Genomic DNA, 501,174 nt, shown 5'->3' on the forward strand with positions numbered 1-501,174 from the left:
ATACACCTGAATCTTGCCTTCACTTCTACTGCTTGAGCAAAATAAGGAATAAGTATTGCAGGGGGGAAAAAAAAACCAAACCCAAAAAAAAAAAAAAAAAAAAAAAAAAAAAAAAAAAAGTGAGGTGTTTTCTTTTGACATTATCAGCTATTTTGGAAATACACAACCAACAATACCATTCTGAGGTTTGATAGATAGTTCATGATTCAATACGCAGATCTCACCAGCTTTTCTTATGCAGAGCAATATCACAAGCAGTATTATCATCTTCCTCTCTGGGGAAAACAATTCTTCTTTTAAAATAAACCTGCTTCCTTTAAAATTTTTTTAAAAATATACAGGATTTCTTCCTGATAGAGTAGAATCACTTAGACTGAAAGAGTTAGAAGAAACTTCTTCATGAGCAATAGATCTTTTTGTTCTTGCAGAATTCAGATGGATATTTGATGCCCAGAACTAGACTAAGTGAGAAAAACTGAAGCTCAGAAACAACAAGAGAACATTTCTTCATCCAGATCACATACGACTTCCTGAATAAAAGAGGCAAATAAGGAAGAAATAGGGCAGAGCTTGTCACTGCTATTGTGCATGACAGATGCAGGCTGGAGGTAGAGCCAGTCAATTTGTCCAATGTCAAGATCTGGTAACTGGCCATTGCAGACAGAGAAGTAGGGAAGCTCTATTCAAGCACTCCTGAGAGAGCTATGCCTACAAGCATCCCTCCAGAACTTTGAAACCTAGTTTTAATGCACAGCAACAGTGCACCTTCGTGGCAGGAGGGTTTTTGTGTTTTAAGTCTCCTAATCATCTTGAGAATCAAAATCCGTCAGAGTCATTGCTCCTCAAGACAAGAAAATTCTGCTTTGCCTATTTCACAAATTCAAAAGACCTGTTAAAATTACTAAAAAAAACTTCACTGAACTTCCCCAAATGGCAAAACAGGGTTGGGATTTGCTAAAATTTGTGCAGTGATGCGTTCAAATCATAAACTGTTCCTGTTTAATTTCCCCATCCATTTGAAGAATTCCTGTGACCAAATTCCTTTTACCTTATTAAGAAACTTTAGATAAAGTGCCTGTAGTTAAGTGAAGTTTTCTGAAAAGTGAAGAGGGACAGGCACCACTGGCCAGTAAATAAGACCTCAAGTTGGCCAATTCTCCCCATGAAGGTTTTATCTGTCTCCTAGGAATATACATGAATTATAAAATGTATATAGCGCCAGGTTTTATTCCTCAGGTTTCTAAAGGTGAGGTAATAAATCTGTCCCTTACTGTGGACCTAGTTATTACTGGTACAAAGGTACCTTCTCATTCGGGACTCAGCTATATTTGGATATGCACTTTTACACTGGTATAATTGTCTTTACCCTAGGGGAGTTGTACTACTTAAGATACACTGATTTAGTCAAAGAAGCACCATTTTCTGGTGCAGAAATATCCAGTCTGCTCCTTATAGAGAGTTTATGGCTCATTTTCTAATGGATCATAAATTGGGGCAATATTCCTTAATAAAATCAGGGGGCAAGGGGGCTAGAGATTAGGATAGGCAGGCAAGTGGCAAATATAGAGGCATAAATAGCAAAGTCCTGTGATTTTCAAAATTCTGTTCTGTCTATTCCTCACAGCATATACTTACAGCCTGCTTCATCTGCTGCCTCACCTACTGGCCTTTTATTACCTCAGCCTTCATTCCTTGAAAGATAAACTTGTCGAATTAATGCACCAATTAACATTTCAATAAGCAATTAAATTCCAAATCAGTGGCTAGACTGTCCATTTAAAGTGTGGAAGGCTGGAGTTTATATCTCCCATCCCTCAATAGGCAGAGGGCTGCCTCGTTATGGGAAACTGGGTCTGAACAAGAGACTTCTTAATTAACTGCCATGGCATGTTCAGCCACTGACTTGCAGTGTGTAATTCCTTCTGCCTTTGCTTTGCCATCTGTAAAATAGGGCTGACTAAGACTTTTCTCATGAGGGGGAGGTGGGAAGGAAAAATGCTCAGTAGAGGTATAATTCTTGGGGGAAATCGGGTTAAAAGTGAGAAACCAAAACCATTATCCATTGCAATGCACCTGCACTCAAAATCACCTGCAGTGCAAATAGGAAACAATATAAAAAGGTTGCTCTTTTAAAATGTGCCAGCAATGCTCTGAGGCCAGGCCCTAACACAGATTCCCAAACCCTCAGAAAAGACTGAAGTGGCTAAACTGCCACATATGTTAAACAGCAGCAGCCAACAGGCCTGTCCTACAACAGAAAAGAACAGGGAAAGGAAATAATAACTTTCTGCCCAGAGTGCTATTTCATCTTGGAATACATCATCATGCTTGTGGATTGCTTCAATAATCTGAGCCAAACAAAGGTATTGGAGAACTTTGAAGTTGTGATTTCAAGAAATGACTATATGGTAATGGTAACAGTTTAGGAAATTCTGTCTTCACATATTCCTGCTTTTTTTCCTGCTTCACAGGATGGCACATCTGAGGCTATGCTGCGAAATATAAGCCAGCTGTAAAAACACTTTTTAAAGCCACCGATCAATTTCCCAGCCCAGCTCACAGAGTAGACATCAACATGATGAGGAGAATGAATGGGGAGGAATACATTAAACAAGCACTGCTTGATAATTTTTTCTTACAAAAGCAGTCTGGTCTGAAAACACAGTGAGTGTACGTGTGTACACATACAGCCTCAAACAATTCATTTTGTCTCCTTACAATCCATCTCCACGTGCAGATACTAATGCAGCCTCTTTCACACATACGCTTCAGGCTAACCTAACAGTGGTGTGGCAAGAATCTTACCACTTTTATGATGTATGGAAGAAGCCAAAACACACCCCCAAACCACAACCTGTAACAGCTTTTCTGAATGAAACAGCAGCTACTGAAGTAGTATCGACAGAACATAGCTCTTGAGTAGCTGCTCCTCTCTGCTTTAGTGCCTTTGCCCTGTTTGCCATCACTTTGTTCATTTGCCACCACTTCATTAATTTTTCCAGATTTCACTATAAACAACTTGTACTAGCTGTTGCATGATGTGAATGCAGTGCCATAACAGTGGGTTTCTCATCATGAATCATAAGAGAAGTCTGCTGAAAAACAGAAAAAGCTAGAGGGGGATTGATGTCCTGTTCCAGTTCTTTCTGTTCCACATCTCACCTCTTGAGTTCTGCTGAATGTGACATTTTTCCCTGGCACCTAATACACAGAGCTCTGCTGCTAATTTTGTGCACAGAGTTCTCATACTGTGTAATTTGAGGCCAGAGACTCCTCCAACGGCCTGCCAGACGGAGTGCACACCCTTCAACACTGCTCCTGCTGCAGAGAAAGGGGGGATGGGACAAGGAAATGAGCCAAACAAGAAACAAGAAACAAGCTTCCAAACTTGTCCAAGCCAATTTTTTGCTCTCAGATTTACTAGGGATCTATCTCCAGCTCACTCTGTCCAGTTTGTCAGACGATCCATCCAGTGGATTTCCCAGCAATTGCAAAGACTCAGTCAACTTAAGACACACATTTTTCCCTTTTTTTCACCGTATTAGATTCTGTCTGGCTGCTCTAAAACTAAATCAGGCTGCTGGCCACAAAGGTCTTTTAATACTATGAGATGAGATGAGATAGTATAAAAACTGATTTCTGCAATATTATAATCAAGGATTTGAAAAAGAATCTGCTTTCTCTTTCTCCCCACCTTGGTTAACATCTCTGCGTCTCACAGAGATATTCTGTACTGTAATACATTCTACTAAAATATGAATGGTCAAGTAACCTTCAAAATATGGGTTGACATACTCAGTATGGGATAGTATTGGATGTATTCCCTTTAACTAACCAGAAAAAACCAGACTCCCCTCTCTGCTTCCAGTGCCTTTTAGTGGAATCATCACTTTCCACAGAATTGAATTAGATCCATTTTTAATTCTATTTACTTCTTCCTTGGTGCTGATATTGCCAGAAGTAGAATATCCCTCATCACTGTATTCTCTCCATTCTACTTTCTCTTGACTGTATCAAAAACAGACAGTGAGGGGACAGCAGGATTTAGGATTTAAAAAACAAACAAAAAAACCCGAACAACAACATCAACAAAACTTGAATAACAGAATTATATCAATAACTTCTACTGTAAACACTTCATGTCAGAACAAAATAATCTGCACTGCCAGAAGATTTCTTTGGATGGTACAACATCATTCTCACTAATGCTTCTTCTCTAATAATTATTTTGACCAGCAGTATCAAGCACAAACATAGTCTGAAAAAAAGGAAAGGATCTCAGGCCCAGCTGTACAGTGAGTGCTATGATAATGCACAGACCCATCTGAGACTAATTTAAATCTTTCTTTAGAATTTGAGAAGAGCTGGGACATCTCCTTCTGCTGTTCACCTGCAAGAGAGCATCATGTTCTTTAATACCCAGAGAACTTCCTTTGAACTCTCTCTGCACTTCGTCTCACTGTGAAATATGTGCCTCTGTAGAGAGAACAAGGGAGGGAAGGCTGGGAAGAGGAACATAGTCCTTTATTCTACATCTGTGAAGTCAGATAAACGAAAGATTACTCATAAAAGTCAGTGAACTTCATATACTGATCTACTACAACCACTAACATGCTCCACTGAAGAAAAATAACAAAATGAGAGAAAAAATAGGGACAATGACCAGCTGACAATAAGAGTAATATAAAAAAGTAAAAATAGAGATATGTGGAAACAATTAAATGGAAGGAAGAATTGGGAAGAATCTATCCTTTCTCTAAAGAAATGCAGTGCATTTCCAGACTTGACCCACATGTGCCTGGCTATCTGATTTATGAGATGTGAAGCTGACCACACAGAAGGCTGGTTATAAATTATATCTCTTAGATATGCCAATATGATTTACATTAGGAGATAGGAAGGGAAAACTGATGAATAAGAATCTTGACCTTACCCTCTGGGGAACTGCCTGGAATAAGCTCTGTTGGTACCTGAAAGTCTGTAGATGCCCTGAAGTAGTAATATTCCTTGCCAAGAGCTCTGCATCATAAAATGTATTAGATCAGAGACTTTTTTCTGCTGTCTGACAGAATAGCTGTCTAGCACAACTACAGTCTCAGATTCACAATATTTGCAATTTTGCCGACCAAGCTTTGCTCGAATCCTTGCTTTTTCCTTTTCTTTCATAGATCTTCATTGTTTATAGCCTTTATTTCTCTCTATATACTTCTACTTCAGTTTGTTGGGGTTTTTTTGCAGTAGCAAAACAGTAGCCAGTAGGTCAAGAGTAATTATTTTTCTTGTCTTGCAAATGCTTATCAGGCTGTACCTGGAATAATGTAGGAGTGTATCTAGAATACTATCACTAGTTTTGGAAGCCCAAAAACAAGACAAATATTGATAGTCTGATAGAGCTCCACCAAGGACAAATAAGGCTGGACCACATGATACTCAAGGAAAAGCTGAAGTAAATGACTTTGTTTAGTTTAAAAAGGAAAAGACTGGGAGGGAGATATAATTGTTACCCCAACTAAACAAAGTGAGATAAAAGAGCAGACACAGCTAGACTCTTCTCCTAGGTAGACAATGAAAGGACAGGAGACAGTTGCACAAGCAAAACAATCTCAGTGGAGATAAGAAAAAATGATTCAACATGACACTGGACCAAGGGCCTAGAAACACTATGGGATCTCTGTCATGGAAAATGTGCAAACTTTGACTAAACAAGTTTAATCTATCCTTTATATTAGGTCATCTTTGAGTTATTCATTACACATATGACATCTGTTGGCCCCTTCTAACCTTACTTATTCTATGTTCGGATACCAGATGCTATCTTCAGACAACCAAAGCCTACATCAGAGTTACTGGTCAGCCAAAACAATCTGCTTGACCTAAATTTAAATCTCACAGACATTTGGCAACAGTGAACACTTCAGACAGTCTATGATAGGGTGCTATGAAATTAAATTTCTTGTATTAAAAAAAGAAAGGAATGAGATGAAACCCAAATTCTCCTAAAATCAACACTTCTAAAATCATTACCTTTAATAACATTACAGTAAAATGTATTGATGCATATTCTCAGACTGGATGGACAGAAAGAAGAAAGCAACTGATATCCATGCCTTGCTTATTCTTCCCATCTCATTCATCTGCAAATTTTTTTCTCTTTGATCACGGACTTTTCTCTTCACCTAACCTTTTATTTCCTCTATTGATCCCAACCTTTGTTCTTCTAGACTTGAACCTCTGAGCTGGAAAATAATTCCTCAAGGCACTTCCCCTAAATAGTAGCTAATTATTTGGCTTTGGGCCTGCTCCTGCCTTGTCAGCTCTCTTGTCATCAAGTCCATCAAGTGTGTGGGGAAATTTTGGAATGACCAAGAAACCTATAAACTGACGTGGTAATCCCAGGGAAAACATGGGTTGCTTTAATGATACTTGTAAAATAATCAAGAGAGCTTGATGCGTAAAGTACCTTTGAGCAGCCTTCCTCAAAAGCTGCCTGACACATCAAGTATTCAGTGCTCCAAAGGGAGGGAGGAGGGAAACGTGTCTGCCATGAAAAGGAATAGAGAAACTATGCACCACACACAACCACTAGACCTGCACTAATTTTTTTAGCAATTAATATATTTCTTTGAGTTTTCTTTTGCCTTAGTAGTTTGTCTCCCATTACTCTCAGTCTCTTTATTCTTGCAAATGCTGTGGCCTTTAGACATAAGAGTCTTACTATAAGAAATAAAATAGTTATAATTTTCACCATGCCTGGCATGCTGATACAGAGAAACAAAGGATGAAGAAACATTTACACCACTTGAAACTGGGCTCTTTAGGCTGCTAACTAGTGAGCAGTCAAAAAGGCTGCAGAGTTTTATAAATAGACCTGATTCAGAGAACAAGAATCACAGAAAATAACACTTTCACCACATAACTACGTAACTCCAACTGATATTTTAGAGATATAACTTGAAAAGTCAGTGACATGTTGCTCTCAGTAACAGAAAAGTTACTGTTCACATATTTGAATGCAAGACTTGGGGCTTACCAGTCCACCTACATCATCGTGTAAATATACAAAGAGTTTATGAACATGACAGAATTTTTTATACTAGAAAAATTGTTCGTTTCTCTCACTCTTGAATCCATATTCCGATTCATCAGAGCAGATCTGTATTTCTAATCTGATGCTTTCTTTTCAATTGCTGTTGCAAAACACACAAAAAAATTTGAAAACAAATCACACTTGCTTGACTTGGCAATATAGTTCACATCCTTACAGATGACTGTATTATGCTTTCAACATCAGATATAGCTAGGCTAACAACAGACACTCTGCTTTTAGATATAATCCTTCTGCAAATCTCAATAAACTCTTTGCTGAAATAATAGCCATCCAGCTCCTAAACCCACAAGATAATTAAACACTCTATGAAAGGGCATTTCTTTTTAAGTAGATTGAAATGTTATCAAATGATTACTCCCTCTTAGTTTGAATAATAATTATTCAAATACTTTTTTCTTTTTAACCTTTTCTCACGTAAATTCTCTCTGGGGCCCTCGGGCAATAGAAAAACTAAAAATGTAACCGTGGGATAGCTAAAGGCTATGTGAGGAAGGCAGGGAAAAAAGGCATTAAATAGTTACTTCATTCTCATTTAAGCTCCAAATCTATCTTCAGACAGGCTATTCATAGTCTAAAAGTTAAGGATAAAGAAGACTGTTCAAGATCACAGTGCCTTTGGCATAAGAATTGTTTCTTCCTATGACACATCTAAGTACAATACTTTAAAAAAGCCCCAATTACAGTCAATTCTAGAAAATTTGATGCAGTATAAAACAACTGAGAAAGAAGCATCTAGGAAGAGAAACTTTTAGTAATTTCCAATAAGTCTACTCTCCAAATAAATACCTGAGTGAGTTTTCTTGTACTGATTTGGTTTGAGTCTCTATTTTGACCAGACATATGAAATACTGCCTAATACTACCTTACTAACCCTAGAGAAATTTAAGAAGATGTAGTAGCCTTGCTTAAGAATGCACACTTTAATTAATGCTGCCAAAAAATCCAAAGACTATACAAACATGACAATCTATTAAAAAACCCCAAAAACATAATGGGGAAAAGAAGTTAACAATAGCTAATTTTAAAGGGCTAACAAACTATGTAGGATGACAGGAGATGGGTGTTGGACATAGGCTACTGATTCCAGTCAAGATACCCCCTCCTTCACTTTGGAAAATGAACAACTCCCTTAAACACACATTTGGCTTTCTTTCTCCAAGTGTCTACATCTACAAAGATCACTTCTTGCCCAAAACCAACCTACTTATTTCTCTAAAATATGACTGTATGGTATGCTACCATTCTAAGGGAGAGTCTAGCAGATATTTTTGTTTTGCTGTCTCATCTTCAGGCTCCTTTTAAGGAGCTATTAGTCTTCTCTAATCCCCCAACTAAATTTATCAGCAGATGTTTGCAGCCAAGAGTTAAGCTAAATTAAACTTTGAAATCCCTGTACAGTGTATAAGATGCACTTCTGGTAGGAGAGCAGAAGGCTGCAAATGGTCCACTTACCAAAACGTAGGAGAACAATGTTTTTCTTTACAGGTTCCTCAAAGCTTCCACACATTTTTCAAGACGACCACAGTTTCCCTGCTTTTATAAGAGCAGGAACTCAGCTATTGAAACAACTTTTCATTTAACTCTATGTCAGGTATGTACTTGCTTTTTTCACATAGGTACATACTTTCCTCTCCAAGTGTAGATTATTTAGGGAGGAGGAATGTATACACACACACGCTTAGCTTAAGGCTGAATGCATGGCTGAGGCATCTATTCCAGCTGACACCCACGGTGAAAAGGTATTTATCTACATATCTCTCTCTCAGCATGCATCTGTGCCCCAGTCTTCATCTTCACACAGTCAATCATTCCCTTGTTTGCTTGTCTCACACACTTATAAGTACTTACCAGAACAGATATTCCTGCCAGTCTTAGTGAGTAATAAAATACATTAGTGTTTTAAAACTTTAATACTTGGTTAGTTTTGGTGATAATGTATGATAATTCCTCATTCCAGAACTGTGGACTTCTGTGGTTCTTCTGTGTCAGAAGATGGACAATTAAGTGTCCTAACATACACACACAGAACAAAACAAACACCACAACTACGAAAAATCCTCAAAACAAAACCACAAAAACAAAACATAATATGACAGTACAGTATGTACTCCTTCTTTTAAACAAAAAAACCCCACATCCATAAAATACAGATGCTTAAGGAGAAACAGTATAAGAGATAAACCTTTTACCTTTAGATTACAATCTAAAACATCAGTAGTTTTCAGCAGTCACTGATACCTAACAAGAGATCAGTACCCATACAGATTTATGGTGTCAATGAAACTCCCAACCAATTGGCCTTCTCTCTACAAAGTAATTATTCAGTGGTACTAATTGATCCCCATCACAACGCAGTTCCTGAGAAAAGCTGTAGAAGAGGACCATGGTAAAATCTCCATTAAAAATACCACAAGAGTCTCAATGACAACTGTGGAAGGTGGTTCAGACCCTCAAAAGACAACAGAGTTGAAACTGCAGCTGTCTGGATGTAAAAGCAATTCTTGCAAACCAGATTACACTAAACTGAAATAAAAACACAAACTTCCTCTCCCAAGAATTCATAGCATTTACCCTGAGGCTAAATCAAAGATTTGTTCACATTTGTCCATCCTTTCCACCAGTTTTGGGACGCTTTTCAGGAGAGAAATTGTGTGTGAAAAGTGTGATTTCTGCTGTCTTTATTCCCATGGCTACTAGAAATTGCTAAGAGAGAGAATTGGGCACGTCACACAAAATGTCAGGTTAACAAATACTAACACAACAGCTCAGAGAAATAGAGCTTCATCCTGCCATATCACACTAAAAGAAAAGGAAAAAGAAATCAACAGAAAACTAGCCAAAACCATGAAAGGCAAACAAACACATTCTTCAGAAACATAAGCTCATCTAAAAATAGGATGAAAGGTTAAGCAAGTCACTTGGTTTTACTCATAAAAGGTCTTTGTAAGGGATTTGCACAAGTTCTGTGCTGTTACAGTAGCATCTGTCTCCTCATTGCTGGAGAAAAAACGGTGGCAAGGATTTAGAGCATGTATAACCTGAGAGAGAAATCATCTGTCATTCCCTCATGGGGCATTAGCCAACTTGCCCTCTCCTGGGAGAAGGAAGAGCTGCACTCCCTCTGTCTCTTGTGAACACAGCTTTAAGCACTTTTTTCAATATGTTTATGAATACAGGCTTGTGAATAATATAATTAATTGGAACAAATCTAGCTCTGTTAAGAAAAGGTAAAAGAAGCCCAACTGAAAAGAGACAACGTTCTGTGCAATAAACAGGCTGAATATGGTAGCAAAGAAGAGGTCAAGTAACGAACAAATCCTCAGTGTGAAAGAAATTATCTCTTTGCTCCACCCCAGTGAAACTTCTGTCACAAGCTATACTTCTCAAGGTCAAGACCTAGAGCAACAAAAAAGAAAAGGATGGTCCATTTTGGAAGACATCACCCCATGACAGGATGTAACATGCGATTTCTTGTGCCACTATACTGTGTGGTCTCATGTAAACAGTTGATTAGTTTTTATTTCAGTTGTCTGCCCCTTAACAAGAGAAAGTCTTGGAAAAATAGATCCCTAGGCATAGTAACAGAAGTAACATAGTCCCAGGCAATAGCAACAGAAGACATGGAACTACACTACCTCAGAGATCAACAAGGTTTTTAGTGTGTCCTGATACTTGCTTTTTCCTTCACAAATTACAGAGCAGAATTGTCAACAGAAGTGCAGAAAAATAACTGAGATAAATTTTAGAGGCAAAATGCTGCCAACCAGCACATTAGTTGTGTCTTGTGAGTCTCTGCATCATCCACAAGCAAGTTATTAACAATCAATTTTCTGAAATATCTCATTCTTCTTCAAGACAGCAGCTTCTGTGTCTCAGTGAGATAAAAACTCAAAAGGCTCGGGAGGCTATTGCCTCTTACAAACAACCATCAAAATACTAAAGCACGAGCCTAAAGTGCTGATGCATCTCTACCAAATGCATTCATGCTCTGCTTCTAGATTGCAACACTTCTTTAACCTACACAAGGAATATATACAAAGTCTTGAAACCAGGAACTCAAAAAGGCCCTGCAGTAGGGTGATTTCTGCAAGAGAGTGCCACCACGAACCTTTTGGGGAAGGAAAAACAATACAAACATCCAAGCAAAAAAAGTAGGCCCATAATAAGGATCAATTCAGATGTCCAAAATAAAAAAAAAATTGCAAGTTTCTATAAAAATGGTTAATCCAATAAATCTATTTCCTTTTTGCAAATAATTTTGTAAAATAGTAGGAATAAACCTTTTCACAATTATAAGAAAATAAAGAAATCCCCATACAAAAAATTATTAACAATGTGATGATTATCAGAAGGAATATCTAAAAGGAAATTGTAAGAAGTTGAGATAAAGTGGAAGTGACAGAGAAAATATACTTCCCTTAGGAATATTCCAATACGTCTTTCTTTAATATTATTTTCTCTTTAATATTTTATCCTCTGAACACAGAGGATAAGAATGTTAGAAGAGATAAACTCAATTTTTCAATCTGACATTTACCTGAGGGGATTCCAGGTGAATGCTGCTGGACAAGCTAACACTTGAATGTCTGTCCATTCTCTTAAGAAGTTTAGATCAGGTAACAAGAGAAGAGATTTTCTTCCTGTAGTCTTCCATTTAGGCAACCTAAAGATATAGAGAAGTGTGAAAGCACAGGAGAATTCATTGTTTGGATCAGATTCAGGCCATGAACAACACAGAGATGTTATTTTAGTGTAAACAAGATCATATTGCGGGTATTTGTTTATTAACAACTGGACTGACACTGTTCAACTCATTTCATCAGGCTGACTGAAACAGCACTACAGAATAATGACTTATTTACTGTTATTCTCCTTGGCTGGATTCAAATCATTACTTAAATTAAAAAAGATATCTCATTTACCAATTGTGTAAATGGGAGAACTGTTTTCTAATGAAATATTGACAATAAATAAACAGTTGACAAAACAGTGCTCCTGTTTGGGAAACAGCTATAGACTTCCTTATCTAGCAATTTCCACTTGGGATGTTGGCAGCAAAGCCCAAATTTGCCATTTGAGCGTCACAGCTATAACCTACCTTGCTGTTAACCCAGAAAGATATTACTCCTTTACAAACCTTTGACTTCTAAATCCATCTCACTGGGCACTAACATCTCTGAAATGAACTATAACTGCATTAATTTTTCTTTTTAAAAAAGAAAAAAAAAATAAGACAACAACAAAAAAAGAAGAAAATAAAAAACCCACACACACATTAAAAAAACCACAAAAAAAAAAACCAAAATACAAAAACAAATACAAAAAAAAACCTCAACAAAAAACAACCAAAACCACAAAAAACACCCCAACAGATTAATTAACTGATTAATTAAAGAATGACTATCAAAATTTGAGTTACCATAGGATTCCAGATGCTAAAACTAAAGTCCAATTTCCCCAAAAGCTTTTATCCTGATCTAAATACTCTGACTGTTCTCCTACCAGCAGCCTTGTATAAATAGGAATAAGTAATGAAACCATCTTTCTGCTGTGCTAGTTTTTCTGGAATATAACCCCTGTGGTAATAATTACATGGGGCTTATCCATTCCAGTGTGAACACCACCAGAGTGTCAATTATGACAAATGTCTGATACCCACAAGTGTCTGTTGTAAAGAAAACCAAGTGTTTCCATTCTCTTAACCTTGGGGTCAGGGTTTCCCACTGGGACTAACAACTTTTTTTCCTGCTGTAAATATCCATTTGAAGCTGCTAGGAGGTGTTAAGATACACAGACCTACTCTTTCAGCACTTGCTTTTTTCTTGTTTGGTAATTGGAGCCTAACTCTCACCAGGGGTTTACACCTACCTCTGTTTTTCATTTGTATTATCCCCTTTGGGTGAGACATTTCACTCTCTTTTCCACACCATTTGCAATACAAGCGGAGCAGTCCCCAAAGCCCACCAGTAGCATGGACTAGCAGTGACCTATTTCTTACCCCTGGGGTACCTCTTGCAGCTATTTGCTATCTTCAGCTTTTGAGACAATTATCAGAGGAATGGAAAAATCAGTAAAAATGGAACCACTGAGCTTTGGACCTAGGGATACAGACTTCCCTCAGGCAAAGCCAAGAACAGGCCATCACAGAGGAAATTATAATTAGTATATACGAAACGAAGGACATTTTCAGTACTGTAAACAGTGACAGTGGACATAGGTAAATAGATAAAAGTGTTTGGAGGAATTCATCGCAAGGCAGTCAGATTTTGGCACCTTCTTCTAATCCTGTCCCAAATCACAATCATTTTGGCTCTGGAACGTCACAAGCGGGATGTGGCCTGTAGAAGTTTGGTAACTTTCAGTGGATCTCTCTTCCATAAATTTGTCCATTTTCCTCTGCAACACATATAAGCGTTCATCATCACAACATCCTCAGCAGACTAAAGGTTCCGGTTGGTCATCTGGAAAAATTTCTTCTCTGAAAGGGTGGTTAAGCATTGGAATGGGCTGCTCAGGAAAGTGGGGGAGTAACCATCCCAGGAAATGTTCAAGAAACGACTGGATGTAGCACTTAGAGCTGCTGGTGTTCAGTCAAAGCTTGGACTTGATGATCTTGGAAGTCTTTTCCAACTTTAATGATTCTGTGATTCTGTTATATCCTTAACAAATGAGGAAAATCTATGAGGAGCAAAAGATGGCTGGCTGGTGTCCTTGAAGACTGAAGTTGTTTGTCACAAGACACAGCAGACTTAGGAGACAGCAGCTTTTTTAAGGTGCTATGCAAGTGCTATGATGATACCATCCCAAATTTTGGATACATTGGCTGATAGGGACCTGGAGCACATTATTATTCAGATTACAGTTATTTATGTGTGGTGGGAAAGTTAAAAAGAGATGATAATGGATGAGCATCCCCAAATCCCCACTGTATACGTATCCTAAAGGGGAAACCCAGCCCTGATCTTTTTGTGAATGAACCTGATTGAGATGATAGTAAATATGCAACCACATTAGCAAAACTGACAAGAGCAGTAACACAAACTTGCTCCTTAAATTCTACCATTTCACATAGGTAAAATCTCAGAATCTCAGTGAGCCTATTGCCACAGCTATCTGCACCTTCCAGCTTCTGGAAGGTTTGTATGAATAACCTAAATGTGTCAGATTTTGATTGCATTCTTCTTTAAAAAAAAAAAAATCCCAACAACATAACCCCTTTTTAATTAATTAAATACTTGACATGTAACAAAGACCTCACTATATGCCCAATGTGGTCGTAAATCTGCTTCTCTCTTTGTAAATAAGCCTTAGCAGGAACTAACTAAAAAGATAAGAAAGGATTTCCACTAATCAGGAATGCTTTCACATGGCTAAATTACACAGAGGAATCACAGTGACTGGCCCTGCCCTTGCACTTCTTTCACCAGTGGACAAATGCAGTCACTACAGTAAAATAGACAGAAATGGAAGTCACAGTCCATTAGCCAAAAAGACAGTCCTACAATCCTTATCCTCTCTAAACTGCCAGAGGAAGGTAAAAGAGAAAAGTTGTTCTGCCAGCTACCACATGGAAATGAAGCATGCAGCCAGCAACCATGGGATACTGGTATCTCTAAACCAGAATCTAATCTTGGTATGACACCAAGGGTTTATAATATACGAAAGTGTTACGCACACCCCACATGACTGAATTCAGCAAAGAGTATACAATGACTTATACAGTTCCAAAGGAAATGCACCATTTGAGTGAAGCATCTGGACCCACAAGAGCCAGCCACCTCACACTGTAATTATCATCTGCTCTGAGCTAGGGCATGGACACAGGGTTTGTGAGAAATTAAGAGCACTGCTGAATAGTATTACTTCCCATACTACTGTAGCATACCAAAAACTCAAAAACTACTACAGGATGTGTAATAAAAAAAAAAAAAAAGAGAGAGCACATAAATGATTGAATTAACCTTTGTCATGTTTGATTCAATAAAGCTGCCTCTTTAGAAATTATCTAAAGCTGCTGGAGTACTTCCAATTTGTCACAGAACTCAGCATGTGAGTTATATGGGCAGTAGATAAATACTTTTAAATATTCCTATTCCATACATACGTCAATTATCTTTCCTCACTTTAGGATCAATTAATTAAGCTAGAAAAATCAAAGCTCACTTTTGCAGCACCTGCCTTTCCCAAAAGATAGTTTCCATTGTATCAGAAAACCTTGGTTGCTTTTTAACCTAAGAAATGTTGGGTTGAGTGCTGAAACAAGAAAGAGACCTTTTTTTTTCTACTCATAAGTGTACTAGAGATAAATGCAGTGCATAATCCTTTATAAAATATTTTCCCTTGCCAGAAAAACATTAAATATCAGGAAACATGTCCCCAGATGGATTACAGAATGGCAAATATATTTCATAGGCATTTTTATTGTTATTATTGCTTGACAGAGTAAAAATAGAAGTGTCTTCAAAGGTGTCTTTCCCTGGAATAAGCAACTCAGCATAAAGAGAACTGATATGCTGAAAAGGTTACAGTCAATGTATTATGGCTGTATATATATGATGTCTTCATTTACAATTTCCTGTCTCTCCCAAGAAAGCACAGGTTGTCAATTTTTTAGATTTCTACAGCACCTTGCCCAGTGGGGCCCCGAATGCAGATTTTGCATGCCCCTGTAAGTATGAGCAATCAGAATTACACCACTGAGTTTGCTGTTGCCTGCAGGGAAAAAAATACTGACATCTTCAAGGCCAAGAGGTAAAGCTGAATTTTGTGGCTTCAGGTGCAGGAGGCAGTTTAGAGCTGTTCCGTTTTGTTTTAAGTAGTACCTGTCAAGGCAAAAGAAAGAAAAGGCCAAACTCCAGAACCTATCTTTGCTTTCCGTCACACTGATGAGGGGGTTACATCTTACTTATCCCTTCATGAGCAGAGTCCCATCTCTCGAACTGAACCTCCTAATGCATAGGGATCTCCTTGATGCCACTTTAGTCTGATGTATGATTCATGGTCCTTTGCAAAACGTTTTCCCTTGCTAGAAAAGCATTAAATATCAGGAAAAGTGTCCCTAGATGGTCGACACAATGGTCAATAAGTCTCAATGGCATTTTTAGCCTTGTTATTTTCCTATTTGTCCCTTAACAGCTCACTTGTACTGCTTGCTTCTCCCCTTAACATTCAGGTTTCATGTGGGCCATCAGTTTGCCAATGTAATGGGTTTTCACAGCCAGGGGAAGGCAAACGCCAAGGATTATTAATAGCGTTCCTCGATTAGTTAAGGGAAAGATGAATGTGACACCACCAACAAACCCCCTGAATATCTGATACCAGTGAGGGTATCACCTGCCGAAAATAGAAAGAGCGAGAGAGATTATATAAGTGGGGTTCCCACCCCGAGTTTCACCTCTTTTTGATCACCTCCCTATCTAACACCTTTTCAAGCGTGCTAAGAGAGATCCAAGAGGTAAGTAGCAAGAAAATGCTCAAATTTCCACAGCAAAATGGATTCACCAGCTCCAGGCAAGAAGCAGGACCTTCACGGATAAGAGTATCTTCCATCACTCCGACCTCATCCTCCTTTCCAGAAACAAAAGCCCAGAAACAGAGATGCAAATCTCTCAAACACTGAGGAATGGCTTCCCGCCGAGAAGACTCCAAATGAGAAGAACAGATCATTAAAAGGAGAAAATGGGTGAACTCATTGAGGGGGAATGAGAAGAAAGGCACGGGAGAAGATGGAAATGACAAAACCGGGAAAGGGAGGGAAGGAAGTGAAGGAGAATGCGAGCAAGGGCTCGTGAAGAGATTTTACTGAAATAGCCCAGCCGTGAACCGAAGACCAAAAAAACCAAAAAACCCAGAACACGTCTAGAAATGGCACCTCTCTTTCTGCACAGATGACTGTAAGCATTGGGATGAAGTTGCTCTCTTTGGTGTGGTCACTAGAAAGCTAAAGAAAATGTGTCATCCTTTTTGCAGAGGACCTCCGTCTTTCTGCTTCAGATCTTGTGTGTGAGGGCTTCATGCTGTTCAGGAAATTCTCCCTGAACTGTTTGCTTTTGGCAAGGGTGGGCTGATTTCTACTTAATTTATTTGGTCGTTTACTTAGTCACAATATCATAATTCTGGCGCTGGTGGAAGAGGTAGTTGATCTACACAAAAGTTTTGGTGCAGACAGCTTGGAAATCCACGGTGTGGATTTTGCAAATAGTTCGGGCAGGAAAATTGGCAAAATCTCAGAGATAAAGGAAAACGCGTCATTCATCTCACAGGGATGATGAGAAAAAGATGAAGGGTCGAGTGAGAAACTGTCAATTCGTGAAACGCCTTTTTTATTAGAATAACAGTTCCAACTGCAGGTTGGTGGTTAAAAGCTTCTGGAAATTTGCTAGCTGTCCTTAAAGAGAGACACTGCTGAGGCTGGAGCTGGGCCTCACCACTCCTCCGTGTCAGATCCCAGCTGTCTGCTTCGCAAACCCTGTGCCGCTGCTTTCACCTTTCTGGCTGTGGAGGGTACACACGGCTTCTGAGCTGGGGGAAATGTTATTTACGCTCTACAGATGGCTCCACCTGATCTGAAGCCTCATTTTTCTGACACCTCTCACTTTTCGCCTCCACAGCATGATTAGGCCGTAGAGGGCTGACAGATCCGATGACGGAGGGGAAGCGGGGCGGTTCGCGCATCGTTCGAGATGCGGAGCGAGCCGCCGGGCTCCCATCCCCAGGACACGGAGCCGGAATGCGCCTCTGGCCGCTTTGCTTGGCATGAGGCTAGTTAACCTGATCAGCGTCTGCCAGCACAGCAGGCAGCGCTGCGCATCGCCTCTGCCAGCCACCGGCTCGAGTTACCCCCGAGGGCAGCCCTCCAAATGTGCTGTGCCTTGTCAGCAGAGCGGGGTTAACACCGAAACACGAGTCAGCCGCCAGGAGAGCATCTTCGCTGGCGCGTGGGCAGGTGCGCTCCTCTTGGTAGGGACCTAAAAGCTCTGCGGCTCAACAACGGGACTGCAAAAGATTCCTAAGAAAGGGAGAAAACCCGTGGAGACTGAGGCCCAACTCCTCTTCAGAGCACACCGTCGGTGCACGCAGCAAAGCAGGGAAAGCAGAGGGCGATGTAGCATTGGGCCGGCAGTGTCTGCACTGGGAGCAAGCAGAGCTTATCCTCTCTTCGCGCAGTTAAGGAAAGGTAAAGGAACGTCAATTTCATAAGATACGGCACATTGATCTCTGACATGTAGCTGCATATTGATGGGTCTGCACTTATCCTACGTTTATAAAGGACTAAGAATAGGGTTCTAACCCTGAACTCCGCTAAAGCAAGAGACCCCAATAGCCCGAGTGCTGTCTTCTGCATCCTTCCACCTCCCAGCTCCAAAACAAGGGCCGCTGAGTGAGAGCGACCCATGCGGGAAGGTGCGCAGAGCAATCTCTTCTGTGGGACTGCTGTTTATTTCGGTTATCCCAGCGCTGCTCTTTCCCTGTAGAGCTTGGAAGGATACGTTCAGCCTAGAGAGGGGGACTTGGCTCCACCATCCATCTCCTTGTTTGTCCTGGGAGAAAATTAAGCATCTCTTGCACCTCGGGAAATACACGGAAATGGGAGGCCGACAGGGAAGTTCCAACGAGAGAAAAACAATAGTCCCTTCCACAATGAAAAGATAACCTTTAGAAAAGCAAAGAAGACGAAAGGGAAGGGAAAAAAAAAAAAAAAAAAAAAAAAAAAAGGCTGGGGCTTGCACTTTTAAAGCACCAAGCAATTACTGACAGCACAAGCCTCCGGCGGCCCCGTTCAGAGGAGAGGTGTGATTGTGACAGTGGGACCAGGCCGTACCCGGGGATCTCGCTGTCACCGCTCTGTCCTCCCCCGTCTCTCCTGGAGCAGCAATGCCAATACTCCTGCAGAGATCTGCCCTACTACTGGGCCCTAACCTTGGCTACCTCAGCCGAATGGCTCCTGCCCAAACTCTGAGAGCGAGCTGGACTATTTGCCATATTTTCTGTGAAAAATGGGCACAGATTCTTGGAGGAAAAAAAAATACCCCTAGAAAACACATTACGAATCCTAAATGCTTTCTTTTTTTGACGCTAATGGGAAGTGCCCGGTCCTGCCTGAGAAACCCACTACCGCACAGGAGCTCCTCACGAGTGTGTTGTCACCTCACTCCTCGTTTTGCCATACCCTATCACAGTATATTCTGCAGCATATTGTGCATTACAAACGGGATCTGTAGGACTCGCTGGGATGTGATAATTAATTCAGTGAGGATGATGCTTAATATGGACTGGCCCGAAAGAAACAAGGTCTAAAAGGAATATGTGTGTGAAGAGGAGGGGGAAGGGAGAAGGGGGAGATGTTTAAAGTGGTTGAAAGATAAGACAAATGTTCAAAAGCTACATTACATTTGCTTCCCGACCTCAAGAGCAGCTTGAAGTTTGGCATATGCTGCAGTTTCTTACTCATCACCAAATATAACCGGTAAAGCTCATCCTGACTTACTAAAGGAAAAGGCTCGGCTCTGCACCACTGCTTTTTGCACCCTAGGACTTGACCTTGGCAAAACTCTTCCTCCAGCTGTATCACAGCAGACTCTGGCACTGCTCCAGTAAGGCTGAGGCTCCAGCCTCCCAGGGAGCGACCCCCACCCACCCTAGTCCCCACAAAGGCGTCCCCGTGCCCTCTCTTGAGCTGAACCCTCGCGTCTGTGGACTACTTAGTGCTCTGCAAACTGGAGAGCGACAGCCCACAGCACTTAGCCACGCAGAGCTGTAGAGCTGGCACGGGTCCAGCCTTTCCCGGTGTGCCATCCCCACACAGCACTGCAGCTTTGGTCATATGAGCAGAAATGATGAGAAAAGCACTTTTTAATCTTTTCGCACTTGCTTCCCTGTTCAAACAGTTGCAGGATGGCTATGACCGACTTGCTCAGCGCTGAGGATATCAAGAAGGCTGTGGGAGCCTTTTCAGGTAAGTGCTTCTTTTCTATTTTTTTTTCTTCTCTCTTTTCCTCCTTTCATCTCTTCAGGTTAGGATAGCTGTGCATTTATTTCAGCTATGGGAAGATAAGAGGAACTAGCTAGACAAAATTTCAAATGAGGATGTGTTTTCGGATGTTCAATGAATGCCCGACAGGTTTATGAAGTACAAGGCTGCATCCTCAGCAAAGTTGTCCTGCACGTTACAGAGGTGAAATATTTATTTTAAAGGAAAGCAAGCAGTAACTGCAGACAGATTTCGCTTCTACTGAGAGCATACTTTCAAAGAGAACAAACCCCTCGGTGAACCAAGCTGCATTATATCTTGGTGTGGGATAGAGAAGTCAGCAGTGGATGTCGGCAGCTTCCCGCTCATTCCTGAAATTTAGTTTCAGATGTTACAGAACTGCTGTTTCCCGTTTCAAGGTTATAAGAAACCACTCTCGTACTTCCTATGCAGAATCCCCGGGTGGGCTTTGCTTTTCGGGATGGACAGAAGGCAAGAGTATAGCAAGCGGGTGCACTGCTCCACTGCAGGGACTCCCTGCAGGTCGAATAGCTGCAGTGGTCCACGCTTCCCTCTTAAGACTCCTCCGGGCAGCAGATGCTCCTTACCCCTCTCATTCATCGTGACCCCCAAAACTGACAGCAAACCCTCTTCGTGCTTACAGAGATTCATGTAGTTAAGGTTGCTCTCAAAGAAAGGCAGACACCGCGCTCCGGGATGCACGTTCTCCCCCCACCCTCCCCCAAACTACCTGGCTGACCGCAGCAGCCCGGGGAGCCGCCTCTGTCTGCCCTGCTCTCCGCGATGACCTTCCCGAACAGAAAGGAGCAGGAGACCCGCTGAGCCCGGCTCGGCTCACAAGCCGGAGAGTCAGAGGGAGCGACAAATTGCTTTGCTGGATCCAGCAGTTGTTTGACTCATTAGCCTCCATTGTTTTGTGACCACCTCCAAGTCCTGGAGCAGATGCGAATAGCAGCAACTAATGACAAATCTCAGTCAGGCAGATCACGGAAAACGGAGCCTCCTTAATTTTATGTAATGGGAAAATTTAATGCGGCGGGAATAAGAATGCACGGGGAAGGAAAAAAAAAAAAAAAAAAAAAAAAAAAAAAAAGTCCACCGCACGTTTTGGAGGTCACTGTATGGTATTTCTAATCTACATCACAGTTGTTAGGCTACGGTTAAAGGACAAAGGCGGTGGAGCAGGTAAACTCGGCTCCGATTTCAAGGGCTCTGGGTTGTAGGTTTTTTTCCTCCCCGGAGAGAGCTCCTCACAAGGTCTTGCAGGCAGCACTCCCTTGCAGTGTCTGAGCTCACACACCACGATTGTGCATTCCTTTAGCGGCTGAAATGCAACACTGATTTCTAGTAAGTCTCCAGGAAAAAAAACCCAAACAGTGCTCTGAAACAGTTCTCGCTAATGCTTAAGCAAAAGCAATTTGGGGTTTTTTTCCAGGGGTGGAAATACCAAAAAAGTGACAGCTATCTAAAAGTCACACTGCTCTCAGATGTCTGCTCTAGTGTAAAACTTAAGGGGAAAAAAAAAAAAAAAAAAAAAAAAAAAAAAGGTTTAAGGCATTGAAATGCACATTAGACCTCAGCTCCCAAAGCTCCCAAGTCTATCACAGACTTCTTGTGTGACCTTGGGCAAGTCTTATCCTGTAGCTCGGCTCTTCATCTGCAAAACGGAGCCATTGCCCCTCTGCCTCTTTGTTTATTTCCATTAGCACCTGTGAAGCACGGATGGTTACACTGAGTACATCCAGCTCCTACCACGGCTGGGCTTACCTGTTCCTCCCAGGGCAGGAAAAACAGTAGAATGGAAGAAAACAACGGGTCTGTGTTGGTGTGTGTGTGTTTCAATGACTTTTCTAAGCAGTTCTCTGGGTTTTCATCTCTTACAGCGGCTGAATCTTTTAACTACAAAAAGTTTTTCGAGATGGTAGGATTGAAAAAGAAGAGCCCAGAAGATGTGAAGAAGGTTTTCCATATTCTTGATAAAGATCAGAGCGGCTTCATTGAAGAGGAAGAACTGAAGTGAGTAAAGTTACATCCCTTCTCAAATATCCCCACCTTAAGAGTCTGATTTCCTGTGGGTTATTTTAACAAGACTCTAGGTAGCAACATAGAGCTCAAACTCTTTAGTATTTGTGTGCTATGGCAGCTGTTTGCTGAGCACATGATCTAAAGAGGGTTGGTTGGAGTTAGCTAGTTGTCACTTGGATTGCAGGATCCCTGAAACACGCGAATGGTCGATACCTTAAAGGTAGTTCTTCAGCCAAATGCAGTTTCAGAGTAAAGTGCTTCTGATTGTTAAAGAAGGTCAGCAACAAAAGACACAACTCTGGATTCCAACTTACGTCTCAAATCAGTGGTACAAATAAATATGAAGAGTAATTGTTCTGTGGAAAAAAAAACCCCAACAAACCCAAACCAAAACCAACCAACCAAAAAAAAAAAAACAAAAAAAAAAAAAAAAAAAAAAAAAAAAATAAAAAAAATCAAGAAACAAAACAAAACAACCACACACCAAACAAATCTTCCTTTTTTTTTCTATGCCTCCTCCTTAGGTTTGTCCTGAAAGGCTTTACCCCAGAAGGAAGAGACCTATCAGACAAAGAAACGAAGGCTCTTCTGGCTGCTGGAGACAAGGACGGTGATGGTAAAATTGGCGCTGATGGTATGTAATTAGAGGAGTAAACTTTGACAGTAACAACTGAATATTACCCTTACACACAAGAAGAACTGAGGAAACCTAGGGATCACTGGGGGCTGTGACCTTCTGAAGGGCACAGTTTGGGTTTAGTGAAATGCCCAGTCCTGCTCCATTTGCAATACCTTGCTCGGAGGTGTTAGAGGAAGAGCAGCCGAGTTGTGGCACTAGAGGGGGCTGAGCTTACAGAACCCGGCTGTGGGTCAGGCACTAAGCACCCAGCCAAACCCTGCTTCAATCACTGTAATTTGTTGGTATCAGTGGAACGAGGATCAGAAGACTGCGAGTTCAGAGATCGAGGCTTGTCTATAAAGCTTGGAAAGAATAAAAGCTGAGCGCCAGCATTTCTGTTTGATGTTTAGTTAGCAGGAAAGTAGTGCATGACTTAGCAAAGCAATGCTCTTAAAAATCAAAGTACACTCATTTTGCTACAGAATTTCTATACAATAACAGTCTACCCAGCTTAGGCTAGTGTTTGAGTGGATCTTCACACCTAAGAAAGCTTGTCACTCCCTTTTACTGAATATGAGAAATACAAGAAAAGAACAACTTTTCCTCTCACAGTCTTGCTTTAAAAGCTAGTGCTGTTTTCTATTCCCCTTTGGGATGAATCGGCTTAGCCCACACACAAAATTTCTCCCTTTTCCTTTTTTTTTTTTTTTTTCTTGGAGGTGAGAGTGAATGAAACACACTGAATGAGACAAGAAGAGATGCAATTCTAAACTAAAGCTTTCCTCATTGCAGGAGATAAAAGTTTGTGGCCAGAGTACCAAATCACCTAGAGAGCAGGCTAGGGTTTTGACATATCAATAAGCCATATCATAAGCTGAAATCTAAAAGACATCTAAACCCCCTCATATATCTCTGTGTTACCTAATCTCTACAATTAAAAAAAAAATCTAAAAAAAAAGGTTAATTAAAAGAGAAATAAAAAGCAAATTTAAATAATACAGTCTCCCGACGTAGAAGATGACACACAAAATCAGCCACTGATGTATCAGTCAGGTGATACACACTGGCATGTCAGTGACTGTGGCCATGCTCCTAGACCAAAGCCTTTTAATTTCTCCAATCATGATTATTATTATTATTATTATTATTATTATTATTATTATTATGGTTTAGACCAAGCTCCTGCTAAACTTCAGCAGTGCTGCTGAATCCAGTGTGGGTGTCATTTCTTGAAACTTCATATTCTTTATTATATGGGTCTTCTTTATATGCACTAAAATTAGTGATAGTAGTACTAAAATCACTGGGCATGTTTTTCAAAAAAAACTTCATTCAGGTAAGTAATCTTACAGTGGATCCACCAACCTCATATCAGATAAATTTTCAGCTATTCCACAAGGCTGCAAATCAAAAGTATTCTTAATTGGAATAAAAGAACAATATTGCATAATGGTTTTGGCTTATACAAGAAAATACAGCATTAACCTTTATATTTAAGACTACCATAACTTATTTTTTTGAAACAATGCCTGAAACCCAGTACATTGTAATAAAGCAATATGGAATGCCTCTTCTCATTATCTTTCTTCTGCAGCTTTTACTCTTCTCTAACTTTGAAATGGAATTACTCTGTGTTTACACTTGATAACGAGAAGAGAATGATGTGCTTTTTTCTTTTGATTCTTCTGACCATATCCCTACCATACAACACTACCAGTTTCTTTTCCATTTCTTAAATTTGACTTTAACAGCAAATTTTTACACCAGAAAGGCTTGAAATATATACAAAAGTTAACAGCTGGGACTGCGACCAAAGGATGAGGAGGACAGATACTTCCCAGCTTTTCCTTTGGCCCATAAATCCAATTCAAGAATATAACTGCATATGTAAATAAAATGCAAAGTCAAGAACATACATCACATTCATATGCAGAATTGCAATGCTGTATTTCTGTTGCAAACCAATTTCGTTTCCCTGCAGCTGAATTGTCAGGCATTACTTCTACCCCTTGTGTCAAACATCAGCTTCCTAAATCACTAAACAATCACGAAGAAGCAGCCTTACACAGGGGTTAATGTTAATTCTCCTGATGGCTCTTGAATGCTGTCCCTCAGGAGCCCACAGCATTTGTAAGGACTGATCTGTAGGGATTTTTAACACCACAGAGACAACTTTCTCAGTTGTACTATCACAAACATTAATCCCAACCAAATCAGCCTTCTTCTAGCTAAGGTCTCACATTACTAATTTTCTCTTAAGTCTCTTGCTTCAAACATTTTCACATTCCTGCAAGACCATTCAGCTCTGAAATAGTTTCAGCAGTTTACCTCTTGTCCAATCATGGCTTGAACTTGTGGCTGATGAAGCAGTTTCAAAGAGCTGAAAACTTGCAGCTTGTTTCTGTAACATATGATCATCTTCTGTACAGTGTCAAACCCCTCCACATCCACCAATGTGGTCTAAAGATGATGAACCTGAAAAAAATTGCAGGTCAAGGCCAGGCTACCTCATAACACAAGCAACCTGAGCTTCCAGATCGGGACAAAAATTGATGCTGAAGCAGATCTACTAGCTTTGGGAAAATATTTATAAGAAAGAAGAGAAAAAAAAAAAGAAAATTTCTTGTCATAATGTTGTTTAAAATCTATTTTGTGTATTGGCATTGGACACGCACATCATGCCTTTCAGTTTCTTGATATTAATAGACTTGAGAAAGTACATAGAGAACTTTCAAAGATCATGTACTGTGGGCAGCACAAATTCAAATTTTTATCCCTGTAAATCAAAAAACGCTGTAAAAATGTGACATTAAGCATGCAAAATTACAGCTATTAAGTCATGACCTTGCCAGGTGAAAGCTTTAACAAAAAAAAAAAAAAAATTAATTCTTATCCTGCTTTCTGCTTTTATATCTTCTAAAATAAATTAGTGTAAGTCATTACCTATAAAGTTTCCTAAACAGATTTGCTGTTGTAAAGAAAATATAAAAAATACAATCTGAAGGGGGAAGTCACAAGCCTACAACATGTCCTCTGTAATAATGTCTGTCATTTCAGAAAAATACTAGAGGGCATGTGTTAAGCTGGTATATAGTAAAAACTGTATTGAACACAGTGAAACAGTCCTCTTCTTTTAAGTCAAAGCTTTGACACAAAACAGCTAGTAAATTATTTTACATGACAAAATGGTCTAAATCCTTGCAATTTAAAGCCACTATTTGTGCAGAGAAAGACGTTACTCAATTTTGTTTGGAAGGGTAACTACAGCTGGAAACAAGGATGTAGTAAATCACAAGGGTTCCCTCACTAATGGGCCAGTCAGAGGCAATAATCATTTACAGGCAACTGATACACCATGCCTTACAGATTAACCTTCATACAAAAAATAAGTAGTGAACAAATTTAGAAGATTATTCCCCTGGAAAATCTTCAAAATATTTAACATACATAGAAAATCCTGGCAAAAGTGAATTTGTTGCAATTATTCAAGAAGGAGTTTTTTATGGTTTGCTGGCTATCAGAAAGTACCTATAAAATATATTGCTATTAAGTGATAATAGCACTATCAAAATGTATTATAGAAAATATTTGGCTGCAAGTCTGAGTAACCTTTTCCAAATATATTCTGTAGATAAAAAATATTATAAAAGGTATTTAGTTTAGCTGTAGTAAGTATGACAACTTGTTTTAACAGTATATGCACAGTTATTTTTCCATTTTGGAAAAGTTCCAAAGATTCATTCCAGTTCATGTTTCTCTCTGCAGGACTTATTTACACAGATATTTCATAATCATAGCCTTTCTCCTTTTCTGCCCAGAACAGTAGGGGTTTTTAGCACAAGCACTCCATGTTATTAATTCTTAAATTCAGTTTGCAACACTTTCATTCTATATACCCACCATGTACAGGATTTATACATGTTTTGTGTTAGGTAGTCTACATCACAAATTCTAACTTGGATTTACATCTTTCAAAATTATGGATAAATTTGGGGTTAATTTAAACCCTCTGATATTAAAAATTACCATTTTTTTATTTCTCAGTCTGGTTTGTCTGCATTTGGCAACATGTTTTCTGGACACGCCATCAAAAGTGCTATGTGTTTGCACACAACAGTCAATTAAGATCTCACTTGTTTAGAGCTTAGCATTTTTCAACTGAACACTAGAATATTCTTTAAAATGCCTAATTTTCTTCTCTGTCTTTTCCAGTTGCCAGACTTTACTCTTCATTATGTCAAACTTCAGTAATTTTTTTTCTTGAGCCTTTACAGACCACTGCCTCCCCTGTTTGTCATTTTCCTCTTAGCTGATTATGTTAAACCCATAAACCATTCTCTCTGCATATCCTCTAATCCCTTTATTGTATTTGTTGCCCTTCTTGGGATTCCCTCCAGTCTGTCATTTTCAGTGACCTGCGGCACATACAACTGTGAAAAGTGTTCTCATGTGTAACTCTCCTAAAGTTAGGTGGAGTTAGGAATTATAAACCAGGCAGCTATTCGCCAGGACACAAATGTGCCTTTTCCATGCTTTATCTGCCCCTCTGAAAGGCATTATACATATTAAAGCATAAAATAACCCCAAACTGCAGTTAAATAAATTTATGTAAATATTATGGATGTACCACTAATAAAAGCCACATGGAAAAATCCTGGCTCTCTGACACCACAGGAATTTTTCTCATTCTTACAAAATGGTGAAAACTGCTACATAGGTTGGTATCAGCCTTCTGGTTTTGTAAGCCATTATTTTTACTCAATTGACAACTATAAAATTGAGTTTAAATGCAATATTATTATAATATTGGACACAAGTACTTCGAAAGACTCATTAATTATTGTCTTTGCCAAACTCTGATATAAAAGACATTTCTTTCACTGCAAGATTAAAACTCTAGTTCTTGCCTTCATCTCATTGAGATTTACAAAGAAATAACCAAGAACTAATCAAGTTCTTCAGGTGAATAGTCTTGCAGTCTGGCATGTATAGCATTTCTCCCTTACTCTCAAAAAATCCCTTCATTTCACTGTAAGATTTCCCAAATCATACTTCTCCTTTAATTAACTTGGATTTCTTTACTCTTCTGTTATTGTGACATTTCTGCTACAACAGTGACTCTGTATTCATTGTAATATGCTTCCCCCTTCTTTAAATTTTGTTTTTTAAAATATTTTTTTGAAATTCTTTCCTTTTCTCCAGAATTTGCAACTATGGTGGCTGAATCATAAAGGCTTTGACCAATGCAAACCCTTCACCCATCCTTCACTGCCCAATTCCAACCACCTCCTGCTGACTTGCTTTGGCTCCTGTTCTATTTATTTATGTTATTTTATACTCCAGCTCTGTTCTCTGCAATCTTGCAACTCTGTAATTGTGCTGAAAGACACTGTTAAAATAATAAAGGTCACATCAATCTGGGCTTTCTTCTTTCTCACTACAACTTGTTTCTTATTTCATGTAGGCTTGGCACAGGCTGAGAGAAAATGTTACTGGATTTTGCTGACATCCCTGCTGCTTTATCCCTAGCTAGGGTAAAGTAGGAAGAAATTTTAAAAATTATTTGGGATAAAACATGCACATAATGAGTCATTCAGTCCGAGTCCTGAACTGTGGCAAAACTGACTGCATTATTTTTAAGCCATCCCTGATAAATGGATGCATAGTCATAGCCTGGAAAATCTCTAGTGATGGCAAATTTCTAGTGATGGCAATTACCCAACTTCATTTGGCAGTTTGTTCTTTCAACTTAATCAGTGTTACAGCTAAAAAAGTATTTCCTAATATTTAAACTACATCTCCCCTGCTGCATTTTGGTGATCAGTAAATTGCTCGTCATCTGTATAATTTGTTAAATTCACCTGGTGCAGGGGGATTTTTGGATAAAAGGTTTGACAGGAATATCAGTTGGTGCCAATCACACATGAAGATAACTTCGTAAACTATTAAAAAAGAGTCATTTCTGAAACACAGGGTATATTTACTAGCAATGTTACACAACTATCTAGGACAGAAAGAATGGCATACTCACAAGAAATAACAGTATGAATTCCAGGAAAAAGAACACCAAGATTCATGTGTGACATTGCAGTAGCTAATCCCACTGTTGAAACAGTAAATCAGAAAATCCCATCAAAAAGAATTTATCCTAAAACTTTACCAGAGAAGTGAATATCTTCTTCGGAGTTACATGTAGGAAACTGAGACTTCTACTAAGGAAATGATTACCCAATAGTAAGCCTATGACAGAGCTCAATACTTATTTCCCAAATCCTGTTCAGTAACTTTGGCACCAAGCTTATGCTTTTTACCTGTGCTGGTGGTGGTGTTTTGCTTCTAAATCAAAGACTAAAATCCTTTCAGGCAACATCTTCCCCATACCTTGACAGGACATCGATTATTACTGCAGTAAAAAGGAAGGCTATTTTCCATTTCTGTATTTCAAACTTTCCCCTGCAGCGATAATACCTTATTCAATTTAGATTAATTGTCGCCAATTTAGTAGAGACAAAAAGATAAGGCTGAAGCCCTGGCATCATCAGAGTGTACAGAATACCATCCTCTGCCCCAGCGATTACCCAACGCTACTCGGGAAGCCAATAAACCTTCCCTAAAGCCATTCTAGAGCCTCACTCGATAGTAACTCGCAAGGGAGACTTTTTGCTGAAGATGCTGCGCGTTCAAAAGAAATCCTTTGGTTTTGCACACTGTACATACGGTTCTGAAGGATGTATTGATTTTTAAGTATTCTAAATAAAGCAAATGAAAACGGATTGCAGTGCAGCGAGTTTATGTCCTGCTTTTCCTCGGCAGCTGCTGACCTCGCGTGGCAATAAAATCTCATTGCAGGAGCACACAGGGCATCCGAAAAAGAATCGGAAAAGGCATCCAAAAAGGCATCCGAAAAGGCATCCGGCAGCCCACCACTGCAGCAGAGAGAATGAAGGCCCAGGGAATTCGAGAATCGACATAAAAGTCGCTGTACGAATAAAGCCCTTTATAGTCCTTTATATTCTCTGAAGCTCCAAGGATTTGGATTTTTAGGCTTCACTGGAAGGCACAGAAGCTCTTTTATCCAAGGCTTTAAGAACAAACAAACAAAAAACCAAACCAACCAAAAAACCAAACCAACAAACAAAACCCCGCTAGAACAAGTAGCAAATAAATAATGCCACTAATGAGTCTAAAAAAATAATTATAGCAGATGATGAGAAATAAACCAAGGTACAGCAGCATCAATGGCAATATTTTACTAGCATAAAAGTCTGAATATCCCAGTAGCCCCTGCTTCAGTCTTTCTTCACGTTGTTACCTAAATCATTCTAGAACAAGCAACACTGAGTGCCTCATTTGGCCTGAAAATTTTCAGCCATTAAGTAATGGAGAAGGTGAAAAGAAATATCTTTTTTTTTTTTTTTTCAAACTGAGAAAGTTACAATGGGTAGAGAAACCTCCAAAATACCATCTCTACTTTTCATGCTGGTGCAGAATAAGATATTCTAATCTCGCATTTAGTTGGTTCATTCAAATATGCAGCTGGTATACTCAGACCCAGTATTCTGAGATCTTATACTAAAAATTCTCAAATACTCTATTTAAACACACTTTTTCTGCCCCAGCTGCATTTTAAATTAAAAGTTCAAATTTCAATATGCATCCATCGCCAAAGAAACGGGAAATTCAAATGCAAGTATAATAGAAGTCAATCTCTGCCCAGAGACAAAATTACTGTTTTATCAATTGCCATCAAACTACTACTTTCCTTTCATGGCTGGATCTTCAAGGTTTCTCTTAGACTCTTGTTTTTTTCCACACAAATTTCTTCCAAATCATCTCCAGATTTTCAATTGTTTCTTCTAATTTTTTTTTAAAAAACAAAATTTTCCTTTTAGTTGGATGTTATCTAGACATGACTTAAAATACAAGCAAACAAATGCAAAATTTGAAGTTATAATAAAATATAAAACATAACATTTCATATACAAAATATTAAATTATTCATTCTCATATTGCTCTTGCTCTAATGTCTTGGAGAATGTCACAGAAACCACTGTAAAGCCTGAAGAAAGCAGAATTTGCTACAAAATTTAATCAGGCTTTCTGCACAATGTGGATTACAGTATGCTTGACAAATACAAAAAAATCCACACTACCCTGCAATTTACTGTTTCATGAAGAAAGATGTTTTAATTTTCAGATGCATAAGCAAAGGAGCAAAATTACATTTCTCCAAGAAACATTTACCTTAGATTTCTCAATTGTCATCTTACATCTTCTTTCCTCTGAACAGTAAGTGTTTCATAATTTTCTTCCCTGTTGTAATACAGTAGAAGTTATGAAAGAAAAAAAAAATACTTCAGCCATCCTGTTGAAGACAATTTTTAAAATAATCAGTACACATCCTTTACTTGGAGTCATATCCAATGGTTTGCAATAAGACACAATTGAATGACAAATAAAAAAAAACAGGCACTACTTGTTTCATACTGGAATTCTGTAAGGCTTGAGATGTAATTGCTTGCTCTGAGCTATAACTCAAGAGAAAGAAGAGCCAAATCCTCAAGTCAAAGTTGAAGCATCGCCTCCCGACAAATGACATTAGCATTTAACAGAAAGAGTTGACATTAGCAGACCGCCACCAACTCTTAAGATTTCTCCAATCACAATTTACCATTAAATCCTTAACCAACAAATGCGTAATTGTTTATGCTTTAAGGGTCCTGCCAAGCTCTTAATGGAGTTTCATGGATCAGCAATTTTCCACATGCCTTATTTTGGGAATCAATGGACTGGAGGCCATAACACCTGTTCACCCCGCAGAAGCTGAGCTAGGATTTATATTTACAGTCTATCCACCAAATCCTGAGACCAACACTGCCTAAAATCCTGCAACTGCTTCCACACTTCCTTCATTTATCAATGCAAAGGTTGTTTGTTTGCTTCTTTTGCCTTTTCTTGCTAAACAAAGTATTTTTGAAGACTGGTAATGCAGTTCATGTTTCCCTTTCCTGCAATACACACACAGTTTTAACAGAACCTCTGTGCTACAGTAGCTAAACATTAACAACCTTCTGTTCAAAACAGAGTTAATATTGTTATAGAATTACAAACTGCAGCATTTCACAATATTTGCAACAAATCCTACCTTAACAAAATAACACCAAACATTGTGCCTAAAGGTTCACTGAAGTCACAATTTTTTTTATTAATGAGCATAATGTACAAAATAACTTCATTTGACTCTAAAATCCTAGACTGAGATTTAAATTGCTGGCTGATAGAGAAGCCATTCTTTTATTTATAAAGCAGTTTCAAATGAAAGAGAAATTATAAGGCATGCAATAGCACACCAAAATCCAGCTGTGGTTAAATTACATGCTGACATTCTTGTTCGAACTCAGCTCAGGAGCCATGGCTAACACAAAGAGAAGAGCATTGGCTTTAGTACAAGCTGGTGATTAAATACCTCCTCTAAGTCCTGGACTCTGTCATTGCTAACTAATATGGGCTTGAACCTGAACTCCTGCTTCTTCATTCTCAGCAAGCATTTTAGCTGATTCCCTTTTCCAAAGAGACACACACTTTAGAAATCCTAACGCTCTCTAGGGCTAAGACATTCAAAATTACATTTCTCCTAAACACAGGGAAATAAAGCCAAATGTGTCTAAACAGGGCTAGCTGTTTGCATGACAGATCAATCATCAAAACTTTTCAGACTGTTAGAACCTCCTAATATGGTATCATTACTTCACAAGGGAGGAGGTATATTTCTGGTTAGAGCTCTTCTGGTCAATAAACCAGCAAGGCTTAACAAAGGTCGATGCACCTTTAAAAACAGGAGTTAAAATAAATACGAATACTAGAGTCCCCTCTCCACCCACCAGAAAAATAGAAGGAACTACATGAGCTACAACAGTAAGTGGATCAGATGATCCAAATATAAATACTGAAAGGCTTATGGAACTAACAGGAAGGCCTAAGCTAATAAGCCTATAAAACATGCAGCTAGAAAAGATATTTCTTTCATAAATCCATTCAGTCTCCCACCTAGGAAAATCTAAGTGAAAGGATCTTGTCGGTGCCTAAATCAGCTTGTTCGAGTCATATTGCCATAATGGTTTTTAACCCCAGGAGATGCTTCCTGAGGTTTAGGTACAGAAATACAGTTGTTTCACAGGTATTATTACAGTAGCACTGCACTGGCATTAACTTAGGCCTCCAGGTGGTAAAGACATGGTAATTCTCTATGAATGTGCATTTAGATCAGACATTAGGAAAAAATTCTTTACCAGCACACAGGTTGCACAGAGAAGCCATGGACATGCCACCCCTGGAAGTGTTCAAGGCCAGGTTGGATGGGGCTTGGAGCAACCTGGTGTAGTGGAATTGGGGCTGAAATGGGATGATCTTTAAGGTCCCTCATTGCACAAACCATTCTATGACTCCAGACGGGTCATGAGGGGTGCAGAAACAGAGGTCAAAGGCTGAACCACTGATTACTGGAGGGAAGGTCCAAGGATTCCTGAAAACCCAAAGGGTTCAGAGACATTTTCAGGTTTTGGCAACACTGTCTGAAAAGGATTTTTTTAAATTATAACATTTTAATTGTTAACAAATTCTACTCCCTGTGTATTCACAATGCAATACAGTTTAAAAATGTATCACTAGAAAGATATTAAAATACATAAGAAATAGCAAATTATCTCACAGTTATTACTGCTTTATAAAGAGGAATAAAAATTATGAGGCTGTGCTAATTTTATGCTTCATTCTGCAGATGAATGAAGATTTTCTGTCTTAAAAACATTTGCATTCCTCTCCTTTAAAGCAATTTTCAATTTTGCTGGATACAGCACAATTGCATCTACTCTTTCAGCTGCAATGGGTTGTTGAAATTGAGCTATTGCTCAGCACCTGCTCTTAGTCAGGCAGCTGAAATCAGAGGTTAGGGGGAAAAATAAAGATTTTTTGTCATTGTAATGCAAGTCTCCTTTTAGCTTTGCTGCAGTCAGTGTTCAATTATGTTCTGTAACAACCTCCATTACTAGAGCCAGTGTTTTTCTGTTCTCTCTGCATATATTAACTTCCTTTTTCACACGTGAGAGCCTTCTTAGCAAAACAGTCTTAAGAGATATTTGCCCATAGACTTCATGAGTCTCTATCTTTGGGCTGTTGTGAATCCTACTGTTCAAATGCATCTTCATTTTGAATGCTCAAAAGGTAACTGATACAATAGAACTTAAAATATCTTCCAGTGAAGTTCTGATAGGTCAGAATTAACCTGAAATTCCATCTGGTCTGTTGAATACAAAGCATCGAACACATAACAATGAAGAGAGCTCCCACGTAAATTTTTATCCTATTTTTACAAGCTCTGAATCCTTCTCCCTCAGAATTTCGACCAGTTCACTGCATAGCCCACAAGTTTAAGGCTTCATCAGAAGCAGGAATCAAGACCCTACATCTGTAGGAAGAAACCCACAAAGATTTTGACCAGCAAGGCTCTGCCACAAACAGGAAGGAAGTAGCTGGTGTGAGCAGCTCCTGGGAAGGCAGGAGCAGAAGCCTTGCTTCTGAAGCAGGAAGTAAATGGACAGATAGCTCTGAGACAGAGGTCAGAGGGAGAAGAACATTGAAGTTCAGGGTCTCAAGAAAAGGAAATACAGAGCAGGAAGTACTGAGGTGATGAGAGTGAGGATTTGAAAAATCTGGAACAGAATATATTTTATTATAATATAAATCTATTGTAATAAATTGACCTTGAAAAGAAAGGACATCATTAAGGTGAAAAATCTGTTGCCCCCAAATTTAGCCTGTAATAAAAAAGAAGAGAATAGAAAACACAGTGTTGTAAACTTTTGAAAAGTCAATTAGGAGTCTCAAATATTTCTCTTCTCCTTCTTCCATTAAACCTCCAAGTCCTGGAGTCACATGGTTGAATCTTAGTTTTCAGCAAAGGGAAAAAAAAATCTAGCTGTCAGGCCTGCAGAGAAAACCTTGAACATTCAAAGCCTAAAAAAATAGGATATAAACCCAAACATTACCTTCTATCTTTTAATAAATTTCATTATTTGAATGTAATCTGTCTTGCAGTTTTTAACATAAGATATAGCATTAGTGAAAGCCTAGCATCTGCCTTCTAAGCAGACAGCAGCTAGAGATCCAAAAAAAGATCCCCAGCTGCTATCATAGTCATCATCAGCACATAATGACTAGCATGCTGGAATTGTGGGTAGCTCATTTAAGGCTGCCACATATTCATGTATTTTCTGTTTGACAGATTAACCCCTTCACTGGGATGCAGGAGCACACGCAGTGCTTCCCCAACGCTGGATGCCCCTGTGCAGGAGAGCACACTGCGACTGCTGCAACAACAGCGCTCACAGCTCAGGAGGCTCAGGCCACACAGAAGGCCACAGCAAGCCCTCAGTCTGTCACTCCCCCGTGGAGAGAAGCAGACAACTTTCTGTGTGACGTTCCCTGAGCAACAACCCACTACCTACTGTATTGGGGAGTATTATTAAAAATTAAATAAAGATTTCAGGGTTTCTTCCCGGCGCTTTTCTAAGCTTCCATGTGCACGGACAAGAAAATAAAGATTCGAGCTGGAATTTCTCCAGACACATGCAGAATAATTACTGTCAGTATATTCTCTTTATCTTCATCCTTGTGGATTTGAATGCATCCTTGAGAAATCTTTCCCTCCTTTCATATTCATCAGAAGGGAGGACATCACAGTAACAATTAGCATACTCGAACCAAGTTTACATCTTGCAGAGGTACCTACTCTACACTTAGCAATTTACCCCTTTCCATTGATGCCACAACTGCCATCCATTTCTAACTTCCACTCTCTCAACAGAGTAGATCAGAAACAAATGGCATATATGCCAGATCAGTCAGAAGGGCTGTTGTAACTGCAAACAAATCTTTTGGCTGATTCAACCATTTTGTAATCATCTTACATTTCAGTGCACCGACTCTCTGAAGCCAAAAAGCCTTCAGATCTGAGTCTCATCTCCCACCACAAAAGAGCAAAACCTGAAGACCTGAACTATAATCGTGTAATCAACAAAGCTAGAGAAAGCATCCAAATTCTCACTTCTGTGCTAATAACCCCACTCTGAAGAGAAGTAAAAGCTGAGTTTGAAGGATGCCAAATGAAGTAGCCCTCAAAATAGGTGGAGTATCTATTTATGCCACTGCTTGAGGGAAGTGTAAAGAATGGAAACCTACAAAAACATTTACACATCCTTTCTTGCAGTTTTCACAGCTCTCCAGACACACCAGTAAATATTCATAGTCAATCCTATAAGAATCTATGTGGATTTAAAAAGCTGCATGAACTCTGAATATTCATTCACAAGATACTCCTGATGCCATTTTGTCACGCTACTTCCTTTTAGTAACATAAGATTTAAAAAACGACAGATGAAATACTCTGCATTTAAGAGATTTCTTACAGAAAAACCTACTAATTCCCTTTCTCCAACATTAATGCCCTCCTGAGAAGCACTGCTTACTCCAAAGAAAGCTACAGTCCTTCCTCAGTAGCTTTTATCAAGCAGGTTCAAGTTAAAGGTTGAAACCTGCACGGTTATTCTGAACATACCCAGAACATTTGCATCAATAGATGAACAACTGTGAAAACAAGTCCTAGTAATATTAGTGAATTCTGCCCCAGAAGAAAATCCCTTTTCAACAGGTATGCTCTGTGAAAAATGAAGAGACCTGTGCAGTGCCTGATAGAATCTGGAACACCAACCATACCTCAGCCCAAAAGACTGCACGACCTCAGTTGAATCCCCACTGTAAAGCCTTACCTGGTGTCTGAAATTTTTTGCCACTCCTGCTGGAGATGCAGTTCCACCATTGCTGCCTTTTACCTGTGATAAGTCAGGCAGAGGAAAAGACAGGTTGGGTAAAAGGACAGAAGATGTAGAGAGGATCCAAGTCCATTAAGGGTTCTGTGAACACATGCAGAGGCAGGAAATGAGGGAATGGGATAAAGGAGCAGGGTACTAATACAAAAGCAGCAAGCAGGAAGGAGTTATCCAGATTCCAAGCAGAAGTTTTCAGTAGCAATGAAAATTTCACTTCCAGCATAATCTATGCCTTCCGTTGCAGCCATCCCAGTGTAAAATGCCACTGGGATGTGGATGATGGATACCACCATACTGCAGCCACAATCAATAAACCTCAAGCACATCATAATGGAGCCTCAAAGCCTTTGCTTTGAGACCTGTCAGTAAACTGGGGCGGTATGACCAAAAAGACAACAAAGGATAACGCAAAGATTGCAAAAATGGAACAACGCAGAGATGAGTGAATTTTCTTGGAAGGCAGAAAATATGAAAGAGGAGGTAAGCTATTTAGACAGAAGTGAAGGAGAAAGAACATCGATAGCCCACATCTGTTTTATGTGATGGAGGATTTGGGGATGGAAAACAGGGAAAGCAATAACGAAACCCGGGATTATTTTTTCTTTTCGCTTTTAAGGGGACAATAGTGACTCCATCACTGTATTTTACTACAAGTCATCATCTACAACTGAAGTCTGCCCACTCAGGCTAGTGAGGTCCCCTTCATGTTTTTGTCACAGAAACAATGTTATTTGATGTGCATATAGAAGACTCCTTTGATTCAGTTGTAGGTTCTCATTAATTTTATGTTATTTGCTTCCCTGGCTAGACGTGTCACAGGTAATTTGTCCCAGGCAAGGTAAAAGAGCCACCTTCTAAGAAGTCACATTAAAATGTTGATGTTAAAATAAAACTTGGAAAACTTTGTTTTCGACCCTAGACGTGTCCAATATTATACCTCAAATACAGATGCATTATTGATTATTCTGTTCTTCCCAAGCTTAATCACTGTTTTCCACAGTAAGCACATTGTATGTTCCAGAATAAACAATCCAAAGTGCGGCCAAGCAAAGTTTATACCTTAAAAAAAGTAGGGATTGCTATTAATGGCATGCTTTTTGATGCTTTCACCGATCTTTCAAAGAGGTTGCAAGGAGGGGAAAACCCAGAAAGCTTCATGGTCCCCTTTTTCGGCTCCCACCCAAATCCACTCACGTGGGACTGCTTAAGGAAGACAGAAAATCAGTTCAAAGAATAAAAAGAGGCCATGTAAATAGTTTAATAGCAGCCAATGGAGCACTTATTAGAAATATTTTTAAAATAAGAAAAAAAAACCCCAAATTAATTAACCTACTGCAGTGTGAAAGGCTACAAAAATTAACAAAGAAGGGGGGGAAAAAGAAGCAAGCAAGAGAACCTTCTCCGCGAGTACATTAACGCGGCCAAACACCACGAAAAACGAGCACTGGAGTGTTATAAATGCCTATTATAAAGTTGGCTTTTCGCAAGAGGTGTGTTATATGATTAACAACTTTGTGGTGAGGATGTAAGTTTTTATTTCTGCTGTTAGTAAAGAAAATTAGGCACAGTGGTAGTAGTGATATAGTAATTGCTTAAACTGTCTGTTTGGCTGGGATAACACCCAGTGAACATGGAAAGAAGGCTCTGGGATAACACCCAGTGAACATGGAAAGAAGACTCTGGGATAACACCCAGTGAACATGGAAAGAAGACTCTGCTGTTGATACACCAGCTATCAGCATCTCCCATCTGAAGAAAGCACGGACCGAGGCCCGAGCTGGAGGTGATGATGAAGACACAGCCCAGAAACACGCAGCTCTAAAAAGGCAGACCCAAAGAAGAGCCGTACAAAACAGTCCCTAAAATATGGAAACTAGTTTATGGAAAAATATGAATATTCAACAAACTAATACAATAAAAAGAGTATTGAAAGAAAGCCTGTGAAATAGCAATTTGTGGACTTGGCTCAATGCCAAGTCACCCGACCGACCGTATTTTGCTTTTTTTCCTTCTCTCCTAATTGTCTTATCTTTTTATTAAAACCTATTTCTCAAAATCTAGCGAAAAGTGAATCTCGTTTTTGACAGGAGGAGAGGAGAGCGGACCAGCCGCTGGCCCAGCGAGGCCCTGAGGGCAGCCCCTCACAAACCGCCCGTTCCCGCCGTGCCGACCCGCCTTCGCGGCCACTTCGGAGCCGCCGCGGCAGAGCTCGGAGGCGGCCGCGGCCCGTCCCGGAGCCCTGAGGGAAGCGTGACCCAAAGGCGGGCCCGGCCGCCATGGCCGAGCAGGCCGCGCTGCCGCCGCGCGCATGCGCAGCAAGGCGCACCACACCGGGCCTTTCCGCACGGGAGCATAGCGTTCCGCGGGCTCACGGGCAGGAAGTGGAGCCTTCTCCCCCGCTTGCCTCTCCCCGACTTGGGGCTGCCGCAGCTCCTTGCCCGTAACTTTTATCCTTTTCTGCCGTGCCCCCAGAGGGTCATTTCGGCCCCGTGGTGCAGGCCCCCGCGTTCTACCCAATAACAAGCCGGCCCTCGATGACGTCTTTAGTTGCCAGGCAGAATTCCCCGCCGCACCACCCGTGCCGCCGGGGCGCCGCCGGGAGGGGCGGAGTGTCTGCTTTAATTGACAGCACGGCTAGTGGGCGGGGCGAAACGAGAGAACCAATAATAACCGTGGGCGGCCTTGATGAGCAGGGCCGGCAGCCAATGGGGAGGGGAAGTGGGGGCTCGGTTGCTAGGGCCGCGCGGTTGCCAAGGCCGCGGCCATCCGCCACCGGAGCGGCGCCATGGTGAGGCTCGCTGCCAAGTGTCTGCTGGCAGGTGAGTCCGGCCCGGCCGCTCCCAGCCGGAGCGCCGATTCCAGTGGGGTGGGGCGAGGCCGGCAGCGCGGGCGGCCCGGCTTCCCACAGCCTCTCGTCCGGGGGCCGCCCCGGCGGAGGTGTGGAGGCCGCAGGAGAGAGGTGAAGTCGTGTGTGTTATTACTCCTCGGTACCGGCCCCCGCCTGCCACGTGGAGTCGAACTGTGCCCAGGAAGGGTGGGAGATGTAGTTGGATCGGCTGAAATCCAAGGACAGGGTCTGAAAAAGAGGCGGGGGGAAAAACCTCCAAACCCAAACAAAACCGAGTATTTCTGCAGTGTGGAAAGGTGGGCGCAGAGATTGGAGAAAGCGTGAAGGCAGCAGGGAGGGCAGCTGAGTCTGGCCTCATGTGTGAGGCTTGCTTTGGGCCGATGGGAAAAGTTCACGTCAGAAATTAGGATGATTCTGAGAGCGTGATCGAAAGGTAAAGCCGAAACAAAGAGTAGAAAGATGGAGCATGAGCACTTCTCAGTGGCATCTTTTTCCCCAAACAATTTGGAGGGTAACCTGAGAAAAAAAAAAATGAGCTGAAGACACCAGTTTTTTTAGTCGGGGTGGATTATGGAGGTGTTGAAAGTAAGTACAGCTGGCTGTTGACACTTTGTGAAAAAAAAACTTTATTTTTTCCCCTCACTCTACACCGAAGCTCTGTGCAGCCTCAGCCAAAAGCACAAATCCATAAAATCTTTGTGTGCAGTCAACTCCCAGGTTTAACTCTTTGTTCCAAATTATTTCATCCAGAATAGAATGTTCCGAATTATTTAATCCAGAATTGAATGTTTGCCTTTTTTAACCTCAGAAGCAGCTGACCATTAACTCCCACAAAGCCGGAGGTGGTCTTCAGCAAAGGCAAGAGAATAATTCTCCCTTGTGGCTCTACTGCTGTGAACAGCATGAATATCTTGCCCATCTTCTACACTTGAAACGTAGGGCATCATTTCCAATTTGGGAATTTCCTGGTCCAAATATACTGGCTTTGCTGAAATCTGTCCAGTTTTGTTGTTTACTGTTACCAAAGGCCAATTCCACGACCATTTTAAAATCACATAAGTTTTCTTTGGATGATCTGTTTATGTCCTTAATCCTTATTGGGTCTGGAGTGGCCTTCTCAATTCTGTTCACAGCACAAAGAACAGGAATGTCCTATCTCCTATGTCATTCTCCTATGTGCTACCATAATATCCATGTATCGTTAAAAATAATAAATTAATTAAGCAGATCAGGCAAAATAGATTGGCTGTTGCAGAAAAAGACACTATAGTGAAAGGGACCTAAGGTATGAGTAACCACAACAACCTAAAGGGAACAAGAAAATGCAATTACAGATAGGAGCAAAGCCAACAGAAATGGAACTGGGAGCTCTTGTGGATCTACAGAAATGATTATGAAGAACCAGTGACACAGTATTGGGAGCTACAGCAAGGTCAAGGAGAACAGGACAAAAGGTCTTATTAGCAAAAGAGACTATTAAATTGACAGTAGAAGATAATTCATGTCTCAAGGGTCATTTACAGACACAAAAGTAAAAAAAAACTGTTGTCTGAGCTTACTGTGGAGACACTACACAAAGGTTTTCATTGTAGAAAGACAACTGGCAGTAGCAGGCATTTTTGAAAGACCCTAGAGATTCTGTCAGAATAACAGAAATAAGGGTAGAGTATATACCATGACGTGCACTATTGGCACATGAGACTAAACTGAAAAGGGCAAGGAAACTTACTTTGAGGACGTGTACTGATGTGGTGGACTAAAGAGGATGACAAAGAATAAAAAGAGGCAAAGAACACCTGGTGCTGTCAAGTGAAAGAAAGGCAGTGCATTAGTTAAGAATTTGTGCTGGCTGATGCCTGCACAGTTTGGAGCAATGTGTGCCTCTCTATCTCATTTTACAAAGACAGATCTAATTGTCTATTGAAATACAGAATAGCTTCCACTCAGAACAGAGTGTTGTCTTCCGCACAAGCTTGAACTGATCAGAGAACAAATAAGCTGACTTACCACATTTTCCTGTCTAAATATTATGAGCCCAACTCAGCTCAAAGTAAGCAAGCATGCTAAAAATGTTTAAACAGGAGCTACATTTGGTTAATGCATCTAGGGGTAATTGTCACTATCCAAAACACCCTTCCTCCTCTGTAACAGTATGTGAGCAGAGAGCTTTACCAATTTCCTTCAAAACGCCATTAGGAAGTTGTAATAGAGTCAAAAATATACCCCTTTCTTGGTTTATTCATTAACAACATAATGTCAAATACTTCCTTTCTGGCTTTATTTATTAACAACATAATGTGGAAGACTTGTATTCCAGACTTGACTGTTATGAGTGTTCCTTCAAGGGTAAAGCTTGAACCACTGAGGTATTTAATTACTGGCTCCTGTCCTTTTAACTATCCAGGCTAGCGAGACATTATGTGGAGAAATGATAAGTTCTTTGGAAGCATTAAGTCTTTGTTTAGAAAGGGTTATGATTTATGGTGGTTTGGTTTTTGGTGTTTTTTTTTTTTTCATGTAGTAATATGGGCATATGTGACTTCTGCAGAGCCTGAGGAAATGGCCTGAAGTTGTGTCAGGGGAGGTTTAGGCTGGATATTAGAACGAGGTTCTTCACCCAGAGGGTGACTGGGCTCTGTAACAGCTCCCCAGGGAAGTGGTCACAGCACCAAGCCTGACGGAGTTCAAGAAGAATTTGGGCAATCCTCTTGGGCACATGGTGTCACTCTTGGGGATGGTCCTATGCAGGGCCAGGAGCTGGACCCAGTGATCCTTGTGGGTCCCTTCCAAGTCAGCATATTCTGTGATCCTGTGATTGCTTTGGAGCTCACAGAGTTTTGTAAGAGTAGACCAAAGAAGGCAGCTGCCAGCCAAATCAGAAAGCCTTGGCTCTAGAAGAGCAAAAGACAAAGCCTCCTGCTTCTCCTTCCATACAGGGATGAATCAGCAGGCTCTTCTCTCCAGCCATGTGCTTTCTCTCTGACGTTTGCTTCTGTTATGCCCAGGATGCAACTAATGAGCCACCAGCAGCATTGAGTCAGCAAGAGTTGCTCTCTTAGCAGGGTCAGCAAGAAGAGTTCATTTAGAAATGTTACCAGCTTAAGCAGCTTTGTCTCAGTATATAACAAGGATTTGAAGCTGGGGAAATGGGTATCCTAAGGAGAGGAAATAGCCTCCTAGGAAGCCCGGTCCCTTCTCACATTGCAATTTTCGCTACTTGATAGCATACCTGGGAAATTTTAATTCCTAAGTAAGGACTGTGGAGTAGGCATGAATTTTAGAACAAACAGCAGTTCCATCCTGATCTGGCAGTCCTTTGCTGTTGTGCATAGGTCAGAAATCAGATGTCAGCCACCAGTATGCATAATGGCAATATTAATTTCCTCGTGTGGGTATTGTCTTTTAGATGGTTTTGTGCTTCATGTGACAGTTATATTGCCTGTATTCAGAGTCAGAGCATCCAGGCTCTTACAACGTGTGGTAGTAACTGAACTGAGGAAAAATAAGGTTCTCTAGTATGAAACAAAAATATTTTATGTTTTTTGTTTTGCAGGAGATCCAGCTGTGGGTAAGAGTGCTTTAGTCCAGATGTTTCGAAGTGATGGGGCTCATTTTCAGAAGAACTACACACTGGTAAGCATACAACAGGCTCAGACTGCTGTCTAAAATTTTTCTAGGATGAATGGGAAAACTGAGAGGTCTAGAACAAAATAAATTAGATTTTAAGTTGAAGCATTCAAGGTGAGATCTTAGAGGGTTTTCTTTCTTACACTCTAGATTCTGAAGAGAAAACATTTAATGTTCCGTAAGTCTGCATTATGTAGGTGGTGGTATTGAAACTTAAGGCACAATAATTTAGTTAATCTTGTGATTTTCCTGCTGAACCAATGTTTTTGTAGGGTTTTGTGGCATTAAAGAGCTCCCCCCTTTAGGGACTACTCTCTGAAAAAGTACTGCTGAAGGAGAAAGCTTTTAATTCCGACTATTAAATGTGCATGTGGACAGTGCACTTATCACTGAGCAAACACCAAGATGTGCTTCATAGTCCCAAGATAATTATAATCTACAGAAACTCTTTCCAGATGAAGAGGATACAGTTTGCAGTCTTTCAGTGTAAGAATCAATGGTGATGACTAATCAGAAGCAGGATAAAAATAAAAGTAAATATAAGTAAAGAAAGGAAAATGAGAGTGTGGAGGAAAAAAACCCTAAAATATGTTTATTCATTGAAATGAAGATGGAAACCAGAATTTAAGGATAGAAATAGAACAAACAAATGAGCTACAAAGCAGAATGAGATAAAAGGTGGAGGGAGCACAAACGATCTCAGTTCCATATGTTAGTTCATCACATGGTTAGTGCAAAACGTTCTAAGGCATTCGTTAGAGCAGGAGTGTGAGAGTGAGCGTAGTCCTGCAGACCTCAGCTGGTACTCTGAGCTGTATATAAGCAAATCTCTTTGGTTCTCCTCCTTTTTCCCCCAGCTGAGCAAATCGACAAGCCTGTGACATATTGGTGAGATCAGGTTACCAGAGCTAGGAGGAGTATTGCTGAGTTTCCAGCAGTCCGTGTTTGATGGAATTGTAATGATTCACAAGAATTGCCTCAATCCAGTGCAGGGTTGGGATGCTGTTGGATAGGCTCTTAAAAACTCTCTTGATCCTCATTTTTCTGATTCTTCTTGACAGACAGCGGGCGTAGAACTGTTGGTGAAGGCTGTATCAGTTCCAGAGACAAGTGATAGCGTGGTGAGTTTTTCTGTGACATAAATTGGGTGAGAAAGAGACTTCCAGAGCTCAAGCCCCACACAAGTCTCATTCTGGTGGAAGATCACTGTGCGTGTTTATAGGGCAATTAAATTGCATTAAGGAAATGAGGCTGGTCATGTATAATTACTGATACTCCACGGTTAGTTTAGTCTTAAAAATGTAATTTTTATATATTTGTATCCAACACAATATTTTAAACCAAAGGTTTTGCCAGCTCTGTTGAGATTCTGTTCTGTTCTTTAGGGCACGTGATTTTTGGAACTACAAAAGCCAAAGCTTATCAGTTGTTTTTCCTTAATGCCCTATACTCCCATTAATGGAATGTACATAATTTTGCATAAATAGTAGAGGTTACTGTCCCACTCCACATATTCTGGTTCCAGTAGGGATAGAAACTAGACTTGGGGCCTCGGAAGTAACCTTTTTCCTGCTCATACTTGAAAAATGGCTATTTATTTTCTCATACTATCTGTAGTTTTCTCAGTGGAGGGAATTTGTCCCTTAGGGACATGACACTACTGTACTGAATAAAATGTTGGAGTTACAAGTTGCAGTATTTACTTCTAAAGCCTTTCCCTACACTGCATTTTTCTTGGCAAGAACCTTCTTTCTGTTTCCGCTTTCAGGAATTCTTCATTTTTGACTCGGCAGGAAAAGATCTATTTTCTGAAATGTTGGAGAAACTGGTAAGTCTTATGTAACAGTCCTCTTCTTCCAAAGAAGTGCTTTTGCTTTGAAGATCTAAGCTCCCCAGTTTGGCAGATGTAGCAAACTTTGTCTTTAGTGTAAATGGGAGCAATTACCTCAGTTGCCAACGTATCCTGTTCTACCTCTCTAAAACTTGTAAAAGTACCAGAAGAAATACTTTCCAGAGAAAGGAAAGCAGATAGGCAGTTTTCTTACAAAAGAAATAGGGAATTTTAACTGAGAATTTGTGTGTACTGTTGTTTAAAGTTATTTTTATTTCTTAGAAAAACATCTGTTTTGCTGCAACTTCAAAAGTGGGAGGGGTTTTTTTGTGTCACATTGATGTGTTTGATCCAAGAGGATTTATTCTTGTCCTTGAGCATAATCCTGCCCTTGGGTTTTTTCCTTCACATATTCGTGACCTTCCCTGCACAGTTTTCTCCTGTTTCTCCTGTGTTATCTCATTTTGAAAAGCAGAATCAATTAATTGATGCGGGCTTTCATGAGATGGCTAAATCAACCTAATGTTTCATTGTCTACAAGAGCGATCCCACTTTTGCACTTGCACTAGATCTAGTTTGCAGGGGACTTCTCTAGAGGCTGGCTAAGCTTCTTGAACTGGAAGAAAACCTTTCTACTTTTTTCCTAGGATTAATTTTGTGCTGATTCAGCATGAAAAATCAGCGTCCCCAGAGGTCAGATGAGTGTCAGAGCTGATACAAGTAAAGGAGCAGAACTTTACAGACAGGATTAGGGAGGAAAACAAGACCACCTCTCCCAATATCACTGATTTAGTTGGGTCAACTGAAATGTGAAACCTCAGCCAAGGCATAGAATTCCTAGGTGTTAGGCTTTTTATTTTCATCTTAGCAGCTGTGTTTGCCATGCTTACAGCCTGGCTGTTGACCACATCAGTTTCATTAGAGCTGACAGTGTTCCTTTCTTGCTGTGCAGTGGGAGCAACCCAACGTCCTGTGCCTTGTCTATGATGTCACTAATGAGCAATCCTTCAACAACTGTAACAAATGGTTGGAGAGGCTGAGGGCTCAAGCAGTTGGGGTGCACATCCCAGGTAAGAATGGGTGTGATTCTTGTTATCTACTCGCTTCTTGGATGACAACAGTTGTTTCTGTTGAGCTGTGGAATAGCGCATTTATTTTAACTCAGGGGCAGACATGGCTTCCTCCAACTCCTTTGCTTTTGTCAAAAAGCAGAAAAGGGTTGAATATGTTTTCTTTTTGGAATCTTTTCTAGGTAGTTACAGACTATTCTTCACACCTCCAACTTTTTCAGCTACTTCCAAAAATGTTCCACTATTTATGGCTTGCAAGTCAGCATTGATGAACTGGGTTTGTGGAGGGTTTTTTTGGTTTGGTTTGGTTTTTTTTTTCTCTTTTGTTTCATGGGGTTTTTTTCTGTAGGTGTCTTAGTGGGGAATAAAACAGACCTGACTGATCGTCGAGTTGTGGAGCAGGAAAAAGCACAGGAGTGGGCTGAGAAACATGGCCTGGAATACTGCGAGATGTCAGTGGTGAGTATGCTCGTTTCACCATCTGTGCAAGGGGATGTTTGTAAAATTATCTTCTCTTTCAGGCAGAAAAAGATAACTGGGGACTCTCTTCCCCTTGTTTGTCAACTAAATCAGTTTTAATCCTTCTTTGGCGAAACAGAGCAGAAGTAGTCAAATGCTTATTCCATCTGCAATTCACAATTTTCTTATTTCTTTATAGAAGGAAATGAAAAATTTTGAGGGCCCTTTCCACATCCTGGCGAAGTTATTCCACCAACTGTACAAAGACAAAGTGGAAACCTTTCACTCACTAGCCTGACTGGTATGATTTTTTTATCCTCTAAGCTTCTTCTAGTACTGAAACTACTGCTGGACTGAATACAGAGAGAAGAAAAAATATGAGTTATTTGCTACTTCATGGTCATCCTCTGGTAATTCAAAATAAACTAGAAATAAGCAAGTGGAAAGGCACTCTTCTGAAGCTGCTACCTCAGCATTCCTTTCATGTCCTCTAACTTGCTTCTCTGCTCATTGAAAGTCTGCTAGGTTGGAGGAGGCGGAGGGTAAAAGAGGAGGACAGAATGGAAATTGCCAGCTCTTTGCTTTGATATCTTTTTGTGTGAACTGACTTCCTGCTGCTACAAGCAAGGATTTAGAGGTTTGGAAAAGGAGAGAGGAAGCTGACAGGATGTTTTTCGACTTAAGCCGGCCTTGATACATACACTGCAGGACAGGACCAATCGATTTGGCCCTACCCCTTGAAAAGCATTTTCAGGAGTAGGCTTATTGCCCTAAAATCAGCGCCTGGAGACTGAGATGTGTGGGGGCAGAGCTGGATTTAGGTGTGTTTCCAGCAGTGCCCAGAGTTGGAGGCCAGTTTTAACAGCGTTGCCCTTATCAGTTGTAGGATCGATATGCTGGTGACTAATGCATGTTTCTAATTTCCAGAGCCTGTTTCTTTCCTTCAGCGTGGCTCGCTGTCCCTGCCTGGTGGGAGCTGTGTCGCGTCCATCCGCTGTCACTTGGGGACGCAGTGCCCTCTGCTGGTCCCAGGTCACAGGAGTTCTCCAGAGGCTGCCACCTCCCTTGAAGTGAGCAGGAAGGCTTCCTGCAGGCACATCCAAATTGGCTTAACTGCGAAACGGAGTCAGATTGCAAGAATACCTTTTCTAGTCCAAAGATCAATCTGAAACTTTTAAAAAACTACCTTTTATTCTTCATGCCTTCATCGTCTTACATATTGTGTCGTTTTTGTCAGCTGAATTTGGCAATACCATTCTGATTAGGTTCAGTTCTCAATCTCAAAATCAGAGTCCTCTCATTAAATTCTCTCTGTTTGTCATTGAATTTCAGATAAAAGACCACGGTCCTGATGTTGCTAGTGGAAACAGGACTAAGGAAATGAAACTTAGCCTGGCTAAGTTACTCTGACTCAGATGTGTCTGGCTAGAAGTTTCATATCAGAAAGGGTAAAAGCCTGAAGAGAGTTGCTCTTTTGTGCGGAGTACTGATGTTGCATTGTGCCTTTGCTAATGCAGTATGCAAAAGCATCTGTGGTAAGGTACTGCCTTGTAACTGAGCCTAACAAAGAGCTTCAAAAATTTAACCATTATCTTCCAGATGATAGTAGACTCCCTTGGGCAAGGGAAGCTGAGTTTTGTAGAGACGAAGCACTGAGCGGTTTTTCAGGCAGGCTTTTCAGGAATCTCTGAAGGAATCTGTGTTTCAAAACTTTTGTACGTGTGGTTTATAATCATTTTTATGCCCATTGCTAGGAAAAGTACATGAAATTGAATGTAAGAAATACGAGTGCAGATGTTGTAGCAGAGTTTATGAAGCACTTCAAGAATCTGGAGAAGCACTGGCCTCATTTCACTGGCAACAATGTGTTGATGCTGGGAACTTGCTAGGGAGCTTGAATACCAGTTAAAGAGGGTGAGTAGGAGCTCAATCTACTAGAAGTGAAAACTAGAGGTTCTTTTGCTAGAAGCCAACTCAAAAATGACAGAACAAGCAGGGAAACTCCCTGCTTTCTCCAAAGAAGGAAGGGGTCCTTCATGAACTTCGGGCAACTAGAAGACTCACTCTTCTTTTAATTGGATTAGCATTACTGGCATTTGTATCTTACATGGATTGTCTTGTTAATAGGGGCTGTTTTCTGGTGATTTACATAGGCTGTTTAGACGATTGCTTGCAGGTGTTGGTGTCTCTGACTAGTAAGAATAAAAGCTATTTTGGGTGCTGTGCTTATCTCATTAAAGAACATTTCCCCCTGGTTCTGTTGAAGATGTGATCACAAAACAAGACACCTATTTTTTCATATTGAAAATAACCTAGCGGATGTGTATGTCACCTCTGACATGGTATATCTAGGGGGGATGAATGCCTTGGAAATAGGTAATAAAATGAATTCTGTGCAATCTTTAACCAGGGAGTCCATCTCTCTGCACCTGAAGGACTTCTCATAACTTCAAATAAACACTCTAAATGCACCAGTAAGATGAAGATTGGTGAATGCTGTTTCATAAAATAAATGCAAAAACTGGAGGAGCTCATTAAGGGAATGTTTGCAGTCCTGATTTGTGATTTATAGGCAAGCTGCTTTTGAGAAGTTAGTGGAGAAAATGCAGCCCATGCAGGGAAAGATGTATTGCCTGAGAGAGGAAATGTATGATCCAATTAGCTAACAGTAGGGGTTCACCCACTGCCCCTTTCCCTCTTCCACAGGCCACAAATACAATTAGAAAGGAAGTTGTGTCTAAAGCATGTTGTCTAACTTGCTTTTTACAGGACTATTTCAAGCACTAATGTGGATACAATTTAACATCCTTCAAAACAGTGTGTTTGACAATAACAATCTCAACCCTTTACAGCATAATATATTATCCTTCCTGGCTAGTGTGCTATATAATACCAGCCTGGTGCAAGTGGTGGTTGTTGCTATTTTCCTGGCTTAATTGTGACCTTGGTTGTAGAGTCTAGGAGTGAAGGGAGGGTAAAAAACATGGGAAGATTGTGGGAAATTGTTTTGTCTCTGCGTGAAGGAGTTCAGGGTGGTAAGTGAGCTGGACCAGCAGGATGACTAAGAGTCTGGAGCCATTATTAGGTTTCTCCTACCTGTTTACTAACTGTGGCAGTCACATCTGTAGGGTGAGGATGTTTGCTGCTTATAGTCTTAGCATCCAAATCCACAGTCTGATTTACAGATGCTGTGGAGAACAGTGGAGGAAGACAGAAAGCCTGTCTGCTGACCAGGAAGCTTGTCTTCTTACAGCTCCCCTGCTTTGTCCAGCTGTGCAGTGCTGCAGATGCTCAGCATGAATGTTACAACACAGAAAAGACCCGCCTCAACCAGAACTGAAATTTCAAAATAAGGGGAAGGAAACAAACAGGCCTTTAACTGGTTTTAATAGATATGTAGTTCCTTTTCCTGCTTGCTTGTTTGATTAGACAAAAGCATTTCTTTCCTCCCTGGAGTCCCTCCTTCTTACCTTTCCTTTGGTCCACATGGGTCTGCACAGCATCTCTGTTATGCTTGTGCCCTGCTTTACTTAGCTTGATACGTCACCAGCTGATTTTTTTTTTTTAATCCGTCTAATTTCTGCATTGTCTATTCCCAAGGCTGCAAGATATTTCTTCTTAGATTAATAGATGAAAGGAAACAAAAGTGGAATTTTTAGTCAAATTGTCTTGGAAGAAAAAGCCTTAAGAAGCTGTCTGACATTCTGAAATTTTACTGGAAATTCTTTTGTGTAAAGTTGTCATATTAAAGATGCTTTAATGGTTTTGTTTTGTCTTGCCGGACATCATCTACTGAGGAGTGAAATTCAGGACGTAAAATTCCAGAAAGATCAGGTTTTATTGTGGGAATTAATAGCAGTTTCAAAGCTGATCACACTGTGATAAGATCTGTTAAGTCTTAACAGTGGAGTGGTCACTGCTGTTCATAATGAAACATTAAATTTACTGAAATGCGACTGTCAAAACATTTTCTTCTAGAGATTTGTTGATTTTAAAGACTTTAAACTTAAGAAAGGACATCTTTTAAAAGACTGATCTGATAAATGAAACTGTATGCACCAGGGTTATTTCTGATATAGCTTCAGTGACTGGATTTAGTCTTTTATGCCAATTGTATCCCATGGGTAAGCTTAATTTCTTTACCCACTATACATCTTGGACCGATCTGACCTGATAGCAAAAGACACATGATGTTGAAAATGAAATACTGCCTTGGGGCAGAAGGATAAACTCTGTGTCCTCCTGAGGTCCTCCCAGCAATACTTTCTGTAATTCTATTAGATTAAGTGAGGAAAGAAGTAGCGTGGAAAGCACAAAACAGGCTAAGTCCTAAACTAGCAATTAAACTGGGAGCTGGGCTGGGCTGCAGCAGAAAACGTACAATCTATCCCAATTAAGAGCTGTATCTCAAGAGAAACTGGGAGCTTGACGCAGGTGCTGACAGCAGGGAAAACATTGCATTTCTGTTCTGGAGGCAGCAACTGCTTTCTGCTGGTGCTTATGCAGATCTGTGGGGGTCCTGACACAACTCAAGGCTGTGCTCTGTTTTTAATAATTCCTGAATCCATGATGTTCAGGTGGCACTTGCTTGCAGTTGTGGTCTCATCTGTCTGCACAAAGTCAGCAGCATGATGGCAGATTATTTGCTAGTGGCAGGAAGACATCCCTATTACTGACTCTTGTGTGATAGGACTCCTCTCTCCTCATGCATCCTCAGTCCTTTTCCTATCTCATATCTGCTCCTCAATGGACCATATCTACCTCTCCTTGCTCTTAACCAGTGATGTGTCCATCTTGGTGATGGTGCTCTGTGGAACCTAGGACTGAGGGACTTCTCAGACCTTCTGCGGCAAAGGTGGAGTCAGAGCAGAAGGACTTCAGTGGCCACACTGGCCTCCACATTATCTTTTTGAGCCTAGGGGCACATAATCTCTCTACTCATGTCCTATTTCCTCCTCCTGCTGTCATTTTGCCTGGAGAACAATGTCTTCTGTGCCAGTTGCCCTTGGCTCTGTTGACCCGGAAAACAATGCTTGGGGGAGGGAGGAAAAAGAGAGCTACTCAGGCTTGAGTCTTTTCAGGGCTCTTTAGGTGTTGTGACTCCCTGTCCAAGTCACCTGAGAAATATCTAAGGTGTAATTTCTTGGCAGGAGACCACCATCTGAGTCCTGACAGCCTCATCTCTGCTCTTCAGAGCTCACTGCAGTGTAACTTTGTCAGACACTGGCTGTTCTCTTTCTAACCTGGGGTTTTGGTGGGAATTTTTGGTAGGTTTTTTTGGCTCTTCGGTGGTTTTTAGTTTTTCTGTCACAGCTTCACATATTTCCTCCTCTAGAGCTGTTTGTCAGGAGAAGCTTAGAATTGCTCCCTTTCCTGGGTCTCTGAGATTTAATCTGAGAACGTTTAAAAGGGAAATGTGACAGACCCTACACGTCAAGCTGGGGTCAGGGATGGGGTCAGTTTGATGCATTTCTCTCCAGCCAAATATGATGGGGTCAGTTTGATGCATTTCTCTCCAGCCAAATATGCATCATTTGGAGATAGGTGGAGCCTGTAATCTTTCTGCACAACTACAAGAGAAATAGCCAGTATGAGGGCTGCAAGTTAGAGACTGTGAGGAAAAGGGTATAAAGGCAGAAGTGATCCACTTCTGTGTCCCAGACAGGGGAAATTGCAGGAGCAGTAGGGGAGCAGAAATATGTAGGAAATACGTAGGTCTGTATTTCTTCATGAAGATCCCAGAGGATTTGCTGAGGCAGATTGCGAGGGTGGGATTTAGGGATGGGAAAACCTAAGGCTTTTCCTGTCTTTTAGAATGCTGTATGGAAATAAAGTGGGAGGAAAAGTCATTTTTGCATGAGCCAGTGAGGGAAAATGAGGATACAGGGTAGAGCTGGATGATGTTGCAGGTGGAAGGGCAAGTGGTAAGAATAAATAACTGAAAGGAGATTTTCAGGGCCAAGCTCTCAGGGCCAAGGGCAGACAGGGGGATTCAGACCCGTGATGAGGATGGTCACTGGTAGGCATCAGTTTAGGTTGAAGATGTATTAGAACAAGGCAGGAAGAGTTAAAGTCTGTGTGGTAGGGTTGACACTGGAATTTGAAAGGGCAGTAGCAAGAATCCAGAATGATAAACCTAGGAATAGTGTGGAGAGATAAGAACAGCAAGCTGTGATGCTGTGAACAGCAGTGGCTGGAGACAGCTGGGTGAGACCAGAAAAAATAGAGGAGGTATGCTCTCATACCTACTATGGGGCACTATCAAACTATCAGGGTGGAAGAATGTGAAGAGATGTTGGGAATTCATAATTGAGTACAACTCTTCTCAGGGAATTTCTGAGTGGAGGGCAATTGGGTTCTTCAATTCATATCCAAACATCTTCATAAACACATTTAAAACACAAATCCATTCCAGTGCTATCTCCACTGTCTCTATTATCCTTTGCCAGAAACGATCATGACCCTTCTGCTTAAACCTTTTTTTTTTTTTTTTTTTTTTTTTTTTTTTTTTTTTTTTTTTGAGGGGAGAGGATGGGGGAAGGGGAAGAGTGGGCAACAACACATATATTTACATTTAATTGTGATGCTGCATCATGAATACATTCAGGGAATGAACAAAGAGAGCCTGCACCTCCACCAGACCAGGCAGAAATACCCACTACAACCTGAGCATTCATATCTCACAACAGAAACTTCACAATCAGTTCATGCAGCAGAAGGGATGGGAGGAATATTTTCTGTATTGGTTTCCCTTCTCTGCTTTTGTGAATTCATTTTGATTCCTGTCAAGTGTTGCTCTCTCTTAGTCTAACAGTTATGTGTGGCCTTTGTGGGGCCATATCTAGGACTTCATTTCTGTGATGCTTGGTGGTTTCAGTTTGAGGACTGTAAAACTTGGAAGTGTAGAGATTCGGGTTACAGTTGAAGCATCAGGCATAAAATCAGCTTGTAGGTACAGCAGAACAGAGTATCTAGGAAAGATGTCTTGCAGGGTTAAGATAATGCTTTTCAGTGCTGCTGTCGGCAAAGAGAGGCAGCAATGAATGTGAAAATGTTAGATGAGGAAGGAATTCTGGTGAGTTCGGAAAGGGTAACAAGTATGGATTTCTTCTAACAGGTAAATGCAGAGGAAAGGGTTAATGCTGCAAGTCTCTGGATAGAGGTATCTGGGGAGGCAGTGGAGGAGGTAAAGGAGCATTCTTGGACAATGTCATGGAACTGGATAAGAGCAGGAGGATGGTTCTGGTTTGAGCAAAAGAAGAGTAATACAAACCCTGCTCTTTGGTTTCTGTCCCTTTTGACGTATGGGGCTGTTTCCCTTCAGCAGAGTATGTCATTGCTCTTGATGGCTCTCACAGCTAAAACTGCCAGTAGGTTGGCTTTCCCTCTTCACTGAGATATAAGTGATCCCTGAATGCTGTCTTGGTCCACACTATTTTGATGCCTGATTCCTCTTCCTTGTTCTTGCCTCTTGCCTTTTTCCTCCTGTGTCTGCATTTGGAGGTCTTATAAATCCCCACAATTCTGCTACACCTCCCACCATACCAGCCCTCCCCATGACCTTAAGACTGCTTATTTTCTCCCCTGTACTTTGCTTTCCAGGATTAGAAGCTGTGGTCAGAAAAATAGCCACTGGTGATTCTATCCACTACCACCCTCTCCTTTCCATCTGGTGCTAGGGAAGAGCTTGTGCTCTGTTCAGCTGGCTAGTTCTGGCACAAAGCTTGGTATATACTCACTGGTATAGGAGGGAGAGGGCTGTGCCCATGTCAGATGTGTGTCTCTGTGCGGATGAGGAGCATCCGAGGCAGGCACCCTTTCCTCCTTTTATCAGACTGCGCTCATTTATTATACCATCTGTTTTCCCAGTGCTGGAGATGATGCTGGGGATATGTGACTTGGGGCACTCAGGCAGAAACTGGCCTGCACAAGGCCAGCCATGTGTTTGCCTCCTAGCAATGCAGTGGTCAGCAGCAAATTCTTTGCTGCTGTCTCCTCTCAGTATGGGAGAGAGCAAGTGTGGGCCTGGGTGTGTAGGAGACACAAAGAAATTAAATGTGGCAGGGGGAGAAGGGGAGAGAGACACTGGGGTACATGTGTATCAGCTGGAGAGAACTGTGGGAGGGAGAGACAGATGGGAAGAGTTGGGGAGAAGGAAGAAGGATGGGTTGAAGAGAGGGAAAAGCATAAAGAACTGTGCAGGGAGAGACAAAGAAACAGGCTGGCTGGGGGGCAGCAAGAGAAAGGCTGTGAAGGAAGGAAAGACAGGCAGATTTGGCAGGGTTGTAGTGTGGAAATCAATGGATTGTCTGTGGGAGAGAGATGTGTGCCAGCCAGGTACTGCACTCGTAGGTAAGTGGATAACTACAGAGGTGGAGATAAATTCTGCATGTGTGTGTGTGTTTATACAGGCCTGTGTAAGGGTGAGCTGAATGAATGGGAGTGAGGAAGGGGAACCATAAAGAAAGAAGAGAGTGAAAGCAGAGCAACAAAAGAAAAAGGCTAGATAGAGGTGAACCCTTGGAGTGCAAACAAGAGCTGGCATCAGGCAGTGGGGAGGAAGGGATTTGTATGATCAGAAGGGAGACTAACTGCACTCGTATGTCTGGAGCTGAGGTTTTCTCATTGGAACCTGAGAGAGGATGCAGGGCAGTCATCAGAGCACAATTCTCTGGAACTAAACAGAAACATTTTTATGCATTCAGGGCTCGCTGCCAGTGCACGGAGAGACCCAGTGGACCCAGGAATGTAAATGCCACTATGCTAGTGCAGACCGTTTCCTACCTGCTGAACTGCAATTTGTACCTGAGCCTTTGCAACCTGTGGACTGTCTATTTCAAGCATTTCTGCTTGACTATTAGAAGCTGTTTAAGATGGCAGCTCAGGCATTTATTTATCCTGCTTTCCCTGTCTTCTTGCTCTTTTCCCCACAGTGTACTCACATTAGAAAAGGAGACATGAAAAAGTACTGCCCAGATTCAAAGGCACCTTCTTATTTTTTATGCTGTGTTTCACAGACACCATTTTGGTTTGCTGCCTGACTTGACCTCCCCCTCTTCCCTCTGACCATTTCTTTTCTCTTCTGTACTTTCCTCTGCATGTTTTTCACCTATTTCTTCCTATCTTCCCTCGATTTTCTATTATTTAAAGGTTGTTATTGTCCCTGTAACTCCATCCCCCTCTCTCTATTGTGTTCTGGACTAGGAGCCCTGTTTCTTTCCTTCTGCTCCTTTTCTCTCTCCCTGATTCCTCCAACTCCTTCTGCCTGTGCCTGTCTGTCTGCTTTCTCTCACTCGCTGTCTGTCTCTCTTGAACTGGGTTGTGAATTCTGTTGGCATTAGAGTGGGACAAACTGTAAAACCAAGGTTCCCAGAGGGCCAGGTTGTGATCATTTTATTTTTACAATGTCCTTGGATGTGTAGAGGTGTTTGTTTGAGGGGGAGGAGCAGTGCATGTGCTCCATGTGGGAGAAGAGAGAGGAGTGCAGGCCAGAACAAATGAAGCTTATAACCAATATAGGTCAGTTGCAGAGAAGAGTCCCAATGGTCTGTGAAATAGAGAAGTGTTTTGTCATTTCAGACTGGCTAGTGGAAAGATGGCAAATGGGTAGCTTTATCTAACAGACACAGGAAAAGGGTCCTGTTAGAGAATGCAGTAGTGATGAGCAGGAGAGGAGGACCAGCTCTGCACAGGGGATTGCTCATCTCCCAACCACCCCCATAACCCAGGGAAAAAGCAGCCTTTCTCCTGCTGTGAAGTGTGTGGTTCCCATGTCTCTGCCATGGACTGCAAGGTGCTTCCCTGTGTCCTCTGCCAGACTTGCTCACTGGCATAGAGGACAACAACGAGCAAACAAATTCGAGGAGCACAAAGGAGAACCAAAATCCCCACACTCTTGGAGGATGGGCCAGAGTGCTTGGTTGGTCTCTGCTGGGTTCAGCTGCCAAAGAGACCCACATAGTGGCAGAGAGGCATCATCAAGGCCCTAATACAGGTCCACCAGGCACGGTCTTGTGGAGCTGTAGGAGTCAAGTGCACTCCTGGGAATTGTTTTGCTCTGCAGTAGGCTCCTCACTTCCCATGATTTGCCACCACATAAATAAACACTGCTTTCTGATCATGCTCAGAAATTTTCTAAAGTAGTCAGTAGTTGCAGTGAATGACTGAAAATGTCAATACCTATGAAACCGCCATTTAGCCTTGGGATTTTTGATTTAATTTCTATTAAGAAATTCATTGGTTTATGAGATCAAAGCTCCTTAAAACATCAAAACTCTGAAATCTAGATTTTCAGATGTATTTGGAGCCCCTACATCTCTCTAAATTCAATGTGAGATGCTGACTGCTTAGCACAACTGAAAATCAGGACAGTTCCTCACTGTCTAAACATGGAGTTAGAAGCCTAGATAGACTTATGTGTTTTGCTTCCTTTTTTAAAGTAGGCCTTTATTCCCAAGGTAGAGAATACCACCTCTTGACAATTTCTATCCATGGAACACTCTTCTGTGCACCACCATAATGCTCCAGTCCAGCATGTGACTGGCTTAATCGGATGTGTTTAACCTACTTCCTCTATAGGAATGCACTTGGGGGGATCCTAAACCATTACAATGGTAATGTGAAGACATGTCCTATGAATTCATACAGTACAAGAGCTCTGTGGTCTTGTACTGATGATTTATCAGCTGACTTGCTCTGGAACAGTGTCTTAGGTGCTTTTACACCCCCTGGGATGCCTCCCTCACTACGTGGGACTACATAAGTAACTCCTACTCACATTAAAATTGGCAGCCTGTTTCTGGTATCAGTGGTCTATAGTGATTCTGAATTCTCTTAGAATGCCAACTCACGGAACTCCTGAATAGGTGCTGTGGTATGTGCTGCTCTTGATTTGTCCCTCTGAAAATTCAGAGCGATGAAATAGCCTACCCTATTCTAACCATTTCTCTTGCTTTTCTTGGGATGTTCCTTCAAGAATCCTTTGAACCCTGATATACTACTGAGCATCAGAGAAGTTAAATATCCAATATTCCTGCCCCGATACCCTCAACTATCTGACAGAAGAAAAGCTCAGGTTGTCCCAAAGATGAAAATTTACAGTAGTTGTTGGCAGTAGTTGTCTTGCAGTACTCTCTGTGTCAGTACCACCAGACCTAGGAGAGCAAGTCTGTCCATGGAGGAAGCCCCAGTGATACCTCCATGGCTGCAGAGGTCTAGATAGGAAAAGCTCATATTAGGGCCGGATTGTGGCTTTACGTGATGATACTGAATAGATGCAGCTGCACAAGATCCTCTTGTCTGTCCCCATCTGTGCCCTTTACACTGAAAGGAAGACTGATATCACAGGATATCGATCAGTGTCAACACAAACCATCCTCACTGTACGCCTCACCTTTACCTCAGCATTTATCATTGCACTGATGCTTCCAAGAAGACTCTGAAAGGCTTTAGAAAAAAGTAAGGCCTTTCTCTTTTTTGACTTATTATTTGCAATTCACTGATTATTATGTTTACATGGAAACAAGCTTTTTTTTTTTTTTTTTTTTTTTTTTTTTTTTTTTTTTTTTTCTGTAAGAACCAAATCAGAGCCCATGTACATTGTACATTTCCTCAGTGGAGTTTCATAAAACTGCTTGTCAAGAAATGACGACTGCTTTTAATTTGGACTTTCTGAAGTTGACTAGGAGAAACCACCCCTTCCATGAGAGACAAATCAGGAGTGATGGTCCAGTTACAGTCAGTGGATAAATGGACAAAGACTTTACTGGGGGCAACATGGTTATTGGTGCCCGTATTTCAGGCGCAATGGGCAGTGAGACCCATTGCCTCTCTGATCTGTTGTGGGGACTCTTCCCTGTGCCTTAGGCCCTGGAGCAGATTCTGATTACAAAGCCTGTGCCAAAAACATTTCACCAGCTTTTTGTTGCCTGGAGTATGCTTTCAGGGTTGCATGTGGATGTCAGTGGGAACTGTCTGTGCCCAGCTTTGGATAGGAATGTGAACTAGAAAGAGAATTTCCAGGAAGGATCTGGGGTTACAGCAAAGGAGAAACAATGGGTCTATGCTTGTGAATAAGTAGGTCTCACACTGGATTTCTATGGTGTACACTTAATGCAGGGGTAAGGAAGTGTAGAGGCATGTATGTATTTATTTATACATAAGATAGCCCAACATGAAGATAGCCTGGGATTATCTTAAGATTAAGTGTAGAAAAATGTGTGTTCTGGAGAGGATAAGCATGAGGCACAGCATCTGAGTGGGGAAGAGTGTCTTTAGTTTAGCATATTTATGTAAATACATAGAGATAGACGTGCTGGTGGGAGGGGGAATGTTCTCACAACTTATATACTCTGCTAGTCATACTCGGTTTGTGTATATGTGTGTATATATGTGTGTATATATATATATATGAATATATATATATGCATATATCCTCACTGAGAGTGCTTTACCAAATACTAGAACTCTAGCTAGGATGACTTGTTAGCAGCCTGCCCTCTGTTAGAGCTAATGGGTTGCAGGTATTGATTTTTTTCTATTTCTATTGATTAGGAGGCTGCTGTACATACAAACCTTAGCACAGCATGGAAAGAGAAAGGGAGGCAAAACAGTTCACATCCCAGCAACTCATCATGGTGGAAAATTCATCCTGGGTATCTCAGTCTTCTCCAACTATCTCTTCTGAGTAGAGAAGGAAGGCATTCCTGAGGGAGGAAATCAGCCCTCAGGTCTCATGAGAAGACACTTTTTGTTTCCCAACGATCTTCAAATATACCATTCAATGGAAGAACAGGTTGTGTAAGAAAAAGAGAAAAAGGAGTCTCATATGGAAAGCAGAGGAGTTGTATCTTCAAGACTCAATCTGAAACAGTTATCTTAGGTACCCGTGGCTGCCCAATTCATTCATAACAGCAGCCAGATCCCACTAAAATCAGCACAAACACTTTCATTTTGGTGTGCTTTATGAATATGTTCTGGATTTTTTGGTGCCTCAGTGCCTCTGCAAACTAATTAACATGTTACTCTGTAGGAATGTTGTAAGGCTAAATTAACCATTTATGCAAGATTTAGCTTCGGAAAGGACATAAGTGAGAAACTGAGGGACTTCTGTATGGCAGCACTAGAACCTCATACTTGGTGCCTGCCAGAGTCCACTCCTGTCTATCACAAGGGAGTTTTTTAGGCACTCTCAGGGCAGCACCCTCACCCATTTTGCATGGAAATCTGCTAATTGCAATTGATAGACCACCATATCCTATATCTCCCTTCTTCTTTAATTTCTGGTCACAGGGTTACACTGGAGATGACTTTGCTGTAGTATTGAATGTCTGATGTTTAAACTGTGTTGTTTATCTTCAAGTTACATTAAACTGAAGATAGGAAGAGAGGACCAGTGAGGCTTTTCCATCTGCATTTATCTCCCTATGTCTATCATCTCCATCTCTAGCTCCTTCCCCTCTGATTCTCTGGCAAAACCCATAAATCTTCTTTCCATGGCTTGCTAGTTTGTTGAATTGGTCTAAGAAAACCACCAGCATGCAGATATGATGCAAATAATGTTTCTTAAGTGCTTTGGGAGCCTCAGCTTTTCATGTCAGTGATAACTGCTCTGATCATCCCATCAGCTTTTCTAACAGTACAGATATGTGACTTTCTCCAGTGAAATATCTTGAATTTTAATTCTCTTTATACACCATATCTCATTTCTCTCTTCTCTGCCCCACTGGCTTCCGGTTCTATGGTCACCACCCTAACCTCAGTTTGTTTTTCCTAACATCTCCTCTGCTGGTGCATTTCCCTATTAACACCTCTGCTCTGCCTGCAAATGCAGCTGCATCAACTCTATCTCTTTGCCACCTCATTACAACAGCTCTTTCTCAGCTGGCCTCCCCAGGATGAAGATTCCTCGATCCAATTTTTATACACTGTGGCTGTTTGATTTTATCCTATGTGCCAAAGAGCTCCACTGCAGCACTCAATCCAGAAACACTATTCAGTCTCATTATCATCCCGTGGAGTTGCTTCCGACTTTGTGCCCTTCATCTCGCTTCCTGCATCTTTCTTGTGCCCCGTTTTTTTTCCTACAGCACTGCCCCTTCTCTCCACAAATAGCAGCACTCTTCGTTTGCCATTGGAAGCAGACTTCCTGTGGCTCCCTGTCTCATCAGCTTCTCATTTCAAGTAATTTAAAATGTAATTTAAAATCTCTCTATTTCCTCCAGACTATTAATTTCTCTCTCCTTACTCTTCTATAGATGTCATTCTGTGTTGCGCTATTCAGAAGATACGACTGTTGTAAAAATCTGCCACAGTGGTTTTATTCTGTATTCTTGTTTTGTATTATCATTTTTAATGATTCTTTGTAGGAAAGACGAAATCTCAGCACAGCATCTAACCACAGCACAAGCAGTCACATAGGACAGTCTGGCATTTGCATTGCCTTTGTTCCATTCTTCTCCTGTGGCATTTAGAACTGTAGAGGGATTATTGTGAATGGTCTAAGAGTATAAAAGTAGGGTAGCAGGAAGAGAATTATTTCTGGAAATTGGGAAGTGTGAGGCAGAAAGCCATGTTTAGTTCTGATCCTGAGATGTGCTGAGCTCTCATAGGTCTGACTTCTCTTAGCCAGAGATTATAGAAATTGCCACTGTGCAAACATGGCCTTCTTCCACTGACAATTTCTTTGGGGAGACCATGCCTTTCTCTTGTTGCTGTAATACACTATTTGAGAGTACAGAGTAACTGAGGAGCCAACCTTCCTTGGAAGTATGAGGATTTCCAGAGTGGTTTTCTTGTCCACACATGAGATGTTCGTGCCAGATGGATTTAAGTGCAAGAATAGCCAAATTAAGATTTTTCTTCTTCAGAATCTTTTAGATTCCTGACCCAGACTTTCTATCTTCCTTTGAAAAATGAGATGATTTGAATATTGGGGTGAGGTTGGAAATGAACAACTACTTACACAAGAAGAAAATGCTCAGAACCCCAAGAATTATTTATTCTTTCCTTATGCCTGCCCTCTTCAAGGCCCCTTCCTTCTTTCAGGTGAAATATAAAGGGGAGGAGGGGTCCTTGGGTGATCTTCCCTAGCTTTCCCAGCCAAGAGCCTCATGGAGCCTACTTAACACAGGTCATCCCTGTAGAGCCATAATCTCCCACCAGCTTAGGGGTGTTCTCCACATCTCTCTGCCTCTAAAATTCCTTTGCACCGAGGACAACAGTTCAGAGTGCCTGTCCACAAACTACCATCCTCCACATCCTTGCAGCAGGCTATACTCAGAGTACTAAAACTGCCGAGTACAATATGCACCTGCCCACTTGTTCATCCCCAGCTGTTCAGCAGCTCCAAGGGTACAGAAAGAGCCCCTCCAGCTCCAATGGCAGAGGGCAAGGCTAGGATTCCCCCAGATGAAGTAGGCACTGTGTCCACAAAAAAATATTCCAGTGGTTTTAACCTGCACTGTCTCCTACCACCTCTCTCTTTTTCTGCCCCCCCGGGGCCTTTTCTGCCTGCTGGTGGTGATTTGGATCTGGCTGATGCTGGACACCAAGAATGCTTGCTGGTAAACGCCTCTACCTCGGTCTCAGCTATGAGGGCAGCCTGGATTGCGCCCTCCAAATGGGGGAAATGATCAAGGGCAGCCAGTGGCCTCGCGGCTGCTTGCTATAGAACCCTTCCTGTCCATGAGTCCTGGGACTGATTGTCCTGGAAGGGCAGTCCCAGTCTGTGCCCAGAGAGGGAGTAGGGAGAAGAGATAACTGGAGTTAGGAAATTGCAGCATGGCTGAAGCCCTCCAACTGGTTCAACTTCCCAAGCACCCCCTTCCCCCAGCACTGCTCCCCCGCACAGAATAGCAGTGAACCTAAAGCAGATCTTCTGGTTACAGTTTTCACTGAACAATGAATCTGATCAGAGAGAAACAAAATCGGTAGCATCGCGAATTAGATTCTTTCTTTTCTTCATGATCGTTGCATTAATGAGCAGCTACATGTATAGAACCAGGAGGTGACTAATGTAATTAACCTGGTGTAATGATACTGCTGAGGAAAAGAGAGAGGATTATGACATACTTAGATGCCAGTATGTGTTCCCTGTACTATCAGGTTGTGTCTGACACAGAAAACTTAAGCAGTGATAGATTTCAGTCTGCATCCATTCAGCTCATACATCTTTCCGTGTAAAATGAGGATGTGAAAGGTGGATTGCTTTCCCAGGGTTGAGGGGGTGGAGGTATTCCATTTTGGTGGTTCCTTTCTTTAACAAAATGATACTAATTATCATAAATAGTCCTTTCTCATGAAGAATCTTCCCAAAATGTCTGCTTCTTGGAGCAGGCATTAGGATTTCACTGAACTCCCTAAAGACAAAGTAAGAACGCAGGGATCCACACAACACCGGTCAGGAGGGAGGCAGAGGGACAGAAAACGAGCAACACCGAGACATATGCAACTTGCAGCAAGCCCGAGAAGAGTGAAGAGCAAGCGCTTAAAAATCGTAACAACGGCAGTAAGAGCAGAAATACATGCTTGTTTTTGAATTACCCTTCCACGTTACATTTCACCTGCCTCCTGGGGAGAGAAACGGCTGACCGAAGTTTCGTGCGGGTCTAACTGCGGTGTGCGGATCGCACTCGCAGCTCCGGGCACCTACGGCGGGGATGCGAAGGAGGCTGAGCCGGGGGGGGCGGCGGTAGGGGGGAGAAAGGCGGTAAGCCAGGGAGAAGCCCCAACACCGTCTTTCCCCTGGGCTCCGGGAGAGCGACCCTTGCCGGTGCCGGCAGCGGCGGGCGAGGCGCAGGGCGGGCGCAGGCCGCCCCCCCGCCCCTCGCCGTCTGCCCGCCGCCTGTGCCTGCCCGCGCAGAGCGGAGCGGGGCGGAGGAGGAGGGCGGCCGCCGCCCGCGGATGCTGGGGAGCGGGCGGCGCGGGCAGGGCGGGCGGCGCGGGCAGGGAGCTGTCCTTCAGCACCGCGGGCCGCGGAGCGCTCCGCCCGCACCGCCGCCCGGGGAGCTGTCCTGCAGCACCGCCGGCCCGGCAGCGCTCCGCCCGCCCCGCCAGCCGGGGAGCCGTCCTGCAGCACCGCCGGCCGCCGCCGACACCGACCCCGACACCGCCGTCGCCGCCGCGGGGGAGCCGTCCGGCGCCGCGCCGCCACCGCCGGCTTGATGCGTTAGCGGGGCCCGGGATCGCCGGGGGCCGCCGCGGGGCAGGGAGTGCCGCAGCCGGGCTCCGCTCCGCGCACCACCCCACCCACCGCCCGGGAGGACAGCCGCGCTTGTCCCCTTCCACCCCCTCCCCGACCCCCCCTCCAGGAGCCCCCCTCTCTCCTCGCCCACCTCCGCCGGGAGCGAGCACCGCGGCTGTGCGGAAAAGCCATGGGAGGCAAGACCTCGGCACCTGTTCAGCTGAAATCAAGGGCTTACAGTATACTGGGCACTCTGGCTTGGTGGTAGGAGCGAGCGAAAGGAAGGAGAAGCAAGCGAGAAAAAGTGAGAGAGGATTGGAGCGACTGCCGCTGCCGGGGGAAAAAAATAAATAATAAAAACCCAAGGAAGATAACTGGGAAGGAAAAGGATTTTCATGGCGCAGGCTGCAGAGCTAAGCAAGAAGACTGAAGGTTGCATCTCTGCTCTTACAGTCTCTAACTGTCTAGGTCCAGATAATGAGAGATTGTGTTGAGGATGCTGCTGCTGCTCCCCTGTTCACTGTGGAAGCCATCTCCAAATTAGCCATTACATATGGAAACTGGAGACCAGAATTTTAGAAAAAGGGATTAAGGCGTCTCATTTTGGGGGGGGTTCTCTCTTTATTTGTTTGGTTTTTCTTGGTTCTTTTCTCTCTTTTTTTTTTTCTTTTTCCTTTTTCCTTTTTTTATATTTCAACCAGAACGTTTCCAATTTAAAAGGCAAGCCTCTTCCCGTGTGATCTTTCTAATTTACACTCTTTTCCGTGGGCTTTCTTACCTCCCTTTTTTGATATCTATCTCTCTCTCTATATCCATTATATTATTAATCGGAATTATTATTCTTTTATTTTATTAAACACACACACCCCAAGAATCAGAAGGCGGTTGGGTATTTGTATAATGAAGAATTATGGGGCTCTTTGACAGAGGTGTTCAGATGCTTTTAACCACCGTTGGTGCTTTCGCTGCCTTCAGCCTGATGACCATAGCTGTGGGGACCGACTACTGGCTTTACTCCAGAGGGGTTTGCAAGACTAAAACTGTCAGTGAGAACGAAACCAGCAAAAAGAACGAGGAAGTCATGACCCATTCTGGATTATGGAGAACCTGCTGCCTGGAAGGTATTTAATTCTGGACCTCCACACCCCCCCCCCCCCTCAACCCCTTCCTCTCCCACCACCCCACGTTTCTCCCTCCTCCCCCCAATAAATCCCTCCACATTCCACCATTTTCTCACTTCATTCCTTTCACGGTGGATTGAGAGTGGTGGGCTCAGTTACTCGGAGCACAGAGGCAAGAAGACAGGCAACACACTCGCTGTTCTGTTCCCTTCTCCCTTTTTCTTTCCCACCCTCCCCCCTCCCACCTTCCCCAAAAATTCACTTCCTCCCTCCAGCTGGAATAATGTGTGTGTTACAAAACCACCGCGAGATCCTTTCAAAACGCAATTGTGCAGTCTGCCTGTCTTCAGCTTGCTTGTATTGCCTTGGTAAGCAATGCCAAAATACTGTGTTATTGCTGTGCTCCGGCTGCAACCAGAGAGTGAAATAATTGCTCTTTTTGCAAATGGCTTATTTGCAAAGCCAAGACTGTGAGTGAGGGGCAATGTGGAGAGGAGGTGATTGCAAAGCACTTTGGATGCAATCTAGTTCACTTTAGGAAGGAAAAAGAGAGAAAGGGAAGCAACGGTGTTGTATCCAAAATGTCTCATACAGAACGATACCAGTCGTCTCAAACATAGTTCAGAGCATTTTGTAATATCTGTAGGCAACCACATCTCACTGGGCTGGATGCAGAGGGGTCTAGATGGCCACTGATTGATTTGGTTTGGGGCTGGGATTTTTCCCCAGTTTGTTTCTTGTTGGGAAGGGGGATTTTGTTCGAGGTTGGTTTGGGGGGTTGGGGTTTTTTTTAAGGTTTATGGTAAAGGCTTAAAATAAACAAGCCTCTGAATAGAGAAATCAGCTGAAGTCTGATGTGGTGAAACTGAACAGCAACTCAGTGACATGTCTGATGACAGAAGAGACACCACTGCAGCCAACTTCTGGAATCAGATATTATAAAGGGAGGGGGAAAGAAAAGAGGGACCAGTGATTTACTTTTAAATATGTGTTGCTGAGTACTGCTATTGGTGTACGTGTGGGCTGGGGAGGTGGTCTTCAGCCTGTGCTGGAGCGAGAGGGGCAGCTGATGTAAATGCATGGTTTATGTTACACACGTAGTGAGGAGAGAGAACAGGAGTGCACATTGCAGCCCATTGTGAAAGCCCTGTTTGTGAATCAGCTCCCAGCTGGACGGTGGGCTGCTGGGGGTTCGTGGACATCCAGGGATAAGATCAGTGTCTGCCAGTGTCCACCGGAGCTGGGTGTGCCTGGAGCTCCCTGTCGGGAGAGAACGGCAAGTGGGTACCGCAGAACTGATTTCCTTAACCCAGCGCCGGGAGATGGAAGGCGGGGGAAGGGGGAAAATAAACTATGTACGTTTTGATGTCTCTCACCAAAGAGAGCTAAAGCTGCTGCTTGGAAATGGTTGTGTCCAGGAAGAAGCATGAATTCCACCCAGCACCCCCCCCCCACCCCCTTCTTGGTGCAAATGGTTGAGTGATGGCTGGACATGTTTTGAATAGCTAAGTGACTTCATTGAGCGATGCTCTATTTGACGCATACTGCATTTAGTGCCCTTTGTCAACCCAAACTGCTGCCTTTTAACATATCCTGCAGAGGAGCTCTATGCTGAATACTATATGCTGTATCCACGCCAGAAAATCAATAGCAGTAAATTAATGGGGGATGTTTTAAACACACTTGCTCACACACACGCACAGATTTCCTGCAAATAGATAAATACATTGAGGTATATATTAATAAAAAATGAAAAACCTCTCACAGAGATATTCATTACAACCAGGGAAGGAGACATCTCCTTAATTAAAAATTAATGAGAGAGAGAAGGGGAAAGAAAACCAAAAAAATAAGCCCAAATGCAAAGCCATGCAGGGAAGAGAGGCTGTGGGGATGAGCTCCCTTCCTGAGCCATGTCCCCAAGCTGGAGGGCGGAGAGAGGCTGGGGTGGAGATAGAAGATATGAGGACCCCAGCCAGGAGAGGCAGTGAATTCAGATCATGTCTATCTGCCCACAGAGCCGTACCCAGAGGGACGCGGTCTGAGGGGGAGGAGGAAGGGGCGGGTGAGGTTTGTCAGATTGGAGGAGCTCGGGGCTCCTTCTCCTTTACATCTGACAGGACCCCACAGGCACTGTTGAGAAGTGGCTTGCGTGGCAAAAGAATGCGCCAGGATGCTTCCAATTAAAAGCTTTGAAGTAGCCCAGTCCCCACAATGCTGCGCTGCCAGCCCAGGTCCCCTGCCCTCCCTGCTGATGTTCTCCAGCGGGCTAAAACATAGCCCTGCATGAACGGTGTGAAATTCAGCCTGAGCACGGCCTGCATGGCCCTGGCAGGCTGCTCTCACTCGCCCCACACACGTGAGGGTTGGGCTGGCCCAATCCCCCAGCACCTAAATGCTGGGCAGCAGCAGCAGGTGGGGTAGGAGGGTGCAGTGCACCACAGGGGAGCTGAGCCCAGCTCTGAGTCGCTTGCCTGAGGCCACAGGTCACACTGAAACTTGGATAAAGACTTGGTTGCAAGAGCATCTCGGCAGAAGGCAAACCCATCCCCATGGGCACACACTGAGCAGGGCCTGGGCATGGGCTTGCCTTGTGAGGTGGCACAGCACAGGTTTGGCACTGCCACTGCTGCCATGCCTCTGCTTGGCTTCCCCCAGCCCCACAGCCTGCATGGCGTGGTGGCTGGCACTCCCTTGGCCCCAGGACAGCACAGCCAAATATCCCCACCAGCCCTTGGATGGCAGGGCTCTTACTGTCATGTCTGATCAACTCAGTGGGGGGTTATCGTCTTTCTTGTCAAAAGGAATCAGAACGGTATCCCTGGTTGATTCCCTCTCCCTGGTGAAGGCTTCCTGCTGGTGAACAGGAGAGAGAAGGATGCAGCAAAGGCTCCTTTCCCCCAAGATACACGGAGTGGGTGGATTTGTGGAGGGAAAGGCTTGGTCCCAGGAGGCTGTAAAAAGGACAAAAACTTTTGATTTGTGCACAGCTTGCCCACGGTGTAGTGGAGGCACCTGACAAAGGATGTGGGACAGACACTCTTCTGCCTGGAGTAGATGTTAGGGGAGGTATATAGGATGAGGGGAGGTAGTGAAGAGGAGGGCAGGAGGCTTTGTAACAAGAAAATAATCAGAAAAGGAGTTCAAACCGCCATCTGCTACTGGTAGGAAGCCTTTGATAATGTTGCCTTCATTTCTGGAAATGTGGAGGAACACTGGCATTAGTCAACACTGTAGGCTGTCAGAGATGGTGGACACCTCATGTTAAAGTTATCATGCTAAATTGTCTTTTGTCTTCTTGGCCAAGAGATTTAGTAGCAAAAATGGATGTGAGCACTTATCTTGGGCTGTATGCACAGGTATGTTTTGGTCAGAATTGCAACCTCCTCTTGGAGAATTTGGTCCCCAAGCTTTCAATTTTTGGGTTTCCCTCTCTTCAGTCATTCTATTCCCTACAATGGACTTTCAGTCAGCATTTTCAGATCCTTGTATTACTTCTAAGAAGAGTGTCATTTGGGAAGTTCCTCCTCTACTGGGATTCCTTTCCCTCCTTTCTTGTGTCCTACAATGAGCCCCTGCTCAATGGTGGGACTCAAGCAGACAGGTGGTGTCACTTCACATTATTGCAGATCGTGCTTCTGATTTTTTTCCTAATCTTCCTCCAGTTGTTTCTCTCTCAGACTTTGGGGTTGCCCAAATATGTCTCTGGGCCATTCAAAAGTCCCTGCCCTTCAAGAAAAATGGCTTCTCTCGGCCCTTTAGCTGTCTAGGCACAAAACACACACAAACGCTGAACAACTGAGATCTGCAAGCTCATGCCACACTGGACGGTGCACCTATTACAACTTTGAAATGGCTGCGGATCCTGCAGCCTAATTCCTTCTTGGCACTGAATGTTTTAAACCCACTTTTTATTATGACTGATGTCTTGCCTAATTTTTTCATTAGCTCCTGTAGATCTCCTACAGGATCTCAAAAAGTGAGGGACGATGCCTTATCAGGGTCTTACGAAGCAAGCAAATGAAATGTATTTTATATCTGTAGGTTATTGGGTTTGTCATGTTGTCATCATTATTAAGAAACGGATAAGTCTGGGAGGCTTTTATACTGAGAAGGCGGGAGAGAAGAGTCCAGGGCAGGCAGGCATGAGTGATGCACATGGGGTTAGACATCCCTGTAGATCTGACTGGTGTGAAGGCAAGTAATTGAATGGATGTTGATGGAGAAAATAATTCCTGCCTAGAGACCCTTCCCAAGGAGAATTGATGAGCTGATCTGTTCCCTTTCCAGCTTGTTATATCTGAGCAGTGCATGAGAGCTAAGTGCAGATTCTGTGTTTGCAAAAATAAAGAGCTGACAGCAAAGTAAGGCAGGGCACAGGCAGTGGACAAGCTTCTGCCAGACTATTCTGGCGCTGCGTCGTTTCCTCTCACTGCCTTCTCCCACTGCTGTTTGCTCCTGGTGTACCTCTTTCCTTTCACATCCATTTTATGTGTGGGTTTTTTTCCGTTTTCCCGCTTAGCTTTCATGATTTTATTTCTTTCAGCCATTGTTTCTGTCAGTGTCCCGAGTTTTGCTCTGCAGAATTGCCTGCCGTCCTACTTCTAAGGATCCACAAATCTACAAAGGGTCCTTTCCTTTCTTCCTTGCTGACCTAATCCAGAGCCTTTTCTGAAAATTCAGTGGGTGTAGCAGTAGATTAAATCAGGGTCTCTGTGTGTTCACAGTTCAGGACCAGAAGCTTCCCCCCCAAGCCCAGCCATGAGATGCAGCAGGAGGAAATGACCAGGCACAGAGCTGATTGTTGCTGGCATTGCATCTGCCGGGGAAAAAGGGGATTCAGAGCTGGACAGGCCTTGGGTGAAGAAGAAGACAAAGGATTTTAAAAAGTGGGGTGGCAGATGGTGAGGAAGAATTACTCACGATCCCAGACTTGGGTGGGTTTGGTTCTCCTCTCAGCTTAAATTCACACCTGACTGGAGTCACAGAGAAGGCAGGGATTTGAGGGGCTGAGACCTGCAAGCTCAGCTCCTTTGTAAGATTTGACAAGGAAATGCTGTTCCTCACTAGTGAGTTGCTATAACAGACTTCTAAATTGCTTTTGAATTATAAATCTTCCTGCTGACAGGGAAAGAGGAATGGGTTAATACTGTCCTGAAATGCACCAGAAATTGCCTTGCTGAAAAGAGTGAGAGTGAAATGCAGTGGGAGGGACATGGAGGTGCAGTGTGGCAGCAGTAATGTATAAAGAAATTACACAGAGATAGAACAAATGTCTCTTTGCCAGGGAGTTCAGGAGCTATTCCTATCTAATGTTTCCCTTTTAACCCATCCCTTTCCTCATGCAGCCCTCTGAACCCCGTCTCACTTGGTTGTGATTTGGTATGATCTAAGCAAGAGTTTTGGGAGAGGAGAACCACCGAGGTTTGACAGCAGAATCTCCATATTTATTTCATTTAAAAGCAGTAGCGAGGAGGTTGCCGGGGGGAGCAGGGACCATTTCAGGCTCTCAGATGGCTCTGCCCCCTGCCCCTGTTTTAAGAGCAGATTTCCAGTCAAGCATACCCGGTTTATCCCAGGGGGAGCCCTCGCTGCTCCATTCTGCGCTGCTTCTCCCTTCCATATCTCACTCGTTGTCAGAGGATGTCTGCTGCCTTCCTTTCACGGGCACAAACCCTTCCCCCTCGCAGGGGGCTCTCGAGGAGGGAAGGGGGCTGCTGCCGGAGGAATGGGTTACAGCAGGGGTCGTGCTGCATGTCCTCTCCCCTCATCCCCCAATCCAAGGCAGCAGCCACCCAGCAGGGGAAACACAGAGCACAGAACCGCTTAGCTATACGCAGAATGTAATGTAAATACAATACACCAAGAAGTTATTTTTCGCTTCCCTGTATGACCCCAGCTTTTTCCTCACCCTCCATCTTTGACTCATTCTATCCATCTCCATTTCAATTTGTTCTTGTTTCCCTCCCCTGTTCTTCCTCTATATTTTCCCCTTTCATCTTTATGTCTCTTCTGTGCTTTCTCTCAAAAGCATCTTCTCCTTCATTATTTCTCCCTGTTTGTCTCCAAGTTCTCTGAGGCCCATCCCCCTTGCTCTTTCCTCTCTATAATGTTATATTATCTTGTCCTTGCTCCTCTCTGTCCTGTTTGCTCCTGTTGTCGCATCTCTCTATCCTCTTTCCTCTTCTCACTGCCATCATTTCCTGCCTTTACCCATCTTACATAGAGTAATTCCCTCCAGCTAAAATACCCCGTTCTTTCAGAGCTGCACTAGCTGTAGGCTCTAAATAAACACTTTTCCAACCCCTCTTCCTTTCTCCAGCCAGTGTCCCCTTCTCAAGGCAGTGTGTGACATGTGTGACACCAGTTGCTGTCGCTCTCTCCCCTTACCAGGAGCCCAGCTGCCCCTGAGGGGGGTGAGACCCGAGCCCCTCCCTCTGCTCCCCTCATTGCTCACTGCCCGTGGCCAAGCCAAGCTCCCTCCACTTTGCTGCCTCCAACCTCCCGTGGCCGGAGGGCTCACTGGCAGCTCAGCTGATGAGCTGGCTCATCTGCGTGCAGCCAGCAACTGGGCTGGAAGGAGCTCATGGCAGCCCTAAATGCCCTCCCTGGCAACCCTCAGACATGGATCAGGCCAGGATCTAAAGGGAAAATAAGGGTCTCTCAAGCCATAACCCTGGAGTACTTGTGAACTACAGTGAAGGATCTCCGGTTGTCAGAGGGAAGAGTCCCAGCGAGCAGTCGTCCTTTTTGAACTGTTTTCAGGGGGAGGATTTTCTCTGAGGTTCTCAGGAATACCTCAGGTGAGGATGGTGAATGGAGCTGGGGGCTCCAAGCCTCACGGTTGCCTGAGTGAACCTCAGTGAGGAGGGGCAGAGCGTGTCACTGGCTGGTTAGCAGAGGGGGATTGTGCACCATGCAGGGCTCTACATGTGCCGTGGTGACTCACTGGGTGCCAGAAATGGGGACACTGCTGGTAATGGTCTATTGCAGCTCATGGCTGCAGATAGAAAACCCACAACCAGCAAGTCCCTAAGCATAAGGATTAAAGCAAAGGGGATAGAAGAGAGTGCAGAAGAGAGGGTCATCCAAGGGCGGGGTGTTGCAAAGTCAGAATAGGGTTCATGAAAGGGGGACAGGGACAAGGAAGAGCAGGAAAGACTGTGTATGAAGGCTAGGCATGTTTGCCTGGGAAAGGAGGTGAATGAGGTGGAAAGTGATTGGATTGTGTTGAATAATGAATGGGCTAGAGAAGGTGGATCAGTAGCTCTTGATTTCCCCATTTTGTAACACACAGACAAGAGGACCTGACATGAGTCACGGGAGACCCAGTTAAAGCTTTCTCATTTGATGCATATCAGGGCTGTGGAGCTCATTGCCACTGGAGCTCTCATGGCCAAGATTTTAACAACATTTAGCAAGCAAGTGGGCATTTACGACAGAGTTCACGAAAATTAAGCATCCTCCTAATGGATGTGAACAGCATTTGGGGTGTTTTGTAATTCAGCAATTAAGCCAGCCACCATAAAAACTAGGATAACATTTCACAAGGGCAGACTATCCCCTATCTGACTGCCATGTGGTTCTTGCCTCTTCCCTGAAACATTTGTCAGGGATTAAAAAGAGCTCAGATTTAGTTAGTCTGGCAGTTCTTTTGTTTCTAGATGCTACGCTGTGCAGTTGCAATGTAAGATGCAAACTAGGCCTGCCTTTCTGCTGGTGTCAATGACTGCCCTAATTTGACAAATTAACAGTGAGTTTAGATATTTCTATCATATTTTGCTAGGAAGGATCAGGGATGGAGAGCAATTAAGAGCATATGGAATTAAGTGGAGTCCTTTTTCTTCACACCCCAGGGTATGAAGTAAGTAGTTGGCAATGAAAGTGCTATATATGTGCAAAGAATTATTATTGTTGAAGTCCCTGCTTCCCAGAAAGCAATAGGCTTTGGGTCTCTTTGATGCTATCACGACTAAATTAAAAACGAGGTTGTCTCTTTTCTCTTATATGTGTGGAAATGATGACTGCACTGGCATCTGATGACGTGCAATACTGTAGTGTTTCTATGCACAAGAGATGGAGGCCAAATTCTCCCCTTGTTTGCTCTGATGTAACCTCAGTGACTCGGATGGAGCCACACTGCTTATGCTGCCTGTGTAGGTAGGGGGAGACTGAGGCTGAGAAAGGGCTGTGCATCCTTCAAACATCCATGCTCCCTAGGTCACCGTGTGTCCCCACTCCACCAGTGACGTACCCAACAAAACCAGGGGCTAAATTCACTTCTAGTGCTAGTGGGTGCAACAGCCCCAAAGGTAACGAGGTTCTGCATTTATTTATGCCAGCTCTTCACCAAGTCCAGCAGTTCCTTTTTTAACTATTCTCATTCTCGTCGTCTTTCACCCTTATTAGAAAAATTCAACTGGCTTCTGTTCCTGTGGGGCAAAAATTCTCATATAGATTCCTCACCTTGGATGGATGAGTGTGTAAAATGGAAGAGATGACCGTGAACTTGTTAGAATTCACCTTTTTCTTCTTTCTTCATTTCTTTCTTTATCTGAATCTCTCTTTTTTATTGGCAGCTTTCTGTCTCCCAAACACATTTATTCTCCTTATGTTACAGAAAAGTTCTCCCATTAAATTCCAAACTACTCAGAGTTTTCATACCAAGCCCTGCAGGACAGGTGAAATCCACTTCTGTTTCTGTGGCGCAGGCGAATAAGCATTTATATCGGTTTCCTATCAAATCTATCACTCCCCAGAGAAGCATATGGACTTTATCCTGCACTTCCTATTCCCTCAGAGCATATACTCCTATCTTCTAGCTGTGAAAAACAGAAAATGAGGATGGCATACAAAAACTTGAGAATGCAATGTCATCCTCTTCATGGGTAGGGATTTTTCTGATGTGTGTTTTTGCTAGAAGCAAACATCTACAAATTTCTGATTTAGCTTGTTGTATAAAGAATACATTCTGTCAAATAAAGAATAACACTATCCACCTCCGTTCCTTGGATTTTCTGTCCCTTTCTGATTCTTCTCTTCCCATTTCTCAGTTTTCATTCTCCTTCTGAACATGATTTTTTTTAGTGCTGGTTTTATTTTTCTCCTCCCACTCCTTCATAACAACATTTCATTCTTAAATTTGCTACCACTCAGAGAACTTCTCTCTTTCTTCGGGTCTTGTTTACATCACCAGTGTAGCTGCAGTGAGATGGATCATACTTGAACACTGAATATTTCCCAGGTTTATGGTTGTGTTCATTCAGTATCACAGATCACTGTGAATCAAATGACTTTTCATCCAACCCTATTTTCTGACTTCTGCAACCTTACCTGACTTGTCCATTGTAAAAAGTAAGTTTCTGAAAACTGGTTCCTGGAGCTTAATCTCCTCCTGAGGATGTTGCATAATATTTTTCTTTCTTAGTTCAGTTTTTTTTCACCCTTGGTTTCCATTTTTCTTCACCCTTGGTTTCCATTTTTCTTCATTCTCTTCATCATTTTTCTTCAAAATTCACTGCTTCTTCTTCTTCTTCTCATCCCTTTTTCTCCACATCATCTCTCATGTCTGCCTTTTTCTCCCTCAGTCCTACACCCTTATGACGTTTCTGCTCTTCCCTTTACGTTTCTAGCCCATAGTCCTCCTCAGCAGGAACAAGGACCCTTGACCCCATCCCATTCAGCCTCTTTGGAGAGGTGGTGGAAAAGGACTCACAACTGAGCCTATTGAAATGTGCATGAGTGCACATGTGCATCTCCTTTCGGATGTGATTGGTATGAAAGGTTGGTGGTTGAGACAAAGTGGTTTGATTTTGACTTCTGCCTTTCAGACAGCCATGAGGAGTCATTCCCAAATGTAGATGCCCTCGAGAACTGCCTTCAGAGTATGAGGTCTCAAGGCACCAATCATCAAGAATTTCTGCTGCTTCGTTTTAGATTCAAGCATTGCCCTCTTCCTTAGGCTGAGAGTCATTGGTTTTTGAAGGGCAGTGGCAGAATCATGAAAGAAGACATTTTTCTCTTGCTCATTTTTGAGTGAGGAGTGAATGAAACAGATGGCAGAGGCCCTTTATGGGCAGCTGCTGTTGTCTCTTAAGGTGTCGCCATTGCAAGAAAAGTGGTTGTAATTGGGGAGCTTCAAGATCAGTAGCGCCTGCAAGGACTTGAGCAGGAAAGAATGTCATCCTGCCTGAAGGCAGGGGGGAGGGGGATGGAAATCGAGTATTCAGAGACTAAGAAATCAAGTACAGGGAATAGGTTGGAGCCACTGTAAAGTTTTAGTGAATTTCATGACCACAGGAGGGATGGTTTCCCTACATTTCCGAGTTCCTAATTGGCCATAGACAGGAGGAACACTGTAAGTAGGGTGAAGAGCTGGTTTAGTGTATTTTGGGGACAGGAAGAGGGGCTGGTGTCCAGTGGAAACAGCTGAGTGAGAGACTGAGATCCCCAACGCACTGTGGAAGTGCAGTTGGGCAGGAGCAAAGAAAGGTCCAGGAATAGCAGTCTCCAAGCTCCTTTCTGGTCCAGTTGCTTCAGAGCACTACTGCAGTGCATGCCTTTGGTATGGGGGATGCTACAGTTTGGCGTAGAAGCTTCTGTCCCAAATATTCCTCAAAATGCCTGCCTGGAGCCCTATGATGTCAGTGTATGCAGCACAGAGGGAAATTGTAAGTTGACCGTACAATGAGATAACAGAAGTGGAGACACATAGCTGTTCCCTCAAGAAATAACCAGGCTTAGGTTCCTTCACATCTTCCAGGCTTGGAGGGATTGGACAGCAGGGTAGACCTCAAAGTCTTCCAGACATTGAGATGTTTTAATCTCTCCTTACTGCCTTTGTGTCTCCAAAAGTAGCAGCCATTTATTTCTTTCAAGAGAAAAGACACAAAAAAGTTCAATAGGAGAATTTGGGAGGAAACGTGGGAGGATGATAGGGTCTCTCATGACATGTAAGCGTTTGGGGCAACAGAGCAGCTGTGAACAGGCTTGATGCTGGAGATAATTGGAGCTCAACATTGCACAGTGTCCTTTAGCTGAGAATTCCATTGGAACGGTCCTCAGTAGTCTCAAAGGGAACAACTGCCAAGAGGAGAGCAGAGAAGTGCAGCTGCTTTGCTGTTGGGAAAGGAAGCAAAAGAGAAAATATGTCTGTCCTGCCAAGTGAACTGCAATGCAAACAGCAGCACAGCACAGGAAAATGCATGGGATTGACAATTTTTCTAAATTTTAGGTGAGCGCCTAATCATTGCACAACTCTTTCTCAATCATTGTTCTGTTCTTCTCCTCTTCATCCATCACTTTGTCCATCTGTTCACAGAAAAGCACAACTCAGAAAGGCCAAGAATGGCTTTCCAGGAAATAATTCCAGGGGCTGTCTAAGATCACAGGAGAAAGGTGTTTTTCTGTGTGCTGCATCATTACAGCTTGGCCCACATTTACAGGAACAGTGAGGGGGAAAGCATTCAGAGCAAAGCAAGACTGTGAGAAAGAGCATTGTGACAATATAAAGGCTCCAGGACCAGGGAGGACTTTTATGCTTCTGCAGAAACTGAAGGGATGGGTTGTTTCTGGGAATAAACTGACTCAACTGTGAAAACTGTCTCTGCTTGCTGGAAGCAGAGAGAGATTTGGGGCTGGAAGGGTCTGTGACAGCTGGAAAGCACAGTTGGCCAGAAGGAAACATTAGGCAAGAGAGGACCCAGGACTTGGCCACAGCATGACAAGGGAAGGTGGTAATAGGAATGCAGTGTGAGTGCTGGAAGGAGATAATTGAGACACATGGTCTGAAAGAGGAAGATGAGTCAGAAGGAATCTTGGGATTCAGAAGTAGAATTGCTGAGAGAAGCGGGAGTATCAGCTGGAGCTGATGGATGGAGAGACAGACCTGCTCATTCACCGTCTCTGAATTATGGAAAGGGGTGGATTTTCACCTGCTGATGCCAACGTCTGCCACCACTAACAGCCCTCTCTTGCTCCTTCCTGCCCCAGTCCATGGGAGAAAGAAGGGTTCAGACATAGAAAGAGTGGGCAGGATTAATCACATAGACCAACCAGCCTTGGACCTCCAGCAATTTGGAAACCCACGGATTTGGCTCCATGCAGTAAAATTTGGAAAAGGAAAGAAACAAACTAGTTGGAGCACGAAATTCTAGACTTGACTTGGCGATGCCAAGAAAGGCAGGCCTGGCCACCTCATACATTGAGGCTCTCTGCTGGTCTCACAGCTGGAAGCACATGAATTTGTCCTCCTTCTGGAGTCTTTGGGTACAGTTTTCATGGCAAAGAACCCATGGCTTTGCTAGGTTATCTTTGGTAAAGCAGAGGAACCAACACTTAATGCTCCTCTCTGGCTGTTCAGTGGAGATTTTCTGAGAATTTTACTCTTTCTTGCCATTGTGCCATTGCAGCTGCACAAAAATGCTTCACAGAGGGTGGAAACATCTTTATGCTTGACACTGTGCATGCACAAAACTGTTGTCCCTATGTCGTAGAATTGACATTTTAAGATGACAAATGACATATGAAAGGCAGCAAAGCAGAAGGCAGCAAATGTGTAGAACTGTGTTCCTCTGTTGTTGCTTTTGACATCACTAAAAGGGTATTACACCTAGAACTGACTTCATCTTCTCCAGGCAGAGCAGAATACAGAACAAGACCTGCCTGCCCAGCACCAAGCAGTGCCAGGAGATTCCCAAATAACTCTAAGCAAGATAGCTTAGGTATTTCAAGTTCTGATGGCTACTCAAGCATGGTGCCCTGCACAGGAAGTAAGCTGTGCATCTGAGAGCTGTCGGCATGCAGTGCTTACTCAGGTGTGAAGATTCCAAAACCCATTCAAGGTCACATTCCATTGTGCCATGGGGACTTGTAGTAAGAGCCTCTCTCAGTTCTCAGTCCAAATCTAATTCCTGTATCCCCAGAGAGGCATGCCTAAGTGACCGGAGGGGTTTTCCCTCATGCTTGGAAACCACAAATGGTCTGAAAGAAATAAATGGTCCCATCTCCTTGTGTTCCAATGGGAGGGGCATTTTATTACTTGGGGTTCTGAAATGGAGTTTGGCCCAGACATGTGTGCAAGTGCTTAAGAAATTGTGAGCCAGAAGATGCTGTCATAGCTGGGTTTCTCCTCTGCAGTTTTAGCAGGCATGGCTGAAGGACACAGACACTAATCTCCATGTGACCTGTCCTCTCACGTGAGGGCTGAAGCTTGCTGAAGAGGCAATGCTGGAATGCTTTTGCCCGTGTGTATCTGCCCTGGGGATACACGGCCACTTCTGTCTCTAGGGTTGTCAATTACCAGTGAAAGTTCATTGGATTCATGACAAAACTGCAGGATTTACCAGCAAAGAAATAGTTTGTTCTCAAAATAAATAAAATCTGATCTGGAGGTGGTGATTTACTCAGACACCCAAGAGATCACTTATTTTGAGTATCTTGTTTAATTCTCACTGAGACTGCTAGTTTTGTCAATCTACATCTTAGTTTTCTCAGGAAAGAAAAAGTATAATATATTACAGGGCTTCTTCCCATAACAAAAATGAAGGAAAAGACTTAAGGAAGGGAAAGCTCCATGCTCATGACTTCATTGAGCTGCACCACAGCAGGGACAGTGATAAAACCCACATTCAAATAAATTCTGAAGACCTATATAGATTCTTCTCTTCCTTGGGATCCACACGAAGAATTAGATCTCTGCAACAGATACACACTCTGTAGCTTTTCCTAAATAATGAACTAATCAGAAAGACTAAAAATAGGCTGCACTGGAACATCAGTTCAGCCATTTGGAATGTAGAGCAAATGGCACTGAATGTGTTTAATGAAGTGAAAGGGCTTTGTTTTTAATCACTGAGCTATTGATAAATTGTTGATAGGTGATCAAATCTGGACTATGCTTTCAAATGCTGTGACTTTTTGAACCTGCCAAGACCCTCTTGAGACACTCTTGATCCTTTCACTGCTAATGTAGTAGGACTTCCTGCCCTTTTCAGGACCTAAAATAAGAATAACTCTAACGTCATCTTTTTTTTCCGGGTAACAAGCATCTATTCTCTGGGCCAGTGATCAATTTTCAAGACCCAATGTTCATAGTTGTACAAAATCAGACCCTGGGAACTGGGTCGGATATATGAGAGAAAATGACAAGATGGGAGGCAGATCAGTTCACATCTCTACGTGCCGTTATCGTAATAATGCCAAGGCATTAGATTAGGGGGATGGGGAGAGAGTGAATGAGGGAGAACACGTTTTTTGATTGTACAGCAGCAAAACAATGAGTGGGGAATCAGCGTAGACCCTGTGGTGAGGGAAGATTTCATTTTCATGCAGGAATGGAAGTGAGCTGGATCCTCATGGGCGTTAGGCCAAAGGAGGTAAGGGAAACTGAGGCTCTAATAGGAAATTTAGGTATTTTGTGAGGTTTGAGAGAATACTATTGAACTAGTTTAGTTCATGACAGACCCTACTGGCTGTCCTAGAAAAACTAAATCTTACAGTATGTCTGGATCATATTCGATCCAGAATGACAGGAAGAGAAAAGAGTCTTAAGCAGAGTCCACATGTCCCACAATTAATGTCACCCAAGATTTCCCCTATATATGGAATGTCAGATGGAATGTATGCAAAATTATTTATTGCTTTGTGCTGTTAAATAGGCTGAGTCAACTGGAATGAATTTGAGGACTAAGCCCTATACATCTGCGGTGGCTGAAGTATGCTCATACATCAGTGATTTTAGTAGGCAGTTTGCTGTTTTGCTGTGCACCTTAAAGCTGTCTTTACTTTTCCTTCCAGGGGAGAAGAACCACAGTGTCTTTCTCACAGTCTGCAGGAAATCTCAAACCACATTTGAGATTTAGTTTATACACCACAATAATTTTGTAACACTGGTTTACTTAGAACACACAGTTCTTAGCATTCCTAAATTAATGTATCCCACTCCCAAAGTGGGGAAACATCATCCAATCCATGCTAAGTCATTATAGCAATTAATTATCTGACTGAATATTTGTATTCTCCTTATAAATTCACAAACTATTCAATTCCATCCTATTTGGAACCAGATTTTCCTTTTAACTTCAACTGCAAACCAGCTGTCCATCAGTTGTGATGTGCTCATACCTTAGGGTGATGAGAGCCGCAGAAAAGCCTAAATGGGTTGCTAGAAAGTGCTACCAGTAAAACAGAGATGCATTTCATTAGTGTTGGGAGGATTGGCAGCTCTTTAATTGTATGAATCACCCAATGGGTGTGTTCCCAAAGCCAATCGGAGCGTGCCAGTTCAGCAGAGCCACAGTGAGCAACACTGTGCTGCGTCATTCAGCATCCTCCAGTGAGTGATTAAATCCATGTCATTTGCCATAAATCAAATGTTTCACGGGGTCAGTCTTGTAGGTCATGTTAGGTTATCACGGGGACTTTGCGCTGGTTCTATCAGGTGCTGCTGTGTCACACAGGTGGTTTCGAGGTCATGCTGGGCTCTTCAGATACCACCTCTGGAGTTCACTTGGAGCCCTGCAGGAGTGCTTCAGGGGAATGATGAGAAGAGTTTGCTACGTAGCCTTCTACTGCACTGGGTTGAGGCTACTTCTCACGGCTTTTCAGGGAAGTATCTCTTCCCTGGAAAAATGTGCATTTTTCTCATTTATTAGTTCAAGCCAACACTGTGACATTTGTGATTTTGCCTTCCAAAACAACACCTGCCCAAGGCCCAAAACGATCTTGAGGCAGTGGCTTCTTCTTTTCAGACAGGAAGCATCATGCTATTTCAGTTAATTTTATTGCTGCCTGACTCCATGGAGTCAGATCCTGTCCTGTGCTAACACTGGTGGTTTAAATTCCTGTTATTAGGAACCCCCACATAGCCAAGAAATGCATAAGCTTTCCCTCAGTGAGGGGATGTGGCCGAAGGATGAACACTAAAAGACATCCTGTTCCAGGAGTCCCTGCTACAGTGGTCCCTTGTTTTCAGTTAGGATTTGGTCAGGTATATGTCACAACAGCCTTGAGGTACACCCCAGCTTGTATCAGAGACTAAGCCAATTTCTTCTGGTCTGGTGATCAGAAAAGCACAAATGTAGCACAAAGCCACCTTTAACCCCCACACCAACCACCCTGCTTCAGACACCACTGAGAAAGCTGGAAATCCACAGCTTCCCTCCAGACGTCACTTTGAATGGCAGGAGTTTAAAATGTGGACATTTCTATGCATAGACAGAGTATTTTATAGTTTTTTTAAGGACCATTATGGCCTCCTGTGAAGTCTGTGTGGTTAATTGAGTAGTAGCTGATGCTTACTTTTACAGAAAAGGAATGTAAGAGTAGCCTCGATAACATTTTTAAACCCCTCAAAATATATTTATTTTCCATGACACACACAGCCCCTCCATAACAGAGAGTGGCAGATCATGGTATGTAAGTTTTACTGGTGCCAATCAAGATGACATTTCAAACCACGAGTGCCATCATCACTGCTCAGGTAAACAAAGGCTAGTAGATGAATTACTGAAGACAATGTCCCAATTTTCAGCAGCAAAACCAATGCTCCTGGGTGAGGTTTCAACTTGTGCTTCCTATGCATATGACTGCTGTCCTCTGATCAGAGCAACAGAAGCCATGCTGGTAGTGCATGGTTTTTCACCCCTTGATGCTTTCCGTCACCCAGTGTCCCTAGAGCACAAAAAAATGCTCCCATGCCCATTCTATTAGTGGAAAAATTCAGACATGGGAAGGTTAAGTGGTTATCCAAGTCCATACAAAGGCTGCAGCAGAGCTGAAGTCGCTTTTCACCGAGCTGTAAGTCCGTATCAGATCACTCTGCCTTCTTTCCAAAGTGCTATTTACCTGGCCCCACTGCCTGTCACACCACGGAAGGATACTGATTGTTTTCCAAGTGCAAAGTACACAGATGTTCTCTAAAGCTCCAGGGAAATGCCATTGGCTATGCCAAACATGGCCAATTCAAACTCTGCAGTACTTCTTGCAAGCTCCCAGATCCCTTGAACATAGGAGGTCTCTGCTGGAGCCACATCAGGTCTTGCTGGTCTTCTATTAGAGTCAATGAGTGAGGCAGGAAAACAGTTATTCCCTCTGAAACTGAAATCAAACTCTTATTTTCCTCAACAGAAATATTTTAAGTCATTCGTTATTATCTTTTTCTTCTCTGCAAAGCAATGCCTAATTGATACTCAGAGGTTGTAAGAACGAAAGAGGAAAGACAGAACACTGGAGTATTGTTCTTGCTCCTTTTGGTTTATTTGGCACATAAAAAAGGTTTTATTAAAAAAAAAAATTCTACAATGCTTTGAGTGAGAAGCAGAAAAGAGCAAGGGAGAACACGAAAAATAAAATCCATGCTGTTTAAGTCTAGGGCAGTGTCAGGAAAATCAGGCATGAAGTTGACATACTGGGTCAAATGCATGGCTACTACAAGTGAGCATGGACTACTAATTCTTATATTCAGCAATGAGGCTGATGCAGATTATTTCATTTAGCCTTTGTGATGTAAAAAGAATCCAATACTGAATTCCTGGATAGGACTGCGACAGATGGTGTTTAATAGCAACAACAGGCACTCTGGTATGTTTTCCCATGTCTTGCTGGATCCTAGCTTTCTCCTCAGGCTTTTCATGTCAGTTGTAACTCACCTGGAGAAACTTTCAGGTGTGTTTTCCTATTGCAAAAGCAAGAAATGGAAATGCATCCACGTTAAGTTGCCATCACAGGATAGTCTCATGTATGCCATGTGCTGCAGGTAAGGACACAATTTGGCTTCTTAGGTGACTTGCTTTCTTCCAAACACCAGCACATGGAATCATCACACCATCCTCCATTTCTTTCTCCACCCACCTGTCTGTGTGGTTTTTTCTTTCTCATTCGTGTTCAGCAGGTGCCTTCAATTCCCAAACACGTTCCCAGATCTTTCCCAATGTCAGCTGTGAAGCTAAAAAGGGATTTTCAGAATTTGATTGATCAGGTTGTCACAAACCTGGCTAGGAGCCAAATTCGTTGGCCACTAATCAGATTGCTGCCGCAAAATCCAGCTGCTGAGTTTCCAGTGTGCTTTTAGACTCTGGAGTGTAAAGTGAGACAAAAGCACTATGTCTGACTGGGCATCTCCAGGGATGTTTGAGGGGCAAAGAGCTCTATCGACCTGAGAACTTAACCTCCCACTGCAGCTGCCTCTCCCTGCAGGCTCAGAGAACTTCCCTGGGTAGCTTAAGTACAGCCTTTTACAGAAACCTATCATGAGGCATGAGCTTACACTTTCCCTTATAGTCATTGCCGGATGTAACATATCTGTGACAAAGATGAAATTTGCATATAATGTCTGAACCCATTACCTCCCAGGAAAAACAGGTCTAGAAAAAACAATAAACATAATGTCGTGTCCCCCCCACCCAACAGTCTTTCTTTATTCCGTTCCATCCATACCTGGCTTTGTTCAGCTTTTTGCAACGTGAATGGGGCTCAGTAGCCCCAGCGCCCCTGTGTGCGGTCTCAGTCATCACCCACCAGGGTTCAAGGACCAACTGCTGTTGATGTTTGAAGGATTCCTGCCTCACAGTGAGCAGGAATCCACACTGGAGCTACTCTCGTAGTTACAGCGATGTAATAACACCGTGACGCCGAGGAGAGTGCGCAGCTCACGCAGAGGTCTCACATCAATACCAGGCCCAGCACCAGCTGCACAACAGACATTTAAAACCTAGTGCTGCAGTGTTGCAGGCTCACTAAGTACAATGACACTGAAAGAGGTACAGATATTTATCTCAACAAGCTCTTGAGGCCTTCAGCTGCTCATCTGGCAAGTGCTCAGAGCTGCTGCTTTTGGGGGACACGTGCCCGCCCAGATCTTCTCCAGCCATTCAAGTTCAGTGTGCAGGAGCTTGGAGCAAAGTGACAAGATCAAGACAGAGGCTCTTTTCTAGCTGTTATGTGAGTCAAGGGCCCAGTGCACAGCGTAGCCTGCGTGCTTTTACGAAGGAAAATAGGTGGAAGTGTCGCATTATCTGTGGCTGCTGCTCAGCAGATGCTCCATTTGCACACTACAATTTATGAGCTGTGCTGTGGCATGATTTAGAGGGTTGAGGACAGAGTGCTGTGCTTTCATCAGGGATATGGAGGTAAAGGAAGGCTTGCCATGAGCAGGCTGTGAATACAGCCTAGAGAGTAAGACAGGCTTTTTCCTGTGTGGGCTGACATGCCCACACATGGACCAGTGCACAGATCACCCTTGGAGTAAGGATGATTCAATGGGCTCTTAGTATAAATGATCCTTGGCTAACAACATAGAGAAAGTAATTTATGCTTCTTCCTGCATTTCTAAATAATCTTTAGTAGGCTGAATTGTCCATAAATCTACTGCTGTACTTTGGATACAGGTGTGAATCCAAGGACTCTCTGACTCTTAAAATGATGAAGTTTGGCAAGCAGAAATCACTTTTTAAACCAAGGATTCACTTCTCTCTTTTAAATGCTGCAGGAAGTCGTGACACACTTACAGGAAGTAAGGACTGATTTTGGTAAAGTGGGCTGAAATAAATTGCCATTTTCAGAGCAGGATGAAACACATGGCAATTATAATGCAAAAAGCTTTATGAGGATGTAACTGTTTAAAAGCTGATTATGAAAAAGAGGGACTTGGCACCCAGTCTGGAAGGGTAGTGGAGGGAAGGATGGCTGCATGGCAGGACTCCTGTTGGTGTATGAATGTCTGCACTATGGTGGCATTGTTATTCCCTTTTTGTCCTGACAATACGCAGTCAATGGCACTTCAGGAGGTGGGTGGGAGACATCTGGTTAATGAGGAACAGATGGACCTCATCGGACATGCACTATACCTGCTCTTTTCTTTGCAGCTCCCTCCCTCACTCTCTGATTTCTCTATTCTTCGCTGCAGCTGAGCTCTTCCTTCTCCTTCCTTTCAAATGGGAGAGAATATTTGTGTGCTTCCAATAAAAAGCAATGAAATGCTCTGGTCAGAGCCAAGTGCAATACCAGCAAATACAGTTAGGAAATGACTCAACTGTAGCACACTCTATTCTCTGGGATCCCTATGTGTTTTGCTAGTCCCCACTTACCGTGCCCCCTTACCACTCCAGTCCCTAGACCTACCATGACTGTGGAATACAAAGGCCACTTTCTCATTTGCCATTTCTTTGACAAGACCTGTTTAACAACCTGAGAAGGACTTTGTCAAAGCCCATTCTTTGGGATTTGGCAGTTTACCCCACTGTGAAAAGGTATTTGTTTATGGGGACAGGTTTTAGAAGAAGAGCTGTGAGTCCAGGCAATCTGAATTTCCCTTCTATTCTTCTAGTTCCTTCTTGGCATGTAGGTAGGATTTGGGTCTGGGCTTGTGTGTTCTCATTCAATTAACAGATGCCAGTGGGTTTGTTGGTCTTCCATGGAAATCTGAAAAGCTGCATACAAACCAGATCCTAAAAGAAATACAAATTCCCAAAGGCTTGTGCCTCTCACAGCTCAGAGGAGACAGCACAGTGTTCCTGGATGTGCTTCTACAAAGGAAATCTTCCTAAATCCCTGTGTTCCAACCAACGCTGACAAAATAGCAAAATAATTCCTATCAAGTTTCAGTTGGCTTTCATTAATACTGGTGGCTTTCACTGAGATTTTCTTCCCGAGAGATATGACAGAAAAGTCAGACTCTAAACCCCTTCTCACTCCTTCTTGTAACAATTTTATTTCACTACAGTTATGCTTGCTCAGAGTTACAGAGTTGAACTGATCCCTCAGTTTAAGTTACATGATGTGCTTATGTAATATCAGAACAAGGTTTTCTACCTTCCTCTAACTCAACAATTATTTTAGTCTGGATGAACAAAGTCCCCTGAATCAGTCCTTTTCAAGGGCAGGAAGCAGAGGCAGAGTTAGCAGTCCAGCCACAGTGCCTTCTTCTGTCTCTCTAATCTGAGAGCTATTACTGTGTCCAAAACCAGGATTAATTTTCAGTGTAGGTCTGTCTTGGATAAAAGACCTCCATGTCCCTTCTGTGGTTTGTACTCCAGCTGCCTTTGAGACACATTGGATTTCTTATATAGGGCACAATTACAGCATGAATGAGGAAAGAGAACTTCAAAGGAGGACGATTAAGGTTGGATGAGTTGGAAACCAAGTTAATTCACTTGAGCTGATCATTTCAATGAGGAAAATGGACTAAGTCCCCATGGTATTCTCTTCATAGCATACAAATGCTGAGTTAGCATCCAGATCCACCCTCTGCCAGGATCTTGACTTTATGGACAACTCGGAACTATTATTCAATATACATCCCAGCCAAAGCATCATGACTGGTATCTGCTTGTCCTTGGCTTTCCTTCCAAGATTTTTTCCATATTGCCTCTCTGCCTTTTCCCAAATGTGCTCTCACTCCTCTTGTTAACTCCATGGAGAGTTATCAAGTAGATACTAACACGGTGAGTTAGCAATATCTCAGCAGCCTTAGAGAGTACAACAGCAGGGCAGGACAAAAAAAAAAAAAAAAAAAAAAAAAAAAAAAAAAAAAAAAAAGGAAGAGCCTGTTCATTCTTCTCCTTTTGCCATTCATCAGAAATTGAAGTATGATCATCTTAGCATCTTATCTTTATTCTGTATGTCATACACCCCTATCCCCGGGACTCTATTCCTGCCTGGGACATTTCCCTCATTGCAGCAGAGGAGTGAAGATCCTGACATGCCTCCACTTCTCAGAGTAACCTCTTAAGTCCAGTGTGGCAAGACTTTCTTTACACTATTCCTCTCCCACAAGCTACTGAGCATGGCAACACAGTCTGGAACTGATAGATGCTTCAGTGAGTTCACAGGGAGGTAGATCTCAGTCTGAAAATCCCATCCAGAAATCCTCAGGGAGAGAATGTGCTCAGCCCTGGCAGCTCATCTTCACCATGCACGTACAAACAAGTCTGTCAGGTCAGCCAGTGCTACCTCTTTCCAGATGCTTGGATGGCTGTACACTTTCTTGTTTTGCCTTAAATTCTTTCCTTAGACACATCTCCTGTCTCTCCTTGGACACATTCCACAGGTACAAAACATCTTCCCAATGGCCTCTACCCCTATTAGAGAAGTATCTGCTCAAGGTCACTGATCATTCACTCCTGATGAAATGGAGTTGGGGTGGTCTGGGAGTTTCTTACCAGCATAACCTCTCTGTTTGACAAATCCTTTCCTTTAAACTCTGGAATGCAACTCTTGCAAATGATGCCATCTTCAGTGTTGCACTTCTAAATAGCCTTCCATCTGCTGAAGAGTGAAAATCAGTGTTGGTGCACCTGAACCTGTTCCCTTGCAGGGAGATTTTCTGTGCACTGCCCCAGATTTGTCAAGTCCATTATGAGGAATCCTGTTGTGTGGAACTTCAGATCGAGACACACTGCTTTGTAAGATAAATGAAAGTTGAAAGTGTGCAGCTGCATTCCTAGAGAAAAGGGCTGTGACTCCCCAGAGACCCTCGAAGGACCAAGGTAACTGCAGTCATGACCTCATTGCCTGCACCAGCCTCATCACTGCAGTAATGGAATGAACTTGTACAAGCCCCACTGGAGAAGGGACAAAACTGATAACCCAAATTCTGTTTGCTACAGTGAGTGCATGCACAGAAATATGCCTCTGAGGGGAGTTTATGTCCCAGGTGAAGAACTGAGGCTTACTTGGTGGTTTTAGAAGTCTATAGATTTTGGATCCTTGCTGCACTTTCATGTAAACTACAAGCTGGGTTTTTTTACTTCCCATCAGAATGCAGCAACATGCAGCCAAGTGCATTGGTTTTTTGGCTGTTGAGATTGATTTACTGGGATTCTGGGATTCCAATTTTCCTGCTCTTCTCAAATGTGGAGAGATCCATGGTCAACTCGAGCTGAATAAAACACCCCTGGCCTCAGTTAGAATTCAGTTTCAGCTATTTTTCTCTGATTCAATTTAACTGGTAAGTTGGAAATAATAATAATAATTAATAATAATAATGAATCATAAATCTTAGGTGAAGCCTGGGCTTCCATCCCAATTCTCAGAGACTTAATCAGTTCTGAAGTACATTATGACCAGCCAATGGGGTGGATCTGCTGGAGCACACGTTTCCTCTGTTTAGACTGTTTTTTTGGTTTTCCCTGTATCTTTTTTCCAAACCAATTCCTTTTCTCCTTGTAAGTTCTAGTTATAACAAATTTCAGCAGCTGGATCCTGTGGTAGAATGAAATTTTATAGTTGCTCCATAGGTCTTTATAGTCTGGTCATTACCATGCTGTGTATGTTTTGAATCACTCTATTTCCAGGCTTTGCAATGGCATAGCACTGACTTTCACCTCCAGCTGTGCTTGTTTATATACACCCTCTAGACACAGAGCAAGGGGTATCAGTAAAGAAAAGGTTGGTCAGACATTTGTGTGTGGTATTTGAGTTTGAATCATGGGATAACTCGAGCATTCAGGTGGGAAGGAACCTCACAGATTCTCTAGAGCGAGCTGCTGCTCAAAGCAGGGTCAGCTGTGAGGCCAGGTCAGTCTGCCCAGGGCTTTACCCAGCTGTAATATCACATCCCAGCAGAACTCTGAGCGAATGTGGTGTACCACTGAAGGACAGCCATGCCCAAAGTTTCAGAGACATATGGGTTTTTAAAAAATTATACTTCCATTTTAGTGCTTTGTACATCACACCTTTGAGACTTACCCCATCTCCTCACTCATGCAGTCCTCAGCAGGTCCTGATCAAGAACTGAAAATAGCCCATCTTGGATCTCAAATCAATAGAAGCTGTAAGCCCCACTTGGGCCACGTGGTTGTAAGAAAGCCAAAGGAAACACCTTTTGTGGCTTTTCCTAGGTTGTGCGCACAATAAAAGGGATAGCAGTGTTTCCTTACCACAGTAACGAGAGAGTAGCAGAGAGTAAGAAATGTCAGAAAATTTGCTCTGCTCATCAAGCTCCTTGGGAGCTCACTGTGTGAGAACTGAAGGCTCTGAACCCGTGGGAACATGTCGATGCCTCTCTGCACCACTTGGTGAAATCCCACGCACACTGTTTCTACTCCCTGAAGTCAAATGCACAGGGGGCTCCCCTCTGTCCTGGGGATGGGTGTGTTGCCCGAAACGAAGTGAAAACACAAACCAACAAGGAGTCAGTTTATGTCGTGCTTTATTCGGGGCCCGGGGTCCTGGGGACCAACGTCCCAAATCAGGATTCCCAAAGACCCTCATCAAGACTCGGGTTTTTATACCTTTTTACAAAGATTACTTCATCATACTACGTGACAAACAGAAAAACTCTTTGATAAAGCAATGACGTTCATCTACTAGGTAACAGACTTCTAAAGTAATAAATTCTACATGCTTGTCTTATTTAAAACTATAGGTTAATTACCAAAATTTACTTTTCCCCGTCACTAGACCCCCTCCTAGTAATATTTCAAACTTTATCTTTAAGACGGTGTTCCCTTTCAGCATGTTTTTCATGCTTTGCTAATCCCTTTGATTATTGTTTCCACAGACCCAACATATTCCCAGGCTACCTTCCCAAGGCCTAGTGCCCTAATGCTAGCCAAGAAGCCTTAGCATAACTACTGCTATACGATTTTCTGATATTTTGGTAACAGGTGGACTTCTCTTTTTGAGCTAACTCTTACAGGCTTCCATGCATGAAACAGGAACTGCTAACTGTTGGCAAAGGGCTAGGCTGGATAAATCACCGTATCATAGTGCATCCTCTGAGTCCTGGAGCAGGGGCAGTGAAGATACCTCTGGTCAGCATGGATGCCACCAGATTTGAATTCCTCCACTGAGGTATAATGTCCTGTCAGGAAGAAAAAAGAGAAAATATTCCTCTGAAATCCCATGTATTTGGCTCCTTACTTGGCAAATTGCACAATAGCTCAAGGATTATATGACTCTCATCATTTAGTGCTAAGTAGACAGAAAGTTTTAACAGCAACACGAACCAATTAAGCTGTTTTCAGACAAAAACTACTTTTTTTCCCCCTTATTGTGGCAAGAGATCATAGTCCCCATATACTGAGGATCATGTGCTGTAGGTCTCAGAGCTGCAAAAATGTGTCAGCCAAAGCTGCTCAATAGTTCAATGGTCTATTGGATAAATGAGAGGATGAGAAACATAGTAAAAGGCAATCTGGGACTATGTGAAGATCTGTCAGCCAATGCCGCTGGTCTGGAAAACCCTGGGTTGCAATTAGAAAATGCATTTCATAAAGCAGTACCTCCTACTGTGATACATGTTAGACAAACATACAAAACAGGCTTTAGGCTGCCCACTGGATCAGGCTGGTCAGGGCAGCCAAACACGCAGCCAGATGAGCTGTTCCCAGCTCTGAGCTCCCAGGGAGGCTGCACCTCTGGGTGCTGCACAGTGATGCTGCAGACATGAAGCTGCAAACAGCTTTGTGCAGACCCCTGGTAACAACTTGGGACTCTTGTAAGGTCAGGAGCTTCCCTCTTTGACATAGCAGTGGCTGCGCTGGTCACAGGCATCTCATCTTTACTGTCACCTCCATAAATTCCTTACGTGTGTGCGTATCAGTGTGTCTTTAATCCCAGTTGCCTGGAGCTGGCTTCTCAGACCAATTAGGAAACAGGGCTATGTCAGAGAGACGTGCTGGATTCCAAACCTAATGCTGTGGAGCAGAGGAACCCAGTCATATGGCTCTGCAAACGGGCCCAGATTTGTTTGCTCATATTCATCAGTATGCACCATGATGAGCGCTTGGTGGTTTGCTCTTTTTGAAACATCTGTGATTCCCAGAGCTGCTCATCAGTTCATAGCTGGCTTATAATCTATATGTTAGGCATGTAATGGTGTACAGTGGTATCATTGATCCAGAGCTAGATGTGACAACACTGTCATCTCTGTCATCTCTCTTTTGAACAGTTCATCAGATGTTTACAACATAAATTTCCTATACCAACTTTATTTATCCACAGCCATTACTTTGTGCTGCAGCCATTTCACTGTATAAAACATCTGGGATATAGCTCCAGGACTTTCTCACTCAGGAGCAAAGGCTTTTCACCCAGCAATGAGCTGTTTCACTGGCTCGGATGGAAAAGATAGAAGTCTATAACTAATAAAAATGTCAGGAAAGTGTATGTATTCGGTTGTGTTCACAGCTTGAACTGAGTGAATCCAAAGCAGTGTGAGCTGCTGTAAGGTGGCCCTGTCCTGCCAGCATATAACTTATATATCTTAAACCACCTTAACTACTGCTGAACTCCTCCACACTTGCCCCTTGCTATCCAATAAGCAGGATAGAAATGGAGTGCTCCTTAACAGAACCCGTAAGATTATCCTGTGTTACAGCAGCCCTGTAGCAGCCAAGGAAAGGAACACAGTTGGACAGACCAATAATTGAGAGAGCTGATATATTTCCAGCAAAAGAAGAGAGCTATTCATACCCTCTACCAGTCATTAACCTTAAAGTATTGATTCTGCAGCCACATTTTCTTCATTGAAAAGGATTCTGTAGACGCAGCCAAACTTTGGCTGAGTGTATACATGCATTTGGAGTGAAAAGTATGTGTGAGGTGAATTTTAAGACTAACCTTTAAACAAAAACTCAGCATGGTACATCTCCCAGCGTAGGTTAACTCCTACCATTTGGAGGGACAGGTTAGGCTCTCACGTGCCTATTTTACTTTGCAAAAATTATGTAGTTGTCATCAGATAGGCAAAAACATAGGTTTTAGTAAATATCACACAAAATATTTGTGTATGATCATTCAATTTACTTTAAACAAATTAGCTTCGATTGTGCTCCCACTCCATTTGTCTGCCTTCTGTGACTGTTCCAGAAACATATTTACTGGCATGGATTTTCCCTCAAATAGCAACATTTACATGAACATGTTTGTAAAAAGCAAATGTTGATTCTTTAACCAAAAAGTATTCACTCTGATGGCACACTACTACCAATGAGTTAAAGTAACTACCAAATTGTTACTGGAATATTTTTTTTTGAGGGGAAAGGCTGCAAAAGCCTCTGGGATTTGGGGCATATTTTTGTCACATTCTTTCTTTCGTGGAGGAACTGGAAACCCAATTATTTTCCATTTTCAGTTGATGGCATAAAACAAAAGTCATTGAGTATATGTCTCCAGTTAGAAAATAACTGAAATTCACATCTCATATACTTAAGGCTATGCTGGCACAAAATAGATTAGCAAACAAGTCAGAGGTTGAATTGCCCTTGTGCTATTTAAAAAAAATGTCAATCAACAAACAAATTAAGGGAAGCTATTATACTCCTTCAAGAATTATTTGAAAACACATGGGAGAGATTGTTAATGGTTTTGAGGAAGTGGGTATCTCCCAGGCTCTTCAAAAGAAATAAGGACTTTCTGTTGATCATGCATGGAATTGCAGTTTTACATTGTTTATCAATCCTATATTTTGTAGCATTTGTACTGAGTGATAGAAAAATGCAGGCTGGCTTGGTACACAGTGGAAAAACCCAGGACTAAAGTTCAAAAAAAAAACAACTGAAAAACAAATCTGTTATCATTTGAAACCTAGACATAGGAGAGGGGGAGAAAGAGAGAGAGAGAGAGAGAGAGTTCAAAAAGCAGAGAGAAATGTTAGTCCGGCCAAAGGAAGCAATGTTGGAAAAAGACATGTCAAGAGCTGGAGCTGGGAGACACTGAGGGAAGCCCCTGCTGGCAGAGAAATTTGAGTAATGGCAGAACAAACCAGATTGGAAAATAAAGGAGAGAGATTTGAAAAGCTGAATTAGGTCTCCACACAACCTTCTCTGCTGCAGGCTGAACAGCCTCGACTTCCTCAGCCTGACTTTGTAGGAGAAGTGCTCCGGACCCTTTATCAACTTCATGGGCCCCCTTCTGGACTTGCTCCAACACTTCCATGTCCTTCCTGTGCTGGGGACACAAGAACTGTGTACAGAACTCCAGGTGGGGGGTCACAAGAGCAGAGTAGAGGGGGAAGATCCCCTCCCTTGCACTGCTGGCCACATTCCTGTTGATGCAGCCCAGGATTCCTTTGGCTCCCTGCATTGAGAATGCACACTGATGGCGCGTGTTGAGCTGTGCATCAACCATCACATAACATATGCAGAATGGGCTTCAAACAGGGACAGAAAAGTGATACTGATTATTTGAAGCATTTTAGATCAAGAGGAACTATTCTACCCATGAGGAAGTTAAATGAGAAAAGCTGATGTGAATCCAGAAACCTTCTTAGGCAAGAGAGACTGCAGAGAAGCAGGGACAAGCCAATGCAGTTATAAAGCACATGTGTGTATTTGAGTACTACTGACATTAATGTGGCTGATAGATCTCACAGAAGTTTTTTACTGAAGCATGTTTTTTGTCTGTGAATGGCAGTTTGTTGAAGCTGACACTCTGCAGGAACATACTCTCTAGTCTCAGTGGAAAACGTTGCTTAGCGTTGAGATGCACTCACTGGCCAGAAGGAGTGAAGGGGAAGAGGCAGTCAGAAGAACCAAATATTTAATGAACTCGTCTAGAGTACAAGAAATCCAGGCTGAAGCCTTTGCTGGGTGATAAGAATTTTGAAACAGTTTCCACCATTTCAATATTAAGTCAATCTACTAGTCCACCAGTTCTTCTAGGACAGGGTTGTTTCCTACCTTCCTCAAAAGAAAAAAGAAAAAAACACCAATCAAACACACACACAAACAACCCCAACAAAAACAACAACGACAACAAACTGAGGAGGTATGGATATGTCACTGTATGAAGAGTTACTCTGAAACTTCTAAAATACCCTGATGCTTTGTACCATCACATCTCTCCACCACTTAAGGCAAAAAGAAGACCCTGAAGCAGCAGTAGGCTCATGAATGGAGGTCTCTGGCTCTGATGTCAGAAGTAAGGGAGCTCTTTATGGTCTTGATCAGATGGTATACAACTACATTTTCATAGGTACTCAGTTCTCTGTGCCTCATCTGAGGTATTTTGCACCTACTGTTCTATTCTTCATTTTTCAAAGGTGCTCAAGACCTACTGCTCCCTTTCATGTCCTACAGCAAAGCAATTAGGTTAAGTTATTTCAGACGGGGTTCCCAGAAATGAAGAGCATAAAATGAATGAACACATGAAAATATTGGCCCTAGTGTCCCTGTGACTCAGCTTTTCTGTCTCTACAATGGAGAAAACAATGCTTACTGATTTTGCAAAACACTTTGAGCTCTACAAGTGAAAAGCAGTACGAATGTTCGGTATGATTATGATTTTTGTAAGAAAAAAAAAAATATTGAAAGCATCATTTATCCCTGGGAAAGGGATCCCAGCACAGAAGAGGCATCCCCATCCGAAGAACCATTTGAAAGTTGAGCAGTTGCTAAGAAACGACAGTACCTTCATCACAATGAATACCTCGAGACGGATGGAGTGGGCAACCATTTCGCAAGGCTGCCACGAGGTAAAAAAAGAAATGGGACCAGGCATCATTAGAGAGAGGAGATCATTAGATTCCTGCACTGCGGTCTGCATGAACCTAGAGTGAAAATGGATGAGGACAATCATGTAGGAGAGATAGCAGGGAGTGACTCTCTTAAGTGCTCTATGAAGAATAAGGAGGCTCTGGGTGCTTGTTAAGTGGAACGGCGGTGTCGATGGAGGAGCCTGAGGACACGGCACGTAATGGCTTCTTTTCAAAGAGCTGAGCAGAGTACCAGAAGCTATGGAATTACTGGAAACAGGAGTAAAGTAAAATGATGGAGTAAGAAGACTGGCCTAAATGATGAGAGGTGCAAGGGTCAAGAGAAGTAGTTGTTTTCTTGAGTGACTGAATTATGTCAGATGTTTCCAGGGCTGCAAAGAGAGTAGGAGGAAAGGCATGGCAATGGCTTGGGAAAGGGGGTCATTAAGTCTAAACAACATAAATCAGGGAAATCTGTGATTGAAAGATGGAAAAAGTATATTGTCTGGAAAAGAGCTAGGAGGTGAAGGCAACATGGGTGTGCTGGGAATAACAGTGGTGTCAAAGGAACAGGGAGGAAGGACTAATACAACTTGAGAAACAGAGAAGGAATAACAAGACCATCCTTGATAAGCTGCCCTAAGTCTCCTGGTAGATGTGAAGAATGGATTCACACCAATGTTCCTGAAAGTATAACCCAAACAACTGACAATCAGAGACTTGCTAAAGCATCCTGAAGAAGATCTTGAAGTAATGGATTTTGTTTAGATTTGGGTTTGGTTTTTAATGCAGATGGTGCTGGACAGAAATGGAGATTAACTCAGCACTGCAGGTATTGCCATAATGGACAGAGAGATGAAAGGAGGGAGCCAGTAAAACTGCAGATGAGCACTAATAGACATATGAGGGAAATGCTTGAAGGGAATCAAAGGCTTAGTGTAATGCTGAGATTAAGAGACAACAGGGATTGATGCAAATTAAACAAGGCAACACTGGGTAGAGTGGGAAAAGTTTGTCTTATGTGGACTAAGTCCCAGAGATCAGGAAACTGAAGTTGAGAAACTGCACGCCAATAGTTGAGAAAGAAGGAGAAGAAAGAGGAAGGGGCAGCAGGAAGAAAGTCACCGGAGCTGCGACAGTAAGATACAAACTAAGCAGTCTAAAAGATCGCCAAAGGTAAGAGAAGTGAGGAAATTCACATGTAGAAAATTGTTTCAAAAGTGAATGGAGAGATGAGCTGTTAAAAAAACCCACACAGAATCTACTCAAGGTATCAGAGATGGGAGATGCAGCTTCTCTCAGGAGAAGCCACAGGAACAGGAATGTTTCTTGCTTATTCCGGCAGCTCTGTCCTAAAGCAAACACTCTTGACAAGGCACGACCTAGGGAAGATGTAATAAACAAGCGAGACAGTGGTCTTGATCTTTGGAACCCACAGAGTGTGGGAAATGCTCTACTGCTGGGATTATCCCCTTGATCAGATCTTGGGAAGTCATGAGATTGGAGGAAAGCCCATAGCTTTTCTCTCTGTAGAAATGCTCTGCACCCTACAACTTCTGGGCTGCAGTGGTAGATCCTCAGCCCCTCAGTGACGCTGTTCTGCTGCTCTGGTGGCACCCATCCCACCACTCCCAGACAGCCCTCTCCCCACCACTGCCTCCCTTCTGAATGAACACTCCTGATGTGTGGATGATTGATTGGGCAAAAGCAATATAGGGAGAATGTTTTACCCAGCTGTTTAGACCAGATCTAAATTGAGTGAAAGCACAAACCCACTCAATTCTCAGAGCCAGAGAGGCCCAGCAGGACTGTAGGAGAGGCTTAATACTCTCACTAAAACACCCAGCATGCAGCAGTTACATTATCTTCTCCTTACCTGCTGTTCCACTTGTGTCATTCCCTCTTCTTGAATCCCTGTGCTGACTTCCAGACTCCTTCTACATCAAAGTTCAGTTCTCATTTCGTCTTCAGGGCCTCACGTGGCTCTCTTGGAGCCTGCTCCCTGTCTCCTCTCCCAGGCTACTCGGGGCTCACTCAGCCCCTCTGCCCCTCTCCAGCCCCTCCATTGAGGACTCTGCTCCTCCTCTCCCACTGTCCTCTCCTCTCCTGGACAACCTCATTCACCTCCCTCATGCCTGCCCCCAGGACTCATTCCCTGCAGTTAGTCCCCCTGTGTTAATGACTTCCACTTCTCCTATGCTCTTGGCGAGCTCTGCCCCTTCTGACTATTAACTTTGTTTGCTGTATGACATCTTCCGAATGAGGAACGATCCAGAAATACCCAGCTAAAGGCGGGCACTTCCTCCCCTCGTTCCATCCTGCGAGTCTCAGGGCTCGTCTTGTCCCCACTCTTTCCCTCTGACCTCATCAGGAGCAGGATCCAGGCCTTGTGGCTGCTGCCTAAGGGCTGCTGAGAGCCTCCTCTGAAGAGCTGGGTGTCCTCTCCTGCAAGTGCTCCACGTGCTGGGGCCTTTGTGCTGCAAAATCCTGGGGACAAAATTCTGCCTGTTTAGCTGCCAGTAAAACGCTGTGTACACATGATGGCGTGTGGAAATACATAATAATGCTTAAAGCTACAAGCAGACAGCATTATCAGGGAAAGGCTTTCCCCTCCCACTCTCCCCTTGTCTATCTGTTTCTTTCCCGTTGTCAAAATTTAGCATCCTCCACTGAGAGACTCAGTTTTGCTCTGATGCTTGGAAGGCATCCAGTCCCAGCTTGCTTGCTTTCCCTGCCAGTCTCCACAGGTATGCTATCCATACGGCTTCCAGCTCCTCAGGAAACGCTCTCTCCTCTCCACAGCCTCATCCCTGCCACCTCCTGCAGGGGAAATCTCCAGTGCTGGGGTTGTCACAGGATCCCAGGGTTAGGCAAAGTCGTTCGTACTCACTTAGACACATCAATGGCCTCTGCTCTTCAACGCACTGTGAAGAGCACTACAGAAAGAGAGGAGCCCTTCAGGAGGAGTGGAGGGCAGCTCACAAGAGGCATTTGCACAATCCATTTGTTATGTCAGGTCACAGAGGAAATGAGGAAAACCCTCACGGTTTTGGTTCCAGCTTGGCCAAAACTCATTTAGGCATTCGATAAAAGGGGGTCCATGAGAGACAGTCTGGACCAGAGGCCAATGCACAGACCCAATTCTATGTTTGAATGGACCAGTGTGAAGGGACAGGTTTGAATGACTCTGGTGTTGGCTCAGCAAAACCAAGACCTTCCAAGGCCGTGCTGATATAGAGGTCTTGGTGCACAATGGATTTCAGAGGTCAGTTTTGAGGGAACAGGATGGTAGATCGAGGTATGGCAACTGTGAGTAAAGCAGCCAAGTGGTGCCCAAGGAGCAGCTGGCCCAGCTGTGCCTTCAGCAATCACAGCTGTGCCAGCAGGACCCAAAGACAAGCTGCAAACCTATGCTGAGTAAGATGCTAAGTAAATGTATGCAGAGACCAGGCTGGGAAAACACGGACAACTACTTTCTCATCCTGCAAAGCTCTGGATTTATAAAACTTCCTGTTCTACACTGGGGTGGGAAAAAGATGGTTCTTTATGCCTTTTTTTTTTGTTTAAACCAAAACTGTAAGTTAGATACACTGAAATTGTCAGGAAGACAATAGTTAAGGTGTTCGCCCTACTCCCCTGGGATTCAGGTGACCAGGTCAAAGTCCTTGCACCCCTCTGAGAAATTCTCATTGAAAAATGCTGACCAGCTTCAAGAAAGAAAGACTTTCAGCGGTGGCTGTCGCACAGACAAAATAAAAGGGATTTACTCGTGGAGAGACAAACACACAGTGAGGCTGAGATGCTGCTGTTCTTTGATCTTGGCACTTTTCTTGTCTGGTAACTGAGTTCAAAGGTAAGAGAATGAGGTTAAGATCTAAGATGCAGCACAACTTTTGTTGTTATTTCACAGACTGGTGCAGCTATAGCAGTAAATTAGAAACTGAGAAAGGGGCTGGTACTTCAGACAATTCCAGTGATTTCAGTGGAGAACTGATAACATTTTCCAAGGAAAAGCAGGCAAATAAGAAAGGGTTTTGGGTTTTGGCAGTCTTAGGAGATAAGTTCTTGTGTTAAAGACTTCATGGCAGGGAAGTTTCGGTTCTGAGACCTAGGTTACTCCACGTGTGGTGTAGGTGGGGAGTACAGAGGTACAATTCGCTGCAAGAAGCTCTGATGGATCTGTCTCCAGGTAGTACAATCCAGGACATAGAAGGTGGCTTGGTACCTGCTTGGACATGATTCAAAACCTTGAAACGGCCTTTCAGGTTTCTAACTGAGTGTAACTGGACCGGATTACATTAGAAATAATATTCCCCAGTCTAGTATTGTGAGTAAATTTTATTCTGTTATGAATAGCCTCCTCCCTGGGACGCAAGAGTAATGTTACGTGTAGAGTAGCTGAAAATGCTTCAGAGATTAGCTGTAGCACATAGCTCACACCTACAGACTCTTCTGTAATAAATTAGTGTGCTCAGTGGATGAAAAAATATTGGTGGAGCAGCAGGACTTGCAGTCAGGCTTCAAAAGGGTTATTATGACTGAGCAGCAGTACCTGCTCCCCCATATGCCTTCTTCCCTGGCTGTGCCACAGGTAGATTCATACTCCTTCTTTGCAGCCTTCCCTTCAGCCTCCCCTTTCCAAATTATCCTTCCCTTGCTGACCTCCACTCATTTTTCTTGCAGGCATTATCCCTGAATCTAGCACACCTTTCACCTCTAACAGTTTCCTTTTTAAAAAGCCAGCATAAACTACCAGGATATACACGTGCAGACAATCGTAAATGTCTCATGATCCTTTGCTGCTATAAACCTCCATTTTCCAAACACCCTGCTGGCACTGTTTGCTTGTTAAATAAGCTCAGTGCTGTGCTTAAGTCTACCTTTTGTTGTAAGAGCTTCAGGAGAGGCCCAAATCACTTTGTTTTCTAGTAAATCACTGGGGTACCTGCAACCCTGAGGAAATAACAATAATAAAATTATTAAGGTTCTAATAGCAGCCTCTAAAAGCTAACAACACTTGCAAGGTTTGGCATTTGTTTTTTGCTCAGCTGCATAGAAAGGGACCTAAAATCAAATCTGTGCAGTAGCTACTTTAACACCCAGTGTTTGATGTGGATTATGAGTAAAGCAGCGAGTTAGTACAGCAGTAGCTTGTTTGGAGACATTGGGAGCCTTGGCATAGCTATGCTAAGGCAATTTGATCAGACTTACAGGTATCCTGCGTGGCCCTGGTGGGATATAAGTTGTGTTTACCAACATTTTTTGAACTCCAGTGACCCAAGTGAAAACTAAGCATAATAAGGGTAACAAAGCAAACTCTGTGTCCTAGCTCTTTCAGCACAGAGGGCAATGCTTTCCTACAGCTTTCACAGACCGGTCTGGTTGTTATTCTGGATATTTGCCTCGCCAGCAATTGCACCTAAATAAGCACAGGGAAGTATGAGCCTAAAATGTCTTGGAACCTATACATACAATCCATGCAGCTCTTCAATTCCCAAATCCTAGCGTAGCTGGGAAATGCAAAAAACAATATTAAGCCACGTTTGGATTCAGCATTCAGGCTGATTGGGAAGGGACTGCAATGGAGGCTGTCCCCATCCTGAAGACATTGTCAAGACTTACCCTTTCTGCAAGTGGCTAGCTCAGGACCAGTGGCTTCCTCCTCAGCTATCAGCAGGAAGGGGCTTGCTATACATCGGATCACTCCTCTGCTCTTCCTGCCCTGTTTTCCTTTATGGTTCTTATTCCTTGTTGATTTAGGAACATTTGGGAGGCTTTGGGTAGTTTTGTGAGTGACATCCAGGTCAGGACTGGATTCACCAGGAGTGAACATCCTGATAAGAGCTTCAGCACACTCACATTCCCTTCATTCCAGAGTGTTCCCCAGAGCACGGCAGGGTATCTGTTCTGGGTCGGGCTTCTCCCAAAACACCAGTGCTGGAGGGTGAGAGGCAGGGACTGCCAGAGGAAATTGCAAAATTGGAAAGTCCTGACCTCTTCCTCAGGGATTTCATTTTCTAATTTGTAGGTGGTGCGTTCCAGGACATAAAGGACACGGGGCAGAAAAGCTCCATGAGTGCATGGCCCTGCACGTTGCAGCCCAACCTGAAGCGCTGCAGTCAGCAGGGCTTTCTGCCAAGGAAATCCTACGCCCAGTTCCCTCCTGGCCGTCTCTGGTGGGCTGCCTGAAGGGACAGCACAAATCCCAGCACACTTCCTGAACAAAGGCATAACCAGTATTCGCTGCCTGGTCAAAGCTGCCTCCACTCTCCAAGGGCAAGCGTGTGCACGCTCAGTGAGCATATAATGGCAGTCACACTCATCTGCAGAGCCACCACGCTGGGGGATCTCTGCCAGTGTTGCATGAAGGGCTTTGGGGTCCCTGGGGGAAAAAATAAAATACTAGAGAAAGTCCAGCCCTTCCCTTGTTCTACTTCCTCACCTGAAATAGACTTCACATTCATGTCCTGGCTGGAATGGCCAGAACAGGTTGCGAATTTCCAGGGGAGCCACTTGCTCTAACTCAAGCAACAGCAAACAGATCCCCAGCCCCTATCTAGGGACCTTTAAGAAAGCAAGTGGTGCCTACGTTCTCAGTCCTATTTTCCCAGAGGAAGGGAGGGCAATGAACTGAAAAGCCCTGCAGACCACTGGGCAGGGTTGCAATTTTCCATGAGAAGCAAGCTGAGGAATTCCCCCACACTGTTATTCCCCAAAATTTCTGCTGCTGGGTGTCAATTCTGCTACAGATTTCGCAATTCCTACTGCAGGCTGAGGATGCTGTGTGGGAGAAGACAGGAGACTCGCTGAGACTGCCAAATTGCTAAACACGTGTGATGGTGGGCTCTCCCTTCCCCCATATGTCTGAGCCTCGGAGGGGAAGGGGGAGGAAAGCTTAAGTGGCACAGAAGAGGGAGGATGGATTAAAAGCTGCCTCTGTCATTGACTTGTTCCATTCTTTGGATTATTTCCCTGGGGTTCTTGGGTATTTTTGTTATTAATAACTAATAATAATTTCTATATAGTGCTTTGCATCCTGAAGGACCCTAAAGCACACCACATACTTCATGAGCTAATTAACAGCTGTGAGCCTAATTCCTCTCTTGGTTGTGGCCCTAACTGCTGAAAGAGCAGCTTAGAGTCACACTAGATTTACACCAGTTTAACTGAGGACAGCATCTCCCCATAGATCCAGCTGGATATGTCAGAGACAAATGCAATGTGGAGTTGGAGATGAAAGATTTGAAGTGCCTTTTCTCCTCCTCCATAATTTAAAAATTACTAATGAAATTGCATTCAAAAAGCCTTGTGAACACAGCACTACAATTGCAAGATTCAAGATCTGGAGTTTGGGAATACCCAAGCCCTGGTTCCTGCTGAGTTAGAGGCTTATCTCATATCTGTACCAAGGCATGCTGGGCTTATCCCAGGCTGTGCAGGATGCCTCTCACCACGTAAGGAAGGCTGGTTTGCCTTCTTTTCTTGCCTGTTAAATCCATATCTGTGCACAGTTACTTCCAGTGACCACTAGAGTTACAGTCTTATCACTGATCCAAAACATGACCTACTGTAGAAGGTGAGCCTGCCTCTGTCCTCTGATGCACGCTCATAGATCAGCAACACAGTTACATTTGAGCAGAAAAATGCAATAAAAGAGGATGAACTAAATCAGGAATTTTCTAGTGGTTTTCCTCTACCTGCTTCTGAGGAAAGATCAATCCATTTGAGCTCTGGGTATTTGAGTCCAAATACGAGATGGTTCAGTCCTTATGTTCTCATCCAGCTAGAATGTTGTTTACATGCTCTGATTTCTGAGAGTTTGATGTTGTAACCCTATATGCAAAAACTGTCCTAGTTACAATATCCTTGCTGTGAAACAATAAGGAAAAATGAAAGAAAAAGAAAACAGAAGGGCCAGCTCTTATATACTTCCTCCATCCCATTCACCCCTTCGCATCCAGGCTTACATTAGCCTCTTCCTTCCTCTCACATCTGGGTGTGCAGCCGTGGATTGGGATTGCCTGTGGTAGCTGTGGAGCATCTCGTCTCCTCCCACACCTTGTGCACATCACTTCTCGCTCACTGCAGATAATTGCATCACCCTTCCTGTCACTCGGCTCACAGTTGTAGTGTCACATTTGACTCGTTACACACACACACACACAAATTATTTTGCTACAAATCGATAGATTTTTATTTTTAATCATCTGGAATTTCTTGATTTCTTTCACTTACCCTTCCCGCTTTGCTTGGACTTTTGTCCGTGTCCTGATCAGCTTCCAACTTTATTTCTCCATCCTCCACCACAGCAGGCCCATCACTTATGTTATGTTCTTTGAATTTGAAACCAAACATCATGCTACCACATCTGAGCACAACGACTTAAGCCCTTTTCTCAATCCTATTGCTGGTTCCCAGCTCACTTCAAATCTAGTTCTATCTCTTCTTGCAAAGCAAAGGCATTGCTTCTACTAACTCAGCTAATACACCTTGAAAACTGGTACAGAGCTTGTAAGCCAGAAAGTTCATACATTTTTCCTTCCTAGAGGGACACTAGTCACTGCAGCAACAGTGGAAATATTTTCTGATCTTTCTGCTGAGGAACCAGAGATATTGTTGGTGCTTTACTCAGTCACTGAATTACATAGGAAAAAATCATTATAAAATCAAATTATTTCATTGGCATATAAATGAAATCACTAATTTGTTACATACATATATATAAAAAATTATTTACAATGTCAGTGCAGAAGGCAAATGTGAGAAATTGAACATTAGGAGGAGCACAGTTATCCACAGCTTTCAATGATTTAGATGAGCCTGATACATTTTTGTATTAAGTACTATTTTCAGAAGAAATTCAGTCCAGGTTCTATTCTGGTGAAGTCTAGAAAACAGAGGCATTCGTTTAGCATGGGAGATGTTTGCACTGGGTGTCCACAAAAAAGGATTTTTTGAATGATTTTTAGTATTGCTCTGTTGAAATGTTTCATTTGTGACTTGGACAGAGGTCCCTGAAATCCAGCCACCCACAACGTTTCAGTTTGGAAAGCTCAAACATGCTGGATTTGTGTTTGCCCCAAAATTCAAAATTCAAGGGCATTCAAGAGCCCTTGCCCAATTTTCCCAGACAATCTCACTTCTCTGCCTGTGACAAAGCACGGGAAATTTCAAGCTACAGCAAAGATATTTTTTGAAAGTTACGACCCTGTAAAAAGAGGGTGTTTATAAATTGAAATCTTCACATAATCTTAATAATGGGTTTTGCTACCACTGCATCTCCACCCAAGTACATGGAATAGCTGTAGCCAGCTCAGAGGCAGAGTCTACGGGCTACACAGCAGCAGCAGCACTGAGCAGGGTAGGAAGGAAGGGAGGCTGCCACCCCCAAGGGAAAATGCAAAGTGTGGTTAGGCATTGGAAAGAGCTGCTCAGGGAAGTGGTGGAGTCACCGTCTACTCCAGCTGGTGGATGGGGTCTGCCGCTTAAGACCCAGAGAGCCACAGCCACCCCAAAAGATGTTTCGTTAGAAACAGCTCCTTAGGAGGTCAAGGTGCTCCTCAGCTAGCAGAGGAGCTTCTCAGTAGCAAGCAGAGCAGTGATTTTTCAGCTCAGTGATTTCAGCTTTCAGTGATTTCAGCTCAGTGCTCTTAACTCATACCCTTATGAGTTAGCTTCTCTTTTAGCCAGCCGTAGTAAGAGAGAGAAAGAAGTTTCGTACAGAATTTCCGCAAGTGGTACTTTATTGGAATGGTACCAGCGAAGGGAATCCAAGAACGAAGAACCTCTGCCGACCAGAGGAAACCCAGAGGTTTTTATGGGACACTAGGGTGAGAGGAAAAGGGTACAGAACCAATCAATTGTAACAGATCTACATAAAATCCCGAGGGGGCTTGTAGGTCTCCGGACAGGTCGCCGTAGCTAAGAAGTTTGTCTTTGTCTTAGAGGCTCTGAGTGAAGTTGCAAAACTCTTCCTTGACTCCTCAGCTTGGCTCCCTCCAAGGCAAAGCAGCCGGGGCTCCACGCACCTCCACAACCGTCCTTGGAAGAGTTCATGAAACAATTGGACATGGCCCTTAGTGCTTTGGTTAAGTTGGCACGATGGAGATCAGTCAAAGGATGGACTCAATGACCTTGGACATATTTTCCAGCTTAAATGATTGCATGATCCTTCTGTCCTTAGCCCCCTCTCCTTTGTCAGGCGATTGTCATGAATGGCTGCAGAGAGTAAGCGAGGAGAAGAGCTGAAAAAGGCAGAACTGGTATTGGTTTCGATGGAACTAATCTCCTTGGTGCTCCCTGGCAGCTCTCTATACTCCTCTCCTTCCACCTCATCATCTCCTCAAGGCTGCCCCATACTGGCTTCTCTCACTTATTTCTCCCATCTATGTCTACATTTCTTTTCCTGTTTACCAGCCATCTCCTGAATAAATTAATCTCCCCAGAACCAGTATGTTCAGGCCATTTTACTGCTGTAGCTTTGGTCATTGCTCATGTGCTGTGATGCACCTCTTCCTCCATGCTCATCAAGGCAGCAGTGGTCTGTGAGATAGTGTTTGTAACATTTTTACTGCAACTCCCTTTATCATCTGATCCTTGGCAACAGCTTCAATAAACATGATTATTAATAATAAGGTGAGGAGAGCTGGTACAATCGTTCTACCTCATAGGCAGGGGCAGATATTCTTTCATAACTACAAGATCAATTTCTATTTTGCATTGGTTCTTTTACAGGCATCCTCAGCACAATATCTGAATGAATTCCAGTGGCACATTAAGTGATGGAGCTTGATATCAGTCACATGTCGTTTGTTCTTTTATCCTCTCCCCAGGGAGAGAATTATGTATGCAACATACTGGTTACGTTGCTAGGGTTTTGTTTGCGATTTTTAACATATGCACCGCTGCATGTTTGCATTGAAGAAGACCACATCAAAGCAGGTGCATTGCATTTGGACAGAAAGGTGGCAAGATTTTTGATGGCCTGTAGCTCCCATGGAATCTCTGCTATTGTCCCAGGCTCAGCTCCACAGACGACATTTACTGCCCCACTGACCTTCACCTTGTAGTGGAAAATGCCTTCGTCCCTAATGCCAGCTGAGCACTCTTCAGTCTTAAAATTACCCAGCTGGGTCAAAAGCTATTACCCTAGCACAGCATCCACTGTCACTGTGCAGGGTCAGAGCTGCAAGAGCAGCGCCTGCTCCAGCCCCAGAACGACCATTCCTTGTGCTCTGTTTGCTGGTCTAACCCTACAGCCCGTAACCTGCATACCGAGGCAGGTGAAAAGATGGCAAATTTTTTTAAGGTGCTATCTATGGAGGGATTCCCAGAGAGGGATAATGAGCCCTTTTGAAGGGCCAGTCTTTCTTTTGGGAGTGTCAGCGCACGTGGGTAAAAGCAGATGCCCACAAGCACTGTCTGTGCTCCCTGCCACCGTACTTTTCATCTGCTCCAAATCCCCCAAAATTATGTGTGCTCTCAAGTGCTTCATTCTTGGAAGGGAGGAGAGAATTCAAAATGCCTTCAAAAGGCTTTTCCTGTGATCTTTGTCACTTTATGAAACCTCTGTCCTTCCTCTTGCAGTCGTGTCAGGTTGGGCATTAACAACTCAGTGTCACCAGTGTCAATTTTTGACAGGGATGGCATCTACCTCCTCTCCTGGTTTGGAAGCCTTTTGTGCATAAGAAAGGCACGCCAGCAGTTTGCCATGTAGCTGTGGAATTTGTCTTCATGGCCCAGAGGCTGGCTCTGAGCCCCACTTCACCACCTGGCAACAAAGGGACACTGCTCAGAAACAGAATCCTGGAGCAGAAGCGTTCATGTTCGTGTCTGACTGCCTGCTCTTCGTGTGCCATTTCTCACACCTCTTTCATGGGCAGATAGGAAGCAGTTTCATCTGCACCAAAGTTTACTCCCAGGGTGGGAAGCACAAATGAGAACTTCGGAGAACTGTCCTGTTTGCGCAGCCTTCGTGCACAGAAGGTCGCATCAAAAACGAGCGTGTTATCTTTGAACTAGATGGCGAGAAGAATTATCTGGCTCAAATGATCCAGTGTCTGATCACTTTCATATTTTCAATACAAATATCCTCAGCCTGCTCTCCTGAAGCAGGGAAATTCCCGTTTTGAGTGAAAGAACAGGGGAGGGGTAAGTGGCTTGCCTAAAATGATGCAGGGAGCGTGTGACGGAAAGTGATCCTGGATCCTTGGCCAACAGCAAGACATTTTTCTCAGCTTTTAGAGATAACAGCTATATCCAGCCCCCTTTATTTATTTCTCTAGAAGCCATCATGCCAAAACCTCTGCTAAATTAGAGAGTGAAACTGAAGGAAAGCTTTCAGTGGATTGCTTTTCTCCATAAATGGAAATATCACAAATCATTTTGGGAAAACAGGTCTTTCTGTTCTTGTCCCTCTTTGTCTGCTCCTCTCCTTTTGGATGTCTTTTCCTCTGCCTCTGGCTCACTGTTTTCAGATGTATGGTGCTGACCATTTAAAAGTGTTCCTACCTTGCAGGAAGGGAGTAGCTTTTCATTCTTTGAAACTCACTATTTTGCAATGGATTGCACTCCGCAGGCAAGCAAGACTTCTGAAAGAGAGAGGGCTGCACAAAGTGGCACAAAAATAAACTGTATCACCAACAATACCGAGCTGGGTTCTCTTCGCGGGTAGCTCAGTCTGAGCATTGCTGCAGCAGGGCTGGTGGCTGCCAGCTGTCCTGGATAGACAGCTTATAGCCAAACAATGATCCTGCCACACTGGAGGAGGTCTCTCTCGGAGATGAACACACAGCTGACATTGAATTTCATGCATCTTACACATTTAGTCCATCTTGGCAGTATGAGAGATTGTCTCTGCTCCTAATGACCCAGCTGGGCAACTTCTGTCCTTGGCCAGGCACTTGGAGCGGTGCCTATTGCACCAATCCTGGCTCTTCTAAACCGCATTTTCCAAAGTTTGGGGCAGGCAACAAGCAAACAGTGGTGATCCTGCCTAACAACTCCCAGTAATACACAAGGGATGTGGCGACTGCTCTGTGCTTTTCCATGGACCTGGGCATCCGCAGCCTGAGACAGGCTGATGCTCATCCCCACCTTCTTTGCAGCCTGCACGCCCAAAGCAGGCTGTTCAGAGGATGTCCACACCGATATGCCAGAGAGAGGGAGGTGGCTGTCGTAAATGAGAGGGACTGAGAAACGGGAGAAAGATCTGATGGGTGAACGTGAGCAAGGATGAGGGAAGAGCCTAAACTGCACTGGAAGAGCTACAGGGAGGAGGTGGAAGCATGTGGCTTAAGTTTCTCAGAGAGGTGTTTGTGAGAAGACAAAGACACATGCCCCGTTTCAAGGTTCACAGCATGAAATACCTTGAGATGGGAAGAATAGGAAGGGAAAATGGACTTAAGGAGGGAGGAGATGTTGCTCTTATTCCCTTGGGGGGGGGTTCTCAGAGCCCTACATGCCCTCCCACATAATGATTTGGTCTTGCTTAGGTGTTCAGGAATATTAATTATAGTGTGGAACACGGCTCTTATCATCCCCGGCTCTGCAGACCACACGTGCAGCGCAAGAAAAGGCTGTTGTGTCAGACCTCAGCAGCACTGCTGAGCTACTTCATCCCCCCTCTGTGCTTCCACCAGCACAGGTGCCAGGGAAACTGCTGCACCGTCTCAGCAGGCCACAGATGTCCGTCGGGGAATTGCCGAGTGGCCTCCGCACAAGAAGGGACACGAAGGCTTTCCCCACACCCAGTGGGTTTCTGAACCGCTGCCATCTCTCCGTCACCTACTCCGTGCACTTCCAGAGCCACTGGCACCAGCACACCCACACTGTGCCCTGTTTAACACGTCCCCGTACGGCACCAGGCAGAGGAGGGCTGTCACCCCCATTTTACAGGGTGCAACTCTGAGGCAGAGAGAAGTGGTTTTAACGGCACGCCTGTGGCAGAGCAAAAACGGAATCTTGTTCTCTTATATTCCCAGTTAGCGCATTAATGACCTAAATTCTGCATCCTTTCCCCATCCATCGCCCAGAGGAGCTAGGAGGCATTGGAGGAGAGGGTGTGGTAGCACAGGCAAATAGTCAGCATCCGAACGCACAGCACTCTGTGCTGAGCCCAGACAAAAGCTAAAGTGGGACCAACACTGCCCTCATGAATCCCAGAAGGGTTGATCCGGGGAGGGGAATCAACTTGGCACAGCATATCAGCCTGTGGAGGAGGGCAGCTCCACTGTGTCACGGCATTTTAAGCGAGACAAAGCTGGACACTCCAATGGCCAAGTACCCTGCTGAGCCAGGTCAGCAAAGCCTGTGGGACACTGAGCCCCAGGAGCAGACCTTCAAGGAGCCTGCATATCCCCTCAGCCTGCCTAGAGCCTCTAACCAGCTATCCCACGCAGGTCCGTATAAAAGACAGCCTGCACCAGATGCAGCATCTTCCCCAAGAAGCTCAATTCTCTACATAGGAATTAATCAGCCTCAAATTCAGCAAGAAACAGAGCGGGGGAGAGCGAATAAAAAGGAAGCAGGGAAAGGATGTCACACGGTGAGGGGGTTTCCAGATGCACTGCGTCTTCCCTCCGTGGCTGATTCCAACTGGGAGGCTCTGGCTGTGTGCCAGGAACATCACCTGGGAGCTGTATGCAGGTTCTGCCTGCTCCTCCAGCATGTACGGGCAGGAGGAACTCAGTGTTCGGGATCTGCTGGGCAAGGAACTGAAAGCTGAAGCTGGAGACCTCCCCAGTGCACCAGAGCGTGCCAGAGTTCACATGCACTGTACAGCAGTGACAGCAGCCAAAGGACCAGGATGAGGAGCTGCTCATCTGTCACAGGCAGATGGCCCCAGGCAGTAAGGGGCAAGCAAGGGAAAGGACCCCCTTCGTGCTGTATCTGCCTGTCTCATAGGGATTTTAGTGGGCAAGTGGCAGAGTGGAAGTGTGCCAAGGCAATTTACTTGGCTATGAAGCTTTCCTTCCCGAGAAGCCATGGCTGAGAAGCAGACATTTTTTGAATGAGGTAACTGGATTTGGGATGGGTGATTAACAAGCTTTCATAACCCACAGCTTCAGTGTGGGAATAGTATGTCAGAGCTACACAGAGAAGCTTTGTTCCTACCTTCTTCTCCTATTACTTACCTCTTAATGCACACACATACTCCCCTCTGCTGTCTGCTCTTCCTGAAGCTCTTCCCATGAGTAGCTATATGCAGTAGGAACCTTGGAGGCATCAGACACAAGCCAGATGGATGCAGAAGAAGCCAAACTTGGGGATGGACCTAAAGGAACCCCCCTACCTGCTTTCCATTTAGTCAGCCATTTACTCAGGATTGCCTCCCAAAGCATCCCAAACATTAATCCATCAAGGCTTGACCTCAAGAAGAAACTCAGGGAGAATCCTTTGAGCTTGGTCCTTTTTCCATCTGTCCACAAATATCTGAAAGATAATTCATCTGGAATAGACATTCCAAGACGTGGTGACTGCAGGTCTCAGCCTGGATAGGGTTGGTCCGGAAGAGCTCTGTTGCTCTTCCCAGAGGCAACAACCTCAAGTGTGGTGACTTCGTTTTCCCCTTGCCCTGTACACCCAGCTGTTCCAGAAGCTGGGTTCAGGGTCAGGGTGGCAGGAGGCTTACCCAGGTCGCCACAGCATTTGTCGCTTTTCACACTTGGGCTCCAAATTCTTCTGCTGAGGGATCAATGAGCCTGAGCCACTTTGTTGGTTGACTTCTGGTGAGGAGGTCCATGTCTACCCACACACCTCATGCAGAAAATGCATTTCTCCTTTCTGGACAGACTGAGTCCATCCGTTCTGTGTTAATGGCCAGTCAATGCAGGTGTCCAGAGGGAAATGGTAGGTAGGAGAAAAAATTTGTGGGAACCCCACGAGATATAATGTAATTGTCTTTCACATGGTCAACCCTGTACAGGAACGGACAACTTGATCATCTGAGATATTAATTAATCAGTGGTCATGGTGAAAATTATGATGTGGCTTGAGGAGTACCTCTCTGGAGTGGTATTCCTGATGACAAGAGGAGATAAGAGCAGTGAAAATAAGAGTCTGGTAGACATCCCAGCTAACAAAAGACTCGGAAGATGGCCTTGTTCGTCACGGAGCGTGCAGAAAAGGGTGCTCCATGACTGAAACTTGCAGAAGGCCTTGTACATACACCAGCCTGATGGAATTGTGTCCAGCCCAGCTTCCCTCACTTATGGTGGAAGATTTTGCTCCCCCAGCACAAGGCTGATTTGCTGTCGAGCAGTATACACACATTTGCACCGAGCTCCTTGCAGCCTCAGTCTGTGAGAGAACACAAGAGGAGGTCTGAGGAAGGTATACAAAAACAAGCAGTCATAAGGAGAAAGTAGATTAGGGGCTTTTGTTCTCACACTGAACCAGAACAAAGGGATGTATCCTGCCCACAGAAAGAGAGGGCAGCAAAATTCACAGCTGAGAGAAACAAATACTTTTGCAAGTCACACCTGATCATCCTGCCCTGGTCCCCCTCACTGCTGGGCTCAAGGAGGACACGCCGGGGGAACCGCTGGGGCCTGATGATGTAGCTCGCAGTCCCATGCACTGTGGGAGTGAGTGGCGGGCTGGGCGGGCAGCAGGTTGGGTCCTGACAGCAAACCCCACGGTCCTGTGCCAATGCCAGGGAGATACATGTGCGGGTATGCAAGGAGAGGCTCCGGGCATGCACACACGAGTGGGCATGCTGCCTGCGAGGAAGGCAGGCAGGCACAAAAGGTGATGCAGAGGGCAGCTGTTCCTGCAAGGCAGGTTTCGGTGTTCTCATTTGTTCTTTTTTCTCTCTTGTTCCCTAGGGAATTTTAAAGGTCTGTGTAAGCAAATCGATCACTTCCCTGAGGATGCAGATTATGAAGCCGATACAGCAGAATATTTCCTCCGTAAGTCCACGGGCTCTTTCTGCAATGGCTCGTAGGTGCTAGCGTCGGGCGCCTTCTGTTTTCTGAACACAGGGTGGTGGAGACACTGGCACCAGTGAGGCTCAGTGGAAACCTCAGAGCCTCGTCACCCCCTAAATGTGACTCCACTCTCACCTCCCAGGGGCCCTGCCCATGAGACAGTGCAAATTCAAAGTCACAGTAACAACCAACGGCATTTTTTTTTTTATTAGCAGCAATTAATTGTGGTATAAAATCAGACTCTTAATTCAAATGCACTGAAAAGCTGCTGGTTGGACCTAAGGTCAGACAGGCCCCTAGCTGGGGCAGTGTGTGTGTGTGAGTGTGCATGTCCTCCTAAAGCAGAGAAAGTTTACATTTCCTTATGCGATACTCCAGGGGCACCTGACTTAAGAAATTAGCTGTCTTTTGTCTGAGGAGCTCTTATTGCTGTCTTCACCTTTCCCCAAACACCGTTTCCCTACGGAGGCTGTAGATCTGATCTTTGCTGGGTTTAGCGATGGGAGCAGGAATAAGGACAGCCAGAGCCCTTTGAAGGAAAGAGCTGGTGCTCACCCAGAGCCCCTAGGAGAGGTGCTGAACCCTAGGCACAAGGCATGTCTGTAATGAAACCTCCTCGCCTGAGCTCCAGGTCCAGCCTGAGATGTGAGTGAAGCTCACCCCATTTTGTGCAGCAGCACCCTGGCCAGCAGGACAGATCCACATCGTGTGTCCCCCTGCCTGGTCGCCCTCCCCAGCCAGAGGCAGGAGCTTACCCTTCCTTTAGCACAGCTGAACAGGGAACACTCCTCCTCTTAGGTCTCCACCTTGCTATCCTGCCCTCCCTCCACAAACCCAACATCTTTTTACACCATGAGATCTTCTCCCAACAGAAATCTGAGATAAGTGCTTTTGACCTTCCAAGGTTAATCATCAGAGGCTTCCAAAGCCCGGGAATCTTTCAGAATAGCTCCCTGTCATCCGGGTGTGCTCCAAGCCAGATGTGGAGACCCAGCCCTGCAGCAGGGATGAGAGAGATAATTTAGGATCTGTGAGGCTCATTTGTATGTGAAAAGAGGGAGATCTTGTGCTGCTTCCTCTTGGTTGCTCAAACAGTGCTTCATCCACTGTAAATTGTAAATAACCAAGGGAGATCACTTCTTCCAGCTGTCTTTCTGCAGCACCAGTCTCTTAACTGCTGAGCAGCAGAGCTGAAGACAGGGGTTTGATCTGGTTTGGCACAGGGATGCCAGAGGTTTGCAGGCTGCCTCCGTGGGCAAACCAGCCCTTGCAGAGCTGCTTGGGAGCAAGGAAGCTGCTTGCAGCATCAATTGCATTTCAAAAAAAAAAAAGAGTTGGGGGAAGGGGCCAAACATCTCAAGAGGGATGGGTTTGTTCAGAGGGGACAAGATCTGAAGACAAAAATTGGCCCGGTGTCAGGACCTGAGAGTGTCCCTAGGGTAAAGCCCTTTTTAAGAAAGAACCAGGTTCAAAGAGGAGTTTGGCAACTCAATAAAGGATGACTTGGGTCATTGCTGAGGGAACTGGGATTTCTGGCTTAGACCTGCCTGGAGAGGGACCCCACTGAATAGCTTCTTCCCAGAACTCGTGTCAAAGCAGAGTCTCCGGGTGCTGTGCCTGGGCGATGCCTGGCAGCACCATCAGGAACAGCCAGGAAGTTGTTTGTCAGTATCAGAGTAGGCAATTCCCTCATGCCCCAAGGGACTAGGACAGTGATGGTGCAGTGTCCATGGCCTGGCCAGAAGCGCTTAGCCATTATTTCTGCCAGCCATCTACGTGAGGCATTTTTGAAATCAAATGCCTGTTATCAGACAGGAAGTAAAAGTGTCCGTGTGCTTCCTTGCTAGCAGACACAGCTGAGTTTAGGATGCATACACCACCAGCCCCTTTTCTTTAGGCCACAGGCTCTGGGGCCAGGAAGACTGGATGATAGTCTTCCCCTCTCTTGCTGGCATGGTCCTCCTGAAAGGCTGGGGAAGGCTGCTGTCCTTCTCCATCACACGACATCTGCAGCCTCCCGTGTCAGGCAGCAGCTTTGTGCTCTCCCAACAGACATGAATTTCAGACTGATGTAGTCAGGACCAGGTTGCAGGACTACCAAGCATCCCCCTAGAAACCCTCTCAACAGTGGGTGTTTGCCTGATGTTTGCTTCCTGCCATTTAAGCTTCTCATCACCAAATGCCACCTTGTTTTCCAGAAGCTATTAAGACGGTTATTACTCTTATCTTATTCCCTGAAACACAGCCAGGCAGAGCTGGAAAGCAAGCAAGAGAGGTTTCTCCCTGCTTTCTTCATTCCCTATGCACAGACAATGGGCTAGGCTCCCCTGAAAGCTGGTTGCTTGTGCCTAGCAGGATCCAGAGGCCAACAGGGTCCTTGAACCAGGGTCTCTGCTCAGTTAAGAAAAAGTCCTGCATTTGCTTCATTGGGCTCATTCTTGCAAGCAAGGAAAGATTAGCTTTCATCCTCCCTTCCTGATCTTTGCTCCACATGCAGAACTGCACCAGCCTGTCTGATACCTTTCTTTATCAAGCAAGGCTCCATTTCACACTTTAACAGCTTATTTTTCTCTTGTGAAGGGAGGAGAGAAGGCCTTCCTAGTTAAAAAACAAAAACCAACAAATATTCACAACACAGACTCGGGCAGAGCTCTGGCTCCCACTGAGCCACCCACGAGCAGTGTGTGTGTGCCTGAGTGCGTGGCTGTGTCGTGGGTGTGTGTACACACAGGCTGGGCCTTTCTCTGCGTGAACACCAGTCAGGCCCCCCCAGAAGCTTTGGGGTAGGTTTTGCATGCACACACGAGCATATACGTGCATTTGTGCATCTGTGCCATTGCCCTCTGCTGGCTGAGCTCTTCCCATATCGACCGATGGAGAGTGTGCGTGTGTGGGAGCTGGCACATCCAAACCCATCACTGCCCTCTGGAAGGAGCCCAGTCATTTAATCACTAGGATAAGCCCCGCATTTCGGCACACAGGCTGGGACTTTTTTCTTCTCAGTCCTCACTGCAGCTGCAGAGCAGTGCGTGGCACCACGAGCTCCTTCTCAGCCCTAAAAAGAGAAAAAAAAAAAAAAAAAATCTTGAGATGCTCATGCCCTTTCGGGAGGATTCGAAATTGAGCAGCTCTGCAGGAAGCATTTGGGTTGCTGTTCTTTGAAGTGCAGGCTTGAGCGGCAGAGCTCTGCAGAAGGAGAAGCTGAGTGGTGCCTGGGCTCCCCCTCCAGCCCACAGTCCTCCCCAAAAGACAGGAAAAGACCGCGTGAGGGGGCATAGGCAATGCAGGCAGGCTCCCAGCTCAGCCTCCAGCCCTACAAGCCCCCTCTGCCTCCCGGTGCTGAACCACCAGCTTTGTGACAGCAGCAGGGCCCAGGGCGTGGGAGAGTTGTTTTGGACCACTCTCTTTTTCTGAGACACTTCGTTTCTCTCTCCCTCCCTCCCTCCCTCCCTCCCTCCCTCCCTCCCTCCCTCCCTCCATCCCCCCAATGCCTTTCTCTCCTTAAATTATTCCCCTACCCCACACTGCCTGCTGTCTCTCCCCTTCACCCCACCCACAAAACGTACTGGCGTGCCCCTGTCCCCTCACTGCGGCACCGCTTCCATGCTCCTGTTTGCTCTCTCTCACACCCGTGTTGTTCTTTCTGCTCTGCCCTCCCTCTCTCCTCTGCAGGGGCTGTTAGAGCCTCTAGTATTTTCCCGATCCTGAGTGTGATTCTGCTTTTCATGGGTGGACTCTGCATTGCAGCCAGCGAGTTCTACAAAACCCGACACAACATCATCCTTAGTGCCGGCATCTTCTTCGTGTCTGCAGGTAAAGGGGTGCCCAGGGCCTGATGGCCCGGGGGTGGGCTCCAGGGGTCGGGGGGCTGCCCAGCCAGGATCTTCGTAGGGGTGCAGTTGCCCAGGCAGGAGTGTGTGCATTTCCCAGCCCTGATCAGCCTCATTCGGGCTGAAAGCAGGATCACAAGGATGCCTCTTCATCCTGCCCGCTCACCCTGCAGCCTTTCCTGCTGCTTGGGAACTGACAGAAGGAGAATTTCCCGAACATCTGACATCTCTCAGGGACCAGCAGTGCAGGTCCAGGGAAGTGTCAGGCACATTAAGAGGGTTTTGCCCGAGTTTCCCGAGGAAAACTACCCATCCAGGAGGGGATGAGCAGAGATTCAAGCCCAGAGCCCTCACCACTGCCACGTGTGACCTTCCTGACCTCTCCTTGTCTCTCCCCTGCCCGACGGCTTGCAGGTCTGAGTAATATAATTGGCATCATTGTATACATATCAGCCAACGCTGGAGACCCCTCCAAGAGCGACTCCAAGAAGAACAGCTACTCCTACGGCTGGTCCTTCTATTTCGGGGCCCTGTCCTTCATTATAGCCGAGATGGTGGGAGTGCTGGCTGTCCACATGTTCATAGACCGGCACAAACAGCTGCGTGCCAACGCTCGTGCCACGGACTACCTCCAGTCCTCTGCCATCACCCGCATCCCCAGCTACCGGTACCGCTACCAGAGACGCAGCCGCTCCAGCTCGCGCTCCACCGAGCCCTCACACTCCAGGGATGCCTCTCCCGTCGGGATCAAAGGCTTCAACACCCTCCCATCCACAGAGATCTCGATGTACACCCTGACCAGGGACCCGCTGAAGGCAACCACCACCCCTACGGCCACCTACAACTCCGACAGGGATAACAGTTTCCTGCAGGTTCACAACTGTATCCAGAAAGAGAACAAGGACTCTATCCACACCAACACAGCCAATCGCCGGACCACCCCGGTATGAAGCCGTCACCAGGAGCTGAAAATGGGGCAGGAACGGGCAGGAGGAGACGGGGGTGGGCTGCAGGGTGGGGAGGGTGGAAAGGGGCAGGGGGCAGCAGGGGGGTGGGGAAGGAGGAGGTAGGAGTGCCCCTTGGTGGAGTGGGGACCTTCCCAATGAAAAAAAAAAAAAAAAAACCAACAAAAAAAACCAACAGAAAATCCACAAAAAAAAAAAAAAACCACAAAAAAATTCAAAAAAAATAAAAAAAAAACAAAAGGAAACAAACAAAAAAACTGACAAAAAAAAAAAAGGAAAAAAAAAAAAAACAACGAAGGAACAAGCAGATAAGCAGACAAACAAGTGAGTGAACAAAAAAAAACCCAAACAAACGAAAAGGAAACATGAGGAAAGAGACAACAGTGAAAAAAAATTCTTTAAAAAAAAAAAAGCAAAAGAAAAAAGAAAAAAAAAAGAAAAACCTTAAAACTGAGAGAAAGAGATTTAAAAAATAGAAATAAATTTAAAAGAAAATGCATGATTTCCCATGTACCATTATTTTAACATTTAATAAAAACAGATTAAAAAAATAAAAGGGAACCAAGAAATTACAAATGACTATAAATCAAGTGGGAGAAAGAGGAGGAGGAGGCAGCTTTTTTTTAATTTTGGGAGGTTTGATTCTTTTATTTTACCATTTGTTTCCCACTTACCTTTAACCCAGCACAGCCGTCTTGGGGAACAGGGGACGGGGGTTTGGCTGCCAGTGATTTCAGCGTCCTCGGGCCAGTCATGGAGGATCCTGGATATCAGAGTTAGCCACGACCCTCTCTGTTCCCCCAAGATCCATGGGGATCCACTCCAATCCCCTGGGATCCGTGGGGGATCTGCTCATCCTCCACAGCTCCATAGGGGTTAAAGTGGGCCCAGGGAGTGCAGGAGCTGATGCCGAGTCACCCCTCCACAGTGTCCCCGGGGGTCCCCTCTTCCCCAGCCCTGGGGACCCTGGAGTGAACGGTGACAGGCACAGCAAACACAGACACGGTAAATAAAGACACACACGCAGACTAAACAAAGAAATAAAGGCATAAATAAGGACAAAAGAGGTTTCTTAAAAAAAAAAAAAAAATAAAGTGGCAATTTTTTTAATAAAACAACAGCTATAAATAAGTGTAAATATAATAAGCGGATTTACTTGCAAGAAGAACAGATAGTATTATTTTTTTTTTTTCTTTTAATTTTGCTTTCTTCAGCTTTAAACTGTGAAAAAAAAAAAAAGAAAAAAAAGAAAAAAAAAAAGAGGAAGAGAGACAGCAGGGAGCTGTGTGGGAGACACAGGCAGAGGGTGGAGGGGGCCGGTGGAGGGCGGCCGGGGCTCCCATTCTTTCGGGGCGCTGATGCCGTGCGGGGGACACACGCGGGATGCTGCGGGGGACCAGCTCAGCCCAGCCGTGCCCGTCTCACACACTCACACCCTGCTGGGCTCACGCTCTCCTGTGAATGCTCCAGAGGCTCCCCGGGGTGGCCGTGCACCCCCAAATCCGCCCAGATCCCCCCTGGCTCACAGCAGCGGGGCTGCCGCCGCCTAGGGGCACGGTGAGGCGACCCAGCCGCCCCCCTGGAATGTCTGCCGTGCCCGGGCGGTGGCAGCCAGCACAGCCCGCCCCACAGCCGGCCGCGGGCGGCTCCGTGCAGCCTGCTCCCGGTGCAGAGAGCCCCGAGCCGCGACAGCCCCGAGCCGCGGGGACAGCTGCTGTCCCCCTCCCCACCGCTGTGCCACGGGCTCCCGGCTGCCGTGCTGTGCCCCACAGCGGCACGGCCACGCCGGCTGCGGGTCCCCGTGTCCCGCTGGCTGCCAGCCGGGCACCGGGCACCGGGCACCGGGCACCGCTCTCCCCGCCGGCCGGACCGCACGGGCTGCCTCCGGTACCTCCAAAGCCACCGACAGGACCCCTCGGGGCTGCCAGCCCCAAAGCAAAAGCGCCCGGCTCAGGCACAAAGCCCAGAGTCTGCGGGATGGGGCAGCTGAGCCCTTCAGCAGCTCAGACCCACTTTCCGACTTTTTTTTTTTTTTTTTTTTTTTTTTACCGTCCCCGTTCCTGCTGCTCCAGTTTTAGGAGCTGCGCAGTCCCCGCTCCACGTCCCAGCGGGGGCTCTGCTTTAAAGCAGCCAGATCCTCCCCACTGTCCCCGAGCCACTGCTGCTTGAGCCCCCCTTCCCCGCTCGGGGTAAGGCGGGGGGCAGCGGCGGGACGGGGTCACCCCCGAAAACGGCACCACGGGGCAAAAGGCGGATGCGAGCGCCTCGGCCGGGCGTTCAGACGCCACTCCACTGCTGCCATCCCTCCCGTGGGCCCCCAGCCCGTTCAGAAGGATTCACAGGGGACGGACATCCACCCCCTCCAGTGGCCCCCCAGGAATAAGTTCAAAGCAGTTGCCCAGATCCCGGCGTGGAGGGAAGGTGGCGTTGGGGTTTCCATCCGCAGCCAGCGCTGCTCGGAGCATTCACAGGGCTGAGCGCGCCCGGGGCCGGGCGGGAAGGGGAGAGCGTGTGCAGGAGGCAAGGGCTGGCGGGGAACTTTTCCCCCAGGGTGTTGCTCATGTCCAGCTCAAACCAGTACAAGAAACCAACCTCCATTTTCTTTATTTCGTGGGGTTTTTTTTTCAGACTGTTAAAAAGAAAAAAAAATTTTAAAAAGAGAAAATGACAAAAAAAAAAAAAAAATCCTGGTACATGAAATAAAGATTTTTTTTTTTTAATATAACTTGGTCCTCGTTTATGTGGATTTACTGATGGGGAGTTGTAGTGTACCTCAAAACCCAGCAAGAGAATCTACTGATGTGACTGATGTGGATAATTTCATCCTCATTGGCAATTCGGAGGATGGTCTTACTTCAAGATAGTCTTCAAGATACAGGAACAGATGAAGCAAGAGAAGAGGGCTTTGCCACAACTTTTTATTTGAAGTAAGTGTGGGTAAACTCAAGTCATACACGGGCTTTCTCTGCTGCCCTCAGAAACACATGCTCCAGCCTCTCTTTAGCCCCTCCTGGGCTGATGAGACCACAAAGGCTGATGCTCCAATTCCTACTGGCAGACGGTGGCTCTTGTGGCAATCCAAGAGTTGCTAGCACGGTCAGAATTCATACACACTGGAGGGCTCAAAAAGGAAAAAGAAAGTTACCCTGGCATTGTTTTGGGGTTTTGTTCAGCTGCTCATGGCAATTTCCTCAGTAGCTGGGTTGGCAGTGGGTACCTGGTGGAAATGCTCACCGTAGGAGCTTGGGGCAGAGGAATAACTCACAGGTGGAGACGCAGACCCAGAAACAGGTAAGGTGGCAGCAGAGCAGGGAAGCAAGATTCCCACGAAGGGGACTAGGCTCCTGGCACATCCCCTCACCCCCTACTCCCCATTGGCAGCAAGGGTATCACCAGTGAATTTCCCTTCTCCCTGCACTGGGCTCTCACTTCCTTTCCTTCTCACATCACCACTAGCCTGGCGGGGAGGACACGGAAGGACAGAGTGACAAACCTTCTCTGTGTGTGACCCACAGCAGGTACGTGAGACCTCGAAGGAAAGGAGCAGCTGCTCCCAGGGGAGTTAATTTGGCAGCAGCAAGGAAGGCACAGCTGGCTCCAGGAATCCCAAGCAGACACTGGTGGGCTGCAGTGCAATCACAGCACTGCGGCTCTCCCTGCTGCCCAATGTACCTCACACGTGTCGATACCTGTGCTCAGCATCTGTATCCCCTGGCCAGCACCAGTGGGTCCCCACTCTGGCCCCCACTGCACCCCCTCCAGCTCAACCTCCTCCAGCTCATCCCTCTTCTTTGGGCCCCTGGTAGCACCGAACAGCCACGCCAGCGTTCCAGGCAGCAGGACAGCCGGGGTAATTGCGGGCACCCGCCGACCCATTTCTGCTTCTCCTCCAGGGACCCTTCCCAGCAGCGGCCTCGCCAAGAAGGAGGACACAGGGAGGGGAGAGGGAGCAAAGCAGGCCAAGAGCCTGTCTAGGGGATGCCATGGAGCTCCCAGCCCAGCCACAGGCACATCTCACAGAGCCCAAAACCTTCTCACCTCCTCCTCATCTCCTTGCCTGGTTCTGAAGCCTCCACCAGTGCTGAGTGCTCCTGCTCAGGCATGGGTGGGATAAGCTGAAGGAACCCCCCCGTATTTCCTCCATCCACCCTGGGATGTTTCCAATCCTGGCCTGCTGTAGAGCTTGGGCCAAAAGCGTGCTCCCTCATCCTCGCCCATAGCCAGTGAGGCACCGGGGAGATGTGGCTACATTTCCCACACAATGTCCTGCCTGGAGTGAAAGGAGTGCATGGCTCACCCTCTCTGCACAACTCCCTGAGAGGGTCCTTCCTCATAGGATGCAGATGCTTCTTCCCTTCTCTGTCTGGCTTTTATGAGATGAGGCAGCAAAGCAGCACCAGCCTGAAATTAGGTGTAGGGAATGCTCCTCAGACAGTGCCAGCCTCCATGCTGTAATAATTAGTACTAATATTCAGCACTTATACACCACTTTTCATGTTCAAAGCACTTTGCAAACATTAACTAATTAATGTCATATTAAGTGATGTCTTCGAGGGGCAGCACCGAAAGCAAACGACTTGAGCGTGGGCTGAAGTTTTCTCATTCCCCATCTCTCCCCAGGCACATTAACACTTCGGTAGGTGAGAGCATCTAACATGTTTTCCTGCACCCCTCCTAGTTCTCAGCGCTCCCCATGCCCTGTGCTCGCCTCTCCCACTGCTGACTGTGTGCTCTGGCAGGCCCTGAGTGTGCCAGGGGTGAGCAGGGCACCAGTGTCTTCTCCTCCACAGCACTGAGCCCCTGAGGCCTTAGGGAAGCCAAAGACTTGTGACCGAGAGGTCAGTTAAAATACTTGGGCTGGAAAAGTCCCTGCCCCAGTCCCAAGCCCCGGCAGTGGGGAAGGAGAGACAGCAGGCCCCTGGCAACACAGCCAGAGTGGAGACGGAGCAAACAAAGTCTGGTTCAATGCCTTCAAGCCAGGTCCCTGTCATGCCCCAGCCTTGTGACCTCTTTGGGCCCAATGGTAAGTCCCTGCTTTCAGGTGCCAGAGGAATGCAGTGTCTGGCCCTGCACGGGGCTGATTTTGGACAGCACCCCTCCAAACCTGAGGACACGCTCTCAAATGCTGGCCAGGGATGGGCAGAAGGTAGGCAGGGCATCTGCCAGAGAGAGCGCTGCCCCACTTAGGCAGAGCAATTTACAAAGATGGCTCTGGCAAAGCATCTGAGTTCCAGAGGGCCTACACTGCCCAAGGGATGCTGGCCCGGGGATAGAGATGCTGAGGGGCATCTGGCAGTGGTGCCAAGTCTTCCATCCCACGGAGGCACAGCATGGCTGGAGAGGGGATGGTGTGGGGCAAGGGAGCATTTGCTACCGAGTAATGCCCAGGCCTTCATGTGTGTGGTTCTGCTGTCAACACGTGCTTGCTGTTCCTCTGCTGCCTCTCTCATATGGACCACAGCCAGAGCTGGCTGCATTTCGCTTTAGTGGTAGACACTCTGAGAGCTCCTCATGTGGGGAAACCCAGATACTTGGCTATTAAATTAACGTCGGGCATTTAACTGCATCATTGAAATGGTTTAAACACCCAGGAGTGGTAATTAGTAATAACGGTTTGGTGAGGGAGGATATTAAGACCCAGGTATGGAGCCCAGTATTTTTCTCTGCAGATAATTTTTAGTGCCAGATGACTACACAGAGAGGCCAAGCATCAGACACGCAAGCCTGCTGTCTTGCTTGTGTGTGAGGACTATCATGGGGAAAGGAGACAGCCACACAGCTCGCCTTTCCAAAGCCAAGCACCGAGGATAAGGACAGAAAGGTTTGAAATGGAGAGCTGATGGAGAAGGAGGGTCTGTGAAAAGGTACAGTCAACATAACTGAAGCTGCTAGGTGAGCAAGGATGGCAAAGAACAGGCTCTCTGAATGTCCTGCAAGTATCCACAAAGGTAGACGTGGGTCCAGACACCTTGGCATCTCCTTCCTAGGTGCCTTCCAGCTGCTAGGGCCTTCTCCTCTCATCTCCCCAGGCTCTTCTGGACACCTTTTGGAGAGACAGAGAAAAGAGGCAACCCTTCTGGTAGGAAAGAGTGGCAGATGGAGAATAAAATTTGAGTAGGACCTATGCAGATTAAGCAGATGTGAATTAAATGGCACCAGCCTGAATTTTACCTCTAAGAGCAGGGAACAAGTCACCCCTTAAGCTAAGCTGAGGCACGGAGATGGACCACACATGGGCTGCTGTACAATATGCAGCTCCTCACCCAGGCAGAGCACTTACAGAACTTCTGATCAAGCTGAGCATACCTGTACCACAGTTAGCTGACTCCACAGAGCTCCAGAGTAGCTGTGCAATTAAGACGCCCCCATGGAGATGAGAAACTCGCCACCAGCCCAAGAGAGGGAACAGGGCTCTGTCACCCAGACATGGTCATAGAAAGAAAGACCTTTAGCTGGGGATCTGTGCCTACAAGGGTAAGGAGGACATCTGTGATGTTCCAGTGTCCTTAGTGGCTGCACCTTACTGAAGTCATCAACCACCAGCTGGTAGAAGGGTGATAAGGAGCTGCCAGACATGGAGCTGCACTGAGGACCCTTACAGAGGATCCAGGACCTCAATGGGCCATGCTGCTTTCCACAGCTGCAGCAGCCAAAATTGGGTGACAGCCTCTATCTTCCTGGCTCCAAATGCCAGCTTTGACCTGGCTCTGGCAGAGCCAACACAGACGTGAGCCCTTCTGGCAGAGTGTTGTCACTTGTGCCAATTTTACACCGTGGAGAGGAGTAACGTGCGAATGACGCCAAACCCCGCTGGCCTCATTTCACTTGCCCTTTGTTGGAACCTCCGGGCCCTGCACCCTGGGCTCGGAGCGACAAGGGTGCCACAGCTCATGTACACAACGAGGGCTGGGCCTCGGCATCCTCTGCAGCGGTCAGCTCTTGACACTGCAGAACGCCCGCAGCGGGACAGCCGGCTGGCCTGATACCCGCGGCATCAGCAAAGGGGTCAAGATACACAGCTACGGCCTGAGTCCCAGAAACACATCCACAAGGGCAAAGCGCTGGGCTTGGGATAGGGTTTTCTCTGCTGCTGCTCCTCCTGCTGCTCCTCATCCCCTCGGGGATGGAAAAAACAAGGGCTTTGCTCTCTAGGGACCTGTCAATCAGAATCTGCCAGCACCGTTTAATTTGCTGCATTTATGCCTACCGTGGGCTGCCTGTTCCTGAGCAGGCAGTGCCATCCCGTGGGACGAGCTCGGCACAGCAGCGGAGCCTCAAAGCCGCACTGTGCCGAGCTGCAGCAGCCCCACAGCTTCCAGGGAAGATGCGGCGCTGGGACCCCTGCCCAGTGTCCCCCTGGCACACAGGGGTGACCAACACACCCCGCTCTGACGGGGCTCCTCACTGCCTGCTTCCCCTCATTGTCCTTCTCCTGACAGCAGCTCAGAGGGGACACAAGGACATAATTTACCTGGGGGTTCACCTTAGTCCCACCTGTGACGAGCTTCAGCCAGCACAGGGGCAAGTATTATTTTAGGGGAGGGGAGGGCAGACAACAAAGCTCTGATTGTGAGCTTGGCGCGGTCCTGAGGTTCGAGGCAGCATGTCTCAGGAAGCTGCCTATCATCAGCAAGTCCCCCCCACTTCTCCTACTCTGAGATCTGCAGCTCTGGCTGCTGCCTGGCTGGAGATCCTCTAGGACTGTTTAATGCAGTAATACTTCACACACACAGAGAAAAGAGTAATTCCACAGAGCATTTCCCAGGTCAGGGAGCCCCATGGCTGCCTCATGTCTCCTTCTGCCCTTGCTCCTCTCCCTGGAGAACCTGGTGTTGCTTGTTGGTCCTTTGAGGCCAAAAGCATGAAGAAAAGGTTCCTTCCCAGCCCAAAGCCCTTACCATCCCCTACAGCAGGGGCCACAAGCAAAGCCTGGGCCTGACCTTGGGAGTCAGTTGTGACCTTGGGAAGTGTCTGATCCAGAGGAAGAGGCTGCAGCCAGGGAAGAGGAGAGAAAGACAGACCTTGGACTGCTGCAGTGGGAGCTTTCTGGAGCGAGGCTGAGCGTGCGCATCCATCCCAGCTGCCTCGGGGTACCTGACCCCCGACGGGGGGCAAACGCGACACAGCTTTTGCCAGAAGGGACAAAAGCACCCGGCTGACTCCTCCAAAGACAGAAGAGAGCAGATGGCGCTGAAATCTGCTCAAGAGGAGAGGAAGGAATGGCCCCGAGGCTCCGTACTCACTGTACCCTCCGCACTGCCTGTACCCCGAGAGGCACATTTGTCCGCGGCCAAGCGTGTCGGCCAGCCCTGTCCCTGACTTACCTAGGAGCAGAGAAGGAAACGGCAACCATGGACTTGCTGGGCTGCAGCTTACCCCTTGATGCTATTCTCTTTTGTGGTGACCTTCTTGACAGTCCCTGGGAAGGGAACAGTACGTTATACATAGGTAGCATCTGCTTTCGGTACCTTACTGCCTTGAAACTAGGTCTTGTGCAAATAGGGTTCAACTGTTTTTCTTAGCAGAAATTGCTTGCGCTCTTTTTTTGCCTCCTGATATTCTGCTTAGACCTCTTTTCCCGGCTGGCATAAACATTAAGCTCTACAGAGAAGAGACCAGCCAGGCAAGAGCATTTGCACAGCATGTTTAGCCCTAGAAGATTCTAATTTTTCACGCAAGTTACTCTAACACTGATGATGTTGAAGAAAATAACTGTGGGTGCTTCTGTTCTGGGCAAGGCCCTTGTAAAAAAAAAAAAAATCCCATGTTGCTCATAGCTCTGCTCACATCAAGATCTTTCTGAGGGCAATGCTGCATAGGATTCAGGCACTGGAAAATTGCAGGGGCACAGAGCAGGGCTCCTGCAGCTGAAAAGCAAACTGCTAACTCAGCGGTGTGAAAGCATTGTGTGCCTTGCACCTTCCACCACCCAGGGCCCCATCCTCCCTGCTGTAGATCTGGCTGGATCTATGCAGCATTTCCCAAATGCAGCAGCCTCTGTTGACATGGTTCCCCATCACCACAGCTCGTATCTCCTCCCATCAGGCAGGGAATGTTGTCCCTCCCTGCACAGCATGGAGGTGACAAGCTCCCATTGCAGAAGCTCACTGATGGGGCCTAGAAAACAGCCACAGAGCAGGGATTTACAGCTGAGCCTGTGGCCTCCCAAGCTCACACCCCAGCCACTGCACCAGCCTTCCTCTCCTAATGCAGGCTTGGAGCCAGCAGGGACGCTGCTGCCGCCAGCTGCTCTAATTGAGCTCTGTAGAATAAACTTGTGGAATTAGCCTGTTGGCTGCTGGGATAAAATCCAGCGCTGAGTGCAGATCAAAGGAGACAATCTTGCTGACAGTTTGAGGAGAGGCGGCAGGACCTGGGTTCCTCGTGCAGCTCGAGAAAGGGCAGTGCTCAGCAGCCAAGGGTGACGATGCAGCACGACACACACACTGCCTCTTCGGCAGTCTGTGTGGTCCAGACCTTCATGGGCAAAGCTACAGAAACCTTGGGAGGAAAAAATAGTCAAAATCAGGCAAGAGACAACACCAATTCACAGAAAGACAATTTTTGGGTACACCAGAAGTTTGTGGCTTTTCCTGGTAGCACGGAAGGAGCAGACAGTGCAAGATCAGGCTCTGAGCCCAGCCTACAGCAGCAGCATGATTTAAGAAGGGTAGGTCTTCCCTTGCTCAGTTTCTATCTGTCTGTGAGGACGGGACAGTCCAGCCCAGCAGCCAGGGAGAGCTCAGCACAGCAGGAGGAGAAAGAGGAGAAAAGTGAAAGCTATCTGCTACCAAGAATAATAAACTCAGCACTTTCCTTGTAAGGACCTCACTGAACAGACATGGCTGGTCTGAACACACACAGCAAATCTGCCAGGTGCCATCTGCTCCCAGCCCCACTGGATTGCACAGTAAATTAAAAATCGTATTCACCACACATACACGATAACTCTGTTTTATGGCTTTTTCTCCAGAGTTCCTGAAAATCCAATCAAGAATTTTCTTGGAAATCCAATTCAAGAATTTTCCTGGAAATCCAGTCAAAGCTGGTGAGCAATCACCACACAAGGTGACAGGTTTATAGTTCAGCAACCAGGACACCAGTGAAAGGAATGAAGTTCTTGGAAAGGAGGCCAAGCATTGCAGCAAATCACCTGGCCTGAGAGAACGACAGAGTGAGGAGGCAGATAAAGCTGCCACAGAAAAGATGGGATGAAAGAAGAGGGCCAGGGAAGGAAGGAGGGCATCCCAGCCTGTGAACATCAGTCTGGGGCATGGACCAGTTCATACATGGCCAAAGTTGGTTACAACAAAAGCCCTGGAGCCAGCAGTAAGTTTTGCTGCCTCAGAGATGATGACAATGACTGCGGAAGACTGCTCTGACCTGAGGAGGTGTGTGTGAACATCAGGTTCTCTGCAGTGGGAAGGTGTTAAGGCTGAAGACCATTTCCCTTGTTTTCTGGGTTTGTCAAGAAACACGGGGCAGTGGAGACTAAGCATATGGCACAGGCATACGGTGTGTTTCAGCTTTAGTGAGGAAAAGGAACCAAACTGTCTATTTTTGATGCACTTCTTATAAGAATGAGAAAAGGAACTACTGGAAAATAGTGCTTTAATGTGAACATCAGTCTTCCAATCCTCAGCTGCCCCTTTGATTGGAAGTACCATCATACAAGCTGGAAAGCAACCCGTCTTAAGGTTTTCCCAAGCTCTTTCAAGGCAGAGGTGATCTATTTTCTAGGAAAGGCCCCTACTGGGTTGGGTGCTTGAACTCCCTCTCCTTCACTTAGACCTGCCAAGCCCCTGATAATGCTGCCTGAACTGTGTGTCATCCTCTCTCAGCAGGAGTAGGCTGCTCAACACAGCGCCAGCACATGGGATGGCATCTCTCCAGCAAGCCCCAAAGCAGAGAGGAGATGGACGGCAGAGAAGGTTTTGGACTGGAACATCTAAGGTGCTGGAATGAGCCCCTCTTTTACGGGCCTGCTAACACCAGCACAGAGCCCAAAGCCAGAGAAGTGTGAGAGAAGAATGGAGAAACAGATGGGAGCAATTTATCCCCGCTGTTCTCATGAACATCTTCCAGGGAAGAGTGATTAGTCGTATTAATTGATTAAATGACTAATTACCTGATGAACTGAAATTATGGATCGAGGATCAAATGATTGCAAGGCAAGAGTATTTGGAGTGCTTTTCCAGGAAGCAATGTGTTCCATGTGCCTCTGATGGAAACCAGAGGCCAGGAGGGGAGCTGTCTGCAGCAGCAGCGTGTGAGGGGTCAGCAGATCAGGAGCAGAGGCACACAGAGCTGTGGCGCCCAGCAGGACACGAGAGGTGCAGTGTCTGCTGTGAAGCGGGAAGCAAGGGAGACCTGCTCCCTCTCCTAGTAAATCTGACCTGAGACAGGCTGAGAAAGTTGGTTCTGCTCACCCTGGAGAAGAGAAGCTCTCACGGAGATCTCATGGCAACCTTCCAGTGCCTGAAGAGGGACTACCAGGAAGCCAAAGAGGGCCTCTTCATTAGGAACTGCACTGATAGGACAAGGGTTAGTGGCTACAAATTGAAAGAAGGAAATTTAGGCTGGATATTAGGAATAAATTCTTTACTGTGAGGGTGAAGAAACACTGGAAGAGGTTGCCCAGGGAAGTTGTGGATGCCTCAGCCTTGGCAGAATCTTGGGACTAGAGGATCATTAAGGTTCCTTCCAACCCTTAACACTCTGTGATTCTAAATGAGGCAGAAAATCTCCCCTGCTCTTTAAGACCGGAATTTTATTTTTTTTTTCATAGAACTCCTCTTCTCCTTGATAGAAAATGGAAGGTTAGCTCCATGCCCAGAGGAGCGTTTATCCCGCACCAGCCGCTCCCTATGTATGCCATCTCCTCCAACCCACACCTATATCCAACCAGAAAAGGAAATTTGATGGGCTGGAACCAAGCTGCACATGATCTCCCACCTCTGGTAGACAGCAGCAGCACTACATTCTCTTGAATGCACCTCACTTGGGCTTGGGAGGAAAGAGGAAACTGTGGAAAGCATGGAATTAACCTGTTGGTGTGAACAATAGACTTGCTTTATCAGTCTATTTCTCTTCATTCATTCCTAAACTGCAAGTGACCAGCGAGGCAGTTTCAGCACTAATGATGTTTGTCTCCAAAAAGCCTGGTTTTGGAGAGAGACAGTTTTGGAGGTGAGACAGTTACAAATTGTATTTTATAAACCGTATTTCTATAAGTGGATTTTTTTTTTTTTTTCACTAGCAAGAAGAGGCACTTTAATAATCCCACTTCTGATTAATGGCAGGGTGTCTTGTCACAGCAAAGACCACTGCAGTTTCGGTTCTGTCTCGAGGAGAAATCACAAGTGGAAAATAAAGGAGAAAATGCACAACCTCTCTGCTTGGAAAATGTTGTCGAGACTCTTCCTAGGTAACAGATACTCAGTAAAATTCTCTAAAGAGTTTTTTAGCCTGTGAGCTGTAGAGATTTGTAAACCAGATCCTGCACTTTTTAGGAGTAGAGAAAATTTCGATCACTGTGGCATGAAAACATTTGGGATTTAATGATTTATTGCCCTCACTCCCTGAGAAGAAATATTATCCCAATTACAAAGACAGGGAGCAGAGGCACTGCTGTATTAAATCACTGGTTCATGGTCTCCTAGAGAGGTCGTAGGGCTGAGTCCAACTTCCAGCCCTAGGTCTGCCTTCCAGCAGGTCCAGAGAAGCCATCAGGGATGATGAGAAAGCTTGAATATCATCACACTGTGACCAAAGCAAGGGCAATTGCAATTCCCATTCTTCACACATCTTTAACTCTCAAAGTCAAGTGATTTTTGAAACACCTCCTAAAAACAAAAAGGTTGGTTGAATGATCATACAACTACAGCCTGCAAGGTACCTAATTTTCCACAGAATCATTGCAGAGTTTGGAATATAGTTTTATTTTTAGAAGCTGTGTGTGTGAGAAAATGAAGAGGCACACCATTAAGTTATGTCTCCTTCCTTCCATGTGACTTTACTGACATATTTCTTGTCTAGAGTCCTGTAAGTCTGTTCTCTATCAAAGCCATCTCTTAACCTCTCTGTCTTCATCTGGGAAAACAGGAATTTACCAACCAGACATCACAGTAACTCCATCACTGTAAAGCAAACTTTACCAGATGGAAACTGTACATTAATAGTTGAAATCTCTGACTAAGCTGAGGATCAATATTCATCCAATACATGATTTGTAAAGTAAGTTGAACTGAAGCTTTTCTAGAGGGAAAAAAAAAAAAAAAAAAAAAAAAAAAAAGGCAAGTCATTGACACCGCAATTATTCCCAACAGGCATTTGCCTACCATGGGGCTGAATACTTCTGCCAAGAGAAGTTCCACACTTCCTGGAAGCTTAGCCATCATTAGCACTGGAGATGTTTCCAACCTCACCGTTTTCTGAGCTGCCCGTGCTCTGCTGAGCCCTCAGCACACAGAGAAAGCCAAGTCTTCTTCCTCTTTATGACATCTGGGTACAAAGGGAATGGGTTTTGTCACACGGCACCCCCAGCTTTAACACTTTAAAAGCCAAACTCAAGCATTTTCATCAATAGGGCAAATTTACACTATCCTTAACATCACCCTCCTTCCACTCCCGCGTATTTTTCCTTATTAAGTGACAATTAAGCAGGAACAAAATTTCTGTAAATGACAAGTGTTGTCCCAAAATAGGTTGTTTCATCCGGTCTGCAAGAGGCCAATCCACACACATATTCCAGGTATTTGAGTTATCTACAGTTCTGGAGACGTGCTGGATGGCAAATCCACAAAGCCAGCACAACTACCAAAACTTTTCACTTTCATATATTTTGGCAAAGGCATTAATGACCCTTGGCTACAAGTTACCTAGTTCTCTTTTTAATTAGTCTTCTATCTTCTGTTGGTTAATGAACTTGTCTCTGCTCATGCTAATTAGGCTGCATGCTCAGTCTTTCTCCCCTTTTGAGATGGTGGTTTCTTGGGCCAGAGGCCATATGATCTCCCCTTACCAAATTACCTTTAACCCAGTTGCTGAGCTGTCTTTGTGACAGCTTATCTTGGGGGTTATTCTTATATATATATATACCTTATCTTGGGGGGTTTTGCCAAATGTCTTTGCGGCCTGTAAATTCAGCATTCTTCGCATCCGCTATCTGTGGTACGTACTTCTTCCCAAGCTTTGTTAACCTACCCCGGGGTCGCTGAAAAACCTTGATCCTTAAACCTTAACAAGGCAATTCTACCGTCGAGTAATTTGTCTTTCTAGCACCTGGACTTGTATCACTTGGAACTTGTTTGTTAGCTACTGTTTCACAGACTAAACGTCTTTTCTTGTTGATCAGAGTTGAAACCACACAAAGATCGAACATCAAACGCCTTCTCTTAAGAAAACTTTTCCTAGGTGGCATTTTGCGACAACGCCGTCGCTTTACGGCAGACGGGCTCGCTGGTCGCTTTACCGGCTGGTCGGCGCTTTCCGGCTTTTTACGACAAGGCGCTGCCGTCGCGCGGCGCTGACGCAAAGGGCGCGCCGGGGCTGCGCGCGGCCCTTTCCCCGCCCGCCGCCGCCGGAGCCGCTCCCGGAGCCGCCGCTGGATCCGCCGACATCGGGGCCGCGCCGGGACCGCGCAGGTGAGGGAGGCGCCGGGGCCGCCCCGGAGCCGCTTCCCTGCCGCGCCGGCGCCTCCTGCGCATACCGAGACCCCCCGGGCCCCGCCCTGCCGGTTCCGCTGGGACCGCGTCCCCGCCCCTCCCCGGTGCGCGTAGCGCCCACCGGGAGCCTTCCTTCTTCCCCGGGCCTTGTTGGTGGAGGCGCCTTCCTTTCGCTGTGGCCTGTGCCGAAGCAAGGCCTCAAGTCTCTTTGCCACGCCGTGCGGCAGCTGAGGGTTTGAGGTGTTTTTTGGTTTTTTTCCCCATTTTTTCACCTTCAGAAAATTTAAAAATGGCGAAGTTTGTGGCACCCGTGATCCAGGACAACCCCTCCGGCTGGGGCCCGTGTGCCGTGCCCGAGCAGTTCAAGGACATGCCCTACCAGCCCTTCAGCAAAGGAGACCGCCTGGGCAAGGTACCTGTGCCGAGCTGGGCCCTGAGCTCTGCGTGCCTTTGCCCCCCGCCCGCCGCCCCCGGCGTTCGCTTCTGTCACCCTGGCTGCTCCTGTGGCAGCCTTGGCAGGGAGTCTTGACACACTGAGCGCCTAACAGGGCTGGCAGGCAGAGATGGGAGTCAAAAAGGGTTAGACCTGGAGCGTATGTCAGTGTTTGCTTCTGCTGCTGGGAGTCCTGTGTGTGTAGAGTTAGAGGTGCAGGGGGGAAGAGTCATGTTAACACTTACTTTTAACTGTTTGTGCTCGTTCTTAGGTGGCCGATTGGACAGGAGCCACGTACCAGGATAAAAGATACACAAGTACGTGTAGTCTGCTGGCTGTTGCTAGGCCTTATTTCCTGCAAAATGTTCTTCCGAGCGTTGTTCCTGCTTTCACGTCTCACACTCACCCTGTAATTACCTGCATACCTCAGCAAGACAGGCAGCTTACTTTAGGAAGCACGCTTTACCCTTGGGAGAGCTCTGTGGGGCCCTCTCTGTCCTTGGGGCTTTGAGTTTTTGTACTGCCTTATTACCCAGGCTTGTAAGGGAGGTTTGGAGGGGGAGAAGACATGCAGGTGTAAGGCAGGAGTCCCAGTTTAGACATCAGACCGAGGTGAAGGGAGCTGGGGAGTGAAAGGGCCAAAGCATCAGGGTGTTCTCTTAGAACCTGGGTGCTGAGATGCTTTGTTTTACTCCCAGACAAGTACTCCTCCCAGTTTGGCGGCGGAAGCCAGTATGCCTATTTCCACGAGGAGGATGAGACCAGCTTCCAGCTGGTGGACACGGCCCGGACGCAGAAAACGGCATACCAGAGGAACCGCATGAGGTTTGCACAGGTAACGTGCTCTCGGAGACAGGACCAGAGGGGAGCTTCAAGCAGCACAGGACTCTTTCCCAATTAAAATGTCTTGGTTTTCTTTCCATCGTTTCTGCAGAGAAACCTTCGGAGAGACAAGGACCGTCGGAACATGCTGCAGTTCAGCATGCAGACACTGCCAAAGAGTGCCAAGCAGAAAGAGAGGTGAGGCTGCAGAGACAAGCATACTGAGCTCAAGTTAGACTATGTGAACATACTGTTGATGAATTTGCAAACTTAGAGTAACAGAATCTGCTGGAGCAAACAGTCAGCAAAGAATTTCAGGATGTTCTGAGTCCAGTATTTTGCTGGTGTCAGTGGTACTTAGAAGTATGGATTTCAAATGGCCACCTAGTAATTTAGGAGGACTTTTAAACTGTATTTAAAAAGTAAAGGTGGCATTCAAAATAGGGAATATCCTTTCTGAAAACTGCATTTCAGTCTTCAGGTAAAACTATATCAGAGCAAAGAGCAGAATTTTTAATGCCTCAGGCATCTTGATCGACAGATGGCTCAACAGATGTTTCAGCAGCTCGGTGCCCGAAAGCACTGCTCCTCTGGTAGTAGTTTGGAAGTGGAGGAATGGTTGTGGCATACAGGAATCAGGAACTTCTCTTCATGGCTTTTCTCACATTTGTCATTTTAGAGATCGTTTGCGCCTACAAAAGAAGTTTCAGAAGCAGTTTGGAGTGAGGCAGAAGTGGGACCAGAAGTCACAGGTAGACAATCTGATGAGCGTTGTGCCCCCTCCGATGGTTGGGTTCCTCTGGCTGCACTCATGGGGCAGCTGCTCTTGCAGAAATCCTGATGTGTCTCCCGTTCTGAACCTGTCCTTCCTCTGGCTGCGCAGCAGAAACCTCGTGACTCCTCTGTTGAGGTTCGCAGCGACTGGGAGGTGAAGGAGGAGATGGATTTCCCTCGGCTGATGAAAATGCGCTATCTGGAGGTGTCAGAGCCACAGGACATGTGAGTTCCTCAAACAGCCCTTTGCTTGCTCCTTGAACTGACCGGGTTTTTGGAAAGCAAGAGCTCGAGGGTCTCTCGTTGCCTGCTCCCAATGTTTTCATTGAGGTACCAAAACCAGGGGGAGGTAATGGAGCACCCAGCAGGCCCCATGTGGTTCATGGGTGGTGTTATCTGTCGGAGGGCTATCCAGATGGTCTCTTACCTTTGCAGAGAGTGCTGTGGAGCCCTAGAGTACTATGACAAAGCCTTTGACCGCATTACAACAAGGAATGAGAAGCTTCTGAGGAGTATTAAGCGCATCTTCCATACCGTCACCACTACGGATGACCCTGTTATCCGAAAGGTATGCACCAGTTTGTAGAACTCGGTGTGTGCTGCTGTTGGAGACCAGCTGTCACCGTCAGACCAAAGGGCAAAAGCAAGAAGCATTAGCTGGTACCAGTATTTTTCTTGGGTGGAAGGCAGAGCTAGATTAATGCAGAGTTAGGAACACTGGCCAAGGAAAAGCTATAATTCTGGAAGAGCAAGCAGACCAGTACTTGAGCTATGTTGGGAGGAAAAACTTATGTTAGAGACCTGATCTTGGGGCCTTGTTTTGGAGGTGAGGAAGGCAGCGCAGACATTTCTCTCTTGTGACCTGACTGGCAATAAGAAACCACGCATTTTCCAAAAGAATTAACATTTTGTAATAGTTTCTTACTTTCTGCTTGTGTGGGTGAGGGTTGGCCAGGATTGCTGGATAGTACCTTACACTTTGTCTGGCAGTCAATGTGGTACTTGCCGGTTCAGCTTTCTCAGTCAGAACAGCAGAAGAAATCAGTGACCTGGTTTGCTTGCACTGCTCGTCCTGCCTAGAGGAAGGACACCTGTTCTTATTACTGAAAGAGTTTTCTCCTCCTCCTGTATTCACAGCTGGCCAAGACACAAGGGAATGTGTTTGCCACGGATGCCATCCTGGCCACACTGATGAGCTGCACTCGCTCTGTCTATTCCTGGGACATCATTGTCCAGAGAGTTGGATCCAAGCTTTTCTTTGACAAGAGGGACAACTCAGATTTTGGTGAGGAAAAGTCCTGAAAGGGATTTCTGTTAAAAGTAGCTAAAGGTCTAATATTCTTCATGCTTATTTGCGTGTCCATGCTGAGCCCCCTGAACAAGCTGATTACTGCAGTACATGTGATAGCTGTGTGGGGAACTTCAGTATTGATCTGCTTTGATGTGGGGTTAGAAACTCACTAAAGCTGACATACTTCCTCCTTCAAGTATAACCACTTGCATGTGGTTTTCTCCCCAGACCTCCTGACAGTGAGTGAAACAGCCAATGAACCACCACAGGAAGAGGGCAACTCCTTTAATTCTCCACGCAACCTGGCCATGGAAGCTACCTACATCAATCACAACTTCTCCCAGCAATGTCTGAGAATGGTAAGGTGGAACAGTGATGAGTAGTGGGGTCTGTGTTTCAGAGGCTCTCAAGGAAAGACCTCATTAAGTCTGCTTTAATACAACACAGAAGCATTTTAATTGACAGTTGTGTTATGCCAGTGGTCTTTCAGTTTTGAAAAAGGTGGGGTTATTTCTGATGAGCAGTGTGACTTTGCTGTAGAAAGGTTTTCACCTTGATTTCACAAAGAAGTCATCCTGCTCCCATTGGTGATGCAGATAGGCTTCTTAGTACGTTTAACGAAGCCTAAGTTCCAGTCCAAGTACTGCTTACAGTGCTGTGACTAACGTGGGCATGAGGCTTTCATCAGCTGTCTTAATGTTTTGGTGTGTCTCTATGTAAGGGAAATCAGCTACTCTTGCTGTGAAAGAATATTTTTTAAATAAAGGAAAGCTGTCTCCTAATATGCTCTGCTGTTTTCATCTGTAGGGAAAGGAGAAATACAAGTTTCCCAACCCAAACCCCTTTGTGGAGGATGACATGGATAAAAATGAAGTAGCCTCTGTTGCATACAGGTCAGTTGGTATTGCTGATGCCCAGGTTTGGCAAGGGGGCAGGATGTCAGTGTGATATGGAGGCAGAACAGGTTGGGAGTGTTATTGATAGAAGCTTTATCTTGAGAGGGATTCATGGATGACCTCAGGGAAAAGATTTAGGAGGAAAGGATTTTTCTGAATGCTTACATGGATCTGGAAGAGAACGAAAGTCAGAAATAACCAGCTGGATTGTTTATTGGCAGATACCGAAGGTGGAAGCTGGGAGACGATATAGATCTCATTGTCCGCTGTGAACATGATGGAGTGATGACAGGAGCTAATGGAGAAGTGTCATTCATCAACATCAAAACGCTGAACGAGTGGGATTCAAGGGTGAGGAAGAACAGGATCCCCCAGCTAGCTCTAACTGCTTCACTGCTGCCTGACATGCCAGGTACAGCAGGGAAGATGAGACAAACATCTCGCAGTGTCCCTGGCTGTTACATTCCACTAAGGAGTGTAAACTTTGGTGGACAAGCAGTGCTGATGGGATTCTTCCCTAAATGTGAGGTAGCTGGCTTGAACTCTCTTGTCCCCAGGTGTTCAGCATAGGAGCCAGTCTGTTCTTACGGTTCTCTTTAGACTTCTTCCCTCCCAAATTACCCTTTCTAACCAGTGCCACAAATGCTGAGCAATCCCAGCTGTTTGCATTTCTCCCTTCCCAGTGCAAGAGCTTTCCCTGTAGGCTGCAGTTCACATTCCCTCATATCTTGGCTGTGTGATGACGAGATGGCTGCTGCTGGCTCGTCAGGCTGACTCTGCTTCTGATTCTCCTCTCAGTATTGCAATGGGGTGGACTGGCGCCAGAAGCTGGACTCTCAGAGAGGGGCTGTCATTGCCACGGAGCTGAAGAACAACAGCTACAAGTTGGCCCGCTGGACATGCTGTGCACTGCTGGCTGGATCAGAGTATCTTAAACTCGGGTAAGGGAGGGCGGTTCACACCGGCTGTCTTCCAGGTGCATTTTCCATTATTAAACTTCCTGAATGCGTCAGTGAAGCATTTACAGAGCAAGTAATCCTAAATTCACCCAGTGTTTGGGTGGCCAAGAAAGGAAAGCTTGTGGTGAGTGCACCAGCCTTGGTGCTAGCTGCTTCCCCTTTAGCATCCAGCTGTGACTGACCCTACACACATGGGGGACGGGTGGCCTTGTGGGCTCTCATCTCTTTGCTGTGATCACCAGCAAGGGAAATAAATACAGTGACAGTGGTGCCTGTCAGGGATCTGAGATCCTTATTGCCTTGTTACTGAGAAATTAGGTGGTGGGTGGAAATACGACCACAGTGTTTTTTAAACTGTCATTTTAAAATTAGTTGGGTACTATAGGTAATGAACAAGAGGCTTTTGCTGAATAGTTTCTAGTCATTCTGCAACCCTCAGTTCCATCCACAGACACGGAACTGATACTTTTCCATCTTTTTCATTCCAAACTCCCAGTTAATCATGCTATTGCTTAATTTTATCTCTAGGGCTAATTCTTTATCTTCTGTACCTCTCCATCCGATTTGGGGATTTCCAGGTGCATTACAAATTGATAGATTGTAGCCAGATCCTCTTAGCTTTCAGTGTCAGAGTATTAGGATTTTTCAGCCCAGGAAACAAAAATAAGATGATCACGCTGCTTTTCTTGCTGGTGTTGTTCTGCTCTCTGGGCTTAATCTCCTAATACCCCTCTGGTTACTTCTTGCCCCCCTTAGGTATGTATCCCGTTACCACGTGAAGGATTCCGCCCGCCACGTGATCCTGGGCACACAGCAGTTCAAGCCAAATGAATTTGCCAGCCAAATTAATCTGAGCATAGAGAATGCTTGGGGCATTCTGCGATGCGTCATTGACATCTGCATGAAGCTGGATGAGGGGAAGTACCTCATCCTCAAGGACCCCAACAAGCAGGTGATTCGCATCTACAGTTTGCCTGATGGCACCTTCAGTTCTGATGAAGATGAGGAGGATGAGGAGGAAGAAGAGGAAGAGGAAGGTGTGTAGCATACTTGGTGCTTTGTGCTTTAAGTGATGTATTGGTCTGGATGAAAAGAGGGACGATGAAGACCAGAGCTAAAGGGTCAGACCTGACCAGTGCAATGGCAGGAGAGGAACAAGGCTGGAGAATGTGTGGTCCCAAGGATGAGACTCTGTTGGAAAGGTGTGGGTGACATTGGGACTGCTCAGCTGGAAGAAAGACGAAATTGGGAAATGCAGACGTTGTGCCTCTGTACAGATACTCGAGGATCTGCAGGGGTCAGGGGGAACGTCCCAGATTTAGAGCACTGACTGGGAAAACAAGGCCTGCCAAGGAGCCCTTCATTCAGCAGCCCCAAGGTCTGCAGGAGTGGGTGGATGCTGTTTTCTGTTGGTACTGGGATATTTTTTGACTGCAGTTTTGGAAATAGCAGTAACTGTGAGGTGGCATATTTAAAACACGTAGTGACAGAACTCAGTTGAGGGAACGTGGTGAAGGCTTTTCTGAAGTGACTCTAGAAACTGAGCAATCACTGGCTGGTCAGGATGGGAGTTTTGGAGGTGCCCAGTGGACAACTGCTGCCTTTTCTTTGCTGCCTAACACCATCTTTGATCCCTGACGTGACATCTGTGTGTGCTCTGTTGACAGTGGGAAACCATTTATCTTAGAGCTCTTGCCTCTGTGACAGGAAAAATACCTCCTAGCTTATTTTTAGGCTGTAAACTTAACCTGGCTACTCCGGTTTTTATTATGGAAATGTTTGTTAGGTTGCTGTGTAATTTGTTCACGAATGTAAATTGTGTGATTCCAAAAGTGTGTGTGGTCTTGGCTGATGGGCAAGTTTATTGGGAACCTGAGCTGAGGCGAGGAGACTGCTGGAGGTGGGACAATCTCCCGAAATGGCAGCCTTGATTTTTTTTGTGTTCCTCGTGGCAATTCCTTGATACCGAGGGTTTGGGTGTTTTTATTCCCCCAGGTGCCTTCACTTCATTTCCATTTCTCTTCTTTTTCAGAGGAAGAGAGCTGAACGCTGCAACTGGCACCGAGGGGCTGCAGCGCCCAGGCGGCGCCGGTCCCAAGGGGCGGGCTGTGGCCGCACCTTCGCCCCAGCTGTGCCGCACATCCATCGCAAACCGGGGGAAAGCGGAATAAAGTTGATTTTGCCGAGTGCCGGCTCTGTTGGGGTGTGTGTGTGTGTGTGTGCGTGGTTCGGGTGTCCCCCGCGGTCCCGCTCCGGCCCGCCGCTGCCCCTTTAAGCGCCGCTCGCCCCCGGACACGTGGTGCGCGCGCCGCCATGGCGCCGGCGGCGGTACCGGAGTCACGTGACGCGGGGAGCGCGCCGCCCCGCTCGCCCCCGCAGCGGGCGGGAGGCAGCGCCGTGCCCGCCCCGCCCCGCCCGGGCGGCGCGGGAAGGAGCAGGGAGCGGAGCGGGAAGGGCCCGGAGCTGCAGCAGCGGCGCGGCGGGAGCTCCATGGTGCAGGTGCGGCCCCGGGCGGGACGGGGCTGGCCGGCCGGCGGCGGCCACGCGCGCCGCGCCTCGTGCGCCGTTGGGCGGGGGCGGGGGCATCTGGGCCGGGATCCTATTGGCGGGGGAGCGAGGGCAGCGCGGGGCACCCCGTCTCCCATTGGCTGGGGGGGCTGGCGCCGCCGTCCCCATTGGCTAGTGGGGCGCGGAAGCGCTCGCGACCAGTGGTCCGCAGGTGCTGCCCCACCTTGGCGCCTGTATGCCGTGGTCGGGGGCACTGTGCGCCCATTGGCTGGAAGGCCCGGGTCCCCTGCTGCTATTGGCTGGCAGGGAGCAGGGCCCCGCCCTAACACCTCACCCCGTGCGGGGGCATCATGGCGGCCGGCTGTGGGTGGCAGCGGGCGAGGACCGGTGGGGTCGGGGGTCTCCTGTGGGGAGGCTGCAGCCCCTGGGGTGATGCTTCCCGGTCCTCTTCCCTGCAGGGCCGGCTGGGCCAGTCCTGCCATGGCCGCGGTGGTCTGCGGGACGCTCCTGGGACTGGCCCTGTACGCTGGCGGCCTGCGTGTGGCGAGTGGTGCCACGTTCCTCTACCACGACTACTGCGTCATCGGGGCTGGCCCCGCAGGCTTGCAGGCGGCCTATTTCCTCCAGCGAGCCGGCCGGGACTACATCGTCTTCGAGCGGAGCCACGCTCCCGGCAGCTTCTTCGCACTCTACCCTCGGCACCGCAAACTCATCAGCATCAACAAGCAGTACACGGGAAAGTCCAACAGCGAGTTCAACCTCCGCCACGACTGGAATTCACTCCTCAGCCACGACCGGCGGCTGCTTTTCCGGCGCTACTCTCGCGACTTCTTTCCCGACGCCGACACCATGGTGCGGTACTTGGAGGACTTCGCTTCCCTGCTGAAGCTGCGGGTTCAGTACAACACGGCCATCATCCATGTGACGCTGGAGAAGAATGAGCAGGCCTGGAATGGCCATTACTTTCTCTTGACCGACCAGGACAGGAAGAACTACAAGTGCAGGTAATGGGCAAACACATGGCTCAGAGGCCTGAGTTCCCTCTGCTGAGGCATGAGTATCTCCAAGGATGGAGATTTCAAAGCCACTTAGAGTCTTAATCCCCATCAGAGGCGGGAAACATCTTTTAGGGATTGGCAGGTAGATGGGTAGAATAACTGCTCCTGAGAAGGCAAAACACGAGCAGTGTTTTGCTTTGGGCAGCTGAGGAGTTTGCAAGGGCAGGCACAAAGTGGCTGCAATGGCCGTCACTGCAGGGTCTGTCCTTGATAGGTATGCTTGAAATCACTTTTGTTTTATCATTAGATAATTGCCGTCTGTGAAGAGAGTAACTCAGTCGTAGCTGAGTAGCTCTCAGCCAACACTGCCTTTATTACAAACTGGATTGAGTCAGTGTGGTGCCATCTCGATCCCATTTTCCCACGTGTGCTCAGGGGTGTGTGCCAGACAAGTGAAGCCCTCGGTTGGCACAGAGCTGGAACACAGGGGGGAAGTAGAGGAAAGTGGGGCATTTTTGGGGGAGAGGCAAGGATTGTGAGAAATAACCCTGAAGGCTGCTGGTTGCTGAATTCCCCTTCCACTCGTCCTGTTTACGTGTGCGTATCCCCCTCTGCCACTGAGCTCTGAAAACCTCGAAGTTACTCGTGTGAACATACGGAGTGTATTTCTCACCTCTCCGGAGAACCTTAGCTCTACGACAGCAGGTCGTGCTGGCTGTCACTTGACAGTGTGCTGCTGGCAGGCTCCGAGGGGACAGAAGGCAATCCTGGACACCTACGTACTACGAGCGAGCTGCTGTCGGGATGCTGTGTAAGCAGGGCTGGGACAGCAGGCAGTGCTGTTTCCGTCTAAGTCACAAAAACTTCCTCAAGAATCAAGTAAAAGCTCTCGTGGAGCGATATAAAAAGATCGCTGTAGTTATTTTTGGTGTTGTTGCTGATGTTGCTAACGTGTTTTTGTGACTGGGAGTTACATTTCAAAATACTGAAACTATTTCCTGTCTGTCTTAAAAACGACTTCTGTCCTGCCAAATGTCAAATTTTAAATCAAAGTCATTTTTTTGCAACATATAATCAACCTGTGAAGCTATATTGCGTATACTGCCAACGAGTTGGTATGATTAGAAGTTGCATTCATGAGCAGGCAAGGGAGGTGCATATGTACAGCACCCACACTGACTGTTGCTATATGTGACAGTGTTCCTAGTTGTCCTGAGGATAGAGAAGAGAGGAGCAGGTCTACCAGTTGAAGCTAGGTAGTGATTTCTTTTGAAACTATGGCCTGTGCAGCTGGTCCAGTGTCACTGTGGGGGTCACATTGCAGCCACCTTCCACAGTGGGAGGAGGAAGGACTGAGGAGATGGAGCCCCTTTCCAGAAATTCCTGTATTACCTAGTGCTATTCCTGTCTTTGCAGCTTGCTGTTGGTTGCTGCTGGGACGTGGGTTCCCAATGTGGTAAACTTTCCTGGCTCAGAGTATGTTGAGGGTTACGAGACTGTGTCCATCAACCCGGAGGACTTCACTGGTCAAACCGTGTTGATCTTGGGCCGAGGGAACTCGGCCTTTGAGACAGCAGAGAACATCCTGGGTGTCACGAATTTCATCCACATGGTGAGCCGGTCCCGCGTGCGCCTCTCGTGGGCCACCCACTACGTGGGGGATCTGAGGTAAGAAACCACTCCTAGAGCTGTTTCTGATGCAGCTGGAATACAAACAAGGAGAATCACTTCATTCCCAGGTGACAGGCTGGACTGGTGCTGTGATCATGGGGCCACAGGGGAGATAAGGGGCCTTGGTTAAAAGCAACCCAGCTTGCAGTTGCTGAACACGGAGGCTTGTTGAGAGCTTTTTAGCATCTGTGTGAAATAGAAATATGTCCACTTGGAAACTGTAATTTTTAAAATCTACTGGCTTAATAATAAATTATAATAAATAATAATAAATAAATAAATAATAAATAACAAAGTTATTCCTTTGCTTCCAGTCACAGAGGAAAGTTAAGAGATTAGCTGCATCCTGCAAGGACAGCGAGGCTATGTTACCTGTGCTGCTCCTGTTGAGCCCTAATGCTCTTGGGATAACCTTTACACTTAAGAGGAGTTGGGATGTCTGATAAATGATCCCATTTTCAGCAGCTAAGATGGAACCTCTCTTCTTTACATTCTTATATTTTCCACAGAGCAGTTAACAATGGCCTGCTGGACACCTACCAGCTGAAATCTCTGGATGGGCTTCTGGAGGGTGACTTGGAAGATCTGGCTATCATTAAGGACAAAAAGGGAAAGCTGCACATCACATTACGGTTCTACTTGGAGAACAGGAACATCAGTGCTGGCATTGACTCCATCACCCTCCCTCAGGATGAACTGGACAATTTTGCCACCCGTGCCCCTTACGACCGTGTCATCCGCTGCCTGGGCTGGAAGTTTGACTTCTCTATCTATAATAGGTGAGGGAGAACCAGGATCTCCAGGAAAGAAGGTATTTAGGCTAAAGGGCCTGAGTAGGGGGAAGAGCAGGTTTGGACCTCTGGGTGCTCTGAGTGGTGTTGCACATTCCTTTGTTTATCCTGCAGGTAAGACTGTGTCCCAACGGGAATGTGTGTCACTGCCCTCTGACTGATGGGCTCTGAGGCTGCACAGATGGCAGCAATGACACCTGAGTGACACAGAAGAGTTTGTACCTTTAGAACTTAACTTCCTGACCTGCCAGATCACGTGGACAATGTCTGGGTTTTTTGTTTTTTTTTTTTTTTTTGAAATGAGGATGATAAAGCTGTAAAAAGGTTTTGTCTGGGGAAAAAAAATCCCTGAGGATGCACCCTTCATTCCACCTTGGTGCATCCTGCAATTTAAAATTATACTGCTGAAACTTCATTGTCTTCCAAAATTCACTGTTAGTGGCTCAGCTGAGAATTAGTTCTTGTCCAGGGCTATCTTGATATGAACACCAGTTATCTTCCAAAGATCCTCATTTTAGTAGTAGACACCACTGAAGGCAGCAGGGATACGAAGCAGAACTTTGCAGTGGCTGCAGTATAATGTGTATCAGAAACCCTTTTTGTTTCTCTGCTCCTTTCCTTCCTGATAGTCTGCTATTCTCTTTTGCATATCAGATCCCTGAGAATGATGCCAGGAAAAGGGAATATTAAGAAATATCCTCAAATCAAACCCAGCTATGAATCTAGAGGTACTCGGGGGCTGTTTGTTCTTGGCACTGCTAGCCATTCAGTGGACTTCAGGAAATCTGCTGGGGGCTTCATCCACGGATTCCGGTATACGAGTGAGTACTGGGGTGTACAGAAAGGGCAGAGATGGAAATTGTTCCTCCCTTCAAAGGAACAAACCATAGACTACTGCTGGAAAGAGATTGCCCTTAGTCTTCTTGCTTCATTCTGGCAATGAAAAGGACAAAATATAGTCAAGCTGCAGCTGCATCGTATGAAGTGGAGGAGAAGTGACTTGGGGTCATATACGAAGTTTGTGGTTGTCTGTCTTTGTTTTGTCTTGTGTCTCTCTTGCAAGCTGTCTGTTATTTATGTAACACAATAGATTTCTTCTTGCCAGACGCTCTGCCTCGTGACAGGCTGTGGGTGAGAGGTCTGTGCTGTGGAGTTAAAACCCAGCAGCTGTGGGCAGGAGAGAGAATTTTCTTCTTTATGTGTGTGTGCCCATCCTTATCATTAAAGGACTGCTGAGAAGTAATGAAATATCCCCTAGGACACCCCCACGCCCTCCCCCACCACTTAGCATCAAATCAGCTTGCTGAGGACATCTCCACTGCAGTTACCAGCGATTGGGGTGGGAGATCCTGAGCACAGAGGCGCTGTAAAAGTTGTTTATTGAGTCCTGCTGCAGTGCAAAGATTGGATTTCTTAAAGCATAAGCTTGGGTTTGTTAAATAAGCAGACTTTGTTTCTTTCCATGTCTTAGCTCGGGCAGTCCATCGCCTGTTGGAAAACCGTCACCATGGTGTCCCCTGGCCGTCCACAGTCTACCCTATTACACAGCTGACCAATTCCATCATCAAGAGGGTGAATGAGGCCTCAGGCCTCTACCAGATGTTCAGTGTCCTGGCTGACATCATACTGCTGAGAGAGTGAGTGAGTGAGTAATTATTCCCAGCGCTGCACTCCATCATTTCGTTTCTGTTTCTTTACCATTGCGTCCCATGGTGCCAACACACAAATTGCCCTGTTCCTGCCTAAGGATTGCCATTGCATGGGCAGGTACCACTGCTGCAGCTGGTGTCCAATTGCGTAGACTATTTCTCCCTCTCAAAGAGCTGAAATGGCCCAAACCTTCCCTCTAGGCTCAGAGGTGTATTACCTTTTTGCTGACCCCAGGGGAAAACTTTCCTTGAGCAGTGCTACTGTAGAGAGTATCCCAGAAGCTCATGAAAACAATGGTGACTGTAACAGTATCTGCAGCTTTATAAACTCTTCATCAAGGCCAGCCCAGATCTGTAATGACCAATCAAAGTTGCTGTCTGATGCCTTTTTGGCTTTAGCCTTGACCAGCTGAGGGTGGGTTGGATCCCAGCTGGCCTTCTCTGGTGGAAAATTCCGGTGGTGTGTTTGCAATTCACAGAAATGCCACAGCATTTGAATACCTGGAAGAGTACCCAATTGGAGTCCTGGCCGAGCTGGAAACGCAGACGGGAAGAAAGGCTCGCAGTGGGCTCTTTGTCGTCATCATGGAGTATGGGAGGAATTTCTCTGGGGCTGACAAGGATGTCTTCTACTACAACCGTGCTGTGGGAGAGGCACAGCACGCCTGGCAATCCAACTTTTTGCACCCAGTTATTTACTATTACAAACGCCTCCCAACAGGTAAGCTTTCCTGCTAATTATATGGCACGACCAAAATGAAGAAGGACAAAGATAAATCGGAGCCCAAGTGGTGGTGGTACCTGAAAGCACTATTCCCCCTTCCTATGAGACATCCCCCACCACTGTATGACCTGAAAAGGAGCCTGAGAGTTGGCAAGGAAGTTCCATCGTTAAGACCGATACAGGGGGTGGGGGGGTTGTACCAGAGACCTCACATTTGAAAACAAGAACAAACAGGCATGCTGGAAATTTCCCCATACCCAGAAAGAGGAACAGTTCTTCCTTCTGGCTGGCACCCTATGTGTGTTTTGCAAAGCCTGACAGATGAGGCTGGGCTGTTGTTTTTTGGCCGTCTTGCTGCCAAGAGGAAGGTGCTCTCTGGCAGGCCCTGGTCTGAGAGGGCACACAGACATAGAGGCAGCCAAAGGCAAGGGTTTGAAGAGGAGTGTCCTATCCAGCAGCAAACAGACTCAGAGTAGACTTCCTTGGGAAATGAGCGTGTTGAAATCCTCATGTCCAGAAAACCAGGGTCAGGGTCCAGCTTGCCTTGCACAGAAATAAGCATGATGGGTAGCAGTATTAAAGGCAGCTTAGCCCATCTGGCAGTCTCTGCCCAGGGGGAACAGGAGTGAAATGACAGGAATGCTACAGGCAGGGACAGAAGGCAGCTGTGCAATGGCAAGGCTGTTGAGGACAGAGCCAGCAGAGGGGATTGCAAATCAAAGTAACAGATTAAAAGGTCAGGACGAAAGCGGAAACAGCCGTCACAGCTGCCTTCCACTCCCCAAGCTCTTTTTAATGCCATTTTGTTTCTAAGAGGCTCCCTTAATGTTCTCTTGGCAGAGCGTGAGATGAGACTCCGTCACCCAGACTGGCCTCTGCCCCGGCCAGATGCCATCCATCACATTGTGGAGGACTTTCTGACTGACTGGACAGCCCCGAATGCTCACATCCTGCCGCTGAGGCGGTTTGTGGAGAACTGCCTCGGCACCGACCTGCGCAATTTCTTTGCAGGTAATTTGTGCACAGGGTCAAAGTGGCAGGAAGAGGAGGAGGAATGTGAGAAACAAGTGCCAGGAGTGATCTCCTCTGCAAATAGCTGAGATTTCCCTGTGGTGAGCTGCTTGTCTCACTGTCAGTCACACCCCCTCAGTGCGCTCACCAGATGGTACAAAGTGTTGTTCTGTGTGTGTATTCCCAAAGAGTCCGTGCTCTAGTTCACTGTTAGAAGACTGGCCCAGGCATGCCAGGATTTAGAGAAAGGCACATAATGTTGGATTCAATCCTTTTTCTAGCTGCAGCTTTCCTTTCTTCTTCATCATCTGTACATTTTTTGTTCCACTGTGTACTGGATGTTATGTACTGATGATTGGATTGCTTTCCCACGGGACATGGAAGTGCTGTGATGTGAGAGGTGAAGAGCCTCTGCTGCGTCCCTTCCTGGTCTTAAGACTGGTGTGGGACCCTCCTGCAGGAAGGCCTGTGGCTCCTTTTTCTCTGTGTGCAGCCTGGGGATCCCTCATCCTCTCTGCCTTTTGTTTTGAACAAGTCCCTGATAGTTTACGGGAGAATTTCCCTACCGGCTATCTTTGCTGACACTAGTTTTTGCTCTTTTCCCCTGCAGAGTCCTGTTTCCTGTTTGCCTTCACCCGTCAAAAGCTGCCTCCCTGCTGCCAGCAGGGGTACATGAGAATGCAGGGACTAGTGGGGAGCCAGGAGCTCCGGCACCACGCAGCACAGGCTGGGCTGCTCCAGGATTACACTCACACAGACTTTTCAGATGACAGACCCCCTGACAGCCACGCTGGCTCACAGGAGCAGCTGATGAGAGATCATGGGATGCCAGTTCGTCCTCTGCAGCATCTTGTTAATGCCAAGGATGAGCTTTAACCTTTCTGTCTCCGCACTGAAATCCATGGGTGCTCTTGTAACAGTACTGTAACAGAGGTCCACAGCAAGATTCTGCCCCTTTCCAGCGTCCCTTTTCCATCCCATGCCTCCCAGTGATTGTGAGTTGCCAAAGACCTGATCAGATCTTGCTGTTACAAAGAGGACCAACTTGCTCTGAAGGACTGAGTGAGGGCCCAAAATCCAGTGATGCTGAGGTTCCCATGTTGTCTTTGCAGAGTTCAGAGTTGCCTGAAGATGGTGTTTGTGTTTATCTCACTGACCAATGTCTGCAGTGACATACAGAGGCTACAGAAGTGAGCACAGGAATGCCTGGGAAACTTCAGATGTCGTGTCTCCCTTCAGAGGTGACCTGCTCACATCCTGTGGCAGCCCAGTGCCAGTTCTCTGGTCCCTGGATGTGCATACTTGAAGATTTGTTTGTGCATTGAATGCTGAAGTGCTACTTCAGGCAAACTTCCTGGTATTTTTCCTGCATTTGGTTAGGGCAGTTGTGTAGCTTGAGTGGGGAAAAATGATTGTTTTTTAGTTACTATATAGGTCAGATAATTTATAATTTCTCCGAGAACACTACAAGGGACTCTTTCCTCCGTGACGGATGAGTAGCTTGCTTGGAATACCTGGGACTAACACTGATTTTGGCTCCGCCGTCCTCATTTTTTTCTTCTCCCACACCAAGCAGCCTAGAAGGTTAGCCTGTCTTTTATAAAGCATGACCAATATTTCTCCTATTTGCACTATGTCCCATCAAGAAAGTTTGATGTTGTTAAAATGCTCCTTAAAATGCCTCTGTGTTATTCCACTCTAGTCACCTTAAGATCCTAGAGGGACTGACAGGGAGACTGCATTTTACCGCTCCCTCTGCCAGCCACTTGCCTTTTTGCCTGTGCCCCTCTGTGAACTCCTTCTATGGGCGTGGAGTTGCAAAGGACGAGCAGTTATTTCTAGGAAACAGAGGAGAGGTGACGGGGAACAGGTTTTTATCTCCACACGTTTTCCAACCCTTTAGCTTTTGGGAAAATACACACTATTGCTTCCAAACTGAGGGGGGCTGTACCTTACATGTACCTAAAGTTCTCCCAATCCTTTGAATTCAGCTGCTGTTTCAGTAAAATCCCAGTTCCTTGGGGAGGCTGGGGAGCAGAAAAGGTCAAGGAAATGACAGAGGAGTTCTTAGTCTCTTTGAGAATACTGGGCTATGCAAGCAGTGCTGCTCCTGGAAGACGGTGCCTATTCACATGCAGCTGGAGAGGGCCGCGGTGATTTATGGTCCCCCCAGAGTGTAGGGCGGCAAGTTGGTCCTGATGCCCGGTACGGGTGGGCGCTTTGTGGAAGAGTTAATTGCTGTCTAAGGAACTGTAGAGCTGTGTGTGTCTCCCGGAGAGCGTAAAGAAGCAGGCGAAGCGCGCAGCCCTTTGCCCAGCTCGGGCTGAAGAGAGCCGCTGGCCGCAGGGAGCGGATCGGGCCCCGCCCCCTGGACAGCTCCGCCTCCAATCAGCAGCCAGGCTTCGCCCCACGTGACAGCCCTCCGGCCCCTCCGGGGGCGGAGCGAACCGTCCTGAAAGACAGGCACATCAGCCAATCAGAGGTGCCCGGCTCTTGGGGTGGCTGCCAATCGGCCGGTCCGTTTGGAGCGGCTTTCCGGCGGTGGGGACCAATCAGCGCCGGTGGGCGGGGCAGCGGCCGGAAGTTCGTTGTGCGCGGGTCACCTACGCGCCTGGGAAGGTGCGGGCGGGACGCGGGCCCGGCGGGTGGAGCGGGGCCTCCGGGCTGTACCCTCCTGCCTTCGGGCTCGGCGAGCAGCGGGCCGCCGGCGCCTGCGGCTGTTCTCCCCGACAGGGTTGGGGGCTGGGGGCCCTTTGCCACCTGTTTTGACATCAGCCGAGGAAGCCCCGCGGTATCGGAGCACGGGGGAATCCTGCGGCCTGGGTCTGCCCTGTGGGGGGGGAGGAACGGGCAGCGAGGGCAGCTCTGCTCTGCAGGGCTGAGGGAAACGAGGACCCTGGGCTGGAGCGGGGTCTAGCTGGAGGCCGGTGGCTGTGCGCCTGGAGCCGCAGAGGGGGGCAGGGGCAGGAAGCACTCCCGTGTCATATCCCATAAGCTTCTCTTCTGGACACCTCCTGGCCTGGGGGCTGTCCTGCCGAGGGGATTTGGAGCAGGGCGCTGCTGAAGTCGGACCATCCGTGGGGTGCGCCCGCCCACCAACCACTCTCCCCACAGATGGCCCAGAGGCTGGCGCTTCAGCGGCTGCTCTCCGTCCCCGCGCGGGGGCCCCTGGCGTCCCACGGCAGGGCCTTTGGCACCTCAGCTGCCCGCAGGAGCACTTTCAACGTGCAGGACGGCAGCGACTTCCAGGACCGGGTGGTGAACAGCCCCAAGCCCGTTGTGGTGGACTTCCACGCACAGTAAGTTTTCCCTGTGGCACTTGCACCCCTCTCCACCGTCACTATTGATGTGACATTGTGTCCCTGTGACTTTCCTGATGTGGCACTCCAGGCACGCCATGGAGGACCATGCCTGAGGGCTTCCCAAGATGAGGAGTCTGGTGTTAAAAGATGCTTTGGTGTGTCAGGCTCAGTCCATGAAGATTCCCCTCACAGCCACGCTCTGCAGCAGTGTCAAACAAGAGTGCCAGGAAAGCATTCCCTAGGGTGGCATAGCTGCACCTTCCAGGTGCTCAGGTGTCACCCCAGCCCCCGTGTTGCATCATCCTACAAAAGATGCCTCAGGGAAAAGCTCTGATATCTGCCCTATTTGGCTTTGTGGATGAAACATCCGCTTAGAAACATTCAAGTTTGTTAACAGCCACTGAGAGCTCTGCACTTGCTATGCTTCACCGTTGTTATGTTGTATCGAGTTAAAGCTGCGTGGTTTGAGGCTCTTTATAGCAAATGCTTTTATGGGTTAATAATGACACCAATGACAGCAATTGTCATTAATAAAAATGCTCTCATCCACCTGCCATTAAAAATATTCCTAGATGTTATCTGCTCTGTTAACAGTACTCGTTATCTTTGGGTTTTTCATGTATTTTCATAGTCCTCCAGTCCTATTATGTGAGCCTGTTATAGCTGATTTGGGGCAAACAGAACAAAAAAAACAGTCAAAAAACTCATGCTGTAAATAAACCAGCTGACAAGCCAAAGTGAGCATTAGTTGGGATCATCCAGGGTGGAGAGGACAATTAACTGAAGCCTGAAACTGGATACAGAGCTTCCTTAATCTTTGACAGCTCCTTTGCAAGAGAAGTATTTTTCTATGCTGTGGTTCAGGAACTGAATTTCCAGGCCAGCTCTTGAGTGAAACAGCAATTGTGGTAAAGGCACTGGTGTACCAGCATGCCTTCCATGGCTGCACCTGCCTCTCCTAATGTCCCCTCTCTCTCCTTGCTCCATCAGGTGGTGTGGTCCCTGCAAGATCCTAGGCCCCAGGTTAGAGAAGCTGGTGTCCAAGCTGGAGGGGAAGGTGCTGATGGCCAAGGTGGACATCGATGATCACACAGACCTTGCTATCGAGTACGAGGTAGGAGGTGGAGAAGCACAGACTTTCTTTAGCTGGCAGTGCAAAGGCCTCCCTGGGAAGAGCTGTGCCTGCACAGCAGCAGCACTGGAGGGCAGGGGAAGCCCAGAGCCTACAGGTTCCTGATCCATCGGGTCACTTGTCGGGAGGTGGATTTTGCTGCTCGGCTCTGCTCCAGCTCTGCTGGTCATGCCCAGCATCCTCACCTCTAATTCTGCAGGAAGGTGTCCTCTAGGCCTTGCAGGTGTCTGTCAGGGTAAACACTTCCTCGAGCACACACAGCCTTTTGCTGCCAGCCCGGGCTGCTCAGGTGCAAGGCAAGAACATGAAGTTTAAAGCCCCACTCTCTTGTGCTGCTGCACGTGGTTCTTGGTGCAGCCAGCCCATCCTCTCCTTCCCTTCCTTGTTCAGGATCTCTTGCTGGGTCATAACGTCCCCATCCTTAAGTTGCAGCACAAGGAGACACAGTGAGTTTTGTTTGGACAAGTAGAAGCCAGGTCAGAAAAAAACACATAAACAGCAGGAGCACGTGTCCTGCTTTTGAAAGGAGAGAACCTTGGTGCTTAGACTAGTGTGTAACATTACTGCTGGGTGTGTTCCCTGTGCTGCCTTTCTCCCAGGAAGGAGCAGAATGCCTGGAGAAGGCCATGGCTTTACGTGATTCATTTATTTGTCCCCTCAGTCAGTGATTAGGTAGTTTAAGAAACACTAAAGCCGCTCATAGGGCTGTGGTTGCCTCTGTTGTCTCTCCTTGTAAACAACCACTCTGCCTACGGAGTTGGGGCATTCTGCTGTTATGTTTTACAGGGGAAAAAAATGCTCCATTTTCACTTGGGTATCACACAGATGGATCTGCTCCCCATCTGCACATGAAGTCCTGCTCCCAGGGTGACAACTAGAACAGCAAGCTCCTCAAGCTGCCCTAAAAAGTGTGAATCATCTCCTCAGCAAGCTGTCATTCTGTTGAGCTTGGAGAAGGTGCTGTTTGCCATTCCCACACCCTGCCAAGCCAGGAGGACACGGAAGTGGAAACAGCTTGTGCCCTCCCACTCTTTCCCAGGGAGACCTTTCTGCCTGTGCTGTGGTGGCGTGCCCATACAGCTGGTGGCCATAATCATGACTTTCAGCTCCCACAAGCTCAGCGTGAGCCTCCAGTGCTCTCCAGGGTGTAGGCATGCTGGCATACACACCCCAGGCCAAGGAAGATGGCTGCTGCAAGCCCAAAAGGCTGCATAGCTCAGAGGGTGCTGGTGAGAAGTTGAAGAGGACGAGATGGTTTTAGTGATGATCTAAAAGTGTGTAAATCCTAATAGATGGCAGGGAAAGCTCTGGTAGCAACCACGCTAAGGAGATGAGAATAGAGATTATTAGCTCAACTCACGTATTGTTCAGAGCCTTCCAGTAGATAGAATTAGCTGGGATTACCAGAGGATTATCTCAGATGAGTGCAAAACGACAAGCAGGGCGTGTGCATGCAGAGAAAGGTCTGTGAAAAGAGGCTGAAAGTCCCGAGTTTTGCAGGTTTGAGTTTTGCAGGTTTGAGGACGTTGCTGCCTGTCACCTCTCCATGGGTACTGAGGGAGCACTGCCTGCTGAGTGTGTTTGTTTGCAGGGAAGGGTCATCTTCTGGCAGTTCATTCTAGAAGTTTATATACAAACGTGATGGAGTTTTTGTGTTGCAAGAGGCCCTTCTCCACTTTGGGAGTGATGTGTGTGTGTCTTGTCTTGGCCATTACCCTCGTAGCTAAAACACTATCCCTGGACAGAATTTCCTGCTCAGATTTCCATAGTTTGGAGCGTCCTTTCCAAGGCAGAAGTTGGGTTTGCGTGCTGAGCATGTGCTTGGTTCTGCTTCATCTTCTGGGAAGTTGCCACATAAGGAAGGAACGTCAGGGCTGAATGGGAAGGCACCAAGTTGAGATCAAAGAGGGACCAAATAGAGCATGTGTGAGAGATCAGGAAAACCACAGGTGGTGTTTAGAGGGGATCAGAAAACATTTGTTTTAAAGCCATTCCATTGGGGATCAGATGTCTGCGTGCTGATGAAGTCTTTCTTTGGGGGTTTTCAGTGTCCGTGTCACCCCCATAACTCCTTCACTAGCTGCTGGGAAGTCTCCCTCCATCCGTGTTTATTCCCCTGCCCCCCGTGCTGCCTGCTTGCACGATGTCCCCTTCAGCAGCCTCCTTGGCACAGGGGGAGGCAGTGTGAGGGGGAGACCCCCTGGAAGAGCCGAGGAATGCTGGCGCATTCCTTTATACAAGTGGCATGTCTGCCCTTGGCTCTCAGCCATCCCAGCTTAGCACAAAACACGAATGCATTTCCTGCAACTAGGAATGTCCTCAGTGCCCTTCCCTGTCCTGTTATGCCCAGTGCAAAAGTGCTTTCTCTGGGGACTCGTCGTTTTGTCTAACACCTTTCATCTCTGGTTGTGGCCTTTCTCCACTGCTCCATCCAGCTCCTGACCTCTCGCCTCAAGAGCAGAAAGGAAGAAGACATACTTTTGTTTATATGCAGTCCCTTAAAATTCTTTAGATTAATCTTTCCTTGGCCAGCTGCCCCTGTCTATGATGACTGGGAAAGGGCAGCCCCTTCTCTGGCCACTCTGAGTGGGCAGTTCAGGAGAGCTGCTAGGTACAGAGATGGTCATCCATCAGTGGGGCTCCATCCTGTTACCTCCTCACTCAGAAGCTTGGGTGAAATCCTTCCTCCTGCTCTGTTCTGTGGCATCTGAGCTTGTATAGAAGTTTCAGATGGGAGAGAATTTCCTTGGTATGGGTGTTGCCAGAAAGAACCAGGATGGCCGTGTTTGTTTGTTTATTTATGTGGTCAACGGTAATCAAAAACAGACTGATTTTTTTTCTGTAGAAATGCTCTTTAGGGAGGAGGAAAGTTTGTTTAGGTTCAGTGCAGATGGGACCCAAAAAAAGACAGAGGGGAGAAAAAAAAAAAAAAAAAGCCCTCAACTTTGCATTCTAGAAATTCCCTTACATTTGCTTCTCAACCAGCAAAACAAAGTATGTACTCCATTAACAGGCTGCCCTTGCTACAGCTGGCAGGAAGGAAGCTGACAAAAACACTGTGTTTTCTGAGCAGACGGACATTGTTCTGTGCTCCTGGTTCTCATCTGGCTCTGCAGCACCAGCCCCAGATCTTCCACTCTTTCTTGGGATTTGCTCACCAGCATGAAGAGGGAAAGAGAGGGATTGAGACCGTGTGAAGCTTGTGTGTGCAGTGGTCAGCTTGCCGGGCCTGGCAGCATAGTGTTTGCTGCTTCTTCACAGAGCTTCCAAGAGTTGCCTGTTCCTTACTCCAGCCCTAACAGGGGCCAGCTCTTGATTTTTTTGGATGGGACTGGAGCAGCTCTGTTTGGTATTAACCCACTGTTCAAACCAGATGGAGGTTTGCCCTTCTCAGGGAGGGAGCAGCTGAGTGTAATGCATCCTTTCTCCCTCCTAAAAATCTCAAGGGAATGTGTTGGCACCATCGCCAGTGCTGGGGCCCAAGCCCTCTGCATCTGTTCCCTGCGGGCACTAGGAGGTGCTGAAGATCGTGCATTGAGCAGTCTCGACACTCCCATCCCTGCAGATGAGACTGTCCTGAAGGACACTGTGGGGAGCTGTGCTGGACTGCCCGCCTGGGACTGGGTGGGCAGGGAAGACAAAATGTCCCTTTCATCTCAGGCTCCAGTGGAAGAAAAGCCAGCCCTCTGATGAGTTTCCAGAGGGATTTGCTGATCTTTGTTGGCAGCAGGGCTGGCAGTGCACATGGGAAGGCCCCGCAGGCTGGAGGAGAGTCAGCAGGCAAGATAAGGACAGGGTGTGTTTTGGGGGGAAGACTTTGCAGAGATAAGGGCATCAAAGCTGTGGGGTCAGAAATGTAATCAGATCTTCCATGGCTGCAGCTCTCCAAGCTCCGGTTGTTCCTTCTTTCAGTCATGTCCCTGGGGTCTCTGCTGTCACCAGTCAACCAGCAAGTCCCTGAGGAGTGTTGTCATTTCCAACACTGTTCTCTTGGATAATTCCCAGAAAACTTTGTTCTGAGCTAAAAAAGCAGCGCCCAGAGCAGCACAGCTGCCTGCTAGCTCTGGTCAGAGGGACTTTTTCACTTCTTACCTAATCATCAGGGATCCACAGTGAATGACCACTGGTTTGTGACCAGATAAACCACTGAAAACAGAAGTGGGAAAGGAAGAAGGCTTGGAGGGGATTGCCATTGCCATAATATGATGGAACAGGAAATCTGCCTGTGCAATGGTGGGGCGGGTAGGATTAGAGCTCCAGTCCTGTGTGGAGAAGAACACAGGTCCAGTCTGATGCCACCCTGGCCATGAAAAGTTCATTATGTCTGAGATGTGTCCTAGATGTGTTCATTTATGATAGGACAAAAAGGAAGGAGAAGAAGCATTTGTACTGGGTTTTGTATTAACTGTGGTTTTGTCTTTTTCAAAAAGTAGCTCAGCCTTGTCTTGAGCAGACTGGTACAAGTCGGTGCAGAGAGGGGAAACATGGAGCTCAGCTGGCCTGTCTGGCACATGTTATCCTAGAGCAGTGCATGCTCAGCTCCCTTGTAGCCACTTCCTTAGGCTTCCATTGGGAGAGCAGGGGCAGGTGGCTTCCTGCAGGCTTTGCTCACCTCTCTTCCTGTTTCTCTTGGCCCAGGTGTCAGCAGTGCCAACTGTGCTGGCTATGAAGAATGGAGACGTCGTGGATAAGTTTGTGGGCATAAAGGACGAGGATCAGCTGGAGGCATTCCTCAAGAAACTCATTGGAGCCTGAAGTAAAAGGGAGGCTGTACCTCTGCCTCTGGACACATCCATGTTGTGCATTCCTTGCCTGGGAGAGCTGAGGGCAGGTCAATTGCCTGCCCTGTACAACCCCAAGGTTTCTTCTGTTTGGGTGGTTTTAGGAGATGGAAAATGTTGTAACTCTTCCCTCCTTCTCCCCCTTCTCATGAGCAGCAGTTGTTGTAAAGGTTGCTGAGGAGCAGGGCTGCTTATTCTCAAAACGGGGAATGTGGCTGGAATTAGGAGCCTGTGTTTATCAGCCAAGAGCTGACGTGCAGAGCTGCTGCTGCTGCTGCTGAGTTACGAGGAGGAATGTTTTTGTCTTTGCCTCACATCTGATAGCCCAGAGCAGAGGGCAGCTGCTCCCTGCAAGATGATGGTACATACCTGCCCTGGGTGGGTTCATTTAAAGCCAAGAATGTGAAACCTGTTTCTTTCTTCCTCTGTCCTTATGTTGCTGGGACAGGTACAACTCCTCCACAAATCCACAGGTTCCCATCATAACTTTTTAAGAGAAAACAGGGAGAAGTATTTTCTGGATCTCCTTTTGTATGGCTGCAGTAGAGAACTTTAGAACTTTAATCAGTCACTGCTGTCTAGCTGGGAGAATAAAACTTGATTGTCACAAATCTGTCTGTCCAGAGAGGTGAGTTGGGAGTATCAGCAGCACAGTTTCTAATGATAGGTTGGGAAAGTGCAGGTTATGACTTGATTCCTGCTAAAAGGTAATGCACTGAAAAATGAAGTAGGGGATTCCTTCCATTGGCCTTTCAGTGCTGCCTGTAGGACCCCCTTTGTGTGCTGCTGGATCCAGGGGGCCAGAGGGAGGACTCACCTGTCACACACAGATGGACAGCTGCTCATTGCACACAAGGAATTGAGCTGTGCTCGCTCCCTGTGTGCTTTTCTCCCCCCTCCCCTGTCTGTGGAGCCTGGGAGCCTCCCTCTCCCTGCTGTGAATAATTAAACGTGCTCCCAAGGGTGAGCCCTGCCAGAAGGCAGCCTTTTGACTTCAACTGCCCCGACCTTTGGACTAAGGGCTGGACTAAGCCGGTTGTGGGCTTCTGTCTAAGCAGCCTTAAGCCCTTCCAACCTCTTCCTCCTCTTTCTCCTCCTCACATACACCTGTTTCCTGTCAGCCTGGCTTCTGAGTGCTCCCAGCCTCCTCCTGTGCTTGCAGGCAGAGTACAGCACCAGCACTGATGACTGCTGTACTGTTTAATTCCAGCTTGCTTATCTAAGCTGCATGAGAACATTGTAAGTGCTTAATAACCATGTACAAGCTGCTTTTTTGTTGTTGTTGTTGTTTGGGGTTTTTTGGGGGGGTTTTTGCCACAGCTTCTGTTTCCTTCGGTCACTCTTAAGTCTGCTTTGGCTTTATTCCATTTCACCTCCCTGGCATATGAGCAGCGAGGTAATTTTTTTCGGCACCTCTTCAGTAACGATTTATGACCTTTGAAGGAGCCACGGGAAGTGGTGATCCAAGTCCTGCTGCAACTGCAGTGCTGCTGGCTGGCATCACTGCTCCCACCTCCTCCTGTCACCCTGAAGCCTGGGCCACAGCACAAGGTGGTACTGGTCCCCTGAGGTGGTTGCCTCCCATTCGGGCTGGGCTGATCTCACTGCTGGCAGGCTGCTAGAGGTGATGTCACTTGGATGTAATGTGGGAAAGAACTGTTGGTCAGTTACAATCAATAAGAAGTGGTATTTCGTTTTATTCCCGAGATCACAGAAGCCGTGCTGCTCCTCACCTCCTCGGGTTTCAGCCTGGACAATTTCCCCTGCAGTTTTGGTGTTCCTGCTCAGTAAACACTTCTAGTAAAGACTCCGTTTTCCTGCACAAGCAGGAAAAGTAGGGGAACAGCGTCACATACCCGACAATAATCAACTTTCTTACCTTACCATCCTACAGAACAGGAAAAAACACAGTGACTTCGCATTGTGTAATTAAGGGGCTGTATAAAATAGTTATTTTATTGCTTCCTTCTAAGGAAAAGCAGAGCTAAAGTGTCACTTGCTGTTAAAGTGCCAGGACACTTCAGGGTGCATTATGTGAAAGCCACAACTGTTTCTTTGAGATAAATGCTGGAGACCCACATACGTGGAGCTGTGTGGGAATCCTTCAGAACAGTGTAACAGGTGGACAGGAGGAGAGGTTTGGGGACAGCTTGAAGATTCCTCAAGCACTTTGCAAGGTTTCCACCACAGGACAGGACTCAGAGCAAAAGGATATTTTCTGTGCCACGTTTTTAATTCAACTCCCTGTTTGCCAGCTGCTGGGGAAGGCTTCAGGGATTCCCACAGTGGTGTTAATAACTAGCGGTGCAGGCAGGAAGCAGTTCCAGCAGTGTATTTGTGTAGTGGTTAAAGAGAGGTTGCATAGCAATTTTCATGCCACCTGAATGTGATGTTGGTCTTTCCTGATTGAAGGGAGCTAAAGCAATGGGTAATTCCTCAGCAGTAGCTATTTTTTCCATCTCAGCTGAGAAAACCTTTCCTCTCTCTAGTGAGGATGCAGTTTGTTTTCCCTTTTGGTGTTAAGCACATCAGATCCTCCTCTGATCTGTCAAGCATTTGGTCTCTCCTACCCAAGCCTGTCTATTGACAGTAGCTTTCTCAACTGTTAGCGTTCCTTGTTTCTATTTTAAGAGGACGTGGCAGTCACTGCTTTCCTAAGGGGAGCAACTCTCAGCTAAGCCTGCTTCTCCTCCCCACGCATGTTTTGAGCCCAATGCCAAGGTTCCCCCAAAGGTCGGGCACAGTGTCTCTGTCCTCACAGTCTTGTCCAAGGCACCCGATTCCAGGAAAACAAGGTTTTCCATTCGTTTCTCTTGGCTTTACACTTGCATCAAGCCCTAAGACAGCTGCTCCTTTCCCCAAGATTTGTGCCTGCCTGCTGAACTCCAAGTTAATTTCCAGCTACTCTGGCTCATAGGGAATATCTGCGAGGAAGGAGGGAGAGCTTTGCTGTCTTCTCTGCTTGAGATGCTATGTCAGGACCAGCTTTAAGGGCTGCTAAAGGATGGAAAACTCAGAGTGCTTGGCTTGTGGCACACAGTGGGCTGGTGTATATGTAGTCCTCTGAAAGGGATAGTTTGGGCTAGTTTGTTTCCAGTGAGGTCTGACCCTTGGCAGCCTGGCCAGTGAATCCTTTGCTTTATCAACAAACATGACTCCTGTGCAGAAATAACAAATCAAAGACGAGCTCCATGTCAACAGGGAAATGGCCTCCACTTACATGGCCTTAGGCAGAGCCTTTCACCAGCCCAGCCAGGCTGTTGGCCCAAACAGTGTGTTAATTACTTTGAGCTTCCCCTCACACACCTCATTTTTTTCATCCAGGTAATTACAGGATTCAGACAGAATCAGCAATTAAATTCTCCAGCCCTACAAGGCTGTTAGCAGTTTTGTTCAAAACTACTCCTAAATTATGGCAAGTGCTTGCTGTGAGTTTCCTGCAAGTTAAAGAGTAACAGCAGCTGCAATAATCTAGTCAATAAAAAGATAAGATAAAACTACCATAGGCTTGATTTCCAAACCAAAACCAGACTAGATCACCTGTTACACAGTCTCCTTCTTACCTGCCCCTGCAACACACCCAGGCTCGAGCTGTGGTTTAACCCCAGCTGGGAACTATGTACTGGGTAGCTGCTCACTCACACCTCTCCTGGTGGGATGGGAGGGAGAATCAGGGAAAAAAGGCAAAAGCATGGATTGAGGTAAGAACAGTTTAATAATTTAAATAAATGGAGATGTAAGGATAACATAATACTTGTAATGAAAAGGGAAACTACAAAACCAATGAGAAAACACAAGAGAAACAAGTGATGCACAATATAAATGCTCACCACTTGGCTGATTGATGCCCAGCCTGTCCCTGAGCAGTGATTGGCTTATCCCAGATAACCACTAGTTTATATACTGGGGATGATGTCTTATGACATGAAATATCTTTTTGGCCAGTTCAGATCAGCTCTACTGGCCATGCTCTTTCCCAGCTTCCTGTGTAGCTCCTCACTGGCACAGCATAGGGAACTGAAAAGTCCTTGATTGGAAAAGTAAGCACTGCTTAGAAAGAAGTAGAGCAGTGGTATGTTATCAGCAATATTCTCATACTAAATCCAACACGCAGCACTGCACTGGCTGCTAGGAAGAAAATGAACTCTGTCCCAGTCAAAACCAGGACACTGTCCATCACCACACAGGGGTGGTGTTCTGCCATGTCTCGCTGCTCTTTTCAAGGATGTGAGGTGCCCTTATGAGCTTTGCGGTTCTCTGCCTGTACAGCTCTCTAACTTCAGCAACACTTTTCTCCACAAAAAAACTTTCACAGGCAAAAACGAAAGACTGCAACTCTCAGGAAGTGGTAGCCACGGGCTGGGTGCAGTTTGGAGGGGGCTGCTGTGCTGAACCATGCCTGGTTGCTTTTTCTCTCTGTGCATTCTACCAGCCAGGGAGGGATGGAGGCAGGAGCAGCAGGGGAGCCCCCGAATTTCTTACACCAAAAGAGCCAAATGGGTGAAAATGAGATGCCTACAGGGAGAGATGGAAAATGTGTCCACCCACATCCCAGGGAATGGAGTGAGAATGCTGGTGGCAAGGGGTCCCTTGCCCAAGAGTGGGCAGTGGGACAGAGAAACATCCTACAAGGAGAGGCCAGAGGGGGACACTGGAGTGCTCGTGTCCTGAGGGTGGAGGACAGCTGGAAGCTGCAAGCAACAGGGAAGCACCCAATTTACCAATTCACACTGGCTTCCTAGGCTCTCGTGATCCAAAAGTCACAGTAAAAATGCACTAAAGGTGATGGGTTTTCTTCATGGCCTGCGTGAAATAAGGTCCCTGCGGATGTGTGCGTATGTATGTATACATGTCTTTCTACTCACATACTCTTGTTCTCTGTTGTGGAGAGTGCCAGGAGTTTCTGTGACTCACAGATGTCCCCAGCAGCTGCGGCTGGTGACAGAAAAGGACAGAAGCCAGCCTGCTGGCTCTCCCACCCGAGGCTAGGCTGAGCTCCCTGTACCCTTCTCAGCCTCTACAAGCTTCTCTTCGCTCTGCTGCTAAAGGCACCCTGGCTTCATCTCTCTGACGAGTGGACAAGCGGTTGAGCAATTTCCTGAAAAACAGGAAATTTTTGCAGTGAGAGACCTCAGAAATACTGACTTCAAGTCATCCAGGGGGTACAACATACAGCCGAGCTTTCGGTGCTTTCCGGAGATGGTGACCTCTGGTCACCCGCGTGGCTGCAGATTGATGCCATCCCACGCAGCTGTCAGGGTGTTTGTCCCAGCGGGCTCTGCACATGCGGCTTCATGGCCTCGGGAAGGAGAGAAGCTGCATCCCGCGGGGTTGTGGTCCTGCTCCATCGTGAGGCAGTAACAATTCCCCGCAGCCCGTGGCTTTGCCCCGGGGCCATGGCACAGGCGGCAGCAGGTAACAACCCAACCCTGGCTCTGCCTGTCACAGCGGCCGGCACGGAGATGAAGTGATGCAAGCTCCAGCATGCCCGCTGGTATTTATATAACGTCGTTTTGCTTTAATGCAGCTTTTTAAGCAAACTGTCAAAGCTCTTTCTGCTCACTTGTTCACAAGGACCTTTTTTTTTTTTTTTTTTTTTTTTCTGCGAGTTTCATCTTTCAAAGCTCGGCTAGTTTTGAGTGATGCTGAAAAACCTCATTTACAGTGGCTTTTTGTTCTGTGCTGGTATTGTCCAGGCAGAAGTGGTTGTTTTCTTTTTGTTCTGGCATAGGTCAGAAGTGACTGCATAGTCTGAGCTCAAACTTTCTAAAAATACTTACCCATGAAGAGAGATCCAGCATGGCACTGTTCAGACACAGAGATTAACGCCTTGGAAAGGTGCAGTGCTCTGAAAAAGAAGACAGTGGCAGTGTCCTGCCAACTCTGGTCAACGTAAGCCCTGGAGCATCAACATGTGGCAGGCAGAGAGGATTTGCAGAGGGCTGTGGATCTCTGAGGCACCAGGGAAGTCCACCCAGTCCCTGCAGAACCAGCCCAAGGGAAAGACTTTGTGAGTTATAGGGTCACTCAGAAGTCAAAAAGAGAAGCACTCCTTGCTGCTTGGAGAAGCAAGGCTGAACAGTGAGCCTGCTCTGCACCTGAGGTTGGTCTTCATAATCACATCCTCCTGTTGGAGCATGAGATGGCTCTGAGGGAAGGGAGGATGACAGGCACTAAGCAGAACAGAGATCAGACATGACAAATTGCAGGAAAGCATGTGGGAGCTCCTTTTTGTCCTGCCACTGTCTGATTGCAGGAAGCTTCCCAGGTGACAGCTTTAGCAGCTGCTGGGGCAGGAGACCTTATTGTTCAGCACTGGTGTTTACAGCTGTGCCAATTTTTGGCAGGAAGCTACAAGACAAAACCCCCACATTCTTCCTGCTTGCTTGCCAGGTCTGCTCTCAAGGGGTTGATCCTTGAGCCTAGCTATTTCAGCCTAGCTTGCTACCTGAGGAGATCTAGCTTCCCCTTTCCAGCCAGGCTAGGTCCCATGGGCTTCATCCTAAAATCGTGGCAGGAGCATGGAAACTTTTCACAGAGCTCAGGCAAGATTAAATGTTGCTGCTGTCACACCTACCACTGCATTTCTCATGCTAAACTGTGTGGTTGCCCAGCATTCCAACCCCCTTGTACCTGTCTAAACACTGTTCAGTTCTTGTTCCCCTTTCCCTGGCCTTGGGATCAAGTTCTAGTCTCCATTTTTGGCAACTCTGAGGAGGTAGCATGTCTGGGGATTTGTTAATCTGGCATTGCACATGAAGGCAGAAGCTGGCAGCATCCTTGAGATGAAAGGATGCAGGAACAAGATGGTCCTATCACTGCTGGTCTCACTGGAGCCTGCAGCGTAGAAACTGGCAGCATGTGGCCGTGTCTGGAAGCAAACTCCTTAGGCTGCTCTCATCTCCCTGTTCTGCTACTCCCCCACAATGCTGTGTGGCTCCCTGTGACATTGTGTCCAGCCCATGGTGGCCAGCAGCACATGACTGACCCAAGGGCACTGTTCCCAGCCTCGTTTGTCCAGCTTGCAGCTGGGGTCATGATGGCTAAGTTCTGCCACTGTTACATCCCAAGCCCTGTTTTCCCCCCTCCTATTTCCTTCCCTCCCTGGGGTTTTATACTGAGGCCAGGAATGATGGTCACATCGCCTCCAAGGAATCAACAGGCCGTGGCATTTCCGTTGAGGGTGGAATCAACAGGCTGCTGTCAGCAAATCCCTCTGCCATGGAGCTGATGAGGCAAGGAGGCTCTGCTAAGGGGTGCCAGCCAGGGGTTTTCATGGACCAGATGCACCCGTTGTCATAATCTCACCTGGAGAGTGCCTGGCTGAAGTTCAGCCCCTGTAACTCTTGCCTGTGCCTGTAACCTCCCAGGGTTTTGCACAAGCGCCAGCAGGGCAGGCACAGTGAATCACTTGGGTGATTCAGCTGGGGAACCTCTGTCCTAGCTGAGTCAGGCCTTATTCCAGCATCTCCCTATCCTGCTGCTGGGGGCTATAGCTACGAATTGCTGGAGCCTCACAAACTGGGTCCCCCAGCCCTGCACACCAGCCAGGGCTGCCTCCAGCCACGGCCGCTTCCTCTTCACAGGACTGCTGCGCACAAACAGCTGCATGGTGTCAGCCTGGCAGGGTAAATAACCCAGTTCCCCAGAGCAGGAACGGAACTGCCAATGTACAGCTCCCTAGGCTGATGGGAGGGCAGCACAAAGCCCAGCCATGGGAACCTCGCTCTCCTCACCTCATCTGTCTCCCAACAATAGTGTGTCTCCTGGCGTCTTCTCTTGTGACGCACACAGCAGCACAGGTAGCACCCAGCGTGTCTAAAGCCACCAACCCCGCTTTGCAGAGAGCGAATGGCAGCACCACTGGCACTTGGGAAAGCCGTGGCCAGTGCCTTGGAAAGAGTCTGCGGAGGCTGAGCGCCTGCAGATGGTGTCTTCATAAAGACGAAGGAGGAGCAGCCTCCAGCCGTCGCCCGTGGGCACCTATCAGCAGCCCACGAGCTTGGGCTGGGGACACTGGAAGATTAAATGCTGCCCTACAGGGTGTTCTCTTGCCCCATTTCTAGACCAGCCTGTGCTGGCTGTCCTTTCTCACATCAGAGCAGGGGGATGGGACAGGAAGGCCCTCATTATCCAGGGCTCGCTAATTAGACGGAATGTTATCTTCAGCCCAGATGTCAGTTCTGACCTCCTCCTAACCTTCTTCTAGAAATCAAAACAGACACAACTCTGTTTGTTTTAAAATAAGAAAAATAAGCCTTTGGGGTGAAGCAGGAAAATGTGGCCTTGGGGGTATGTCTGGGGAGGGAGGAGGGCACAGAACCAGATAAGCACTGGTGAGGTTCTCCAGGCTGCTACGCTGGGTGGGACTGGCCACCCTGCCCTGGGCAAAGAGCAAGGTCCCATGGCTCATGGTGGCTGTGCATGTACTTTGGGCCTTCTAACCTACATCCAGCAGGGGTGTTGGTGCAGACACAGCTTCTTGTCCCGATGCAACCCAGGGGATCCCAGCTGGGTCCTGTAGATCCAGATGTGAAGCTGATAGGGAAGATCAGCTGAGTTTGTATTTCACCTTGCTTTCGGGATTTACAAAAGGGTCTCAAAAGGAGATGTTGATACCTGGAACAAATTCTGCCTTTTAAACCTGAGCTGAATATATTTTCTTCATGGCACCTAAGCGGTCCCTTAATTGTTTCAGAATAAAGGGAGCTGAGTGACATAAACAGCTGGTGATTCTTGTCCTTGACTTGTAATAAAAACTTGTTTTATTTCATTCCTGTAATAATTTTCTATAGTTGGGGAACAAACTTTGACTGACTCTGATCTGGGTCAGACCTTTGAGCACCTCACCCTATGTTAACCCAGATTTACATCTCCATTCCCCATAGCAAACTACATTGCTTCTTTCCCTCTTCTTTTTAAGACTACAGCTCCAGCCTGGAGATTAACATCAAGGAGGTCTTTACCCAAGAGCCCTTTTCCTTCTCTGTCAGGCATCCAAACACCCTGGGCTGCAGCACCAAAGCTCCCTGTGACAGAGGCTTGATGTAGTTCTTGCAGTAAAACGAGAAGTGGATGGGCCGGCTGAGAACCAGCACCTCAGGGCTTTCTTCTGCTGCTGCTGCCTCTGTAGCTTGGGGCAGTCACTGGCCCAGCTTGGCTCTACCCTGCCCAGTCTACCAACACCACAGTACCAAGACTTATGAAGACAACAGAGGGATTGCTAATTAAGCCACAATCCCAATATTTCAAAAGGCACTGCTGATTCGCAGTTACGCAATGTTTTGCCTACCATATCCCCAAGACAGCAAGCAGGTAAAAGTTTTGAGGTGTCCCTTTTCACCTGACTCCTTTGAAAACACCTGTTGTTCTCCTGAGTAATGGGTGTTCTTTTTCAGGCTCTGAAGGCTGTGCCTCATGCTCGTGACATCACAGCAGTGATGTGCTGCCCTCTGGCAACATCACCAGAGCAGAAAAATATTTCTGCTGTTTTCCAGACCTGGCTACTGCCTAGTACACCCTGTCTCCCTGAGCTTCAGGGTTACTGAAGCGGAGTAATAGCTGAGAAGTGAGTAATCAAGAAGCTACCTGACCAGATTGAAACCTGACCGTAAACATCATCTCCAACAATAATGAAGAGAGAAGGAGAATCTGTGCCTGCTAAGGTACAGACCTGCTGCAGGAGGACCGTGCTCAGTCATCCCTGGGACTCAGCATGGATGACCTTCACACAGCACACCTGCAGGAAAGCTCTCCTTACAAAAACCAGCACAGCTCCAGGGCCTTGAGTGGTTTTGCACCCATTTTTATGACCTAAACTTCTGGGTCAATATTTACCAAAGAGGCAGATGCACAGCTGCCCTGTGACACTGTGTACACACATGAACAAATGCTGGTGCTGTGCATGCACACCCCAACACTCACACTCAAAGACTCCAGCTTCTACAAGCAGGCAGATACACCTGCTCTCCCTCCTCAGGCTGCTTCAGGATAGTCCTTCACATTTACAAAAGGGACACTCACAAACTGGAGAACTCCAGGGCAGAAGTATGAAGCTGCCCAAGGGAACTGGACCATCTGACACATGGGCAGGGTCTGGGGGAGCTGAGTTGGTTTGTAACGGGACAAGAAAGCTCCTGAGAGGGTCTATCTAACCACTGACTTCTACTACCCAAATAGGGATTATGTGGAAGGCAAAGCCACATTGCCAGATGTGCTCAGTGGAGGGAAAGAGGAAAAAGATGGTGGATTTGCCACCCTGAGTTTTTCAAATCCCAGTTGGCTATGGCCCTAAGCACTCTGATCTGACTTTAAGGCTGGTCCTGCTCCAAGCAGATGGTTGACCTGGAGACCTCCAAAATTACCTCTTACGCTAAATGATGCTGTGATTTTGGTAGTAGACATTCTTTAATTCAGACACTGATTGCAACTACTTGTATGTGGGATGCCATAAGAACACCTGTGACCAGCCACAAAACTGAATTCAATTCATTCACAATACCCCTGAAAAATAGGTTTTCTGGCCTCTACCAAACTCCAGTTCCTTCATAGTTTCTGAGCAGCTTGTGGCTGCTCATGACTGTGAATTTTCAGCACCTCTGTAGCAGGCACATAATCAAATGTACCAAGGAAATTATCAAACTGGAAACATCTGTCTCTCTTTTGGTTCAAGGGTGTTTCCAGCTGAATCAGCTGTCTGTCATCCGAGACTGGCAGTGGGAGTGTGAAGATCAGAGGAGGGAGGGGAACAACCCTCCTTCAGGGACTGCTCAGGCTTGGGCTGGCTTCACACACTCATCAAACCCCAACCCTGACCCTTGAGAAGCTGAGAACATGATGTTCCACCTTTGCAGGTTAATCTAGGCCATGTTGCTCATCCCAGGGCAAAGTGTGCACAGCTCCTCTTTCTTGAAAAAGAGAAAGCAGATAAAGGGTGTCTGTGTGGTAGGCTTAGGAGAGGGCATCTCCTGAAATCGCTCCCATCTGTAGACCACTCTCACAGCTCCTGCCCCTCTCTTAAAATATGTGGTGTGAAATCTAGGACAACTCAGTAGGTGGTAGGGAAGGTCGTTACATCTGTCACTTCTGCAAACTGGGGTGTCCGAGAACTGGTAAGTCCATATAGGACCGTCTAGCCCAGGCATTTCTGCAAGTCAAAACAGCCCCAATTACAAGAAGTGTATCATAGAGGAAGCTTTTAGTGCCTGTTTCCTCTCATAATACAGAGATAATTGTCTCCTGCAGTGCTAAATATTACTGGTTTTAGTGAAGGCTGCCGAGGCCTGGCTTTGTCAGTGTGTGCTTAGCTCTCTGGAAAACCAGCCTTCCCCAGCTCCCAAGTGGCACGGCTAACCCTTGCCTCCTGCTCTTTCCCAAATCACACTAATATTCACAAAGGGAGTTTCGTACTGTAACTTTTTTTCTTCTTCTTCTTCTTTTTCCCCTCCTGTTGGGAGAAATGGAGTCACACCAGAGTGATGGCTGTGGGCTGGTAGAATGCTAAAAAAATAAAGTTACAGCCTGAATCCTCACTCACCGTACCCTCTCCCCCCATCTCAGGCAACATATGCATGTGGCTTAATTTTCATGTCCTTGGTTTAATGAACTCATGTCAGGAATTTCATGTGCATAGCAACCTTATCTGATGACAGTGACATTTTTAGCATGTTTATGTTCAGTTTCGCTTGCAAACTGTTTCAGCTGGGTGGATTGGACAGGGCTGAAATGTGTAAGAGCCCAACACACGTACTCGAAGCTCAGCCAGGGTTACTGGGGGGCTCTGAAGCACATCCATGATCTGCAACTGAGTTTGTGCACCAGATTGTCCAGCTGCAGCATTTCACACACTCGCTTGTGCCCTACAAGCAACGCTGGGGGTGGTGGGGTGGGGGCGGCATGGGGAGGATTGTTTGTTTTTTCTTTCTTTCCTTTTTCTTCCAGTCCTCAGTACTGTCACAACCAGATGAGAATTTATTTCCCACGTCAGCTGTGGGGGCACTCTTCAACCCAGTCCTCCCTGATACCCAAAACTTCACACGAGCAGATGTCTCTGCTTCACCACAGCTACAGCTCGTAGGAGGTATGGGGAGAAGGGGAGGGCAGTTGAGGCGTTTTGTAGTTTGAAATTTGAACAGCTGGATTCAGCAAGGGTTCCCAGGGTTTTTCCCGGGAAGGAGGTCAGCGGCCTGGGAGCAAACATCAGGAGTGCCCCAGGAGGCTCCGCCTCCGCAGCTCTGCCCCGGCTGCAGCGCTCTTGCCCTTATAAGGCTGCGGTTGTCACAAAGAAAAAGAGCCATAAATAGTATGATTGTTACCTGCTTTGCTCTTCCCAAGTCCGGCTTTTCCTGCCTGCAGCTTCCCGAGCTGCCTTTCCCGCTCCAGCTCCAGAAGGGCAGTGTTTCCCGTGTCTCTGCACGTGGATGTGAAAGTCCAGATCATGAGGTTCAGTTTTTCCTAGAGCTCTGCCCTGCACGACTCCTTACCTTGGCCTTTGCAGAAAGCCTCCTGCCTGGGACTGTTTCATTGCTTTAGAAAGTTCTGCAGGAGAGGGGCTGTGTGTCTTTCTTCAGGAGCTCATGGGCCAAAAGTTTCATTGGTTTGAAGGGTGTCACTTTGCTGCTGCTTCTTTTGGGTAAATGAACAGGGTAAGGTGTTGGAGGAAAATGCAAAACAGTAGATCAGGGCAAAATAAGACACTTAGCAAAAAGGGCAAGCAACCCTATGTTTCTATTTGCTTCTTTTCCAGCGTGTGAGATCCATACCTAAATGCAGAGCAGACTTTGATGTTTCCTGGAAAGAAATCATGATGAGTAAAGACACTGTAGGCTGAGCAGCAGCGAAGTCTTAGACCAGCAATCAGGAGACTGGTGTATCTGTCAGACAATTATTTGCCTGTTTCCTAACGTGGTTGAGTTTTACCCCATTCCCCCTTCTCAATTTTTCTCTAAGTAATGAAGCAATTCATTGTCAGTGCATATTTTAAACACTGACTCTCTTGGTTCCTGTCTTAGACCCAGAACACGCTTCCCAAAAGTTTCCTGTGGGCCCCAGCTAGAGCAGTTAAAACATTTCCCATTGTACATGCAGTAGCTCTGTGCTGCCACGGGCTCCTCAGTTCCCTGATTGCCTGGTCAGTCAGGGTGTTAGTACCTGTACGTACCTGGGACCTGCTGCAGGCATTGAGGCCACTCTCAGCCTTCCTTCACTTCTGATCACGCTCTCAACACTGAGCTTTCCTGGTCTGAGCTTGAGAGCTCTTTGGGGAAAGCAGCAGGAGCTGATCTTGGCTTCAGAATCAGTCTGTGCTACTGCAACACAGAGAGAAAGGAAGAGTGGTTTGATGTGTAGCAATAAAGGTCGGAATGCCTATCTTCCCTAGGCTATCTGCAGTCTCTTCCAGAGAGGAGAGGCAAGTTCCCAATAAGAACTGCTGTGCTTGGGAAGCTGCCATTAAGAGTTATGAGTTGTCCCCTAGACAGTCTTTTCCAGGTTTGCTGGCAGGATGGGATATGCAGCCCCCACTGGGAATGTAGCTTGAGCTGTTATTTTCCCAGTCCCACATAAATGTTACTCCCCTGCTTTCTGGGCAGCTCCTTGGACACAAAGGCAACTTTGAATATCTAGTGCCTTCTATGTTGTAAAGGTGTTGGGCAAACAGCACTATCAGAGGCAACGAGAAGTGTGATGCTGACCGGAGACTGAATCACAGCTTGCTTCTCCCAATACCATGGATTCACGTGTCTTGCTCGACCTTTCTCCACAAATTAAACAGAAAACAAGATTAGAGAGCAGCAGTGTGAGAGGTTTCATGCTAACACAGGGTGGGAAATGCTTGGTGTTAAGATGGCAGTCATCCTTACAGTACAGTTTTCCATCATCGAGATTGCCTCTCTTCGAGGCAGAAGGACAGCCCCAAGCCCCTCAGGATTTGCTCCTTCCCTTGGCAGGAGGCAAAGGAAGGAGAAGGAGGGTTCCAGTGCCTGGGGACAGCTCGGTGCCAATGGGTGAGGTCACTGCCAGCAGGGAGGAGGGCAGGGGCTGCTCCCTTCCCAGCTCTGTGTCTCAAGTCTGAGCACATGCTGAGCAGCCAGCCAGGACACCGGCGGGCAAGGAGATGTCTGCAGAAATTGCTGCCATTCACACTTCCCTCTCTTTCCTCCTCCTGCAGGGGTGAGAGCAGCAATCGTTTGAGGGCACACAAATCCCGAGCACACACTTTCAAATCCCTGGGCATTGATACCCAGAGTCACTTGCCGGGGACTTTAATCTAGATTTTCAGTTTTAGAGGGGACTCTACATTGAACTTAAAAGACCTCGATCTCCTGTATCCTGAAGAAGCACAAAAAACCTGCATCTTTAAGTGCTTCTAATTATAGTGGTGTTTTCCCTCCTGCTTTACTTATTTTCCTGCTTGGGTTGGGTTTTTGCCTTTTTTTTTTTTCTCTTGCTAATTAGAAGACTAATTTTAGAAATTAGTCTTGTCCACTCTGGAAACCTAAGGAAACCTTAGGAAAATGAAAGTAAGCCTGGGGAAAGGCAATTGTTTATAACTGAGGGGTTTTGTTAACTCTCGTGCCTAATTAACACACTACAAAGGGGAGCCTTTGTTGAAACTTCCACACTCTGCTTTCTCAATTAAGGTACAAGAGAGATCATCATAAAAAGAGCTTGGAGACAGCTGATATGTCCCCTAGCAAAGCTAAGCCTGATTTAGCATTCCTTAAACAAAAGACAAAAACAAAAAAATTAAAGAAAATCCTCAAAAATCTAAACCCAACAATACCAAACATACACATACCCTCTTTCTTTTTCTGCATATGATTCTTCTTCTCCTTGTATTGCAAAGCTCTTTCTTGTTAGTTCCTAGTAGAAACAAAAATACCTTAAACTATGATCCTCGTTGCTGATGTGTTTCTAGCCCACAGGAAAAATGGGCTGGGGTGATTATTTTCAGGGTTATGATGGCTGGTTGAAGAAACTTTGCAGGAAAGCTGAATCATCGGGTGAGCATCTTGTTTTCATATTTTTTCTTTTGCTATCCTACATCTAAGGGGCGGCTTATGAAAATTCAAAAGGCTTTTATATGTGTACATTCCTCTATAAAGAGTCAAAGAATTACAGGCCTCCGCAGTGTCTCGCAATTAGCCGCAAACTTAGGTACAGGGGTGTGTTTCACGTTCAGTGTTAGATGCAGCTGTAATCAGGAGAGTGGTAAAGCAGTAAGAGGCTTAAGGATGCTTTAATTTTATGTACAAACAGAAAAGTCAAGGAGGGAGAGGACAGGATTTACCACAGGTTGAATGACTTGCCCCATTAGGTAGAAGAGAGCAGTGCTACCTTATTTTGTGCTTTAGGTCCGTGTCATGCTTGGGTTTATGACTCAAAGTCCAAATATTCATAATATTCTCTTCCACAGAAAACCTTTTAGCCTCCTTTTTTTTTTTTTTTTTTTTTTTTTTTTTTTTTTCCTTCCATCGAACCAGTACGAGAAGGCAGCAGTGCTTGCAGGACTCCTTACATCTTGGCCTAACACAAGTTACTACCTCACATGAAGGAATTCCAGAAGTCTCTGAGCACCTCTGTCCTGTGGGTTTGATTCCTCTAACACCTGCCTGTCTCTTGGTAGCTGAGAAATTGCAAGAGCAGGTGCTAGCCTGGGCAGCTCAGAAGCCTGCTACTCAGCACGTTATTGATTTTTGACCAGAATCGGTGTGTTATAAAATCACACAGGATGCCCAGTGAGTTGCTTTCTTTGTTCCAGACTAATCCCAGGAAATGATGATCTGATAAATGGGAGAGAAGGGTGACTGTGCTAAATGGAGCTCATCTTCACCTGATCTGAAAGGAGGCTTCCCACAGTGATGGCACCTCACCTATCTGTGTTGGCAATTTCTCACATCCTTTAAGGCTAATGCCTCAGGAAGCCCTGGTGAATTTTCTGCCTTCTGTGTCAGCGCTGGCAGTTCACTCTTCTGGTCCATCCCCCTGACCCAAACACGGGGCTGAGAATAAGGGTAATGCAGAGATTTTTGTGCCCAGCTTCTTGCACTGCTCCATATGTTCCCAAAGGCAGAGCATACCAGCAGAAGCCTTACACAACAGTCCCTGCTGACAGTAGGAAGCTGGAGAAGCTGGGAGAATTGAGGAGGCTCTCAAGGGAGCAGGAAAAAAGTCCTAAATGTGGGAGGGAATCTTGGCAGAAATGAAAGGGGGGTTGTTGAGAAAAGCATTCACTGGCTCCAGATGCACGGAGCTTGCAGTACGTTATGCTGAGAATCTGTGGGTGTGTTTATAAGACCTGCCACTGACTTGCAAGCACAAAGGATGTAGCCTCCTCTTATCAGAAAAATGTAGGCTTCAACCTTGCAGAAAAGGGAGAATTGATATGAATAAAATGTAAGAGATTCCCATTTTCTTACACAGTCTGTCATTTGTTAAAAAGTTGTACTGTTTCAAATATTATGCCAGTTGTAAACCGGTCTGTTAAGCTGTTTGTACCAAAGTTTGTACCCTCAAACATCTTATTCCAAGTTGTATACCCCCTCTAAAACCCCGGGGTCCTCCCCCCTTCCGTCGGGCTAGGCTGTCGCCGTTCCCTGCCGGCTCCTCGAACTGCCGGCCCCGCCTAATAGGAAAATCCAAGGACTTCCATGGTGCACCGCTCCAAAACCGAAGTACAGTTGCCGGCAAACGGACCCAAAAGCCGCGACCCAGCACCAAATCCAGGTAAAAAGGGAGGCACTACAACACCGAGAAGACCCTCAGCTACCTAAAGACTGAATTCTGCTTCTGCCGCCTCGCCACGACCACAAAGAGACTGGGAAGAAGTGACGCCCCTAGACCACACGAGCCCAGTTGGGTTGCCGGGAATTCCCGCGAGACCGGAACCCCCGACTCTGCTGCGGGGAGAGCAGCAGATTCGCCTGACACCTGATCCTCAGCGGCGACAGGAGCGAGGGCGGCGACAGGAGCAGCGACGGCGCAGGCGACCCCTCGAGTTCCCCCTTTAAAGAGCTGACTAATAAAGGCTTTTCAAAGGAGCAGGTCTCCTGGCCCGTTTTTAACAATTTGGGGGCTCGTCCGGGATCTAAGCCACGCCCAGAAGAGGACCAGGACGGGAAGGCGCAGCCCGACCTCGGACCTCCTGGACAGCTGGACATCCCGGACCAGAGGACAACGCTCGCCAGCCTCGCGGGACGCCACTGAGGGAGCATCGGTAAGAATAACCGGTGGCGGGAGTAGAGACGAGCGGATGTGGAGTGAATGGGGGGGGGCCGGCAGCTCGGACCCCCCAAAGCAGGAAGCGAGTGAACTGGGAGAGACTGAAGCGTCTCCAGGGGCATAGGCGCCCCCCTCCGGACGTGCGGAGGAGAGAGTGAGTGGCACGTCAAAGCAGTGGGTGACAGAAAAGGCTTGGGCCAATTTCAAGCGTGCAACAGGGCTCGAGCAGTGTAAAGCACGCACCACACTGGCTGAGGCTACGGCCCAGAGCGTCTGAGTACCGGCTGGAGTAGCAAAGATAAGCTGCTTTTGGGGTGCTTTGGAGACTGGCTGGGGTAGCTGTCGGGGTGCTGGGACAAAAGAGTCTGCATTGGTCGGAGGTACCCAGAGAAGAGGTACGCTGTCCGGGTGCAGAGGAGTAAGAGTCAAGGGAGTCCCAGAGTGTGAGGGACTTTTAGGTAGGGGTAGTGGCTGAGGCCCTAAGGGCGGGTCACCAGGCTACCTGTGGGGCATTCCAAGCACTGGCAGGGGTAGTGCCCAGACCCTAGGAGAGGGTCCCTGGGGCTACTTACGAGTGTTCAAAGAGTGAGTGAGAGTTAAAATTTGGGCTGCCCGCCTTTAAACTTATGTGTGTGTAAGGGCACCTTAAAGAAGTTTAGTTAAAACAAAGTCAGATAATTTTGCTTTGTATTGCCCTGAAGTAAAGTTTCTGTCAGGGTAAGAGCACTGTAGTTTTTATTTGAAACCCAGTGAAAATGGGGGCATACATAAGTAGAGTGGAGCCAGTTGAGGAGAAGAGAGAGAAAAAGATAAGAAATATTCCACCAGACAGTCCACTAGGACAAATGTTAGAACTATGGGAGGTTGATGAGGCCACTAAAAGCTTAGACAGAATCAAGATAATCCATTATTGCATAGAAGCTTGGCCTAACCTAAATTTACCTGCAAAATGGCCATGGTGTGGAACTAGAGACCCCTGGATGTGTTCACAATTAACTCAATACTTGAAATCTCGAGGAGATTCAAGTATTGAACAGATACCCTATGCTATCTGTTGGCAAAAACAAGTAGTCAAAAATAAAACAACAAAAATATGTAAGTTACAGCAAGGGAAACAAGGGAATGAAAAGCAGAAGAACCAAAAAGAAGCTAGCCATAATTGGGACCCCTTAGAACATTTGCCTCCTCCTACAGTTTATCCCGAAGTAATCCTCCAACCTCACCTAAAAATCATACCTTCCCAAACTGTAATCCCTGTTCCTTCCCCAGCTTACCCCCCTCCAATTTATAACCCCTCTTACCCTCTGCCATTCCCTAACACTGGTCTAACCTCCTCTCCTTCACCATCCACAATCCCTGCACCTCCTCACAGCTGGGAGTTAGGTCTGGCACCTAACAATGCATCCTGTCAGGCAATAAAAAACCCAGAAAGTTACCCTTACAGTAACACCAGGTCAAAAACCAAACTCTTTCCCCTAAAGGAGGTCCCATTGGGTGGGGCAGTTGGAGGAATAGGATTTGTCAATACACCTTTAACAGCGTCAGAAGTCAGAAGTTTTAAGAAAGAGCTGGGGAATCTAGTTGAAAACCCAGTGAGAATTGCCAACCAGATTGACCAGTTTTTGGGCCCAAATATTTATACATGGGGAGAACTAAACTCCATCTTAAATATACTATTCAATCCAGACGAGGTTCGGCTGGTTAGGGCAGCAGGAATGCGCATCTGGGAAAGAGAAAACAGAATGGGCCCACCCAGTGACCAGAAATTGCCAATAGCTGACCCAGGGTGGGACCCAAACAGAGGAGAAGAGAGGAGAAATATGGAAGATTATAGAAACCTAATGATAAGAGGTATTAAAGAATCAGTTCCTCAGAGTAGCAACACCAAATTAGCTTTTAACAGAATGCAAGAGAAAGATGAAACCCCAGCAGCCTGGCTGAGCAGGCTCAGATGGAATTTCCAGCAATATTCTAATTTAGATCCAGATAGCCCAGAGGGACAGATATTATTAAAGTTACAATTTGTCACAAAATCCTGGCCAGATATCAAAAAAAAACTTGAAAAGATGAAAGACTGGCAAGACCGAGAAATAAATGAATTATTAAGGGAAGCCCTAAGAGTATACCTTAAGAGAGAAGAAGAAAAAACAAAGGCAAAAACCAGGATTATGGTAGCCGTGGCCAGGGAAAGTGTAAAGGATCTCAGAAAAGATACTAAGAGTAAAAGAAACACAAAATCTTTACCAGGAAAGGTAAGAGAAAGGAACCCACCACCTTGGGATACTCTTCAGAGACCAGGAGAGACCCGAGCCTGTTATTATTGTGGAGAAATAGGACACTTTAAGAAACATTGCAAAAAAATGTCATTTAATGAGACTGTCATGAGGGAACAAGAGGCATTAGAAAAATTATTGAGGAAGGAGGTCAAGGAGGATTGGGGGTGTCATGGGCTCTATGCGTTAGGGGACCCCATGAAACATCAAGAAGGGCCCATAGTAAATTTTGAAGTAGGTCCCCAACATGAAGAGTTTGAGTTTTTAGTGAATACTGGGGCAGATAAATCATGTATTAACCAACTTCCAGCTAAAATTGCGATTAAAAGAAAGACATGTGGAGTCCTAGGAGCAGAAGGGGAGCCTTTCGAGGCTTCAGTTATAAAAAATGTAGAAATTAAAGAAAATTCCAAAAGATGTGTCACTAATTCGATATATCTACCCAAAGTAGACAGTAGCCTGCTGGGAAAGGACCTGCAAGTTCAGTTAGGAATAAGGATTCTTCCTAGAAAAGGAAGAATGGTGCTACAAATCATGAGGCTGACTGTTAGAGACTTAGGAGAAGTCAAGCCAGAAGTCTGGGCCGAGGAGGGAAAATATGGATATTTAGATATCCCACCTATAGAAATAAAAATGCAAGAAAATACGCCTCCTATAAGGGTCAAGCAATATCCTATTTCTCTGGAAGAGAAAAAAGGACTAACCCCAGTTATAACCCATCTACTCACAGAAAGAATATTAGAACCTTGTACGTCACCCCACAACACCCCTATTCTGGCTATAAAAAAAAGCAGAAAATAAGTTTAAATTAGTGCAAGACCTAAAAGAAGTAAACAAAAAAACAATTACCAGGCACCTGGTGGTACAAAACCCCTACACACTCCTGAGCAGGATCCCTAAAGAACATTCCTGGTTTACTGTAGTAGATTTAAAAGATGCTTTTTGGGCCTGTCCTTTGGCAGAAGGAAGCCGAGATTGGTTTGCTTTCGAATGGGAGTGCCCTGAAAGTAAGAGAAAGCAGCAACTAAGATGGACTCGTCTTCCTCAAGAGTTCCCTGAAAGCCCAAACCTTTTCGGGCAAGCCCTAGAAGAGTTACTAAGGCAGTTTATCCCTAAAAATAATGTACAAATCCTGCAGTATGTAGATGACCTCCTAATATTGGAGAAAGAGAAAGATGAAGTGAAAAAAACCAGTATTAATCTCCTAAATTTTCTAAAGGAAAAAGGCCTCAAAGTGTCAAAGAACAAATTACAGTTTGTAGAATCACAGGTCACATGCCTCAGACACCTCATTGGGGAAGGGTGTAAGAAATTAAGCCCTGAGAGAATCTCAGGTATACTCTCAATCCCAGCTCCAACCACAAAAAGAGATATAAGAAAATTATTAGAACTATTTGGTTATTGCAAACTATGGATAGAAAAATATTCCCAAAGTGTTAAATTTCTCTATAAAAAGTTAGTCCCACCTGAACCTGTAAAATGGACAGATAAGGATGAAGAACAATTGAAAGACCTAAAGACAAAATTGTCTTCAGCCCCTGTCCTGAGTCTCCCAGACCTTAAGAAAAAGTTTGACCTATTCATTAACTCTGGAGGGGGAATAGCTTATGGAGTATTAACCCAAGAATGGGGAGGACACAAAAAGCCTGTCGCATATCTTTCCAAACCTTTGGATCCAGTTGCAAGAGGGTGGCTGGCTTGCCTCCAGGCTGTAGCAGCCACAGCTGTTCTTGTAGAAGAAGCACAAAAACTGACACTGCAGGGAAAAATCATTGCACACACACCCCATGATCTCAGGACAGTGTTGATCCAAAGGGCTCAACAATGGCTGACTGACTCTAGAATTTTAAAATATGAAGTGATTTTAACCGGCACCAGTGATTTGGAGCTAATCACATCAAAAAGTCTAAATCCTGCCCAGATCCTCTCAGGGGAACCCACACCAAACTTAGAGCACAATTGCCTGGAAATCATAGATTTACAAACAAAAGTAAGGGAAGATCTTGAAGATACACCTCTACCATGTGGGAGGGTGCTATTTATTGATGGATCATCTAGGATGACAGAGGAAAAGAGAATATCAGGCTATGCAATAGTCGAAGGTACAGAAAAGGACAATTTAAAAGTTATAGAAAAAGAAAAACTGCCCCCCCATTGGTCTGCCCAGTGTTGTGAAGTCTATGCCCTCAAGAGGGGATTAGATTTATTAGAACAAGACCAAGGTACAATCTACACAGACTCAAGATATGTATTTGGAATAGTACACACATTTGGAAAAATCTGGGAAGAAAGAGGCTACCTAAATTCAAAGGGAAAAAATCTGATACATAAAGAATTAATTAAATTTGTATTAGAATCTCTTATGAAGCCCCAAGAAATAGCAATTGTACATGTCAAGGGACATCAAAAAAAGTACACATTTGAAGGAAAGGGCAACCAAGTAGCTGATCAAGCAGCCAAACTAGCAGCTCAAAGGCTGGGAGAACCAATAAAAATTCTTACTTTAAATGATGTACCAGCTAACAAAGTTAGTAAACCCATATATGATGAAAATGAATTAAGAGAAATAAAAAAGTTAGGTTTACACCAAGGGAAGCGGGGGGAATGGCTGACCCCAGATGGAAGAAAATTCCTAAATAAAGCAATAGCTCGAAAAATGCTGGCAGAAATCCACAGCCTAACACACTGGGACACCCAAAGGTTGTGTGATCATTTCCTGAGAGAACACCTATGTGTTAGAATCTATAACCTGGCCAAAGCAGTTACTGAAGGATGCCTAATTTGTCAAAAAGTAAATCAAAAAGTAATAAAAAAGCCCACACCAGGAGGAAGACAAATAGCATTAAGACCCTTTCAAAGCATACAAATAGACTTCACAGGAATGCCTCCAATACAAGGACATAAGCATCTTTTAGTTATAGTTAATCACTTAACGCATTGGGTGAAAGCCTTCCCTACAAAAAGGGAAACAGCACAAGTAGTAATAAAGATACTACTAGAACACATCATCCCCCGATATAGACTGATAAATAACATCGTTTCAGACAGAGGCCCCCACTTTGTAGCACAAGTCCTGCATGATATTGTTAAAGCCTTAAAAATGAAATGGCAGTTACATACACCCTGGCATCCTCAAAGCTCAAGAAGAATTGAGAGAATAAATAAAACCTTCAAAAATGTATTAACTAAATTAATAACAAAAACTGGAATGAATTGGCTAAAATGTTTGCCCCTAGCACTCTTGAAAATCTGAGTTCAACCAAGGTCAGACATAGGGGCTTCACCATACACAACTATCCCGAATAAAAAAACCATTGCCACTTCCCAGTGACTCTGATACCCCAGCAAAGACTCCCTCCAAATAGACCCAGACACACTTAAAATAACCTTCAAAAGACAACCAAAGCCCAATTAGAAACAAACAAACAAACAAACAAAAAAAAAACAACAACAAAAAACCCGTTGTTCAAAATCTTTCCAAGTTGTTATCAAAAACTGTAATTTAAAAATGTTCTCTGTAAGTTGTTCTAAGTGTTAAGCTGTTTTAAAAAGGTTGTGATAATAATATCATTACAGATCTCTTATAGGGCACACCACAGAAAGCCTAATCAAAAACTGAACAAGTGGGGGCACACTGAAAGAAACTCCATAAGGCCAGCTAAATAACTTCCCAACCCAAGAGGCAAGACCAGGTGAGATCGAGATAATGGTTCATACTGGACTCTTGGGAGGACTAATTAGTCCTATTGATGAGCAAACCCACCGAAGGAGCATGCTCTAAGAATGACTATCCCACTTCCCTAACCCAAGAGGCAAGACCAAGTGAGATCGAGATAATGGTTCATACTGGACTCTTGGGAGGACTAATTATAGTCCCATTAATAAGCAAACATGCCAAAGGAACATGCTCTAGGGGCTACCATCTCATCTATGATGAAGAGAATCTGCAGTCCCTTATAAGAGTTCACACTCATGTGAGTCCCACGTGTTTTAATATAACCCAAGTAAAAAATAAAAAACAATATTGGATGGCAAAAATTGCTGCAACGTTTATGCAGCACCTAACGAGAGAGTGCCCTATAAAAGAATTGTTTTACCAAAAAAAAAAAAAAAAAAAAAAAAAAAAAAAAAAAAAAAATTAGACAATCCAAAGGGAGTTGCAAATTTAATAAAAGAAAAGCCACTGAATAAAATTGATGAACCCCTTAATAAAAACTTACCTATTGACTTATTTATTGTAATAAGCATCCTTGCCAGCTTTCTACTCCTTCCCTGCATATTCCCCTGTTTAATTCGAACTGCAACCATTCAAGCAAGCCCCAAACCTACTGAAATAAAACTAGAACCCCAAACTGAAGAACTGAATAAAGCCAAAAGAATATATAACCAATACCAGAAATTAAAAAAGATATACTCCCATGAATCAAGAACTGCCAATTGATGCGGGCAAAGGCCCGATCAAAGAAATAGAGGGGGGACTGATATGAATAAAATGTAAGAGATTCCCATTTTCTTACACAGTCTGTCATTTGTTAAAAAGTTGTACTGTTTCAAATATTATGCCAGTTGTAAACCGGTCTGTTAAGCTGTTTGTACCAAAGTTTGTACCCTCAAACATCTTATTCCAAGTTGTATACCCCCTCTAAAACCCCGGGGTCCTCCCCCCTTCCGTCGGGCTAGGCTGTCGCCGTTCCCTGCCGGCTCCTCGAACTGCCGGCCCCGCCTAATAGGAAAATCCAAGGACTTCCATGGTGCACCGCTCCAAAACCGAAGTACAGTTGCCGGCAAACGGACCCAAAAGCCGCGACCCAGCACCAAATCCAGGTAAAAAGGGAGGCACTACAACACCGAGAAGACCCTCAGCTACCTAAAGACTGAATTCTGCTTCTGCCGCCTCGCCACGACCACAAAGAGACTGGGAAGAAGTGACGCCCCTAGACCACACGAGCCCAGTTGGGTTGCCGGGAATTCCCGCGAGACCGGAACCCCCGACTCTGCTGCGGGGAGAGCAGCAGATTCGCCTGACACCTGATCCTCAGCAGCGACAGGAGCGAGGGCGGCGACAGGAGCAGCGACGGCGCAGGCGACCCCTCGAGTTCCCCCTTTAAAGAGCTGACTAATAAAGGCTTTTCAAAGGAGCAGGTCTCCTGGCCCGTTTTTAACAGAATGAATGTTCGAGTAACTTCACATTGGGTCTTCTTTCTGGTTGTAGCCTTACAGAATGATCCCAAAGTTTGGTTTTGACTGGATCAACTCTGGTTTCTGGCAGACAGAAGTGGTGTCTTTAATTGGGGCAGGCTATAAAGAAGTTAGTCCTCCTGCAGTTCCCACAACAAAGCTATAGTGGGAATCTGCATGACTTTCTAGAGCACTGGAAAAATCCCTTGCTCTTAAACATTTCTTGCGTATACTAGAGAATTTCAGGCTAGTTTCACTTTGTCCTAAGCCAACTTCCTGAAATGAGAACCACAGGACCACTTCATTTGAGCAAATATTTGGCCTTGATTACTGTAGCAGGCTGAGCCCAAAAACAAACAGTGGACATGGAATAAACTGAGAGGCACCATTAGTGGAGAAGGATCTCACTCCAGAAAGGCAGCAAGCTGAAAGTAGGGCTGCTTTCTTGGTTTTTTGTAAGGAGGGTGTTAAAAAAAAGGGGGACTAAATCCATGCTGGTGGAGGGAGAGGGAAGTGAACATTCAGCTAGATGCCTTTTGTTTAGAGATCCGTTAAAGGTGCTGAAAAACAATTTAAAAAAAGAATAAATTTTGTGAGGTAGTTAAATGCTGTCACTCTTACATGTTCTCTGAACCAAGTCCTGGTTTTGATAGCACAATCACTCTGCTACTGAATTCTTGGTTCTGTGAAAACATGGCCCAGCCTGAGACTTACAGAAGGAAAATATAAGCAAAGGTGGCAGAAAGCTCTCCAGAGCCCTACCTTATCAGAGTGAATTAAACAGTGTTTAGATGGATATGTCCGTCTCTTTAAAGTGTATTTTCCTTATCAGTACCTCACCCAAGCCTGGCTTGTCATAAGTATGACAGGTGGAGAGTGACAGAGGGGCAGGGGAAGGATGCTATTCTTTCAACTTTCCCTCTGCTAAGAGGAATGCCCTCAAGCCCTTCTGACCTCAGGAATCTGAAGCATTTCTTGCCCTCTCTGAGAAAGAGAGAAGGAAAAGGAGGTATTTGAGATGTTAATAAAGGCTCCTTAGCAATTGTTGAACCAGGGAGCTGTGAAGCCAGGGCAGACAAGCTTAAAATTTTGTGCTTGTTGCATTATCACTGAAGGAGCTAAGGGGTAGTAGATAGTGTGGAAATGGGTGTTTTCTTCGGAAACAAACAAACAAAACAAACCCCCCAAACAAACAAAAAAAAAACTACAACAAAAAAAAAAACCAAACCAAACAAAAAAGAACAGTTGCTGTGCTTTTTTAAAGGCAGTTTACAGGATGTTTTATGCTGGGTAGGCCCAAGGTAGGAAACTCAGATTCCAAATCTGAGTTTTGGGACAAAGATTCTTTTGTTGGATAGCTTGTATTCGTGTTGGCCCTTTTGTGTACTGGTGTTGGATGGAAGTTTTTCTGAATTTATAGCTGCATAGAACATAGTGAGCAGTAAGAGAACAGGGCTAGAGGAAACAAAGTTTGGAAGAGGATATAATGAACTAAAAAACACCTGTTGCTTAGCACTGTGGTTCCATTTAAGTGGCAGAGATACCTCTTGTATGTAAAGAGCTCTGGGCCATTATTCTTAGTATGTCAGATCAGGAATGTGGCATCTGTAACCATGCCAAATGGAGTCATAATCTTATCTCAGGGACTGGAGGAACTCACAAGCTCCAGGACTTTGCCTCAGACAGAAGTTTTCATCTAGGATATCCTCATCTGAGGATATTTCATTACTTCAGCCAGAGCACAGCTGTTTGATAACCTGCTTCTCCAATGGAGTCCTTTCTACAGCATGATGTCATTCGCATTTTATTGGCATGTGATAAATATACTTACTGCAGTACAGTAGTACAGAAGTGTTCTTCTGAATGGTATCCCAAATGACCAGAGATGTAAATGGTTTGTTTTTCAGCAGCAGATCTTGTCGTTAGTGTTTTGAGAAAGTAAAAACATGTTCCTCTTTTACTAAAGTTGAAGCAAGAACTACAGTGATAGAGCAGGAGTTCAGCAGGTTGTTCAAATGGAACTGTGTGGGTGGAGGGTTGGGGAGAGGTGAAAAATAGAATAACTGTTTTAAATGCTAGAGTATGCCAGGTACAGCTCCTCCCTTCCTCCCCTGTCTTGGGGTGTACATACATTTCCTTCTTAAATTTTCTCTATCAGCAAAGTCAATTTAAGACTCCCATCACAGTGCCTCAGTTTAATCCCCTCAGTTGTGCTGATGCATCTCTCTGAGGGCCTATAAACTAGATCAGTGAACTGATCTTTTTTTTCTTGACCTTCTTTTTTGAGCTATTCTTCAGTGATGCAGTGTACAATATGACTTTGTAAACATCTTCACCAGCACTTCCGGAGCAGTGGTAAGCTATGTCACAGCACTAAAACCAAACGTCTACTGGTAGAATAGACAACACTTTAAACCAGTTTGCTGATGAAGAGGGTATGACGGAATTGCTCCTTGACATATGAAAGTGAGCCAATTAAGCCTTACCTTTTCTACAGCCATGCTAGAAGCTGGATAGTTCTGCTAAGAGTAACATCATTCTGTAAGAAAAGGACTACTCTCCTCCTAACATTTGCTCCTGCCTGCTTCTGAGACAGGTTAGCTGGGACACATTTCACTTACTTCTTCTCCGACACACACACTCCCCACCCACCCCTCAGGGGAAACATCACTTGCTTTCACTTCTTCCACATCTCTTAAGATGGCTTTCCACCTTTCACGCTCTCACAGTTTGGATGTGGCATTTGGTTTGGGAGCAGAACAATAAAAAACTGGTATAAAGGGAAGATACGTGCTAATACACGGTGCTTACATTGCAGACAAATTTCAGGTTGCTCAGAGGCACTAAGTCCACAGAAATACTTTCTTCTACAGACTCGCCTCCAAAGAGCCACTTCCTTTTGCTACAATAACCCGAAAATGCTTCAAGCTCTCATCTGCATTTATAGCTGCTGCTTTGTATAGGTGTATCTATTAAAGCCACTTCAGAGCTGCTTCTCTAAAGAAATTCCAATTATGAATCTGCACTGAAATAACTAAGGTTTCAAGTTTTGCAAAAGCAGAGCTCAGGCTTCTTAGCAACACCAGATTGTGACATTCTCCAGATCTGTACCGTGTGTGGCTTCTGTCTAAAGCCACTGTGGTTAGAGTTAAGCAATGAGACTCCTCCAGTGGAGCAAACACCTTTTTGTCTCTGTCACTCTTCTTGTTTCACTCTCTCCAGCTTGTCAGTAAGAAACTAGTTTTGGAAGAAGCTTTTTTTTCTGCCCCCTAAAGCATTGAAAATTATTCACCAAAATTAATTTGGCCACTCTTATCTATTTGTCAGATACAAAAATCAAATGTCCCAACATTTATTGCTGATTGATTGCTGATTAATGAAGTGCAGGCTTCTCCCAGGGCTTGCTGTTTGCCAACATATTTAAGCAAAGTTTGTTTGCAGCAAACTTAAGACCAAACTGGTCTTGGATTAGACAAATGTAGGGGAAAACACTATAATTCAGCAGTGGCCCTTTGTCTGGTGTGTAAAGGCTGGCAAATTGAAGAAGTATTTCTGGATGCTTGCTGCTTCATAGATACTACAGTGTTTGTAATTTATTACCATGAAACTGGTAAATCTGCTATTGAGATGTTTTCCAGAATTCAGTGGCCATTACAGGTTTGTTATTCCAAATGATGCTGGCTTGCAGACATTGGTGGAAAATGTAAGAGAAGGTGATCAGAAGATCCACATAAGCATCCTGTGAATTTGTAGAAAGTAACAGGTGTATAAAATCAGCCTGATAGCTCTTTTAGTCATACTTGTTTTTTCTCTGAGGTGTGTCCCCTTTCCTGGGTAACTTCCTGCCAGCAAAAACCTGTTGCAATTTTCTCCAAGGCAATCAAGCTACAGAAAACAGACATTTTAGATCTGACTTGCCTTAAGTAAGGCACATCTACAGATCTGAGCATGAGGGAAACACACAGTTTTCTATAGAGGTGGGATACACTTTTTGTGAAGGGGAAGGACGGTGTAAACCTGCACCAATCTTTGTTCTCAACTCAGTTTTGATGCTTTACTGCTGAAGCCATCAAGAAAGTTTTGATATCAATTAAACAGGAGTGGGACTAAGTTCTTAGATTTATGTATATATATATATAGCACCAAACCTTAAGAAGGCAGTTCTGTCTGACCTTAGCCTTGAATCTGAGCATCAGGAAGAGCAGAGCACATATGCAAGTGTGAGCGTCAGAAAATAATAAAAAAAAATTAAATTACCAATATTATACACTTCAAAAATGACTTTGTGACAGCCTTTTTATGTCTGCCATTTCATGGTCCCAGGCATTATCTTTTATTTCCAACGTAACTACTGCTGTCAGTTCATGTTGCCTTTTGTACTTGCTTTCCTAGCTAAGATCTGCTACTTTTCCTCCTTTGAAAGATCTGTTTAGACTTGATGCTGACTACTTTCCTTTGCTTCCTTTTCCTTTCTCCACCACTTGGCTGATGATGCAGCTTCTCATATTCTTAAGAAGCTTTTGACATGTTTGGTTACCTCCACTATTTTCATTCTGCTTCATTTTTGTGGGAGAACTTAAAACCCGCTTGTTCAGCCAGTAAATATCCATTCCATATGTTGGTCACTTTTTTCATGGCTCAATATGAGCCACTGGATTGTTTGACACCATAGAATCAAGGAATTGTTTGGGTTGGAAGGGACATTAAAGATTAGGCAGTTTCAAGTCTCCTGACACGAGCAGGGACACCTTCCACTAGACTGGGTTATTCAGAATTCCATTCACTCTGTCCTTGAATGCTTCCAGGGATGGGGCATCTACAACTTCTCCAGGCAACCTCTGCCAGTGCCTCATCACCCTCACAGTAAATCCAAAGGTATTTGGTTATGTAGGCAGTTGTCTGTCACAATTCCAGCTTCCTTTCACTTTCTGCCTTGAAACACTAGTGAAAACGTGCCCTGTATATTCCCTTCTCACCTCCAAATTAAATTCTCATTTATATTTTGCATCTGTATTTACATTTCTCACCTCTGCCTCTGACAGTGACACCTCTTTGTCCCCAATACTCACTGTACAACCTTTTAGTGGTTTTAGTGATTTCTCCCACTTTCTTGTGTCTTGAGATAGACATATCTAGGATTGTTTCCAAACTGCTGCAGTGAACCTTTCTAAGCCTTAAGTAATTTCACTCAGACAAGAAACGCATAGATGCTTCTTCACTAACTTCCCTCTTTTTTCAAGCCTCTTTAACTTCATTTCCCTCTTCTGCTTGTAGCTTTGATACTGCCACCAGTAAACTTTCCGTTGTGTTTTCTGTCACTGGCACCTACATCTGCAAACGTACGCTTCTTGTACAAAGTAGGAAGTCATAAAGGGAAGGAGCCTTGTATTTCTATATGCTCATAAGGCATGCAGTAAACCTTATCTGCTTGTCTGCATCTGACATATGGATTTAGATATGATGTACTTTTTTCAGAAGGACTTTGGTCTTGCATCCTGGCTATTGCTTCCTCCTTTAGCTCATCCTGAAGTTACAGTAAACATAAGGAGGCAGAATTACAGCACCTTTGTCTTTTCACACCTCGGTGTTTCAGCATGCCTTTTAAAGTACATTTTGGGCCTCCGTGAGCATGTGCACTGGCCTTTCCAAACACCTCAGCCGCATCAGGGGCTGCTTATGCTTGTGCCCGCCTCAGTTTTAAGAGTCCAGTGAAAGGAAACAAAGCTGGGTAAAGGGTCTGAAGCAGAAGGTCTTATGAGAAGCTGAGGAACCTGTGCTTGTTGAGCCTGGAGAAAAGGAGGGTCAAGGGAGACCTTATCACTCTCTACAACTCCTTGAAAGGTTTTGGCTGGGTGGGCGTCAGTCTCTTCTCTCAGGCAACCAGTGACAGTGTGAGAGAGCATGGCCTCGAGCTGAGCCAGGCTGGGCATTAGAGAAGGAATTTCTTCAAAGCAAGTGATTAGCCATTGGAATTGACTGCCCAGGGAGGTGGTGAAATCACGGTCCCCGGAGGTGTTTAAGGAAAGACTGGACGTGGCGCTCATTTCCACGGTCTGCTTGACACGGCGGTGCTCAGTCATTCGTTGGACTCGATGATCTCAGAGGTCTTTTTCAACCTCACCGATTCCGCGAAACTTATTTCTGACCGGCATCTTTCTGTGGCAGGTATTTTGCACTGTGGACGGGAACGCCTCTCCCCACCCGCAATCCCCGAGCACTTCTGGCCCGGCCTCGGGCGGCGGCGGCCGCAGCCCGTGTCCCCGCCGCCCTCAGGGGCACCAAGGCCGCCGCGGGCCGCCGGCATCCGCCCGGCGCGGGGCATTGTGGGACCGCCGCGGCGTGCGGCGTTGTGAGGGCGGCTCGGCCGGGCTCCACCCGGGTGGATCGGAGCGGGAGAACGCCGCTCCACCCCCTAGCCGGCGGGCTGGAGCCCTGAGCGGCCCCGAAACCCACCGCGGGCGCCGCTGCCCGCCCGAGCGGCCGCGGCACCGGGCCGGGCTGAGCCGGGCGGGGCGGGGCCGGGCGGGGCGCACGGGAGTCGCTAACGGCTCAACGGCTCCCTCAGCCTCCCGGACCTCGGCCGCTCTGATTGGCCAAAGCGGCCGTCAATCTCCGCGCACGGCGGTGCCATTGGCGGGCGGTGCGCGGGGGGCGGGGCGGCCCCGCCCGGGCGGGCGGCTCAGCAGAGCCGGTGAGCGAGCGGCGGTCGTGGTGCCGCGGGAGGAGCTGCAGCCGGAGGACGCCGCACTCTTGCCGTGAGGAGCGCAGCCGCCACCGCGGCGTTTCCTTCCCTCCACCGTAGTCGGGCTCAGGTGAAGCCGGTCGGGCGGGGCGGTGGGCGAGGGTGGCTCCGGTTTATTCCCCCCCGTGGCGCCGCGCTTCCCTCCCTCCCTCCCTGGGTTTGGCGCCTCTTTGTCCGGCCGGGCGAGCAGCCTCCCCTGTCCTGCCGCTCTGCCGCTCCGTCCGTGTGGGACCCGCCGTGCTGGGCTGCTCCCCGTGTCCGCAGCGCTCCGGGACAGCGTGTGCCCGGGGAGTTTTGCCCCGCTCCTTGGCCGCCCCGCGAAGCGGCCTCCCTCAGCTGGGCCGGGAGCTTGGCGCCCCTTTTCCCCGGAGCCAGCGCCTTCCCCTCGCTTCTCCCCCGCTGCCCGGCCCGCTGTCAGCACTGCAGCCTGAGTCACGGGCTGACAGCCCTCTCACCGACACCGCCATGGGCTTGGCTTCCGCCCGCTCCACTTCCTCGTTCGCTTTGGGCCGGGAGACGGGCAGGAGGGAGTGACAAGGCAAGATGAAGCTTGCACTCCGAGCTCTTGCAGATAGCTCGTGCTTTCAGGCATCACCCCCAGCCCGAGGGGTAAGAGTTCTCCGGCTTTGAGTGGTGTTTTTACCGACTTGTCCTCCGTAGGTGTGGAAAGCAACAAGTTTCAAAGCCCCCGAGTGTGGTGCCTGCTCAGGGAGTTTAATGAGAATTGCTCCTAAACACGGGGTGAAAGGAGTTTTATGAGAATAACGCGCTTCTGGAAATAAAGGGGGCTTTTTCAGAAGTAAACTTCATTGGTTAGCAGGCTCTGCATGAAGTGACTCTTTAACTCCACTTTCTTTCTCTCCTGACACTTCCTTTCCTTCTTTTTTCCTCTTGAAGCACTGTTTGTGCTCTTGATCTTTCTTCTTCTGTGGGTTTTTTCTTCTGTATACTATGTCATGATGTCCCGAGCCACACTCCATCAGAGTGAACTAAGAACCGATTTTTATAATTGGTCAGGTCTTCCAAAACAGAATAATCTCTCAAATAATGTATAAAAATTATGCTTCAGACTTTTAAAGGTTCTGTAGTAGTCTGCAGGCCAAGGTCCATTTATAATCTGTCTGCTGTAAGGAAATAAAAGGTAACTTACATAGAGGCTGTTGAACCATAGATTGAGAGATTAAATTACACTTTCTTGACTCTTGCCTACATCTCTTGTTCATAAGGCTAGGTATGGAAAAGTTTTAACTCCAAAGCAATAGCCTTCTAATCAGTTACTGCCTGTGTAAAATGCTTTTGGAATTAGTCACTGGGTCACAGTGTGACTTGGTTTGCTTATCATTGGCATTCCAGCAAAAAATGGCAAATCGTGATGCAGATATGTATCGACTCACAGGTGCACTGTCTGCATCTGTAGTGCTCTCACAAGGTTTCAATGAGATAAACAAATATTCTTATTAACTAGGAAATTGTAGCGAGGGGAAAGCAGTTGATAAATGTAAGTGGCACAGAAGGATTTTGGAGTTGTTAATCGCAATTTCCCAAACTGTATAAACACAAGACTTCATGCTAATCTGACCTTGTGAAGATAACTACAAGGAAATTATACAACAGTTCGGTGATGCTCAGTATCAGGTGGAACTGCTGAAATGGACGTGTTCCACTTCCTGATAGCTTTGTTTATTGCACTTATTCATAGTGTGTGCACTGCCTTTATGGAGGCGGACAGGCAAAATTTTCTATAACTCTAAAGTAGAAGCAAAATTGCTAGTAGTAAGTAGAAATGGGAATCTGAACTTCTTTACTGACCTGAAATGTCAAAGTGAGTGTGACTGCACCATGCTCATGGGTGATATGGTTTTTTTCAGACTCTGGTGTCATGTCTTGGATGCTTGGCTTGTGCAGCCAAGGTCTGATTTTGGAAGATCTCTGGAGAAGTGTTTGCACTGCTGAGTAGCCTGTGTCTGTTTCTGTATAAACAGGAAGACTTAATAGTCAGGTTCTGTCTGCCCCAAAAGAGGGAGTGGAGAAACTGAAGTCCTATTATTGGGCTTTGCGTAGATCGGTAGGATATTTCTACCGTGGTCCTGGGTTGGGTTTTTTTGGTGTTCGTTTTGTTTGGTTGGGTTTTTTTTTTCCTTTCTTTCAAGTTAATCTTGTAAGAAAAAAGTTGCCGGATGATAATTTCATCTCAAGAGATAAAGAATAGGACTTTTTTCATTATTTCTCCTGGGTAGATTTTGATGTGTTTTAGAATGTTTTAAGAAGACAAAGTTTGTGAGAGTTACACCATAATCTTTTAAATTAATCTAGTGAAAAGGTAATGATAATAATAATAATAATAATGAAAAAACTCCCAACCTTGTCCAGTAAAATCGTAGGAAAGAGATTAGAAAAATCTCTCACTTAGGAAGCTGAAATAATCTTTGTTCTCCAGCACATTTAGATATTATGCAAAATGTTGGAGAGTGTTCAAGCTGTGTAGCTGGTGGTAGTTCCAATGCTCACTCACCTTCAAGTTGAAAAACTGCCTTGCACTTGGATGCCACAGTTGCTTAAGTCTCTTTACAACGTTACTTGGCCTTGCAAATGTGCCTACTACAAATGTGAGACTTGCTTTTACTCCTTCAACAAACGATCTTGAAAACCTGAACCATTGTAATCTTGGAAAATCTTTAACAATAACGTACTGACGGTTTTCATTTAATAATTCACAAGTTAGTCGTATGTCAGGCTGTTCACATGGAGGTGCAAGGGAGTGCATGTATATCAGCTACTCCTAGCTTTGTGAAAATACACTTCAGTTGTAGTGGGAGATTAGTCTGCCCGTACCCAAATTTCAGATTTGGTTCTGGTAATTTCCGGAACAAAGGAGACAGGACAAATGTCAGAAGTATTGTGATTTCTGAGCTGATCCTGCTCAGTCTTGTGCTTCCACCCCATCCCCAGGCATGTGTCTTGCCCAGATTGATGTAGTTTATGGATTAGTGTGACTGTAATAGGGTGAGATTACAAGTGGACCCATGGGAGGTACAGGAACTCATCTCGTTGATGCAAGGTTTACTGAAAGGGGAAGTCAAAGCTAAGGTTGTATTACACCCACAGCAGATCTGCTTTTTTGTCTGGTAGCTTTGGGTTATTGGGTAACATGGTGAAACTACTAACTGACGACTAGAGTGCGTTTTAGAGGCTCAGAATTAGTGTGCATGTCTACTAAAAGGTGTCCAAACCCTTAATCCTCAGTGTATGATTTAATGTATTTTTGTAGGTTTGACTTAATAGTGCACCCAGTGCCCTCTAACATTTTTTGTGTTTTATTTCTTGTATAAATATCTTGTTACTCTTTGCTTTCTTGGTTTATAATTGAGACAGAGCTGTTTGCATGTTAAGTAGAGAAATTGTGTGCCTGACTTTAAGTCTTCTGTGGGTTGGAACAGAACTGTAATAGCAGAGGATTGCCTACAGCAGCATTGTTTTTGCTGGCAGTTTCTCTGACTTAATGGTGGCATGGTGACCTTGTACCTTAAATTTCTTTTCAGTTTAACCGCACCATGGCTCTAATTGAGTTTTCTAGTGCAGAAGGAGATGAAAACTAGCAACCTGATTTTAATAGAGTGCGCTGAGGGAAAAACGCAAATGCAATTTCTGCCCTGGAAACTAATGCAAATGGGTGTTGTCCAACTAAATGAAATGCATCAGTTTACAAGTTCATCTTAATTATGGTTTATCCGCTTTGCTTTTTTTCTTCAGTGGCTGTGAGAACTTGTTCAGAGTACTTGAAGTAATAATCTCAGCACTGATTCGTGTTGTAGTCCTAGGCCGCTGTAGTGGCTTAACAGCTTCTGACCTCATTCCAGCCCAGTTGTGTTCAGCATAATGGGTTAGTCCCCGTTTTCAGTTAATGGTCCTTTGGCCTGTTATTGTTCATTACAATATGTTGCCTTTCTGAGCATCCTAAAGAGTCTGGAGAAACAGTAGTGTCTACAGTTTTCTGGTAATGAGGCTGTGATTGATTTCATTGTGTGATACTTCTGGAGCTAGTACTGGTAAGTTGTGTCATTCTTAACCATGGCGAAAGGGAAACTGGAAAATCGATCTGGCATACTTTGTCTACTGTAAATTGTATCTTGTAGAAGTATTACAAATGTATTGCTGCTGGTTGCAGACAGGTACAATGAAATGTCATGCTGTATGTTGTATCTTGACTCCGTGACCTGTTTATGAAATTTATGCTTCTGTAGTTTTGTACGTAGGGTTTGGATTCTGCTTTTCTTCATGACTAGAAATTTAAATTTCTCCTAATGCATGTATGCTGCCTTTACTGGGAGCAGTATATAAACCCACATGGACGTGCAGCTTCAGTAAACTCAGGCTAATAATTAATATGTTAAAGGAAACTGAACTTGGAAATCTGTATCTTACAGTCTCCTTAACTGCTGAATAATTCTATTCATCAAAAGCTACCATTTTAATGAGTCTTGGCAGGAAATCCATTGTGATATATGCCTCTGCACAGAACGTGAGTTCTGATTCGCGTGAAAGCAAAGTGGCCGTTCAGACTTGTAAAAAAAAAAAAAAAGGTTTGGAGAAATTCTACGGCTCTATTTTGTCAGTTGTGTGCAGTCAGAGGGGTTTTTTTTTCTTGCTGGGCAGCTTCCTGTTTAAAATCTAAGACTTAAAGCATGATCTTGCAATAGTTTACTTTGCTTTTTATTGTTTGTAATGATGAGAGTGCGTTCACCTATGTTTTTCTTTTAAGCTCAAGATTTGACCAGTTCATTTAAATTTAGGCTCTTTTAATCAGCCTTGGAGGTGCAGTAGATTTGACTTTGGTTAAAGTTGGTTATGGCCAGCAACCAACCTAGTTAATTTTAGTAAGAGAGTTGTTTTAAATGTTCAAGAAAAAAAAGGACATCTACAGCCAAATTTCAATTAAAAATTTAGTTGCTTCTTTTTTTCGTTCCAAATGTGACTGACTTAACTGAATTGTAGTATCAATTTGTAGGTCAGTTGTTAGCTTTTCTTGACAGGGACTGTTGCATGTAGGTCTGCCTGCCATTCAGTACAAGAAATTCCAGTCTTTCTGTGCCAGAATTGATAAAATCAATTATTTTGAAATTTGGGAATAAAGTAGTTTTCATTGAGGTGCTGTCAATTTAAGAAAAAGAAACCTTTTCTTAGGATTTAGACATATTTGCATATATATATATAGGGTGTATATAAATATATATATGGTGTTTAGATGAAAGAACTTCTCAAGAAATACTGAATGTAAATCTGAAATCAAACCAATGAGCTGGATTAGAAAGTTCCTGGCTAAGCACTTGAAACTAGTTGGTTTATAAGGTAAATTGATTTTTGTACCTTTTTATAGTGTAGATGAAGGAAAACACTCTCAGGCTTCTGTTTTGGCTATATCAGTCATAGTTTAAAATGTAGGGGAAAGTATGGACATTTTCCCTTGAGGGTTTTGGGTGGTCGTGAGGATGGATAGCTGTGTGCTTAAGAGTTGGTGCAACAGGTCAGAAGGAGAGGATTTGAGATGAAGATAACTGGAAACAGCAAATTAATTAATAAATTCCTCATTGTGGTAACTGTCTAGAAAACAACAAACAACTTTACTTTTTGCTCGTGAATGCTTATGAAGTAGTCCAAGAAATATTTCTTTTGTATTAGTGGAATTTTATTTTTCAGCAGATTGCCACTTAAATGTATTTGATTCTTCATAGTTGTGGTTCGGATGTCACCTTTTTTCCATCGTTCAGAGATAGAAATGGTTTTTATCCCTTTCTGACATCAAGTAGAATCTATTCAGACATCTCAGGATTGTTCAAATAAATGGAAGTATGGCTGCAGATATACAGTAGACTACCTAAAATAGTTAAATAATTGGATACTTGAAACTGCTGTGCTTCATGTGGATGTGGCTGCATACTGACCAAATAAATTTTCTTTCCTAGGGGAGCATATATACCAAATAAGATATATCTCTACAAGCATAAAAACTCTTTAAACTGTGACTTAAGATTTGTGACTTAACTCAGATAATAAAAGCTAAGCGAACTGGTTTATGTTGCAGTATTAATCTTTATAGCAGACACTAAAGTTTGTGACATTTCATTACAGAGTAAATTATTGTGGATTGGTTTAATGGCCCCTTCCAAGTTTAATGCAGTATATGATGGGAAAAGTAAAATGAGAACATAGAAATGTGATGAGAAAGATGTATTAGTCATAAAAGAAGGATTGCCAATTTATTAGGCAAATTAATGGAATTTCTAAAAACTATCTGCATTGTCCATGTAGCACTGACATAAACATGTGTGCAGTCAGTTTATCTTCTTCTTCCACATGGTGGGAGGTAATCTTTTGTGTGGCAAATCCTAATTCTTTTCTTAATGGGCCAAACTGTATAAATAGATTTTAGTTCTTCAGTGCTCGAAAAACTGGGTGTAGACTTAACTGATAAATATCCCTATGTTGTATTATTGCTCATTCTGTCAGGCAAAAGCGCGGCTGCAGTAGTGCTTCAGCTCTTGCTCATGTAGATAAGGAGAGGAATATCAGAGAGTCGTGGGATTGTTTGGGTCCTTGGAAGATCATTTTGTTCTAATCCCCTGCCCTGAGGGACACCTTTCACTATGACCGGGTTGTGCAGAGACCCATCCAACCTGGGCTTGAGCACTTCCAGGGGTGAGGCATCCACAGCTTCTCTGGGCAAGCCTGTTCCAGTGTCTCACCACCACAGCGCTGCTGTGTGTGTGGTTGTGGACAATGTTGTTAACTATGGTGGAAACACATAAAACAGTTTGGCTACTCTGTGGTCAGTATTTCCTTATGTGGTTTTTTTACCTTTTTACGACAGAAGCAATATTTTATTGGAAACTTTGAAATTATATTTGTTTTCTTATGTGAGAACCATGAAATGTCATATCAGTCACTTGTCAAAAGGAGATAAAATTTTCTCTATACTGACAATACAAGAAAAGATTTCTTTGGAAAAAAATTATGTGCCGTATAGCTATGATTGTAATAGTCTAGACTAAGTTTCTACTTCAAATGCCCTTGCTTTTACTCAGTTGAGATTGAAAGATGAGTCATTTCTTCTCCTCTAACAAAAAAATTAGTGTTTCAGGACATCCAGACAGGAGGCACAGTTGGATGAATTCTAAAATTAGCGATGCCTAATGCTATTCCTTTTAAGACTGATATATTTGCCAATGAGGGAAGAAAGCATAGGTCAGGGAAGGAGCAAGCTAACCAGAAGACAAACTTGAGACTGAGGTGTACAGACCAGACCAGTATATTCCTCGTGTGCTCTGCTGCACCAGGAGCTTTCTGTAGAGCAGTTCTTGTAATGGATGGACAAGAAACTGTGCCAGACCTTGAATGCAATAGAAAAGTGTTGCAATCTGGATTTTCAGATATCTTGAGCGTGATGTATATGAGTGTAAGTATTTATAAAACAGATATAATAAAAATTAAAAAAAGATAAATATTTTCAACTTGGCCTCCTTACACATCTTGAAATGTAAAGGCTATGCAGCTTTTTCTTCTTTGTGTAGGAGTTGCTGTGTTCTCATGTCCAGAAAAAGTCATTCTTCTCCAGATGTCTACCTCAGATCACTGTCATAAACAGAAACCTAGGTCCTCTTATTGAAGTGTTATGTATTGCTGGAAGGGTTGAGAATCAAACCTGGACTCTTTAGAGGCGGTAGACTTCTCTGTGCCAGGGTTTTTGCCTGCCATCCCCATAGCTGCTGTTAATGTGCAGCAGAGTGATTTTAAACTAGAATAAAAATATGAGATGTAGCAGAAGGCTGTTTGTACACAGTCCTAGGTTGGCACAGTAGGCTGAGCTGAAAGTGTCTAGAGAAACTTCTGCTGCAAAGTAAAAACAACACTTTTCAAAGTTATTTACTGGACGTGCTGATTCTTGCCTCTTTTCATTATGAGCTGGAAGATGATTAGTAGTATTGATGATGAGATCAAAGCAATTTGTCAGTTAACGTTAGCAAGAGTAATTGTTCCTGTAAGGTGACTTTATCTTGGCCACATACATGCTAAATATTTGCATCTAAAAGGGTGAAACCAGAACCGTATTTTTCGTCTCTGCATTTAGTTGTAATTTATGCCTTGTTCCCTCTTGCAATGAATTGAAACTTGGCATTGACAAAGATGACTGGGAATGCTAATTGATGTTTGTAGAGCTACCTTACACCGTGCCTCAGAGCTCTCGGCAGATACCTTTTTAGCCTTAAATCAGAATGTTAGGGAAGGGATGAAAAGTGACCCTGAGGTTACAAAGGTTAAAACTTCCCAAGCTCTTCCCCCTCTGTCGTGCAATGTCTGTAGGGAACCCTGCATGCCTGGTCAGAACTTAGGCAGGCCATTATGCCTCCTGAAAACAAGTCTTCCAGCAAAACAGCTTGAACAGCAGGGATGGGCTGCAATTTTCTGAACTACAGCTGTCTCCTTAAGTGGGATTACTTTGCTGAGTGGTCACAAAGAATGTGTTCTCCCCCTGGAATGTTTTCCTTGCAGGCACACTGTCTCTGTAAGAGGAATTCTCTCCTCTGCTGAGAAGGCATGTACTGTACTCCACTAATGAGAAACAACAGTTGCAGAAAGTGTATTTATTATGCAGGATTGTAAACTTTGAATATTTATTCAAAGTGAATGGGGTTGGGTGGCAGCCAGCCTAGCTTTGTCATGCTAAAGACTGGACTTGAAATCAACAGAAGGCTGCCCTCCCCCTCCCTAAATCAGTGTTCGGTGTGTTTAAACAATGTGCACAGGCTTCATAAAGCTGATTAACTGTATTGGTGCTATCTACATGGTAATGGGTCTTTATGTCTCCCTGAACTCATAAGGTGCAATTAAAATAGAGGCAAGCATAGCCTCCCTAGCATTAACTTAGGGAAGCTATGCGTGGCTTTATTTGCTTATAACCTACAGTGGTTAATTACTGCATGCAGTGTGGTTGCCCAAGATCGTTCCTGTGCTTCTATAGCCCATGGTGAAGCCTGCACTATCCTGTTTTCAGTCTTTGGTACCCAAAAGCAGCCTCTTCAGACTGATATTGGTGTTTGTTAAATGTCCGTATGCTGTGCCTGTAGCCCTGTTCTCACTGTCCTACTGTCTGTGAACGCAGCGGAGAGAAAACGTGTCTATTAAGTGGCATGTAAGTGTCTTGCTTTGTGGCCTTTGCACTTTGCCATGGGAAGTCCCAAGCTGCCCAAGCAAACCTCTTCTATCAGCTGTTTCACATGGAGCAGAGTGGTGCTTGGCAGCTGATGAGGAGGGCTGCTCCCAAGAGGAGATGGAGAAACTGAGAAACATTTATTCCGTATTCACTGTTCTAAGGCTGTGTGTTGGGTGCCTTTAGGCCACTTGTAAGATGCAGATTTCCTTCAATTGCTTTCTTTTGTCTTACCTGTAGTCTGGCCAGTAGGTCACTTCTGTGCAGTAGAAGCATCATTTATGCATTAGATAATTAGGTTCCTCCTCCTTGGTTCTTAGAGCCCCACATACAGAGAGGGCACTTTAGTGCTCTAACTTGAGTTTAATTTACAGTAATAAACAGGGTAGCTGGCAAGTCTGGGCAGCACTACACTCAAACTGAATATGCAACAATAATTGCCAGCAAACTGCATTCCAGTTGTGAAATAAATCTTTCAGCAGTGTATTGTGTGCGTCAGACTGTGACTCGAGAGGAAAACAGTGAACTACAGTAGGCCTAATAGCAGTCATTATGAGTCCCAAAGAAGGCTGAAATAGAAGAAATTAGTTGCATGGCAGCATTCTGAATGCAAAGAGTAAGTGCAGCTCTGTGCCTTCAGCTTGGGGGGCTGTCTGTGAGGGGGTGTTAATTGCGAACTCAGGTACTTGCCTGGCGTTGTGTTCTCTCCTGGGATCGCTGAAAGTCGTGATTCTTGCATTCGGCCTGAGGCATCAAGCACTGGTGTGTCTCAATAGACTGAACTTGAGAAATAAGCAGATAGAACCTGTCCATCAGTTCAGCTTCCTGCCAGCTTTTCCTTTTACTTTCCTCAGCGCCTCCTCCTTGTGATTCATTTCTCACCCTTGGTGATTTAAACTCCGGTTTTTATGTAGGTGTTGCTTACAAATCGGAGCGGTTTGGGCTAAGAAACTTTACAGTTTTCTTCTCCATAAACATGATGTCACTTAGAGCTGTGAAGTGTCACCCTAACCTAAACAAACGAGATCTGAACAGTTTCTTAGTGAAAACAAGGGAATTATAGGAAGTTTTTTATTGGTGGGTTAGGGGCTTTATATTGTCAGCTCATGGTCACTGTAGGTAGCCGGCCACTAAAGTCTATTTTAGACTAGTCTAGTCGAGCTTTCTAGCTGCTCTTAAATCTGTTCTGATGAACTATGTTCTGCCGGCTTTTCCTTCCGGGAAAAGTGAAATAGTTGAGTTACAGGAATAATGCAAGTATCAGCTCTTCAGATCATACGCTTAGCAAGGATTCCCATCATTTGAATGTTGCTGACCAAACTTAGTTTAAACCATTGCTGCTTCTTGAGGTCAGTTTATTTTTAAATGCTATGTTTTAACAAATAATCAAATTTCTTCACTGAGTGCAACTTAGTTATACCTGAAATAGGGCCATAAGTGACCAGTAGTACTGTCATTTTCTAGTGCAAAAGTCTTGTCTTGCTTATAGAAATGGTGTACATTCCTTTTGTTCTGTGAAAGGGCCTTTGTCTTTTATTGCACCCTCTGCCAACCCGCTAAAGGTAAGATAGTTTGGAAAGTGGTGAGAAAGTTGTATTCGTGAACTGCTTTTAAAAGGTGAACTCTTTAAAGAAAGGGAAATTAACTTGTAGTCTAAATATGTTTGCTATTTATTGTTCATTCTTTTTGTCAGCCTTTAGGGCAGTTCCTCTTGCGCTGCAAGTAGAAAGGCCACTAGGCAAACAATGTGGGAGGATTGGTTAATATAAAATCACAGAAAGTTTGTAACAGTGTCGTACGGTGGATATGAAACAGAAGAAAACTTTCACTAATTATCCAGTTATGTCCCTTTTCATGCAGGCTCAGTCTTGCAGTGAAGTTCTGAAGTGGTGATCTGAATCGCTAAGGATTTGGTGCATGTATATGGCTATTTTGCATCCTCTGTAGCACAGTATTTCACAAGCTCCTCATAATTCATTAAAGTCAGGAAATGAAACGGTGCATGAATAAAACTGTCTATTGCAGTGTAGTAATGCATCTTTGCTAGGACTGAGGCTGAAGGCAAGAAAGAACAGTGTGGGGATCCCTACATTAATGGTGGTTTAGGTAACTCAAACTGGAGGTGTTCCTTGCCCAACTAGTGCTCTGATACTTGTAAAGTATGATGCTTTAATTCTTGCCGTAATTGTTCTTATGAATTCTATTTCTACTTCAGCTATTACCTCCATAGTTTAGTTAAGCCCAAGCTTTTCTTAGTGAGCAGTGGCTCACTCCTGACAGAGTAAATGTCTGGGGGGAGTGGGGGATGTAATATAAATAGTTATTGAAAATTAAATTGCAAATAGGAAACGTTCTGTGCTTTCAGCAGTTGTAAAGCACTTGTAATTGAAAGAAAGGGACCTTACAGCAGAGGCAGCTTTTCAACCTTTCCAAACCAGATAAAGTGTTTGCTCCCAGGCTTATGGGAAGCGCTTGATGCTGTAAGTAGAGTGTGTGAAGTGTCCTATAATTCAAGCCTTAAGGCTATGAAATTGCAGGAGACTAAGGTAAACTTCTATCCATATAGCTGTATTCCAGTGAGGGTTTGGAGTAATTCTGCCTAATTCAAAGGGAGCACACGTCATCTGAAGCTAAATCCAGTGTTGGACTTGTTCCTCTCAAAAGAATCTGTCTGCTGGGGAATAGGTGTGTCAACAGGGCCGTTAGTATTATTTTTTGAAGGTTGCACTACATACTGATGGCTTGGTCCCATCCTGTTCGTGACTGTAGAGATTGTTTTGTCTCTATCTGTGACTGTATGGCATCTTTGTGGCAATTATGTAGTTAGTTAAGTGGCAAAGAATGTCTTTTGGACCCTGAAATAATGGAAAACAAAGTTTGACCAGCCTCTTCCCCAGACTGCTGTGAACCACAATAAGGAAGCATACTGGGTTAACAGGGAAGTGACTGTAGTATTGTCATTTTTTGGAAACAATACTAGGAAGGAGGCATTGAAACTCAAAACAAGCATGGTCTGTCTTCCTTCTGTGTTCTTTGGTCGTCTTGCCTATAGACTGGTATCAAAAAGAATATTGTTAACGGTATTCTCATCTGGCAGTTGCCCAATAGTTATGTAAAGATAAATGTCCTTGTCCTGCATGATTATCTACACCCCAAATGCAAACTACCAGGCAAACAAATGACTTCCTAATTTGTTCCTAAAACGGCAATGATTTGCATTCATTGTGAGTCGCTGTCAGAGCTTACTGGGCTTGCTTCCTTCCTTGACCACTTTAAGGGGTTTTTAGAAATGCCCAGTGCAATGCAGCATAAGCTAGGGAGATAAGTTTAGGAGTCCATGAGATGGAACTTGCTGAATTTGATTCCTCTGGTACTGTTCTTGTGGCAAAGACAAATTAAGGGTTGGTTTGTGGTATTGCTAGTTTGGACGCCCTGTGGGTTTGAAGTCAGCCTCGAGAATAGCTCTAATGCCATGTTGTCTTAGCTCGAGCCTCTAGTCTTTTGCCTCTCCTCTGTGAGGATTCTGTTCTGGAACACAAGAGAGCTAGTTTAAGATGATAAGAGGGCTGCTGCTGCCGTGCAATAGGGGAATTTTCAAGTCTCTTTCAAGTTTGAGGTGCAGACCCTTTTTGAATCTCATCACTACTATTTGGTAGTACTTAAAATATTTTTAAAATATTTATTATAACAATAATTACTTAAATATATATATTTTTAGATACAATATATTATACTATATTAATATTTATTTAATGTATTAAAATATCTTGTTTGGTGAGATTTTAGAATAGCTGTGTTAGGCTGTTTCTCCTTTTACTGGGAAAGCTGTTTTCAGCCCTGAAAATAAAAATGTATAGATGCTCTAGAGTGATCTCTTACAGGCTGAAGAGTGCATTCTTGTAGTATGTGAGATAATTTTGGTTCTCCTCCTACAAGGAATTTGCTTCACCTCTCTGTAACTCTCTTCTTTCCTTAGTTCTCTTCAGATCTAGGGCTGACTGGGGATACCCTTTGAAAGATTTCTTGTGGTCTTATCTATTTCTTATCCAAAAAGAATTAGTCTTTGTCCTAGAATGTGTCTTCAGGGTGTACTGAACGCATGCATGTACTCCAGCAGTGAGCACTGTGTAATGTAGCACATTTCAGATGGCTGGTTACTTCGGATTCCTGAGGAAATGATGAAACTGAATTTAGCTGAAGCATAGTGCCTCTGTGTCCTGCCTGATTATAGCCAAAAAAGGCAACTGGTTACATTCTGGGAGTTGCACAGGCAGGAAGCTGTGTAATGGAGGGTAGAGCACAGCTGTTGCCTTGCCAAACCTGATACAACTCTGAACACAATTGAATATCTTTTTTTTATTTTTCCCCTCTTTCCTTCCACTCCTTTTTTTAACCCTTTGATTACAACCTACAGATGATACTCTGCAGTGTCATGAAATCCTAATATCTTCTGTTGAATTGTTGATGTCCTTTATTTGCTATATACTCTGTCAGGCTTGCTGTTATAGGATGGTCTTGGAGCTCTCCTGACAGCTCAAGTGTTTTTATGGCAGCTTCCAGATTGCTGCATCTTATCTCTAAAACAAATCTCTTTGTCATGGATCCATTAAAATCTAGTTTTCAGGAATAATAGGAAAAGCCAGGGTGGAGTTACTCTGAGAATCACCATTGTGGTTGAGGTGCAAGTCTCAGTGACTCTGTGGGGAAGGAAAGTTGAGGTCAGGTGTGGAATAGCTGCTTGGCATATCCTGCAAGGTTTAAGGCAAAGATTTTTAAACTTGAGCTAAAGGAAGTGATTATTATAGAATGATTTTTCTCTTTGTTTGCCAGAGAATTTTTGACTGCGAATACATAGCTGTCCATACAGTCTCTGGCACAAAGTTACATACCACTTACAGTGATACATTTGTTGGAAGGAATTTCCCTACACACTTAAAAATGACTGGTGTGGGCACTTGCGCCCATCATTATTATGGCTGATGTTTTTCTGGCTTCATTCACTGTTCACTAATGCTGGGACTCTACATCTATTGTTGCTCTCATGCATGTTTTGGGAATGGAGCTGCTTCTGTTCTGCTTTCAATACTTTTTTGTCTACAGTGTGTGTAGTCAGACTTCACTTACTTGAATTGCATGCTAGTTTGTAAATATTAATTCTACAGAAAAGTTACCCAGATAGCTCCTGATAGCCTTCCAGGACGTGAGTACTCATATTTTCATTTCCTGCTCTTTAGGTGGTAAAGAGCTCTAGTTTCTATTCAAGCTATGAAGAACATATATTGAGGACAGTGGTATCTTTGTGAGGACGAATTCAAGAAGTAATGTTTATGGGATCTTGTAAAGAGGCTGCTGTGACATGGTTAATGAGCCTTGACGCATGCAGTCCTTTTCTGATTGAAAGGACTTTTGAATGGCACTAATAAAATTGCTGCCTTATAAACTGGAAAATCCCTGGTGGTAGTGTTCTGGTTTTGATGAAGCGCTAAATCTAGGGTGCCATTTTTCAAGTGTGCAGCCTAAGTCTCCCTTTTGTAGGGATGAAACACTCTCCTCTACCTGACCGCTGCTTTGTAGAATGATATTGGTAGAAGATATTTAGCTATAAAATTTCCTGATTTATTCTGTTACTATCTTGGAGATATTTTTGCTACTGAACATTATCTAGAAAAAAAAAGATATAAACTCATGGGCTGGGTATTACTACTGAGCTGGTGCTGGAAAGTATCTAATATCAGTCTTAACTGGGGTCTACAAATTGCTGCCATCTTTTAGAAACAAAGTGCATCTCACATTCTAGGCTGGTAGTTGACATTTCTGAGGAGTTGTGGTTTTAGATTTATAGCTTATCAGAATAAGGAGATACAAAGTAAAAGCGTTGATTTCACATTTATGATTTTATTTCTGAGCCAATATCTCTACCAAGTAGAGCAGTGAAGGGTTAATCTTGACCTGAATGTTACTGACATAGTGTCTTATGCTATGAGGATTGGCACAAATTGTTTGGTCCTTGCCAGTTTAACATGCTTCCTCTTTTCTGCCAACTGATAGCTTCCAAATGCTTAACGGGCAGTGTTTTTTTGGAGGTTTGGGGTTTTTTTGAAACTGCTGGCTGGTTTGGTTCTTTTCCTACTTTTAGCAAGCTGAACCTTGGCCTTGTTTGAAGTTTGACAACTTTAGTAGTGCTTATGAGCACGAATTAAAGGAGGAAGAGGCCTGCTCTGATGGCCAGGGATTCAGAGTACTTAGCATGTGCCTGTCTGCCTCTAGGAATTTGCGAGGCAGTTTGAGGCTTTAAAAATAACCTTTTCCTTTGTTTCCCCATCTCTTCACAGGTCCCCAGTTGTAAACCACAATGTCGCAAAGAGACGCAGATAAGTACCTTTATGTGGACAAAAACATCATTAATAACCCCCTGACTCAGGCTGACTGGGCAGCTAAGAAGCTGGTATGGGTTCCCTCAGAGAAGAATGGGTTTGAGGCAGCTAGCCTGAAGGAAGAAGTAGGAGATGAAGCCATCGTGGAACTGGCAGAGAACGGGAAGAAAGTGAAAGTAAATAAGGATGACATCCAGAAGATGAACCCCCCCAAATTCTCTAAAGTAGAAGATATGGCAGAGCTGACATGCCTGAATGAGGCTTCTGTGCTTCACAACTTGAAGGAGAGATACTACTCAGGACTGATCTATGTAAGTCATCTTGTCTGCTGGGGTAGGAGTTCCTGACTACACAGTGTGTGAACTTACAATAATTGCTAATTAAAAATAATTTTTTGCACCCAAAAAACAATGTAATTGCTTTGCTCCTAAATGTGTATGTTAGCCTTTCATTGCCCCTATACACAACTCATTATGTGACTTACCTTCTTTGCTCTACTTAAAATTTTTTCACTAAACTATGCCAATCCCCCTCTGGTTAATTTTGAAGCTTTCAAGGAATGCTGTGGTAAATCTTGCTTTAATGTTTTAATGTCTTTGTTTGCAGGATGTTTTGAATGCCTTTTAACTTTCTCTTAGCAAGGCACAAGAGTAGTTGGATAGTGGTAGAAAGGGAGTCTGATCTGAACTGAACCAAATAATAATAATAATAAAAACACAGTCCTAATCCACCTATCATCTGAAATGTGCTTTCCATGTCTGGAGCTTCAGTAGGAAAGAACGCTAGTGCCAAGCTTTTTGTGTGGATCTTAGAGCATCTTACTAGAGGAGGAATATATGTGCCTGCATGTACCTACAGATGGGAAATATTCCTTTTCTTTCCTTCCCCAAATGGACAAGAGCAGAGGTTCCTGCTTCTTATTACTGTGTAAATAACAGGTACCATTTGTGGGACCAAGGGTCACACCCAATGAAGCAGGCAGCAACCACTTCCCTGAACACTAAAGGCAATAAACGGGGAAAGGTGGGGAAGGAGACTTTGGAACCTTGACCTGATTCTTCAGTTCCCTTCTGATTTTCTTCTTCATGTTGCCTATGTTTAGCAAGCAGATATTGGTCATGCTAGCTTCTGCTTTATTAATACTCTGCAGTTACAGAATGAGTTATTAAACTTAGTGGTAATGTAAAATTTGTGTGCAGTGACTAGTTCAAACAGGGCTAGGGAGAACACAAGGGAGAAACTCATGACTTACTAGTGCTGTGTCTGCTCTTCTGGAGTGGCATGAAGGCATACAGACGACTCTTGGAGAAATTATCAGGGTATCTGAAGGATGCAAAATATATCTGATATAAATTTTGCAAATATAAAACATATAAAATGATGCAAAATGCTGATATAAATTTAGTCTGACTTCCACGGTCTGATGTCAAAATTTAAGAGCTAGTATGATTAGAGGTTGATGTAGTTTATTATTCTTGCAGTTAACAACTCCTTCTGCTATTGGTCAAAATCTATTCTCAGATGGAAAAATCTTGGTATTCAGATGAAATAGAATATGCAGGATCCATGTATAACATTTTTAGAATAGGAAACACTGCTAGGTTATATAATAATCGCTGAAAATAATTCAGCAGTGTCTCAAGGTCTGTTGCATGCTGTGCAATGGACTGTTTCACATATCATCTAAAGTTTCAGACATGGTCTGTGACTAATAAATTGAGTTTTTCTAATTGGATTGTAAGAAGATTGTAAGATTTTTTTTTTGTAAAAAAATCTCCAAAGCCTTCACCCAAGCAAACATTGCATAGTATTTCTCTGTTGCAGAATCTTAGTCTTGCCAAAACTGTGTTCCTCTGCACTTGTGAAATGGACTGGTCTCACCTGTCAGCAGTTCTCAGCAAGTCAGGAGATTAATGGGAAGGCTTAAAATACTTTCATTGGAGTGGCTGTTAGTTGATTATTAATCCGCTTGAAGAAAGGGAGTACACGCAATGCATCTCCAGCATAAATGTCTCTGGAAAGATCACAAGCATAGTTTAGTTCTTCTCCTTCCTTTCTTATTTGGCAACAGGGCTGTGTGTTTTTATAATTTGTTTTCTTTTTTCCTTTTTAGTTTTTTCATCTTTATTCTTCTGTCTTTCTATCCTGTACTATGAGGAGGGAAATCTTATTACTGGTTCAGGCAAACTTTGAGTGAGGATTGTCAATTCAAGAACTAAGAGCTTGACTCCAAACACCAATTTGCTGTTTCCATGTGTGGATTGGTTATGCACTGAGGTGACTTGCCAATAGACTGGCTTTAATATTAACCATTTCTATTTGGGATTCTTTATCAAAAGACCATTTTCAGCTTCTGTGAATAATTTTTGCTTATCTGAATGGCTTTGTTTGTATTCAGTGGGAAACTCAAAACTCAATCTTGTGTCTGGTTATTTTATTGAAGTTAACTGTTACTGGAAAATAAACTTTCTGATGCTGTCACCTTTGTGCCATGCTGCAGATAGTCCTTTCAACTCCTCAGAGCTGGTTTAACATTTAGAAAAATAAAATTGGTTCCAGTTTGGCATGTGTGTTACTTGAAATAGTTAGTGAAAGGTAATGCCAGAATTCTATTTTGAGATAGTAATGTCTGAGACAAAGTACAGATTTCCAAGCCAGCTATACTTATAATAAATGAGCCTTTCAATTGGAACCTTAGGTTCAGTTCAGAGATTTATGCACATAAGTCTTTATTTGTCCTTCAGTAAGATGAAGATAACTCTTGTCTTCTCTGTGGCTGGCAGCTTCTGCTTATTAATACAACTCAACTTGCTTCCTCTGTGAAACTGTCAGTGGGCTTGACCAGCAGCTTTTTATTAGGCAAAAATATCCCTTCACAGAGTTGAGGTCATTCTACTGCATGGAAACTTCCTTTAGATAGTTCTTCTGGCAAGCAGAATGCTGGAAGAAGGTGGTAGCTTCTTCCTGTGTACTTGCTTCATGGCTTCATCACTCTGAGTGAAATTAATGTGTTCCCTTTTCTAAACTGCTGCTCTCATCCACAGGTTGGCTTTAGACAGGCACTCTACTTACCTGAAAAGCAGCCATTCTAATTTGTCAGCAGTCACAGCCATGAGGAGTAACACACCTACAGCTGAGAAAACTCTGTGTTCCTCGTGTATTTCCGTGCACTGTGAACATGCTGCTCTTGCGTTGACTCATTTCTGTCTCTTTGTCCTACTCTCTTCCACTGGTGTAGTCAAAAGTCAGGAAAGCATCACCTAGTTTTTCAGCTTTTATTCTGTGCTGTGCAAGTGCTGTCAGACTTGATGGAGAGCTAAAGCTGAGGCAAAAGGAACCGACATTGTTGGCTTGGTTGCTGTGAGCTCCTTAAACTGCTCCCTCCAAGCACTACCTAAAACCTAGCCTGACTAGAATGTCTCATGGAGGCTTAGTTTCCTGGAACTTTTGAAGTACTATGCCAAAAGAGTTTTAGCCAACTTTCATAGTTTTCCACTTTGGAAAGACATTTAATATTTTCTGCAAGCCATTCAAATACTCCTCAAATGTTTTAAAAAAAAGAAAGAAAAAAAAAAAAAAAGAGGGGGGAAAAAAGAGTAGGCCTGGGAACATATTTTGGTTACTTATACTGGGATGTGGAAAGGAAACCTTTAATATCTCTGAAAAGCTTGCTTCCTGGAGCACATCTGTCTGAATGTGTATCTGAATCTGCTGCATGTAAGAGTGGACTTCTTAGTGTTAAGACAGCATATAGAAAATTTGGCTATAGGACCACAAACTGTGTAGTAGATGCTATTTTCACCCTTCTGATCACTGCAGTCTAATCCTTACCTTTATCTAGCTAAGGAGCTAAATCTGATTAAGTACTCTCTGTGCTCCTTGTGGAGAGCTCTTTGCCACTCCAAAGCACTCTTTCTTCACTGAGCAAACAGTAGAAAAGATCTTGGCAACTGAAATAAAAAGTGCCAAATGTACTGTCTTCTGGTAGCACTGCAAGTTGCTGTGGAAAGCTGCTTATCTCCAGATGTTTCAAACAGCTGCTTCTGAAGTTGACAGGGAACTAGGATAGCTCTAAACCCCAGGAGCAGGGCTTGGAATGCTATTCTTAGAATATCTAGGAAATAGCTAAGAAGCCTCTGCTCTTCTTATTCCCTTTGCAAGTAAAAAGTTTGTTGGGCTTTTTGGTTTTTTGTGTACTCAAATCTCAAAGTTTGGGTTTGTGGATTTTTTTTTAAAGAAGCTTAATATTTTCACTGGAAGTCTTTTTGACAGTTGTATTCCATTAGAACTGTGCAATTTAAGCCAGTGGAAACCAATTGAGAAATTGAATTTGCTGTCACAAATAATGGATTAACCATTTCATATGAACTAGAAGTAAACTTTGGTGTGTCTTGCTGACTTGTTTAGCACGGACTACTTTAGAATTGTTTTCTATTTTGACTGGTTCGGAACAATACCGAACGTTCTAAACATACACACTGAATGTGTATTGCTGACCTTACAGTTTGAATCTAGTTCTAGTCATATTCACTGCCTTATAAATCATGAAAGTGTTCAGGCTTGGAGGGTCTTCAGGAGGCCATCTAATCCAGCTTCCCATTCAGAACAGGATAGCGCTGCCTTAGGCATAGGCCAGCTGAAAACCACCTCTCAGGAGTACATTGGTCTTATTTTTCTTTTAGTAACTATTTCGGCTGGAGGTTTTATTTTGTTTGGCGATCATTTACTAACTAGATAAATCCATATCAAGCGTGAGGCAGAAAATAAAATGTATGCATTTTGGAGCTAAGCACCTACATTGTTTAATGAAGCAGCACTTGACTTTGAATATAGGAACTTGGAAAGGAAAAAAAGCCAGTCCTAGTGGATAGTGAATTAGGTGGGGAGCAGGCCAGTGATATCAGTGTGACTAATGTTCATTTGTAAAGTTGATGTTCAGTGCACACTTGGAGAAGTTGAATAATGATCAAGGTGATAGGACTTCAGCTGTTCCTCAGATTCTAATATTGCTTAGTGGGAAGCATCCCACGTGGCATTACTGGAAGAAGTACTGAAAAAAACGCTGTTTGGTTTGTTTTTCCAGGTAATGTACTGTTAAAATACGTAAGCATACAAGATTTTTAATTTGTCTCTGTTTGCTGGGGCATTTTCTTTCCAGACCTACTCAGGCCTGTTCTGCGTGGTAATCAATCCTTACAAGAACCTGCCCATATACTCAGAAGAAATAGTGGAAATGTACAAAGGCAAAAAGAGACATGAAATGCCTCCTCATATCTATGCCATCACAGACACAGCCTACAGGAGTATGATGCAAGGTGAGTGCTGAATCAGATAATGACTCTTGTTGAAATCACAAATCAAAGTTGCAGTCAAAACACTGTAGAGCAGCGACTCAGTGCTATCAGAAGGCATTGTTGTCCTTGCTTACAGATGCTACTTGGTACCAGATTTTGTGTTCAGGTGAATAGCTTTCTCCTGTTCTATTGGTTTGAAGAGCCTTACAAAAAGTATGGTGAGAGCTAAACTGGACATAAAGAACAGGCTGGTGGGAATGCATGGGGTTCAGAGAAGCAGGCAAGGAGAGCTGAGGTAGCAAATTTTCCATCTCAGTGTTGAGCCTATAGATTGAGATAGCTGTCAGTGGGCAGGTATGTGTATTGTTTGATAGAGGCTTTTAACAAAAGCCAGCTCAAAATTCAATTGCACAATCTGGTTGGGGGAACAAGCTTAGTACAACCTGTATTTTGAAGTGTGATGGTCAGTGGTAGCTTTATTGTCAAGACTTGTTTGGTTATATTCTTACTTTGTTAATAAAACTCACTATCAGGAAATATTAAGTACATCTATTGCCTTTTCATGAGATAAAAGAAAGCAAGTGGATAGACCTATTTTACTCCACATTATACAACTGAGAATCAGAACTGTGGATGTTATCTGTTACCTGTTTATTGCTTGAGGACTTCTAAATATGGAGCTCTGAATGCCCTGCTCGTATCCCTGGCTCTGAGAGGAGGTCTCTCACAGAGTCAGTGGTGGGATGTGTGATGGAGAGGTTCAGGTGTGGAAGTATTTTGTGCTTTTCTTCCTGTTTGTACCTGTGTTTTATGAGGAGGCATACTTTGTAAGGTTTAAAGGCTGTAATGGCCAGGTTTGATGTGCCTGTATGAATGTTAGTACTCCTTTATTTTTTGATGCCTAGAAATCATTAGGATGTTTGTTCCTCCTAGGTCTTGTCACTAGCCTCACATTTTGGAACAAAGTCCACATCTAACAAAATCATGCTTTAAAATTCTCATTAGTCTCAGTTTGAGTTCTGCTTTTCACTTGCCCTTGCTACCATTTGCACCTCCAAGCATAGGAGGACTATAATGGTATAGGTTCCCTGAGTGGAAAGAGAGAAAGAAATTTTCCACGCACTGACCTGGCTTCCAACAAACTTGATAAAGGTTGCTAAAGCGTGATGCCATGCAGGGCAGAGCACAGGGGTGAGCTGATGTGATAGATCAGTTAATCTATAGTTATAAAAGCCTGGGATGGAGAGGGGTGAGCACAGAGACATGCTGAAGTGGACTGGTGGCAGGGTGTTGGTGGCAATTTGCTGAAGATGTGGCAGGTCTTGAAGAAATACAGCCGTACTGCTGGTGTGTTACTCTGAAATGAATGCTGTATCCGGAAAGTGAAAACTTGTGAGCCTGGACCTCCAAAGGATTTTGCTTCCCTTAGAGAAAGACTGGATCTACCATGATGGTCAAGAACAGATGCTCCACCTGTATTATACGTGGCAGAATGTTGTCCATAAACATCATTACACTTTTGCTTCTCTTATTACTTCTTTCCTTCCATTGCCTGCTCCTTGTTAGCTGAAGCACTAATTTTTATTTTTGTTAAACAAACTATTGACTTAACTGTACCAGAGTTACTGTTCCCTAGAAAGAAATCTTGTCTATGTAGAATCAGAAACAGTTTCTTTGCAGTGTTGTGAGGAGGCTGAAGAAGTCCATTTCCCTTATAGACAACAATTAAACCACTTGAAAGTGCATGTGCCTGCATCTTGTCCTTCCTCTCTGCCAGGTATATCATTATGTGACAGGAGATACCCAAACAGCTGCAATTCTGCATCAGAGGACCTTCCTTGGTCTGATGGTGCTTCAGAGGCAGTGATTAATCTATGTGGGTATTTTCTTTCCTGTTGAAAAGAGGCAGTGTCTCTGTCAACCACTGCTTGGATGATGTCTGAAACTTGGAAATCCCAGACTTTGACTTGCTTTGTTGTACAAAGCTGAAGAATGGCAGGCCTGCCTCTGTTTTCCAAGCGTGGGAAAGTTGCTGTGAGGTCTGCTAGAGTGTTTACCTTTCCCAAAACAATTCTGGCTATGCTGTATTCTCGGCAGTATTGACAGTCTAGAGGCTTACCCCAGCTCTTCTTCGCCTAGTTTAAGATACCTTGTTGCTGACTTTTTGGAATGCTTGATTACTTCCCAGTTAGCTTTTGAACTAGCCTGCCTTGATCTGGTTGGAAAGATTTTTCTGTGTAGCTTCACAGGTACCTGTGTGTGCTACAAGACCTCTAGAGATTGTTTTAGGGTTATTTATTGCCTTATTTCCTTGTTTCAAAGGGTAGCAGTAGCATTCCAGTATCTGCTGCTGGGATGAGGGTGAGTAGTAGGTTGTTGCAGTGTCTCTAGTCCTGGCTAGCCTCGAGGGGAATGGAAAGCAGCATTCCTATTCCACCTTCTCGGTTTTGCTCAGCCGTGGGGGAGGTTTGGTGCAGCAGCCAGTGGTATGGCAGGAATCTGTACAGAGAATGGAAGATGAAAGGGTCGGGTGCTCCACATGAGCCAGAGGCATTTAGGATTAGACTGCCTTCCCTAGGGTACTCTCCGAGCCCTGAAAACTGGGAATCCTTCATGGCCTGGGGGAGGATAGCAAGCTGACTTGACTCTGACTTCTGTCAGCACAGGGTATACTTATCTCTGAAGCTGACAGTGTGGAAAAGCTTCGCGTGTTAATTGATTTGGACTCAGATTTTTTTTTCTTTTTTTTTTTTTTTTTTTTTTTTTTTTTTTTTTTTTTTTGTTGTTGTTGTTGTTGGTTTCAGTCAGCTTATAATATTTGAATAAGCAGAGCTTTCAAAGAGATGGTTCATCAGGAAGGGAGAGGAAAATGAGAGTTTTGTTCCAACCTCTGCTAATCCGCAAACTGTTTAACCCTTTTCAGGCATCTTGTGCTGATGCGCTGTGGGTGACCTTGGTCTTCTTTTTGAATCTTCTGGTTACTCCATTGACAGAAGTGTCAGGGCACTTAGATATCCCAAGAGACTATATTGTTTTTTTTTAATTTTCACCTGAAGTACTTTCTTGAAGAAATGAAATGGTGAAGGACATGTTCAGAGTGGATTGTTTGTTGTTATTGGGTTTTTTTTCCCTCCTTTCTCAGACTCAAGGTTGTGACTCTCAGAAATGAGAAAAACATTATTTTGCTGTGTTACCTGGAGAGACTTCCTGTGCTTCAAGAACAGAACTCTCAAGAAAGTGTAACATTTTGCTTTTAGAGAAAACTACCATTCGTCTTAATGTTTCTGTTCCCTGGGTAACCTGGATGCCAGAAGCCTCAGATATGCTTTCAGAAGGATTATTCTTCTGGTGCTAATGATTGAAACACAGGGTCTGTAAGTGGAGTGGTGTCCTGAGCAAACAAATCATTATTCTAATGTAGCAGGTGTATGCTGAAGAGGTATGTTCTTTACCTCAATTCACAGTTTCCCAAGCCTCAATTTAGGAAAACATGTTTTAAAGCTGTTAAACAGCACATGTTTGTCCATTTGGAACACATATAGAGAATTTTCTGTGTCAGATAGTGATACAAGATAGAGATTATATTGGTATCTGGAGCATGGTATCTGTTTTAATGCCTTGAAAAATATCTGAAACTTCTGTAATAGGTTAGGTCAGTATTGGTTATTCTGGTCTACAAAGCTTAGAGCTGTTCAAGATGGGTAGGAGACAGAACATAGCTCATGAATGTATTCCATCGCTTTTCTTATCCTGTTTTCTTTACGTTATTGGAGGCCTCCTAATGTTTTACCTGAGAAAACTCTGAAAATCATTGAGCAATGATTAAACCCTCCTTGACCTTGAGGGATTAGCCTGCAAAGGAACCTGTGCAGCCAGAACTGCGCTGTTGTTCACTTGGGAGTTCGGTAGTCTCTGGGTTTGGTGTTTAAAAGAAAATGTTCTGAAGCACAAGTAATGTCATGGTTTTTTAGTGACCTTGTTACATTAAGGGAAGAAACACAGTGTTACATGTTGGAAGACAAATCACTTGCTTTGTAGATCCAAACATGCACCTTGGGACCACTTGTGATCTTCACAGAAGACAGTGTCTAGATCTGCTCCTGTAGAATATAGACCTTCAAATGTTTTGTTTGTAGTTCTTAAATATTTGCATGTTTCTCTAAGTTGTCTAGCTAGCAGAACACTTCTGTTTTCATTTGCTTGCTGCTAAGTCATTTCTCAGCTTGCTTCTTAGCATTGGTCTGCTATGCTGCTCTGTGTAATGCACTACCCCAAAGTGCACCTTTCTTTTCTATATAATATTCTGTCAGTGCTTTTCAATTGAGACCTGCTCAGATTATGTAGAGGCAGATGTGTCAAACTGCATATAAAGGTCAAGTCCTATTTCCACTAAAACCTAAAAGAATATAGCCTGTGGTTTCACAAGTGTGTTTCCCAGATTGTTCAAAATTTCTTATGCAAAGGGGAACGTGAAATTTGGACGCTAGTTACAGAGGATTTTTTCTTATGCAAATAGCAAGAAAATGTGTACATTGTTTCTAATTTCCTTAAGAAGTGTTTTACATGAGATTTCTAAATGTAGCTCTAAAAATCTGTGTCTTGAGATGCGGTTTTCATGAGAATAGGGAGCTAAAAAAGCGTCCCGTTGCCCACTTGTTTTTTAGTAGTTACCACACCCTTTTTGCTGCATTCCTGTAAAGGAGAGCAGGAGCTCTCTGGTAGTCGCTTGTGTCGTGGTTCAGCCCCTGCTGTCAGTCTCCCTGTGGTTCACTGGTTTGGTATCATGAGCTGCCTGAGCATTTTGCAGCCTGTATACTAGTTTAGCTTTTCTGTCAGAACTTCATAACCATTTGCATAACCAAAATTACAGCTTACAACTTGTTTTCTGCTATCTCCAGATTCACTTAGGGAGTGCTAGAGAGCGGGAGATATGGACTCCAGTCCAAAAATGTATTGGGGGAATAAACATTTGCATTTGACCTTGTAGGATATATTTCATTTCAAAAAATGAAACTCACTTTTCTCCTTGTGACCGCTTTCAAATTTCAGCTAATGCAGAGCTGAATGTTGGTGTTGCAGTATTCCTGCCAACTCAAGTGGGGTTTTTTTCTCAAATTTTTTCTTCTTTTTAACATCTTGAAGTTCTATTGTTGAGAGCTGTCTTGAATATACTATGTTTCTCCTTCATTTGATTTCTCTTTTCTCTCTTTTTTTTTGTACTTCATGATAGTTGTTGGCATTTTGAAACTTCTCTGTAATATGGTCTTCGAATGACAGTGTAAAAACAGGTTCTCGGGCTGTGTTCTGGTGTTCCCTGGAGTGTTTTTGATGTCATTCAAACCAGCAGGTAGGTTAAAGCAGCACAGTGAATGTACATGATGAGGTCTGATGCCAGTTCGTGTAGCACAGTGTGTCAGGTCCCTGCGGCTCCTCCTGTGTTGAGCCCCGAGGAAAGGACACGGGATGTAACATTATGTTGATGCTGGAAGAGAGGCAGTAAGGAGCTGAAAGTACTGCGTGGTTGAAGCACTTAGATGCATTCAGGAGCAATTCTTGCTGTAGGTCATGTCTGCAGCTTGGCCAGCCAGGCCGGGCTGGGCTGCAGGCGTTCCGGGGTGCTGGGGAGCGCTGCAGTAACAGCACCCTGGAGGGCTGGGCTCGTGGTGAGCTGGTGGGTGCTACCGCCGACTGTGGTTAAGCTTTTAGCCAGAATGAGTCAGCTATAGGCAGCCGACTTGGAGCCAAGCCTTTGCCTTTCAGCTCGGCTTCCTCCTAGCTGCAGAGGTGATGTCACCATTGTGTGAATGCTATATTACTTCTCCTTTTATGGAGATGAACAGGCTTGAAACGAGAGCCACTCATGCAGAGGAAGTGGATGATAAAGGCCTGCTAGGATGTTCTGTAACTGAGACATGGAGCTTTGATTGCACATTCCCTTTCTAGCCTCCTAGCCTTTTTTTTTCCTCCCATCCCAAAACATTTAGAAACAGAATTCAAGACTTTGGAACTGTATTAATTTATCAATTACTCCCATGTATTTGACCACAGCAGTTCAGCATTCATTCATACTTGTTGTTTTGCAGTAGTACATTTGGTTGAGTACTTTCTGTGTACAAAGATGTCACCCTTGTGAAAACAAATTTTGGTTTAATTAAAATTTTAATGTATGCTGAAGCAGTCAGCAGTCTAAAATGCAGTCTTTTATTCTTGGACTAAAGAAAGCCGAGAATAAGTTACACATTATGGGACTTTTTACACAGTAAAATTAATCTGCTGATCTTATTATACCATACTGCTGTATAGTTTATATTTGAAGGATATTTTACTTCCTGAATTTCTGGATGTTTGAGGCTGCTGTGTCTTGTGATCACTTGAATACTATGGTGATGAGAGCTGAAGAAGAGCCTAGATAAAAAGCTTTCCCTGTCAGCTGGTTTGAAATACAGAACTGTTGCTATAATTAACTAATGAGTTGTTATTCTGGACTGTTTTTAATAAGTGACTCTGTTTAGGATTGAAAAGCAGGTGCAGATTTCTTTTAATCAGGCATTTCTTGATTGTGTTATTATAAGCAACTTAGTTTATGGTACCCAGCACATTCTGTTTTGCTGAGTAGATTGCTTGCACAACTGACAATGAAGTGAAGGCAAGTGCTGACTGAAGTAGTGCAGTACACCCATGTTGAATGATCCTTTGGAAAAAAAAAAGGGGGTGGAGGTGGCCTCTTGCCTGGACAACTGAATTCGTGATGGCACAAGTCAGTATCATATGGAGAATGAATATTGGCATTTGGAACTGTCCTTAATTTGAAGAGTATCTAAGAGTTACGCTTTCTGTGTGTTAGCTCTTCGCCCCTTTGGTGGGCTCCAGTTTCCTGTTGCTCAACACATTCTTTGAGTTGTCTGTCTATACACAATTAGAAGAATTCCAGCTATCCCAATGAGTGCTGCCTTGCAGTCCTGGGAAAGAATTTCCCCCGGATTGCAAACAGGAATGTTGCCTTTTATGGCAGTGTCTGCGTGCTCCCGGAGACTTGCCTGCACTCGCAGGTACGTTCCTGCTGACGTACAGCAGAGGTGACTAAGGCAGCTGCTGTGGGCCACCAGGAAAGTATGTTGGGGGAGGAAAGCTTCGTGCCAAGAGGATTTTGAACACCGTCTGTGACTTTTCCTGCCTGACCACCTTTCAATTCCTTGCTGTGTTAAGGTGGGGAAAAATTTGTGCTTGCCCCTTTGGGTTTCTTTAGGGTCAATCCAGGATGCTGTGGCTACCTTGCTTTACTGGAACCAGGCCAGAAAGAACTTCTCAATCAAGTATGAGAAAACTTGGCATGACTGAGAAGTGTTCAGTGCCAAAGAGCTGCTTGGTATTATTATCTGATGTTGATCATCTCTTTTCCTACTGGGCAGTCAGTTTGTCTGCTTACTGGTATTCTTTTGTTGGATCATCTCTAGAATGGAAATGGGAAGTAGGTGCTATTCAATTGCCTGGGGCTCCACTTGCCTCTTTGAGAAGCCTCAGCTCATAATTCCAAGACCAGAGCTGGTTACCAGCAATAAAGGAGCACCTCATTTAGAGTTATCTTTTAAATTTTTTTTTCCCTTTCTCTCAAATCTGCTTCTTAGAAGAGCCTCTCTAGTATGCTGAATAACATTTTCTGGACAAGTGAACTGTTTGGTTTTATTCAAGCTTTTGAAAGTCAGATTTTATTCAGAGGCACAATCTTGTCCTTTCACAAAGCTGCCTTGTGGTGCAGAATTGTACTCAGGTGTTGTACTACTGAAGAATTACATTTCCTTAGGCAATCCATAACTGAGTCATTAGTTGTTCCCCTGATCCACCCTCAAAGTGCCCAGTCATGCAGAGGGCTGACATGTGCCTGCTGAGCCCTTGACCCACTGGGAATCCTAAATGTGTGAGGCCTTTGGAGCTGGCTAACATCTACTCTTGGCCTGGCCCTCAGCAAAAGGATTGTATATCTCAAAGGCAGTGAATAAATTCATCATTTGAAAAAAATGAATATTTAATCTAAGTAAAGCTGCAGTATCTAGTTTTGAAGGCTTAAGAATTTGCTGGGCCAAAACTGTTTGAGTGGTGATTTTCTTTTGCTTGCTTTTTTCCAGGCTTGGGGCTGATCAGCTCTTTCTGAACAGTACTAGCAGGGGAATTACTGGTAATATTCTGAGTTTTAACAGGAAAAAAGCAGATTATTTTCCTTTTATTTTTTGTGCTCATCTACATGCCATCGGTTTCCAGTAAAGACACTTAAGAGCAGGAGTTTCATTTATATAGTATGTGAACCTAATGCTTCCATTATTGGCTTCAGAATATTTTAAGATGGTGTCTCAAACCTGTTAGGTTTGCCAGCTTTTCTTATTCCACAAAAATATGTGCAAAGGCTAGATATATTACTTTCTTTTTAAACTGGACGTGTGGGAGATTTTTCATCGTGAATGGGGCATTCATTATGTTAATATTGAAATATTAAATGCACTTGCAGCATTGGTGCTTAAGGGTGTAGAAGGAGGTTTCAGGTTCTTGTAATCTATCAGACTAGAAAGCTTTCCCTAATTACAGCTCAATCTCTCTATTTTACACAAAACAACTTGAATGGTGACTTTTATATCATCGAAGTACTGCCTGGTGGGAAGAATGCTGAGTGTGCTTGGTTTCTCTATAAGCTATGGGAAGAAGGAATAGAAAGAACCAGTAGCTAAAATGTGGAGACAGTCACATAAACATACTGTTGGATGTCACCAATTACTGAAAAAACTTATTGGAGAGATACAGTGAATTGCATACTCTTGTGGATGATTGAGGCTTGCTTTCTCTCTCTTTAGAGAGTAGATGTTAGTCCAACGCAATGAGTGGAAAAAGGAAAGTGGCAATGCCTGAACGAAATCTAACTGCTGCTGTCTTACTGAGCTTCTCAAACTGAATAATCTGGGAGTCCTCTGATCTTAATTTTAAAACAGACAAACACCTAACATCAAACCAAAAAAAACCCCAGCCGAATAGGGATTTTGAGTTTGGTGGCAGAGTGTGTTCTGGGTGCCCCAGTGGCTCTTGTGAGATGTCAGTCAATGACTTAGTGTTCCCAGCTGCTCCCTGCTACACTGGCCCTGTGATGACTACAAGCTACAGAGGTGTTCTGGTGTAGGTGCAGGCACTCTCCAGGCTTCCTAGTGCTCCCAGCTCATTCCTGGTGGTGTGATGGAATGGGATGGAACCTGGGCTGGGGGTAGGTGGGCTCAGGGTGGAGGACAGGGATGAAAGTGAAACAGCAGAATCAGTGGAGCATGTGCAGGAGCTGTGGGATGAAGGGCATGGTGGAAGGACTGGTCAGGACTGTGCATAACAAAGTGGAATCCTAGGTGAATGCTGACAGGAGGTTAAAGATGTGGGAGAAGGTAGTGGTGAAGGGGCTGGGTGAATTAAGTTCTTTAACTGGAAAGATATCCACAGCTGGGAATTGAGCACAGGCATTTAGTATGTCTGTTGGTATGGAAAAGAAAAGGTTTCTATTGTTACCAACTGCTGTGTTAATACAACAGGGATAGTGCCACAATCAATCAGCTGTATAGGATGCAGGCTACTGCTCAGTGTTCTAGTTTTTGGGTCCAGTCTATACAAAATTAGTAACAAATATAGTCACTGAACTGCCAGTGTTTGTTTTGATCCGAAAGCCTTTGTTTGATGTGGATTTTAAGCACTTTGGGATTTGTAACAGCTGCTGTCCCACTTTCCCCCTACGTCTTCCATCTTCACTGCTCTGCTGATAACTTTTCTGAGTCAATATGGGCCCACTGTAATAGAGGCTGAACGAGTAGATGCACATCACACTGTAGCTATGTGGTAAAGAAACATTCAGTAGGAGACTTCCATAGTGTCTGTAGAAAAATTGTAATGCAAATAATATTCTTTCTGGATGAAAAATCCGAAATTGCTGTGGTGCCATTATACTTTTGCATATGGTAGGAGGCGGGTGTCTTGCCAGAGGAGGGGTTACTTGGCTATGTTTCTGAAGATACTTGTCAGTGTTTACTAGTTCCTGGTGTCTTTGGTGTTGATTTGATTCTGTCAGAGAAATTTACTTCCAGCGTTCTAGTCTGACTACTCTTTTAAATTTTTTTTCTAGATCGAGAGGATCAGTCCATCCTTTGCACGTGAGTATTTCCAATTGTCAGTCTGCATGTTGAAGTTTGTGTTTTTTACATTCTTGGTGGAAGGACTCTTAAAATTTTATGTGCTGGTAGTGTAATTATAGAATCAGGTAATAATGGAGAGTCAAGGAAAGTCCCACTACAGTTCCTCCAATATACAATTCCTTCTGCAAAATAATTTTTATAATAAATTATAAAAGGTGGCTTTGAAACAGCCCTTGTGCTCAAACTACTAAAGAAATACAGCTCTGTCAATGGAAGAGGTTTGAAGTGATCCTTCAGATTTGATGCAGCTGCTATGTGTAAGTACATGCATACTGATGAGGCTGATAGAGTAACAGATACTCTCGATGCAGCAGTTTGTCTTCTAGACACAATAAAATTGATTGACCTTCAGCCTTGCTTGAGGAATTGCTATGTTTCTTCTTGAAGTCAGGAGGGTTCTATTTGAAAGGTTTACTTCATTACCTTTCACCTCAATCTCTACAGCAGCCTCCAGGCTATTTCTCAGCCACTTGACAGTCTTTGTATCCAAGTGACTAGAAAGCATAATTCTTTATTGCCTTCCATATTGCAGACGAGCTGCAGCCCAGCTTTTTTTTCCCTTGGTTTTAAGGGAGATGCTGCAATGGCCAGAATACAGTTAAGGATGTCAGTAGCCCTTTTGGGATTAGAAATATGATAATATGGCTCTACATCTTGTTTGTGGATAACTTGCAGAATTTTCTTTACAGAGGTGAATCAGGAGCTGGTAAAACAGAGAACACCAAGAAGGTCATTCAATATCTGGCTCATGTTGCTTCCTCACACAAGTCCAAAAAAGACCAGGTAAGACCTAGGTTTAATGATGCTTTATTGCTCTGTTGACTTTGGATGCTAAATATATACTGGCTGATGTTGGTAAAAGACATACTGCTCAGTACAGGCGTAGATGTTAACATCTATCAGGGGATCGAGGAGGTCAGTGAACTATGGAACAATAAGTCTGTCAAAAATAGCAAGTCAGGGAACACTGTTCAAAGTTATAACTCCTTTGAATTCAGTGGATCTTCATCGAGCATAAACTCATCCACAACTCAAGTGCATGGGCAGGAGCTGCTATGAATGCATCACCTGTACTGATCTTTTTCATGTGGATGTATTGCTTATAACCAGTTTAGGCAGTTTAAAACTGATCCTTCTGTGGAGAAGTTGTCTCTGTTCTTCTGTACCATTATAGATTAGGGCTCGCTATTACACATCTCAAAACTGGAGACACAATGATAGACTAGTGGACATCTGCTGAAAACTTCGAAATTGTAGGAAGACATTAAAAGGGGGGAGAACAGCCAAGTGTTAAGAACACATGAGAGGAGGGTGGTGATGATGGTGGGAGGACTTTAAAGATGTCTCACTTATATTTTTTTCCCCCTCCCTCTCCCCCGATGGACTATTGCCGAATTCTTCAGTTGTATCCTCGTAGGTGAGCTGCACGTTTACTGCACGTTCTGCACCAGGAATGCGTTTTCTGTCCCATTGTGTGATTTTTTTGAGCAGCTTTTCACTCCACACCAATATCACTTTCTGCAGCTAAAGCAAATCCATAGACAGTTCACAATTTTATTTTTTCTTTTTTTGTGTGTGGTGCACAGTAATCTTTTTGTAAGGATGTTCAGTTCAAGACTGTAGTGATATCAAGAAAATACTTGTGTTCTGTGTTCGATACTAGTTTGCCTTTAAGACTTTTCTTGCAGGATTTTCCCAGATACATACCATTTTGGAAATATTCCTCCAGGACAATAGGACTGGACCAGGCTTTCCTAGAATCTTAAACATATAGTGTGTGTGGTGTTCCTAGTAAGATTAATGTAGTTAAGTGTTTAGACGGGCTGTGGGCTTGTTAGCCAGATCTGAACGCATTGGAAATGTTTGTTAATGAAATCCCAGTGCCAGGTGTGCCCACTGTATCTGTACATAAGAGTTTTCTTACAGTAGCTTAATGTGTAGGCATGTCTAATGCATGTGGAGTATATAAACAAGAAGGCATTTTTGCATGCAGGCACACTGTCTGCGTGCATGCGCATAGTAGTAACTAACTTCTGAAATTCTACCAAAAAAAAAAAAAAAGTTCTATGTGCCAAAATTTCAGACATATTAAGGCTTTTTCCATGGTCTGTCTGTAGCTGTATTTAGAAAGATTCTACTTTTTTCTTTTTTTAAGTATGGAAAATAGAATCATGGGGTTGAGTTAAGTATTTTCCACTGCTTGTCTGTGAGTAAAATTTCAACCGCCAAAGCAGGACAGGCAATCTGCTTAGGAGAATAAAACAGTCCTAAGTTGGAGTGGTTGGTGATTTGCCCAAGTTTGCTATTTAATTTTTTTCCCATAGTGTTGATTTTTTTCAAAAAGTCCCGCTGCCCATGTTTTTTGGCTAAACTGACCTTACCAGAGGGGATTTAGAGCTGAAGCCTTTGTTAATCAGCAGTGAGTGCTCCCTGCAACACTTCTTTATGGAGCAAACTTAGAAGCAGAATATGAGAGTTTATGAAGATGAATGTGTTTAATTTTTTGAGGCTATCAGGCATACTGGTCATGGAAGATTTTTGTCTTTAGGCACAGAACTTAACAAAGGATATTTTAGAAAGTAGTGGTACTTTCTTTGCCATGAACTTTTGCATGTAAACTGGTGTTTTTCCAAGTATCAGGGCAAAATCAGTTTTATAAAACATAGTCTTTAGCTCACTTGTTCTGGAGGTAGTGGTGCATTCCACCATTCCCAGTGCATTAGTATATTCAGCTAAATAAGCTTCTAGCTGCGTGGTGTGACTTCTAAGCACACTAAGGCTCCTTGGGGAATGTACTGAATCTAATTATAGACACTTTTTTTTTTCATTCGTTGAAACTTCTATTTATGGAAGTTGAAATCAGTGTTTTCCCATGTTTAATCTCAGCTTCTCTACTATCTTCTTATATCACGTAATGGTTTTTCAAGATGTGTTAGCAGCTAATTGGAAATTTGTGGGTAATAGCAGCTAAATTTAAATATTTGTAACAAAACTTCAGTTAGAGATGATCTTTCTCCTTCCCCCATCCAGCTACTGGTGTTAGAATTTAGTTATTTGATAATCTCACATGACTGCAGGGAAGAATACAAAAGCAAATCCCCGAAGTGTAGAAAACTAGACAGTGAACTCCAACAAACCAAGCAAACAGCTCATTCTCCTCATATTTTTTTTAATTGCATGCTGTTAAAGGTAGATGTGATTTCTGGATGCCTTTCTCCACACTTCTGAAGAATAAATAGCTGGAAAAACCATCTTGCTTAGAAAACATTTCAAAAAGTGTATGAGATGGAAAAAAATTCAAAGTACAGGGTAGATGTCAAGGATTTTAGTTGCTTTAGACTGGTGTTGTAATTTCACAGCAGTAGAAAGAGAGCATACTGAGGAGTGTTGGGAACTGCCAACCACAGGCCAACAGACCCAGTGGCTTTTCTGCTTCTGTTTTCATGAGAAATAATGCACATACTTCAAATGCTTGCCAAGTGTTAAAAAATTTTGTTTCAGGTCAAGGAATGGCAATTACAGGTGCCAGGAAATTGGCAGCGTCTTATGATAGGAACCTTAGCATTTTTAGACAGCTTGTGATGGACAGCTATGTCTTGTAATAGTTTTGCTTGGCAAAATTACCCACTGTATAAAAAAAATGAGGTATCTTCCACCAGTGAAAGGTGACCATCAAAATTTAAGGTTAAAAATCCCCAACTAACTCCACCCAAAAGCTTATGAAAACTTTCAAACATAACAGAATTGCCTTTTGAACAAAGACAGCATGCAGTGAGGAATGGGTACACTAATTGCAGGCACTTAGTCTTATGTGCTGTTACTGTGGCATGCTGAGAACTTGGATTTTCCGACTGTTTCATGGTGCTGAGGCAAATCAGGAGAGCTCAGTGATTTGACCAACTCTTCAACATTTTCCTTTCCCCAGAGCTTTATATTGTTGTGAGGCTGAGCTGGCATTTTCTGTGCACACTGCAACCTTGGTGTTTCAAGAGACCTAATCACCTCTAAACTATAATTTACCAACACCTACTCAAAATTAATGACACTTTTTCCTTGAGGCTCTAACTAACAGTAGGGTCTATTATATATGGATTTGCATAAACTTCTGGGCTTTGGGTAGCTAAGTATGGCCTCAGTTTTAATTTTAGCCAAATAATTAAAATAAATTTGATGTCAAAGCCTGGTTTCTCTTCCCGCCTTGTTCCGTAGTTGGGTTTAAGTGCTGTGTTGCTGTTGTCTCTCACTTGAGTAGTAACAAATTGCAGTTAGAAACAGGCCTAGGACTTCCCTGCAGAATGGGGAAGGGGACTGGTGTGAGGGAAGAGCATTCCAACGTCAGTACATGTGGCAGAACACAAGGGGAAATGTGACTACCACACCATTTGAGGACTGAAACCTGGTTTCAAGGTTTTATTCCTTGCCAGTGCCAGATGCCGTGCGTGTTGTGAGACAGGTGACGTCCCAGCTCAGGTTCCCATTCCAGGGCTAAGCCCCTTGTTACATATACTTGACACTGAGGGAAGGTGTTTGCAGCAGCTGTCCCTTCTGCCTGTGTGCAGTTCCATCAGGGCTGGGGGTCTTGTCTGGCCTTGCACTTTGCAACCATGAGGTGAAGTGATCCTGGAAGTAAAAAATAAAGACTTGTCATTCATTGTACAGTTTCTGATCTAGCTTCCTCTTTTTTTTTATTCCCTGTATTTTTAGAGAGCCTGTGTAAGAACTAATCTGTCTTTGAGAACAAATGGAAACAATTTTCCTTTAGAGGTAACCTTAAGCAGCTTCCCCATAAATAGCAGTTCTCACAAATCAAACTTCATTTCCATCTGTTTTGCACAGGCAGTCTTGAGTACTTACCGTTAACTGCTAAAAAGAGAAACATTAATCTAAACTGTAATTTTGTGTCTCCAGAAGCTTTTTTCTTGATCTTCAAATAAAGAGAACTCCATGCTTTTAGCACAAAGGACAAGTAATTTTTCAAAAGAGCTAGGGATACATGTAGAGCCTGCAGGGAAAGGTGTATATGCTGCAATGGTCTGGTGCTGGGCAGAGATAAAAGTTCTGAATTTCTTTTTCTACAATTCCAGCATTTTGTGTTCCTTGAGGGGAGGAGTGTGTGAATATGGCAGCAGAATGCAAGCAATCATGCAGTTTGTGGTATACCACTAATTCTCTTTTTCATGTGTTCCTCCTTGCAAAGGAGATTTTTGCTTGTTTGTACTTTGTGAGGTGTAGACTCTTAGAAAAGTGCAAGCTTTTTGTGTTTGGTTTTTATAAAACATTAGACCTTTTCATTCTGACTTCTTAACCTTGCAGTAGCAGTATTCAGTGCTGTCTTTAAGTAGCAAGATAGGATTTACCTCACTCTTCCAGCGTCTGTGGCAGTGTACTTCTGGGATGAGGGCCTGGTCTTGGATGGTGGTATGGTTTTTTCACTTTGTCCCTGGGAAGTCTGCAGGAGGTGACAGCCAAGTGACTTTGAAGGGCTTCTTGCTAACAGGCAGACATACTGGGAGGAAGGGAATAAGGCTTATTTATGAATGTTTCTGTTTAACCCAGATAACTAATGAGTCTCCTTTGAAGGTTTAAGGGATCATCTCCTAAGGTTTAATATGGCTCCTCTGCAACAGATGCCAGACTAGTGTGAATTGAAGCGGCAGCGCTGGTTTGACCCAAGGTTAATGCCATGAACTGCTACCTACTTTATTAATTTTGTATTTCTCTCTAGGGAGAGCTGGAGAGGCAGTTGCTTCAGGCTAATCCCATCCTGGAGGCCTTTGGAAATGCCAAGACAGTAAAGAATGACAACTCCTCAAGATTTGTGAGTATTTTTTTGTCATGAGTGTATTCAAAAAGTGTATTTTGCACTTTCCAGAGGGTTCTGCATTTGGATGGATTGCTGTCAGGGATAGAGTAACTGACGTGACTTCCCTTAAAATAATCTGGGAAATTAATTTCATTCAGTGAATTTTCCAGAACAGATCCTTTAGGTCTCTAGAATGAAGAAACCAGACCCTGTGTCAGGATCATCTGTGCTGATTTGTGTTGTAATCATTACAGTCAGTTTTATCCTAGAGAGCAAATACTCTTCCTTATTTTGCTTGCTCTGGAGAGCAATGGACAAAATCTGAGTGTCAGGTGGGGAAGCTGGAGCAAAATGAAAACGGTTGAAGCTAGCACTAAAAGAGGTGGAAGTGTCAAGGTAGTGCAATGGAAATTGAAGGGACTCTGTGAGAAATCTAGGTTGAAACATAGTGTGAATTGTAGGTTGCCACAATGACAGAAGTGTTTGGAAGTGCTTGGTGTCTTTTTGTTCAATTGTTGTTGTGATCAGCAGGGATTGCCTGTTGGCCGACCTTATGCTTTGCCTAAAACCTGCCTGACCTGTTTGGAGTTTCCTTTCCAAGATTAAAAGGAGAAGGTTTACCACTGTTGTTACCTAATACAAAGAATACTAATTTTAATGCTATTCTCTTCCTCTTAGGGCAAATTTATCAGAATCAACTTTGATGTCAACGGCTACATTGTTGGAGCCAATATCGAGACCTGTATCTTTTCTGTAACCCCCTGAAAGGTTCAAGGCTCTAGAGGTGTCAGGAATGCTACCTAGTAGTCTCTTCACAACTGACTTAGGTTGAGAAAGCAGTTGGAAGCACTCTAAATTTCTGCTATTAAGATCACTCTTGCAGTCTCCTGTTTCCTCAATAATATTTGGTGGCGTTTGTGATCATAGTGCAGATCTTTTTTGAATGAATGAATGAATTCTAATCTTAGGAGATGAAATGCAAGCATAAACTGCAGCAGGATGAGTGGGTGTGGAATTTCATAAGTCATTCTCGCTTCTGTCCAAGGCAAGTGAGAATCGATGGCCACTGTTTTTTTGTTCTTACTGCTTAAGTCTCTCTTACTACAGTCATTATCTAGAGGCTGGCAGAACTGAGACCAGCAGCTCAATGGGTTGTTGACTGATAATAATTGCTAAATTAATACCCCGTCAGCTGGTATGAGGAGAACAGCAGGTAGTTTTCTCCTGCCACAGAATAGGAAGGGATTTGTATGTCTGTCATGTGCCTTGACTCTCTGAAGATCTGCTGGAGAAATCCCGTGCAATTCGCCAGGCCAAAGAGGAGAGAACCTTCCACATCTTTTACTATTTGCTCTCTGGAGCGGGGGAGCATTTGAAGAGTAAGTATGATTGTGTTGTGAAGACACAATGCCATAACTACAACAACAGAGGGTTCAGAATGCCTGTAGACAAGGACCTGTTCCTTCTTTTCTGCCTTTTGGATATGGTCAGCTCTCCTCCACTTCTTTCATGCACTCATACATCCATCTCCCCTCCCCCTGCACTTCTCAGTTCCTGAAAACTTGCTTCTCTGGTTCCTTCCTGCACTTGTCTCCCTGCCAGCAATGACTCTATGCCCTTCCTTATCTAAATCACTGTCCCATGTTTAGTCTAGTCTTGCATGATATAAACCATTCTGGTGCAGGAATGGTCCTGCTGTGATGCACTCGGCATGTAACTGAGTAGAGCAAATCTGCAGGCCTCTAAGCAGCTCTAGCAGTCTAGAATCCCAGCACAACTTGTTTTAATACCTCAGCCTGGTAATCTGGGTCTGTGTTGTGCAAGAGCTGCAAATGGATCTGCAGGAATGACACAAGGAGAGGGCTTTGTCATAGCTGCTACTGTTTCAAGAGTTAATATATTAATTTTGACTTGAAACAAGTGAGGTATCTGAAATTAAAGGCAAGTTTACTTTCAAGTTAATCCCTGCTTTTTACAGATTTAGGACCTAATGATGAGTGACGCTGCTTTGGCGGAGTAGTCCAGAAGAAGGAGTAGGAAGAAATAACACAGAAAAAATTCTGTGTTTATTTATCTAAAATACATTTAATGTTCAGCCTGAAGTAAAACTGGGCTTAATCCTAGATTCATCCGGGAGCTGGTAGTGCATGCTAGTCAGAAATTTGATATTGGTGGTAGTTTGTTGACTGTTTAAAAAAAAAAAAATAAAAAATCCATAGCAACTTCTTTGTCAATTCTTTCCTCAGATGATCTGCTGCTGGAGCCTTACAACAAATACCGCTTCCTTTCCAACGGGCATGTTACAATCCCTGGTCAGCAAGACAAAGACATGTTTCAGGAGACCATGGAGGCAATGAAGATCATGGGCATCCCAGATGAAGAGCAGATAGGTATGAATATGCAAGGAATGAAAGAAGGAATAGGCCATGTCTCAAGCTTTTTTGTTCTGACGTTCTTTGGTCTGGTTTGGTTTGATTTGTTAGCTTTTTCTTTAGGGATTTTGTTGGGTTTGTTTTGATTGTGTCCATTCCTGCTCCCCCTGCCCCGAATAAACACTGTGTGAGTAACAAAATTTAGTTTTTTTGGAGTGACCCATCACAGGGTCTGCCAGCACAGTTTCAGGTTATAGAGTTAACCTTAGAACAAGCAGCTAATAAAAACATACTTCTGTTTGCTCTTTTTGTTCCAAATCTGAAGCTTTTATACCCAGTTTATAAAACATTCAAGATACAAGAATCCTCTCATTCTTTTATGCAGTACATGGCTTCTGTGCTCCCCCTGTCCCTTAGCAGTGGCTCTAAAGTATCTGATCCAACCACTGCTGGATTAGTCCTTTGAAAATGGGCTGGTGATAGTGCCTTTCTTTCCAGCTTAACACTGAACTGCTGATCAGAAATTAATATTGTCTGATTCTGGGAGCACGGTAGCGTGACAGCGAAAATAGAATTGCTCGCAGCCAGCACAAAGTGCATTGATATATATTCACCAGAGCTCTGTACTCTCTCATTCGTGATCTGCCCCACTGACAGGGAGTCAGTGTTCTGCCAAGTCTCACTTGTGAAATTTATATGGTCTTCTAAAGACTGTTACTCTCTACATTGAAGCAAGTGATCATTGTTGTGGCTTGAGATCACCACCTCCTCTGCTGGAGGCTACAGGTCTTGCTGAGACTGAGACTTCTGTATGGAGGTGAAGAGGAATTTGCCTAAACCAAACAGAAGAAATGGTAGAATAATTCATCGTCAGGGTGTCCCGCTAGGCTCAGTTTTGTAAGTTGTTTTTACTGTATGCTCTAGGGTATGTCTTTGGTGTCATGTAGACCAGTTATTGATTCTAGGCACTAGAGCAAAAATGGCTTTAATATTTTGCTGTTGCTGAGGAGCCTGTTCCGGTGCCCTTTTTCCAAGATCCAGCCTAACCCTCCCCTGACACAGCTTCATGCTGTTCCCTTGGATCCTGTCATTGGTCACTAGAGAGATGGGTGCCTGGCCCTCCCCTTGTGAGGAAGCTGTAGGCTGCTGTGAAGGCCCCTCTCAGTCTCCTCTTCTCCAGGTGACAGCCAAGTGACCTTAGCCACTCCTCCTGTGGCTTTCTCTTGACCAGTCACCATCTTCATAGCCATCCTTTGGACACTCCCTAGTAGCTTTATATCTCTCCGATATTGTGGCAACCCAAAACTGCACCCAGGACTTGAGGTGAGACAGCACCGGTGCCGAGAAGAGTGGGACAATCACGAACATATATTTCTTTTCTGTTACTCCTAACGTAGCATATATGGATCCTTTGTTAACTCTCTTAACAAAAGGATATTTTCTTAAAGCAAATCTTTTTGTGGTAGTGTTGTGATTTAACTCCAGTTGACAACTAAGCCTTACGTGGCTGCTTATTCATTCCTGCCCAGTAGGATGGGAGAGAGAATTGAGATGGTAAAAGTGAGAAAACTCATGGGTCAAGATAAAGACAGTTTAACAGGTATAGCAAAAGCTGCAAGATGAGGAATTCACTCACCACTTCCCAGTGGCAAGCAGGTGTTCAGCCATCTCCAGGAATGTAGAGCTCCATCACATAGTGACTTGGGAAGACAAACAGTATCCCTCCCAACATCCTCTCCTTCCTTCTTCTCTCAGCTTTATATGCTGAGCATGATGTCATATGGTATGGAATATCCCTTGGGTCAGTTAGGGTCATCTGTCCTGGCTCTGTCCTTTCCCATCTTCTTGTGTACCCCCAGCCTCCTCACTGCTGGGGTGAGGTAGAAAAGGTCTTAACTCTGTGTAAGCACTGCCTGGCAGTAACTAAAACACTCCTGTGTTATGAACGCTTGTTTCCAGTACAAATCCAAAGCACAGCTCCATAACAGCTACTCTGAAGAAAATTGATTCTACCCTAGACAAAACCAGCATAAACAAGTAGAAATTGGGGGACCAAAAATGCCTTTGATACAAAATCTCCCTTCAAGTGACTGGCAGTTTACTTTGCTCAAGGCAACCGGAAGCTATTATGCAATGAGCTTTGATTGATACGTGGTGAAAATTGAATTGGCACCATCTTCCCTGTCTTGGCATCTGATGGTTTGACTTTCTTGACATGCATCATGTGCAGAGTGTGAATATATCATTAGCAGTGGGGTGGAGTGCTTCAGCATATAATTGGTGATAGTTACGGTACAGGCACTTTCACCCACATCCTGCTGCCTTCTGTACATTATAATGTGTGTCTGTAAGGACTGTGGATCTTGGTCAGGGAACTGAAAGTGTTACAGGGTTAACGAAACAAAATCTTTCATTGAGGTGTACTCTTAATTGTCTCTTTCCTTTGTTCAACAGTAACTGTTGAGGAAAATTGAGTATCGAATTCATTGCATGAATTTGACCCTCAAGCAGAGAAAAAGTGTTTTGTTAAAAAATGGAGATGTTGTAGGTGGCACTTTACTCTCAGTCCTGCCTCTCTTTGTCCTGAAAGGGAGTAATTTAGAGGAATAGCCTATGGTGGTTTTTTTCCTAAATTTCAGAAGGATTTTTGGGATGCTGAGATGGGCCTCTTAACCATGTTAGAAAAGATAACTGAGTCATATCAAGGCTTTTGGTGATGTCTGATACTAAGCTGTTATTATTGTTGCTATTTTTAAAGGTCTGCTGAAGGTTATTTCAGGTGTTCTTCAACTTGGCAACATAGTCTTCAAGAAGGAGCGTAATACAGACCAAGCCTCCATGCCAGACAATACAGGTAACCAATCTCCTCCCCCACACCAAAAAAAAGTGCAGGAAAAAAGCCTACAGGAAGTTCTTGCAAGTGGGATTGCAGTATGTATGGAATGCTGGAGTCCTGTTTTTCCACAGGGTGAATTATTTGTCAGAGGACCTGGTGTGCTCCGTACAAACACGGAGTGTTCTGCCAGGCATGTGTTTGCAGCCACCCACGGGCAGGAATGTGGCACTGTCCTTGTGTCAGGGCTAGGCAGGAAGTACACATGATGAACAGATGAAAAGGATTACTCCACTAGAATATGTGGAGTGTGTGTTTTAAACAGGCTACAGTAATTGCTCCTTCAAACCTATATTATCAGATTTTAAGGAATGTTCTTTGCTGCCTTTTTGGGTAGTCTGGTAGCTAAGAGCAAGGTGGTAGATAGATTTATGGTGGGTGTAAAAGCATGTGTACATATTTTAATTGCACTGTCCGTTGTTGAATGTGTAAATAGTGCCATGTTTCACATGATAGAAGACTATTTGTTGGAAGACTTAACTCTTAGACCTTCACTGTTGATCTACTGCAGAAGTGCAAATGTTACTAATTTATCACGAAGGGGGTTTTTTTGCTGTTATTTAAAATATGCTCTAAATAGCATTTAAGGAGTAGAGTAAACCTTTTGGGTTTTGGATCTTGAATCTGAAATACAGAGTTGTCTCAAAGGGTAATCAGTAGATGAAGACAGAACAATTACCTTGATTAAGAAATCCATTTTCTGATGTCTTTTAAAATTGATTACAGACAATGACCTTTCTAAAGTTTCCGTGTCACAATTTAGTAGTATGAGACTATTACTTCAAATGTACTCTAATGGCTTCTGGAGAAACTCAGTAAACTGCAGTATGGGCTGCAAGAGGAGGTTTTTGGAGGGGGTTTTTTGTTAGGAAGGTATTTTTTTCTCAGCAGCCTGTCCTTCATTTAATGTTTTTTGTAAGCGTTTGAACTGACTTTTCTATAGACAGTTGTTGGAATGTTTTTCTTTTTCTCTTGCTTTCTGTGAGAAAAACAGAATAATAGGAATCATTTTGTTTCCTCTTACTGTCTTTAGCTGCTCAGAAGGTGTCTCACCTTTTGGGTATCAACGTGACAGATTTCACTAGAGGTATCCTGACCCCTCGCATCAAAGTTGGACGAGATTATGTCCAGAAAGCTCAGACCAAAGAGCAGGTAGGCATTCTCAAAAAATGACTGAGTGCTTTGGTCTCTAATCTTACTGCTGCACAGCTAATGAATGTATCAGAGGTTTCTGTAGTGTTCACTAAACATCTTTATGAGTGCAATGTATGGCAAGCACACTTGAACGTTGCACCATAATATATTGCTTCTAGCTTAATACTTTGCTTGCTTGTGTAATCTGTATAAAGATACAGTTCAGCTGGTCCCTTAGCACTTTTTCTCATTGAAAAAAAAAAGAGAACACAAGTCCCCATTTTGGTGACTGGCTGTCGCTGGGGAGTTAGTAGTTTCAATGTGGTATGCAAGGGTGACATTTGCAAGTTGGTGCAATACAGAAAACACTATTTTTGAGTGGGTCAGCTGCTAAGGTAGAACATTTCCAATCAATTTCAAGGGGGAGCAGAAAATTCTTCTAACACTCTTGGCTGGTTGTGCTGTAAATGAAACTTGACCTAGGACCTAATGGCCTGCTTGAATGGAGCAAATGCCTGTGCTCACTCATTGCCTGGCTTCTTTATGAACACAGAATAAAGAAACATGGCCCTGTAACATGGAAGGGATTGGTAAAAAATTGAAGTCTGGAAAAAGTCACAGATTGCCTTACTGTGTTGCCAGTCTCTTTTGATACTTAATTTCTTGCTACACACAGTTTTTGTGTCAAACACAGATAGGGTAGTGGCAGGGGCGAATTGGGCTCCGTGAATCCAAAGCTACAAAAGAATTGAAATTCATTTTGTGGACCTATGAAATACTCCATGGTACTGCAGTCTTTGAAAATGACTGGGCATAGTTTTTGTTTCTTTAACAGCAGCTCTTGTTTCCTCCAGCAGGCAGGATCCCGAAGTTTTGTTTTGACACGCTAATTTGGAGACAAATTCTTTGTTCTTGTATATGGAATATCACTATACCATCTACTTTTGATTTGGAATAAACTGAAATAAGCCTTGTTCAGTGAATTTCCTAGTGGAGAGAACAATGTTAGACTACAGTTGTGCTGCTAGATCCTGAAATAGTGTAATCTGTGCCTTTCTTTGGTTTGTAATGCAACTTTTGATGTTTATCTGTTTGCTGTTTAGGCTGATTTTGCCATTGAAGCCCTGGCCAAAGCCACTTACGAACGGATGTTCCGGTGGCTGGTTATGCGCATCAACAAGGCTTTAGATAAGACCAAGAGACAGGGTGCATCCTTCATTGGAATCCTTGACATTGCTGGCTTTGAGATTTTTGAGGTAAGGAGATGTCAGGTCCTTGCACTCGGCACAGTTTAATAGGGAGCAAAGACCACAGAAGGAAATAGCTTTGCAACTGGAAAACAGCACACTCTTGGAAAGGATGTGAAGTCCACAAAAAGGGGAATCAAAATCAAATCTCGTGCAAGGTAAGTGTAGGAGAGGAAGAGCTGAAGGAAAGTTGAGGGAGAGAGGGGAAATGTGAGCTCTTTGTCTATATGACAGTGAACTGTTAAGCCAAACTGTTAGGGGATTCTATGAAGTAATTTTAGGATGTAGTTTGCATTATAATCTGAAGCAGCCACAGAGCCATCCAAAAAGAAGTATCCTGCCATTATCCCAGCAAGGCAGCTCCTGTCAACCTGTGTTATATTACACTGGGTCTAGCTCATGAACGGCTGCAAAATGAGTTGGAGCAATTAATTAATGAAATTGAAGACTGAGACAAAGAAAAGTTAGGACTGGTATTTTTTTTCCATTTGTTTGGTTTAGGGGGTATTTTTTGTTTCCTTCCTTCCCTTATTGGTATATCTTTGGCTTCACAGTTGCTGGTTGTCATGAAAAGGAGAGGAAATAACATAGTTAGGAGTTATTAAATATGGAGGAATTAATACAGGAGATCTTTCTCCAGCATTATGCTTGTGTGATCAAACGTAAAAATGCACTGTGGGTTATAAACCTTGTCCTTACTGTTTGAAGAAATCTGAGAATTTTGAAGAAATTTCCCTCACTTTCTTTGCTCTGATTTTATATAAGGATTAAAAGGGGCTTTCCAGTCCATATGGTATTAGGAAGTTGTCTTCAGGCTTCTGTTGCTGCTTCTTCCTATGAAAAAGACCTGCTGGCTCTGCATTTGTGAGAAAACCAGAGTCCTTTCTTGTCCCATGTTAAGTAGCTGCAGTAACTCTGCTGTTTACAGCTAAACATTCTTTTGCAAATTCTGAGAACCAGTGTGTATGAAGGGGACTTGCTTAGGGACTGCAGCAGTGTGCAGCACGTGACAGAACAGGCAGTTCGTATCCAAAGGGGTTATTGACAGCGGACTGTCTGCCCCACTCTAGCTTAGATTCCTGAATATGATACAGATATGATCTTTTATGCTAAAAGGATGCTAGGTCTTCCCAAGAGGATGCTTATGTCTTCACAAGCAATTGCTCAAACATCTTTTTACCTTTTTCTTCATTAGCTGAACTCCTTTGAGCAGCTGTGTATTAACTACACAAATGAGAAGTTGCAGCAGCTCTTTAACCACACCATGTTCATTCTGGAGCAAGAGGAGTACCAGAGGGAGGGCATAGAGTGGAATTTCATTGACTTTGGCTTGGACCTGCAGCCCTGCATTGACCTCATAGAGAAGCCGGTAAGTTTGTTGTTTTACCATTGCAGGAAATGGCTGCACCGATTTTATCACTGCGGACATCATCTCTGCCCCTAGACTGGAAACTGGCCCTCTAGCTTTTGTAATCCTCTACTGATACCAATTTGATTAGAAGCAGGAGTGAACAGTTTCTTCTTTATCTGAAAGTGTGTCAGCAGTAAGGCTATTAGTTTCAATTCCGTAGGAAACGCTGCATGAAAGTGGATCTAACTGGCCACTTTTTCCTCTCGCTGTGTTGTCCTCACTTGTGCAGGTCAGCATGGTGCTAGGTGTATATGCAGCTGGCCATGAGTAGTGTAAACTTCCTTACTTACCTACAGGTGTGAACTGCATTGCTTTCAGTCTGCTCTAATGAAACTTGAGAATTTATGAATTTCATAGTAGATGTTCCAATAGTAAGGATTAGTTTGTGGAACTTTCTGCTGTGGTCTTTTGCATTTAGACATCTGAATATATTCAGAGAACTGTGTAATAATATTTTTCCATTAAAAAATCTTTTCCCAAAAAAAAAAAAAACCCTAGACAAATGTCACAGAAGAGACTTTCTCATAAAATGGTCAGAATTCAGATGAGGATATTAAAGAACTATTAGCAATTTATATTTACAATAGAAGTAGCTTAACTGATAACACATAAGAGGTGGATGTGATGTGGATCAGGCATAGGTATTCTTTTTTCTCCTCTAGCCATCTAAAGGCGCTAATTATCATTGTAGTCACATAGTTATTGATGTTTCAATGTTTCCCTTCTTTAAGGCTGGGCCTCCTGGTATACTGGCCCTGCTGGATGAAGAGTGCTGGTTCCCAAAAGCAACAGACAAAAGCTTTGTGGAAAAAGTTGTTCAAGAACAAGGCACCCACCCGAAATTTCAGAAGCCAAAACAGCTGAAAGACAAAGCTGACTTCTGTATCATACATTATGCTGGCAAGGTAAAGAATTAATAACTAAAATGTGAAGGTTGGAATACTTAATTCATAACTACTGCTTCTTAGAAATGGTTACTTACCATCAAAAGATTTTTGTGGAAGTGTTCCACTGCAGAGGAGTTTACAGGGCCTAAGGAGATCTGCCTGCAAGTTATATCTGTATTTATAGTTCAAGGCATGTAAAACTGACAGCAGTTTAAATTTGTTCTGTGTGACTTGGTGAGACGGGAGGTACTGCTCAGAAACCCAGGTTTCTGAGACTTCATTACCAAAAATGCTGATGCAGCTGGTTTTTGTGTCACTCTCTGGATGGTACAAACTAGCATTGCAAATCCATTCCCTTTGCTGACGGAATGGAACACACAGCTTTTTGTAAGGGTTGGAAATTCATGGGCATACTTCGATGGCAAATCCAAGAATGGTTGGGTAGTCTGTTGTTGTGCAAACCTTGGTGATACTTTGCTAGACTGCGCCAGATGTTGTTGGATTTTGGGCTGCAGAAAACCACCACCCCCTCCCAAGCTTCTTGATGTGTTTATCTTCTGCAGGTGGATTACAAGGCAGATGAATGGCTGATGAAGAACATGGATCCGCTGAATGATAACATCGCTACTCTTCTCCACCAGTCATCGGATAAGTTCGTGTCTGAGCTGTGGAAAGATGGTATGTAACGCAACTTAATTTCATTTGTTTGCTCTTTTTTCTGTGAAAGAGCTTGAGCTCAAAAACCTGTGATGAGCTGTTTTGCTTTTTTCCCCTGAAGACTAAGCCGTCAAGATGACCATTATCTGGAGCATCCTTTGCTTAGATCATGGTATTTCATTAAAAGTTCACTGTAACTCAAGAAAACTCAAGTTCATTTGCATCAACTTCTGTTAAGCTTGTTGCATATATAGCAATTCCATCTCAAAATGAGGAATACTGGGATAAAATATGAGTGCACCATTATGAGCCAGCAGCTTCCACAGCTGCAACATTCAAGTTCTGAGGTGGAATCTGTTTTCAGTCCTGCAACTAAGTGTGCCCTTTCTGCAGTGTTGTTCAGTATGTTACTCTATCTTCTCTGGGGTTTATCTGCTTTTGAGTCTTACTGTTACTGTCACTTTCTGTGGTAGGTTTTCTTTGACGTCTCTGTCTGTTGCAGAGATGCAGAAGGTTCAGAGAGCCTATTTCTATCAACACTTTCCTATTCTTCATCTAGAACCAGGTGACTGAGAAACCCAGCTGTTGTGTCATGTGTGTGATGCATCCTAGAGCCATGCAAGAAATGCTTCCATTAAATTCTCTTTGTCCCTTTGTCATACCTGCCTGTCTTTCTTGTTCATTTCCTCTGCTTTGTGCTAGTAGCTCCTCATGGACTTTGAAACAAAAATAAAATTCACCTTGAAAGTGGATACGAAAGTATAGACAGATTTAGGTGCTAAAAGTAGCTCTTGCATAACTTGGGTAGGAACAAATCCCTGCCAATTGTTTGAATGTAGAGCTAGCACATCCGTATTTCTTGCAAGATACGGAGGGAAGATTTCTGAGACTGCATAGAAATGGAAATCCAGTTTAACACTGGTTTTATTACTGGGCTTTCCCTTCAGCAGCTGGTCATTTGAAAGAAAGTTTGGCAAAGGAACTTGTCCTGGTTGAAAAATGGCCATCAGCTAGTTGTGCCTAACAAGGCTTTTGCTGTATGAGACTACTTTTGGGATTGAAAGGTCAACTGACTACAGCTTAGCAGTTTTCATTTATTTTTCTTAGCTGGATTTTCTGTCCTTTTCATTATCTTGAAGTAGATTGCAGGGCCCAAGATTAAGAGAACTGGCACAGCCACAGTCTGGGATGAGCTTCTGTGGGTTTCCCTGTGATGTCATCTAGTAACATAACCACCTTTTCCTTCTGATAAGACAATCTTGACCCTATTCCAACAGCTGCTCTAGAAGTGAACAATTTTCAACTAATATTAGCTGTAAATGAGAATATTCTTTCTAGTTTATTCTTATGTAGGGGTGTCTTTCAGCATCTGCATTTTTTTTTTTTAATCAGAAGACCGTTGAGCTCAAGCTGGTATATTTTCTGAAGGCTGGGAGCCTGAGCATAATCATCAGCCAACCACTAAAGATGGTGAAGGGTAGCTTAAAGCCCTTAATAAAAGTGTATTGGAGGTGTGGAAATTTATAGTGATACAGTTAGTTGGTTTTTGCTGGATAGGTGAATTTTTATCTCCACACAGAAAAGCAATGGGAAAAAGTAAAACTTTAGTTTCTTCTTGCCCCTGTTGCTATCAGATCTATCTGACTTCTGTTAAGAAAAAAAAAAAAAAATCTGTCCATCCATCAAGGTGATAGTTTCATCAGTGCTTGGAATGTCACTGTGGCATAGTGGAGAAACTTGGGGCAGGGAGTTCTGACTTTCTCCTAGTGCTGTTGTTCATGTCTGTGTCACAGAATACTGGCACTCCAAAAACAACTCAAGGAGTAGTATCCTAAAGTTTGGGTCTTGTCATGCCTTTTACTGTGCTTGTTCAGTTTACAAGTAGATATAACTTTTCTGATCATCAGTTATGACAGTCTTGCTTGTAATGCAAGAGTGAGGCTGGGCTTTTTGTCTATCTGTGGCCCCTTTCTGAATCAGAGTTAACTAACAGTTGACTCTGCTGGGCTAGCAGCTAGAACTCTTGTTGTTTTTCATTCTAAGCTAAGCAAGTAGAAGCGTCTGAAACTCACTTCTAGATTGCTCTTCCAGTGCTGCCATCCAGGGCATCAGTAGAATATATTTGGGATTAAGTTTGACTCCATCACTCAAACTTCCTGTAGTGAGCTGATGCTTTCTTTTCCTTCCTGCTCCTATCCCTGCACAAATTTTCTACAGGAGTTGACATCTGTGTAGAGATGAAGCAAAAAGGATCCTTCAGCTCCTCTCATTTATCCTGTTCTACCCAGATGTTCTTTGTAGGACCCAATCCTTCCTTTGTTTGTGGGAGAATTTTAATGCTCTTTGCTTTTCTCTCTCTAGTGGACCGTATTGTTGGCCTGGATCAGGTGGCTGGTATGTCAGATACAGCATTGCCAGGGGCCTTTAAAACCAGGAAGGGGATGTTCAGGACAGTGGGACAGCTCTACAAAGAACAGCTGGCTAAATTGATGGCTACGCTGAGGAACACCAACCCCAACTTTGTCCGTTGCATTATCCCCAACCATGAGAAAAAGGTAAAGATAGCTATAACAGCACTGCCCATGCATTCTTACCTGGGATTCCTGGGGCATGTGGGTTGATGGCTTTTGTCAGGTTTACAAGAGATCTGGAAGGGGCCCTGTTTTCTCGGGGTATTTTTTTTAATGTCATCCTGTATGCTTACTAAAATTTTGGACACTGATCTTTGCAGTTCTTAAGGTTGCATAAAAGCTTTCTATTGCTTCTAACTAGAAAAGAGAGAATTAGCTGCTTTACAAAAGAGGGAGGGGGAGAGGCAAGGGTGTAAGCCCTTTTTTTAAAAGCTTTGTGATATTAATAAAATATACATTTTCCTCCCTAGGCTGGAAAATTGGACCCTCACTTGGTCCTTGACCAGCTTCGCTGTAATGGAGTGCTGGAGGGGATCCGTATTTGCCGTCAAGGTTTCCCCAACAGAGTGGTCTTCCAGGAATTCCGACAGAGGTGAGCCCTAGAAAAAGAGTCTGAAGGAGTCTTTAGCGTGGCAAAGCTAAGATCTAGGTACAAAAACGGAAGTCTTTTATTGCAACTAGATTGGAAAATTAGCAAAGACAGCACCATTTCTTTGGTAAGGATGTAGTTAAGGTGAGGCATAGAGGATCCTGTCGAAGCTGCTGCTTCATACTCTGCTGTCTAGAGGTGCAGTGTTTTTTGAAAAACTCTTGGACTCAAAATGGAATAGAAATGCCCTCTGATTTCTTTTGTTTCATTGTTTCCAAGTACACTTGTGTGACTAGTCTGATGCCTTCTCATTTTCAGATATGAAATCTTAACTCCAAATGCAATTCCCAAAGGATTTATGGATGGAAAGCAGGCTTGCGTGCTGATGGTAAAACGTCCCAGAAACTCTGCTTGAATAGAATAAACTTTATGGGTGTGGTTTAAAAGTTGGAGTTGTCTATGCTAAATATAACTTGAACTCAGAGACCGTAATTCCAAAGTCAGATGTTTTGTCTGAGAGAATGGTGAAAAAGCTTCCACTTGGCTTCATGGATGAAGGCTTTTGTCTAGCATGAGATTCAATAATCCTAGGCAAAGAGGACCTTTCTGTTTCCACAGATGCATACTTCAAGATGCCAGCAGTATTCATAGAATCAAAATGCTTAGAAGCATTAATGCTATCTTTAGCACATGCTTAAAGTATGAGCTTCAGTAAACTTTTTGTAATGGCCTGCTGCTGACAAATGCTTTCAACAAAGGCTCCAATTAATTTCTGTAGAATTGCCTGCTTCAAAGGGAAAGCTTTGGCTCTAGCTTGATGACTAGACTTGAACTGAACTTGGCTATAAGGGATTCCTTTTTCTGTCTTACAGGAGTCTAGCTGATTCTTAGCTTAGCTAATATAAGCATTGGCAGAAAATTCTTGGAAGGAAGGTTGGGCTGGGGTGTCATTTTTTGACAAAGATAGGACTGAGAAAAAGTAAATGGGAAGGATCAACAGATGTGTTTCTTCTAGGAAAGGAAGAGAGCTATCAGGACTAGACATGCATCCTCACAGCATCCTTCTATTTTTAGTTCTTGATGTGATTACTGTATTAGATGATGCTTTCTGTCATATTTTCTGCCTCTGATTACCTCCATTTGATGCTGTGCTTGGCTGAGCTCCATCTCCTCTAATTGGGATAGGCCAGGAATTTACTGGGAGTTAACAACTTTGGTTTGCCTGAGTGGCTCACTGTAGAGAAGGGCTGTCTTAGAGCCACAAGCCACAAATACCTTTTGTGATGTTTCACATGAAACAGTCTGCAGAACATGAATTCTTCTCTCTCTCTTTTTAGATCAAAGCATTGGAGCTAGATTCCAACCTTTACAGAATTGGACAGAGTAAAGTGTTTTTCAGAGCTGGAGTCCTTGCTCATCTTGAAGAAGAGAGAGACCTGAAGATCACAGATGTCATTATTGGATTCCAAGCATGTTGCAGAGGCTACCTGGCCAGAAAGTAAGTACCAAGATATTTAAAGTACATCATAAACATGCATTTCTCCCATTCAAGTATAAGTTTATCTTCAAAAAAAAAAAGTAATTGTTATGTCTAGAAATCATTTTTTGTCAGAAAGGCCATGATTTATTTATTGTATATAACAGTTGATGGTATTTTAGGGTTTTCTCATCTCTCTAATGCCAGACTTCTGGCACCTGCAAGAATCTCTGTGCTCTATCCCAGAAACTTACCTGAGCAGTAAAGTCTGTTCCTCTCTGTAAGAATGCCACACAGCAGATCAAGTTTTTGACAGAAGTGCTGTGAAGGTGCAAATGGAAAAGTCTTAGCACAGGTACTGATGCAGGAGGTGTACAGTTTCTCTTAAGCTATCAGGTAGGGCTGCAGTTTGGTACAGTTCTAAGATCAAAAGTAGTACCTGTCAGTTTGGTGGGAAAACACACCTCTGTTTCAGATCTCCCTTTTTGGAAGTGAAGATAGTAAAGCTTTTCAGAGCAGAAGACACGAGGAAAGTTTTGTTAGAATATGAAATTGGATTAAGGAAAAAATAGCCACTCTTACCTGAGCAGAAAAAATTAAAATCAGGAGAAAGTTCACTGGAAACTGCTGGTTTTTTGAGAGGGAACCTTCTAAAGAAAAAAAAAAACCACATAGATGCTTCTTTGAAGTATGTAAGAAAGGGATTGATGGTGTGAATTGTGTGCTGCTCTAATTCCTTCCTCTTTTCTCCGCTTGCTTTGCAGAGCCTTTGCCAAGCGCCAGCAGCAGCTGACAGCTATGAAAGTGCTTCAGAGAAACTGTGCTGCCTATTTGAAACTGCGGAACTGGCAGTGGTGGAGGTTGTTCACCAAGGTAATGGTTTTCCCTTTGCAGTACCCCTGCAATGAGCAAAGACGTCTTCAACTAGATCAGTTTGCTTGAAGCCCCATCCAACCTGACCCTGAATGTTTTCAGGGATCAGGCATCTGTCCACCACCTCTCTGGAAAACCTGTTCCAGTGTTTCACCACTCTCATTGTAAAAAAACTTCTTCCTTACATCTAGTCTGAATCTTCTCTTTGTTAGCCTAAAACCATTACTCTTTTGTCACAAAAAGCCTTCCAAACAAGTATGGCTCCCCTGTTTTGTGAACCCCCTTTTGGGTAGTGACAAGTGCTTTGAGGTCTCCTTGGAGCCTTTTCTCCAGGCTGAATAGCCACAACCCTCTCAGCCTGTCTTCATGGCAGAGGTGCTCCAGCTCTCTGATCCTTTTTGTGACCCTCTGGAACTACTCAAGTCCATGTCTTTCCTGGGCTGAGGACCCCAGACCTGTACGCAACACTCCAGGTGTGGTCTCACCAGATCAGAGGGACAGAATCCTGTTCTGGATTCAACCCAGCTGGTTCCTTGATCACCGAACACTCCACCCGTTAAATCCATATCTCTTCAGTTTAGAGAGAAAGATCTTGTGGGGTACCATGCCAAAGGCCTTACTGAAGTCCACCTCTATGACATTGACTTACCTGTGAATTTCCCTGTTGTTGGCAAATTTTTTATTCTCTCACTATTAACCCTTGAGGGTCTGGAATTTACTGAACCTTTTCCTGGAGGAGAATAAATGGACTCGCAGAAAGTGTGCTACTGGCAGACCAGCTGATTATCTAGTCCTGTATGATTCCCCCCAGTGTTCACAACAAAATAGGTGATTGGTCCTTCATGTAAAACACTTACCTGAAATGTTTTGTTTGATGCTTATCTCAAATTCAAGAGCATTTCTTTGTTTTTGTTACTCCTTACACACATCTCATTCCCTTGGTTTCCCTTTCAGGTGAAGCCACTTCTGCAAGTGAGCAGACAGGAGGAGGAGATGATGGCCAAGGAAGAAGAACTAATAAAGGTCAAGGAGAAGCAGCTGGCTGCAGAAAACAGACTGAGTGAGATGGAGACCTTCCAGGCCCAGGTGAGTTACAAATCTGATGCGTAAAAATTGTTGTGTCTCCACCTAGTCAACTGCTCGAGAGCACCTCGTTTGCTTTCTCGGTCTGATGGACAAACTGCAGGATTCCAGCTGGCTGGAACATGACTTGGCTGCCTCTTGTTTACTTTCCTTTGATCTTGCAGCTCATTTGCTGCAGTAGGTCTTTTTGAACAGTGGCTACCTATTGCCCTTCTATAGCCATTATAGGAAAAAAAGTCTCCTTTGGTAGAGTGTTACAGCAAGCTGGTTGAATTCAGTCTTGTCATTAATGGAATTCTTTTTGTTTGGAACACAGAAGGTGGGAGCAGGGTTGTTTTTTCCCACAGGGCTAATAATTATTTGTTACTTTTTTAAGGGGAAATAGAAAATATCCATATTTCGAATGAATACAGTCTTGAGAAATTTGTGAATAATTTGTGGTTGCAGCACCTGACTTGTGAAGGAGAACACACACTTAAAACTGTGTTTTAATATTTAGCTTTTGGTAACAGCAGGGGACTACTGCAATGTTTAAAACTGTAATTGTGGAACAGAGGTGCACAGAACTTCACTTAACACACATTGCTAAGTGCTTTGGTAAATTGGAGCTTGTCTTATTTCTGGCTTTTCATCCAATGTAGCTAATGGCAGAGAAGATGCAGCTGCAGGAACAGTTGCAGGCAGAAACTGAACTGTGTGCTGAAGCTGAGGAGATACGAGCTCGCCTGACGGCGAAGAAACAAGAACTGGAGGAGATATGTCATGACCTGGAAGCAAGGGTGGAGGAGGAGGAAGAAAGATGTCAACATCTTCAGGCTGAAAAGAAGAAAATGCAGCAGAACATTCAGGTAATGCCTTAGGAATGCTGTCTCTTGTCAGTAAAGAGGATAGTATGGGTTAGAGTAGTTCTTTTGCCTCAGCTTGGAGGGAAATTAAAGAGAGAAGGTGGGGAAAGATGCATAGGAAAATCCATCTGTGAGAACAGCAGTAGAATGCAGCAGTTCTGGTGCTGAGCCTGAGGCATTCAGTCAGTCATCTGGAATGAGCTGTGCTATTCTTGAAGATGATGGCCACTTCTCAAATAATTTAGACAAGTCTTTGCTTTGTTTTAGGAATGGCAGTGTTCTTTGCAAAATAGCATTGTTTTTTCTGCTAGAAATTTGTTGATTGGCATGCAATATGTTGCATTAAGTCATGGCAGAGATGTCAGTCTGGGACCTACTGATAATGCCTCGAAGGAAGGGTGAAGAAACCTTCCATTCTAGTATTGCAACTGTGCTGTTCCATGGATTGGTGAGCAGCACTGACAAATACCTTGCTTTTCTTTGGGTGTTGTGAAGGAACTAGAGGAGCAGCTTGAGGAAGAGGAAAGTGCAAGGCAGAAGCTGCAGCTAGAAAAAGTGACCACAGAGGCCAAATTGAAGAAATTGGAAGAAGATGTGCTAGTTCTGGAAGATCAGAATCTCAAATTGGCTAAGGTAAGACTCTTGGATCTTCTTCCACAAGCTAAAGATTCATCGGTGTTTCCCTTGGACAAAACCACCTACAGGCTGACCTTTTCCCTATTAGAGGGAAACTTACTAATTAATTCAGTCTTATCTTTGAGAATTCTGACCTGAATCTTTGAAAGTAGCCGCCTGCCTGTATTCTCAACAGTCAGAATTGTATGATATTTACATTACCTTGACTAAATAATGATCCATGAGCAAACATTTTCTGCTGCATTGTTATGCCAAACAGTATCAAATTATTTTATGAACAGACTTCCCTTTCAATTTTGAAAGGGCTATCATATACAAATCTTTAATTTAAATTCAACTTTTTGTTTGTGATCCTGAAAGTATTTTCCTTTCTGAGTTTCCTTGTAGCAGGAATAGGCACTTATGACATTGACATTTCTAAGCTGTCAGGTTTGGAAAAATACCCTGTAATTCCAGCAACTCTTTTGACTCTGCCTTCTCAATTCTGCAGGAAAAGAAACTCTTGGAAGACAGAATGTCTGAATTTACAACAAACCTGACAGAGGAAGAGGAAAAATCTAAGAGTTTAGCCAAACTGAAGAATAAGCATGAGGCCATGATCACAGACCTTGAAGGTGGATTTGGGTTTTTTTTTTTTTTTTTTTTTTTTGTTTTTTGTTTTTTTTTTTTTTTTTTTTTAAAGATAGATCCTGTAAAGACCTTGCCTGATTAGTTTGGGGTCATTTCCTGTTAAAATTTGTTGACCCTCAGTTTCATTTCTGAAAGAGTTTTAGTCCTCCCGAGATTCTGAAGGGTTAAAAATTAGTCTGTAGTGTGTAAGCTATTGATCAGTTTAATAGAGCTGTGCTCTGTGTGGCTGAAGGTTATGTGCCTTGTCAGCTGAGCCCTTGATCTAAATAAAAATCCTCTCCAAAGCAGCCAGGCCAATGGAGAAGAGAGGCTGGTTCTCTTTTCCTGCTGTGGAAGTGTCTCCACTTCTCTGCTTCCAGCAGCATCAATCTGTCAGGGTTAGTGCTGTTTCTGATAGCCTGTTGGCACAAGTTCTTCAGCGTGCCAGAGGGATATTCTGGAGACTGCCTGTTTAGTTTCAGTAAAGGGAGAGCAGACCTTGTGTACAGCATCACTAAAGGGGTGCTTATGCCTGTGTGGCGTGAGTCTGGCATTTTGTTTGCCAGTTACAGTGAAAGTGGGAAAAGGAGGTTTGGCCGCGAGGTGAGGAAAAGGGAAATTGTCCAGATATATTTTGAGGGCAAAATATGGAGCAGATGCCAGTATAGGTCCTGACAAAATAATGCAGTCCAGCTACAGTTTGGACAGTTGTGTTATCAGGAAAGTATTACTTAAATAGATCTATTTTTCTGTGCTTGTACAGTGTTCTGAGTGTGTGTCATGTGTTACTTAACGTGTCCCCGTCTCCATTAGAACGCCTGCGACGCGAAGAAAAGCAGAGGCAAGAGTTGGAAAAGACTCGTCGGAAGCTTGAAGGGGACTCCACTGATCTACATGACCAGATTGCTGAGCTGCAGGCTCAGATTGCAGAGCTCAAAATGCAGCTGGCCAAGAAGGAAGAGGAGCTGCAGGCAGCCTTAGCTAGGTGAGAACCTGACCTGTGGGGTGCAGGGACCACCTGATTGGGAAGTATTTCTTGTCTTGTGTCACTTGGAATAGGGTGAATAGGGATGAAAGCAACCTGTGGATGTTGTATTTTAGCCTGTGGACTATTTAAAATGCATGTCCTTGGCATTAGAGTTCTTTAGCTGCTGCTCACTGCCACATTCTCTGTACAGATGTAGATTATGGGTGCAATAGCCACTGCATGCATTTGACTGGAGTAGTAATCCTTAAGCTGGGATGAAAAAGTAGAGGCAACACACTGTCCCTTTGGTAGTTGCTGTATTCATCTACTCAGTAAAGTGTCCAATCTCCAATGTAAAATGGTGCTTTCTCTTCTGCTTTCTTCTGTTGTCAGTCTCTCTCTGTCCTCTTCTTTAAGGTGAGTAATTGTGCTGTCTCAGGTATTGGGAGATAGAGCTTAGAATTTGTAGATCATATATGGATCAACGTCTGAATATAACATTGTAGAGCTGACCAATACCAGCTTTCCTTGATTATTTTTGGTAGGACAGTTTGTCTTAATTTGTGTGTGGTTTCAGTCTGGCTCTGACCAGAACCTTATGTTGAACAGAGTGGAAGAAGAGGCAGCTCAGAAGAACATGGCCCTGAAGAAGATCAGGGAACTTGAATCCCAGATCACTGAGCTGCAGGAAGACCTGGAATCAGAGAGAGCATTCAGGAATAAAGCTGAAAAACAGAAGCGGGATCTGGGAGAAGAGCTGGAAGCATTGAAAACAGAGCTAGAAGACACACTAGATTCTACAGCTGCTCAGCAGGAGCTGAGGTAACTCCAACATGGGGCTGTGTTATCTCTATTTTGGTTTGGTTTTGGCTGTTTCCAATAATGCTGCTGTATTCAGTCTCTTACCATAGCAAGTCTGCCTTTATCACTGGCTAGCAGCCTCAGTGACTGTGGAAGGTGGTGTGCAAGCCTTAGTCAAGACTGCATTACTTCACCTGATGTCAGGGAGTTGATTTGGTCCCTAACCAAAGCGTTAGGGGTACCCTTGAAATATTGGTACTTTCAGGCTGTTACTTCTTAGGCGGAAGTAATGCTGCCAGCTTGCACTTAAGAAGGATGCAGTGCTAAGTGCTACCTTTGAAAAGTGTATTTGTAGCCTAAACAGAGCTTGGCATTGTTCTGCATTAGAGATGCTGTTGGTGGATATACACCTCTGTTTGATTCTCTCCTTGGCATCTAAATGGAATCTGTGAATATTGCAGGTCAAAGAGAGAACAAGAAGTAACGGTTTTGAAGAAGACCCTTGAAGATGAGGCAAAGACTCATGAGGCTCAAATCCAAGAGATGAGGCAGAAGCATTCACAAGCTATTGAAGACCTGGCAGAGCAGTTAGAACAAACCAAACGGGTATGTGGAACAGAAAACACAAGGCCAAAGCAATCAATCTCCCCAAAAAGACAGTGGAGAGGCGCAGAAAGTGTTCATGATACTCATACATGTGTTCTTCTTCCTTTGGTAGATAATTTTTCTCCATGAAACATAGATAAAGCTGTTTTAAATAGTGACATCCTTTTGGTTTTTTCCTCCTGTTAGGCATGTCATGCTGCACAGCCAAGATATTCTTCTCACTACTAGCACTTGTTAGCTTGTGCAACCTTTAATTTGGAAATCTGAAGGTGCAGGACTTTTTTTTGCATTGTTGTCTTCTCTGATTGTCTCCTGATAATCAGTGACAGGCTGTTCATCTTGGTTTTTTTTCTGAGTAAGCAGTCTGCAACTTAACTGCTAAACCTACAGCATTAGCTTGCTTGTTGAAGAAACAGGTACTCACTGGATTCTGACATATATAAAGTCTGAGGGGTTTTGCTGCCTTTTCTTTTCCTCTTCAGGTGAAAGCAAATCTTGAAAAAGCAAAACAAGCTCTGGAGAGTGAGAAGGTTGAACTGTCCAATGAGGTGAAGGCTCTTCTGCAGGGCAAAGGCGATGCTGAGCACAAGCGGAAAAAGGTGGATGCTCAGCTCCAGGAACTGCAGGTGAAATTCACAGAAGGCGAAAGAGTGAAGACTGAACTGGCTGAGAGGGTTAACAAATTGCAGGTGAGTGGCACGGCGTTTCCTTAGCTTCAGCCCAGGGCTCAAGAGAAAAGGTGGTGGGGTGGCGTCTCCCATGGCTAGTTCAAAAATTCTGTTCATCTTGAGGATAATGTTCCTACAAACAGCAAATCCATCATTTGCTTCCCAAGTCCTATGCAAACTCCTTAACTCATTGCCAGATCAGGGTATTTGGACTGATGTTCCTTATTTTGAGCAGTCCTGAGAAGGTGAAATAATGGGTTGCTGTTTGAGTTTTATAAGGCTCAAGGGGTCAGTGTGTGTGCTCCCTGAAGGCAGGCAGTTGTTTGCACAGCACAGCTCTGTGAGCACTCGGCACCTGGAGTGGCACACACAGACTGGTGGTTGTGTAACTCACGTGGAAGATGGTGTCTGGAAGTTTTGTCACGTGGTTGATGGGTCAAGGGTGATGTGGGAATTTATGGGGTTCTCCTCCTTTCTAGAAAGGAGCAGCAAATCCCTTAGAGTGACATGAAATGTTGTCTTTGGCCTTCTCCTTTATGGTGGATTATCATTAAAAGTCGAACATTGCCAGCATATGCACAACCTTTTGAAGTGTGAGAATGTAACTTTGATAATCTAGATATGATCTTGAAGCAGGTAGTATAAAACAGAAGAGATTTTGTTAATAAAAATTTTTACAATTGCTTACCAGGCTAAAATCTCATACACACCTTTACCCAAACCAACCAAAATCAGCAGGCTGTTGCAAGAGAGATGATCTGAAATAAAAATCTCTTTTCAGTTTCTCATATTTAGTTCCTAGGACTGTGGAAATGATGTGTTTACTCTTTGAAAGATTATACACATGTCCTCTTGTTGAGAGGTGCCTCCATTTTCAGTTTTAGGTCTCATAGCTGCTCAGCTCTTCCTGTCTTAGTTTTTGCTGATGCATTCAGTAACTGATACTCTGATCTCTCCTTCAGGTTGAGTTGGACAATGTCACAGGTCTTCTGAACCAGTCTGACAGTAAATCAATCAAATTAGCAAAGGATTTCTCTGCTCTGGAATCACAGCTTCAGGATACACAGGTGAGAGCTTTGGAAACCAAGGCAACTGTGTGTCTGTTACAAATTGTTAAAGGGAGAAATGGATGACATTAAGTATCGATTATACAATCATTCAAAGGATTGAGTCTGGGTGTCGGTTGGTTGTTTTTTTGGGTTTTTTGTGTCTGTTTGGTGGGGTTTTTTTTGCACTATGGGGTTTATACTGCATGGTATTGAGAGCATTTCTACAGAAACAAGCTGGTTATCTTCCTTCTGCTTCCTCCGTCTGTGGAACATATCTGACTTTCCCTGTCTTGGGCTTAGAAGTCCTGCTCTGTCACCTTTACAGCTGAGAGCACTTTTGTGCTTCAACTGACTGGAATGAAGTTCTTGTTTGATATCTTCAGATTCAAGTGTTTGACAGGGTTTCTGTGTGTGTGTGTGTGTGTGATTTCCAGTAAATTTGTCAAATTAAGCAGAAGGTTTTATTTCCCAGTGGATGTTGGGGAAGTGATAGAATGAAATAATTCTGTATTTTTGCAGGAAATAAATCATCCTTAGTCTTGCACTTTGGGAAAAACAAACATTTACAGTTAGCAGGATATGACTCGTAAGGTCAGGCATGGAGTACTGAGAAGGTTGGAGGGGAAAGGAGAGCACGTCAATAATAAGTAGCTTTGAACAGTCATTGATGATCTGTCTACTTAATACTCTTTAAAAAACAGACTCAAAGGCATGGCACAATACAAAAATTTTGCACTACTTTGGAGGTTGGTTAATCTTTACAGACCCTTCAGCTTAAGCACTGACAGCATAAGTCAGCCAATGCTGCTGTGCCCTAAGCTGGTAAATGACCAGTGCTGTACAGTTCTGCTGAGACCAGCATTTTTTTAACCATACACAAGCACTTGGGCCTGATGTGTGTTCCTTTGGTATTGGAATATGAGAGAGACACGTAGGAGAGCGCAGTCATGCTCTTGTTGGGAAAGTGCTACTTGGAGGACTTGAGCAAGGACTGTGAAAAAGTTTGTGTGGAAAGGCCTTGAGAAAGGCTTGTGTGGCAAGGAGTATACTTTAATGATTAGAGTGTAGGATAGAATAGGACCCTTCTGACTATTTTGTTCCTGTACTGACTCACTGAAAGGCAGTTATTTAAATTCTATCTTCAGTTGTCTTATCTGTGAAATTAGTTGAATGCTTAAACTCAACTTCAGAAGCACTCCTCGAGAGAGTGGGTGAGGATTGTGAGCCCTTCAATCCAGCGAGTGGTGCTGAATTCCATTGGGGGGTTTGCTTTATTAGGAGCTGCTGCAGGAGGAGACTCGCCTCAAACTGAGCCTCAGCACTAAGCTGAAGCAAATGGAAGATGAGAAGAATGCTTTCAAGGAGCAACTGGAAGAAGAGGAGGAGGCAAAGAGAAACCTGGAGAAACAGATCTCTATTCTTCAGCAACAGGTATAGTGTGCATCCCGGAAACCAGTGACTTGAGAAGAAGGATAAGTACAGGTCTGTCTTTAGAGAAGTAAGATTTAAACACAGAATTGACTTCTAGTAGTACAACCTTTCCTGGCAAGGGTGATTTTGCTGATTTGCTTGAGAGAAGAAATGAGGAGGTCTCTGATGATAATCCTATGGACTGTTCATAGATTTCTGTCCAGGAATTCCTTTGGGAATTCAGTCATACAGTATTATCTGAACAGGGAGTAGTACATTCAGAAATGAGCAGACTCTCTTACTTGAAAATCCTAAACTTCTGGTGCTGGTAGACTGCACAGAACATTTTCTGTGGCTTCATGTGCAATCCTGGTCCTTTAGGCAATAGATGCCAAGAAGAAGATGGATGATGGTCTGGGCTGCCTTGAGTCAGCAGAGGAAGCCAGGAAGAAGCTGCAGAAGGACTTGGAGGGCTTGAGCCAGCGATATGAAGAGAAGACAGCTGCATATGACAAGCTGGAAAAAACAAAGACCCGCCTGCAGCAAGAGCTAGATGACCTTGCTGTGGACTTGGACCATCAGCGGCAGATTGTTTCTAACCTAGAGAAGAAGCAGAAGAAGTTTGATCAGGTACGACTTCAGTCATAAGCATTCAGTAGGTACATCTTATTGATAAGCCTGCTTCAAGAATACCTAAGCAGTACTATTTGGAGAATGCATATTTATTTCTGAACTAAGGCAGAGCACGTAGAGTGGTGAAAAAAACTTTAACAGACATAAATTAATTTTGTTCTATGAATGGGAAGTTAAGCAATGTTCCTTTTCCCCAAGGGATAATGTTTATATCAAAGCCAAGATTGAGATTGAAGTGTTGTGTGCAAATCATCTCAGAGAAGGTTGAAAATAATAGGTTGGAGGCCTAGGAAATCAGGGGTTTGTTTACTTGGGGTCAGTACAGTTTTTAGAGGTGGGATGGCGTGCTTCATTCTGTGAAGCTGCATTTTCTTGATTCCTTCTGTCTGTGGAAGAACACTGTTAAGAAAGCTCTGACGGAAAGATGCATTTTTTACCTAGTTAGCAAACGATCAGTAATTTCTCAGAATACTGATGCTGTGCTCTTGCAGCTGTTGGCAGAGGAGAAGACCATCTCAGCCAAGTACGCGGAGGAACGGGACCGTGCTGAGGCAGAGGCCCGGGAGAAGGAGACCAAGGCCCTGTCCCTGGCCAGAGCCCTGGAAGAAACCATAGAGCAGAAGGCTGAGCTGGAACGAGTCAATAAGCAGTTTCGTGCAGAGATGGAGGATCTCATGAGTTCAAAGGATGATGTTGGGAAAAGTGTAAGTATTCAGTTGAAGTGTCTGGGCAGGAAATGTCACACAGTTGATACTGTTACTTCTGCAGTGCAGATAGCTGATGCCAGTGGTAACACAGAGGAACGTTGTAGAGAGCACTGGATACATTGTGAGCTTGCAAATGTTATGTTTGTATTACATCGGTAAGTGGTAAAGGTGGGTTGGAAATGACCCAAACGAGGCCGAGGCAAAACTGAAAATTACCTGGTGTGCTTGTGGCAGAGATGGAGGTATGGTGAGAATGTGATATGTAAAATACAGCAATTAACCAGGCAGTGGAACACATTACCTCCAATATTAAAAAAAAAAAAAAAAAAAAAAAAAAAAACCAGAAATGTTAGGTTAATGAAGGAAAAGAATAAATTCAGAGGCTAAGAAGTATTTTCTTGAATTCTGTCAGAACCAGGGATGTAAAGCTCTGATAAGTCTTCACTAAGTCAGGACTGGGGTAATAAATGCTTTTCTCTTTCTCCCCACCACCACCCACACACAGAGCCAGAATTAACAGTAATTACCACTAACAGTGGTTCAGACCGGCAGTGTGCATCTGCCCTAACACAAGGGACAGGTGCAGTGTTCTTGTATCCTGTCTGATGTGTGTGGCTGATGTTAGCCTTTTTTCTGTTAGGGTAGATTAACTTGTCCGCACTCTCTGCGGAAACCTCACATGTGGTACTGTCTTGTAGGTCCATGAGCTGGAGAAGGCTAAGCGAGCCCTGGAGCAGCAGGTGGAGGAGATGAAGACACAGCTGGAAGAGCTGGAGGATGAACTGCAGGCCACAGAGGATGCCAAACTGCGGCTAGAAGTGAACCAACAGGCTATGAAGGCACAGTTTGACCGGGACCTCCAGGGGCGTGATGAGCAGAATGAAGAGAAGAAGAAACAGCTGATCAGACAAGTAAGTACTGCTGTGTAAATCCTCAATGCATTCTGTACACAAAAAGGCACTTGTGCCCAAAGACGGTCAGACAGACAGTGCCAAGCCAAGGGCTGTTGTTAATGTTAATACCCCAGGCAATATTGCAAAGCTGTGAGAAACTTCCTCCCCTGTGTGTGTGAATGTTCCAATAGTCTGTCTATCACAGGAACCTGTGGGACTTTTATTAGTGAGGAACGTTAGTTAGCCCCATCCCCCTGCCAGGGAGAATGAAGACAAGTCTCATGCTTGCAGTTAGGCAGGCTTGGAAAGGGGAATGGGAAAAAATGGGTGTTGCAAAAAAAGAAGGTGCTGAAATGCTGATGCCTCTGCTGCTCCACACAGGTTCGGGAGATGGAGGCCGAACTGGAGGATGAGCGAAAACAGCGCTCCATGGCTGTGGCTGCCAGGAAGAAGCTCGAGATGGACCTGAAGGATTTGGAAAGCCATATAGACACTGCTAACAAGAATCGTGAAGAAGCCATCAAGCAGCTGCGCAAACTGCAGGTGAAACATTGCAGCTGTTTCAGCTGTCAGGGCAGAGTTTTTACCTAGGGAAATGGCATGCAAGATTTCACCTTGCCAGAACAATTTGTCAGTGTCACAAGAGCAGCAGAATCTTGCAGCAGTTCACTGTGAAAGATTTTTTGGCATTTCAAGCATCCTTCTAATCCAAATCTGCCTTGGAGTCTCCCAGTCCCTGGTAGACAAGCTGTAGGCACAGTTCACTCTAGTGCTTGCTTCTAGTGCTGTGGTTTTGGAAAGGTTTACAGAGCTGCAAAGCTAGAGGACTTTAAATAATATTGAGGCCTACTCTTGCCCCAAGATGTCTCTGTTGTGTTTTTTAAATTCCTGCAGGCGGTTGTCTCTGACCTGTTCTTAGGAAAAACTAAATCCTCCCTAGACTGTTCATTCCATTGTTTCACTAGAAAGCTTCCTGTACCTTCCTCTCTCCATTTATCTGACAAAACCTTTTTTCTGCAAATAAGTAATCCTGTTTGCTTCCATAGATGTTTTTACATGTTACTTGTGAAATGCAAAAAGGATGATTCCTTTTGTTTTATAGCAATCTTTGTGGTTTCTGAAGAGTAATGAATCCCTGTTTCTGTTTTACATCCATGTTTCCTAGAAGCCAAACAAACCACATCTCTTAACATGAATGCTCCGAAATTCATCCCTTTCTGTTCTCCATTTTCAGGCACAAATGAAGGATTACATGCGGGAACTGGAGGACACACGTACTTCCAGAGAAGAGATCTTGGCTCAGGCCAAAGAAAATGAGAAGAAGCTGAAAAGCATGGAGGCAGAGATGATCCAGTTGCAGGAGGTAATGGAATAGGCACAAAAGTCAAGGGTTGGTTTGCTTTCTTTGGCCAAGAACTATATGCAGCAGTCTAAGCTGGAGTTTATTGCCTTTCTTTTGTACTTTTTGCTCAAATATGAGGTCCAATTCAAAATGCAGCATTTGGCCCTTTCCTGACAGCTGTGGTAGGAGCATGCAAAGCAAGGGAGGCTGTGGAGCGGACAGGGAGCAAGCCACGTCATATATTAGCTTTGGATTATGCTAGAGACCATACCAGCCATTACCAGCAACTCCTTTTTCCTATATTGCATTAATTGGTAGCTTCCTATTGGATCACTGTCTGTCTCATTTTCATTCCAGGAACTTGCAGCTGCTGAGCGTGCCAAGCGCCAGGCCCAGCAGGAGAGGGATGAGCTGGCTGATGAGATTGCCAACAACAGTGGTAAAGGGTGAGTAATGCTCCCATTTTGAGGGAGGAGGAGCCGCTGTGAGAAAACACTTCTTGGTCTGTTATTTTTATGTAGACTGCAGGAAACACTGTATTCCCTCTGGTTTCTAAAGACTGAGCTAATTTTGTACACAAGTGATGAGTTTTCCCCAAGACATTGATGCTATCAGTGCTGCTTTAATGGTTTCATGACTCTGTGTCCTGTGACTCCAGAGCACTGGCCATGGAGGAGAAGAGGCGCCTGGAGGCACGGATAGCTCAGCTGGAGGAGGAGTTAGAAGAAGAACAGGGCAACACAGAGATAATCAATGACCGGCTCAAGAAGGCAAATCTCCAGGTACCTGTTTAGGCTGCAGTGGGGGTTCTCTGGTATCTGTGAATTGTCAAACTGTGCTCTGAGTAATGCCAGCAGCTGCCTTTTGCACGGTGCAGGCCCTCAGAAGGTCATAGGTGTGAGCAAGATCAAATAGCTGAATACACAGTACAGAAAATAGCAGCCAAAATTGATGTTAACTCACTGGCTTTGGGCGTTTAAAATTATTGGGTAGCTGGAACAATCTCCCAAGTTTATTTTAAACCAAACCAACCCCCTCCCAGTCCCTTTTTTTCTATATTAAGGAGTATTGAGAAAGATGATCTGCGGAATGCTGCTCCAACTTGACATGCTGAAGAGTGCCACAATGTGTTTGGAAAACTACTTTTCTGCCAGTTCTATGCTGTTTCAAATGGACTGAACATAGGAAATTTGTTAGGCTACTATAGAAACCATGATCTTGATCTGCCTGTTGTGTGCCTTATTTTGTCTGCCCAACTTTTTTGAGAGTCAAGCATGTTGTTTTCTTACCAGTCCAATGGTAAGGAGCTGGTCTGATGGTTTTCCAAAGGGTTCATTCATTCTGATAGACGAGAGAGTAGTTCTCTGCTTGGCTGACTATCAGCCAGAGCTCTGGCTTGGAAGTAGACAAGTTCTTGCCCTTTTACCTCTGAAAGTCAGTATTTTTAAGCTGCTGCTTCATAGTGGAAGTAGACAGACAGCAAATAAAAAAAAAATTAGTAGAACACTTATATTGAATCAGACTTATAATTACTGTGTTAAGTGTCTTAGACCCAGAGGACAGTGAGTGTGATTGGCAAGTTAACTTATCCCTAAGAGGATGTTGATAAACCTATTATTCAAGGAATTACTGTGAAAATCTGGGTAAACTAAGATACTTTGAGAAGTGTCCTGCCTACAGACAGCTTCCTCTGCATCAGCGTTATTCCAAGTATTCAGCTCACCCTGGAGGTCCTTGTTCTTTTTGAGTCTGAGAAAGAAATGAGCCTTTCAGGCAGGAGCACTGGCGGTGCTGAGGAGTGGTTATCTCCCTCTCCCTGCAGATTGATCAGATGAACGCCGACCTGAATGCCGAGCGCAGCAACGCGCAGAAGAACGAGAACGCTCGCCAGCAGATGGAGCGCCAGAACAAGGAGCTCAAGCTCAAACTGCAGGAGATGGAGAGCGCCGTCAAGTCCAAGTACAAGGCTAATATCACCGCCTTGGAAGCAAAGATAGCACAGCTGGAAGAGCAGCTGGACATGGAGACAAAGTATGTACTAGGAGAAACTCGGTCTACTTTACAACCTTCCACCCCTTCTGGCATTTTAAGTTCTTCTTAAATGTGATTTGTCTGAGTGAGAGCTTCATCCTAGGTATACAGGGTAGTACAGAAGGAAGGTCTTGGCATGCCTTCCTTGTTTTTCACGGTAGACACTTATAGCTTCTTCTGAATTTAGCCACTTCTAAAACTGTAGCTGTGGTACACTTGTTGCCCCTCTGTAGCTCTTGTTGGTGTGACATCAGCCTTTTGGTCATTTCTGGGGAACATTGCTCCCCATCCCCTTTTCTTCCTAAGTTAAGGAGGACTTTTTCTGTCTTCCTCCCTTCCGGCTTGCCCCGGCCAGGTGATCATCCCGGGGACAGTGGGAGGTAAGCTGTTGTCTGAGCCCTGTGTCTGTGTTCAGGGAGCGCCAGGCTGCCAGCAAACAGGTGCGCCGTGCCGAGAAGAAGCTGAAAGACATCCTGCTACAGGTGGATGATGAGAGACGCAATGCTGAGCAATTCAAAGATCAGGTGGGTACAGTGACCTGCAGTCTGGGAGTTTTCTGGGGGGCAGGCTTTCCATTCTATGACCAAGGCATTCACTATCCTATGGGTTTCACTTCTTCTGTTACTGTACTAATTACAAGACGAGACAGATGAAAATGTAATTCTTACATCGAAAAACTAGGACCTCTTAAGGCCTAGGTAGTTCCCTTCAGAAAGGGAAGAGGGGGTTTGGAAACTCTGCTTTTTGGCTACTCTAACTACTGTGCTGCAGCTCGGGGCAGACACTGGGTACTTACTGTTTCTCACCCCGCACACGCTCAGGCGGACAAGGCGAACATGCGCCTGAAGCAGCTGAAGCGGCAGCTGGAAGAAGCAGAGGAGGAGGCCCAGCGAGCCAATGCATCCCGTAGGAAGCTCCAGCGGGAGCTAGAGGATGCCACTGAAACAGCGGATGCGATGAATAGAGAAGTCAGCTCCCTGAAGAGCAAACTCAGGTAAGGAGGAGCATTTTGTGCCACACCTTGGCAGCCAGTGCAGCCTCGCTTTGCGCAGCTGCCCGCAGCAAACAGCGGGGCCAGGTGCTTCCTCAGCTGCTCCCAGAGCCTGTCCTGCCTGTGAGCTCCATGGAACGTTGGCTGACGTGCCCTGTGTCCTTTGTCCTTCCCTAGGCGTGGGGACCTGCCGTTTGTCATGACACGCCGAATGGTCAGGAAGGGAACAGGAGAGTGCTCCGACGAGGAAGTGGATGGCAAGGCAGATGCTGGTGATGCCAAAGCTACTGAATAAGTCCTCCCATTTGACCCAGGTTACACGTGAGGGAGCGACCCATCTACCCTCTCCTCTTCCATTGGACTTTTTGCAGACCTTCTCCCAAATTGGCTGGGGATCTGCAGAGCAAGCCCAGGTCTGTGTATCTGGAGCCATCGGGCATCTGTGTTCCTAGTTTTCTCCTCTTTGCAGTTTCCTAATCCTCTTTGTATTTAATGCCAAAGAGTCAGGGTTCTGAAATTTGACCAGCAGTTTGGCCACTGCAAAGGCCTGTAGAACTGTCTGTGCCATGTCTGCTGGTAAATCCTTACACAGTTTGGAGGGAGTGGGGTTAGGGAAAGATTATCTTTGCTGTAAATCTCCTTTTGTCTTCAATTCTAGCTGCAGGGAAGCTTCGTTCTATATTCTTTCCCCTCCCTCTTTGTTTGCTTTTGGCAATCATGTTCAGTGACCTCAGACTTCTGCCTCTTTTAATCTGCCCACCCATGTGGTTTGGGAGCAGTTTCAGGAAAAACGGTGTGCTTTGGCCTTGGCAATTTGCCCTTTCTTTCATATGTTTCCAGGGAGGGCTGAAGAGGGAAACTCCTCTTGGGACTGCTTACCTGGGGGACTTGCCAAAGTTGTTTCTTCCCCACTGCCCTCCCCCTATTTTTTTCTTTTTTTCCTCCCTTCTTTTTCCTGTCTGGACAGATCTTTGAAGTGCAATGATGTCCTTTTTGTGTCTCTGCCTCTGAGCGGTTTCATCTAAGGTAGTGTGGACCAGTAGTTAATGACAGGCTGGGGGAGCAGAGCAATGTCCTTGTGCTTGTCCAAGAATCTATAGGGGACCAAATATATTTAATGGTAATAGACAGAATCTAGAGGAATTTAATAGGGTAGTGGGCAGAGGGTGGGGCTAAGGGGAGGGAAATTCCTCTTATTGACATGTCCAAGCCTCTTGCCACCTGCTCTGTAACCAGGGGTTGGGATTAGTTATTCTGCACCATTGACTAAGAGTATATTAAAAACCCTTTAATCTGCACAGATATATGTAAGGCCTTTGTATTTCTTGTAATAAGTAATTAAGAAAAAAAATAAAGGTCTTTATCACTGCCTTTCTCTTGGGACCATGGTTATATATAGATAGTCTTTACTTTTCTACACCGTACACTGGTTGCTGGATTTACCTGTATTCTTAACCATATTGTATATGCTGCATTTAGACCTACTTATGAGCAAAGTAGACTCTTATGAGCAAAGTAACATTTAAATATGAAGCACCATACTGTATGCCGGAAGCGCCCTGACGCAGGAGCCTCCTGTCCCAATTGCTGTCACAGAAGAAATTAATTTTTTTTTATATAATAAAAGTGCCTTAGCATGTGCCTCAGCTGTGTGCCACCACTACAGTCAGTAATGGTTTACTGGTGCTCCACTGATGTTACCAATAAAGATTATCCATGTGCTGCAGTTGTGTGCGTGTGTTGCCCTTCCCTCGGTGCAGTGACGACCCTGTGCAGCCACTGAAACTCTGCTTTTTGTTACATTTTTGCCAGGAATTGAATAAGAAACGTGTGCCCATATTCTGGTCTTGGTGGCCCCTTGAGGCACCATGAGTGCATTCTGGTCCTGCAGCCAGAGCAGGAGAAGCTGGAGTGCAACAGCAGCAGCTCCGAGCCCAGAGCTGGTCGCTCTCATCCTGTGCTGGCAGAGGTTGGCCTTGTTGGGACAGCTGGGGGCTGCAGTCGCTGCTGGGGCCCAGCGATGGGGGAGGAGGTGCTGGTGCTCACGGTGAGGGGCCTGTGCTGCCAGCGCCAGTCTGGCAAAAAGGAGTGGGGAGGGTGCAGCTTGCAGGAGTCTCCTTTCCTGGGGAGCACATGGGAGCTCCTGGGGAGCACGGCGCCCCGAAGGGTGGCCTTTCTGCCTAACCAGATGTTGGGAGAGGAAAAGTCTTCTCATTAAGAAACTTAAAGTGTAAGTAGAAGTTAAAAGAACCAAGGGGGAATGCAGAAGGAGCAGGCGTGATTGACCGTGCGCTGCTGCACGAGCGGGTGCAGTCCCATTGTAAAGGGGCAGTTGAGAATGAGCTGCTTTTGAAGCTGTGTTACATTGGCTGCAGTTTTTGAAAGCCTGGATAAGGGAATAAGGCACGAGGGGCTGGATGTGGGTTGGTGATGTGTGCAACACCGGCACTGCTGTGCTGATGTCCTGCATATAGGCTGTTAAAAACAGGACTGGACTCGGTGTCATCTGGGAGTTTACTGGCTCAGCTACTTCAATCTTTTTCCAAGGTGTTTTGCAGAACGTTGCAGGGTATCTCTGAGACCAGTGTGCCCTTTAAATTGCATAGAAATTGCTTTCTCATCATAGGATCGACTTGAAATGTCACTGCCGTGGTCCAGAGCAGAACCTGAGTGCTGGTGGTGTGATGACCCTTTTAAGCTCAGGCTGTTCTTTGTGTCCTTAGCCTTGCACTGTGTGAGCCAGAGCACTGCTTGGCTACTGTTCTGTCCTGTGCAAGATGGAAAGAGGCTTGTGTGGTTTTTTTAACTGGTTTTTTAATTCTTCTTCAGCTTTCCACTTTTCTGTGCATCCCCATGGAAGGGACAAAATTAAGTCTGTTCACCATTTTCTGCTTTGCAGAGTGCAGCCTTGAGCTGAGAGATTCTCACGGCTCCGTGTTAGTTGCTCTTCTGTGGCTTTCCAGAGCTGGTAAATGCTTCATAGTGTTGTTTTTTTTCCTGGGATTTTGGGGATGGTCTTTTTGAGTAGGCGAATGGTTACAAGGGCTGGAATAAGCATGGAAAAGAGATTGAGGTGGGACCTTTTCTATGGGCCCTGTAGAAAAAGTTTCTGGAAGTTGTTGCTGGAGCTCTGTTTGTTGTCTGCACCATACAGCCTCAGGGCTGCTCCCAGCAGGGGTTGAAAGGGTCTGAATTAGAGGGAAGGGCATGGAGAGATCTTAAGGAGATGTAAGATGATGAAGTTGATTACAAACATTCCTGTCCCTGCAGTGGGCCATTCTGCTGGGATAAAGGATCTGCAATCACATCATTACATGTAATAAGCTTGATTAAAAAAAAAAAAAAATTGTTGCTGCTTATATCGTGGCCCTCACAGGCCATTGCAACAGCAGAACTGAGGGGCAGAGCAACCAGCCCCAACCCCAGCCTCTGGGAAATGGAGGTGTAAATCACCAGACCTGCAGCAGCATCCTGTGCAAAGAGCTTTCTTTCCTGGGGAGCAGCTGAGTGTGCTGCTTGTTCCTGCTGCAGCTTCCCCCGGGGCAGAGCCTTGTTCCCCAAGGACAGTGGCCATTAGAGCCAGTTCCAGCTGGGTTCTGGGGTACAACAGCACTGACCTGACAGGTTTAGGAATTAGCTCTCTTCCATTTCTTCCACAAATTGATTCAAGTACCACTTAATGTAAATGGAGAGCGAGGGTGCAAGATTCAATGGCTGTGAAGTGGGATTCCTCAGTGACAAGCACCGGAGTGGGGGAGCGAAGGTGGAAAGCTGCAGCTTTCCCAGCCTGTGGTGTGAGGGAGCTCTCAGAGCAGTGGTCTGAAAATAAAATGCAGGCTGCTGTAGGCCAACTACAGCTCAGGCAGCTCAGCCTGTTCTGGAGGTGCTGGAGACACAATATTCCCAGTTTCAGGACAGAGGGCTAGTACTAGTTGGATAACTGTTGTCTATTTAATTTTACCTTTTCCTTGATGCTCTAGCAGTGAGTGAAAGCAGAAGGGAAAGGGATAAACCAAAACCTTTTTTGTCCTTAATTTGTGACTCCAAACCTCGCTACCCTTTCAAGCCTGTGTGGCTGAGCAGCCGTGCGGCAAGAGGAAAAGCCAAGTGTGAAACGTCTGGAGCAGTGATGATCTGGCAGATGAGAGGAGAGAGGTGCAGGGAGCCGGCTCCCTCTCTGAAACTTGGAATTTGGGTAAAATACCCAGTAGAAGGATGCTGAAAAGCCAATCGGGTGAAAATACAGCCGCTCTTTGGACTGGGCTTAATTGTGCAGGAGGAGCATTGAGGGCAGGCCGCCTTCTCCACTCACCTGCAGCAGCTGAGGGTGCATGGAGGCAGCGGAGGCCGTGGGACACGTGCCTTGTAGGAGAGTCTGCCTTGGAGGTTTCACTGCTGCTCAGCTCTCCAGCCCTAAGGAGGAGCGAGGGAGGAAGCGGAGGACTGATGATGATGGAGCGGTTGGCCTCACAATGCCGTGTTACTCATCATATGGTTGCTTGCTGCTAATTAAGCTGGAATTACACTGTGAATGGCTTAATTCACTACAGCCCTAATTGACTTATGCGGGAATTTGTGCAGAATCTCATCGAAGTGGGTGTTGTGGCAGGATGTGTCACTCGGGACAAATAGATCACTTCCCCAGGTTCCTTTTTAGAGGAGCCATCACTCAAATCCCTGACTTCATTGAAGACTGAGCTTGAAGGAGGGCTCTGTGGTAAGAAAAAGTCTCACTAGACATGAAGTTCTGGTGCCAGAAAGTGATGGTGCCAGGGGAGAGGTTTGCCCAGAAGTGCAGGGATGCTGCACTGTACAGCCAAGAGATGTGGGGCAGCCTCCACCAGCTTCGTGGGTGAAGCAATGACTTGGAGGAAGAAAAAAAAAATACAACAAACCTTTGGATCTGTGATCAAAGGAACTTCCTGCTTTTCATTCTCACTGTATCCAGGGAAACATTTCCCCTGTGTTGCCTTACAAAGGAACAGCATCACACAGGAGCTGAGGCCACTTTTCACTTTTCCTCCCCCAAACCCCTGGCACTGAGGTACTCCTGGTGCAGCAGCAAGGAAAGCATCCTTTCTCCTAGCACAAGCTCTTCTCTTCCAGAGTGCTTTACTCAATCCTGAGCTGTCCCTGGGATTTGAGAGGGCCCTGGCAAAACTTCCCAGCCCTGCAAGATGCTGGATGGATGAAGCCTGCCCAGGCTGCCCCGTGGCCAGCGACATGTGTTGAAAGCTTATTTCATTTCCTTCTCAGCTCTTCCCCATGGGAGCTGAGAAGGGAATGGGGCTGCATACATCCTGTCCATGCTGCCAAATCCATCCTAGGTCAGAGCTGGCTCTTTCAGAGCCCATTTCTGCTTCCCAAAGCTGGTGCAAGGAGCTCATCTTTGGAGGAGAGACAGGCTCCAGCCTCAGGTTAGGCTCTCTGCTTGCCTAAGTACTAATGGTGCTAGGAACTGCAGAGGCTTTGAAGCCGAGGTTATGGGCACAGCCAAAACAGGTTTTAATGAGGTAACACAGCCTAATTTGCTGTGCAGGCTTTTGATCCTGTGGGCTGTCGATGTGCTTGTGCAGCTCACAGCTTGCCAGCTCATCATTTTCAGAAGCACGAGGCACCCGGACGTCTTGCCCTGATGTGTCCTTGTGGGTAAGGCACGGATAAAACTCTTGATCAGCTTTTGCTTGGAGCTCAGCTCAGTTTCCTTCTCACCTGTGAAGTTTCTGGGAGGTGACTTCAAGGCCGTGGCTGATGCTCCAGCATGGATCCGCAGTCAAACTGCAGTGGGACCCCACGAGAGGAAAGGTGCCAGGTTTGTGCTGTCTGTGTTTGTTCAGACCCCTGCTGTGAGGCTGGGGGGGGATTTATCTGCATCCCAACACCTCTCCTTTGCTCAGGGAAGCGCTCGCCTCTGTGCTGCAGCCAAGGAATTTGGTTCATAGGAGGGATGGCCAGCACAGCTGGCAGCCCTGCTGCACTAGAGGATAACAGAGTGTCTCTGCAGCATAGGAGGAAAATTCAACGGGAGTAAAGCCCCACCTACCTCCGAGGTCATTTGCTGGCACTGCTTTACCTGGGCAGGTAAGAAAACCATGACTGCTTGAACAGAAAAGCTAGCAGGGCTGGGGCCCAGCACCTGCATTCGAGGGGCTGACTGGTGCAGGACAAGCGGCCCCACTGCCACCAGTGGAAGTGTCAGGACAGGGGTGGGACCAGCATTCCAATAGCCAAGGATGTGACAGCATGGGCAGCGTGCCCTGCAGGACTGGTCCTCTCAACTGGATAAAGCGTAGCTCTAGACACAGCATAGCTTCAGAGGGACGCTGAGGATAAGCCAGGCCTGGCCACACATTCTCATGAAGGGCCTGACGTGTTTGTTTTGGGCAGAGGATGAAAGCGGATTAGGGAGAAAATCACAGAGGGGGGACCAGATAGCAGCTTCTCTGTGGCTCCTCTCCCATAACGTGGGAGCAAAGTGATACGTGATGGAGAGAGGAAGCAGGCACCCATTCCATGGACACGGGGCATGGCAGGGTCCAGGAGTATCATGCAGGATCATTTCAAACAACTTTTCCAAAGCAAGATTTCGAAGTCCTGATCCCCCGGGTGGAGAGGGCAGTTGTTCTTTCTCTGCTGTCCAGGAGCTGGCAGATCATTTCCACAAAATCTTCCCTCTGCATTCCCCTGGCCCCTCTATGAGCTGTGCTAGAGGATGCCTGCTCTCCAGGGGGATGCAGTACCTATTGCTTGCCCAGCAGGAGAGGCTGCCTCATGACAGTGCCACAAACTATTAAAAGCAGCAAGATGATTAAAATAAACTGTCATGGGACATTCTCTCCAAACAGAAAGCGTGGGCTGGATTTTGTCATTTCCCAGGAAAGTCAATCTGTGTTTGCAGGCTGCCATGAAATTGGGAGGAACTCAGGCAGTGCTGGTGCGAGGCTCCCCAGACTAATTTCACTACTGTCAAGGTGTGTGGGGACAGCAGCACCGCTGTGGGCAACTGGCTCTGTTTTTCCTTGTCAAACAAAGCCTTTTCCTGGCCACCAGGGTGGAATAAGCAGATACCTCTCAGCAGGCGCCGTGGCGGGAAGAGCCGAGTCTGGAAATGCCTGCGCCCTGCTCCTGGCCACAGCAGAGCCTTGGTTGTGCTGCAGAGGGGTGAGAGGTCCTTGGGTGGGGGCCCATGAGGCACCTCTTGGTCACATCCCTCTTGCTGGGCCATCCCAGCGAGGCAGAGAGCACTCCCTGTGAATAGCAGCAGGCTAGTCGGACTTTTATCCAGCCAGAGGAGCCCACAGCTCCCTTCTGCACACGGTTTCCCCCAGCACAGGTCGGAGATTCCCTGAGAATCCTCCAGCTGATCCCAGCAACATTCCCACCTGCCCAACAGAGATGCTCGCCTCTATGCAGGCAGGTAACCCCACTCGTGTTTCTGTAAGAGAGGCCCTTAGGCTCATGTTTGTGCTGGGAGTCAATTGATTGCCACTGCCCAGCTCCTTTTGCTGGGGAGGATCACAGACACCCAGCTCCAGATCTCCCAGTCCCGTGTCCTCCTCGCACTGCTGAAACTGGGGACACATCTGGTGTGTGCAGCGCTGACCTGTCCCATTTGTGTTGCTGGGTGAGAGTGAACCAAGAGGCAGAAATGGGTTGCACAGACAGCAATATATTGGTCTGACGTAATTTGTTCCCTTTACCTGCTTAGTTTTGTATTCTGCCTTTTCTGTTGCAACTGGCACAACCCTCCTTACTAACTTGGGCAGTTTCTGTGCCAACACAGGATGCTCTCACATGCTCTCTCTCGTATGGATGCTTACTGCTTTCTGGTTTTCTTGGGCAGTGAGTAGATAAAATATTTACTGTTTGTTCTTTTTTTCTTTTTTTTTTTTTCTCTTTTTTTCTCCTCTCCTCTGTTTTCTGAACTACCCAGCAAATCCTTTGCTGCTAGAGTCAGTCACAGCACAACATTTCACAGAAAATAAGTGCTTGTGGCAATTACTGCTCTGCAATTTAAACTTCTGTCCTCTTAAAAAAAAAAAAAAAAAAAAAAGGTGAAATTTGGGGAATGTGAGGATCTAGTAGATCTGGCAGAATCCTAGAATCCTACTGCTAAATTACTGCTTTAGAGGATGATGTGGAACGTGTGGATGGAGAATACCAGCTGTGACTGATGGACTGGGATGCATTTAAAAATTTAGTCCCTCAGAGAACTAATGAAGAATGGTTTCAACTGCAGAAATTTCTCGTGGGTTGAAAGCTGGAGGAAAGAGATGACTTATCACGGATCCAGCAGGTGTGGAAGGGGCTGCCTTATCTATTTCCGAAGCACAGCGAGACTCGAGGTGCACTTCCCTGTGTTGATGATGAGCCCTGCTGAGCCTGATTGGAATTCACCCTCTGAGGCCGGCGTGCTGCGCTGTGCAGAAGGAATTTGTCTGTACCAGGATGAAATATGATTACTGACTGCACGCTGCTTGTTGCTGGGGGTGGGGATCCCACACCGCTCAGGTATCCTGTGAGCGCTAAAGCACTCGAGGGAAGTTTATTTTTTTGGCCCGTTTCTGCCTGGTTTGGTACCACAACACCTAAGCTGACACCTGACCACAGCACAGAGCCGATAGTGTGAGGTGGCCTCTTTGAAACAAAGCAACAGCTTTATATAAAAGGGAGAGCTTTGCTATAAACCAATTCTAGTAGCAGCTGCCCCCAAGCCATGGAGGAGCTGGAAACGGCTTTAGTTAGAGCTCGAGCAGTTTATGGACTGGATTAATGGCATGGTATCTGGGCTAACAGATTTCGGTGACACAGGACAGCAATGGACAGCCCGAGCAGGGATTCTGAGGATGCTGCAGAGGGATTTGGGGTACACTGCAGAGCCCTCAGCGGGCTGTGGGGGAGCAGAGGCTGGGCAGGGAGCCCTTGGCTTGTGGACTCACACTCCTGGTAGTCCTGGGAGCCCTCAATGGGGTTTCGGCAGCGGAGGGGTGAGTTCGTTCCTGCTTGCAGTCTAAACCTCTGGCTCTCATTTTTATTCCTCTCCCCTCCCCTGCTTACGTCTCCCGAGGAAATGTTCCTGCTGCGGTAAGGGGGAGGAAAAGACAAGTCACAGAAGCCGAGGGCTGGGGGATTCCGGGCGGGGAAGCGGCTCCAAGGGGCCGGCCTGCTGGAGCAGACTCAGGAACGCTGGGCAGGGAGCGGCAGCGGGGATAGCGGGAAATGGATATTAAGGGGAGAAAAAGACCTTTAAAATCAGTGTAAGCAGGTCCAGGAGATAAAACTGCAGTGACTTCTCTAGAATGACAGGATTATAGCCTCGTACAACAATTACGTTTATTTGGGTACCCTGCCTGTGCATTCTCACTGCTGGGGGATGAACTCAGACTGCTCCCAGCTTTCCCCTCTGTCGTAAATTGCTGGAATTTAGAGCACTTACTCGGGAGACTACGGTGATTTCCCCATTCCGTGTTTAACCCGTATCACCCAAACCACCTAAACTCCGTCTGAATTCAAGTTATATGAAGGCAAGTGGTGTGACTGAAGCCGGAGGCAAGTCCCTGGAGGGAGTGGCCAGCAGGAGCTGGTGATCCTGAGTCACACAGGCGCTTTCTGGGTCAGCCGGACCCCACGGCACAGCGCTGCTACCCCCGGCCAGCCCCAGGCTCACCCGGAGCGCTTTCCGCCGTGCTTTTACCCGCACCTTCGCAGGGCTGGGGAGATCCTGGCCTCAATTTTGCACGGGCTGGAAAGGTTGCGTTTGGATTGGAATCTCCAGCCCCGATCAAATGGCTGCTCAGGCAGGAATGGGAGAAGGGGCTGGAGAACATGACTAAATATGGCTGTGTTGCTGCTTGCTACAGACGGCAGGATTAGCAGCCCCTTCTTGCCAGCAGCCACAGCTGAACTTCCCGAGGTCTGAAGAGCACTGAGGGGAGCTATAGCCCAGTCCTCTCCCTGCCTTTTTTTTTTTTTTAATTTAATTTAATTTTATTTTTGTTTTCCACAGAGAAATCTGCAACCTATTGTGTGGGCTAGCAAACTTGGCAGCCTTCAGCTGCCTATAAAATTGCATTAGACATTTATATTTCCTGTACTGCATTATGCGTTGTCTGGATTTCAGATGATTTTGGGGCGAGAGGCTTAGCCTTTTTTTTTTTTTTTTTCTTTTCCCTGGGGGGAGGGTGCACAAATTGCATTTAAAATAATTTCATCTTCTTGGAGCTAGGAGTGCACTGGCAATCGGTGGGGCAGATGGATGTGTTTCAAGACAGATGTAGGCAGCTTCCTTGCCTGCAATTTGCAGAGGTGCTCCAGCCCCGTGTGGAAGGCACAGGCATCAGAGTCCTCACCTTGTCCACGAGCACATCCATAACCTCATTGGCTGCAATGATATTTTTCATGCTTTAAGTTCAGCAAGTGTTTGAATGTCAGGCTGAATCGCAAGTGAAGGATTTCTTCGCACTCCTGCAGTCAGCTCTCTCTTGACCCAGCTGGCTCCATGTACCCCCACACATCGGGGGTTTATCTGAAATCTTAATATTTCTGCAGATGTGGCATACGTGGGGGGGTTTTCTTTTCAAACTGGAGGTTGACTTACTTTGAAAATATCCTCTTGGCTCGTATACAGAGTATTTATCGTGCTTTACCACTGTTTTCTAATTTGGATCTGAAGCCAAAGAGGCAGTAACTATTTTTAGAGCAGAAAAATCACGTTGAAACAAAACAAAACAAAAAAGGAAAGAAAAGGAAAAATACATTTTCAAATCTAATTTGAAATCTGTGCTGTATCAGCAGCAAATAGCATTGTGAAAGAGTAAAATCAGATTGCAAGTGCTTACTGATACAATGTTCTCATAAATTCACAGAGCACTTCTCTGCACGAAGGAAAATCGATCATCTTTTACTGCAAACGTACAGTCTCGGGGCACGATTTTGGAGTCATGTTCGTGCAAGTTGTGTCTCACAGTCCCCGTGATGCGAAGGCCGCACTGCTGGACAGCCAGCAGGTGGAGTAATCTACAATGGATGTGCTGCGGTCTAGAAAGTTGAGTAAGCACGGGACGAGACACATGGAAATTTCAGTTGGAAATCGAGACCGAGGAAAATATAAGGCATGGAACTGGAACACTGTGACTGTGTCAGATACAAAGAGCTAAAACTTTAGCAGCAGCAGAGGAGGGACATGGGAAACATTTGGAATAGTGAAAAGCTGGAGCAATCCTGGAAACACTACTGTGGCTTGGATCCCGAGGTGTAATTCATGCTGTTGTAATTTGCACAGATGGTGGATGTCTCAAGGGAAGGCTTGAACAGCTGGGAAACATCAGGGTGTGGGCCAGCTTCAGCCACACACCCTTTCTTTATCCCTGAATCAGTCACAGAAGTGAAAGGCGATACTGAGATCGTTGCAGAAAATATCTGCAAGCTATTCTCTGTGGTGGGAGACAGCTCCTCTTGCATGGTGAGTCTTGTAAAGGACCAGCTTAGTTTGGCATTTTGTGTGTAAGAATGCATTTTCAGAATCTTCTCAATAAACCAATCGGGGAGGAAGAATCAGCCACGTAGTAAATTCAGTTGTGGCCAAAGGGGCCTAATAACCAGGGTGCTTCACTGAAAATTAACAGGAGTTACAGGATAACCCTCCCATTCTGATCCCTGATGTGCCCAGCCACCACAGAGAATGTTTTGTTTTGTCCTTTGCCCTCTCTGCCTGTCACCCCAGGAATGAACACTGCCTCCAGGGGGGCATTTGCCCACCTCAAGCTGTGTGGCCTCCAGCCTGTTTGGAAATGCACAGTTGCAAATAATGATTGGTGCCCTCTCTTTGTCTGTGTGCCCACGTAAGCAGGATAGTAAAGTCAGGCTGCTAGACTTGTGTCTGAGAGAGGAGAGGGTGGCACAGCCTTGAGGTGCTTCAGAGACACAGCCAGAGATGTGCAGCCAGGCCATGGGAGGACTGCAGCAACAGCAGCCACGGCTGGCCCATTGATGTGGACTCCAGCCTGCAGCAACCTCTGGTTCACTTATGACAGGCAGCCAAGGGGAATGAGTGCCAGGTATTTCCCAAGTACTGGATCTCTGGCATCCAGCAGGTAGGGGAGAGCCAATGAGGTTTTTTCCTTCTGGTCTGTGTCCCCATGAAGGGATGTACCCTGTGGTACCTCTCTGGCTCACACTGTTTATCTTGCTCGTTACCTGGGTCTTATTTATCCAGTCAGCCCTGCCATCTCAACAGGAAAACAAGAGACCTGTCATCTCCCAGATGTGCTCCTCACACACCTTTTTGCTATTATATGTTTTTGGGATATAGAGGGATGCCCTTTCACGTTAGAAGTGCTGAAGGGCCTACTTTATTCCCCATCCCCCCAGGCATAAGCAGTGCAGACAAATGGCATTTTTATGCTAATTGCATCCATGCAGGTAACTGCATCTGTGCTGCAGGTGCCATCCTGCTTTAGCACCATCAGGACATTCTGAAATGCCACACCTGCTGCACAGCCTGATGCCCCACAGAACCACGGACCAAGCAAACAGCAATGGCAAATGTGCTGCAGTGTTTGCAGGAAACAGGAAAATGAGTCAGGAAAATTTTTCCCTGAGCTCTCTGGTGGATTCCCAGCTGCTGACACTGCTGCCTTCCTGGAGAGCTGAGGTGCTTGGAGGCATTTGCTGAAGCCAGGTGTCCTCATTGCGAGAGGTGGCACTGGGAAAAGAGCGGGTGCATTGTGGGTGCTGGCCCAGTGACTGACAGCTGCTGTCACCTCTGCGTCACAGTGACACATCAATATTGGCATCCTGCCACTGTTTGGACACTGGCATCCTCCTGGCACGTGGTTTGGGCCAGGTAACAAAGTCTTTGCATTTTGCTGACTTAGGTTATGCACTTTTACCTGCGTGCTAATTGGTTACAAGAAACGGTAGCTTCCGCAGATAAAATTTTTGCAGCAAATTGCTGGCCCGAGATAAGGAAGAAGAAACATTTACCCACACTAGTTACCACGGAAAGCTCCACCGCCTCTTCCTGAGAAACGAGGACCAAAGTCCAGGCTGAAACTTTACCTTGGCAGCACCTCATCACCTGTGGCAGTACTGCTGTGAGGAGGAAGGGCATTTGGCTTCAGAGATTTGTCTGACTGGACAGAAACCGCAGGAATGAGCAGGGTTGGGCGAGGTCCTGGACTCCACCTGACCCACTTAGCACAGAGACAAAACCCTCCCTGAAGGAGAGGAACAAAGCTGCTGGAGGCTGAAAGGGCAGGAGGGTGGTCAGCACAGTGAGACATGGTGTGGAGATGATGGAAGCAGCAAGAAACTGTTCTCAGTTGTGGTTGTGGAGAGGAGACGTTTGCTTGGAAGTGTCTCTGAATGATTTCTATGCCTTTGAGCCAAAGGCTAATAACTGAGTTTGTGCTCTCTTCATGCCTGTGCCTTAGAACCTTCATGAATCACTGCCTCTGCTCCATTCAAGCACCTTCTAGGACCCAGCCTTTTGTACTTCCATAGAGGTTTCACACCTGGCATCCTGATGCCACCTGATCTCCACCCCAGTGGGAGCACCAGCATGATTTGCCAAGGAATCTCTTCAGAAGGTATCCTCCTGGGGGGAGAAAACCATCACAATTTTATTCTGAAATTATATAAATCTGTTCAGGAAGGATACATGCTTCATGCCAGCTTCTGGGAGCTCTCTGCAAGGATAACATACCTTAGGATTGCCTTTCTTTGATCTGTCGAAAACAAAGCACTGGTAAGCACTCTGCCAACTTGTCCATGAAATCACAGCACATAAGAGCCTTTGGCAAGAGTGCTTTGCAGCAGTGTTAGGGTTAACAGAGGAGTCAGCTGTCTGTTTAGTATGTCTCAGATGTCACATACAAATACCTAAAAGGCAGCTGGGTTGTGTGAAAGGAAATCAACGGATTAAGATTGTGTCTCAGCTCAAAAGCTTTTCTGTGACTTCAGGAATGCCTCATATCCCAATCTGTTAAAAGGAGATAATGCCTAACGCACAAACATACCAAGAAGATAAATTAATTAATCTTTTTTTAAGAGGAAATGGAAAGATCTGGTCAAATGGTAGTAAGTAGTACCACGGCAGGGATGTCAGAAAGCCCGTGAGGGCACAGAGCATGGTGGTGGCAGCTGCAGGTCACTTTGGCAGGAGGGCACGGTACCTTCCTGTTGTGGTTTGAAAACAAGCCAAGTGAGAGGCTCTAAGTCAGAAATAAAATTTAATGAGAAGAAAAGGAAAATAAAATAGAATAAAATAAAATGAAATAAATACAAAAAGAAAAACCAGTGACAGAGTCAGAATACAACCTGAGCAGGGTGATGGAAACAGTCCAGACGAGGTGGTCTTCCTGAAACAGAAATCTTGTAGAAAGGTCTGGTAGCTCCGGTCCTCTGGGAATCCAGTGGGTGAGGGCTGCTTCTACTGTCCCAAATCCCAGCTTATATCCAGGTGAGAATGCTTGGCTCTTCCCCATGGGCGGAGCATCTCCCAATGGGATGATGAGTCATGGAAGAGAGCCTTGATGGCCCATTAAAGAGAGATAACTCCCAGAGGGAGTTATCTCTGAGTCATGCACAAGGCATTGACGGGCTATTAACTGAAGATGGTGATAGAATACATCCTAAACTACAACCCAGGACACTTCCTCAGCTCTTTTCACCTGCACCATAACTCAGGGTGCTCAGTGCCCCGTGGTGGTCCCAGCTCCTCCCCTGGCAGGCTGCACACCACAGCCAGCTGAAAACACCTCACCCAGGGACATGCCTATGGCACTGCCAGCTCTGCCAGGAGCTGCTCTGCAGCACGGACCACGTGCACACGTGGGAGGACTGGCAGCAGCTTTGGCACCTGCATGGCAGGAGGTGGTGGAAATGGCGTTAGGAGGAGGAGAGAAGAAAAATGTAGGCTGGGCATCGTGAAGCAACTCCTTTTTTTTGATATCCCCAAGGAAAGTGTCAGACAAACACTCTGTTACCTCAAGATTTCTCTCTAAACTATTTGTTCCTAACTTGTCTGAAGGTTGAAGCCTTCTGCAGCTCCTCACAGCCAATACTTTAACCTGGACCCTTCATGTAGAATCCTTCATAAAAATTAGGGAGCAAAGAGAAATACAGAAACGCTGCTTTTCTCTGTATGAGAAGCATCCCAGTCATGAGAATTTCAGCTTCTTTCCAAGGCAGGAGTGGACTGAACACGTTCCTTCAGTGTTGTTTGACAGTCTGGCTCATTTTATCAAACCCAGTCAAGATGAATGAGACATGTGTTTACCCTTGGTGGGTGAGCAGACAAAAGCTGCATGTAATTGTCTTCTGGGTGCCTGCCACTCCGTGGGGATTTGTAATAATTTTGAAAGAAAGAGATTTCCCTCATCACTGGAGTAGACAAGCTGGCACCTCAGCAGAAAACATACCACTTAAAATAGCTTTCAACGTGGCCTTGAAAACTATTTTTGGATGAGGAAAAATGTGGAGTAAGGGAAGACTGGAGTTGTGTATGGCAACTGTCACTCAAAACCAAAGGCTCTATAATTTCATGAAGATCAACAGATGTAGTTGTAGGTACAGGGGACATGGAACATTAAGATAATCTAACTGTTCCCCAGGCTTTGTCACACATGGTGGTATTAGAGAAGTCAAGAAAGGCTTCGTCACATCGAACAGCTCTATTTTTACCTTTTTCCCCAAATTGTTGGCGGGCAGGAGTGTCATTCCCATTTGAAGAATCAAGGCAGCCGTAGATTTGTATTATGATCTGTGGATTAGTTCTCCATGAAGTTGCCATGGCTTCCAGACCACGTTCAGGACAATACGGGCTGCCTATGCAGCCTTAATCCTTAGTGCTACCAGACAGCAGCTGCATAATAAAATCAACTTTACCTTTTGGTTCAGGAGCCCAAATTTGTTCCTCAAGATCAAAAACGTGGAGACACACAAAAGGGCTGATGAATGGGCATTAGGCTCTTGCAGAGTGCTGTCTCTGTCCTGTTTGAAGTCATATGCAGCAGAAAAAAAATGAGGAGATCTATATGAATGCATATAAATGCAGGAGAAAACCACGGAGGCCATTAGGGACAGGAAATCAGTGTAGCCCCTTTCTCAAGAGCTCAGACGTGCTCTGGGACTGCGAGGTGAGCCCTGGAGTGAGGTGCAGGGAGGAGGCCTGGAAAAGGCCGGGAAGAGCGGAGCGCTCTGAGTGATGCGATGTCGCGCTGAGCAGGGACACGGGGCTCGGCAGCACATCCTCTGCTGCTGTTTGCTCCTAAAGCAGGGGGCAAAGCCGTCCCTCCCGATTCGCCTCCGTTCTTACGGAACCGCTGCGGAGACCTGACGCCGAAAGGCAGCCCTGAGCCAGCGGGGCCGCTCCGCGACGGGGGCCGCGGCTCTGCCCGAGGGCCGGGCGCCCCTATGGCAACCGTGACGGCCGCAGCTCCGCCGGGGCTGCCGCATCCCTGGCGGCCCCCACACGGCGGCGGGGCCCCCACACGGCGGCGGGCCCCCACACGGCGGCGGCGGGCTCGGCGCAGCCCCGCTCCCCAGCGCTGCGCTGCGCTCCGCGGCGGCCGGGCCGGGCGGCCATTTCCTGCCTCGCCGTGAGGCGCCCGGAGCCCCGCGCCGGCCCCGCCCCGCCCCGCCCGGCGCCGCCGAAGCTTTCCGAACGGGGGTCGCGCCGCTCCGGCGGCGTTTCCGGAGATTGCCGAGGGGCTCCGGCCCCTCCCCAGCCGCCGCCGGGCCCGGCAGCGAGGCGCTTCGGCGGGTCGGAGCTCGGCGCGCCCGCGGCTGCTGCGGTCCCGTGCGGGGCTCGCCGCCCTCCTGCCGCCGCCGCTCTCGCTCCTCCGGCAGCGCCGGGCGCCGCGGTGACAGAGCGGGGCGATCGCGGCGGGCGGCGGCCGGGGCTCCGGCGGCGCGGATGGCGGAGGGCGGCCAGCCCCCGCAGCAGCAGCCACAGCCGCAGCTCCTGGCCGGCGGCGGCGCGGGGTCCGCCCGCGGCGTGAAGCGGGAGCCGGAGCCGGAGCAGCCCATGCCTGCCGGGGACGGCGCGGAGGGCGGCCACAGCAAGCGGCTGCGGACGGAGGCGGAGGCCGACGGCGGCGGCATGCAGGTAGCGGGCAGGGCCCGGCTCCCCTTCCCCGGGCATGGATTCCGGCTGGCGGCACTCGGCGCGTCTCACTGGGGCGTGCGGCCCTTTTCCCCGGGCAGCCCGGCGAGGGGGCTCCAGCCGGGCAGAGCCGGGCGGCTCCGGGGCCGCAGCCCAGCCCGGGGAGCCGCCGCCGCTCCTCGGGCAGCGCCGGGAGGCCGCGGGGCCGGGACACCGGCGGCGCTCCGGGGCCGCGGGGTTTGCCCGCTTCGCTTGGCGCTGGTACAGCACCAGGGCAAATCTCAGGTGCCGCCTGGGGAGGGGGAGAAGCGGAGTGGTGCGGCGTTTTCTGGATCGGTTCGGAATGCCGCGTTTCTGCCGGCGCGGTGGGACCGTCCCCAAAGCAGCTTGTTTGGGGTGCGCTGGCCTTGGCGTTTGTGGGGTGCCGCTGCCAAGGTGTTTCTGCCTCCCTTTGTCTGGGTGGTTTATTATGGTGGCCGCACTGGCCTTTTCTGCTTCTGTCTCTCGTGATGAGTGTCTCAGAGCTCTTTGGTAAGCAGCGTGGTTTATTCATCTGAACTTGTTTCTCCTCTCGCCTTTTCTGGGTTTGGTGAGCGCTCCTGGCTTTCCGAAGGGAGCACCCTGTTCTCTCCACGGTGCTTCTTATAAAGATGCCAAATGCTGGCCAACGCTCTTCCCTTTTTATTTCCCAGGATGTCCCCCCCGTTTTCCCGCTCAAGAACGATTTATTTTTTAAACAGCTCGCCGTAGGAAGGTTTTGCTTGTAGCTGTGTCTGATGATCAGCCTTTCGTGGTGGTCTCAACACCCCACAGCGCCGTGTTTTCCCCAGTGTGATGCCTGTCTGAGCCCTTGCTGGATCTTCGTACCCCGTACTCATGTGCTGCTGCTTGTGCTCTCCCAAGGGCCAGCGAAAATCCTGCTCTTTCATCCCTTGAAGCAGTGTGTTCTCCCCCACACAGATGTCGAGTGTGACTCAGGCAGTGTGTACAATTGCAAGGAGAAAGATGCTCAGCATCAACGGTGTGTTTATATGGTTTGTCTTGCTACTAGTTATGAATGAGTACACAAGCATGGTGGCGTGAAATTCTTGCAGCTCTTCGGAGTTGGAGAGATCCTGAGACAGAGATCCTGTGTAGTTAGAGAAGATGCACCAGTTTACCCGGCATATAGCTGTTTAACTGGTTGGTGTTGATATAAACCTGGGGAAATCAACTGAAAATTGCCCAGGAAGGGACTTGGGCTGGTTTAGCAGAAGTCTGATTTTTTTTTTTGTTTGTTTGTTTGTTTTTAATTGCATATGAGTACAATTTCTGTACGGATAAAAGACTCCTCCCTATATTTACAAGGAGAAGTGTTTTGTCTGTTCAATGAATAAAGCAAAATAGTAAGATTGCAGCGTTCAGCTGTGGGGCTGCAACAGTGTGTGTGTGTGTGTGAAGCATAATGCTGGTGGTCAGGATACTAGGGATTGATTGTGGAATTAATTAGCAGAAAGTTGGGGTTTATTTCTGTACCAAATAGTGGGAAATAGTGGAGAAATTAGATGAGGTGCAACTAGTAGAGCCCAATTTTTAAGTGTGTCTGTAGTCAGTGTAGCTGTTCTGCAGATTAGCACACCCATATTGTACTTATTTGACATTTTTAGTGTAATTTTAATCTTTCCATATGTGTATATATGGAAAAAATATATCCTTTTACAATAAAAGATGAAAATAATCATATATGTGTGTGTATGCATATATGTACAAATATGTATCATCATTTGGAACTAGGTGATCTTTAAAGTCCTTTCTAACCCAAACCATTCTATGATTCTATGTCCAGAAGTTTCCCTTCACTTCTTTTAGTTTTAATATTTGTAGTTTATATATTTGGAGAATCTTCACATGTTTGCAAGCAAGAAGTGCCAAATTTGAAGCCAAATGTACCAATAATGTCAGAGTTAGGAAAAATGCATTCTTTAATGTTTGGGAAATTCATTATCTTTTTACTTTAAAGACAAAACACAAGATTGTCCTTCATGAGGATTTCTGTTCAGATAGTGCCTTCTTTTGAAGTACTTTACTTTAGAATCACGGCTTTTTTTTTTTTTTAGTAAATCCTCTCTGTCTAACTGTATGTAATGCTTACAGGAGGAATAAAGAGCCTATTCTTTGATGGATTTTTTTTTTTTCTCCCTCTCATATGTACTAGAGGCTTTCTGAAAGCTGGAAGTAAGACCAGCAACTGTTGTACCTTGTTTTTCCTGGAGATCCTGTCAATTTTCTACTTCCTGTTCCAGAGGCACGGGCTGTTGCTGTGTAAACTTGGTGACCTTGTGTCTCTGGGCTGATAGCAAGGAACCACAGAATGCTGTGCCCACCACCTCTTGTTCTTTGCATAACCTGTACCCACCAATGGCTCAGGACATAAAGACAGCTTGTAATACTGAAATCGGCAATTCAGCTGTAGAAATTACTAATGTAGCTGTAAAACGAATAGATTTTTGGGGGTCTGTTAGCATGAGATATCAAAACTAGGCCACAGGAAGATAAAACAGTAGCTAGTTATTAAGGCCTTGGGGCTGAGGGTGCCTAAAAGCTTTGAGTAGCCCTTAAATTTACCGGGCTTCTTGTTTTGTGCTGTCTCAGGCCAGCATGCTCAGACAGCTTATGCAGTTAGGGTTTCATTATCTAATCCATCTTTGATCAGGCTGGATAAACGATGTTTGGCCAGCGCTGATCTTGTTAGGAGGGTGGTGTAAAGCTGCTTGAGTTGGGATTGGGACAAATCGGATCATGGCTGCTCTCTGCTTCTGGGACATATTTCAGTTAATCGTGGCGTGGAGGAAAAGGGCTCCCAGGAGCTGCTGGTTTCCAGCTCGCTCTGTTCCGTGAATGGCAAAAGTCAAATGCCACCAAGGCAGGAATGTCACCTGGAAGTATTTGGTTAGGTCTGTAAGCTTGGAAGTAAAGGGCCCCAAAGGTACTGCTGCTTTTGAACTGTACAGATACTAGCAAAAACCTACCTTGCACTCTGTTTGCGGGCTTGGATGGTTGAATCATTTGGATCAGCTTGCTGATCTGGGTAAAAATAATGCCTAACACAAGGGAGAAGACAAAAAGAAAAAAAAACTTATATTAGCCTAAGTCACTTGTGAAACTGCACTGAAATGCAGTTGTTGATGCCACTGTATTTGCTTCTTGTCAGAAAATACTGACTGCTGCACAGAAGAAATAGAAAGTACCCTTGCAACAATCTCTCTCCTCCTGTGTTCCTTGTGTGATGAAAGATGAGAAATGTTTTGGCTGACTGGGAAGTGTCTCTTTCTCTTTCAAACTGCAGACAAGGCTGTAATTCCAGGGTGCTCTTGTCTTCCCCTTCCAGGTGCTAGAGGTGTACCAGACAGTTTACGCTGCCGAAAAAGTTACTAAAGTATCTTCCCCTTGCTTTACATGGGGTTGAATGAGTTAATCAACTCCTCATTTAGTCCCCCAGGCTGAATTTTGATTTAACTTTTTTTATGGGGTTTAGTTAGTAAATAATATTCAAACCTGGTGGCAATACACGGGTGGAATTAGACGCAAGATGTGAACAGAGCTGATCCTTGTTCTTCTTCCTTGAATAACTTGTGTGCTCAGTATCCCTGAGTATTTGGGAGAATTGCTCTTCTTGCAGCTGTAAGCGTGGCCAGCTGGTCAGGACAGACAGTTAATGCAGCTGTGGTCTGTGCCTTGCCCAGTGCACATAAACCTTCAGTGGCAGCAGTGAGTGGTGACTCTGTGTTGTCTGTCGCTCAGCCATGTCAGCACAGGGTTCATGAAAGATGACTAGTGGTGTTGAGATCACTCCCCCTGTGACTAAAAGATGATGTAATAAAGGATAAGTCTTTGCTCCACGAGAAAGTCTGCGGTTTCTCATCCTGTTATGAGCCAGAAGATGCGACACTCTCTACTCAGCCTAACTTTGTTCTGGCACAGTGACTGGAAGCCTTGAACTGCAGGGTGCCATGGAAAGGGGAGAGTGGGTACATAGCTGGTGTTTCATGGCAGCCAGTACCCTCCTTCAGCCTGTGGCCTGTTTGTGGTGCTCCTGAGGATGGCAAGAAATCAGTCTGCTGATAATTTCTAGATAGGTTTGGGTTTACAAGTGAGAGGGCTGAGTGGGATTGTAATTGAGAAGGGGCCAGTGAATAACAGCTTTTGTGCTGTGAGGGACCCTTTGGAAGTCTGTATTTTTATATCTTACCGAAGAGAACATGCAGTTCCAGTAAATTGTGGAAAAGCTGTGTAATCAGGTTAGCTTTTTCCTTTCCCTTATTTTTCATGGCATGGCTGTCTTTGTAAGGAGATGCAGAGGAATGCAGGGGACAGAAGACATTATAATAAAAGAAATAAAGTTCCAGTCTTTCGACCCCTTTCTTGGATCCAGGATGAGGTTTCCTGGGATGCTGTTTTGACAGAGTATTGCTGATGTCATGAGATGTAAAGAATCACCTCTAAGTTTGTTGTTTCTCTGTTTGCTTATGCCCTTTGGTTTTTTTTTTTTTTTTTTTTTGGGTGTTTTTTTTTTTTTTTTAGTATTTGAATGCTATGAGTTAGACTTGACACAGTCTGGGAACACTTAGAAAATCTCCAGTTCAAAGAAAACCTTTGGCAAACAGACTGAAAGTTAGGATTTTAGAGTTGTTGAGAGTGCTTTAATGTTGGCTCTTTTCTTGCCATTTTCAGGAAAATGGTGGGCCCAAGTGAAGTATTCTGCATGCTTTAGTACTCCTCCCAGCTCTCTCAGTATTTCTCTGTAGATTCCAGAGGTTTGTGTTCAAAGGTGACGGCCACATGTTTGAGGTTGGAAGCCAAACAGAGGTCTGGCTCTGCTGGAGATGGTTTCCTTCTGCATACATGTACCAGCTAGAGACATAAGCTTTTTCTTTTTCCTTTCAGAATTCCCGTTCAGAAACATGAGTGCTGTGGTAGTTTGCAGGAGGCCTGCTCTCTCCCTTGCATGTTGGAAAGGTTGCCCACCTAGCTGAGTTTGGAGCCGCTCCCTGTGCAATACCCTCTGTCGACTGTTCCTCCCAGTGATGCAGCAAGCAGGGCCCCTGCCTTGCCCTTCCACACTGGGGGTTTGCACTTCTGTGCTCAAGGTCATCTCAAAGATGTGCTGGTCACTGAAGGCTCAGCAGCTGTGTCCCTGTGCTGGCTTTGTGCTTTACTGGGACTGCCCTTCCAGCCACTGCAAAGGAAGCAGCAGTAAAATCTAATCAAACGAAATAAATCTGTGTTTGCATTGGAAGTAGGGAAGCCAAACTGAAGTTGAGATGGATCTTAACAGGATTCTGTGTGTGTGGTCTGTGGCCCCTTGGAAGCTGCTGCTGAAGGACGTACCCCTGTTAGCTTGGAAAAGCAAAGCCTGTCGTTAGCAGTGGTTGGTTGACTGCACAGAAACCTCTGCCCCTCTGGAAAATGCTAGGAATCACATTAGTTGAGGATGTTGTAAAACTTGTTCACTCTGTGCTACTGATTTGTCTTGTGCTACTCAGCAAACCTTAGTTTCTTTACGAAGTGAAAGAGAAGGACAGATGTTTTGGTTGTCTGGGAATCTCTTATTTAATTTGCCCGTCTCTGCTATTACTTGACCTTCTGTGTGTGTGTTTGCTGTTGAAATGAGGTGGCTGAGGGATCAGAGGAACATCCAGAAGAGAAGTGAGAGAGGCAATTAGAGGTAACGAGTTCCAGTTCATTGAAGCATTCTGTTGATCTACATTTTACAGTGGTATTGAGTGGACACCCAAGTGTAGCTGTCATGAGATAATCCCGATGTTTAGGGATTAGAACTGCTTGACTGCATTTTGGGCCTTAACTCCCTTTGCTCTCCAGTAAATTTAATTTTGCCAGCAATCTTCTGTAAATTCAGTTTGAAAGATGCGTATACATTTCCCTCAGCATGCTTCCCCCTCCCTCTGCTTCACTTTCTCGCATGCATCTCATTTTTTCCAGGTTGAATTAGAGATATTGGTAGGAGCTGAGTCCAGGTATGGCAGGGACTGAATGAAACAGTCCTCAACAGTCCTGGACCATGCCACTGGCTGGACCCTGCCGTGTTCCCTGTCAGGGCTCTGCCAAGCTGCCCCCTGAGCTGTGCCTGGCGACCTCTCCCGCAGGAATGCTTTGCTGAGAAGGGCCACGTAGTTTGCTAGATTTCTAACCTGGCTTCTGGAAGATTTCCAGGGTGCTTGTGACCCATTCCAGTCTCCCTCTCATTTGGCTTGTCACGCGTTCATACGGCATCTGTCTAAACCACCTCTGTCAGCTCTCTTGCCGGACCCAAGGAAATTGGACTCCAGCTCCTTAGCGGTGACACAAGGTGTTTAAGAGGCCACAAAGAAAGGAAGGTTCTATACAGAGGCCTCCTTATTTAGTGAGCAGCATCAGCTGAGCTAGAGCTGGATCCAACATCTGCTTGGGCGGAGTGGGATGCTTTGGCAGGTTCTGTCAGCTCTTGGTATGACACTGGTGTTCGGTCAGCTACACCATTATGCCAGCTCCCAACCTGTGGAGTGTGGGCAGAGGGGACTTGCGGTTCACACTGATTAGAAAGAGGTAATGAGATCTTCTTGGATAGGACAGTGGGATCAGGCTGGCATGTTTTTGAAGTGCCTTTGTGTTACTGAGGCTGTTGCTTATGTTTGCCTTTGTCTAGGAGAGTTCGTGGTGCAGAAAGATCAGATGCTTGCTTCAGAGAGCAGGGAATAAAAGCACTTGTTGCTTTTCTTGCATGACATTGCTGGGTTTTATCTGCTCATAATTCCCTCAGCAATTATGCAGGTATTAGCATAGAGATCAGGAAGAAGCGGCACCATTTAAGGGGGAGAAAACCCTCATCATGTCAGCACTTTTTCCCTCTGACTGTGCCTATCTAAATTTCTTTTACTAGAGAGGCTAAAGAATCAACCTTATGTGGCTTTTCTGTGTGTCACAAATATCAAAATAAGCTCCCCAGAGGCCTTTGAGGCCTTGGGATCTGGATCCGTCTCAGGTTTCTTCAAGGGACTGGAGCACTGTGCACTTTTAACTGAGGCTCTCTGCACAGCTTTCCCACTGCTATTTCTGTTGGAGATTTTGCAGATATTTGGGGTGATTGTCACTGCTGAGGGTGATGCCCAGGAAGAAAATCCCACCAAGGCATCACTAAAAAGCCTTGATTTAGTGCTGTGTGGGCTGAGGGGAGGCTCTAGCTGAGATCCTAGGGCTATAATTTGTGGTTGCTGTTCTCCTGCCCAGCTCGGGGTGGAAGGTCACCTTTCCTGCAGCCTGCTCACTGACCTCAGGCAGCAAGGTGGGGTGGGGAAGGCCAGGCTCTGCCCAGCTTCAGGGCTGGGCACCTTCTTCCTGGGTCACAAGGTCTTGCAGATGGAGTAGCCAAACGTGTCTTTACCAGCAGCTCCCGTGAGAGATCCTGCTTCTCAGCCATCTCTGTGTGACTCTTGGATTTTATTCTGTTCTGTGTCTTTGCTTCTCTTCTGTGGGAAGAAGAAATAAGGGGAAGCATAAGGAATGGCTTCTTCATTACCCTTTGTACTCCGTTGTCCTGGAAAGCAGGTCCCTTAGAGGCCTCTTTCCTACCCTTATTTCATGTTAAAAGCCCTGTGCAGCTTTGGAGCAAAGCTAGACCAGGATGGAGTAGGTTTTGTAGGTGCTTCTCCTTGCCTATAGGCACTAGTTCTTGAAGCTCAGCTTTGGAGTGAGCTGGGGGCGTTCCTGGGGTTAAAGACCTCTCTCTGAGTAGTGCAGCTTCTGCTCCCAGGAGTAGGACCAGCCGCACAGCCTGGGGAGATCCAAAAGGTTCATTCAGGGAAGGAGGCCTGTGATGTTGCTGCAGCAGATGGAACCGTGGGGCAGGCTGACTGGGGAGGCTTTAATTGGTGCTGCATCCACACTGAAGGGGCTGGAGCTCATGGGCAGTGAGTGCTCAGCAGGCCAGTGTGACAAGAAGGCATCGTGTGAGGTCATACTTATCTGGACATACCTTTTATGTTTTTAGAGATGACTTAATCTCCACAAGTGCAGTAAATGGGTAGTGCTCACTGAGGTGCTGTTAAACTTAATGGGAGTTTTGTAACCAGTTAAAATGGGTGTAAGGTCAGGCCAATATTTCATTTCTTCTCTTTCGTCTCATGTATGACCCCAAACTGAATATACTGCAGATAACCTAAACCTTGCACCGAATACAGACCTATTAATTTTTAATTGTCTCTTCTACGCTACTCACTGCTGTAGTGTGGGTGCTTCACAGGTACTAACAATTTTATTTTTTTAGTTTCCTGAGAGGTAGAAAAGGTGTCTTACTGTGGAAGTGGAGGATTGAAATACCTGGTAATAAGACCAGTTTTGCCAAAAGAGGATTGACACTTACAGTCTAATTTATTTTTATTTGTAATTTTAATTGTAGCTGGGATTTTTTTATTGAGGTTGGGTTTTGGTGATGTTTTAATCCTTGATCTACAGCTCTCTACAACTTCCACTATATATATATGATTCCTACTGCTTCCATAGACTGATCCTTAAGTGCGTCATGTCGAGCAAATGTCCAGTGATGTTGTTTTTATCTTAAAACCCAGCAGAATAGCTTGAATTAGGGAGATTGGTCAGCATCATAGTGAAATTTTACTTGGAAGATAAGGTTTGAAATCTAACTGACTTTAAAGGTAGAACGGATGCTGCTTGTCCTAAACTACAAAACCACCTACCCTTTGGTTCTGCAGCTGTTTATACTGCTCAGAACACAGCACTTCTTAGGCTTGAATGAAGCAGGAATAAGGAAAAAGTAGCACATAATCCTGATTTATGGTTACATCCCTGCACATGAGGAAACACTGGAAGTTGCATGGGCAGTTGCTATTTTTCAATCCGCAGTCCTTGACTTTTGCAGTTGCTATTTTAGGAGAGAATGTAGCTACATTGCCTTTTGAGTTAAAAAGCACCTTTTGGTCTGTTAGGAAGCAATGACCCATTCCCTGTGCTGGCTCCCAGTGGAGGAGCCACTTTCCTCGGAACACGGGTGTCAGTGTGGCTGCTTGTGTGCTCAGCAAGGACAGAGGCGTGTTTGCTGGGGAGACTTTGTGACACGTTAGGGCTGCAGAGGAATCCTGCTGTTTGGGATACAGGTGTCTTGGGCGAAAAACACATAGTTGGTCATGGACTTGGTATATCCTTTTTGTTTGCTGAATAATGAGTGCTTCATGCATCTCATCACTGCCTCTTTCTATTGCTTCTACATGGATGTTCAGCTCTGTTCTCCTTAGCTGAGTAAAGGGAGGGGGCAGAGTTGTGCTCAGATGACTGAGGTTCTGTCGTCTTCAGAGAGCCCCAGACAAGAAGCCTAGTTTTGGGCTGAATGCCTGATCTTACTGCAAGGATTGTTAGACTACAATGTTAAAAGTAGTATAAAGCCGTAGGGGAGGAATGAACACCCCATCCCATGGCTTTTTGGAAAGAGGAGAGAAAGACCAACCTGGCAATGCCTTCTTTATGCCTCTCCATGTGTTATGGGAATTGCCATTGCCTTGAAGTGAGGGGAGAAGATGAAGCTGGTGTCCTCTCCAAAGCTCACATGAATCCAGTGGAGACCTGGCATCTGCTAGTAGCACCAGCTGGATCTAGCAGGTTTTTCCCTATCTGACCTTTATACTTAGGCACTTCTGTGAAAACTGACTTCCTGGGCTGGTTAGATTTCCCTAAGAGTGGTGGTCTACATGCCTCAAATGCCTCAAGTTGTGAGAGCTAAGCTGAGATCTCAGAGGCACAGACAGAGGAGACAAGGCCATTGTTTGTGATGGTGGGATGGACTCTGCAGGAGGTGGTCGTGGCGTTTGGAAACAGTGCTGTCAGTGTAAGGGTTAGATATCCACCACGGGTCAGAGAATGCTTCAGAAGAGAGAAGGAGAATGGAAAATGGTTAAAGGAAATGGACCAACTGTGGATTTTGATTGTCGGATAGAGAGGGTCACAGTGAAACTTCACAACGTAGTGTTTCCGTCTGTTGTGGTTTAATCCTAGCTGGCAACTAAGCCCCACACAGCTGCTCTCTCCTGCCCACTGGGATGGGGGAGAGAATCAGAAGACTAAAAGTAAAAAAACTTGTGGGTTGAGATAAAGGCAGTGTAACAGGTAAAGAAAAAGCCACACATGCAAGCAAAAGGAAACAGGGAATTCAGTGACCACTTCCCGTGGGCAGGCATTCAGCTGTCTTCAGGGAAAGTGGGGCTTCATCATGTGTAATAGTGATTTGGGAAGACAAACTTTACTCTGAATGTCCCCGCTTTCTCTTTCTTCTTTTAGCTTTATTGGTGGAGCATGATGCCATGTGGTATGGAATATCTCTTGGGTCAGCTGTCCTGGCTGTGTCCCCTCACAGCTTCTTCTGCCTGCTCAGCTCCCTCTCTGGTGGGGTGAAGCAGAAAAGGCCTTGAATCTGTGTAAGCACTGCTCAGTAGTAACTAAAACATCCCTGAATTATCAACACTGTTTCCAGCACAAATCCAAAACACAGCCCCATAACAGCTACTGTGAAGAAAATTAACTCTATGAAAGCCAAAACCAGCGCACAATCTGTCTGTCCCTTCTCTCAGTGCCCACTTGTGATCCATCAGTGCTGTTGTGATGGATGTGGTGAATGAGGCTAAGACTGGTATTTGAGTATGTATTGTCTGACCAACTGATACTTGTCTGTATATATATATATATGTGTGTGTGTGTGTGTGTGTGTGTGTATATATATATATATATATACACACATCTGTGTGGCTTTGCTAGGAAATTTAAAATTATGCTCATAATCCGGTCTGGTTTTTGTGTTTGTCTCTGTCCCCTAATTAGATCCTTCCAGAAAAGGCTTGCTGCATTTCACCTCTTGCCTGATGTCTTCTGGCTTTCAACAGCAATATAATATGGTCAGTGCCAAATGCTACAGTTTCAGAAAAATAAGTTTTATCTGTTGATAAATCACAAATTAGCACCACTAAGAATTCTTCATGCTTCATGTTCTGTCTTGAAAACTCTGTCCGTAGGTCTGATAACATATCTGATTGTATCTCTCTCAGCCAGATCAATGTATAAATTCTCCTGGGGATGGTTGTTTCCCATGGGGAAGGTGTTGACTCGAATAGATGGAGGTGCTATGAGACTTCTCGTGTGTAAGTTTTCCTCCTGTTATTCATTGCTTAAAGGGTTAAGTAAGAATTCCTTCTTTGCTGGTCAGTGGGTTGATGCTTTCGTCTTGGGCAGTGTCAGATATTTGTGACTACTTTGCATGCCCACAGTAGAATGAGTTGGGTTTGCTTCAACCACTACCCCTTTAAGGACTAGGAATTCTTTGATGAGTGATTGCAGTTAACTCTGGACTCTTAGTTGATGGATGTGATGGAGCATGTCTATGTTTCTTGGGAAGGCTTCCTTAAATAGGCATGACCTTTCTAGTGAAAACAGGAAGATAGTTTTTGCCTTTTTCCCCCCCCCAAGCATGGTATTTGTTTCATTTTTGGACCTCATGATTACTGCAGACATTTACCGTAGGAGTAGCTCACAGGCTTGGTAGCTTCATGGGGCAGAGTTTGGCAGCTCCATTGGAGTTTTGATAGGGGTGTTTGCTTGCTTTGCAGCGTGGCATTTGATACAGCATTTGCTCCATCCTTTCTGTAGCAGCCACTATTTTTCACCTTTGGTGACCCAGTTCTCCTTTCTTATCCATTCTGGCATCCAAAACTATGAGGCATCTCTGTGTGCAGAGGAAGACTAGCCAATCTGCATGTTTTAATATGTAGTTAGGGAGTGGATAGGGATTCAGTACATCTGGATCATCCTGTGTTCTCGTTTCTGTTGGGTTTCACTAGATGTGTGGAATCTACAGGCAAATTGGAGAGAATGGTCCTGTTACCTCAGAATGACAAGTCCTCTGGCTGTGACTTGAATGTGATGACAGTCTTCTGCCTGAAGTAGTGCCTGTCCTTGACCAGCCTTGGGAAATTTAGCAGGAGAGGGATGTGCTTGATTCTCCTGTGCACTGAAGTCTTCCAAGATGCCTGGTGTCAGCTAGTCACTGTTGCTGACAAGGTGTTAGCAAGGTCTTTTATGAGGGTTTGTGTTTAAATAAACATAAAATCTCTGTGCTTGAGCTCTCATATCTGTCATAAGGTGTTCTGTGAAGTTGGTTTTCTTGGATTTGGTGCTTGATGAAGAGATGATGCATGTAGTCTGGAAAAGGTGCAGTACTGTGGACAAACTGACCAGCCCTGCTGGCCCAGTAATATCAAGTGCTTTTGTTTGGCTTGTGTAGTTTACCTGATCCTCAGGGTTAGTCAGAAATACAAGTTTGATGTACGTTCTCATACTCACAGATTTCTTGATGCCTGAAATGTTGGAAGTCTGCAGTTAAAAATTCGGAGGTCTGTAGATCTGTCTGTTCTGTTTGTTTCTGGGACTGGCAATTTTTACTTTTGTTTGTAGGATAGGATTTTGAAGATAATCCCTAAATCTCTGGACCCCTCGGGCAGGAGTAAACACATGGCATTGTTCTTCCTCCATGGGTGAATTCCTACCCTTGTAAGGCTTTCTCTGCCTCTGACTTCCGGGGCAGGATTTTTGATAATGAATACAATCACATCAAGCAGGGGAGAGCTTCCCAACTTTACTTTGCAGGTAAATTTTTGTGTCTTGTATGGATTTTCCTGGGATGCAGGGTCTGTTGGATGGTTACTTTGCTCACTGAACAATGTGCTTATATACAGATAATTACTGCATAGTGCTCCTCATGAAGGCAACTGTCTTCATAAAGTTGCTTGAAAAAAAAAAATACCGTTGCTTTTGTACAGGCTGCATTTGAACAGGTGCACTGTGAAAACAAGACTGCAGTGGGAAGGAAGGGTGGGATGTGGTTATCAGTCATCTCCCAGCTCCTGTCCCAGTGGAGCCAGGTGGTCCTGCCTTCCCTGGTGACTCAAGGAATACTGTCATGTCTGTTAAATTAGCCCTGGACTGGAGTTGCTGGAAGTGTGTCTAGTCAAATGCTAATTGAGCACGTTGTGTGTGAAGCTAATTGGCCGGGTAGAAAAAGCAGTGTTGCCTGTAGAAACTTTCTTCTTACCTGCAATAACTTAAACAGTAAAAATATCCAGTAGGAGAATTTCTCCTTCCTCACGTGGTCAGCAGTGATAACCAAAAGCCAAATTTTCAGTTCTACGTTCAAAGTCCTCTGACAGTATTGTCATGGCTTGTGCTTCTCTTGACAGATTTCCCATGTAGCTGAATTAAATTAACAAGACCAGTCAATTCATTGCTACTGTGTTTAAACCCCTGGGCAGCAATGAATCTGGCAAGGATGGAGCATCATTTTCATGTGCTGCTTGGAACGGGAGGACGTACAGAGAAATAGTGTTACTGCTTGGGGGAGGGCTTCACAGTCGGCTCAGGTGGCAGATGAAAAGAACACTGTAGGTTCCCAGAAGTCTTTTTTTGTCCACTGCTTCCCGTGTGGCTCAGTCACTAGGTAGCAGGAGGGTTTTTCTGTCATGTGTGGGCTAGCCAAAGACCAGTGTATCCACAGAGTTTATTCAAGGCAGATAGTATTACAGGAATCAAAACAGAGCTCTTGGTTCCTGTTCATTGATTTAATCCTTTGTTTTTAGCAGTTAAATATCCCTGTATTCTTTAGCCTAGCCTGAGTTATCCTGGATTTGAGCCCTTCTTAAATCCTAATTGCATAGTATCTGTGTTAGGAAGAGAGGTGGTGTGAGGTGATGCACAGAGAAATGAGACATGTCCCCGGGTCACCTGTAGAGGAGCAGAAATCTCAGAGCACTGGGTTCAGCAGGCCATCTTTCCTCCCTTTGTTTGAACTAGGTGGCCTCCTTTATTGCTGCCCCCTCCGTCTAAAGGGTGGTCCTTGGAGGCTGTTTGTGGCACATGGTGAATTGCACACTGCGCTTGCCTTACTCTGCATCAGCTTTCTGTGGTAGCAGAAGGTAGTTTGTAGCATTTTACATCTTTCTGTAGCTCCGGAGTTCGAAATTCAAATGAATTGCATATATGGATCTGCATCCTGTTGTTAGATGTTTCATGTTTTCTTTAGGCTTGTGCAAAATACATGATATGATGGAAAAGGTGCTACAGATTTATTTTTTTTTTTAATGCTCTCTCCCATGAGTCTGCATGGCTTGTGAGACTGGGATGATATTATATGCTTAGCTTTGCAGCCAGCTTGGAATTCTGGGCATCACTGTCATGTTTGCTTCTCTTGTCTGTTTCCTCCAAGTCTTTTATGTGGAGTTTAGAGATACTGGTGCAGTTTGCATAGCAGAAATTGTCCCTTTGTAGCAGCTGGTGAGTGGATGATGGACAGCCGATTAAGCTAAACCTTCAAAAGGCTTTTGAAAAAAACCCCAGTAGTATTAAATTTATGATTTGCAAATGTTATATCAGTACTACTGAGTTAGACAGCTTTAGACCACCTGGTGTAGGTTGGTCTGACTGATGATTTGCTCTGGGCCACCCATCCTTGTGTTTGTGGGGTATTTACAGTGGGCACAGCCTCTGTGTAGTGACTCTGTGTTGGGGTGCATGGTGTGAAATACCTTGAGGTTAAGCTGGGGGTAAATAGGTTCTGAAAGAAGCGATCCTTTCTCTTGGCACTCCATTTGACTTGGAATTTTTTTTTCATGATCTCATAGAAAATAAGTGATGCCAAAGAAAAGAATTCGTCTCTAAATCCAGCAGACTCTGGTGGATGTGTTGCCTCTGCTGTCCTTTCAAGAGGCAAGCTGGTGTCCAGTGGCAGCTGTGCTCATCTCTGCAGTGCTGACAGCAGCAGTGTGTGGGGTGATGTGGCACGACATACCCACAGTGCAGCTGCGTGTCACTTCTGTCACCTGGTAGTATCTGTAGGTAGGTCTGCAAGGAGAGTCCTTTGCAGAGTTAGTACCACCGTGCCACTGTCAACCTCTCTCACATCCACGCTGCTTTCGAAGTGAGTGGACATCCTCTCCTCCTGCAGAGGAGGAGGGTGAATGGTTGCTCACCCACGGTTTCTCAGATCCAAGTGTGTTTTCAACTCTGCCTTTGTATTTGATGGTGGGTCCTCCGTCCCCTTGGCGCGTGTCTGCAGCGTGCTCATGTGCTGACATGCGTGTGCTGCCCCTGAGATCAGCCCCAGCTTATTAAAGTCATTGCTGGTTGCCATGGTGCCTGTTGTCAGTGTGGGCTAACAGGAAAGGCAATTCCTGCTGCGTGCTGGGGAGTGCACGGGGAGGCTGTGGGCAGGGGAGTACAGGCGACTGCATGCTGATGAGTTGTGTGACTGATAGCTTGGATGTCACAGTGAGCAAACAGCAGAGGAGAGAAAGGCAGAAGATACCCTGTAAGGAGGTTTGGCCAGATATGCTGTATTTCCACCTCCTGGGCAGGCTCATTGAGAGATTCCCACCCTTCCTTTGATTGTCAGGGGGAATCTCAGGGTTGAGTGTTACGTTTTCAGCTGGGCACAACACAGTGCTGCTCAGTGACTCTCAGCTGGCCTAGGAAGTGAAACAGAGCTGGAAAACTTTGTGTGTTGAAGATACTCATTTAGTCCCTTTCCTGCTGTTTCTGTGAATATTCCTCTTCAGTTCTTACTTTGCTGTTTCCTGTAGGTTGAATGTCATGATATAAAATAGCTCAAAATTTCTTGGAGTGAATATGATCACTTAAAAAAATTTCTTCTTACAATGAATGTAAAGCTCAAGGGAAATTGCATCCTTCAGCTTTATTCTCTGAATTTGGACAGCATGTGTCCAAGCAATGCCAGCACCGTTTGCGTTAAGTGCAAACATGAAAAGAACTGGGATTGTTTTAGAGTGCAAAGCTTGTAGGAAATCAGTGAATTCCTTGAAAGATTTGAGTTGGAGAAGTAGGTGAGAGCTCTAAATCTTGGGATATCAAAAACTGCTTTGGCAGTGTTTGACAGAGAGCTGCACTGCCAAATTGAAACCCTCTGTCCCCTCCAATTTGTTCTGCTTTCCCTTTCCCTTGTGCTAAGCAATGAGACCTTGCTGCACAGGAGCTCTTCCAGGAGGCTGTCTTTGTCCATTAAGAGGCGCATCATTGAAGTTTCTTCCAGCTTATAGAGTCCATGATGGTGTCAGTGAAGTTAAAACGATGGCTGTCACTCCCTTCCATAGGGAGACAAGTCCCTGGAGGCAGGGAGGGCGTTTCTGGTCCAGATCAAGTGAGAAGAATAAAGCAGTCCTCTTGGAGCAGGCCAGGTTGGGATCTTGTCTCACTTTCTCTCTTTGGGCGGATCTCGCAGCAGCTGTTTCCAGAGGCGCTCTGGATCACCGCTGGGGGATGGATGGTTGTGGTGACTCACCCCGCTGTGCTTCCCAGGGAGCCCTGGCACCGGGAGGGGGAAGGTTTCTGCTGCGTTTGATCCCTCCGAGAAGATTATGCTGTATCTGTTTAATTAGAGACTGCTGCTTTCTTCACTGGCGTACTAAATACAAATGGAGGAGCTGGTCTAATATACTTGAAGTTCCAAATGTCAGGAGTCAACAGCTTTATTTTCCTCTCACCAAATCTGATTTGGTTTTAAGTACTGCCACTAAATCTAATGCTGTAGTAATTCCTGTTTGTTAAAAGGAATGAGGGATTTAGACTGACGCAGAATTCGTGCTCTTCTACCATCTCTCTCTCATCCCGCCTCTGTTTTACAAAGGAAGAGCTACTGGTTGGTGTGCAGGTGTTTGTACAGTAAGATTTGAAGGTCAGAAGGCTTGATCTAAAGACGTTGTGAACTGAGTTTGTCTTCAGCTAATATACCGTTGTTAAGGTCTTCTCTCTGCACAGTTTTTTGGCCCAGACCTGTACATTCCAAACATTATCTTTGTGACAGTCAGCAGAGTGCCAAAAAAATTTTAAAAACATAAAAAAATGCAGTGAAGATAAAGAAGCTGCCTCTGGAGCCCAGGCTTCATGTTCTGTCTGGGATTCTTTGTTTGCCCGAGCTACAGTCTAAGTCCTGGCAGGCCCCAGGGGGATCTGTAATGGGACAGACATCTGTGCTTAAGATGCCTTGCCCTGTTGGTCCGCTGTGCAGGAAAAGGAATAAGTATCAAATGAGATATTTTTTTCCCCGCTCTGGGCTCCTACTGAGCACAGTGGAGCCAATCTACCTCCATCTACTTAGCCGTGTGCAGTGCCACTGCAGACACTGCTTGCTTGTGTGTGACTGTGAGCTGTCTGTAGCGCGCAGTCGGTAGCTGCCTGGAAAGGAAGCTCACTGAGAAGCACAGCTCGCCAGGGAGCACAGCTGGTACTGCCGGCCGCTGTGTGAAATGGATGATCCCCAACTGGGTGGAAAGTCCTTGAGAGCAGGAACGACGGGGAGAACTCCTCCTTCACGGCGAAGACTGAAGCAGTGTTGCTAAGCAGCAGCAGCCAGGCTCCGCATCTTGCCGTCGTTTGTTCGTGCCCTGGCCGATCTGGAATACTTTTGTCGTGGCCAGGACGAGAATGTGGGCTACCTTGTCTTGGGGCAAAACTGCCTGCTGGGCTGGAGGAGGAGGGAGCATGCTCATTACGTGCTGGAGGCATTTTTGCCGTGTTGCAGCATGTGCTGGGAGATGCATGATTGAAAAAATGAGAGCACTTAGAACTTTGGCCTGACCTGCCAGGTCTCTTCTGGCCTCAGGACTCGAGATCTGGCAGAACAGTTTCAGCATTGCATGTCTTTGTGGAATGGGGAGGAAAGAAATCCAGAGATAATTTTTGCACTTCTTGAGGTTTCCCGTTCAAATGGTGGCAAGGAGAAATTTTTGTTTCTGGAGCGTGTTGAATTGTAATTATTGTCTGTTCTCAGTCTGCATAGAGTAGATGAAAACTGTCCCCAGTGCTTCTGTGTGCTCCAGGTCATCAACAGAGATCGCTTGGCATGGGCTGAGTGGCACAGGATTTTTTCCAAAAGCTGTTTCCTCCGCTGTATGACGTAGCGTTGTAACACTATTGCTTCGAAGGTTAACATTTTTCATTCCCCAACATTTGTATATACTCTTGCCTTATCCCTCTTTCCCCTCCCCGCTGCTTTTCCTATTTTTGCTAGCGTAGTCTAACACACACGTTTCCAGGGACAGAGCAGCGGCTGCAGGAGAGCGGCCGTCACCCTCTTGCGCTTTAAGCTTCGGGAGCCGCGCTGATGGGAGAGCACACGGCGCTGCCGGTGGCTTTTCGTTCCCGGGGGACACAGGGAGCTGTGTGCGGCAGGAACAGGCTGTGCCGTGTGCTGTGTGCTGTGTGCTGGGGCTGGAGGGGCGGCAGGGAATCGGGCAGCGGCAGGTCGGTGTCTGGCTGGCCCTGGGGCCCTTCCTGCAGCGCAGGTGGGCGCCGGCCGCTCCGCTGCTGGCAGGTTTGCTGTGTTTATCTGCCTCCGCCTTGCTGCCCTGCTGGAGCCTGCCTGATCCCGGCCTTCTTGTCCCAGCTCTCCACGCGTGGTGTCTGCTATCGTGTCCTCTCCGTATTTCGGCTTGGTGGAGTTGATTTCTCGGCAAATCACATCCTGATGTTTCACGCACCGTTTGAGGTTCTCCTTGCTTCTGTATTCTGAGCTTTTAGGGGTGATTGTGCTAGAAAAAGATCGCGTTTTACGATTTCTGAGAGGAATTTTTTTATTATTCTTGATTTGTTAAAAAAATATGGATATTGATCTAATACCAATATCCAACTATGATGGACAATGACTCTCTAACAGTTTGAAGTTAGAAAGTGGATGTTTATTACGACGCCGGGCAGCGTGAGGGATAGCTCCCGAATACACACGCGCAATTTAGAGATGATCACAGGGTCTTTTTATGTACAAAAGTGTTGAATACCCAAAACACAAATGCATATTCATGACTCTGGTCCATCCCATTCCCCGCTTCGTATGGTAATTAGCCAAAAAGCAATTAAGCATGCGTAGTTTGTTCTTTGAAATGGGTCGGTGGTCCTTTTTAGGGGGTGGGGTCTCAAAATGATGAAATAAGATGGGTCTTCCTCGCTTTGCCTTTTTAACCTTTTAGTGTTGGTGACACCTGGATCCTGTTTTCTCAAGACTATCTGATTTATGATCACATTGTGTCCTTGGAGTCTGTTGATTAAGTTGACAGGTAAAAGGGGAGTCTACGTGCTAAAGTCTTTTATTCTTCAAAATGTAAAGGGAAGTCTACGTCAGCAAGTCCACGTCTAATTCTTTAACTAAAGTCCTTAATTCTTTAAAATTAATATCTCATTCTGATAGAAGCCGTTTCCCTTTCGCCTGTGCCGTTACTCTTAGTAATCCGGATAATTTTTTCGTTAAACATTTAAAAGGTCTCTACTGTTCACATTATCACAACTCACAAAAGCTGCTGAAGACACATTTTTTATACTTTTGAAAAGAGATTACCGCTTCTCTTAACAAGAATTTCTGGATGTATGTTTGGTACCATCTTCATTGTGTTGATCCTCTGCTTTGTTCCTCTGTATTTTCTTTTTGAAGCAATTACAGCAGGTGGCTGGTCTTTGGGGAAGCTTCCTTCGACCTGAGTGCTCTCTGGTCCCAGTCGACAGGGGCGGATGGGGTTTCAGGTCCTCCTCCTGGCTGCACAGAGGAGTGGTTTTTCACCTCTAATTGGATCATGTAAATCGGCTCTTTCTTTGTCTGGTCCTCTTTGTTCAGAATCGCCTTCTGGATTTTGACCAATAAATCGGCCTTGACAATGGATTGACTTTTCCTTTAGTAATTACACTGATACTTGAAAATTGGTGTAACTGATGAGCAGAATAGGCGTAATAATCAGAATTGTGACCAATAATTTCCCTCAAAAACTGATTTCTATAGTAGAAGCGATATGTACGTGATGGAGTACAAAGTAGCAAGGGTTTATTTGGTTTTTTTCCAATCCTTCGCTGTCACAGCCCTCTGGGACTAGTATTTGATAAAGTGCTAAGGGGTCCCCAGGGTCTGACAGATGCTGGTGAAAACAGAGCTCCTTTCCAGAGAGAAACCCAGCACTTTCACGCCAGTGCAAATGCTGAATGACAGAGTGGTGCGTCTTTCTCCTGGGCCATGGAAAGTTATCTGGCTGAATGCTGTACCCTCAGCCAAGAGCAAAGTCTTGGAGAGTCACTGGCTGCAGTTTGCAGTGTGTGTGGTTGTGTTGGGTAATGTGAGAGGAAGGATGTGCTGCCGTTCTTTTTCCCACTTTGGCACTTAGGCTTGGAGCAATGGAGCGTGCTGTTACCTCTGAAGTGGTGTCTACAGTATTGCCTGCTGTGGCTTCTCTGCAGCACAGAGCACGGTAATTCAGTGAAGAAAGAGGAGCAAAACAAACCTCAAGAAAGCTTAAATCACAAATTGCATGAGCATCAACTGGCTGTTGAATCAAAAAGGAAAGGAACAAAGGATAAAGTCATCTGTTTTGTCCTTTATACAGGCAGGAATGGAGAAGAGCTGTACTTTTCCTTGTCAGCAGAGGAGAGGGAAAGCAAGCTTCTTCCTATTGCTTTTAAAGTTGGATGAGTGGGAGACATGAAGTTGCAAAGGTGTGAAGCCGTCATGCAGCAGCCCGGAGAAAGCCTAGGACTGTGCTTCCTGATTAGCACACAGGGCTTGCAAATGTGTTTTTGCTGCAGTAAAAGCATCCAGCCCCTCCAGAAGTAAACACAAAGGGTGTCAGACTGGGACTCATAAATAGTGAGTCAAATACGTGTAGTCATTTGGGAAGCTAAGCCTGGTTGTAATCTGTGGCTCCCAGGATGCAGGAGAGACGGAATTGCCTGTTGTCAAAGTGTGGGACTCTGTGCTTTGTGAAGTAGAGATTCTCATTCGTAGCCATTTTGGCTTCAGTAATGGCCGCAGAAGAAACAGAAAACTTTTTCTTCCTTCCTTCCTTCCTTCTTGTTCGTTCTTCCAGGAGATTTTTGACTGTTTTCTGAAGGGAGCAAATTTTGGTTTTTTTTCTCTCATCTTCCTGATCTGATTGAAGAGCAGTGGGGGACAGAATTCAATCTGTGATTTTCATGTGTTCAAATCCCTCTGTCCCAAATTTGTACGGTGTCTTTCTGTGCAGCTGATAACAGCTTTCTCATGCAGCACTTACATCTGTGTGAAATTACAGTATCCTTTTTTTCTTTCTTTCTTTTTCTTTATCTGCTGCTGCTTCAAAGCTGCAAGTAATCCTCCAGGCAACAGTGCTATCTTTCAATAGACTCTGACTGATGCAATGCTGTCTTCACATGGGATGGGATTTGGGAGGTGCAGTTTTTCACCCAGGAGGATTACAAGCTCCATCTTGATACAAACATTTTTACACTACTGGTGGTAATGTTGGTGCCTCAGGACTTTGTTTTGGCACTAAGAAGATACACTGCAAATTCAGGAATGCTCCTAGACCTTTCTTCCACTTTGTGTCAGTTTTAGAGCTGCAAAATCTCCATTGGTGCCAGTAGTTACCTAGAAAATTTAGAGGCCTGTTATGTTTCAGTTTTGGTCATGTTAATATGTAACTCTGTATAATTTAGCTGCAAAAATAGATGTTTTGTATACACACAAGCTTATCTTCTGTGATCATAACATAGGTGCTTTCTTGTAATGCATTAAGCAGTGTGACTACTATATGAGATTTGTTTTGTTCTTTCCTCTGCCTGTAAGGGAGAGCAATATATGCTCTTTCAAGATTAGTTTTTGAAGAGTTTTTGTCCACATTCTTAATGTGAAAGAAAAGTTACACATACTTTTAGTATGCCTACTAGTGAAGTCTTCTGCATGCTTCATCCTGCCATCGACATTCTCTCCAGAATCAGTGTTCTGCAGTTGGTCTTGTCAAATCTGTGACATCTGTTTGTGACAGTGGTAGATGGGTCTGTAGCTAAGAGCAGTGCCTTTGCAATGAGAAAACCTGGGGGGGAAAGGTATTAGCATTTGTTTTTGTAGATCTCCAATTACTGATCTGAAAAATAGCTGCCAAGCGTAGATAGGTTCAGCTGATGAAAATGCCTTTTCCCTCCTGGATTCTCATAGCCCTGGGCATAATTAATGGACTAAGCATGACAGCTTGGTTTTGAGTACTCTTTGCCACTATCCTTAGAGCATCACTTTGCTCATGAAAACTCTCTTAAGCAGCTCCAGTCTCTGTTAAAGCAGCAGCAGACTTGCAGTGCTCATTGCTTCTGAGGGACAAAAGAGCAAAGTATGGGCCAGCATCACCTATATCTGGTTAGGCCATACAGTACTGGAGATGTTTTGGCATGAGATGTGATGACACCATGACTTTCTTCTGCTGCTTCAGATGATTGCTCGATGTTTCTGATGATCACTTCTTCAAGGGAGTAAAAATTCTGAATTCTGCAGCGTTGTTTTAGATGCCTGTGTAAAAGGCTCTGAAATGCATGGAGGTCAAGGACTGATAGTTTCTCAGGAGAAGTTTTGTCAGCAGAGTTCTCATTGCTGCAGTGGGTTTAAGCTGATGGGAAACTGCTTTCATTGAGAGAGAAGCCCTGCCTTCTCCCTGACTCCAACCATGTGGTCATGCACTCTCCCACATACAGGTGTTAGGGATTATGTGGCCTGCAGTGACCACCTTTGTTCATGAATCTAATCCTTCTCCTTTTTGAGGGATTAGTTTCCAGGAGGATCAGCAAGCTGATCTGACTTGCAGTTTTCTTCTGTGACCCCTACTGTGCATGCAAGAGGTGAAGTAGGGATGCACACTTGGGAACCAGATAGGAAAAAAATCCCAGAGTGATTTACTTTGCTGGTACAGTGATTTTTGAAGTTGGCTTAATCTGGTTGTAAACCCCACACTCTTAAAAGGTTTGTATCACTGCCTAGCTCAAGGGAGTTTGAGGTTTAACCTCTTTATACTTGGGCTGAGCAATGTGCAGAAGGAAAGGCCAAGTAGAACTGAATTTTAGGACTGCAACTGTCTAGAGCTTTGCCTAAAAATGTTGGCTATATTTACAAAGGAACCTTGAGAAATAAAATAAAAAAATGAAATGGTGCTTTGGCAGGGTTTTAAGATTTAACTGGCCCTCTCCTCTGCTATTTACCACAGTGCCTTAGGTCTGCTCCAGCTCAGAGGTTTGCTACACTGCCAGTTTCTCTGTACCTAATTTAAGATGTTTTTGTGTTCAGTGGGAGGGTGACTCCCTTTTTTGTTTCCTCCATCTGAATGTGCTGCATAGGAAGATACACGATGCTGTAATTTCAGGAGCCCAATGCTTTTAGATCTCTTTTGTTCTGCATTTCATTTGTAGGCTCAGGGAGGGAAATGTTGCTTCTTAATGCAAAGAAGTCTCCAGGGATTGCACACAGGAGAGGTTTTTAGACTAAATTGTGGAGGAAACAAGCTCAGGTGAATGTGCTGTGACAGTCCCTGCCTACACATGCACGCTTACAAACCAAGCGGTAATTTCAATTCCATTTTAAAGCTGGAGGAATTGTAATGCTATCGCCTTCCCAAAAGCGTTGTGACAAACGGTGATGGGGTGGGAGAGATGCAGACAAATGGCCCACGGAAGGCCAGGCAGTCAGGACCATAGCAGGGGACATGGTGGGGGCCGGTGGGTGTAGCTGCAGGAGGCTGGAATGGAGAACAGTCAGGGGACAGAGGGTACAAATCCACCAGGAACTCGTGTGCGTTATTTCCAGCGCCTCGGTTATTACATCGTCTTGCAGGAGGAGAAGCTTTGCTGCTTTGGTGGGATGCTGGCAGGAATGTGCAATCCGGGGGCTTTGAGACCTCCTGGAGGGCGGCCTGGGTGTTTTCCCAGGGGCTTCAGACTATCCATAAAGACAATAGGGTGGAACTGAGGCTCTGTGAGGAGTTTGTATCCCGTTCCTGAGGACTTCCTGGGCTTTAACTAAACCTAAAGCTTGTAAAAAGAGAGAAATGCATCGGAGGCATGTAGGATGCTACAGGGAAGAACTATGTCTGTCTCCCGAGTGCTGGACAGACCCAGGTCTTGCAATCTCCCAGGTTCCTGGGGTGCAGCAGCCTGGGACTTTATTACTGCAGTCACCACAAAGGTCTCTGGCACCTGCCTTGATATTTCACAGGCCCAATTTCTTCCCATGAACTCATGCTGTTTAATTGCAATCTTATTTTTTTTTTTTGTTGATGGCTGTATTTACACACTGGATATATAAGAATATCCAATACCTGAGACTGCTAGAAATCTCTTACTTAATTTTTCCATTAATGCATAAAATTCTTCTCCCTTCTGGGCAGAATACAAGCAGCAGCAGCAGCTATTCTGTTATAAGCAGGGTTAGCATTCCCATCTGGACCAAACTGAAGCATTCAGACCACTTGCAGATACCTCTCTGGTTATTTTTGCTCTCCACAGTAGTATGATCTTTCTTGGAGAAGTCTTCAGAGAAGCTCGCCTTACTTCCATGCAATGAAAGGGACACAGTAACTTATGGCAAATGTCTAGTTTGGTCCCCATAGCAGGTGGATTGTGTTTTGTCTTGTATTTTCCTTTTTTTTTTTCAGAGCAGTCTCCCAGATTTCTGTTCCTTTCTCTTAAAATTTTGAAATAAAGCATGTACTTAAAACTGTTCCGGAGAGGAGGTGTTCCTCGTCTGTGAGGGAAGGAGATCCTTTGAGAAGTGTTCATTTTTTCCTTTTTTTTAACAGTGTTCTAGCTGTGACCATTGCTTGCATGGGAATGCTTCATCCCTCTTGCATAAGTTATTTGCCTAGGTTGGGACATCAGCTCTAGGCTGCCATCCTGTGCAGTTTGTCTAGGCTGGGTGTTTCTGGTAGCTTAGGCAGGATTTTTCTTTTTTTCACATGCTTTGCAGTAGGGAGGTGTGACCACAGCTACCATGCAGGTAGCTCAGGACAATCATGTTTAGCAGGAGCTTTGCAAGAGCAGTGAGGACATTTGTATAACACAAGTGGATTCCAAGGAGTCCTTGGTTAACGGCTTAGAAAACCTGTTATTTTAAGACATTATTATTATTATTATTTTATAAATTGGACTCTGGTTATAGAGAGCTTTGGCATGTGGTCAAATCCCATTCTGCCTGTCTGTGGCAAGAAGGTGGCAGTCAGCTACAAGGTGGATGTAAAAAGAAAGGCAAAGGTGTGTTTTCTGTAGTGAAATAGCATTGTGTTATAGCAGGAATCACTCATTACTTTTCATATGGAATTGCTTAATTTGGATGTTGAAAGGTTAGCTTTGATTTTGTTTTGATACTTCTCTACAATTTTGCAGACACTCCAGTGTCTAATAAGAAGAAAAACCGTGAAAAATACTGATTTGTTGGGAGAGATGAGTAAAGGTAAAGCAAAGAGGGAAGGGTAAAAGCAGGCTTTATTTCTTCATGGAGATAGCAACCCTTGCAAAGGGAGTAACCCTCTAATAAACTGTTACATGAGGATTTATTCTGGTTAAATTCAACAGTCATGACCTCTGCTTTTCCCTTTTAAAGTAGTAGTGAATGGCACTTTGGAGACAGACACCCTCTTTGTCTTCAGAACATGTGCTGAGGCATTGTTCCCTTAGCAGAAGGAGCCTGTCAGGGGTTGAAATGGCTGGATCAGTCTCTGCTGTCCTTCTGATCCTTGGTACCTCTGAGGCAGTAGGGGAGCCGTCACCGTGATGATGTGCTTTGCATCATGGTCCTTCTGTTCTCTTAAGAACAGAATTAAATCTTTGTGTGTGTCTGGAATATTTGTCTCTGCTGGTGTGGGCTCTCTCAAATCCATGTGCTGATATATGGCAAAGAAATGGGAGATTCCAAGAGCTGGAATTCAGGGTATTCCTGAATGTGCAGAACTCCCGTTCAGGGGTATTGTAGCTGTGGAATGACTTGCTGTCTGTGTTTTCCCCAAGGTGATCATATTAGGTGCAATTAGTGCCCTGGATACTCTTTGGGATGCACTTTGGGGTGTCCTTGGTGAGCAGAGGGAGCTGCCAGGCTGTGCAAGTTGCTCTTGCAGCAGCACAAGAGGGGGTTCATTCCCTTTTAGGGATGCCCTTTTGTTCCCTGTTGTTGCAGGGAGAGGAGCTTTCCAGGAGGGAGATGAAGAGGCCGGACTTAATGGTCTTAAGAGTGGATTTTTTTTTTTTTTTCTATTTTGCGAAGGAAGGCCTGGGAGTTGTTTCTCTCTAACTGTTTCCAGATGGTGCTGCTGGAGCACAAAGATTTCCAGTGTGTTTGGGACGGCAGCTCTGAGACCCCCAGCCCCCCAGCGCTTCCTGTGCAGCTCCACAATCCTGCAGGCTTAATCAGAAACAGTCCTGGCTGCTGAGGCAGGCTGCCCCAAGCCCTCTGCTTTCTCCCTCCTCCAGGCTTTTTAACCCCTTGCCATTACAGCTCCAGCCTATGAGCCTACCCACCTCACTTCTTTCTCAAGCTGGCTGTGGGCACTTGCACTGTTCCAGAGATAAAACTTCATTTGGCTATGCTGCTTGAACAGTTTCTGTCTTTGGGGAAAGGGAAGGTGGTTTGTAATGTGAACCCAGGAAAAGAATTTCTCTAACTATGTCGAGCAGTTTATGCAATCAGGCCAGTGTGTCCAGGGCACAGAAAATTTCTCTTGCACCTATTCGCCTGCAGCACTTAGTATACAGTATGATTTTGTCAGAATCGTCTGCTGTTGAGCCTTGCTCTTTTTTTGTGCCAATTTCCCTTAGAGCAATGCAGATTTAATTTTATATCACAGCCTCTTCACACCTAGCTGACAAATTAGCTTCAGCTTTTTTTCTTCTGAAAGTAATATGACAACTATAATTTTGTTTGCAAAGTAGGAGTATACTCTTACTTCTTTTTAGCCTTTGAGCAACAGCCTATGAATATTTGTAAAATCAGCCAAGAAGCTTGGCTGATCAACTGACTTTCCTTCTGGATCCATGGTGTCATCTCCCTCATCCTGTTCTTTCCTGTATTCTCCATCCTGTTTTTTAAGAAAACAGAACAGTGAAGCTGTCTAAGGCAAAACTCTGTAATGCTCTTCACCTTGTGAAAACTTGTAGTCATCATGTTCAAGCAAGCCAGATTTTCATGCCATGAGCATGTTGCCCTGTAATGAGTTGGCTCAGTGTAAATTTTGTGTGAAATGTTTCCTCAGCCCCATGTAACAATTATGGCATCCAGAGGTGCCCCAGTGCTGAATTTTAGAGCTTTGTTATGAGCCCTCTCCTGTTTCTGTTGAGTAAGAGTATAAATGAAGATGAACTGCCATTTCAAAATGCTTCTGCTTAGTAAAACAAGAGGGAAATCAATATTCCGTGCTATTGACTTCTGTGCATGCAGAGTGTCCTTGTATTTGCTGGATCATAGACGTCACGCAGTGCACAGCATTCCCACGGGCTTTAACTTGCACTGGATCTATCGTTGCCTCTGTAGGTCATGGACCAGCAGAGTCTGTATTCTCTTTATGCCTGGAGCAGTATGAGGATGGTACCATATGTAGTCCAAAGAAAGTGTATGTTTTGCACATTGAAATTACGCAAAATTAATAAAATCTCATCTATCTGAGTAGCTGAAAATATCTGTTGGCTGATCCAGAAAATGAAAACCTAGCTGAGGAAAGGCTGCTGCTGACCAGAGAACTACTTCAATTATTTGGGAGGGGAAAAAAAAAAAAAAAAAAAAAAAAAAAGTCAGGGAAGAATCAGCATTGTTATAAAGAACATGTGTAATATACTTCAATTTTAGCTGTGGAAGTGCTTCCTGTGTATGAAAATCTCCCTTCTCTGCAGCAGTAGACATCTGTACTGTAACTCCATACGGACACTGTCAGCCTGAAGCCTGAGTATGCATTTGTAAACTTCTTGCATCGTTAATATTTTAACAGACCTGAAAGTATTTAAACTTTTCTGTGAGGTTTGGTTAGCCGTGGATTTGTCTGTATTCCATTCTGCAGCCTCTGCTATGCAAATCAATTGTTCTTCCTATTGTATGCGTACGGTTTCACAGAAAGGAAGTGGCAGGATATCGGAGTTAAGAAAATACGTATTTAAAAATAGAGAAAATGGCACTGACACATTTGGGTAGCATCACTGGGGCTCTATTGAATAGGGATCCAGCCATCCCAAGGTTTCCCTGTTCTATCTGATTACCTGGTGGGCTTCCCTAGCTGACTGCTCCAGACTGTTCAATCCCTGCTCAGGGTAGGAGGCTGTTTTTATTAATCTGGGGAGGCCTGGAGCAGGGTGGGGTGGGCCGAGGCCAGAGGCTGCTGTTGCTGCAGCAACGGTGCCAGAATTCCAGGAAGGAAGAGGGGCCGGATGAGCCTCTGTCCTGGCCTCTGCTGGGCTGCAGAGCAGTGAGCTCTCTGCTCCCAGGGCTCCCAGGGCTGCCCTGCGCTGGCACCGGCACCCCGGCTTCTCCCTCCCTCCACAGGGAGCCCCAGTCACTGGAAAGGGTGTCAGGAGCCAGGGCTGGGCTAGCCAGCGTTCTTCCTGTGGCAAATGTAATGGATAAATTCGCGTATCGAAGATTTGGTCTATTAAAAGCTACTCCAGGGCATCTCAGATTCCAAGACCTGTGGTGCAAGCTGTGAAACCACAACATTTGCAACAGAAATGACATGGCCAGACTGGAGATGGTCCATTCATCAAAGATGGGTCTCCACTTCACAGCTGCTGACATCTGATATCAATCTTGATAGAGGATCTGGAGGATGATCAAATCTGCACCCCAAAGATGAGATCCGGGAAGACTATCAACGTCTTCTCATACTTACAAGAACCCCTTTCAGACCTCGCTTGGAAATAAAGAGATACATGAATATTTGCACTTTCAATGGACTTAGCCTCAGGGTAAATAAACTGTACAAAAACTGTACGCAGAGACCCAGTGGTGTGTGGCTGAGGTTGGATGGTACCGTTGTTACTGTCACTCTGCCCACCCAGCATTCAATCGATGTTGTCCAATTTTGTTGTGGCTTTTAATTGTTGTTATTTTTTAAAATTGTTTTTTAATTGTCTTTTTAATTTGTTAAATAAGTTTTGTTATTTTTAATTGGCTTCTTTTCATTTATAACATTCCCAGTCATCCCAAGGGCAGCTGTGTGCAGTGTACCTGTTGTGGTGGGTTTGATCAGAATCTCAAACTTGCAGTCCCCAAATAGACTTTAAAGAAAGAGGGAGTAGGGAGGTGGGTGGGTGAGAAGTGGGTGAAAAGTAAAATGTAAGTCCTGCGACTTGCATCCAGCAAATTGTACAGGTTGTTGATACCAGGGCACTAACAGTGAAGCAACTAAGTGGAAAGTCTTTTTGCTAGATGACGTCTGCACACATGGAAAACAGCCAAAGCCATGTGAAGCAAGTTTAGTAGGAAGTGAAGACAGCTGAGGGGAAGCGTCCCATACTATAGACACAGATATTGACGCTGCAGAGTGATTAGCAAGAGGTGTATATCTAATTAGGATAAGTATCGAGGAAGAAGGGTGACATTAAGATCCATTTAAAAACTACTTAGTTCAATTTTTCATTAATAATTGGTAATTCACCCTTAGACAGTACTTTCCCCGTTAATTTTATCCAAAGATGATTTGGGGTAGGAGACAGCACACACAACTGAGAAGGCAGACTGAGTGCATTAGATACACTTGGACAAATAAATGTTTATTTCATTTTTGTTTATATGCAATATTTTTTGCAAGTACATGTCTGATAAAGAATTGTCTATTTTCTTAGCAACTGATAGTAAGATCAAGGCATTTAAAGTTTTAGCAGTGTTCTGCCACAGTTAAATACTAAAAAGCCTTTTTCAAGACAATTCCCTCAGCCATCCTGCCTTTCCCCAGCACGGGGTTTCTGTCTTTCCTGGATGCAAGAAGTAAAGCAAAAAAAATGGTGAAACCACTGGGCTGTGATGAACTGGGATTTCTGTCTGGCTCATGATCTTTACTTTTTTGCAACTGTCACTTTTAGATTAATAGCTTTGTAGCCAGTGTTTTCAGCCTTTTTTTTTTTTTCCTTCTTATTGTGACCATCTTATTCGCTGTGCTCTAAAAAAGCGGCTTCTGTTTGTCTAGTACGAGTCTCTGATAAATGTGTAGCTTGTGCTATCTCATCACTTCAAAATCCCATTTTGCTTTTGGGAGGAACAAGTAATTTCTTGTTGCCTTTTTTTTCATTGCTCTGTGTAGTCCAAGGGTTTCTGGCTTTCTGGTGCAAAGGCTCCCCCTTGTCACTTCTTTCCAAGTCACCAGGCTGCTGCACTGCCCCTAGCTCTTGTGGGTGGCCAGAGCAGAGGCAGATGAGCTGTTCCTGTGACTTTTGCTGCTGCTGTTCAGAACCCAGCAGGTGGTTATGGAATTTGAAAGGACTAGATTAACTTCGCTTTTCCTGGCATTGTCACGGAAGCAGGAATGCAGCAGATCCAAGGAAGAGATTGCTTGATCATGTTTCTGAGATGATCTTTGCAATGGAAAGGACTCAGCACTTCAAGCTGAAGCTTGGATTCAGCAGGAATTGATTTTCTGGCTGGGGGACGTGTGGATGAACTTGCTAAGCTAACGGTTCCTGTAAGCAAAGTTTTAATCTGCAGAGTAGGTTTAATTGGGGTGTCAGGAAACAGTTGCTGATCAGGGCTCAGTGATGGTTGCATATGGCAAAATGGGAAGTTGTGATGTAAAATTGATTCATTCTGGGGTCAGGTGAGTCCGAAAATAGAATTATTGCATTTTTAAGCTAAAATTTAGTTTTAATTCTAAGAAAAGGATGAATGGAAGAACTTTCAGACCTGCCATTATGTGTTAGAGCTGGGACATTTTCCCTAGGGGAATGACTTTATTCCAGTCCTTTGAGGTCTTTCGTAAGTTAGTGCCACCTGTAGAGATGGTCACTTCTTAATGCAATCTTGGTTTATTGGCAGTTCCTTATGTTTTGAGATGTGTCTAATTCAGCAGCTCTTAGAATTTGTCGAGCTGGGAAGTATCAAAAACTTCAAAAACTCAAAAGCCTGGCTGTTCTGCTCAGGCAGGAGCATCTACTTTGAGCTTCTGTCATCTGCAAATGACTGTGCTGAGTTGTATCTTCTGACCTGAGACAGTACCTGTGACTTGCAGACTATTGCAAGTGCCAGTGGGAAAGGTCTTGTGTTAGCAGGGCTGGGAAATGAAAGAATGAGAAAACTTTGAAATAAAGGGGTGATAAAGACTTAGTGGATTTGACTGAGTTGTGACTTTCCTCCTGTCAAATCTAGTTGACCTGAACAAAGGCTGTTGCTGGGGTACCGTCACAATGGTCACACATCCAGTGGACATGTGGAAGCCCACGTGTGAGATCATCCATATGGTTTGGATAAAATCCCAGTATGTGTTGCAGAAAGCTGATTTATGGCATTAGCTTCCGGTTTTATCCTCCCTATTCTAAAGCAAATTTGCAAGTGCCTAAGAAATGCCTTTCAGTGGTAAACAAAGTAATGAAACATCCCAGTGGCAGTTTGATTTGATTTTGCAGGCTAGTGCTACCTAACTCAATTCCTTTATGAATGTCTTGTTGCATGTTGGCATCAGAAGAGAGTGTAATTGCCAGGTGGGAGCTGTGCAAAAGAGATGGAGTTACCTGGGGATTCCCACTCCCATCAGGCCGCTGCCAGAGGACAGGGTTCCTCTGTGTTTGTGATGGGTACTTACCTGTGTCAAACCTTCCCTCTCTCTTTTTCATTTCCACTTTCTGAGATTAATTTTGTTTTGTGCAGTCAGAGGAGGAGATTGAGCTATATCCCCAGCCTCCACTGCCTTAGATTGCCTGCTAGCAGGGGTTTTCTGTTTGGATGTTGTCGGACTGTGCCGTTCCAGTTGCAGGAGTTTAACGCTTTCACTTCTTGCTCTGTTTAGTTCTCAACAAAAGCAAACTCCGTATGGAATAATCAAGCAGCAGGCCCCAGATTCACCATTAGTGACCTGTAAAATTGCCAGCACTGGAGATTATTGGCAGGAGAGGGTTTCCCTAGACGCTTCTGGCCTTCTCTTGGAGAGTTGAGTTCAATTAGAGCAATGATACGCACAGCGGGGATTTTGCAAAGAGTCCAGTACTTGGTGTTAGCATTGCCGTATGAAAGGCAAAGAGATACCCTTGGCCTTTTTGTGACCTTAATGCTCCAGCTGCTGCCCTCTTTCTAACCTCTGCTGTCTTGGAACTCTCACTAATGTAACACTCTTTCACCTCTTCTTTTACCTCCTGATGCAACTATGTTCCTCAGACATTTTTAGTCTGCGTTCTGAGAGGTTTGTCTTCCAAAAAGCGAAGTGGAGATTGCAGGATGTGTGGCATTTTCCCCTCCATTAAATTTTTTTTGTTTCTTTCTGGTTTGTTACGTATTGTGGACTGCCCTCAGATCTCTGTAATCATCTTTCTCTTCACTGTAGTGATTTGCTTCTGCTTTCAAAACTATTCTGTTTCTAGATGTGGTTTCTTGGCACCCAAGTCCTTTGATTTCAGGAAATCCCACAAAGTTCAGTTTTGTCTCTTTTCTACCACAGCCTCCGGATGTCAGTCCCTCTTATTAGTCCTTTATGTGAAGAACATCATCCTGAAAATAACAATTTCATTTTCCTTCCTTTCTTTATTATACCTTTCAGCTTGCATTCACTGCCCTTATCTTTAGTGTTTGTAAGGGCAACTTGTCCATTAATTCGTTACTCTCTGTGTGGAAATCTTTCTGGTTTTCAGGCGTTCAGAGAGACTTGCACAGGAACTTGTCTGAGATACTGACCTTGCAGATGTGTGTCTAAGTACGGTTAAAATCATGCCTGGAATAGTCTTTCAGGAGAAGATCATCTCTCCTGATACAAGGTGGATGTTTATGGTATTTAGACATACGTTAGTAAGCTGTAGTTAGTGGGATAAACAATCACAGTGCTTATAAGGTGTACGTACACTGGAGGAGAAAAAGACAAACTGTGTTTTCATCATGGTGTGTTTTTTTCTTAAGTTCATAGTTAAACCCCAAAATCTTTAGTGGTGCAGTAGTTGATGGTCTCTGCTTCTTCCAACTTCTCTGTCATTCCTTCTGTTTCTGAATTGTTAGTGGAGATTTGTGCTTAACCTGCTTTCTGGCTGTTAGTATTTGAAAAGAATGTACTCACACGGTGGCAAGCCTAATTAATTACTGTTAATCCCCAAAAATTGGCTGCCAAATTTTTTTTTGGTCCTTGAAGCTTTCATACTGTGCATGCTACTTTAGCATGAGAGCTTGAGGAGAGGGTGAATGTTTCCTGGCAGTTTTCCACAGAGAATCCCCTGGGCAGGCTTGAGGTAAAGAGGAAGAGAGGGAGGATGGATACAAGCTTTAAATAGCATTGCTAGTCTCTGCACTGAAATATTAGCACCTTGCTTTGCAGCAGGAATTGTGTTAAAGCGTTTAGGGTAAGCTGTGAAGTTGTGCTAGTGGCCACATGCCCTGTGCAGGGGGGAGTGGACCTCTCTCTGGTAAGGACCTGGCCTTTCACTCCTATGTCCCAGTACAGAACCTAAAACATCTCAACAAAACCTCTTTCCTGGCGGTGGTTGCACATCTCAGTCAGCTTCATGCCCGCAAGGTTTTTTGCTTTTGACAAGTTGAGATTGTGAGATTGTTTTGTCAGGGCCTCTCTCTCCCTCCACTCCTTCCCCAAGAGCTGCTGGAGAAAGTGCAGGGCTGACTTAAGAGTTCTCCTCCTAAGTCACAACAGTCACAACAGGAGATAGACTGAAAAAGTGGTTGTGGAGGGTGGCTGTTTCCTTTCCTCCTCCTCCTCCTCCTCCTCCTCCTCCTCCTAGCATTCTGATGGGAGTGGCTTGTGAATGCACAGGGGTACCAGGGTGGAATTGATGTAGACTTGGTCTAGTTTAGTTTATCCTCTGCCCAGACAGGAAGATGCATGCCTGAGGCATGTGAGTGCCCTTTCCCCATTTCAAAGAGGATGTGTCGGAGGGAGAGGAACCAAAAGTAAATTAAGAAACAGAAATAAACATTTAGGAAGTATTATGTTATCTTAATTCCCACTGCACAGCTAAAATAGAGCTGAGTCTGGGAATTTCATGGAAAAATTCCAGAAGTGTTGGAGGTTCATATATTCCTGCAGAGCAGGATGATGGAGCTGCCAATAACACAAAATGCATAGGCTCGGAGTCCCTTCTGGGCTGAAGAAATAAGGTCCTACTAGAGGATTGATTTCCTGTTGGGAGTGTTGAGGTATTTCATAGGCTTAGCCGGGGTATTTGAAGTTTCATTTACTGCTTTTTAAGTTCATATTAAACTATTAATTTAGTTTTGAAAAGGAAAAAAAATATGACACATTTACAGCTAATTTTAGGAAAACATTTCTTCAAGACTGGGTGAGGTGCACAATAGCTTCTGTAATTTTATATTCTGTTTTGTTCTGTTTTCATGATAGTAAATGTGTTTGCATATCAAATTTTTTTTGGAAAAGGACAAAAATTATATGTAACTGATATTACAGAGGGTAGAGTAGATTAGTTTATAGTTTATGCTTATTTTATGACTTTGATTTTTCTTTTCTTCCACACAATTTGGCATAAGCAGTTGAAAGTAAATTTTAGGTGTATTAGTTTATAGGGAAAAAAGGAAGTTGGCAGAGTACTTCAGCTCATTCTTCCCCCATTTCATGCAGGTTCTTGTCTTTGGCTGAGTTAAGACAGGCCTCTATTTCCTTGCTTTCTTTTCCTTGTAACCCCTACATTTGCTCTTTGTTTTCTTGTCTTGCAGAACGAGCCTCTGACTTCAGGTTATCATGGATATCCAGCAAGAGACAATCAAGTAAGTGTCTGATTGCAGTAAATGCCTGTGTCCGTGCATCTCTGCACGTGTTTTGTCTGACAGCTTTCTGGCTGTCATGTTACAGAGTGGAAATAGTTTTGTTCTACTGTGAATTTTTTTTTTGGAGATGTGATTAATTGAAAGGGTTTCTATGGCTTCCAGCAGTATGTGGCAAGGCACCTGGTAAGGAGTTAAATATCATCCACCTAACCAACAGCTCAGGCAATTCTTGATTCTTAAAAGTGTCATAGCTTAGAATCCCCGTTCTAAGCTCCCACTGTATCTCCTCGGTGTTAATGAATGTAGATGTTCAATGCCAGTACATGCTTGGCCCTGTTTTATACCTATTGCTGTAATTCTGGCATCTGGGGAGCAAAACAACACTGAGTTTTTTTGAGAGTCTGCTTTGCTGGTGGAGTAGGGAATGGCATGTTCTGTTGGGTTGTTTCTAATATCTGTGAACTTGTCTTGCATTCCTTTTAAGTCCTACAGGGCCCCTGCCCCTTGCTTTTATTCAGGATGCTCTCCTACAGCTGTAAAAATTACACCGTCCAGTGCACTGCATCTGTAAGCGTTCTCTTGCCTCCTGACAGAAGACAGAGAGCTCCTGGCTGATGAATTTGTGCGATAGAAGGAGGAGATGCTTTGGAACAAATGAAATTTAATGGTTGTAAGATACAGCTGTCACACATTAAATCTCCCTTCTTAGGACAAAGTTTTTTTTCAGTGTTCTGCAGTGCTACTGCAAAGCAGAGTGTGAACCAGTATAGCAGGAAATTAATATGCATGGAAAATCAATAATGCAGCACATTTCAGTAATGAGCAAATAACAAAACCAAAATCAAATTCTTTAATACTCTCAGGTACTGCTATATAAAGAAAGTGATTTTCATCATCTATTGATGAGGTCTGGGTATATGTAATAACAGCTTAATGGGTGATGTTTTTATGAAGAACAGCAGCATAGTGCAGGCTCAGCAACTAAAAAGCTTAAATCCTTGGTGCTTGGTATGTGTGTATGAGTATAGGAGGAAATGATTCAGAATGTCTTTCGGCGTGTATTAAACTGCTAACTAGCATAAATAAATACTACATACTGGGATGCTGTGAGATTTGTGCTCCCACTCTGTCTAGGCTAAGTGAGAGAAGCTAGGCTGCGAGGCAGAGCCAGTCAGATCCTTAATGTGCTTCATACCTGCTTTTGGCTTTCCTGTAGCACCTTCTGTACTCTTATTTTGCTGCTTCACTTTACCTACCAATTTAAGAGTGTTTTAGGGTGTTTTATTACCTACCAGTACATCCCACTTCACAGGTTTCCTCTTTCTCATCCCATAAGAGCTCTTCTGATTTGAAAGTCCAGAGCTGCTGTTGCTGGCAGGTTCTCAGAACAGCGTAGAAGGGTATGGGAAGCTGTACTACAGCCAGTATGTGAAATGAGAATTACAGCCTGGGCAGCCCTGGGGAGCTCTATATAGGTGAGGACAGGGAGTAATGAATATTATAGCAAGTGTGTCTATGTATTTCACAGAGGGGCAGATAGCTTTACAGAATTTTCTTGGAGGACAAACAGCTGCAGTTTTAACTTCTGTGTTTTCATTTAGCAAATGCTTCTAAAAATATTTTTGGCTGTGTTTTGTTTGTTTTGGTTTTTTCTTCCTGCTCTCTGCAACATTTGATTTGTAGTAAGTACTTGTCCTTCTGTCTTGCTTGTGTCCCTGAAGCAGCTTAAGTTCAGATCTGGTTTTCACTAATGAGGTTTCAAGGCTTTTAGCTAATCTGATAGCGAGCCTCTAACTTGATAGCAGCAGAAAAAGAAGACTTCTGTTGCCACAGGCTGGGGCTGCTGTGGGAGAATCAGTGATGGCTGGTCCAACCCTGCCTTTTTGCACAGGGAAAGGAGCAAGTGGCCTGGGGAGTATGTATAGGGGTTCTCACCCTGTAACAAAGTAATTATGAGATACAGGAGCAATTGTGTTGGATTTCCTCAAATTAGGAGCTGGATTTGAGCTGGTGAGGGTAAGTCAGTGTATCATACTCTTCTTCTCCACTGCACTTCTTTACTGTAAGTATTTGTATTGTGGGTTTTTTTCACAGTTTTCTTAAGGAGAGGTAGCAAAGCAAAGCTTATTTTTAGGGCTTTTCATTCTGTGACCACAGTAGTCAGATTCTGACTAGCCTTTTCTTTCACTTTATGTAGCATCCTACTCCTTCACTTGTTTGAATGCCTTTTTCATTCCTTCAGGCTCTGAATGCTGTTAATTGCTGGCTGCAAACCTTTCATTGTGCTGTTTTTACACCCTCTAGTGGTTAAATCATACCCAGATGTTCCAGATTACTCGAGTTTTTATTCCTGCCAGTGGGAATATGTGATTGGTTTGAGTCCTCACTTTGACCATTTGGGAATGCTTAGGTCTCCAGAACGGAGTTTATTTTGTATCTTTTCCCAAGTATTTAAGCATTCTGTCCTCATGCATGGGCTGCAGTACTGAAAGAAATGAAATGGGGTTCATGTTGAGGCCCTTTCTCTCAGAATCCTGCTCTTGTGTGATTGCTTTATGATAACCCAAAGCTCTGTGTGGTTGTGCAGCCCCCTTGTTCCTCACTTGCCCTGCCAGAGTGCTGGCTTGCTGGACTTTTTGTGCTGATAGGACCTGAGGAACGTGTGTGCTAAATAATTGTTGTATAAGTTTGCCTAAAAAGAGGCTTTCTGTTGCTGAAGTGTTGCTCTACTGGATCTGTGTTACAGTCCTGTTAGGAGCTGAAGAGTTCTCTGGGACTATTTTCAGAATTGAAGGCGTGCTCTGTGGATGCCTAATGCACATTCAGGAATGGCAGGATACCTAGGCTGATGGCAGGGACAAAGCCCATGGTAAAGGGAAAATGAGGGAACATCAGTGTAACATTGCTGACTGAGATGAGAGCCAGGTCGTTGGTGAGGAGAGCTTATTCCCTGGGGACTATTCAGATTTTTTTTTATCCCTCTGTTAGTTCCACCAACAAAATGGTATATCTTTTTCTGTAATGCAAGCACCTGCCTAAAATGCAGTGAACCAAGACTTCCTTGCTTCATTTCCCAAGCTGTGACAAACTGCTCTGAGGTACTTTGTCTTGGTCTTAACATGGAAAATGACTGGTACAGCTGTACTGATACATCTTTTACATATAGACAAACTCATCAAGAGTACATATTGTACTTCCAGAAGGCTGTTCCATGCTGACTCTGCCAGCTAATTTTCTATATTGCCAAGACCTATATCATATTGCTCTAGTGCTTTACATGTCCAAATGTATTAGACATGATATTTGAGATTTGTTAGAGTGCCGAATACTGGCAGTTCTGTGGCATAATTTGGCAGCTGCACAGAATAATTTTGTTCCTCAACAGGAAGCAAAATGAGCAAGAACACCTTGTTTAGCTGCCACTGAAGGGAAGAGAGGAGGAGAGAGTTTATGGAAGCAGGAGGTAATTGCACACACCAGACCTGGGTCAGGATATTAGAGCTGTTATACCTCTTCTGTTATGGAAAGTGATCCTCAGCTAGCATAATGGGTTACGATATTGGTTTGAAGCATCTTTCAAAAGCTTGTACTTCCCTAGGTTCAATTCTTAAATCAAACTGGGCCATTGACTTGGTGCTAATGTGGTGGAAACATTGTTACCTATCACAAGCAACACTTCCTTCAACAGCTTAATTTCAGTGGCTGGTTTTCCATCTATCTGGGCACTCACCAGGCCTGACCTGCTGTTCTCTTGTATGTGGATGAGGCTGCAGCCCAAGGTATCGCAACTGCTAGGAGCAGCTTTATCAGTATCCTCCCAGTTTTGAGTTCAAACTTAAGGTGAAATGCCATTAAATCCTCTCCAGTTGTCAGCCTCTCCCCCTGGTCTTTAGTCACTTGCTGCAGTGGAATATCTGGCGGGGACATTCTCAGGGGATATTCTGATATTCTGATATTCCCCCTGGATATTCTCAGGGGACACTGAGCAGCAGTGCTGGCAGCCTGTGAGAACAGGAAGCCTCCCCATGGCCTTTTTCCTCTATATTTGTTTTCTTTGCCCAGTCCCTTCTAATGTGGGGAGTTTGGCAAGGAAGGCCTTCATCCTGAGATGTGAAGGGTGTGTGAGAACTCCCATGGGGAGGCAGGTCACCGGGCTTCCTCTTGGAGCTGGCTGCACAAAGGCACTGCTGGTCTTTGGTGGTCGCTTGGCAGCAAGCAGCGGGGATCTTGACACTGAGTTCAGAGGGGAAACCTGTCCTCTCTCATCTGTGTGGTCTGAGACTCCTTCACTCATCTTCCTCTTCTCCGTTATGTGGATGAAGTGTGAATTTGGGAATATTGCCACGTCTTGATTATCAGCTAAGTGGCTCAGCATTGATTAGGATATCCACCCAAAAAATCTCTTGATTTAATACCAACAGACTTGAGATGCTCTTACCATGAAGCAAATAAAGATGTCATCTTGGAGGAAAATGGCTTGGTCACTTGTTTGTTTTCACTTGTACCATGATAGCACCAACCACAGTCTCTCTAGTGCCCTGCTTGGTCAGTTTTGTAGCAAAGACTCCCTGTCTCAAAGTTCAATTCTGAGTGGTCTTCCTGAAAAGTTTTAGTTTTTAATTCATTTTCCTCCTAGTAACTAACCGTGGGAATAAACCCTCCAGTGCATAGGTTATGTGGTTCTGTCACCTGCAAGGTGGTGGCAGTGGAAGTTTTAAGTTATTCAGGAGCTAGAAAGGAGCATGGTTTGTGTGTTTTTGGGTTGTTTGTTGCTTACATGCCTCGTTTGAAAAGTGTATTTAATACAAATTCTTAAACTCAGGGACAGAGAGAGATTCTAGAGAGGCTCAACTAAAGTTTTAATACTTTACTCTGTGAGCAAATAGCCAGGACAAAGATCATGAAGCTTCTGAGATCCTCCATGTGAAATGGAGAAGACCAGGCTCGGTGTTGCCGGTACTTTTGAGGAGTCCCTTTTGGCTTGAAAGCAGTCAGCCCAAAATTTGGGATGGGACCAAGCTAATGAGGGGAAACTGCTCTAAGCACTTTCCTTATGTTTAAAATTAGGTGGATGAGGGTAAATCTGCCAAATCTGCTGTGTCCTGGTTCCTACAGCCTCCCTTCAGGCGAGCAATGAAGTGTTTCCACACTGCACTAGACAGGACCGAAGGGATATTCTATTACTGACCTAACTGCAGTGTCCCATAGAAAATAAGGAGCTTCATTTCAAGAGAATGTAGAAATGAAGAAAATGTCCAATGTGTTCAGGAGCTGAGAAGCGTCTGGGGTAGATGCACACAAAGGGGTTCAATGTGCAGTGGGAGAACTGCTGGGATGTTACTGCTTCACAAAGCTGTGAAGAGTTTGGGCCAGTTCGAATGTGCTTATGGAAAGCCATTTAACACTGCAGGAGGGAAGGAACTTGAGAAGTCCTTTACCACGTTGCATCCCACACTACTTAAAACTCTCAGTACATTCAGCAGGTAAAAATGTGTTGAGAGAGTGAAGACTGTTAGGTTAAAAAAAATGTAAATTGTGATATGTGAGAAGGAAAATAGAGAACAGAATGTTTAGCTGCAAACTGAAGAAGGAGTTGGTTACAGATTGAAGTTCAAACAATAAAGGATGAGTTGGAAAAGTAAGATCCACTAAGTCTAATCTGCTGTACATCTCCCCTGAATCCAGAACTGTCTTGGTCAGGCACTTGCTAGGACACTTGAAACATGAAGAAGTGGTTTCTTGCTTTCTCAAGCCCAGACTATATCCGTAAGAAGCTGCAGGAAAGGTACAATAAGTGGGATTAAAAAAAGTGGCAGGACGTAAACCACCAAATAACTTAGCTTGTTATAAACCTCCTATCTGAAATTTCACTCTGAACCAAGTCTCTGTGCTTATATTGGCAGCATTCCCCCAAATCTCTCCTTTCCTTTGTTTAGCTGATTGCCTAACATCAAACTGCTTGAATAATACAGGAAGCATGATGTCTCGCAGTTGACATGAGTCTTGCAAATAGATCACTCTGGCTGTATATTTATTCTCTTCTTCCCTCATGTCTGCTGCCTTTCTAATCTTGGAGTACAAGGCAAGGAATCCTTTCCATGCAGAGCCCTGAATACCTTCCATAAACACATCCAGTGAACTCCATGCCAGTGCATGTCTTTCTCATAATCAAGAACAAAAGGTAATAAATAACCACGGGAAAAAAAGTTGTAAAAGAAGAAATAGTTAAGGAGTGCACCTAGTTCAGATACATGGAAGACTTCCTCGCAGTAAGCTCCTGAAGTCCTATAAACAGCTTCTCGAGGGAAGTAACAAATACCTTGCTGATGAATAGTCTGACCAGAGCTCTGGGGTTGTAAGGTGTTGGCAGGAAATGGGCTTGGATGATGTAATACAAATTCCTTTCTTGTTTGAGTCCTCTGATTGAAGCAATTTCTCATCTCTGCTTAAGGCGATCTGAGCCAGCCTTGGGAGGGTACCAGGAGACCACGTTTTCTCCTGTGATGACCATATGAGTGTTACTCCACATCTGTCTTGGAGATGCCCAAGGCCCTCAGTTCCTTGGGCAGGAAGGACAGCGTCTTGTTTAGATTTTCCCTTCTGAATGATCATGCCAGAGTGTGGCATGTGTGTTAGAAATAGTCTGGATCTGTTATAGGACTAAAACCAAATAGTGCAGGGAAAATGGCCTGTTGATAGCTATGATATCCTGTTGAGGGCATGAAAGCAGCTCTTCCAGGTCAGACAGAAGGTCTCAGCCTTCCAGGGTTCTGGCTTTGACAGTGTCTAATAGCAAGTACTTAAAACAGAGGGACCAGTGCCAAGATTCGGTGATGCTTCCCCTCTGCTGTGCTCTTGAAGCAGTCCTGTGGCTTTGGGATTTCCTGGCTATAGATTTTTATTCTTTTTTTTTAAAGTCACCTGTGATAGATTTTTTTTTTTTTAATTATTGAATTTCTCTAAATGGTTTCAGAGACTATTTAAACCTTTGGCATCCGCAGCATCCTGTGGCAACAAATCCCTGCTTTGGGTGTTTATTTATGGGGGAAAAATTCTTCCATGTATTACTAACTTGAAACTGGGGTGGTTTTAAAGCTCTTGGGGGAAGGGGGACTTGGGGTCCTCAGCATATATATATATATATATATGCAAAAATATATTTATAGATATATTCATATAAAATATATTTACACATTATGTTTATAGATTTATTTATCTATTTACATAGATAAATATATATTCTTATATATTTATAGATATTTTAAAATATATAAAATATGCATAGATATAAAAACATAAAATCAAATATAAATATGTATATTTTTAATTTTTTTATAAAAAATCCCTTGAATAATACCTGTGCAGCTTTTATTTCTAGATAGGCAGAGGTGCCGCAGCGTTGTGCCGATGGGCAGCCCCCGCTCCTGGGATCCCTCAGGATCCCACACTCCTGGTATCTCTCAGGATACCCCGCTCCTGGGATCCCTCAGGATCCCACACTCCTGGGATCCCTCAGGATCCCCTGCTCCTGGGATCCCTCAGGATCCCACACTCCTGGGATCCCTCAGGATGCCCCGCTCCCGGTATCCCTCAGATTACCATGCTCCCGCTATCCCTCAGATTACCATGCTCCCGCTATCCCTCAGATTACCATGCTCCCGGTATCCCTCAGATTACCATGCTCCCGCTATCCCTCAGGATGCCCCGCTCCCGGTATCCCTCAGATTACCATGTTCCCGGTATCCCTCAGATTACCATGCTCCCGGTATCCCTCAGGATGCCCCGGTATCCCTCAGGATGCCCCGCTCCCGGTATTCCTCAGATTACCATGTTCCCGGTATTCCTCAGATTACCATGTTCCCGGTATCCCTCAGATTACCATGCTCCCGGTATCCCTCAGGATGCCCCGGTATCCCTCCGGATGGCCGCTCTGGGATCCTGGGCTCTCCTGGCGCGGCGCTGCCGGGAGAGGGCGGCCGGCGCTCGGCCAGCGCACCCCGCACCGCCCGCGGCCGGACACGGCTCCGCTGGTCACTGCCCTGGGTGTTTCTGGAGCGGCTCTTCTGGGCCGGGGGAGTTGTGCCTGGAGGGATGGGGAGAGGGCGGCCCCTCCGTGCGACCTGTGCTGGGGTTTGCTTCGTTGAAGAAAAGATTTCTGCCAAAGCCCTCGGTCTGTAAGCAGAGGCAACATCCAGGAGGAGTGTCGGAGGAGTGTTGGGTTTAGAGTGGAGCCTAAGCAGGCCCTCTGTAGGCTTTCCTGGCTGGAGCCAGGCTCCTGGCCTGAGCTGCTGTCTTCCAGAGGGAAGGGTGTGTCGCCCAGAGGACCCGGAGAGGTTGCTGCTCAGAGGACACCGTGAAGGATAGTCTCCTGCTTTGGACACGCAGAGCCCGTGCCGCAGCGGTGGGTTTTCTCCACTGTGCTTTCTGCACGTCGTGGAATCTCACTGCTTTCACGTGAGTGAAGAGCGTGCGCGTGAATAAGCGTTATTCTTGCTTCTTAATTTTTTGAAAGGTGGCTAGCAATCTCAAGGAATTCAATTGGTCAGCGTGGTTACAGAATGTGGAAAGATGCTGGAAAAGATCAGATGCTTATGGTCAGATCCTTTGCTAAAGGAAATTAAGCCAACAGCAGACATACATTGCTAATTTTTAAGGGCTAATCATGTCAGATCAATTTAGTTTTTTCGTTTGACATGGCAGCAGGCCTGGCAGACAGAGAAAGCTTTGGTCATAGTCCCAGATTGACCTTTACATAAACTGGACAAATGGAAGGTGAAATTAAGAAGGGGCTGAATGCCTCACTGGAAAATCGTATGTGGAGCAATTATATCATGCTTTTGTGTGTGTGTGTGTATCTGATCTGGAGTGTTAATGTGGTCTGGCTTGGCTGCTCTGTTGTTCTCTACTGCTCATCAGAGTTGAGGGTAATAAACAGTGACTGAGCATATGTGTGTGCAGGGGGTGGCAGTCTTTGGAAGGTAGGATTAGAAGTTGGAAAGATCACAGTAAATTGCAGAAATGCTCTGAAATCCCAACAATGTGAAATTAAACAAAACCAAGCTGTATTAACAAAAGGAAGTGTATATGTAATATAAAATGGAGACTAAACTGGCTAAGCACTGATATTCAAGGAAAGATCTGGGGTAATAGGAGATAACAAACTGAGCATGTGGTGCTTGTTTTTGTGATCTTGAAAACCTAGTATGCATTTCCAGATGTGTCAAGTAACTGCAGAAGACAGTTATTCTTTGCAGCTTAGGACAGCAAGTGGAGCACTGTACCTACTTATAGGCACCTCAGGATGTAGACCAGTGAAATCTGGAAAATGCCCAGGGAAGAACAAGAAAAGGAGGCTCAGAGAGCCTGACATAATAGGAAAATACCAAGCTTGTTCTTTTGTTTAAAAAAGATGGAGTAGAAAACATGGAGAATGGGGATTGATTATTTACTGTGTCCGTTGAAGATAGCTTAATTGGTATCAAGGCTTAAATTGGATATCGTGGAGTAAACCAACATTTTGTGATTTAATGTGGGGAAGAAGTGGAAGGGTAGTTCACAGGATCAGAGTTCCAGTTTCTAGGAGTCTGTAATAACAGTTTAGGCAATTCCTGATGGATGTTTGCCTAAACATGCTCTGTGCTGTCTCTGAGCACGCAGGATCTCTTGTCTCCCCTGCCCTGTATTTGTGTTAATTTGTGACAGTCAAAAGCCAGTTGTTACCACTGACAGTATTCCACAGCCATATGACTACTCTTTCTCTTGGTTTTTTTTTGTTTTGTTTGGTTGGTTTTTTTGTTTGTTTTGTTGTTGGTTTTTTGGTTTGTTTGTTTTTGGTGTGTGCCTGAATTTTAAGATAAGTTCTCCTGCTCCTATATGATCTTAAAAGTGCCCAAGATCCTTTCTTCATGACAGCTGCCTCAGCTCTGTTTCTTCCTGAGCTTGCTTACTGCTCAAATAGTGCGGGGTATTCAGCATCTGAGTCAGTCCTTTGCTCTGTCTCACAGTAATAATATCTAGTATTTGTGAGCCTTGGATCGGTCTGATGTTTTGATTTCCCTTTAAGCTCTCCGGTCAGATTGCCATTATAAATGTGTTTAGAAGAGAGATTATTAATGTTATTTGTCTTTAATTAACATCAACAAACCTATCCTTGCTACCTTACCTGCATGAAGAAAGGACTGAGAGGATTCAGGAGGAGCATTTCCTCGGGCTGGGCGGGGAGCGTGCTTCTGCCTGCCTGCGGCTGGGATCTGCTGCAGGAGGGCAGCCTGTGTGCCTTACCCCGAGGACAACAACTGCTCCTGTGCCCCCCTGCCCGTGCCAGCTGCTTCAGCGGGACCCCGAGTAAGTGAATGGGATTGCTTTCTGTTCTGCTGACTTCTCCTGCGTGGTGAGTGAGCAGCTTGGCGTTGGCTGGGGAAGGATGCTGTGGGCAAGCAGCCTGCCTCCCTGAGCTACGCAGATGCTCCTGAGAGTAGCTGGTAGATGGAAGATTGTTTCATTCTTCTTAGTATTAAGGGAGAGGTATTTCCAGCAGTAGCATAATGTTGCTCAGAGCAGGCATTTGCCAGATGGTTTCAGCTCCCCTGAGGTTTTAGGATGTGGAAGGGAAGGGGCCAGGAACACACTTTTGGTTCATTCCATTAGTAGATTAATCGGCACTGTCCTGGCTGAGTAAGTGTCTTAGATTTCCCAGTGGAAATGGCACATGTAATTCTGCCCAGGTCACGCCCTGCACCCCTGTGTTGAGGCTTTCACAGCAGCATGCTGAGCTGCTGCAGGGAACATCTGCAAAGCAAGACTGGGGTTGGTGGGGGGTGGCAGACTTTTTTGGTCGAGGGAGTGGTGAGAAAAATCTTTTTAGTAGAAACTGTTAAATAATGCTTGTGGGAATGAAATAGGTTGTGAGAATCTTGTTGAATTCTGCGTTTTGGTGGGGATGTATTTAAAAAATCTCGCAGTGGTGATTTGATGTTAGGAGGCTTTTTTTCTCCCTTCCATTCTGTATTAATTGCCAGCTAGATTATGTTTTCCAGGAAGTCTGTGATTAGAGGACAAGGGTGCTCTTCCTGATAAAGGTCAGAGGCTGCCGTCTCCAGAGGCTGTCGATAAAATGATGAGAACTGTCTAACGCATTTTAACTGGAAACCTCAGCAGATGCTGTGCTGCTATTTACTTGGGGGTGGGGATGGGCAGTCCCCCATGACCTGTCCCTTCCCACCTCTGTTTCCAAAGGCCAACCAGTTGTTGGGGAGTGTGGATTTAGCTGCTGCTGCTGCCCTCACAAGAGGTTTGTAGCTTGTGGCGTTTTAGGAGGAATCTTTGTTTTTAACTCTTGTTGCCTGTGGATTTCAATGAGCTGCACTCTGATGTCACAGCAGCACCAAGCTGGCTTGCTACCAGGCCCAATGAAGGTTTAGCAATAGGATTGCATCTAATAAGACCCATTGACATTCCTTTGCAGCTGGATTTTGTTGAGGAGACACTTTAGATACTACCAGCAAACACACGCTTTGTGTTTTCTGGTCCGTTGTTCCTGCTACACCTGGAGAGCATGGGCTACCCTTTCTTGTAGGTCAGGAGGACAGCCGTGGCTAACGTTTGCAACAGTTTGATCCTCATTTTTATTTCTAGGGCACCTGTCACCCTGGCTCTTTGCCATGGCCTCTCTAAGCTAAAACAGTGCCACTCCAAGTGCTTGGAGAACAACATCTTGTTTTCCAGCCACTTATGGCAGCTAGCTCCGATCCTTTGCAGGGTCTGGAGCAAGACTGACAGGGGCCACAGGGGTAAATGTCATGAGACTTGAGCTTTCTGTTGAAAGCTGAGATAGAGATATTTTGCATCCCGTGGTATATATAGCCAGATTTAGGCTCCTTGGTATTTCCAGTAGAATGGCATTTCAGAACTGGGAGCTGAACTCTGACAGCAGTGTTGTCCCCAGTTGCTGTCAAATTGACCCTAGACAGAGAGCTGCTGTTTTTCTTGGGCAGCTGCTGCTGTGGAGCAGAGTACGGGAAAAGTGACCATCTCTGAAATAATCTGAAATTGACAGATAGAGCGAGCGCCATCTGAATTTCACTCAGGAATTAATCTAATCACTATGTAATGTGTTCTTACTGGTTTATCCTACCTAAAGGGCAAAGTTAACTACATTAAGCACAATTTGGAGCATTTGATTTCCTTCTGACTTAGACTTTGGATACAGCTGACTATCTGCGTATGAATTTCGAGGATTCTGGGCATCTCTAATCCAGTTTGTAGTGACATTAGCATTAGATAACCATAGCGAGGCCTTTATCTGAAAGGGAACCTGCATTCTTCAGGTCACACAAGGATGAAAAAAGATTGTTCTGGTCGCTGTTGCTGTCTGGAAATCTGGGAACAGGGAACAATTTAATATATTGTTGCTTTGTTATCCAAGTGAATAACTTCTCTAGCAGTTACCATACTTATCAGATGGCGTGACTACACTTTAGAGCTTTAATTTGGATTCTGATAAAAGGAGACTATATTGCGTAGGACCTAGGACATAATAAATGTACGTGTTGACTAGCCATAGTTGCTTCAAAGAATTCATCTCGTCTAAACCAAGTGTGAGTTGCTACTACTCATTGAGTTTGTCTGTCTCAAGGATTGGAAGAGTAAGGAGGCTGCAATAATATCTAATGGAAGAGTCTAATTTTGCTAGGATTTGATGAAAAAAGCAACGGAATGGAATTCACAGTACTGTTTGTTAGGCTGTGGGCTTTTGTGGGGCTTTTTTGGTGTGTGTGTTTGTTTTTGTTTCGTTTTTGTTTTGTTTTTGTCATGGCTGCCTGTCAGAGAAAGAAGGGAAGGTGGATGAGCCTTAATGTGAGCTTAGCTGAAGAAGGTGTTGGAAGTATGTGACCCCACAGACTGCAGTGATGCTGAACATCAGATCTATAGCTGGTCTGCTCCTATGAGGGCCAAAATCCTCCTGATTCAAGTACAATCACTGATGCAGATGCTGGTTTGTTGGGACATCCCATGTTGCAAACTGTGGGTGTTTTCAGTACTCACTGCACATGAGATGTGTTAAGAGATAGGTAGGTGTCTGTCTGTATGCCTCTTGGAAGTCTCATTTTAAGTATATACACTGAAAAGACTTTGAAGAATGGATTCTCTTTTGTTTATAAAGTGGGAGACCAGTAGTGTAACTAGTCTTTACAGATACACACGTTTCTAAATTGTCTTGTGTCCATAATTCCCTGAGGGACCAGTCAGATGGAGGGAACTGTTTGCTGCTGCAGCCATGAGAGTCATCCAGCTAGATGATGGTGACAGAGGTGTGGTTAGAGTGCTTTGCTCAGAATGAGATCAGAAGCAGAATTGCATTTCTGACAAATGACTTCTGCTGATCATTGTGAATTGAAGTTGGGAATATTATATAACTAAAATTTTACAGTAGCGTTTCTGTCATCTCAAAATCTTCTTCTGTTTTATATCTATTTATACCTCTTATGCTTTATTAATGCCTTTTACATTTGAACAGTCTGCTGTTCCTTTATGTGGCTTGACAACTGCCAATCCCTTGTTGAAATATTTTGCTTTTAGTTCTGCTAATGGTGATTTTGCCTGGGTTTTCTTACTCCCGTTATGTAATGGAAGTATCTAGAGCCCCTGACACGTGTGTTTGGTCTCTTTCCACCCATCCATACTCATCACAGGTTGATGCTGTGTTCCATCAAAGTCTTTTTAGCAGTTCGGTTTTGTTGTTTTTTCAGGAGATGTCATTCAGTGTTTATTGGTGTTACCTCTTCATTAGCTGCAGTCATTCCTTTCTTCTTTGCTGATTAAATCCTTGTGCCATTTTCCACACCGAACCCCTGTTTCAGTCATCCAGCTATTTTGTCTTCATTAGGTACATAAGGCTGCTAGGTAAAGTCATGGATTATTCTTCTTCTCGGAGGGTCAAATGAAAGAGTATTATTTGAATAAAAGAAGAAATAAAGCATGTGTGACAGTAAGGATAAAAAAGAGGCAGAATGCAATATTTGCTAGCTGATTTCTTCCCTCTCAGAGGTGTATTTACAATTTGGGACTTTATTAGTCTTTGAGTCTCTTTAAGTTTAAGAAAATGGATTTTATATCCTTAAAAAGGGACATTAAAACCCGGTTTTCAACCCAAGTGATAAAGGGTAGAATTTTCTTCCTCTCTCTAGCAGCTTTACTATCCCAGGATTTGTAAACTGCTTTCTAAGCCATAGTAAAATAGATCCCAGCAGTATAGAGCCTCTGTAGATAAATATAGTAGCCATTATATGTTGATATAGTCCTATTGCCTAGGAAAACACTACTGTTATTGAAAAGGAATTTGCTCAGGGCAAGAAAGTATCCATTACTTCCTGAATAACTCACTCACGCTGTTAACCTTCCTTTGCACAAACAAGTCAGGAGGAGTCTCTTTCTGCAGGATGGTATTACTCTCCATCTGTACTCCCCTTTATCATCAGCAGACCTAAACCAAAGCTTCAGCATACTGATAAATGCCTCGGTGGTCCAGGCAGGAGAGCTGTGCCCTGTCTTCCCTTTTCCCGACTGCTGCAATACTTTTTATCTTCATACCCTTGCTTAATTTTGCTGGGATTTTGGGATGTTGCTGTGCTGATGAATCGCTGATGCAGTAAAGCCACTTGACATAGTAAACACAGAGACAAAAAAAAAAGGTCTAGTGATGCTGCAGCTCAAAACCTCATCATCTAGTGATGAGGTTTTGGAAGCAGTTTCTTTCTTGCTACCTGAAGCTTCACACCTTGAACTGGTGCCATCAGCTCATCCTTTGGTATAGCTCCCTTGGTGGACTATGAAGAGATGAGTTGTTGATGTAGAGGCTGAGTTGATTTTTTTTTTTCTTTTTTCTTTTTTGTTAAATTTATGACTTCATCTTCATAATCCACGGCCAACAAAATACTCTGTTTAGCACTGACAAGTCTAGGGCACAGAAGAATCTTTCCACCCTTTATCAGTTTAACTGGATATTGTACTCCTGATTTGACACTAAAATAGACCTTTGTTGGAATTTGATGCTGTGTAATAGCTTTCTGTTACTTTATAGAAAACCGGAAGGGAGATCCAACTTCTTTCACTTTATGAAGGTATTAAGGCAGTTATTAGCTAACCAAACTGTAAAAAAGATATATTCAAATACCAGGGCTGGAGCTTGCTCTGTTTTCCACTTAAAGGTATCTAAATATACTTGCTATATGCCAGTTCAGTGTGGAGTTCAGACTAGATCCATGTGTGATAGAATGCAAAATATACAGCCTGAAAATCAAGCCTGGGGTGGCAACACAGCAGCAGAGAAGCTTTTTCTTATGTAGATGTTCAGCTTGCTAGATTCTCTTTAGAAGAGGATTGGAGGATTGCAGACTTCACTCTTGGTCCACCATAGTAAGGCTAACAGGCATAATTTATGGAAATTCCCACTTGGCTGCCCAAACTCATGTTTGCTATATCCTGGGAATAGCTGCATAGTCATTCTGTTTCTGCAGATGAATGCCCAAACTGGAGCTGTGAGAATTCCTTATATCTAAATGCTTGCATGCTCTTCAGTGTTTAACTTTGAATTCTCTGGCTTTACAATTTAGTTTTGTTCATGTGGGTGTTCTTGGTTTTAATTTAAAAGTGTATTTTTGGGAACATGTTTTCAGTGAAGTACCTTTCCTAGTTACTGAGCTTTTTTCTCTTGAAGAATTGACAGTGCCTTCCAGAATAGTGCTCTTGAGCACAGTTGTGAGGAGAGGAAAATCCCAAACAAACTCGAAAAAGCTTTTCTTGATATCCATTTCTTCTTCTTTTCTTCTTCTTTTTTTTTTTTTTTTTCTTATGTACTTGAATGATAAGCCTATGAATTGAGATCTCCTGAAGTTTATTTAAGGAATTAAGTTTAATTACTGTGATAAGTCAGTAGCAGGACCGTCCTTAAAAATTGTTGGGTTTGTTTGCATGTCAGGGTGTTTAATTGTTTCAGGCTTCTGCTTTTTGTGGAAGAGAAACTAGCCCTTGATAGGTTACTTTTAAATAAGTAGTCTGTTTTCTGATGCCTCTCCCTGTACCATACATGTAGAAGAGAAAACAGGGACTCCAGTTTTCCAGTAATGAAATGAGTTGCTCTATAATAAAATGTTGTTTTTTTTTTTTCTTGTAATATGCCAGTGTTTGGCTTATTTCCTTGGCAAAACATCTGAGCAGAAATGTGGTGTTTTTCTGGATAATTTATTGTCTGCACTTTGTATTCTTGCTTCCTTTCATAAACAGGATAACGCAGAGTGAGGCTTTTTGGAATCCTTTCGGATGTTGAGAGGAAATCTACCTTGTGGCTCAGAAATTCTGATAATCAGAGATAATCCAGGATCCTGAGCAGAGGCAGTCTCACAAATGAGCAGTACTCTGCCGCCAGGGTAGTCTCCAGTGGTACCCACAGGAGCAAGCCAACCTCAGAGAAGATCCTCTTATCTCTATAGGAACTGCGTGCGTGCCCAGGGCTGCCTTCTGTGCCTCTCCCCAGGTAGCTGCCTGCCCCATCTCTAATCTCTTTCAAAAAGCCAAAGCAAATCCCAAATAAAAATCAACCAATCAAACCAAATAAACCCCCCCAAGATATAAGGCATGCCCAAACCCACGACTGGCAGAGGTCTGATATCCCCATTCTCTTCCTGGGACCTTCTGCTGGAGTCAGATAAGCCATGGAAAGCACCCACTGAATTGGAGAAACTTCCCTCTGGGCGCCGTGGAGCATGTTGCTTTTCCAGCTCCAGTCATGGTTGATGGTTCTTGAAATGTTTGCCGTGGTAGGACAATGATTGAGTCTTCATCCTCAGTTTGAATCCAGCATCTGCATAAAATGTGGACGCTCAGAGTGGCCTTTGGCTGTGAAGAACTGCTTTCCTGCAGTTTGAAATTAAATTTTCCTCTTCAACCTGCTGCAATCTCATGCCTTCAGCGGTAGCGCTGCTTCCCTGATGCAGTCTTCTGGCGTGATGGAGGCTGGCCAAGCTCTGGCCAAGCTCTGCGAGCAGCACCCAGGCTTTAATAACAATGAGCTGCAAGAAATGCCTGCATTTGCAGTTGCCATTGAGTCACAGGTGTACTTCTGGCCTTATGGCAGGTTTAATGTTGGTGCTGTAGTTAGGGCTTATTAGAGCTCTAAGTGCAGGTGATGCAGTTCAAGGCAGGCTGCAGATTTTCCCGAGTGTCCACATTTAAATATGTTGACAGCTGTAGTTCAGTTAAAACCCACTTGTTATCTGGTTGCATCCCTTTTGTTTGCAAGCTCGAGCTAGATAAGAGAGCCCACAGAGCTGTTTGTTGGGTAGCTGTTGGAACATCTTCCTTAGTTACTGCTGGAATGGAAGGCATTTTGTTATCGCAGACTACAACAGCTGACTTTTCTCCAAATATAGAACAGAAATACATATTGAATGCTTTGGCTCGTTCTTCAGTATTGGGAATGTTTCTACCTTTTCCCCATAGTAGCAGATCAATGCAGTTTGCTGGGGTTTCTATTCTTAAGAAGCTTTAAAAGCACATAATCATCTTCCAGCTCTGGCTATAGATTTTACCTCCTGTCACTAGGATTCCCTTATAAATTTTATTTTTTCCCGTTCTAATTTCTTTTCTATTTTCTTCTCTCAGCTTTTCTTTTTTTTTCTCTTGCTAGAATATATGCAAGTGTTCAAGTGCAGAGATGTGACAAGGAAGCCCAATAAGCAACCAGTCTGTCTAGGAAAAATATGTGTACCTCTGGTCCCACTCAAGTGCTGAGTATGTATGTAGATGCATTGATTTGGTCTCTTACACATATCCAGATGCAATTGTCACAATCATTTTAACTAAGCTACCACTAATTTATATTTTTACAACTGATTGCTCTTTTCTGTCAAGATGGAATCTAATATGGAGTTACTCATTTTCAATGTAACACTTACTGAACTAAGAAATTGTTTTCTATAATTTAGCAATCTGGAGGGTGTTCTTTGACACCAACCCCCCCTATGTCTCCCTGCGAGTGTTGTCACATTAGAAATTCCAAATGATCAGATGGGATTTTCCCTCTGTTATGAAGAGGTGCTCATCTAGCCACTCATCCCGTGTGCTATCTAATATAATTTCAGTAGTGTGTAGCAGACACACCAGCTCATACCCTGTCTTGAGCTTTATCTGCTAGAATGTTAATCCACAAGCATTTGAAATCATATGCCTCTGAGACACAATCAGCTGGAAACAGATAATGTCTGTCTGAAAGTGTGCCGTGCCCATTCCCTGTTTGCCCACTCGGATCTTTCCTAGATCGGGTAGAACTTTCTGTAAATTATTTTTTAAGCCTTTGTCTTAAAACTTATATACCAGCAGTGTATTTGGGTTGAGTTTATGCACATAACTGAGTAGCCACAATAATTCTTGTATGTAATTAAGTCTTTTGATACTGGTACAGAAGCAGGTAGATTTTTTTTTTTTCATTTTTCCCAGTGTCTCTCATTTTTACAAATGCCTTTATACAAGATTAAATAGGTGGTTACTTGCTCCCTTTTTTCTCTTTCCCCTTTTGTTACTTGCTAAGACCTTCGTTACTTCTCTAACAAGCATTAAAGTCTTTGTAGACTGTTTTCTTCCCCTTTCACTTTGATTTATACAACAGCCTCCAATTAGAGAAGAGGGGACCAATGTTTCACTAGGTTACAGCTCTGTGAACATTTTTCTCATAGCTTGGTATATATTAATTTTAAAATCTTTTCCTTTCTACTTTTAATCCTTTCTGAGACATGAAAGATCCTTAAGAGATAGCGTATTTCCAGACACAGCAGCCTTTACAAGTTCACTGGCACATATCCTGTAAACCACTGTTGTTAGGATTATGGCAAAGCATTTGCTACCTGTGTCAGAAGCCTGTTTTAGTCAAGTCTGTCTTTTTTTTATCTGGAATGAGATGCACTGACATGCTGTTGTCCTCTTGCTCCTTAGAGGATATTTTCGTGGTTTTTTAGAAGAAATTTTTCAGAAAGGAATGTCTTGTATGGATACCTTTTTCGTACCAGCTAATGTAGTTGAAAAATCAGAAAAAAAAAGCATCATGAAGACCTACTAATTCATCTAGTCGTTTCTCCCCCCAGTTGTATCAGCCAAACCAAATCTTTGTCTTGTCATCTGAGGCAAAAATGGCACTGCTACCAGTGCTGCAGCGGTGGATAGTCGTGGGCATGCACTTCATGTTCTTCATGTTGGTTTGAACCTCTAGGCAGCAGCAGCAGCTCTCATGAAGCAGGGTGGCCGTGACCCTGGAGTCTTCCCACAGCCTCATTTCTTGACCTGTCGGGTACTCCTCTTACTGCTTGAGAACACTGGCTGTTGAGAAACCTGCTCTTGCAGCTCATCAAACTGGGCTCCTGCTCCAGGACACAAGGGTATTACATCACCAGAAGTCTCCTGGGCTCAAAATCTTCCCGTGTGCCTTTCATGGAGAGGTGGTGGCCTTGTAGCAGCATTGGCAAATACATTTTGAGGTAGTATTTAGATCATTCAAGGAGGGTTCTTGTTTTGATTTGGAAGTTGAATGTGACCTGCTCAATGTGGAATTGCTGGGATGATTTGTAACAAGCCTCAGTTGTTGAAATTAACGAACAGGCTTATTCTGAACGTTTTTATTTCCTTTCCCTGAAGGTGGCCTAAAGGATGAGAGCTTGGGGAAGAAGGGGAAGAATTGTTTTTCCTTTTTTTTCCCTTTTCCTATGTTTTTAATTAGGGAAGTTTTTAATGACTTTCCAGCTTAGTTTTAAGACTCATCCTTTTCAAGTCTTTTATAGGAATACATATGAAGTAGGATTTATTTGCGTTTGCTCGCTTGGTCCACATCCTCTCACTTGCTCCCCTGCACACAAGGAATCTCAGCTTTCATTAAAATGACCATAGGATCATTTTTGAGTTGTGATTCTGGATCAGAAGAACACCTTGAAAATGCCATCAAGGTTATCTGGTGCAGAAGTGTCTGCTTCAGTCTGCAGTCTGGCTGAACTAGTTGCTACTGCTGGCGTGACCCTGCTTCAGAGATGTTAACAAAAGTGTCTAATCATGATGCAAATGTCAGCATTGCTGCTGTTTCACTCCTCTCAGAGCTTCTGAGAACAGGTTTGTGGATCACATGCTTCGCTCTTTGGAGACTGTGGTGCATAGACTTTGGTGCAGTAAGTGATTTTTAGGAACATTGCTTTTCACCCTCTCAACCTGACCCATTGTGCAAAAAGGTGAGAGCAGATGGGAGACCCGAGCAGTGGAGCAACCCTGTACAATCCCAGCTTTGTGGAGGAGCTCTTGCTCCTTTCCCTGAGCAGCAAGGCTTGGGTTTTCTGGGCTGGAAAGTCGAGTGTCCTCTTGCTTTGTCTTTAACCAGCAGATCCCTATGCCTGCTGTATCCCGGCAATGGAATAAGCCTTCTCTCCATGTTTCTCTGCAGGACTGCAGGGACAGTGGTGTATTTATTTCCTTCGAACCCAGCGGCAGCCTGTGTGCCCAGGGCTGTTCTGGGCCCCTGCCCTGGGGTGTGTCTGTGGCTTGCCGAGGGCGAGGGGAGCCTGGGGAGAGCAGGGCACACCTGGGGTGTCTGGGTGCGAGAGGGGCCATCCTTTTGTCACCCCATCCTTTTGTCACCCCACGTGGACAGGGCCTGACTCCTGTGGAGCCTGGCCTGTGCTTGGCTCCGAGCCTCCTGCATGGCATTGAAGTAATAATCTATAAGTAGAGGAAGCAGAGGTGATATGTAGAATAGCACTATTTCTGTATCTTTAGCTGAGATAAAAATATTTCTTCAAAACTCATTTCCAAGGAGACCAGCGCCTCAATGAAAAGACTTTTTAATTTCTTTCTCCCCGCCCCGGTTTGAGACGAGGCCGTATTTAACTTAGCATTTGGAGGCCGGCAAGGGAAGTCAAGTCTTCATTTTGAGGCGGGAGGGAAGGGAAAGGAAGGGGGCGAGAAACCCGTTTTCCTGGTTTGGAGAAGCAGTTTAGCTGATGAATGAGATGTGAGGTGACACTGTCCCGTGGCCTGGAGCACGGGACGAGGCTGTGCTCCTGCGGGGAGAGCTTGCTGCTGCTTGTCGAGTGTCTGCGCCGGTGTCTCCTGCTCAGCGCGGCGTTCCGGGGCTGCTGCCCCAGCGGCGGGACTTGGCAGCCCTGGAGCTGGCTGGGAGGACAAGGCTGTGAGGGGCTTATCCCGGTCAGACCCGGGGAACCTGATACACGCCGAGGAACCGGAGCCAGCTGCCGCTTTCCCCTTAGCGGTATTCCAAGTCTGTAAAACCGTCCTGTGGAGCCGCCTGCGAAAGCGCGTTAACCCCTTTATCTGTGTCGCTTCTTTTCCCCAGCTCTGCCGACGGTGGTTGTCCTTCCTGAGCGAGCTCCAGGGCTGGCACACACGGATTTTCTCCTTAGCTTCAGGATCCCCACAGTTATGCTCCTTGATGCCTGTCAGTGGTTAATGATTAAATACAGCTACTGGATTGTGACCGAATTTGGGGTGTTGACTGAGAGTGTAGATAAGATGTGCAGAACCTGCCCGTGGCGCTCTGCCTGGCTGCTGTGTCTACAGATGATTCCTGGAGGAGCCATTAGTTTGTGGGGGGAATGGGTCCTCACCCCCAGTGACCTTGGGGGACGAGATTTCGCTCTGCTTCATTTACGACTACAGTTTTCTTTCCTAAAGTAAGCGCTCTCCTGCTCCGGGAGCCCGGCTGCATTTATTACTAACCCCACCCATCCCTGCCTCTTGCAAGAATCTTGTGAGGCCGAGATCGTGTTTTTAGAAGCAGAATGACAGAGAGAAATTCCCTGGAGGCGAATGCAGAGTGTGTGCTGTGCACGCCAGTACAGACACACGGGGCTGGGAACTCCCAGGGCGAGATTAAGTGAGAGAGAAGAGCACAGAGCAGCCAGAGCTTGGAGGAGGGGGGTAGAGGAGGCAAGAGGCTTTCTAAGCCTCAAACCGAGCCGTTTGGATTTTTTTTTTCCTTTAAGAAAATAAAACAAAACCCACCATCGACCAACCCCGGTCTGGACGGTGTCACTGAAGTGTCTCTTGTGTTGGCGGATCATCTCGCTGCTGGGTTTGAAGGACCCAGGCTGACATGATGTACCTCTGGGTGAGTAGGAAGCGTGTGTGAGGGCTTGCACACTTTGCACATATAAGGAATGGAAAGCTGAAGGACTCTGCACTAATGTGAGCGGCCTTCACTGCTGGGCATAGCTCTCTGCAGCCTCTGCTCACTGTGGGCTAGTTTTCCCCTTTAAAAAATAATATTTCCAGCAAGTACTATTAACTGGGTATCAAGCAGGCTTTTCCTGTGGTTATAAGTGCCTCTGGAGAGAACAGTTTTGGGCAGATGCCTTGGAGACAAAATTTTCGGTATAATGCTGCTCACTGTCTGCCAACTGAGAGACCTGTGTGTGTATATATATATATATATTTTATTAATAAAGCTCTTCCCATGTGCTTCTGCTTTATGGGATTTTTGGTGTTACTGAGAGACATCCCAGGTAGTGAAGGAGTGCTGCTGAAAGGGATCTATAAGTCTCTGAAGGCTAGAAGAGGAGCAGGAAGGAGTTAGATAGTTTTGCAGTTTGGGACTTCGAGGATGGGGGGAGAAGCTCTTTCAAGAAAAACTGGATGCAAGGTTGTTTTTCCAGAAGTGACACAGTTACTCAAGTTTCTGGTGCAGTATGGAAAATAATACTGGGAAAAAACATGTGTAAAGTGTTATATAGATCCAGCAAGCAAAGTAATAGCTTATACAAAGGCATATATATTTTCAGCTTTTGAGCAAGGACTGGAAATTCCACTGGAGCAGTCAGCTTTTAGACTGCTCAGCCATCAACGTGTAGTTTTGTCTGCTCCTGGGCACCCTTGAGATCAGCAGTTTGCCCTTGGGTTTCCTTACCCAGATATGTGAGGTAAAGAATAGTTGGATCCCAAGTTTTTTGTTTGATTTTTTTTTTAAACCCTTGTTTGTTTTTTGGTTTGATTTATGGTTTGGTGGGTCTTATTTTTTTTTTTTAAACCCACTCAGAATGAGAGGGTTCTTTCTGCCTTTGGCTGCTTTGAGTCCGGCTCCCCATCACTCCCAGGAACAAACACTGGTTTATTTTAGCAACAAAGCAAGCCTTGGAACCCAGGCAGAAGGATTTGACTTCCCTCCTTTGCACATACACACACTATCTTTGTTGCAGGGTAACCTGATTCTGCACAGGGGTATGCACACTTGTCTGGTTTTGTCCAGCAGGCTCTGCTGGCAGGCACGTCCACCTTTTCTGCTCAGCCCCTTGTCACAGCCTGCTGTGTGGGACCCCCACTTGGGATGCTGGTTTTTAGGGAGAAAGTCTGGGCAGGACCCATGGGTCAGTTAAGATTTGTGCCTGGTTTGGTGGGTGGGGTGAGAGGAGAAGTAGTTCAGCCAGTGCTGCTGCTGCTATTAGATAAGGAATAAGCTATGGAGATGTTCCTTACTCTGTGGAAATGGGGAAGATGAGTGTGGGAGCAGAGGAGAGCTGCCCTGCTGTCTCACCTCCTGTGCTGGGGAGGGGTGTGTGAGCACCAGTATAAAATAGAGGTGTTAGCCTGCTGGAAGACCAGCTTTGGCCCAAAACATGAAGCACTGACCTGGATTCTTAAAAGAGGGTTGAGTTTTGGGATGCTTGCCAATGGATGAACCTCATGGGCTGCTGCTTCAGCTTATACCCTGAATTTCAGGCAGCACTATTGCTATGTTTCCTTTGCAGTTTAACTTCAGAAAAGTGGGGATAATAAATGCTTGAATAGCTAAAGGCGGTTTAAAGGCATCATCTGGGCACTCTGCCATGATAATTAAAAAAATTAGCAAATTTTTGCTATCTAGATATGATCTTTCCCTTCTCAGTACAGTTTACACTATTATTTTTGGGGAATCTTCTCCCCCTTGAACCTTTCAGAGACCTTTTCCTCCATGGCAATTTATGTTTCTGCTTTAAGCTGTTTTTATCCTGACAGGCTACATAACCTTTAGCGTTGAGAACAAGGAGCCTCAACTGACAGATCTGGTTTGGTGTGGTGTTTGTTGTGCCTTGGCTGTGCCAGTTTCTTGCTTCCCTGCTCGCAGGTTCCCCTCTGCCTCTCATCCTCATTTCCTATTTTTCATTTTTTTATTTTTTCCTTTTTTTCCTCGTTGCCTTTTTTTCCTGTTCTGTGCCTCTTGTCCTTGGGATGTCAGGACTTCAGTAGATGCATGGAGATTTGTACTGAGTCATTCCTTAATTCAATGCATGAAGCTACATTAATGCAATGTTAAATTTGAGTTTTTAAATATGCAAGTCCTGAAATCTAGAAATTAAGATTCCTGCAGCAACCATTATGTTTCTACCCCAGCCCCCCACCCCCCAGAGATGCCTGTTACAGAATTATCTTCTTTGAAGAGATTGTGCTGTGTTGAGTGCTGTCAGGTTTGACAGACAGTAAAATAAAAAGGGGAATGCACCTTCCTCTGCATCTGTGGTGTGATGTGGATACTGAGCCCAGGCATACAGGCTACCTGCAGCATCAACAGTCTCTGACTATAATGCTGTCTCTGAAATGAAGTGGTAGTATAGCCTTGGTTCAGTCTGACATTCTTGCTTGCTGAACTGTATTCCCTCGGGTGAAACTTGTTGCAGGATACTCTTAAATGTTTGAGAGCTTTGTAGACTGGAAGATTGTAGGCTGTGGAGAGCTGGAGAGTAGGAAACTTAAAATATCTGTTGGGATGACCTAATGCTTGGCATTGTGAGCGAAGTGAAGGCAGCAGACTATCTATGCCATTAAATACCAAGAGAGACTATTTATCTTAACACTTTGGTTGTGTAGGATGCAGTTGTATAAAGTCTTTCTGAGGCAGAGATGGTATGATAGTCTCTCTGGTGTTGCAAACCGTTTGAGTGTATTGTCAGTGTTGCAACTCAGGGTGGGTATTTGCCTTATGTATAGGAGGTGCATATAGGAGTTCTTTTTTTGCAGGCAGGTGTTTTGTTTGTGAGGGACCATCTAACTCTGGTTTTGTCTCTTCTCACACTCATCCCCATTTGTGTGCAGCTGTCTGGGCTCTTGAATTGCTCAAGAGAGCTCCTAGTCATCAGTGCTCTAAATGGGACATGGGTAATTTGGGCTCTGAAGGCAAGAGGGTCTTTGTGCTGGAGGCGATCAGGAATGACAACACGGGGGCAGGTGTTGTTTTGGTGACAGCCAGGAGAAGAGTGGTTTGAAGGTAGGAAAAGCATTCAGCCCTTTACTGGATAAGAAAAACTGAGTTTTTTCGTTTATGAGCAGATGAATCTTTGTGTGCTGTGAGTCATGAGATATAATCTAGAGTTATTTCATTCCAAGTATTTTCTAAAGTGCATGATGTGTTCTGAGAGTTGCATGTATGCATGTTGCCTTGCTGGAGATCTGTTGTTACAAGGAAGGTTGAAAGGAAAGGGCAGCAGTCCTATGAAGCAATTTATCAATCATCCTTCTCCTGTGCTCAAAGACAGCTGAAACTATCAAAGGCAGGAGGGACCAAGGTAAGGGAGGTCCATGCTGTTGCTAGGCTTCTGGTAGGAAAGCACTGGATTCATCACTGTGTAGAGTGGGTATGGATAATTTCCTCCATTTCTCACAGCCATGTACAGAGTACATGCTGAGTGTTTGTCAGAGGACTGGCTGCCTATTGCAATGAAAAAATATTTTCTTTCTCTAGAGCCCTATGAAAGTGAAGATCTTACCTAGACCCACTAATTACCATACAGCAAGAATAGTGCTAGTAAGCTCGCCAAGCTAATTTTGATTTTTTTTTTGTTGGTTTTCTTCCTGACCTGTCTTTTACTTGCCTGTTTGTCACTTAAAAGTCTCTCTTTGCATTCACTGGAATAATTTTTCCCTCTAGGCTCCGAGCTCATCAGCTTTACCACCAAGGGATTGGAAACCCAGCTCTGCTGCCAAACTTGAGTCTTAGCAACGAGCTCTTCCTCACGCCAGGTCTTTCTATTATTTGTTTGGTCTTTTTTCATGAGAGGTAGCTACTGCCAGTGGAAAGTATGGACATTACAGCATGGTTTTCAAAGCATGCATTTGATAGCAGCAAAACAAGTGTCAGGGAAAAATCCAGGGAAAACTGCCTTCCTGCTCTGTTCTGGTACGAAGCCTGGGGCAGCTCTTGCTGGGGAAAGTCTAGCTGTGCCTCTAGGTCTTTGGCTGGATCCTGTTTGGTAGGCATGGCTCATGAACGTCAGGCATCACCCAAAGCTCTGACAGGAGGGAGAGCGCAGGTGCTGCGTGTGAAAGGTGTGCGCGTGGTGCGGTCACTGCTAAGAGAGATGGATGGAGATGGGGCTGCCTCCGGGAGACTGGGGCTGTGAGGGTGTAGAAAGGTTTTCCTGAATGAATGTTAGGGGTCAAGTCTGGGCGAATTTCTGTGAGTATTTTAAAAGACTTTTTGTGTTAATACAAACACTGATATTTGGATTCCTGCTCTGGAGCAGAAAAGCCCCGGAAAAGCATAAAATGGAGCTCATGCGAAAATCTTCAAGCTAGTAGCCTGTAAGTTGATTCCCCAGCCTGCAAGTCCCTGCAGTGCCATACTGTGGCATGCATACATAGCAGCTTGAATCCAGAAGTGATATAGTTACGTTTGTCCAGCACTGCAGCTGAGATAATGAGTTCTGCTGCTCGATAAAGTTTGTTAGCTTTGGTGCAGCACCTCATGAACATGGTTATACTGCTTTCACACTCAAGCTGCTTGGTGCACAGCTGGGTTGGGGATGTCTTCATTGAGTTCCTCTTGGGCTTTGTGTGACAAAGCAACTTGCATCTATTTGCATTTCGGTTTTATACAGGCTTTGGAGATTTGGGAAACAGACAAAGAAGAGCGTATGAAAGAGAACATACAGTGTGACTACCTGTGTTATTAGAGGACTAGAGTGGATAATCCAGGTGATCTTTTCCAATTCTGTGTTCCTGCAAGCCTGTGATCATGGAAGATGCCAAGGTCACTATTGAGACAAGAAAGCCCAGTGCAGTTCAAAATGAGAAGCCATTTCAAATTAAGGTACTGGCTTCAGAAGATGAAGATTCAGAATCAGAATGCTCTGTTCTGTAGGTTACAGTGATTTTATCTGGTTTTGTGTAAATCAGCTGCACAGCACATTTCCATCATGTTCAGGGATTCCCTTCTCCTGTGAGTCTAAATAAAAGAGTTAGCGATATATAGTCTTGCTCAGTTGGTGTACTTCTCCAGTGGCTCTTCTGCCTGACTGCTGTATTCCCACCTGTCCAAACAGTGGTGAGCACAGGGGACTCTGTTTGCTGTAAGCCTGTCCAAGTCTTGGAAGACTGTCAGGGGCTGGGTCCTGTTTAAGTTAGTTTTTAAAAAAACAACCTATTTATCTTGGAAGGAAGAGAATAAACCGCAAGAGAATAAGGAGAGAATAAACCTCAGCCTTTGTGATTTCCAGCTGAAAGCTTGAGGAAGAGCGTAGATAATAGCAATTTGAGACTGAACATCTGTGTTTCCTGCACTTCCTGTGGTGTTTATTTGCTAGTCTTAATTCCATTAGTGACAGAACTTTACCGTTTTCACAGAATCACAGAATTCTTAGGCTTGGAAAGGACCTCTGGAGATCATCTAGACCAATCCCCCTGCCAATGCAGAATCACTTAAAGTAGGTGATATAGGAACATATCCAGATGATTTTAAATGTCTCCAGAGAGGAAGACTCCATATCCACCCTGGGCAGCCTGTTCCAATGTTCTGCCACTCTTAATGTAAAGAAGCTCTTGTTTGTCCTGAGGTGGAACTTGTGTTGTAGTTTATGGCCATTGCTCCTCATCCTGTTACTGGGCACCACCAAAAAGAGTCTGGCAACAACCTCTTGGCACCTGCCTTCGAGACATTTAAATGCATTAATGAGATCCTCTCTCATTGTCTTTTCTCTGGGCTAAAGAGGCACAGGTCCTGCAGTCTCTCCTCGTATGAGATGGTCCAGACCCCTCATCATCTTTGTGGCGTCTTCTGAACCCTCTGTTGTATCTCCTTGTCTTTCTTGAACTGTGGAGCCTATAACTGGGCACAGCACTCCATGTGTGGACTCACTAGGGCCGAGTAGGAGGGGGAGGATCAGCTCCCTTGACCTGCTGGACACAGTTTTTCAGATGCACCTCAGGATACCACTGGCCTTCCTGGCCATGAGGGCACACTGCTGGCTCATGGTCAAGTTGTCATCCACCCAGAGTCCCAGGTCTTTCCCTGCAGAATTGGTCTCTAGTAGGTCCTGTACCTATTGGTACAACTTGGAGTGATTCCTCCCCAGGTGCAAAAAACCCTACACTGGCCCTTGTTGAACCTCATTAGGTTTCTCTCCACCCAACTTTCCAGCCTATCAGAGCTGTCTTAACCCACAAACTATTAGCAATGCTATAGGAAAGGTCTCTAAGTGGACCTGAATTGGGGTGGCTTTTTTGCCACAGCACTAAGCGGTGACTAGGGTAGCTACTATGTATGTGTGCACGTTTAACCAAAAGTATGATCGGACAGCTTATGCAATTAGCTGGAAAAGATCCCTTCATGGTTCAGCAAGGGCTACTGGGTGCAGCAGGAGCTTGAGTGATGTGGAGGGGTCAGAAAAAACGTTCTCTCTATGGAGTTGTCAGTTTGGAGAAGGAACTGCAGTTTGTATCTGCAGTACTGCAGCTGTGGATGGTACCCCGTACCCAAGGCAATGTGACTCACCCTGCAGCCATGCGTTGGAGAGGCAAGCTGTGCTGGTGGACCAGGGCAGATAGTTCCATGCTGGAAGTGAAAACAGGCTTGCAGAAAATTAAGAAATCCATTGAGGATGTGCTTTGTGCTCTCCAGTGCTAAATTCTTTTGCTAAAAATGTTAAATATTCCTCAAAGCTGTGAAGAAGCTTAAACAAGTAATTAAGTTTCCTTCATCCGTCCCTTAAATTTAGGTTTCATTGTTCTCAGAGTCCTGTGTCTCATGACTAATATACTGCCTGCACAATACGCTGGCTGATTTTTTACCAGATGGTTCTTGGGTCTGTAGCTGAATCCAGGGCGAAGGCAGTTAGATTTCTCCTGCCTCAAATGAAAGATGTGTCCCCCACACAATGCTCTGATTGAATCTTGGACATAAGACAATAATGCAGTAAAAATATTTTGACCAGATGACAACTTTTTAAGATATTCTTAGGGATTATTATTCATTATATGTAAAGAGCTGGCAGAGATGATACTAGAGCACTCCTCTGTATATTTTTTTTTATAATTTATAAATCATCTAGTGTTGAAACAAAGTTTAAATGCAGAAAAAATGCTGGAATTCAAATACGTATATGTGGCTAGAAGATGGAAAATGTGCAGTGTGAACTGCCTGTTGCTGTTTTTTCACTTTTCATTTTTGCTGTAATGGCCTTCTTTTTCATTCCACCCTCAATCACAATGGTGATGTCTGCTTGCATCCATAACATACCTTTTGGATTGAGAACCCTTGTGAGTAAAGACAAAGCATCTCTCAGGAAGGTGCAGCATAAGTGGGGTGCATATCTCCATGGGGACCATTTCAGAAGTGCTGCAGAGCACATTTGCTGTTGGATCCAGCTGGATCCAGCAGTCGTTCCAGCTATTTCCCCTCCTCCTCCCCCCCGATTTATTTCACTGTGATTTTGGCTGCTGCTTGATTGAGGAGGAGCAATGAATGGTGATTACATTTTTTTGGACCAACCAGCTGAAAAGGAGAAGCCCATTCAGCATAGGTGAGGCTACTGACTGTGACATCTGTTAAGAAATGGGTAGCATTGGCATTTTTAAATGTTAGTGTTGGGGAACACTTTCTTCTGCAGAAGAAATTTGAGTGGAGTGTATACAGTGTATGAGTAACTGCTGTTTTAAAGCACCTTTTGGACTGAGTAGTGCTGCAGAAATACGAGATCCTCTAATGCTTTTTCCTTGCATAAAGAATGTTGTTCTTCCATGCAGCTGTTTAGCTGTTGTGAACAGGTGTGCAATAAACACTCTTCCTTTTTAAACCAAGTGTGGTGGTGATGGATACCCTCTCATTTAAACATGCATGGCTTTCTCTCCTACAAGAATTAAAAACTTAAAAAATAGCTTACATATCTAGAAAGAATATCTATCCTTGTCCTGTTTCCCTCCTCCCCTCCCCCTTGCTACCAACTCAAATTACCGACAAGCTTTGGAAATTTCGGGACAGGAGAACAGAGGTGCAGCTGGCCTGCATGTGTTGCACCAGCTGTAATGCAAATGATACATGCTGAAAGAGGCTTTTCTCACTTTTGTAATTCTTGGATATTGTTGTGCAATGGGGACATGCGACAATTTGTCTTAAATGTGTTTGCTGATATGTTCCGCGGAGTATACTGCATCCTTTGTTCCTTGCCGACAAGAGACAGTATCAAAATCCAATTGCCTGTTGGCAGCATGTCTGATTGCAGCTGGGACTGTCCTGCTGCCTTCCCCATCCATCAGGCCTGGGATGATCACATCACACTTAATAGCAGTTAATTTAGGGCTGTCCAGAACACAGACTTTGGTAAATCCTCAGCTTTCTTGGCTTTCTGGACAATTTGTAATAAACCACAATTTTTTGTTCTTTGTTTCTGAAAGTGGCATTACCTATTGCTCTTCTGCCTGAGAGGGACAAAGGGGAAGTGCTTGGCTGCCTGTGCTCTGGGTGTTTGTGGGTACCAGTCAGCTTTGCTGCTGCTTATCTGAAGCAGTAAAAGTACAGGCGTTGGAGGTTCAGTTCTGTAAAAACAAAAGCTGATGTTGATTTAATCCCATTACTCTGCGTTGATCTCTCAACCACTGGACTCTTAGTAGGATTCCAGCTTTAATCCTGTAAGGATCAATCTGGCCCATTGCTTTTCTATCCTGATCGTAAATCCCCCTTTAATCTTGTTAATTATACCAGGCCTTTTTTGGTTTCATTTTTTTCCCTCGTGGACCAGCAAAACCACACAAAATCTTCGTGTTGCTGTCTCTGACCTGGTGTTTTTACCGTTTGTTCATCCTGTTGAGGAGCAAGGTTCTCCTCAAGGCTTGTTTCATCATTCATAGCAGTGCATTTGATGGTCTGGTGTCTGCTGCTTCAGACTCTGTGAAGTCAACTGGCTATGCTGTTGTGCTGAATCTTTCCTGGTTCTGTCAGGAGTTTTCTTTTTTTTTTTTTCATCTGTTGTTTGATATGGTGCTGTCTGAAACAGGTGGGGAATCATGGAACATGACAGCCACTTTTAGATTGCTTTCTTATGTTAAAGAAAAAAGGCTTTTTGAGCAGAATCGCATCATTGGAGAAGACAATGTCAGGGAATATGGAGCACTGCTCAGATGATGAGGCGCTTGCTCTGAGAAGACTGAAGGATCCTGTGTCAGGGCCTGGGTAGTTCCATTGCCCAGAATTATATTCTGAAGGTCACAAAGAAATTCAGCTGCTTAAAGCAACCTTTTTATGTTTATGTGTGTTCGAGTGGCTTGAGGAGAGGAATAACGCACACTCAGACTTGAGGCTTTTTATCTTGACATTGCACCGTCTGCAGGGTTCCAAACCCAGTGCTGCATTTTCTGTGCAACGCACAAGGCCAGTTTCTCACTGTGACAATCTGGTCCTGGCCCTCTCAGTAGAAACTAGCAGTGCTTAATGTATTCATCTCTGTTATTTCCTATAGTGTACAGAAGAAAACCAACCCAGAATTGCACCTACATTTGCTGTAACTCGATCAAGAGCTGACAGATCATTTCTGGAACATGTCTGTGCTGGGATCTTGACTGCTCTGCCAAATTTTTTGCCTTTATCTTGCAGTGCTGCTCCTTTTCTCTCCCCCGTCCATGCAGCTCTGCCTCACTCAGTAGAAGCTTCTACTTTTCCAGCCTTTTGGCCAAATTCTGGTTTCCCACCACCTTGCCAGAGCACCGTGGGGCTGATATCTCTCCTTGCTGAAACGCAGGCTGTAGATATAGGTCTGCCATGAAAGCAGCCAAGGTGATTTGCTTTTAAACCAGATAGAGGGGAAAACAGGTTTGGATCACAGAGGATGAGCTGTATGGATTGTTTATTCCAATACAAGTGGCCCTTGTGCTTAGTTTTTGGAAAACACTTAGAGCCATGACAAGGAAGTAACAACTGCTTTTGAGGAAACGTGGGCCTTTTCCCAGCAGTTCTAGGGTTAAGGAAATTGTAGAGGGGTGACATGGTGACAGTATTCCCTATTTTTGTGTATTTCCAGTAGTGAGAAGAGGGAAACTTTGATTTCTAATCCGCTTTGGAGAAGGCTCCGTATCAGGGCTGCACAGAAACATCCAGTCAAGCAGCTCCTTTATCATAAAGGGGATTTTAATTAAAACTGTTCTTGCATCATGAGCGAAATGAGCGTCAGTGCCAGCCAGCCCTGTACTGGGCATTTATCTCCTTCAAACCACATTACCAGTAATTGCTGCATTAAATCAAAGTCGAGGGAGATTACAGGTCTGAATTGGACAGGCGACCGGTGCCAGCCTGGGGAGCTCCGTGCTGCCGAGCTGCTGATAGGGGAGCCCCCTCAGCCCCCAGCTGTGGGGGGAAAACTCTGAGGGCTGCTGGATCCCAAGAAGCCCTTCTCATTACAAGACAGGAATTTTTGTTACAACCTGGGAGGAGTGGCAGGCTGTATGCTTGCAGCATTTTAAGCTCCTGGTGTTTTTCTATTAACTTCCTTTTAAAACAAACAAATCTAATAACAAAACAAACCCTGTGGCATTGCCATCCCGCTTCTGTCTCCTGTTTGGATCCACCACAGACGTTCCCTTTTGTTCATCATCTGCTGCTTATTCCAGCCCTGGAATTTAATAGTAAATATCCCTTGTCTTGATATATCCCCTTTTCTCTACCCTCCTTGCCACAGCTCTGCTGTGGAGCTGCTTACTTGGTTTCTCTCTGTCCCAGTATAGGAGGGCTTCTCCCCTTCTTCACCTCTCCCCCCGCTGAGGAATTGTACCTGCCTTGACCTGTGGCTCCTTTGCCAACTATGGCTCATTAGTTCTTTTAATTATTTTTCTAGATTGTTAAGCATTCTGTTGTCTCTAGGTCTAGAGCAGCTGTTTCCCTTCTTCTTGTCCCTACACTTTCACCTTGGTCACTCTGAAAAACATCTGATCATCCTGGTGTTTCTGTTGCTTCCATTCTCCAGACCTCTGTCAGGGCAAGGCTGAGGAATGGCCACGCCACATGAGCTCTCAGGCTGGCTGAGGTAATTAGATCTGTGTGGGCAATCACTGAATTATCGAAATGTGACAGCTGGACTTTCGGTGCCTGTTACTGCCTCTGTCCCATAATTGCGAAGAGGGTGAGCCAGGAAGAGAATGTGAAGAAAGCATGGGGTTTTTTCCTCTTCAGACGTGACCGTCATTTTCTTTGTTTTTGTCTTGATGGCGGTTACGTATTTTCCTGTTCTATTGCTGACAGTCTTGGGGCAGTTGGGTGGCAGTGGTGGTTTTTCTTCATTTTGCCCAGAGGTGTTGGCAATCTGCCATTCTGAAATCTGCTTCCTACAGTGTTTGCATGTCTACTACATTCCTGTACTGCAGAGTAGGGTCTCGTTCTCAGCACTGTACTGAGAACCTGGTAATGCATGTGAAAGATGATGCTGCAGCTGGATCTGCATGCTAAAACACATTGCACACTGTCAAGCTCTACTGGATTTTTAAGATTCGCACAAGTTTCTCGGAAGCTGTCTGGTTCAGAGCAGCTGCAGGAGTGTGCCTGCTGTGCCCCTTCAGAGCTTGAAGTAGCAGCTTTTGCTTCATTGCAATGAGAGCTTGAGATTCAGCTTAAGTACTGCCCTGTTTAACTCTGGCCTACGCATGAATCTCTAGCCTGAGATAAGCAGTTCTTTTAAATTCCTGCTAAGAAACTTGGAAAGCCATAGAGGCTGAAGTTTGAGTGCTGCTAATATCCTAGCTGATAATGCAGAGGGGTTGCAATTAATTTTTGCCGTAGTAGTCCTGTTACCAGCAAAGTGAGAGTAGGCCCACTGCAGAGTAACTGGAGAGTTGTGCAGAGAACATGAGCCTAGTCTTTGGTGGAGATCTCTTGATAGTGACAGAAAGCAGAGATAAGGGTTTTCATGGGAGCCAGGAAACCATCTTTATGGCATCATGGTTTTGGGACAGAGAATGCAGATAGTGTGGCAGATTAGGGTGAATGAACATGAGTGGGGTTTTTTGGTAGAGGTCACAGAAAGCTGATGAAAGAGCAGGTATCTTGACCGTGCAGATAGTGGAACCAGAGAAAGCCCTCAGGGGTTATTGTCCAGGGATTTCAGCTACTGTGGCTTGTTTTAGACCTTGCTCGGAGTTGAAACTAGCCTGCAGGAACTGGGCTTTGGACTGAGCCATTTCGGCCTTTGTTCTGTTCATCTGGCTCTTGGGGGAGAAGTGTGGGTGACAGTTATCTTATGTGCCCATGGCAGACCTCTGTGCCCGTGTCCTGGGGCTCTGTGTGAGAATGAAAAGATTTCCAGAACTTTTCTCTCTCCTGCTTTCTCAAAACTAGATGGGTTTCAAAAATCCCAGTCAAAATCCAAGTGTTTGCTGCCTTTTACTGTTTTTGTCTTAGTCTGAGGCAGAAAGTGGGGAGATGGGAAGACTACTCCTTGCCTCTGAGCTGGCACAGTCTTAACATACCTCTTTCTGTTCTCCACCACAGCCTTATACTTCTCCATTGAAACCACTGGAGAAGGGACACAGCAATAACTAGTGCCTCTGCCTCCAGACAAGTAGTCCCTGGGGTCTCCCACTACATTAAAGGATGACTTGCTGCTGTCTCCATTTATGTAGCCTGTATTGATTCTCCTCTTTCAGGGTAAACTGCATAATTTTTGCCAAACCTCAGCTTTGCATGCTATTTCTGGATCCTTTCTGTGCACTCAGCAAATGCACCAAACTCTTAACTACAGCACTTCTGGTATTTTGCTCTTGAATCTCTTTAGAGTTGCCTGACTTTGGGATTTTAAAATTTTTTTTTTAGTGGGAATAGGGAAAAAACCAGGCTTCATCATCTAAAGCTGAGGAGGTGGGCAAGATTTTGAACTGAGGCATGCTGTAATTAATGGACAGATGTAATTCTATAATGAAATTATCTTTGCAGATTTATGCTGAAAGTGTCATATTTTGTATTTTGCTGTCCTGGAGCTGTTTCCTTCCTGAGCTTTATTCGGTGACCTGCTGTTGTGGCAGCTAAAGGTCCTGCCTGCATGATGTTCTTCAGTTCCTCAGTTCCTGCCAGTAATACAGTCTCAAACCCAGCTATCACACATAGACAGTGCTGCCTCTTCATTCTCTCTTACTTTCATTCAATTAAGAATTTTGCTTAGTATTTTTTTGTGTGTTTTGCCTTTTGCTTTCACAGTTGTGAGGTGTGGGCAGCTGCTCTGCTATTCTGATTGAACCAAACTGGGCAGGGAATGCTTTTGCTCCTGTGTCAGAATGGCAGAATACTGTCCCGGAAAACCTTTCCCCCAAATGCTTTTGTTTGTGTACTGGGAAGCCATACCACTTAAAAGCAGGGATAAATTTAAATTCATACTAGCATAATTTATTGTGTGACCACTTGTTAACTTGGAAGAAGTACCTTATTCTATTCTAGTTTGTCACGTGGGGGCAATTTGATAAGCTGGGAGGTGATGTGGGGAGGAAAGCCGGTACCAAAACTGTCTCTGCTAGGAAGCAAGTGCTCAGCTAGGTGAGTAAGACACAGCCACGTTCTGAAATCCTCTGCAGTGGTTGATCATGTTCTGCCTTCACCCCAGGCAAAGGCGGGGTAGAATGTGTTTGCTCAAACCCTTGTTGAAAGTGGTTTATCCCATGAGCTGTTTGCTGGGACAGACTGGGAATGCACATGGCATTTCCAGCAGCCCCCCCGTGGCCGTTTGCTGGTGGATCTGAAGTAGTGGCAGAGCTGTCCTTACACTACAGGGGAATCGTCATTGTGGTCCAGCCCTAGTTTGTGATTCATTCAATTAAAAATACTTGGTGAGAGTATGTCTGATACTACCATCTGGTGACTTTTAATAATATTTATTCTTAGGAAGGTGGTTCTTTAATTAAGGAATTAACCTTAATTTTTGTAGGCTTAGCATCTGAAGAAATGCTTAGACTTAAGCCACTCTATTTCTAGAAGAGTCAAATCTTTCTTTTTTGGATCTCCCCATTGTCCCCTTAAGGATCAGCTAATTGAACTGCCTGCTGCTTGTTAAGTGAAAAACCAAGTGGGAGTGTGAGAGACAGAATGGGCAAAGCTTTTCTCTGACTGAGGTTCTGGAACAGCCTCTGAAGTGAAGGAAAACTGCCTCCACTCTATTCTTTTTGCTTCCTCTTTGTCCACTGCCCCCAAAGGAATATACAACGGCAGAGTGGCTGTCATGTAATGGCTAAACTATCAAGAGAAAACTCCTTGTCTTCTTTGATGTTGAAATTCTGCATCTGGACACCTTTTTGTTTCTCATATAATGAGCAAAAAGCATTTTGATGGACATGTAGCATTACCAAGATCAGTGCTTATATAAGTGGTCCCAGAAGAAAGCTGTGATACGATCACCTTCATTACCAAATGTCTTAGCCCAGAACTATACTTATTTGTTTCCTGAAGCGGTGCCAGGTATTTAGAGTTCTCCTTGAAAGAAGACCCAGAACCAAGACATGGTTAATTTTTTTCTGGAAAATCTGTGTATACTTTCTTTTCCTGCTTTCATACTATGCCTTTGGTGGCAGCTAAGGCAATGGAGCAAGTCTGGTTTTAGAGGCTTCTTTTGGACTTGCGGCACCTTTTATTCAGGTGTTCTGGAGTTGTCTCAAGATTGTATAATTAAAACCTGTTCTGTAAAGCATGTAAAGCAATGGATTGGGGTAGAAAGGAAAGCAAGCCGAAGTCATGTCTTCTGTATGATGCTGGTGTATCAAGACTACTGGCATGTTTATTTTGCAACTTAATCACTAGTAGATTCTTGTGAGTTATTGTTCTGTTAAAGCTGTCTTGCTAGGAGCCAGCTTGTTGGTGTCGTGAATAAAACCTCAGTTCCGGGAACACAGTCTTTTGACAAGATTTTTCAAACTTCAGATGAGTGTTCATCGCTGCCTTACATTTTTCCTTTGTAGTAATTTCAGAGGTAGGCTTTGGGCAATCTTAAGTTTTGCCTGAATTAACTTGTGTCCTTGTCTGGCAGGTGAAGTTGTCTGGGCAGAATCTGTACTTCCAACTTAAGGAAGACTCTGCCTACAAAAATCTTAAGTTTAGGGTCAAGAGTGTTTGTCTGTCTCTCTTGATAGCCATGATAGTGTAGGTTGGGTATTGGAAGAGCTTGGTTTCTGGTTGAGGAAGATCCAGGCTTATGATTCCATGAGTCCCCTTTGGTATTTGGTTTCTGGAGTTTGCTAATGTTACCGTGAGAAAGCTACACAAAACGGAGTGCCAGTTGTCCAGACAGAGGTCTAGCAATATGCTCCTTTATCAGACTGACTTCGTATTGTTGCTTTGCCTCCTTTTTCCGTGACCTTCCCTGAAGCAGAGTTTGTTGAGGCTTTGAAAATAAATGGTAGTTAAGAAGTAAAGACTTCTAATTCTGACCGGTTCTCCTCTTATGTTGTGTATTTGTAATTGCTTTTTAAAACTGTTCTAGTTTTCCAGTCTAGACAAGCCATTAATATTTAACAGCTGCATGTAGATGATGCAGTGAAGACCTAAGGACAGTAACAGGATGCAGGTGTCTTATGTCCACAGTTGGGAATGTGCACGGTGCCTCTTGTTAAGCCACTTTAGATTGGTTTCAGGACTACAGAGCTTGGTTGGAGAGTGTTTAGAGTGGTAGTGGCACATGCAAGCAAACTCTATCACTGTTAAGTAAATTGCCTGCAAATGGAGAACATGTTGCAGAAAAAGATGGAAAAGGGACATCTTTGGCACTTGGAGGAGAAAAGATATGACCAGGAGCTGTTTCAGAGCTCCAGTTTTATTGAGTACTATCTTTGGAATTTTTCTCTCTCCATTTTTTTTTTTTTAAGTTGTGCATTTTATCCAGGAAAACTGGATATGTAATGACTGAAGTTCCACTGTCTGCCTGAGGTATTTCCTTGGCAGAGGCAGCGAGTCTGACGGGGCCATCTTTGCTGCTTTATGTTTTTGCTGCTTTCTTTAGCTTTGGGTTCTTTGGGCCTTTTGCCAGGGGGCTTTTACTTTCCTTGGATTCAAAGTGTATTTTTGGTAATTTCATTTGTGCTAATGTGGTTTTGGACTATTAATCCTAATGAACACGAGGAATCAGTAGCACTCACTAATCAGACAAGGTTTCAGGCAAGTAGTGGCTCCTATGGCTCTACCAATCCATTCACATTCTTTCCAGTGATGTTCTTATTACGCTAATCTAACACAATCTGGTTTGCTGCTTCTCCACATCCCCCAAAACTGCTGGTTTCATTTCTGCTTTAATGCATGTAGTTCCTGATCTGCGACATCTGCCTGCTTAACATGTTTCACTTGCCAAGGAGGCACTGGCTGGGTGCTGAGTTACTCACTCACCTGCATGGCTGATCCACCACCAAATCTTCTTGCTCTTAAGATCAGGACATATATGTAAAACTGGCAGGTTTCTGGAAAGTGAGAAAAATCCAGTTTCTGCAGTCACCCATGTGTTGTCACGTTTGCTTCTGCACGTCATTTCGGAATATTGAGCATTCCTATGCATGCTCTGCTTACCTTTATGTCCTCCTCACTTGAATCTCTAATGATTCTATCCAAATCATATACCTAGACCATAAGTAAGTTTTCTAGTTGGTGATATTAAATCTGTGAAGAAAAAGGAAAATCATGCACCTCTTTGAAAAACATTATATCCATTCCAGCAAACAAGCAATAAATGTAGCTCTAGAGAGAGGAATGGACTTTCCAGTATAAATTCTCACCTGGAGTGAGCAAAAGTTACCCTTCTGCTCAGGGCATAGGACCTGCTTTGGTGCAAATTGAGAATCTCTTGCAGCTCTGTAGATGTAATCTTGGTGCCGTTTGTCTAATACTAGCATGAACTGTCTGAGCTGCTTGATCTATTTAGCTGCTACGGAAATCAGTACATACCCAGCCAGAAAATGCATCCCTGCCTTGCTGGCATGTTTCCTGCATTTACATCAGTCGTTAAAAAGCAGAGACATATTGTAAGCTGCTCATCAGATCCCTGATGACCCAGTTTAGCAGATGTAGTGATTGGCTAATTGTTAAAGATGCCATTTTTGGTGGGCGAGAGGAAGAGCATCAGCCAAGCTTGTAGCGATGAAGACTTAGATTCAGCGGAGGTAAGAGCTCTTTAGTGGGAGTAACTAGATAAGGCTTGGATTAATTTGTCTGGAGAACAGAAAATTATGCAAAAGATTTATAAATATAGTTCATAAAATGAAACTGTTGGTGTAATTCCTTAGTAAAGATCAGTGTGGGGTAATGGCTATGTAGCATGGAACTATCTCACATTCCATGCTGTATTGCTGTGTCCCCACAGTAGTGCAGTTTTTAGTAATTTAAAAAAAAAATATATGTGATCAGTGCGTGGAACTGCCATGGATGCACTTCAACCATCATGAGACTATGGCTGTATTGTGTTCTTATAATATACTTACACTTATATATGTTCTTATACTGTGGTTGTAATTGTGACTTAGCATGCTCGCTATAAACAATCTGAACAAAGCAGGCGAAGCAAAGCCCAGGGCTGTGGTCTTGGCATTTCCCAAAAATGTTCCTCTGTCTCCAGACATCAAAGAGAGCAGTGCATGTGACGCAAAGTACTGAGTTTTAAGAACCCAGGGAAAAACTTGTGTATTCTCCATGCTTTGTTTAGTACACAGAAAGGCGAAAATTAGGTAAATGCTGCTACAGTGGCATGTAAAACAGTGTCTCTGGAAAGAGCAATGGCTAGGTAGGAGCTGGAAAAAAAACCAACATTAAATGATATTTGAAGAATAATAAAGTTCAGGAGTAACTGGGTGGGTGATAGTCGAGAGAGTTGGGAGCTGTGTGATCGATAAATGCACAAACATCAGAGTGGGTTTTTTGCAGACTCCTGGCATTTGAAATAACAAATGGAGGAACCAGAGCTACTGGTGCAGAACATGGAACTGGGTATTACAGGGATAATATCAATCTGCAAGAATAGTAATAATGGCTTTCACATGCATTCAAGATTATGTGTGGTTCAGATAGGGTAGATGTAAAAGGTGATAGGCTGTATTGTATGCAGTAGACTGTAAAGAAGAAAGCAGAGTAATACTGATGATATAGGATTTGTTTCTGGTCAAATTGATGTGGGGAAGAATGATAAAAGAGGTCCCAGGGGAGGTACTGTAAGTCTAGTTGTAATCCCTCATAGGACTGGATTTGGATAGAAACTTGAGGCTTGAAAATCATACTATTCCCAATACTATTAGAGAGATAAATATTAGTACGAGGAACTTTAATTTCTCAGATACAGCTTGGAGAACAAATGCTGCTAATAATCATCAGATCAAAAGATTTTGTCATTGTAGCATCATCACCTGTTGTTGACACAGTGAGTGGATTATTGGTACTGTGACTGTTACAGAAAAACAGGCTGTTTAGGAGCCTCTATCTCCCCACCTTTGGAAGGATGATCATGATATAAGCTTTGATACATGAAGCAATATATTTAATTAGGTCAGTGCAGCCCTCAATGTAGAATAGTGTGGTTTGGGGTTGGTGGGCTTCTTTTGATTGGTTGGGATTTTTTTTTTTTTTTTTTTTTGTTTTTGTTTTTTTGTTTTTTGTTTTTTGTTTTTTTCAGGCACTTTGGATACAAATTAGTGATGGTATATGTAAAGGGGAAAATCCTCTGAGAAGAAACTTTAGCCTAACCCTAAAAAGGCTATTAGGTGAAAGAGAAGCAAATTTACGGAAGAGAAATTATTGGCAGAGATTGCTGTGCCTTTAAAATCAGTAGGGATGAAATAAGAACTGCCAAAAATCAGGCTGAATTAAACCTTAAAAATGTTGCTAAGGAAATGGGTGACAGTTTCTCAAAATACAGTTAGAGAGAAGGGAGGGGGTGGGGCCACTTAGTGTTGAGGATAGGGTAGTTAATGAAGATGCTCTTGTGATCACACAATTGAACAAGTCTTTGTTGTTTTAAGTCAAGTTGATTTTGGGAGCAAGGGCAGTATTGGTAATGGGCATGAACCCACCACGGAAACAACCACACTGGATATTTCAAGGATCCTTGTGCAGGCAGTTCGTGCCTGTAGGCTGGGCTGGGAAGCAGGGTTACCTGAGGAAGGGGGGGTGCCTATTCCTGGGAGTGAAAGAACTGGTTCATGCAGTTGCAGATCTGATAGAAGTTTTAATCTATCAAATAGAAGTGCTGGCGTATGCTTGGAGAGCAGGAGGTGGAATTAGACCTATTGCTGGTGGGGAATGGTCTGAGTAAATACAGACCTGACCTTAGCGGCATGCTGACACAAAAATGTCAATTAAAGGCTTGGATAGAAATAAAAAAAATGCGATAAAAGGCAACACAAATCCATTAAAACTGAGTTGTGCCTTATCAGCCTGCCTGTTTTTAAGATAACAGATTTTCTCTACCTTGATAATGTGTGTTTTACATAAAGGGATGACATCTCTTACTGTAGACAGGTTCTACAGCATCTAATGTAGTCCTGCAGAGGAAGGTACCAATGACTAGACTAGAGAAAATGCAGTTTAGTGCTGGAATTGTGAAACAGAACTGATATTGTTCTGGGTGTTTTCTTTAAAAATAAAGATGACTGCCGGCTAGATCAGGTGCCAGAACATGCTTCTAGAGGTTGGGGAATAGCTAGCCTGCCATGTGACAGAAGACTGGAACAGCTACTTGTTTGGATGGTTAGAGAGGGAATACATGAGGAAGGTTAATTGTAAGGGAAAGAGAAAATAAGCTATAGGACAGTATTGGCACAAGAGCAAAGGAAAGGCTGAAATGGCTCAGGAATAGCATTTAGCTGGAAAACACAGATCCCAGATATTCTACAGCAGCGCCTTTAGCTGGGACAGTGTAGCTGTAAAACCCAGGTCTAAGACAGAATGTGATAAATTTTATGAAAAGTTAAGATGATGATGAATGATAGCAGTTCGTCTGATTCCATGTGTTAGGAGCTCTTTTCCTGTCTTCGTATTTCTGTAAATTTAAACTTAGTGATCTATGTAAGCATGTGCAGGAACAAGGTTATGATTTTATGACAGTTACCTAACCTGCGTGACTGGAAATGCACAGGATAGTAGGTTGCACGGTAATGTAGTTGGACTATTATCTCCAAACAGAATTACAGAGTGCAGTGCCATCATATATTTGACTAATATTTGCTGCAAGTCGGTGTGCAGTAGTAAATCAGCCCTTGTGGCCAATCTTGCAGAAAATTCAGTTGTTTATTACTGGTCAGTAAAGTCCTGCTGTGTCCATCTTGGCACACACGAGTTTAAAACTAGCTTTTGTCATTGAATTACCTGAGGGGCACAAGAAGTGCGATGCTTTGTTGCCAAAGTATCGCCCGAATATCTTAATGCTGGTTAAGTCGCCGTATTTAAGTTTGCATCACAAACTTTAAAGCATGGCGGTTTTATTGGATCTGTAGTTAAAACAGCAGAGGAGCTTAGGTGATGCTCCTTTCCTTGTTTTGTTTTGCCCATTTGATGGGTGCTTAGAGATAGGAAGATATCTGCGCTAGGATTTGGAAATGTTTTATTCCCCTGAGGCCTGGTTGGAAATGACAAGAATTGGATTGTGAAATAAATGTAAGGTTTTTAACTTAGTTAAGGATTTGGTTTTAAAACCTGGGGCGGTAATATGAAGTAGCAAAAACAGGCTGTGGAAAAGGCTGGGTTTGTATAAATTAATGCCTTTTCATAAAAAAGATTTTATTGGAGATACTAAATTGCTTGAGTGCATAGTAATGAGCTGTGCAAAAGAATGAAGGGCAGGCACCTTTTGAACATGTAATTACAGCAAAGAGAAGGAAAGCAGATTCTATCTGTGCCCCCCGGCAGGGCAGGGCATGCAGGGAATGCTGAGAGGTAGCCAAAAAGCCCTCTGGTGAGGAGGCAGGGGCATAATGGTGAGCTCCAGAAAGTTTTCAGTCTGTTTGGGGTGAAATAAGTTGGTCAAAGGCAGAAAGAGGTAGAAGCTCGTTGTGGGAGCGTCACCCTTTTTTTTCGCCAGTGAAGAGATCTAGAAGCCTAGCTGCTTTCCCATTTATGGGCAACTAATTTCTCCGTCCGTGCAAATCTTCACACAGAAACAACAGCTATAGAAACTTTCGTTTGTTTATTTAAGTGTTTTAAATGTGGAAAATGTCATGCTTTATACTCCCCGAACTGATGATGCTCCTTTTGTAAGGGAGGACCCGAGGAAAGAGGATGAGAGCGGGCAGCAGTTGCCGTAGGCACTGGCCCAGCTCATGGCTGTCCTTTCCCGAGGCTCTCCCAAAGAAAGGGCAGCGGAGCAGAGGATGAGCCAAGAGCTGTCCTGCTGGGCTGGGCGGGTCAGAGGGCTGTGGATTAGGCACCCCTTACCTGAATGACAGGTTTTTCGGATGCAAATTGTGCTAGATAATGATCCACATATTTAACCTCCTCAAGAGAAGTAGATCTCAAGTTTAACTCTTTCTGAGGGGGAGGAAATGACGCGGGACGATAGAAGGGCAGCTGTCCTGGAGCTTAGGCTGAGGAGGCTGTTTAGCGGTGCACAGTAGCATTGCAGAAAAGTTATATATTAGAAATGCAAAACCTCCCCGACTCGATGCATTTAAAACTGTTTATGTGGGGGAAATTTGGCTGGCCCTTCTTGGGTTTGATTGCGGTAGCATGTTTATTTTTGAAATCTCGGAGGGAGGGGTTTTATTATCCCTGCTATCCTTTGGAGGAAGGTGGGAATTTTGCGGCCTCGGGCTGTTAACTCTTTGAGCACCCAGGTTTGGCCCGGTGTCAAGCCGGTGCGGTTTTTTTGTAGCGTTGGGTGAAAGCTCACGCAGTTCGTTCCGGGAGGTGAGGCCCTTGGGGCAGCGGTGCGTCTTTTCGGACTCAGCAGTGAGCTCTCGGGTGTGTGGTAACAGGGGCCGCCTGTGAGGCCGCTGGGCTGAGCCCGCCGCCAGAGCGCTCCCCGTTTGTCCCCGTCGGTCAGGGAGCGCATTCCTCTCCCTGAGAGCGGGGAGGGATGGCCTTCCTAAAATGGGCACGACAACTGGCCGTGCCCAGCCTTGCCCCCTTCTCCCCGGCCGCGTGACACGGTTCATCCCGCTCGCTGTCCCCAGTTTGACGGGGACAGCTGAGGGGGACAGCCCGCCGCCGCGGCGGGAGCGCTGCGGCCGCTCCAGGGCCCCGCTCCCCCGGCAGCCGCGCTCCCTGCAGCTGTCCCTGCGTGCTTCAGCCGGGGAGAGAGGGAGGGAGAAGCCGTAAACGATACGGGCACACGCTCCCTTGTGAAACAGATCCCTTCGGTCTGAGATAGCGGCGTGGCTTCTCCTCTCTCCCTCCCTCCTTCCCTGACACCAGAGGGTTTTTACAATGCTAATCCCAGCACCTGTCCCTGCAGAGGACAGCGAGAAGGGTATGGTGGTGGGGGAGGAACCGTCCCATATGTTTTTCCCTGTCCTGGATTGGGAGTGTTCCCTCTGACGCACCTAGAGCCCAGAACATATGCTCTTCTCGGATCGTAGATGTTGTTTGCTTCCTCCCATCCTTGGCAGCAGTGGCTGTAAAGATCCTGTGTCCCCCTCTTCCTGGCAGTTGTTCTCCTTGCTGCCTGGGAATTGCAGGACACTCTGAGTCGAGGCTTGCAGGGCTGTTTTCAGTAGAGGATTTCTAATTTTAGGAGCCTCTGCTGCCTATGGTTGAGTGCTGCCTTGCTGGATCCCAGAAGAGAGGGGCTGAGCTGTGCCGAGCCAGGCAGCTCCTTTTTATTTTCAGCTGAGCTAGTGTCAACCTGAGTGGCCCCAGAGGCCTGAGCCAAGCACTGCGCAGGGCTGCCAGAGTCCTTCCCACAAGGCTGAAAGACAGAGACTCGGCGTTGAAGCTTCCAGTCCCGTGTCCATTTGGCCTTTAGCTGGAGGATCTTTGGCTATGTATGGTGTGTATTGTATGGATTACCAATACCCAGTCGTCCAGGTAAGCAAAAGGACAGTGGTGACTTTAAAGAGTTTTGCTCTGTGTTGTTTGGACAAAACTGGAGCTTACATGCTGGTTTTGTAGGACAGCGCTTCCAAGCTGGTCTTTTTGTGCCCCAGGTCTCTGCCCGGAGACTCTGAAAAGGACTTTGAAGCTCCTCCAGCAGAGCAGTACCATTTGATACTTTTTAACTCCAAGATTTGTCTTGTTGGAGACTTGTGTATTTTGGTTTGCGTTTTTGACCCTTTTCTTTGATGGTTTGTTTGTTTGTGGGGGGAAGGTTGAACTGACAGCAGTGCTGTGCTCTGCAAACTGGCGTGTCGTTGCGTGTCTTACTGCGTGGTCAGGGCACGTGTGAGTTGTACGTGTGACTGCAGTCTGCCACGGGGATGCTCAGCCACCCAGAGGAGCTCCTCACCTTTTCTCTTCCCTCCTCCAAAATCACCCACAAAAATTCTGGCAAAATCTCGTTTGTCGCATTATTGCTTTTGGAGGTCCAAGGAGGATGTGTAGGGTGAAAGGAGCGGGTGGGTTTGAGAGCAGTGTTCGGGGCTGGGTGAAGCCTCTATTGCAGCCTCTGCTGGGGGAGGGGGCTATATTTGGAGCACACGTGAGACTTGCTGGCCCAGTGTGTGGAGTCTTGGAGAAGACAGAGGCTGTGTGGGTCAGGCTCAAATAGTTTTGGAGCCAAGTGAAAGGTGATGTTCTTTAGGCAGTCCTCGGCTATTCAGTGTCAGCACTTCATGTCCTTACAGGCACCAAGTTTATCCAGAAAATGTGAAATGTAGACTAGTGGTTCAAGATTATCTATGGTGAGATACATCAGATAGCCACTAAATAGTATTTTGTTAGGTTACCCTGTATCAGGGGTTTTATTACCCACATGAATAGAATCCACCAGCAGAAGTGTGTCTTTTGGTTGTTAAGATTTGTTCCTGATAAATTGGTTCTTTGCACTTGAAACTCTTTTTTTTTCTTCTCTCTGGCCTTGGTCCAGCTGGCAGGTTTGCTCCACCTAAACTTGAGCCAGCACAGAAATGCAGGTAAATGGGATGTTAAAATTGGAGGCTATGCTTGCTTTAGGAGTGTACATGTAGACTACTTAGTCAAACAAGAGGTCAGTTCTTCATCTGTGCTCTCATCAGTGTGATTTTAGTGGCCTTGTCCTTTGGCCTGCTGCATAAACAGCCTTCTCCAGCTTCTTTTCCATTAGGATTTGAATGGTAGGAGCTAAAACTTAACCAGAAACCATCGTGTGAACACGGAAGAGAGTATAAAAGTGTCACAGACAGGCTCAGGTGGGAGCAAGGAGCTTTGCCTGGCACGATGAGAATTACCAGCTGTGCCCTGGCACTGCAGAGACAGACTAGTTAAATTTGCCCACAGTTATTCCAAAATGCTACTTCTGCAGCACAGTAACAAAGTTTTGATGTGTATGTGCCTGTGATGCATGAGAAATTGTAAGGGCTCATAAGTATCGTCACCTAGAGCTGTTCTGAATACATTGCTCTTTGAATAAATTCAGTAAGTAGGAAGGGGTGATCGATCTCATGGCTCTGAGCTATGTGTTCTTCAGGCTCCCAGCCTTCAGCTCTGCTCATGCTTCTCTGTTCTTTTCAGCAGCAAGATCTGCAGTTTGGGTTTTGGTTTCGCTTCGTGGACGGTGGCAAATTGTGATGGTAAATTCAGGAGTGGTTCCATGACTCTCATGTAAGAGAAGCTAAGTGGAGTCCACCAAATTAATCTGTGTGGCCATAGCACAACATCTGAAACCCCATCCCTCGGTGAGGAAAGATGAGTTGCACAGATTCACCAATGTTTTGTGAATGCCTTGTTCATTATCGGTTGTTGTTCCTGGGCTCCAGTAGAACCGGAGGCAACAAAGATCTCAAGTGTGGCCACGTCAGGTCATGTTTTGCATGGCATGTTTTAAACTTTTGAAACTTTGTATCAGAGGTTCATTTCACCTGGTTTTGCAGCAGTGGTAACTCTTGCAGTCTTGTACTTCTTATTGCCCGAGCACATCCACTGAAAATTGAGTCTTTTCTCTTGCTCAACAGGAGCAAAGGTGGATATAATCCAAGCATGGGGGAGGAGATGCTTTCTGGCCCACAATGGAGATGAAAGAGGGAGACCAGCAGTAGATCACGCTGAAGGGAATTCCCACTCTGCTGGCACATGAGCAAAGCAGATGCACCAACTGCGTGGTGGGAGGTAGTGCAAGGGAAGGTTCAGTGCATGGTTGGGCACCTCATTTTCGTTAGAAAACTCTTCCTGATGGCAAGAATTTCTGGAGAAGGTCAAAATGGAGTAGAAATGGTGCTATTCTGGTTAACAGTAGTGGGATGATGTCCAGAAGGTCTGTGCTACAGCCCTAGATCTGTACAAGACAAGAAGATGCTACATCATGGCACAGACTGAGTGAACACAACAGTTAAAGTACCTCAGTGGAGAGAATAAGGAGATATCCTGAGTGATTTGCAGAGGTCTGATGAATGAGATGCACCATGCTGAAACCTGGTGCTTTGTTATGTCAAAGGCTTAAGGAGGTCACTGTGTTGTTTGCTGCTTTTAAATGGAATTTACACTTGACCTAGAACTGTGCTCCAGAATCTCAGGTTTGTAACAGAGGGGGAAAAAAACCAAATCCACTACTTTCCCTGGTTTTGCAACGTTGCATTTAAATACGTAGTATTGTGACTTGCAAGTTACCAGAGGGGGTGAGGTAACCCGAACCCGTGGAGTGACCCAGAGGCCTGTGGGCTGCAGCCGTGGAGGCTGGCTCCCTCCCATGCAGGCTGCATCCTGCACCACGCTCTGCCTCCATGCGCTGGTGGCATGTAAGGGCTTCTGGTGTCTTGGTCTCCTGCTTTTAACAGCAGAGGAGGGACCGGCCTGTGGCATGTGCTCCTGCTGGCCTGCTGAATGAGGTGAGAAAGGGCAAGGGAAGGAAAGGAAGAAGAGTGAGAGCCAGAGGTCAGTTTGCAGTCAGTGAAAATGAGAAACTGAAAAGCACTGTGGGTCAGCATAGACTGCCTGGAGAGCAGTGATGTAGCAGAAGCCCATGAAGCAAAACCATTGTTGTTTGGTTGGGTTTTGGTTTCTTGTTCGTTTGGGGTTTTTTTGGGTGGGTTTTTCTTTGTTTGTTTTTAATGTTAATTATTACTGGGCATATTCATGCAAAGAACACGTGGGGATGCAAGGTGTTACTGCGCTGTAATTTGGCTTCTCTGCTGCTAAAGCCTGGGGAGTTTCTCGAGTACCAGGTGTCAAGAAGAGATACATCAGAAGCACAACTTGCCTGAGCTGGTTTTATCTCTGCATTATGAGCACTGAAGCATCAGTACGGTCTTCTTGTCTAACTGTGGGACTGGCAGAGCTGTGCTCAGCCCTGTCCATGGGTTTCCATGGGCGCAGTGTTGGGAAAAATCAATCAGAGCATCTCAGATCCTGTCTGGCAAATGGAGTAGCAGTGTATCACTGTTCTACCGGGTCGCTGAGAGAACAGATGCTGTCAACCGTGGCGTGCTCAGGTGCTCAGGGCCAGATGCTTGCTGAAGATAAATGGGAGGGAAAAAAAGAGAGCTGGGAAGGAGTCCAGCGGTCTCCAGGTTTTATGATGATAGAAATGCAGATGCTGGCACGGATACTGCTTCCGGTTCAGCCAACACACCGTGTAACCCACGCGTTCTCCCTTTTGTGGCAGGAGGGAGGTCTGTGCGAAGCTGACAGCTCTCTCCGCAGCCTCCTCCAGCCGGGAGACGCTCTCTCCCGCCTGCTGAGCCCAGGCGGGGGATCCTGGGGGGCTGGGAATGGCACGCACGGAGGAACTGGGGCCGGCCGTGCGGTTCTGCCGGCCGGGACCGGCGCCGCACGGGGCCACCTTCGCTTTTGTTCGCAGCTCGCGTTTGCGCCTCTGCTGAGCCCCCCGGTTCCCGGGGAGCGCTTGGGAGTCCCGGCGAGGGAGCGGCCCGCCGGGGCGGCGGGGGCCGTGCCCAGGCGGGCGGGGCGAGGCCGGGCGCGGCGGGGGCGGCCCCGGCTCGCATTAATTACCTTCGGCATTCGGGGCGGCGCTTCCCGCAGCCATCTGCCTGAGCCGGGGGGAGGGACGGGGAAGAAGGGGAGGAACACGGGAGAAGAAAGAGAGGAAAAAGGGCTCGGGGAGCACCGCGCCGGCGAGGCAGCGCAGGCACCCGCCGCCTCACGCCTCCGCGGAGCTGCTGCTTTTTTATTTAGTTTTCTTTTTTTTTTTCCTTTTTTTTTTTTTTTTTTTTTTTTTTTTAATTTTTTTTCTCCCTCCTCTCCCGTGCGGCTGGCCTCCCCCATTTTGGTTTATGGAGAAAAAGAAAATGGTAACTCAGGTAAGGGTGGCGGGCGGGCCGGGCTCCGGCTTTGTCTGGGCGGGGAGCGGGAGGGGAGCGGCGCGGGAGGGAGCCCGGTACCCGCGGGGGGACCTTTGGGGAAGGGCTTCCTGCGGTCCCCCTGCCTGGAGCAACCTCGCAGTGCTCTCTAGGGAGAGCGCTGCGCGACGGGCACGGGTTGCCCCTGCTTCGAGTTAGGCTAAACCTGCCTTTGAACGGCCGATGCCGAAGGTGGACGTCTTCCCCGCCGCTTCTCCGGCCGGCTGGCGGTCGCCGCGGGGGCCGGGAAGCCCTCGTAGGTGGATGGAGACACGGGGGCTGCCCGTGTCTTCCCGGGGGAAAGCGGCTGACGTTTCCCGAGGAGCGCGCCCAGCTGCCGGGGCCGTCGCGCATCCACCGCGAGGGGCTTTCGTCCGACAGTGCTCGCCTTTTAAGGCTACTGTATGCTTTTTGGATTTACAATTTTTTTTTTTTTTTTTTTTTTTTTTCCCCCGGCGTGGCATATGCAACTCGCCACCGGAGGGAACGGGCAGAGGAAGGGAGGAGTAGGAGAACGGCATCGTGGAGCTGGAATGGTTTGGAGTTAGGCATTATATAATGTCCCCGCAGTGCCTTGCGGAGCTGGAAACCTTTGGGGGATATTCCCAAAGGGGATGGAGGAAGGGACTCTCAGAAAGAACTTTTCTCTTCAAATCTGGGTTTCACAAGTGCTTTTTTTTCTCTAAAGCTTTGCAGGTCTGTAGAGTAGATGCATAGTGCCTTTTTGGCTTTCCTTGGCCCTGACTGAAGCCTCCTTCACTAGCTGCTGCTGAGATCCTGCATGTCCCACTGCAAGAGGCAGCTCTTTCCCTGGTGCCTAACTCAGAATGAATCTGCTGTGAGAAGTGACACCCACTTTGACTCTTTTCGTCTCTCATCTTGCATTGATTGTCAGTGACTGAAAAATAGGTCTCTGTCCACTCTAGAGGTATCTTCCCAGGATCCTAAGCCCCACCTTCTGCTTCTGCTATTTAGTCCCTTCCATACAGATTGATTTTTATCTGGACCAAGGCTTTCTGTTTTGAGGGAGAAGAGCTCTGCAGAAATCTTGCGGGGCTTTCTGTACCTGTATTTACTTTAGCAAGTGGTGCTGGAAAGCCGTGTCTCTGCAGTCAGGGTCCTTTTGTGTTTTGCTGTGTGCTCAGAGTGTGCCTGGTCAGGTGAAGGCGTGTGCACGTTTTGGAGAGTTGTTCTGCACGGCCTTGTATTGCAGTGGGCTCTCAGCCACAGCCGTCGTGCTCGGGCCCGTGTCTGTGTGGTGCAGAAAGGTGCCTGGGTCACCAGGACCAAGTGTGTGCATGTTGTGTGGGTCTGGGACCGAGCACCCTGGAGCACGAGCCTGTTGGCTTGGGGATGTGCAGAGCTGGGAAGGATGGGATTCTACCGGAGCGCTGGCCGAAACAGGGGAGGGTATAAACTCGTTTAAAGATTTAGGATATCCTAATAGACTCCAAGGAAATCTGTCTTCTACAGAAGCTCTTAATTTATTGCTGTGGGGAAGGATGTATCAAGACTGTGTGTTATTGTATCGTTTGACCTTGAATTGTGATTGTCTTAAGCGTATGTACTATTTAGTATAGGTTTTCAGGATTTGCACTGTGTCTTTACATGCTGAGATGCTGGAGAAGATGCATATTAAAAAAAACAGTAGGAGAGATGAACTTGGGCTGTGTGTCAGGCGAGGATCCAGATGAAGGATGGATGGCCCTTGTAGGCAGAGTTGAGGAGGACAGCACAGGTGAATTCAGCTCTAGCACGGTGCTGCCTTCTCTCAGGGGGCTCATTGGGCTGCTGGGCTGGTCCTTAGCAGTACTTCACTGCAGGTTTGGCCAAGTGTAGGGCTGAAGGAGCGTGGCACATTCAAGGCAGTATCCCCAGCCACGTTATTCTGCAGTGTTGTTTGAAGCAGTGGAGCGCTATTACTTAAACCTCTGAACTTAGTTCCTTGGGGCTCTGTTTCATTTATGAAAAGTAAATATTTTTGGTATGTTAAGCTGGTAATTGCCACTGAATGAATTCAGTATTGCTACAGTCTTGCTCCGTTTAGTTCAATCTCTAGAAAACATTGCCTACCTGCTCTGAGTTCTCTTGTATTGTAGGGAGGAAGCCAGCTGTCTTCCTTGGAGATGAGCTTCTGTATAGGCATGACAAGCTGATAGAACAGAATAAATGTGTGTGGAGTGACAAGACTAGAAACAGCGATGGAAAGAAATGGGCGATGCTGGGAGGTAGAAACGTGCTTGAAAAAGAGGAAACAAAAATTGCTAATGAGAGTAAGAGCTTGGATTCATTAACAGAAAGTACCTTATCCTCCTTAATCCTAAATCAGTGAAAACGAGTGTTAAACGAGGCCCAGTACATTATGTACTAATTGCAGATAAAAAGAGAGAGTCTTCTCTGGATGGGAATTATATGCTAAAAGGCTTTTTCTCTGTGTGGTGCATGGTGAGGTTGCTGCCTTGCGTGGAGCACAAAGCCCTCCCTTTCTTGGACAGCCCAGTGCCTTGCTGGCGTTTTCCTCCAAATCTGTTTCCCATCAGGGCTGGGAGAGGGGGAAGGTGTCGAGCATCTCGGAGAGTGGGGAAGGAGCGGCCGCCTCCTTAAGGGGTCCCCCCCAGTCCATGTGGCAGCCGGCAGCGCTGAGTGTGTGTGTGTGCGTGCCTTTGTCATGACTCCAGACCCCCCCGCCATTGTCTGCTCCCCTCTCTGCTCTCAGCAGTGGAACCTTTCACCTGGGCTGCTGCCCGCTGGCGGCCTTCTTCCAGGCGAGGAGGAGGAGAAGGAGGAAGGGCTGCTTGTGGTAATTAAAGCCAGACTTTGCAGAACTGCTATTTTCTGACCTCAGCAACCCGTTTTCCTTCTTTATCTGCCTTGAGTTCCCGGCTTTTGATGTGGGTGTAAGCAGAAACATCAGAAGGTCTGCTTTTGTGCAGCTGTAGGATCACTAGTCTCCATTTTGTGGCACCATTTGAAGCATCTCTGCTGCCCTGTCTCCCAGCATGCCCCCTCTTGTTCCCCCAGCACCCCTCGGAGGCTCCAGCCAGCCCCGTTTATCTTGGCACGTGTTTGACTTGCTACACTCTGCCCAGGGCTCAGGGAGGTGATGGCGTTTGTGGCTTTCAGACTAATTTATGTCCTTGTTAAAATGAACCAGCAAGCAGTCTCATTTTTTCCAGAGGTTTTCTTCCCTTTCCCCTCCCCCTTCTATAACCCTTTCCTTCCCAGACCGTGCGTGTAGCTGTGAGACAACTCGAGCAGCCAAAAGTTGCTTGCTCAGTCAGTGATTTGTTTTTTTAAATTAAGAAAACCCAACAATTGCAGTGCTCCTTAAATGGAGATCTTATTTAAATCAGAGCAGTGGCTGACTCTTTAAAGGCCGCTCTGTCTCCTTTTCCGTTCCTCTGCCTCATTCCCTTTTCCTTTCTCTACCTCCCATTACAGTAATGGTGAGATAAAACAGATCTTCGTGGTCCACGTTGGGACCATGCAAGGGTGTGTAGCTGGAGGGAGGAGACAGGAGATGGGGAGCCCTGTCAGGACAGCCACCCTGTGCTAGCTAAAAATGTACAATGCATCCCGTTACAGGAGACTCCTTTGTTTGAGCTGTCTGCAAGGGAGGCTGAGTCCCAGAACCGCCTCCCCCCTCCTGTCCTCTGACGGCTGCTTTGGGTTCTGTCCCCCTCCGGGCAAGCTGGATGCTGCAGGATTCCCCTGCTCCCTTAAGAGAAAGAATTAAGAAAGGAAAGTTTTATCTGTGTGTAGTAGAAGGCCCCCTTTTTTCCTCTTGAACTTCTTTTAGGAGCTACTATTATTACCCTGTCCCTTTTCCCTGCTTTGAGGATGCGTGTCCCTTTCCTTTCAGTCCGACTGTCCTTTCTGCTTGCTCCTTGCTTTGGTATAATCTTGCAAACTTGCATGAGCTGTCTGAAGGGAATTGTTCTCTTCTCTGTCCATGGACTTCTGCTCTTCCCCTTTCTTTGCTACTCTGGTAATGGTGTTTGTTTATATGGTATATGACTCAGTGCGTGTACCTATCCCCTGGCTTTTCATTCTCTTCTGCTGTATGTCACAGGACTTCTGAGTGCTGCAAGACACCACAGCAGTGGCAGAGGTTCGCCTGAAAGAAATCCTGTCCAGTCACTTTACCAGGAGACTGTCCCCTGGGAATGCAGAGATTCATCTGCATCCCACTTTCCCTGATATTAGGACATAGTTGCTTGAGGTGGGGCTGTGGGTTGTGTCTGTAACTGTTGTTATACTTAGAGATTTCATTGGTGCTTGAGAAGGGCTTACTCTTAAGGGCCCGAAAATCAGTGGGGCCTATCAGAACCTGGTGAGTGTTTTTCAGTCTTTTTCTCTTTGTCCCCTGTGCTGAGCACTTTGAGATGCATTGCAGTAGAAGTGAACCACTGCAGGTGCTTGTAGAGCTGCCTTGGGCTGGCAGAAGCTGTATTCAACATTTCTTAGGCAGGATGGAGAAAAGCAACTTGATACAGCACTGCCATTTCCTTGAGTCCCTGTCCTAGAAATAACCTCGCTGCTCCCTAGTGAATTGCTTCTGCAGGTGACTAGTTGGTTATCCCTGGGAACTGAGAAATGAGGATGCCTAAGTTTGCTTTGATATTTGATTGCCAAGGCTGTGTAAATTTAACATACAGTTTTAATTATGTTTTAAGAACTAGTAATTTATGAAGTATCTGGATCAGTGAAGCGGTTTTAGTAAGCTACCAAAAATTACAGAACTTCAAGGTTGCAAAGGAGGAAGGCCCTTAAAACCAGCAACATCTTTCCCTCCAGGTTATTAATTCATGATGGCTCCATTGCATTTAATTAGTATTGACCAGCCTTCTACTATAAAAATCTAACATCAGTGCAAAAGGGGTCTGCAATGGCTGTCTCTCTGTGTGATGTCTTTTAGACATGGATTCTGGAATTACTGTCTGCTTTGGGTAAAATGCTCCATATTCCTGTTTTAGATCCATTTCCACAAATGGTGTGTGCAGTTGGCTGCCCTTTTGCAATGAGTTCCTTAACGTACTTACCTCTCTCATCTGCGGAGTGGTAGACTTCTCTAGCAGGCGTTCCTTGGAGGTCTGAGTAGCAGGGAGGAGATGGTTAATTTGCCTCAGTCTTCTCACAAATACTATTTAAAAGAATGTAGTCAGTATTTTTTCTATCAGACATGTTCTCTGGAATCAGAGTAGAGAAATGATAATTTTCCTACCAAAAATATTTTTGTATGCTCCTGTAGAGTCACTTATGATCCTCTGCTCTATAGGATGGTTTTTTTACTGGGCTGTTGGAGGCTGTGCTGCAACCAGTGAGGGCAGAACATATATAGGCTGGTTTTGTAGGGTCCATGGAAGACAGCAATTAATGCTCAACTGGAAGCTTTTGGAAGAAATAGTGTGTTTTCCATGCATAAAAGAAAACGGGACAAATGCTGTTCAATGATATGTTTTGCTTAATACCTGATCTTCTTTTTTTTTTCCTTTGCAAAACTGTTCATTAAGCAGTGTTATTCTTAAACTGAATTGAGAGTGATGGAGATGGTAATAGGGTGGCATTTCAATTCCAGGGCATTTCCGTATTTTAAGTCAGGAAAGAAACCTTCATTTGTTCTCTTTATTTCTACGGCTATTAGTGATACTCTTTAATCATGTTTGTATGCTATTTTTTTTTTTTTTCCACGAGAAGGAAAAGAAAAACCAGACAACCCTCTGACCATCCCCATGAGCTTCAGTGTATGTGGCACCATGATGACCCCTGCAAGTTATCAGTGGCAGAGTTGGCCATCCCAGATACAACCCACAGACCTCTGCCACTTGGACTGACTGTGTGATTAGCTGTCATTTTCTGTGCAGGCCAGCTTGATCGGTGTTTGCCAGTTGGTTTTGTACATTGCTGACAGCAGAGGAATGGTGATGGTTGGCATTATTAGGCTCTGGTTTAGGCTTTGGGGGCGTACACTAATACGCACGTTTTCCCCGCTCTTCCTTCCCTGTGTGACCTCTCCTGTCTCACCTCTGCCCTCCATCACTGGAGGATGGATGGATGCTGCATCTTCCTCTCACTCTCTGCACGTGATGCCTGGCCAGTAGCTTGTCCCATACAAGCCATACCATATCCACACTCTCCCAGTCTCCATTCCTCTCCAGTTATGTGCTCTCCTGTTTTGGCAGACTACTACTTTACCATGATCACTTCAGCTCCTTCTCAGCTGAGTTTTAGCCCTGCTTATTCTTTGCTCCTCTTCTTCCCTGTCCTCACTGCAGTCTCCTTGTCATAGGCTTTTTTAACTCTCCACCCACTCCCTTCATTCCTCATTTAGCTTGCCTTTTCTGCTCCTATTGCAGTCATACTTGTCTCTTCTATCTCCTTGCTCCCTGTAGCTGCCTGTTCTGGTAGTGCTCAGGCTTCTTGTCTCAATTTAGTTTTCTCCTCCTGTACTTTGAGGATTTTTTTCTTGGTAATTTTGGATTTGAGGTGGGTAACTGCTCCCTGATGTTACATCATCCCTGCAAAGGCGATGGTGCAAAGTACTGGAGGTGGATCATTTCTCTGCTGTCAGTAATCTCCAGACCTAGATCTGACATGGCCAGTATCCCCTGTGAAGCTGTGGGTGATCTCCAAATGAGAGCATGAAATCACAGAAAACGGGGTGCACTGCCGGCTGTCCTTAAGAGCATCTCTGTTTCCTGTTAGAATAAACAATATCTAAACCATTCCTGATGGTGAGTAGCCTGCCTTAAAAGCATTTGTAATTCCACTGCTGGCCTTTCTGAGCATTGCTAAGTCTTTCCTAGTATCTAACATAAAGCATGTTGCCACCATTTGTTCGTTTTGTGAGGAATATAAAGAATGGATCATTTCTTTCCTTTTTGGCAGGTTTTGCATACGGTTCTTTCTTTCTTTTTTATCTTTTAGCCTTTTTTGACCATTGCATATAGCTTTACTGAGAGATTTAGTTGATTAAATGTAAGGCAGGCGCTGTAATTTTCCATACTTTTGTTATAATGTTGGTCAGATCTTGATAGCTAAATATAGATTCCCGAAATGCAAATTTTTCTGTTAAGTAAGTAATTCTCTTAGACTTTTCAAAGTGTGTGTGGCAGTTTCCTCCTCCCTTAATCATAAACAAGACAAAACATGCCCCCCACTTTTTTCTCAGGTTGGATTGCTATGGCTTAAGTAACAAAAGAAACTGCCAACTCTAAAATCAATTACAGATAGCATGAACCAAAAATTCAATTGGAATGGTATCTTGGAATTTTAACAACTGGAAACTGGGTCCTACAATGGCAAGTAGCCAGCCTGACTCTACCAGCTGTGCCTGTAATGGAGGTTTTTACCCTGGGTAGTCTCTAAATACCTAACTGGAATTGCACTCCGAGTTAGCCTGTCATCTGAGAGTGCATGGACGCACCCAAAAATGTCCAAGTAATTGCAAGGGTAATCTTTCCAGCTTCTGAAGTCTGCCCTCAGGCTGGAAGTCTTGAGTATGGTTAAAACCGTCTGAACTGTCCTTTGGTTATCCTGCTTAAAATTCATAGTGTCTGCAGTTGTGGTCCGTTGGAGTTTGGGATTTCTGTGTGCTGTTTATAAGTCCTGGTCTCCATGAGTTATCTGACTTGGAGGGCATATTTGACTTTCAGATAATTGCTTTTGATTAGCCAAGATGTAGATAATCAGAGTTTGACCTACACAGACCATCATTCACCTATCAGGTCTCACTGAAGCTCTTTATCTAGGCCTATGCTCTCCCTCCAGTCTTAATAGCAAAACCTGCTTTAAATTGCTTTAAAAGATTGATTTAAAAATGCCTTGGAGAGGGGTTTGGATTTCTTAGATAGTACTTAGTCCTCTTTTGTCTAGTGTACCCTCTGTGAAAAATGAAACCATTAATTTGATTTGTTGATCTTTGTAGCTTTTCTCATTTTTGCTATGGCATCATATGAAAGGAGGTTATCAAAACTGAACAATTATGCAAAGTACTTAGGAATATTAGAGAGCAGGAGTAGGAAAGGCTTGTTTTTCAATGTGTGTCTCTTCTTGTCCCTTATAAAATGTGATTGAGATAAATAGGGCGGCAAGGGAAAGGACTTCAGTTTCAACAGGCATAGTTTTAAATCTGTCTAAACATAAAAATGATCCTTCCAGCCTGAATCAGGAGGTGTAGGAGAAACAGCGTGTTAATTTGGTAAAGTTAGTGAATTTGTCAATTTGTTGACTATAAGATATTGTGCTGTGTTAGCTTTGCTTAGTGCTCAAATATTTAATGCCGATTCATTTGCTTTTACTTACCCTTTTGCTTTTCTTTGTGTGTGATAACGGTTAATGTTCCTGTGTTGGTTTTGCAAATCTTTTCTCAGGTCTGTTCCCACCGTGTTCCAGGAAGAAGCATTCTGTCTTGAAGCAGTGAGAAAGGGAGGAAAAGTAGTTCTAGGAGTCCCTTTCCTATGAGTTTGGTTGGGGAGGCGTTAACACTTTTTCAGAGTCACAGTAGGCTGTGTGATGGAGCTAATCCCTGGCGAAGAGTGTGGTGTGGTGAGACAGACTGATGAGGAAGGTGGTGACTGAAGGCTGGGGTGGGAACTTTGGACAGTTCTTGCTCCTTGTGTCCTTCACAGGGCCATGGGTGGCAGACTGTGAATACACTAAGTGTGGCTGACAACATGGTAGAGTCAAGGAGGGGCTGACTCTCTTGGTAGCAGAAAGAATTTAGGTCATCCAAAGCCAGTTGTAAACCTTCATCCTAAGAGAATTTTTCTGAGTGACACTAGGTCTTCAAAGCCTCTTTTGATCAAAATGCTGCAAGGGGTGTGAGACTGAAGTTATCTGGGAACATGGACTTCTGAAGAGTGGAAAAAATACTGTGGAGATTTCAGTGCTTCATCAGAAAGTGCGACTTCTGAATACTTTGTCTTGTTCAATGAGACAAATCTAAATTGGGTTTAAGCAGATTAAAGATCCATGATCCGTGTTCTCCATCAAGTCTGAAACTAGCTTTGAGCAGCCCAATGGTGACTTTGGCCCTAGACAAAATGAAGGTCTTCTAACAAACCCTGGTGTGAGGAGGTGAGAAGGGTGGTGACTTTGTTGTCCCTTTCAGCTCAACTGAGATTTCTCAGGAATGTTTTTTCGTTTTTTGTTAGGAGAACTCTTAATTTGTTTTGACAGTGAGCTGCAGGAGTTACTGCTAGTGTTGCACAGAAGTCCAGAGAAAGCTGCAGCGAAGGCTCCAGCCCCAGGTGTCTCTGAGAGTGTTCACATCCTCCCTGCCTGATGGGTGGCTTGGGGTCCTGCTTGGCAGCTGACATGGCCAGGAATGGATCTCCCAACCAGACCTCTGCTTAAAGCAGAAGTGTACAGAAAGCCAGCGGCCGTTTTTTTCTCTGTGTGGGTAGGAAACTTTGAGCTCTGTTATTTGTAACACAGAGAAGAGTAGTTAGAACTGAGTAATAGGAATTTCCTAATGTTTTGGAGGAGCATAGAGGAAGATAAATTTCATTCTTCTGGGGCGTTTGTAGAGGGCCGTAGTGGCTTTCAAAAGTGTAGTAGGCCTCTAGGTGAGGCTCTGTGTGTCACTGTACAATTATTCTGAGATCCTCTCTGGCCTAAATCTAGGAGAAAATAATCAGGTGGCAGGAAAGAACCATATTTGATTGACAAGGCTAAAATGCAGGGTTGTGATGAGCCTCCTGGCTACTGTTCAGGCAATCCTAGCAGAAGAGTGTTCCTGTAGCCAATCATAAAACCTTAAAATCATAGAATGATGTGGGTTGGAAGGGATCTTTAAAGGTTATCTAGTTCAACCCCTCTGAAATGAGCAGGGACATCTTCAAGAATTCAGCTGTGAAGTGGTACGGGAATTGCCTTCAGCTGTGTCTGTCCCAAATTTCTGCCAGGGAATTACTGTGCCCGTGTGAGCTGCTCCTGTGCCCTCATGTGAGGTCAGCTGTGTTAGAAGTTAGCTCTTGCAGAAGTGCACGGAGATGAGTCTGTTGATTAGGTGTGATGTTGGTGGTACCCAGCAGAAGCAGAACGCAAAACCTTTCCCGTTGTGATCGTTTAAGATCAGCCACGGCTGTAAACTAGAGGTGGTTCTTGTGCCCTGTGGTGCCAAACACTGGGACACTGAAAAGGCTTTATGTCCTAAATGTACAAGAGGAAGCTAAAAGAGTGATTTTCATCAAAAAGAATTTAAAGGAATTTTTTCAGATGTATCAATCTTCCTGTGAAACGTCTCGTGGATGTTGAAGGCCTAATAATCAAGGACGCTTCTGTTAACAATATATTGGCTACTGTGGGCTACTACTCATGCTATTGTTGGTCACTTTTGAACATAAATGCTATCTAAAAATTTACCAGGACGGAAATATAGCTCGGTTTGTAATGATGGGAAGTTCAGATCCCATCAAATGAGGTAGAGTTATAACCAAGTGTTGATGGCTCACACTGAAGAACATTTCTCAGGTTTGACAGCGATGTCTGTGGGCTGTGCTGGCCCATCTAGGGCATGAGACCGTGGAGCCCATACAGGAAGCTGGGTCTCTAAATTCCCAAGCTGAGTGTGTTGGCTCGCAGACGGACATCTGTTTTCAAAGAGCGTCTTTGTAGGACAGAGCAACTGCCTGTCTATTCCACGCAGTAGCTTCAGACTGCAGAGAAATTATTCTGGTTCCTTATGTCCTCATTGCATTGCATTGAAAATTCTACATCTTAAAAAGAGCAATTCACTTCTGCTTTCTTCTTGTTTCAGTTAATTGGGCTAGTTCTTAATATGTTGAGGATTATCGTCTGGAGCACTTACATACTCGTGCTGCAGGATCTCCTTCCTCCCTCACCTCAGTGGTACATGTTTTGTACCTTGTATCTCTTAAAAGAGGCAGTAGTACCTTTGAAATTTAGAGGATAGGGTAGAGTCTGGTCAAATCTTGTGGTGTTTTAGGTCAGCTGTCAGTGATAGTAACCTGATCCATGGCAAATCTTTCCCTCCCTGTCCGCAGGGTGCCTGCTCCATCCTTTGCATGCCAGTGAGGCTGATATGATCCAAATGAACTTTTTCATCTGTTTGCATTTTTTCTCTGAGTCGTGAGAGGTCCTCAGGAGCCACAGAATTAAATGTTGTTTTCCTTTCTAACACTTTTTGTATGGTATCCAAAATGTATTTTTTTTTATTCTTTCATGGGATCAGGTGCTGTTTTTTCCATGTTAACGTGCCGCTGGGTATGCAGCGCATCGTGGCAGTAACATGGAACTGCAAAGTCAGCTCCTTATTTTGATGTCTACTGTAACATGGTGGCTCCTGCGCTAAATTACTTGGTGAGATAATTGCTCATCTTCCAAGATATTTTCCTTTCTCTGTGTATGAGGTCTTTTAGTAAGATAGGAAAGTACAAGGTGTTTTTTGGGCCAGGTTGCATCTGACTTCTGACTGGATTCTTTAGTTTCAGTGATATATGAAGGACAGCTGGGGTGGTAGTTAGAAGCAGAAATGTAAAATCCCAGGACTCACTGCTGGCAAAGCAGCAGGATTGTTGTCAATCTCTGAATTACACTGCCGTGACTGCTGTTTTATGCTTTTAATGCAAACAGCATCATTTTGGTGGTGTGGCTAATGGCCAGTCTTGACCAAGGGATGCTGCTGCTCTTTCAGGAGCAGAAGGGACAGAGGGTGGCGGCAGGCCATTGATCTACCTATTCAATAGGCAGGTGCTCTTCCTTGAAATGCTGTCTGCAAAGAGGTTTTGCTGTTTGATGGTTCAGTATTTCACTTTGGAGCCATTTTGTGCCACAGAGCAGGAGGATGAGAGAGAATTTGGCTAATATGAAACTGGCCATCCCAAGAAGGCTGTTCAGCACTTGGGGGATGCGTTGGTCTCTTGCCTTGGCCGTGAGGACCAGGGAGGAAATAGCAGGAGCTCTGGCTTGCAGTAGAAAGCTCGCTCTGAGTGTGCTGCAGAGCCCTTCCTGTGCATAACAAAGACCTGGCTGTTCTCCTTCAAAGGTCTAAAAGCAGCTGAAATGAGACTGCAGGGGAATTTAGCAGTTTAATCCAAGGCTGCATCTGCAGACCTTGCTGAGCTGTCGCATACCCTTGCATGCTCCCTGCTGTGCCCAAGCCATTGACACGGCTGAGCCATTTGGTGCCCATCTTGTACTTTGAGATGGGCCAGGATCCAGGTATGAAGAGTGTCTCCTAGTGCAGGCCGAGAGGCACCTTTGACAGCGTGTGACATGTTGTGATTACTGTTTGGTTACCATCGACTTTTAAAGAATGGTCTGTGGGTGCCGGTAAAGGCAGAGATTACTCTCTTTCTGTGTACTGTTAATTAAAACTTTTACCTGGAAAGGAGATGTCAGAGTGCAGCTCACTTAGCCAGGGCAGACTAGCTTGTGTCTGTTGTTCAGGATAACCCTTTGGCTGCTGTTTGTGAAGGTGTCTTTTTGGCTTCCTTTCACTCAGAGTATGTGTATTTGTTCTCTGAAGCCTTCTCCATACGCTGTGTGAGCAGCAAATATCTTAGGTCTTTTGAATCCAGGTGGATATGCAGTGGAAGCTCCTACAAAAGACCATTTTTGAGTCTGGTTGCAGGTTTCATCGCCCTATAAATTTGATCCTGAATAAATATCTTTAGATGTGATTTTGATTTTCTGCAGAGTATCAGTTACCCCCTGAAATTATATTTAAAAACCAAGAAGTTTAGAGGTGAGAGAGCGTAGTTAAGGTCCTACTTATAAACCACAATCTTTTATCAGTGTCAGTCATAATAGCCCCCAGTACGTGAACGACAAGCATGTGATAGCTGAGTAAAAGAATGGGTTTTCTGTTCCATCCTAAACTTGATTTCTAGCTGATTTTATTTGTGCCAGCAATAGCTGAGCTGTGTACATCTGTTAGCATCCCACTGAGAGGCCAGTGAAGCCGCTCACACCCAAAAAATGCCTGAAAAAATGCACTGCTGAAATTAAGGGAGGGAGTTGTGGGGAGTAAAGACAGATTGTCACGTACTGTTTCTCTACCAGGTGCTGGTTGAGCTTTGAGTTTGGTGATCTTAGGCTTTTTTGTCTTTTAAGGTGCAGTATTGAAAGATTTAAGACCCTGTGGGGTTTTCAAGCAAATTATTTTCTTCCTGGGTATGAGCACCCAAGAGGTAGAAGCCGCAGGAGAGGTAGAAGCAAAGCATAAGCTAACTGTGTTCTGCACCTCTGTGGAAAGCAGAGCACCTTGTTACTTTTTTGCACAGGTGTTTTTGCTTGTTTGGAAAGTAACTGGAGCTGTATTCATGAATATTTGAGGTTGTCAGGTGCCTTTTGAGGGCGGGAGGGAAGTAGAGCCAGGGAAGGGCAGGCTGTGTGGGAGCCAGAGGGGCAGAACAGGGAGCGGCCCTGGCCCTCTGTGGTTGTCTCATCTCTCTTATGGTAGTAGACTTCTTATTGGGATGAATGTGCCTTGAAATATTTATTGCCCTGTTTAAATATTCATTGCTGCAAAGGCAGTGCAGCCTGATGGCAGCAGTGCAGCCTCAAGGGACAGGGGCCACAGCAGTCCCTGGCATTTCCTTTCAGTAATATGATAAAAAAAAAATAAAAAATATATATATATATAAAAAAAAATCGGGCATTCCCCCACTGCAAGATTGACAGGAGCACTCAGGCATATGTCCCAGTGTTTCATCTTTGTGCCAGAGACTTGTATTTGCTCTCAGGCTCATATGCTGGGGTGCTGTTCTTGGCTGCCAGATGCTAATGCTTTTTTTTTTTTTTTTCAGGCCTGTAACCTGGAGTGAGTGGCTTTGTTTAGCCTGACACTGTGGAGTGTGAAAGGGGATGTACAGAAGGGCAAATGGACTGGCTTAAATGGGTTTAACTTTTGATTAGCCTGTGTTTTTGTTTGTCTTGTAGGTGTGCAAGGAGCAGGGAAGAAATAGGACCTTTAATGCACTTGGCTGTGGAAGGTGGGGATATGCTGAGAATTATGGAGGGGTAAACTTCTCAGGAACTATATGCAGTAATATATTAAGGGAGCTGCAGGTGCTGACAGACATGCCCTGACATGAGATGCTCTTTTATCAATTCAGTGTTTAAGGTATATTGATTTAGCTTCAGTAAAACAGAGCGGTTTTAAACTAGGACTGCCAGTGATATGCAGTAGTTTAATGTGAATATTTTGCAAGTTGCTACTGTTAAACCAGCACAGGCTTTATGTGTCCCAGGGCATTGACATGATGGAGGCAAGGGAGAGCAGCGTGTTTCCAGTGGTGCTGCTGAGCGTGGGGGCTGCAGGAGCTGCTTCAGTGATACCCAGCCCAGGAAGAGGCACCTGAAAGGTGATCAGATGTGCTGCTGACCTTGAGCTTTACCTATGAGCTGTGCAGGTGACCTGTGTAGAGAAGAAGTCTATACTGGCTCGTGGTTACAGCTGGAATGTGGTAAACATACATTAGCTGGAAGGCCTGGGGAAAAGAGGCTTTAAAAGGATTTTGTAACAATGGGAAAATCTTTTCTGAGATGCTCGACGAGTTTACTGTGCATGAATCAGCTTTGTGCTGGCTTACGTGGGGATACCCTAGAAGTGAAGGACAAATGAAGCAGGTAGTGGCAATAGCATATGCTAAATATCCATGTAGCCTCTTGTTCTGCAGTAAAGTGGCTTTCAGGTGCATTTTGAAGTTGCTGTGAGCAGAACAGTGCCCCTCATCTCTGTGCCCTGGCCGTATGCTCAGCCTCCCCACCATTTGGGGCATTGTGCTTAAGCAGATACAAAGCGAGATAGTTGAGTTTATGACCAAACAGATGACTGTTGTTTGGATTAATTTTCTGGCAGTGGCTGCGGTGTGACTGGATATCACAACAGCAGACGAGGGGAAGTGCAGCCCCGGATTCCAATGCCAGTTGGTAGTTTGTCGTATTGGGTGGTACACAAAACTGCACCTATACTTTTCAGTAGCTTGTTCCTCTCCATGAGATGAGGTCATTATGCTTATAAATGTGTATGCTGCTTAGTTTAATCAGCTTTAATTTATGTGCATTGACTTCCACCAGCTCTTGTTAGCTTTCCAAGATACTGTCCTATAGGTCTGGCTTTAGATTCTCTTCTGGCTGTACCTGCGTTGTAGTCCATTATGTCTCACTCAGGTACCTCTGTTTTGGATGACAATGTTTTCAGCACAAAGGCAGGAAAAGGTGGAAAAGACTGTGTCCTTCTCACTAGCTGACTTAATGACTGTCATTTACAAATCAGTAAACAAAATGAAATGGAGTCTTTTACCAGAGCTGAATTTATTAGTCTCAGCTTTTGGCTATTGGTTTTCTTGCTTACTTTTTAAAATAGGTTAAATATTATTAGCATCTGCTTTATTTTCCTCACAATGAATGTATTTTAATAAAATAATTAGTTGCCTTTTATTTTAAATGATGAGCAAAATAAATAGGGCTTTTCAAGGTTTTCAGTGTGCAGCCATGTGGCTTTTTCCAATCTTGGGCTCATTTCTGTAGCTCTTTCATGTTCCCTTTTGAATTTAATTCCATTTTTAAAATTTGCATATTGAAGCATATCTGCAGTTCATCTGGCCAAGGCCACATACTCAGGTAGCAATGCTTCCCACACCTTCAGGCAGGTAATATACCTGAAAGCTGTAGTCACTCACTGTGCCAGGCTGCAGGACTGGTGAGTTGCTTCTCTATGACTCTGCTCCTTTCCAGAACCTCTGCTTTCCAGGACTCAGCGGAGGCTTCTTTGAAAATAGGAAACTACTCTTGGAACAAATGACTAGCAAGAGATAGGAGAATGCTGGAATGGAAAGTAACTGTGGGAAGAAATCTGTGTTTTTAAACCATCAAATTTCTGTTCTGAAATATGTGCTAAGTCAGTCGCAGACTTCCTCCGCCCTGCTCCCCGAGAGCAGCTTGATAGAATGTTGCTGTGCCAGTGAGTCCTGGTCCTGGAGTCACAGATGGGTCCCGTTTGCCTCATCTCCTCTCCTGTCTTCTGTACTGAGTTCTGAGTGTACCCATGATAGGCCAGTGGCAGTGAAAATGTGACAGGGCTGAGACGTTTAGCTGCTTGCATGCAAAAAAAAAACCCCGAAGCTTCAAGAGGAGCTCTGGTTTTGTGTTTAAATATGCTGCATACGTTCTCCACCTTTGCTTCAAAGTCACGTCCGAGCATGCGGCTCCTTGCTGTGGTTTCTGCCAGCTCTGCAGTTCTTTCCAAAGCACTCAGCGCTCTCCAATTGATTCCAGATGTGTTCTCCCCTTCCCGGTGCTTTCTCCCTTCTTCCTCCTCCGTCTCTGGCAGCAGAGGCAGGGCTGTTTTTTTTTCCTCTGTGGTGCTGGAGGCAGTGCAGGCAGGTGGGAAGACTTCCCTGCTGCCCACTGAAATCTGGGGAATTGAAGGGGCAGGTATAAGTCAAGCTGCCTGACAGGGCTTTGAGGTTTGTCCTTCCTCCAGGAGCCAAGTCAGCTCAGAGCAGCCCCTCTGCACGGTTCACTACTTCCTTCAGCTCATTGCCTTCGCAGCAGGGGAGAGAAGGACAGGAAAGCCTGATACCAAAAGTGATCTTCAAAATCACAGTGCTCTCCTAGCACTGGAAATATATAGAGATCTGGAAGAGTCTGCTCCAGATAGCTATGTCACATAGCAAGGGCTTTGAGAAATCCTTGTCACTGAAGTAGATACAAATCTTTCTATGGTGCTGAGTTTCATGAGGATTTAAACATTCAGGAAAGCCACCTGAATTCTTGAGGAGCACCTCAATTCAGTTCTACCTGAATTCTTGAGGTGGAACTCTCCACGCTTAGCGAGAATTCGGTGATGTACTTGCAGATGCAGAGCAATAGTCCATTTGCAAAGCAGAGATGTGATGAAAAATTGCTTATCTGTCCAGCTAGGTCTTTGATTTGGGTTGGAGAAGCAGATACTGGTTTTCGAAAATATGTCAGCTGGAGAGTTACTGTCTCCCTTGAAACAAAGCTGTTTGAAGTGAGCAACCTGATTGCAGAATTAGCTGAGGAGACAGTAACTGTGATACTATCTTACCAGCCTGGTCAAGAGATACCATGGGACCAGGTGGTGTTTTCTTCCCTGTTATATTTCCATGTTCTGTATCCCTTCTTTTTCTAAGGAGCACCTTTAGCCGTCCGGAGTAAGGCAGAGAACCAGCACAGGCAGGTTCTCTGTGCCATCTAAAGTCTCACATAGTGCCCGGGTATCCTGCTGCAACCATGGACCTCTCCTGAAAAGCAGTTACCCATTCCTTCCCCACCACTGGCCTCTGATTTCTGCTGCTTCCCTGAGAGTCATGCAATGGAGAGTGTGGTTGGTTTGCTAATCTGCTGAACGGCTGATGGCAGCTAGCTTGGATTAAACATATGTGACACATCTGCAGCACGCTGTTCCTTAGCTGTGACTCATTTTGATTCTGGTCCCAGAGAAGGAACTTAGCCCTCTTTGCCTGACAGAGGAGTAATTCCCTTGTGTGGGACATGCTTCTGCTGCCCTGGGTGCCTGCTGGATTAATGGATTTGTAGTATTTTCAGACATTATTTTCATGTTGATTTGTTGAAAGCTAGTCATCTTATGGAAATCTTTTTTTTTTTTTTTTCCCCCCCCCCCAAGAATATTTGACTGTGAATGTTAAGTGGAAAATAGTCACTTGCAATGTTGCAGAGCTGGGAATAACACAACCAGGGTAGGTGCTAAAGGACCAATCTGCACCAAAAAATTGAGCCTGAGCTTGTCTCTTAATTTGCTGGCTTTGTTGCTGAGGATATATCTGTCCTGGTGATTCTTCCTTTGTTCTCCACTTTTAACCCCTTCTCCCCAGTAATTCTCAGATGTAGTTAAATTCCTAATATGGAATGGAAACAGATGTTGGGACCCTGATATCTCTCGAAGCACAATTCCCTCTAATCAACCCCAGAGAGCACGAATTGATTGAAAGCATTTGTTGGGATGCCTTTGTGCCAGTAACATTAAACTTTTTTTTTTTTTTTTCTGAGTGGGGAATAATGTAGATTTCAGGAGCAGAAACCAGTGCTTTTTAAAATGTGAAAGGTTTGTTCCAGGGTGGTAAGTAGATGTGGCCCTGGGCCTTATTAATGTTGTATAACTCTAAGCTTTGGCTGTATCCAACAGGAAGCCTCTTTGCAGGTTGCCCGAGGACATCTTACCAAGTTGTGCATGCATTCAGCACTGAGAGCTTGTGTTTGTGCAGAGGGGTAGAGCAAAAGTTGGCCATTACTGGAAGTGATGATAGTATGGGGATGAGTGAGTGCTTCCTGTGTATAACAGTAAGATAAGACTACAACTTTCTTTCATTCTTTCCTACAAAAGAGGAGCCTGAACTTCTTTTCCATAAAGTTCTTAAAGGCATTAAAAAAAAAAGGCCAGCTGTTTTATTTTACAGCACACTTTTTGGTGGCCTGGAATGATAGTGCACTGGAAGGTAAAGTTGTTCTTCCCTTGCTTTACATATTTAGGAAGGGCAAGATTAGATAATCTAGTGTAAGCTTGCACCAGGAAGTTGAACGAGACATGCCTTTAAATGGTTAGCTAGGTGCAAGTGTGAGTGCAGGCCTCTCTTTTTATATATATATTTTTTTAACTGGTGCAAGATTAGCTTATCGAGGCTTAACTTAAGCCACTGCAAAAGGCATTTCCTGAGTGATTACATCCGATTTAAATTTTAAAAAGTGTACCCATGAACTTTAACTTCCTTTTATTTTAGCAAAACTACCATAAAATTCCAGCAGATGTTTCCAGAACTACCTAGATTTAGAGTTTGCCTTTGGGAGGATTCAGGAGGAATTGCTCTCGCACCCATGACAGTAGACTCAAAATCCAGTATCCTTTTCTACTACCATAGTGTGTCATAGATCAAATGAAGATCAAGCTCCAGATGTGCAGATGAAATACAGGACTTCTTATTACTGTAATCGTCTTCAAGTTGCTTTTATGATCAACTCACACCAAGAAAGCGTGTTGATTTTGTCAGTCTGTGTCCCAGACACGTAGGCATGTCAGTCTTGCTCTCTGGAGTTACAGAAATGCCTTTGTAGTGTGGAGAGTAGGTGTCAGGTTAAGGTCACATATCCCTCTGAATCCACAAAGAAGAAGGATATGAGATGGTTATATCCTTTGTATATATCCTTTTCACCCACAGATTTCTTTTCTGTAGGCGTTTTACCCACTCTTCCCATTCAGAAGCTAATCTGCAATGAAATGGCCACAATGGAGAAAGTGTTAGTGCATTTTGGGATAGAGAGCTTGTAGTGAGTTTGTGGGCACCCTGCAGGGTTGCAGTGGCCAAGTCACTGTTTCGGAGTGTCTGGGGCATTGGAAAGCCCAGAAACTTCATCATTCTATACATCACTTGGTCTTGTATTTGAGTTTCTTCATGGCCCTAAAGAGCAAAAGCACAGTTTTAAGAAGCCAGGCTTAAAACAGGTTCTCTCTGTTGTGAGAGCCACCAGTGTGGGCTGGAATTGATCTTTGGTGTCATGAATGCCCCAGCCTGTGTGTTTTATCTGCGAGGCATAACGCCGGAGTTCCTGGCGGGTGTGGGGACCATCACTCACACTGCTTTGTATCCATTCCCATTTGCGAAGAAGTGCTTGTTGATACGTTTGCTATCAGCAGGCAGATTGTGGGATTGCCTGTGGAGAGGGTTAATGTATGCCGGAGGCTGCGGCTCCCTGACAGCCTGAGCTCATCCAAGTGCTCGTGCCCATGGCCCTTCCCTCCCCAGCTTCTCCACCCCCTGTCCTTTCTGCCTCCGGTTCTCCTCCAGCTCCTTGCCAAGCTGTTTCAGTGCTCTTAACTGGGAACAAAACTAACCTGGCAATAAAAAGTGAGTAAATTATTTTTTTTCTGGGATATGTGCTGCAAGGGCTCAGTGGTGGGCAGCTGGCAGGGGAGAGGGGGCAAGAGTGCACAGCTGCAGGTAGGGTGGTGGCAGCTCCAGCCAGAGCCCCTCTGAAGCTGCAGCTGAGAACTGGGATCCGAGGCTGTTGGAAGGGGCTGGGAAAGAGATCCTGCTACAGCAGCTTTTTTGTTGATCTCTGGAAGGGGAGGGCGGGCAAACACAGGCCATTAGTAATTAATTAATTATTCTCACCTGTCTGAGCAGCAGCCTTGTGTGGTAAGCCCTCTTTCTCCTGTCTGTATACACCAGGGAGCGGTGTTCTGCACGTGTGATGTTCGCATCCCTGACAGGAGGCTCTGACCTGGGTTCCAGGGGGGACAGCACTGTCCCTGCATTCCCCGTGCTCATAAAGAGCCCTTTCTTACGGAGAGCTGAGGGTGGGCAGCGGCTCCAGGTTCCTGCCAGGCTCTTCAGATCCCAGCTCCAAACATTTTTGCTGTTTACAGAAGGGATTAGATTGGTGCAGAGAGCAAACAGTTGTAGCCTGGAACTCTGGTCTTCACAAACAGGTTAATTGCCTCCGTTAGCTGCAAGTCAGCTGCTTCAAGGATTCATAAAATTAGTTCAGTGAAGACATATGTATTAGAAACCCCTTTCCACTAATAGGCTTATACTCGCATCAATCCCAGTGATTTGGGGGTTAGCAGAGTTCAAAGGCATTTTTAAGAGATTGTTTGATGCTTATATGCCGTACCATTTCCCTGCACCTTTCTGTGATGACTCACAATAGGGTTATGGATAGCACAGACCAGTTACCTTGTGGCAGTTTGCCATGTCTGCACAGAAATTGTACTGGTTTAGCTTTATCAGGAGTATGATTTTTATTAGGCTTTACTATCTACGCATATTATGGCATAGCAATACAGAAGAGATCTGGAGCTGCCTTGCTCTAAGGCTCCTTTCATATCCCTCTACTTACATGCATTTCTCTAATGAGGAAAACAAGACGACTTCTTACAGAACAGACTGATCTTTGACAGATTTATGGAAGCAGGAGGCCTTTTGTGTTCATTTCTGGTGTTTGCTCTTGGCGCTCCAGCGCCGTGATCCTGGATCACCACCTGCTGTCTGCTGAAAGAATTCATCCTGTGTCACATTTGCTGAACCATGTTGCTTCTTGTTGAGCTGTTGTCCCAGCTCCCACCCTTCCACAAGGTACCACCACGTGCGGTTACTCATCAGTTACTCATCGTTCCTCCGCTTAGCTGGAAGCTGCAAAGTTCATTAATTAACTTAAAACCGCATAAGCTCTTAGAAATGTGTCCCCATTAGGGATTTTTCACTGCTTTAGCTGATTTGTTTTTTTAAACAAAATGTGGGATGGGTTTGTACTGATCTGTGTAGGCAAACTCCTGATTTAAGAAGGAAAATTGGCCCCTGCAAGGATGGGACTGGACCTCTGAGAACAGGGGCTTGAAAGCAGAGCCCAGATGGGTAACCATATCCTTCTTGTGCCCTGAGGGCTTGGGTGCTCATGAATCAGATGCCAGCATTTTGCAAGGGGGCAGCTGCTTTGAATTCCTACCTGATGTGAATGAATTATTTCTGTGGCAACAGAGCAACAGAAGGAATAGAAAACACAGGAATTATTGCTTTTCTTTGAACTATAGGTTAACATATATCATACTGAAGTGTGTGTTGTTTTTTTTGGTTTTTTTTTTTTTGGGGGGGGGGTGGGTAATCTATTTATTTATTTATTTAAATTATTTTTAAGGAGTAGGGGTTTATTACACTGTTTCACTTCCACTGAACAGCCTTTCTCAGTCTGAGCATGGGATGGCAGCAATCATGGTTGGTGCATGGCAGCAGAAGCTGGCAAAGTTAATCAGTTAATCTGGAACTGGCAAGATTATTCCTGCAACCAAATGTCCCTCACACTCACCTCCTGGAGACTGCCAGCCTGATGCATTGTGGCAAAGAGAAGTGTCTGTCTGCTCCTGAACATTGATTAAAATTTACTTCACCCCATCACAGAAGTTTAAGATGGTAGTATATTTCGTGGAGAGCTGCGCTCAGGTTTTCCTAGTCCTGTGTTGACATCCTTGTGTGCATTTGGGGATGGTGACTGCTCTTGGACATGCCTGTCTGGGTTTCTTGTTGCATCTGAGTACATTTTTAAGATGCCTTGGTGAGCTGCAACAGGCAGGACTGGCAATGCGCTGAGGTAAGTCAAGATTGGATAGACAAAAATATTTCCCTTTACCCAGAAATTTAGTGGGTTTCTCTGTGCTCTCTGTACCTCATGAGAAGAAGCACCCCCGACTGACAGAATTTTATGTGGTGGTTTAGAAGTAGGGAAAGGAGTTCAGGTTCTGTATTTGAAAATTATTGGGATTTGTGTGTGTGTGTGTTCTGTGTTAGCTCTTGAAAATATGAAGTGTTGTGTAAATGTTCAAATTTGGTAGAATAACAGAAGAGAGAGAATCTCCTCTGGGTTTGGAGGATATCAGTATGCTGTGAAACCTGCAGAGATCTCATCAGGAGTCCCTTTCTGTTGACGCTAGTGGAAACAGAGAAAAAAGTAATTCTAAAGCATCAAAGGAAATTAAAATTAAAAAAAAAAAAATCAGATAGGAATATGTCCATAATTGTATCAAGAGAAAAAATTTTTGAGATACAAATACTCCATGGGATTATGAAACCTGGGCAAATATTATAATGATAGGTCTCCAGATAACCTGAGACATTAAGTGAAGGATGCATTTGTACTAAAAGATATGACTTTTGCATGTTAGTGTGATTTGAGGAGTAGGGGAGTGACAGTGGTATTAAAAACATTTTATTTTGCACCAGAAATCCTCCTTTGAAAAATCTTAGGAAGATCAGAGAGAAATAATAAATAAAGTTAGCAGGATATTTTGGCTTGAGAGGTGTGATTAAACTCAAAGTAAATATGTATTATCAAAATGCCACAAGCAACAGAGGAGAGAGTAAGCATTTTTCATCCTTCAAACATTTGTAGATAATTGAAGAAGGGAGAGAAATTATTTAAGAGGTTGAAATGCATTTAAACTGAAAGAAACAGTATTAACTGAGAGGTGAAAACACTGAAAATAAGATTATATAAGGTTCATTTGGCTTGCATTTTAAACAGTCTAAGAGTGAGGTTGAATGCTGGACTGTGTCCTGTGGGGAGCAGCCCTGCACTGTTGATAGGATGGCAGAAAAGGTTTTGTTTGGGGCTGATCAGCATTCTCTTCCTCTGACCTGGGATGCTGCTGGCTTGGAAATCTAGCTTGTTCTGAGAAGACTGGAAATAGTTTCTGCTCCTCCATTTTTCCTGTGGAATTTTTTTTTCTTTGGAAAGAAAATGTAATTTCCTATTTAGCTCCTATTTGTAACATAAGAAAGCGGGGCAGACAACGTGGGCTGTACGGAAGAAGGCAGACCATCGAATACAGTGAAATATTGTAACCAAAAGAGCTTGGGAAGGAGGCAGTATGTGGGACAGAATGGAGCTGTCATGTCAGGGGTTAAACAATCTGAGCAGGTGAGCAATAGGATTGCTGATACCTGGTTTGCAGTGGGATGGCCATCATTCTGCCTGTCCTGCCTCCTGCTTTAGAACTGCTTTAGAGTCACACGTGGCTTGCTTTGTAGCTGAGAATATCAAAGGAATGAGCAGATCTGGAGGGCTGATGGAGCTGCCCTCCTTCTTTGAGGGGGAAACAAAAATCCCGTCCTGCTTTCAGAAAATGTGCTTAGTGCGTGAAAAAACCTCCGCAGAGCTGCAACTGCTTGGGGGAGTGCGTGCGAGGGGCTGAGCACTGGCCACTGGCATGCTCGCCTCAGTTTTTGTCTCTCAGATAAGGCTGCAGAGTTTGTGTTCCTGCAGGCAGCAAGGCTGGACTTGAAACTGTCCGTTCTTCAGCATGGGCCAAGGCTGCAGCTCAGCTCTGCTAAGTGGTATTGAATGCCCTTCCCTCTCCTTCTCCCCAGCTGCCGGAGCGCATGGCCACGTGGCCCCCAGGGGAGGCAGACCAGATAGACTAATGTCAGAGCAGATTTGGGATTCAGCCAGTGTCTAAATGAGCCCAGTGCTGGCTGGAGGTGCGCTGTGTTTATCATCGTTTCCTCCGCCTGGAAGGGAAAGCTGCAGGTAGGCTGATAAAGGGACTGGAAGGTTTGTCCGGTTTCTTTGGAGGTCCGTCAGCCCCTGCGTGTTCTCTGCTGAAAGGCTGCTTGGCAATTCCCACTCTGCCTTTGCTATCCACAGGATAAGGTCCTTTTCGATTTACTCCATTGATTTAAGCGTGCTGGTGTCAGAATAGCATCGAGCACCTCTAGGCTTTGTGGGGGAGGACCCAGGGCTGGAACAGCAGCCAAAATTTAAAATCAGGATTAGTCTGTTGACACGCACATAAATCAAACAGTCCTCCTATCATAAATCTTTTCTGTGGATTTTTTTTTTTTTTCCCTGCTGCGGCGGTGAAAGCAGTAGGAGTGATGCAGCAGCCTGGGCTTCCCAGTGTTGGGCTTCAATGTCAAGGCTGTTCTCCTTCACTCCAGGTGGCTGAATGCAGCTCCCTCCTTGGTGAGATCCCTGCAGAGGCTGCAGGGCTGCATGCTTTTTTTGTTTCCTTCATGTGGTTTTCCGACATGGTGGGGTAGCATTTTTATTGTCTTCTGGGGGTATCTTTTGCATGGTCAGTCTTTTGTTTCTGAGTCATCTGATTGGTGTTAGCTACATCTAAGGCAGTGCTAAAAGCTCAAGAGTCCACTATGCAAGAGGTCTCTGTGGGATACCCTAGGCTGAGGGAGGAGTAGGTGATTAATGCCTTGTGTGATTGTAGAGACACTCAGGATTGGGAAAGAGTGACTGTGCAACTGGCTTGGGATCTCAGCTTGTTTCATACAGCTTTTTGGTGTCTTCACACTTGGGCCAGCAAGAAGCAAGTGGGATATTGCAGCAACAGATAGCTGTGCTCTGTATGTGCTTCCAGGGCAAAGGAGGGGCTTCTGCACAGATAGACTTTAAAAACTGTACTTTTTATCATGGTACCAGAACAGAGAGGTGTGCTCTGAACCACACGATGTGCTTGCTTGTGTGCAGTGAGCGTCAGGCTGGAGGAGATGGACCCGGTTAATGGTACTTGTAGGAATGTTGAGAAACCCTGTTCCTTCTGTGTTTCCTTCTCTGTTCCAATGTGTGAGTGCCTTTTCCCTCTTCTGAAACAACACCTTACTGTGTGTAAAGCTTTGTGTGAGATCGCAGGGGTATGTAGTCTGCAAACCCTGTAATTTGTTTGCTATATGCCACCCAGTAGCAAGGAAATTGCCCTGAAAAGATTAAGAGAACAGTGTCGTGGCTCAGAGGAGCAAGGCATGTGCTTTTTGATAGGAGAGATAATAGAAGACTGTGGAATACTATGGTGATGGTGGGTGGGATATTCACATGAACATGCGTGTCATTTCTCAGGCTGATGTTTCGATCTATCTTCTGTAGTATAAAGCTCCTTTCTCCTTTTTCCTTTCTAAAGGGTAACCAGGAGCCATCAGCAACTCCTGATGCAATGGTGCAGCCATTCACCACCATCCCATTCCCGCCGCCCCCACAGAATGGGATTCCCACAGAGTATGGGGTGCCACACACTCAGGACTATGCAGGCCAGACCAGCGAGCACAATCTGACGCTCTACGGAAGCACGCAGCCGCACGGAGAGCAGAGCACCAACACAGCCAGCACGCAGAACGGATCTCTCGCAGTAAGTGCACAAGGCTGGCCAGCCAGAACAGCGCAGGGCTTTGGGGAAAGGCAGCCGCTGATTAGCTTGCTGTTTCTCCAGTGTGCAGCAAACCAGCAGTAGACTTGAAAGGAGGGAATTAAAAACGAAACGCGGCTTTTGACCTTCCATTACTGGGTTTCCCCTTTTGCATGTTCCCCTTGTAAATTAGTGCCTGCGGAGAGCAGTAGTACTTGAAATCGTGATCGTGGTGGTTTTACCGTGGTAGCATTGTCCGAAGGCAGTCTCTTTCAAAAGTGTTAATTACTTTGTGTTAATTGGTGAATTGTTGAAATAGATGTGATGGAGGCAAATTCTGGAGGGTTGACAGTACAAAGAATTAGGGTGAGCACATGCATTTTAGGTGTAATTTCAATATGGTTTTGTTTTCAGGAAGCTAACAGAGTAGAAAATCACTTTTCTTTGACTTTCTGAAGACAGCAGGGAACTACAGGGAGCAAGGACAGGAGATGAGCTCTCAGCTACTGGTCTTCCATTTGTCAAACCAAGATTTTCATCATCTTATATACTTTCTTTCTTCTTTCCATGGCCTGGAACTGGCACTGGGCAACATGCAGGCAGATTATCCCAGGAAAAGCTTTATCCACCCCTTAAGCCACTTGTTAAGACTTAACTTCTTAATAAAGAGCCTTATGGTGAGAGCCTTCGACGCTCAGGGGCGGATTTAATCTGTTAATGCTTTCAGTTTTACTTGTAGTTGGTGTTTGGCTTGTAGAGATTTTTTTTTCCCCCCCTGGTTAAGTACTGAATAAATTCAGTGCCAACAGTGGGAAGAACCAGTAGTGCCAGCTGAAGTGTTCATGGTTGGTGATGTGTGCTTCTGCTCCTTCTGCAGTGGGCAGTGCATGGTTGCACTGCATGCTTGGTGCCATTGGTCATGACTTTGATAGGATATCTTTGATTCCTTCCTGGGAATGCCACGACTTTGGCATCTGGAGGAAGAAAATGAGTACAGCCTCTATAAGGCACGTTGGTAATGTGTAAAAGGAGCATAGGATGCCTTGCTTGGCAGAAAAAAGTAGATAAGGAAAGACCAGGCAGGAAATGAAACTTAGAGCTGATGCAGCGTGCAGAAATGTAGGTTTTAGCACCAGATTGTCTGATACCATTCCAACGCATAAGATTTGGATTGCCCATCTCCAGCATACAACCATCTCAGGCACTGCCAGTTGGATGAGGAAGCTTGAAACAGGGCAGTGGCTTTCCCCCTGTGTTTTTGCTGTTCCCATTCTTGTCCAGAGCTTAAGAGCATTTCTTTTTAATGGAAATGATGCGAGCCTTGACCTTGGATGTAAGCTCCTGCCAGCCTTCCTGTTCCTCTTCCATATTAGGAACCATCTCTGTGGCTCTGCAGGGCCGAGCTCTGTGTTTCATCAACTAGTGCTGGCTCCAAGGAGCCCACAGCCTGTGGCTAGCCTGCAAGGAGGCACTGGAAGCCCGTCTGCGTGGGAGGGAGTGTTGCTGGGAGACTGCTGGCAGGCAGTGGTGTTGCCAGGAGTCTGTGGAAGGAGTCTGACTGGCAGGGGGTTGTCCAAGGAAGAGGCTGAATAACCCACGGCGCTTGTAGCGGCTGTTGGAACAGGTGTGCACGTCTGGAGTGACTGGCTGATGTGGTTGAAGACGTGCAAGCTGAGCATGCAGAGTCAGGAATGTGGCCATAGCTGGCTGGGAAAGGGTAAGGGCACAAACAAGGGCATTGCTGTGGCTGGGACTGATCAAACCCAGATGATCCCAGATGGTGGCACATGAAGAAACCTGTGGGAGCAGGGGTAAAAGTGCCTCAACAAGGGGCTTTTCACACACCAGACTTTCACATCCACTGCATCCTGGATCTTTCAAGTCTCTTTGTCTTTCTGCCTAGGATTCCTCTACGAAGTTATTTTGATTTTGTGGGCTCCCTTAAAAAGTTAAAAGCAATTATGTCCTGTCTCAGTACGCTGATTAATAATGTAGGACCTAGGGGAAGCAAGAAGGCTCAGTAGTTACTCAAAAAATGCTATTGAAACATAGCATAACAGGTTGCATATTTAATTTTAAACATCTACAGCTAATGTTAAGCATTTTGTCCGTCCTGTGTGCTGGCTATTACTTGTTTAACACACATGTTCAGCCCATGTGGACTAGACTGTTACACTTTAAGGCATCTTCTCCTTTAACCATTTTACCATCTCGCTCAAACAACACTGCTAGCTTTAATAGAGCAAAAAGCCATCACGGGTGAGGGCTGAGCCTTCCCTCCCATTATTGTGACTGACAAGCACAGCTGCTGTCACATGTGTGAAGGTAATACCCCAGACTCAACAGCCAGTGGATTTTTTAGCTGCTGACTCGAAGCCTGTGTTCCCGTGGGATGATTCAGAAATTCCTTCAGATGGATAGATAAGTTCCCTGCTTGCTTTTAAGAATAAGGCCTGTGATTAGTCATGTTGGCAGAACAGAGGGAGATGGCAAAAGGTGTGGTCAGATGGTGGGGATTTCCTGCTTTTCAGGCTGATAGCCTTTAGGATAATTGCAAAAGTAACAAAGAACATGGGGGCAGTTTAAAGATCACTCATGGAAAGGGGACTTGATCTTGTTGGTAGGATGTTATACAGCAATGTAATGTGGTCTGTAACAGGGTCCTTAAGACACAGGGCGGGAGCACCTTTTCGTAGAAACTTGGCTGCTGAGCTAGAATGATTTGAAGTTAGTGGTGGTGTCTGAGGTAGTAGACAGGGTTAAGTAGATCTGGGAGCCTGAGGTCAAAGATCAGCAGTGAACTTACGCAAAATACACTTTGAGAGTCAAAGTCCATGCCTTCCTATGCAGTCTAAAACCCTGAACAAAGGGGAGTGACTGGTTGGTGTCATGAGCTGTGGATGAGCTTGGCTTCGGAGGTCTGAATGTAGTGGAAAGCATTCAGAAGTCTTAGGATTGGGGCATGGAAAAGAAATTGGCACAGTAGTTGGTGTAATACAAACAGCTTCATATCTTGGAGTCTCTATTTTAGGATCAAGCCTCATCTGTGGGGCTTTGTTTCTTGCCTGGCACGTGGCAGGAAGACCTCTCGGTCTTTGTGTCCAGGCATCTGTCCTTTCTCTTGATACTGTCCCAAAGCACAGCTGAAAGACCTGGATTAAAAATAGGCTGAGATACAGGACCATATTTGGCTTACTTGGTCTGCCTATTGCAGCCCTCTTCTTTAACAGTTGATGCTCAGCATTTCAGTTGCGGTGCTGGGTTGCTTGGTTTCTTTCCCCTTCTTGGTTTACCTTAGTGCTCTTATCCCTGATGGAAACACCCAGCACGGTTAGCTGCAAGGGGAGATGCTAATTAGGCTGCAGTACCTCTGGCAGCTGAGCTGATCTAAGAGACTGCTGTCAGAAAGGAGAGATCTGGCTCCAAGCGCAAACTCCCACTCCTATTTACTGTCTCTGGCATGCCTTACGTGAGCCACTTGAATTCACTGACCTGGCAGAAAGCTGTCCAATTCTTTTTGCTGGGTTAATGAATTAGGGCAGCTGTTAGAGGGATGCAGCAAACGCTGTTGTTGCAAGGTAAGCATGTGGAGAGCATGGCCAGAAGCCGAGAGCAGTTGTCAGCTCTCTGCATCTCCTGCTACTCTACCTGCAGAGGGAAGATTAATCATCTGCTGAACTAAAAAAGCTTGCTTGATAGTAAATGCAATGCATTTAATACTGCCAGCTGATTATTCAACTTGTTTCTCTTGTTAATGTCAGAGGGAAGAATTTGTGTGTCTGCATAAATTATGGAATGCAGCTGGAGGTATAGAAGTAGTGGAATAAGTTTATGTAAATTACTTTGCATGAAAATGGCAGGTGCTGTCGCCTTGGTGTTACGTTGTCATGAGCCAGTATAAAGTGTTATTTAATTAGAGTATCGTGTCTCTACTTCTTGATGTGGTGTACTGAAATGTATTTAGCTCATTCACTGTACCATAAAGAGATATTGACTTTCAGGTTCTCAAAGAAGACACATTTGTGGTGGGGGGCCCGTATGTGTCCAGAAGCAAGGCAGGGAAAGGGCTTGGTCATCTGGCCGTGTCTTGTGCATCTAGCAAGGGCTTACAGAAAAGAGAGCCAAAGACACCAGGGATTCCTCGAGTGACTGTCACAACACATGGACGATGTTATAACGACGACTTCCCCTTGGGTATTTCTTGCCTAGACTGAATTTGCAGAATTTTCTTCTGTAATTACTTTTCGTCCCTTTAGTAATTAAAGCAATTGCTCACGTGAGGTATTTCAGGTGAATAATATGTTTAATGGATATCGTCAGTTATTTTCTGATACTGCTGAGCAGGTGGACATGAGGAAGAGCTAGCTTCAGATAAGTAGTTTGCTGATGATGGTTTGGCCACCTCAGCTTAGAAATTGCTGTCTTGAGGTTGCAAGCCCTGACATTTAATATCTAGAGCTTGCTTTGAATATGAGGCAGATTGTCAGCACTTGCAGTCTTGTGTCTAATGCGGCAGATTTAAAAATGAGAAATGGGACATGAATCAGCAAGTATCATTACGTTAGAGTATATAGCTATAGTACTTCTGCGTATCTCTCAAAGGTTTTAGCAGATCTAGCAGAAGTACAGGGAAGGATAAAAGTGATGATGAAAAGGATGTAGCAGGTTCTTTATGCAAAGAAATGAAATCTTCACTAAGAGCTGTCAGGAATAAAGGTATATTACAAGTAAATAGAAAATTGGATGATAAGGCAACTAAAATATGGAGCTTTCCTATTTTTCACTTACTAGGATGCGTGTGGGAAATAATTGGGTGCTACGTTTGAAAAAAAGAGCAAGGTTTACTACTTATTTTATACTTATGTCCATACAATGAAGAAATTAGCATTGCAGCACTTGTCCACAGGATACTTGGCAAGTTGAGACATCTGCTGGCTTAGTTTGCTGGAGAAGAGTCAGCAAGCATTTGCCTTGTTCTTGCATCCTTCCACAGATGCCACATATTTGTGTGCTGTTAGAAAGAAGATAATGGGCTGGATGGATCTTAGGTCTGTCACTGCGTGGCAGTTCTTCTGCCACTGTCAATGGAGAGGTCCAGGGGTGACCACTATCTTGGAGAATGGGAAATTTTGCTGTCTCTTTCACCTTGTCAGGGCATCTCTGTTTTGTGAGGAATGGGCTGGAACTGCTCACAAAAGGTTTGACAATCTGACCAGCAGAATGGACCTTTCAGGGGGTTCCATTTCACCCCTTCCTTCAGAGGGAAAAGAAAAACACACCAAAGAATACTGTTAAAAACACCCATCTTTGGGTTGAAAATGTTACTGGGCACATCAGAGATGTTGTGCAGCATAGGTAGCAAAGCTCCATATGTGCTTTCCTATGTTAGGTTTGTGTTCTGTGAGGTATGTCTTTAATGACAAAAGTGATTAAAATGACTTAAGCTTCAGTATGTCTGAAAATATGTAACTAACAAAAAATGTATATCAGAAAAAAATATACCCTAAATTCACCTGACTGTATGGAAAATAGTAAAAAGCTTTGTAGAAGTTAATTGGTATGTTCTTAGAATTTTTGGGCTGTTTTTTTAGCATACGGAATATTTTGGACAATAGTTAATTGTGCCTGTAAGTAGCCCCCAATTTTTTTTTAAACAACACTCCTGGCATCTCTTAAAAACCAACTACATGGAGATATAATTGTAAAATTATATTTTCTGCTGTTGAAAAGTGATAATTAACGCTAAGGTCTTCTGTCTGCTGAACAAGTGTTTAAGCAGTTGAAGTTCCCATGGCATTTGCTACTGGATGTGTGGGACCTCAAACCTACTTTAATAGAGTGTCGTGGGGAAGGAGATGGATTTTGTGTCTAGGGCCTAATTCTTCACCTGTTTTTACATGACACCTTCTCAGTGGGTATTTGTTTATTGGTGGGTGGCTGGTTGTTTTGACACGGGTTCTTCGCTAAAATTTTCCTGATATCTTGTGTTGTAGAGATCGTTGTAGAGATTTTTCCACATTATCTATGCTTTATTTCGTGGTGGGAATATTGCCTTCTCTCAGTTGTAGCTTTTGGTCCTTGTCTCCATAGTTCTTCAAGTTCTTGATCCAAACAAGGTTGGGTATTTGGTTTGGCTGTTTTTGGATTCGAGACTGATCAAGGAGCAGTGGAGTGAGCACAGTCTGTCTCCTCGATTTTGTCAGCCACCCAAATCCCCTTTTAAATATAGTTATTAGTTACAGTTTGTATTTTGTAAATATTTTCTTTGCAGTGATTTATAGCTCTTAACCTCCTCAGTATGATTCACAACATTTTGGACTGCCTGCTTCCTGGGGGAAGAGAATGGGATTTTTTTTTTTCGTTTGTCTGGAACTCGGATCTGAAGCAGTTCCAGTAGCAAGTGGGAGATGGAAACAGAAATCTTCTTTGGTTTTGCTGGGTGTTAATAATCTGTGTTGGCCTGTTGCACCAGTGCTTGTCTGGCATTCAGATGGAGACCTGCTCAGACCTCAGGTGGTGCTGGAGCTCCTGCCTCCCTGCTGCTGAGGGGAAATCCTCAGCAACTGCTTGTTCATCACCTGTGTTAGGGTAGAGGAGAGCAGTTGAGAGGTGGGAAGGTGGTTGTAGGGCTGACCCCAAACCTTTTGGAACACCCTCGTGCTGCCAGGTCTCCTCCTCCCCTTTTACACATGTATGTGCACGAGTATAATCCGTGCTTTTCTTTGCAGCTGCCTCTTCTTGCTTAGGACTGCCTTTCTGCTGGCAGGTGTAAAGGAGGAGCTGAGCTGGGGGCACAGGCAGCAAGGAGTTCAAAGTGAAGCACATACTTTGCTGTCCTGGGCTGTGAGGTGTTTCTCGGTGACCTTGAGCAGAGCTCAAAGCTTCCATGTGCAGGTGTGAGTGGCATTATCACCTGCATCAGTGTGTGTTACACAGGCTGTGCAGTGAATCCAGGACTGCTCCTAGATGTGAGACCTTTGCTGCAGCACATCTGTACTGCCTGATGGCAGGCATTGGGACCCAGGGAATGTGTATTAGTGCCCTCCCAAGCTGATTCTCTAGAGAAGGGAGAGGTCTCTTTCTTCACTGGGAAGTTCTGACACAAGGCTAGAAGGAGCTTGAACACCTTGTGGGGAAGGTGTCAGGGTGGGGAGTGGGCACTTGGTGAAATGGGGGCTTTCATAATCTGCCTTGGTCAGGGTAGCACTGCTGCCAGGCTCTGTTATGTGCTGCCTGACAACAGGCTTCAGGCCCTTCCTTTCATCTGCTTCCTAATGAGTTGAGCCAAGGAATAACTGTAAAAGGGAAAAAAAATCTGAAGAGACTGGCTTTTTCATTTATGTTGTAGCTGAATGTGTGGCAGTGGACAAATATATTGACCTGATGTTACAGGGGTGGAAAGTTCAAATCTTACCTTAGGGCCATGGCTGATAGAGATGAGGGAGCTACAGCATGCCTAAGAAGATATTTAATGTTAAACTACTACTGAAAAATCAGGCTGTGTGAAAACATGCAAAGCATTTGGAGTCTCTCAGTACAGTTAAAAAAGTAACACTGGACCAAGATCCCTTTATTCCTTCTATAATTTCTTCTCTTTGAAGCATTTGTCTCACTGTATACATCTCACTTGCTGCAGAATAACTCCTGCAGCAGCTCTCTGCCATATGCAGGAACAGCTGTGAGTGCTTTTGAGGATGCCAGTGTACATGATACATTGCACCCTTGGTGAGAAAGGAGTTCTGCCCTCTGCCTGGGAGCAAATGTATGGGAGAGGAGTGCAAACAACATTCTGTCTTCCTCCCCTGTGGAAACAGCAGATCCTGTACTGTGTAACCTATATTTTAATGTAGCTGTCCCTTTTAGCCAGGAGTATTGGTGGTTTTTGGGAGTACTCCCTTGCAGGTGTTGTATGCAGTGGTGATGGATAAGCTGCTCCTGTATTTTGTCTTTCTTGGACAGATTTGCCCTGAGGAGCAGAGGATCCTGATAGAGGCATAAGAATTAAACCATTGAATAGTGTGGTGGGATTTAATTGCAAGCCAGCTGCATTGATTCTTCCCCTAGGGTGTAAGTTTGGAGAGTCTTTTTGTCATAGAGGTCAGGGAAGGCAAAGAGGGGAAACATGTGGGGGACAGCTTTTAGGCAAGATCAAAAGGATGTTTCTGAAGTTTTTCTCAAAAATTTGTTGTTTAGGGTGAATGAATCTTGGATAAATAAAAATGCTTCATTCTACAAAGCTTCTCCTGAGACTTGCACAGCTATGGGAAGGAGACATATTCATCAGGGCACTATTGTCATTCTTCCTATCATAGATAATTTATGTTAACTAGATCAAGCATGTTTTGTGCTGCATGCACAGCTCTACTGAAATTTAATGGAAAGCTGCCACTGCTCTTCTCAGCGTGGCAAGACCCCAGTGCTTACTGTTTGCTTGCTCTTGCCTTTGTATATACACTTGATTTGTAACCAACATGTAAATTCAAGGTCATATCTTCAAGTGGTATTTCTGGGCAGAAGATACTTCCGTAGTGTTGCCAATTGAGTTTATCTGTGAAGAGATGTTTCCAAATGTTTGTGGAGTATTGTGTGTTGAATGATGTGCAGAGCAGCCTAGCAAATGCAGTCAGTGGTTGGGGGATTGGTGTGGGCAACTCCCCTGAGAGTTCTTTCATCTTTGGTACACAAATTGCATATTTAAAACAGGAGAAAAAAAGGACCAAAACCGGAAAAAAACTTGCCCCTACTCTTCTGTCTTTAAGGCCCACATGTTCTTTTGAAAGTGCCTTAAAAAACCCTGACTCTTAGCAATTACAGTCTTTGCCTTATTGTAGAACTTCTTTATAGTTGATGGGTTGAGGAGGAAGTCAGGTTGGCATCTGAAGAGTTGAAATGACACTTAAAAGTGCACCACATGGGTAGTCAAAGCTTGACTCCCAAGAGTCTGAGGCAAGCAGCAGGAGACAGACTGAATGGGTGGGTGCTCTTTGAATACCTTGGCCTGCCAGTGAATGCACTTGGAAAGGGGCAAGAGCAATAAAACTGGTGGTCTGCGTTGTTCTGTGGCTCAGGTTTTGAGGTCATCTTTCTGACTAAAGAGTGAAAAATGCTATTTTCTTATCAAGCCATTTTGCGAAGGAGCCTTGCCTTTATATTTAGTGCTGTGCTCAAGTTTTAGCACTTTTCAGTATAAGCTCACACAAGCAGCTGAGATTCTATTCCTTACTTTTCTTCTGCCAGTAATCTCTGTGCAGGCATTATGATTCTCATCTGGCACACATATCTCCCTTACTCCTCTGCCTGCTTCTTGTACATTTTCTGTGAACAAATACCCCTGGTGTACCCCTTGACCTCTCTTTGCCATGGCAGTCAGCCCTTGAGAACAGTGGAACAAATTGCCTTTCTTAGCTGTGGAATTGGTAGGAAGAAGCAGCACTTGGAGTTTTTTATAAATCTTGCAGTGGTGATGACTGTTTCATGTTCCTGGGCTCACTTAAATTCATGAAGAAAGTTAATCAGAGACATCCGTAAGCTGTTCCTATATGGATTTTACCATTTAATTATACATCTTCTTTTGGAGTAATATCCCTCTGAAGGGACTTTGACAGAACAGATGCCGTTTTGCCTCAGGATGCGCTTCTCGTCTTGGCCCGGTGCAGAGCTGCCACTTCAGCTGTGGGATTTTGGTGATTGCATGAACGTCCTGCCACATGAGATTAGAGTGGTGGTACTACCTCCCAGCTCCAGGATATGAGAGATCCGTCTCTTCGTTAGAGCTTTCGTATGGTGGCAGTTGAAGTGGGGAAAATGGGCTACAAGAAAAAAGTAATTTAAGAAAAACCAAAGATGAATCTACTAAGCTGGAAGGTGATAGGAGGGGAGGGAGACTGAGATCTCATTAGTGTTTACTCATGGAAAGGGAGGGGAGGAACAACAGATCAACTGTTAGGTGTTACTGGCTTTATCAAAATGATTGTCAGGTGCTAGATAGCTCCATTGCAAGTGCAGTGCTAATACCTAAGTAGGGGTAGACAAGGCACGTGAATGGGATTTGTGTGATTTCTACCTATGTGCACACTTTTGTCTTTTCTGATTTCAGCAGACAGAAGGAGGGGCACAGACAGACGGACAGCAATCACAAACACAGAGCAGTGAGAATACTGAGAGCAAATCCACTCCAAAACGACTTCACGTGTCTAACATTCCTTTCCGCTTTCGAGATCCTGACCTCCGGCAGATGTTTGGGGTAAGTTATGAGCACCTTTTCAGGCATGGCAGATTCTCCTTCTCCACAGGTGGAACACCTGCTACTGTGTATTTGTGTGAAGAAAAAGCCCTTCCCCCTCAGTTTAGTCAGCAAACTGTAATGCAGGATTAGGACAATTGGTAGTGCTTAACTTAGCTGGTAACCATACGAGAATTAAAACAGTGTTCTTCCTATTAAGATATTCATAGAATCATAGAATGGTCTGGCTTGGAAGGGAACTTAAAGATTATCCAGTTCAAACAGCCCTGCCATGGGCTGATACACCTTTCACTGGGTGTGCTTAGAGCTCAGTCCAGCCTGGCTGTGAACTCCTCCAGGGATGGGGCATGCACAACTGCTTGGGGCAACCCACAACTTCTCTGAGCAGCAATGTTCAGTGTAATCTAACAATTGGTTTGGGGAAAAAAAAAACAAAACAAGATGAAACCTCACCTTATTTCTGAGTAGAGGCCAGGATTAAACACTGACTTAATATATCCTTTGCAAAGCACTGTTTTTCAGTTGCATAGAAACATGTCGAAGTATTTATTTCCTCATGATCCATTTCTGTGATGAAAGTTGGCTGCAAAAAATTTGCCAACTAATGATTGCATTTGGAAAAGCTAGTGCAAGTCAGATGGCATTTTGTGTTGTGTATGATATACCTTCTGTTTCTTTTGACCACATAGTTTGTTTTCCCTAATCCTTGGATGCTATTCATGATTCTTGATTTATTAGCTCTTTGGGGAAGGGTTTGTTTGTGTGAGTATATGTGATGACTCATTCCACATGAACACAGATAAACGAGCTCGATGTCTCGTGACCTAACCTTCAGGTGAAGTTATGTCATATTTATATGTCATAGCGTCATCATCAGGAATATTTGACTTGTTGAAATAATTATAGTATGAGCCTTGGTTGATGGCATGTTTTAAAGTCTTCAGAAATATTTATTATTATTTATGAAGTTATGCCTTTTAAAGGTGCAGTCCAAAGAATCGAGGTCGGGGAAAGCCCAAAGCTCTTGTCACCTTAGGCTTGGAGCATATACTTTGGTCCTCACTTATAGCAGCTGCTCCTCCAAATTCTGCAGTGTTTCTGTTTGAGTTGTTGCATCTCCTGAGCCATCTGTGTGGATGTGTATGCGTGCACAAAAGCACATGCTTGCATGCAGAGTAGTGTTGCAGTATTTTAAATGTGTCTAATTCATGGACTTCAGTGCTGTAAATGAGAGAAGAATTTGGCTTAGCTGTCTGTAGCTTGGACAGTACAAAAGAAACAAAAACAGTGGTCAAAATGCAGAAAGGCAAGGGGTGCTGTTCAGAGGGACCTGCCCAGGCTGAAGGAAATGTTAATATAATCAACAAGAGTGAATTTCATGCCTTTCATCACACTCAAGTTTTTGTCAGCCAGGCCCCCTGTCCCTCTCTGCAGCACTGTTCTCTGGCATCTCATTCTCCAGTCTCTCCTTACAGCCAGGGCTGCCCCGTCCCAGCTGAAGAAGTTGGTGCTTGTCTTTGTTCAACTTGATATGGTTGGTGATTGCCCAGCCCTGTAATTTGTCTCGGTCTCTTTGCTGGGTCTGTCTCTGCCTTTGTTTTACCAATTAGATACCGGGAAAATTTTAGGGTTTTTTTTGAGGATGCTTAAATAGTGGAACACATTGCCCGGATGGGTTGTGGAACCTCTGTCCTGGACACAGTCTGGCCAAAAAGATCTCATTATGCCTGCTGTGAGCAGAGTCCCCAGCCAAAACCATGGATCTGTGATTCTGTTGCAAGAGGCCTGGGTTTACTTCCATGTTGTTCGATTATTGCTATACTCTTGATTATTATACTTAGATTATTGTTATACTCTCGATGCCTGTGGGAATGTTTTCAGAAGTAAACTCATCTCCTGGCAATCTGTGATTGCTGAATCTTCTGCTCTGCTTTTGTGGTTTTTCTAGCTTGCTTTTTGCTGTTGCAGGGCTGTGCAGTAGGCAATTCCATCCGGTTTGGACAAATGGTTGCTGAAAACACAGCCAGTTCCTGGACCACATGCTGCAATCTGTATTTATCATGCGCTGCTCCTCTCTCCTGGGAGCTGCATCGCTTACATAAATTGTACCCCCTTGCTGTCCCTTCTCCTGGGATTGGTGCTTAATTAACAGCTAGCCCTTTTCACTCTTGTTCACCTTAATGCTTTTCTGCCATGTGCTCCTGGTGTGAGAGACATGGGTAAGATGGAAATGACAAGGACATCCCTGTCCTGCTGACTCTCTCTTGCCTATGCTTTGCAAGTTGGGATACTCAGGCAGTTTAAATGAACTGCTGTCCTAAGAAGTGACTTGTAGAAAATGCAGTCTAATTACTTGCTTTAAGATTTCCTGTCATTTTTTGGGCCTATATGGTGCCCTTTTTGTGCATAGGAGGGGTGGGGAATAATGCTGTATGAATTGGTTTCTGGTGTTTATTTTTTCTCTAAACATCAGCTCAAGTTCCAGCACACTGATGTGATTTTAACTGGGTAAAATCCAGTAATTCCTTGTGAAACCTTTTGGTAGTTCACCTGGCCTGTGGTTGCTGAGAGTTATGCCTGCCAGAAGAGTGTTTGTCTTCTGGGACACAAAATGCCCCGTGTGCCAATTTTCTGTAATAGAGAACTTTGCAACTTTGCCAAGTAAATAATGAATGATTCTCACACATCTTCCTTTTTCTTTCAGTGCTGCTTCTCTCAGCATGCTCATAGCCTCAAGCAGGAGAGCATGCCCTCCTGCTTGCTCCTATTTCTTTTTCAGGATCAGGATGCTTTCCTTTGGGTGACTCACTGAAACCTACCCTTCCTCCTGAAGGGGACTCATGGTTGTCTGAGTCTTCAGCTGTGACTAGCCTGTAACCCCCATCTTTTTCCTCTCCCTCCTGTATGTCAGGTTGCATCTCCTCAACGTCATATTTGAGAGACTCAAAATCCTTGCCTGCGGTGATTTTCCCAAGCTACTGTACAAAGAGAGAAATTGGGTAGACAGTAAAGCCGTGGAGGAAGAAATAAATGTGATGGTAGGGGGGGAGTAAAGAATCCCCTCAAGGATAGAACAGCATGTGAGAGGTCAGCCCAGTCCTGGGGCACAGAAAATATCTAATGCTTTTGTCCAGACTTGAGTAGAGGTGGACTAGAGACATGCTGTCCCACATGTGATTAAATACATATTACATAATGCTTTCTAAACATGCACCGTTTGGCAGAGCTGCAAATGTAAGGATTTCTTAACAAATTCAAATTGAGTTCTGTCCATCAGCTATAATATGTTTTTAAAGGTCCTTGAGACATCTTCAGGAATAGACCAAACATTTTTTTGTATATGTGCATCTTCCGTGGAGGCAAATAATACGGCCTGCTTAAAACAGGTAATATTTACTTTACATTTCATGAGGCCAATGAAAGGCTTCCAGAAAGCTTCTAGAGAGTAGGTCATTTTTTTAATGCACACGGTTCTGCACCCACTGTGGAATAAATCAATAGTTGACCTTGTTCTTAGAGATAAAGAAGAGTTAATAGCTGACCTGATATCCCACTGTTGCCTAGGTACCAGTGATTGCTATTTGTCTGTATTTGCTTTGTGCAAACAGAATATGGCCTCAGGCAGCACTGTAAGGAGCTTTAGAAGAGTGTTTCTTGGAGTTTAAACAATTGGCAGGATAACTGCCCAGGAAGGTACCTTTGAAAGGGAAGTATTAATGGAAGCCATAAAGTATGCAGCAGCATCATACTGATGGCCAAGAAGGAATGATTCCACAGCTGCTGAAACTGTGGTAATAAAACTCAAAGCATTCTACACTTTAGGCAAGGAGGAAGTAAATAGCAGGGAATATAGGTGTAAACTTAAGCAAAGAAGCAGGTGAAAGTGTGCTAGTCCTGGAGGTACTGGTGACCTAAGTTTAGAAAACCCATCAGTTTTTTTACGTGCAAAGATAAAAGGTCTGTGTATGAGTACAGTATAAAATCAGGAGGTAGTTGTGTATTTTTGGGGAAAAACCCCACGAACAACAGCAAACAAAAAAAATCAAACAAGGGAAAAACAACCCTCAACTGATTGTGTTTCGAATTTAAGAGGGGGTGTTTTTACCTCATCTGGTTTTCTACAAAATTAATAACAGAGGAGAATGAAAAACAGTGCTCACTAATATTTAAAAACCAGCAGATGTAGATAAGGTATGTCCAACAATACTAGCCAAGGCAAGGAGCTCCATTAGTCATTAATACTAATTTTTAGCCGATTCTTTTAAGCTAGGGGAGTTGCAGAGGGGTGGAACACTGCCCACCAAGATTCACTGTTGAAAAAAACTGAAAGGGGTGACCCAAAGAGCTAAGAACTATCTATCTGTATGTTAATCCAAGATAAAAATAATTTTGCAACATTTTAAAGAAGAACATTAGCATCTGAAAAAAACACATTAGTATCTGTTTAGTAGAACTTTGGAATGTACATCTTTGCAGACAAATGCTGTCTTGTCTATTTTGACAAGATATTGTACAAAGCAATACTGATAAAGTGAAACATTGCTCCATCAATTGAATTTGTCCAAGTGACCAATTTTTAATAAAAATAGTACTTATCTCAAGCACAGCACACATTAGAGGGATTTCAAACCCCTTTAATGATAGGTAATAAAAAAGTAGTAGTTACTTGGGAGATTGCTGTGATCAAGACCGTTTCCCCAGGGATCTGTTCCCATCTCTGTCCTGTTTACTGTCTGTATCAGCCCATGGAGACGGTGCTATTAAAACCTTGCCAGTAAGGTTTGCAGTTAAAAAAACTGTTTGAGGAGGAGGAAAGAGACAGGTAAGGTTACTGTTAGAGAAGGAGTAGAAATGCCTGGTTGACTGATGCTAAATCCAACAAAAACTGTTGGATGCAGCTCGTTGCAGAGTACTGAGTATGTGGGAACTGGTCTGTGCTCTTAAGATGGAAAGTTTCCTTTGGAAAACTGATTTGGGAGAGTACTAGTGATTGTTGAAGATAGTTGCTTCAGTAATCCAAAGGGGTTATCAGGTTGAAGGAGGGACGTGATGTTGCTCATGTTCCAAATTGAAAAGACTGTGACTGCATAATTTTATTCAGTTCTGAGATCCGTTTAAGACCAAAAGAAGTGAACTAGGACTTGGAAAGTGATTTGTGAGTGAGTGATTTTTTTTTAACTTGGTAAGGAATTAGGTTTACTCAGCTTGTTAAAAAGAGAAATTAGGAGATAAGTAATTTCTGTACAGATGCTTATATATGGGTGATAGCCTACTAGCAAGGGGTTTAGTACTTGTTTACAGCCATAAGATTTTCCAGCTGGCAGCTGAGATTTAACACAACTACCCTTGAAATAAGAAAAAAATTCATGGTCATTGAGACTTATTTGAACAATGGAACAGTTTACCAGGGAGAAGAAGAGTTGCCATCAGTGTTATAAACAGATTAGCAACTCTTTTTTCAAAATCCCCCTCTCCATTTTCTGAGCGACATTCTTTGGCTAATGTGTGCCAGGACTCTGACATGATGGTAGTCATGTTCTCCTACACTGGTGGTGAGATGTTCCCTTCCTTTCTGGACTGTGTATGCAGAAGAAAAGTTGATGTTTTTCAACGTATTTCTAGTCCTTTCAGCTTTGTGCTGTGATAGTGTCGGCTTGCACCTCATGGTTGGTAGCTTCAGCCCTTCCCTCTTGTGCTTCAGGAAACAGTTCTCCTCCCAGTGTAAAATTGGCTGGGATGGTCTGGTCATTTCTGGACTTTTGAGTTAGACGGACTTCAGAGTCTTCTGGTGAAGATAGAGACAGGGTTGGACAGCCTGCAAGAGGAAGATCCTTCTGTTCCCAAGCTCAATCCTGAATTGTTGCCACAAAAACAAGCAAGCGGGTTGTTTTGGTAGTTCCTATGGATGTCCTTGAGCAAAATATTTCTTACCTCTTAAAAATAAGGACTATGTTGATGACGATTGCAGATGAAGGTGGCTTAGCAGAGTACAGGTTGTGAATTTTTACAGACTCTGGCTTCAGATGGAGACCTTGCTTTTTAAAAGAGTTGCTCAATCCATAGCTTCTACTTGTAGACTGTTAGCTCTTTCTGCTGGGGACCATAATCAGCTGAATTGATGAAGGGGTTTTGTGTGTTATCAGCTACAGCAGTAATAACCCCTAGATGTTTTCTATGAAGGTGACTATTATGTCCCATTTAATTAATTTCAGTTAATGAAGTTATTAATATGTCATTTATTACAGGTGACAGAATGGTAGCCACTTTTTTTTACATTGGAAAAGGATGACATAAAGGCAGGTAATGTTATCCTTTTCCTTCTCTAAGCATAATTCATATCTCTACTGCAAGGTTCTTTATGATGTTTGTTTGTGGTCGGCCACTGCTTTGTATGACCCAAGCAACAGAGTTCTGCAAGCTCAGATAGTTTTGAAAGGTCTTGCTGCCCTCGAATCTTGGCCTCTGAGGAACCATTTTGTCACCTTGCACTCCCTAAAATATCCTGGTGGATATAATTTTTTTATCCAACTTCATTCTGATGTTAAAGAGTGCAAAACCCCTCCATAAGCCTATAGTTTGAGGCTAAAGCAATAACAAATTGGACTACAGCTCACTGTCAGCAAGATTTTGGTAGAATTTTAAGTCTGTACTTGCCAGTAAATAAATTTAAACACAGGAGTAATTAGCGATACGCAAGTGTTGACCATGGAAGAAGTACTTGTTCAAGTGTTAAGGTGTACAGGTAATAGTATGATAGAACAGGAAGCTCTGACCTGCAAGTGTGGATGCACTGGGGCCCGAAGTACAGCAGGAGCACACTTGCTTAAAAGGACTGCTTTCTGAGTGGATTGGACCCCTGAAGGAGGAGATTCTGTCTTCTGGAGATCAAGATGTATTTTAAGTTTTTTTCATCTCCTGGTACTACTGGCCACCAATTTCACGTAGTAAGTCCCATGTGCCAGTATTGGAGAACAAATATTCTGACACAAAGTGGTCCCACTGTGGCTTTTCTTGTTTCCAGGCTCTCCCTGTGGTGACAATGAGCCCCAGCCCTGTCACAGGGCAGGACTTTGTTCTTGCTGGTGTTGGCTAGAGTTATAAGAGGTGCTGCTGATTATCGATGCATTTCACCTGGATGTTTTCTGAAGCCACCTTTCAAAAAACAACTTGTGTGCTCAGCACTGCTTGAACATTGTGCTTTGTCTGGATGGCCGTGGTGTGCAAGGGTGCTTGTGCCCCTGCAGCTGCCAGCAGCTCTTGTACTGTCTGTTTTGCTCTGAGAAAGCTCTCTGCTATCAACTTCTGTGCTGACCCTCTGCTGGAAGGCAGTGATGACAGGGTCATGCAATTATCTAATATTTTTTTTTTTTGGATGTTCTTATGAGTTAGTAGGAATGTCTGCAGCAGGACTGTGCTGAATGTCGTTTAGTAAACAGTGCTGTGCTGTAGCTGGGTTTAATTGGATAAAAGGCCTGGGTAAAATTACATGGAGTTGTCTTCTATTGACCAGTTTCACATGGTTTCAGTCTACATGCTAAGTACTCTCAGATTGATTTTTGAATGTATGCTGCTTTTGTGGGCATGGGTCCAAGTGCCTTTTCTGCAGCATCACTACTAGGTTACCACTGCAGTCACGCCACTGGGGAACAGCACAAAGCAGGAACAAAGAGCTGGAAGTGTAGACCTGGAAGCTAGACTGATGGTAAGATCTCTCTCTGGGTGGTGCCCTGTGGTAGTGTTCATCCCTATCTCTGTTTCATGAGAAAATCTTTTATTTGGGATTTAGAGAACAGCTAATGACTAGAAACTGTTTGTCATCACGTTTTGTTGTTTTTTTGGGTTTTCTTTCTGGGATGGCTGTGGTCTGTAAATCCTGTTAGGAATCTGCTCTCTTTGTGTGTCTTCCTGTTCAAGTCTGGTTTCTCAGAAAACGTGTTTTGTTGGGCAACAGCTCAACCCTGGTAAGGACTGCCTGGTGCTTGTTCATTATCTGTTCACTTGGTAAACTGTGGTAGTGCTTTGGTTTATAAATCCTTGATGTTTCCATCTTCCTGTCAGCAAAGCAGAGTGGTGTAGCTTTGGTGACTGACCAGGGTTGGCCCCATTGCTTAAAGAGATGTGATTCAGCTTTGAGTGAGGAAGTTTGTGTGCTGATAGTGTCATTCTGGCAGGGCCCGTGCTGCCATGGCTAAGCACTGATATGTGCTGTGATGGAGGCACTTGTGCTCAGCTCCAAGTGTATCCCGTGGAGCTGGAACCTAGGGAAAGGACTCTCTCTGTAGCATGGCTCTCTCTTGCTTATAAAATGCTCTTGTTCATGTACCTCATGATTTCCTGCACAGGATGTCGGTTTCTTGGCTGTTTTGAATGTTGGCTATCTTTAAGAATGGACTGTTTGACATCTTTGAAGTTTAGAGAGCTCATTGGACTCACCTCTAAGTGAATTTTTTAGGGCTAACGAAACTGCTCGGACATATGGAGTTCCTTTGTAGAGATGAGGTTGTCACATGATGTCTCTCGTGATCTTTTGTTGTTCCCTGACTTCTAGAGAATTTGCCTTGTACTCCCTGCTGTTTGCATCTTTAGGATTAAGTTATTTGTCTGGCACATTTTGGAGCTGGTTTTGAAAGCTCTAGACAAGGACAGGAGTCAGGGCCAGCTGGAACAGAGCATATAGGAGGGGCCCTACCAAACTGTCAGTGCCTTGGAAGACAAAAGCTTTCTGGTGCCAGGCCTCTCAAATTTATTATGTTTAATGTAGCTATGGCTTCAGCTGGAAAAATCTCTTGCCTTCATGACATCTGTGTGAAAAGAAACACACAGCGTGCATATCTTTCCTTGCACAATGCCCTTGCATCTGTGATAAGGTAGATTGTGTTCCAGCAAGATGATTAGTTTCTGGTCATAACTCCTGTCTGTTCATATCTTCATGCCTCTTAAAAACTGTTACTTCCAGCACTCCCTGCTACCATTGTAGAGGGTCTGATTCTCATTTACCTGCTTTGCTAAAAATAACTGAAAGCTTGTCAAGTTCACTCCAAGGAAGAGACCATTAAGATAAAGCAGGATTCCATAGCTCCTCTGCCTTGGCATGACTGGAATAGCATGTGTGTGCATTTTCCCATCGCATGGCATGTATGTGAGCAGTTCAGGGAGGTGGCTTCCTGCATGGCCTGACATGGTAGGGGGAATGCTGACCTCTTGGTCACACAGTGAGCTTTCTAAATCATGGTGTTGGAGACAGGTAGTCCTGCAATACCTTCTCCAGAGACCGTGCAGAGTTCTAAGTAGAAGCTCTTGGTAATCAGTGAATGAGCCAATCAAGATTTGTCTGTGAGCAAAGGGATTCATGTCCTCAGGGTTAGAGATTAGAGGGTTAGTCCTCGTGGATGACTTTTGGAGACATTATGTCTTTTGAAAAATAAAAACATGCCTGTATACCTGACTTAAAAAAAATTATTATGAGGGGACTTGGTGTTGACCCTTGTATTTAGATGGCCTAGCATTTCCCAGGCAAAAAACTGTGACCTTTCACTAAGGAGCTCTTAAAACTCGGATTGTTTGCAGTAGACTGTTGACATTTGGTAGGCGAAGCACCATTGGAGCACGAAGTGCCTTTTTATGTTCCACTAAATTAGATTCAGCTTTGAAAGAGTTATAAATTGTTAAAATGAACTAGTTCTTTTTTTTCCTGCTTTCATTCTTCAGGAAAATTTTGGCATGCTACCAAAAAAAATGCCTTCCAGTGCTGGGATCTGCTGTAACCATTGCAGCAGTGAGGACAAGAGACATCGTGTTAGGAGCTGTGGCAGTGGCTGCAGCCGAGCTTTGAAGAGCCCAGCACACATCCTTCTGCCTCACAGCCCTGCTCCCCTTCTTCTTCTTTCATGGAGCAGGAAACCCTTCCCCAGCAAATCTCCATTCAGCAGTCAGCCCCCATTGGCTCTGCTCTTCTCTCCCAAGGAGGTCCTTCCCTCTTCAAAAAGCCACAACTCCTGGGTAGAAAAGAGATTGGGGCAGTTTGCACGGGTGGATGTAGCCCACTGCAGTAGATGTCAAGCCTGTGTTTGCTGCAACCACAGGCTCTTAATTCTGTCATCTAGGAAACAGTGTGCCTCCATCATCTCACAGGCAGGGAGGGCCACCTCTCAGACCTGTGGCACTCAGGGTCACTGCTGGCACTGTGGCAGCCACCAGCAGTTAAGCACACAGGGCAGGGTTTCCCCTTGGTGTGGAGCCCTGTGTGGGGAGCTCAGCCCAGCCTGTGGTGTGCAGACAGGGGGCAGTGGCCTGGAGTAATTGTGCACAGTTTGTTCCCTTTCAAGATGATTCTAGTGAGGTAGAAAATAGTGAATTTTTTAACGGCTTTGAAGATTCTGGAAATAATTTTGGCATTTGCATTTATTGAGAGAGAGCCTGGCTCTTTCAGTGGATGTGGCAAGGCTAGGCAGCTGAGCTCCTCTGGCAGGGGACAGATCCTGCTCTTGGGCAGGGTGTGCACTCCCTTTTGTTTCTTGGAGCTGTAATGCTCACTGACCCTTCAGCCACTTCAGATCAGTAAACTTTGTGTTCTGAAGTAAACGTCAGCCGGAATCTTTGTACGTATTCCTTTTCTTGGCTAGGTTTTCGTAGGGTTGCTGAGCTGTATCAGTTTATTTGCAGGTGAGAATGAAAACTGAGGCCACGTCTGGAAGGCTGGTGAGACCAGACAAAGAAGGATCAAGGAGCAGACACAGCCCTTCAGTAGCCACAAGCTGCTAAATTGATTCAGCCCCAGTCATGTAAGGATGCTGAGATAGTCTACCAAGAAAGCAATCATGACAATCATGACTGATTCCTTTCATAGCAGTACCAAAGCTGTATGCAACAAAGACAACAAAAAGCAATCAACAGTAATCTCTTTTATTGACAAGCCCACACCAAGCGTGGGATAGAAATAGAAAACGTATTTTAGCTGTGATTGGCAGAGAAGCAGTCAAAAGAGGATCCAGCATGGATCAAACCTAAGCTGTTGAGATGTTGAGATTTCAAGGAAGATGCATGTTTACATTAGCATTATTCAAACTTGTATAATATAGGATGTTGTGAATTCAGTTGTTCTTGGGATGAATAGAGGATCAAGTATTGTCCTTAAACAATAGAACAGTAAAAACATCTGTGAATCAAGATCTCCTTTTTAAGAATGGAGAAGGCAAGCAGACAGAAACTATAGCTAAAATTGTTGGAAGTGTTATGTTTGCTTGCAGACAGTTGTGGAATACTTGTTCAAGGGACTCGGCAACTTTTTGTTGCTAAATGTATTCAAAGCCTCTCCTCAGCCATCATGGCTCTTTGTTGTAAATGTTCCAGGTTTTGAAGTCTAGCCACAAGCCTTTCAAGGAGGGCACCCACAAAATGAGTATTATATCCTTTTGACTCTGAATGCAACTGTTAAATTAAAAAAAAAAAAAAAAGAAAATGCTATTTTAAGAATGCTGGGCAAAGCGGAGAGTGTCCCAGTGCCTGGATCCTGTGTTCATCATCTTTTTAAACTGTGAAACCATCCTTAATTTACTTATTGATCCTTCCTTCATTTGCTATCAAACTTAAATCTAAACCTTGTTGATGGAAGCTTTCCTAAATAATGGGATTGGAAAAACTGATACAGCATTTGTCTGAGTGCAGTATGTGAGTATATGTCTCTAGAATGAAAACTACTCTATATACATACTCATAAAAATGCCAGCTAGACCTGTCTTTCTAGAGAGCAGACCTCCAGTTTGGAAATAGAGCATTGGCACTTCTGGAGGACAGAGCACCGTGGGCCTCTGTTGAAGTGGTGATACTTCTACCTCTAGGCTCCTGTTTGGAGTCTGGCTGCTTCAGTAAAATATTCTAATACATTCTTAGCAAGGTGAAAGACATAACCCATACATGGTTCCACAGAGGTGGTAAATCTACTTCTCTGCTAAATAGGGAGCTCTTTGGAACTCCTTCAGTGCAGAGCTCTCCTTGGGGTCTCCAGGCTGAGGCAGAGGTCAGAATTCTATTACATGTGATAAGCTTGCATAGGTTGTTGACCACCTACTACATGTCACAGGTTGAAGTTGAATGATGTTTTTCTGAAAAACAGACTCAATCTGCCATCAATTCTTTTGAAGGCTTTGAGTTTGGGAAAATGAAGGGAAGGAAAGAACCTTTAGTGTTTGAAATCCCTGAGGGCTGGTAGTCTTATGTTACTGTCCCTTCCAGAGGAACATCACTGTTAAGTTTCTCTTTGTGATAGCCACTTCAGGAGAAAACTGAAATGCTGCATTATATGTGAGAAATGTTGTTGGATATCTGAGGTGAAATCACAGAACCATGTCTTAGATGGAATAGTAGAATGAGGAAAGGAAGAACTGTTTAGATTAACTGGGGAAGGATGAGCTTCCTCAAATCCCTAAAACTCTTCTGGAGATCGTTTTTCTTCCTTTAGACTTCTGTGAGAAAACCTGGAGTTTGTGACCAAGATGATCTGCATGTCTTAACCCAGGAGAATTGGGTCACATCACTGGAATTTTATGCCTTTGCCTGTGTACTAGAAATGGAAATACTCTCACCTACCTTCTTGCACTAAGCCAGCCCCTGCAAAAGGTAGGAAAAATGGACCGCCAAAAATAAATATTTTTTTTCTTTCTTTTCCCTTGTCTCTCTGCAGCAATTCGGCAAAATCCTTGATGTAGAGATAATATTTAATGAGCGTGGCTCGAAGGTAAGTCCTGTTTCTGTACCCACTTCTCTTGTTTTGATTGCAGAGTAAAAGGCAGTTCATTGCCTAGAGAACATACTCTGTAGAGATCAGCAGGATTAGTGTGATGGGGGAAGGGAAAAGCTATTTTGGAGACTGTCTCCTGTTGCCTCTGACTGGAGACTCTGAGCATGGTCATTTCTGGGCAGCATGTACAAATGCTCAGAGACACTCCTGTCTGTCTGAGGGATCAGGTTCCTCAGCCTTTTGAGCAAACAGGGACTCAGTCAGCTGAGCCTCATACCACCCCGTTACCATTGCACTGGCAATGGCTGCCCTGTGAGGAGAGCAGAATAAGGTAAAATGGCTTTGTGTGATGGGAGGCTGTAAGAACAAAAGCTAAGTTCACCCCCATCCCTGCCATTTTCATTGCCTTAAAATACTTCTGTAGCAAATATCACATGTGAAAGGATTTTATTTACTGTTTTGTAGACTCACTTGGCACTTCTGAGATACTGACCTTTCATGTTTGAGATATTTGGTGCTTTAATATAAGCATCCTCATTCCACTTGCCCTGCCCCATGTGGATCTCCCCCACAGAATTTGCATTCACGCTTCTATTTTCTTCTTACAGATATATTAAGAGGCAAATTTTGTTGAGGGTTAATGGTAATTGATTTCTCTGGAGATGAGATTTCAAATGTTGCTCAGGTCAGCTGCAGAGAGATTCAGTGATCTCTGTCCTAATTGGCAGTTGGTTCTCATCACGTAACCAGTATCACCACAATGACAAATTGCTGTGATTCTCTCTCTGCCCAGGAGGTTCAGCACTGGAATAGCAGGGAGTTTCACAGGTCAGGAGCGAGGTGCATTGCCAGAGCTCTATGGGGGAAGCTTGCACAGTGCATGTCTATACTCTGCTTGACTTAATCAATGCTAAGATTCCCATTCTCGATTAAAACAAAATTTCCCTCCTCCTCACACACACGTGTGTGCACATGTGTGCATGCACACAAAAGGTTTTGAAATTGCAGTTCAGCTAAGCAGTTTTGGTTTAGAGTCTATGCCTTTTTGCTTGGATTCGAGGTCCACAGTTTTTATGGTGGCCTCTTTGCTTCAACACGTATTCATTCTGGGGTAGCTTCATGTTCAGAGCCCTCTGCAAATTTCCACCCATGTTGCCCGAGATGCATTCTGAAATTCTTCAGTCCTGTATTATCTGGAAACCAGAAAGCCATTGATCTGTATACAAAAGACATGAGTTTTAACCCTTTCCCCTCATCTGTTTTTGCTTAATACCATGGTTCTCTTTTGTTTTGTTTTTTTAACAAGACAGTCTGAACCAAGTAAATGTCTATATGGTTTGTTGAAGTTTTACTTCCCTGCGTGTTTAAATATCTGTATGCTTTAGTAAAACAGTCAGCTGGGCTGAATTTGTAAATATTTATTCGGCTCTTAGCTGTTCTTTTGATATTTATAGGCCAAAGCTACCTGTGAATTACTCTTGATTTTAGTCATTATTGTTTGGTTTTGAGAATAGCCTCTGGCCTCCATCATATCCCTACTTGTTTAGATGTTATTGCAAAAGAAAGAACAAAAATAACTGGCCTGGCAAAATGTTCTTCATATCCCACTGCCTGTGCTTTCCCGAGCAGCGTTTTCCTCTTCACATGTGAACTTCACTCTCTCTCTCCTGTCCATACAGTGTATTGAGCACCCACAGTTGCCCTTTCCCTTCTAGGCAACATTGACATTGAAGGCTTTTCTGTGAAGACTTGATTTATAACTATGAAAAGTACCTTCTTGTGCTGTTGCTAAAGCCCAAGGCTTCTGGTTTTCAGTTAAAACCAAAATTATTGCTGAAGAGTTCCTTAATGAATGTTACCCTGAACCCTTAATAAATATCTGAAAAAACCCCCAACAACAACGAAAAACAAATTAAAAAAAAAAACCCAACAACAACAAAACCCAAATAAATTTAAAAAAAAACCCAAAAAACAACAACAACAAAAAAACCCCAGAGATATTTTTCTAGTCTGTATTAGCCATGCAGTTTTCTATTGCTTTTTTGTCATCTTGCAGCAAAAAGCAGTTACAAAACTGGTGACCTGTATTGAGGGTTGTCCAGAATCTGAACGGAATGAGAAAATAGCCAAAGAGTTATTTCATGGTATCTTTGCATCCTTCTCACCCCAAATAATTCCTGTTTTAAAAAGAATGCAAGATTCTTCCTGCTTAGCATGAAAGTGGGAGGCCCCAGGGTTTGAGTGGGGCGTAGCTGCACGAAGCACCTGGTATTCACATAATAATGGAAAAACAACCAGTTCGGTGATCTGATGGTGAAGCAAAGGAAATGGATCTTTCTGGAGACCACTCACTCATTCTTGGGTTCTTCCTCCACCTTAGGAAAAAAAAATCTGAATGCATTTTCCTGCCCTGTGGTTTCCATTCTAATCTAATGATATGAAACCTCTCTCTCTTCTTCTCCTCTCTCTTGGGAATCCAAAAGCAGATGCTCCTGCTGCCTGCCTTGTGCTGTGTTCTCAGTGCTCCCTTCCCCGGGTTCCTAGGGGTGGTAGTGTTTTGTTCATATGTTTTGCAAATATTTTTAAGGTACAGTGGTAAATGCCAGACTGCCCTGGGTTTACCCCCACCCCGCGTACGATGGGGTTGAGCAGCGCTGTGACCCTGCCAAGCTGTGGCAGGACTCTGCTGGGATCGCTCCAGTGCTGGGCAGTAGGAGGGACTGGAGGAAGCATTCAGGTAGCATACTTCATTTTGAATCCACCTGAGATGACCAGGCAGTTTTCTTTGACAGCCTGGGGTAGCTCTATCAAACTGGCTGCATCTTCAGGATCTCTGTGTACTTACAGAGTCTGGTGACCAAAGAGAGAGCTGGGTGTGTCCAGCTCTCACCTCAGGTTCTTTCAGAAATGGTATTTGTTTACTTTCTCCATCACAGCAGCATAGAAGGCAGTTAATGAGTTTTGCTGATTCTTCTCTCAAAGCAATGTGAATTCTTGTTTTGTAACTCACTTTCTTCCCAGATTCAGTCCATTTAGTAGGAATATATGGGCCCTGGTAGACCTCACACTGATACTGCTTTGCTGTGTGTGAGAAACAGGATAAAAACTTCAAACATTCCTTGAATTACATTTTGTTTTCTTCTTGTTTAATAGAATTACGTCAGTCTTCCCTTGATGTGTTTGGCTTTTTTTTGCTTGCTTCCAGGAAATTAGCTGTTTGTTTCATTTATCCTGTTTACCATTACATTTCTAGCTCTGAGTGCCTTTAAATGGCATTCTGCCCATGGTTGCAGTTTACCATGCACTTCAGTGAACTGTGAATAAAACACCTCTAGAGGAAGTCGAGAGGATTCCTGCTCCTTTTGTCAGTGGAGACGCATCCTCCAGATGCGTGTTTTGCCACTATTGTGCTGAATCGAACAAGTTCAGATTTGCAGAATTCTGCCTGTGCAATGAAGGACCCTGTGGCATTTGTAAAACTGCAGGGGAAGGGAATCCAAGCTCTTTGCTCACCAGCTGTGTACCATGTGGCATTCCAAGATGTGCCCTCAATGACATTCAGAGACCAGGAGTACATGGCAAAATCCTGGCTGCATAGGGAGTGGGGGGGTGTGGGGTTTTTGGGTGGGATTTTTGGAGGTGTTTGTTTGTTTTGGGGTTTTTTTTGTTGTTGTTTTGTTTGTGGTTGGGGGGGGCATCGTTTTTTAAATGGTAAGAGTTCATACTAGTGCAGAGGAACTCATGATTTCAGGATACTCTAAGTTTATGTCCCTTACTGATTTCCACTTGGGACACTCAGATCTCCAAGTTTTTATATAAGACTACAATGTAAATGCTTCATATTTATTTAAAAAGTCAGTTGTATAGTGGGTTATGAGAGAAATTGCAGCTGTTGGTTTCTTAAAATGGATTAGGTGCTTTGAGTTGAGCCACTCTTGTTCTGCACCTAGTTTCCTCTCAGTGGAAAGCCCCTTGTTACATAAAATGGATTAGAAGTTTTGTTTGCATTTTAATTCTATTTTTATAATTTTTGTTCGGATTTCATCAGTTGAGCCAGAAATACAAACAGCGTTTATTAATACAATCAGGTTTAAAAACAAATTAAGTACTGGTGACCAGCGTCACTTTCCCAGGTCACCCTTTAGGACATCAGTGGCATGAAGGAGACGTGACCAATGTCCCTTTATCCTAATTCAGTGGTTCCATGCCTTGAGGTCTGCAATACTGAACTAAAGAGATCAGTTAGTCCATACACTGAACCGATTTATTTAAACTTGAATTTCAGGCTGAAGTTTATGGTTCCATAGTATAAGCTGATCTACTGCTCCTGTGGGAGTGCTTTTCCAGCAGTGCTCATTTCGCTGTGTAGGGAACTGGATCTAGGTGCTAAATTAGCAAGACGCTGATGTGGCAGGGAAAAAGAAATGAGCTTGTCCTCAGTCAGTTCAGCCTGCTGAGCTCATAGACCACACAGTGAGGTCCAGGATCAGCTGAAGGGAGGAGCAGCACTCACCTGGAGATGACTGGGGCCGTGAAGCCTGTGTCCTGAGCTGGCTGGAGCTGCTCTGAAGCCCCAGGCTCTCGCTGCCCAGCAGTGCAGGCTGGGCTCCCACTCCTCACTGCTGGTCTCAGCCCCTCTGCTATTTCCCAGCAGGGATTGGCAGTGAGCAGCTCAGGCTGGATTGGGGGAGTGATAGAGCTTAAAAGCAGCCCTGCGGATTTTTTTGAAGATACACTTACATTTTTTGGTCAGGTTAATTCCTGCATCTGACTCGCCAGATTGCACAGGTACACAGACAGGTTTTCCATGCAAAGTGCAGCCATGGGGGCCAGGAGGAGTTGGAAGAGCTGGTGACAAATGGTGACAGTTTGGTTTACACAGATGCTTTCACCAACGTGAAGGGCGTGTTTGTGCGTGTGTGCCTTCAGCAATTTGTTTCTGGGTTTTGTGCTGTGTTTCTGTCGGCGCATTCAGTCCTGCTCATCTCTGGTGGATTATAGCTGAAACCCTCCTACTCTTTCCAAATGCCTTGGAAACAAGTAGCCTAAACTGCTGCCTCTTTGGCCATGTTTTTCAGGCTTCTAAAAGTTTATTATGGAAATAAGGGGGAAAAAAACCACAAAAAAAACCAAAAAAACAAACAAAAAAACAACCACTTGGTTAGAAACAAGCACAGCAACAGATGACAGCAAGGCTAGTTGTTGGCTGTGTGCTTCAGTGGTATAAGGCAAAGATGCTGCTGCTGAGGTGACTGGTCTAAACTCCATGACAAACGAAAGGTTAACAATGCATGGATTTCAAGGGGCTCTGTTTATTTTTCTTTGCTTTTATTTTTTTTATTTTACTTTATTTTATTTTTGTTGTTGTTTTTTGTTTAATTTCTGTGTTCTGGCCACACCCAGGAGAACCGTCTGGTTTTGATTTCTCCCTTTACGGTTACATGGTAAATTTTCTTTCTCATTCTTCAGAGATGGAAACATTCAAATACTATATATATATATATCTACACGTTTATTATTTTTTTTCACTGCTCATCATGTTGCTTGTTATTTATTGCAGAATCTGAGGCCAGACTAAAAAGGTGACAGTTACTCGGTCTCTTTCAATAAACCTTTGGGTAAAAAGGGGTTAGTCTGGTACTGCAAATTACTCACCAGTCCTAAAAATGGTCGTTGGAATTTAGTGTTCATTGGGTTAAGCTTATTTTATGCATGGGAGAAGTTTGTGGAAGTTGCTGGCGGGGAGGAATTGTTGAAAATTTTAGCCTTGTTATCATAACAGCATTTTTAAACTCAAACTGTGTGTATAATCTGAATTTTAGAAAACCTAAGTATTGTTTTTGTCCAGGATCTTCCTTTCCTCTGGCTCCATACCTATTACTATGGAGCAATCCAGTACCTACTATAAAGTGAAGCTAGTAAATATTGGATACCTGCTCCATTTTTTTTTTTTTTTTCTTTCTTTCAAGGTCCAGACAACCTTTCTGAGGCAGAACTGAGAACTGTTTCTTGCATATGTATTTAGGTACAAATTAATCCCTATTCTTTACAGGTCATCTGTGAGAAGGAATAAAAAAAAATGTGTATGTTCTTTTTTTTCTCTCCCATTTCAAAAATGTGTGTGTATATATATATCTAATTGCTAGTTTTTAAACTTAGAAATAACAAAAATATCAAGTGTGGCTCACCTGTATTTCCTGATGAGAATTTGAGTGTCTAAGACAATAATATGACAAGCCAAGAGGACACAAGTACGAACTGCCATAGTCAACTATGTAAAGCATTAGTTTAGCATTGACATTAAATGATGCTCAACAAATAGTTGCACAAGCTAAGGGCTGATCTGTCAATAAAATATGGTTAATTAGTTATGTTGTTCTGAATCAGATTAATTTGAGTTTAATTCACATTGTTAATTATATTCAAATAGTCTGCATGTGGATTCTATGCTACCTTGACTTAACTTAATAAAAATACTGAAAATTCCTACTCAGTTTAAGGTTATTTAATGATAATGTAGTTTTTTAATATCCTGTGTGGACTTTGCTAATTGCAAACAGATGTGAATTAAAATAATCTTAGTTTGTTTCTAGCCTGTACAGATTAATGTCTAAAAAATTACTTTCCATTTGCACTCAAGCTTTCAGTTCACATCATCACCAAAGACTTAAATTTCATTTGGTCTCTCCAGGCTTGTCTAGAACAAACAGAACATTTTTTTTTTAATGCAGAAAGAGGGAAATAGAGATTCTGTTGTAGTCCTTACCCCCTCTCCTCCCCCAACCTTTAAAAAAACCATTTTTTCCCCATTATACAGAACCAGAGGGAAAGATGGTGTTCCATTTCTCAGGCTTACCTTTCTCTGTAGGGGCTCTTCAAAGCAGGCACAATGCCCTATTCCTTCATAATCAGCTTTGCTATTACACCCCCCTTCACCCCCCTCCATTCTCTGCAACATATTTGGGAGTTAGAAGCAGTTGGGCTGTTTTATTAGCCCCTATGTCTTGTAGCTCTGATTTTAATTCATTTAAACAGGGAACTTCTATGCTGTTCTGAAAAAGGCATCAGTTTATTATTTATATAGCTCTTTATTTATAGCTGGAGAAATGAAATTATCTGAAGCTTTATATTATTGGGTTGGAGCCCAAAGGAGCTCTTTCATTGATCTCAGCATTGCAGTACTGGTTAAGATCCTTTATTATTGCTGTTCAGCGGGAGGGGGAAAAAAAAAAGTGAACCTCCCCTTCCCAAAAAACCAACAACCACCACCATGCATTTAACAAATTTGTAGCAGTCTTATGCTGGAAACCTAGCTGTGGGTGATAAAGGCCAGCTTGTCACTTAAACAGCTTGGGCCATTTAAGATTAGTATTGTAAAGACCTTTAACAAGCACTTTGACGAATAATGGCATGCTTGTGTCTCCTTGCTAACAGTGCTTAGAAATCAAGATGCTATCTGTATTTTGGGCTGTCCAGTCCTAATACATACTGACCCCAAGGTGCATGAAGGCAGTTGCTTGGCTAGCATGCTCCTCCCCTGCCTGGCTTAGCTGTAGATCACCCTCATCACCTCACTCTTCAATTAACATCGAGAGGGAGTTTCCAGTGCATCAAATGTAAGCTTTGTTGTTCTGCTCCTGAGGGTACTGGGGCCAGTGGAGATCACTCTCTATACATTAAAGCAGCATTTGCTTTATATCAAGCCACAGCTGCCAGTTATTGCTGTTGTTAAGGTATCCTGAAAGCAGAGTACAACAATGTTTTTTGTTTAGCTGCACTCTCTCTAATGGTGTGAAGATTGTCTCATCACAGTTGTCTGTATTGAGATTCCATTCGCTCCTCGTTAAAATCCTAATTCACTTTGTCATGTTGGCTCTCTCTTAATGTCAGTGGACTCACTCCTGTGGAAGGAAGCGTGGTCTCTTCCCCTGTCCTGTTCCATCACTGCATGAGCTGGCAGCAGCATGAGTATCCATATCACGCTGCTGCGTTGCTCCTGCCTTCATGGGTGTGGTAAACCTGAATTTGTTTAACTGATGTTTTGGCAATCCTTGAGCCTTTGGGGTTGCTTTGAGCAGGGCATGTCAGTTTTCCTGGAAGTTCCATGGTCTTACTAGGCAGAGATTTGTTGCCATGCACAGCGCAGAGGTTTGCCATCTCAGAACAAAGCTGAGTAAGATGGGTAGCAGGTGGGAGGGAGCGGTACAGAGGGGCAGCAATATCATACAAAACCTGCCTTGACCAATGAATCAGCATTTAGGTGTTTAGATTCACAGCAGTAGGGTCAGCAGTATCATACAAAACCCGCCTTGACCAGTGAATCAGCATTTAGGTGTTTAGATTCACAGCAGTAGGGTCAGCAGTATCATACAAAACCTGCCTTGACCAATGAATCAGTATTTAGGTGTTTAGATTCACAGCCAAGGTGCACTACAGTACTCAGATAAGAATATTTTGGAACTACAGTATGTGATGCTCTAAATCTTCACATTAAATATGCTTGTTTTATGGTGCCACCTAGAAGCCCTGCTTGCTTTCAGGGCCTCATGTCTCATTGGGGAAGTTACAGGCTTAGGAGTAGACATGAGCTGTGCCCTGAAGAGTTTACAAGGGACATGCTTTACAAAGAGCCCTTTCCTCTCAACTGTGTCATAAGGTAGGTAATTATTATTGTCTCCAGTCTACAGGTGGGAAGAACAAGGTTCAGTGTTTGATTTGCCCAGAGCTTTGCAGAATTCCTGGTGCCACCCATGAGCTCAGATCCCTGCTCACTCTCATAGCAGTTTCTCAAGACAACAAAGTGCTGCTCAGTGTCCATGTCCTGTACTGTGTCTGGGGTGGGCGGGGGTTCTACAAAATTTGTGCATTCATTAAGAGGGGAGAGAAGCTGCACTTGGGCTTGCCCACCTTGCCGATATCGGAGCGGGGTTTAGTGTTTTTAAACAAAAAACCAAAACAAAACAAAATGAAAAATTGTCTCGAGTAACTTTGTACTTCTTTTTTGGTCTGGCCTCAATTGCTTTTATGTTTTCTTTTTTTTTTAAAAACAAAAATTACTCTTATTATTCTTATTATTACAGTTCCTTTTTTATTGATTTTAATTTCTTTCATTTATGGAACATGCATGAACCAACAATGTGACTCTAGGAGGTTATTGCTGAGTTGTGCTGATGTCGATTTCATACTGTGATATTTTTTCTCTATTTACCTAGAGATCAGTATTTCAATATATAACGATGTGCATGTTTTCCCCCCTTCTCCCGCTGCATGCAGGGATTCGGGTTCGTAACTTTCGAGAATAGTGCTGATGCAGACAGGGCCAGGGAGAAATTACACGGCACCGTGGTAGAGGGCCGTAAAATCGAGGTGCATGTCTTCAGTAATTCAATTTCTTCTTTATATTTATTCTTTTGATTTCTTTTTTGTGTCTTGCCTCACTTATTTCACATTTGGATCCTAGTCTCGTGTGTGTGTGGTGTGTTTGTGTCTGTGTCCTTCACCTCCCTGCACTGTAATATATAGAAGTTTACACCCTTTACAGAATATTTTTATTGTTGTTTTGGGTATTTTTTTCCTTTTGTTTCTTCTTTTATTAAGTTTTATTCCCGCCCGCTCCAAATTTTTGCCCTTCTGCTGTCTTGATTTTTCCTTTGCTTCAGTTTGCAAGGCTCCAATTTCCTGTTACCAGGCCTGAACAAAACTAACTGAAAGAGTACTGTCCAACTTCTAACTCTGTGTCCAGAAAAGAAAGCAGGGGGCCAGCCAGTATCCTCTCTTTCCTCTGAGGCCAGTTCTCCTCCATGCAAGTGTGAGCTGATGCCTGCGGGATGGGTGGGGACATGCTGGGCAGCACCCCGAGTGGGCTGTGCTATACATACTGCCGGTTTCTTGATCTGCCCGTGGTCAAGAATAGGTTTGGTGAAAGCTAATCCTAAAAGTTTGCTAGCTCTCACCGCCAGGGAGGGAAGGGTTAATGTTGGCTGGCTATCGTGGCCATGTGTTGGGCATGCCTGGTGTTGACCAGTTTGGTGTTCCACTGTGTTGAAGGCTAACTGGCATCATACCTCTCTCCTTCTTTCTTTAAAAAAAAAAAAAAACAAACCAAACACGAACCAAAAAGTACAAATATTGAAACAAAAAAAAAAAAAAAAGCCGCCTTTTTGAGTAAGATGTCTGCATATTTTGCTTTTTTTTTTCCTGTTTTGTTTTTTTTATTTCCCTTTCCGATGGTTTAGCGTTTAGGGCCCTTCACTTGACTCACTCTTTCCATGGTAACTATACACAATGCTGGCGATGGTACGAGTTGGCGGTAAGTGAAACAAAGTGCTAGAGAAGAAGCTTTTTCTTTTTTTTTTTCTTTTTTTTTAAATTTTTCTTAAAATTACCAAAAAATTAAGAAAGAAAAAATCCATCTGCCATCTCACATTAACACTACGAAATGTGATTTGACTTGTTGTCCCCACCCACCTCCTTCCCCTTCTCCCCCTTTTATTTTCAATGCTGTTGAGTAATGCCGCCTGGACTTTGGATGTACATATTGTTTTGTAGCAGTCTGAGCTGTTTGATTACTGACTTCATGGTGATTTCCCCTTGCACATCTTACTCAGAGTTACTGAACTCCAGTTTGGCTGGTTTTTATTAATGCACCCATTTCCTCTTCTCTCTCTCCTGCCCCTTCTTTCTGCTGCTCTTTCTATCTGAGACCTGTTTGTAGCTGTTACTGTTTGTTTTCTCTCTTTTTCTTTCTGCCCCCTCCCAAGTTTATTTCTTTACTAAGTTAAATGCAGCTGTTGGTCTCTTCGCTGACTGGTGGTTTCTGATTGATTCTGGCAATTTTTTCCTTTAAGTGCTTGTGTTGCACTTTGCTGTAGCAGCTGATTTCAGGCACTCGCTCCATCTAATGATTGTCTGTGAGACCCTATCCCCTCACTCCTCCCTTCCCCACCCTCTGAATCAATTGTGGTGTGTTTTTTTTCTTTCTTTTTTTTTAATCTCTGTGTGTTTAACTGCATGCTCTCAGTCTCATCATTGTTGTTTCCCATTCTTTCTTTTTTAAATGTGCAATGTTTCTATTGTTTTGGGTCTGAAACAAGAGTAAAATGTAGCTCTGGACTCCCCACCCTGTGTATGCCCACCATCCATACATTTCAAGGGCCCAAGGTAGCTTCTATTTTTGTATCCATTTTCTTTCTTTTTCACCCTGGCCTCCATTCCCATTTGGCGTGAGTTTTGATAAATTGTTGGTGATACATAAAGACTTCACCCTCCTTGCAAGAGCTTTGGGGCTGACACGGGGCTGCAGTAACTCGGCTTCCGAAGGAGTCCATCTTTTCTTTATCAGCACCATCTCTGCGGTAACACCCCACCTGCTTGAGCAGTCAAACTGCTGGGAACTGTGCAGAGCTCTGTAAAGAGGGTGGAGGGCACTGTAAACCCAAAAATGATCCACGTCTGCTGCTGGGAATCCTTTTTGTCCCGTGAGATTTGTGACAAGGAAAAAAAAAAATAACCTGGAAATAGATCTGAAAATAATGGGTGTAAATCAATGAATGTAGATCGTCTAAACAGCTGGTGATGTTCCAGAGATTTCCTCAAGCCTTGGGAGTTCAAATCTAATGCTGAGAAGACCCCAGGCTACCTTTTTCTACCCAAGTGTCCTGCCAGTGACCTGCTGGGCCCCAATTCCAGCGGTGAGCTTGAGCAATAAGCCAGCTTGTGCGTCACCTGGTTGAATTCCCCTGCCCTGGGCTGCAGAAATTATTCCTGCCTCTTGAATAGAACCTAGGACAAATGGAGAAAGCATCTAGGGTTTTGCCCTCTTGATCACTGAGCTTTAAATAATCCCATGCCTAGGGATGGCAGGGTGGTGGACAATCTGCACTTTACTCTCGTTGGCCTTTTGTTTAATGCATAACTTTAAAATGCCACATTTAGCTGTAACTTTTATAATTAAATGGCAACTGTTAAAAGTAATTTAAAGATTGCATTCATGTAAAATTAGCTGTTTAATTTTTTTTTTGCTCAGAGAAGCATAGTGTGTATGTGTGTGTGTGTGTGGTATCTGAGAGTTTTTCACCATGTTCCCTAACATTCTGTACTTCCTTCCCTCTCCTCCCCCTTCCCTTTCTTACTTTTAGGTTAACAATGCCACTGCGAGAGTGATGACCAATAAGAAGATGGTCACACCTTATGCAAATGGTAAGGGAGACTGTTTGTACTAATGATGAGCTGAAACCTTTGAAGAAAGACAAAAGGGAAAAGTCATGACCTCTCCTCAGGACCAAAAGAAACCAATAAAATCCCACAACCTCTATAACTGGTATCATTATACCTTTCAGTATAACCCTAAAGTGTTTTGTAGAGGAATACCATTTTGCAGATGGAGAAGTGGGGACAGAGAGTAGTACGGACATGCCCGGTGTGATGGGTATTTACATCTTTACCCATGTCAAGATGGGTAAAGGTGCCAGAGACCAGTGGGTTGCCTGCCCTTCTGCTGCAGGCTGGTTCTGTATGAGGGGATGTGCAGTACTCCTGTGTCTCACTGCCATCATGTAGATACCTAAATATGGACACAGAAACATAACTGAAGATGCGTAATCAGCTTAATAACTTAAGATAGCTCAGTTTAGGTTCTATCTGTAAAAGGATAGCTGTTCCCAAGCAACCATCAAAACAGAGCCTTTGCGCTGCTTGTTTGCTTGCTTTCTGTTTCAGACTGTGCCTGTGTTCAGTAATTTTCCAGTGAACCTAAACAGAGAAAGACCAAGTTGTTTCGCTAATGAAGAATCCTATTTTGTTGGGATATCTTGGTGATTCTCTGTGCAGTCATTTTAGTTCATGGGCATATATAGAATTAGAAGGTCATTCTCCCAGCAGAACTGAATTCTGCTTTTATAAAGATTTTGAATCTGAGTCTTTGTCCTGCAGCAGGTGGCAAATTTCTTTTTCATGTGAAAATGTTCCCAAACAGTTTCATCAAGGCAGGAAGCTGTATACAGGTAGTTGCTAGTGTGAGATTCTGTTTTGATTACAAAGACTCCAAACTCAGAAGATAAAGATTTTTTTTTATGTTGCTCTGCTGCCAACTTACTGAGTGGTCCCCTGCAAGTAAATCGTACTTTGGGTACAAAACTGGGGAAACAGGGCCAAGCAAAAGGCCTGGGATTCCGGGTCACAGTACCTGGAAGGAACAAGGAGATTGTTGTAGCAAAAGGCAATGTATCCATGGTATGTTGTCCTGGAAACAAGGGCATAAAATGTCACGCCTGTGACTGTTCAGTAACAAAACTTGGCTTACTTGTGAAGTGATAACATACAGGAACATTTTGCTTTTGCAGCCAGCAGTTTAAGGCCAGCTTTAAAGCTATGCAAAGGAATTTAGCGTTAGACCAGGCTTAAGGCGTACTGGCAAGTGTGGTTGTACAACTGTTACTAAATTTGAGAGTTGCTAGTCCTCTTGTTGCCACCACTGGCATATTTTGCCATCAAGGGGAGGAGTGCAGCAGCAGTGTCCCTGTCCTTGCAGAGGGAACCTGCGCTGCATCTGTCATTGATAATCTGCCAGCAGGTGAAGGGTGGTGTTGGTCTGCAATTCACAGAGTTGTTCATATGGCTTCTAGAGTGGTTAGGAGTGTTAAAAGTTCAGCAAGTGCACCGGGGCTCCAAGACAGAGGAGGCATATGGATTTATTCAAGGAAAAGTGCCTCTGGTGATTGCTAGCTGAACAGCTGAGATCTTTCCTGAAAGGAATGCTTTGTGGAAGCCATCCTAGATCACACTGTTAGCTTTATACCTCTTTTCTCCCCCATTAGAGAGATGGAGGGGGAAAAGACAGATAGGTTTTTAAATGTGACTGGAAATATGTGCCAACTCGTACCCATGCTTCTTTAAGCTCTATTCTCTTGTAGGTTTTATCTTGATGATTTGCAGTTCTTGCCCATTATCCAGATTACATTGAAATCATTTCTCTGTGAAGGCTTTCACCTGAAAAGCAGCATAAAGAAGGCAAGAATACTAAAATAACAGTGAGGAGAAAGTGTGAGATGAATAGAATGATTTGGTTTTATGAACTATAGTTGCGTAATGCAGTTAATGAGGAAATTCAGACACTTGCTTTTTAGCAGATCTCTAGCAGATTAGACAGAAGGGTGTTTTGAGAATTCAAGGCTATAAATTGACTTGCCTGAGATGACAGTCTGGGCCGGTGGCTTTAGAGAAGGTTTGGATCTGCAGCGTTCTCAGTGAAAGTAGGGAGGAGCTGGCAGCAAGGCTTCTGCAGGGAATGCCAGGTTGCATGGTGCTCATGGCAAATATGCATATAAGGTAGTTGGCATTCCCACAGCAGTGTCTCTGTCCACTGTGGATCAGCTGATGTTTTGCAGTTCCCTCCGATACAGCGACCTGGACCTAGAGCTTGACCTTAGGAAAAGGCAGTTGGCCTCCATCTACACCAAGGGGGATTGAGGCAAAGCAGAGATTGTAAAGAGCTGTACATGTGAAGCTGGGGCGCATGCGAGAGACCATTCCCCCTACCCACGCTGCCCGTTCCTTCTCTTGGTGTAGATTTTGGCATTCACTGCAGTCTTTGTTGTTTCAGGTTGGAAGTTGAGTCCTGTGGTTGGAGCGGTGTACGGCCCTGAGTTATATGCAGGTAGAGCTGAAGTAGACACTTCCACTTCTGCCATTTAACTGCAGTGTTGTTTGTTTGTGTTCTTAATCTGCCGTTTCTTTATAACCTTATTACAGTTTTGGTTTTGTTTTTTTTTATTCTTTTTAAAATTGTATTAGCATCCAGCTTTCAAGCAGATGTCTCGCTGGGCAATGACGCCGCAGTGCCCCTGTCAGGAAGGGGGGGTATTAACACTTACATTCCTTTAATCAGTAAGTAGCCCCTGATGGCCCCTGTATTGTTACTGTGCTTGAGTTAATGATGACCTGCTACCCTTCTTCTCTCCAGTTTGTATAATATATACTTGAAAGGATGGGTCTCGCTGGGAACGAGTTTACCTTGAGCCCAAGTGTAGCGTGCAGTTGCTGTAACTTGTTCATCTGCAGTGTCTTGCTGTACAGCTGAATGGGTCCTTCTGAACGTCCAGGAGGAGGCAGAACAAAGGGAGGGGGTGTGTGAGGAACAGGCCATTCCCTTGCTTCCCTTCCCATTGTGGAATCGAAGAAAGCATACGGACAAATCCCTAAAGTACATATTATACAAGCTGCTAAATCACGAGTCTGCAGGGCCCCTAGTGGCGTGCACCTGGATGCATGCTGGGTTGGGTTTGTGCCCTGGGACTTGTTCCCTCTCAGTATCTGTTTATGACAGGTCTGCAGATGCCTCTGAGGTTTTGCAAAGTTTCATCATGAGCCAGTTTACTTCGGTTTAAAGCAGAATAATAGAGGCATTGCTGTATGTATGCCAGTTATTGGTCACACTTGTTAAATGAAGGTGGGCTCTCAGTAAACTGGCACTTTATGGGAAATTGCTGCTGCTGTTATATGGGCTATCTTGTCTTTCAGGCTTTAAAATGAACATACTGAGGATTGGGTGGCAAAGAGTGGGAGGGGAAAGGAGGGAAGAGACTGATGTAAGTTGGTTGACTTAAAGGGTCTCTTGACAAATTATTTTAAAGAGCCTCTGAAGTTTTGGAAGAACTGTGTGCTGTATTGATAGTAACTCCCCGTGCTTCTCAGATTCTAACCAGACTGCATGGTGGTGTCAAAAGGTGGGGGGGATTTGAGGCCTGTTTGGGGTGGGTAAGGCATGCAAAACATTAACTTCTTGCATGCCAAACCTCTCTGCAACCCTTCTCCCCCAGGAGGCTATGGTGTAGCGGAAAGTATGTACGGGATGCTTGCTGGGTTATAAGCATGTCCCTCTGCAGGACTGATGCCAAATGTCCCACCGCTATGGAGCTGTTGTGTCACTTTGTTTGAAGCAGGTGGCTATTCTCTAGGTTGGAGCTTGTATCCGTTTCACCTTCCGCCTTGTCTGTCTTTGCAGTTCCAGGCTTCCCCTATCCCACGGCAGCCACCACCGCCGCGGCGTTCCGGGGCGCCCACCTGCGGGGCCGAGGAAGGACAGTGTATGGGGCAGTGCGGGCAGTACCTCCCACAGCCATCCCTGCCTACCCAGGGTAAGCACTGGGCACGAGAGCAGAGTGCTCTGCACAACCCTGTCAAATAGCTAATCGGTTAACAAAACAACCCTAAAATTGTCTGGATGGTGAGAGTCGAGATCTTGCTAGTGCCGGAGCGTTCTGCACATGATGGCATCCAGTGGGGGCAAAATTAAATTTTTCTGTGTTAAGTTTTTGACTAAAACAATTTTCTGTACTTGCAACAGCTTAAAGCGCTGATGGGTTCCTTCTCATAATTTCTCAATTTGTCCGTATCTGGTATTTGTCATCCATTGACTCAATATGTTATAGTGCTGCTGAGAAGGACACAAAGAGAAGATATAAAATTCCTGAAAAGGTTCTGCTCTTTGCACTCCATTTGTGTTTCCATATTTAGGAATGAGGAATATTATCCATTACCTTCATACCTCACCATCTGACAGTAGGACACAGAAGAGCCAGTTACCCACAATGGATTTGCTTTCTTTGTTGGAGATGGTTTAAAAAGGTTTAAAACAAAGATTAATCAAGTCCATTAATTTAAAGCTGGGAGTGTTTGGGATGTAGAGAGAATGATAATGCAGTGAAGCAATGGCAAATGTGTGGCCTTAGCATCCTTTGCCCTCAGATTTTTACTAGTAACGCAGTGCAAAAAATGCTGTTACAAAGGAGCATTCTGCTGTATAAAAGGGAAGTAGGAGGGAACTAGGTCTGTATTTGAGGGGTTTTTTTGTTTTGTTTAAATGTGATGGAATGACAGATAAATCAGCAAATACCTTCCAAACTGTCTTTTTTTTTTGTTTTGTTTGTTTGTTTTGTTTCTGATTTTGAGGATGCTTTAATCATATTGTCTCTGGAGTTCTACTTGCCTTATTTTCCAGGCAATGTTCTCCGAAAGAAGAGAAGTAGGAAAGAATCCTTCAACACAGAGATGTGGACTGACCTTTCTTTCCCTTTACACTAGGCCCAAAAGGGAAGAAAAAAAATCATAAATGCTTTATTTAAAAGGAAAGTGGAATCCATACACATCAGCACAGGGAGGTGGCTCGATTTATGTTGTATAAGCTCACAATTCCTTCTATAGCAGATTAAGTGATGAGAGCTACTGTGACCCTTTTAGAGTCTAGTCTGATATTTAAAGTGGAGCTCCAGGAAGCAAGCTGCAGTGGTCATGTATCTGTCTAGCTTTGCTCTTTGGCAGTTTTGGCAATATTTGTATTTAATTCAACAGAGGACTTTAAATGAAACCTCTCGTCTAAACATTGGTCTTCTGAACAGAGTGTTTCTTCAGGGTTTTCAAATCCACTTTTTTGCCACCACACCTAGTTTACATTCTCTGTCCTCTAACCAGACCTACAACTTGCCTGTCTATTGTTCTAAAAATGGAACAGTCTAATTTTATTGGGGTATGCTCCATAGTGAAACAAAGCAGCAAAGCGGAGCCGAGTGCTGCCATCTACCAGAATATGAGATATTTGCACCAGGGAAGGAGAATCTGCTTTTCATCCTCGGGAGTAACAGCTAGAGCATTCCTAGCCGGGGGCTATCGGGAGTGGGACACTGGGAGGGCCTTGTCTTTGATGTAAATCCAGCCTGAGTCCCATGTAAAAGGTTTATTTTCATTTGAAATATGGGCCAATAGGGTTCCATAATACCGTCTCATGGCTGTTTTGACTGGTATTACACTGAATTTTTCTGACCTGCTGACTGATCCCATGTCTTCATGGGCAGCATACTACCTAGTGAGTATTTACAGGGCACCAGTAAGCAAGGCAGATTCACAGAGGCCCAGAACTGTCCCTAGTCCCAAGCACTGGGATGTAATAAACTACTCCTGGTGGGTTTTGTCATCATAGTCTGAGTCTCTGCAAGATACTTTGTAGAACGACTTTGATTCCTAGTGGAATAATACAACATGTGCTATTCAATTCCATGTTGCAGTAACCTGTAGGACAGCCACCACTCCCTGTGGGCAGTGTTGACCTCCATGGGGTCAGGGAGAGGCACATGTTCCTGACACCTTGCCCTCCATCTTCCTGGCCAGTGGAAAGATGACACCATAAAATCAGTCAGCAACCTGAATGACCAAGATAGAGTGAGTAATGTGTAAGAAGACAGTTAAGTAAGCTGCAGGTTAACTCAAACCTGAGAGAAGGAATTGGTTTTCACAAACCTCAGTGGTGTTTGAGTTCTAAGTTACGAAACTTAATAGTATCACTGCATTTGAGAGTTTAGCAGAATTTTAAAAATAAAGAATATAGATTAATAAAAGCTCATTAGTATTGCCATACTGGATCAGACCTGAGCAGCATCCAGGTTAGAGTAAGTTTTGACAGTATCAAGTGCTAAATTAGAGGAAGGTTCAAGAAATCATATTTCTTTACAGTTTTTAATATTTACTTCAAGAACTCGATATTTGCTAATGCATGTGTGAAATGCCCATGCTTACATATGGCCATCATTGTTTATCCAGAGGTTTGTGATACCTCAGAAAGCAATTGCTTAGACTATTTGAGGTGATGTAAGATAGTCACCTAAACCTGACTTTGAATACTAGTGCAATTTTCAGTTTTAACTGAGGTACCACCTGGTAGAAATAAGGAGATATTATAACCTCTGATATACAGCACAAGTGAAAACTGTACTGGAATATTGCCCTGATTCATAGCAGCCACCCTTTTAAAATGAGAATACTAACAAATAAAACTTCAGACCAAAAGCTGTAAGAATCAAGACAGTCTGAAAGAACTCGCCTACTGTAAAACTCTCAAAGCTATATAAGCTGGATAAATTTTATTTCTCAACCTATAGATTAGCCATTGACTTGTGCTTGGTCATTAAGTACCTATATGAGGAATAGACTTGCCATAGTAAGGGATAATTTAGTCTAGGAGTGTAAATATATATGAGATTCACTGATTTGAAGCCGAAGTAGAGAGAAGTCTCGATACTGGGCAGCAGGGAGCTTTGCAGGGTGTTTTTTTCATTCCTTTTACAACACATTCAGCTGTCAGTACACATAAATGATACGCTGGCTACTATACAAAACCAGCCTATTTCTTTTTCCCTTGGATGTGTTTTAGCTCAGTTAGCAGGCTTTTTACAGATTGCACCCAGATCTGACTGGCTGCTAGACTGTTTTATACTTCTGGTCAAGCTACATAACCGGACTTATGTGGTTTTCAGATGAAGGAATTCTTTGAATGGAATGTCAGTTTTTGCTAGCATTATGAATCACAAATATATGGATATTCTACCACATAAATAAATCTTGCTAAATTTCAACCCTGGAAGTTGATGTTAGTCAGATCCTTTCTAAAGGATTCACGTGTGTTTGGGTGTTTGGATCCAGGAAGTCTTACTCTTACCTGTTATTAGTGTTCCTTGCAGTTTTCTTTGGAGAGCTGATCTCTTGCTGACAGAAATAGTGGCCTGATCCAATGTGGTAATGCTTATGTTCATCCAACTGACTGTGTTTGGAATAACTGTTAAAACTGCTAACCTGTTCATAAACCAAGTCACTTCCTCTGTCGTGCGTTTGCCTTTCCTGCAGGAGCAGGTGGAGTATCACTGCTAAAACACTCCTGGTCCTAGATAGAGAACCCAGCAATGTAAGTCACTGCCCCAGGAGCCAAACTCTTTGTTATGTGGTTGTAAAAATTTAGCTTCAACAAACATGATCTTATGGCCTGCTTCTCCCTGCTGAAGTGGCTCCCCTCTTCCTCTAACAAGGGTCTCTATCTTCATACCTGCTCCTAGCGCTCTTGGAGACTACAGTAACTTTGTCCATTGGGAATGGAGTGTACTTTTCCTGGGAAGACAGCAAGACTAAATTATTCAAGCAGTAGCTAACACTGCAAGATTTTATTTTTTTGTTTTAATTTTTTAGTAATAGCATGCAGAATTTTGGCAAGATCTGCTGGGCTTTTTTTTTTTTTGTGTGTGTGTGTGCCTTACAATAGGTGGGTGTCTGAGGGTGGCAGGCTCTTGGCAGCATTTCACATTCCATCTGATGAGTAAAAAAATAGTCAAAAGAATAGCTAGTGTTCCATACCTTCTTTTCCTTAATACTGTGGGTAAGTCATGCACATCAGATCCATGAACATCACAGATGGTGGGTGGGGTTAATGCTTTTTAAAGCCTTGAGCGAGTTTGTGTGGAGCTTTTCAGAGGATGAAGCTGGGGGAAATTCCTCAGTACGTGAAGCACACGCTGAACTCAAATGGGTGGGGGGAAATCTCCTCTCTTCCTTCCTCATCCTTCCCCAACCCCTGTCCCCAGAGTGAGCTGTGTAGTCTTATGCTAGTGAATGCTCTAGTAAGAGCAGCTATTTGGGAACCCCAGGCTCTGTTACAAACAGTTTTTGCACTTGAAGTTCTGAGAGAAACAAAACTATGGCTTAAAGCAGAAAAAGCACCATCCCATGGAAACCCTTCCAGTTGCTCCTCTCTGCTGTGGAATACGTCATTACTACCAGGGACTCCCACTGCACCTTTCAATTTTCGGATCTTGGACCAGTCACCTAACCTTTTTAGCTCATTATCTCTGCTTGTGAAAGCAATGCATTGTGGGTATTTTTGGTTTTTTCTTTTCAATTACATTTCTCTGTGTTTACTTTGATCAGAATTGATTGACTTGTTTTTCTGAGGTGTTGCATCAGTTCTTTAAGATGCTGAATAATAATACTTTGCATGCTTGTGTGATCAGCCAAATCTTATCGCATGTCTAATGTGCAGGGTAAAAGCAGGTGATGTATGGATGTCAGAAACAAAGGTCATGCAGCCCTGTGAAGCCTGAAAAATGTAATCAGGCACAAGTCTCTGAACCACACTTCCTGACATAGGTGACTCCAGCCCCTGTGGGATGCCTTCTGTGAGGGGCTCCTCAATTTCACAAGCCCATTTCACGAAGCCAATGTTTCCATGTGTTTTAGGGGGGTAACTAAAATCATTCCAGGAGAATAACCAGAGCGGAGGTTTCCAAACCCTTGTGTCTCTCTTCAGGACATCAGATCTTTTTGAGTGAATATTTACTATACAAGATGGTGGTTCCCCTCCCTCTCTCCTTTGCATACTGTCTCCCCCTCTGCCCACCCCTTCCCCCTCTGCATGCCATGGAGGATGACTTGGAGCCGTGCGTGCGCACACACGTTCTCTGGCTGATTTGCTCCTGCCAAAAGCCCAGGTTGTGGATTCATACATCACCTGCCTGTGTAAAATGCATGTGCATGCTGCCGTCCTCAATAACCGGAATGTGTTTTCTGTTCTTTTGTTTTTTGTTTGGTTTTTCTTTTGGTGTTGTTTTTTTTTGTTTGTTTGGTTTTTTTGGAATTTTTTTTTTTTTTTTGGTTTTGTTTTGGTTTTGTTTTTGTTTTTGTTTTGTTTTTGTGTGGATTTTCTGCAGTGTGGTTTACCAGGACGGATTTTACGGTGCTGACCTCTATGTAAGTACACACACCGGAGCCTTCTTTTCCCCAACCCCTGACAAGCCAGCCTTTTTTTTTGTTTTCTTTTCTTTTTCTTTTGGTTTGTTCGTTTGGTTTGGTTTGGTTTTTTAAATATCATTTACTTTAATTTTCTTCTTCCTTGTGGATATATATATTTATATATTTAGGAATGCAAGCATGCTTCTCTGTCACTGCGCTTGCCCCTGGGTGCAAGACCTAAGCCTTTGGGTTTCCTGATCATTGCCAGGGTCAGTTTATTGGGTGTCCTGTCCCCTCCATGCACACTGGTACTAATCAGTCTGAGAGATGATTAGCAAATTAAAATTTCTCTCAACACTTCTCTCATTTACATAATTTGGATATAAAAATAACAGGACTGGTTTAGCCTCAGACCTTCCCTTTCCTTCTCCCCCTCTTCCCTCCCCTTTCTCTTCCCTCTTGGGGCCCTTTCAGGTTTGATTTGTGCAGCCCACACTACAGTGAACAAGTTGTACATTTTTAAATGTTCATGTGCCACTGAGGTGTGGAGATTATCCCTTTGGGGAAGACACTGGGACTGTTTAAAAATGGAGGCCGAGATGCCAGAGTGAAAACTGACATCTCAATTTGCTGGTAAGAATGGCACCTAAATAGGCTAGATTCTCTCACCTCTTCAGGGAATTGTAAAGTAAAAATCTGTGGAGATGTTTAGTTACCAGAGTCAGCAGCCTCCTCCTGTTTGGGAGTTACCTGTGATACCACAGGAGACTTTATCCTGTCATTGTCTTTGTCCTACGCAGTCAGTCTGTATTGCAAACCTCCAGGGGCGTCTGTGTGTACACAGGCAGCTTGTGGACGGAGGTATTTGAATGGGCCAGTGAGAAAAGTGCTTTCCTCTCCGAGGCAAAGCTGTTGCAGAGCAGGAATATGGTAGGAACTTGCCTTTCAAAACAAAAATGTTCAGGGCCACAACTGCCACTGCAACTCGTGGCCTGCCTGGCTTTTTCAGGGATCCCAGTTGTGGCATTGTAGGTCATAGCTCTCTGCAGCTGGAAAGTTTTGTGTAGTTTGGGTAGTGGCACAATTGTCAGCATGAATTTCACATTCCCTCTCCTTTGAAGATGCTATTCTTGACATTTATAAAGAGGACCCTGTGGTTAGACTCAGGATAACGGATGGAACTAGCTTTTGGATTTTGTTGGCTTATATGGAGGATCAAGTTTTGGACGAGTGCTTTTTCCAGCCCAGGTACAGCAGTTGGAAGATGTGCTGTTCGAGACAGAGAGAACTGCATACATTTCTTCCCTCTTCCATATGCTGTCATGCATGCAGTCCTTTAAAGACTGATCTGCCTAGTCAAGTGTTTCTTTATAAAGCTGTGTCAAGGACTACAGAAGGTTCTGCATTTTCCTGCCTCACTCCTAAAACACCGCTTTTACAGACACTGGCTTTGCTGTGGCAAGTAACCAAGAAAATGAGTGGTGCTTAGTGCCTCTTCCCACGGAGTGTGGCATCTAAAAGGCTGCCGTGTTGAAAGGAGAGACTGGCCAGGGTTATTCCCCATTTCTTTTGAGAAAGCTCCTTCAGAGCTTTTGTTGGGGACAAGAGGCTTATTTAACATGTAAGGACACAAACTTCAGCAGTGAAGAACTCCCCTAAGCACTTGGTGCTGCAGAGCAGTACCACCGTGCCACATAACGTGAAGAAAAGCCCCCAGGTCACGTCAGAACCATTAGGTGGATTTCTGATGACTTTGCTATTGGTGGTGGCGGTGTCACTGTCAGAAAGCAGAATGATAGAGGACTGCATCAAAGTAGGTGGTGGTGCTTTTTCCTAGGTTATTTCTGACCAGAGCCCTCCAGTGGAGCTCAGGAAAAAGTTATCGTTATCCAAAACCGGAAGTTGCCCTTCCAAACTATTTGCCTGGCACAGGTGGAATGACTTCAGCGTCTCTGTGTCTCACTGATTTGTTGTGCTTTTCACTGCAGTGCTTCCATCCCTCTGGTTGTAATAGGTTTACCCAGATTCTGGAAGCTGTGGCAAGGAATACTCTAGTTAGGACTGGGGGGAAGTTATATTGAAGTTCTCTTAAGATTTCCGAGTCCTTGGATTTGTGGAAAGGAGCCGAGCTGACAGGAACTGGTTAATGGTAGGCAAGATGAAAGGGAAGTGCCCCAGGTTTGGGCTGCCTTTTCTGCATATATGCTGTGCACCAATTTCTCATTTTCCTCCTCCTCCTTTTCCTCACTCCTTTCTTCTTTCCTGGGGCAACCATCCTGCTAGCCATTTCTTCTGTGAAGAAGGCATTCCATCTGTTGTTGGATGCGTCCCACTCTGGCAAGACACCTGAATTGATAAAACCTGCCCCAGGATGCAGAGGGCTTCATTTCAGACCATAAGAAAGGTTATCTTTCTTCCACAATGGGGTCAATCTGGGTGGCGGGGGGGAAACCCAAACAAACCCACCCGTGTGAAGACTGCTTCTGCCTGTGAAAAGCGTGCTTGCATCCACTGGAAAGAAAAGGCTGGTAAGCCCCGCTGTGGGCTGTTTGTATGATTGTTTCTTTCCACAGCTGTGTTTTTTTGAACTGCTCTTCCTGTGTTCTGTTATAGAATAGTCTTACAGGAACCAATCATTAGCGCTAAAATACCTCAGGTAGGAGTGCCAGTGTGACCTGCGAACCAATCAGATTGTGGATTGCAGTGGAAAAAACTGAATTATACTAACCATTCCAGCACCACATTAGAGATGGGAACAGAGGCTTTTTTAGAGCAGCACAGATTCAAGTGTGAGCCAAGCCCCCGCTGTAGCAGGGCGGCGTGTGTCCAGATTTCATGCCAAGTGGCATTTCACTCAAAATAAAAAAAACTGAACAAAACCAAAAGAAACCAACAAAACTTTAATTCAGTGGAAAGGGTTAACGAGGTCATGCTTGTCCCATTACCATGTAGAAGCACCTGCTGCAATGGACACCGTTGTCCTGTCACCTCTTCTAATTCATTCATGCTCATTCCTGGTGCACGTATGCCACCCTTCTAATACAGAAATACCAGAAGCAGTTTCTAGCCCTTTCTGCTTCTTAACTTCTGTTATATGGAAGTATGGGGATGGAGAAGACACATCTGAGAGATGACAAATAAAAGATCCTAAAATTGGGCTCGCTGCCTAAACCTGGCAAGCAGTAAAATGTACCTCACTGGTACCACGAGTTACACATTTCTCTGGGATTATGGACATGCTTGTGTCCTAGGGGCAGAAAGGCTCTTTGGAGTAAAGAGGACAGTGACACACTTTGTGTGTCTTTCTAAGGCAGGAGGGGAAAGAGAAAAGGGAGGTTTATACCACACTGGCAAAGTAAGCTGTAGTTTTGGATTTCCTCTTGCTCTCATTGGTTGATCACCTGATATGGACTTGAAGAGTGGAGGAGAAGATGGACTTGAGCTGAACTGCATAAAATGCTTATTTATTTTCATTAATGCACTCAGTTATTGGAATGCTGTTTTAGTTGGGATTGCAGCTTCCTGTATATGTTGTTTTTCCATGTTTGTCTTATTTCAGAAAATATAAGACAATATGAGACTGAAAAAGCTGCCATCTAATGTTAAAGAAAGAATTTCAAATAAAATAGTGCTTTGTTGATGAGCCAAGGACAGTGACATCACAGAAGAGTAATTTTAAATTTGGGCTTTTGTTCATACCCAAGCAATACAGCTGTTTGACAGCTCAGGTCTGTAGGCTCAAGCATTGCACAGGGAAAGGGATCTAGCATAGCCCCAGCAAGACTGGAAGGCTGGATAGACAGAGAAGGAGAACTTGAATTGAGATAAGCAGCATTTAGGCTGATGTTGATTTCTCTCACATGCTCCCCAGACAATCCAAAAGCCTATACCAAAAAAGGCTGATCTTGATTTACACAGTCCTTTTGGTTGTTTTTAATGCCCAGTAAAAAATGCATAAGCCTTCTCACTAGTTCCCATTTCCTTATGGAGGCAGTAATTAAACTGTCCCATTGATGGAAACATCTGTGACATAACATCTTCGCAAGAAGCTCAGCCACACTTCTTTTGAGATGAGACTAAAGATTGTAAAAAAACTGAACCTGTATGGATAATCTGTCCCTGTGGAATCAAATAGGTAGAGTGGGAGTTTGCATGGCTGTCTTGAGTTTCAGGCACTATGCCACTCAGTTTCTTCTGTTGCAGTTTGGCTGTGGCACTGAAGGAATGCGTTGAAACTGGCAAGGGCCCTTTTTTTTTTCCTTTTTCTTTTTCTTTTTTCTCCTTTTTTCTTTTTATTTTTTTTTTCTTTTTTAAAAAATAATGATTTCTTTCATCTAGAAACACAATTTTTTCCTCTTTTTGCTGTGGTTGCAGATACCGTATGCTGTTATAATTTATATTTACTGGATTACCTGAAGTGGGTGGCACCCAGAAATAACTAGGGGTCGTAGGACCCTGCAGCTGAGCTTGCAGATGAGCTCTGCATATCAGTTACAAGTTTTGTGTGAACAGGAATAGCAGGAGAAAATATCTGGTGCATTGGACAAACCGAACAGGCTTTAGATGCATTTATTGAAATATATAGATGGATCCTAGGTTATGGAGAATAGGAGCATCAGCTGAGCAAGGCAAAACCTGAACAGTGTCTGCTTTGTACAGTGTCTGCTCTGTACAGTCTCAAAGCCTGGTGAAAGGACTTATGAAAAAACGAAGTACAGTTGCAACAGTTCTTCCTCGTTCCTTCATCCTATTTTGGTGTATTTGGACCTGCTGGTCATGCTAAATACAGCCCTGTCTCAGAAATCTCCCAGCTGTCCACACTCATTGCTCCTATGACGGAATGCACCATGGCCATTATGATCCCCATTTTTGGTTTTATTTGGTGTACACATAAGTAGACTTTGCAGATTGCTTTGAAATGAGCAGGTCTGCCTGTACGTGTGTACCTCTATCCTGAGTTGTTTTTTTTTGTTTTGTTTTTGTTTTTGTTTTTGTTTTTCCCTTTTTTAAATAACCAGTAGCTTCAATTTTGCATCAGTGCATGGTTAAAAAGCAATACACGTCAGCTATTTCTTAACTTCGTTTCTCCAATGAATTATTTCTCCTTTTTTCCTTTCTTTTTTTTTTTTTTTTTTTTTTTTTGTGTTGTTGTTGTGCAGTTGACTGAAGAAATGTTAACATCCCGCTCTAAATCTCTCAGTGGAGTCTCTGTTCCCTTCTCTGATATAACAGATGGGTTATTGCTTGTTATAATTATTAACCTTGTGGTGTGGGACAGGGCGAGGGTGGGAGCCGTTCTGGGCGGCGAGGGCGGGGTGCTGCGGGAGTCTTTAAGGTTGGAATGTTAACTCCAGTGGTGACTGACTGTTTCCGTAATAGCAGGTTGTTGTGGCTGCACGCTCTAGTACTTGAGGCTGTGTACTTCACTGAGCTTGTGGTAGAGCCTAGGGCGAGCTGCTGTCCCAAGAGAATGCTGGGATGGATAGAACTAGCCAATATGAGTCTGAACGTGGTGACTTTGCTGGTTGTTCTAGCTCCAGATGTCAGCATGCTTAGTTTTTAATTTTGATTAATAAATGTTACTCCATTCCCCCTCCCACACCTGATTCCAACCCTTCTTTTCTTCTTCTTCTGTTTTTTTTTTTGTTTTTTTGGTTTGGTTTGGTTTGGTTTGGTTCTGTTTAATTTTCCTTTACGAGAGACATGAATTAAAAGAAAATTATATGATAAGCCTTTTTTGGTTTCAAACTGCATCATGCTGTCATGTTCAGAGTATGTGCCAGGCACGTTTGAAGCAGCTTCTGGTCTGAAATGTGACTGGCAAGCGTGGGGCAGAGTGGGAATCAAGGTGCATTGCAGAGGCCAGCTGCCCTGCTGAGGGTGGTGCCTGGAGGAAATGCCTCCTGCACTGTGCCCAAGGGATAGACCAAGGGGAATACTACAGTGGCATCGGTACAAAGTTAGGTCTTAATTTGGTGAGGTTAATGAGGATTTGATTTGAATTAAGGCTGCGTCTCATTCCTCTTGCCTCTGTCATGTTTTACATGGTGAAATGGTGCATGTTTTACATGCAATGATAGCGTGGCAAAACCGAGCTAAACATCCCCACACCATCAATCAAAAATGCAGGATTTGAAACAGCCAGGTGAGATTAAAAGAGCTAAACTGTAGCACGACATATTTTCCAGGTCGAGCGGTGATGTTTCACAGGGATAGATCTGTATTGCTTTTTCTCCTGTTAACTAGAAGATTGAAGAGGCTGCAAGTCTCTTTTTTGTGGAGTAGGAAAGGGTCTGCAAATATGTTTTGGATACATGCTGGCCTTCACAGGGCTAATGCAGGCCACACGAAAGAAACCAATATTAATTTAAAGTCATTACTTCTAATTTAAAAGCTACCCAGGTCCAGATTGAGCACTGTTGAACAAAGAGACAGTTCTGTAGTTGAGCTGATTCTGGAGGTGAAGAGCATAGCTCTGCCTTCTGGTCCTTCAAACCCTGAAATGTCAATTGGAAGAAAAAAGGGAGAAAAAAAAAAAAAAAAAGCCACAAACAATCTGGAATTTCCCAATGTTTTCTTATAGCTCGTTGTGTTTCTAGAAAGTCAAAACTGTGGTTCATTTACCAAGCTTTCACCTCAAAGTTAAAAAAAAACTGTTCAAAAATAATGAGCTAACCAGGGCTTCAGAGCCACCTTTGCTGCCTGCTGTGCCACCTTTGTCCCTGGTCTGAAAGGTGGCTTGCTCTTCCAGTACTGCAGGCCCCAAGAGCTCCTTGTGAGAGTTCCAGGAGGAGACTCACAGATCTTCTCCGAGTCAGAATTCACATTTTGCCAACACAGCTGTTAAGTACATTTTTAGTAACTACCTCTGATCACCTTTGCTACAGGTGTGAAGCATGGGCAGAAATACAGCAGCAGAACAGACTGCTCTGGCATAATTTCCCATGACCTGTTTCCTTCTTATATGGAAAGGAGGGGAGAACAGTCTAGTTGGCCTCAATATTGGTTTGCTTCTTGACAGCCCTGAAACCACTAGGGACTGTCTTCTCTGACCATCTTTTCCTGATTGCTTTTGGCCTTCTCTGGCTATTGATACTTTTGCACATGTGGACCCAGTTAAACTCTAGCCTTTTGGGTTTTCCTGGCTGTAGAAGAGAGAGAGTAAAAATAAAAAAAAAGTAGAAATTTCTCTGAATCGTCTCCCTTTTCAAATACTTCACAGAAAGTGTCCACCTCTGATTTCCCCTCCTTGACAGGAAGGGGCCATTAAAATTACCTTGCATGCAAGATTCTGGGTCTTTCCATTTCCTCCATGCCAAATTGCATTTTCTGTAGGGTTGTAACAATGCTCAGTCTCCCTTTAGTGTATTCCTTTTGCTAAAGAGGATAATAGAAGGGCATCCCTGGTCCCTCTAAGGAAAGGAATACACCTGAGTTAATGGGTGATGCTTGCAATAGACATGACATGGGAGCTGATGCAGTTTGAAACACTTCCTCTCCTTGTGATGTGTGTGACTTTTTTTAGTTGATTTTTTTTTTTTTTTTTTTTATGCTCTGCGTGAATGGACAGGTATCTGTAAAGTCAGTTCTCTTCTCTCCTGCAGGGTGGATACGCAGCCTACAGATATGCACAGCCTGCTACTGCAACAGCAGCCACAGCCGCTGCAGCCGCTGCAGCAGCTTACAGTGATGGGTATGTAAGGGAGAGGCGTCCATGGGGGCTAGCTTGCTGTGCTCAGGGATTCAAGGAGCATCGATCCATCACAGAACTTCTGCTGCTTCCCCCCATTTCTCTGTCTTACCTGCACTCGCATGCGCGCACATGCATGCACCACCCAACAAAGAGGACTCGAGTGCAGAGTTTGTCTCTGCTCCTCAACAGAAGTACCCTCAGTGTATGTGAGCTGTCACAAATCATATCCTCGTCCCTATCCTTGTGATTCCCCTCTGCGCAAAGCAGGCAGCGTGGTTACAGCCTCAGAGTCAGAGATCTGGCTTTAGGCAGGTTACTTACTGGGTGCGTTTCTTTCCCTATCATAAAGTAAAAATGACTCAGCTCATGCAGTGTTCTAGGATGCTTAAACGTGCAGCTCTGAAGAGATACACGAAGGATTGTCTTCATCAGAGTGCTTGCCTTGAGATTTTTCTTTGCCTGTGCAGTGAGGTCGTGTTTTAATCCTAGCACATTAAAGTTTATATTCCTCTCATAGTGGAGAATCCCTCACTGCTTTCCATTTAGCAGCTGTTACTGTGCCAATAGCGGTAGTGCCAGCAGACACTCTCCTCCCTAATTGCATCACACAATTACCCAAAGGTAAGGGATGCACTAGCTGACATTTCAAAGGTGCTGACCTCTTTCCTGCAGGTCATGCTCATGGGCTGTGCCACATTCCTCCTGGCAGGATGTTCTCTTGCCCATCTCATACAATGCATGGCAGCATGCCCAAAGGATCTCTCTGCAGAGGAGCTGCCTGTGTGCCTGTGTGTGCATGGATGCATACATGTGTGTGCAAGGGCATGCTGCTGCTTCCATTACCTGTGGTCAGACAGCTATTTCTGTGCCCCTCCCAAGTGACTTTTCTTTTTATATCTTTTCTCCCTCTCTTCAGTTATGGCAGGGTGTACACAGCAGATCCTTACCATGCCCTTGCCCCTGCCGCTAGCTACGGAGTTGGCGCTGTGGTAAGTGGGATTTTCTTTCTTGTGCTGTTTCTCATTTCCAGCATGGGGAACAGCCACTGGGTATCGTGCCATGAAACCTCACCCAGAAAAACTTCTCTGTTGAGGGAGGAGGTCCTTAGCAGCAGTGCTGGGTTCCCACTTGTTCCACATTTCCATCTGTGTGCACTAAGAAAGGAATCAGGCTGTGGGAGACCAGTTATTACTTGGTCCTGCACATCATCTAGTACAATGAAAAATGAAAAGCAGACAGAACTGCAAGGAGCCAGAACACTGTTGGTGAATCAGTAGACCTGTATTGAGGTGATATATTGAGCAAAAATCAGAAATAGAGATTCAGGATACCCTTTTCTTGCCATTTTCAGTTCTAGGAAGTAAGGGAATAAGTTGTTCTTGTGACATCTTGCATCAAAGCTGCCTCACTTGGTTCCCTCCTGTACTACTGGAAGGATGCAGTGTCCTGCCTGCCAGCAGTAGTTATGCAAGGGTAGGATGAGGTGTGCTGGCATTGGAGGGGAGTGGAGCAGCTTGTTAAAAACACATGCTTGCCCATCTGCTAGCCAGCACAGTTATCTGTGTTGTTGCAAAGGCTGGAATACAAATGTGCTCAGAGAAAAAGACACCTAAAATAGGTATCTGCAGCGTAGCCACCTCCATTTTAGCCTCAGCTCATCATGTGGATTCTCTTTAGGGTCAGTGAAGGAAAAACAGGTAATTCTAGGATACCCAGTCATCATATCTATTTTAGACCTTTACCTTGAGGTGAGGTGAAGAGCATCCTAGAAGTGCTGGTCTCCGCAGTCTATAAAGGCAGCCTGGACAACTGGCTTGAGATAGGACTGGTGAGTCCCCTCTCTGGTACTGAATTCCCTTCCACTAAGACTTGCCAAACTTCACCTCCAGCTGGCTGGCCATGAGCATGCCCTCCTGAGCCACTTCTTTGGTTTTGCAGGCAGAGTTCTCTCTTGCTTCTTAGAGATGCTGACGGTGGTGGGTCAGTGCCAGGACAGGTCCTTCCAGAAGCATTTGGGTGCTGTCCTGTGTATCTCTTCACAGTTCTCCTCCTAACAACCTTTTCTTCTCCCGTTTAATTTCTACAGGCGAGTTTATACCGAGGTGGCTACAGCCGATTTGCCCCCTACTGAAGTGACGTGAGCCCCCTGCAAGTGGGACAGCCCCCCCAGTTCATGAGGCCTGGCTATTGCAATATTTACTAGTAGAGGAACTCTATAGCAAGTCGAGGAGGAAAAACAAAAAAAAAAAAAACAAAAAAAAAAAAAGAGAAAATACTTTTTTATACCTCACTATGTTCTTCAAATATGTATTTTTTTTTCCTTTAAATTTCTGCCTTTAATTCTTTTGTTCCAAAGATTGTGCTTTTTTTTTTTGTTTGTTTGTTTGTTTGGTTTTTTTTTTCATTTTTTTGGATTTTTTTTAACTGTGGTAAAAATAATGCATTTCTGTGTCTGTATGTTGGTGCATAGCTTATCCTACCGATCACGGAAAAGGCAATTAGCGATAAGGAAAGCTGTTAGAAACTGATATCATGCAATTAATCAGGAACTCGCAGACAGAGTTACTTCCCTGGGTCTGGTGCTTGGTGCCTGTGAGACAGGAGGACACGAGGGAGAAGTCTCCACCTGACGTGTTTCTGGTCTGCAGAAGGAAGCACTCTTTGGCTGTGGCTGGGACCTGAATGCTGGTGGGAAACAGTAATTTACATTTGGAAATGGGGGAAATGCAGAGACTGCCTTGTTTCTATCACCATCTGATGCACTCAGGTTCATGACAGTTTCAGCAGTGTCAGAACTTTAGACTTCGCAAGAGAAGAGTCCCTCAACCTGTCCAAAGACTTCAGCTGTTACCTGCTCTATAGAGGACAAGCCTTTGAAAGGAGTTTTTGATGAGGATGATCTTTTCCCCACACACAGAACTTTTACTCGCTGATTTCTGTCTGCTGCAGGTGGCTATAATTGTCATAGTTTCCACTCCTTTTGAAGACCTCTCTCTCTTGCTGTCCCTTTGCTCCCCATCATTCCTCGAGGAGCGGCAGATGGAGTTGCAGGATCACGCCGAGCGGCTCTGTTGCGGACAGCAAGTGATTAAAACTTGGGGAGGTGAAGCACCTGCAGCCTTGCAGAGGAAGAAAGTGAGCAGAAGAGTCGAGCATGGCACACGTTCTGAGGCCCAGCCTGCAAGGGCTCTGCTCCTGTTCATCCTGGGCTGCTTAGGTGCTTCTGCAAGTAATCTATTTCAAATAATGTGAGTGAGGAAAAACCAGTCACGCATTAGCTGCTCAAGGTGAGGGACAAGCATGTGGGTTTGTTTGGGGGAAGGGATCTTTTATACCTAAATGTGATCCTGAAGTAGTTTTGTATCTGGCAGAAGCAGTTCGTGCAAGCTCTGAATTCATAGGAACTTCCTACCACAAGCTATTTCAGGCCCTTCCATTGCTGCATTGGAGCCCCTGGGTTTGTTTTGCCCAGTTTCTCACAGAAAGTTGTGCACCTGGTCTGCTGAGTCCATATAAACACTACATATTAGAAGATTTGGAAGGATAGAAACTATTTAGCCGAGGGCTCCATGACTCCCAAGACCATCTCCCTTCTGCTCTCACAGAGAATTCACTGTGTTTCAAAGGCAGCACACTTAGATGGCTGTGATGTGATGTGGAGTTGCTGCTCTCCAGACCTCCCTGTTCAGCTGCTTGCTCCTAGAGTGCTCCCAATAATCCCAGTGGTCAGAGACAGGCTCTAATCACACACTGGAGAGGTGCAGAAGTGTAATTGTACCAGGCTGCCTTGACTCCGTGGACTGGTGCTGGGCTGAGCCCCTGCCCTCAGACACGCAGCTTAGAGTATGGATTTGTTGGCGGAGCCTCTCCAGCTCCTGTTGAACACCTGCTTTTCCATCCACCGCTGATACAGAATAAAAAAATTCCTTCATTTAACACTAAGCAACGTCAGCAAGCAGAGGTCCCGCTTCTGTGGAGGTGTCCTGCTCCAACCACACATTTTTTGCTCTTCTGCAGTGATATATGGAGCATCTCTGTGCACAGCAGAGTGGAGGCACCTCAAATGGGAAGAATGGGGATGCCATTAGTTAAGCTAGAGACCCTGAAGCTATTGACTTTTTTTCTGAAGGAATAGCTAGATAAAGGGGACACCAAACTGCCAGCCTGTTGGCCACCTTTTTTTTTTTTTCTGGTTTTATTGTTGGTTTTTTTTACTTTTTTTTTTCCAAGCCAAAGTTTGGTTTGTTGCTGTTATGACTTTTTTTTTTTTATTATTAATTGCTTGTATATAAATATTTTAGCTTGAAAATAGGGAGGGGGAGAACAGGGTGTTGGGACTTTCACAAAATCTAGGAAATGAGGGAGACTCGGGGAGTTTGGGGGCTTTTACTGTCTGAGTTGGGGTAGAAGAGGGAGGACTTGTGGTAGTTATATTCAAGGGGAGTTATTTCCATCGCAGAGCAGCCAGGGGCCTTGTGGAGCTGGGATGCAGCAAAAGCCTCTACTGGACTTGTTGTCCCTGCTGTGGATGGAGGGCCTGAGTGAGGCCATCCCTTTCTGCAGGCAGTTCCTCAAGCTGTGAGCCCAGAAGCATCTGCAGAGCCCTGCTGAGGCAGCTGCTTCCCCACTGCCCCTCTCCCCCATTCAGTTCAGCTGGTTCTGACTGTGGCTCCCCAAAAGCCTGGCTCTCCCTCCCTCAGTGTCCTCCCCTGCCCTGGCAGTGCCACTCACAATCCCTCCTGCCACCTGGCTTCCCTGGGATTAGGGAGGCCAGCTCCGTTTTTGCCTCCTGGCAGAGTCTATGCATGGCAGCTTCAGCCCGCCCGAGTATATTAGGAATGTGAGGGGTTTAGTGCAGAAGCACCCAACCTTTGGGGTGCCATGGATCCCCCATCTCTGAGTAATACCTGTTCTAAGACCATCCAGCCTGATTCCTCCTGTATCTGAGCCTGGCCTGCTCTGGTCCCTCCCTGCCAAGCTCCTCTGGTACATTAGCAGCCAGTGTCTCTGTGGCTCCATGGTTAATGCTGCAAGATCCTCCGAGGGGCTTGCTGATAGCCCAGCTTCCTGCTCTCAGCACTGAGCTGCAGAAGGGACACCAGGACACTTGTGTGGCTGGAGCCAGAGGTAGCTCACTGGTTCCAGGTGTCCAAAGCACCAGACCTTCCAAAAACTTGCATGCCAAGGTTTCTTGAGTGAGCGTTGTGCCGTGACAGGAGAGCTCTTCAGCCTTTCTTCCCTGTCGGCGAACAACAGCAACAGTTTCACTCTGATGTGTTATGAACTGGCTAGAGACGCTTCCAGAGTAGTCAAGGTGTGACTATATCCATCTTCTGAGGAAGTGAGGACAAAGCCTATATCTCCCTATGCAAAATGAACTATGTTTAGTAAATCGAAGTGGGCCCTGGTTTATTGGAATGACGGCAGCTAGTGCTTGTCCACGTGATGGGTCTGCAGTCACAGGTCTCCTGCAAAGCAGAGTTTGGCTTTCTGAGGGAAGCTGCGCAGGCAGCCTGGCAAATAGCTCGCTGTTTGTCACCTCCTCATCTGGTGGCATCTGGGATTCCTCTTGATGCAGAGAAAAAAAAAAAAGTGTCTTTAAGTGTAGCTGTTTGTACTTTCTTGCAGTAGGTCTAGCCAGCACATGATGGTATACAGGTGAAATTTTGGTTTGAAGAGTTGGTTTTATTTAATATGCTGGTCTGTATTTCCTTGCAGTTACAGTTGTGCTGGTATAAAGTAACATCTACTGCTATATAGCGTATTCTCTACTGGGAATAAGTAAAACTGATGCCCAGCACATTAGCAAACTGTTGTCCTGGAGCCCATGTGTGGGAGGCTGCACTACTGTAGGTGGGTTAGCTTTTCTAAGAAAAGCCATGACAGGACCTGGAGGCAATGGGGAGCTCAGTATAAGCCTACCAGTATAGCCAGCTTTTCCCAGGTTAAGCAGTTAGGTGGATCCTGTGTCATGAGTTCAGATAAACAAAGCCATGTTTAAAGATAGCTGTGGCTTGGCTGTTCCAGTGTGTGAGAGGGAGCAGACTTGCCCAGTGAGGAGCACTGGCTCTGGGGTCTGAGACCTGTGTTTCAGACAGGGCTCTGTCAGTGACCCTTCAAGGGTCCCTGTGATGCAGTCGTATTGCTACTTTAGACTTCACTTCCTCATCCCTAAAGTGAAGTTGAAGTTTATCCCCTGTTTTGAGATCCATGGATGTGAAGTGTACAGCAAGAGCTGAGGAGGGTTTTCTGAGTAGCTGGCTCGAGCACTAGTTGTGGAACGATTAATGAAGCCATTTCCCTGCCTGAAAAGAGACACCGCTGGCTGCTGGGCTTTCGATTCCAGCATCCAGAGCTCCCTCAGTAGGGAATTCAAAGCAGAGCCTCCCAGTTCTACCCATGTTTTTCCCCAGCCCATCCCTATCTGTACCTTCCCACCCTGGCCACGAAGATGGAGGCAAGTGGTAAAAAGGTTTGGGGAGCACTTAGGAATTTAATAAAGGGAAACCCAAACAACAGCTCTGGGGAACACTTTTGCTGAGTCTAGCTCCAAAGGGAAAGCACACAGGCAGCTGGGCAGATGGCCTGCTGCCTGTGACCCTCCAGCCTGGCAGGGTAGGTCCTTGGTGTAGAGGGGGGATTTTTAAAGTGTTTTACCTGTTTGCACTGTTTTAAAATAGGAGCTGGGGGGTGGGGGGGGAACCAACCTAGTGAACAAGATGAACATCCAGTGTAAACTTCTTTGTGTTTTTATTTTTGACATGCTCTTGGATAATGTCAAACATTTTGTAGTATACACCAGTGAGACTTGATTCTTTGTTGCATAAAACACTATTTTTGGTGATGTTAATGTCTGAAAAGCCCATTCCCTCCATCCTCACCTTACTGATTGCCCTCTCTGCCCTCCAAGCCCAGTAAACTTCTCTTCTACAATGAAAACTCCAGTCAACAAGGCAAGCAGGAGTCTGATAGCCAGAGCCATGAAATGGGGCCCTTTGCAAGCAGGCTGTGAGGTTTCTGCCTGGTATGCTTCACTCCAGCCAGGAGCTGTCAGGAGAGCCCCATCCTTCTGCAGTGCCTGCATCACTGGCAGCCTAAACAGGAATTGGGATGGCCAAGTCCTGTCTCTGTGGCCACCGCTCACCCTGGAAGACAGCTTCTTGCTGGGGCTGCCAGTGCTGCCCACAATTGTCCTCTTGGGGCTGCAGCTGGCCCAGGCTTGTGCAGGAAACCAGCTTCCCGTGCTGCCTCTCAACTCATGGTAGAGCAGGATTGCATCAGCCAAAAACCTTGCCTGATTTCACCAGGGGATTGCTGGTGTCTAATGCCGTCCATCGAGGTATTTATTTGGCTGGCAGTCAGAGTCAGCAAAATGCCCGTTAATCTTAGGAATGTTTTTTTTCTTTTTAAGTTTTTGTCGATGTTCTAAAATGGGTCAATAGATCTCTTGCCAGATTCCCAGTTCTCTGCTGGTGGAGAGGCTTGTTGGTTCCCTGAGAAGTAAATTCCTTATAGAAATCAGGCCTCCCACATTAGTAGTCTCAGTTCTGGTCGTGTTTTTCTATTTTTTTCTGTTCACAGTGTTTTGAGTGTGCGAGTGTTGTAGTTTGGTAGGTCAGTTTGGCTGCATTATCAAGTGACAAAATCATCCTCTTTTACCCCAGGGGATATGATTTGGTTTTGTTTTCTTTCCTTGGGTTTTTGTTTGTTTGGGATTTTTGTTAGGCTTTGTTTGGGGTTTTTTTTAATATGATAAATCCTGCTTATAAATAGTTGGAGCTAAAACCTGGGGCTGACAGCAATCGAGAACCAGGGCTGTAGAGTGATCCGGAGCTGGTGGAGTATTTTACTGACCTCACAGGCTCATCTCTTTGAGACTTGGAAATTTTCAGTGTGAGGCTGAGATGCCGCAGCACCTCCAATGGCAGCAACAGACTTGCCCCTTCTCGCAGTCTCCCCAGCACCTCCCATTGCCAGGTACTGCCAGGGAACAGGACACGTCCTGAGTGGGATGTGTTCCCTTCCCCTGGACCATTTCCTAGGACACCCAAGCCGCTTGCCCAGGGTCCCATTTCCCTGCTGACTCTGGAGCAGCAGTATCTGCATCCCAGGGCTTTGTGACAGCCTTTAACTTCCCACCCTCCCTTGTTAAGTATCATATTGTATAGTAGCTTTCAGACCATACAGTATTCATTGGGTTATTCCTATTATTATCAAGTAGCTGGAATTGTGAAGGTTGGAGTAGTTAGATCTTTAGCTTTTATTCCTTTTTTTTGTATTACTATCCATGTGTATAAATTATTGATCATGTTGCTGGCTTTTATAAACTCTAAGCAAGGGGGGGAAACCCTTCCTAACCCTTTGCAAATGGTAATGAAGCACTGTTTTTAAATAAAAGAGAGAAACACCAGTCTCCTGGCTCCCCTGTGTTGTCTGTTTTTCAGTACATCTGGATGAATTTCACTGGTGCATCACCCTGGCGGGTAAAATGCAAAGAAAGGAAGCTGGTGTGAAGAGCAAGCTGGGAGATTGGGTCTTCTTAACAGTGATAAAGGGTGAAGCCTTGGCAAGTCACACTGGTAAAATCCCAGCCCCATCTGTTCCTATACCAGCCCCTCAGAAAATCGACACCTTTCCCTGCTATTCTTTCCATTGCTGCTTATTAGCAGAAAAGGGCCAATTGTTTGGTATTTGATAAGAAGCCCTTTTTTTTTTTTTTTTTTTTTTTGCTTCTTTTCTCTCCAAGCCTAGTTGGCATTTGAGCCTGTTAGTGTGAAGGAGAGACCACCATTTCAAGTTACAGTATCAGCATCTCCTTTTAGTGCCTGTGTGGCCAACCTCTCTCCATCTGCGTTAGCACAGGTTTAATAGTTAACACACAACTGGAAGCTGGGGTTCCTGTGTCAGTGTAAATTTTCTCTGGGAGTTTGGACACATCTTTTAATCGCTGCCCCTGTTGTCCTGCCTGTAAAAGGAGTATTGCTGCAGACAAACAGAAATTCATTCGCATTCTACGTAGTACTTCCAAATCCTCCAGTGAAAGATGTCGTGCAAATACAGATCTGTGTAATCAGGTGCCTTTTAAACTGAAATGATCCTAAAAATAGCAAACAATAAATCCCTGTGGCTAATTGGAAGTGATTATTGAAACAAGACTGAGCAAAATGATACAGACAATTACGCCTAGTACAGTTGAGGCTGGTGCTTTAATTGCTTTTGAAAACACAAGGAACAAAAAGGGTGGGATAAGGTGTGTCCCTGGGCAGTAGGATTGTCGATTATGATGCAGGAAAGTGTGCAAGCTCCTTAAGCATTCCTTCCAAGTATTTACCAAGGATATGTTCCTGTCAGATGATCCTCATTTCATTCTAACAATAACTCTAGAGGATGTTCGACAGTGACTGCTAAAATTAGATGCTTGGAAATCAGGGCTGAGTAATTGTTGAAGAAAAGATGGTTAAGGGATTCTGCATCAGTGGAACTGGGAAAAGTCTTGAAAGGCAACTCTGCCATGCTGGGAGAAAGGTATTGCACAGGCAGGCTCCAGAGGCCCAGCAAAGGAGCTCTAGGTCTTCCAACCAACCCTCATTTCAAGGCAAAGCTGTAAAATGAATTAGTGATTCTGGAATTCACTAATTAGTCAGGAAAAGCATTGTAATATTCAGCATTGCTCAATGTGCCTTATCCAAGGTAGACTTCACCAAAGGAAGCAGAGGTTCTTTGAATGCACTGCAAGCTGGCATTTCAGGAAGCAAACATGGCTGATTTAATACATCTTTCCTTTCTATAAGCTGTAAATAATTATAGTAAGTAATAGACGAATCACACTAGTCACAGCTGATCACCAGCCATGGTGCTTGTTTCTGTGTGTGTAGGTAGCATCACCTGGGAGTGACAATGCCACTGTCATCAAAAAGTACCTGGGGAGAGGGTTTGGCAATAATCTGGGAGTTGGCTCCCATGGGGCTTGGTGTCAGCCCAGGGTCCACCAGCCTGGCTGCCAAGCAAGAATCTCGGTGCCACATGGCTGTGCCTGCCTGCTGCAGGGTGGGATGGAGTCAATACACAGTAATGCTTGCTGGAAAGCATTCGGAGCACATAGAAATGGTTTATTAATTCAAACTGAATTTGCAGAAGAGCTCAAGGGTGAAGTTTGTGTGACTGCTAAGGCTGCATCTTAGGCTGGCACTGACAAGCTGCATCAGATTTGACTCAAAAGCTCAGGAAGAAGTCCTGATTCCTGTGCCAGTAGCAAAGCTGACTTCTTGTTAGGATTTTGCTGCTGGACTTATATTGACTGTACTGACTCAGAGGTGGCAGCCTGAGCATCCCTTTGACAAGAGAGTTTAGCTTAGCAGCTGGTGTGGGAGGAAGGGTTATTTGCATGCCCTCTTTCTGTCTTTATGCAGAAAATAGCAAAGTTGTAGAATAATTCGGGTTGGAAGAGGTCTGTGGAGGCCATCTAGTGCTATGTCTTGCTCAAGGTCAGTCAAGTTCACATAACTAGCATCTTCAGCGTGAGCTCGGAGGGAGAAATGCAGTGTGCAGTGCCAACAGCTTCAGCATGTCCTGAGAGGTGAGGTGACCCCTGCTCCACTGTGTGCCCTCAGCTCTTTCCTTCCCTATGCAGCTGAGGTTGGTTGTTGCTTGCAGCTGTTTCACTGGGCTGTGGAGAAGAAAAACTGCCATGTGCTTCACTTTGATTTAGACAAGATGTATTTTTTGTGATTGCTCTCAGTTTGCCTGAAACGCGATCGTTTCTGGCATAGTGTGTCCGGTGCTGGCTCCTGCTGCTTCCAGCATGGTTCAAGGGCTGGAACTGGGCGGGAGAAGAAAAGAGAAACAGGAAAACAACTGTGAGAGCTCATCTGTTATTTGTCAGGAAGGATAATTGATTGCTTTTTAGAAGCACCTCCCAAGGAACAGGGAGCTGTCTTTACTGCCAGTTGGTGTAACATTCCCCAGCACACAACAGGTGAAGCCAGGCAACTCCGGCTGTATCTGTGGGTTAAGGAACTTGCTGCAATTAGTGATTTCTAAAGCATTTCCATGTGCCAAATACTAATCCAGGAGCTTCCAGTGATTTGCACTATCCTGCCTCATTGCTGACCTCACTGGAGATGGACCATTCTCTATGCTGGGTGCTCTCTCTTCACCTTGGGCTTGCACTGACCCTTCGGCCCAAACCTGAAACCGTTGGGTGCTGCTCCTCTTCCCTTTGCTGGTTGATGGAGGCAGCCCCACAGAGCAAGTGCACAGGGCCAGCTGAGTGTGCCAAGCTCAGCATGCCCCTGTGTCACCTGCGGCAGAGGAGAAAGCTCCTGACTTGTGTGGGCCCGGTAACCAGGGAAGCAAGGAGAACACTGGAGCTGCAACTGGAAGATTTTTGTTTCTGTCAAGAGGCAGTCATCTTCTGCAGGTCTCTGACAGTGCAGTCAGGACTGTTTGGCTCCTGAGGTGCAATGGCCACCAGCCCATGACCAGACTCTAGGAGTCAGCCTTCCCACTTGGAGGAGCCTCACCACGTTTGGCCCCTTCTGTGCTGCAGCACACCGATGCTGGAGTGCCAAGGAGAAGATGCACAGAGCCGGCACTGGGAGCAGCTGTCCCAGTTTGTGGAAACTTTCTTGCCTTTTTAAGGACATGCAGAGCGCTGTGCTCTAACTTTAGCACAAAGGTATGGTTGACTTGGCTTCTTTTATTAATGGATGAGTATAAATATATCTGCTCTTGGTGCCTGTCTTGTTCTTCCATGTGTAAATACTGAGCTCTGTCCCAGCTCCTTTTGATGATAAATTCCTTGTCTTTTGAATCACAAATCACCTTTATGTGTGTCAGGAGGAAGCATCAAAGCCCAAAGTCACTTTGTTTTTTATAGCACCAGCGCTCTCCAGCTGAACTCTGCTCAGACAGCACCGATTTCACGGAGCTCTGCAACAACAGCAGATCTGGCGTGTTTACGGTCTTAGTGAAGTAGCCTTTGAGCTCCTCTGAAGCCCTGCTGACACAGAGTGCTGCAGTCCTCTCTTATTTTTGCAAGGATGTTGCCCATTCTTCCTGGCGGGAGGCTAGCAAACCTGGCTTCCTGTTTGAAATGCCAGGGCTTTTATTTTTCGGTCAGTGCTTCTGAGTTCTGCTGCTTCTGCTCCACAAGAAGCAGCTCTCCAGAAATAGCTCCTTGCTCCTGGCCGAGCACAGCTCACGTGGGCACGATGCCACCGGCTGTCCCCGCATTCTCCTCCAGTGCAGGGCAGCTGCAGATGCCTGTGCCCATAGTACAAGGGGCTGGGGAGGGATTTTGGCTTACCCCAGTGTGGATGAGGGTGAGCTGCCTGCTCTGTGGGTCCTGCTCAGCTGCAGAGCTGGAAGGAGAGAAAGGAAAAGGGAGAAACTATGCCCTCCATGCAAAGCTTTGCACAGGTGGTAGAAAGCTTATGTGTTTTGGGGGGCTGATCAAAAAGTTTGGGGAGAAAATGAAAAAGTCAGAGTTGGGGAGAAGATGATGTGTGCTGAACTTGCACAGTGGCCTTGAGGGTGCAGGCTGAGCTGGCTGCAGAGCTGTGAACCAGGGATAACACTCTTATTTCTCCTCCAGGCACCTGTAATGGGGTTGGTGGTAAAGGAACAGAAATTACCCCCTTGCTCCCCCCTAACAGTGTGATGTGACCAGCACTGAGCTGAGAGCCAGTGCATGCAGAGGTCCAGAGAGGTGAGTCTGACACACTTCATGGGGTCAGATTAGGTGAGACGGCCTTGAAGCATCGGAGATGACAGCTGTGGTGAAGCCCACTCATCCCTGGTTGAGATCCAGGTCCTGCGGTGTTGGAGAGGGTCATTGGCTCTGGAGGGGAGACCAGGCACAGGCCAGCTCAGCAATTGGGTCACTGAGCAGCTGTGCAAAGTATCTCTTCAGCCCTGGGCTTTCGGATAACTTTGACTTGAAAAGAGCAAATACCTGGAGTTACTGCAGGGTTGAAGGAAAAACCCCATTCCCACAGGCTTGTTAGTTACATCAATTACCTCTTGCACTATGGATTTGGTACCCGTCAAGGGCAGCATGAGTAAGTACTGGGGCCTGTGCTGGCAAGTCACTGGCCCCCAGTGTTATCCATGAGCTGTGGGGGACCATGAAAGGCCTCCTCACTATCAGCCAGTGTCCTCACACCAAATCTGGCAAAACCCCTGTGTGCAGAGCTAAGGGAGCTTGCTCTGGTTGTCCCCCCAAAGACGAGGATGCAGGCAGAAGTTGTAAGGCATCCCTAGTAGCAAGGAGGGTTCATAAATAACTCCACGGATGGGATGCCAGACCTCCTGATTTTCCTCTGGCCGATCCTGGAGCCTTCAAGCTCTCAACTGTGTTGCATTCCACTGAGGAATGGTGCCCTCAAAACAAAACAAAAAAAAACACAAGAAAAGGGAGGGGAGAGGGAGAGGGAGAGGGAGAGGGAGAGGAGAAAAAGAAACCGAAGCCAAATTTTCCTCCAGGGGCTGAACTCATTTGCACCTGGCCAGAGCTACTCAAGTTGTGGGAGTGGTGCCCATCAATGGCTCCCAGCTTTGGGTGCTTAGAGCCATGACAGCACCCTGGGAGGTGTCTCAGGTGGGGCATCCCAGCAGCTGCACAAAACCCGCTGTGATTTGCAGGCCAGGTGTGACCTGGCACTGCAGGGGGAACTGGGGAGTTCTGTGCATTTAGAAAACTAAATACTCTGGAGCCTTGCCCATCTCTGGCATGCCCTCATCCTGCTTCCAAATTCCTGGCAGCTGCCTTTCCCCAAGGCCTCCACTAGAAAAAAAAAAAATCTTGACAAAAAACAAAGGGGTCCTTTGAGTAACACCTTGACTGAGCATCCCTGTCCCTGCTGGTGACTGATGGCACCAGGGACATGTACTGTGTGGTCATGGTGCAGAGCCAGGAGCCACTTTGTCCCTGTGATGTAACGTCCAGCTCTACTTGGAGCTGCACAGATGCATAGTGGATTCTAACTCATTTCCTCTGGGAAAATGTAAAATGTTGATCATCCTATGCCTTTTTATGACTTCCTGTCCCCTTGCAGGGGACCCTCACAAAGGAGAGGCTCTAGAGGGACAGAAGCATCCTTACAGGCACTGCCAAGGCTGAGATCTCAGCAATCCTATGTGTGCAGGGAGTGTGTCCTCAAAAAGAGCTCCGTTTGGGTACAGTACATCTCTGACGTGATCCCTGGAGATTTTGCTCACCACGGGTATACATGTCCTTCCCTCCCTGCCACTGCAGCCCCATCGGTCTCCTGGGGCCAAAAGTTTCTAGAACAGTTGCCAGCACTGAGTCTGAGCATCTGTGTCCAAAATAGAACAAGAGTTGCCCGGAGGAGAGAAGAGGCAGTGGATGAATCTCGTCTTTTCTGCTTTGCAAACAATCAGGTCCTGAGTTTTGAGCTCTGCTGTGCTGCACTGACTGATTGCCTTGGTGGTAGGTGGCTGCTCAGGGAGTGCTGCAGAACAGAAGTTATCTTTTTCCGAATCCTTTGCTTCTGTCCTCTGGCAACCAAGAAGTCCTCATGAAACAAAATCCTAACATGCTCAGAGGCTTGTTTCATCCCCAGAAATGTTTCTGGCCTCTATTTCACTCCAGGGGTTGGGGAAAATACAAATGTTTTTAAAAGCTGTCATCTCATTGTCTAAGTCGGAGAAACCAAAAGCCATGAATATTCCTGACCCACAGGAACAACAGAGCTTGAGCATACAAGATAATGCAAGGCAGAAAAAGCAGAAAGGCACATTTTGAATGGTACTTTAGTAGTCTGGTCATCTGGATAGAATTAAATGGAGAACCGGAACCAATAAAGCGAGGTGTAGCCAGCCTCCCAGGACTCACTGCAGGACTCAGCAGGGCTGTGAACACCCAGAGCTGTCTTACCCACTAGGGCAGTAAAGGCCATGACGTTCTGAGATTCCTTTACCCAAGACAGTTATTATTCCACTTAATTTTACAATTAATTTTTAACACATTCTTTTCTTTCACTAGCGTTTCTGTGAACAACCTGGAGAGGCTTCTGAGCTTGGGAGCTACCAGCCCTCACCTCCCAAAGCCACCAGGAGGCACCTGGGTCTGTGATATCCCAGGCATCTCCTGGCTCTTCATGTGCAGGAAGAAGAATTCTCCGTTTCCAGAGGCAGAGCTGTGCTGCAGCACTGAGCGCCTGTCACCACACCAGGAACAGGACTGGCCTCTTTCACCTTGCAGGTGTCACCGACCAGTGAAGAGCAGCAAACCCAGGACCCAGTCTCACACCTGGCCCACTGATTTTACAGCTGCTTCCTCAAAAAAAAAAAAACCCCAAGTCCCTGGGTGGGAAGTCTGGAGTACCAAAGATTGTCAGCATGGTGCTAATGGTAAAAATTGGGTCAAAGGGTTGACCAAAAGGTGAAGGGACCTTACAGTGTGGCAAGGGTGGCAGGGTAGCCCTGGCACTGGGGCCTTCTGAAGAGATCACGAGGAAGGGGTTCTGTGAAGTTTCGTCTCCAACCTCAGGCACACGATAGCAGGGATGGCTATTTGCCTTAGTGACAGCCAAGGGGAAAAGGCTGGAGGCTGGTGTGGAAGGACTGATGGGCTGTGTCCTCTGGGCAGGGGCATCACTTCCTTCTGCCCACAAGAGCACTTGGTGCCTTCTGCTCAGCCCCCAGTTTGAAGAACCAGTCTAGTACCTCATGCTTGAAGTTGTCTTCATTAGTATTTGTGTGCTAGAGAACAATTCTGCCAGGAGCCACATGATGTCCATGTTTTCATTGCCATTGCTGCAGCTGCTTATGTTTCTGATTTCAAAATATCTGGGTCATTAGACATCAGGGTGACCTGGTGGAGACCCTGCCTTCCTTAGCTAATGCATTCCCCAGGATGTGGGCACTGTGACTCAGGGATGCTGTGTGATTTCCTCACTTATGTTCTCCTGTCCCAGCTACTGCCTTGAGGATTTTCCTTCTGCATCTAATCCCGTAAATGCCCTGCTGGTTTCCCACATGTGAAGTGTGGGTAGTGAGGTCTCTCATACCTTTCATTCCTAGGCTGTCCCAGGTCCTGCCTTCAGCTGCACTTCCCGTGTGGAGCCATACCCACATATGGTCTGGTCATATCCCTTCACTCCTGTGGGGACCCAGCACAGGCTCCAGCCACTCAGAGGTGATTTTTTCATTGTGTGGGTGATGTGTGGCTCTACAGCTCCTGTTTCCCAATCCTGCTCACCAAAGTCAGACTCATGTCTCCAACCACTTCTGCTGCAAGCTCAGGGCTGCTTCAGGAGCACCAGGGTTTGAGCCAAAGCTTGGTTGATCTCCATGCATGCTCTATGGGATTGGAGCTGGAGATGCTAAGCAGATGCAGCTCCTCCTGCATCTTTGTGCTCCTCAGCATGTCTGAGGTGTGAATGCTTGGATTTGAACTCCCTCAGCATTGAAGGGTGAAAAGGTTATTTTTCCCACATTACTTGGCTCCCACCTGTCAGCTGAATGTCACAATAATTTAGGTGTAGCAAACGTCACAAGAGCCATTTATGTTCCACCCAGCATACCAAGAGTTGGAGGTTAGGTCACATGCATAAGGGGACGAGAATTTCCCTTAGGTCTTCAGGAAACAAATGGGCTGGGGTCCCCAAACTGAGGCAGCTAGGCAAGCCCTGCCAGGGCAATGTTTGTGTGTTGCTTCAGTGCTGTTCACATGGGTTTACCATGGCAGCACCCTTCCTCAGAAGTGGGTGATGCTGTTCCAGTGCCACCAGGTTCAGCTGCCATGAAATCACCCATGGCATTTTACAGGAGACATTTGCCTGTGTGGGGATGTTTGTGCTTAGGGTCATGTCTATTTTTGCTTCTATGCCTTGTGTTTTTAAATTGGGTTTGATCGGCACACAATGCCTGCAGTGCTGCTCCTTTTAGATCATCTGTCATATCAGAAAATTTCTTTGAATATCTGTCTGCTCATTTCAAGCTAAATATTTTCTCTGTAATTAGATAGTTTTGTTTCAAATGCTTTTTTTAAAAAAAAAAAAAAAAAGTATTAATGAAAAGTCAGTATTAAGTTGCCTGAGTGGATGGGAATAAGCAGGTGGAAAGCAAAGCACTTCTGTGGAGCTGGTGTGGGTGTTTAGCCTTCACAAAATGTCCCTCTGTTTCTCTTTTCCCCTGTGTCCATCACTGTGAAAATCTGCTCTCTTGGTTTCTGTGCCAGGACACGCTGGGGATATTGCAGCTGTGTGTGTGGAGGTGAGGGAAGAGTCTTCAGCACATGCTGTCCCCACTTGACGGCGCTCCTCAGTGGTGTCCTTGGCTGGACTCTCATCCCTGGAGCCATCAGTGCCCTGCCTCCAGGATGCTGTCTGGGTCCTCCCAGTGTGGTTGCAATGCAGTTGTGGTGTGGCAGTGCTGGAGGCATCTCTGACACAGCCCCTCCAGTCCAAGTCACATCCCGTGTGTGCTGTGCAGGGATGTAAAATGATGGAGAACTGGAGCAAATGTGATTTCATGCTGCCAGAGTAGTAAAAGTCATGCTCTCACAGAGACAGAGGGCTCATGCAGTCACACGTAGGCAAAGACAGAAAAGAAGGAGCAAGTTTCTTACTTCACTGGGGCACTCAAAAAGCATTTGCTAATGTTGTAAATTTATTTCCAAGGTGCCTAAGCCTGTGGCTTCTGGTTCACCTGTGAATTCAGAGGGACAAAACAAGAAAGAAAATATTTACATCAGCCTCGCTCAGGCTGAAAATATTTCTTTTAGGTTCTTGGCAAGCCAAAAGCCTCCTGACACCCTGGCATTGTGTTGCATCAGGGATCTACATGGTTTGATTTTGCTTTCAGATGAAAACATAACATTTCCAAGCTCCACTCCCAAAGCAGATCGCCTTCCTATCCATAGTATACTTCTGAACTCCTGCATGAGGGCAGGGGGGCAAGACACTGGACAGTGGCATGGCTGCCTCCTGGCTGCCTGAGGCTGCCCAGCTGGGGGAGCATAGGATCCTGTTCCCTTGCACCAGGGCACTCATACCAGCAGATGGAAGATGCCTGTGGATTTCAAACTAGAGAGAAATTAAAGGTAAGAATGGAGGATAAAGACTGAAATTAAACCTGAAATATAACTTCAAAGGACACAACAGTTAAGCCACTAGCGGAAATGTCTGAAGAGATTTGATTTTGTGAGTGGCTGCAAGTGCGAGCTTCCCAGTCTGAGTTCAGGGGCAGGGGAACTCTGGCTCAGAGCACAACCTTACTTTTAATTACTTCTAGCTAAATCTGTATGAAGTAATTGTGATTAAACGATCTCACTCAACATTAAGATAACTCTACTTTCATTCTTCATATCCTGTATAAGTAAGACACATATCCACTGGTTGTTGTGTAAATAACATCACTGCCTCACCCCTGCCAAGGGGTGGCCCTTCTCTTTCTGCTTCGCCTTCTCACCTCTGATGCCTTTTGGCTATGTTTTCTCCTGTCAGCATGCCTAAAGCCAAGTAAAAATATGCTGCTTGCAGCAGTCAGTTGTATTTTCTAAGCTACTGTTTACACTGCTGTCTTATTGCATCAACTCCAGTAACCCTCTTGGAGCAGGGAATGCTGAAGGAGATGCTCTGATCCACTGCAGTGACTGGGATTAGGTGCTGGTTCTTCACACTGTGCATTTCTGCACACACTGAATTTGTCATAAGCTGCTCTAGAAAGTTAACTGGGTACATGAGCTCATGAGCCTAGTCCTAGAGCTATAATTTGGAAGTGAGAGATGAAATTCCCTACTTACAATAAAGCTGGCTTAGAATTATAAAATCATGGAATCATTTGAGTTGGAAGGGACCTTAGAGATCATCTAGTTCCAGCTCCCCTGCCATGGGCAGAGATACCTTCCACTAGACCAGGTTACTCAGAGCTTCATCCTACCTCACTTGAACAATTCCAGGGATGTGGCATCCACAAGTTCTCTGGGCAATCTGTTCCAGTGCCTTACTCCATCACAGTAAGGATTTTTTTCCTGATATCTAATCTAAACCGACTCTTTCATATTGAATCTATTCCCCCCGTGTCACTATGAGTCCTTGCAAAAAGTTTCTCCCCATCTTTCATGTAGGCTCTCTTCAGGTACTGGAAGGACGCAGTTAGGTCATCCTAGGACTTCTCTATTCCAGGCTGACCAAACCCTATTCTCAGCCTTTCCTCACAGGAGAGGTGCTCCATCCCTCAGATCATCTTGGAGGCATCTCTCTTTCCTTCTTGCATTTCCTTCCTCCCTGACAATGTGCACCATCTCTCACAGCGGTGTGGATGTCCTACAAGACAGCTCCTATGGATGTGCTGATAAATCTCCTTGGCCACCCTGCCCAGCGCCCCCAGCTGGGATATGTACCATGCTCACCACTGTGGTGACCTCCTTGGACACTGATCAGGACTTTCTGGACTTGGGAGCATAGGGATGCTTTTTGTGGAGCTGGTGGGATGATCCCACAAGAAAAGCCCTGCTGGTGCTCACGCCCCTCCAGCACCATGGAGCACTTCCAGTCACAGAGGCTTGCAGAGTGGCTCTTCCCACATCACCAGTGTTTTCCAGTACTTCCTCACATTAAGCTTTGCCCTCCAGGAGCTCAGAGGCTTCTAGAATCCTGTTTGCTGGTAGCCATCAACCGTTTTTGGAAAATGGATTGAAAATCTCATGCCCAATGGAGCCTGTTTTAGGCTTGGAGTGTTAAGGCTGAGCAGAGCCCAGCAGAAATGGTATTTTCCATGTGTGCCCATGGAGGGCAGCAATCAGGCTGCCACCTCCGAGTGATGAGCTGGGCAAGAGGCTGGTGCAGGGGTGCCCTCCCAGCACAGTACAATGTGAGTAGGAGGAAAGGGGAGCAGAGCAGCAGCGAGAGCAGAGAAAGCATCTCAGCCATGGGGGCCTTTCCAATGGCACCATATCTGGCACCCACATGGTAGGGACTTTGGTCCCTACCAAAGGAGATGAAATCCCCACACAAAGAAGATGTCATGTGGAGAAAGAGGAGAAGGGTAAATATCATGGAAAAGGGAATTTCCAGAAGTGGGAAACATTTCTGTTAGGAGAAGTGGAGCAAGGGGAATGAATGGCTCTTAGAGTTGCCAGGTAGGGAAGTGCCGCTTGCACAGAATCACTTTGGAGACTGGCACCAACTCTCCCTCTTGTGGGCATTTCCCTCTGCGTTGTGTGGAGTCTGGTAGCTGCTGGTCCTGCCAGCAGCCCTGGACCTCTGTTAGCTCCATCACGAGATGGTTCATAACTCCTGTATTAAATACCCATGTGAATTAGGCCAAGAGGGGGGCCTGAGCTGCAGAGTCAGCACCTGGAGTGCCCTGGAATGGTGCTTATCACTCACCAGGTGAGAGGCACAACTCTGTCTGCAAAATGAAACACCTGAAAGCAGGACCCACGAAAAGGGAGCCGCAGATAAGGAATCAATGACTTCCCACACTCACTCCTTGCAGGTCAGACTGGCCAGGACTTAACTTTCCTGCTTTCCTCTCACTTTGCTCGAGTCAGTCTTTTTAGTTTGTTTAAAAACCCAAACAAGTCAAAACTTACATGTTCCCATCTGAATTTCAGTCTGAACACCTCCCCTGCCCCAAAGATTCTCTCTCAGCCCGGCCTGTGCTCATGGATGAGACATTTGTATTACAAGTTTTTTGACACAGAAGGTCTGCCTGTTTTGTCTGGTCTATCTGCAGTCCCAATTCTTTTCCTGACTTTTTGATCTGTGGTTCCAGTGTGTCCTTTTCTGGTTTTTTTTTTATGATTTGGACCCTCTCTGCCCCAATAAGTAGGTTAGGCCCTGTATGTCTTCCTGTGAGAGCCAGTGTACCTCTCTCAGCTCCATGCAGGTCTACAAGAGCTGCTGGTAAAGTCTGGCCTTTTGCTCAGGAGGATAATAAATCCAGAGTAATTTGGCCTTTGCTGTAAACTCATAGACAAGTCACAAAATTAGCACTGAAACATGGAGAAGGAGCATGAATTCATTTAGAGCAGAGTGAAATTTACCACGTGGAGTGAAATCTCTACTGCAGCTGATGGGGAAGGAAATAAAAGGACCATAGGCTAAGATAAGCAATTTCCAGACAGATGCTGCCAGAGAGCAGCTGGATCCGACCAGCTGCACCACCAATGCTGGAGCACTTAACAGGAGGATGAAGATCAAAAAATAAAACTGTGATGTTTGAGTAACTCACAATGAAAAAGGCACCAGAGATGGGAGCCCTGCACGTGCAGAGATCTTTGAGGGTAATGGAGCTTCATTTTTATTGTTGGTTTGATTTTGTTTAGAATAAGCATGCCTTAAAGCTGTTCGTGAATAGTTAGAAATTAATTATTGGATTTTTGTCTTCGTGCATCGGCTGATCTTCCACAAAGTCACCTAGTCAGCAGGTTGTTTTAAACAGTTTGACCTAGTAAGACGGCAGCCATGTCTGAAGTATATTTTGGGGAGCATGTATAAGAGGATTAACAAAAGTTATGAACTCATGAAGAATTCTGCCTATGGCTGTTAAATGCAAGCATGTAAATATAACCTTGGGAAGTCCTTTACCTTCAAGTTGCTGTGATGAAATAGAGCTGTTCCTGCTTCTTACACTTTCCCTGGGCACATGGCACTAGTGTTGTTGGGGGAGGAGGCTAGATGAGCTAGTTGTCCATGAATCCTGTGTATGTAAGAAGTTTACAGGTGAGCTTTCCAGATGTGCCCAGCCTGGGACATGTGTATATGCAAAGAGCTGGAAGGGCTAGCCAGACTGAGCATTTGGCAGGGATGCTGTGTTACACTAGTACCACAGCCTAAGGAACCATTGGACCGGGACTCACAGCAGAGATGAAGTCTTCCAGTATTTGTAATTTTTGTGTCAGTATCTTGCAGCCAGCAGCAAGCCCCACTACTGTGGTTGTCTTGCCAGGAGGACCCTGAAGTGGACAGGGCAAAAGATTTGTTTGCAAGCACAGCAAAAGGAAACAACAGGGAAGAGAAGCAGAACAGAGACCCCACCCCAACTAAATGATAAATGTTCTGTTCAGGCAGCCAGGCCACTGGTGCTATGCTTAGGGTGCTCACTGCTGCCCAGTGCTGATCTGCTTGAAAAAAACTATGACTATTTTGCCAAGTTTTTTTTTTTTTTCCAAGGGATCAGCTTTCCTGCAGGAGTTCCCAGTAAGACCAGACGAGCACAAAAAGCACTACTGGATTAGAGGCTGCTTAAACTCATGCTGCTTCTCAGAAGAGAAGTCCTGGTTGTTCTCCTCCCTAAGGGTCCACTTGGCGTTGGAATGATGCAAAATGAGACTTTGAACTTTGAAAAGGGACAACTGCAGCTGGAAGCAAGAACCTGCTGGATCTCATTAAAAGGCAAGCATAAACATCAATAAAAGGAGGGGCAGATCTTGGCTTCTCCACCGGCTCTTATCTCGCAGAAGCTCCATGATTTGTGGGTGAGAGGCTGTTTTGCAGGTAAAGGGAATGAAAACTTGTCTTTTTTCTCTCTTTTCACCCCATGAAACTCTGGCAAAGGGAAACCCTAATCTCTGTATGCTGTTCCAGTTAGACAGTGCTGTCTGGGATTTTGGAGGAGGCTCCATGGGTGTTTCTTCCACAAAGGATGCCTGCGTAAATAGCTCTGCCTCCCGCCACCCCACCAGCGTGTGTCAGTCCAGCTGTGTGACAAACCAGATCACAGAATTTACCTGGCTTCAAAATACACTCTCCAAAAGATAAACAGTTACTTCAAACTCAGACCAGTTCCTTAACCCAGGTCATTTGAAGCTCTCATAAAGAACTGCACAGGCATCATGGGGTGGGGGAGGATCTGCTGTCATTGCCTTCAAATCCAATTTAAATGCATGCACAACCTCATATGAAGTGCTGGTAGCTTGAGGGTCATTGCCTGCCCAGTGTGCTGAGAAGAAAATTTACAGCTGTATCACCCAATTTTACCATGAGGTGATGGGCTCTTCCACTTTTATCTGAGAGGCTGAAAGCCCACAGATAAGATGTTCGCTGTGTGCTGAGGCCCAGTGCCTCCTCTTCCTCGAGGAGCAGCTCAGGCAGGAGGAATTATTTATTGTTGCCGGCTCCCTTCAGACTCTGGTCACGGCCGTTGGTGTGTCCCAAGGAAGGGAGGGCTGCACACAGGGCACTTGTTTGCGCACTGGCTCAGCTCTGTCATTGCTGAGGCTGCTCTTGCCCTGGTCTTGGCTATGCTGCAGTTGCTGCTGCCTTTGCAGGCATATGAGTACTGCTCCAGCAGCACCCAGGAACCTTGCAAGGTACCACCCATATGCCCAAGGCACTGGAAAGAGGAGAATTAGGACATTCACTCATAAGGCATGGAGTGGGGAGCAGACACCCCTTCCAGCCGCCTGGATTTCATTTAATATGATCACTAAATCCCAGCCTCAGCCACATTGTAAATGTCTCCGTTGAAGCTTCCTGCGGGTAGCTCTGAGCTGCAGAGCTCAGGGTGGCAGGCAGACACCCAATACTGAATGCAGGCTGATTGCTTCACCTTTTTTGCCCATACGTGTTTTTGTCACCCTGCCTTTCTCAATTGTCCTTCAGCCGGCTCTAGTTACAATATTTTATTGACGATGCGGGTCAAGGGAGGGATTCCTCTCTTGCTTTTGTGTTTCAAAGGGTAGTACACAAATCCTTGAGTGCCGGTATGGTGTTATGAAGTCTAATCCACTTGAAGGGGCTGCTGCATGCCACATTTCCCACTGACTCCTGGAGATCTCCAGGACTGCACTGGCATAGCCCTATGTTCCTATGTCTAAAAAATAATTTTCTCCTTTTGCTCCTGGGTGGGTGAGGCTTTAAAATCTACCTGTTGTTCTCTTATCATATTCTTCCTTTCTTAAATTGCACTCACAGTTTCCCACACAAAATCCTCAGTCCTTTTGTGCTCTGCATTCCAAGTTCTTCAGAGAAGGTTTGCATCCCCAGAGAGAGCTGCTGCAGCCTCAGAGACAGCCTCGGTTTCTATATTGTAGCTTAAATATTCTTGTCCTGGAATGCCCTTCTGCTTTCCCACATGTTCTCCCACTGAATGCAAGCAATGACCTGCAAGAAGTGTCTTGTTTAGCTGAGATAAACGTTTTTTCCAGGTGCTGTGCAGAGTAACACACATTGTGAGATGCCTCAATAATTGCACAGGAGCTGTGGGTCGTGCCTGTGTTATATCTGATAGTCAGCAAAGGCTGGATCCTGTGATCACCGAAGCGAAGGTAAAGCTACCTCCAGCTTTATGGCACAGGGCATGATTCCTGAGAGAATCCATGCTGAGATACTGGTAAGTGCATAGCACAGCTCTGCAAACTCACAGCCCAAATCTTGTCCTGATGCTGAAATCTTCTGCTCCTAGTCCTTTCTCTTCCTTTTAAGCAAGCAGGTTGGGTCACTTCTCAGCTGCTGAAATCCATCAGTGTGCAGGAGCCCTACCTGGAGGCATTGCTAAGAATAGTGTCCAAGAACAAGGGGAAGGGAAGAGCGAGCCTGGAAGGGAATTTAGCCACTGCCATCATCATTTAGACTCCATCTCATTTCCTACAAGCAGCGGAGGAAACTCACACTGCGCAACACTCACAGTCTCAGATGGTGCTCTTACATGACAGTCTTCTGCTTCTCAGAGTACGGAAGTCAAGGGCAGGGCTGCTCACAGGCGATGCTGTTGCCCTGCTATGATATCCCATTACTGTATCCCTCACCTCTCCAGCTAAAGCTGCTGTGACTGCAGGACACAGCTGTCTGTCTGCATGGACTGAGCTGCAGTCTCCAGAAACAAAGCACTAACTAATCTCTTAGAAGAAGCTGCATTTCAGCAAAATGCCATAGAAACCACAGCTGTGTTAGAGGGCCTTTTCCCTGGCATTATGCAGAAGGCAATTATGTAAGTTGTTGTTATATAATATTCCTGGCTTTTTCAGAGTGCCAGCCTCCCCCTGACCACAGCAGTGTGTATTATGTACGTCATGTCACGCTTTATACAACCCAGGCTCAAGCAGAGCTGGGGCTGCTGTCATCACTGCACCCAGCCATGGGACCCATGTCTGCTCTCAGGGCTTCTTAAAAATTGTGTTGTGGGAGACAAAGCTCATTGAAAAGAAAAACAAAAAATTTGATCAAAATATCTGTTTGTTCCTCTGAGACATTTTGCTACGTAAGCACACAGGATGGTTTGAGTTGTTTCTTGAGGAAGGGTTTTGGAACATCGCTGTCTCTTTTTTTTCTGGAAAATTTATTTCACAAACTTACTTCAAATGAAAAAGAAATCTGTGATTTCTGCCAGCGCCTCTCTCTTGGGTGCCCGCTTTCCTACTTGCAGCAAGTCTGGCTGCAGAGAAAACAGAGCTAGAAATTTGTTCTCTTAACCACCAAGATAGTGTGAGGGACTGCTGGGCTTGCCAACATTCCAGCCCAGGGTCGGATTTCTTTCTTCACAACAGTGATACTGTAGGAAAAAAATTGAGTATGGCCAAACAAACTTGGACCTGGTCCATCCACGTGGCTGATGTGTGTTCCTCTGTCTCCCAGCTGTACCTGGGTGACTGAGCCTGATAGTAATAACCCCAAAACAGCTAGTGTTTCTGAAACTATACCCAAGAGCCAATCCCTGCTCTTTCACTGGTGTGTCTGTGGGCTCAAGCAAGTCATAGAACTTCTTTCATCCCTCATCAGTGGGGAGGACAAGCGGCTTTTCTGTCCATGGAATTGTGGCATGGTTTAAATTAATTAACACCTGTGAAAGGCTTGCCAGCCATGGAGGGTGGAGCAATGCAGAGGTGGGATCGCACCCACTATTTTGCCAGAGACGGCTCTTCACCTGCCTGCTGAGCCTGTTAGGTGAGGGGACCTTTCCTTTTGGTAGCATTTTTGGGTAGCAACAAGCCCTATGAATTCTCTAGAACAGTACCTCTTCTCGCGGCAGTACCCTGACTCTCAGCTGTGCCTCTGCTTCTGTCCCACGGGATCGTCCTTTGCCCATATCCCACCACTCCAGCCCTCTGCAATATCCAGACTGGGGGACAGGGACGAAGGCACAGTATCCCAAGTGACCAAGGAATTACGATGTCTCTACATCCCGCAGTGAAAATGAGCGCCTCGCGAAAGTTCTGCCCCCAACGCTGCAGCCCTGCCTGCCCTGGGGTCACTGTCCTACCTCCGAACCGAGCGGGCTGCCCTCAAACCGCGGCTCGGGCTGGGAAGCGCCGCGGTGCTGGCGGCCCGGTGTCCCGCAGCCGCGAGGTGGCAGCAAGCCCCGGCGCACGGACCCGCGGCAGGACCCGGGAGCCCCCCGGGAGAGGACCCGGAGCCCGCCGGGAGAGGACCCGGAGCCCCCCGGGAGAGGACCCGGAGCCCGCCGGGAGAGGACCCGGAGCCCCCCGGCAACCCGTCCTGCTCATCAGCGGCTGCTCGAGCACGTCCATCCCAGGGGCTTTGCAGTGGGGTGAAAGCATTGCGCCAGCCATGCGCCCCGAAGCTTGGCCAAAAGCGTGCAAGGTCCATTTCTGCTGGTTTAGTAGGAGTGCCCCAGGTGTGGGTCCAGAGCTACAGGCACGTGTGCCAGCACAGCTCCGGTGTGGGCAGAGCTGCTGGAAACAGGCTATCCAGTCACCTGGTGCGTTTTAAAGGAGGCGGCCAATATGCTGGCTCTCTGTGGTTTGTTTATTCGGATGATTATGCAAGTGATAGATTTTGCCCCAAGGGGGAAGACAAGAGGGCTTGTAGATACTAAAATGTTATGTCCTTTCCATGGCTGCGAGGTTGAGAGGTGGTCTGGTACACTATAAAACTTCTAGTGTTTCTGTAGATTATTTATTTAAGCTCTAGGGAGAAGAGCTTATGATTTAATTTCATTACTACTTTGCTTGCAGAAAAAAGCGATATGGAATCTCATACTCATTTATGTTAATGTCCATACCAGGACTTTTGGCTTCACAGCCCTGGGGAAAGCTACAGAGAGCAAAGAGTCGACCAGTTTCAAATGGAGTTATTACGGCAAATGCATAGTTCCAGCTTGGGGAATATGCAGAGCTTGGAGCATAAGCAGCAGCCTCTCGTGTACTGGGAGCACATTTCTGTTGCATCTGAAAGGTGTGTAAACCAGTAAGGTCAGTGTTCAGTTTCCTGCCCCAGCCTGGAAGGGTACAAATGCTTCATTACTGCTGTGAAGACGTGGGCAGTGAGGTTGCAGGTATGTGATCTCCCCTGTCTCAGCCCTGTCCTGTGGAGCATTGCACAAGGAATGAGTTGGAGTACTAACTTCTATTCCATCAGTTTAGCTTAGCTGGGGCAGTTGGTAGTGACCTGGTGTTTGCATAGGTAAATCAGAATGAAATCTTGAAATTGAAGTGTTGGATGTAGATTTTTGGACATGAAGCACACTGGTGCACAGAGGAGATGGAAGGGGAGGATTTCAGAGTCTCAAGTTGCTTTGGCTGACAGAAGCTTGCAATATGTAATTGCCAAAATTTCCTTACCTTGAGGCTCAGATGCCAGCTCACACCTCCACTGGGCTTTGGCCACCCTTCTTAGCCACAGCATTCCCTTTAAACCTCTATGTTCCTAAGGGATGTGAGGCTCTGTGCCTCCACCACCCTTGCTGCCCAATCACCACTGTATGTGGGCACTTCTCTCTCCTTGCAAGGCTGGAGCAGGGAACCTGTAGGGAGTGGAAGGGTGCAGAGGCACTGATGCAGCTCAGGTCCTGCAGCACTGTGGTAGAGACTGTGGGGTTGAATGCTCCGCTCTTGAAATCCAAGGCAGGTGTCTTCAGCCTATGGTTGATATTTCTTGCCTACTTTCTCCTTGGAAACATCCAGAGGCAGGTGCATGGTTCGGGACAGCAGTACTGGCAGCAGCCTCCGGAAGGGACCAGTCACCCCCATTGGTGTGCCAGGCCATAACCAGTCCTGACAAGGACTTTCTTGTGGAAGTCTGGGAGCCCTCCCAAAACATATCCACATGGTTTGTTAGCTCAGTGGCTTTTCCTTCCAACACTGAAATTTGTTCGACAGAAGTAGCCAGAGACCAGAACTGCTGGCTGGGTGGGTGCTGAATGTAGCTTTGCTACGTCCTCGTGTCTGTGGTCTGCTGCAAATTACCTTTCTGGCTCAGTTGTATATCTCTTGGCTCCAATATTCAGACTCAGCCATCAGCTAATCCTAGGTGTTTCCCAGAAGAGTAGGCAGCAGGATTCTGGCAGGCAGGTATGGGGGAACTGGCTCCCATACAGCTTTTATCCCTTCATTCCTCCTGCAGGTGGGGAAATGACTGGGCTGCTTTGAATATAGTTATCTCTTAAGGGCATGTCACAAGTCATGTGTTACCCCAGGAGAAAAGGATGGTGAGATCATAATGGGAAAAGGAAAGGCCTTTGAAGTGATGGAGTCAATGCTACTGGCTGTCCTGGCCTTTTCTCCTGCCTGCCCTTGGCAGACCAGGGGAGAGGGAGGCAGGGTGGCCTTGCAGATGACTGTGCTCTTCAGGAATCTCCTGCCATAAAGCTTGACACTGTCTCTGGGTCCTTGGGAACCTGGGACAGGCTCCTGGCACAGCATTCCGGCAGTGCCCTTTCTGTCTAGAGTGGGATATGTGCCAGTCCAATATGAAAAGCAGAAATGATGCCATCAGTGGCACCCACAATAGTACCTGACCCAAAATAGCTTCCTAGGAAAAAGCAGGGAGACTGATTAGGTTAGACAAGCCCGAAAGAGAGCAAGAAGTCCAGCTGATGATTGACAGGTGTAGGTTTGTGGGCAGGGGCTATAAATCCCACAGGCGAGCTCTCCAGCTACCCTTTGGGGAAAGGCAAGGCTGCAGGAAGTACTCGGGACCTGTCTTTGGTGAACCATGGGGCTAAGTGACCAGGAATGGCAGCAAGTCCTGACCATCTGGGGAAAGGTGGAGTCCGACCTCGCTGGCCATGGCCATGAAGTTTTAATGAGGTAAGCAAGGTACTTCAGTTCTAAGAGTAAAGCTGAGATCTTTTGATGAGAGACATGCTTGTCAGCATTTATTTCAATGAGGTGTTTTCTTTCTTGTAGGATGGAGGTTTTTGCAATGTTATTTTCTGGGTTAAAAGTTTCCCACTGTGTAAAGAGGCTGTGCTTCTGTCTCTCCATCTCTCTATGGGTGCAGGAGCAGACTAGTGCTGCTTTTAACACATGCCTGTGCTTTGTCTCTCTGCCTCTGGTGGCCAAGCTCTGCTTTGGATCCTCATTTCCCAAGCACTACAGTGAGAAATGCTGGAGTGAAGTGTGTGTCCTACGGCTTCAGATGCTCTGCAGAAGGGATGTGGGGAGGCAGAGAAGGAATGAAAAGAGAGGAACATCACCTCTGTGGCAATTTTCTTGGAATCTATTTCAGTAAAATTAACTGCAAAGTACCTGAGTGCCCTCTCCCCGCCTAAGTCTCACATGGCAGAGCCCTGCCCATCCTGCTTTTTGACCAGAAATCTGTGTAATAACACTTGTCCACTACCTCATGATGAAATTGAGGTCTGAGTATGAGTCACATCCTTCCCCTTACTTCCCTCCTCCTTTATTCTGGTGTCAGAAGTACTCATAAGGTCTCCAACTGAGAGGACCCCATCCTCCATGCTGTCCTTGTGATCCTGGCACTCGGAGTGGTGAGCACCCCAGATACTGCAAAGTGGGAAAGAAGATTAGGTGGACACTGGAGCCTAGGTTGTCCCTTAAGACTAGAGAGGATGCAGACTTTTAGGAGGTTCTCTTCAGCTCTCCTCTCAGACTGTGCACACCCAAATGTGCTGGAAGGGTACAGACATTGAGGAGAGTAGTGGGGATCTGGGACCGACTTGGGATTTTCTACCTTAAGCATGGCTAAGGCAAGGAGCCCACACATCCAGGCATATCTACTGCAAAGCTTTGAAAAATGTTTTTCAAAGATGAGGCAAAGCAGGGGGCTGTTTTCCTTACCTGCTTTATCATGTCCTAGATCAGCTGCCATTTGAAGGGAAGGGAATGGAGTGGGAATGAAGTGGGTGGAAGCGTGATGGCTTTCTCTTCTTGGGGTCCAGAGCAGGCATCCTGGAAGGGGAGCAGGAACCTGAGCCATCCTCACCCATCCATCTCTGAGGTGGCTACTTTGGCTCTGAATTTGCCACATGCAAGTGAAAGTAGTTCCAAATGGAAAAGTAATACCATTTTTCTTACAAGTATCACAGAGCAGAGCATGGCATTAAATAAATAAATAAATGTCACACTGTGACTTTGTGCTGCCAACCCAGATCTCCTCCAAGGAGAGAGACAAGGGAAAGAGGGTGGGGGAAAAAGTTAGAAACCAAATTCCTCCATGTCTGCAATCATAGGGTTTTGGAGGCACAATAAACATTCCCATCCAGATGACATTCAAAAACACACGACCTCCAAATATAAAGGATGAGGCTGGGGAATGCTGGTGGGTTTTTTTGTTTGTTTGTTTTGTTTTTTTTTATGAGAAGCTTGTAAGAGCTCTCATTTCCTGGCCAACAAATCATGGACTGATAATAGAGTTTGTGTGAGAGGGAGAGGTCTATAGGTTGGCTACTCAGCAGCAGTAAATTTATGAAGACAGGCAGCTTTTTTTTACTTTTGCAAACTTTTGCTTTTTGTTTGCTTATTTTTACACGAATACAAGAACCCGCCTCTCAGTATCATGACTAGCTTTGGCTCTTGGCTCTGTCTTAAAACCGTTGTCATAATCCAGTAGATGGGTGCCAAAGAGTTATCAGAACTGTACAGAAAAAACACAGACACTTCCTCTGTTGCTCTAGTTGGACATGTTTAGGGCAGTGTCTCTGTCATGACCGGAGGGAATGTAAATAGACAGTGGTGATCATCTTAGGAAATGGGTAAGAAGATGGGATTAAAGTAGATCGACTATTCAAAGGGAGGTATGCCAGGAGCTTTTCCTCTCCAAAGTCACTCTGCTTTTGTCCACAGACTCTTTCAGGACCATCCTGAGACTCTCGATCGCTTTGAAAAGTTCAAAGGCCTGAAGACCCCTGATGCAATGAAGGGCTCTGAAGATCTGAAGAAACATGGAACTACTGTTCTTACCCAACTGGGCAAAATCCTGAAGGCGAAGGGTAATCATGAGGCTGAGCTGAAGCCCCTGGCTCAGACCCATGCAACCAAGCACAAAATTCCTGTCAAATATCTGGAGGTATGGAAAAGGGCAGGGAGTCTCAGTGTCTGATATGTAGTGAATGTGTGCCAGACAGCTATGTGAGAGTTGGACTTTCATTTACTGATGCCTAGTTGGACTTCAGTAAGCTCTCCCTCAAGTCCAAGATCTGTGTGTTACAAGCAGGAGACAGAAAGGGCTCATGGTATGCAAATGGTATGTGAATATCCAAGTTTAGATTTCCCATTCCATCACCACACACAGTCTGACCAACCGTGACAACAATAAATCAACCCATGCAGCCTACACATGCCTGGGAAACTATTACATAAGGACTGTCAGTGACTGGACACAAGGGACATACAATTTTAGAGTAAACCCTGGAGGATCCATTGGAGACCAAGACCCATAAAACTAAGTGTTATATAAACACAGTGTATGAATTTGCAGTCTTAATGGATGAGACAGACAAAAAGTGGAAAGGGCCATGGTCTACTCAAGGTCATGAAGCAGATCAGCGTCAGAGCTAGGAATAGAGCCCAGTGCTTCTGCCTAGCCCAGGCTCCTTACATACTAGACCTCACTGTCTCTCCAGAGGCTGCAGGAAGGCCTACTGAATTAGCTCAGAGATATTTCCAGGCTCTGCAACCTATTTCTTAGTCTGGCTTTTCTGAAAATAAACCTTGAGTGTCCCTTCAGTTTTTCTTTCTCTCTTCCCTTCCTTTCAGTTCATTTCGGAAGTCATTATCAAGGTCATTGCTGAAAAGCACGCTGCAGACTTCGGGGCTGATTCCCAGGCTGCGATGAAGAAGGCTCTGGAGCTGTTCCGAAACGATATGGCCAGCAAGTACAAGGAGTTCGGTTTCCAGGGTTAGCACACACGCACGAAGGAACACCGGGATGGAGGGCCTGGCCACGCATCTTTCCCCAGCGCTATTTTGGACATCTCACAATTGGCCATCTCTGATGTGTGGGAAAGCTTTGATGAGAGGCCAAGAGTCACTCCAGGCAGCATAGAGGCACTCGGAGTGATATCCATGATAAACTGTTGTTTCCTGGCTTCAAATATACAAATGAATTATTCTGCTTTCTTAGCAAAAATAACATTAGGGGTTATCTGTGAGCTTCAGCCTTTCTTATCCCCTTTCTCTCTCTCTCCCTGAAACTCAGTTCCATCTGAGAGGCAAATGGCATGGCCAAAGAGGAAGGGATGTGGAGGATCAAGGGAACTGTTGAGTGTGGTGAATGAGTGAAGGAATGACTCAAATTAGAGATGTGAGAATGGGAAGGAGGGATACAGCATCCCATTCCTCCCACAGTTGAGACACTTAGCAGGTTACTATGGAGACCTTCCAGCACAGTGTTACCTTGTTTTGTGGGGGTAAATGCAGCCAGTCAGTCTCCAGTGCCTGCCAGCTCTGGAGGGTTTCATTGTTAAACTTGAATTAGCAAAACTATAAAGAGCAGTACTCCCTGTGATCTGTGGGCTTCCAGCAACTGCTACTATGCATCTGAAGGTCTGTTGCACTGGGAAGTGAAATATGTGTTTCTCAGAAAATAAAAATCCCTGCACCAGAGTCATGTGTTTGCTCCTGGCTGTACAAACACCCCAGTGAGAACTAGGGGAGAAGGAGAAAATGGAAAGGTGTTTTGCATACGTATCTGGCTGTAGCACAACCTGCACTGTCAGTCCATAACCTGAGCAGCACGTGGCATCTGTCTTAGCCAGGGACTCAGGGCACTCAGATGTCACCATGGAGACATGACCTGATTACCAGACCTTGCAGCACAAGACAGCAGCCTCAGCTCAATGCTTTGGAGCTGAGAGAAGTGCTCCCTGACTAAAGGCCCTGGCCACTGCTGTGCTGGGGGAATGTGGTGAGAGAAGGTCCCCTGTTCATTTATGGGGCGGTGGCATGTACAAGCAACTTTGGGTCCCAGGAGGAATGATCAGCTCAGGTGGAAGGCTGCAGTGGCAGCGTATATACTCTGAAGACCCAAACTCTGGTCTTTGCAGCCTTTTGAATTTTTGCTGAGGGGCCTCTGCAGTGCATGCTACACTGTTTACAGATGTACACCCGTGTCCTGTGGGGAACCTTAAGGCATAGACATAATGGCAAGAGGCCTCCCTCTGCCTGTGGCCCTCTCCCCATCCCAATACCAGGGGGTTGTGGCTAGGGGAAATGCATGGAAGTGACACAACTCTCTCTTTGGTGTGGAGAAAGTAACGCACCTTATCTCACAGACACAGTGTGAGGGCAAGCACAAGGAAGAAAAATGAGGTGCTCAGTAACAGTAGCTACTAGCAGGACCTAGTTCAAGGTAATCCCTGCTACACTGTGTACACTGGAGACAGTGAAGGAGCCACTAGATCCCTTAAAAATCAATCGTGAACCATCATGATCTGCTGTGTCTTTAGTCAGGGCAAAGGCCAAAAGAATTCAGTCTCTGAAAAGAGAAGGAACAATAAATTCCTTCCCAGAACAGTGCATATCTGATTTGTTGTTGTTTACAAATCCTCACTTTACCTCTGGGAGCTTGCTTGGTGTTTCAACCTTTCAGAGGGGGTCACAAAGACATATGCTGTCACCTAGATGAAGTTACAGGCAGGTGGTCCCTGCCTTAAGCAGTGTGCTTCTTCTGACTCCAGTCTAGTCTGTCTGATTTTGTGGGGAAGGCAATACGTTTAATTAAGGTCTAGGATTTCTTGTCCAACACAATAAGATTTCCTGCCAGTGCCAACAGACTCTGCTTTGGGATTAAACGCTCTGCTGTAGCAGCTGCCTCCATCAGTCTGAGTGGGACTGGAGTTGTGTGGATATTTTTATGTAGGGCAGGGTGGTGGAAGAGGGAGAGTTTTCATGTGTGTTGTGCCTAGTTACCAGTTATTAGATTCCTGGACTAAATGTCAGTCCATTGGGAGCGCTGACCTTCTCTCTGCCTGCCTTACCCCATTGTGTCAGTTCTCTAGGGACCATCCTTAAATCTACTGGTCAACTATGGAGCCTGACGGAGGTTTTCTGGTTGTGCCTATGGCTCAGTGAAGATGTGCAAGCTGAGATGAACCAGCACGTTCAAGTACCAGTAACAGTGAAGGTGACTCCAGCAGGCTCAGTGATTTGGGGTGCTTGTGGGTGAAATCCACATTTCTGCACCTTTGCTACTCTAGGCACAGAGTATGCCCTTGGCTGAGTCCTGACATAACTGCAGGAATGTATGTAATTCCCACAGAGCCTATAAAACTCCTGCAATGGCCCCTGCTTTAAGGGCAGGGAAAGTTTCATAGAGCAAAGGTGATGGCAGGGAAAGGATTTTTTAGTTCTGTGCTGTATTGATTCAGAGTCCTTGCTGGACACTTTCACTGCTGCTAGCATGTAAATCTTTTCTGGTTCATATATGGGACAAAGTCCTTCAATGGAGATAAACCATACCTGTGCAAGCCCAGAAATTTTCCTCCTTCCTTTCCAGAAATAGCTTTACATCAGGTGGATGGGTCCCAGGGACTTGTCACCAGCCCCGCTCCCCGTAGGGACCATGTGGTGTCACATACACGTTCCCAGTCACACGATGGGGTGTGGATTGTGTGGCTGCCAGCCTCCTTGCTCCAGCACGTACACACTGACTGCAGCCGCGGTTTCCATTGCACGGCAGAACTCACCACGGCACAGAGCCAGTGACCTGTCTGGGCTCTCTTGGGCTTCGGTGTCAGACACCAGCCACTCATCAGAATCTCAGATGACGGGAGCAGGCCCACACGTCCCAGATGCTGTGCAAATGAGCTGTCAGCCCCAGCTAGGGTGCAACAACACTGCAGGCTGTGCTGCCTGTCCCCCTTGTCTTTCCCTTTCCCTGCTGATCCTGCCTGACTCCAATACACCTCCCAATGTCAAGTGGCATCACAGAACAAGTGCTGGGGACCACACTATTCATCTTGTGATCTGTCTCTTGGTCACCCCAGTAGGAGAAAGGGATAGGGCTCCAATGACTAATTATGTGAAATATTTAGCACATTAGTATGAAGCTTGTGACATTCTTCATATTTGCATCTCCCTGCAGGGCTAATGGGAGGAAAGGGCAGGGATGTTTCTAGTCCATGTAATAGTCACTGAACAGATAAGTCTGGTTTCTGGGAATTGAAGCACAGACAATGCCTGAAGGATGTAATGCCTTTATGACATTAATTTAATAAGGAGACAAATGCTTACCTATACTACATGCTTTCAGATGAGGATTATTTTTGACATGATTCCCTATCGTTTCTACCACCTGGCCAAAACCTATCCTGTATGTTATGCCACTGAGGAAAAGAAATAATGGAACCAGGTGGGGTTTTTTTGATGCAGACATGCTTTCCCATAACATTTTTTCCAGAAGGTGCACGGCATCAGAGAATGTCCTCCTTCTTCCTGGACTCATTCATCTCAGGTTTGCTTAAGGCTGCTTTTCCAGGCTGTGCAGGGCTGAACAATCAAAGTCTGTACTACTTCTCAGACTGAGTGCACACACAGACACACAGACACATACATATCTATACACAAGCACCAGCTTCAAAACACATCATAGCAAAGCCCATCTGTCAAAATTCTTCAGATTCCAGCATTCTTGTGCACCAGTTCTTCATCTGAAAGTATGAGACATATAAGTTCTCACAGTGTGTACAAATGAAGTACAGCCTTGAAATAGCTAAGGTCTAACTAAAAGGGAAGACAGACTATGCAAGGACAGGGCACTTGGGGAGTAACTGGTGGCTAGTAGGGCTGTTAAATTTCATGAAGTTGTGCTAGCAGAGTCAAGGAAGTCACCTGTAGCTAAAGTAAATGAGAAGGAAAACTTAATCAACCTCTTTTATCCAACAGCCTAATAAATGAGCATTTATGAACATGAAAGAGTCACAACAGTGCAGTGTTCTTAACCAGAACATAAATCCCTCCCTCCCCTGTGATCATAGGCACAACAAGCCCATCTCCCAGTCCTGTGACTTCTATAAAATCCTTATCCAAATGTCAGCAAAGGTGACCTTGTGGCTTTTTAAAGCAGTACTTTACAGTCACTTGACTGCACTTTACCAAAGTCCTTTCCCAGTTTGGCTTTCATCCCCTGCAAATAAAGAAACAGAACAGGTTACCTCCACCTTCCCCTCCAGCCCTGTAGTGACCACCCATGATAAGCCATGTCAGACAGGCAGGTCTGGGGCTCTCCTGGGCAAGGGAGGGCAAGCTCTGGCCAGCATATCTGGTAGTTGCATGAGGAAGGCAATGTGTATTTGGGATGGGGAGGGATACATGCTGGTGTGTATCTTAGCTGCACCTTATGTCTGGAGGACAGCTTAAAGGAAATTATGCCTGTTTCCTGTTTCCCTTGTCCTAGGAAAGTTCAGTATTAATGCAGCTGCTGGGTGCCCGATCTTATTTTAGATTGCCCTTAAAGCAGGTTCAAATGTTCAAGCATCAGAATGGATTTGGATAGAAGACCTTCTGGATTACTAGCACTTAATTATCTATGTCTCCATGCTTAGCTTGTGGCTCTTCCATTACATACATATACATATACATATACAGTATGTATCTATGTAATATGTATGTATATAGCATGTATATACAAATATATTATATATAAGTATTATATACAATAAATTGTGCTTTTATTAAGTGTTTTTATCTTCTATCCTCCCTTAATATGTCTCCTTACTCAAGATAAATTCCAGCATCCAAGCTCTCACCAGAGGGGTGGAAAATTCCTGGAGCTGATACCCTCATCCAGATCTGGGCTTGCTCTGCTCAGGGCTTGCATGACATCAAGCTTGTCCTCTTGGCAAGCCTTGGGGTTATCTGGAGAGTTAGCTGATACAGTGTCAAAGTGAGTCTGTGTTTTTTCACTCAGCTGGATGAATAGTCTGATGCCCTTCGAGGGATGCCATGGATTAACAGTGAGTTGGTTGGGTATAAAGGAGTAAAAATGCCAGAGTTTTGTCAATACCAGCCATATGGTGTCTCTGCAGAGTCTGTGGCTGAGCAAAGGGTTTGCACCACTCCACACTTAGACAAGCTATGCAGAGATGGTGGAAAAGGAGGCAGAGCAAACCAAGTGCCACACTTGCAAACAACCTAAGCTCCCCCTCTGAGGGCAAATGAATCTGTGGGGTTCGTAAGGAAGAAAGAAAAATGAAATACAGGTGGGAAATGGAGGCACAACTTCTTCCCCCGCCCAAGGATATTTACTTTGTTAGTGCCTCCTGAAGAGCAATAGCATCATCCTGACAACCCTTCTGCTGTAATGCAATGGAAGGAGTTTCCTAACTCAAGCTGCTAATTGGTGTGCTTTTGTAAGGGAAGAAAGATGGAGTTTTCTCATGGTGCTAAGATTATGGATGTCATGCTTTCACAAAGCTGTTCCATAAATCATGAGAAAGAAGCTTTTTACACATTTTGTTTTTGCCATGATAATAGCATGTATTGCTAACTCAACTAATTCCCCAGGTGATTTTAGCATGTCACTTTTAAACTGGTGTCCCTATGTCTTTAGCTATGTTCCCTCTACAGATGAGAAATGAGCCCTCAATGCATAAAGTCATCAATTTTTTTCCTTTTCAGTCAAAATCCTCTGTCCTGAAATGGAGTTCTTCATAATTGTCACAAATTGCTAACTCATAACAAGAAGAGTAATTAGAAAATAATTCTTAACATATTGCCTACTATGATTTTTCTAGTTGAGCAGTCATAGCTTCCTTATCTATTTTAGACCAGAAACTTGTTGACTGTAAGTGTCATCTGGGACAAGCTCTGTTATAATTTCTAATGGTAATTAAGAACTCAGTTTCATCCAGTTTAAAACTCTCAGTCTATAAAATACCGAAACTATGCCTGAGTTATTTGCTCTACTGCTCTTAGCCTAGACCTTAGTTAGAGGCCTATTTATCCTTTCCATCTACAGTACTGTGCAATTAAGCCCATTTTAAAGAGGGTAAACTCAGGCAGAGAGGCACAAGCACATTGTTTTCAGGCTTTTTTCAGTCAGCTGTCTATTAGGCCAGGCTTCTGACAGAAGGGCAGTGGATGTTTGTGATCTTTTTGTGCAGGAAGATTTGTGAAGTTGTGCTATCTGCCAGTGAGCAGTACTTGCTTTGAAGTGGTTGCATTTTAGCAGTTGTGAAAGGACGTCCTGTATATAGGCATGCAGTCACAATGCTGGTGTGGTGTAAATAGCCCGACAGATTACAGATGCTGCATGCAAACTGCAGCAGTTCTAAAGACTTTGGGGCTGAACTTGAAATTAAGTTCTCTGGAGATTAACTATGGTGGCATTTGGCAGATTGCTAATCTTATTACTTCCAAAGAAAAGAAGACTCCCAGACTGAGATAATAAAGAACATGGATATCTAAATCTGTCACCAGCAGAAGAGAAGAAGTGCCTAAATCCTAGTCTATGAACCTCAGATCTCTCTGTGTAATTATGCACATGCTTACAATTTCGTCTGTAATCCCCTCCTTGATTTCTAACATTTTGTCACCATCTTGGGTGGGTCTAAACCATCCAGGCTTCATTTGCCCAACTTGATTTATAATCCACAGAAGTGACCTTCTTCTGCCTACTTTGGCAGATCCAATCATATTTTGCTTAATCTGGCCTCCAAAAAATGCTATTCCAACTACCTCCGTCCAATAGTGTGATTAGTGAACAAGGTTCAAGTGCATGCCTGTTATGACATAGATAATTCAGCTCATAATCCTCTGGTCTTTTTAAAAATGAGCTGTGCCTTTCCATTTTGGAAAGGGCTTGCCTTCAGGACACCAGGTTTCAGTGATGGATTCCTGCCTGACTCGTGTGCTAAGGCTCTAAAAGAGTAGGCTTAAAAAATCCCAAAAAACCCCTCCACAACTACAAAACAAAAAACCCAGTGCTGGTTTTCATACTGACTGTACTTAGCAAGCCATCAGGCATGGCTGCCTGAATCCTTTTAAGCCACCAAACTCTCTGTCGGTATGCTGGAGTCGGGGCAAGTGGCTCAGCCTGGAGAATTTCTACTCCAGCAACTAGGGTTGTCTAAAAGCCTTCATACACCTTTGGGGCTGTTACTGTCTTAATGGGACCACTCCTTCCCAAGGAGATTCTCTTAGAGAAGAAAAATGGAGAGAGGAGGGAGAAGATATTTGCAAAGCATGAGGATATGCTTTAGAATGTGGTAAATGTAATGGATAAATTCGTGTATCAAAGATTTGGTCTATTAAAAAGCTACTCCAGGGCATCTCAGATTCCAAGACCTGTGGTGCAAGCTGTGAAACCACAACATTTGCAACAGAAATGACATGGCCGGACTGGAGATGGTCCATTCATCAAAGATGGGCCTCCACTTCACAGCTGCTCAACATCTGATATCAATCTTGATAGAGGATCTGGAGGATGATCAAATAAGCACCCCAAAGACGAGATCCGGGAAGACTATCAACGTCTTTTCATACTTACAAGAACCCCTTTCAGACCTCGCTTGGAAATAAAGAGCTATATGAATATTTGGACTTTCAATGGACTTAGCCTCAGGACTGTATAAATAAACCATATAAAAAACCTTACACTAAGACCTAGAGTGTGTGGCTGAGGTTGGATGGTACCGTTGTTACTGTCACTCTGCCCACCCAGCATTCAATCGATGTTGTCCGAATTTATTGTGGATTTTAACTTTTTTTTTTTTTTTTTTAATTTGCTAAATAAATTCTGTTATTTTGAATTGGCTTCTTATAATTTATAACAGGAACAACGACCTATGTGATAGCCTGCTGTGTGATGTTCAGAGAGTCTGGGATTGTTTTTCCTGTGAGCTATGCCTCCAACCTCTCCTCCCACCTCATTGACAGTAACATCTGAATCTACCAGTTCTCTTTGGAAGAGTGTGAGTGCAACAAGAGAAATAGGGTTTTCTTTCCTTATTGCTGTGTTTTGAGGATAGCTTGCAGCTGTGCCTGGCTAGAAGGAATGTACAGATTTCATGGAGGATGAAACATTTCCTTTCCTAACTGTATCACATCCCTGTTCATACAAACAGTGGCTCATAACTGGGAAATTTTCAGTTCCAATTCTTCTGGCAACATGGAGTAGGGAAAAAAATAGAAATGGAAGCAATGCTTTTTCTTTCCATCTACAGTCAGGTTGGAGAGGGACAATGATGCATCACCCTCAGTAAAAGGGTTAATTATGGAGAAAAGTGTGTTAGAGCCTCTCAATGTTAGAAATAGACGAAAACAGAGTAAGTGCTGCAGAGCACAGCATCCTTTCAAGTACTGGTGTTGGTGAGATAAAAGATAATACATACTAGACAGTTTCTATTGAGAGAGAGGAAAGACACATCATTTGTATCTTGAAGGCAGAGCATATTAGAAATAAATCCAAATAATACCTTTTCTTTGGGCATTTAATTTCCCTCTTGTTGGAACTGCTTGCCTACAGTTACCTACAATTAAGCGTGTGATGAGAGCGTGCGTGGGTGTGTGTGTGTATGTACAGCACAAAGGCTACAGTTAACACACAGAACTAAATGTTTTGTTCTGGAGCCCCAAACGTACATGGCCTCTCAATACTCACCAATTTCAGTGGGTATGAGACCTTTCAAAGACCTGGATTCACACAGCAAATTCTTTGCCACAGGTTTAGGATTAGTAATTCCTTTCTGCTCATGATGCAGTACAAACTTGGAAATCAGCTCTGCCTCTCTTCATCAGCTGAAGTATGAGCTCCTTTTATTAGTGCCTTTTGTGGCAATAACTGTGATCTATTTAAAGCCTTCAAACTGCAATTCCCCACAGCAGATGTAGTGGAAGCAGATATCCATGGAAATCAGTCAAAATGAGCTCATGTTGCTGTGCAAAAGGTGGGCTCCATTCTGCTCAGCAACAGTTACCCAATTCCTGCCACATGGGCTTTGGCTCCTTCTTTGGTGGTTTTGGACTTGGTGCTAGGTTTCCTGGGGAAGTTTTGCTGCCATTTACAGTCTCTGCTTCATATTCACTCTCATTTCTCCTCCTTTCAGGGCATTCAAGGAGGAGATATGGCTCTTCCTGTGGCCTAGCCCTGCATCCTCATGCATGGGTAAATACATGTGGTATGACTGCCAGCCATGGTCCAGGGTTAACAGCAGCAAACTCATTCTCATCTCAGCAAGTGATCCTTAAACAAGAACTATGAAGCCACATAGGTGGGTAAGTGTTGCAGGAAACCAGGGGAGCCCAGCCAGATACTTTTATGTGGGAAACTGGGTAGACGCTTTGGTTGACTTGTTATTTTTTTCCTTAATGAACCATTTTATTTAACTCTCATCCTTTGTACTTGGCTGTTCAGAGTTGGCCAGGTTCAGGGTTTCTCTGCCTGGTAGGATACCATAGATGACTATTAAGAATTCCGGATAGGAGATTTTCTGGTACAAATTACTACGTAAAACAAGGTTGTTCCCTGTAAGGCTGTTCTTATTGGAGTGGGACTGGAACAAACCAAGAAAAGAGCAAAAGATACACTAGGTATGCCTAAGAAGGCAGAGTCCTTGCAATGTATACGGACCCTTGCAGGAGTGGTCAAAAGTCCATACGAAACCTCAAAAGTCCATACAGGGACCAAAGATATTCAATATTAGTACAATTTAATAGTAATGGCACAGCAGTGGGATCAAGTGCATCCTCAGCAATTTTGCAGATGACACCAAGCTGACTGGTGCAGTTGACATACTAGTGGCAAGGGATGATTCCAAGTTCTGCTCCACTCTTAAGCTGTATACTGTTGTGTCCTGAGAAAACTACTCCATGGAGGAATTAATGAAACTCTCCAGAACAGCCTAAACTAGTTGTCATGACATCACTTGTTCATTTGTTTATTTTTCCTTGAGTAACTGGGATTTGGCCTGCAACAGAGATGGAAATGGGAAGCATATATGCCCACCCAGGCTACAGAGAAAGAGTGTAAATGATGACATTAGTCAAGTAGCAGTTTGAGTCATGTTTAGTACCACAGCACAGCTGGGCCAAGAAGAAATCCTCTGGGAAACTGAGCATGGAAAAATGGGAAAGGAAAAAAAGCAACTAGCACTGATTACTTCTTCTTTCTTGTCATTATTTCCTTGGGATGTTGTCACACGCTTTACTGGAAGAGATACTGTTTGTCCCAACTACAAGGGATTTCTTCCTTCCAACTCTTCAGTAAATCTTAAAATTCTCTTCAAACCAAGATTGCTATAAAGCTGGGATTCCTGGTTCAGACTCTTTCTTCCATTAAGTTAATTCTTACTGTTCTATGTCCCAGATATGAAACAGCTGCTTACACAGAAGCATCTAGCGATATGTTGGAGATCTGAGGAGACACTGAAATGAGAACTGGAACCAGGGAAAGGACATTTATATCCTCAGATTGAACCTGCTTCTTTATTACAGACATAGTAGTGGGCCATGTCATTCCACATTCAGATGACCTGCTTCAGAGTTGCACTGTAGAGCATCTTCCCCAGCCTTCCACAGGACATCATTTCCCAACATCATCAACAACAACAAAAATCCTTCCTCAATGGAAACCTTTTGATCCATTTGAGGCATTATCTTTATTATAATTGGTGGATGAATGACTGAGTGTTTGGACAAAGCACAAAAGACCAAAGATAAATAGCCTGTGCTTTGTAGACAGCCTTGCTGAGCTGACATTTGCTGTCAGTGAGGGTAGCACTGAGGTTACACAATAAGGTAAAATTAATCTGTTTCACTCCCCATGAATGTAAAAAAAAACCAAGAGCATAACTATAATTCCTTAAGTCACCTGAATGTCTTCTGCTGGAGGTTCACCTTTGCATTGACATAACTGTTACAGAAGACCCCATCCACTTTTGTAGTGCAGTTTCTAAAGTTCCTTTAGAAAAGCTGGGTATAAGCACAGCCTGTCTGACATGCAGCTGTTGACTCCTGCTGTTTCTCTTGTGGGCTTAACCTGCTCCAGAAAGGGACAGTCACTTTCAGCCAAGGGCAGACTTGGCTCATTTTCTTCCAGATGCTCTGTCCTACTGCACAAGGTAATGTGACACGATTTCATTACATGGCTTCATACACTCAACACAGCTTTAAACTGTACAGGAGCAACACACCAGTCAGACTCTCAAAATACTCAAATGGATCTACTTGTTCTTCACATAACTTCTTTGAGTAATTTAGTGGTGTTTCACTGTGTTTAGTGTGCTTGATCTGTGGGACTAGTCACCATGACAAAAAGGACTTCAAAGAATTATTCTAGCAAGTAGAAGGTGTTAAGAGGTGGCTTGGCTTACAAAACAGCCAGAGAAAGGAGATGAGTACTGCAACAAAACTGGATTCAGTTGCAGAAAATAACCCCAAATGACACACTTTGACATTAGCTTCATTGTGAGCTCAACTTGAACTTTGTGGAGGGAAATCCTTTAGCCATGCTGTATTGAAGGACAGAAAAAAATGACCTCAGATGATACAGATGATCTCTACTATTTTTTAATGAAAAAAAACCCCCGAATCTATTTTTCTAATGTCATCTGAAGAGCACTTAATTATATATAAGATGTAGTGGTTGATACTGTCACAACAGACTTCCCTCATTTTGGTAAATATAGTGAGTTGGATTGCCACATTTCCAGTCTAGCCAAACGGCATCAAACCATTCCCCAGGAAAAGTTCAAATGCAAATGGTCATACTCTGTCAGCTGTGACTCATTGCATCAAGTCCAGTGACTAAGAAGGTCAAGAACAATTAATTCAGAGACGAAGGTACCAGAGCTTTCAGTTCTGCTGCTGCACTTCAGGATCCTGCTTGGAATGAAACTTGAGAACTCGTATCATCATCTTCTCTTCCTGAGCGTTGGGGTCATCATTGTTTGCTCTGAATGTCAGCTCAGCACTCTGGGGTGAGCTACAGAGGACAGTAGCTGCCTGACAGCTGCTCACAGGACTTTTATTTTGCCCTCCCTCTTCCTTTGACCACAATTTCCATGATTGGTCATGGAAACCCTCCTGCAACACTGCCAAGGCAAGCTGCCCATAGATGAAGAGCTTAGCGCTATCCAATTTCCCAGCTGAGAATTTTCCCACCTGGCATATGCAGCAAAGGAATAGTTACTCGGGCTTTTTGTTCCCAGTACGCCGCCGGACTCCACAGCGATTAACGCATGAGGTTTAACAAACTGACGTGCGTTGAAGTGTGTTTTGTCAGAAAATTCCTCCTCGGCCCACTGGCAGAGCTGGGCCGCCGGCAGTCGCACAAGCATTCTCAATTCTCAATTCTCAATTCTCAATTCCTCTCAATTCTCAGCCTTGTGGCCGAGGGGCTGCCCCAGGAGCCACGGTGTTTGCACAGCGGCACCGCCCGGGCCCGGGCCGTGTGAGGGCCGGGAGCCGCGCTTCCAACCCCGCTGCTCGGGGGTCTTGGCTGCCGCTGAAATAGCGGTGTTTCAATTCCCTCACGCTCCAAACAACCCAGTTCCTCAGAATCCTGCATTTTGCGCAGGAATTTGCATTTTGGTGGCAGCCCGGGGGCGGACGGAGCCGTCTCTGGGCGCGGGGCCGTCACTGAGGGGGAGCCGCCACAAGATGGCGCCCTGGCGCCTCACCACCCCGCCGGGTTGGGGCGGGGGCCGGGTGATTTTCCCTCTGGTTTTTTTTCCTTTCCCCCCCCCCCCAAAACCGATTGTTGTTGGTTTGGTTTTTGTTCGGCTTCTTTCGCATCGCCCTTTCTCCCCGCCTATCCGCCCCCAATCGGCTCCCACACGCAGCCAGGGGAGCTGTGGGTGAGGATGGAGGGCCCTGCTCCTGGGATAGTCCCGGAGGGAAAACCTGCTGGCCCAGCCCTTTGCTGCTCCCACACACAACCCCTCTCCTCACCTGCGAGAGAGGGTCAGCACGCTGACACGGAGCATGGCTCAAATCCATATGGAGCGTGGCGTAGGGGAATCCAATCTCCTCTCTCTTCCTTCCTTCCTCTGCACCCACTTGCACCTCCACCTGCCCCACTGGCCTCTCCTGCGCCTTTGGTTGCCCGCTACCAAAGGCTCAGGCGTTTGCAGGTGAGGGATGACGAAATGCAAGAGGGTGTAAATCCTGATGAAACCCAGTGCCAAACCAGCTGGACAACTCCAGCCCGACACTCTGGCAAAACATGCTTTCCAGGAGGTTTTCCATTATGGGGACCCTCCTCTCCGTCAAACCCCAGCATTTACTGAAGAGTAGTAATCCTGAGCCATTGAACATGGATAAGCTCAGAAGAAAGATGTGGCACCAAAACAGACCAAGAAATCACACCTGCCTGACATGAACCTGCTCTAAGCAGCTTCCCCTTCCTTTCTCCACGTGTCCTGTTGTCTTCACCAGCTTCAAGGAAAGATTTTCCATGAGGCTGTAGGAATCTCTGCTGGGCAGAGCAATCTGTTCTGTGAACTCTCATTCTTTTTTCCCCATTACAGGTCATTCATTTGACTGTTGGACGTACTTCATCGGCGGTGTAAACTAGGTCAGTGCACTAGCCTCATCTTAAAACTTTTTATTTCTCTTGTTTGTCCTTAAAGAGCACTCAAAAACTCACAGGTCCCTGCTTGGTGTTGGATCAGCTTCCCTTAAAAACAGATCTTAAGTCTATTGAATTACAATAGCATGAAAGGCTTTAAGACAAAGAATGGAAAATGTGATAGCTGTTCTGCAATTAAAAAAAATTAATAGCAGATTCTGTTCTTTCTGTATTGGGGGCTTAGGGTGTAGGAAATTACAAACTCAGTTAAAAATAAACCAGCTCCAAACTGATTAACATGAAAAATCAGTTTAAAAAAAAAAAAAACAAACCAAAAAAACCCAGAAGGCTTCTAAACTGTAGGAAACAAAGTGATGTTTGGGAGCATCTTTTGCCTTACTTGGACATCTATTTCTAGATGGAATCATTTGTGCATGGAATTCAGCTGCATGGGCTTTGTTTGGCAGTGAAATGATCAGTTCCTGAAAGTGTGAACATCATGTAGAGAACTCCATCCGTGCCTTGAAAAGGACTCCTGCCTGAGCAGGGCTTTGTTGGCAGCGTCAGAGGGTGCAGAATCAAGCTGTGTTGTAATCCCTAATTGTATGTATTCACATAATGGGCTTTTTATGGTACTGGTGGGTTTGTGGGTTGTAGTTAGTACCCCAAGAAGGGGGTGGAAGTCCATGTGCCAGGTTAGCCCAGGATCTGCTGCTTTTATGAGAGGACAGAGGAGGTGGGCCTGGGTATAGGCAGGACAGGCACAGGACAGCTGTTCCTGCAGCTTCCCTTACCTCTGCCAGGGCTGTTGAAGCTGGCTGGGGCTCCTGACAGAATTTGGCCAGGACCTGATGACTAATGCTGGGAAGAGCACCTCCTGCTCCAAGTGCTCTCTTTCCCCTGAATGACTGCAGGACCATCTGTCCCTACCCTTAAGAGCTCTCTCCAGCCCTCCATTGCCTTTTACATCCTCTCCCCTTAAGGCTTCCTTTCTCACATCAAAATTTACCTGTCCGGGCTCCTCATCCCAAAGGTGTCAAAACAAATGACACTCCAATGATGTGGCTCTTTTAAAAGCCCAGTCCAACCCCATTGCAAACCTCCCCTATTCCCTTCCTCCACTCAGCTCTCACTGTCATCAGTGGAAGTGCTGGGGGCTCACTGTTGTTTGACTTTGGGGTATTGGGGCTCCCCTGGACCCTTTTGTAAGCATTCCTTAGCCTCACAGTGCCTATTTCAGCAATATTAACAGCCTAGTTTTGCAGAAGGTGGAATCTATGCCATACAGGTAAGTCTCTGTCCCATTCCAGACAAGTCCTGCCTCCAAATGCACTGAATAACCACTACACAACACAGATATTTCTGTCACACTCCAGCCTGAGGTATAATTCCTGTTCTTCATTCTCAGCTCAATAAGATTTAGGGCCTTCCAACCTCCCTTTCAATTCCATAACATCCAAATTAACACTTCACAGGATATTAACACAGATCAAATTCTCAGGCATGCTCAAGCTTTGGAAAAATTCCCGTTCAGTTCTTTGCAGCTCCACAACATTTCTAGCCACCACATGTCATCCCTTCTTAGGCCAACATTTAGCAGAAAACTTCTCCATCGTGCTTCCAAGATGTTGGCTGTCAACATACAGACATGAAAACCAGCCTCCCACTTCTCTCCTTCTTCCTTCCCTACCTCTCTACCATACTGCAGAGTCCCTTGGGCTCCTGCCATGTGGAAATAATTCCATAAAAGCAATCTAGCTGTCTCTGATACATGAATATGGATGACCTTCTTTCCCAGAGACCCTCCACAAGAAGTGCAGTTTCCTGGTACATCCCTGTCTCGATTTAGATAGACAGGCATCTGCCAGGGAAGACTGGAATTTCCCTTGGAATGCAAGCCCCCCTCCTCCCATTTTCTAAATTATTATAAATTTACAATTAGAAGGCTGTCAGGCAAAGATTTTGGGAATAGGTATAGCAGTTCTTTATTAGGGATATTAAAAATACATATGTTGTAGTACAGAAGAATAAGCAAGCAAACAAACAAATAAGAAATCCTAGAAGAACTCTGAAAGAGTCAGAAATACAGCCTGACTCTCTGTGGGTCAGGGTGTTGGAAACAGCCCAAGAGTTAAGCCCTCCTGGAGTGGCAGATGTGGTCCTGTTGGAAGCAGCGATGATCCTGTGGAGCCAAGGGTCCAGAGATGGGTCCAGTCTTCCTTTGGGAGTCCCGTGGGAACACTGGATGTCTGGTGACACTTTCTACTCCTTTTTATCTAGGTGAAGATGGTTTGGCTCCTCCGCCCTGGGTAGAGCATCTTACAAGAGCATGATGTAATGTGTCACGTCATTGGTGAGCTTTAATGGCCCATTAACAGAAGAAATTCCCATGGGGGTAGTGGAAGAATGAACAGAGATAAGCAACACTGCTCCATCCGGTTTTTAACAGCTGGCTTATTTTTAACAGCTGATAACAGGAGGCAGTTACCCCTCTCAGCCGGGTTTCACCACTTCTTTCTTTGAGTTAAGTACTCTTAAGTATCCAACACTTGATCTCCTTGGTAACTTATGGGGAAAAAAATCTTTAGAGTGAAAAAGGGAAAAACCTAACCCCCAACAATCCCTCGCCCCTTCACCGTGTGCTGTTTTACTACCAAGGCATCACGCAGTGGTCGTAAAAAACAATCTACCTTCTCTCTTCTCCTCTTTAAACTAGACAGTTTCTTTTTTACAAGAAATAAAAGCAGACATGAAACCATGAGTCCTTCAAGGCAAAGATGTTTTCCTCTCCTCCTCTCCTCCTCTCCTCCTCTCCTCCTCCCTCCACCTACATGGCATGAATCTTAGGCTGTGTTTCGCAAGTTTGATTTGAAGTAAGCCTCTTGCTGCTAGCAGAATCTGCCTCCGCGCCCTCTCTGCTCATTCAGTGAGTGACACTAATCAGTGGTGTGGGAGGTAGGGACAATATCAAGTACCAGGGTGATTGACAAGCCTCACTCAGAAGGTACATGTACCCCAAAAGGTATGTGAAGGTGAAATAGAGTGGATCAATCAATCTCTTTGGATCATTACCCATTGCTGGTACAGTTTTTCATTTAAATTAATAGTCTACTGAGGAAGAGAAGAGAAGAGAAGAGAAGAGAAGAGAAGAGAAGAGAAGAGAAGAGAAGAGAAGAGAAGAGAAGAGAAGAGAAGAGAAGAGAAGAGAAGAGAAGAGAAGAGAAGAGAAGAGAAGAGAAGAGAAGAGAAGAGAAAACAAAGCAAGTTTCCCCCCCAAAAAAAGCCCTATTTGTTGAAGATTTTTGAGTATTTTTGGGTTTTTTTGTTTTTTTCTCCTGTTAAATGAGAAAATGCCTCCATGTTAATCACGATATGGAACCTACCTGAAAAATCAGACCCTGCTGGGCAGGAAAAGATCCTCTGAATTATCTCAGTGGGAGAGCTGGCACTAATTTACTGCTGTTGTGCTCCAAGTACTTCTGATGCAAAAGATGAATGGAGCTGAAAGTTTGTAATTTGACTTGCAAGTACATTTAGGCTTTTTGAATAACATCAGCTCAACAGTGTAAATTGGCATGAAACCCTTGACCCATGGTTAGAGTCAGAAACCCAGCTGTGTGACCTGCCCTCACACCTCATTTCTTTTCAAGCAGTCTTCCTTTCCTCCTCCCCACTACATATATTTTTTGCTACTCCAGAGCCCTAGAAGTGGAAATGTGCTGCTGTTTCTCTGCTGTACCCTCCAAAAAGTTGAGCTTCATGCCTGTTGTATTTTATTCCCCTGAGTTTGCCAATGAGCCATTTAATAAACAGAGACAGAGATGAAGAAAGCAGCCACAGCTTTGTCACAGAGATGTGAAGGATGGTGTTGTTTCACACTCTAAGCAGGTTGCATGAGAGATATTTCCAAACCCTGTAGCCTTTTCTACCCTTCTCCTTGAACAATATTGTAGGTTACAGCTGTACTGAAAACTAAATGTAGAATCTTTGGCACTGAAACCAACTGGAATGGAAAGGTCTGCATTTACTACATTAAACCTCATTACCCTCCAGAAGAGGGTGGCAGCCTGCAAACTGCTTTTGAAGAATTGTTCTTGGCCTGGGCTAAATCACAGACTGTTTAAAGGCATTATGTGGTAGGACGTCTCCTTGGTCTAGGTCAAAAAGTGACAGGGAATGTACTACAATTTAAGAATGGGTGATTCCGTTGTGGAGACTGGGAACACAACCTGGTACCATTTGATCTTTAATACAATCATGTATTTAGACCAAGATGTCTCTTGCTTCTAAACATTTGATTTTGTAAATTCTATAACACAGCTTCCACCTTAAAGCCCTTTCTCCTGTGTCAGGGTGAGAGTTGACAGTGGACCAGAGAAAAAGTGAAGATGGAGGCAGAATAAATCCTGATGGAGTGGAGCAAAAAAGGAACATCAAGTGGGAATCTCCTATACAGTATCTTCTTCTCTGCAGGGCAGAGGCTTGAGTCACTCCACCTCCTGGCAGAACATGGGGGACCATGGCTGTCCAGGTGGGAAACTGTCCCAGCTTTCTTGGTGGCTTCTGTTTTGTAGTGTCCCTTTGCCTGAATATGCATTTGCTGTTTCTGTGACAAGGCAAGAACTCTGAAGCTGTGGTCCCCAGGCTGGCAAAAGGAGTCAAGATTTTAGCCAAGGATGAGACCTTATACTTCCAACAGGTCAGTTGTCTCTTTAACCATTGTTCAGCTTCTCAAGATTTGTGGTCAAATATGAAAGACCAAATCTTTGGGGTATTAGTTTCCAGTGTTTTTGTTTAACATTCAGGATCAACGTCTCCAGCTTTTTGGGCTTGCATCAGATTACGTGGGCTAGTATGGGCTCACCCTGGCAACATGTTTTCACAGCCTAATTGGAGGCACAGACTTTGGAAATACCTTGCATGGGCTTATTGCCTTGCTTTCACATCAACCCAGCAAGTCACAGGCCATTGGTGTGCAGCTACTACTGCTGGTCTGATGTCAAACCCCAGATCCCAGAAATAGCACTACTACTCAGTTGAAGGGGACATCTGACATACACACACCGTTAGACATTTTTTTGCTTATCTGAGTTTGCTTCCCGAAGTTTCCTGTTTCCCTCTGAATTATTTCTGTTTGAGTAAAATGAAAGGTTTGGCTTTTGGGTTTTTTTCATATCTTTTCCTGTCTCCTCCTGAGAAAGAGAGTGAAGCCTGCAATTGGCCAGAACCCGAGCTCAGGAGCACAGGGTTGGAATGTCTCTCCTGGGTCAGGGTGTCCATTTCCTGACTGCAACATCCTATCATGTCACACAAGGTCCTTCATAATGCGTCAAACTTATCTTTAAAAATAGCCAGGCTTTTGCCTCTGGAACACAGGTAGAAAATGAAACTTTAAAAACTATCTCAAAAAGACATTTCCTGTCCACAGGACAGACTTCATTCACCCTGTGACAGCCCCATCTGCTAAATTCTTCCCATTTTGCCCACTTTTCTGTGTTTTCTCTTCTCTGCCCTTCCAGGCTCCAGGAAGTAAACTGTCTTTAACTGTGTTGGGATAACCTGAAGATTGACTCCTGTCACCCTTGTCCTGACCTTTTTTGACATACTCAGCTCCTGGCAAAAAGGCAGTCAGTACATCCCACCACAGAACAGTTTCTGGCTTAATGCCCATATTCAGCTGGAGTCATGTCAAGGCATGAGCCTCTGACGTTTCCTGTCTCTGTGGACAACTGGGGGACCAGTTATCATGTTTCAGGCCTTTGTGAGGTTGCTGCCTTGTTGGCATGGCCTCAAAAATCAGTTTGTCCCTAAACTTACCCTGCAAGCTTGTTCGTGTTGTGCCAACATAGTCTGGTCCCTCTGAGCCTACTGGGCCTAAACTCTGGGCTCAACTGTGCTTTTCTGTAAGTACCCCAGAACCAAACTGTTTGAACACAGCACTGTTTATCAAGTGAGTCTTGCATAACTGCCCTGGTGTAGCACTGCGAGGCTTCCAAAGTGCTCTCACTTGACTTCTCACTTCTGAAGTTAAAGCCATTTTGGCTGGCTGTACATTTATTTCTGGGGTGGTCTGGGGCTGTGCCCCACAATGGACTTGTTGGAAGACACCTGCATCTGTTGTAGCATATCACAAGTCCTTTTTTAGGGTATTATCACAAATTTCATTTCTCTGCAGACCAAAACAGTTCTGTCTGGTTTGGGATGCAGACAAGATAAGCACTATGGCCTGGAAATTCAGAAAGGTTCCTGTAATCTAGGCTCTTTACCGTACAGTTTCTAATGCTTTGCCTGACACCAGTGTTGACTTGTGTGAAGCAGGACAGGACAGGGGAATGCCCTCAGTTCTGGCAGTAATTTGTCACTCTCTGTGTGACATGGCATGCAATGACATCTGATGGCTTTCTGAGATGGAACACAACCTATTGCAGAGAAGATTCATTGTGCCATATATACAAAAAGCCTTTGTCTCCTCAGCCACCTCCCTAGACATGCCAAAAGGGAATAAGATGTAGAAACTGTGTCTCTATCTGTGGAGACTCTGGTTGCAGGCTTGAGCATACATCAAAGGTCGTGGACTAAAAGCCATCAACAAAGCACAATCATGGCACTGCAGTATGCAACAACATGCAGGTGATGAGGACAGTCAGAGCACAAGTTCTGAAATGCAGAATGGGGAAATATTTGGCAGTATCAGCGCAGCTCAACCAAGCCATTTGATTTCCTCTTGATTCTGGCTAAGCAGAAAAAAGAGGAAGCTTTCACCTGAAGTTTACCAGGGCTAGAAATGCCAGGTATTCTCTTTCCCTTCTGGGCTTTTTGCAAAAAGTTGGAGTGGAATAGAAGAGGACAGAATCTTTCTAGTTAAGAACAGTGGCACACACAATACATAGAACTAATTAGAGATAGTTTTATCACTCACTTACTAATGATATTCTTTTGTGTTGGAGACCTGAAGCATCCCACATATCTCTAGTCAAAACAAAACTGGCTGCTTTATATGCTCTTGCTTCATATTCTCCTATAGCCATTGAGGTAAAAGATAGAGGTAGGGAATACAGAGGCAGCCAAATGCAGGTGGGAGCACAGATTATGTTTGGAGTTCCAGCCTCTGTTTTCTTTTAATTCCTGGTGGACAGAAAGACACCATGGAAAAAAATGGAACCCAAATATTTCACTTTGAAATACACTCCTTTTCTCAGTTCTTTTAAAAAACAGAAAGCTTCTCTCTCTCTCTCCTTCTCTTTCTCTCGCCGTTTTTTGTTTTGTGTTTTTTTTTGTTTGTTTTTGGTTTTTTTTTTTCCTAATGTAAATGAATGAGAAAGCAAAAGGGCTTCTCAGTTCTTGCTTTATTAAGAAAATCTTTACTACTAAAGCACCTCTCAGGCAAAGACACATTTTTTTTTAGTTTTCTATTTAGTGGAAATTTGTTTCAGAATAATATTTCCTCCTCATAAATCTCAGTTCTTAAATGTTCCTTCTTCACTCAATCAATTTGGACAAACTTGAAAAAGTTCTTAAATGAGCCTAAGTTCATTTAATTTTTAAAAATCAATTCTGAGTCTGAAGTTTCATGGGAAAATCATCAAAACTCAAGGCTCCTTAATTAATGAGGTGCTTTCAGTCATTTTCCTCTTTGGAAGAATTTTTGTCCACAAAGAGAAAATTCATTGGGGAAGATGTGAAGTCCCAAGAAGGGATAGAAAACATCTGTAAGGCTCTCCTTTGAACCAAGGGTGTTAATTTCTTACACATCTGCTCACTGTCTAGCAGAGCACAGTGTCCTGCTGCTGTCTGGGTTCTCTCCATTGGCTGGATTATTTTTCATCTGCGAGGGTTTTACCATGCAAGAGCAGCCCTTTCTCCAACGATCATCCAGTGGAAAGAGGAAACAAAGGTTTAGGGTGCTGTGAACTGTTTTGTCAAAGCCTGTGCTTTGTATTCCTCTCTGGGAGATCAAGGTGAAATAACAGCTCTTGCATGGGCTACAGCTCTACAAAGGGGTTACTGAGAAGTCTCTGTGCTATTTCACTGCTTTCAGATTTAAATTCTGTAGAGGCTAAAATATCTGTTTCACCAACTTGTGTTTCAAGAGTGGGTACATATATGCAGCAGTATATGATGCATTTCTCTCTTCTGAGATCTGTGGGAGATCACAGGCAGGAGAGGGGCAGACATTCCTTGAGATATCATCTGGTCACCAAAGGAAAGGGCAGTCAGCAGGCCTTTGTCATGACTTGGCAATGCCAGCATGGCTGCCTCACTTCCTCACCCTGCCCTGATTCAGATTTCACGACAGCCTGGGGTAAGAGAGCTTCTCTGGTTGTCTCAGGACACAGCCCAGAACTAGGTCTGAACAACCATGGACCACAGCTGGCTTGGGGCTGGCACAACAACGGGACTACTACATGCCACAAAGATACTGTTTGCCTAAGAGAAGTCTCCTTAGCAAGGACAGCTGGGAAACATTGCAAGGAACCAGTGCAAAGATAATAAAGAATTTACCCATTCTCTGAGGTTTTTGGAAGCAGTGGAATCCTTACACCTGCTTTCTCTGCTCCAGTAAGACCACCTGAAGAAAAGCATTACTAAATTATATTTGGTCTCGGTGCTGCTACTGCCACAATGCAATAGTTCCAAGGTCTCTACTGAAATCATTAGCTCTCAGATGTTAACCAGGAAAGCGGTTGGTTAATACTGCATACAGCAGCTTCTTCTCACTTTAGGTTGCAAATAAGATACTGGTAGGAAACAGGTAGAAGCCATCATAGGATATCATAAGACAGATGCTGTGGAGTACAGGAAATAATGAATAGGATTCTGCCCTGGTGTTTGCATACATTGGGATTTCCTATTTGTTGTGCATTTGTATATTGTCTGGAATAATGGGTTTCTGGTCTGTGAGCAGGACTCCATATAATGCAAATAAATACCGCTATGGCTTATGGCAGACCTTGTGTAACTGCCCCAAAGTTGACTGAAGTTGCAAGCAGTCTGAGTCAATGCCATTGTGTAAGGAGATAATTTCTGCCTTGACAGTGTTGTGGCCAGCTGGAATTGTTCTCTCTAATAATTGACAATCTGGATCTCTCCCAGATGGCAGAATCTCATAAAGAGTATCTGAGAAGAGCTCTGCTCCTCTCTTTAATAAGGCTCCACAAGAGAGCTGTTCATCCCTGTCACCCCTTATCCATTGCCTCAGGCAAGTCTCCCGTCAATTTGCAGAACAAGTTGTTGCTCTGTGTTTATTTTTCCTTTTTATTTCATTTCTTTTTAGAAACTTCTATTTATTACCTTGGCAATGAGCCACCCAGCAAGGAACAAACTGTTTTGTGAGTGACAGAAAAAATGACACATTCTGCCCTGGACCAGCCAAAAACACTGCCACTGATCTTACCCATGCCATCATCTAACCCCTCAGGTGTCTTTAACAAGGCTGTATTTTCCTGAGGCATTCAATTTTCCAGCAGAAAGAGGGTGAGAGAAGACAATATGCTGTGCATCCACCCAAGGGTCCCTGAGCTAAAACCTTTCCATAGCAGACTTCTGCTTAGCACACAGGTATGGTTGAGGGACAGGGTCTTGCCAGTGTGTCATTTTAATCCTGTAGCTTCTAGGACTTAACAGCTCACCAGGTGCTGAAGAGAACAAGTGTATAGGTAGAGCAGAAATCAGGGATTATGCAGCGTGTAATTGCTCTCCTGTGTAGCTGGCACTGCAGTGGCTCAGCTGCTGATTGAGGTGATATTGGTTTCTGGTCTGCCTCTTCACCTTTTACTGTGTTTATCCATCACTGTGGTACCCAAGTGCCTTGCAATACAGAGGATGTTTATCCTATCTCAGCTGTCCCATAAGTGCTATTTGCCTTCTCTCAGGGATGGGAAACCAAGACACTGATTTATGTAAAAGGTGTGGAAACTGGTAGAGCTCTTCCTAGGGGCGGTTAGATCTCTGACCTGAAGAATAAGACAGAAACCCATGTTACCTAACACAGTTATTTTACCAGCTTGAGCTTACGTTAACCCTGAAACTCCTGAAAGCTTTGCAAAGACATTGAAGAACTGGTTGGGATCTGTCACAGTCCTGATGCTAGTGGGTTCTGAAATGCAAGATGCAGCTCCACTGCTGGGAATGTGTTTCTTTTGGGTTTGTGTGGCTTAGTTCCCAGTGGAACCACAGACAGACCACAAGTCTGAGTGTAATGGAATTGTGCAGTTTTCCAGAAAAGGTCCCAATGTGTGAAGGAATTGTTTCTTGCATCACCACCCCTTCATCTACCACAATTCTGGAAACTGTAGGGTTTTTTTGTTTTGCTTCTTTTTAGCCTCAAAATACGGACTCAGGGCATATTGTTAAGAAAAAGTGTAAAATATTCAAGGTTTTTATGTGTGAATTAGTGTTCTATACTAACTGCTGAAAGCCCAATACTTGTGAGAGGACACTCCTGAATAAATATGGTCCATCTGAAATGCCTCTAGGTCAGAGTAATGTGAGGACACATACTCAAGTTGGATTTTTTTTCGTTTATGTTCTTTTACTTGCCTACATGATGTCCTGAAACACAGTGACCTCATTTGTCCTTGTTTTCATGTATAATCTGAACTGATAATCTTAGTTAACCACCCCAGTTAAAGCACAGGACCCGTTTGCATTAATCAGTCGTCAAATACTTCTGAACAATAAACAAATGCTCAAAAAGCTGTTAATGGACTATTCGACAAAGGAGATGTTTACTCCAAACAATCCAGGGATCTTTGTGGAAATGCTCTGAAAAGCAGGGTCTGACATAAGAGGTCTTGTCTCTGTTAGTGGTTTGCTGAGATGGGACCAGTGAATTACCAACCCTCCACTTGTGGAACTGGGAGTGTGCAGTGAGGACAGACAGTGTGAGGAAATTTCCTTGAAGCAGACTTGGGTTCAGGGTCCATCACAGAAACAAGTGTGGGGATCAAGACAACCTACTGGCTCATTCAGCCTAGCCCACTGCCAACACCAGGTTACCCCTGCTGGCCATGTAGGTTTCAATGTTTTTCCCAGTGTTTTCCTAATGGGATTCTCCTGACATCTCTTAGAAAAATTTCCAAGACATTTCACTGCCCTAAAATCTGCTCTGCTGTATTACCTACATTTCCCTGCTTCTGTTCTCACTGAATTATTTCCCTGTCCAACTCTAAAAAAGAGCTGTCTCAGTCGCCATCTCCACCTCTCAAACACATCATGGGGTTTTCAGCCAGGCTCTTTCAGAGTTTGTTTGCCTGCATAGCACAGAATTATCCCTTACAGAATTTTCTTCAGGCTTACTCAAGTCAATCCCCTTAGGCTCATAAATTGTTTTTCTTGCTAGTTCTTGGTCTCTTTCCAGGCTGTCAAGAACTTTCTAGGAACATGATGCCTGGGGCTCAGTGTAGTTCTGCTCGCTGCGGATGACCAATGATGGTAGAGGCAAGGAAAGGTCTTTGGCTGATGTTGTCATGATGCAAAAAGAAATGTTTCTGTGGGAAATCTCAGGCTCAGATTGAGCACAACAGGCACAGGGAAGAGTGGAGCTGGTCAAGGTTCACAGTTAGCTCTAACCAAACCTGAGTGCAGCAGTTGGTTCATAGCATTTGCCATATATATTCCCCATATCAGGCATTGTGCCAGGAGCAATGCCCCAGTTTACAGTAACACCATGGAAATGGAAATCATGCAAAAACTTTCTTATCTGTGGTAAATATCCATCCCACTGCTTCACAAGATGTACAGAGTAGCCTGCAAAGCAGATTCTGGCTGATGGTCTTTATTTCTCCACATAACAGAAACTGAAGGGAGGAAAATTTCCCAGAGGGCACAGAAGTGAAAATCTGAGCAGTGTAGAGCCACTGTTATTCATCTCCCCCCTGCAAATTCCCATCTCTTTCTGATTGCAGAGAAAAGGCTGTTGCTATAGAAACCAGTGGAGGAAAATGTACATTATATCATGCTTTATATACTTTTTCAAGGAGATCCTTTAATTTGAGCCTGCCACCATGTAATTTTACAAAAACAATAATGCTAATAAAGCCCCCAAATGTAACAGTGACTTCAAATCAAATCAATAATCATCAACTACTTCAAAACCACCTTTTCTAGTAACCTTCTACCCTAGCCAAGACACTAGGCCTGGGCTAGCAAAGCAGCCCATAATAAGGTAGATGACAGGAGGGTAAATCTAAGGGAGGAAAAGGTATAGTGAGAGGTGGGTTCTGCACAGTAGTAAGCAGTGGCTAACATTTGAGGAATGGCCAAAAAGGCTAAATAAAACGTCTTCTTTCTGACTTGTGTATAGGGAAGTATGAAATAAAGATGAAAAGTACATTTTATAGCTTACATTCTAGCCTCTCTTTGTGATTATTACCTGGACAACCTCCTGTTGCCACCCTTCCTTTGTGAACCTCCTTTTGAAGCTCTCTTTCTGGTGCCCTTTAAAAAATTATCCCGCCATTTCCTACTTGCCTTGTAAAAGGCCTTTGACCTCTCAGACAATCAGACATATTGGACCCTAGGGGTTCAGAGAGAAAATGCTCTTTTTGAGGCTGAACCATGAAAACATCAGGCTAACCTGGTGGCAGCAGCTCTCCTGGATACTTCAGAACAGATGCGTAATTTATTCCTTTGGATGTCAAAACAGGCCTTCATTCTGTCTTCTCCACTCTCAGTTTTTCACTTAATTCATCATGATCACTATTTCCTTCCTGATTTGTACTGACTCTGCGACTTGATTGGATTTTTGCCAATATTTATAGTAGCTTCTATGTGTTGATTGGTAATTTCTTCAGGGCAAGGACTATCTTGCTGTGTTCAACAATATAAAAAATAAATCTCAGTCTTGTCTTATTCCAGGGCTGTGATTGATCCTCAGCTGGGTCCCTGCTTGTTGTCCTGAAAGTAAATACACAAAAACCATAAGCAAGGCTTTGCATCACTAGTGATGGGGTTTATACACTGCAATGTAGGATGAGGTAGCTGTGGGAATAAAGCAACCTAATCACACCAGGTAAGACCAAGTAAGGGTACTCTTAGCATCTCTTCCAGACAGATTCCGTCCTCCAGACCTGCCCTTAGTTCTTGTGCATTTTCATGACTTCTTGGTTGCAGTAAGTTCCGTGGAGGCCCCTTGAATCACAAATGGGAAAAAAAAAAAAAAAGAAAAAAAAAAGAGGATGGTTTCTCTTGCCAGTGTCTCTTGACCCTGCTAGTAGCACTCTCTTTTTGCTCCTTTGAGGCTCTCACAGTTTCTGAACACTTGTAATAAGAGTTTCCCATAAAGCTCTTCCCTTTTCTGTCTACAGCCATATGCATTCAGTGGTTAGCAGGGACGAAACATTCCTCCTTCTTCTTCCTGCCTTATGTCCCCTATACAGGAAGGTAGCCTTGTTCTCTGCTTCTGAGTCCCAGCCTTCCACAGAACATAATGGCTGCTAACTGTGAATAAGCAACTGAAACACATACTGTCTGGTTTAGGGGCTGTAAGCAGTTTTAGAGCCCCCCAAAAATATATAGATATTAATAGAATGACTGTATGACACAATTAAATAATTAAAAAAATGTGCTTATGAACATGAAAATCTAACTTCAAAAGCAATTACCATCAGTAGCAAAATGCAGTGAGAAGACTAGGATTACTTTGATAAGATTATCTGCTTATTGCCATTTTGTTTTGTGAGGCAACTGTAATGCTGCTTCACCTCCATTCCCAGCCAGTTTCTCAGATGCTTCTCACCTTGAGCATTGACTGGCCAAGCTAGATTGTACAGCTGGGGCTGGCTGGCATTACTGTGGCATCCAGCATATGTGTGAGCACCGTCTCTTTGGTCTTCAACCTCCCCTGACACTTGTGCCTCTCTTGTCGCTGCAATGTTGTTTAACCCATGCCAGGTGGCTTTGTGTCCATTGTGGAAGAGGCAGGAATAGGAGAACATGGAAGGGTGTGGAAGTCTGGGTGTCTTGTGGAGATGGAAAGACTGGTTTGTGGAGATGTGGAGAAGTAGGAAAATAATGGCAAGGTCAATGTTATTAGAAAAAGACAGAGACTTGAAGGCTCTTAAAAAATTCAGCTTTATCCTGCAGGCCAGGGAGAGCAGATACAGGTCAGTAACACAGTGAGTGCATGTTATATAGTGCAAGGAGTTCTCATTTAGTATCACCAAGGTCCCTTAACCCAACCAATGTCCATTACTTATGCCTTTCTCATTCCACCTTCAAACCCCCTCCATGTCCTTGTGGCACACGAGTCTCAGAGCGTGATCACTACTACATTCATAGTCATGCACTTCGGCTGGGAGTCTGTGGAGTGGTGAGGATGGGCTCAGAGGGACCAGGACTCACAGAAGGTGGAGGTACAGATGGTAACCTGGAGAGATTGCTGAGATAATAGTGATGTCTCTGCGGAGACCACATTGAATTGCACCAGGATCAACACGTCGCTCTGTCGGAAAGAGAGAGTTGTCGTTCTCTCATTTTAGAGGCACTGTGAGGAAAGTAACTGTCTGCCTCTGCAGACTATGTGTAATATAAATTAGTGGTCAAAAAGATAGATAGATAGATAGATTAGATAGATAGATAGTAGATAGATAGATAGATAGATAGATATGGATACAGACATAGTTCTGTTCCAAACAGGCAAATGCATAGCCCATGGTGTCTGGCGGACCTAAAAGGCTCTCCCAGAACTTACTGAGATCTCATCAGGACTCTCAGCGCAGAACTCACTAACCTGGATTACCTGCACGACATAAATACATACCTTCCTCATTGTTCTTGGAGAAAAATAATTACAAAAAACCAAATCCAAACACCAAATGAGGACACTGCTAATAAATCAATCAGGTTTAATCATAAACCATGTACATTTTTATAGATACGAAGGGAGACGTGGTCGAAAGATGCTGCCCTGCAACAGGAATAAAAGGACAGTGTATTTTACCAATACAGTACCAGTGAAGGTGGAGTTGATAAATGAATATGGATTTTGAATCCCAGAGGCTAATTTTTAACGGACAATCATCATTTCTTGGTTTCCTGTCAAATTAGCACAAACTAGCTCACAGCTCTGCCCAGGACAACAGCAAGGCAGATATAGCCAAACACAGAACTTGAGGTGGAGGGAAGGACAATATATCTGAAGGTCTTTCTGAGGTATATATAACATAATATATTCTACTGTTGTTTAGTGTCTTGGGACCATGCTTTGCCACAGATATGTGTGCACACGTCTCATTCCAGTCAGCAAGAGTGGCAAGCTCACTTTGAGAGAAAATATTGGACTTTGGGGGCTTACAGGAGCTCATCAACAACAGAGCCAGAAGCAGAACTGGGAGAGATGAAGGTAAGGAAGCCTGTACTGGGCTGAGAAAGGAAGAAGTGAACGGACAGCCCCAGATTTATCTGACCAGTCAGTTCGATCCTGTTTGAACAGCCAGGACAAAGCTGCTGTTCTGAAGGACTTCTGCAGTGCAAATGTCTCCATCAAGGCAATCTTTACTGGACAGTGTGGGAACCATGAACAAAATTACTAGAAGCATGTCAGCAAGAAGAAATATGAAGGAGCTGGCCCTGTAACCATTCAGTTCTTATTTTTGAAAAGGAATCCAATCCTGCCTCTGAAGTGGTCTGATTCTACATATATGCCTGGGCACTCTCAGCTGATACAGGCAGAGGAAGGAATCATTAGTCCAGGGGCCAGCAAGGCAAAGGGTGGCATTTGTATTATGATACTCTGAATTGGTGTGGCTGCTTTGAGAAACAATATCACACCAGGCTTCCTATGAAGTCGAACACATTGGATTTTTGCAGAATAATTTCACTTATAATCAATGTACATATTAGAAAGTGTTACAGATGAAAACCACATTTCACTGGTAGAAAGCAGACACTGTTAATATCAAATGCACTTGACATCTGATTTGCTAAAAACCCACCCCCAGACACTAAAAAACCCCTCAAATCGCAAATAAAATCTATAATAGAAACCAACATTCATGTCAATGTCAAATGGTAACTGTCCTAACAAACATGAATCAAGTTCTTAATGCAGGCGCCCTCAGAAGTGAGTGGAAGTCATACATCCACAATATAGAGTCCACTCTCAACCTGGGAATGCTCAGTTAAGACTGCTGCCCTTTGAAATGCAAGTCCCACTTTTTAAAAGGAGAGCTCCACACATACATGCACATGTGCACATGGGCACACAGAGACACACATACACACATAACCTCCTCTCTCTTAGCAAAAGCTGCATGCTGGGTGACTATTAATGCCTTCTGTGCATTTTTTATATATTTTCTTTGTAACGATAAGGTTGAAATGTCTTTACTTCTCAGGACTGTATTTTTCAAACAAAAAGGGGAATGACGAGGAAGTACATTACAAAGACAAAAAAATGCAACTTGTATCTCAGGTGTATGATTATTCCCAGTTATCTTCAAAGATGTGTTATTTACATTTGTGACTGCAGAATCCACAGGAAGTTGTCCTTTCTCTGTGTTGGGTTTTCTCAATAGACCCCATGAGCCTGCTCTTTGCTTTCACAAAACCATCTGTCCTTTAAGGCACTGCATGTGGATGTTGTCTTCAGACAGAAGTGCAAGCCTCCTTCACTGGACTGTGCATTTCTCTCTCTCTCTGGACTGACCTTCCCTGAGAACTTTTGATTTGATATACTTCAGGTCACTGTTGACACTTGGCCGGCGAGCGAAGGGAGAGATCATGCCGTAGGCGTCCATGTCCTTGATTCGGCGCATCCGGAAGGATTTCTGTTGGAAAGCAGTCACCATACTGGATGGAGATTTTCCTGTGGAGGAAGGGCTCATCTCATGAGGTAGCTTGGCCATGCTGACGAGGACATAAAACATCTCATCCACGTTGGTGTTCTTCTTGGCTGACACTTCGAGTATGCACAGTTTTCATCACTGGAGACAAGATCCTCACCTTCATCAGTGCGTACCTTACGGAAGATTTCACTGTGGTCACTTTGTTTCCACAAATGACCATGGGGAGGTCAGCTGATTCCTTGGTCTTGTTCTTCAGGCAGGATTTGACCTCAAGGATCTGTTTCTGGAGTCGCTTGACTTCATCAAAGGATTCTCTGTTGTCCAGGCTGAACACCAGGATGAAAACATCCCCTGCAATTAAAAAAAAAAAAAGATACTGCAAAGGCTTGTTGGTCACAGACAGTTTCAGAGGAGCAAATTTTTAAAAAACAATTATTTTGTTTCATCTCCTCCCCATATTTTTTGTTTTGTCTTTTGGCATCTATTCTCTCAGCTGTACTTTAGTTCTTCTGATTCAACTCCCCACATCTTTCTATAGTGCTATGGAAAAGACTTCTGCCTGTGATGTAACTCCAGTCATATCCAGTTGCATTCCTATTTGCACTGGGCTTGCAAGTTATTGCCTGTTTTTATTTCTTTGGTAAACATGTTTCTATCTCAGCTGTGCTGCATTGCTCTTCTTTTTACTTCCTTTCATTTGTATCTGTGTAAAATACATCCTGTTCTGGCATCAGAAAGAGTGGAGACTTGGTAGCCACTCAGCCTTAACCCTTTGATTACACGATGCATGAAGCAACACCTGAACTGAAGGTTTACAGCTAATCAGTCCTGAGGTCCCAAGTCAGGAATGAGAGGTTTCTCAGTGCACTCTACATTTGCTCAAGAGAAGCAGACCATAAAAAAAAACCTAATACAAAAATGACACACATCCCCTGGCATTTCCTTTGGACATTTCCTGACTTACAGTTCCTTTTGCAAGTAGAAAATAAGGCAAATCATCGCCTGTGGAATGACATTCGTGTGGAACATGCTAAGAGAGCTTTCAGGGACTAAAGCTCACATTTGCATCCCAGAAACTGGTTCTAGGACCTCACCGAATATGGACTGTAGCCTTCTCAGATGTGAATGTCATGTTTCACTGGCCAGTTAGAAAAGTGGATAGTGAATCCAGAAAGAAGATTTGTCTTGAGCTGTGGCCGAATATACATCTACTGTCACTTTTGTAATTAAAGAATATATTTTAGTTCACAACAGGAATGACTTGACAGTGAGAAGATGCAAAATGATCCCACCCTTTCTCCTTCTTTTCTCTTTAAACACATTTGATTAGATGCAGACTAAGGAGAAAGGGTAAAAAGCTATACCTTCTACTGCATATAAAATATTAATATTTAATATTAATATTATATTAAATCAAGGAAATCAGGCTGGAAATTTTAGGAATAAAAAATCCTTGGGACTTTCTTGGTTAGAATTCCCTTTCTGTGCATTTTATATTTATTTTCACTGTAGGTGACCTATAACCAACATGCTTAATTTGCCCTTGGCTGATCTTTATACCCACAGAATTGCATTCAGCCATTTATTTGTGACATCAATAAAAATCTGAAGCAGGAGGAGAAGGTAGATAGATAAGAGAAAATCTCAATTTCAGACCGTCACCCCCTGGACTTCTCCACTGTGGCTAATGCGTTCCTTATAGTGCTGGGAACATGCCAGCCAGGAAATATTTCTCTATAGAAATGCATCTTGCAGCAAACGAAGCAGTCCTTTAGCTATTTCCCAAAAACCAGTCATCTCCAGGCTACTCTCTTCAAGCTAGCATCTATCCTTATGACCTTCCCGCTGACTTTCTCACCCGTTTAGGATGGACAGCCTCCTCATGGCAGGGAAAGGGTGATTCCCAGAGGTGTCCAGGATGTCAGCTGATACATGTCTCCCCGGATGTTGTAGACCTTGCGATGGAAATCCTCGATGGTGGGAGTGTACTGATCCTCGAAGCGGCGTTGAGGAAGCGGGAGACAATGGAGCTCTTCCCCACCCTGGATGCTCCCAGCACCACCATGCGGTACGAGTTCTTGGCCGGCACGTTCAGGTTGCAGTTTCCACCAGACATAGTCTTCATCATTGCTTGGTCCTGAAAGAGGGAAATAGCAGAGCTGGAGGAAAGATCATAAACCAATGGAGGGTAAATAAGGTAGTTCTCACCACAAGCTTGCCAAAGAACACTCTGGACGGCAGAAGGCAGAGTAATAAATGGTCCTGCAGATTTTTTTTTCACTGAAAATGCTTAAACTTTTTCAGTCTCATTTTCAGGGAGTGGTTTTTTTTTTTGTTTTTTGTTTTTGTTTTTTTTTTTTGTTTGTTTGTTTGTTTTATTGTTGTCATTGTGTTTCTTTTAAAGTAATATAAAAATGAAGGCATTTGCACTGAAAATAACATGCTTTTGAACTGTAATTTAAACATTAAGGACATTTTGAACTGTTACATTTAAACATTAAGGGCTGAGCTGAGCTTCAATGAGACACCGGTTCCTCCTAACATCTGTGGCACTTACACATTACTAGACTTTTCAGTAAAACTTGTTTAGATACATAAAACATAGAGGTCAGATTGCCCAGTATATTACTGGGCCACTGCAGCTGCCATCAGAACTTAGATACTTCATTTGGTTGCCTAAATAGGAGCTGTGCATAATACTCATTTTCTGAGATCAGCCAAAGGTCAGACAAAAACCAAGAATCATCTTAACATCAGTGCAAGTTAGACATCTCAGACACTTTAAATAGCTGGTCCCATGCAATATTCATTGCTGATGCAGTGAGCATGAGCCACAAAATAGCACTGGCTGGTGATAAATTCAAAGACCTGTGCCTTCAGGGACCTATTAGAAACCAGTTTTAATTCTGCTGTTTGGACTGGTAGTGTGGGAGCTCCCTATAAGCAAACTATCATTGTTGCAGCAGGATGGCTGTCAGTGGGTGGAACTGCAGAAACACAGGGTTTTTAGGAGCTCCAGTCTTTATACATACAGATGTTATGGGTGCCACTGGCTTTGCTAAGCACAGGTGCTAAGTACAAGCAGGAGAAAGATGTATGGACAGCCATCTTAAATAGCTATTAGACAAAGATTTCCAACCCATGACATGTAAACTGAGTCTAGAGACCCAGGAGACTGCATTTTGACATTGCACTCAGGTGCAGGAACTTAGTGGAAAAGAAAAAGTGCTGCTCAGATCTTTTCATGTATCAGTTCAAAGAAACTGTATGCTGAAAGAAAAATACAGCCTCTGTGTGGGGAAAGCTGACTGTTACAGCAAAGGAGGCAGACTTTTGGACAGAATTTATTTGATTACTAGGTTCTTATTAAAGAATAATCAAGTTCCCCCTGTGCCATTTATTTAACTAGGTATTGTTTATTTAGTAATACAATGGAGTACTTTATGGACACTGAAAGATCATTTCTGGGTCCAGATATAGTTCCTATCTTTCCCTTGAGTGACTTTATCTCCCAACGCTTTTATGTAGCTGACATTTATCTTAGGGAAAAGCTTAAAATATTTTACTTTGTTTAACATGTGCTAAGCACCAAAGCAGCAGTGATGATACAGTCACTGCTAAATAAAGAAGTCTCTGGAATTCTGGTCCAGCATCATTACAAGCTGTGCGCTATAGCCCAAGGAAACAGCAAAACACGACTATTTATTACTATTGCTATAATTTGCAGCACAGCAATGGCATATTCGGCCCTACCTAATGCACAGAAGAAAATGCAATGCTCTCCTCAGAGCAGCTTACACTCTGAATTCGATTCAGAGGGCAGGACGGCCTAACATTAGAGCCAGATTAATGCCAGAACACAACTTTGGATGGACACACGCACGCAGAATTATGGTACTGTTGGGAATACTGTGGCAGAAATGACAGCAAGGAGCACAGCTGGTATTTGAACTGGACTCTGCGTTTCGGTTACCACAGGACCTATCTCCAATAGTGCAAAAATACCATATTCAGTCTCTGAAACACTCCATGTACACTATCCCACGTAGCCAGCCCAATACAGTTTTGCATCCACGGGAAGACAAAAAAAAATGCTTCCTTTCACCCTATCAGCTTATTTACTTGGCAGAGAAGAGCAGGGAAATAGATGAGTTGTAAGAACTACAAACTACTTTACTGCCCAGGACCAGAGGTGGGGCAGATCTTCAGGCCATGGTGGACCAGTGTAGCTACATGAGGGCAAGAGCAGTTCTTTACAACTCAGTGTAAAAGCATCTGGGAGGGAGCACAGTACGCATTTTGAGTGAATGCCTTTAATGTCCTGTACAGAACACGCATGCTGAGGGACCTGATCATTTGACATTGTCCTTGTTCCACCTGTCAAGGCATTCAGTCAAGAGGACTCCTGTGGGTTTTTAAACTGCATTGCATTTCACTCCAAGTCAAAATATGCTTTTCAGCATTTCGATTCATGGAGTTGCTACTCATCACCTCTGCTGCAAACCTGACTCAGAGTGTGCCACTGAACTAGGAGCTTACATTTGTGTTTTGAACCTTCTTTTCTTATCCCCTCAGTCCAGTTTTTCTCTAGTTCAACGCAATCTGCCTTTTTTCCTCCTCAGAAAAGGAATGAAATTTCAGCCTTGACACCCATGAGTGGCAGGGGAGAGCACAGGGGTTCATACAGTGAAAAAGATTAGAGACAGAAGAAAAGAAACAGATAGAGACCACATGTTCATGTACTAAGTAAAGCAAAATCAATCAGAAGAAAATGAGGAGACGAACAACCTCCAGCTGGCTTTAATCTACATATTTTCCTTCCAGTTTATTAAATGCTTGAGTATAGATTAATTCCCAGTGGCACCTTCTGCTTTATGTACTGGCTTGATGCTAGAAAGTTTATATTGGTGTTTTATATTGGCACAGTACAGGGATTCCAAAATGTTGTAGAAATATAGGCAATTAACGTTGTCTTTAAATAACACTAAATAAAGGGACCATCTCATTTTCCCAGAAAGAGCTGAAACCGTGGTCCAAAATCAACATTAAACCCCATTTCTCTTGACTCACTGTGTTATACTCTACCTGCTAACCACCACTTCTCTTTTTACAGGCAGGCATCAGAATGAATGACAATGAACGTGCTTTTGTATGCTCTGGAGAGTGCTTGTCTGAATGCCAGTTAGGTACTGACAAATTTGAGCCTGAGCACCCACAGGGAGATGCCTAAGGAAGATATTTAACCTGCCCCGAGCTATTGCACCTTAGTTTTCCATCCTGCCATCGGGCTGTATGCTCTCCCTACCACTCCCCATTCATGAATAGACTTCTGAACTACCTTCCTTGTCCTCTTCAGCTGCTGGTTGTGCCTCTGTTTGCCACTCCAGTGTTAATCACTGCACCCAGCTAAAAATGACATAGGGAGACACAAACAGTATCATGCATAACAGACCTGTCACTTCTTAATCGCTACTAGCATCCTTGTAATTTGCATGCACACCAAAATCACTCCTGTGGGATGTTTGTTTCCTACTTGCACCACAAACTCTGTGCTGATTTCTTACCTCTCTTTCCAAGAAGTCCTGGGTATCAGTGCAGTCTGA

At 44.7% G+C, this 501,174-nt stretch overlaps 10 protein-coding genes across 40 annotated transcripts; 9 read left to right on the forward strand and 1 right to left on the reverse strand.

Moving 5' to 3' along the window:
- Nucleotides 1–16,511: 16,511 nt before the first annotated feature.
- PVALB (parvalbumin) lies at nucleotides 16,512–29,600 on the forward strand. 3 transcript variants are annotated; one of them, XM_066320172.1, is made up of 5 exons: nucleotides 16,512–16,562; nucleotides 19,996–20,063; nucleotides 21,983–22,115; nucleotides 22,649–22,758; nucleotides 29,557–29,600. In XM_066320172.1, the coding sequence occupies exons 2-5, from the start codon at nucleotides 20,003–20,005 to the stop codon at nucleotides 29,577–29,579; spliced, it is 327 nt and encodes a 108-aa protein (XP_066176269.1). In that variant the 5' UTR covers nucleotides 16,512–16,562; nucleotides 19,996–20,002; the 3' UTR covers nucleotides 29,580–29,600. The 3 variants fall into 3 exon arrangements, with proteins under 3 accessions (XP_066176269.1, XP_066176267.1, XP_066176266.1); XM_066320170.1 differs by lacking the exon at nucleotides 29,557–29,600 and adding an exon at nucleotides 27,946–28,164; XM_066320169.1 differs by lacking the exons at nucleotides 16,512–16,562; nucleotides 29,557–29,600 and adding an exon at nucleotides 27,946–28,164 and having other exon boundaries at nucleotides 19,977–20,063.
- Nucleotides 29,601–39,404: 9,804 nt separating this feature from the next.
- IFT27 (intraflagellar transport 27) lies at nucleotides 39,405–48,995 on the forward strand. Its single transcript, XM_066320173.1, has 8 exons — nucleotides 39,405–39,445; nucleotides 43,028–43,107; nucleotides 44,163–44,222; nucleotides 44,870–44,929; nucleotides 45,885–46,002; nucleotides 46,352–46,461; nucleotides 46,661–46,762; nucleotides 47,389–48,995. Exons 1-7 carry the CDS (start codon nucleotides 39,412–39,414, stop codon nucleotides 46,757–46,759), a joined length of 561 nt encoding a protein of 186 aa, XP_066176270.1. The 5' UTR covers nucleotides 39,405–39,411; the 3' UTR covers nucleotides 46,760–46,762; nucleotides 47,389–48,995.
- Nucleotides 48,996–63,764: 14,769 nt separating this feature from the next.
- On the forward strand, nucleotides 63,765–115,946 carry CACNG2 (calcium voltage-gated channel auxiliary subunit gamma 2). 2 transcript variants are annotated; one of them, XM_066320178.1, is made up of 5 exons: nucleotides 63,765–64,075; nucleotides 64,619–64,764; nucleotides 111,007–111,090; nucleotides 114,781–114,921; nucleotides 115,353–115,946. In XM_066320178.1, exons 2-5 carry the CDS (start codon nucleotides 64,623–64,625, stop codon nucleotides 115,886–115,888), a joined length of 903 nt encoding a protein of 300 aa, XP_066176275.1. In that variant the 5' UTR covers nucleotides 63,765–64,075; nucleotides 64,619–64,622; the 3' UTR covers nucleotides 115,889–115,946. The 2 variants fall into 2 exon arrangements, with proteins under 2 accessions (XP_066176275.1, XP_066176274.1); XM_066320177.1 differs by having other exon boundaries at nucleotides 63,765–64,764.
- Nucleotides 115,947–130,394: 14,448 nt separating this feature from the next.
- On the forward strand, nucleotides 130,395–137,930 carry EIF3D (eukaryotic translation initiation factor 3 subunit D). 2 transcript variants are annotated; one of them, XM_066320185.1, is made up of 15 exons: nucleotides 130,395–130,548; nucleotides 130,848–130,981; nucleotides 131,274–131,319; nucleotides 131,701–131,837; nucleotides 131,937–132,022; nucleotides 132,504–132,576; nucleotides 132,708–132,823; nucleotides 133,034–133,166; nucleotides 133,736–133,883; nucleotides 134,118–134,248; nucleotides 134,697–134,782; nucleotides 135,007–135,136; nucleotides 135,584–135,726; nucleotides 136,501–136,781; nucleotides 137,777–137,930. In XM_066320185.1, the coding sequence occupies exons 2-15, from the start codon at nucleotides 130,859–130,861 to the stop codon at nucleotides 137,788–137,790; spliced, it is 1,647 nt and encodes a 548-aa protein (XP_066176282.1). In that variant the 5' UTR covers nucleotides 130,395–130,548; nucleotides 130,848–130,858; the 3' UTR covers nucleotides 137,791–137,930. The 2 variants fall into 2 exon arrangements, with proteins under 2 accessions (XP_066176282.1, XP_066176283.1); XM_066320186.1 differs by having other exon boundaries at nucleotides 132,711–132,823.
- Nucleotides 137,931–138,120: 190 nt separating this feature from the next.
- On the forward strand, nucleotides 138,121–146,774 carry FOXRED2 (FAD dependent oxidoreductase domain containing 2). 2 transcript variants are annotated; one of them, XM_066320188.1, is made up of 9 exons: nucleotides 138,121–138,243; nucleotides 138,711–139,256; nucleotides 140,667–140,918; nucleotides 141,431–141,700; nucleotides 142,367–142,533; nucleotides 143,184–143,349; nucleotides 143,841–144,082; nucleotides 144,926–145,096; nucleotides 145,707–146,774. In XM_066320188.1, exons 2-9 carry the CDS (start codon nucleotides 138,733–138,735, stop codon nucleotides 145,970–145,972), a joined length of 2,058 nt encoding a protein of 685 aa, XP_066176285.1. In that variant the 5' UTR covers nucleotides 138,121–138,243; nucleotides 138,711–138,732; the 3' UTR covers nucleotides 145,973–146,774. The 2 variants fall into 2 exon arrangements, with proteins under 2 accessions (XP_066176285.1, XP_066176284.1); XM_066320187.1 differs by lacking the exon at nucleotides 138,121–138,243 and having other exon boundaries at nucleotides 138,653–139,256.
- Nucleotides 146,775–147,663: 889 nt separating this feature from the next.
- On the forward strand, nucleotides 147,664–154,322 carry TXN2 (thioredoxin 2). Of its 3 annotated transcripts, none has more exons than XM_066320189.1 (4): nucleotides 147,664–147,715; nucleotides 148,211–148,395; nucleotides 149,389–149,512; nucleotides 154,169–154,322. In XM_066320189.1, exons 2-4 carry the CDS (start codon nucleotides 148,211–148,213, stop codon nucleotides 154,283–154,285), a joined length of 426 nt encoding a protein of 141 aa, XP_066176286.1. In that variant the 5' UTR covers nucleotides 147,664–147,715; the 3' UTR covers nucleotides 154,286–154,322. The 3 variants fall into 3 exon arrangements, with proteins under 3 accessions (XP_066176286.1, XP_066176288.1, XP_066176287.1); XM_066320191.1 differs by having other exon boundaries at nucleotides 147,703–147,830; XM_066320190.1 differs by lacking the exon at nucleotides 147,664–147,715 and adding an exon at nucleotides 147,748–147,887.
- A 31,326-nt stretch (nucleotides 154,323–185,648) lies between these two features.
- MYH9 (myosin heavy chain 9) lies at nucleotides 185,649–255,553 on the forward strand. Its single transcript, XM_066320192.1, has 41 exons — nucleotides 185,649–185,794; nucleotides 201,259–201,611; nucleotides 206,459–206,615; nucleotides 216,733–216,760; nucleotides 217,492–217,585; nucleotides 222,528–222,620; nucleotides 223,284–223,347; nucleotides 223,886–223,984; nucleotides 224,852–224,995; nucleotides 227,736–227,831; nucleotides 228,904–229,022; nucleotides 230,108–230,260; nucleotides 231,447–231,620; nucleotides 232,394–232,567; nucleotides 233,113–233,227; nucleotides 235,568–235,761; nucleotides 236,088–236,209; nucleotides 236,525–236,594; nucleotides 237,544–237,704; nucleotides 238,448–238,556; nucleotides 239,511–239,642; nucleotides 240,281–240,487; nucleotides 240,980–241,117; nucleotides 241,611–241,734; nucleotides 242,543–242,714; nucleotides 243,306–243,518; nucleotides 243,959–244,103; nucleotides 244,586–244,792; nucleotides 245,734–245,838; nucleotides 247,099–247,251; nucleotides 247,612–247,860; nucleotides 248,355–248,567; nucleotides 249,269–249,481; nucleotides 249,845–250,006; nucleotides 250,698–250,826; nucleotides 251,163–251,251; nucleotides 251,464–251,587; nucleotides 252,628–252,836; nucleotides 253,252–253,360; nucleotides 253,658–253,830; nucleotides 254,005–255,553. The coding sequence occupies exons 2-41, from the start codon at nucleotides 201,279–201,281 to the stop codon at nucleotides 254,120–254,122; spliced, it is 5,883 nt and encodes a 1,960-aa protein (XP_066176289.1). The 5' UTR covers nucleotides 185,649–185,794; nucleotides 201,259–201,278; the 3' UTR covers nucleotides 254,123–255,553.
- A 15,128-nt stretch (nucleotides 255,554–270,681) lies between these two features.
- Nucleotides 270,682–441,568, forward strand: RBFOX2 (RNA binding fox-1 homolog 2). 24 transcript variants are annotated; one of them, XM_066320194.1, is made up of 16 exons: nucleotides 270,709–270,937; nucleotides 305,634–305,684; nucleotides 380,725–380,949; nucleotides 391,043–391,189; nucleotides 403,869–403,922; nucleotides 413,199–413,291; nucleotides 416,063–416,123; nucleotides 418,525–418,578; nucleotides 418,716–418,808; nucleotides 419,442–419,509; nucleotides 419,926–420,058; nucleotides 425,444–425,483; nucleotides 428,079–428,121; nucleotides 433,070–433,158; nucleotides 434,075–434,147; nucleotides 435,245–441,568. In XM_066320194.1, the coding sequence occupies exons 1-16, from the start codon at nucleotides 270,746–270,748 to the stop codon at nucleotides 435,287–435,289; spliced, it is 1,461 nt and encodes a 486-aa protein (XP_066176291.1). In that variant the 5' UTR covers nucleotides 270,709–270,745; the 3' UTR covers nucleotides 435,290–441,568. The 24 variants fall into 24 exon arrangements, 21 of the variants coding, with proteins under 21 accessions (XP_066176306.1, XP_066176305.1, XP_066176297.1 ...); XM_066320197.1 differs by lacking the exon at nucleotides 413,199–413,291 and having other exon boundaries at nucleotides 270,701–270,937; XM_066320196.1 differs by lacking the exon at nucleotides 418,525–418,578 and having other exon boundaries at nucleotides 270,702–270,937.
- A 20,386-nt stretch (nucleotides 441,569–461,954) lies between these two features.
- Nucleotides 461,955–465,880, forward strand: MB (myoglobin). Its single transcript, XM_066320217.1, has 3 exons — nucleotides 461,955–462,121; nucleotides 464,120–464,342; nucleotides 465,032–465,880. Exons 1-3 carry the CDS (start codon nucleotides 462,027–462,029, stop codon nucleotides 465,176–465,178), a joined length of 465 nt encoding a protein of 154 aa, XP_066176314.1. The 5' UTR covers nucleotides 461,955–462,026; the 3' UTR covers nucleotides 465,179–465,880.
- A 27,733-nt stretch (nucleotides 465,881–493,613) lies between these two features.
- Nucleotides 493,614–497,797, reverse strand: RASD2 (RASD family member 2). The gene is given in 8 exon segments (XM_066320218.1): nucleotides 493,614–495,565; nucleotides 495,567–495,601; nucleotides 495,604–495,690; nucleotides 495,693–495,770; nucleotides 495,773–495,922; nucleotides 497,422–497,496; nucleotides 497,499–497,576; nucleotides 497,579–497,797. Coding segments are annotated over 8 exon segments (795 nt in total). The 5' UTR covers nucleotides 497,700–497,797; the 3' UTR covers nucleotides 493,614–495,394.
- Between the last annotated feature and the right edge of the window lie 3,377 nt (nucleotides 497,798–501,174).

Source organism: Sylvia atricapilla, chromosome 5 (genome assembly GCF_009819655.1).
Source record: "Sylvia atricapilla isolate bSylAtr1 chromosome 5, bSylAtr1.pri, whole genome shotgun sequence".
NCBI lineage: Eukaryota > Metazoa > Chordata > Aves > Passeriformes > Sylviidae > Sylvia > Sylvia atricapilla.

What these genes read in the sequence shown, in the direction of transcription:
- TXN2 (XM_066320189.1), top strand. Translation starts at nt 148,211, where the DNA reads ATGGCCCAGAGGCTGGCGCTTCAGCGGCTGCTCTCCGTCCCCGCGCGG. An exon ending in GTGGTGGACTTCCACGCACA is followed by an intron (nt 148,396 to 149,388) that starts GTAAGTTTTCCC and finishes TTGCTCCATCAG; the next exon opens with GTGGTGTGGTCCCTGCAAGA. An exon ending in ACCTTGCTATCGAGTACGAG is followed by an intron (nt 149,513 to 154,168) that starts GTAGGAGGTGGA and finishes CTCTTGGCCCAG; the next exon opens with GTGTCAGCAGTGCCAACTGT.
- IFT27 (XM_066320173.1), top strand. Translation starts at nt 39,412, where the DNA reads ATGGTGAGGCTCGCTGCCAAGTGTCTGCTGGCAG. An exon ending in TTCAGAAGAACTACACACTG is followed by an intron (nt 43,108 to 44,162) that starts GTAAGCATACAA and finishes TCTTCTTGACAG; the next exon opens with ACAGCGGGCGTAGAACTGTT. An exon ending in AATACTGCGAGATGTCAGTG is followed by an intron (nt 46,462 to 46,660) that starts GTGAGTATGCTC and finishes ATTTCTTTATAG; the next exon opens with AAGGAAATGAAAAATTTTGA.
- CACNG2 (XM_066320177.1), top strand. Translation starts at nt 64,554, where the DNA reads ATGGGGCTCTTTGACAGAGGTGTTCAGATGCTTTTAACCACCGTTGGT. An exon ending in GAGAACCTGCTGCCTGGAAG is followed by an intron (nt 64,765 to 111,006) that starts GTATTTAATTCT and finishes CTTGTTCCCTAG; the next exon opens with GGAATTTTAAAGGTCTGTGT. An exon ending in TACAGCAGAATATTTCCTCC is followed by an intron (nt 111,091 to 114,780) that starts GTAAGTCCACGG and finishes TCTCCTCTGCAG; the next exon opens with GGGCTGTTAGAGCCTCTAGT.
- RBFOX2 (XM_066320194.1), top strand. Translation starts at nt 270,746, where the DNA reads ATGGCGGAGGGCGGCCAGCCCCCGCAGCAGCAGCCACAGCCGCAGCTC. An exon ending in TTTACGGTGCTGACCTCTAT is followed by an intron (nt 425,484 to 428,078) that starts GTAAGTACACAC and finishes GTTCTGTTATAG; the next exon opens with AATAGTCTTACAGGAACCAA. An exon ending in GCTACGGAGTTGGCGCTGTG is followed by an intron (nt 434,148 to 435,244) that starts GTAAGTGGGATT and finishes TAATTTCTACAG; the next exon opens with GCGAGTTTATACCGAGGTGG.
- EIF3D (XM_066320185.1), top strand. Translation starts at nt 130,859, where the DNA reads ATGGCGAAGTTTGTGGCACCCGTGATCCAGGACAACCCCTCCGGCTGG. An exon ending in GTAGCCTCTGTTGCATACAG is followed by an intron (nt 134,783 to 135,006) that starts GTCAGTTGGTAT and finishes GTTTATTGGCAG; the next exon opens with ATACCGAAGGTGGAAGCTGG. An exon ending in TGAACGAGTGGGATTCAAGG is followed by an intron (nt 135,137 to 135,583) that starts GTGAGGAAGAAC and finishes TTCTCCTCTCAG; the next exon opens with TATTGCAATGGGGTGGACTG.
- FOXRED2 (XM_066320187.1), top strand. Translation starts at nt 138,685, where the DNA reads ATGCTTCCCGGTCCTCTTCCCTGCAGGGCCGGCTGGGCCAGTCCTGCC. An exon ending in CACTACGTGGGGGATCTGAG is followed by an intron (nt 140,919 to 141,430) that starts GTAAGAAACCAC and finishes TATTTTCCACAG; the next exon opens with AGCAGTTAACAATGGCCTGC. An exon ending in CCTGCGCAATTTCTTTGCAG is followed by an intron (nt 145,097 to 145,706) that starts GTAATTTGTGCA and finishes TTTCCCCTGCAG; the next exon opens with AGTCCTGTTTCCTGTTTGCC.
- MB (XM_066320217.1), top strand. Translation starts at nt 462,027, where the DNA reads ATGGGGCTAAGTGACCAGGAATGGCAGCAAGTCCTGACCATCTGGGGA. An exon ending in GGCCATGAAGTTTTAATGAG is followed by an intron (nt 462,122 to 464,119) that starts GTAAGCAAGGTA and finishes TTTTGTCCACAG; the next exon opens with ACTCTTTCAGGACCATCCTG. An exon ending in TTCCTGTCAAATATCTGGAG is followed by an intron (nt 464,343 to 465,031) that starts GTATGGAAAAGG and finishes CCTTCCTTTCAG; the next exon opens with TTCATTTCGGAAGTCATTAT.
- PVALB (XM_066320170.1), top strand. Translation starts at nt 20,003, where the DNA reads ATGGCTATGACCGACTTGCTCAGCGCTGAGGATATCAAGAAGGCTGTG. An exon ending in GGCTGTGGGAGCCTTTTCAG is followed by an intron (nt 20,064 to 21,982) that starts GTAAGTGCTTCT and finishes CATCTCTTACAG; the next exon opens with CGGCTGAATCTTTTAACTAC. An exon ending in TGGTAAAATTGGCGCTGATG is followed by an intron (nt 22,759 to 27,945) that starts GTATGTAATTAG and finishes CCTTTTCTCCAG; the next exon opens with AATTTGCAACTATGGTGGCT.
- MYH9 (XM_066320192.1), top strand. Translation starts at nt 201,279, where the DNA reads ATGTCGCAAAGAGACGCAGATAAGTACCTTTATGTGGACAAAAACATC. An exon ending in GTCTGAGCTGTGGAAAGATG is followed by an intron (nt 233,228 to 235,567) that starts GTATGTAACGCA and finishes TTCTCTCTCTAG; the next exon opens with TGGACCGTATTGTTGGCCTG. An exon ending in AGTTAGAACAAACCAAACGG is followed by an intron (nt 244,104 to 244,585) that starts GTATGTGGAACA and finishes TTTCCTCTTCAG; the next exon opens with GTGAAAGCAAATCTTGAAAA.